Below are 504,961 nucleotides of genomic sequence, written 5' to 3'. Positions count from 1 at the left end.
AGATGGCGGAGAAGTAGCAGGCTGAGACTACATCAGGTAGCAGGAGATCAGCTAGATAGCTTATCTAAACATTGCAAACACCTACAAATCCAACGGGAGATCGAAGAGAAGAAGAACAGTAATTCTAGAAACAGAAAATCAACCACTTTCTGAAAGGTAGGACTGGTGGAGAAGTGAATCCAAAGTGACAGAAAGATAAACCATGGGGGAAGGGGCCAGCTACCAGCAAGTAGCAGAGCAATGGAGCACTAAATCAGGACTTTTAAAAGTCTGTTCTGCTGAGGGACATTGCTCCAGAGGCTAAACCAGGGTGAAGCCCATGTGGGGTCAGCGTGGCCCCAGGTCCTGCAGGGTCACAGAAGGATCGGGTATTAGAATGGGGAAGAGCTTGCAGGTATTAGAATGGGGAAGCCAGCTGCAGAGACAGAGCTGAGGAGTGAGCTCTCAGCTTAGGGTTACCTTGAACTGGTCACAGTCTGGGTGAGCTTGGAGTGCAGCCAGAGGGCAGGAAGACAGGAGTGATTGGGTGCTATTCTCTCAGGGCACATTGAGGAGTGGGGCCCCGAGCCCTCAGCTCCTCTGGGCTGGAGACTGGGAGGCCGCCATTTTCATTCCCGTCCTCCAGAACCCTACAGAAAGCATTCGGGAAACAAAAGTTCCTGAAAGCAAACCCAAGCGGATTACTCAGCCCAGCCGCTGGTAAGGATGGTGCAATTCTGCCTGGGGCAAAGACACTTGAGAGAATCACTACAAGAGGCCCCTCCCCCAGAAGATCAACAATTGAGCCAGGACCAAGTTCACCTACCAAGGAGTGCAGGTTCAATACCAAGGAGAGCAGCAGAATTCCAGAGGAGGAGAAAGCAAAGCACGGAACTCATAGCTTGCTCCCCAAGATTCTTTAGTCTTGCAGTTAATTTATTATTTTTTCTTTTCAACTTTTTTCTTCTGCTGCTAAATTTTTTTTTAACTTTTACCCTTTTCTTTTTTAATGTTTTTTAACTAGTCTATCTAATATATATATTTTTTTTTCCTTTTTATATTTTTTCTTTGTTTTCTTTTTTTTAATTGTTTCTTTTCTTTTTTCTTTTCTGAACCTCTTTTTAACCCCTTTCTCCCCGCCCCCATGATTTGGGGTCTCTTCTGATTTGGTTAAAGCGTATTTTCCTGGGGCCTTTGCCACCCTTTTTGTATTTTACTTGCTCCTTCATATACACTTATCTGGACAAAAATGACAAGGTGGAAAAATTCACCACAAAAAAAAAGAACAAGAGGCAGTACCAAGGGCTAGGGACTAGTCAATACAGACATTGGTAATATGCCAGATCTAGAATTCAGAATGACGATTCTCAAGGTTCTAGCCAGGCTTGAAAAAGGCATGGAAGATATAAGAGGAACCCTCTTGGGAGATATGAAAGCCCTCACTGGAGAAATAAAAGAACTAAAATCTAACCAAGTTGAAATCAAAAAAGCTATTAATGAGGTGCAATCAAAAATAGAGGCTCTCACTGCTAGGATAAATGAGGCATAAGAAAGAATTAATGATATAGAAGATCAAATGACAGAGAATAAAGAAGCTGAGCAAAAGAGAGACAAACAGCTACTGGACCACGAGGGGAGAATTCGAGAGATAAGTGACACCATAAGATGAAACAACATTAGAATAATTGGGATTCCAGAAGAAGAAGAAAGAGAGAGGGGGGCAGAAGGTATATTGGAGAGAATTATTGGAGAGAATTTCCCTAATATTTCCCTAATAAGGGAACAAGCATCAAAATCCAGGAGGTGCAGAGAACCCCCCTCAAAATAAACAAGAATAGGTCCACACCCCATCACCTAATAGTAAAATTTACAAGTTTTAGTGACAAAGAAAAAATCCTGAAAGCAGCCCGGGAAAAGAAGTCTGTAACATACAATGGTAAAAATATTAGACTGGCAGCAGACTTATCCACAGAGACCTGCCAGGCCAAAAGAGCTGGCATGATATATTCAGAGCACTAAAGGAAAAAAACATGCATCCAAGAATACTATATCCAGCTAGGCTATCATTGAAAATAGAAGGAGAGATTAAAAGCTTCCAGGACAAACAAAAACTGAAAGATCTGCAAACCAAACCAGCTCTACAGGAAATATTGAAAGGGGTCCTCTAAGCAAAGAGAGAGCCTAAAAATAGTAGATCAGAAAGGAACAGAGACAATATACAGTAACAGTCACCTTACAGGTAATACAATGGCACAAAATTCATATCTCTCAATAGTTAATGTTGTTAACATGAATGTTAATGTAAATGCCCCAATCAAAAGACACAAGATATCAGAATGGATAAAAAAACAAAACCCATCTATATGTTGTCTACAAGAAACTCATTTTAGACCCGAAGACACCTCCAGATTTAAAGTGAGGGGGTGGAAAAGAATTTACCATGCTAATGGACATCAGAAGAAAGCAGGGGTGGCAATCCTTATATCAGATCAAATAGATTTTAAGCCAAAGACTATAATAAGAGATGAGGAAGGACACTATATAATACTCAAAGGGTCTGTCCAACAAGAAGATCTAACAATTTTAAATATCGATGCCCCTGATGTGGGAGCAGCCAACTATATAAACCAATTAATAATGAAATCAAAGAAACACATCAACAATAATACAATAGTAGGGGACTTTAACACTCCCCTCACTGAAATGGACAGATCATCCAAGCAAAAGATCAACAAGGAAATAAAGGCCTTAAATAACACACTGGACCAGATGGACATCACAGATATATTCAGAACATTTCATCCCAAAGCAACAGAATACATATTCTTCTCTAGTGCAGATGGAACATTCTCCAGAATAGATCATATCCTGGGTCATAAATCAGGTCTCAACCAGTATCAAAAGATTGGGATCATTCCCTGCATATTTTCAGACCACAATGCTCTGAAGCTAGAACTCAATCACAAGAGGAAATTTGGAAAGAACCCAAATACATGGAGACTAAACAGCATCCTTCTAAAGAATGAATGGGTCAACCAGGAAATTAAAGAAGAATTGAAAAATTCATGGAAAGAAATGATAATGAAAACACAACTGTTCAAAATCTGTGGGACACAACAAAGGCAGTCCTGAGAGGAAAATATATAGCGGTACAAGCCTTTCTCAAGAAACAAGAAAGGTCTTAGGTACACAACCTAACCCTACATCTAAAGGAGCTGGAGAAAAAAGAAGAAAGAAACCTTACACCAGCAGAAGAGAATTCATAAAGATCAGAGCAGAAATCAATGAAATAGAAACCAAAGAAAACAATAGAACAAATCAACTAAACTAAGAGCTGGTTCTTTGAAAGAATTAATAAGATTGATAAACCCCTGGCCAGACTTATCAAAAAGAAAAGAGAAAGGACACAAATAAATAAAATCATGAATGAAAGAGAAGAAGTCACAACCAACACCAAAGAAATACAGACAATTATAAGAACATACTATGAGCAACTCTATGCCAACAAATTTGACAATCTGGAAGAAATGGATGCATTCCTAGAGACATATAAACTACCAAAACTGAACCAGGAAGAAATAGAAAACCTGAACAGACCCATCACCTGTAAGGAGATTGAAGTAGTCATCAAAAATCTCCAAACAAACAAGAGCCCAGGGCCAGACAGCTTCCCAGGGGAATTCTACCAAACATTTAAAGAAGAACTAATTCCTATTCTCATGAAACTGTTCCAAAAAATAGAAATGGAAGAAAAACTTCCAAACTCATTTTATAGGCCAGCATCACCTTGATCTCAAAACCAGATAAGGATTCCATCAAAAAAGAGAAATACAGACCAATATCCTTGATGAACACAGATGCAAAAATTCTCACCAAAATACTAGCCAATAGGATTCAACAGTATATTAAAAGGATTATTCACCACGACCAAGTGGGATTTATTCCAGGGCTGCAAGATTGGTTCAACATCCGCAAATCAATCAATGTGATACAACACATCAATAAAAGAAAGAGCAAGAACCATATGATACTCTCAATAGATGCTGAAAAAGCATTTGACAAAGTACAGCATCCCTTCCTGATCAAAACTCTTCAAAGTGTAGGGATAGAGGGCACATACCTCAATATTATCAAAGCCATCTATGAAAAACCCACCGCAAATATCATTCTCAATGGAGAAAAACTGAAAGCTTTTCGCTAAGGTCAGGAACACAGCAGGGATGTCCATTATCACCGCTGCTATTCAACATAGTACTAGAAGTCCTAGCCTCTGCAATCAGACAACAAAAGCAAATTAAAGGCATCCTAATCGGCAAAGAAGAAGTCAAACTATCACTCTTCGCAGATGATATAATACTATATGTGGAAAACCCAAAAGACTCCACTCCAAAACTGCTAGAACTTGTACAGGAATTCAAGAAGGTGTCAGGATATAAAATCAATGCACAGAAATCAGTTGCATTTCTCTACACCAACAACAAGACAGAAGAAAGAGAAATTAAGGAGTCAATCCCATTTACAATTGCACCCCAAACCATAAGATACCTAGGAATAAACCTAACCAAGGAGGCTAAGAATCTATCCTCAGAAAACTATAAAGTACTCATGAAAGAAATTGAGAAAGACACAAAGAAATGGAAAAATGTGCCATGCTCCTGGATTAGAAGAATAAATATTGTGAAAATGTCTATGCTACCTAAAGCAATCTACACATTTAATGCAATTCCTATCAAATTACCATCCATTTTTTTCAAAGAAATGGAACAAATAATTCTAAAATTTATATGGAACCAGAAAAGACCTTGAATATCCAAAGGAATATTGAAAAAGAAAGCCAAAGTTGGTGGCATCACAATTCCGGACTTCAAGCTCTATTACAAAGCTGTCTTCATCAAGACAGCATGGTACTGGCACAAAAACAGACACAGAGATCAATGGAACAGAATAGAGAGCCCAGAAATAGACCCTCAACTCTATGGTCAACTAATCTTCGACAAAGCAGGAAAGAATGTCCAATGGAAAAAAGACAGCCTTTTCAATAAATGGTGGTGGGAAAATTGGACAGCCACATGCAGAAAAATGAAATTGGACCATTTCCTTATACCACAGACGAAAATAGACTCAAAATGGATGAAGGACCTCAATGTGAGAAAGGAATCCATCAAAATCCTTGAGGAGAACACAGGCAGCAACCTCTTCGACCTCAGCCACCGCAACTTCTTCCTAGGAACATCGCCAAAGGCAAGGGAAGCTAGGGCAAAAATGAACTATTGGGATTTCATTAAGATCAAAAGCTTTTGCACAGCAAAGGAAACAGTTAACAAAACCAAAAGACAACTGACGGAATGGGAGAAGATATTTGCAAACGACATATTAGATAAAGGGCTAGTGTCCAAAACCTATAAAGAACTTATCAAACTCAACACCCAAAGAACAAATAATCCATTCAAGGAATGGGAAGAAGACATAAACAGACATTTCTGCAAAGAAGACATCCAGATGACCAACAGTCACATGAAAAAGTGCTCCATATCACTCGGCATCAGGGAAATACAAATCAAAACCACAATGAGATATCACCTCACACCAGTCAGAATGGCTAAAATTAACAAGTCAGGAAATGACAGATGCTGGCGAGGATGCGGAGAAAGGGGAACCCTCCTACACTGTTGGTGGGAATGCAAGCTGGTGCAGCTACTCTGGAAAACAGCATGGAGGTTCCTCAAAATGTTGAAAATAGAACTACCCTATGACCCAGCGATTGCACTACTGGGTATTTACCCTAAAGATAAAAATGTAGTGATCCGAAGGGGCACATGCTCCCAAATGCTTATAGCAACAATGTCTACAACAGCCAAACTATGGAAAGAACCTAGATGTCCATCCACAGATGAATGGATAAAGAAGATGTGGTATATATACACAATGGAATACTATGCAGCTATCAAAAGAAATGAAATCTTGCCATTTGCGACGACGTGGATGGAACTAGAGGGTATCATGCTTAGCGAAATAAGTCAATCAGAGAAAGACAACTATCATATGATCTCCCTGATATGAGGAAGTGGAGATGCAACATGGGAAGGTTAAAAGGGTAGGAGAAAAATAAATGAAACAAGATGGGATTGGGAGGGAGACAAACCATAAGTTACTCTTAATCACAATCAGGGTTGGGAGAGGGGGGTGCATTTATGGACATTGGGGAGGGTATGTGCTATGGTGAGTGCTGTGAAGTGTGTAAACCTGGCAATTCACAGACCTGCACCCCTGGGGATAAAAAATACATTATATGCTTATTAAAATAAATAAATAAATAAATGTATTTTTTAAAAATGCGATTCAATGTTATACACTGGGGTTTTTTTTTTTAAGATTTTATTTATTTATTTAACAGATAGAAAGCATGGGAGGAGGGGCAGAGTGAGAAGCAGACTCCCTGCTGAGCAGGGAGCCCATTGTGGGTCTCAAATCCAGGGTGCTGAGATCATGACCTGAGCCCAAGGCAGGCACTTAACCAAGTGACCCACGCAGATTCCCCCAGTTTTATACAGTTTTAAAACAGCAAGCTAGCTCAACTATCATTTTAATTCTGAGTTATATGCCTGTAGATTATTTGGGGTTTTTCATGTGAACAATTGCATCACCTGCTAATAGTGAGTTTTGTTTCTTCCTTTCAATTTTTTATACTTTAAATTTCTTATCTTATTTCACTAGTTTACATCTCTAATATAGTGTTGAACAGCTGTTGTAATATTGGACATCTGTTTTTTTCCCACAGACACATTTATTATTTATTTACTAAAGCAAATAAAGGTTGCTTGCACCAGCCCCTGTGAGCTCTAAAAATCATTAGGATTTACAGAGTATTGTAGTTAGAGAGGGAAAGCCTAGTGAAATTGAGAAACACTTTCAATAAATTGGTATAAAAGATTTTAAAATAACAAAATTAAACATATTACCATATAATCCAGCAATCATGCTTCTTGGTATTTACTTGAAGAGATTAAAAACATGTCCATACAAAACCTGCACATGAATGGATGTTTATAGCAGCTTTGTTGATAATGGCCAGAACTTGGAAGGAAACAAGATGTCCTTCAGTAGGTAAATGGTTTAACATACTAGGATATATCCAGAAAATGGAATATTATTCATCAATAAAAAGAAACTATCAAGTCATGAAAAGACATGGAGGAAGCTTAAATGTGTGCTATTAAGGGAAAGAAGCCAATTTGAAAAGGCTACATACTGAGATTTCAACTAAATGCACTACCCATGACATTCTGGAATTGGTGAAACTGTGGAGACAGTAAAAAGATAGTGGTTGCCAGGGACTGGTGGAGATGGGATGAATAGGCAGAGAATAGAGGATTTGGGGGACAGTGACAGTGTTCTATGTCATACCATAATGATAGACTCATGTCTTTATACATTTGTCCAAACCCATAGAACACCACCAAGAATGAACCCTAAATGGGAACTATGGACTTTGTGTGACAATTATGTGTCATTGTAGGATTATCAATTAAAACAATGGTACAACTTAGGTGGAGGACATTGACCATGGGAGAGGCCAGGCTTTTGTGTGGTCAGGTATATTGGATATCTCTGTACCAACTTTCCAGTTTTGCCATAGACCCAAAACTACCAAAGACTAAAAGAAGGTCTCAGAATGAAATAACCTAAATCTCTAAGTCTCAAATTTTTTGTGTTTATTATCATATGCAGTTTATAATTATAAAAAATACATATTTTATATATGTACATATTTTTACATAGGTACATATTTTAAATTATGGTATTGAGGATTGAACTATGAAGTATTTCAATCAAAAGGAAGTTAAGACAGGAAATTGCATTGCAAAGGTGCTGGAAAAAAAAAGGTGCTTGGAGTTGCAAAAAATAGAGGAGGTAATCTTGACACATGACAAGTTGTTAACCCTCAGGAGACGGAGCTTCCAAAACAACATAAGCTTCAGCCTTTGCAAAAGCTATGTATGCCTGATTGGTCCTGATGTAAACAGGAATCTATACATTTCTCCCAACAAATACAATGTTTGGTGTATTTATTTATTTATTTATTCTTTGTAGATTGCTTTATCAGCTTAAATAAATTCCCTTCTATTTCCAGTTTGCAAAGCCTTTGGGGTAGGGGTGAGTTGTTTGCTTTTTCATTAGAAAGAAATGATCAATTTTATTGAATGTCTTTTCTACATCTGGTAAGATGATCATTTTTTTCCTTTTAACTTGTTAAAGTGATGTCACATTAATCAAATTTCTAATATTAAACCAACTGGACCTTCGTGGAATAAAAACAACTTGGTCATAATGTATTTTTTTTTAGCATATGGCTGGATTTTGTCTGATGATATTTTGTTTTATTTACTTTTATTTCTTTAATGATCATGTGGAAATTGACTTTTTTCTCCCTTATAATATTCTTGCCTTGTTTTGTTATCAAGTTACGTAAGCCTTATACAATGACTTGGAGAATATTCTCTTTTTTTGATTGTTGATAGAGTTTGCATAGGATTGAAACACCTGCCCCTTAAATATTTGGATGATTATATTGGTAAAACCATCTTCTGATGTTTTTAGTGTGGGGAAAATTTTTAACTACTCATTTAATCTATTTAATGATTTTAAGGCTATTTATGTTTTCTATTTCTTTTGAGTCCATTTTGGTAAATTGTGTTTTTCTAAGAAATTTTTATTTTTTAAGTTTCCGAATCTGACATTACAGTGTATGTAATATCCACTTGTGTTTTTAATCTATTCAGTATATGCTCCTTTTAAAATTCTTACTGTTATTTATATTGCATTTCTCTTTTTTCTTGACAAATCTTGCCAGAGGCTTATCAATTTTATTATCCTCCTCAAAAAGACAACTTTTATTTTTAATGATCCTGTTTATATGTTTATTTTCTGATTGATTAATTTTTATCCTGTCTTTTAAATTATTGTCTTTCTTATATATTTTTGGAGTTTATTCCACTGTTCTTAACTCACTGATACTTGGTTTTTAAAATATTTTATCCAGCATATTTGGTTAGTCTAGATAATAATATGGGATAATTCATCTACAGTTTCCTTAGAAATAGAAAACCCTTATTATCTATTTCAACTTGTCTTTTTTTTAATATTTTATTTATTTGACAGAAATCACAAGTAGGCAGAGAGTCAGGCAGAGAGTGAGAGGGGGAAGCAGGCTCCCCGCCAAACAGAGAGTCTGATGCGGGGCTCGATCTCAGAGCGCCGAGATCATGACCTAAGCCGATGGCAGAGGCTTAACCCACTGAGCCACCCAGGCGCCCCTCAACTTTTTATTAATGTGTTTAACAATTAAATTTTATACTCTTATTTGGCATCCAATTAGTTAATTCAACATAATCTATAATGTGGAACTTCTAATTCTTTAAAACACTGTAAGAACTCATTTGTAAAACTGTCTGGGCTCAGAGACTTTTTTTAGAGTCAATTATTTGAAACCATTTTTATTTTTGTCATGACGGCTATTCTAGTTGGGTCTTCCATTTCTCCTTGAGTTGATTTTAATTATTTTTGCCTATTAATACAATATAATAATTTTTGAGGCTGTTGGATAGATCAACAGAAAATTCTACACAGTGTTTTCTTATATTTTAAATCTTTGTTTACTATAGCAAGAGAAAACTGGTTTATTCATTCTATTTCCTTGGAATTATAGGTATAGTAGCTTCTATTCCACTTCTCTAGAGAAAATTTAGAAACAAACACTCCTCCTTCACAAGAAATAATTGGGCCAAGGGGCACCTGGGTGGCTCAGCAGGTTGAAGCCTCTGCCTTCGGCTCAGGTCATGATCTCAGGTCCTGGGATCAAGCCCCCATCGGACTCTGCTCAGCAGGGAGGCTGCTTCCTCCTCTCTCTCTGCCTGCCTCTCTCTGCCTGCTTGTGATCTCTCTCTCTGTGTCAAATAAATAAATAAAATCTTAAAAAAAAAAGAAATTATTGGGCCAAATTTACCAGTAGTTATACAATTTAAAAAGTAATAAGGGTATCTCTCTCGCTGTGTGTCTTTATCTTGCTGCTGCTGCTGCTGCTGCTGCTTCTTCCTTAGATTTTATTTGTTTATTTGTCACAGAGAGAAAGCACAAACAGGGGAAGCATCACGCAGAGGGAGCTCAGTTCCCTGCTGAGCAAGGACCTCAATGTGGGACTTGATCCCAGGACACTGGGATCATGACCCAGGCCAAAGGCAGACGCCTAACCAGTTGAGACACTCAGGCTTCCCTCTTGGTTCCTCTTTTGCTTTCTTGTGTCCAGACACAACAGACCTGGGTTCTGGCAAGCTCCTGATTTCTACATGGCAAGCAGAATTCACACTACGGCCAGTATGCCTTCCAGTCACTATTTCATCTACTCAGCTTCTCCACTGTGACTTGTGAGTTATCTTCAGTCAACTCAGAATGGAGAGAGTAGGAAACCCATGCTAGCTTAAAAGTTAAGCCTCAATCCCCAATTCATTTTTACCAGGGAGCTCTTGAGAGTCCTCTGGCCTACATTAACAGAGCTGAGAAGTTGATGCAAAACAGATGTTTGCTCTATGAAGCAGGACCCTGAAGGGGGGAAAGGAATTACTGACTTCCCAAACATAACCCCTAACATATTAGAGACCTCTTTCCATTCCCAATTTTATGTGCTTGTGGTTTGTCCTTTTTTCTTAAATCACCTTTATAGCAATTTGCAAGTCATTGTTGTTTCACAGCCTAAGAGAAGAGATTCAGCCTGGGTCAAAAGCAACTGGAAAGACGTCAAGTGCATGGCTGCACAGATCTTCCCTCTAATATTTCTCTAGTCACATATTACAGCTTTTTTTTTTTTTTAAGATTTTATTTAAGATTTTATTTACTTGAGAGAGAGAAAGAGAGACCAAGCAGGCAGAGAGGGAGAGGGAGAGGGAGAGGAACAGACTCACTGCTGAGCAGGGAGCCCTATGCGGGGCTCAAGCTCAGAACCCTGGGATCATGTCCTGAGCCGAAGGCAGAAGCTTAACAGACTGAGCCACCCAGGGACCCTACCTATTACAGCTTCTTAATATGAACTTTCCTCCCCCCCCGCCACCTTCTCTCTCTCTAACAAATTACGTCCTCCTCCTGGACCAGGTTTCAGAGCTTCTGCTTATTCATGTCAGTCATTCGACCACGATCGTTAATGGTTCTTCCTCCAGCTCATAACTTCTGGGCAACTCTGCTGATGCTAACCACCAGCTGTCTCGGGATATCCAGTTGGGATTCGGGAGGCCAGGAATCTTATTAGCCCGCTCATGCCTTCACACCAAGCCATAAAACTGATCCTGAGAAGCCTAGGGAATGATGACAACATAGGGCCAATCAGGTGTCGGCTCCTAAGCCTACCATCTCTATGTGGCCTCCTCAGAATTAACATGTTGAAACAGAATTCTTTTTTTTTTTTTTTTAAGATTATTTATTTATTTATTTGACAGAGAGAGATCACAAGGGGGCAGAGAGGCAGGCAGAGAGAGAGGAGGAAGCAGGCTCCCCGCCGCACAGAGAGCACGATGCGGGGCTCCATCCCAGGACCCTGGGATCATGACCTGATCCAAAGGCAGGGGCTTTAACTCACTGAGCCACCCAGGCGCCCCTGAAACAGAATTCTTGATTCATACTCTTTTTCAGTCCTTAACGTCCATAATGTGTCACTCCCCATCTCCATAATGTAACCACCATCTGTCAAGTTGTTCAGACCTATGTGTTCTCCTTGGTTTCTCTTTCCCCCATCACCTCACCCACACACTCTCATTCATCACGTCTTATTATCGTTCTTTCTCTAAGCTAAGTCCCAAATCCATCCATTCTCTGAATTTTCAGTAACATCTCCTTAATCCAGGACACCATCATTTCCTATCTGGATTATTACAAAAGCCTCTATCATCTCCCTAACTAGCTATTACACTTCCGACTCTTCCATCATTCTATCCACACTCCTCACAGCAGCAGTAATGATCTTCTTAAAATTCTTAAAATTGTCTTTAAGGATTTTAAATTCTCTCTTAAAATTCTTAAATTCTCTTAAGAGTCTCTTAAAATTCTTCAGTAGCTCCCTATTTCCCTTAGAATAAAATCCAATCTTTTCTCATGCCTGACACAACTTCCCATGATCTGGTCCTGACTAATGTCTCCACCTGATCTCACAGTATCCAGCTCCCACTCCCAGTGTGCAGGCACACCAAATTTCTCTCAGTGCCTCGGGACCCCTGAAGCTCTTTCCTGTTTTAGGGGCTCTTCACAGACCTCCACTTGCTTGAGCCTCCCTCTGTTCCTTCCCTTGTTTTAGACAAGCAATCTCTGAAGAGACTCTCCTTGGTCACCCTGTCCAAAAGAAATTTCCCCTGACTTGTATGTAATTCCTATGTCCTTGCCTTGTGCTTTCACGTTTTGCCTGAACCCCTAAATTAGAGAGAAAGAAACTATAGAAAACAGAGAGAGAGCCAAATCCATAAGAAGTCATGAAAATAAAACTTCAAAAAATAGGAGAAGGGGGAGGAAGCAAGAAATTGAAAGGAAATGGACATAAAATTATCAAACTCATCAGAGGAAGAAAGTTCATAAAATTATTAATAAACACAAATCTTGTCCACCTCTCAAGTGAACATTCTGAACACTTATTTCTAAGTCTGATGAAATGATTTCTAGCTTTCCTGTCTTCACGTAAGTCTATCTTCCTTGAATTCTGGCAACTGCAATACTCTCCAGTTTGAGAACTTATCAAAATGAAAGTTCAAAATGAGTTACAAGCATTTAAAGAAGTCATTAGGCACCACTAGAAGAGTCTAATGCTTCTTTTCTCATTGTGAGGTTGTGTAGCAAGCATCCAAGACAAGTTTTAAAATAAAACAGCCATCCCTTAGGGCCATGGGTACATGAGGCATCATTTCCCCACAAAGCCTGACCCTCTCGCTTCCCTTTGTCCCCTGCAATGCCTCTTTGTAAATCACAGGTGTTTGCGGGCATAAAGCCCATCAGAAGGGAGTTTATTGTGAAGAGTTCTTTCTTTGCCACTTGTTCTAAACCTGTTCAGAGAGCGCTCCGTGCCTTAGACCAAATCTCCATAAAAATCAAGAAACAAGAAGTTTTCTGTACTCCTGCCCAGCAGCCGCACTATGACATTAGTTTCGACAGCTCTGTGACCTAGTATTATCCCAACTTTATTCACTAGTCTTTTTCTCTTTCTCTCTCTCTATTCCTTTTCTTAAAAGCCTATTGGCATTTTTTTTATCTACTGTAAAATAAAAAGGAGGATTTTTTTTAAAGCACCCTATGTGACAGCTAGAAAAAGCTATCTATGGTTACTGTAGTAATAGTTTCAAAAAAACACCTGCAAATCAAAGAAAGACACCATAGCAGTGTCTTCAGTGTTGTTTTTTGTGGGTTTTTTTTTTTTTCCTTCTTCCCTTAAAGTTCCTTCTTGGCCATTATAGGGTAGGCTCGGGAATGAATTTATGTGACAGCTATGAAGTTAGTATTAAAATTGTGAATAGTGCCTAGCAGTTTTCATGCCCTTACTATAAGATCGCCTCAATTTGCCACACAGCGGTGAATAGGGTAAAGAAGGGGTGGGGGGTGTCAAATGAATGGGAGGAGGAGGGTATGTGAATGGGAGGGTTTCCCTAGAGGGAGCAGCACGGTAGTCACGGGGGAAGAGTGATTTATTTTTGAAATTCCAGGAAGAAAGGCCAAGAGAAGCTGCCTAAGAGATCCTGAAGCATGGGGTTGCGGGGAGGGGGGTAGAGCGGTGAGATAAATAATACGTCTGTACACATTTAGCAAGTGTCAGCGCCAACTCTAAGAAGCAGGGACTGGGCAAGGGCGAGGGGGGAATGTGTGATGGTAAATCCATTCCTCTGGTCTTCCAAGATTGAATATTAAATGCCAGCAGGGAGCAGATGCGGGTAGGGGCTGCAGACTAGGGGTGAGGCCACGAAAGGAGGGGGTTAAGCGTTTATCTCAATGGAAATTAACCACTTGGGGAGAATTAGGAGAGAGCCGGAGCAGGCTGGGCGGGGGAGAGTGTGTCTCGGTGAGTTGAAAGAGAGGAACTCTTCTGGGGCAGGGATTTAGGAACCGCGTTCACAAGTCCGAGGTGCGCGCCGCACCGCAGAGAGCAAGGCGGGGGTGCCCTCCGCAGCCCCTGTGGCCCCGCCCCCGCGGCGCACCCCCCGCCCCCCTCCGCCCGCCACCACCACCCGTATTAGCATGCGGGCCGCAGAGGGCCGGCCGGGCGGGGGAGGGCGGCAGTGGGATCGCCGCGCGGGGCGCATTGTGGGCCGCGCTCGCCTCCGCGGGGGACCATCTGCTCGCTGTCAATGCATCACCTGCTCGTCTGGGCCGTCGCCGGGGCAACGTGGGGCGGGGGATTAAGGAGCGTGTGCGTCTCGGTCCGGGCCGCGGCGGCGGGGGCGGGGCGCTCCTCGGCCGCCCCCGGCCTGGGACTGTCGGCCTGGCGGAGGCGGCCCGAGACCACAGTGGCTGGCTCAGCAGTTCGCCGCTGCCCCTCCGGCTTGGCAAAGACAGCCGAGCCGCCTTCACTGGCAGAGGTGGCTGGTGTCCCGAGGAGGAGCAAACAGCAAAAGATCCCGCCCTTTGAACCCACCCAGAGGGCGCGAACTGTGACCCTCGCGTCTACCTGGAGCTTCTGGGGCCATGTCCCAGGACGGGCGTCTGCAGCCTCCTGCAGAGAAACTGACCTGCCCAACCGGGTCCCTGGAACCATTCTGAGCAACGCCCCAGTTCTGAGCGCCCCGCAGTCGCTGGGCAACCACAATGGGGTGCGCATGGCGGGTAGACCCTTCTTGGCTCCTGTCACCTAAGTTGCCGATAACTTCCACACCTCTCATCTGATATTTTGGTCTGCCGCCCAACGCCCAGACTGGCGTAGCCTTTGACATCAGAATATGTGTGACACTTGCTCTTTGGGGGAGGATGGGCCCAAGATTTACCCAAACGGGTTCATTTTCCATGGAAAAAGTAGTTCTGGGAATGAAATCCTGATATCCCCTTTCTACCTACTCCTGTTCTCACTGGAAATAATTTTGAACACGGGAGTACAATGAGCGATGCAGCCAACAGGGGGCAGAGCGAGGCCGTGGAGGGAAACAAGAGTCTGCTTTAGGATTACGTTGCTCCGAAGTCCACCAACAAAGGTCCTTCCTATCTGCCAAAGGATTCCATGCCCCTTAAACTCCCGTTCCTACCAAAGTTTTCCATGGACTCCACAGTAGCAAGGCGTTATTAAGCTCTAATCACAGCTGGTAATATATCATGTTTTCTTTCTGGGCTGGCTAAGCATTGTTATTCCCTTGCAGAATAACCTGAAGCAGCAAAGAGTTGAGATTGACCAAATCCCAGGTTGGATCTTCCAGACCCGTATCTAAAACATTTTCAGCCGGGTAAAATCCCAACTTGTTTCTAAAGATCTCTGAATCAAGAAAGTCCCAAACCTGCCTTATTAGATCTCATTCCAGGGGCTGACAACTTTTGAGAATCAACAGTCTTTCTTTGACTAACTTAGTTTTTGACTAACTTTTCCTACAGTTCTGCTTTCTGAAGGAACAGAGAAATTGTCCTCTCTTCCAGGCAACCCTTTGTTTTGAAGAAATTATTAAATTGTGCATTAACCCTCTCAAATTTTCTCCTTTGACTCCAGCCATTCTTCTTTCCTTTAACCAAATCCTTATGTAAAGTTACACTAAATACAAGGTGATAATATCGATCCTATGTATTTCTCTCACTAATATCTCAGAATCATCAAAAATGATTTCTCTCATCCTTTATGATTTCTATATATGAACATAAAACTATTTTCACAATTAAAATTATAGTATTAAAATTGGCTGTTGCCACCATTTATTTGCTGTTCCTATCATTTATATGTAAGAGAAGAAAGTCAACTATACAAATACCCATGTGTTTTGACATAATAGACGAAGGGGGGGAAAAAGTATGTAATGTATTAACTTGCTTAAAAGATAAAGAAAATTCTACCCATCCGAAACTGCTGTTAATTGTGATTTTTGTGGATTAAAGTTGAGAGTTCTGAGAAGGCAGTCTTTTTGATTCACAAGGTATAGTTGACCCTGGAAAAATGTGGGGGTTAGGAGAACTGATATCCCACATAGTCAAAAATCCACGTAGAACATTTGACTCCCCCTAGATTAACTAGTAATAACCTGCTGCTGACAAGAAGTCTTACCTGTAACAAAAACAGCACATAGTTTGTATGTTACATGTATATAAACTGTATTCTTAGATAAGCTAGATAATAAAAAGTTACTAGGAAAATCATAAAGAAAATATATTTATAAATCTGTAAAAATCTGCATGTAAGTGGACCCATGGAGTTCAAAACTGTGTTTTTCAAGGGTCAGCTGTGCTTCCAAATACAGAGAATCATAGCATTATTCCTATTTAAAAGAGGATGAGTTTGAGACCAACCATCCATTCTAACAGCAAAGTAACTGAAACAGAAAAATAAGTAACCAGCCCAAGACTGTTAAAGACAGTGGCCTGCCGATGCCCAGGGCACTCTCAACACCACAAACCTCCCGAGGGAGCACTTTCCAAACCAAGAACACCTCGAAATGCCTTTTATCCACTCTATTCCTACTCCGACAGCTGCTAGCTTCACAGCAGAGATGAGAACTCTTCATCAATTCAACAAATAATCATTGAACACCTGCCACATGTCAGGCAAGCTAGACAAAGATCCCACCCTTATGGCACTCACTGTTTAGCAGGGGTAAATAGATTTAAAAAAACAAAACAAAACAAAAAAGTCTTTTCTTTACTCATTTACCCAATAAACCTTTCTTGAGCAACTAATCAAGTACTATGATAAGAGGGAAAAAAATATATCCATAAATAAGTAGGGATATCTCTCTCACAAAAAGAAAAACAAAAAAAAAACTAGAGCATAATGTAGTTAATTAGAAAATACCAGTATGACAAAGTATCATGGAAGTAAAGAGGATGCATCAGATAAATCTGCCCGGATAGCATCTCAAAGAGGTCATAAAGTGGGCCATGAAGAATGAGCAGGAATCCCCAACACCTAAAAAGTCACGGACATAGAAGATGCTCAATAATTTGTTGTTAAATGAATAAATGATGTAATTTTCAAGTAGACAAAGGGAAGAAAACCCAGGCAAAGATGTCATAGTATGAACAAAGGCTCCAGGAAATGCTATTAAAGGGATGATGAGTGAGCAATTCACTGTAAGCCAATATAAGGAGAAGAAAGGGGTAGGTGGAATGCCAGTGTGGAGGCATGTGGAAGAGGGATTTGCATATCATGCAAGAAGCCAGACTTTTCTTCAGGACCAAAAAATCTCAACAGCAAAATGCTTGCTTTAAATAGAGTCCTGCAAGGAACCCAAATATAATAAAATTGATCAAAACAGAGCTGCCCTACTTGAAACAGAGGTAGGACCTGACACCCTGCCCTCTGGCCACAATCTTTCTAGACACTGCTGCGGAACCCACCATGCCCCTTGGAACACTCTTTGAAAACCAGTGCCATGGTCTGTGGGTCATCACTGAAAATTATTGGATATGACGATGCAAGTTTGGATGGAAAGAAGCCAAGAACAGTTAGGATGCTATTGAAATTGTCCAAGCACAAAATAATGAGGATTTAAATTAGACCAGTGACAATCATACTGAAAGAGATTTTGAAGATGGAATCCTTAATATGTATGGTCTTTTTACTTCAGGGAAAATAATTTCACCTCTGGTACATCTGGATTTGGATATTTTAAAATGATAATATCTATAACAAAGTACATCACAGCTGTTGTTATGGTCAGCACCTTCCCACGCTTGCAAAAGTTTGTGAAAAAAATACAAATTCCTTTGCAGTGACTAGTTAAAATATGGCTTGGATCTCGGAATATAGATTTTTGGATTCTAAGAGAAGCAAATGGAAGATTAAGAAAAACAGCAAAAAGGAGGGCACAGATGAGAGAGGTCCAGTACTCCCTTAATTAATAACCAGGAGAACCAATTTGCACACAGTAATCAAAGTGATGGTGAACAGTGACTCTTGCCCACACTCCCTCAAATGTGAGAATTCTTGTTCTTAAAAGGCACGTAATATTCACATATAATATTGCTCACTAATATTTAGATACAATTGCTGATTAAAAGCCCCTCATGGGTAGAAAGCCTATGACTTAAGGGAACCACAAATTATGGACTGGGTAAAACAAAGATCTATGCTCTTGCAAATAAGCTAATGGAAGAGAGGCAGCAAAGAGGGGCTGGGAAGCCAACAAAATTCACATGATGAAGATAGCTGGCATTCAGCCAAAAGTGAAAACTATAAATATTAATCAGATGAGAATCAGTGTCACTTTACTGCAAGAATGTTCTGTAATTAAAAGGGTGGGTATTGTGTTGTGCATGTTAGCACAATTGCTGCCAATGATATCAGATGCCAGAAGCTCCTGAGTGCTGAAGAAAACAGATTCCTAGAGATGTCACCTACCAGAAAGTTTACTACATACACATGAGCCATTTATGTCAAATTCAAATTATACTACAAAATAAAGGGGGAAGAAATATCAGAGCTTCAAGATTATACTTCTATCTTTCAAAGAAAACAAAAGATAAGGAAAGGAAATATTTGTTGGACACCTTTTTTTTTAAGATTTTATTTATTTATTTGATAGAGATAGATCACAAGTAGGCAGAGAGGCAGGCAGAGAGAGAGAGAGGGAAGCAGGCTCCCTGCTGAGCAGAGAGCCCGATGCAGGACTCGATCCCAGGACCCTGAGATCATGACCTGAGCCAAAGGCAGTGGCTTAACCCACTGAGCCACCCAGGTGCCCCATGTTGGACGCCTTTTATTTGCCTGGCATTACTAGACATTTTCCATAGGTCATGTCATTTAATCCTTACCTCAACCCTGCAGTAAAGGTGTCCTCATAATCACATTTCAAAGATGCATCAGTTCCAAAATTGGCTCTGCTCTCCAGGGTGCAACTCTGGGTCTGTCTCAGGTAGAGCAGAAGTGAAATGTCCCTGACATTGGTGACGTGACCAGATCATGAGATTAAGGTGCTTGATAGATTATCCACATGAGCAGTGAGTCTTCCAGGGAGCCGATGACCCTTGGTGTGGATGGGAAGTCTTAGAGAAAGGTACCGAAGCCCTCATTTGGGGAAGTCAGCAGTAACTCTACTTAATGGTCAGGTGCATAAACAATGAATCCTAGAACCTGAAAAAATAAAAGAAAAGAAAAAGAAAAGAAACATACTGAGTCCCAAAGGACAGGAGGTTATTGGAGATCAGAGAAGTAGTGGTTGAAAGAGACTGAGGGGGATCAAAGTATATTGTTCCCTTCTTTCCTTTGTGCCTGGACACAGATGAGCAAAGGGTGAAGACATCCATAGCAGCAGGGTGCAAAAGCAGACATCTCTTCAAAGGAAAACAAGGTTTTACTTAGGTCAGAAGTGGAGGGCTCTTTGAAAGAAGAGGCCAAGAATGTAGAGGTTAGTTTCTTGTCTCTCCCTTGTCTACAGTCTAAAATCCAAATACTTAAAGTCCTTGAAGCTCTTCATGAGATGATCTAGTCCAGTGGTGCCCTGGTAAATGTTTAACAACCAGCTCTCTGAGAGGATAAAGCCCTGATGTGTAGCATCTGCCAATATCCCTGGTGTAAATACTCCCACCATGATGGACTTCAGCTTCTGAGGTGACATTAGTGAGTGCAGAGTTTGCAAAATGGGTGCACAATCGGCTCTGATGAACCAGTGCAACTTGACTCCAACATACCATTGTCCTTCTCTGTTTCATGTTCCCCTGTCACTTCTTCCCACTCTGTATTCTTTTCAAAGGTAGGGTTGCTAACTTGGGCAACTATACAGGGCACAACTCTGGCAGAACCATGTTCATCACAGTCATCACTATAATATAACAGCTTTCCTTCAGATGGCAGGTAAGTATAGAGAACAGGAGACTGTCCCCAATTTCACAGAGGCATCTCTAGGTTGGCATGCTGCTCAAAGACCACATAGTGGGAATCCATCCCACAGGCACCTTTTTCTTTAGCTCACAGAGTTTAAAAATGTTTGTTTTTTAAAAACTAATTTGCCATTCCTCTATCGATGGACACTTGGGCTGCTTCCATTATTTGGCTACTGTAAGTAATGCTGTAATAAACATGGCGGGGGGGAGTGTATCCCTCTGAATTAGTGTTTCTGTATGGAATGGATAAAGAAGATGTGGTATATGGTATAAACAGTGGAGTATCATTTGGCCATTAAAAAAAATGGAATCCTGCTGTTTGCAATAAATAGGTGGCGCTAGAGAGTATAATGGTAAGTGAAATAAATCAGAGAAAGACAAATACCATATGATTTCACTCATCTGTGGACCTTAAGAAACAAAACAAATGGCCAAAAGAAAAAAAGAGAGAGGCAAACCAAGAAACAGACTCTTAAGTATAAAAAAACAAAGTGATGTTTACCAGAGGGAGGTGGGTTGGAGGATGGATGAAATAAGAGGTGGGGATTAAAGAGGGCACTCACTGATGAGCACTGGCTGTTGTATGGAAGTGTTGAATCACTGTATTGTACACCTGGAACTAATATTACACTGTATGTTAACTAGGATGGATTAGAATTTAAAAAAAAAAAACTTAATGAAAGATAAAAATAAAAACTAGCTTGCTAAAATTTAAAAATAAGAAAACAAAACCCCAAATCTCTGGATTTTCTTGGGAAAATCAGAGCAGGCTGCATTATGAACAAATGAAAAATGCCTCTGCCTACAAAACCTAGTCATACAAAAGATGTCAGATCCTTCAGCCCACCCTCGCTGATATTTTATACTTAGCATTTTTATCCTGGTATCCTGGAGTTCATGTTATCTGTTCTCCATTTTCCTCTGAAAGCACTGCTCTACCATCCCTCGGTTTCTAGAACAATCTTTCCACCTCAGGGCCCCGCACCTGCCATTCTTCTTCCTGGAATACTCCACTACATTCCCCCTTCACTGGGCAAGCTCCCACTCTTTCTTCCATTCCAACCAGCTCTAAGTGAGACTCCCAAGTCGCCTTCAGCCTGCTTTTACCCATACCATGCATCACAGAGCACACAGAGTGGTCTTTTTAAAATGCAAATCAATTCATGGCACAGAGTCATTCTAATTAGACACAAACTCCTTAAAATGGTCCTTAAAGGACTATGTTATCTGGACACTCTACCTATTCTTCAGTCACACTGTTTCCCTTTCTCCTTCACACACACCGCAGTCATACTCTTGCTGCCTGGAATGTTCTTTACCACATCCTCATAGATACCTTCGGCTCATTCAGGTCTCAGCATGAATCAACTGTACATCTTCAGACAGGCCTTCTCTGGACATCCACAGTGTAGCACAGCAGCTCTCGTCCCTACCACCCTCCTTCAACAACTCTCTAGCATATCCCTTTGTGACATATCTTAGATAATCCCCCAGACCTCCACATCAGAATTCCTGGTGGGGTGGGGGGCTGTCATACTATACTTTTATTAAGCTATCTCTGATGTGCTCCAATTTGGGAAGATCCCATCCATGATATACTGGAAAGAATAAGAATAGAACATCATGCATGTTAAGGAATGTTGTGGTCCATCTTTAGTGTGTTGCTCCTTCTGGGTTACTGTAGTTCAGCTCAGCCCTGATCAAACCATACCAAAAACCCAGCCTAATTTGTGGCAGTAAATTATTATCATTTCCTTGCCTGTTCTGTGATACCCAAAAACCGCTATAAACAAAATTGTAGAGAACCTGTTAGAAACAAATCCCAAAGTCTCTCTAACTCCTTTGAAGAAGTGATGAAGTGAAGGATATTGCCTAGCAGTGACCTCAGCAAATGAATAGGATGGGGAAAAGGCAGACATGTTAAAAAGAAAGCTGGAGATGCTGTGAGCACCTAAAAATCGCTGGGACAATGTCTGATGTCATGAAGAATTATAACATTAAAATCTTACTTGATGGTTATGAAAATACAAAGGCTAGAGGGAAAGAAATGGAACATGGTGGTAAGATCAGCCAAGTTCAGTAAATCCTGTGAGTGGTGAGATGGTTTTCTAGTCGGGTTGAATCGGGGAAGCATGGAGAAGTGATTGTGAGTTGGAGCAATATTGAAGCCACTTGGGATGTCATTTTTATGGTATCCTTCCAAAATTAACCCTTACATAGGAAAAAAAAACGTCCCAAGCCAGATTTGAAAACCCACAACCAATAACTGGAAAGGCAATTCAGTTGCATTCCAATTAATGGAAATGCAATTCAGTGTTAGAATTGTTCAGAACAATGGTAGGAAGAGATATTGCTCTTTTCTGAAACAGCATCTCCCTAGCTGGACAGAATCTCCCCTTGGACCTTCCCTCTTTTTCTGTAAATTACAGTTACTTATAAATATACTTTCCCTCCTGCACTGTAAGTTCCTTTAGGGCAACATAATATCAAGGGCCAATAACCAAAGTACTGGAGGCAGAGAGGCCTGGATTCAGGTCCTGGGGTGGCCACTTGCCAACTGTATGTCCTTCTGAAAATTATTTGATCTAAGTGTTAGTTCCCTCATCTCTAAAATGGTAGTAATCATTTAAGAAATTTAATAATAGCTAACATTTATAAATGCTTCTGTGCCAGGTACATGCTAAGTATTGTAAGGGTTCTAGTTAGCCCCTGTAAGAACCCTCTGAGGTAGCTACAGTTACTCTCCCTATTTTCTAGAGGAGGCAAACTGAGGCATGAGAATATTAAGTAACTTGCTCAGAGTCACACAGCCAATAGGTGATTGAGGTGGCATTTAAACCCAATGCATTGAAAATTAGAATGAAGTAATGCTTGTAAAGGGCTCAGAGCAGTAGCTGTATGCCTACAGTGAGCTTTTCCAGGGATTCCTCGTGCCCCTTCCCATCTGTGCCATTTAGTAGTTAGCAACCCTAAACCACTTTATGCTCCAATCCTATAATGTTTGTTGCTGAAGAATGGTGTGGGGGAAGGGGAATACAGGAATAATCTATAAAGTAACTCACTGCTTCTGAAGTTAATCACCACCCAACTGAGAGCTTCAAGGAAGAACTGTTTTCCTGGAATATTTCCAAATCTGCCATCTTCAAAGGGAAAAAATAAATCTCGTTCCCTGAGCCAAGCTTGAACACCTATAGTCAGGCTTGAAAGTGCAATTTAAAAAACAACTTAAAAAATCCCTTGTGTAAAATATAGATGATACTGCCAAAGAAAGAAAATGGGTTGAACAAAGCAGGTTTCCAAGCCTGAACCAACTTACCATGATTTCTGAACTAATCAGGTACTGGATTTTATGCATGGCTACACTGACCCCTGACCAAGTTGCATTTTTATTCTGAATTCCTCTACGGAGCAGTGCAGCTGAGCTAGCTGTCAGAAGTCATACCCAGATGTGGGATATAATAAATCCTTAGAGAGAGACTTTTTTCTTTTCTTCCCTAAACCCACCACAACAATTTCCATATCTCATTTCATCTTACACCTTTAGACTTTCTGAACCTAGGGAGTTCTGACATGGAGACAAAATTTTCTTTAAATCCCTGGGAAGCAGTCATTTAATGTGATAAAATTATAGTATCCTTCTCCTGCTTTGGGTTCCTTCCTTTTGTGCTATAGGCTTCCAAGAGCCCAGATCATAGATATTTGAAAGAAGGAAACATTTATGTGACATCAATAATCCCACATATGGTCCCTTCTTTAATGGCTGCAATCTGGTTCATGTTCCATCCTCCAAATTGCTTGTGCCCACCAAGATTCTCTTTTATATCCTGTCCATTGCAGGTCAGGTCTAGTCCTCCCCTCTCCCAGAAGCCTGCATGTTGCTAGGTGATCCCAAGCTAGAAAATGAAAGACATTACCCAACCACTTTGGAGAGTCATCAAGGTTCCCTTTCATGAGGCCAGGGAACAGGCTTGCCCATCATGACTCTCAAGAAGCTCTGGTGGGGCACCCGAGTGGCTCCATCCCTTAAACATCTGCCTTCCACTCAGGTAATGATCCTGGGGTCCTGGGATCAAGCCTCATACCAGGCTTCCTGCTCAATGGGGAGTGGGGAGTCTGCTTCTCCCTCTCTCTCTCCCTCTCCCTCTAACCCTGCCCCTGTTGGTGTGCACTCTCTTTCACAAATAAATAAAGAAATAAATCTTAAAAAAAAAAATAAAAGAGGCTCACTGGTAAAGCTGTCATCTTTAAAGCCACCCGAGAATAAATAAGAGGGACAAAAAAAAAAATCTTTGAGAAGAAAATAGAATTTCATTTACCCAAGATGTTAGTCTCATTATAACCTTCAGTTGGAGCCCAGGGATGTTTGGAAGGTCTAAGAAGTAAAAGAGAACCAAGAACTAAAACAGATGTTATGTATATTTAATAAAATTATATTTGTAATTTATGTAAGTTGTAACATAATACAATTTTATATAAATATATTATAAAATATATGTAATGAAATTTTATGATACACGTGTATATATCACGTACGTGTGTGTGTGTGTGTGTGTATACATATGTATATATGTAACAAAGATGTAACAAAGATTGTCACACTATAAAAATACCTTTTAACCCTCAGTTGGGGATGCAAGGTGTTCCAGGCTGGCTCCCTCCAACGCCCCACCCCCCTTTTCCTTCTTCCTTCTACTTCTACTTACTTCTACTTCTACTTGCTCTCTAGAGGCACAGATAAATGCATTTGATTACTCAAAAGAGCCACTGACAAGTTATTTTATCTTCAAAAGTTAGTACACCTGAAGGCATTGCCAGGGAAACACATGTTCCTTGGCCTCCAAGTTGACCAGTAATGTGACATTCCCTGGTACTGTGATGCTTTCACGCTTTTTCAAACGGTTGTTCCTTAAATATTTAACATTTTCACAGTCAGGTGCATTTACATTGTCTTTAAATATATAAATACCCTTTTTAAAATATAGACCATTTCTTCTTAAGGAACAGCCCTGGTTTCACTTATATGTTTTGGAAAGTCAAGTTCTTGCTTCAAATGTGCCTTCATCTACTCTGCAAAACAGAAGTCCTAAAGGTACCCAGACCCAGTCGCCTTAGACAGCAATCTGGGAAATGAGAGTGTTCATACTAGAGCCTGCTTCTGAGGAACCTTGACCCCTTCCCAAGTGGGTTAGCCATATTTTCCTTTTATCACTATCATGACAAGTACTAATATATATTCCCTTTTCTCCCTCTTGTTGCATTTTCACAGAGTTTAGTTTCCTTTATGTAATGTATAGCAAACAGCCCAGTGGGTCTGCCCTCCTTTGAGGCTCTGGGAATCTGTAGGATGGTTGTAGTTGGGAGTGGAAGGGAATCTGGTCTTAGTGCAGGAGACATTTGCTTTTCTGTCCGCCCAGCAAACATTCCTGTTTCCTCCATGAGAGTTTGCTGATATTCCTTTGGGGAAATGCTCATTCTCTGCTCTTTGTTCATATACCCCATGGGGCATGTGTCCCAGATCCAGCACAATAACAGGTTAAGAGAAGACCTAGTGGCCCCAGCCAGACCAGGGAGAGCCGGGATGTCTGCATGCACCGGAAGGATAAGGGAACTTGCTCTCCACGGGGTTTGCTAAACCGATAGAAGGGAACCCTGCTGCTCCTTTTGGCCATTTCTTGCTCTTGAATGACAAGAGTACGAAGCGGCAGGGAGGGGGGCAGAGCAAGAAAGAGAGTTTCCTGAGGATGTGACTTCACAACTGAACCACCCATGCCTAAAACCAGACGGGCTCCTGAATTTTCAGTTTCATGAGCAAATATCTTCCCCTCTTTGCTTAAGTTGGGTTTTCTGTCCTTTGCAATGGAAAAAGTCCTGATTAACAAAGCAAGCTCTATGATCAATCTCCCCCTCAAATAAATAACAACAATAACAAGATCTCACCAGGATCAGGAAATGGGCTCTTTCTTGGAGCACAGATCATAGTCCATCTCGGGATTGGGATTAAGATCAGGAGGACTCTAATTTGGAAAGAAAATGAAGACAGAACCAAAGTATTTGAACTCATTTTATTAACACAAAGAGTATTTAATCCTTTACCAAATATTTATTGAGCACCAGATGCATTGCTGGACAAGTCAGTGCACAGGGCACCGGGACACAGCCCCTGAGCAAGAGGCAAGGTTGGACCTTAGCTCATACTTTAGTGGAGAAAAACAGAAAATGAACAAGGAAGTGCTACATCATGCAGTGGCCTCTGTTTTGAAGAAAAATAAACTGGGAGAAGGAGGAGGGTAGGGAGTGGGGGATGGGCCAAGAAAGAGAGATCCCTCATCCAAGTCAAAAGCAGAAGCAAGGGCGCCTGGGTGGCTCAGTGGGTCAAGCCACTGCCTTCGGCTCAGGTCATGATCTCAGGGTCCTGGGATCGAGTCCCGCATCGGGCTCTCTGCTCAGCAGGGAGCCTGCTTCCTCCTCTCTCTCTCTCTGCCTGCCTCTCTGCCTACTTGTGTTTTCTCTCTGTCAAATAAATAAATAAATAAATAAGCAGAAGCAAAAGGTAGCGATGCAGTTCTCTGAGGAAGAAGACAGAGCTCCCTCTCTCAGGAAGAGAGCAAAAATCCCAAGGTGAAAAGGCTCAGGGCAGAGCCATGGAACAGCTAGAAAGGACCCACAGGAGCTAAAGTCAGAGTTAGAATGGAGGCCAGATCTCGAAGGACCCCCTAGACATTGTAAGGACTTTCCTTTGGCTCTGAGTGAGCTGGGAGAGTGTTTTGCAAAGAGGAGAGTTGTCACCTCCTGTCATTTAAAGCATGGCTTTAGCTGCTGTGTGGAAAATAGGTAGTAACAGGGGTAGGGAGCTGGGGGTGGGGGAGGTCAGAAGCCGGGAGATGCTGTCCTAATTCCACCCAAGCTCTCCGATGGAAATAGCATAACACCTCTAAATCCAAACAGTCTGCCAGAAGATGAAGAACCGGGGATTAGAAAACTATTTTCAAATACCCTTGCAGAGAATGAGTTCAAAACCTTAGCACATAAATAATTATGATTTTAGTACCTCATAGTTCTAGACCAGTGGTTCTCAAACAAGGACCCGTTTATTCCTCCAGGATACATCTGGCAATGTCTGGAGACCTTGATGGTTGTCACAAATTTGTGGGGGGGGCATGCTCCAGGAGCCTTGCGGGTAGAGGCCAGGGAGGCCACTAAACTTCCACAATGCTCAACACAGCCCCACACAACAATGAGCCGAGCAGTCCAGCCTTACACAGCAATAGTGCTGAGGTGGAGACACCCTCGTTTAAGGAGTGTAAAGATTCATTGTTCTCAGTTTTTGTGTTAGTGACTCTTAAACTTGCCCTAAATATGAAATCAGGGAAGCACAGACTGAGTTGGGTTATTTGCCCCTTGGGCTAATCACTTGAAAGACAAAAGCTATCATCGCTGTTTTCCACTGAAGAACAGCTTATTGAAAAAGAAAATAATAAAGAGCGGCCTGAGCTCTCCCGTAGATCCTTAGGAAAAGACGGGACCTAAGAATATTCCTCAGTTTGTAACAGGAAGAAGACTTAATTTTTTTTTTTTAATATAAAATGTCATTTCAGGGAAACAAAAGTACCTGGCACAGATTTCGCTTTGGGGAGGAAAATGCCTTTGAAAACCCAACTAGTTGTATAATTAAGTGATAATGAATGCAGAGCTGTACTTTGTATTCCATTCCAGCACAGTGGAGTTGAATCTGAGCTTGAAAAGCTAAATCCCTCAGCGCACTGGTCCCTCATCAAGTGAAGTGCAAATCAGGGCCTTTAACTGCTACAGAAGGGGTGTTTCCAAAAAAAAAAAAAAAAAAAAGTGTGAAATACAAATATTATGTTTTCAAACTGCTTGCTTTCTAATGATATGCTAAGTTGTAGATGCAAACCATGTTTAATAGAAAGAAATGTTTCCTTGGAACAGGAAAGCAAGCTACCATACGTAACGTTTTATGCAAAATGGAACGATAATCTAATTTTTAAAAAGAAAGGAGGGCTATTAATTTCCAGTTTATAAGGGCAGTAGGAATGCTTTCTGGATTTTTAACTCGCCGACAATTCCACTTAGAGGAAGGCTGAATAATATTTTTCCTCGTGCTCTGGAGAACATCATGGGTAAGAAAGATGTAGAATAGGTATGGATGTCAGATTAAGTTTTTCGCTTTGTTATAAAGATTATTAGTCTTTGAAAAGTTTGTCTTAACAAGAGTTGAGGAAACTTTAAAAAAAAATACAGCAACAAACAGAGGACCTGCAACCATAAGAAATTCCTAAGTTGACAAGTTGTTTAAAATGTTATTATGATAATTAAAAGACGTAATGTGACCAACCTGCGGACAGACCATCCTTCAAAGAAGCCACAAGCGTTTGATGTTTTTATCTTGACATTTAAAAATAAACCGAAAGCGAAAGAGATGGAAATGTGTTCATTTGTTTTACCAATTGGTATTTTCTCAAAAAACGACTAACACAAAAATTCCACATACAAAGAATTTAGGAGGTAAGCCTGACGGGAAGCCAAATAGACGGCCTAATAGATGTTCAAGTTCAAGTAGCCTGTTGATGAATTGGTAGGCTTAAATGGCTGGAGAGAAACAGGGCTCTAGTATTGGAGGGTAAATGGATGACAAAAGCAGCGGGTATTCTACTTATCGATTAAACACCAACTTGTATCTACCTGTTTTTATCAGAAGCACGGGTTCTCACCTAGCTCTGACCACAGACGTGTGCCATGGCACAACATCCCTTTTCAAGAGAACCTACCAGCATGGGGCTACTCAGGGAACCACCATGGAAGCCCAGGACAGCAGTCAGACAAGGCTGCCCTTCTGTCTATTCCTGTCCAGGGATAACATGATCACAGAAGGAAGAAGTTGGGGCAAACCAGTCTAGTGACACAGTAAGACAGACCCAATACATGTTTCTCTTTTGTAGTTATACACTCATCCAAAACTGTCTGCTTAAGAACTTTCTGGGTAAGACAGGCAAGTAGCTTCTTCTGCTGGCCCTGGTCAAACCAGTAGAATTAACTAACCATGGAGTTGCATGTCCTCATGGCCCTGCCTTCACTGCAAGTCAGCAACCCCAGACCAGCAAAGCTATGGACTGGGAAGGTTACAGCCTGCAGCCCAGGTGGCTCGCCCATGAGATTTTGGCAGAAGTCGACAAGGCTACAGCAGCAAGGGCAGGGTGGGAAGGAGGCCTTTAGGATGCCTTTGCCAATGTCAAATATGGAATGTTAGTTAGCCTGCTTGAAGTTCAAGAATGACATGATCCACCTGATGGAGGACCTACAAATTAAATAGACCATTTCAGGTGAATGGTGGGAGTCAGATGAACTAAAACTTTTTTTCTGATTTTTTTTCTGATTAAAAGATACCTACAGGGGGGCTCCTGGGTGGTTCAGTCAGTTAAGAATCTGAGTTTAGCTCAGGTCATGATCCCGGGGTCCTGGGATTGAGCTACATGTGGGGCTCCCTTCTCAGCAGGGAGTCTGTTTCTCCCTCTCCCTCTGACCCTCCCTCTGCTCATGCTGTCTCTCTCTCTCAAATAAGTAAAATCCTAAAAAAAAAAAAAAAAAAAAAAGGACAAGAGAGCCCAGTAACAGAAGAGAGGTTGGCCCGTGGGCTTTACCATGAGCTTTGAATTAGTAATTTTTAAATGGGAATGTCTATTCTTTCAAACTGAATTATATACTTCCTATATTTCTTCATTATCAAACCCCCATCTCTGGCATTTAGCATTTAAAGACAGCCTTTAGCAAAGGCCCTGCTTAGAGGAAAGAATAAAGGGTCATAGATGACATTTTTTAAAATTTTAAAGAAAATTCACTGCAAATAATTTTAAATAATTTCTTCTGAAAGGACATGTAAATTAATTACATTTGGATAATAATTCTGTAATTTTTTTCCTTTAGTTTTTTTTCTTACTTATCATCATGAATCAGAAAGCAAAAAAAAAAAAATTTTTTTTTATTAATATTCTAAGGGTAATAGAAATACTTTAATGTCTTTGAAAACCCAGCAGAAATTAAAGCACTTCTGTCAGGATATAAGGGTTAAAGAAATTGTGAATCAGGGGAACAATACACAGATGTTACTTTGAACCCCAAGCCATAAACTGGTTCATAGACCTGCCACAGTCTAACGCTGAACCAGTCAGATTTCTTGGTGGCAAACAAAAAATCTTCTTAGACTGGTTTAAACATTTATATAAAGTTATTTATTATTTAAAAGTTTATTACTTAGGGACACCTGGGTGGCTCAGTTGGTTAAGCAGCTGCCTTCGGCTCAGGTCATGATCCCAGCGTCCTGGGATCGAGTCCCACATCGGGCTCCTTGCTCGTCAGGGAGCCTGCTTCTCCCTCTGCCTCTGCCTGCCATTCTGTCTGCCTGTGCTCGCTCTCCTTCTCTGATAAATAAATAAAATCTTTAAAAAAAAAAAAAAAGTTTATTACAAAGTTGATCCCTCACACTGTTCCCCAAGTATCAAAGTACTAGGTACTTAGTAACATGTCCTAAGCAGATAGCAATTTAATTTATTTCAACAGTTGTGCTTTTTTTTTTCCCCTAACAGTTACATTTTTAATGCTTAGAAGGGAGCCTAGTTCAGCCACTTAAGAATTATGTGATGTTGGGCAAATTACTCAACCCTATGAGTCTGCTGCCTCCTCCACAAAACAGGCATGATGAGTTTCTCATAGAGTTGATGCAATGACATTTTGGGAAATGGGACACAAGCCTGGACTGGAATAGACACACGATAAATAAAAGATCCACACATGCATGAGCTTTATGCTTTAATGGAATAAGCAGTTACCTAGCTGTGTGATTTCCAACATCCCAAGAAACCATCCCACCTTTCAACCAAACCCTGCTACACACACACTCACACTCACACATCCCACACACACACATCTGCTCACTGATGACTGAAGTCAAGGAGATGCTGGGATCTAGCCATGAGAAATGAGTCTGACAAGGCCATGGATTTGAGGAACCCACATTGAGACAGAAGTGGTAGTTATGAGATCCCATTCGGAGAGCTACTGTATGGGAAGAGGAGTGGAAAGACCAAGGACACTGCCCGTCTGGTGGTGGCAGGAGACAGACACCACAGAGGACTGCTGGAAGTAAGAGATGACACAACTGCTGAAGCGGCCCAGATATTCCTCAACGTGACAACCAACAAGCTCCGTTTAACCAATGTAGAGGGTGAGCCGTGAATAGAATTAACTTGTATTATAGGGATTCTAGGATAGGCATCCCAGAGGACTGGAAAACCCTGGTGCTCAGCATCACCTTAGAAAGGGGCACAAAACACCCACAATTCCTGGTCACAAGCAGTCCCAGGATGCAGGGGACACACATAGACCTCAGTCACAGAGGGCTGAATTCATTTCTGACCAGTGAAAAACCCCTCCTACAGGTAATCCCTGGTGTGTGTGTGTGTGTGTGTTTAAGATTTCATTTATTTATTTGAAAGAGAAACAGAGAGAGCACAAGCAGAGGGAGAGGAAGAGGGAGAAGGAGAGAAGTAGACTCCTGGTTCAGTGGGGAGCCCAAAGTGGGGACTGATCCCAGGACCCTGAGATCATGACCTGAGCCAAGGTCATGACCGCTGAGCCACCAACTGAGCCACCAACTAAGCCACCCTGGTTTCCCTGTAATCCCTGATTTCTAGTATTCCCTTACAGTAATCATCCATCCAGAATAACTATTTTTTATGATCATAGCAAAACGAATAAAAAGCCTAAGTGAAATAGTGGCCTGAGTCAGGAACCCCTGAGAGAAAGTAGACATGTGAAGGTTTCGAGGGCAGGCCCACACCACACATGCCCTTTTGTCTCTCTGTGTCTTGCATGAATGCCCTTCATCCCTGTAATACCGTGGTGGGCTCCTCTTCATCCTTCAAGACCTCAGCCTGATTATTTAGTGTCTTCCCTGTAAAACCTTCCCCAGGGACTACTATGGAAGGAATTAGTCACTCCTTCCTTGTGCTTTGTCTCACTGCTTGGGGACCTGCTGTGTCCCACTTCCTGTTTTCTTGGCTCACTTTTCTGACCCAGCCCTTGCTGTGGCACCAGCTGTCAATCTTGTACCTCAACCACACCCCCATTTCTTCATCAGCCCCATCCAGCCATCTTGATATGTTGTACAAACCTAGGCAGAAAAGAGAGTTAAGATCCTATGGCGTCACCTTTGACCATCAGAAGATGGGAGCCGGTGGAAGAAATGCCCTCCTCTTACATGCCTCAGGGGATAATTTTGAGGTACATTCTACACACCTCTTAAAATGTCCCTGATGGCATTGGTTCCAGTTGCTCTCAGCAGTAACCAGCTAATAATACACCATTCAAAGGGCTTTCCAGCCTTCCCACTTTCACTCTGTCTAGCAAGCACCCCAGACACACCTTGGAATCACTTCCCAAAATAAACTACCTGCAAACAAGCCCTCATCTCGGGCTCTGCTCAGATACAAGTTCACAATGGTTTTGATTATAAAGCACACAGAACAATAGAACATCCACAAAGACTACTCTTCTATCCTCAGCAGATGAGCTTGGAAAGCGGTCCCCTTGTTAGGAGAAGAGATGGTATCTAGCAAGCTCCTATGGCTAGATGAGCACAAAACTCTCACTCTCAGAGAGGAAAATAATCCCAACTCGGAAAGATTTTAGTCTGAAGGACCATTTTGGTGCGGCGAGACCATCTCCTCCATCCAACACGACTTACTACCAATGCTAAGATAAATTAATCCTCTCTTCTAAAGATGGCCCACCCATCGTTAGAGCTCAGTCTTTTCCACTGGTGGCTCCCAGGCTCCTGGAAGTCAGTGAGGCTGTTGCAAGAACACATGATAATGTGTCTGAGCACTGTGCCTTGTATGCAGAGAGAATAAATGGCTCATCTTTCATGTGTGTATGTAGATGAGTTGTGATTACTTAGAGAAATATTCATTTAAGAATGTTACTGATTTGAGGCTCCTGGGCAGCTCAGTTGGTTAAGTGCCCAACTCTTGATTTCAGCTCAGATCATGACCTCAAGATTATGAGATAGAGCCCCACATTGAGCTCTGCCCTGGGAGTGGAACCTGCTTAAGATTCTCTCTCTCCCTTTCCCTCTGCACCTCTCCCTTCCTCTCTAAACTCATTAATTAATTAAAGTGATACTGATTTCAGCCAGGATGTATAATCTCCAACAGGGATGCATACCTTAACATGGGGGCATCTGTAAACTACTTTCTAATTACAAAGGGGCACCCATATTCCAAAAGTTTGACAACTCCTGTTTTAAGTGATATTGATAGAAAACAATAGTTGCTTAATATTAACCTCTATGCACCGAGTGCCTACATGTATTATCTTAGCCCTCTCCACAATCCTGCAAGGCAGTATTATAAGTTTTATTTTAAAGGTAGAAAACAGATTCAGAATGTGTAAGAGATTTTCCTGAGGCTGCAGGGATACTAAGTGATGAACTGAAGATCAAAATCCAGGCCTATGAGACCTTATCATCACGATCATTCACTCATTCATTCATTCACTCACTGGATAGGCACCTCTGGGGACACGGCACGTGCTATAAACTTGGGGAACACATAGCCGTTAGCCAAGCCCTGCTCCTCAAAAGATCTTTCTTCTGCCAATTTAATTCAATTATTCTTTCCGCTCAGCTTAAGCAGGTTTAGAGTAACAGAACCTGACCTTGTCTTTTCGCTTCTTTTTGCAGCCCCTAAGACTGATGCTGCCTATCCTTTTTCAAGGGTTCCTTTTTCTTTTATCACCTGTTTGTTCTCTGGCCTTTAACTCACCTGCAAAGAAAGGTGAAAGAGGAGACAAACCCAGTGACTCGCATCTTTTCCGCCAGCCAAATCCCTTCCTTTTGCCAGGGAGGAGAGGTTAGGTGGGTAGAAAGGAATCAAAACGTTGGCAAGAACGGGGTCCCATCATGTCCAGCCATGCTTCCCTGAGGCACAGAGTCGGGGCAAGAGAGACATGTGTGGTCATGTTTTCCAAATGTGCCCTCTCTGTTCCAAAATCAGGGAGATGTGCTTTCCTGGTCTCCACGTGCACATCCTCCCCCAGTCACACCAAGTAACAGCGAGAACCGTGAACAAGTCCTCCCTTTGAAATGCCATCCATGGGGTGCCTGGGTGGCTCAGTGGGTTAAGCCTCTGCCTTTGGCTAAGGTCATGATCTCAGGGTCCTGGGATCGAGCCCCACATCGGGTTCTCTGCTCAGCAGGGAACCTGCTTCCTCCTGTCTCTCTGCCTGCCTCTCTGCCTACTTGTGATCTCTCTCTGTCAAATAAATAAATAAAAACCTAAAAAACAGAAAAGAAAAAAATAAGAAAATAAAATGCCACTCGTGAACAAACCTAGCAAAGCCAGGCAGCCATCAACCCTGCCACTTATTAGAATGACTCTCAGCCCAGTGACACAGTGAGATTGGACCTAATCAACTTTGATTTATTTGAAATGTGTACATGTATCTGTCACCATGGCATGGGCTGTTCCCTGACAGGGTATCTCCTGACAAATGACTGCCAAGAAGTCCCGTTCCCAGATCCATCAACAGATAGCATGTGGGTAAACATAAGCACCAACACAGTCACGGGAGACCTCTAGGAAATATCGCCAGGGACACCTATGGTGCTACAGGGACAAAGGAAGCCCAGCATGCACAATACCTACATCTGGTGTCAGGCAGGGTTGCCTCCTCCTGAGCGCAAGGGACGCCGGTCACAAAACACACCTGGCCCCACTGCTAAATGAGATCTATTGCGTGGCGTTCCTGAGTCTTAAAGAAGCAGTGTGGCAAATGCTCTTTGAACCAAAAACTGAGTTCCTCTAGAAATTCTTCTTAACTCACACCGAGATTTGGCTATAGAGTTGCCCATCATTGTGATGGTGATGGTGATGGTGATGGTGACGGTGATGGTGATGGTGACAAAGTGGGGGGCAGGGAGAGGGGTGATACATGGCACTGGTCTGTGCACTTTGCATGTATTAATTCAGTTTGTCTTCATAACAACCCTAACAAGTAAGCACAATTACAGTTACCACATTGGTTACCATACGGTTACCAAAGGAGGATGCCCGAGGTCGTTACAGAACTCTCCATATGACATAGCCAGTAAGAGGCAGTGCTGGGCTGTGGTGGCAGTGTCTCCTGAGATGCCTCTCGTAAGCAATGGCACTGGTTTCCGAGAAACCGACCACGGTAGTGGGCTGCATCTTCCAACAGTGCAGAACTTCCGGTTTTATACCTTTGGATCCTCAACAAAAAATGACAGAGAAACCATAATAATAATCTTAACAGCAAAATTATGATACTACTTTTCAGAGAAATAACATATTCCTCGGTCAGAATAAAACATAGTTGGGGGTTTTTAAACCATATGTAAGCTATGCTGGCTTGCAAGAACCACACTCTTTCTCTGTCTCTTTCTCTGTGTAGGGTAAATCATCTCTCTTGTGTCTCTTTTTATAAGGACACTAATCCCATCGATGAGGGCTTCACCCTCATGACATAATCACCTCCCAAATACATCACATCTAAATATTATTACATCAGAGGTTAGGTCTTCATTATATTAATTATAGAGGGACACAACATTCATTCCGCAGCACCAAGGCTCCGAGAAGATTCAAAGTCACACACAGCCAGAAAGTGGTAGAGCCAAATTTCAAATTTTCTGGATCCAAAACTCAATATTTTTTCTACCAAGTAATGTTTCCAAAGGACTATGTGCTTAGACCCTTAAAAAAATCACTGACTCCAACTGAATTTAATATTTTGTCCCATGATCTTATGAGAACCAATAAATGTCTCTCTTCTAAGTACCTGAGAGCTTCCATGAAAGACATAACCTCAAAACAGAGGTAATCCCTGCCCCCTACATGGAACCCGTCTCAAATAATCCCAATGCAAATAGTTCAGACATCACGTGTGTGTTCACTTATTTCACTCTTCTCTTTACCACTGTCAACAACCACAAACATTAAGCTCTATGGATCCCTTACAATTTGTTCTGGAGAAACAGGGATGTAATTCCAAGGCAGATTCCTTCAGGATACAACCCCTGAAATGTTAGTGTCGATTTATCCATAAAAGTGCTGTGGTGGCTCAGGTCAGAGCCCCTCACCACCAATAGCTGTCAGGGCTAGTGGACTATTTCAGCTGTGTCTCCGCTCATTCTCCATCCTCAGGGTATCCGCTGCCAGGTAAATGCCCCAATAGGAACAATACGGCTGCATCAAGAGCCTTGTGCTGAGTTAGCACAATAATCCACAGAACTAGGCTGGTAGCAGGAGATAGTCAGGGATGGGGGGATTTGAGAACTGGGAGCTCTGCAGACTGCTGGATTTCCCCAGAGAACTGAAGGGTATGTGTTCTGTTCTTCGGAACGCTGATGGCTCTAACAGGTGCATTCCCACTTACTGTTTCAGCCTATAATTTGCAGAAATCTGATTTTTCTTCTGACGTGTGGCATGCCAACGGGACAGAAAGACCAGTCTTCTGCTTTTGCTGCCCCCTGAAAAGCTAGCTCCCAAACTTCCCTCTGCGGTTGCCCCCCTCTCCTACCTCATCAGAGAGCGCTACCCCTCTGACACTTCAGGATGCTTCCCAGAGACACATCTTAGGACTGAATGCCTTACAGTCATCCTGTCCTCGTCGGGCTACCATCAATACGCTTTGGGGCAGGAGTTATTAAATGCGTGTCACTGACTTGACTTTAGGTTTAAGAAGTGCAAGGCCTTCTTCTCTTTATACCCGCAGCGCTTGTTGAGATGCTGAAAATAATAAAGGCTGGGGGTGGGAACATTTCCCCTGAACCCTTTCACAGAAACTCCTCTGAGAAGAGAAGGTGACGGCTTCCAGGAGATCAAAGGCATCAGGAAGTGTTTGCCGAGTTTTGCTGGAAGCCGTCCTCCTCTGGAATCTGAACTGTCACCAGCACATGGGGCCAGGCTGAGTTATGAAGAGTGGGCCGCACGCTCGTTTGGTATTCTAGCAAGGCAGTGGCGTGTGTTGGGGGGCCGAGGCGTGCTGGCGACTCTGGGGTCTGCCAGGCTTTCACTCTCTCCAGCTTGCTCCTGCCTCCCAGCAGGAGCTGACCCGGGCTTGGAAGAGGTTAACTAGCACAAACAGCCATCATTTGTGACGAGTGGGAAAGCCCCATGTGTTGCCCCCGCTTCTCTTTATGAGGCATGAGGGGTGGTTTCTCTCTGTTGTTCAGACGGTTGGCACAAGGTAAGTACCCAGCATGCTTCTGCTGTAAGAACTGGAAGGGGCCTGTCTCCAGGCAAGTGTTCAGGAGGCAAATAAAAAAAAAAGGAAGCCATCGGAAACCGTCCTGTTTTTCAACGGGGGTGGGGTGGGGGGGTCGGCGAGGGCTGAAGGGGGTAGGGAGAGAAGTTGGGGTAGGGTGGGGGTAGGAGCAGAATGGCGCTTCAGTGTGCGCTGAATAAATCCGTTCACCTCGACCTAATCGGTTCAAATGCTCTATTTTCAGATCCCATCTGCTTATCTCAAGGAAAGTTTGGGGAACAGCTCCCGTCCCATTGTGAGTCCATCATTTTGCAAATCTATTCCCGTCAGAGCTCTCATTATAACAGATGTCAGCGGAGGAATCTGAGCTGTCGGGAACCGCCAACCATGAAAAGGAGGGGCAGAGGCAGCGAGTTGCAAACAAAACAGTTGCCCCCACCACAAACGTAAACAGCCATGTTTGTCACAATATTTTCCCACATTGCCTGACAATTCCAGGGGACTTATTTCAAAAAGAAAAGGGGGGGGGGATCACTGTAACAATGAGGAGGCCGTATCCAGCAAGTTCATCTCCTCCAAGTTGAAGGATTTGGAACCTGTTCCTAAAATCATCTTTCTCTGCAACAAAAATTAATGTGTGTCTCTTCCCTCCAAAAGACTTTCTTGCTAACGTTAAAAATGGTGCACTAGCTTTCAGTCTGGGCAGCAATGGGAAGGGTTTAAATTGTGGGATTCCCCGCCCCCCCCCTTTTTTTTTACTTTTACCTTTTTTTTTTTTCTTTTTTAATAAACCCTGCCTCACCCTGGGTTGTGATGAATGCACAACCAAAAAATCTTGCACATTGTAAGAAGGAGAGAATATTTCTTGCCAGCCCTACCCTCTTGTCAGATAATCCATGTGAGATAATCCTTTGGGAGGTCTATAGCAGTAAGGACTCGGTCAAGGGCTGCTTACCCCAGGGAGCATCTTGTCTAAACTGGGTTTTCTGTTGTCTTAAAGCAAAGCATTGCTTTTGGGACTGGAAATACTGAGGACCCTGGGTTTTCTCCCAGTTCACGATTTTGGTGGTATGAAAGGCAAGTCCCTTTTACTACATTTTTAGGAAGAGAATTTGAACCTGGGAACTCTTAAAAGCTAGCATTCATCAAAACATATTAATTCCTGGAACCTCAGAGACTTCCCTGAATTCCCACTGAATATCAAAGCCCATCAGTGACATGGTTTGAAGACGAAAGCCCTCATCGAATCTGCACACAGGAGCTTGAGTTAGTCACTCTGGGTTAGCTCTTTGTTGAAGAGACAACAGATCCCTAAAAGAGCTTCCTGGTTCTTTAAAAAGTTTATTTTAACCGAAATTTTAAAACTGCATAATGAGACATGGTAGGGTTAAAGTTTTGTCGTAACTTGGGTGGTGATGTTTGGTTGGTTCATATTTCTGTTTTTAAGACCAAATGATTAAGGCTGATTCTGGTATGGTGGTCTGCCCAAGTGCCCCATGAAGACACCTTTAAACAAGAATCCCTGGGGGTGCCTGGGTGGCTCAGTCAGTTAAGTGTCTGCCTTTGGCTCAGGTCATGATCCCAGGGTTCTGGGATCGAGCCCTGTGTCAGGCTCCCTGCTCAGTGGGGAGTCTGCTTCTCCTCTCCTCCTGCTGCTCCCCCTGCTTGTGTGCTCATATTCTCTCTCTCTCTCTTTCTCTCTTTCTCTGTCAAATAAACAAAAGCTTTTTAAAAAGTGACAAAAACAAAACAAGAATCCCTGTTGTTGTTTCAAGCTTCATGGAAACTCCCTTAACTTTCTTGCCAAAAAGGCAGCCAAGCCAATGTTAGTAGTCCCATTTTATAGTTGAGGAAACTGAGACCCTTAAAGAGCTTAGGTTGAGAGCTCTATATTCCAACCCTAATGCTTTTCTTCTACATCCTATGTATGAAAAGTCCCATCGATGTACATAGCCATTGTGTCATGGGATACCAAACAGCCACAAAAGAACAGGGAAGAGAAGAATATTCATCAAGATGAGAAAACGTTTATGACATACGAAGCAGGGGGAAAAAGCCTGATGCCAAAAGTATGTGTGCTACGTATAATTTGTTTTATCAATGGATTCATTTACATGCCCGGGTTAGAAATATATATACAAATACTAATAGTGGTTATCACCAAATGGTGAGGATTGGACTTTCTTTTCTATACTCTGCATTTAAAACCTTTGACATGATAAACTTATAAAATTGCATTTTGTCCATCAGAAGAAAAGTCATGTATTTGATCGGCAGCACTTCACCACAAATGATGTTCTGAATGAAAGAAAACTAAATAAGAGAGGAAAATCGCTCGATTTTGTTGAATTCTCTGTGAACTCCTGACTCACTGACACACGGAAACCTCATGACTTTCAGATCTACGACCTCCACGGCAAAATCAAACATTGTCATCTCCATTGGAATGATATGCTTATTAAATTATCATTAGTATGTGTGACCCGCTCTGTGGTAGAATGCAGAGAAACGGACGGCCGCAGTAACCGTTCTAGTAGCATCTAGGCTTGCCAGCCTCATCTAACAAGGGGGTGAGATGCCCCATTGAGCCTTCAAAGAGGTCACATCAAACCGCTCTTGCCCCACAGGCAAGGTGAAGCACGGATCACATGGACAACGGGGAATTGTGTGTCTGCTGGCATGAATGGAACCAATGCCAATCAAACAAAAGTTCAGCCTTCCGTTCAGTCCTTGACGGGCTGTGATTCCTTTCAGACGGAGTCGGCTAACAGACTGAGCTACTGAATATGTTCTGGCTGCATTTCATAACACTAATGATGTAAATGAATATTTAGCCTCGAATATTAACTTGGAGCAACAATGCTGGTTATGTCCTCGAACTCAGTAATGACTCTACTTATTGAATACTGTGGTGATTTGTCATTGCTGGAAACAACAAAATTGTCCCCTCAGATTTCCAGGCAGGAATTCATTCTGACAGTATAAAGCTTAATATTTGTAACCCCCTGGAGGCCTCTCAGCGGATGGGAGGCTCGCTAGTTGGGCGCCTTCAGTCCCTGCTATAGTTTACATGGTTGTTCTTTTCTTCTGTGCTTTTGGTCATATGGGTCTCAGTTAAGAAACATCCTCTCCTTGGTCCCTGTTTTCCATGATAAGGTCCCCTGGGTGACTCGGGGACTAGGTAAATAGTAAAACTGTGGTGACAAGTCTGGTTTGGGGACCCAAAGCACACACTGTACTCGGGGTATTTAAAGTTTCTGAAGCTGCCTTTTGAAAACAACAATTTCTGAGGTCATGTTTATGGCAGAAGTTTGAGGTTGAACTATATGAGGCTGACATTTTTGTAGGGCAAAAAGGGTTAAAGATCAGCAATTTGGTTTCATTCAAGCACACAAAACTTGTCAAGTTACAAATTTTCAGATCATAAAATCAGAGAAGGATCCACCGAAAATGCATAACACAGGTTAATATTCTGCCACCTTCCTTCTCAATAAATGATAATCCTCCATCACTGACATTTTATGGGCATAGAGATGCTTTGTGTAGAGTCACTGCCTGGGTCTGAACTCCAGCCCGGCACTTGCTTAAAGCGCTGTAGTGGGCAAGCCTGACTTTTTCTAGGCCTTAGTTCCCTTGTCCAAAATGGGGCTATTTTGTACCTACCTCATAGGATCCTTGTACAGATTAATGAATTATATTAAGTGCTTAGCCCCACCCCTGGGCATAGAGTGAGTGGTCCATAAATTCACTTCTTTGATTCAACCAATAATATTATATCTATTATTATTTCCCAAAATATCCTCATACAGCATTCATTCTGATGGATATCATATTTTTAAGTTTTTTTTAAATTTATTTAACATACAGAAATCACAAGTAGGCAGAGAGGCAGGCAGAGAGAGAAGGGGAAGCAGGCTCCCCGCTGAGCAGAGAGCCCGATGAGGGGCTCGATCCCAGGACCCTGAGACCATGACCTGAACTGCAGGCAGAGATTCAACGCTCTGAGGCACCAGGCACCCTGGATATCATTGTTTTATCAAAATTCTTTGATGGGTATTTAAGGATTCTTCTTTTATCAGAAATATTTGCCACTCACCAGCCTAGCGACAGAATTAAGATTCAAGCAAATATCACGACGATTATTCTGAGACTCCGTACATCCAGCTAGCGTGCTCTGGAAGAGGGGAAGGAGAAGGGTGTTGAGATATCTCCGCTCATTCATTCCACAAATACTTGCTTCACATTTACTGCGCACCAAACACCATCTTAGGGATAAAGGAATGGAAAGAGAACATACCCCACCCAAAAGAAACTTACAGTGCAGTTAGAGAAAATGTCAAATGAACAAGCAATTATAGTTAGCTGTGATAAGTGATACGAGACAATTCTTCACGCGTCTCTCAAATCTCTACATATCTTGCAAGCGGAAACACTAACTGCCCTTTTGCTCACACTGTCTCTTCAAGGATGTTTGCATTGCAAACAGCCTTGGAAGATACAGTATTCCCTCCAGAGTGAAGGGAGGATTTTTGTTTTTGTTTTGTTTTGTTTTGTTTTTTACTGTCTAGTATAATAAAAATAATACCTCTCCTTGGAGTAAATTTGGGGCAAATTTGCTTGCAACCCACTATAAAAAAAATCCATGTTCTCTAAACTCTGGGTTTCTCTCCTGTGATCCAATCCACACATGTACAGAGGTCACTGGGCCCTCTGTACCTCACTCTATGGAAATTGAACTCAGTAAACCAGAAGAAGAAAATGATGCCTCTCTGGCAACTGCAATTTCTGTGAGTAACCTGCCTTCGTGTCACTCTGCCAGAACTTAGGAGACTATGGAAGGCTAATATTTTAGAGTAGTCTTCCCAGACACAGGGATTAAGAAGCCAAACCCTGAAGGCTCAATAGATTTCACTTATCAAAGGGGAGGGAAGTTGCCTCAGATGGGGGGAAATATGACATGAATAATCCGTTTCCCTGAAAGCTAGAAATGACTTTCCTGACCTTGACCCAACCCCATAGTTTTGGGAGCTTCTAATTCCCTATAACATAGATTTCACTGCTTGAAATATCTACAATGGATTCTGTTTTCTTGACCCAACCTTACTGATACAAAGAGATGGGAGAAGCAAGAGGGAGCATTACAGTTTATGGAACGAGGGCACAGAAGTTATGGAGATGAGGAAAGGATTCAGAGTTTTAGTGAAGGAGAAGGACTTAAAGAGGGGAAGGAATCCTTTCCTAATTCTCTCAGAAGAGAAGGAAGCAAAAATGAGTATGAGAAAATTAAAGTGAAACAGAAGGCAGGACATCAAAGTTCTTTTCTCCGAAACAATAACAATTCCTAACATTTATTGATGCCCTAGTACATGTTCCAAGGATTTTGAATGTATTAGTTCATTTCATGTTTATGACGTAGTAAATACAATTATTATCATCTCCATATTACAAAAGAAGGAACTAAGGTGCAGGAGATTGAGTGCAGAGCCAGAATTTAACTTGGGCAGTCCATCTTCAGATAGATCTAGATATAAGTAGAGATACGATATAGATACTCAGTTACAGAATTGGAATTGGATTAATATCCTTGGTTCTTGCTCATTTATTTTTTTTTAAGATTTCATTTATTTATTTGAGAGAGACAGCATGAGCAGGGGGAGCAACAGAGGGAGAGGGAAAAGCAGACTCCCCACTGAGCAGGGAGCCTAACATGGGGTTCAATTCCAGGACCCTGGAATCATGACCTGAGCCAAAAGTAGACATTTAACCAACTGAGACACCCAGGCACCCCGTGAAACAATTTTTTTGTTTCACACTTTATTAAACAGGATGAGATTATATATATTGCTTGCATTTTCTAATTCATTCATATTATTATTACTTTTATCTACTTGACCTATCAATTACTGTGAAAATCATACTAAAATCTTCCTAGTATAATATTGGATTTGTTGATTTTTTTTCCTTGTGGCTAATTTTGGTTTTATGCATTCTGTGGGTACGTTGCTAGGCAAATACACATTTAGAATTTTTATCTTTTTCTCATAATGTGAATCCTTTCTCATTATATAGTAACTTTCGTTATTTCTCATAGCATTCTTTGCCTTAAGGTCTAAAGTTATTAATATTGCTTGCTTTCTTATGACTAGCATTTGCCTGCTACATCACTTTTTATACTTCTAGTTTTTCTGTATCCTGATGTTTTAAATTTGCTTCTTTTTAAAAAAAAATCCAGTCTGACAATCTTTGTCTTTTAACTGCAATATATACAATTTTATTTTTTGCAATGACAAATATGTTGGGGCATACTGTTACCAATTTATTTTGTATTTCCTATTTGTCTCACTTTTTGTGTTTCTTTCCTCTTTTCTTGCCTTCTTTTGGATTGAATTTCTTTCTTATTCCAAAGACTCTTAGCAATTTAGAATTTATAGTCACTATTTATATTATTTCATATTTCCATATAGATTATAGCATGCTTATTTAAGTTATTAAAGTCCAAAATAAATCATACATTTATCCTCATCCCATGAAATGCAAAGCTTTAAAATGCTTTCATTCAATCAGCCATTTCTAATTTGCATGCTATTGTTGTTCTGTTTATTTGGCTTCTCACTATAAATGTTTTATATAATTGATGTTTGTTTCAGATATAGAGATATAGAGATCCACATATACAGCTTTTTCACTAATCATACCTTCCTGGATCTATGAACCTTCCATCTAGGAACACCTTAAGTTGTTCAAGGACATACTTTCTGAATTCTCTGTCGTAAAAGTCTGTTGGTAGCAAACTCTTTTTTTGTTCTTCTCTGAAGTGTCTTTATTACACTTTCACTAGTAAAGTTGAGCTGCAGAATTCCATTCTCTCTACACACGGTCTCTACTTGCTTTCATTCCTGCTGTTCAGAAGTCAATCCCATTCAATTGCCATTCTTCTGTAAATAGTCTCTTTCTCTGTATATATGCTTTTAAGATACTCTCTTTCTTCAGGAATTCTAAAGTTTGCCTGTGATATTTCTAGCTGTGTATTTCTTTCCCTTCTCTGTGACTGGGATGGATTAGATTCCTAAATATGAAGATTAGTGCTTTTCATCAGTTCTGAAAAATACTTATCACTCTCTCTTTGAGCATTTCCTCTCCCTCATTTATCTCCTCTTTTCTTCTGAAACTCCAAATATCAGACCACTGCACTCTATCCTTGTGTCTCCTAATCCTTCTTAACTATTTTTCATCTCTTAATATCTTTGTGCTTCATTCTGGATACTTTCTTCAGATCTAGGTTTCAATTCATCAATTCTCCTTTTCACTGTGTCTACTCTACTATTAAAATTCATCTATTGAGGGGCACCTGGGTGGCTCAGTGGGTTAAGCCGCTGCCTTCAGCTCAGGTCGTGATCTCAGGGTCCTGGGATCGAGTCCCGCATCCAGCTCTCTGCTCAGCAGGGAGCCTGCTTCCCTCTCTCTCTCTCTCTGCCTGCCTCTCTGTCTACTGTAATTTCTCTCTGTCAAATAAATAAATAAAATCTTTTAAAAAATTCATCTATTGATTGTTTTTCTCTCTTCATCCAGTACATTTCAAAGCAGACCATTTTCCTTGCTGTTCCCTCCTGAGAGGTTGGCAGTTTATTTTTAGTTTCCTCTTACATTCTCAGTTTCTGTTAGCTTAAGGGGTAGCAGCCATATTTGGGTCTCTTATTCTTCTCATTTTCAGTGGAATCTAGTTTTTCTCCTTTTTCTCATTGCAATCAACACTAAACTTCACTGGGGTTTCAGCAGATGTCGATGTCCTCAGAATGGAACTGTCATTAGAAATCTGTACACCTCTTTGATTTCCTTTCCTCCTAGCAGCTCATTAGTGAATTTTAGGACTTTTGAAAAGTGTATTCTGCAAGATTGCACTAAGTAATTCAGTGAAAGGTAATTCAGAGTATGCTATTATTGTTCTTACAATAATAGAAAACTGGTTTGTTTTAAATTGGGATAAGAACAGACTCCAAATCCAGCACAACATATCTCAGTTGGTTTTTTTTTTTTTTTTGTAGTAAGTTTTTATTTTATTTTTTTTTTATTTTTTATAAACATATATTTTTATCCCCAGGGGTACAGGTCTGTGCATATCTCAGTTTTTTATGAGTGATTCAAACAGATGTTGTATATCTATGGCATATGAAAAACAAGTTGCAAATAAATGTATACAGTACAACTCAACTTAGGTAAAAATAAATATTTAAAAAATCTTGAAATACACATTTGTTTGTATATGGATATGAGCATAAAGAAAGATGCAAAGGCCTACATACAAAATGGTTTGGGTTATTTCAGAATGGCTAAGACAGGATGTGAGAAATAGGGGAAAATACTATGAAAAGAGAGAAAATACACAAGTTCATGAAATGCACAACAAAATATCCTTCTGAATATGTACAAGTTTAATAAGTCTATGGACAAGGACTGAAAGGTAATATGGACAAATGTCTCAATGGTTAAGATATTACCTTGTCCAACTATAAAGGGGTTGACAAGATGGTCCTGCACAATCCTTTAAATTTCCATTTGGGTAGCCCTAAATTACAATGAATATACAGCAGACTCTTCTCTTTCCCTGTTACAGTCCTAAACAACTTCTTCTGTCTTATTCTATACTTACATTGCAGCCCATCCTTGTGGTACTCACTTTGGCCTACTTGTGACCTTGGAATTTTTCCATCTGTTTATAATTTTGCTTTGATTCTTAAACCCGAAGCTCAGTATTGATGAACTTCAATATGGCTCATATTCTCCATCTGGATAATGTGCCTCTAGGGCAGGAATAATGTGCCTCTAGTGTGTGACAAGCATATATGTCAGGCACTAAATGGGTGCTTACCAAGCATTATTTTATTTGTCTTTATACCAACACTATGAGTAGAGGCCCAAACTTTGAGAGAAAGCATCCTAGGGAAATCTGATTAGCAAGGGAAACCAGGACACTCATTATGAGGAGGTGATGATGAAGTCATCTCTTGTAGAATGGGCGGGAGCTAAACAGGTGACTGCATATCCAAGGAACTGAATCCAGAAAATACATCATGTAATGACTCAATACTAACCTTTCCATTGGCAAAGGAAGCTATATGGATATATTTTTTGAAAGATCAGATTACACATTTGCCCTTAAGAGGAGCCAAAATTTGGAGTTCTGTTGAGTTTGGAGCTGCAGCCAAATGGTCCTGTCACTGCTCCCTCTGGAAGAACCCAGGACACATCTTCCTTAAGAGATTGATGCAATCAACCCTTTATTTCAATTAGCATTATATTCCTGGTTGGTTTTAGAATTTTTTGTACTTTTTATTGTTTAGGTAATGAACTGAACAAAATAAACACTTAGAATAAAAAATATTTCTTGAGATTTTAAGGGATATGTGTGAATGGGAGAAAATTGGACAGTCATTTGATGGTATGGGTACAAAATGGTGAGGTGCTTTGAAGGAGGTGTCATTGTAAGAGAAAGGAAAAGTGTTGAAGTTTGAAGCTACTACAACTTAGTAATTTACCATCTGGATCTTCAATGCTGTCCATGTAACCACTAAACACATGATTATTTAAACTTTAACTAAGTAAAGTTTAAATTCCTCAATCACACTAGCCATATTTCAAGTGCTCAATAGATATTTGTGGCAAGCAGCCAATGCGTCAGACAGCTCAAAGAGAGAATCTTTCAATTATGGCAGAGAGTTCTATTGGACTGAACTGAGAAGCAGAGCTTCTCCCTCACATCCTACTACACATTTACAGATACAATTTTCAACACAGGACGCTGTTGTCCAAAATCAAATGTCTTACATGGAAATTCTGTCCACCTCAGTATTTATTAACTTCTAGATGCAAGACATTGAACCACACACTGGGGGAGACAGAGAAACTAATAAATTAGATATGTCCACTGCCCCAACCTGCTTCAGGGACTGGAAGAACTCCAGGAACTTTTCCTTAAGCACAGTTTCTTCCAAGCCTGAAAATATGTAAGGTACCACATCACAAAGTCTGTAATCTTAGCATCGAAGTGAAGGTCTCTGGAACTTTGGGGATGATGGAATAAGGTTTGTACACTGGGACCACATAGGGCTCCAGGAGAGAATCCAAGACTAGGATTTTTTTAAAGCTTTCTCCCCTGCTGCATTTTCAGGATAGAATAAAAATTGTCACCTTCCTCCAAAGAAGGAATATAAATGAGATTGTCATGGCCTATTTCCTCTTTTGTACAATGAGTAAGTTGGATTGCAAAATAATTTACAGTCATAAAAATATCATGTTCGAGTGACATTATTTTTTCTGAAAATATGAGGGGAAAAAAATGAGGTTTTACTCATCTGGACTGACTCCAGCTGTCACCTGGGGGCTGTCAGAAGGTCAGAAGTGGTCTCTTAAGGTACATAAGGAAGTCTGAGGGAGGAGCAAGAGCTCCACAGCATGGGGGTGTCATGGTCTGTACCTTGAATGTATGCTTACTGTATAGCAGGGGGCCCAGGGAGTAGATGTATGTTATGTGATTTACTTAGATCATCAGTTCCTCCAAAATGGGCAGTTACCAAAAAATCTGCTAAAGAGGGAACCTGGGTGGCTCAGTTGGTTAAGCAACTGCCTTCAGCTCAGGTCGTGATCCTGGAGTCCTGGAATCAAGTCCCAAGTCGGGCTCTCTGCTCATCAGGGAGTCTGCTTCTCCCTCTGACCCTCCCCTTCTTGTGCTTTCTCTCTCTCTCTCACTCTCTCAAATAAATAAATAAAACCTTAAAAGAAAATTCTGCCAAAGAAAATGCACGCTGGAGGTAGTACAGAGAGTGCATCTAAAGGTAACTCACATGATATTCCAATACTTGTTCAGTTTTTACCTAAGAAAAATAACAACTTAATATGGTTCAAACTAATACTTGGAAACAAGAAGAAAATACCTCTATTCCCAGTGCCAGCCAATCAGCCACATTATAAGGCAGAAACAATGACCATCTAATAAGATTTGATAGGGAGTGAGCCCCTAACATGTGAAACCATCAACATCATTTGCAATTTGGGCATATATGCACTCTCCTTAACTGTGAACTTCACTGTAAGTACGAATACACTCTGCCAACTAATAACAGAATGAATGAAGCCAGGGAATTGATTTATCTACTTCATCTTTACATCATCTCCTAACTCTGTCTGTTGGTGTATGTCATCATGTAGGTAATAAGTCAAGATAGCAGTGCCAGTCCTGATCCCCAGTCAAAAACAGGAGGCTAGGACTCCAATATTACCAACCACGGGACCGCTGCAGGGCCTTCCATCGGGATGGCTTATGTTCTGCTGCCATCTCGTGGTGAGCGTCCTTGGAACGAGTCCTTGGAAACCGGGGAGAACCAACTTGGACGGAGCTCACCGACCATTGTGCAGAGCCTAGAGCCCAAAGATAAAGCTCTTATTCAGGTTTTACCAGTTTTACTTGCACTGCTTTGTGTGCAGGGGCGGGGAGGGGCATTTTTATTTATTTGCTCATTTTAGATTACCCAGCTTCTAGTACAGTTCCTGGCAGACACATGACTTTCCTTAGATGTTGAGGAAGGAAGACCTAGAGAAAAAGAGGATGAAGGGAGGGGGGAGGAGAAGGGACTCCTGGCAATTAATAAAACAAATCCACCAATAAATTGAAAGTAGTACTTTAGTGGATTTTTTTTCTGAGATAACAGGCTAGATCAATGTTAAAACACAGCTTATCACTCAGAGTTACCATATGGTTTTTTGTTACTTAGTAGATTATTCAATATGCCAGTCCTCAAGACACCCATACAAACAACATCCCTACACATTATAGAATCACTTGGATTTTCAGTTGCTGTTCAGGTGGCCATTGAGACCCTGACATGCACCTTTTCTTTGTGTCTTTGTTGTTTTAAGGCTGTCTCTAAAGTGCTGCTGAATGCCTGTTTCACCTGGGGCAGCGGCTCACTCTCTAGGTCTTTGTTTTTCCATCCGAAAAATGGCAAGTGTTCTTCTCAGAAATGATATTCTAGTAATTCTACGGCTCTACGAGATCAGAACTTTCTTTTTAAAACTACTTTTGTGGGGAGCCTGGGTGGCTCAGTGGGTTAAGCCTCTGTCTATGGCTCAGGTCCTGATCTCAGGGTCCTGGGATCGAGCCCCACATCAGGCTCCCTGCTCAACGGGGAGCCCACTTCCCCTTCTCTTTCTGCCTACTTATGATCTCTCTCTCTGTCAAATAAAAAATAAAATCTTTAAAAAATAAAAATTATAAAATAAAACAAAACTACTCTTGTATTACATATAAATGAAATAAATATTTGCGTGTTACAAAAATGTCCCCCAAAATGTATTGAAAAAGAAAATTCAAATCACCTATAATCTCATCCACTGATGATACAGAATTAATATTTTGAAGGATTTACTTTTATTTCAGTTCTTTCTACACCTGTTCATATGTATGCATTATACCTTTGCTAAAATAATTATTATTTTTGAAACTTTGCCTAAAATTTTATAGCCGGAAAATTATATCTCTTTGTTTTTATTTACATTTTTACATTTTTATATTTTTTATTTTTATTTTATATTTAATTTTTTTTAATATTTCTTGGGAATGTAGGAATCTGTCTCTTGATTGTTTCTGCCATTTTTGGACTAGAACTACACCACTAGGTTTCCTAGATTTCCAGCTGCCAGAGATGGTGGGACTTCTCAGCCTCCATAATCAATAAGCCAATCCTTCATCCTAACTCTCTTGCTGTATGTCTGTAAAGATCCTATAAGTCCTTTGTCTCCAGAGAACCTGACTAATAAAGGAGAGAAGACAAATGAACAATTGCCACAGGTTGACCAATTGTTGCAGGAGAAAGGTGAGAAGGAGCTGTCTCTCTGGGAATCCAGTGAGGTCTAGGAAGACTTCATGGAAGACACAGTGCTGGAGGTAGGAATACTGGGCATTCAGTACAAATCCTAAGTCCACTCACACTGCCAAAAATGTTGATGAGCACGCAGGTCTAATCCAGGGTTTCTCAACCTCAGGGCTATCAGTATGCAGGCCTGGAAAATTCTGTTGTAGGTTCTGTGCTATGCATTGTAGGGTGTCCAGCAGCATCCTTGGCCTGCACCTACTAGATGCTGGGAAGCACAAATCACCCCTGGTGGAAAACCACTAGTCTAATCCTATCTGAATACATCCCTTTCTGAATGCAAAAAATAAACATTTGGAGAATATAAGAAAGTAGTAGGACTCACACTTCAGTTGGTTATCCATCCTTCCCTGGATGTACTATTTATACTATATCCTATATAGTCCTATATATCCTACTATATACTATATTTATATAAAACAAAGAAGCTTCTCAAGCAACACAATCTACAAGGAAATGTTGTAACCTCAAGGAAATTTCCCATACTTTTTCTGAAAGAGTCAAAGAGACAACCATAATACCAGCTCCTTGGCCAGCAACACAGCATGAATAAAAATATTTATGCACAAAATGTGTATATCCCTAAAAGTAATCCAGTTCACTAGTGTTATTTATAGCCACATGGCACTTTAGCACCAAAAGTTCATTGGCGATGATTTAGGTCAATGGTTCTTAGACTCTCAGCCTGCTTGGCAAATGCGCAGATTCTCGGGCCTCACCCTAGTCCCATTTGCTCAGTATAGTCAAAAGTGGAACCTGGAAATCTGTTTTTAGTAAGTGCTCAGATGGTTCTTTTGATTTGGTGAGTTTGCCCAACTCCCAACCAGGGTGGTCCTTATCAGAGGAGACACTGAGCTCTAGGAAGTGACTGTCTCATCATCCCCCAGGTGGAAAGTGACAACCCAGGACTCAGGCCAGGAGGCTCCTGACTCCTAGTCCAGTGCTCTTTCTTTTACACCAACCTGACAGGCCTAGCAAAGCCCTCAGGAGGAAAGCCCAGAAAATGGCTCTCCCAAGTTGGGAGACAGGAGGGTTGAGAAGTGGGATATGTAGATCAGAGGTCAACAAACTTTCTGTAAAGGACAAGAGAGAAAAGAGCCTTTACTTTGTAGACCATATGATCTCCGTGATGTAGCTCCAAAGTAGCTATGGACAATACATAACCAGCTCGGCATAGCTGGTTTCCAATACACAGGGTATTTACACCAGTAGGGTAACGTGATCTGCCCATCTCTGATATAAATGACATTAGACCAAAATAAACAAGTGTAGCCTTGAAAGGAAACAGGGATGGAAGTGGGGCGGAGGGGGGGAGGGTGGCTGAGGGGGCTGAAGACCATCCTGTGGCGCAAGAGTTGAAAATACAAGTTTTGTGCTACTCGGCTAAACGCATCTTACATGGAGCTTCATCACAATATAAGATCAATAATTAAGCAAACAACATAGAGTGTTACCCTAGTTTGAGCTCTCCAGAAGGCAGCCCTGAGACCAGGATTCAAGTACAAATCACTCTTTTAGGATGCCATGAGAAATACCTTGTAGGAATCAGGAAGTAAGATTTGGAAGGCAAGTGAGGAAATGCTGGGTACTTTTCAAGGTCACCACCATGTGGACTTAACAACTGCAGACAATGGAAAAACAGTGAGGAGCAGGACTTCTTAAGCTTGCAGGGCAGAAGAAATACCTGGACCTGAGCCCCACCTTCCAGAGATTCTAACTCAGTAGGTCTGGGGTGGAGCCCAGGAATTGGCATTTTTAGCAACCTCCCAGGACCTGCCAGTGCTGCTAGCAGGAGGACCACACTTGGAATAGCTCTGATGGAAAGGAGACTAGCCATACCAGCATTGCCAGGACCTGGTTGGAAACATCAAGTCTCAGGTCCCACCTCTAAACTACTGAGTCAGAATCAGATTTTGAACAAAACTGTAAGTGTTTGTATGTACAAGAAAGCTTTAAAATCCCTGGTACAGAACACGAATCTTAGATTTATACCTCCAAAGAACTAGGGTGTTCATATACCAAGTCTTATTAGCCACTGGTTGAAATCCACTAGATATAAATACACAACCTAGAAGAGTGGGGGGTATTGCCTTGAGATACAGCATGCACTGGTGGGGAGAACCAAGCTCTGGAGTCCTATAGCCCTGGGTACAAAACCTGACTGTGTCCCATATCAGGTGAGAGATCTCCTATTTCAGCCTCTCAAAAATTCAGGTTTCATCTAAAAATGGAGATATTTAACCTTCCTTGATCCCTTGTAGTCAGGAACATTCTAAGCACTCAAAAACAATACCTACTATCATTATTTTGTTATCACTGCCAAGCTATGACCCTCTTATGACTGAAATCTCATAAATTGAAGTTAAGGGCTGAGACATAATGAATATCAGGGTAAGAGCTTAGACAACCCTGTACATGAGTCAGGGCTCTCCAGGGAAACAGAACCAATATGACACAGAGACGTACAGGGAAAGAGATTTATTAAGAGAGACTGGCTCATGTGATTATGGAGATTGAGAAGTCCCAACATCTGTAAGCTGCAGCCCCAGGAAAGACATTTGTGTATTTCCAGCCCAAACCTGAAGGCCTGGTGGAAAAGGAAAGCCAATGCTGTTAGTCTGAGTCTAAAGACCCAAGAGCCAGCAGCAAAGGTGTGAGAAGAAAGCTGTTCCCACTCAAGGAGAGACCATATTCACCCTTCCTTCACCTTTTTATTCTATTCAGGTCCTAATGGATTGGATGATATCTACCCACTTTGGTAAGGAAGATCTCTATTCAGTCTACTGATTCAAAGGTTTACCTCTTCCAGAAACAACCTCACAGATACACCCAATACTAATGTTTCACCAACCATTGGAATATCTCTTGGTCCAGTTGAGTTAACACATAAAACTAACCATCCTATCATCCCCATGAGAGGTTAGTCCTGAGTTACTTTATCAAAGGCTTCTTCTTCTGTTTGGAAAATGCTCACCTATCTTTAGAGCAATAGTCCTGAGCAGAGTAGCAGCAGCTTAGCAGAATTAACCTGGTTGAGGAACCCTCATGCAAGCTAATCCTGAAAATATGCATTAGCTACATTTCTTTGAAAACTTTTGGCTCATGTGAAGGTCAGAAGATTTAAACTAACAAAAAGACCTTCATAGGGTGTGTAGTGGGTTGAGCAGCAGTCCGCGTTCTCATCCCCAGAACTGATGAATGTCACCTTTCCCAAACAGTTTTTGTAGATGTAATTAAGTTAAAGAACTGGAGATGAAATCACCCCCAGATTATCCAGACACACCCTTTATCCAACAACAAGTGTCCTTCTAAGAGGCACAGAGAGGAGAGACAGAGGAAGAAGAGAAGGCCATCACAGGACAGAGGAGACATTGGAGTTATGCAGGCACAAACAAAGGAAGACCTTGAAGAAACAAGAAAAATCCCCCTGGAGCCTTTCAAGAAAGCATGCCAACACCTGGATTTCAGACTTCTGGCTTCCAGAACTGTGAGAGGACAAATTTGTGTATGATGATCTGTCACAACAGTCCTAGGAAACCAACACGCATCCAAGAGCAAAAGAAGAAAATATTCAATTCCAAGAAACCACTTGAGTTCACCCAGAGGCATGCAAGTTAAAAAAAAAAAAAAAAAAGCAACTGACAGGAAAAGAGCTGGAGCCCAGTGAAGGACACAAAGTTTAGAAATCACATAAAATATGTCCATAATATCTTAGCTGAAAAAAAAAACTTTAAGTGTCTTAACTCAAAAAAAAAAAAAAAAGCTCCAAACTAAAACTGTCTATACTCACTCATGCAATTATCTAATCCTTTGAAAGAAAGCCACAGTGCATTCAGTTTATAGAGTATTTCAGCAGTAGGTAATGTCACTTCTTCTATGCTTTACCATTCTGGTGCAATTCGGCCCAGCCACCAAGTGCCAACACCTGCAACTCTTTGCCTGTGAGTTTCCTCGGCCCACAAGAGCCTGGTCTGCTTAGGACACATGGGAAGGTGGAGGGCTGGGAAACGAGACTCCCCAGAGGTATTCAGCAAGCTGTGCCTGATGGGAGTTGAGGAGTATGTGCCCCAATCCCTCTCTGGGATTCTCTGATCAGTGACTTCCCAGCAGGACTAACCTCTGACTGCCCAAAGCACTAAGCTGCTCCATGATGGATGCTTCCCTTCTTGTCCTTTTCTATCTCCCTACCAATGCTGTGATCACCTCCCAAATAAACCACTTCCTCTGGAGTCCTTGTCTGAGAGTTTGCTTCTTGAGGAACTCAAACTAAAATACAAATTGCAAAAGTACCATGCTAGAAGCAATTTAGAACCAAAAAGCTTAACATGAAGCCTTTGTCTTCTTTAGGGATTCTTAATATATTAACTGTCTGCCAATTTCACTGCAGTGTTAGAAAATGGTCGAATGAATTAAGCAGGCCTTGCCTGACTTCAACATCTACTACATCACTCCATGGAGACACACACTAAGTTATAGAGCTCTCCTTTTTCTCAACCCCAAACCGCCCTCCACCATAGGCGAGTTCTTTTTTCTTTTTTTTTTAACATTTTATTTATTTAATTGAGAGAAAGAGAGAGCACGAGCATGGGGAGAAGCAGAGAGAGAGGGAAAAGCAGACTCATGGCTGAGCAGAGAACCAGATGCAGGGCTTAATCCCCAGACCCTGGGATCATGACCCCGGTCAAAGGCAGACACCCAACTAACTGAGCCCCCCAGGAACCCCAAGAGGCTAGTTCTGAGTCCAAAACACACCTTATATCAGTCCGTACTCTCCATGGCCACTGCTACTTCCCTGATCTCCCATCACCATCTCCCACAAGACTGTCACAGTGTCTGGGGTCTGTCCACACTTCCCCTCTAGAGCCTTCCAACCTACTCTTCAAATGGCAACTAAGGAAATTATTCAAAAACATAAATCAGTCCATGTGACTCCCTTCAGGAGATCTTTGCTAGCTACATACGGAATGAAATCCCAACTCCCTCTCCTAGCCCACAAGACTTCTCCAGCCTTCACTTTAAGCCACTATCCTCTTCACTCTCAATGCTCTGGGGAACTTAGTTTCTGTTGGTTCCAAGAATGCACCCAGCATCTCCCAGGCTCCAGATCCTTGTGTTTGCTTTTCCCTCTTCCTCCAGTACTCTGCCCAGACACTTTCTATGTATGCTTCCTCCTTATCTTTCAGAACTCTTTCTCTGAAAGTTTTCTTCTTCACTACCTCATCTAAAATCATCCACCCACGTGCCTCACTAATCATCCCTGTTCATTTCCTTTGTAGAACCTATAACAGGTGTGTTTCCATTTCTTTGTTTATTTGTTTATTCAAAAAAATGTTTACTCAGCTTCTATATGTACCAGACCCAGCCCCCCTACTGGTGTGGGAGGTAACAAGCAATCAAAAACAAACATGGCCCCACCTTCACTAGCGGAAGAGTTCAAGAAACAGACAGTTGTTAAACAGATCATACATGCAATCTTAAGGCTAGAACTGTGGAAAGTGTTTTGTCCAGAGAGTCTACAGAGCTCAAACTAGACAAATTTGGACTAGTTAGGGAAGGCTTGTGCAAAGAGGTAAAAAATGACCTGAGGGTCTGTGCAGGAAAGAGCTAACTTAGGAGACCTGCATTGTTCAAACCCTGCACCTTCCAAAGGACTGGACCTGGAAGATGAGCCCTGAGCCCTTGGAGTTGCTCTACATGATAAGAGTGTTTTTATACCCCTGAAGCTTTGAATCACACAGCACCAGTTTATGCTAACAATGTGATTTATGGTAAATGTCAGGTTTTTCTCTGGGGGGTTGGAGTCTGAGTAACTGAGGTCAATCACACAAAGACTATATGCCTATATACTGACCTGCAAATAAACCTCTGAATACTCACTTGGGTGAACTTCCCCACTTGGCAACATTCTATCCAATACATTGTTGCTGGGAGGCTGAAGCATCCATGCAACTCCATGAGGAAAGGACAACTGGAAACTTGTGCCTCATTTCTTCTACATTCTGCCCCATGTGCCTTTTTCACTTGTCTGAGTTTCATCTGTTTCCTTCCACTGTAATAAACTGTAACCATGAGTATAACAGCTTTTTCAGCCCAAGGGTGGTCTTGGGGCCTCCTGACAGATGGCCAATGAGAACAAGACAAAGGGAACAGTAGGTTCAAAAGTCCTATGGTTAGTTAATGTCATTGTTCCCACAAGTCATCCAAGACAGAAATCAGGGTGGGGGGGTGTCATTATGACTTCCCCTCCTTCCTCACCCACACCATTCTATCAATGACAAATATGACTGATTTTTAACCCAAAATACTTCTCTATTCAGTCACCTCATTTTCAAGCCAGCCTTGATTTCTCTAATTCAGGTTCTACCACTATTTTGTCTTTCAATGGATCTCCATGCTTTCTCACCCTTGAATCCTTCCTCTACCAGGGTGATCCATAGGCACTAAAATACTTATGTGACTTAAGACCCATAGACCCTGGCCAAAAGCAGAAGTCTTCACACTGTGCTTCAGGGGTTCCTTTGGGTACGTATGGAATAGTGAGGGGCTCCTGCTATTCTCACTTGAACAAAAGCAATGCAAACTTTGTGGATTTTGTACATTGAGCTTCCTTCCAGTTTAAAGAAAGGACTGAACTGCACAGGGCTGCCTGGCTGGCTCAGTAAGAGGAGCATGTGACTCTTGATCTAAGGGTTGTGAGTTCAAACCCCATGTTGGGTATAGAGATTACTTAAATAAAATTTTAAAACATACAAACAAAAAGAAAAGAAAATACACAGACAAATAACCACACACACACACACTCTTTTGAAAAATGGAATACAGGGTCCTTGGCACTATTAAACCATAGTCTCTGGCTGCACCTTTGCCTTTCTCCCTATTTCTGCTTCATTCCTCTCTGCTGATAGCATTGATCTAGATGATCTAGACCTATACCTTTCAAATTTTTTAGTCTCAGGACCTCTTTACACTTTTAAAAAGTATGGATCCTCCATATTAGTATTTTCTCACTACTGAAACAAATTACCACAAATGTAGGCTTTTTAAATACCACAGATGTGTTATCTTACAGTTTTGGCCATCAGAAGTCCAAAATGAGTCATTGGGATTGTATCCCTTCTAGAAGCTCTAAAGCAAATAATTATTATATATTCTGCTGCAGGAGATCTCTGAGTCAGGCTTTGCAAAAATCAGTCTATAATGCTAAAAGTCCATGAAGCTGTAAGTACTTCATTTTAGTTTTCACCTTTTCAGTCTATCTAGGTGTCTCATACCATTTCCCTCGGTTGCTGATGCCAGGATATCTGTTCCAGGAAAAGCAGTTACATTTTCTTCCTTTCTCACTCCAGCAGTTGGATTAACAAAAACCTTACACCTCAGAACTATTGCTAAAGTCATTTGATTGGAAATGGTTCCCACTTATCAAGCGTTTCCTGCAAACTTGGCATTGTGTTAGCACATCCCATGCTTTATCACCTTCAGTCTCCACAACAACACTTCCCCAAAGGAACTATCACGATCCTCACTGTACCAGTGAAGGGGGGACATTCAGAAAAGTCACATAACTTCCCAACCCACATGTGGGAATGCAGGTTTGACCAAAAGTCTCCACCACAACACAGCTGACTGTCTCCAGCAACATAACTCAGCCCTTCCACACTTGTTATCGGCACAACTTTACTATTTCAGAAATTTCTAGTCCCGGAAGATGAAGATCCAAACAACTTAGCTGTTTGTTCCAGGAACTTTCTGAAATTCCATTTATCCAAACAATAGGCTATTTAACGAGCAGTAGGCCCTTTCTCAGAACTCTCAACTGGGGTCATCAAACCACTGCTTACTCTTAAGGGCTCACTTCTGAACCTCACCCTGCTCTGTGCATCAATCCTAAACCACTGTATCTTAACGGGTGCCCACTCTCCATCAGATCCCTGCTTTGAAAGACCAACAGGTCAGACCTCAAAAGCACTATAAGTCTCCTGCTTTGATGCAGGGCCTCCCCATCTCTGATGTTATTAAGACTGTCAGTGTTGTAGTATCCTTTGCTACAATGAGCAATTTGCATTTGTTTGATCAATAGGTTATTCTGACATCTCTTCTAAGTCTTGGCAGTCAATTCATAGCTTCTTTTATATTGACTGTGCTCCTGATCAGTATCCATATTCTCTTCAGTTTCCTTGAACAAGTAAACCTTCATAGGTACCTGTGTCCAACAGAGCAGTGAATTGTCAATAAGTACCTCTCTGGAGCCCCAGCCTCAAGGTCAATCTGGCTTTGGTCCAGTACCAGGAGTATAAATCCTGGACTAATCCCAGATATTCTCTTGTTCCCTTGTCAGTTACCTTAGTGCACTAGAACCAATTATATTCCATCCTAGAAAAGATCTAGAATAGCATTGGAGGCCTAGTTGCACTAAGAACATGCCTGGCATTTAAAGGTTGTGACAGAAGTCAAATTCCCTGAGTCTATGTGTTAAGTTTTCACTACATAACAAATAAACACAAAACCTCATTGTCATACAACAACAAGCATTTACTGCTAACACGTTTGAGTTCATCTGAGATTTGGCCTTGGGATTCCACTATCTCCTCTCAGATCATTCATGTATCTGGGAGTCAGCTACCTGTCAGCTGATCTAGGCTGGTTTCAGCTGCGGTTCTTGGGATGACTCACCTCTGTCCCACTTGTCCCTCATCCTCCAGTAAGCCATTCCTGGCACAATTTTCATGGTTATGGCAAAGAATCAGGAGATCAAGTCCCAGTGCTTAAGACAATTTCAAGTCTCTACTTGCATCACATCTGCTAACATCCCATGGCAACAGCAAAACATAGGCCAGAGTTCAAGGTCAAACAGGGAGGGTTCTACAAAGTTACACTGCAAAAGTCATGGATAAAAGCAGAGGTAAAGAACAGGAACCAGGCAATTTTCTCTCCTCCAGACTTCTACCCCATAACACATGGCCTGTACAGCCCCTCATATAAAGTCCATCCCATGAGGAACAATCTCTGGGTTTCAATTTTATAAACGTTTTGCTTAATGAATCAATACAAGAAAGCAGACTCTCTTGCATATCTCAAGATCTCTTACTCCTGTCAGATAGGTGCCATATTCTATAGATTGCTTTTGTCCCTGACACTTCTGTCTGTCCTTTCTCCAAGAACCACAAGAAATGAAAACACAAATGGACACTGCCCAGGGAAGATGTATTGGCACTGGAAATCTCTGGTGCATTCAATGTCACTTTATCCTCCTAAGTGACTCCCTTGGATGGCACCTCTCTCTCTGATGTTTGCCCATAGCTCCCTAGCCTCGTTCTCTTTTAATTGCTGTTGCATGTGAGGGAAAGTGCAGGTTTTGAATCAAACAGTTTTTGGTTGGCCTCTTAGCTTATTCATTTAAAGGCCACGCTCCCCTATCTGAGCCTTGACTTTCTTGTCTGCAAAGCCAGAACAGGATCTCTCTGTGGGGACAGTTGGGAATGTTGAGTGAGACAATGTGCAGTGAGTGCACAACAAGGGCCAGAGACATTAGGTCCCTTCTCATTTCCTCCACTCTCCACTAGAAGAGGCTGCAAAAGTAGGTCTTAAAATAACAGGTGTAGATCCGTAAGAACAATTTGATTTGCAAAAGGTAGAGAATATGACTCAAAGCCACTTAAGAAAAAGATATTTTTTGTAGACTCAATTAACTGAAAACCCAGGGGTAAATCTTGTTAAGGACCTGATGGGTAAAGTCCAATATAATTAGGGCTCATTCTCTCCTCTTAATCTCGTAACTCTGCTCTCCCCGCATTGGCTTCTCTCAGGGTGCATTTACTTCCAAGTGGCCTGTGGGACTGCGAGGTCACCCCTCAGAGCACGGCTGCCTGTGAAAATCCTGTCACCCAAAGCCCATAGACTCAGAATGGGAAAGGCCTGGTTCCCCAGAGGTAGGGTCACCAGATAAAATATAAGACTCATGATTAAATTTAAATTTCAGGCACATTTGGTGAAGTGTCCAGCTCTTGGTTTTAGCTCAGGTCATGATCTCCGGGTCATGAGATGGAGCCTTGGGTTGAGCCCCGAATTGGGCTCCATGCTCAGCAGGGAGTCTGCTTGAGATTCTCTCTCCCTCTCCCTCCTGTTCACTCTATTTCAAATAAATACATAAAATCTTTTAAAAAATGATTATATTCTTTTTTTTAAGATTTTATTTATTTATTCGACAGAGAGAGAGAGACCACAAGCAGGCAAAGAGGCAGGCAGAGAGAGAGGGGGAAGCAGGCTCCCCTGAGCAGAGAGCCCGATGCGGGGCTCAATCACAAGACCCTGGGATCATGACATGAGCCGAAGGCAGAGGCTTTAACCCACGTGCCCCCAAAATGATTACATTCTTAAGAGAAGGAAAAAGTCACACAGATACAAAAGAAACAGGCTCATTACAGAGAGAAACTGATTTGACTTCTGTCTTGCATTTCTACTTCAACCCCAAGACTCATGGCCAGTCTCAATCCACAAATCTTACTAGGCATAAGAAGATAGACTTTATTTTCCTCTCTCCTTACAATTTCTCCATAGCAATATTTAAAAGGAGAATTTTTCCAAGGTCGTTTATATGTAGCCATTACATTTATGAAGGGAATTTGAAAGTAGTCCCTGTCTACCCCATTATTTAACAGATAAGGGCGCTAGGATCCAAACAGCTGAAAAAAACAATTCAAGGTTACCTAGTGTTTTGGGACCAGACTGCCTCGAAAGCCCAGATTTTCTGAAACCTAATCATTATTATTCCCACTATTTCTCTGATAATCTTCGCTCCCGCATCCAGAAAGAAGTCATTTGAGACTTTGTATAACTTTGAGTTGAGAGAAATAAGAGAAACCTCTCCTTCCACAGAACACCAAATGCGGGCTCCACCAGGAAGAAGTGATGCATCCGCAAAGCCATTGGCTTACACGGAGGCCAGGAACATCCTCAAAGCAGGTGCATGACCCAGTAGAACCTTTCGTTGAAAAATGCAGGAGAAGCTGAGCTCTCACACTGTGACTCAGTATCCATGTTCCACAGAGTCCACTTCTGGCCGCAGCCATTGCCAGGCGGGCTGCCCTGCAGCCCTTTAGAGTTTCCTTTTGTTGACAGCGATTGTACCAGCTGAGCGGCTCTTTTGAGCCACACAACAAAAAGGCACTAAAAGAGGCAGCTTTCAAGATCTAATCTATGGGTTAAGACCACCCCTTCCAGGCAAGCAGGGTGGCTGTCAGCTTCCACGGTGGAAGAGCAGCATGTGTCCTCTGCCTAACGCAGCCACCCCGCCACCCCGCCACCCCTACACCCCGCCACCGGGCTCAGTCTGATAAAGGCCGGCCCAGCCCACAGACTACATTCCTCCGCAGAGCAGCTGCACTTAGGTCCGCACACGTCCCATTGTACTGCTGATTGAATGAGGCCTCTTGGGCACTGTGTTTGTAAATGACAGTCATAGTAATGCCAAAGCACCAGGGGACACAACCGCCTTTGGTTCTGCCATCAAAGAAGTCTGCACCACTATGATAATTTTTTTTTATTAAAAAATAAAATACAATCACAGTAAAATCCACATTCCCGTCTGATGGATTTTGTGACTTCTCCTCTAGACAGAGCAAGTCCTTAGCGCAAAGCAATTTAGAGCATAAGCTTTGGAGGCATGAACAAGTCGCAAGTCCTCTCTTGCTTGAGGGGACAGGTCATGGAACCACTTGGAGCTCTAAGTTTCTCAGCTAGGAAATGGATATAGAAACCCATTTTATGTAAAAAATTGTATCCCCAAAGAGCTACAGGGAGCTGAGTGGGATAAGGCATGAACAGCACCTCACCTGACATCTGGCACCTTCTAGAGCCCAGGAAATATGAGATATTCTGTATTTTACCAAATATATGTAAGACTAAAATCAATAGCCAAAGACAAGTGTGTGTGTGTGTGTGTGTGTGTGTGTGTGTGTATTTACTCTAGTTCCTAGATCTTCTCTTCATCAGGTTCAATCCTTTTCTCTAATCAGAGAAAAGGAGTTACTATTTGAAAAGTGATTCCAAGCACTGAAAGACACAGTAAGTGCCATATAATTGCCAGCCGTTGTTGATAGCATTGTCATTGTTATGATTATTACTGATTGAGAGGCTACAGACCTTTTGGAAGCAGATCTCAATTGATTTGATCCATAGATTAGCTACTGGTTTTCTTTTCTCTGCAATTCTGGGAGGAAAGGAAGATGAAATCTCCTGAAGAATGGAGGTGAAGTGTGATTAGAATTAGGTTAGAATAGGGATTAATAAATGAGAACCCACAGGGCAAAATCCAAAGCCCACTGTGCTCTGGTAAATAAAGTTTTATTTGAAACCCAATAAACCCCACTCACAGCATACATGTTGTCTATGGCTGCTTTTGCATTACAGTGGCAGAGTTGAATAGTTACCAAATAGACCTTAGGACCTACAAAGCCTAAAATATTTACTCCCTGGCCCTTCATGAAGAAAGTCTGAGGAGGGATGCCTAGGTGGCTCAGGTAAGCATCTGCCTTGGGCTCAGGTCAAGATCCCAGGGTGCTGGGATCAAGCCCAGAATGGCACCGAGCTCCCTTCTGAGCCTGCTTCTCCCACTCCTTCTGCCTGCTGCTCTTATTTATGCTCTCCCCAACCACCACTTCCTCCCTCCCAGCTCAGTCTCTGTCAACTAAATAAATAAAATCTTTAAAAAAAAAAAAAAAAAAGAAAAAAGAAAAGAAAGAAAGAAAGAAAAGAGAGAAAGTTTGCTGGCGCTCCTAGCTGGCTCAGTAAGTGGAGCATGCGACTCTTGATCTTGGGGTTGTGAGTTCAAGTCCCACATTGGGTGCAGGGATTACTTAAAAATAAAATCTTGAAAAGAAAAAGAAAATTTGCTGACCCTGGCCAGAGGGAAAAGAATGAACCTAGAACAGCATCTGCCACATAGTAGGTCAACAGTAAATATATATTGAAAAAAATGAATGAATTGAATACATGAATAGTTAGAAAGCAGCTGATTTATTGTTGATCCTGACCTATCAAGGTCTTCATGAAGTCACAACCACTTCACATTGATGTGTCAGCTCTATTATTGTCCTAGAGAATTGCTTGAGCCATTGTTGGGAATGAATAGGGCATAAATATCACTTGTAAATCAGATACAATGGTACTAGGTTCCTGCCAGTTGGCTCCAAGTGTCCCATCGTCTGTCCTATTCAAGCAGTAGAAGGAGAGAGGAAGCTGGTGATGGTGGAAGATACATTGAATTTACATTGAGATAATATAAAGAATAGAGAACAAAGGGGGCAGACTAAAATGGTGCATTTGCCTCTAGTTATATCAAAGGAAAGGCATGCATCTGATTCCCAATCTTGCAATAAGAAATGTAGACCGCAACATTCAGTGAGATCAATGAACATAGTCATTTTGGCAACTAAAACTTGAATTTGGCTTTGAGATTTGACAAAGGCTTTGGCTGAATCAGATTATCAGAACACAATCTCCAGCTAAAGCTTCCATCAAAATTCTTAGCTTAAATATGAATGCCTGGACTTTCCCCCAAGAGAATGCCAGCGCTGTGAAGGTCCAGGCTCATCTTTGATTTCTGTTTCTGCCTACAGAGCTTAGCAGTTGTTCTGTGCTGAGCAGTCTTACATTGGGATCCTGAGTAAGACCTGATGACTGAGGAACTGAAGAAGGGCCTCAAACAAGTGGTAGACCAGCTGTTCCAGAAGGCAATTTGTGGTATCCTTGGTTAAGAGATCTGGTGTTGGTCTCCTGGTTCTAGTTTGCCCTGATCGTTTGTTATTGGCCCAACATCTCTATCACCTTCTAGTACTAATAACTGAATTTCCTCCAAGAAGCCCCCTCTTCCCCATTCTCACCTATGTGATCTATCTAAGAACCCCTTTCCTCATCCCAGGGATGGATCCTAATTAGTTTACATATAGTCCATCCTTCTAGCCATACTGGCAAACTATTTTATAAAACAAAACAAAAACAACAACAACAACAAATGAAAAACAAAACACTAAAATCTCCATGGCTTTAATATAATAGGGGTTTATTTCTTGTTCACATGAATAGAGTCTTAATTGGTGGTATTGATTTTCCTCTATGCAATGATTCAGGGACTCAGGCTCCTTCTATTTGGTTGATCCACCCATCTCAAACACATGTATCCAAAGTCATTCTAGGGGTCATGTCCATTCCTGTCATCCAGAAAGAAAAGAATGCCTCAAGATCATCTCACTGTTATTCAAATTTCTTGGCCAGAATTCTGTCACATGGCCACATCTAACTATAATAGAGGTTGAGAAATGTAGCCTAGATGTTTACACAGAAGAAAGAGATGCTGGATTTAGTAAACAGTGAGTCTGTCTCTATCACAGATGGGAATTTACTTTAATCAGAGACAATGATGCATAAGTTACTTCTGCTGGGAATTCTGGGGAAAAGATACCCCATTGATTGGGTTTATAGAGGAAGTGTGTCTGAAATTCTGGCATCAGTAAGTAGTCTGAGAATGATGCCAACCCACAAAATCCAGAGCTAAGACATGGATACTGGGGACATCACTTAAATCCTGGATCAAGCCATGCCTGAAGCCAGACCTATCTCTGGACTTTCCATCTGTGTGAGCCAATAAATCCCCTTTTGGTGTAAATCATTTTGACTTGGGTTTTCTTTTGCTTGTTACTAAATTTATCTAAGGTATACCATTATTGTTGGCTGCCAATAAACTCCATTCTCCTGTCCTCCCAATTCTGTTAATGGCAAAGAGGCAATAAAAGGAGAAGTTAAGTGTTCAGAATCTGCAGCCAAACTGCCTGGATTTGAACCTCAAGATTTGCCAATTTCCCTTGAGCACATTACAGTTTTGTTTTCCTCACTGATAAATAAAGAACAAAAATAGTACCTACCTCATAAGATTGTTGAAGATTTGTGGAGTGATTTATGTAAATGTTGAGAATAATGCATAATGCTTAAGAAGACTATAGAGATACTTATGATTGTTACTGTGTTGGTGTGTTAGACCTACATTGTATCCTTTGCCCTCACCTCAAAGAAGGTATCAGCTGCCCGATCTTTCCGGAGCTTCTCCCCACTCTCTCTTTTCATACGCAGCCCTCTCTCCTCCATACACACCTCTCCTCCTATCTTAATTGACATGAGATTGTGGGGGGGGGGGGAATAACTTCTTTTACTACCCAAATCAGATCCATTAGCTCACCCTGGAGGAAAAGAACTTTTTGAACGCTGGAAGCTTCATATATTAGCAACCAGAGATACACACAAACCAAAAGTAGCAAAGATCCAAAGCTCCATTTTCCATTTATTGTAAGTGCAAATCCTCTCTTGTAAGGTGGCAGGAGAGAACCAAGTACAAAGTCCAAAATGCCCTTTCACTTAACTAAAATATCACCAGCATGAACTTCCCCACAAACCAGAAGCAACTGTTTATTTTCTCAAAACACCTCTCAATCCCTGTGAACCTTACTTTATGTGGAATCTATTATCTCTTTCTATAGGATCCCACCCCATCCCATCTCCTGGTGGTCCACAAACCTCAGGAGAATGTATAGTCCAAAAGGGAAGGCCAAAAGGCAGATTAGTAAGACTCCCACACTCAGGCTAGGAGAAAAATTGGTCTTGGGTACGGTCATTGCAGCTTGTCGCCACACGGGGTCACTGTTAAAGACAGATGCTGCAGGTGCCAGAGGCCAGGTGCTGGCCGGTCCCAGTTGTTGCTCCAGGTGTCCTGTCCTGACTCCCAAAGGAAGTCCATCTAGTGCCAAAGTGAATCTAGTGTGCTCCCAAGGTTGCCTCTCTCAGGGACTGGATCTTCCAATTCACATGCCACCTTTCACACCTTTCAGCCAACCCCAGGCTCACGGAATCAGGCAGAATTCATTCTATCACTTACCTCCTCACCGCCAGCATCACCGTCCCGCTTTTCCTCTTCAATGTGACCTTTTTTTTTAAAAAAAGATTTTATTTATTTATCAGACAGAAATCAGAAATAGGCAGAGAGGCAGGCAGAGAGAGAGAGAGGGAAGCAGGCTCCCGGCTGAGCAGAGAGCCCGATGCGGGGCTCGATGCCAGGACTCTGAGATCATGACCTGAGCCGAAGGCAGAGGCTTTAACCAACTGAGCCACCCAGGCTTCCCTTCAATGTGACCATTTTTTAAAATTGTCGCATTACATCCTCCTTCCCCTCTATGGGAGACCTTCCTCAGTAGCTGCCAGACACGGTGCCTTTAGAAAGGAAATTGCCCTCATGATTCCAGAAGGCACCTCTCTCACAATAGAAAACACGTTTAAGGTCAGGCAGCGCACCCTGCTACCACCTAAAATCAGTCTCTGGCTAACTCCTTCCCAGCAAGAAGGAACTTGAGGTAGGTGCAGTTCACCCTCTGCCCCGCCCCCCGCCCCACACACACTCCGTGGGCCAATTGAAGAAATTGCTTACCCTGTGTCTTAGTTGTCTCGTGTTTTTTAGTCTGTTGATCCTTCAGGTTTTTGCCGCCTTGACTGTTGGCCATATTCAACTGAAAAGTTTTAATCAACATATTTATTGAATAAACTATAATGGTCCCTGTTCTTTAAGAAACAGCTTTAGTACAACTTTTTCTACATCAAGGACACAAATATACCAAATTATGAAAATGTAAGTACTAAAATTCTTTAAAAAAAATCATTAAGGTGGCTCAGCCAATTAAGTAAATGCCCAACTCTTGATTTTGGCTCAAGTCATGATCTCAGTGTTGTGAGATTTAAGCCCTCTGTCAGGCTAGCCCTGGGTGTAGACTCTGCTTGAGATTCTCTTTCTCCTTCACCTTCTGCCCCTCCCTACTCCCTCTCTTTAAAAGAAGTCATTAGGGAAAAGTTTTGTAACATTGATTTGGCAATGATTTGTTGGCTGTCACACAAAAAACACAGGCAACAATAAAAAAAAAGTAGATAAATTGGACTTCCTCAAAATTTGAAAATGTTTGTGCATCAAGAGACTCTATCAACAGAATGAAAAGGTAAGTCATGGAATGGGAGAAAATATTTGCAGATCATATATCTGAGAAGAGTTTAATACCCAGAATATGTAAAGAGCTCTTACAACTCAACAACAACAACAACAACAACAAACACAAAAAAAAAAACACAATTTTAAAATGGGCAAAGGAGTTGAATAGACATTTATTTAAAGAAGATCTAAAATGTCCAATGAGTACCTAAAAAGATGCCCTACATCATTAATCATCAGGTATATGTGAATGAAAATCACACTGTGATACCACTTCACATCCATTAGAATGTTTACTATAAAAAAATAAAAATAACAGGGTGCTGGCGAGCCGTGGAGAAATTGGAATCACTGTGCACTGCTGATAGAAATGGACACTGATACAACCTCTGTGGAAAACAGGATAGCAGGTCCTCAGAAATTACACAAAGAACTATAACCTCACAAACCATACAGCTAAGCTTCTCCCAAATTCATGACCTACCGGCACAATCTGGTTCGTCCTCAAAACAAACAAATAAGGGATCCTGAATGGCTCAGTCAGTTGAGCATCTGACTCTTGGTTATGGCTCGGGACATGATATTGAGATCATAAGATCCAGCCCCACCTTGGGTTTTGTGCTGAGTGTGGAGTCTGCTTAAGATTCTCTGTCTTGAGACGCCTGGGTGGCTGAGTGGGTTGAGCCTCTGTCTTCGGCTGGGGTCCTGGTATCAGGATCTTGGGATTGAGCCCTGCATGGGGCTCTCTGCTCAGCAGGGAGCCTGCTGCTTCAACCCCCTCTCTGCCTGCTGCTCTGCCTACTTGTCATCTCTCTCTCTCTGTCAAATAAATAAATAAAATCTTTAAAAAAAAAACAAAACATAAAAAAAGATTCTCTGTCACCCTCTCTCTCTCTGTCCCCCTGCTCTCCTGCTGCTTGCTTGCTCTCTCGCTCTCTCTCTCTCTCTCAAAAATAAATAAATAAATAAATAAATAAATAAATAAATAAAAATAAATAGGATTAGCAGATGATACAACATTCCACTTGAGGGTATATATCCACAAGATTTGAAAACAGAGACTCAAATAGATATTTGTACACCCACCTTCCTGGCAACATTATGCACAATTGCCAAAAGGTGGAAACAGCCCCGTGTTCTTCGGAGATGAGTGGGTAAACAAAGTATGACAGATTGAAACAGTGGAATCTTATTCAGCCTTAAAAAGGAAGGAAATTCTGACAAATGCTTCAACATCGGTGAACCTTGAAGACATTTTTCTAAGTGAAGACAGCAAGACACAAAAGGACAGATATTGTGTAATTCACTTATATGAAACACCCCAAGTAGTCAGAGTCACAGAGACACTACGTAGAGTGGTGGCTGCCCGGGACTGAGGGCGGGGGCAAGAGCAGCAACCGTTTGGGAGTTTCAGTTTGGGAAAGACGGGTATTCGGTTCGAGAGGATGAGTAATAATGCATATTCTGCATCACATATCTGTGTCATACTGCACCAATATGAACATACATAATGCTATGAACTATACACTTAAAAATGGCTAACATGGTAAATTTTCTGTTACATACATTTTACTGCCATAAAAAACAAAAGGAGAGGGGCACCTGGGTGGCTCAGTGGGTTAAGCCGCTGCCTTCGGCTCAGGTCATGATCTCAGGGTCCTGGGATCGAGTCCCGCATCGGGCTCTCTGCTCGGCAGAGAGCCTGCTTCCCTCTCTCTCTCTCTGCCTGCCTCTCCATCTACTTGTGATTTCTCTCTGTCAAATAAATAAATAAAAATCTTTAAAAAAAAAAAAAAAAAGGAGAGAAAATGATTGCCTTTTAACTTATGTACCCTTGAACTGTATTTTTCTTAGGTTAGTAGTCCTCAACCAAAAAGAAAGAAAAAGAAAAGTAAAATGAAAACAGAAATTTTCTGCTTCAGATCTCCAGGAAGACTTAGTGAAGCTAGATTGATTTAAAAAAAAAAAAAAAGTCAAAACACAAAGGTATCTAGTTGAAAAGCCCAAGAACCTTGACAGTTATGTGGCTTGTCAAAGGTTATAAGATCCATGAACTGGAGAAGGTGTGATAGTTTCATGATTTTTTTACATCTTGGGATAAGACATTGAGAATTGTTATGCCCCAATAATGGATCCGTGATTAAAGGAGCGAGACTGATACAAAGTGAAGGTCAAGCAAAGCTTTATTTCGCGCCAAGCATCAAGAATCTAACCAAAAAAAAAAGAATCTAACCAATGTTCGGGGCCACACCTCTTACAAGAGGGGGCGACCTTTCTCTGTTTCACAGTCTAGCTTTTAAGGGCAAAAACCATGCAGTCGGGCCTGGCCACACACAGGTGGCCAATGAGATTGTAACACACACACAGGAAACTCCACAGTGATGCTAGGTGACCAACTGAGTTACAATTTACCCTAGTAGACATTTGAACTAGCCTATTACACCTTGATTGGGATTGGCACCCAAAAGGCTCCCAAAGAGTGAGGCCCATACTCCTTGGTAACCAGGGAGACAGTATGCATCCCCCCACTGTTTGGATGTCTCCATCTGGCCTGACCCACCTTTGTATCTGGGCTTTGTTACCTGAAGCTGGTTTCCCAGACTTGTCTCCAAGTAAATCCCCTGGGGAAAGGGGAGCAGGGACAGTTTCTACAGTCCTTATAAGAATGATCAATTCCAAAGGCTTCTTTGAGTGTTATCTGAAAGTTTGTGACAGCACCACATCTCCCTGCATCTCTAAGGAAGGCATTCACTCCCTCAGAGCCCCACAGGGCAAGAAGTCCAGGAGGGACCTTATAGGCCACTCAAGCCAGTGAAGGCTCTATCTCTCAGGAACCAATGGCGGCCGGGACTCCAGGAGGGAACATGGCAGATGGGAATGTTAGAGGGAGAACATAGGTGGTGTTGGGGCATAAGTCACCGAGTTCCAGCTACCAGACTGCCTGCAGTACACTTTAAATTACTTAGGATAGACAACACGGCACGTGTATGCATGACCACGTATTAGTTTTTGACCTTCATCATGGAAACTGGTTAAAATTTATCTCCCTTCCATCTGGAGTACAAACATGAGGAAAGGCTGGTTGACATTTGAAATCTTCCAAAGAAGAAAAGAAGAGAAGAGATAGGAGAGGGGAGGGGAGGGGGAAAAGATAGCTTCCAAACAAAAGCCGATAGACCAGAAATAACCACCATTTCAGTAACGAAACATCCCATCAACACCAGGTGGTGAATTATAGTATGACATAGAAAGGAAAGTTTTTCAGTATTGACATTGTGATTATCATCAATTTTTCCTTATCTTTTGGAATGTTTCCTCCAGCATATAAAAATGCTGTTATTTCTGTCATCTTCCAAACATCTTTTCTTGACTCATTGGCACCCACCACCCTTGCCAGTTACTGCCTTATTTCTTTGCTTTTCATTTACGACAGAACACAGTGAGAGATCTACTCTGTCTCCATTTTCTCTCCTCCCATTCTTACTCCATTCAGGCATTCTTCCCTACCTCTCCACTGAAATTGCTCGTCAAGTTCACCAAAAGCCACCATGTTGCTGAGTCCAAAAGCAAAGCATTCATCCTCACCATATATCACCTTCTACCACCACTCAACACCAGTGAGCATTCCTCCTCCTTGACCCAGTGCTCCTTCACCTCTGACTGTCAGAGCACAGGCTCAGTCTGCTCTCTGTACTCTCTCCTTTGGGGATACTCCCTGTCCCAAGGCTTTAAATATGACCCACACTGCTAATGATGCTCAAGTATGGATATTCTGCCCTGGTCTGGAACACTAGACTCATTTATTCAACTATCCCTTGACAACTCCACTTGGATATCTAATAAACTATTCAAACTTATCATATCCAAGATTGAATTCCTAAATACCCCCCCAAAACATACAAAAACCTGCTTTGCTCCCACCTTCCCATCTCAATGGTCGGCAACTTCATTCTTAGAATTTCTCAGGCCAAAAACGCGGGAGTCCTCCTTGACTCCTCTCTTTCCGACTCACCCACATCCAAACTATTACTTTTTTGACCCTCAGTGAGAAATATACCAAGAAGCTAACTCCTTCCATTATCTCCTCAGCTCCAACTGTTGCTCAGGCCACCATTTTGTCTCACCTGGCCTGTCCTACGGCCTGCTGGGAGGTGACCCTTGCCCCTCCCAGATCTATTCTCCACACAGCAGCTGGGATGATGGCTTTCTACAGAAGCCAGATTATGTCTTTCCTCTACTCAACTTCTCCAATATCATCCTCACTTAGGACCTTTACCTCCTGGCTCCCATTTCCACCCCCACATGAGGGCCTTTATATCTCTGTTCCCTCTGTGTGGAGTGCTCCTCTTGGATAACCACTTAGCAAACCCCCATCTCTTGGAAGTCCTTCTCACATTTCACCTTTACACTGTGGCTTACTTTCTGCAATGTTTCACTGCTCTGTTTAATTTTCCTAGCTCTCCAGAACTCCTTTCATCTATACAACTGCCTCTGTCTTGAAATTTTTAATTTTTTTTAAATTTAAATTCAATTAACCAACCCATAATACATCATTAGTTTCAGATGTAGTGTTCAACAATTCATCAGTTGTGTATAACACCCAATACTCATCACATCACAAGCCCTCCTTAATGCCTTAATTCTTAAGTGTTCTTTTAATAAGTGACCTTGCATTTGCATTTCACACAGCATCCCACAGGTTATGTAGCCACCCTTAATTAAAGGTCTCTACTTGCTTCCGTCTTCAGATTTGTAAAATACAGACAATAACAGTACCTTCCTCTTGGGAATTTTGAGAGGATTAAATAATATAGTAAGTGTTAAGTGCTGGGCATGTAATACTTACATATTCATTCACAACAATTTGATTGTCTATGATGCATTGGGCAATGTTCTAGCCACTGCAGAAATGCCTATGAACAGTCTCTGTCATGGACCTTACATTCCAGTGAGGGAACCACAGTTGCTATCACATGGAACAAGTACTATGTGGGGAAAAAACAGAGTAATGTGACAGAGTGGTTGGATGACCACATTAGCTTGGATAGTCAGGGGTGGCTTCCCTGTGGAGGCAACATTTAAATGAAAACTGAAGACAAGGGGAAAAAAACAAACCATGCTAAAAGCAGGGGGAAGAGTATTCCAGGCAAAGGGAGTAGCACCCCAAAATGCCAAGAATGGGAACTCACTTGGGGCGTCAGAGGCACAGAGTAAAGGCAGAGTGGGTGTTGCCGCAGAGAGCATCACAGAGTGCTCCAGGATGAGGCCAGAGGGAAGACTGGAGCGCAGACCCAGTAGAACCCAAAGCCACAGCAGCAGGTTGATTCTGGTTAGTGCTGGTCATTCAGGAGTTGTAAGCTGGAAAGGCCTGATCTTACATGCACGTTTGAAAGATGACTCTGACCGCTATTGGGAGAATGGGCCGGGGAAGCCAAAGGAGGAAGGAAGTGTGTCAGGTAGGTTGCAGCTCTACCACCATCATTATGGAAGCAAGAGATGAGGACGGCTTGAAGCAGGACCATCGTGGTGGAGATGAAAGGTGGTCAGATCCATCAGATCTGACCCATTGCAGGTGGATTCGGTAGGAATTGCTGATCTCAGCAGTGAGGAAAAGAGAAGAAACAAAAATGATTCAGGCCAGTTGAGCAGATTAGTGTTCATGATGATCACGTAAATACCAAATATGATGATATAAATACCAAATGATTCATATCAATTAATTAAGTAACCATGAATCCTCAAGAAGAATCAGGATATTCTCATGGGCTAACATCCCAACCAGAAAGGCACCTGGTTGAGCTCTGGTGCCGGTAGTGTCAGGGAATGTCAGTGGACAGACTGCCTGACTGTGGGAGAGGAAGAACCCTGAATGGGAAGTAGAGGAGGAAGCTCAAGGGGAACTTTGCCTACTTTACAGTTTTGCCGAAAGCAGGACCTGCTGACTGGTCTCTACAAAAAGGAAAAACAAAATTGGAAAAAAAAAAAAAAAAGTCTGCCTCATGGAAAGATTTAAACTAACAAAGGAAGAGGAAAGGGCCAGGAGGACAGGGATACATGTGTTTGGACACATCCCCCTCTTGGGAAAGCTGACTCCTGAAAAGGCCAGTATCTGATGAGTGTGCAGGAAGCCCTTTTGCCCTGTCAGTTCCTAATAACAACTGGTGCGTTCTATTTACCCTCTCAAAGCCCAGGGCAGAGGAACCAGGATGGGTGTTTGGGGCCAGGTAAAGGCATGGGCATTCATCCATCTGTTTGTTCAGCCCTTTCTGTAGGATGGGAAGCATTACGGGGAGGGAATGCCTGGGGCCCAATGTACCTGCTACCTGAAGACATAACATTTCTACCAAAACTGATAGCCCCTTGAACCCCAATACAATGATGTCCTTCCTGGAACATTCAGTCCTTAAGGAATGGCAATGTATTAAGGGTGCTTCTCTAAGAAGATTAAAATTTTAATGTAGAACACTAAACACGTATATAAATTAGGGCATGCTATGTGAAGTTGCTGGTATTAGTCTTTTTTTTTTAACCTAAAATAGTGACTATTGCATATGGTTCAACCTGATATCTGCCTTGGTAGGCTAATGAAATCACGTGGGCAAAATTCAGCCATGGCAATAAATCTTATCTTAAATATATCCCACTATCCTTTCTTTAAAATCCTAGAATGCTTCTGTTTCCTTTGAGAAAGTAATTTTGAGGGACTGGAGCAATTTGGATTACTTGCAGGAGAAAACGATTTAGCCATATTCCTCCGGGATGCACCCTGCTTTCAAGTCAACCACCAAAATGTTCAAGTCTTAAAGAAGTTTGGGGAGGTGCCTGGGTGGCTCAGTGGATTAAAGCCTCTGCCTTCGGCTCAGGTCATAATCTCAGGGTCCTGGGATCAAGCCCCGCATTGGGCTCTCTGCTCAGCAGGGAGCCTGTGTCCCTTCCTCTCTCTCTGCCTGCCTCTCTGCCTACTCGTGATCTCTCTCTCTAGTAAATAAATAAATAAAATCTTTTTAAAAAGAGAGAGAGAAGAAGAAGAAGAAGAAGAAGAAGAAGTAGTAGTAGTAGTAGTAGTAGTAGTAGTAGTAGTAGTTTGGAAGTGGAAAAAATTCCCTTGGGCTGAGAAGTGTGAAAAGAAATATTCCCAGTCCTGTAAATGTAGAGCTGGAGAGGGAGTATCACATCTTCCCATTCTATTACTTTATCACGGAGGTGGTATGTTTGCTCAAGGACAGGGTCAGTGGTTTGGGGCGGGGCTGGAGCCAGATCCTTGTTTGTCAAACCAGCTCTCTTTTCTGAACCATATATGTGATACATAGAAAGAGTGAGAATTTATGGATGAAAATCACTTCACTCATAAAAAAATAGAAAAATATTTAACATACTTGCAAGAATTTGATTTTGTAGATATCAAAATAGTAATCTAATAATAATAATAATCCAACAGAATAAAATGTGGAACACAAACCAAGGGGATTTCAGATGATTCATTTCGAGGAAGGTGCTATGGCAGAGCAAAGTGACACAAAGAGCAGGGAAAACTGATTCCATAAGAGGCTTAGAGAATTTAAAGAAAAAAAGGAGAATGTTTTATAGTGAAAAGAAGGGCCACCTGTACCCCAATGTTCATAGCAGCAACAGCCACAGTCACCAAACTGTGGAAAGAGCCAAGATCCCCTTCAACAGATGAATGGATAAAGAAGGTATGGTCCATATATACAGTGGAGTATTATGTCTCCATCAGAAAGGATGAATACCCAACTTCTGTATCAACATGAACAGGACTGGAAGAGATTATGCTAAGTGGAATAAGTCAAGCAGAGAGAGTCAATTATCATATGGTTTTGCTTATTTGTGGAGCATAAGGAATAACACAGAGGACATGGGGAGATGGAGAGGAGAAGTGAGTTGGGGGAAATCGGAGGGGGAGACAAACCATGAGAGACTGTGGACTCTGAGAAACAAACTGAGGATTTGGGAGGGGATGGGGGCGGGGGGTTGGGTGAGCTTGGTGGTGGGTATTAGGGAGGGCACATACTGCATGGAGCACTGGGTGTGTTGCATAAACAATGAACTCTGGAACACTGAAAAGAAATTTAAAAAATTTTTTTTAAATATTCTGAAGATGGCAGTATTTTAGTTGAATTATCTAAACTGCTTTTCTATACAGTTGAGAAAATTTCACTTCCATAAGTTACTCTGTCAATCATTAGTATCCGCCAAGCACTCTTCCAAATATTTGGGAATCCTTGTCCTTAAGGAGCATATATTCTAATTAGAGAGACAGAGAACTAACCATATGTACAGCAAATAAGCAAATTGTAGGGTGGCTTAGAAACTGATACATGCAAGGAAAAAGAAAAAGATCAGGATAAGAAGAAGTGGGAGTAGCAGGGTGGAAGGGATGCGTGTTGCAGTTTTCAATAGAGTGATCTACTCAGGTCTTATAGAGAGAGGGGGTTTGAACAAGGACTTGAAGGAAATGAAGAAGTTAGCGAATGGTCTCTTTAGGGAAGATCATTCCAGACCTAGACAAGCCACTAAGATAGAGGCAGGACTGGCAAGTGAGTGCTTCACCACATGCTCCATAGTGCTGGTGTGGTGCCTGATCCTAGCACGTGGTTAAGATCTTTCATATGGAATAGGGAGCCTTGATCCACCCAGTTTAGCCAAAATGTACTATGCCGTGTCCAACAAGGCCAGTAGACCATGCATATGCTCTGTTGGGAACTGTTGACCCAACCCTCAGTTCTGGTCCAAGTTATGCCTGTGGTTAATCTCAACCATATTCTTTATACTTGCTCTTCAAGACTTCTGCAACCAGAGCTTTCTTTCAGTGTGACAATAAATAGCACCCAATTCAGTTCAGCATTTTAATGACTGACTTAGGCGAACCACAGATAATCCACCCATGACCTTAGGCATCAGATATCAGGATGGCAGTCTACCCTAACAGGCAGATAGAGTGAGATTACCTGGCATCTGTTACTAGTTCATACTATTTCATTGACCCTGACTAAATCACTCAACCCCTTTATGCCTCCACTTTCACATTTACAAAATCAAAATTTGTATTCTTTGCCAAACCTATTTTGAAATAAGGTTTAGGTGAGGTAATATGTGCAAAAGTATGATGGAGGCAATAATACACGATGCAGTGTGGCTTATCCACTTCTATGTCCCCAGCCCAGCATAGTGTCTGACATTCCATAAATCTTTGTTGAATAAATGAATAGGTAAGTGAAATTTATAGAGTGATAACAATCAAGGGAAAAAAATCATCCTGTTAGATAAGACTCATGCCTACACAATCAAAGTAAAGGTGGGTATTTGGGATAGCTATCTCTATATAAATCAAGCCAAATAAAATATTTAGACTTTCACTTGAAGATTTTTTAAACAGAAGTTATTTCAAAACATGATTTAAAAATTATAGACTACTCCCAGTTTAACTGAAGTCTTTTGATCCATAAAAACACAAGATATTCTTCCCTAAGGCAGGGAAGGGAGAAGGACAAAGGAAAAAGAATTCGTTATTGCTCAGCAGATCAGTACAAGAAAGAGATTTTTTTTTAAATGAAGACAAACATGAGTTCCTTTTTAATCATTTATATATTTGGAATATAAATAGCTATTGAATTGTTTCAATGTTACAATAAGATGTAAAGGAGAGAAGGAAGTATTTTGTATGCTGGCCAAGATGCTGTGGGTGCCAAAAATTCTGCCCAATGAATACATAGACACACCCACACAAAAAACATCCAGGTGAATGGAACCCCAAACTATTTGTTTAATAAAACTAGATTCTGTTGAAAATTCTTACTCTACATGAAAACCACATGCTCAGGCAGAGAAATCCATCTCTCCTACCAAGACATTATCTTTAATGGTAAAACTGAGATTTAATACTGTGAACCAAGATTTTGAAAGCCTGTTTTGTTAGTCTTATTTGCTCCACATTGGTCAATATCTAAATTTATCAAGGACCACACTAGATAGAGAGGACTCAGTTGGGATAGGAAGCATTTCCAAAGAGTTCTCACTGATTTCTCCTACTGGAAGTTTTCAGGGAAATATGATTATTCTTCCTTTTTCTAAATCTTTACTTCCCAAAGTAAAAATTCAGAAAGGGGAAAAATTCTAGGAGCTGTTTGATTTGTGAAAGTATGTGAAGCAACAGTTTCAATTTTCTAGACTGGTACTCAAGAAAGATCAAAACCCAGCTGCTACCCTGCGATCATTTTCTTCTTCCATCTAGCAAAAACTGCTGAGAGAATGAAACCTGAATTCTAACCAGAAAATCAACCTTAAATCCCCTATTTCTGCCCTTTTTTCCAGAAAAGCAAAAAATACAATAGATCCCCATATAAACTGCTAGGTTTGTCCTACTTCAGAAGCATTAACTTTTGCTCCATTGGCCACCTCACAAGGTCCGTAAGAACCTTGCTCAAGATTCAAGAACAAAATCATGTCACGTGAATGCCTCAGCATCAGCCTCTGACTCCATACTACCTAGGTTCAAATCCCTGTTCCGCCACTTACTAACCTTGTGACCTTAGACAAGTTACTCAACCTCTCTCTGCCTCAGTCTCATCTGTAAAGTGGGGGTGGTGATAAGATAATGATAATATGGATGTCATAGACTCATGGGAAGATTAAGTAAATTGAGCTAAATATTTTTCAAAATACCTGGCACATATAAAAGCTGTGCTTGGGTTTATGATGCAGAGGAGGAGGATGGTGATGACAGAGACGATGATGATGAAGGTGATGACCCCCTTCTTGGCATGCAAACATGAAATGCTTTATTACTCAAAGTGACCAAGGACTGAAATCTCAGTAGCAAGCATGATGTAGAGAAAAGAGCTGTTAAACCCTAACAACCCAGAATCCTGGGGCCACAGAGGACACTGTCACCCAGGAAGGGTCTCAGCTCATCTTCTGCATTTCCCAATATGGGAAAACTGCAGATTCCAATCCAGCCATGAATCTTCTCACTCAAGAGGCAACCAGCCCCTCTCGAGGTACCACACTGAGAACAGATGACAGGAACAAAGGACACGTGTGCTAATCCAGGAGGACCAAGCAGGAAGCTGTGAGAATGCAGAAGGACGGTGCTTGAAGGAAAGCAACTCCTGCATCTAGAGCAAGTGACAGCAGCACGTCAGGGGATACTGGAAGAGAGCAAAGTTTGCTGATTAAAAACCCTTGTCTCAAACCAATTCTGAATGGTTAGAGAGACTGAGATTACAACAATCTGCCAAAAAGAGAATATGGATGGCAGTTGAGAAAATAGACACTCCTCACTAAGGGGGAACACAACACACTGCTCAACAGAACTGGGGTGACTCAGGACAGAGGAAATCCAGACCCAGTTCGGAACTGCCCTGGGAGAAGGGTGGAGATCTGTGTAGCTACTGTTTATGACACTGGCATATTTTAACAATAAAATAATAATGGTTAAGCGTAATGGAACACCCTATGTGTTGGCACCATTCTGAGCACTTTGCTTGTTAGTTGCAGGAACAGGTGGTGGTAGGGGTTTGAAATAACTTGAAGAACCTCTGTTTGTAGCAATCAAATGAGCATAACAGAAATAAAATTAATTAATAAAACTATTCAGATAATTTCTAAACAAAGCTGGGTAAGTTATATGTATTTTTTAATGCAACTAATTAATGTAGCATAGGGATTTTAGGAAATGCAAGTATGGGTTCATTTTATTATCTCCCCAGGGACCTAGCCCATTCCAAGCCCCAGATATTTATTTATGTCCTTCAGAGAGAAAAGAATCAGAAAGAAGTTTCTGACCTCTTTCCCTGGTATAAAGGAAAATGAAGGCAACACACCTTCTATAACGATAAATCTCAAGATCTCATTGGCTTCATCAATAATTGTTCGATTTTCCTCAAGCAATAGTCCCAAGCAAGCATCTTCACCCAGGAAGATTTGAAAACTATTTGTTCTGAGCCTCACACCCGGAAGTTCTGATTTGATTGTTCTGGACAAGGGTCTGACATTGGGGAATTTCTTCTAAACTCCTCCAAGTTCCTAAACCAGGACTGAAACGCCCTGAACCAAGGGATTATAAGGACTTCTTCATCTGGCATCTTCCATCAAGACCTCTGGGTTAGAATCTGAAGAGCCTGTCTATACAGGAAGTTTGGAAGTTTGTTGGATTCCTGACCCACATAATGTAACACTGTTTCCAAAATTCAAAGAGAGAAAGACTTCAGGGGGAGAAGAGGCATTCAACCAAAACTAGTGTCTGTAACACATGAGTCTCTCTGTTAAGTCAGGAGACTCATCTCCTATCTTGTTGATAAGCCCAGACTATATCCTTTCTGGTTCTGAGCCTGACACTTTCCCATCAGGTCAATGAAACTGGAGCACCACCTCCCACCTGTTTTTGCATTAAATAGTTATTGTTTTAGGCAATAGAGGGTAGTGGTTAACAGTACTGCCTCTACGGTCACAGTTTGAAAACTGGATGCCCACCTACTAGCTGTGTGACCTTAGAAAAGTTGCCAAACCTCTCTGACTTAATTTACTTATCTATAAAGTAGGGGGAATAATCCTGTTTCACCAAGAACTGTGAGGATTAAAAAAGGTAATCCATGGAGAAGTCTAGCATAGTGACTAGCATATAGTAAGTTTTCAACAAATGTTGACTGTTACTATTTGTTTTTATTATTTTCCAAATGCAGGTCTCTGCCCTAGGCTCTCAGATATATAGAGAAGATGAAGGCTTGCCCTCATCCTCAAGGAATTCACAACTGGGCATGAGATATAGCCATACAGACACATGGGCTATTACAGATTGGACTGGGCTTTTGTAGTATTATGTGCAAAATGCCAGGAGAGTTTCCAAGGCAGTATTGAGGGGCAGGACAGGAAGACTTCCTGTAAGAGGTGACATTTGAGCTGGGCCTTGAAAGGGAAGATGAGACCTACAGGCTCGGTCATTTGTCAGGACATGACATGGAAGAGGGTAAAGGATGAGTTGAAACCCCAACTGTTGGCAACTACAAAGAGACATGTTTTTGCAGTAAAGCTTGCCAGCCATGCCAAGTGAGGCCACCACTCTCTCACAAGTCAAGGCCCTGAGTTTCTGCAACATTCCCTCTGTGGGATCATTCCCACTTAGGTGACTCCCACAAATACTGCCTGGTAGCAAGCTTGGGACTTAGGATTCTGGGACAGAGGCCTTCAGTTTTCCATGGTGTGGTCATATACATGTTGGCGGGGCTGTGGGTCCAGGAGGAGGCAGGACCAGAACTGGGATAGGCAGAGCAGAAGGAGGCAGGAGCTTGTTCTTGGGAGTTTCATAAGGCACAAAAATTCCAGAATGTGTCTCCGCCTCAGCCTCTTCAGGATATCCTGTCATTCAACCAAGACATATATAGAGTTGAGAGTGACCGATTTCATCACGACCTCTGGATTTGCCACTTTTCCTGTCTTGAGGCAGTTCTCACATATCATCGGCTTCATTTCAGGAAAAAGGGGGGAAATAGTTTAAAAGCAAACACTGAAATGAAAGAGAATTCACTAGGAGTTCATCAGACTACAAGAGAATAGCCGAGTACTTCTGACAAGTGCCTGGCATCAGAAGGAGCAAACAGGCTCTCACCATGCTACAAAATCTCATACTTTTTCTTCTTGGATTTGTTGTACACAATTCCTGCTCCCCGCCTGAAACTACAGACCAGGTAAGATGACACTTCTAAGTTTGTTATTTTTCAGGTTCCTAGTGTGTTCCAAGTTTTTTGCTTCCCTCTGTTGCCATGGGTAAAGAGTACATTCTGGACTTTATATAATAAGGTGAAAGCCAGTGGGGAATCTGATCCTAATGGTGCTGCGCAATCCCTCTAAAGGCGTGCTCATTCAATTGGTTCTATTCTCAAACCACACTTGCTAGGAGCTCTGATTTAATGCTAACGTTCCTCTTGCAACTGCTGATGTTGGTATCCTGGGGTTGGGGGAGGAGTTGTTTGTTTGTTTTCCTTTGTTTTAATAGTCTTATCGTTGTGTCATTTTGAATATAGGAGATAACAGTGGTTGAAGAGAGATGAATAGAGAGGTGTTCTGGGGAATTCCAGGTGGAGTGATGTCTGCTTGAGAAACGCAGTATTCCAGAATGGCCCAGGAACTCATCCCTTCTATTTTCCACAAGTTGTCCTAGAAGTACCCAGGGCAGTCTTGCCGGCAGCTCCCGTGAAGGACACTGACATGCCAGTGTCTCGAGCAGGCTCACATGTGCTAATAGAGCATGTCGGGTATCAGAGGTACAGCAAGGTCAGCCTAAACCAGGGGTATGAGCAAGGCAGTCTGTTGATTCTAAGATGCAGTGCACAAGGCATGATTTCTGCTCTACCCATCATAAAACTTAAACATGACGTTACATGTGTACCAGGCAAATTTTTATCGGTGCCGACTTGATGCCAGTTGGCAGTGCTCGGATGATGCTTTTCACGGAAACACTGGAAGATAGCGTCACCGTCCAGTGTTTCAGCTCAGAGGTTTGAGTGTGGCGAGCTGGACCACTGGCCCTCGTTCGTTTAACAAATATTTCTGAGGACCAGTCCCCATGCTCCACAGCCGACTAGATGTTCCAGCTTGAGCAAAATAGACAGTCTCTCTCAAAACTTCCCTTTTTCCCCTTCGGTGCTCCACAGCCAGAATAATCATGCTCCTCATCGCCACCACCAGCAGCTTCAACAAGTGCCTGCTTTAGTGCGGAAATCAGACCTCAACTGGTGTGTGTGGTTTTTTTTTTTTTAAGATTTTATTTATTTATTTGTCAGAGAGAGAGAACACAAGGAGGCAGAGTGGCAGGCAGAGGCAGAGAGAGAAGCAGGCTCCCCACTGAGCAAGGAGCCCGATGCGGGACTTGATCCCAGGACTCCGGGATCATGACCTGAGCTGAAGGCAGCGGCTTAACCCACTGAGCCACCCAGGCATCCTTCGACTGGTGTTTAAGGCTGAGTTTACTTTTCAGAGGAAACCGTAAGAGAGATAAAATGACCCATTTCATTTGAGCAAGACAACTTGGAAGCAAGAGATTTCTTGAAAAGAGACTCTTAAATCTGGGCTTTTAAGCAAGAAAAGAAAAAGTAATGTCCTTCCATACACTTATCTAAATGGGAAAACCTAATATAAAGAAAATCCTGCTTTTAAAAATCTGAAGGTTCCATGAACCATTAAAGGGAGTTGATTCAAACTCTAGCTAAGGGTGGCTTTCATTATTATTCCAGAAAGAAAATTCCAGAGATATTTTGGTTCATAAAGATCACCAAATGAAAGCTGCCCATACAAACAGATTTTTTTTTTCTATTTGCCTCTGTAGAGCGTTCAAGGAGGAGGAATAGCTAATCAGGGAATCCAAAAACCAGTAACCTACAGTGTGACCTTGGCAGGATCACTGAACCTCCTCTTCCTTTGGTTTTCTCCCCCCCTAGAATAGGCATGATGAAACCTGCCCTCCTTGTCTTCAGCATGGTCAAGATCAAATAAGATGATGCCCTTGGAAGTATGTATAACCGTAAATTTCTCTATAAAAATAAGATTTCTTCTTGTGCAGCCTTTATCCATTTCAGTAAACTCGGAAGTAATTATAATGTTCCCACCATCCCTACCTAGTGCTGAGCTTGTGCTGTTTGGGGACAAGAATTAAGTAAGAAGGAGTTTGGGGATAAGAGTAAGTAAGAAGGAAGAGACATGGTCCCCTCCCACAAGGGGTTTTTAAACGGAAAGAAATGACAACAATAGGTTTTCCACTGGCCAAACACATGAAGAGTAGAAGTTGAGAAAAGGAAGAGAGGGGTGTATGGTTTTGTGGAAGTGGCATTGTTCCACAGGGCCTTGAAGGATGAAGCCAGGAGGGGAGGGACGCACGTTCCTATCAGGAAAGGCAATAAACAAAACACACAGGTGGGGATGGAGAAGCATCACAAGAACTAGCATTTACTGCCTATGACCTTCCAGATCCTGGGCCAGGCAATTTGCATGTGTTATTTCATTTAAAGGTCTCAGGAACCTGGAGAGTGGTGACCAACACCTCCCCATTGCAGAGGATGGCAAAGGTTAGGGAATTCATTTAAGACTGTACAGTTAGCAAGATACAGTGCTTGATTCCAAGCTTAGGTCTTTTAACTCCCAGACTGAGTCTCTCTTCATTGTATGAAGCTGCTTCTTAAACTTGACGGAAAAATGAGGGAGACTGGAAAGAGGGGACCAAATCTGTTCGGGAGGACCAGCATCGACCTCATGGACAATGAGGGATCCTGAAAACAGGGCCAAAGTGGGTCTGCATCCTTCATTTTAGCCTCTGATTCTCTACTGCCTAATGTTGCTAAGCAACAGTTTCTAGGGAGTCTTTTGAATTTCCTACAACTCATTCATTCAATCAACAAATATTTACTAAACACTACTATGTGTCAGACACTGATCTAGGTGCTTAGGGTATACTCAAGGACAAAAGAGAAAAGGATCACTGCCTCCTGGAACCCATATTCTAGCTGAACTATAATCAAAAGATTGCAAACATCTTTGGAGCAGAAATTATATGCTTCATGGCATTTAGTGCCCAGGCTAGACTATTTCCAGAGAACCAGTGCTGAAAGAATATTCTTGAGACCTGTTTGTTGATCTACAACGAATGGACCCTACATAACCACTTTAAAATTATACTCTATAATATATTTCAGGTTTCTCATTTGGGCATGTGTGTGTAATCATGTTACCTTGCTTTGCTGAATGTAATGATGTTACCTTGCTTTAGATCAAGGGTAGACAACAGGTACAAGCAGCCTCCTTCCTACCCACAGCCATGGCAGACATTGCTTGTTGATCCCAACACTCTCTCTAAATGAGGCTGAAAGTAACTAGTTGGCCATTACCGATCAACCTTGTTGCCATCCCTGTCATTCCACCGACTTGAAGCCAATGGGGAAGAATGACCAACCAAGGCTCTGCCAATGGGACTTGATTTTTTGATTTTTTTATGTTTTCACAGGCAAAAAGATGTGATAAGAAATCTCTGCTTACAATTAGAACTGAGTGCCAGTCTTGCTCACTGAACTTGGGAATTCAATGCCCAGATGGTTACACCAAGGTTACCAATGGCTCCGTGGGCGTTCGAGATTGCAGGTATTCACAAGAAAATAAATGTGCTCGGGTCTTGAAATTTAAGGGATTGCTAATCCAGATTGAAACTTCCCATCTCAAAAACTACAAAGCATTTCCATAATTTTCTCTTATTCTAAGACTACATTCAGTCTACTCACAATTTACAATCTTGAACCTAAAAAATATATTATTGATTCACATTTTAACAAAAAATGGACCATATTGCCTTGCATATAAACATTCTCCCTTCATCTTGATCATCTTTATTTTGAAAATATGGGTTTTGTTTCATTTGGAGAGGGTGCTAGTCAGAGCATGAACTAAAATGCCATGGGTCTGACAGTCCTTTTACCAACTAGCTATGGATCCCGAAACCGATTAGAACCTGAAGAGGGAAGACAAAGGAATTGCAGCTTTGTGCATTTTATGGGAACAGTGCATTCCTGAAATCCTCTTATGATTCAAAACTTTGATAATTCAAGGCTAAGCCTCACAAAGGATGACGAGCGTTTTCACTTTCTTGCTAATGGAAGCAATCATACAACGCAAATGTAAACAATGTTTTATTACTCAGTCTACTAATTTAGACGTTAGATATCTCTCAATCAGTTCATTCTTAATTCATTAGTATTACTTTTTACTTTTACAAAATAAAAACTAAACACTATTTCAAATTCATGTTTGCTTAATGTGATCATGATATATTCTAAAACCAAAGTCATCAGTTTTAACAAAAGGTTCCAAATACTAACTGACCTAGAATTAGCAAATATATGCGACAGTTGACCATTCGGGTACCAAACTGGGCACACATCTGTGACCAGATTCTCTTAAAAAGTATATAGAAAGATGTAGGATTCAAGGTTAAAATTATGTGGTGACTTCATTGAGGACTTTCTTATACTGGCTACTTTTTTCATAGCAAAGTGGACACTTGGTTATATCCTTCCCACCTTATCATCACCTTCCAACACACACACACACACACACACACACACACACACACACACGATAAGATTATTGCTCTCTGTTTTAGAATTGAAGACTTTAGAATTGAAGACTTGGATCTGTCATTCATTTATGCTGAAATAAATCCAACGTTGGTTCTTTGTTTCTTTTTTAAAGATTTTATTTATTTATTTGATAGACAGAGATCACAAGTAGGCAGAGAGGCAGGCAGAGAGAGAGGAAGGGAAGCAGGCTCCCTGATGAGCAGAGAGCCCGATGCAGGGCTCGATCCCAGGACCCTGAGATCATGACCTGAGCCGAAGGCAGAGGCTTTAACCCACTGAGCCACGCAGGTGCCCCCCCCACAAAGGTTGGTTCTTAAGGGGAAGTTTGGTTGTACCCTTGGCTCCCCCTTTTCCCGTCTTTGTGAAGAGATGTCCCTGCCAGTATTCTCAAGCTTCCAGAGGAATTGTCACCTCTGTCTTCAGCTTGACTGTCCATAAAGCCAGTAGCTCAGGGACTGGATTAGAAGTACAACCTTGATTTTTAAAAAATAATAATAAATTAATTAAAATAAAGAAAAATAATAATAAATTAAAAAATAAAAAAGAAGTACAACCTTGAACTCACCATCACACTATTCTTAACAGTCTAGTTGAAAGAAATGATATTCTGAAGGATTGTCTCTGGATATACTAAAGCCAAAACCTGGAATAAGTCATCCATATGGAGATTCCCAATGGTATTTAGCCTCCACAGAATTGCTGCTCCAGATCAGAACCTCAGATGGTATACAAACTGTTTTAAGAAATTCATCACTGGGGCGCCTGGGTGGCTCAGTGGGTTAAGCCGCTGCCTTCGGCTCAGGTCATGATCTCAGAGTCCTGGGATCGAGCCCCACATCGGGCTCTCTGCTCAGCAGGGAGCCTGCTTCCTCCTCTCTCTCTGCCTGCCTCTCTGCCTGCTTGTGATCTCTGTCTGTCAAATAAATAAATAAAATCTTAAAAAAAAAAAAAAAAGAAATTCATCACTACATCTCCCTTGAGGACACGGTGGCAAATCTTGTCCATTATATTATACTGCCTCTCACAAGTCTACATCTACAGTATCTGAAAAAAAAAAAAAAATGCTAAACCTAAGCAGTTGGTTCATTTTAAATCCAGGGATCCCATGCATCACAGAACTCATGATCTTTTCCTTCTTGCATTGGTGGCAACAAGTGTGAGGTGCGCCTCTAGCATATGCCTAGAACCTAACACTATTTCCGATCTACTAAGCTCACTTCTGACGTCACAGTAGATATTCTACCTTCATTTGCATTGTGTTCTGATTTTTTCATCCATTTTGTACAATTAAAGGTAAATCATGATTAAGTTTTGTTCTCCCTAAATAAAAAAATGAATTCAATCTTTGTTTATATGTTTGTTTGTTTGTTTTAATATAGGCAAAGTCTAAAGAAAGACCTAAGTAAAAATCCGGGCTAATCCCACTGCCCAGAGTGAACTGCATTGTGCTGATAACAGGTTTATGTCTTCTCCTTCCCCTCCAAGGTACATCTTTGAGATCAGGAAGTACTCGCTGTCTCTTCCTGGATGCCGCCATATCTGTAGAAAGGACTATGTCCAGCCTCAGTGCTGTCCAGGCCACTGGGGCCCAGACTGCATGGGTAAGTGGCATAGAGCTTTTCTTGGACTTTGATACTTGCTTCTCGATGTCCCATTTCACAGAAAATCGAAAGGAAGGAAGTCCGATAAAAGGAGAGTGTCAGCACCTTTTTCTAGAAAGTTCCATTTCAGTCTATATGTAGAAAAGTCTTTCTTGCTCTGTCAGCTTTTATAAACAAATCTGCTTTCCTCCAATTGGAGGTCTCGCTTTACAAAATGTCCTTACAAGTCAGAAAAAGGGACAATTGAAAGGATGTCCATTTTTATAAAAAAGATAAGGGACCCTAGAAAGGATGTAAGAATGCTGGGATACTACAACCCCGAAAACAATTTTCTTTAAGAAGAAATTTTATTATAGCATCTCAAAGACCTTAGTTACTGTTTGGCAACACAGATAATCGTTAAATCTACTAAAACTCTAGTCTTTAGGATGGAATACCAAATTCTATGATGACTAGTTCCACTGTAAGAAAGACAAAGATGTTATATAGTTAGATTTCTATGGTCGAGCCCAGCATTTGTCAGCTAAAATTGAACCTCTATCATGATTAAAGATTAAACATTCGAATAGTGGCTGAGTCCTTGCTATGATATGCAAATTATGTGAGATCACTTTTTTCCCTTGGAGAGTAAAGAAGTCAAGCATTTTAATTCATGCATTGTCCATTTGTTTCCTATTTTCTAGATATAATGAAACATATCCTTAAGAATCCACTTAAAGGGGAACCTGGGTGGCTCAGTGGGTTAAAGCCTCTGCCTTCAGCTCAGGTCATGGTCCCGGGGTCCTGGGATGGAGCCCCGCATCAGGCTCTCTGCTCAGCAGAGAGCCTGCTTCTCCCTCCCCCTCTGCCTGCCTCTCTGCCTACTTGTGATCTCTCTCTCTCTGTCAAATAAATAAATAAAATCCTTAAAAAAAAAAAAAAGAATCCACTTAAAGGGAAGGGCACATGGGTGGATCAGTATGTTGAGCATCTGACTTAGTTGCAGCTCAGGGTGGTGAGATCGAGCCCTATGTCAGGCTGCTCACTCAGTCTGCTTAAGATTCTCTCTCCCTTTGCACCCCTACCCCAGAATCTCTCTCTGTCTCTCTCAAATAAATAAAGAAAAGTTGTTTTGTTTTGTTTTTCAAAGAATCCACTTAAGGGGAGAGATTAGTTCTCTTTCGCTTTTTTTTTTTAATTAAAATAATACAGGCAAAGGGCACACAGCCCGTAAAATTTAGACAGACATAAAGACAGAAAAAACAGTGACTTCTTTCAGTCACACATAGGAAATCCTAAATTGTTTGGCTTATTTCCCTGATCTTTTTTTTTTTCAAATGGCTTCTAAACAGTCAAAACTTTCTTGTACATACAATGTTGAAACCTGCTGTTTTGTGTTTTTTGAACTAATGATTAAATAAATAATAGCTTCCATTTATTCAACATTGCTAACACGCAGTACCAAAGAGATACTTGGCTTACATTATCTGATTCAATTCTTTTTTTTTTAAGATTTTATTCATTTATTTGACAGAGAGAGATCACAAGTAGGCAGAGAGGCAGGCAGAGAGAGAGAGAGGAGGAAGCAGGCTCGCCGCTGAGCAGAGAGCCCGAAGTGGGACTAGATCCCAGGACCCCGAGATCATGACCCGAGCCGAAGGCAGTGGCTTAACCCACTGAGCCACCCAGGTGCCCCTATCTGATTCAATTCTTAAAACAAATCTTTGAGCTAGACATGTTTATCTCCATTTTGCCTATGAAAGATCAGATATTTAAAGATTATCTCTTACCAATTTCTTTTGGCTTGATAAATAATAAAGCAAGTTCAAGTTCAGGGATGCCTGTCACCAAAGTCTGCTGTCTTTCTACTCTGTCCCACTGTCAGAGCAGAGCTTATAGAAGAAAAAAGATGCATCCCCTGGGTGATTCATTCAGTTGTGCATCTGACATTCGATTTCAGCTCAGGACAGGATCTCAAGGTCATAAGCTCGAGCCCCATGTCAGGCTATGCACTCAGCATGGAGTCTGCTTGAGTTTCTCTCCCTCTGCGACCCCCCTGCTTGTGTGCACTCTCTCTCTTTCTCTCTCTCTCAAATGGATAAATAAGTTAAATCGAAAAAAGAAAGGAAGAAAGAGAAAAAGAAAGAAATGGGAAATCCTCCAAATGTGTTTCTAACTTCTCATTTGATTGGCAAATCCCTTTACCCGTCCCAGTCAATGACCGGGTTATGCTCCTTGCACTGGAAAGGTCAAGGTTTGGGTTCACGAAATCCTGACCTTCTCTCTATTGACCTCTCTGTCCTCAGTTTCACCCCAGCATGTGGACACTGTGTGAATCTGAGTTTGTTACAATGGATTCAAGAGATTAACTCACCCTTCCATATTTCAAAAACTTTTTTAGCACCAAATGTGGTCACAATTACAACCAGTTCTTGTAGACATGCTGATATAATTCAAAAACTTTTAGATTTGCTTTTCTCTTTTTAACCCATGAGAACTAACCCAATGCTGTTAATGATCAGAAGCCTGTAGAAAAGAAAAGGCTTTGTCCAAGATATAGCAACAAAAGTCAGTGCATGCAACGTCAGGGGTAACAGACCACAGCTCAGAGAGAGGAAGGAGCTAGTCCTGTTCCCATATTTAGGCTTGACTCTAGTCCCAACATTGGGCAAGTTACTACCTGCCATGCCTCAGCTTCCTTAGATGAGGGTCAGATGGGGGTCCAAAGTCCCACTTTACAAGACCATAGCCTAGATTTTAAAACATTCATGTAGATGAAAAATACTTGACAGAGTGACACCAAGAAAGCACTTTAATAATGTTTTAGCAGTGGGCGCCCTGGGTAGCTCAGTGGGTTAAGGCCTCTGCCTTCGGCTCAGGTCATGATCTCGGGGTCCTGGGATCAAGTCCCACATCGGGCTCCTGCTTGGTGGGGAGCCTGTTTCTCCATCTCTCTCTGCCTGCCTCTCTGCCTACTTGTGATCTCTGTCTGTCAAATAAATAAATAAAATCTTTAAAAAAAAATGTTTTAGCAGTAAATGAATAAGGGAATAACAGTCAAAACAAACGTTTGGCAGTGAAAGCCAAATAAAGTGACATTTTCTCTTTGAGTCCTTCTTAAATATGGGTAACTCCTAAATCATGAGAAGACAAATAGGATTCAAAACCTTCAGTGGGCTTCATGACATCTCAATGTGCTATGCACAAATGGGGCAAGGCTCCTGTCTGCGATCCAGTGTGCACGATTCCTTGAAGGGCCAAACATTTCCTTCTGCTAGGTCTGGAGGCCAGAGAAACAAAGTATGTGGAAAGCAGGGACTGGACAGTCTTTCTGCTGTCCTCTTGTTAGAGCAAAAGGACATGTCCCTTTATCTTCATCTTCCAAACATACTAAATGTCTCCAAAGGCTTCCTTCCTTTAGCTCAGGAAGGAGATAAAGGCTCTACTTAGCTGTATATTTCACCTCTCACATTTTGTAGTGATGACAAGTGAGATCTTGCCTATCACTTTACATTTCCGGAAGGATAAGGCCATTTTGGAGCTGCTGACGTGTGTCCATACATCTTTTTGAGGAAGTACAAGCTTTGGAATGGCCTTCTTCCCAAGGCCATTGTGGTATCCAATTCCTTTCCAGTGCATCAACAAATACATTCATACTTGATACCTCTGGGCTACTTTTAAAATTGTTTTAATAATGCCTCATTCCAATTAGAAAATAACTCTGATCAATCCCCCCACACACAAAAACAAAATTAGAAAACACCCAAAAAGCACAATGAGAAAAAATTGCTCATCATCTTCTAAAATTAAGAATAAGGCATGGATCCTCACTTGAGTGAAAAAAAATATGTCATCCTGACATATGAAAGGTCTTTCTACCCAGATTTAACTTGTTTCTCCCTCATTAGAACTCATACTGCTTTATCAGATCAGCAGACAGCAGTCTTTGCTAATTAGCAAACAAACATATTTTTTAACATTGAAATGATCACATTTGAACAACTAATAGCCTACGTGAGGGGAAATTGATTTTTTTTTTAAATTTGGACATGCCAGTTCTCTTGATTTCACCATGAACTTTAACTGATCTGTGCAAACAACTCAAAGTAATGGAAAAAGAATGTGGGCAAAGGGGTTATACAGAACCGGGATTGCCGCCAAAACAATCTGATTATTTCAAAGGGAAATGGTCTAGATTCTTCTTTTTGAGGTCGATGTCATCAAATTCTGCCCATTTTTTTTTAATTTTTTATTTTTCAGCGTAACAGTATTCATTATTTTTGCACCACACCCAGTGCTCCATGCAATCCGTGCCCTCCCTAATACCCACCACCTGGTACCCCAACCTCCCACCCCTGCCCCTTCAAAACCCTCAGATTGTTTTTCAGAGTCCATAGTCTCTCATGGTTCACCTCCCCTTCCAGTTTCCCTCTACTCCCTTCTCCTCTCCATCTCCCCTTGTCCGCCCATTTTTTTTTTTAATAATATATTACTTATGCTTTCCACATCTCTTTCTTTCCTGTTGTACATTTTTTGCCGGTCGCTGCTCAGGTTGCAAATAACAGATTTCTGTGGGCTTGAAATTGGTCTTGTACTCATGTTCCTTTTGGTTTTGACTGAGAAATAAAGCTGAGTTTACCTGAGGAACCTAATTCACATCAGCTTCCCAGGAGACAATTTCAGCCAGAGCTATAAGTGGAATACCAGGACATGGTCTCTGCCTATCACTGTGAGCCAAGCTTTTCAACAACGGTCCTAGCATGAAGTAGGCACTTCTAGAGTTCATTGGGAGATAAAGTAACAGGGAGGTCTTTGGCCCCTTGCTGCTGGGATGTTGATTATCTTCCTTTAAAGAAACAGAACAGCTGATGATTTGCTGACAGCTTATAATGGGTAAGCCTCCTGCGTGAGCAAAGTCACAATGCAGGAGACCACCAGGGTAGCAGTAACTAAAGGGAAATGGGATAATGACCTGAAATCTTTTTATCAGCTACTTGAGCCTCACAATGTGTCAGAAATGTGCCCTGATAGCAAATTCTGTAATATCCTTTCGAGCACGGTTGCTGAGAACGTCAATTTTTCCGTCTTTCTACTTAATGGGGGCCTGAGGTGATAGAAAATGATGTGAGAAGCAGGACTAAAACTCCCACTTTTGCCTTAGAAGTTTTACTTAAAAACCAAACAATTTGTTTCATAGATTTTAAACTTAAACCATTCAATCTAGGGCATAAAATGAGGAGTCTTTGTGCCCCCACATCCCTGCTATCTTTTTCTCAAAGTTCCTTCCAGTGTTGACCAACTCCTAAAAAAAAACAAGCATTTATGGAGCACCGATTGTATGCTGCTCATAATCACATATCTGATAAGCCCAGTGCCTACCCCCAAAGGGGTTACAGATTAATATAAGAAAGAGATACAAAAGCAGATGAGGAAAAATAATCATACCTGAGAGCCCAGTGGAGGACCTGAGGGATTTTGAGGAGTTTTGCAGCTTGCCCAAAGGCAGCCAGACTAGGAAAGAAGCCGATCTTACTGCAGAGTCCCGGCTCTAACCCGCTACTCTCCCCTGCTTCCCCAAATAACAGCTGGTTTTGCCAAGTCAGCTGCTGGCAAGGCGGTCTGCCTCTCTCTAGCCTACTTCTAGAAAGCTTGCTTCCACCATCAGCTAGATGCCTGTCACTGCCTAGAGTTGATTCCATGACACGTGAGCTCCCCTTGGTTCTACCCTTTAACTAAGAGGCCATGGGGTTTTGCAGTAAGATGGAACACAGACTCTGAATCCCTATTGGCCTCCTGTCCCAGCATTTACTGCACTCTGGTTCTGAGACCCACTCTGTACAGCTATCAGATTCAGCAATTACAGGGTATCCCGTTAAATTAATTGCAAATAAACAACAAATATGCATACAGTATTTAGGGCATGCTTATTCTAAAAAAACTTCATTGTTCTATCTGCAATTGAAATTTAACTGGCATCCTACATTCTATCTGGTAAACCTGTCTTTCGGCCTCAGTTTTCTCATCTACAAAATGGAAATAATGATGCTAATAGGCCTACCTCCAAAGATCGTGCTGAGGATTAAGTGAGCTAGTATCTGCAAAGTACTTAGGATGTTCCTGAAGGGTGGCAGGTCTTCAGAATATGCCAGTTACCTTTTCTGTCTTTTGTGGTCTAGGGGCTGTGCCTAGGTCTGATTTTATTGACTCAAGCCTGATTGCAATGCCCTTTCTAATACTTGCCAACCTCATGAACTTGGGCAAGTTACTTACCTCTCTGGCCCTCAGTTTTCTTATCTATAACCTGGGACCAATGATAATGATGATGATGATGACGAAGATGATGATGTCAACAACAGTCATGCTTTTTTCAGTTGTTGGGAGAGTAAGACCACACATATAAAGTGCTTAGTAATAGTAAATGCTCGACAAGTTCTATCCATCTGTCATAGAACTGGTAACTAAGTCACAGTGCTGGCTGCCAGAAGAGGACTTTCCTGTACACTTCATTGTTTATGTAGCTTAAGGCCCCTTAGGTCTACAATTTTTCTTCCCACGACTGTCTACCCTTCTGTCGACCCCATGGGTCACTCGGATCTGTCCAAGCAAAAGCCTGCCCTTCCAGGATATGGGGAAGATAAACCATCAGTCTGCTTGGGCTCCTATAGCCAAATACCCTAACAACAGACATTTGGTTCTCACAGATGTGGAGGCTAGGAAGTCCAAGATTAAGATGCTACAGATTTGGTTCCTGTTGAGGCTCTTCTCCCTGGCACACAGATGGCCACCTTCCCACCGTGTCCCCATATGGGAAACAGAGACTCTAGTCCCTCTTTCTCTTCTTAGAAGGACATTAATCCCATCATTGGTCCCCGTCCTTATGATCTCATCTAACCCTAATGAACTCCCCCAAAACCCCACCACCAAATGCCAACCTGTTGGGGTTTAGGACTTTCACATATGAATTTGGGGATGCACAGACATTCAGTTCATGAATATTAAGTATTCACCTTGGCCTTCAGCCCACTGGGTCATAAGCCACTGGAGAGAAGTCTGAGCCAGGACGAAACACCTGTTAAGAGAAAACCTTCCCTCCCTTGCTGAATGTGTGCTGTTGAGACTCAGGAAGATTCCCAGAAGACAGCAAAGAATACCCAACCAGTAGATGCCTTGACCCTTAGCACAGCCACAGGCAGACACCCAATGACCTCTGAATAAAGCAGACCGCTCGTTTCAATGAGAAGTATGTGTTGGGCACCTCTTCAGAAATAAGTCTAAAGCACTGAAGCTCAACTCACCAGCCCTTTCCCGCCTACAGCAAGAGGAACAAAGGCCCATTTTCTGTTTAGGCTTAATCTCATTTCATATTCTTGTGAAAATACAAAGAGAAAACAACATCTTTGAAAACAATTGTAGGCATTCAATAAATCTTGAATTAATTACTTAACTAAATGAATGTCTTGTAAAAACATTTAAGCTATGTAAAATAATTTGAAGCTATCAACACAGAGAAGCACAATTCTGAGCCTTTAGAGTCAGACACAGCAGGGTGGAAATCCTTGTCTCTCCGTCTGACAGCCGTGTAACTTTATTAGTGATCCTCTCTCTGCCTCAGTGTGCTCGTAGATAAAATGGGGATTGTAAAACTTCATAGAGTAAAGAGTAATAGTTCATAGTTGTGAAGATAACACATGTAATGTCCTTAGCATTCCACTCAAGGTTTAGACCAATAAGAAGAAGAACATGACGAGCAAAAAAACAAAAAAAAAAAAAAAAAAATCAAAAACAAAACAAAACAAACAAACAAACAAAAACAAGTCAAGTTGGTCTTTTTAAGGTCAACATCTGGCTCATGAAGGTGTTCAGTAACAGTTTACCAGATGGTGGCCCTGAAGAAATGCTTCCTAAACACTGGTGTTCTGAAACTACTCTAAAGTATTTGAATGAAAAGGTTCAGAGACTGAAGGTCAGAAACTGAAAGACTTACCCTATGTTTAAAAATAGCCCTTCCCGATTCTAGTGCCTTGCTTTGTTTTCTTTTCCAGTCAGCATAATTATAGGAAAGGACATCTCTGAGGTCTAAACAGAAGTTGAGTTTCGTTAATTACTGACAAGGACACTGACCACCTTTCCCAAACCTATCAGTAGGGCACATGCTCAGCTAATAAATTCTTCTCATTTATTCTTAACTTATAATTTTCGTAGAGTGAAATAACATTATCAGTGCGCAGCTGTATGAGTTCTGACAAGCTTTGTGTAACCACCACCACCGTTAACTTAGAAAAGATTTATTTCATCCCCCTCAAATTCCCTTTGCTTTCATGTCCTCCCTCCCATTTCTGAAGCCCTGGCAATTACTGATCTGTTTTCTGTGCCTATAATTTTACCTTCATGTCACATGATTGGAGTGACACAGTGTGTGGTTTTTGAGACTGGTTTCTTCCAATTAGCATAATGCTTGAAGATAAGTCTGTGTTGCTATATGTGTCCATAGTTCCTTCTTTTCTAATGCTTCATAGCCTGCCATGATGCAGCAGCAGCCAGTCAGTTCATTCACCAGCTGGAAGATGTATGGATTTGTTTCCAGTTTGGTACAACTAAGAATAAAGTCATTACGGACATTCATGCACAGGTTTTTGTGTGTACCTAAAATTGATTTCTTTTTTTTTTTTAAGATTTTATTTATTTATTTGACGGAGAGAGAGATCACAAGTAGGCAGTGAGGCAGGCCGGGGGGTTGGGGAGCAGGCTCCCTGCTGAGCAGAGAGCCTGACGCAGGGCTGGATCCCAGGACCCTGAGATCATGACCTGAGCCAAAGGCAGAGGCTTAACCCACTGAGCCACCCAGGCGCCCCTAATTTTTATTTTTTCATGTGCATATTTGCTCTTCATGTATCTTTCAAGTTGTTGTTTTCTGGAGCATTGAGAGTTCTTTAAATGTTTGACGTAGAAGTCCTTTATATGATGCATGATTTGTAAATATTTCTTTGTGGTCTGTGGCTTGTCTTTTCATTCTTTTAACACTATCTTCAGACGAGCGAATGTTATGAATTTTGGTGAGGTCAAATATATCAATTTTTCTTTCATAGATAGTGTTTTTTGTATCCTATCTAGAAATCTTTCCCTACCTTAATATCACAAAGATTTTCTTTTATTTTTTTCTTCTAGAAGTTCTATAATTTTAGGTATTATGTTCAAGTCCATCATCCCCTGCAAGTTAATTTTTGTATATGATTTGAGGTATGGATCAAGGTTCATTTTTTATATGTAGATTCCTAGTGATTCCAGCATCATTTCTTGAAAAGACTATCCTCTCCCCATTGGGTTGTGTTTGGACTGTTGTAGAAAATCAATTAGCCATCTCTGTGTGGGTGTATTCCCGGACTCCCTATTCTGTTCCAGTAATCTGTATGTATATCCCTTTACCATCAGGATTTCTGTAGCTTCACACTGTCTTAAAATCTGGCAGCATACATTCTCCAGCTTGGTTGCTTTCAAAATTATCTTGTTTATTCTAGTTTCTTTGCTTTTCCATGTAAAATTTAGAATCAGTTAGCCAATATCTACCAAAAAGTCCTGCTAGAATTTTAATGAAATTATATTGAATCTATAAGTCAGTTTAGAGAGAACTAACATCTTAAAGTACTAAATCTTTTAACCCATAACCACACTAAATTTCCCCATTTAAGACTTCTTTTATTTTGTTTGTCAGTGTTTTATCAATTTTAACTTACAAATTTTGCACAATTTTCATTATGTTCACACCTAAGTGTCTCATGGGTTTTGGTAACGTTTTTAATGGTATATTTTCATTTCAATTACCAGTTCTTTCTTATGAGTTTGTACAAAAAAAAAGAAATAAAATTGACTTTTTAAATATTGCTCTTGTATCCTGAGAACTTATTAAATATATGTATTAGGTCTAGTAACTTTGGGAGACTTTTTTGAATTTTCTGCAGGCAATCATGTTGTCTAATATTAGAGACCATTTTCATTTTTCCTTTCCAATATGAATGTATTTTATATCCTTTTTTCTTACTTTGTTTTACTTCTCATGATGTACTATCTGTTTCATATATGGTTGGATTCAGTTTGCTACAAATTTGTTTTAGAATTTTCTAATTTATGCATTAGATTTTTAAAATCTTTTTTATTAACATATAATGTATTATTTGTTTCAGGGGCACAGGTATCTGAATCATCACCTTACATAATTATCAGCACCCACCATAACACATACCCTCCCCAGTGTCCATACCCAGACACCTTATTCCTTCTCCTCCCTCCAGCAACCCTAAGTTTGTTTCCTGAGATTAAAAGTCTCTTATGGTTTGTCTTCCTCCCTGATCCCATCTTGTTTCATTTTCCCTCCCTTTTTCCCACAACTTCTCACCCTGCCTCTCGAATTTCTCATATCAGAGAGATCATATGGTAATTGTCTTTCTCTCACTGACTTATTTTGTTTAGCATAATACCATCTAGTTCTATCCATGTCATTGCAAATGGCAATATTTCATTTTTTAGATGGCTGCATACTATTCCTTTGTGTGTGTGTATCTGTGTGTGTATATATATATGTGTGTGTGTGTGTGTGTGTGTAGACATATATACACACAATATGTGTGTGTATATATATATATCCTCTTCTTTATCCTTTCATCTGTTGATGGACACCTACGTTCTTTCCATAGTTTGGCTATTGTGGACATTGCTGCTATAAACATTCGGGTACATGTGCCCCTTCAGATCACTACATTTGTATCTTTAAGATTAATACCCTCTAGTGCAATTGTGGGGTCATAGATAACCCTATTTTCAACTTTTTGAGGAACCTCCATACTGTTTTCCAGAGTGGCTGCACCAGCTTACATTCCCAACAGTGTAAGAGGGTTCCCCTTTCTCTGCATCCTCACCAACATCTGTCATTTACTGACTTGTTCATTTTAGCCATTCTGACTGGTGTGAGGTGGGATCTCACTGTGGTTTTGAGTTGTATTTCCCTGATGCCAAGTAATGTTGAGCACATTTTCATGTATCTGTTGGCCACTTGGATGTATTCTTTGCAGAAATTTCTGTTCATGTCTTCTGCCCATTTCTTGACTGGATTATTTGCTCTTTGGGTGTTGAGTTTGATAAGTTCTTTGTAGATTTTGGATACTAGCCCTTTATCTGATAGGTCATTTGCAACTATCTTCTCCCATTGTGTTAGTTGTCTTTTGGTTTTGCTGACTGTTTCCTTTGCTGTGCAAAAGCTTTTGATCTTAAATATGTCCCAATAGTTCATTTTTGCCCTTGCTTCCCTTGCCTTTGGTGATGTTCCTAGGAAGAAGCTACAGTGACTGAAGTCAAAGAAGTTGCTGCCTGTGTTCTCCTCAAGGATTTTGGTGCATTCCTGTCTCACATTAAGGTCATTCATCCATTTGGAGTCAATTTTTGTGTGTAGTATAAGGAAATGGTCCAGTTTCATTCTTCTGCATGTGGCTGTACAATTTTCCCAACACCATTTGTTGAAGAAACTGTCTTTTTTCTATTAGACATTCTTTCCTGCTTTGTTGAAGATTAGTTGACCATAGAGTTGAGGGTCCATTTCTGGGCTCTCAATTCTGTTCCATTGATCTATGTGTCTGTTTTTGTGCCAGTACCATACTGTCTTATTGATTGCAGTTTTGTAATAGAGCTTGAAGTCTGGAATTGTGATGTTACCAACTTTGGTTTTCTTTTTCAACATTCCTCTGGATAATTGCGGTCTTTTCTGGTTCCATATAAATTTTAGGATTATTTGTTCCATTTCTCTGAAAAAAGTTGATTGTATTTTGATAGAGATTGAATTAAATGTATAGATTGCTCTAGGTAGCATAGACATTTTCACAATAATTGTTCTTCCAATGCATGAGCATGGAACCTTTTTTCCATTTCTTTGTGTCTTCCTCAATTTCTCTCATGAGTGTGCTATAGTTTTCTGAGTACAGATTCTTTGCCTATTTGTTTAGGTTTATTCTTAGGTATCTTATGGTTTGGGGTGCAGTTGTAAATGGGACCAATTCCTTAATTTCTCTTTCTTCTGCCTTGCTGTTGGTGTATAGAAATGCAACTGATGTCTGTGCATTGATTTTATATCCTGACACTTTCCTGAATTCCTGGATGAGTTCTAGCAGTTTTGGAGTGGTGTCTTCTGAGTTTTCCACATGAAGTATCATACCACCTGCAAAGAGTGAGAGTTTGACTTCTTCTTTGCTGATTTGGATACCTTTTATTTCTTTTTGTTCTCTGATTGCTGAGGCTAGGACTTCTAGTACTATGTTGAATACCAGTGGTGATAGTGGGCATCCCTGCCATGTACTTGACCTTACGGGAAAAGCTCTCTGTACTTCCCCATTGAGAATGATGCTAACTGTGGGGCTTTCATAGATGGCTTTTACCATATTGAAGGATGTTCCCTCTATCCCTACACTGTGAAGAGTTTTGATCAAGAAAGGATGCTGTACTTTGTCAAATGCTTTTTTAGCATCTATTGAGAGTATCCTATGGTTCTTGTTCTTTCTTTTAGTAATGTATTGTATGATATTTATTGGTTTGTGGATATTGAAACAACCTTGCAGCCCAGGAATAAATCCCACTAGGTCATGGTAAATAATCCTTTTCATGTACTGTTGGATCCTATTGGCTAGTGTTTTGATGAGAATTTTTACATCCATATTCATGAGAGATATTGGTCTATAATTCTCCTTTTTGATGGGGTCTTTGTCTGGTTTGGGGATCGAGGTAATGTTGGCCTCATAAAAGAGTTTGTAAGTTTTCCTTCCATTTCTATTTTTGGAACGGTTTCAGGAGGATAGATATTAATTCTTCTTTAAATGTTTGGTAGAATTCCCCTGGGAAGCCATCTGGCCCTGGGCTCTTGTTTCTTGGGAGATTTTTGATGACTGCTTCAATCTCCTTACAGGTGATGGTTCTGTTCAGGCTTTCTATTTCTTCCTGGCTCAGTTTTGGTAGTTTATATGTCTCTAGGAATGCATCCATTTCTTCCAGATTATCAACTTTGCAGGCATATCAAAGTTGCTCATAATATGTTCTTATAATCGTTTCTATTACTTCAGTGTTGTTTGTGATCTCTCTTCTTTCTTTCATGATTTTATTAATTTGGGTCCTTTCCCCTTTCTTTTGGATAAGTCTGACCAGGGGTTTATCAATCTTATTAATTCTTTCTAAGAGCCATATCCTGGTTTTGTTGATCTCCTCTACTGTTCTTTTGGTCTCTATTTCATTTATTTCTGCTCTGATCTTTATTATTTCTCTTCTCCTGCTGGGTTTAGGCTTTCTTTGCTGTTCTTTCTCCAGCTCCTTTAGTGGTAGGGTTTGGTTGTATATTTGAGGACTTTCTTGTTTCATGAGAAAGGCTTGTATTGCTATATACTTTCTTCTCAGGACAGCCTTTGCTGCATCCCAAAGATTTTGAACAGTTGTATTTTCTTTTTCATTTGTTTCCATGAATTCTTTAATTCTTCTTTAATTTCCTGATTGACCCATTCATTCTTTAGTAGGATGCTCTTTAGCCTCCATATATTTGAGTTCTTTCCAACTTTCCTCTTGTGATTGAGTTCAATTTTCAAAGCACTGTGGTCTGAAAATGTGTCACAGTGATCCCAATTTTTGGTACTGGCTGAGAGCTTATTTGTGACTCAGAATGTGATCTATTCTGGAGAATGTTCCATGGGCACTAGAGAAGAATGTGTATTCTGTTGCTTTGGGATGGAATGTTCTGAATATATCTGTGAGGTTCATCTGGTCCAGTGTGTCATTTAAAGCCTTTATTTCCTTGTTGATCTTTTGTATTGATGATCTGTCCTTTTCAATGAAGGGAGGTGTTAAATTCCCCTACTATTCTTATATTATCGTTGATGTGTTTCTTTGATTTTGTTATTAAATGGTCCTTATAGTTGGCTGCTCCCCTGCTAAAGGCATAGATATTTAAAATTGTTAGATCTTCTTGTTGGACAAACATTTTAAATATGATATAGTGTCCTTCCTTATCTCTTATTATAGCCCTTGGCTTACAATCTAATTTTTCTGAGATAAAGCTTGCTACCCCTGCTCCTTTTTGATGTCCATTAGTGTTGTAAATTGTTTTCTACCTGCTCGCTTTAAATCTGGAGGTGTCTTTGGATCTAAAATAAGTTTCTTGCAGGCATCATATCTATGGGCCTTGTTTTTTCTATCCATCCTGATACGCTGTGTCTTTTGATTGGGTCATTTAGCCCATTTACATTCAGCATAACTACTGGAAGGTATGTATTTAGTGCCATCATATTGCCTGTATGGTGACTGTTACTGTATATTGTCTCTGTTCTTTTCTGGTCTGTTACTTTTAGGCTTCTCTTTCCTGATTTATTGTTTGCAAGTTCTTTTAGTTTTTGTTTATCCTGGAAGATTTTTATCTCTACTTCTATTTTCAATGACAGTCTAGCTGGATATAGTATTCTTGGCTGTGTATTTTTCTCATTTAGTGTTCTGACTATATCATGCCAGTCCTTTCTGGCCTGTGAGGTCTCTGTGGATAGGTCTTCTGCCAATCTAATATTTGTACCTTTGTAGGTTATAGATCTTTTGTCCTAAGCTGCTTTCAGGGTTCTCTCTTTGTCACTGAGACTTGTAGTTTTACTATTAGATGACAGGGTGTTGACCATTTTTTGTTGATTTTGAGAGGGGGGTCTCTGTGTCTCCTGGAATTTGATGTTTGTTCCCTTCCCCATATTTGGGGATTTCTCTGCTCTAATTTGCTCCAATCTACCTTCTGCCCCTCTTTCTCTTTCTTATTCTTCTGGGATCCCAGTGATTCTAATATTGTTTCATCTTATGGTATTACTTATCTCTCAAATTCTCTTTTCATGGTCCAGTAGTTATCTCTCCTTTTCTCAGCTTCTTTATTCTCCATCATTTGGTCTTCTATATCACTAATTCTCTCTTCTGCCTCATTTATCCTAACAGTAAAAGACTCCATTTTTTATGTCACCTTATTAATAGCTTTTTTTATTTCAACTTGGTTAGATTTTAGTTCTTTTATTTCTTCAGAAAGGGAGTTTATTTCTCCAGAAATGGATTCTCTGGTATCTTCTGTGCTTTTTCCAAAACTACTAGCATCTTTATAATCATCCTTCTGAACTCTAGCTCTGATATATAACTAATGCTGGTATTGATTAGTTCTCCAGCAGTCATTACTGCCTCTTGTTCTTTTTTTCTTTTTTCTTTTTTCTTTTTTTTTTTTTTGAGGTGAGTTTTCCACCTTATCATTTTGTCCAGAGAAGAATAGATGAATGAAAGGACAAAATGCTAAAGGGTAGCAATGACCCCAGAAAAATATACAGTAACCAAATCAGAAAAGACCCAAAACCAGTGGGAGAAGAAACAAGAAAAAAAAATTTATATATATATATATATTAGACTGTTGAATAGAACAGAGTCACACACTTATTTTGCAGTGTATTTTGGTTTCTTAGAAGAAACAGCTTCCCAAAAATTTAAAGAAAGAAAAACATTTTTATATATACAAACAAAGGTAAATTCAATGACAGGATGGAATATGACTGTAAAGATGAAAATTTAAAAAGATTTTTAAAAAGAAATTGAAAATGTTCCTGAAAGTTGAGGCAGAGAACTTTCACAGATTCTTCTCCATCCTGCTGCTGATATGTGGACTTCACAGCACCTAGGAAGTCATCTCAAACCACAGCCTGATGTTGTAAATGGTAGAACAATAAAATACAAGGAGTCGGGGTCTAATAATTACAGAGTTACCAGACAAGCTCTGAAATGTTTATCTCTAGGGTTCATTTATATCTGAGAGCAATACATTTGAAGCTGCTGTTATTTGAGCATTTTTATCACTTGCAGCTGAAGCTAGTCTTTTCTAACACCATGCCTAAACTGAGAGGATTGTTGAAAGAGTAATCCCCCCAAGTATGAGGGAACAAGACTCTTGTTTCAGTTGAAATTTAAATCTCTGGTTTTCTATCTCTGGATCAACTCAACTCACACATAGAGAGAAAATTATCACTTTCATCAATAAAAAGATTTGAGTTCAAAAAAAAGGAATTAATAAGATAATAAGTTGGTTGAAAAAGAATTAAAAAAGAGGGAGTGAATGTCATCAGGCTGGAGACTAGAACAAAGCCATATGCCAGATTTAGGGTATATTTTGATCTGTTAGAAGAAACTGTATCTCAAAATTTTAAAGAAAGAAAAATTTATATGTATTCAAAAAATAAGACTAAATACAATGAAGGGTTAGAATATGACTATAAAAATGTAAATTGAAAAAGATTTTTTAAAAGGTATTGATAAGATAAAATAGGTTAAAATGGGAAAGAGGAAATATTCAAAAAAAAAACAGAAAAAGAAAAAATAATGAACATTTTAAAAATTTAACTTTGAAAGACTAAAGAATCATGGGTAAAAAGCCATGAATTCTATTTTGCTGCATTTCTCTAGCATTGGTGTTTTGCAGTCCTTATTGATTGGTAAAATTGGTCTTAGCTGGATGTTCTTGCTGATCTTCTGGGGGAGGGACCTATTGCAGTGATTATCAAATGTCTTTGCTTGAGGCAGAATTGCACCATCCTTGGCCAGGGCCAGGCTAAGCAATCTGCTTGGGTTTGCTCTCAATAGCTTTTGTTCCCTGAACGCTTTCCATACAGCTTTGGAGGAGGAGAATAAAGATGGTGGCCTCCCAGTCTCTGACCTGGAGGAGCCGAGAGCTTGGGCATCCCCCTCTTCAGTGCGTCCTTAGAGAAAAGCAGTCAGTCACTCCTGTTTCCCACTGTGTATTGTATTCTTATGCTCCAAGCTCACCCGGCCTGTTTCTGGCGCACGGCCCCATTTGAAGTCTCCAAACCCAGCAGATTCCTGCTGCATGTTCCCATGCTGCTCCTCCTCTAGGAGGAAGGTGGGGGTCTCCCTGGATCTGCCACTTGTAGGGTCCCTGCTCGAAGAATAGTGGCCCAACTCTGTCTCAGATCATGGTTTAAGGTAAACCAGAGCTGAGAGCTCACTCCTTGGCTCTATCTCTGTAGCCAGCTTCCCCTTCCAATACATGGGAGCTCTGCCACACTCAGATACCCCTGGTCTTTTGGGGACCCCTCGGGTTGTGAGACCACACTGTCCCCACGAGGGCTCTACCCCCTACTTAGCTTATGGAGCCATATCCCTCAGTGAAGCAGACTTCTAAAAGTTTTGATTTTGTGCCCCACTGCTTTACCACTTGCCAGGGGCCTACTCCTCCCCCTGCGGTCTATCTTCCCATATATATTACCTCGGAATCACTCTTCCACACATCCTACCTTCCAGAAAGTGGTTGCTTTTCTGTTCTTAGAATTGCTGCTATTCTTCCCTTTGATCTCCTGTTGAGTTTTCTTGTCTTAGATTTTTTTAAAGAACTTTTGTGTCTGTGTTGATTAGAGATGCTGATCTGTAATTTCCTTTTAAGTATTTGTCAGGCTTGGGAATCAGAGTAAGAATGCTTTCCATGTTGAAGGAGCTGTTCCATCTTCCTCAGTTTTTCAGAATTTTTCAGAATTTTCATATAATTTTTATGATTTCTTCCTTAAATATGAGGTACCTGCACTAGTGAAGCCACCTGGCATGGAGTTTTCTTTGTAAGAAGGATTTTAAGTTTAAATTTAACTTCTCAGATAAAAAGATGCAGGTCTGATTCTTTTGAATAAGAGAGGGTACCAAGGGAGGTTAGATTGGAAAAGTCATAGACTACATGTAATTCTAAGAAGATTGGGTAAAGCTGTTGGGGAGCACTCCAGCCAAAGTCACTGAACAGGGGAGTCCTCCATCTTGCAGGAAAGGGCCTGCTCTAGTATCCACTCTGGTATCCCTGCCACACTCAGGCACTGACTAGAGGCAGATGTGGAAAGTGTGGCCTCATGAACAGGATGGTTGCCAAGAGGGAAATTATGCACCCACAGTGCACATCTGAGAGGTGAATTTTCATAACAACTCTACCTGGAGAGGAGGGCCTCAGGAATCTACCTTTGTCACAATTCCTCCTCCCTCACCTCCTTCCCCAGGTGATTAGAAACAGCTGGTCCAATGAATCACCTTCACAGGAAAACCTGCTTAAATTTTTTAAAAAGAAGGGCCTGTTAGTTGCATCCTAAGGAAAAAGGAGGCCCAGACTTCCTGGACATAACATCATACTCTCAGGAACTAGGATGGGAGATACTCCCTAATTCTTCTGTGACCAGCCTTTGGCCTATAATTGTGTTCTCAGTAGATGGCTTTGCTTTGTGTTCTGCTCTATATATTATCAGAAGGCATGGGCCGAGTGGAAGGGACACCCAGAGGATGGAAGAGTCATATCTGCCTTAGAGGAGGACGTGGGAGAACGTGTTTGAATGGGGGTGGGGGGAGGTACAGGCAAGGGTGGAGGGAAACATATGTCTGGGCAGTGGGATGGTCAGAAGAAATGGGAGATGGACGATGAGGTTGTCCAATGCAGGGAGGAAGCTAACAAACAATGCGAGTGTGGGAACTGGGATCCTGGCGTCATTGTCTATAGAGTAAAAATGCCTGGGAAAACATTTCTGCAAGGTGGCACTGATTTCTGATCCCAGGGCTGGGAGGCCCTGTGTTCTTCTGAGCCAGCCGACAAGGTAAGCTACCAGTCACTCAGAGAGCATCTTGCATGCCTAGTTGTAGGGAGAGGCACAGGGACCAAGAGAGGGAAACTGTGGCAGAGCTGTCATCCCTCTATCTTCCTGGTCCTGCCCAGAGGTGGGCCTGGTCCTCAAAATACCATTTCAAACCAAGAAGGGCCTAACATCAAAAGGAAATAGCAGAAGGGCCATTGGATAGTCAACAATCGATGGAAATGCTCTCATAGCACCTGTTGCTCAGCATTGTGAATGCAAGAGTTTTAGTCGGGCTTCAGGTGAACTTCAAAGTGTTTACCTGGTACCTGCTTGATTAGACCCTATCCCCCCTCTTCATCCCCACCTCCTGCTTCTCTTTTTAAGGTAAAGACCACAATCTTTAACAGAGCCCTTCTTCAATAATCTGGCTGTTGCCCCCTAATGAGACCAAATCTAAGTCAACAGGGCCATTGAGGATTAGGTTGTTTGGGGTCAATGTTGGTAGCTTCAGGTAACTGGATTGAAGAAAACTCTTCTCCCATTAGCCTCATCTCAGTTTGCAAACCAGTATTTATTTGATTGTCCATTAATCCATGACTTTCTCCCCACTAGACTGGGAAGACCATGGAAATAAGGGACCCTGCCTGTGTGCTCACCTTGTACATTCAGGACCTTACAGAGTCCTGATTCAAACAGATTCCTGATAATCTATTTCCTGAGTATTGTTACCTGTTATAGTGCCAATCTGAAAGAACAGAAGCTAGAAAGGATGAGGAGTATCCACTCTAAATAATAACAGCCATTGACTGAGCACCTAATATTTCCAGGCCTTACCGCAACCTGCCAAGAAGACACTAGAGCTGAATCTTAGTGTCATGCATTGATTTTTTTCCCAAAAGGGTACAGCTAGCAAAGACTTGTACTGGGACTCAAACCCAGAAGATGCTGATGGCAGAGTCTGGGCTTTTTTGTGACTCTTCTGTGTCTCACATAGCCACTGCTCCAGTTGATAGGAGACAGCCAAACCAACATATTGGTTTTCAAGGTGATTTATGAATAGCTACATGTCAGGGTGTATTCTCCTTTGCTCCTCACATAAATGTTTCTGTTATCTGCGCTGTTATCTGTTATCTGCTATTCTGGGCTACACCAGGGCTTGATGAGTATACACCATAGCGATGAGCAGTGCAAGTGTGGTAGACTCTGGAGCACCTGCCAGAGTTAAAAACCTACTGCAACACAGTCATGGGAAGGAAGACCACAGACTCAAAATGTGTCATCTAGACTCTGTAGGTTACCAACGTTCTGCGTGCAGGGAAGAGGGAAGCCAGAGAAAACACCATCCATGGGTGTAGAACTCAACTCTCTCACCCCTCCATACCCACAAGTTATAAGTGTTCTTTTCCAGAACTAGTCTAGTAACTCAAGCAAACCATCAGGGTCTCTTTGGCAGAACTGTTTCTCTCTGTGGTTAAATGTATCTTTTTACAAGAACTGTGTTTCATTTTCTATGGATGCTGGTTTCTTGGAAGAGGTATATATATGGCAGAGCAAGCTTTTGGCACAGGAGAGCTTTGTTGATGGGGGTAGGAGAGGAGGGAGGTCCAACAAGTGGACACTTGTGGTAGAGGAAGGGGGAGTCCCTCATTACCCCTGGCCAGCTGGATGGCTTTGGGCAAGTCACCGTACTATCTGTGCCTCAGTTTCCTTATCTAGAAAATGGAGCTAAAAATAGGACTTCACTTCAGGGGTTTGCTTTGAGTAGTATGTATGTGCATCCTTTATTATTATCTAGACCTCTATCATCGGCTATTTTGTGAAATGCATTTGTCTTCCTAACTTTAATTTGGGATAATATTTGATCCTACCTTGTTCACACAAACAAACTCCTACCAAGCCTTTAAAACCCCAGCTTGAATGACTCCTCAGGATGTCTTCCCAGATGTCTGACCTCAATACCTTCCTTCTCGGGGCTCCGTCAGTCCCCTGTCTAGAGCACTGAGGGAGCAGCCCGGTTTTAGAGTCATTCTGAGAGCTGAACCAAAGTCCCAGCTTTGCAACTTATAAATTAGGAAATCTTGGCCAACTTATGTGACCTCTCTGACCTCTCTAAACCCACGTGACCTCTCTTCATCTGCTAACCAGTACCTTTAGCAACATCTCAGGGTTTCAGTGGGAATAACTTAATTAGAAAAATTTAAAGTATAAAAATTAAACGCTCAATAAATGGTAGACAGTTCAAAGCCTTCTAGGAAAGCCCCTGATTATATTGTGATTCACTCACCTTCCCCGCATAACCCTGGGTGATGTCATCAGAGTGTTTAATCATTTCTTATCCCTGGTAACTAGCACACTACCTGACACATAGTAAATGCTAGTACATCCTTGCAAAATGCTGTGTGCAGTCATGAATGAATGAATGTGAGCTCTCTGATTCTCTAGAGTGTCCAGGAGGTGCGAGCTCCCCCTGCAGCGGCAGAGGCATTTGTGCGGAAGGCATGGAAGGAAACGGAACTTGTTCCTGCCAGGTAAGCTCACAGACGTGTTCTCCTTCCCCCTCTCCTTCCCTGTTGTCCCTCCTTAAACACATGTGCATTAGGTGGAGTTTCTAAGAAGTAGCACTATTAGTAAAATGAGTACACAACTTGCGACAAAATGATCTCTTAGGGGCTGGAGACCTTTGAGAGAGTCAGTTCTCTCCTCAGGCTTAAGCACATCCCTCTGTAAAACAGGTTTGATAAAAAAAAAATACGTACATCATTACATTTGTTGAAAAAGTGCAATGAGTTTGTATGTGTGAACATATTTCATGAAACTCTACAGGGCTGTAGAAATTACTGGATCTGTCTGTCCCTGTTAAGAATCCTGTGGTCACTGGATCTGCCAAGGAAGAATGTCTATTGTTACCCCACAAAAGTGACTTTTTGTGAGCTTCAAACCTTTGATAATTTAAATACAAAGAAATCCCTGTGAATGGGATGGAGCTTAATGTCTTCAGAAATGCAAAACTGAAAGAGTATTCATTTCATTCTTGAGTGAAATTATATGTGGCAGTTAGTACTTGCCCTCTGTTTGTATCTTTGGACTGACAAACCAGCTTCCTTCTGAGGAGCTCCAGACTCTTGGTGAAAAATGATGCAGAGTTAATGTATGCATTATAACACAAAATAGTCGAGTATAAAGGCAGAAATAGGAGGAAGAACCTTCAGGAAAGGACAGAAGGAAGATACAGTCAAGAAAAAAGTGCTGACTAGATCATCAGTTAGAAATCCCAGGGCTTCCTAGAACATCTGCTTGAGTCTCATGCCATCTACCTGGTTTTCTACAGGACGGGTTTGGAGGAACAGCCTGCGAAACCTGTGCTGAAGACAACTTATTTGGGCCCAGCTGTTCAGCAGGTAAGTCTGATTTTTATGTAATCAAATGCATTTGTAAGGGCTGACAGTCAAACTTAGCTTAGGCAGCTGAAGCCCCCAGAAAGGCTATTCCTTGCAGGGGAAATTCCAAAGAGTTATGTAGAATGAAGTCTACACAGGCAAAACAAAGAATTGACAAGAAATGCAGTCTTCGAAAAAAGAGACAGTTTTCTGTGGTTTTCAGCACCAGCAGTCAGCTGCTCACCAGTAATGCTTTCTGGCAAACTTGGTAGCATCTCTCCAGGTTCCAGGATCCCATATCCACTTGTTGTTTGCTCTTGAGGTCTTTCTGGGTCCTGGTCTCAGCATAGACCTCCTTCCCAGGGACTTCTTTTTCCATGGTAGTTCCCACCAGATTCTGGTCCTTCCTTTCAGGAGTTCTCAAACACCTGAGGGGATCAAGGGTTGTTGGCTCTATTTTGCAGATTAAACAAGCAAACAAACAAATTGATACTGGCTTGTCCATTCTTTGGGGTCTCCCCAGAAGTAGACCCTGGGACAAGGATTTCAGTACAGGGAGCATACTTGGCACATCCCAGAAACACCAAGAAAATGACATAGGGACTATAAAGGGTGTGTTATCAAGCCAGAGACCAGCATAGATGATTAGAGCTTAATGCCCTGGGGAACTGGGTGTTACTGTAGAACTGTAGAGCATTTCTCTTGGAGTCATCCTATCACAGGGGAGCGGGAACCACAGTGTGGTAGGCAAAATGAGGACCTCCCCCAAATGTCCACATCCTAATCCCTTGGGCCTAGGAATATGTTACCTTACATGGCAAGAAGAATTCAGGTTGCAGATGGGATTCAGGTTAATAATCATCTGACCTTAAAATAAAGAGATTATGCTGGATGATTAGATGGGCCTACTATACCCCAAAGTCCTTAAATGTGGAGGAGGAATGCAAAAGATACTATATCAGAGTGATGAGATGTGAGGAAGACTCTGCCAGCCCTTGCTCTATTTGAAAATGAAAGGGGACCACAAGCCAAGCAATGTGGGTAGCCTCCAGAAGCCAGAGAAGACAACAGGCTGATTCCAGCCCCCAGTGAGCACTTGGGCAGAGCAGCCATCCTAGGAAGGGTTCACAGAACATTGGAAGTTGGCTGGAAGACAAGGAATTGGTAAGGCCTAGAGAATGTGGGCATGGTAGGGACAGTGCCTGCCAGATTCAGTCTCCCAGAAAGGATATGTCAGGTGACCTTTCTCCAAGGCTTCCTTAGTTGTGGCTTTTATGGAAAAGTCAATTTTGGTAGACCCTGCTTTGATTCAAATATTTGATTCAAAAAATATCTGAATCAAAGCAGGGCCTACCAGAATTGGCTTTTCCATAAAACCTATGCCCATATATAGACATCTCAACCCCATAAAACCTATGCCCATACATAGACATCTCACCCCCATAAATCCGCAGACTGTAATAACTTTGACCTGCAACATCAGAGACACTATCTCCTAATCCACGGTTCCTTGAAAGCAGGCACTGATTTGTCTTTCTCCCTAGTACCTCCCATGGTGCTATTGCATGCAAGACATGCACTACACTTCTGTTGTCTGGGTGAGTAAGTGGGTGAGTGCATGAGTGAATGAATGAATGATCGAACTCACTCCAGCCATGTTGTCCTGACCCACAAGCTTGATTTTGAGAGGCAGCATGTACAGAGAATTAGAGCTTTGGCTTACACTCAGACTAGGCTTCAGCCCTAGGAACCCTCAGTGAACCAAGCACATGCTGTCTTGTCTTCATCTGTAAAAATAGAAACAATATTGTCTCCTTTAGCGTTATTATGAGGATTTAGTGAAATCATCAGTACATAATAAATGTTAGCAACTGTTATTACTAATAACTAGTATTCCCTAGTGGCCCCCAATCTGGTGTTTTTGTTCACCCACCATTCCATAGAAGATGATTTCATAGGGGTGTTGGCAAAAACAAATTAAAAACAGATGCTGCTGTTCAGGGTGTTTTTAACATTGCGTGCTATATTAAAGGACATGTCTCCCCATTTGGTCCTTTCCTACCATAATCCTAGGATCTGAATCACATATTTTGAATAAATATTGAAATGGAAAGGGAAAAAGGACAGCATCCAACACTGTTTACTTACCAAGAAAGCCAAGTATGGCTGGGGGATGAAAATTTAGAAAGATGAATCCATGTTACCTCCAAGAAATTGGTGCTGGTTGCTGATAAGAAAAGATATACAAGAAGATACTAAAAATTTCTAAATAAACTATCCTCTCTTCACACTTGTTTGTACCATGGAGGAAGGGGAAGTGAAAGGGAAAAAGATGGATTAGAAACCTAATTTTTTTCCTTTTTTTTTTTAACCATAGCAGATACTCTCCCCATTGTCCATCACCCTGATCATCAGCCACCTGATCCCTCACACTCCCCTCCCCTCTAAAAACCCTCAGACTGTTTCCCGAGATTAGGAGTCTCTTATGGTTTGTATCCCTCTCTTTTTTTCATCTTGTTTCAATTTTCCCTCCCTTCCCCTATAATCGTCTGATTTGTTTCTCAAATTCCTCATATCGGTGAGGTCATATGATAATTGTATTTCTCTCATTGACTTTTTACACTTAACATAATTCACTCTAGTTCCATCCACATCATTGCAAATGACAAGATTTCAGTTTTTTATGGCTGCATAGTATTCCTGTGTGTGTGTGTGTGTGTGTGTGTGTGTGTGTGTGTGTCACATCTTTATACATTTATCTGTTGGTAGACATCTAAGTTCTCTCTATAGTTTGGCTATTGTGGACATTGTTGCCATAAACATTTGGGTGCACGTGCCCCTTTGGATCACTACATTTGTATCTTTAGAATTAATACCCAATAGTGCGATTGCTGAATCGTAGGGTAGCTCTCTTTTCAACTTTTTGAGGAACCTACATACTGTTTTCCAGAGTGGTTGCACCATCTTGCATTCCAACAGTGTAGGAGAGTTCCCCTTTCTTAGCATTCTTGCCAACACCTGACTTACTCATTTTAGCCATTCTGGCTGATGTGAGGTAGGATCTCACTATGGTTTTGATTTGTATTTCCCTGATGCCAAGTAATGCTGAGCACTTTTTCATGTGTCTGTTGGCCACTTGGATGTATTCTTTACAGAAATTTCTGTTCATGTCTTCTACCCATTTATTGATTGGATTACTTGTTTTTTGGGTATTGAGTTTGATAAGTTCTTTATAGATTTTAAATACTAGCCCTTTATCTGATAGGTCATGTGCAACTATCTTCTCCCATTCTGTCAGTTGTCTTTTGGTTTTGTTGACTCTTTCCTTCGCCATGCAAGCTTTTGATCTTGATGATGTCCCAATAGTTCATTTTTGCCCTTGTTTCCCTTGTCTTTGGCAATGTTTGTAGGTAGAAGTTGCTGCGTCAGAGGCCAAAGTGTTTGCTGCCTGTGTTCTCCTCAAGGATTTTGATACATTCCTGTCTCACATTAAGCTCTTTCATCCATTTGCAGTCTATTTTTGTGTGTGGTATAAGGAAATGGTCCAGTTTCATTCTTCTGCATGTAGCTGTCCAATTTTCCGAACACCATTTGTTGAAGAAACTGTTTTTTGTTTTTATCTCTCAAATTCTCCCCTTGTAATCAAGTAGCTGTTTATCATTCTTTTTCTCGGCTTCTTTATTATCCATCATTTGGTCTTCTGTATCACTAATTTTCTCTTCTGCCTCATTTACACTAGCAATAAGAGCCTCCACTTTTTTTTTTTATTTTATTTTTTCAGTGTTCTAAGATTTATTGTTTATGTACCACCCCCAGTGCTCCATGCAATACATGCCCTCCTTAATACCCACTGTGAGGTTCACCCATTACCCCACCCCTCTCCCTTCCAAACCCCTCAGTTTGTTTCTCAGAGTCCACAGTCTCTCATGGTTCATCTCCCCCTCCAATTTCCCCTAATTCACTTTTCCTTTCCATTTTTTACTGTACCTCATTAATAGCTTTTTTTACTCCAACTTGTTTAGATTGTAGTTCTTTTATTTCTTCAGAAAGGGATTTTATTTCTCCAGAAAGGGATTCTCTAGTAACTTCTGTGATTTTTGCAAGCCCAGCTAGGATCTTTATAATCATCTTTTTGAACTCTAGTTCTGACATCTTACTAATCTCAGTAATGACTAGGTCCCCAGCAGTCAGTATGGCTTCTTGTGGGGTTTTTTGTTTTTGGGGGTTTTTTTTTGAGGAAAGTTTCTCCACCTTGTCATTTTATCCAGAGAAGAATAGGTGAATGAGAGGACAAAATGCTAAAAGGATAACAACGACCCCAGGAAAATATACACTAACCAAATCAGAAGAGATCCAAAACTGGGGAGAGAAGAAAGGAAAAAAACATATATATATATATATATATAAAATTAGGCTGGTGAATAGAACAGAGCCACACACTTGATTTGGGGTGTATTTTTGTCTGTTAGAAGAAATTGTCTCCTAAAATTTTAAAGAAAGAAAGGAATATATGTATGTATGTATGTATGTATGTACACACACACACATATTTACACACATACACACACATACATGATGAAGGGATGGAATATGACTGTAAAGATGAAAATTTAAAAAGATTTTTTAAAAAGAATTGATAAGATAAGAATTTGGTTGAAAAAAGAAAAAAAAAGAAAGGAGAGAATATGATCAGGCTGGAGAGTAGAACAAAGCCATACACTAGATTAGGGTATATTTATGTCTGTTAGAAGAAACTCTATCCCAAAATTTTAAAGAAGGAAAAATATATATACAAAAAATAAGGTTAAATACAATGAAGGGGTTAGACTATGACTATAAAAATGAAAATTGTAAAATATTTTTAAATAAAAATTGTAAAATATTTGTAAATATTTTTAAATATTTTTAAATGGTTTAAAGGTATTGATAAGATAAAATAGGTTAAAACAGGAAAGAGGAAACACTCAAAAAAATAGAAAAAGAAAAAAATAATGAATATTTTAAAAATTTAACTTTGAAAGACCAAAGAATCATGGGAAAAATGCCATGAATTCTATTTGCATTCCTCTAGCACTGGTGTTTTGCAGTTCTCATTGATCAGTAAACTTGGTCTTAGCTGGATGTTCTTGCTGATCTTCTAGGGGAGAGGCCTGTTGCAGTGATGCTCAAATGTCTTTGCCTGAGACAGAATTGCACCACCCTTGCCAGAGGCCAGGCTAAGTAATCTGTTCGGGTTTGCCCTTGGTTGCTTTTGTTCCCTGAATACTTTCCATACAGCTTTGGAGGACGAGAATGAAAATGGGGCCTCCCAAACTCTGGCCCCACAGGAGCCGAGATCTCAGAGCCCTACTCCTCAGTGCAACCTCAGAGAAAAGCAGTCAATCATTCCTGTCTCCCTGGCTACAGGCTGCACTCCAAGCTCATCCAGCCTGTACTGAGTGTTTCTATCTCTGGCTCATGCCCCACTTGGAGTGTCCAAACCCATCAGATTCCTGCAGTGCACACCTGCACCCCTCCTCCCAGAGAAGGAAGGTTCATCCCCCCAGATCTGCCACTTGTGGGGTCCCTGCTCAAAGAGCAGTGGTCCGCCTGTGCCTCAGATCATGGTTTAAGGTAACCCCAAACTGAAAGCCCCCTCCTCAGCTCTGTCTCTGCAGTTAGCCTCCCCACTTTGATACCTGAAAGTTCAGTCAATCAGGCACCCCCCCAGTGTTTCTGTGACCCTGCAGGTCCTGAGACCACACTATCGCAACGAGGGCTCCACCCCCTGCTTAGCCTCTAGAGTGACGTCCCTCAGTGGAGCAGACTTCTGAAAGTTCAGATTTTGTGCTCCACTGCTTTACCGCTTGCCGAGATCTGGCCTCTCCCCCCACAGTGTATTTTCCTGTATATTTCTTCAGATTCACTGCACATCCTACCTTCCAGAAAGTAGTCGCTTTACTGTTCATAAAATTGCTGCTATTCTTCTCTTCAATCTCCTGTTGAGTTTTAGGTGTTCAGAGTGGTTTGATAACTATCTACCTGAATTCCTGGGACAAGACAAAATTTAGGCCTCCTATTCCTCCTTAGAAACCTAAATTTATCACTAAGAAACCTAAATTGAGACTCAGAAGAGAAAACTCCAAGCTCCATTTTCCAATCAGTAGAACTTTGGGAGTTGAGGGAATATCCTGACTCTGTACCATCCAAGGAGATGCCTAGTCCTCAGTGGCTGGACACCTGTGGCCACTGAGTACCTGAAATACAGATAGTGCAACTGAAGGACTGAACTTTAAATCTCACTTCATGTCACTTAATTTAAATTTAAATAGCCACATACAGCTGGTCTGCACCATATTGGAGAACACAACTCTAGAATGTAATGGTTAGGAGAGCAGGATTTGAAGTCAGACTGGCCTGAGTATGTGTCCAACTTCACTTGCTTGTGACCTGAGGCAATCTATTTAGCCTCTCTAAACCCTCACCATCTGTAAAATAGGAATAATAATACCTGCCTGTGGGACTGACAACGTAGCAAAGCTCTGAGCAGCAGGTCACAAGCACTCACTCAATGGAAGCATATAGTCAGCAAGGACAAAAACAGTCCAGTGGTAACCAAACCATGCATGGGTGGATGGATGGTTGGGTGAGTGGATGGATGGTGGATGGATGGTGGATGGATGGATGGATGGTGGGTGGATGGTGGGTGGATGGTGGATAGATGGATGGATAGATGGACAGTGGATGGATGGATGGTGGATGGATGATGGATTGGATGATGGATGGTAGATGGATGGATGGATGGATGGATGGATGGATGGATGGATGGTGAATAGATGGGTGGTGGATGGGTAGATGGATGGTGGATGGATGGATGGATGATGGGTAGATGGATGGATGGATGGATGGACAGTGGATGGATGGTGGGTGGATGATGGGTAGATGGATGGATGGATGGATGGATGGATGGATGGCGAGTGGGTGGATGGTGGATGGATGGATGGATGGTAGGTGGTCGGTGGATGGATGGATGGGTGGATGAATGGATTAATAGATGGATGGATGGTGGATGGATGGATGGTTCAGTGATGGCTGATCTTTTCCATTAGCAAAGACGAGGGAAACTTGCAATCTTTTTCAGCTGGGCCTCCACTGGGTGTCAGTGTGGTTTCATCCAGTAAGGCACTGGTCCCACAGAGGTGGCAATTCTGGCTGTAAGTAGGACAGCTCTATTAGCTTCAGTTTATTTTTAACACTGACTTTAACTTGCTGCCAAGCATTCTCCTACCCTGCTGTTGATTAGAAATGATTTAGAGTTGCATTGGCCAAGGGTTTTTATCTCTGCTGCCAATGCCCTCACCTCCTCAGTGCCTCATTCCTGGTAAGAGCAGGATGCAAAGCCCCCTATCTCTGACATGACTTTCAAATCAGTCCCACAATTATGTCTCATTAATAACAGTAGCTTGCATTTGCTGAGCACCCGCTGTGCATCAGGCAGTGTGCAAAGTTTGACAGGCATGATCTCTTTGGATCCTCACAACTCTGCAAGCTGGGTTCCTCATGTTATGGATAAAGAAGCAGAGAGGTTTCTCAAGGTCAAGCAGCTATTTTGGGAATATAAGCAGAATTAGACTCCAATATCTTACTCCAGAGCCTGGGCACCTGAACACTGCACTCTTCTTGCCCCTGATGAACATCCACCATACATTAGACCCCCAGACAAACAATAATATGCTAAAGAGGAGACAGATTAGCTCCCCAAGGAGCTGAAGTGCAGGTGACAATTATGATCCAGGGTGCACAGCACACACAGGATGCTATGGGAACAGGAGAAGAAGCAGCTCCCTCTGCTAAGGGGCATAGCACTGGGGGCATCAGGCACTGTCCAGTACAGTGGCTGCACCAGAACACTCCCCCCCCTGACCCAAATGGCCATAGTTTGGCCACTTTAAAGTCACACACCCCAAATATTTTTGTGTCTCTCTAGATTTGTTGACACCAGTTCAACAAAGTCCAAGTGTTCTTTAAAAGATATCTCAGAATCCCTCCACAACTCATTTCTCCTTCCCAAGGACACTTTCTTGGCAATGGCTGGTGACCCTGAAATAGGTATCAGGTGTTTCCAAAGGCTGTCCATGCCAGGCCAGTTAATCCAGTACAGTGGCTGTACCAGAACACAGAACACAGGGAGCCTGGAGGGAAGTTCAGTGGCAAGGACAACTCTTAGTTGACATCGAAGTTGGAAGCCAGGGCTGGGTTACATTCACTTCCCTCTTCTGCCTCCTCGTGTTCTTCCATCAGCTGCACGACCCTTAAGACCTTGAACCTCTGAGTCCAGCTCCCCACTACAGTGTGAGTCCTTGAATGTAGGCATTGTGAACTACTCATATTCATATACCCAGTGCCTCCTACAGTGACTGCCACTAGGGAGGAACTGAGTAGATATTTTTGTAATTGAGTTGAATTGACCCTTCTCTACTGAAAGTTAGTACACCCCCTCCACACACCTGTTGCCTCCATGACCAATCTGGCCTCTCTCTGGAGCTCCTGTTCCAACAGCTACAGCCATAGGTGAGCATCAGAGTGCTTTGTTCAAATAGAAAGAATGGCAAGTCCATTTCTGAAGTGAGGATGACAATTACAAATCCAATTTAAGTTTTGATGTTATTTTTATGAATACTTGAGTTGGATGTCTCCCACATTTCATACGTAACACAAGGTTCATGAGCTCTACCTCACAGAGTGCAGTGAGCATCCCAGAAGACAATGTGTGTAAAACATGTGGCAAAATGCCTGATGGATAGTAAGTGCTCAGTAAATGGAAATGCAAAGCCAATGCTAGGGTGAGGTGAAGGAGAGACCTGCTTCAGGTGACAAATTTAAGGAGGCATCAAAAACTCGGTAATCAAGATAAGTCATTTCAATTCTCGGTCAAGACCCCTATAACAAAGGGCCACAAAGGAATGGCTTCAAAAACAAGAATTTAGGGTCTCTGTTCTGGACACTAGGAATCTAAAAGCAGTATGTCAGTAGGGCCGTGCTCTTTCTGAGTGCTCTGGGAGAGGGTGCTTCCATCCCTCGAAGCTTCTGGTCGGGCAGGCGTCCTGGGGCTTGAGGGGCACCACTGCCACCTGCGCATGGCTGACTTGTCCTCGTGTCTGTGTCCTCTCCTCTTCTTAGAATGACCAGTCATATTGGGTGAAGGCCCCCATAGGACCTCAACGTAACCAATCACATCTGCAGGGCCCCTGTTTCCAAATAAGGTGACTCTGAGAGACAGAGGGTTAGCACTTCAATGGATCCTTCTGAGGTACCCAATTCAACCCATGACAATCATATTTTTAAATTCTTGAGCAAAACATCCAAATTTCAAAGAAAGGCAGGATCCAACTCTGCACTGGAGCCACCTCACCTCATTCTGTCCGCCCTCTGCCCTGCCTCCCCGCAACTCTCCCTGTATCCTGCTTCCCCCTTCTCACCTTAATCCTGGCCCTGTAGGATGCTGTCTTGATTGATAATGTACTTGTGCTCTTGGGGGTGTTGTGATAAAGCAACAGAAGAGATGTTGTAGGGAAATACAGGGAGGAGGGAGGCCTCCCAAGGGATTCCGGTCTAATAGAGAAGAATACTCTATAGATGGAGAAAGAAAAAATACAGCCCTGCCTGCTGTTGGCCAGCAGCCAGGCTCACTGCTCCCAGCTAGGCAGTGGTGCTGCCCTGCAGAGCAGACAATTTCATAGGGTATCACCATCGATGACTCGCTGTATCCATGCTGGAATAAGACAAAAACTAGGCCACTGCAGTATCATGTCTGGATAGAGAAATAAACAATGACAGTGGGCAACTGGAAAAATAACCCAGCAGCTACCTCTTCTGGCCACCACGAGCAGCTCTGCTGCTCACCTTTCGAGGCCACCCAAACCCCCACCTCTGTGCTGCCAGCTCAGAGGTCCCAGCACAGAAGCTGCTCCTCTGGGCTCCAGCAGCACCTTCTTTGTACCTTGCCCACTAATACAACCTACTGTAATGACCCATTTTGTCTATGCCTGAGAGTCTACTACCACCAGTGGTCAAACGGTCAGCAGCAAGGGTCAGCAGTTATGACAGAAGTAGCAGAGTCACTCATGGATTTCTATTCGTGTGCAGCAGGGAGCACAGGGGAGGCAAAGTCACAGAAGTGTGCAGTGCAGGAGGAATGTCTCTCCCAGGCCAGCCCCACCCAGCTATTCCTGACCAGCTCCCATCACCATTGATCTATCACGTCCTGGCATTCATCACACTGCATTGTGATGGGCTGCCTTCTGCCATTAGACATAGAGGGCACGGACTTCGTTCTGTTTCTCTTTAGGTCATTAACCCCAAGCACAGCACCCTGAGCATGAGAGATATTCAATGTGTGTTTGGAAGGAAGGAAGGTAAACTAATGAGTCATCCTTTGTGCTTAGAACCTAAGATGTTTTAAATGAAGCCATGGAAAATGAAAAGTAAAAAAAGTTGGAATCACATTGGATGGAACCTTGTTTGCCAAGGAGAGGGATTTAGATTTTATTTGGTCAGCAATTCGTGGTCACTGAGGTATTTGGGGGAAGATCACCTGCCATTATGGTCACACGAAATGGATGGAACAGAGAAGTGAGAACTTGGACACCAAGTCCAGATAAAATGCTACTGCAGCAGTCCAGGCAAAGCACGGCAAGCACCTGAAGGATACCAGTTCTGATAGATACAAAGATCAGGGGATCAAAGTGGGACACATAACAAAGATTTCAAAAGATGTAATGTCTTACTAAATGTTTGGAATACTTCCTTAATCCTTGCTTTGCCAATATTTGGTTAGATTTTTAAGCAACAAATCTTAATTATGTTTCACTTGAGTTAATATTAAATTGGCTGACATGCACTGAACATATGTGGTGGGCAGAAGAATGTCCCTGAAAAGAAGTCCATACCCTCAGCCCTGGAACTTGTAAACATGTTAGGCTATATGACAAAGGAGAATTAAGGTAAGTAAACTAAGATAATAAATCTGTATTGTTTTACATCACAGTTAAGTCATTACACAATTTGTTACAGCAGGAGAAGGAAACCAATACAGTATGTTGCACAAAGGGCTGTGCCAATGGTGCTGGTGACCCAGCGAGATTATAAATCTTCCTACAAGTGAGCTGCAGACTGAATGCTAAAGAATTGACCACTTATTTCAAATACCTTTCACTTGTCATTTTTGAAATGACCTCTCAGTGGGCTAAAAAGCTATCTATTTCAAGCTAAAAGATAAGGCATAGTTATTCTCTACCTTTTCAAATTTATCTTTGTACTTGAAGGTCCCCATCATTCAGGAAGTAGGATTTAGCCCAACAGACAGTAGATCCCCACCACCAACAGTGATTGAGTCAGTGGTAGCTTTTCTCTATAAAACGTGACCAGTGTATAAAAAACATTACATTAATTCCCTTCTTGAGACATCCAATGATGAAGTAACTAGTTTAAAAGTAGAGAAAAGCCCTCCAATGCACTCCAACACACCACTACCTTATCTCATCCAACTATAGAAATCCCAGGAGCAGGTATCACTATCCTCATGTTATACATAAATAAATTGGAGCTAATAGAAGGAAAATGAAGCCAAGATCCAAACCAGGGTCTCTAAGACTTCACGCCCTTGACTCTCCCTGTGTCCTTATACAGCTTCTCAATGAAAACTCTCCCAAAGCATTACTCCTCCAGAATCTCTGGAAATCTCTATCAGGTAATGAAAAAAATATCCCCATTTTCTGTCTGCAGTGTGCAACTGTGTGCACGGAGTGTGCAACAGTGGGAGAGAGGGTGACGGAAGCTGTGAATGCTACTCTGCGTACACCGGCCCCAACTGCGACAAGCGTAAGTCCTGCCAGCTTCCTTAATGCCCTGCCAGACCAGATAGGCACAGATGGATGCATTTCAACTCTGTGCTCACATACCGGGGCTCTGCGTGGCTGAGGCACCACTGAATGTGTTCCTGGGAGAAAACCAAAAATTAAAAAGGGAGGAAAAGGAAAGGAGAGGAGGGGAAGGAAGGAGAGGGGAGGGAAGCGGGCGGAAGGGGAGGAGAGGGAAGGGTAGAGACGGTATAGAGGAGGAAGTTACGGGAGATTTGGGAGCGATGTACTGACATAGCTATGACTTAAGCTGGCAGCAGTGTGAAGGACTGACTAAAGAAAGCTGGAAAACCAGCTGAGGCCATGGCAACAAGTCATCCGTGCAGTAAGGGAGACAACCATGTTCTCAAGTTCATGTCTCAAGTACAGAACACATGCACAGGAAATGAAGCTTCACTAAGTCTAAGTGAGTCACCATAGGTCACGAAACTACCAAATAGAAGACTGGGACCTAAATCATTTGAAATTCTTTAAATGCTCTATCCCATAGGGTCCAAGCATGAGATAGGGACCACAGAGTGATTGAAAAAGGAAAGCTTAATAGAAAGAATTAGTAAGCTATGACAGGAGAGTGGCTATAAAAGCACCAAGTGAATTCTAGGGCTGCTAGAGTGTAACAGAGGAAATTTGGAAAGGGGTGGTTATCCCCTAGGCTGAGTTCAAACCTTGTTGGAGAAGGTATGGTGGCAGGCCACTGGGTAGAGGAGAATTTTGCTGGTTTGCCCAAGCCAGCATGGGACCACACTCACCTGGTGGGCAGGCAAAAAGGCTCCAGGACACAGATGAGCCAAGGCTGGTGAGCAAACACACAGAGGAAGCCGGAGTGCTGGGGGTGCCAAACTCAGAGTGTGCAACGTCGGTGTGCGGAAAGGGCTGCGGGAAGGTGGCCACGGGGTCCCGGCTGAGGATGCAAGGTGACCAGTAGACCATGCACTCTGAATGATGGCTGAAGCAGTGTCCTCACACACCCACACCACTGACAGACTATATGGCAGAGGCAAGCACACACAGCAGAAACAGAACCCTGACAAAGGAAGCAAGGAGAGGAGCCCCTTTTTCCTGCAGTATCCCCTAGAATCCCCCTACCAGCCAAGCTTCGTGTATCACTGCAAAGGAGAAATAGAATCCAGTCCATTATCAAAGAGCGGGTAATGAAGGGTGAATTTGGAGCCAGCCATTAAGAAACTGTGCATAAACAATGAATCTTGGAACACTGAAAAAATTAAATTTAATTTTTTTTTAAAAACTGGACATTCTTCCTGTGACACTAGCCTCACTTATCCTCTGGATTTTACTCTTCTGGTCTGTAAAATGAAGGGACTGGACAAGATTCAAATGCAACAAATTCAAACTCATTTCATAGAAAGTCACTGTGGGGTTATGCACAGTAAGGAGGATGAATAAAACACAGCCTTCGGGGACGCCTCGCCTGGGTGGCTCAGTTGGTTGGACGGCTGCCTTCGGCTCAGGTCATGATCCCGGAGTCCCGGGATCGAGTCCCGCATCGGCTCCCAGCTCCATAGGGAGTCTGCTTCTCCCTCTGACCTTCTCCTCGCTCATGCTCTCTCTCACTGTCTCTCTCTCTCAAATAAATAAGACTCAGGGGGGAAGAATTACCCCTTCTGGAGACCTCAGTCAGCCTTCTCTCCTGGCCACTCCCATCATTGCCCAGGGGACTCATGAGCAAAGACCTTTTTCATAAGACAGTAAACCCAGCCCAGAAACCACCCTAGTGGAGAACACAGGCAGATTTGCCTCCTAATGACAAAATAATTCTGCTGAGAGAGAAACAATAGACTGGCATGAAATACTTGCAACCCACATGGCAGGGAAGTTATCATAATAATAGGAACCCAATTTTAAAAATTTTCCAAAGAACTGCTACTTCTCAGGAAGAGAAATAAAAACTAGGCAACAGGCATAGAAAAGGTGCTTGACCCATGCAGAAATCCCAATGAATCACAGATGAATTTAAAATCATGACAAAGTGATATTTTAGGAGGTTTGGAGGTTTGGTTTTGGTTTGGTTTGGGGTTTGTTTTTGCTCACTATGTTACAGAGATTGCAAAGACAGATAATATCTACTGTGGGTAGGAGAAAAGTTGCAGTACAGTCAATGGGGAGATGAAGTGCTACAACCTATGAGGGAAATTTATCTATTAAATTTTTTGAAGTATGCTTACAGTCTATTGCCATAGCCCCATTTCTAGGAATTTACCTGGAGAAAAAGAGAGGTGGGCACTAGTAGGTAAAAATAAATGTAAAAAGAAATCCATGCAGTATTGTTTGTAAGAACAACACAAGCTAGAACAACTCGAATGTCCATCCGCTGGAAATCATTACATGAACTGTGGTACCTCCAACTCTAGTTAGGATAATGCTAGCTGCTGCAAGAAGCAAATACAAAAATCCAATGGCTTAACACCATTGTACAAGGCATCCCAAGCTACCGCATCAAACTCACAGGACTGTTATGGGATATTTTAAACTTTTGAGGGAGACAGCGATGCATCTAGCTTGAGTTAGCTTGAGTTGCTAGCTTGAGTTAGTTCACAATTTCAACATTAGGTAGCACTAGATCCCTTCTAATGATACCATCTTTACAAAACTGTGTTTTCAGGGCTTGCTAAGATGAAAAGCAAGTATCATGCAAAAATCCTTCAGTGGTAGTCTCCAATCTGATTCCAAGGTTGGAGAAGTTGGGCCGTGCCCAAAAAGCTACACGCTCCACTTATTAGTAAATGTGGTTATTTAAGAATGAAATAAAAATATTTCTCTTTATACTAACCACATTACTTTTTCAAATGGTTACTGAGGTCTCATGAGACACTTACTGAATTCTTCGGTTCTAACAACTTAATAAACGGACCTGGTAGATACTTCTTTTAAACTGGGACACCATGAAAACATTAAGACACTAAACACCATGACCCAAGAATTTGGGGAACTCCAGCTTAACATAACAGAGGTATAATTCTTACTCATGTATAGTCCTGTGTGGGTGTCTGTAGCTGATACCAGCTTCCCACCACATGGTAATTAGGGATCCAGATCTTTCTATTTTGTGCCTCTGCCATTCCATAGCAGCTCAGACTGTTCTGTTTTGAGCCATGGAAGGAAGAAGAGAGGGTGGAGAAGCTCCTGCTAATGAAATCCAGAATGACACATCCAGCTTCCTCTCAATATCCCATCACTGAAATGTAGTCATGTGACCCCACCTAGATGCAAAGACAGTTTGGAATGTAATCCTTGAAAGGGCAGCCACTTTCTGGCAATGCTTCAACTTTATGGAAAGAGTTGTGGGGGGATATTCTCTACAAATGTTTGGTTCAACTGGCCACTGTTGGGGACAATCCTCCTTGAGTATCTCTTATTTGTATACCTCTTGAGGGCAGCACACTTGACTGCTCTTTGTTCCAACATCTTTTCTGGGATGTTTGTATTGCAAACAGCCTTGGAAGATGTAGGGTCTCCCCTTGGGAACAAAGTGTAGGCATGCCTACTGCCTGTTCGAGGTATCAATGGATTACCTTTCAGCTCAAAATTCATCCTTTTTGTCTGCTCTGTGAAAATGGAGGGGAATTTGTAAATATATCTCATTCGCCAGCCCAAGAGGTAAAAAATTATGCATAGAGGGTGCTGGAGGGCCACTGAGGAAGGAAGGGTTTTCTCTTCCTGCTTCTGCTACCGCTCACTCACGAGGACCCCCACAGAACTTCGGTTTTCTCCGCTGGTCAGCCCTCCAGTTTCTCCAGTGCTAGGTCCCTGCAGGACTCGGCTTCCTCCAGTGTTTATCTACTATGTACCTTGACTAATGCTTGAGTCAGGTGGCAGTGGCAGGGCCAGGAGCCCCGGACAGCACAGGCCTGTGCCGCACCACACAGAGGTGCGCTTGCTCTTTGGTATGCCTTCTCTTCAGTGCCATGCGTGCCAAGGGCCCTGCAAGGCTGACCATCTGGAGAGCCAGCCACGTCCCTTCTCTCCCACATGGCTAGCCCCTGAAGCCACCCTGGCCCCAGCCACATGCAGAAGTATGTTGCCTTTCCGAGGGAGTAGCTTCTCAACTTCTGATTCTGGCAGCACTCAGAGGCAAGCAGCTTCCCCAGGCACCAAATGAACCCTGAGGCTTGGCACCTCCATGTGGATGACCTTCCCTGGAGCCCTAAGGGGAAGATTTCTGGCAAGTCTCACCACCATGGCACCTCAGCGCTTTCTCTACCACTTAGTGACCAAGGCCTGCCCTTGTTCAGTGACATCTGGGTCTCAGTCCTGGAGAGAGGAAGGCTCTACCTTGGGTGCTTATTTCAACCCTGGTGGAGTGGTTACTTTGTATATATCCACTATTGCTTCATTCTTAGAACTCTTTTTAACTCTTCTTGAATTTTCTGCTGATAATTCTTTACATGAAAACATTCCCTGTTTAAATAACTGTGTGGTATTGTCTCTTGCCTGGGTCCTAAATAATATATTGCCTATTATTTAAAAAAAAAAAAAAACTTAGGTTCCCTAAAATTGGGGCTCCTCCCCTATAACGCAATCCAGTGCAGCCCTTCTCTGCATTGTCCCAGGGTACTTGGGGCTTGGAAGAACTGGTGCAAAAATGCCACCACTCTGGCTACTGCTCTTGATGTGAGTAATAAATTGTCCTTCACCTCTGACCCAGGAGTCTCATATCTTCAACCAGCACCTGTGGAACTGTATTAGCCTAACTTCTTAGCTTTGCACATTGGATAACATGTTAGTTTTCTTGTTTTTGACAACCATCTGTGCCCCCCAGATAATGAAGTACTATGCAGTTATAAGAGATTAAAATGGATCTTTTAAAAAAGCTCCATAATATATTGTTAAATTAAAAATCAAGTTGCTAAATATCATCACAGGATTCCATTTTGGTTTTAAAAAATCGCCTAAATAAATTTGTACGTGAATGTAGTAGATTGGCTGTTGATATTGTTTACTTTGGGAGTGAAATGGAAGAATGAAAATCAGAAAACAGTTAATTTTTACTTTATAGATTCTGTGTTTTTCAAATTGTCACAGTGAGTCTTTTTTAATTATTTTTTTTAATCACAAAGAACACAGCATTGGTTGAATTTTTTGGAATCAGTTATTCTACTAATGTGGGTATCTCAACAATCTTCCTTTGCAGCCGTTCCTGAATGTGCAGCCTTGCTCTGCCCTGAAAATTCGAGATGCTCACCTTCCAGCCAAGATGAAACAAAACTGGAATGCAAATGCCTTCCCAATTACCGAGGCGACGGCCACTACTGCGAGCGTGAGTCGAATTTAGATCCTGCTAGCTCATTAATTGAGATGTTTAAGTTACTCAACAGGAAAAAAAAAAAAAAAAAAAACGCTCACAACCTCTCTAAAATTAACACAATGGCACTTCTATTTTTCTCTGTGTTAAGTTGAATGAAATATATAACAAGCACTGAGCACATGCTCATCCATGATAGCTTTTCAATAAATGGCAATCTCTCCATTAGCAAAGCACATAAATAGATTTTTAAACAATCTTTTATCAACTCTACTGATGTTAGGACAAAATACAGTCTGTCTTTCTCTCCTTTCCTCTCCTTTCCTTTTTTTAACTTAGATTGCATTAGCCAAGGAATAGCACACCATTAGTTTTTGATATAATGTTCAGTGATTCATTGTTGAATTAAAGAGGGCACGTGGTATGATGAGCACTGCCTTGTATATTTTCCTTCTTTTCCAGGCTCATTTGCTTTGTGAGAGATTGTGTTGTATATTGAGGTGAACTCTGGAGGTAGACTGCCAGCATTCAAATCCCAGATCAGCTTATTATGAAATATAAGACCTTGGACAAGGTTTTTAACTTGCTTGTGCCTCCATTTTCCTATCTATCAAATGGGGATAATAACGGCTCCTACCTTACAGAGTTGTTGTAAGGATTAACTGAGTTAACACATGGCAAATGCTTAGACAAGGCCAGTACCTATTATAAATACCACAAGCATTAGTGCTTTCTTTCATGCTATTTTATATTTAAATCCACACAAATGTGTGGATTTATATCTATCAACATAATATTTATGGTTATAATCTCTGACAGCCATATATAAATCTGTTCAACAGGTTGGGGGCATCAGGTGTGGTAAGATAAACTGTATCTTACTCTCTCTCTTAAAACTATCCAAGTGCCTGTGCAACTTTGATGAGCTCATACCCTGTCATTCCCTTTCAAGCCATCAATCCATGTTTACAAGCAATCTGCCATCCTCATGCTCATTGCACGTACCTGGGACCAAATCGGCACAGTTGCACATGCCAAGAAGGCTACCACGGGGATGGCCAAGTGTGCTTACCAGTAGATCCCTGCCAGACTCACTATGGAAATTGCCCTACAGAGTCTACAGTGTGCATATATGACGGGCCCGGACAGGTGAGAACATGAGGCATGGGACTAGGGTGTCTAGAAGCAGGACAGCCCACCAAAGCTAAAACCGTGCCATGGGTATGACTTGGCTGCTAGGTTCTCCGACTTTTCCCTTTCGATGCTCAGCTTGAGGTTCCTCTCCCATTAGACCTCCCTGGGCTCAGGGCTAACCTCAGCGTGTCCCCTCCCCAGTCCATCCTCTGAACTCACACTTTCCCAGACCCCCAGGGAAAACTAACTGTCCTACATTCTCTTGTGTCCTGCTCCTCAATGGCAATTGACAAAATATATACACAACTCAAATCAGATTAACAATTTAACTATTAACCACATCTTGGGTGAATATATCATCGACTTTCACTTACAATCCTCTATTCTCTCTCATATCCTTTCAAGGTGAGAGAGGACTCCTAGAACCAAAAATATTCTGTCCCAAAGAGATGAGCCCTGATAAAATGTCAGGCAGCCCTGACAGGTAGTAGGGAGCAGTGAGGCTATTCTGGGATGAGACCCTGTCCCTCTAAATCACATCATGGCCTTGACTGGTGAAAAACAGCCTGGTCTAGAGATCTTTGCTGAAGAATCCAGTTGAAAGAGCCCTTTCACCAATACCTCATTCTTCTACCAACTATTTAGTGGGTGCCCACTGAGTCCATAACTGCGCATCAAGCTCAGTGGAGGAAGTATCTCTGTACAGCAGGATATTGCTGCTCTGGAAAAAGGAAAGGCTACAGGGCCTGGCCCAACCAGTCACATGTCCCCAGCAATCCAATCGCCCCATGGCAATGCTCCAGGAGTTCCCTGTAGAGAAATGACCCAATCTCACCTTCAGGGGAAAACGTATATTACATGCCATTTCTGCTCTCAATGTCTGAGGAAGGTTTGGAAAGAAATTCAAGGAGCTGAGCCTCCATCCTCAAAATGAGAACCCTTATGGGAAAAGCCACATTATACTCTGAGCGAGGTCCCAGAACCTTGGGAGTGAGATTAAAAATAAACTTTATCTCTCAAAAATGGGGACCAAGGCAGATTTTCAAGTCTTAGAAATCCCCATTATTCACACAGCAGCAGGGCATTCATTATTCCCACTATTCCAGAGTAGGGTTACTCAACTTTGACATCACCAGCATTTTGGACTGGATAATCCTTTGTTGTGAGGGTTGTCCATGCATTGTAGGATGGTTAGCAGCATCCTTGGCCTCTGGTGACCCTGCCCCCTGTCTCCTGTTGTGAGAATCAGAAATTTCTGGAGACATTGCCCAATGTCAGGTTGAGACTCCCAGTTGAAAACCACTCTTTTGGAGCATCTGAGCATCATATCTCTCATCTGAGCCTCATCTCTACTCACCTGCAGGTATTCTAAAGCCAGAAATTATGGATCTAGAAAGGCCCAGGGTTAGGAAACAAGAAATCTAAAAAGGTAAACTTTACCACAAAGTGTCATTTCCCAATGGGTGAAATACATAGACGTGACTCCCAATTCCAAATACTTTGACAAATTTTTAATTGAAGTCCACACCTTGGACCTACCCCAAGTTAGTTCTTATGGCAGAATACAGATAGACTAAAGAAGGATGTCAGCTTCTGTGACTAACGAGAACCCTTTGTTTTTCTCTCCCTATCTTCTGAAGTCTCACTGTGAGTGTAAAGAACATTACCACAATTATGTCCCTGGAGTGGGGTGCAGCATAATCAATGTCTGTGAGTCTAACAACCCCTGTCACAGGAATGCTAACTGCACTACCATCGCACCAGGCCAACCCAAGTAAGTCTGTTCAGTTCTACCACGTTCTTTCCAAGTAGTGGCTAGTCAATGCCGTAAGCTCCTCAAAGGGCAAGAAATGTGTCTTATTCAGTCTTCTACCCACCATACCCCCATCTAGCAGGATGCGAGATACCCAATACATGTTTCTTTAATCACTGAATCATTCAACAATTGTTTCCTTTGTAATGACCATTATAACACGTTGAGATACTGCCGTGGACTGATAACTGGGTAGTAAGTAGTCAGAGCGTGGGAGAAGGAAACCACCGTAGCTGGGAAAACAAAGGTCTGCTGTGATGACAGGCGTTTGACCTCTAATGTATATGCCTGTTTCCTCATTCATGAAATATTGTTTGCTAGTGGTGCCAAACAAGACTGGGGAAGGTGAATAAACACCAGTCGTGTTTCCTGGACTCCAAGTTTTAAGAGAAGGGACTTACCGAGAGTAAAAATATTTGTGTGAAAACTGAGGCAAACGCAGCTTGTGTGGTGGTATTTAGAGGTGAAGGACCTGGATCCGAGTCTCAGTACTGGTATCTACCAGCTGAATGACCTTGGCAAAGTGACCGCATATCCCTGGCCTTAGTTTCTCCATGTATGAAATGGGCACAGCGATGTCCACTCACTATGTTGTGAACATTCCTGAGACAATGTTCTAGAAACTACTATACAGCTGTATTATGTTTTCATTAGTGGGTGAACTGAGGCCAGAACCCCAGTCTTTGACTCCCAGACCAAGGCTTCTACCTCTGTATCACTTCCTGTTTTTATTGTCATCAGCATCTTTGAAGGACTCACTGCCACTATGAGCTCAAAGCCATAGTAGACATTGAACCATGTAATAACTAACCAGTTTCTGTGTTTGCAGAGCTCCTTTTCATCTGCTTTGAAGTTTATTTTTATAGTTGGGTCTCGAATGTGTGGATATGCCCCAATAGGTTTTAGGATTGTCATGTTTTATTGTTAAATAAGTAGATATGTACTCCCTGAGGGGAGTCAAGAGAGCTTGGACATCAGAACACCTGGGTTCAAGTCCCAGCTCTGCCATTTACCTTCACCTCTCTGAATTACATTTTCTCTGTCATAAAAGGAGAGTTGTACCTCCCACCAGACTTGGGACAAGGAGTACAAGAGTATATACTCATCAGTCTCAGAGCAGAGCCTAGCATATAGAAATCACTCCACACGTGTGCATGCACACAACAACACACCACAGTTGTGCATCTAGGCACATCTGCACCCAACACACACTCTTTGCCATCCTCTAAGAAAGTCTGAGTACAATTATTTAAACACTTTCTCTCCTTTGTATTTGAGAGGATACAATAAAAAATGAAACGGAGGAATATCAGAATCATGTAAGTGGTATTAAAGCTTGAGTTTAGAATGTCAGTGGGGTTACCACTTGATCCCGTTGATCACCCTCCCCCAAAAATGGACTGTCTGGGAAGGCTGGAAAGAGGATGAAGTTAAAGCTTGGCTATGTTACACTGATGAAATGTGGGGCCATCACTAATTAGCGCAGATAATGTAGTTTACCTTGGGTAAGATTTATTTTGTTTACACCTCTTCAATATAGCAAGGAGCTTATGCAGAATATTCAAAATCATATTGTGTTAGTCCCAAAGGTCCACCCAATAAAGAAGAATGGGCTCAAACATGGGCTCTCTCACTCACCATTGCAGTGACATTGGACAGGCCATGTAAGTTTTCCTTCACCCAACAGAGTGAAGAGACCAAGAGCATCTTCACCCAACAGAGTGAAGAGACCAAGAGCATCTCCTTAGGAAGAAGAGCATTGACCCTTATAAGCATCCTTTTAAACTATCAGCTCCACGTTAATTATTACTAAGAAGAAAAAATAGCTTCCTGCCCTGCCCTGGACATTACACTTAGAGCATCCCATTCTGGCCCTCCACCAGCTACACCAGGGCATGCAGTTGGAGAAATAAGGGGACAGGCTCTGCCAGGGCTTGAGCTCCCCTCATAGACCATACTCACATACCTCTGCCTAAATGCCTCCAGACCAGCTTCCAGGACCTGTGCAAGCTCTTCCTGGTATGATTCTCCCCAGGGCATGGCCAAGAGTTGTTTGTGGAGGGTATGGATGAGTAATATGGTTCCCACCACTCTCATGACCATCCTCTTGGCTCTGGTTCCACCCTCCTACTCTTCTTAAAACATGCCATGACTTCCCAGCTCTATACACTTGCTCATGCTATTCTCCTGCTTAGACATCATTCCCTCCTCACCTTCTCCAAGTCAGGCTAGCATACTGATACTTCACTGTTCATTGCCTCTCAGCCTTTTGGCTAAGATCAAGTGATCCTTCACTGTTTGGGTCAAGTGTCCCCACCTCTAGGATCTCTTCCCTGTCCTCCCAGCCCACTCAGCATCCCCCTGGACTCCCTGGAATGCTTCGGTATGTAGTACATGCTTAGTTCAGTGGTGATGAGCACAAACACTATTGCCTACAGGTTGGGTGGTCTTGAAAAAGATACTTAATCTCTCTGTCCCACTGTTTCATCATCTAAAATGGGGCTAAAACCAGAAGCCACCTCATAGGATTGTTGTACTAAAAAATATACCATAGTAAGGCTCCTACCAAGGTAACTGGAATAGTGGCTATTAATAGATATTAGCTATTAGTGTTACTGATCTCAATTTCCAATTAGAATGTAAGGTTCTGGGGGTCCACGTCTTAGTCATCTTTATTGCAACAACTCCTCTTACCCATTACAACAATGACTTGAGTGACACTTTGGGGGAACAAATGAATCAATAAAGGACTGAAATGAATAAGTAAACAAGCGAAGGAAGCAACTGTAATAAGAAACCCTATAATTTCACTAAATCTCTTCCAGTGCTCTATGTAATTAATTCCATCCCATAACTTATAAAATGTGAATGGATGAGGGGTGTTTCTAGAGCAGTAAGACAGCAAGAGACCTTCACTCCTAATAAAGAAGCAATTTACAAAAGGGGGCCCTGCTGTGAATGTGCCACGGCCAGCAGAGAGCCTTTAAGTCAGAAAACCATCTCATGAGATCTCAGACTCCAGACCAAGATTTTAAACAACAATAAAAAGTATTTATATCCCATACATTCCATTCAGCAGTGTCACCATTAAAATGTGATTCTGCCATCCTGAGGCAAGATAAGTCAAGTCACTTTATACAAAACAGACTATTGGCCTCATAACAACTTAGGGAAATTTTAGAAACATACTTAGCAGTTTGTAAAGGTTACTTATTTTGCTATTATCAGCTGCCTTCAAATGAATTGTACATAATTTAGATCAAGGACTATAGTATCACTCTAAGAGTTACCAATCGTCCCTGGCCCGCACCCTGTGCTTCTCAAACTCACTGTCCTGGAACACAGGTCTTGCCGAGGAAGTTGATGTTTGAGTAGGAAGCTATTATTTGACTGTATTAATTAGACTATTGATTCACTGTTCGATCTACCTGAGTGATTCCTCATAACAAGATTTCTCAAGCTGAGCACTACTGACCTTTGGGGCTGGAGAACACTTTGCTGTGGGGGCTGTCCCCTGCATTGTAAGGTGTTCAGCAGCATCCTTGGTCCCCACCCACTAGTTGCCAGGGGGACCTTTACTTCTGTTCTTACAATCAAAAATATCTCCAGACATTCTCATATGTCCTCAGGGAACTCTGGTTGCTCTATGAAAAATTCCAAAACCTCAATTAGTAAATGATCTTCCAACCATCCATCTGGCCAGGAAACTCATAGGCATCCTAGAATTCTCTTCAGTGGTACTTTGTCTGAGAACCTGTCCCTTATTTCTCCAGGCACAATTAGTCACTTCCTTCTCCGTGCCCCATAGCATCCTATTCGGGCCTTCATCGTGGCTCTTTCTAGAACTTCAGCTGTGTGATTATGGACTTTCTCTGCTCTACCCCAACTCCCCACCCCCCCAGGACTGGCTATTGCCACCATCTCTACCATCACCATCACCATCATCATTGTCATCGTCATCATCATCATCATCATCATCTACCAAGAACTGAGCTTTTCTTATGTGTCTGTCACTGTGCCAGCCCTTCTGCATTATCTCTTCCACTGGCAACCCTAAAGGTATCAGTAAACACATTTCATGGATGAGGAAGCTGAGACTTTAGGAGGTCAAGTGGCTTTATCATGTTGCTCAAAATTGTTTGATTTCAGGCCCATCTTCAGCATGTGAGACACTAAAAGGGCAAGATGTCCATTATCATCACCTTTATAGCCCTCCTCCTTGGCAAGCTTCCTAGAATTAAGTAGATACTTGGTAAATAATCAGTTCTATAATTAGGCATCATCCCAAGTACTGGGGCATAATGAGGAAGGAGTGGGAGGCAGGTGCTAGGAGAGCCTCCCATCCAGCAGAGGAGACAGCACCTCAGGAGCTCATTTTGGTGGAGATGGTTGTGATGGACAAGGTACCCACAGGCTGTCAGGGCAAGTCAGGGGGCCAGGTAAGACTCCTTAGAGCAGGTCATGCGGAGCCAAGAGGTGAGGCCAGGAGACCATTCCTGGCAGGGCACACGGCCTGAGAAGGGCATCCCAGTCTCTAAAAAAGAAGGCAATTTGGGATTGTTGGAATTTGCACCATGCAGCAGAAAGGATACATAAGTAAATTCCCCCTTTGGGGGTCTTCTAGGCCATGCTAAGCACTCCGAACTTCTGTATGGAGTCCATATTATTTTAAGCACAAAGGTGCCGGATTTCCCTTCTGGAGAGACCACTCAGAGGGTGGTGTGAAGGACCGATTTGAGGGGAAAGAAAGTAAGAGCAGTAAGGCCAGTTAGGAAGTCACCACAGCAGTGCAGGCAGAGGTAATAAAACTCTGAAATGTTTGTTCAGCAAACTTGTTGAAAATGTCTATTTGCCATGAGACCATATTTGGAAACACAACTGGACTTATGAGTGTATAACTGGCCATCAGTGTGAGTCATGTCTGTGGTATGAATGGCTGCAGCCTCCCTTCAGCTCTCGTCTCTGCAGTGCCCCTCTCCTGCCTGGTGTTTGGTTCTCCACTTATCCCAGGATCCTGCACAGTGTAGCCTTCCCAGGCACCTTGCCAGCTTCAGCCGGCTGTCAGCTCACCTTTGCTAGGTAGTAGTGGTGTGCTACAGCCAGGGCTTCCCGAGTTGCAAAAGCTGATGGTTAAATTTTCAGGATTTTGCAAGCTGGTTGACATCACACTGGTAGTTTGAGATTGGCTAAGGTGGGAGTACAACCCGTGGAAATTGGAAAAAGTCAAATAGCAGGGCTCTGCCCTGCAGTCTCCCTCCCAGAAAGCTGGTTTTTAAACATTTACCAGCCACCAGGGCTAATGCACCTTTAAACCTCATCCCTAACGCCATTATTCTTTTTTTTTTTTTTTTTTCTGGTGTTCCAAGATTCTTTGCTTATGCACCACACCCAGTGCTCCATACAATACATACCCTCCTTAGGGGCGCCTTGGTGGCTCAGTGGTTTAAAGCCTCTGCCTTCGGCTCAGGTCATGATCCCAGGGTCCTGGGATCGAGCCCCACATCAGGCTCTCTGCTCAGCGGGGAGCCTGCTTCCTCCTCTCTCTCTGCCTGCCTCTCTGCCTACTTGTGATCTCTGTCTGTCAAATAAATAAATAAAATCTTAAAAAAAATACATAACTTCCTTAACACCCACCACCAGGCTCACCCATGTCCCCACCCACTTCCCCTCCAAAACCCTCAGTTTGTCTCTCAGAGTCCACAGTCTCTCATGGTTTGTCTCCCCCTCCGATTTCCCCCAACTCACTTCTCCTCTCCTTTAGTCTTTTATAAAACTATTGTATAAAATTTATGCAAATTTCATTATCTATATATTTATTCCAAATCAATTGCCCCTTATCATTCAACTGTTAATTACATACCTGCTCTGAACCGAGCCCTGCGCTAGATCACGACATTAACATGGGACATAAATAAGCACATGATCCTTGTCCTTACTTGCTCTCAAGTGAGGGAGTTGGACTGTAGGATCTCAACACTCAATGGCTCTAAGACCCTGAGAATGTGTTTCTACCCTCCCTGTAGATGCACTTGCCAGAAAGGTTATGTGGGTGATGGCTCAACATGTTATGGAAACATCATGGAACGACTCAGAGAATTAAACACTGAACCTAGAGGAAAATGGCAAGGAAAGCTGACCTCTTTCCTCTCACTCCTGGGTACGTAGCTATGGGTGCAGGTTTCCACATAAAGGGCAACCATCTGTCAGGCAAGGCATCTGCAAGACACAATCATCCAGAAAGGGGTAGGCAGGGGAGGAATCTATTGGAATTGGCCTTCCTACAGAGACATCATGCAGGTGAAAAAGAAAGAACAGGCTGCTGTTTCCAAGGAGATAAGGAGTCAGTGCCAAGAGGTCCAGCAGTGTCACAGTTAGTAGGCAGAATGCTGACGACAGGGTCCTGGGCTCACTATAGATTAACAAGTAGGGAACAATGAGACAGGGCAGCTATTGATATGAAGATGGAGGCCATCCTCTTTCCCTTGACCTTATGAGTCCTCCAGGTGTGAAGCAAGGTTGGCAGATAATACTGGGAACAGAGAATGACTAAAACTTGGGAGTGTATCCATGGTCCACAGTGCTACTGAGTTTTGAGAATAGTTGGTGTGACCTTCTCACACACACAGCTGGAGGTTCAGCCTCGTTGCCCTTCCCCCTCTCCAACCACTAATTCTCTGCATTGACACCTATTCTCCCAGCCTCTCAGTCAGGGTGACAATCTAAAATGCCCTCATCATTTCCAATTACCCTCCAGTAATTGGAAGGTATTACCCAATACCCCCTTGAGAATGAATAATTACAACTGATTACAGCATTGGGCAAGACTTTCAATAAGATAAAAATTTGACCAATCAACAGAAAGTAAAACACAAATTTGACAAATCAACAGAAGCCTTAAAATATCAGTATCAAGAATTTGCCAGTCACCAAAAAATGATCTCGCAGAAAGAGCACTGGTAGAGAATGGATCAATGCCATGTTGTTGGCATAAATATGTAGTTAATGCATTAGGTTAACATTAGAATTAACATATGTTCTTAACATACAGTCTGCACAAATGACCTCTTTCCAAGGCCAGACATCCTACAGGGAGTCATTTGTGGCATGCTTCTGGCTTCTTATAACCCTCCTCTAAGAACTCAGACTATCAAATAACAGACAGGGGTGACAGAGTGTCCTTTGCAGACTCTGCTCTCAAACATTTCCCTGGACAAACTCCCCATCGACCTTCCACCCATTTATGAAATGCTGGTCCACATTGTCTGCTGTGTGATGGCCCAGAGCCCTCCCTGCTGTCTCAGGTTCTCCAGGAGAATGGAAACAGGACCAGCTACATAACTTGCAGGACACCATGCAAAATGACAAGATGGAGTCCTTGACTCAAAAATTAATGAACATTTCAAGATGACCACAGCAGAGTATTAAATCAACCATGAGGCTCTTCTGAGTTGGCCTTGGATGGAACAAAGCTGTGTCTTTGCTCACTGTGATGGCAAACAGCTCAGAAAGTCAGGCACTGGGTCAGGGACATGCTGGGATTGACTGAGGATTTTGTCACATGACCCTCACAGAAGGTCTTATCCCAGGCTCTCCTTGAAGTCACACTGTGGCTGCAAGAAAAACCACACGGTTATGTAGATGCTTCTGGGGCCATGACATCATGATGCCTTGCTTTCTTAGAGCTTCCCGGTTTCCCAAGGGCCACACATACCAATTAGAAGAGAAGAGTTCTTAAGTCAAAGGACCTAAATGGACCACAAAGACCATTGCTTGATTTTACTCTTCACGTACCACTGATTCATTTGGCGTTTTCTTTGTATGTATTTCTATTCCTAAGACAAAGCCTATGCCTGGCCACTAAGTGAACTGGGACCATTCACTGTGCTTTTGCCCACAGACAAGGGACTGAAAGGATTAAATGTAAGTATTTAAAATAAAGTGGGAAACCCCTATTAAAATTAAATCTACTGTTATTAGGATGGTGATTTAGAGGGGGGCATCAAACTTTTAGTGAAATATAACACCCTTACAGAAAGTATACAGATTGTAAGTGCACAATTCAATGCAATGTCACAGAGTGAATGTACTTGTGTATCCAGCAAAACCATTACCAGCTCCCTAGAGGGCCCACGAATGCCTCCTTCCAATCATGACCCATTCAAGGGTAATGACTGAGGGATCTTAAGGGTAGTCATTTGATAAATAGGATTTGTATAATGCAAAACTGCTTAATTCCTGTGAGAAGAATTAACATAATATATTAACTATATTTGTTTCTTTAAAATCATCATAAGTGATGGGGTGCCTGGATGGCTCAGTCGATTAGGCATCTGACTCTTGATCTCAGCTCAGGTCTTGATCTTAGGGCCGTGAGTTCCAGCCCCATGTCGGGCTCAATGCTGGGTATGGAGCCTACTTTTTTAAAAAAAAATCATAAATGATAAAAGTGGTAGAGGAAAGTAAGAGAGCACAGTAGTCTTCCCTGTGAGCAGCTATTGTCTGAAGTCATATCATGCAGTGGAAATAAAACTCATGGTGCCTGGTGGAGGTATCCTGTCGTGATGGTATTAATGAAATTGTTACATTTGGTTGAATGGAGATAATGGACATATTGATGTGTATAAAAGTGGTTTCTCTTAATCCAAGATATTTTGTGATAATGATTTTTCCTGCATTAAATAAAAACCCAGGAAGTTCCAGACCCCCCCCACCCTAATATGCTATCACTGTTGGACAATCTGAGGTGAATCAGCCATTAGATTTCAGAAAGAGCCTCACATCTCTCCTATAGGGGAGAACTCACAAATATTGAATGTCTCTCATGAGGTACTTTGCCTGAGGTCTCTTGTTTACTATGTAGATTATTTAACACAGATTAATTAAAAGAATCTGTTGATTGGTTGCTGATGATGTATAATACTGACAAAATGTAGATTTGATCAAGCAGATTTCAGTAATCCTAATTTTCCTGCTCAAAAGCTCCATGGATCTAGTCTGCACTTTCTTTTCACATAACTTCTTGTTTCATCCACATCTGCTCCCTGGGTTCAAGCTGATTCCTGGATGCCTGCACCTTCCTCACTCTTTGTGGTTTGAGAGGACACTGAGCACCACCTCCCACCCTCTAGATTGTGCTCCCTGCCAAAGTCACCTGTGTCTGAAAGAGCCCAACCCCAAGTTATGGTCCCTTTGCGTTGATGTCTTTGATTGACTAATGTATCCCTCACAACCTCATTTTGTCCTTCCAACACCAGTGGAAATTGAAAGAACTGGCTCTCTTTCCTCAGATCAAAGAGCTCTTGATGGATAAGGGGGCTGCTCAGTACTTCGTGAAACTCCACATAATTGCTGGGCAGATGAACACCCAACGTATGAATAACACAGACACTTTCTACACCTTGACTGGAAAGTCAGGAGAAATCTTCAATGGTGATAACGTAAGGCTCTCTCTGATTTTCACTTCCAGAACAAAAGTGTCCCCTGAGCCAGTGCCCACAGCCGACCCTATCCGTGGTTGGGCTCATGAAGGTTATGAAGAACTTCCTTATTCCTTTTTACCAAAGCATTTCCCTATGAGGGAAGAAGCAGAGAGCAACACTGGGAAGGATCGGGCAGATGGGATCTGTTTTGGAAAGGGGGTTAGAAATATTTTGCTCTGGTCTGAATTCATCTCCAAAGGAAGGTCATTCAGGTGCCAGCAAGAAGAAGATTTGCAGTAAACCTCTTTCCTGGCAACACCAGCACACAGCCAGATCCGCATCCCTCTTGCAAAAGGAAATGGATTGTTTGTTTTAGGTTGCTGGAGTTTATCCATCCTCAGCAAACCTAGCATTCCATCTCTCCTAATGCTGTTAGTTCTGTTCCGTTGTTTAAGTAAAACTACCTTCCTCCCCTCTTACAAATAACTCTTTCTCTGACTTCACTGAGCCAGAGGGGACATGATCAATAGATAAAACGTGTGTATGGTTTATGTCCTATATTGTTGCATTTCATCAAATATCAGTAGTTGTTAGATTATTGAGTACTTACTCTATACAAAGGACTGAGATGAAGTTTTATTTATGTTACATAAGACTTGCGAAACTCAGTAAAGGTGATTTTCAAGTGGGAAAACTGAGAGATCACAAGTAAGGGCCAAAGCCAGGATTCAAATGCAGATCTCCTTGACTCCAAGACCTGAGTCATTAACCAGTATGTTGTACTGTGTGTGTGAGGATTAACGAAGGGATTGATGGGTGGTTGGATGGATAGGTGGATGGATGGATGGATGAATGGATGGACAATTGACAGATATCAGACCGATGGATGAAAATGTATCTTCTTTTCTCACAGGGACATTCTTTCACCAATTCATTCATTCATGCACCCATTCACTCACTCATTCATTTACTCATTCAACATGTATTTATTATCGATAGATTTAAGAGCCACATGAAAGGAGGGAATTAGCTTCAGTCATTTATATAACAAAAAATTTTTATTTTGTACCTTGTCCACACAACACACTAAAGTAGGTGATAAGTTTACAGTAAAAATTGAATCATTTTGCCGTTTCTGACCTTGCAGTCTATTTGGGGAGACTTATGATTCCTATTCACATTTAGCAATCCCTGGTAGTCATTGGTGATTTCACACATTATCTCATTTGAACTTAATGAATGAAAGACCTGTGAAGTCAAGCAAGCAAATGACACCTTTCCCATTCTGGGTTCAGTGACTTATCGAAAATCATATAGCCAATAAATGACAGAACCCAAGGACTCAGTACTTCTAATCCAACACTTCTTCAAGGATACCACATTAATTTAATTTTTTTTCTTCGTGATTTAGGACAATCAACTAAAGCTTAAACTCTATGGAGGCAAAAATAATGTACAAATTATACAGGGGGACATAGTTGCTTCCAATGGGCTCCTGCACATCCTCGACAGAGCCATGGACAAGATGGCACCCACATTTGAGAGCAACACTGAGGTGAGTGTTTCAGGTAAAAGTTAGGTCAACCCAAATCCATCTTTCTTTGTTCCCTGGAGAGTCATATCAAAGAAGAAAATGCATGTCAACACTATGTGCTTGTCCTTCATCTTTACTAGGACCCTAACCATGGGGAGAAAGGGATAATTTCTGTCTTCAATAGAATTCTGCCAACAGAAAGAAAAACATGCATTAGGTGTTGCATCAGGTGTTGGAAAGATCTCAATTTTATTACCTCTTTTATGGCCACATATGAAGATTCAGTCCAGTGACCAGTTGTCATGAACAATTATCCTTTATGGAGCAGGGCAGTCCTCACTGTGATAAAAATCTATTTCTTTTGACTCATTTGATAATGAATGCCCAAACATGCAGAACATGCAGATCTGAACCACTAATTCCATGATAATAGGAAACATTTCTATTTTGAGTTGCAGTTGACCAGGATCTTTCCTATCAACATTTATACATAAACTCTGCATGAACCTTTTATGTTGGAGTGTCTATATCCTAAACCACCTATCTCTTGTCATGATTTTTAGGAAACTATAATGACAATGCTACAACCAAGATACAGCAAGTTCAGATCTTTGTTAGAGGTATGTACTTTTCATGAATTTCTGGAAAATGGTTTTATGTCCAGTTTTTTGTATAATGAGCAGAGATGTTATTTATAAATATTTGCTAAGGAATGACTTCAAGTATTTGTCAGAGATAGGCTGCAGATATAAAACTTCATTCCTCAAATGCAGGAAACCAGTGTGGGACATGCCTTAGATGAAGATGGGACTGGTGGACCATACACCATTTTTGTTCCAAGTAATGAAGCGTTAAACAATATGAAGGATGGAACTCTTGATTACCTGCTTTCTCCAGAGGTATGACACCCTACTTATTCTGATGACATCATGAAGCCCATACAGACTTTTTCCAAGCTAGTGATGTGCAACAAGTGACACATGAATCACCATCTATCCTCCTAGGCCCCAGCAAGACAGACATCATTAATCAATAACAGTCCTCAGGAACTATGGGTGTAGCTCCAGTCTCCTAAGCAGAGATCCAAGTAGCCAGCCAGACTGAGCATAGGAAATGTAATCTATATGCAACTTCAGGTCTAAATAATTGGTTTGACTTTTTTCCTGGCTTTTCCAATATTTCTCAGTAGCAAAATCAATATTTTAAGTTCCCTACAATTTCTAAAACTACCTAGTAAATGAACTCTAAACTAGGCCATTCTAGGCCAGGTCTAGGCTAAATTTAAAATGAGTAAATGTCAGTTAAGTGTCTGACTCTTGATCTCAGTTCAGGTCTTAATCTTAAGGTCGTGAGTTCAAGCCCCATGTTGGGCTCCATGCGAGACATGGAGAATTCTTTTTTAAAGAAAAAGGAATAAATGTTATTTTGAGATACCCCAGGCATTCCTTTCTATTGCTTTCATCTTTCTTCATAATAACTCTCTCCTTAAATACCATAAAGTCCTTCAGTTCTTTCACGTTCTCTCTAGAAAAGAGATTTTTTTACTCCTTCACACAAGAGTATAAGTGACTGAAACCATTTAATGTTTCCTTTCCCAGAAATAACAGGCTTAAACCAAAGGGAAGAGTACCTAATTATGGACTTTTATTCATTAGAATGTCAAATGATGGAATTATAGGAAGGGCCACAAGCTTTCCTCCAGTGCCCTGAAATCAAGCTGCCATCTTGGCAATGAGGCAAGACTATCCATGACCTCAGGTGGATTGGTTCATTATAGAGAATGGAGGATCCAAATCTTTTAGGGTAGTGATTTCTAAACTTCAGTATACTTAGGAATCACCCTTAGAGTTTGTTAAGTAGGCAGCTTCACAATCCATACCCCTAAGCATTTTGATTTAGTGACACTTCCATGAGATCTAGAATTAGACATTTGTGGAAGAACCAACTTTCTAACCCAGGCCACACTGTTCTGGAACCTTGAATATTTTTGCATGTATGGTTTAGAGAAGCACATGGATACACACCTTTCTAGAATACTTTCAGGTATCTACAAGGATATCTTGCCTTCAGAAACTTTGAGTTAAAAATATATGGGTCGAAAAATATATGTAATATCTTACTCTACAAACAAATATTCGCCATATTAAAGGATTTGCTACTGGTTTCTACTTAAAATGTAGATTTCCCAGTGTCTTCAAGATAGGATGTTATTTTAAAAATACAATTCACGTACAAGCTTTCTGAAACCTAGCTATTGCAGAAAGATGGCTATAGCTCTCCTTGGCACTCACCTAATACTTAATTTTATAGCTAAAAAGTAATGTGGCTCCCCTGGGAAATTATTAAAATCCTGAGATTATATGGCTTTGTTGAGTACATAGCTTCTAATTTGATACCAGTTTTTTAAAATTATATTAAAGAAGTTCTCAAACACCTAACCAGCTACACTTAAAAAAAAAACAAAACCTTTTAATTAGAACAGAAAAATATCAACCTCCCTGCTTTCCTGTCAAGCACTTTTCTTCATAACTCCTTCTAATTGTGGCTGGAGCTGGCTGGCTTGCTCGGACTTTCAAGAGTGGATTGTGCAGGGGTGCAGGGGTGCCTGGTTGGTTCAGTGGGTTAAAGCCTCTGGCTTCAGCTCAGGTCATGATCCCAGTGTGCTGGGATCAAGCCTTGCATCAGGCTCTCTGCTCAGCGGGCAGCCTGCTTCCCTTCCTCTCTCTGCTCTCTGCCTGCCTCTCTGCCTACTTGTGATCTCTGTCAAATGAAATAAATAATTAAAAAAAAAAAAAAAAGGAGTGGATGGTGTACCTCTTCCCAGCTTCGTTCAGTGAAGATTGCCTTGTAACTCGAAATTAGCCTATGGTGGGAATATTTTTTTCCTTTCCTCCTTAAACTTTATTTTTTTTATTATGTATGTTAGTCACCATACAGCACATCATTAATTTTTGATGTAGTGTTCCATGATTCATTCTTTGTATATAACACCCACCGCAAAAATTGCCCAACTCTGTAGATCTGGGCTCCTTTGTTTCTCCACAGATCTGATTTACCAGCACACCACTGCTCCTGGCTCTCTGTCTCTTTGCTCTCCAACACAGTATCTTTCTACCTGCAGAGAATATAAACACTTCAAGTCTCTTCATTCCGAGTCAAAACTGTTCTCTGCTTTAATTTCTAGATGAGGAATAGAATGATCATTTCCACTTTTCTCTCAGCCCCAGAACCTGTTTAGTTAAAACTTCTCAACCTATAGGAACATCCTTCTCTCCAAAAATTTTAATAGCATCCTTCAGCTTTATTTCAGGGAAGAATCTCAGCTGGAGACAGAAAAGTCCCCAGCGGCTATGCCCAGGAGATGGAAAATAAACTGATTTCATTAGAGGAATGGCTTCTAATTCCTATTTTAGAGTGCCGTGTTTCCTTTCCAGTGTATGTTTCTGCTTCTCCCTGAAGCAAAACTTCAGTCTGGTAACCATCCTATCCACACAGAGGCCACAGTTACTGAGGACAAGCCTCAGTTTATGACTTCCTCGCTGAACTGGGTGAAATGCAAGCACAGGGAATCAGAGAGACTGACCTTTGCCAATTCACAAATACCTTGCAAGTAACCTGGGACAAAGGGAGGTGAAACTGCAGAGTTTGAGGTCATGTTAACAATTTGGTAGAAAAACTCTCTTTCTGCCCTGGCATCAAAGGGCTGGGTTTTTGTTATTTTTACCTAAAACAGCAGGGAGGAAGCGAGTGTCTTCATAAGGGAAAGGATGCATGAACTACACGGAAAGGCTCTGCTACAAACAGCAGCACCTAGACATGCATCCCATCGATTTGAGCCACACTGGACTCAATTCTAACTGAGCGATGGCCCTCATGGCTCCCAGCCAGACAAAGCGACAGGCACACACACAATGGCAGGAATGATACCAATCAATTCCCTTGTTGCTTCCATTCCCCTGCTTCTTGTAAAAACGGATCCAACACCAATTAATTCTTAGACCTTTAGAAGTGAACAATCCAGTTGATAACGTCCTCCCTACACAATCAGAGGGATGGAAGGGATCCACACCACTCTCTTTATTTTGCAGGCAAAACCGAGCCTAGAGGAGCTACGTGGCTTGCTCAAGGTCACAGCAACAACAATCAGGATTAGAACTCAGGACCCCTAGGTCCAGCTCAGTGCTCTTCCCAGGACCCCCTTCCCCCTTTTAACTGACTGGCACAAATGTTGATGCGGGGCCCACTGTGTGGCCTGGCGATTCTGATTAATAAGCCAGACGGACCTGGCCCCTGCCTTCCAGGAGCTTGCAATCCAATTTGGGCTGACATTTCCCAGGGGTCCTCACTTTCACTCACCCCTTCCACCATTAAGCATCCAAATTTGGAATCACATTGCTTCTGCCTGCAAGTCCTCACTTGTGGGTACCAGAAAGAAGCTGCAAGGAGAAGGTAAGAGCCGGAGTCTGAGTCTGAAGTCACAGAGTAACAGAGCCAAGGCTACAGAAACATTGCTGCCGGGGCTGCTGCCTGGGGTTCAACTCCGATATTTTTACGGACAACCCTGACCTCCGCATACTACTTTTGGCTTCTCGATAGGGTGGCCATACAAGGTATCATCCACACCAGGATAATTGAGAATGAATGGGGCTGCCAACATGAAAGGCAGACAGTAGAGTTGTACCAGAAGAGCCAGGATAGGGGATCGCTCTATTTACAGGAAACTCCCCTGGCCTCCGGACCTAGAACAAGTTCAGAAGGGAGTCTGGGCGCATGGGACCAAGATTCAGCAGGGCTCTCTTTCAACCTGGGACTCCTCACTGTTAGGACATGTCCCTAGAATGTCAGCTTCTGAGAGGTGACTATGATCTGAATTTGTGATCCTCTCCTTGTCCAAGCCAGAGTGACCAAGCCAAAAGTGCCACTTATGAAGCAGAACTCAAGGGTTATGTAGCTTGTAACTCCCAGCTCTGTAATCTCCCAGCGAGATTGCAGATCCCCACGGCTGCCGGTCCCCAGAGAGCGGTTCCCTGTGCTCCTCCCCTCTGTCCGCTCTCCCCAGCGCGCCCTACGGGGATTGCTTACTCTGCTGATAGTCCCAAGACTCTTTTTTCTCCACTGCTCCAATGTTTCTGAAGCATGAGGAAGAGTGGAAAGGGTTTTGAAGGTGAGATGAGCGTGGACCGTGGTGGCTCAGAAGGAGGGAGTGTCCTGACCAGACAGTCCTAAGAAGGATTGTGTATTCCCAACTAACCAGCACATAACCTGACAAGCAGACGTCTATTTACAGAGAAAATGAAACAGAATCATCAACTGAGGCTGACTTAGACATTCCAGAATGTAGCTTTAGCCATTCAGAGAGGTAATGGAACAGAGTGACTGAGAACTTCTTAGTTTTATTATCCTAAGTTAGCTTTGTGACCTCTGTCATGTCTTTAAAACTCAGTGTTATCACACATAAAATGAGTCAATAGCAGTCCCTCCCTCGCAAGGCTTTTAAGAAAATTATATAAAATATGTCTATAATGCTTTCAGAACAGGTCCTTCCACAAGGGAGGAATTTGGTGCATGTCAGCCTTTTGGAGATGGGGTTTTTCTCATCCTGCACTTCCCAGTGAAGAGATTATGGGACATTGACTTTCCTTGATTATACATCCAAAGTCATTGGGGGAAATTCCCACAAAAGGGGGAAAGTTGTATTTTCTGCAATGACTAAAGAAGTATTTTAATTCTGTTGCAGGGATCTCGGAAGCTTCTGGAACTCGTCCGATACCACATTGTCCCATTTACTCAGGTTGGTTCCACTTTCCTGCCCTATTTTTTCCTGCTTTCCACATATCTGACCTTGACTTAAATTCCTTTATTACAGCGCTAGAAAACACGTGGCAGTTGTTCTTTATCTGTAGCTCTAGGCATGCCTTTAGCAATGCATAATGAACCCCTTATCAAAGAAACCCTCAAAGCCACGAAACTGATGACATTATTTACTTCCTAGAATTCCAGGCTATTTTTTCCAGTGAAAACTTTACAAAAGCAAGGCTCTAGGCATTGCTCAAAATGTCTGTGCTGTTCTCTTCTCTTTACAGCTTGAAGTGGCTACTCTCATTGCGACCCCACACATTAGGACCCTGGCCAACCAGAACATACAGTTCAACACCACCAGCAACGTAGGTGAAAAAATTCAACCGCTGCTGTCATGACTCACATGCATTTTTGCTCTGCTTATGATTGTTCACCAGGTTATCCCACCTCTACCCTAACTCCCAAGCTTACGGTTTTGATTACTTCACTCATTTGTTATTTATTGTATTTCATGATTTCCTTTATTTGCTGAGCAACTGTGGATGTGAGACTCTGAACTATATGTCCAGGATAACTCAATGAAGAAGACAAGCCTACGGTCTAACAAGGAAAACCAACTTTGAGCAACTAATTAATGACCAGCTCATCATTTAATTACAATTATATTAAGTGCCATTATAATGAGAATTTACAATAAGAGGACGCTGGGTGTCTAGAGCCCCTCAGTGAAGAAGCAATGCTTCAGCCAGGCTTCAAAGAATGAGTGCAGAGAACTTGGGCAGGGAAGAGCAGAGGAGAGTTCCAGGCAGAAGGGAGAACATGTGTAAAGGCCCTGTGATGGGAAAGAACGTGCCTTATTTAAGAAACTCAGCAAAGGTAGCATTATTCAGCTAACTCTCTGGGCTAATATCACCAAGAGTTCCGACAGCATGCAGATTATGTCTCCTGTTGATTCATCGCTGGTGGAGATGATGATGATGATGCATTTTTTCTGTATCTATTGAGTGCCCACTATGTGCCAGACACCATTCTGGGTCTTAAATGTAGACCAATGAGCAAATAGAGAAGAGTTCCTGGTTTCATGGAAGTTTCAATCTAGTAAATAGGAAGATAAACAATAAACAAATTAAGTAAGTAGGACATAGAATATATTAGAAGGTAGTAAGGGCTAAGGCAAACAAACAAAGAAGGGGGACATAAAGCAAGCATGGGGCTGACATTTTAGGTAAAGTGCCCAGCAAATCCTCATGGAGAAGAGAACATCTGAGCAAAGGCTTAAAGGAAATGAAGAAACAAGCAAGCTGTGGGAATATCTGGGAGAAGGAACATCCCAGAGAAAGGAAGCAGGGCAAGGCATAAAGAAAGGAGCGTATGCCTGACCTTGTTGAGGAAGAGCAAGGTCATATCATGGCTGGAACAGAGGGGATGAAGGAAGAGAGGTAGGAGAGATCAAGGCAGTGGGAGGGAGAAGGAGAAATGGGGTCAGGTCACACATGGCCTAAGAATTCTTACTTTAAATGAGATGAGGAGCCATACGGGATTTTGGTGGAGTGACACGATCAGACGTCTATTTGGGGAGGCTAGTTAGAAGCTGACTGCCATAACCCAGAGTGGAATGATGGTGACTCAGACCAGGGTGGTAGCAGAGCTGTGGGAAGAGGTGGTTGTATTCCGAAGGCATTTCAAAGGAAGCCCCAAGAGAATCTGCTGATGGATTAGAGAAAGAACTCTCCAGAGCTTCTGACTGGGGCCACAGGAAGTATGGAGCTGCCTTTAATATGATGGGTGGAGCAGTTCTTGGGGGAAAGTGGAGGTCAGATTTCTTTGCCACCCTTTTCAATTTCTGCTCGCTCCCCTACAACATAAGTGGAGATTTGTCTGGATTTTTTACTGATATATATCCCCAGAGCTTAAAGCAGAGCATGATACAGGATCCATAAATGTATCTGGAATGAATGAATCCCTGCTTCATAAACAAAGATGTAAAACGGTTAACCCGAGTACTCTTAGCAAATATATCATAGGGCTAGAATGGTTACCATGTAGACCATGTCTACAGAGACATCCTTGCCTGGTGTCAGTCAGGAATTCATTTAAGATCCATCTTTCCTGTGATGTCTGGGTGGCTCAGTTGGTTAAGCGTCTGCCTTCAGTCCTGGTCATGATCTTGGGGTCCTGGGATCGAGTCCCTCATCAGGTTCCCTGCTCAGTGAGGAGCCTGCTTCCCCTTCTTCCATTCTTCCTGCTTGTGCTCTCTCTCTCTCTCTCTCTCTGTGTCTCTCTCTCTCTGCCAAATAAATAAATAAATAAATAAAATCTTTAAAAAATTATCCATCTTTCCTGGGTGCCTGGGTGGCTCAGTCAGTTAAGCATGTGCCTTTGGCTAAAGTCAGATCCCAAGGTCCTGGGATTGAACCCTGCATTAAGTTCCCTGCTTAACAGAGAGCCTGCTTCTCCCTCTCCCTCTGCTGCTCCCCCCGCCTGTGTTCACTGTCTCTCTCTTTCTCTCAAATAAATAAATAAAATCTTTAAAAAGAAAAATCCATCTTTCCCTGAGGCACCTGATTGGCTCAGTCAATGAAGCAACCAACTCTTGGTTTTGGCTCAGGCCATAATCTCAGGTTCTGGAGATCAAGTCCCAGATGCTCCCCATGGAGCACGAAACCTACTTGGGATTCTCTCTCTCCCTCTGCCCCCCCCCACATCCACTTGCTCACCATCTCCCGTTCTCTCTAAAATAAATAAATCAACATTTGTTTTAAAAAGACCCATCTTCTCCTGTCAGCCAGGCCCCTCTCATAGCAACCCTCTGAGAGGTCACCAGCACCCAGCTCTGCCTGGGGACAGCTGGTGTCTGGCAGGACAGAACGAAATATGTCACTGCTTTTTTCCAGGGACAGATTCTGGCAAATGCTGTGGCCATCGAAGAGACAGAGGTCATTGCCAAAAACGGCCGAATCTACACCCTGACCGGCGTCCTCATTCCTCCCTCCATCGTGCCAATTCTGCCCCACCGATGTGATGAAAGCAAGAGAGAGATGAAATTGGTAAGGAAACTAGGAAAATAACTAAAGAGGAGCTCCCGAACAGCCCCACAGGGCAGACAGCGTCCTTCCCTCTCACACTTCTGAGGAAGCTGACAAGGAGGATCTCACCCCAGGAGCCTCATTCCACACGGGTTTCTGTCCCCACAAAGAGTCAGGTGGGCCTGAGGTCCTAGTTCATAAACTGTGAACCGAGGCTTCTTGTGGGAATGTTCCACCATGACCAACGCCTCCCAGCTCTAGTGGCTCTTTAGAGCTGCCGGAACAAATGACCACAAAGGAAGAAGCTTAGAGCAACAGAAATGTGTTCTCTCACCATTCTGGAGGCCAGGGGTCTGAAATCAAGGTATTAGCAGGGCCGTGCTCCCTCAGAAGGCTCTGGGAGGGAGGATCCTTCCTCGCCTCTTCCAGCTTCTGATGCCTCCGGGCATTCCTTGGTGTTCCTCAGCTTGTAGCGGAGTTATTCCAATCTCTGCCTCTGTGTTTACATGGCTTTCTCCCCTGTGCAGGCCACTGTGTGTATACCCCTCCCTTCTGTTGTGACACCAGTCATTAGATTCAGAACTCGCCCCTCAATCTAGTATGACCTCATCTTAACTAATTACATTTACAAAGACTTAATCAAGGGAACACAAATTTGGTGAGGAACACTATTCAGCCAGCTACACCAGAAGTGGGATCAGTCCCTGCCTGTGTCACCTCGGCCCCCCTTGTTCTAAGCCCTTAGCTTTACTCCAAGAAATGTAAAAAAGAATTTCTTCTCAGATGAGTGCTCTAGGCCTTGCCAATCAACCATCTTTCTTTTTTTTTTAATTTTTAAATTTTTTTAAATTTCTTTTTAGCGTACCAGAATTCAGTGTTTATACACCACACCCAGTGCTCCACACAATACGTGCCCTCCATAATACCTACCACCAAGCTCACCCAACTTCCCACCCCCCACCCCTTCAAAACCTTCAGATTGTTCTTCAGAGTCCATAGTCTCTCATGGTTCATCTCCCCTTCCAATCTCCCTCAACTCTCTTCTCCTCTCCATCTCCCATGTCCTCCATGTTATTTCTTATGCTCCACAAATAAGTGAAACCATATGATAATTGACTCTCTCTGCTTGACTTATTTCACTCAGGATAATCTCTTCCAGTCCCATCCATGTTGCTACAAAAGTTGGGTATTCATCCTTTCTGATGGAAGCCTAATACTCCATAGTGTATATGGACCATATCTTCCTTATCCATTCATCTGTCGAAGGTCATCTTGGTTCTTTCCACAGTTTGGCGACTGTGGCCATTGCTGCTGTGATCATTGGGTCACAGATGGCCCTTCTTTTCACTACATCTGTATCTTTGGGGTAAATACCCAGTAGTGCAATTGCAGGGTCATAAGGAAGCTCTATTTTTAATTTCTTAAGGAATCTCCACACCCTGTATTTCTTTTCAAATACCAAACTTTCTGTTTGTCTATGAGCTTGTGTACCCTCTAGTGACCTTTCCCATTTCCATGGCAACCAACTTGGGTGAGCTAGTTTTATTCAGAGCACCCCAAATCTCAACACTGCTATACATGGGATCTTTCAGTTCCCATGGAAACCATACCCCTGAAGTTGCCACAATAATAGGTCTGGGTCTTTCTTTTCAGAACACTGCAATAATACTTCAATGATTATTCTCAAAATATCCTTGGAACATGGACATTGAACAAGGAATAATGGCCTCATTTTATAGGTTTTATTTACTGATCCCTCTTCTTATCATGAAGGCTGGAAATAGCTGTTTGGTCACCTGGTAGAGGATGGTGGCTGGTTCCACAATAGGTTTTAGGATATTGTATGGGTACCCATCCTCCATGCCAGTCATATACCAACTCGGGGATCTGATTCCATTCTGAGCATCCCTTTTTAAGAGAGGCAGAAACTCAGTCACATTCCTAGCCAGGCCCTGGCAGTGACTGATATTTGGTTCATTCTTTGAAAAAAATAGTTTTGGCAGGTACATCGCCTGGCTTGGGCCAGGGTGAAGATAAGGCCAGGTAAGAATAGTCTCATCTTCTATCCCAAAGGCGAAAGATTTTAGAAAACAGGGCCTCTGCTGAAAAGATTCAGTAAGAGTCTAATTATTGACTTTAGAGCTTCCCCATCCCAAGCAGCTGCCATTCAAGTTCAAGGAAAGAAGTCTATGCAGGGGTAAGGGCATCCCCAACTGCCTACCTTGTGGCAACATTGCTCTGTTCCAGGTTGCTTAAAAGCTTGTTCTCCAAATTCCTAAAGGAAAGAATCTAGATGTGGGTTTGAGCCACTACCCAAAGGATCTTGGTTTAATAGAGAAAAATGCTTCCCAATATCCCATATCTTAGGATAGAGTCTTCTTTTACTATTTTCTCTGGGTTTAAAGTCAGATCTATCTGCTGTACATGATTTAGAATGGTTTTGATTAGATATGTTAAGAGTCCAAAGCTGGGATGCCTGGGTGGCTCAGTCGGTTAAATATCTACCTTTGGCTCAGGTTATGATCTCAGGGTCCTGGGATCGAGCTCTGCTTTGGGCTCCCTGCTCAGCCGGGAGTCTGTTTCTCCCTCTCCTCCTCCCCACCATTTGTGCTCTTTCTTGCTCTGTCTCACCCTCTCAAATAAATAAATACATAAAATCTTTTTTAAAAAACTGCAAATGCATTCTTTGCAAAGTATTCGGGGTTAGCACAGGGTAGGAGCAGCTGGCACTCACTGTCTAGGAGTCTCAGTTTTCACCAGCCTGAGCCCATAGCTGGTTTTAGTCTTATGTGTTTGGATTTTAAAGGTCTAATTACTAATTCTCTGTACTAGTTAAGGTCCCTGCAGGAAACAGAAGTTACCCCAATGGTTCAAACGAAGAGACTTTAATGAAGATGCTTGTAGAGGGGGGTGGGCAGGGCTAAGGAGCCAAACCATTTATGCAGGAACATCAAGGAGAAGCAATGGCAGGAAACCATTACCACCCCAAGAGGTGAAGAGGGTAGAGCTAGGAGGTACCTGAACCCAGTGAGAGCTGGAAGAGTAGAGGAAGGTGACACTAAGAAGGAGCTATAGTGAAGGTGCCCAAGCATAGAGGTAGGGAAGAAATACCTGGATCTTGCCCTCCTCCTACACACCAGCATCCTGCTGGCATCTTGCACTGGCCAAGACCATGAAGATGCTAGGCAGGGGAGGCAAGAGAACATTCTTTCAGGTCTACCTGCTGGAGCACAGAGCCCAAAGGAGAATATCAAAAAATCAATTTAGAGAGATTTGGAGGCCCTCATCCCTCTCCATCCTCCTGAATTCAAGTGAAGCAAGAAGCCCAGGGAGACTAAAAGGCAGAGACTCAATGCTCAGCTTCACTGCTGCTAAGCTAATTGGAGAACAAGACTATCATGTGTGACCAGTGCTAATGCTTCATCTCTGGCACAGGTGGGCAACTGCAATGCTTCCTCAGGGACAGGTGCCTCTACACAGTGGAGAGTCAATCAGAAACCTCAGGCTGGTGGACAGTCTATCTGACCTTGAAAGAGGGAGAGGAAGAGGCTGCTCTGAGTGAGATCAGCTCCAGCTCCCAAACCCTCTGGCACAGGCACTGACTTCCCTCCTTCTCTCTGGGGAGATGCCAGTAGGGAGTAGAGAGGGAAGCCAGGAGTGGACCCCTGGAAGAAGGAAGCATGAGGTCAGGTGGGGTGGTCCCCTGCTCCCTCTTACAGGGATGCCTATACTGATCCTTGTCTTTCCTTCCAGGGCACCTGTGTGAGCTGCTCTCTGGTGTATTGGAGCAAATGTCCTGCTAATTCTGAGCCCACGGTGAGTGTGACAGCTTCGAGAAACCACACATCACCCAAGCAACCCGACTGGTGTTGCTTCTCATCCTTTCTACCTTTCTTCTTAAAAGATAGAAATTCCAACTGGGGTAATGTCAGATTGGCTCTCAGCCTAACAAAGGGGGGAGGGTAGAAAGCCCACTGTATGGGAGAGGGTAGACAGAACTGCATTTGAATCCTTGCTCATTAACACTGGGTGCATTGTTGAACCTTCTTAAACTAAGTTTTTTTTGTTGTTGTCTGTAAGAAATAATAATAATAAGGTTATTATAAATAATAATAATTATAAATATAATTATAAATAATAATAACAAGAAATAATAATAATAACAATAACAATAATAAAAACCCATGTACAATACCTAAATCAAGTGGCTACTCAGTAAAGATTCATTCCTTCTCTACTTCACCCTTTTAAGTCTGTGTAGGGGAGTCAAAGCTTTGCCTTCACCATCTTACGGTACCCTGGTGGGCCTGAGAATTAGATTAACAAGAGGAAAGTTCACAGATTTTATGTGTACATGGGAGTGCCCATAGGAAAGCAAAGACCCAAAGAAATGGCAAAACCCAAATGTTTATGTGGATGTGGTAGAGTAAATCAAGGGAGGAAATTGTGAGAACGTCACTGAAATGTACAGGGAGGCTAGAGGAAATTTGGAGTTATTTTAACAAGGTCCATTTATGCAGCTCTTTCCTTGCATTAGCTTCTTGTCTCTGGTGACAAGAAGTCTCTTTTGTCCTGGTACAGGAGGACATCTTCCACAGGGGAGCTTTATCTCCTCTTCTCCGAAAGGAAAGGGGGGAAATCGGAGTGTCCCTTTTCTATCTGCGGTTTTTCAAGTATGCCTTGAAACGATCCTTATGCCAAAGCAGCCAATTTGGGGCTGGCATAGGCTGCCCCACGTTACTCCTGTTTGCTCTTCCCAAACACTTTTCTGGATAGAAATACAAGGACTATCAAGAGAATGACATTAGGACCATCCAGCCCTTTTCAAGTTTGACTGAATTCTGCATAGGTCTATTGAGAGCTGGTTCCCAGGGCATAAAGTTGAATGAGATGCAGTTTTGTTTTGTTTTCATTTTTGTGTTGAGAAGCTGTAGTCTAACAAGGAAAACCAGATCATCCCACAATAATCCAGAATTCATATGCCAAGTACTTTACTGGTGACAAAAGCGAAATGCTCCAAGGTAAAAATTAATGATCGAAATCTCTGCCTATAATTTTGTCCTGAAAAAGAGCATCCCAGTGAGAAGTATCATTCAACACTGGAATAGGTCGCTAAGGAAGGAGATGAGCTCTTTAACATCCTACTGAGAAGCATTTCATAAAGCAAAACATGAACATGAAATGGCACAGACGTGCAGATAGTTATTTTTCTCAGTCAAGCCATCACCCCTAAGTCCTACAGGATGCTGTCAACCGGGGAAAATGGAGAGGGAGGAGAAGAGAGGAAATCATGTTGACTAACATGAGAGTGACGGCTGTGTGCCAGGCATTGTTCTAAATGCTTTATATAGCAAACGTCCGAGGTAGGTATATTACCATCATAGCCCTCGTGTGATCTGGGAATGAACGTAAGGAAACATAAAACACTTTGTACAAGGTCACACGGTTAATACATGGCCGAACCATGATCCTACATCACCACAGCCCAAGTAAGGAAGAGAAGGAGAGAAAGAAGGCGGAATTAGATACACAGGTTAGAACCAAAAAAGCCCCAAATCTTCCCTTCCCAGACTCCCATGATCTATACTTACTTAATTATCCTGAGAGCCTACAAGAGGACTGAATAGTCTTTCCTCAGTGATCTCAGAATTCCTTTACATAGCTCAGATTTTAGGATTTTACAGCACATGAAGTTCTCAACACTACCTTCTTGAGCTGGAGCCTGAGATGATGGGCTGTCTCCACATCATTTACCTAACATAAAACTTGAACCAGAGACAGAATGCTTAGGATAAAACCTGAGATCATCATTATCGTCCCATTCCCCAGATGAGGCATCTGAGGCCAACGGAGACAACATGACTTGCCTGTGATATCCTAAAGTAAGGACACAGTAAGACCCATTCTCTGGACCTGCCCCTTACTAATGGGGCTCTTTAGCAAAAATATTTACCTGTCGGGACCTCAGTTCCCTCATCTGCAAAAGAGGGATGAAAAACAGCCACAAGGAATTGAAGGTTGATGACCTTATATGTGCAGTGTCTCTGCCCCTAGTGGGTTCTTGATAAACGGCAGCTCTAGATAATTACGATCAGGCACCAGGGGTTAGAGAATGGAAGGTTGCATTTAAGACTTTCCCACATATGCCTACGCATCACTCCTAAGAGAAAAACTCAGACCATCCCTATTTCCTTTGGTGGATTTTTCTACAAATTAGAGAGGGACTCTCTGCTGGCTCCATAATTTCTGTGTAGAAGGAGCTTGGGGATAGCTATTGATTGGAAGAGAAGGCTGAGCCACACTCAGGATGAACAGCAAAGTGTTCCCTGGTCAACTGGCAATGTCTGTCCTGGCAGAAAGGAGGATCAAGATAAATGTGCCCTGATTAATTCCAGTCCTGGCCTGTGTTCTACCAACAAGGAAACAGAGGCCTAAAGAAGGGGACTAAGCTCTGGCGGGGAGACACGGGAGCTGGAGAGCTCTGGTGATCTTGCCTGACGTCGAGGGGAAACGGAAGTAGGCTGTCAGGGTATGAAGCCGAGCGATGCCCAGAGGACCTCAAAATGCAGACTCAGTGCTTTTTTTCCCATTGGCTTTCTTCCAGACACTCTTCACACACAGATGTGTCTACAATGGCAGAGTAAGGAGCCTGAAGAGCGGCTGTGCCCGGTACTGCAATGCCACAGTGCAGGTGAGGTCTTCAGGGCCACACTCCTGGGCCTCAGCATTTGTGAGGGGACATGGTGCCCATGGCCTTGGCAATGTCTTCCCGCAGGGGAACGGTAGGGGGAACTCTCTCCGCGGGGTCCAGGTTACCCCCTTCCCTGCACCCATCCCTCCTGTGCTTCCCTCTCACTCTTAACAAAGAGCCCATACTCTTGACACTCCCCCCATGGACCGGCCACTGCCTCCTGTCTGACCTGTCTCTGACCCTCCTTCCGGCCCCAGAGGATACACACTTGCCACTCCCTCCCTCAGAGCATTTTCCAGATTTTCCTGGGACTGATTCATTGTTCAGGGGTTTAACTCTCACTCCGTCTGTCACCACCTGATCCATAGTGGCCTCCCCAGGCTCCCCCCACCTTTGCCCCACCTGCCACCCCTTCGTTATAGTATTTTGTCTTCCCAGCACATACAGGTCTCTTTTTTAAAATTGATGGTCTCTTCCTGATGATATAGAGGATGGGCTTCATGAACACAAGCCTTCATGTCTTGTTCTCACAGTGCCAGAGCCGGCTTGGCACCCGAGGTCGGCCCTCAGTACACGTGTGGTGAACACATGGTTGAACACCAGCCATGCCATCATCTGCAGAAGAAGTCGAGCTAATGTTGTTTATTACTATAATGGAAATTAAAATGTATTTCCTTTGAGGAACTGGCACTCTGCTTGCGGTTTTAAAAGGCAGCATGTGTCTTGTTTCTCAGATACCAAAGTGCTGCAAAGGTTTCTACGGGCCTGACTGCAACCAGTGTCCTGGAGGCTTCTCGAATCCATGCTCAGGCAACGGCCAGGTGATGTAAACTGGTTCATGGGTGCTGAGCTTGACCTGACCTAAGTCAAGTGGAAGAGTAATTTTTAAAACCACTAGACCTAGAAGTGCTACAGTGCCAATCACTGTTTGCAGAAAGTAAAAGAAACAGATCAGTTGCTCAAAGAACAGAAGGTATCTGTAGCAGAAGAAATTTGGGCCAGGGATGGATGGTGGCAGGGGGAGAGAGTGCGACATCTGGAAGAGTTCCAATGTCTGTGCTCCTGCTGCTGAGCACTTGACCTTGGATAACTCAATGAGGCTCCCTCTGACCCCACTTTCTTCTTATGGGAGGAGAGCAGAGTCCCCTGCATTGATCTCCAAGATTTCTTTCAGGATGAAGATTCTGTGATACTTAAAAAAAAAAAAAAAAAAAAAAAAAACAGACACTGCCCAGTGATTGCTTTTTATTAACCCCCCTCCAATAGCTAGTAAAATTATAAAGGCCCAAACTTATCTCCCCTAGCTTAGAGACCAGAGCTAAACAAACAAAAGTAAAAGGAGTTGTGGTTCACCTGGGAAATTACAGATCTGTGCATGTAACAAACCACATCTAAAATGTGCTCCGCCCCAGGGGAAGGAATAACTGCAACTGTTGAGGTGAGGCAAGAACAAGGCAAAGCAGTCACCAATTAACTACCACAGGCCATGGCAGGAAGTCACCGGTGCCCAATTCTGGTACACAGTGATCCTTGCAAAGACAACCTTGAAACAGCTGAAATGGGGAGGTGGGAAAAGTCTTATACTGCAGGGGTAAAGTCATACAGTCATAAAGCTGAGCAAGCCAGGCTCTGGAAAGAATGGCCAACCTTCCTTCTAAAGGCCGGTGGCTGGTCACACCATCCCTCAAGCATTATTTGCAGGTTCCAAGTTCACCATGGTGACACCCTTCCTCCTTGGATGACTTCCCTTCAAGTTTGAAATCCTGACTCAGGACCCCAAGCTTGTCCCTGTTTTAGCATCTTAGCTGATATCGACATGACTCTACTTTTTACAAGTTGTCCCAGAGGGCCATGTCTAGCTCTGATAGACATGTCAGATAGAACCTGACTTCAGAGAAGTCAGGCAATGACACAAAGACATCTGGGACTTCTTTACAGTGGAGCATTGTCCTAACGCCCTCAGGGCCTGCCTTTGCTTGCAGTGTGTGGATGGCCTCAATGGCAATGGGACATGTGTTTGCCAAGATGGCTTCCAAGGCTCCCAGTGTCAGTTCTGCTCTGATCCCAACAAATATGGACCTCGGTGTGACAAAAGTAAGTGGCACTTCTGGAACTTATTCCTGCTCCTCAGCTGGGTTCCCTTTGGCACTGCAGCAAAGCAATAATGCAGGCCAGGTGGTGTGTGCCCCTTTGCTTGGTGTATACCCTCCTCCTAGACCATTTCTCCAGCGCATCATTCTCAATCTGTAGCCCATGCCAGGCTGTGGGGTCCCACTGCAAAATTTCTGAGGCAGCAGGCCTGAGTAGTATTGGAGAACTTGCAATTGTAACCAGTTTCCTGGGAGTGTAACCAAAAGACCACTCTTCGAAAACCAGTCCCTTAAGTTTTCTCCCCCACAAACCTGAAGTGACCATGGGCTCAGTAGCAAAACACAGACTCACTCTCTACCTTTCCAACAATCCCCTTCTATCAGATTTCCTCCTTGAAAAATGTGTGACTTTGTGCAAGTGACTCCCCCCTCTCTGGACCTTAGTTTCTTCATCTATAAAATGGGAATAATAAGAGTAATTACCTCATAACATTAGTGCAAGTTATAAATAGAAAGCACTTGCCTTGGGACAATGCCTAGCACCTAGAATGCAATACAAATACACTAGCTCTTATTGATCTGTGAGTGTTGTTACTGTTGCTGTTATTCTAAATTCAGTGACATAAATATCAGGAAGCTCAGAGACCAAGAAGAAAGTTCCACAACACTAGGCATTAAAAAAAAGATGCAGTTATTTGATCTTAGAGAATGCATTATACCTTTAAAATTGCAACATTGTATATATTTAAGTAGATAGATACATAAATATACAGAAATAAATATAGATATATATTTCTACACTAAGATTAGAATTTGAAAGAAAAAAAAAATGAATAGGTGTGTTGGCCATGGAATCAAGCCAGCCCAAAGTTAAATCCCCACTCTGCAACTGACAGGTTGTATGACCTTAGAAGAAGTTTCATTGAGTCTTAATTTCCCCATCTATAAAATGAAGATAATAACAGTACCCATGTCATGGGTTTTTGATGAAGTTAGACCATAATTTATGGCCATAACACAGAACTTGCCCCAGCAAGAAATCAGTAGATGAAGCCGTTCTTATTACTGTCACTACTAACTCCATCCGCTGGTTACAGAGCACACAGCCCTTCCCCTCTCTCATCTGGTCTGATCTTCACAACCACCTCTCAAGATGGGCAGGAAACCAGAGCACAGCAGGATCATGGCTGCTGATCCTAATCCACTGTTCTTTGTATCAAAAAAGGTTTCTGAGAAACAAAAATAAGGTTTTATTCCAAAGCCTGTCAATGTTAGTATCTTTATGGGGCCAACAGAGCAGGATGCTGGGGCCAGGGGAAGCCATGAAGTTCTCCTCACCAATACCTCCCTTTCAGGTCTGTGGCTACCCACCAGCCCATGCAAAAGAGCCACCTCTTCCTTCTGGGCCCTTGTCCCTTGCGGATAAAGTCCTAACTTGCATAAAGTTTATGAAAAGCCTTTTGTTTTAAGTCCAGTCATGCTTTTCTAGCCCACTCACTGTGCCTCTCTTTTCTGTCCTGGTTGTTGGCTACAAGAACCCACACGAATTCCTCTCCTAAAGCCCTCCTGCGGCAAATCACAGAAGCCTTCTTTCTGATCATAGCCAAGCCCCCAAACCCTTGCCGCCTGACTCGAAGGAATTTTGCATCCTTCTTTTCAACTCCTGCATGCATAGAAGCCGGAGTTGGAAGCGCACATTGCAATTTTTTAAAACACATCATCGAAAGCAAAGTAAACCACAAAAGTTTAAAATGATCACAGGCAAACAGAAATACCAGCTAATATTCTGAATTATGATGTTTGCGCATAGGCAATCTTAGCAAGTCAGGCAATGTGCGTCACCTCTCTGGGCCTCAGTTTGCTCATCTGGAAATGGGGATGATAAGAGTATCTACCCTCTGACGCCGGTGACTGTTAATGAGATGGTACTGTTAAAGGCTGGCCCAATGCCTAGAACAAGGGCCGTGTACAAATATGGCCATCAGGTAGCGCTGGTTGTAAGCTGCACACAGGTAAGAGGCCATGCCAGCATGAGAAACTGCTTCTACTGATTCCAGAAAGGTGAGAAATTTCCAGACTGAGCTCTCCAACCATAAAGCAAATGAAGATTGAGTTCCTTGGCGTCTCTCTCTCTCTCTCTCTCTCACACACACACACACACTCACCTACATACACATACGCACAAAGTACTTCTGGGACCAAATTCTTCCCATCCTTGATGGGACAGTCAGGCTCACCACACACTGTCTCAGGCCCATAGAGAGACACTTGAGAAGCTAAGATATAGCCTCCAGAGCCTCCCCCAGCTCAGCCCCAGGTTCTGCTCTGATGGGCACAAGAAGGAGGTGAGGGGCGGCGGTCTTTTCTCCTCCATGACCATGTGCCCCATTGCTGTGCTTGTCTCCCGACCCCCACATATCCCTCTTCGTTCTCTTCCAGAATGTCTATGCATCTCTGGAACATGCAACAACAGGATCGACAGTGACGGGGCCTGCCTGGATGGCACGTGCAGAGAAGGCTCTGCTGGGAGGTTCTGCCACAAGCAGACCTCCACCTGCGGGCCCTACATGCAATTCTGTCACATCCATGCCACCTGTGAATACAGCAATGGGATAGCAAGGTAAACCAGTAGGGTACCACCCTTAAGAGCCCACAGCCCCTGTGCCACCTGTACATAGGCCCAGCCCCTATCTCAACTCTTTGCAAACAAAGGCCTGTTTCCTCCAGCTGCCAGTGTGGCCTTTGTGGAGAAAACTTCAGACTGAGCTGGGTTCAAACTGCAGCACTCCGTGCTCTGAAACATACCAACTGTGTGACCTTGGGCAAGTTACTTAACCTCTCTGAGTTTCACTTCTCTTCATCAGGACAATAAGGATGATGTTGCCTATGTAGCAGGGCAGTTGTGGAGGTTATAAAAACTGGATGTAAAGGCACCCAGCAACAGGGGCAGCTGGGTGGCTAAGGTGGTTAAGTGGCCAACTCTTGATTTTGGTTCAGATCATGACCTCAGGGTCTTGGGATGGAGCCTCAGCAGGGAGTCTGCCTGAGATTCCATCTCCCTCTCCCTGTCCCCTCATTCAAGCTCTCCACCTCTCTCAAATAAATAAATAAACCTTAAAAAAAAAAAATCACCCAGTACCAGAGCCAGCACATCATAGGTGTTCAGTCATGGAAACTATGATTATTATCATTATTCATGTGAAGAAATGAAAATGTGTCTACAACTGTCCAACCCTTAAAAAAAAACCTTTACTTCCTAGAGCCATTAATAATAACTCCCCCATTCAAGGCATCTTACAGGAAATCGGGTCTTGGTCATTAGATCACCATTTGTTTCCCTAATAGTGTCTAACGTACGCCCTGGGCTTGGAGATGGGGGAGATGGAATGTCAGAGGAAATTTTCCTCTCTGGGACCCTCTCTGGTTCTAAGGCAATAACCACCTCAAAAACATCCTGGGAAACACAGAGAATGTCTGATAATCTTGACCTCATTTTTATAGCACTTTTCTTAATTTGTAATTTGCATAGTTACTTACTTCTCTGCTTATGACCTGTCTCCCCCACTAGAAACTAGGGTACAGCCTACTAGGGTAGGCAGCTTGGGCCCAGAGACTGTCCTTTCTTCTCTTCCATGGTAGCACAACAGAAATGCACCTGCCTCGGGAGTGAGGAGCTACATCCATGCATAAGGCAAAAATCACATGTTATCCAAACTGTCCTTAAAACCTCTGAAACCACTCACAAAGGGCTACTGACACTGGCCTGTATATACTACATACTCTTAGATAAATCGAACACTTGGAACAGATTGATCTATCTTTTCATCTGGGGACAAGATAAAGCATTTTGTTCCTCATGGAGCCTTGATACATGAGAAATAATTCTATTTAAGTTCTGGTAAAGCACCTGTGACTGAATTTGAGGCAAAGGATGTGGGCTCTGGTGGAACCACAGGGGACACAGCACCTCTTACAAGAGTCTTAATAACTATTGGTGGGCCAGACGGATGAATGAACGGCCCAGTTGATAGTTAAAGTATCATGGCAGGATATTTTGAGACAAGCGTCTCAAAGGGTGAGGAGACAGTCAATTATGTGAGCTCATGGAATCAGGCACTTTGAGAGGGTGGTACTCCAAATAAAGGAAGTCTGAGGGACCAGAGAAGAGGGGTCTGACCTGACCAATTTTTTTTTCATTTTTCATGTTTCGTTTATGAATTGAATGCCAACATATCTATAGTCATCATATAGCTTTTTTTCCCCTACAAATCTAACCATTATTTTTCAATATTTTACAAACTGTCTCATAGAAGAGGGGCACCTGGGTGGCTCAGTTGGTTAAGTGTCTGACTCCTGGTTTCAGCTCAGGTCACAATCTCACGGTCATGAGATCGAACCCCACATCAGGCTCCACACTCAGTAGGGAGTCTCCTTGAGATTCTCTCTCTCTCTCGCTCCCTCTACCCCTCCCCTCTGTGCTCTCTCTCAAATCAGTAAAAAAAAAAAAAAAAAAAAAAAACTGTCTCGTCAAAGAGATGGTAGTTGTTCTCTGCAGAACCACAGATAATAACTAGAGGTAGACTCCTTCCCCATCAAAGCAGTGATGCTGCCAGATGTAGGGCCTCGCAAGAGGCAAGTGCATACAGGCGTCCTGCTAAATGCTCCCCATGCTTTATCTCACTCCCTTAATCTTCACAGCTTTGTGAAGGAGGTTTTAGACTCATTTTCCAGACGAGGAAACAAAGTCTCCCAGAGGTTAATGGACTCAGCCAGGGTCACACGATGCTAAGAGGTGGGGCCTGGATTCCCTCTCGGGCATGTCTGACTGCAGACCAGCCCACCCCCAGTGCCTATGAGCACCTTTACACTGGCTCTGCCCACAAGGGCAATGTGTCAGATGTCTGGCCAGGAACCGTTCACCCCCTGGCTGTCTGGCCTTTTCCTGGGTGGTGGCTGCTTACATTTTTGGGGTTGATTTTGTGCACATGCTCTTCATTGCAGCTGTGTTTGCAAACCAGGATACAAAGGGGATGGAAGCCTCTGTTCAGAAATGGACCCTTGTGCAGAAATCACGAGGGGGGGCTGCAGCCGAAATGTGAGTGTTCCCCTTTATTTCCAGGCTACCTGGTTTCTTAGGAAAACCTGAGGGAAGGCCTTGAAAAAAAGTGATGTCTGAAGGCTTTTCATTGCACGAAGCACATTTGCCAGAACCTTGAGTTTTAAAGACGAAGCTAGTGCCTTCTGTGAGCTTCCACTTCCTCAATCCACGTGTGCAGGGGATGTCCCAGGATCACAGGAGTTGGGGTCTTTGGGCTCTTAAAAACACAGCCTGAGAATCAGATATTGGAGGTTATTAGTAATAATCCAGTGATTCAATGTTACAGCTGACAAGCAATGTGAATGTCTACGATCTCATTTCTTATTTCCCCACCCCAAGCCAATAATGTTCTTACTCCCATTGTACTGATAGAGAAACTCAGGCTTGGGGACACTAAGTGACTTCCCCTAAGTTCTGTTATTGGGGAAAGCCCAGGCACATAGCCCAAACCCACAGTGGCTTTTGAATATCCCTCCTACCCCCGGGACCTCGTCACCGCCATTCCCTATGCACAGTTTGCCACCTGGTCTCCCCACTGCTTCACTGGCCCACCTGTGCGTTCATTGCCCATCCATAGCCAGAGTGACGTGAAGCAGATCGGGTCATGTTTCTCCCATGCTGAAACCCCTGCAGGAGCTAGTGTGGCTTAGAGGTGAAATCAGATGGGAATGCCTTGCCCCACCCCACCAGATCCCCCTGGTGCTGGTCCCACCCTCTCCACAATGAACCCTGCACCTCCTTCCTCTCCCACTGTCCTTCAGCCTCCTGGGCGCTCGGGCGGAGAGGCCTGGAGTTGCTACAGTGGTTAGGAGCTTGAACCTCAGCGTTCTGGAGACAGGGTTGCTGAAGTTTTGTGCTGTGTGACCTTAGGGAAGTTACTTAACTCCTCTCAGCCTGGCTTCCTTATCTGTAAAGCAGAGAGTAATGGGACCTTCCTCAAGATCAGGGGTTATACCAGTGAAACACTAAGAACGGTCCCCCAGCTCCATAAATGACAGCTATGTGCCTGGCGCCGGCCATTAGCTGGCCCACAACAAGCAACACTGTTCTCTAAATTGTCTCCTGTGTTTGGTGGATCTCGGTGCAAAAGTGCATTTTAATCATTTCTATTGCACTCCATGCAAACACACATTTCTAGGAGGTACCTTCTTTTTTTTGCCTTTGGAGTCATGTGGCTGGACTGAGTTTTCAGAGATTTGCTGCTTTCCACTCCACAGGCAGAGTGCATCAGAACCGGCATGGGGACCCACACATGCGTGTGCCAGCAGGGATGGACCGGGGATGGCAGAGACTGCTCGGAGATCAACCACTGCCTGCTGCCAGGTGCTGGCGGCTGCCACGCCAATGCAACCTGTTTGTACATTGGCCCCGGGCAGGTAGGTGTGCCGAGGCAGAAAGCAAAGGGGAGCAGGACTCCTCAGGTGGCTTTTCCCAACTGGACATAGCAGTACTTTGTCTAGAACTTACTACAGCTTTTTAATCATTTGTAGTAGTGAGAATGGGTTGTCATAACTAACCCGTGACATAGGTACTATTTTTTTTCACCTTTTGACACTCTCCACTCATTTAGCCCATCCCCACCTCACCCCAGCCTCTGGCAACCACCAATCTGTGCTCTTTATCTATGTGTTTGGTTTCAGGTTTTGGGGTTTAGGTTGGTTTTTTTTTTAAGGTTCCCTATATAATTGAGATCATATGGTATTTGTCTTTCTTTGTCTGATTTATTGCACTTAGCATAATGCCCTCCAGGTCCATTTATGCTGTCGCAAATGGCAAGAGCTTATTCTTTTTCGTGGCTGAGTAATATTCCATCTCGCGTGTGTGTGTGTGTGTGTGTGTGTGTGTGTGTGTGTGTTGTGGATATGATACACATATCACCTCTTCTTTATCCATTCATCTATCCATGGACACCTGGTTTTTCTTCCATATCTTGGCTATTGTAAATAATGCTGCAGGGAGCATGGGAGTGCAGATATCTTCTCAAATGTAGATAAATATTCAGAAATGAAATTGCTTGAAGGTATGGTAGTTCTATTTTTAGAAATAGTTCTATTTTTAATTTTTTGAGGAATCACCATGCTATTTTGCACAGTGGCTGCGCCAGTTTACGTTATCACCAACAATGCATGAGTTTCCTCTTCTCCACTTCTTCGCCACCACTTACTTCTTGTGTTGTTGATAGTAGGCATCCTATGAGGTGTGAGAATTCATTCTGGTTTCGATTTGCATTTCCCTGGTGTCAAGTGATGTCGAGTATCTCTTCATGTATCTGTTGGCCATCTGTGTGTCTTCTTTGGAAAAATGTCCATTCAAATCTTCTCACTTTTCAAAAGGGTTGTTTGTTGTTTTGTTATTACATTGCCTGTGTTCTTTGTATATTTTGGATATTAACCATTTCTTAGATATATAATTTGCAAATATTCTCTCCCATTCAGTAGGTTCCCTTTTCATTTTGTTGATGGGTTCTTTTGCTGTGCAGAAGCTTTTTAGTTAGATGTGGCCCTGTGTGTTTATTTTTGCTTTTTTTTGCCACATAGATGACTAGCATTATTCCCATCTTACAGAAGACGAAACAGGCACAGAGAAGCTAAGTAATTTACTAAATCATGCTGTGTGATTCACATCCAGTCTGACTCCAGAGCCCCTGCTTAAGTGCCTGACCACACTTTATAATTCTGTAGCACTCTACAGTCTGTGATCACTTTCACTTAACCTCTTGAAAAAGAGACTGAGGCAGAGAAAGCTGCTGCTCAGGAACCAGTCTGCACTGGGGAGGTGATGACGACTGTACTGTGACCGTGAAAAAGTCCTATTCATGAAAGAGCTTACTTACGGTCTTATGTCTCATCACGCATTTGGCAAACAAGTGTATTCGTTTTTTGCCTCACCTAAATTGCCAGATTGCGTTTGAGAAAGACAAAATGTGTCCTGGTCTCTGTAATAGTTTGCTAAGGCTTCTGTAACAAAGTGTCACTAACTGGGTGGCATAAAACAACAAAAATGTATTGTTTAATGGTTCTGGAGGCTAGAGGTCCAAGATCAAGGTGTGGGCAGGCTTGGCTCCATCAAAGGGCTTGAGGAGGAATCTGTTCCATGCTGCTCTCCAAGCTCTGGGTGGTTTTCAGGCAGTCTCTGGCATTCCTCAACTTCATGCATCAATCCTGGTTTCTGCCTTCATCATCACAGGGAGTTCTCCCTGTGCATGTCTGTGCCCCAATCCCCCCTTTTCATGACGACACTGCTCATATTGAATCGGGGACACACCCCATTCCAGTGTAACCATGTCTAAATTAATTACATAATAATAATCCTATTTCCAAGTAAGGTTACAGTCTGAGGTTCTGGTGTCAAGATTTCAACATATGAATTGGAACTAGTCATTTCAACCCATAATACTATCTATCCCCCTCTCTCCGCTCTTTCTTTCTGTGGATAAAGGCATCCTAATATGGGAGATGGAGGAAGAGAAAGGTTTTTTTATAGTGCCATAAACAAAGTAAAATACACTGTCTCTAGGATTGCCCTAGAGTTACCAGTAGTTAACTGCCAGTAGTTACCAGTTGGCTTGAGAACTTTTAAATATTGCAAATAGGCAGAAATCCTAATTACCATGAATACGTATGTAAAAAGACAAACTATGTTTGGCTCAATATGTTAGAGTTGGGGGATACAGGGAGGTGCTACCCCGATACCAAGTGGAGAGTATTAAACACCCATGTTTATAGGGTCTTGCCCTGCCGCATAAAGATGTATACAGGTGCTTCTGTACACATATACGTTCATCTCAGAAACAAACATTTACCAGCGCCTGGGTGGCTCAGTTGGTTAAGCTTCTGCCTTCAGCTCAGGTCATGACCCTGGGATCCCCTCTTCCCTGCTCGTGCTCACTCACACTCCCTCTCTCTCTCTCCCGCTCTCAAATAAATAAATAAGATCTTTTCAAATAAAGACACACATCTTTACTTTATAAAACACACATCGCGAATGATACATTGTTAAAGATAAAAATTCTTTACTTTATAAAACACACATCGCGAATGATACATTGTTAAAGATAAAAATTCATAAATAGAAATCCTATTCCTTTCTTCCCACCACTTCCTGGGTTGTCTTGTCACATGTATGGCACTTCTGGGATAATGAATTCAAAAAGAAATACCGGGGAACTCTCAGATGAAATGTAGCACAGAATGCACAGATCAAGAGCTCTGGAATCTGAAGTACAACAAACAAAATACATCAACTCAGGGGGCCAAACAGCTATGACTTCCGTGGCTCGTTTGCAGGCCATGTAACAAAGCATGAAAGGCCCTCCTGTTCAATCATCTCTTTTTTTCTTGGAATTGTAGAATGAGTGTGAGTGCAAGCAAGGGTTTCGAGGAAATGGGATTGATTGTGAAGCAGTCACTTCGTGCTGGGAACAAACTGGGCAATGTCATCCGCTGGTGAGTTACTTCATTCCCTTCATCCTTTAAAAAAAAAAAAAAAAAAGTTACTTGAGAAAGAAAGAAGGCTAGTTAATTTCTTATCTAGAACCTACTAATGAACAAAATCTTTCCTCCTCCCAAAGAGAGTCCCCAAGCAGAATGGGAGTAGTTCTTACAAATGTTACTCCAGTCCAAAGCTTGGAAGAACAAACGTATGATCGCCAGATAAAAGACCTTCCCAGCTAAGTCAGAATGTCAAATAAATAACAATCCTTCAGCACGAGTATGTTCCAAAGATTACATGGGGCAAACCTCGGTGGCTCAGTGGGTTGGGCCGCTGCCTTCAGCTCGGGTCATGATCTCAGGGTCCTGGGATCGAGTCCCGCATCAGGCTCTCTGCTCAGCAGGGAGCCTGCTTCCTCCTCTCTCTCTGCCTACTTGTGATCTCTCTCTGTCAAATAAATAAATAAATAATCTTTAAAAAAAAATTACCCAGACCCTCTCTGAAATTCATATTTAACTTGATATTTTTTATTTGCTTAGCCTGGCAATTCTTAATTGACTGGATGACTGGACTCCCATTTTGCATGTCAGAACCTAACAAATTATTGGTGAAAATGCCCACCCAACGGTAGCTTGTGCCTTGTGTCTACATTATGGAAGAGCGGGCAAAGATATTAGAGCTGATCATGTTCATGATCATGTTCATGTTTTCAAAAGAACATCATTAAGCACCCAACATCAGAACCAAGGAAGACAACCCTTAGTCACAGTTCTTTTGGGTGCCAGTAACAGAATCCACACGAATCAACTTAAGCAAAAAAGGAATTTGCAGGGAGTCCTCCCAGGGTAGCTCCAAGGGCAGGAAATACAAGTTGACCTCCCAAGGATCCAGAATCAAGACCCAAAGACATCAAGATCAAGGCAGCCTTTTCCTCCAAACCTCTGAGACTATGTGATTGTTCATGTTGCTTTTCTCTGTGCACCTGCTTTTTCTTTGTCTCTCGCTCTCTCCCAACTTTAAATGCTCCCTTTTTGTATCTTGGGATACACAGCTCCCTTTTCTTAGATCAACATCACCCTCCACCCCCAGTGATGCCCACTAACTTATTGGCAATTTATGTCCCAATTCCAAATCATAGGAGAAAGGAGCTGGCCATCCAGGGGTTCAGGGATCCAGGGGTCCACATATGAGCCAGTCATTTATGGCCAGGGAATGTGGTGACATATTAGGAACATGGTTGCCAGAGCCCACTGCTATGTGGGGGAGGGTAGTTTTTAAAGAAAAATAGAGGAGATGCCCCACAGTATCCATTTCTCAAGAATCATGAGAGCACTTCATAAATCTGAAGGAGACCCAACACTTTTGCTTCAATTAAGACCAATCAAGCCCTGATGTTCTAATGGTGAGAAGGTACTGCAACTGTCTCTTCATTCCAAAGCATAGAAGAACCAACATAGAGTTTCCAGATAAAATAAGTATGGGACACCCAGTAAATTTACATTTCAGATTGACAATGTATCCTTCTTCAGCATCAGTGGGCCCCCAAATGTTACATGGGACATGCTTGTACTAAAACTTACATGTTTATCTGAAATTCAAATTAACTGTATGTCCTGTACTTTTATATGCTAAATCTGTGAGGGATGAAAAGAAAGAATTTAATTGTGTTTAAGCAGGAGCTACACCAAACATACAGACAGGAGACTTTCCTTGCAACAGGGCCACGTCTGTGGGACCCTCCTAGCATCTTTCAACCCCAAAGTTGCAATTCTCACCTTTGATGGAGCCTGAGGGCTCAAGGGATGTAACTGGGAGCTAACTATTTATTAGGATGCCAAATGGTTTCTTTTATCTTTGTATTATCAGGCAACCTGTCAGCTTACTTCTTCTGGCCTCTGGAGTTGTGTTTGCCAGGAGGGCTATGAAGGAGACGGCCATCTGTGCTACGGAAATGCAGCCGTGGTAAGTCATCCAAGATGAACTCGTGTGCAGAATAATAAAGACAAAACTCTTTAAAAAAAAAAAAAAAGCTCTTGGCTAGGATGCCTTTAAGTATTCTACCAGTCCTGTGCTCCAGAAGATCATACAGGAAGTAAGCTACTCACTCATTTTGCAAACTGCTTAGCCTCACAGCTCAGCTCCCATTGCCAGCTCGGCTCCCTGTCCCAGTGACCCAGCCTCTTAGCTTTCTGCCATCAGCTCAGGTCCCATCTATACCGTCCTCCCCCTTGGAGCAGCCCCTTCTGGGGATTACTCACACATCTCAGCTCTTGTACCTGCCAGTTTACTTGCTGACTGTGTGACAGGTATTTACTAATTCATCTGATAACCTCAACTACTTCAAAAAGGAATTGAGACAACTCTGAGATTTATTGCCTCCATATAAATGTGTATATGATAACTATTGCCATTCTCATGGTGTTTAATAATTTTAAAATGCTTTCCCTTACATGAATGTTCATAACCCCAGCAGCCAGACATCCTCATATTCATTTTCAGGTAAGACTTGAGTTCTCAGAGAGGTTAAGTGACTTACCCAAGATCACACAGGTAGTAGTAGATGGCAGATTCAGGAAATGAACCCAGTCTTTTGGAACTCAAGGTCTAGTGCATTCTTTAGCACTCCTGCACACATGACTGAGGTACTGGCGCTGTGGGAATCTTTTCAAGTCTTAACTTCCCCCAAACAAGTGTAAGTTGTGTGAGAGCAAAAGTTGTGTTTTCCCTTTTGTATGCCCTCCCTTCATTCCAATCTGGTGCCTACAGCCACAGTTCAATATATATGTTCATGAACATAGTCCACGGTAGAAAGTTGAGAAAGAAGAGTGGCTGAGATGTCCTGGGCATGTGCTGCATGCCAGCCTCCATTCTAAGCACTTTAAAACATTAACTTCTCCACATTTCACATCCACCTATCAGTTGGAGCTTTTATTATCCCCATCTTACAGGCAAGAACATTGAACCCAGAGAGACCAAGTAACTTGCCTAAGGCATTAGGCAATGGCCAGACCAGAATGGAAACCAAGGTGGTCTGGCTCTGCATTCCAAGCCACTATTCCATGTTGGCTCGAAAAGGGGGCTGTCATTGAGCTCTGTGACCCTCCCTAAGGTGGGGCATCATGCCCTTAAAAACTAAATTCTGACTTGGAAGAGCTTCAGCTGGTGGTTCCATCTGAAGTTTCTGGAATTACTTCTTTATCTTGAGTAGAGAGGCTAACGGAGCTCCTAAGCATGAAAGAACTGTGCAGCACAGAGAAATTCAACTAGCGGGCCGCCATTCTTACTGGTGCGGAAAATGAGCTGAGCCCCTCCCCGGGAAGGCTAAGTGCATGCTGTTCAGCGGTTCACTGTGATCATGCTCATTCACTGTTCCTTCTCTCGTGTTCTCTCTGATCTCTCCCTCCCTCCCCTGCATGACATGAATAAGGAATTGTCATTCCTCTCCGCGGCAACTGTATTTAACCAGTGGATAAACGTGAGTACCTTCGTTGGAACTTCGGAAATGTATACGATTTTAGAAATTTGGAGTGCGTGTAACAGAAAACTGAAAATTCAGCTGGTAGGAAGAAGGGAAGGCAGTTGTGTAGAGCAGTGGTCCTCCGCCCTGACCGCTATTTGAATCACATGGAATGTCCTGTTTAAATAGCCATGCCTCGGCTCCCGCCACAGACACCCTGACTTGACTGATCAGAGGGGCACCCTGGTCATCAGGGCATTTTTAAAGCTCCCCAGGTTGGGTTGCCTGGGTGGTTCAGCAGGTTAAGCCTCTGCCTTTAGCTCAGGTCATGATCTCAGAGTCCTGGGATCGAGCCCCACATCAGGCTCCCTGCAGGGAGCCTGCTTCCCCCTTTTCTTGGGCTACTTGTGATCTCTCTCTCTCTCTCTCTCTCTCTCTCAATCAAATAAATAAATAAATAAAATCTTTAAAATCTTCCCAGGTGATTCTAACATGCAAGCAAGACTAAGAAGTTCTGGTCTGGGTTAAGCTAGAGGAGTCAGCTTTTCAGCCAATTCAAATATACACGTATCACTTCATTCATCAAGGGGTCTTTTTTAGAAAGCATAACAAATAGCATGGAGGACATGGGGAGTTAGAGAGGAGAAGGGAGTTGGGGGAAATTGGAAGGGGAGGTGAACCATGAGAGACTATGGACTCTGAAAAACAATCTGAGAGGTTTGAAGGTGCGGGGGGCGGGAGGTTGGGGGTACCAGGTGGTGGGTATTAGAGAGGGCACAGATTGCATGGAGCACTGGGTGTGGTGCAAAAACAATGAATACTGTTATGCTGAAAATACAAAAAAAAATAAAAATAAATAAAAAGTCAACATAATTCATTACTGCCATTCACCGAGTTGGATTTGGGGTTTATAGTTGTAATCTGGCATAACCCATGGGTGTTTAGCTCTTTGCCCAACATGCTCTGAGGAGCTTCTTCCTCTCCCCTGGAAAGTTCTGTGATGAAGAATCCAATCCCCACTATACCCAGTTGTGGACGTCTCTGTCATCTTTGCATGAGTGGGCCAAAGTGCCATCACGACCGCTGGTATATCCCCTCTGGAAAGTCACATGCCAAGATATGGTCTTGGTGCCTGGTCAGCACCAATCTGGGACCGCTCCTGATTGCTTCTGTGTGGAGCCTCTCCGCCCCCGTCACGTGAAAGAACAGGGACTCAGAGTCCGGCTGCACGTGCTGACTTCCATATAGGCCAAGCCCACGTGCATAAGCTTGCCCAGTGGCATGGTGGACCCAACTCATCCCAACGCACGAGAGCATATCTTCCCCAGACTCGCCTTCAGTGCTCTCACACTGGTACCCTGAAATCAGCCATGGTCGGAGGATATACACCACAGAAATCAGGGGATGTTACAAACCAGGGCTTTTTGCTTGTTTTTCTTGGGATCAGTTGTGAAACATAAGTGCACCACTTCAACCCAGAACTAGCTCCAGGTCTGATTTCAGGCCTCCAGTCTGTCCCCTATGCTGAAACGTTTCCTGTAATCATCCTACCATCCTTATTCCTAGGGCATCCAAGGGTTCTTTTTTTTTTTTTTTTTTAAGATTTTTTTAAATTTATTTCTGAGCGGGAGAGCAACAAGCAGGCAGAGTGGCAGGCAGAGGAAGAGAGAGAAGCAAGCTCCCTGCTGAGGAAGGAGCCCGATGCGGGACTTGATCCCAGGATTCCAAGGGCTCTTAAGGCTCACACACCCACACACAGGATCATCAAGACTATTCTCTGGCTCTTTGTTTAGAGACCAGGAAAGTTTGCCTTTTGACAAAGCTCACATATTTAAATAAAAAGAATGTGTCTCAGAGAATATGAGGCACCAGCCAGTGGGTGGGATGGATTTGGGAAAGGGGCCCTTAGGACCTTTCCAGTGTCCCTGAAATTACTTCCCTGGGAAGTCGTCATCTCTGCCAAGCATTCGGTCCACTCTGTCTGTCCTCTAACGTGAGCCAGGCCAACTTTCTTTCCCTCCTGTGATTCAGAATGCTTCTCTACAACCCATGCTGTCAGCTGCCTCAAACCTCACTGTCCTCGTGCCTTCCCAGCAAGCTATTGAGGACATGGATCAAGATGAAAAAACCTTTTGGTTGTCCAAGAGCAATATTCCAGTCCTAATAAAGTAGGTATTATGTATTTTATTCTTCATGATATCTTACCGGCATCCATGCGAACAAAGTTCAGTAGAGGGAAGCCACATGGTCCTTGAGAACCACAGAAACCAGCATGTTCTAGAACACTCCTCACCTCCCTCCCCCAGGATGGTAACAGTTAACATTATGGACAGCCAACTCTGTGCTAACTACCTCACGTATAATTCAGTTCATCTCTCAACAACCCTAGGAGACAGGCATTAAAATTACACCTGTTATACAGATGTATAAACTGAGGTATGGGGTGATTCCATAACTAACCCAGGGCTCCATAGCTGATAACATCAGGGGAAGAGTTTGAATCTGGCCATCTGGCTCCAGAACTTATTTTCTTAACTACTCAATGATACTCCTTCATGCATTGATATTTCACGATAGCTCTTCTGGACTGTTGTTGTTTTAGGTACCATATGCTGCTGGGCACATACAGAGTGGCAGATCTGCAGGCTCTGTCATCTTCAGACATGCTGGCAACGTCTCTGCCTGGCAACTTCCTTCACCTGGTGAAGGCAGATGAGGTAAGAGAGTTCTATAACCTGTCTGCTAAGTGGAAACGTGTCATCTCTGTTTGTGCTGCCTACTTTGAAGGTCTGTGTTATGAAAATCTCCAAACATGAGCAAAAATAGTCCAAGAATAGAACGTCCATGGGGGCATCACCCAGCTTCAACAACTGTCAACATATGTTGATACACACACACACACACACGCACGCACACACGCACACACTCACACATTACCCTGTAGTAGTGATGCTCTAAAATGTGACCCTCCACCTACAGCTTGGCCACAAGCTCTTCTTGACAGGCCACAGACTGATCCAGGCAAACTTTTCCATGATTCTGGGTAAAGGTTGCCCAATTTCACAACTGTGGCTATTCATATGTGTATACTAAAAGCTGTTACCAGTAACCAACCCACTGAGTGACTACAGGTAACAAAAATTTGATGTCAGGTTAGAGTCGGTAAACCAACCTTTACTGAGTACCTATGAAACACCAGGGGCTCAGTGCTGATGTCACAGCAACACACAAGGAAGAGCCACCGCCCCATGGAGGCTCAGCCTCTGGAACTTACCGCCGTGTGTCCGGACTTGGAGTTAGCCTTGTGTCAGGAAGTTTGGCTGCCTTGAGGCCTATGCCAGTGTCTATGCAACAGCTCTGGCTATGAATTGCACAAGGTGAAAATGAAGATTTTACTGGGAAGTGAGAAGTGCTGCATCAGTGGACCATGAACCACCATCTAAAATGTTCTGGGATTAACTGCTCTAAAACATTTTTACCTTCCTACTCATCAGTGACAGAGATGATGTCAGAGAAGATGACAGAGTGCTGTGAAAAGGGTCTATGGCTAGCATTGCTGAAATGTATGTGCCTCATCAGATCATTCTTTGTTGAAAGCAGAGAAGAGTCACATACAGTTCCATGGATTCTTGGCATATTATTGTTCTAATTCTACTACATTACATACCTGTATCAGACAATGGGGTTGTGCTCCATCGGTGTTTTAAATCATTGTTTCTCCTAACAAGCATGAGCTGAGCACCTACCCTGGGCAGGCTTATCCTGGGTTCTCTGCATTCAGAGACAAATCAATGGGGCCCTTGACCTGGAGGAGTTAACCACCAAAGACACATTTTAATGAGCTCCTGGGTCTGATACAAATGTCTCCCTTTAACCAAAAGAGATGTGCAAGGCAGCCAAGAGTGTTTTCTCCAGGGCCTTCACTGAGTGACTTGGTGGCTGTCAGGGTGAGACAAGTCCCCTTCTGCACTTAGGTTCCCAAGAGAGATTTCAAATAAAGAGTAAGGGTTGGGGAAGAAAGGAAAGTAGAAAGAGTGGAGCCCAGCTGTGCTGTGGCTGGTTGGTGGCTGGGTGAGTGTGTAGGTTGGGTAATAAATATTCTTGAAAAGTAACTGGGTTCATTTGGACCAAGAAAGTCAGGGGCTGTCCATAGGAGTTTGCTAAGGCTGTTATAACAGCGTACCACAAAGGGAGTGGTTCAAACAGCAGAACATTTTGTCTCATGGTTCTAAAGACCAAAGGTCCAAGATCAAGGGGTGAACAAGTTTGGCTCCTGAGGGCTATTGGAAGGGGCCATTCCAGCCTCTCCTTGGCTTGTCAATGGCCTTCTTCACACTCACACAGCATTCTGCCCGGACCATGGTCTGTGTCCAATTTCCTCTCCTTAGAAGAAGACCAGCCATATTGGAGCAGGGCTGACTGCAATGATCTCAATGTAATGAGATTACCTCTGTAAACACCCTATTCCCAAATAAGGTCCCATTCTGAAGTACTGGGGGTTAGGAACCCAACATATGAATACTGAGGACACAATGCAACCCACAACACCATCTACAGGGTTTTTCAGACTACAGGATCGCTTTGGTGAGCCTCAACCAGCAGTCTTTGAGTGAAGTCGAAAAGAACAGAATTGGTATTCAGGGGCCTCCCCAAAAGTAGAGGAAAGTATCATTCCATTTTAAGTGTGTGTGTGTGTGTGAGAGAGAGAGAGAGAGAGATGCCTGGTGTGTCACAATTTAAAGATATTTCTAACTTCAGGCCATAGTAAAAAATGTAAAAGTCACTACTGCTTGAGAAGTACAAAACCCAGAAATAGTTTCAATCCCTGAATTTCCTACCCTATGGAGACTCACCTTCCCACTGTGCTTTGCATTTACAGACTGTCACGATTGAAGGAGCATCTGTCATTGACGGTGACAACGTAGCCACAAACGGTGTGATACACATCATCAACAAGGTACACGCTTGCCACCTGCCATGCAGACAGAATCTCCTCTGACTTCACTTATTACTTCTGCACAGGATGCTTGGTAGGGGATGTGGGGGTGGAAGTACGTTCCTCTAGTGGAAAAGTATCCTGTTTGTTCTCCATGACATTAATGTTCAAACTGCTTAGAGGTTCTTTTCATCCAGTCAGACTCTGTTCTTACTTATTCAGCCTATATTTGGCAATGGCCCCTACATCAAGTATGACCAAATATGTTATATTTTTTATTTATGTGAATATCTTAATCAAGAACTGGAGGATAGGCAAGTGGTTATGCATTATTTTTCCTCTTCCCTTTCTCCATGATTTCACCCTAAAAAGATAGGGTAAGGAAGCCCTAGAAAAATATGGAAAAGGGTAGATAAAGTATTTTGAAATTTTCATTTTCTTCTAAGACACAATGCAACAGTATTCAAAGGTACAAAATAAAACAAAAAAGTATAGCGGGAAACACAGTTTTAAGCTATCCTGTAATTTTCTGTTACTATATTAGGATTTTCATTGAAAATTGAGGTTAGAATTTAAGGTATATTGGGAACTTTCAAAGGATGGAAGATTGGAAAAGACAATTAACTAATAGCACTTTAACTAAAATTATCCTCACTTGGCACTTCTATACTCACTTTTGATTTTAATTTACAGAAAAGGTCAACTATCTCTGTGCAGGAAAGAAGTTATTTGTAAGATGCCTGGGTGCATTATTTTGCAAGAACTTTGCAATTCCCTTGTATTATCAAGATACATTAAGAAAAACAACATTTTTGAGCAACTGATCACTTGTAGGGAACTATGCTCAGTTTATGACTTCTTATGATGCAAATGAACATTACTTATCAAGGGTATTTTTCTTCTCCATCCTGGCTTTCCTACTAAAAACCTTTTTAAAAAAAAAACATGAAATTACCTCTCGTTATTTACATTTCTGATAGCCATACCTTATTAGTACAACAGCCCCTGAACCCATCTCCTGTCCTGATCGATATTATCATGAGGTCAATCATGTCTCAGCTCCTCCCAGAAGCCTTTCTGATCCTGCCACCCATATCATCAAGGATGGCATACAGAATCTGGGGACCCACTGAGAGCAAGCTATGTGAACTTGGGCAAGGGACATAACCTCTCTGAGCCTCATCTTTCTTCCCCAGGAAGAACAAAACAACACCTTCTCTCTCTCGATGCCTACTGCCTAGCAGACCTTCCCTCAATAAATGTTGGTTTTACTCCTTTTTCCCCTCTCCATAATTCCATGGGATTTAGGGGTATAGAACTCATTTGGTACACTGTGCCCTCTTGTACTGATAGTTCTTCCTCACGGTATAGTCCCAGACCCCCAAGTGATGGCATGTCCTGGGGATGGGGGAGCTGTGTCTCTGTGTCCCTCATCAGCACCAGCCTCTACCCTTGTACGCGGTAATAACTGGAATGATTGACAGCGCAGTAGGTAACAGGCCTTGTACAATATATCATGTCCTATTATCTCCTGTGATTTTTACTGCAACCGCAAGAGAGTAAATGCAACTGTCCTCAATTCACAAGGGAGACAACAAGTAAGACTCCTCAGGGTTAAGTAACTGGACTGAGGAAGAAGTGATGTGACCGCAAAAGAATCCTGGATGCCTGTCATCTTGTTCAAGTTCTCTGGTTAGCCTCCGGGTTGCACTGGCTCCCTAAGGACCTCCTCCACCTGCCCTTGGACACCGTGGCCACCTTTGCCAAGGCCACCATGAACACGTGTGCAGGGCATTATCTGAATATCAGTGCCTGGCCTCAGGGTGGCATGAGGCTCACCCCCAGCCCACTTCACTCCCAGACTGTGCACCCTTATTGGGTGTTGCCAACCGTCAGAGGAAAAGGTGTCCTTCATTAAATTTGCAGAAGTGCTTTGTGGTCTAGCAGGGGTCCTTATCATTGCATCTTGTCGTGTGACATGACCCTACCTACCAGAAAGTAGCAAGCCCTATGGACACATACTAACAGATTCCGGGGGCTTCCTTTCCCAGGTTTTGGTTCCCCAAAGAAGCCTAACCGTCTCCTTGCCAAACCTGCTCACCCGGCTGGACCAGATGCCCAACTATTCCATCTTCCGGGGCTACATCATTGTAAGTACCACGTTCTCTGCACAGCCCTCTCACTCGGGGTACATGCACAGGGAAATCTCTCACACCTTCTTGTCTCTCGCCATCACAGCAATATAACCTGGCCAGTGCGATCGAGGCAGCCAGCGCTTATACTGTGTTTGCTCCAAACAATGACGCCATTGAGAATTACATCCGGAAGAAGAAGGTCACAACTCTAGTAAGTACTGGGAACGATAACCAGGACAATTATTTTCTGAACATTCAAAGTCAACATTTTTCAATCCATTAATCATGGACCATTCCACTCTCTCATCAAAACTTCCTTGTCCATGTCCAGATACTTAAGGCAAATTTCCACCCGTGTGTCTCATTCACACTCCCGGAAGTTCACACTCGGGCCCCAACACAAGGATGCAGGCGTCTCAGGAATCTGGAAGGATCCTCCTGGTCTCCTGCCGCTTCCCCACCTTGGCCTCCCTGGTCCCAGGCAGCTGAGATGTCAGAGGCAGCGATAAGGAGGAAGTGGGTCATCTCTGTCTTCCTCCTCCTCTTCTCCCCACCTCCATCCTCCCTGATTCCTAACATCTGGGGCTAGACCGTCCAAATCTGTCAAAAGATTTTATCAAAGAATGTCAGGCTCCAGTCATGCCACTCTATGCCTGAAAAGCCTTGGGTGGATCCCCATTTCTTACAAGACGGTCTTCAGACCACCTGCCCAGGTACCTGAGGCCTCTGTCAACTGCCACCATTCATCTTCCATTCAGTGGTTGCTCCAGAATTTTCGCTTAGGAGCCGGAGTTGCCCCGCCCCCAGCCCCCACCCCATGATGGGAGGACATGTTTGAAGCTATATTTGTAAAGAAAGCACACTGTTTTCCCTTATATCTTCAGATAAGGTGGCTGAGACAGGGACCCTAGAGAAATATGGATGGACACCTGAAGTTCCTCTAAGCTGTCATCGGGCCCACCTATTCTCTGCAGAATTGCCCTGGTCTAACCAGAGTGACAGTCTCAGAGACCCCAAACAAGCCAAAGGCGTGTTTGGTAACTTTGTTCATATCTACCCGTACACGCAGACACACATGCACACATGTGTGCACACACATGCTGCCCCCCTCAATCAGGAAGCCTCCCCTTCAGTCTTCACCTCCAGAATCACCCCTACCCATTCCTCAAGTCCAGTCTGACCTCCTCGGGGAAGCTGGCCCACCGCCTGCGCCAACCGAAAATCTCTCCTGCTTCTGAGTTCAGACCATTTGCTCGCCCTTCAGCATCTATATGGTGTGATGAGTTGTCCTTTCAAGCAATAGGGCCTTAGCTCCCCAAGGAGCTTGCAAAGTCCTTGAGGGCAGGGATGGTATCTTACACTTTTGTGACTGACATGATGAACAAGCAGGGTTCTCGGGAGGGGTCAGAAATCACCTTCACCTTCCCTGCCCCAGTTCCTGTGAACCTATTCAGTGGGAAATATTCTTTTCCTGCCTTGGCAGGAAACTTCAGGCAATCCCATGACCTTTCTGTTTCCCCCAAGAGTCCTAAGATCATTTGAAATCACAAATAGAATCTCCATTAAGTTAAGAAAAAAAAATCCCAGCCCCTGTAATAATCAATACCTTGAACTGGATTTTTAAATCACATCTTCTCTCATGGTTCCCTGCTGGGGCTTTGTCCAGGCAGGAAGCTGGAGGAGGGGGCTTGTTGTTCAATCAACCAGGATCCATCAGGAGACTGAAACCATACCAGAGGGGGAGGTTAATATCATGAATTGGTTATTGGGTACAAAGCTGTGTAAGTATAACTGAAAGGTTAAAAGGAGAGAGAGGGAGAAATCACAGAGGTAGCGACTAAGGCTAGGAGAACAAATGAAAGAGGTTAGAATCACCAAAACTTAGAAATACAGAGGAAGAGCCCCGCAGAGCTGTAGCTCAGACCTCAGTGGAGGGGATGCCGGTCATCTGGTGTCTCTGACCCTGATGACCCCAAGACCCAGACTCTAGCAGAAGGTGTTGCCCAGCAGGTGCTGATGTCTGAGAAACTGCCCTCCAGATTCAGCTACCACTTCCGGGGTGCAGAGTGGGACTGGGGTGATGCCCACAGGAACAGGAAGCAAACAGGATGAGGAAATTCCTTCTCCTTCCTTTTGCTCTCATAGGCCTCACCATCTCTTTCTAGTGCTTTCCAGCAGGAGAGCCTTACGGGAGCCCTGTCAAAGGAAAAATGTGGACCAGAGTCCTGGCCCCATATCACAAAGCAGAATGTGGAGGGTGGGTTTGGAGCTGAAAGACCATTGACTTAAGTAACCTCCTATTCCCTTCCCTGAGCTCATTAAATTCAGTGTGGATTGTATCGGGTCTGAAGTTGAAGGCCAGAAAGTGTTGGTGGTCAAGAGGAGACCTTAAAAGGGTGGGAAGGTTCTTGATTTAACTGTCACTGTCTTGAGATGGCATTGCTCTTCCTAGGCTGGGCCAGTGTTTCAAACCACTCATTCACGCTGTCTGTCTCTCTGTCTCATTCTCTCTCTCTCTCTCTCTTTCTCTCTCCCTTCTTCTCTCTTTCCTTTTTTCTGTGAGTCCATAAAATATTTATTAAGTGTGGAGAGAGAAAATTCTCCAAAGATTATGTTGATTAATGTCTTATAGGGACCTTTCTCTCTCTTTCTCTATCTCCTCCCTCTCTCCTCCTTCCCTCCCTCCTTCTGATGCTCTGGTGGTTCTTTGGAAACCCCAACCATAATTGGTGGTCTCTGACTGCTGTCCCCCTGACCTGTGTGCATGCACCCTAGTCCTATAGTCATTGATCTCCTCGTTGGACCCTAAGCATCCAGAACCCGCCTCCAGCTTTTTCCCCTGGGGAAGCCTGTCAGGCCCCCTAGGCCACCCTCTAAGATAGGACCTAAGGCCCCAGTTCTCTCTGACCCTGCCACACCTCTGGCCCACAGGACACACGTCCTCTCTTGTCCTAAGACAGCACTGGGAGTCATGGGCCTGTCCCAGTGCTGGGACACCTCTCAGCCCTCCACAGTGGATCAACCTGCCAGCCATGCGTGGCGTGAGATTGCTCGGGTCTGAGTACAACCCCAGTCCCACAGGCCACTATATCTGCAGGGGACACAGATCACATTCTTCAAAACATCCCATCGAGTATCCTCTCGTGGCCCTTGGGGTGAAAGGCAGGCTTGGGACTCTCTCTTCAAAGAAATCATCTTTAAAATCCTCCCTCGAGCTTCATGGCTTCAGTCCAGGTTTTAAGGTGACAACAGGAGTTCTGGACCCTCCCATGTGGAAGACCATCACGTGCAAGGTGATGTGTCTCAGCTTTAGTATTTCATACCTACTGCCTTGGTCACACCTTGCCATTCAACAAGCTATTGCTCTAGTAATTCCCACAGGGCCGGGCATGCTGGGGCAGCCCACTAAGTGACTGGGGACTGTCTGACCTACGGGTTGACTTTCAGCCCTACTTGTTTTGCAGGAGGAAGACATAATCAGGTATCACGTGATCTTGGAGGAGAAACTCCTGAAAAATGACCTGCACCAAGGCATGCATCGGGAGACCATGCGGGGCTCTTCCTACCTCCTTGGCTTCTTTCTCCACGATGACCAGGTGCAACCCTTTTACTTAAAACCCAGGAGTGAGTGTCTTAGCTCCTATCATCCGTCATCACTTCCATGTTGGAATAATCTCACCAGTACCTCCTAAGCCTTATCCACAAAAGACAGTTGCCTGTCTTTCACCATAAAGAGCGAAGAGACTGCCCAGCTCCCCGTTCACCCTCCCTGCCACCAGCCTTTGCATAATCATTGTGGGCTTTACTAATCATGGTATTTGAATTCCAACAGTCACAAGTACCCTCTGACCCTGATTCCTAACAAACCCAACAGACATTCCCCAAGCAGTCTCTAAGATAGAAGACCTGACAGCAAAACCCAACACCCAGGATGTGGCACTGACTCCATGGGGCCAAGTGACACGTGGAATCGAGCAGCTGAATGAATAATGTCACAATTCCTTGATCGTACACATCCTGGTCCCAGGACCGGCTGAACCCCATACCAGGAGTCCAGTATTTATCTCACAACAACCACTAAGTATTTCAGTGTTCAGAATTCATGAAAAAGAATTGATGAAACTAAATAAGTTTAGTATTTCAATTGTAATTCTAATGACATTTCAAACATCAAGGAAGAAGATTGGTTATGAAAATTGAACAGGAAACTCAGTATAACTTTAGGGTAAATTCTCATAAGAAAAAGTAATAAAAACAGATTATTGTTTAAGATAAATGAGGCATGATATTAAAAGGAAGAAAGTTTAATCATGGACTTTTTTAACATTAATAATATTTGGTCCTTTTAAAAAGTGCAGTGTTAAAACAATGTTCTCAGTAGTATCATCAATGAATCACACGTGAAATTTTGTGGACATTTTGTTTCAACATGCTTGGGTCAAAAAAGAACCTAACTCCTCATTACTTCCAAATATTTTTTTCTGACTCCTGCAAATAATCTTAGCTGTTATGGAATTAACTTCAAGGAGGTCCTTTTAAATATGTTTTCTTATATTTCCTAGTAAGGCAACTTTTTATATGTAAAGAACTTAGAATTTTTTTGTTTTTATCTGATCTTTTCGTACTTCATCACATAGAGATGAATTTTCTATTGCAGTTAGTTGAATCCATTTCAACTCTGTCATGGTTATTTTCCATTTGTTTGGAAATTCTTTGATCTAGAGAAATTTTACACGAGAGGCTTTAACTTACAATAAACAAATAGTTCTATCTCACAGTAGAGGTTTTTCTTTTATTGGTAACTCATTTACTTTCTCTTAGGAAAATGGAATTGTAGGAAAAATCTCTCTAAACCAGAAAATTTGTGTTCAAGTAAAAATTGTAATGCAGCCCATAATTCTCTAAGGACATCTCACAGCGAAAATGATTCAGACATTTTGAAGGCCAAATCAACAGTGTGATAGCATCAGAAGTTCTGTCATTTTGATATTTTTTAAATAGTTCAGTTTCTCAGAATTCTGGAAGTTCATGCTTCAACCACCATTTGACAGCACCTGTAAGGTTCCTTGCTAATTTTCCAAATCTACACAAACACTAGAAGACCTCTATGGAGCTCGGCCATGATTTATCTCAACACCCAATGGAAATTCACCTGACTCCAAGTAAATCATAAGGGGCTTTAACATTCCACAAGAGTTCAAATTCAGCACCTGGAAGAGTCATTTTAATATTGCTGCTGTGGGGAGTTTGGGGATGTTCTTAATCATTTTTAAACCCTCATTGGATATAAACTTAACATTTTCTTAGTACAATAAAGACTCCCCCTTCTTCCAACTCACACCTACTCAAACACACACACACACACACACACACACACACACACTCCAATTCTTAAAAGAACCCTTTTCCCCAATTATGTTAGTTATATTAATGAACGAATAGATGAATTCACTCGTTTTGCATTACTCAATCATTAAGGTAGCCTCCTCCTTTTAAAAAAAATCAAAACAAAACATGTTGCACTCAAAGTTGAAGTTGAATTAGTAGCATATAATACAGAACGTCTGAGCACTTGCCACACACTGGGAAATGAGAGTTATCTGGTGGAACACTTTTCACAAACAAAAACACTTCAAAAAATGCTTATTATTTTTATTCTTAAATACCTGTCACTTGGCCTTTCTAAGGGTTTCCCACAAGCTAACCATAGACATGTACAGAAAGGCCAATGAGTTTCATTCTCCATGCCTTGGTTTTGGAAGGCATTCAGACTTCCAGGACCGCCAGTCCACAGCACAGGGGAGCATGCCCAGGAAGCCATTTTGCCAATGGGACTCACATAACAATCATGATTCAGAATTCTTCAAACAGCCATAAACAACTACTGGGAGGGGTGGAGAGAAACCTTAGAGATGATCTAGAACAGCCTCTTCCTTTTCCAAAAAAAAGGAAATTGAGATTCAGAGAGGAAAAGCAACTGGCCCAAGGCCACACAACCAGATGGTACCAGATGCGAACTGTTACTTAGACTCTCTTTCCCAGGAGAGATCCTTCCTCTACAAAGTGCTACTTTTGGCTTCCAGGTGAATACTGGAGTATCTCCAAGACTGCTGTGATATTGATAGCCTCTGTTCCCTATTGTTGCTATTTCCCTTGAAATCACTATAATCAAACTCACGTTCAACCCTCTTGTTTACAGCTCTATGTAAATGAGGCTCCAATAAACTACACCAATGCAGCCACTGACAAGGGAGTGATCCATGGCTTGGGGAAAGTTCTGGAAGTTCAGAAGAATAGATGTGACAATAACGACACTACTATTGTACGAGTAAGTTATATCCAAGGCCAACGATGCACCTGTTGGCTTCATTTTTTATTAACTGTTTAAGCACAAGATTTGTCTATCAAGATATCTCAATTCAGTTCAAAAACACACTTAGTGAGCATCTCTGATGTACAAAGAGGCAGAATCAATTTGACTCTACAAAGATAAATAAGACATGATCCCTGCCCTCAGTGGGTTCACAATCCAGTGCAATGAATTGTACCTCAGTGCCTGGGAACTTTCCTGGAGGGTTGTACTGAGTGGGATTCTCAAGCCATGATCTTCCTCAGACAGAAACATGCCACACCTAGCATAGGCGCAGAGAGGAGGGGGGTGATGGTCCACCTATGGCAGGTATTGCCCAAGCCTGGTCTCCTGGAACAGAAAATATAGAGTTGCATTATTTCAGTATAACAGAGGATGCGGTAATGGAGACTTTTCATTCCAGTCCATGGGGTGGTGTAGGATCTTTCCGTAATAGTAATAACTGCTGACATTTGGGGGGCACTTATGTGCTAGGCACTGCACGTATTTTATTGCTGTTATAATGGTTTTATATGGGTTCATACACATGTTACATGTATGAAGTCATCCTCACCACACCCTACAAAACAGGTACTATTATTATCCCCATTCTACAGATGGGGAAAATGAGCCACAAAGAGGTTAAGCAATGTACCTAGGTTCACAGAACTAACAAGTGGTGGGCTACCTGGGTGTCTCAGCGGGTTAAAGCCTCTGCCTTTGGCTCAGGTCATAATCTCAGAGTCCTGGGATCAAGCCCCGCAATAGGCTTTCTGCTTGGCGGGGAGCCTGCTTGCCTCTCTCTCTGCCTACTTGCGATCTCTGTCTGTCAAAAAAATAAATAAAATCTTAAAAAAAAAAACTAATAAGTGGCAAATAAGGAGTTCAAATCCAGGCAGTCTGGCCCCGGAGCCAGAACCGTGAACAACCACATTATCCTGTCTGGTGGGGGCCAAGTTAAGAACTAGTCACATTGGCCTCCTCCTGTTCTAGGACTGGGTCACATTTAAAAATGTCTGTCATTCTCAACTTGTGCTCTTTGTTTTCTAATAATGTATATGATCTCCACCCTGAGCCCTTAGCTCCCAGGTGCTCCCAAGTGTTGCCCAGATGAACTTCCCTAATGTCTTTCTGAGTTTCAGTTCTACATCCTAAAACCTTCAGCTCCAAGATCTGGAAAATACCTGCAGCCTCACTTTACACTAAAAGTAAGAATGGTGAAATATTCACCTTGCCTTTCTGTGTTTTACCAAGGGAAAATGTGGGAAGTGTCTCCAGCAACCGGTCTGCCCATTTGGAACTAAACAACTAGTAAGTATTTTGTTTGCTTTAATTAAGTAGTTTCCAGATCCCAGGAGGTCCAAATTAGAAAATGAACCTCAAAAAAAAAAAAAAAAGAAAAGAAAAAAAAGAAAGAAAATGAACCTCAAGCATACCTCATTTTCACTGCCCACAATTCCTGTACTTGGTTTTAATTTCATTTTACCTTCATATACTCATCTTTCTAAAGTCTTGAATCCATTTGTTTGAACAAAAGCAAATTTAATTAATACATAAATAGAAGCTGGGGTTCACATCAGTCAATATACAATACAGGAAGGGATTTTTCACTTTCTACATCTTTTAGTCCTAGAAGCTTGTTAAGGATAAGAGCAAGAAATCTTATCAGAGAAGGGCAGACTCCATATCCAAAACCACATCTGTCTGGATGAGTTTCACCTGCCTGATTTGCTTTTATAATTGAAGTTACAATTTTCTCTAAGAAACAGATGGAAAACTTGGGAGAAGTAAACATATCTTTGAATTAATTACCAATGTTCCTTGTAGCTATTTATTGCAAAAGCCACTTCTGATAATGTTCCAATCATCACAAAAAATAGATGCTTATGTACCTTTCCAATCATCACAAAAAATAGATGCTTATGCACCTTTCACAGCATAAGAACAAGAATTTCTGATGATACCAATGCTGATTCTCACGCTAGAGTTTAATCTTGTTGTTACAGAATAATCTTATCTAATGTGCTCTACAATTCTCCCGAACTTGAGTTCATTCTCTAGACGAAAGTTCTTTTTAGAGAGTACCACCTTAAGGTATAATAATTTGGATTTCGCCACCTGTTCAGTTCTGGCAGCCGATAGTGTGTTTTTGTGTCTTCTTACTTACAAAGCAGCTCCAGGAAGACAACCCCCTCACTTTCCAGAACATTTCAGTGGGAGAAACAGCAATACGTCCTCCACCTACTTGCTCTTAGAGACTGGAATTTCTCCCTCGCCCGAAAGCTGATGTAATCATCTCCATTTCACAGGGTGAAGAGATGAGGCGATGTATCTATACCATTTATTTCATGGGCAAGCGATCCCTGTTCATTGGGTGCCAGGCAAAATGTGTGAAAACCATCATTGTGAGTATAACAGTTGAATCGCCCTTCTAACGCTTGCAGCAGCACGGGGAGGTTTTATCATATGTCACACTTCTCAGATGGCTTCCTGTCGATTCCTTCTGCCTCTCCTCTTCCTCCTTATCTTCCTCATTGTCCTTGTCAGGCAAGGTAGTAGAGGTAGCAGGAAAACTCTGGACAGCCACATAAGTCAGGAAACTGGGAAAAGCTCCATTATTCAATTGCATGGTAAAGGACTGAGAGCCTAGGAGGACTTCCTCATTGTCACAACAGGGACAGAGGAGATGGGCAGCTTCCTAAGGAAAGAGAAGGGGCACCTGCTTGTTTAGAAAATAGGACCCCAAAGCTAAGCCTGTCTGCACTGCTGCTTTGGAATCTGCTGGAAATTTCTTTATCTTTATCTGCTGGAAAATTCTTTATAATTTCCTGCCCTGCCTTTTCCCCCTAGAAGACTAGCTAGCCATAGCCTCTGCCTATCCTACAGATGCAAGACTGTTGGGCTTTTAAGCTGCAGAGGTTGGAGCTGCAGAAGAGTCTGTGGGGGGTTGGGGTCTTGTTTTCCAGTATCCAGAAATGTTTTATCAGAACATAGCTATGCTCACCCATTTATTTCTTAATGAAGTATAATTAACATACGATGGTATATTCGTTTCACACGTACAACACAGTGATTTGGTAATTATGTGGAACAAAACAAAGGAACAAAGAAACAAAAAAAAAGCAATGAGAAAAAAACAACAACAACAAACAAACAAAAAACAGCAGATTCTTAAACACAGAGAACAAACTGGTCATTGCCTGAGGTGGGTGGGGGAATGAGTGAAATCAATGAAAAGAAGTATGGGTACAAACTTCAAGTTACAAAATAAGACAGAGATGAAAAATGCAGCATAGAGAACATAGTCAGTAATCATGTAGCAACGCTGTATGGTGACAGACAGTGTCAGCACTTCCCGTGCTGAGCACTGAGTGAGGCAGACATATGTGTGTTCGTGCCTTCAAGGGTAAAGGCATCTGGGGCACCTGGGTGGCTCAGTGGGTTAAGCTTCTGCTTTCAGCTCAGGTCATGATCCAGGGTTAGAGCCCCGTGTTGGGCTCCCTGCTGTGCAGGAAGCATGCTTCCCCCTCTCCCTCTGGCCCTCCCCCAACCATGCAGACAAACGAGCGCATGTGCGTGCACTCTCTCTTTCAAATAAATTAAGTAAATAAATACTGTTTTTTAAAAAAGAATAAAGCCATCAGTGATGGGGATTAAGGGGTGCTCTTACCATGATGAGCACTGGGTACTATACAGAATTGCTGAATCACTATATGGTGTACCTGCAACTAATATAACATTTTATGTGAATTCTATTGAATTAAAATTAAAAATTTAATTAAAATTTAAAAAAAAAAAAGAAAAAGAGATTTACTTCTAAAATGCCGAAGGCTTCCCCGATGAGAAACACACCAGGAAGGGGCGGGGCTCCTGGATGGTGACAGCTTCTCCCCCTCCCCCTCTGCTGGTATCAGCTGCATTGTTCTTTTTTTTTCCCCCCCTAATTTTTTAAAATTTAACTTTATTTTTTCCGTGTTCCAAGATTCATTGTTTATGCACCACACCCGGTGCTCCATGCAATACATGTCCTCCTTAATACCCAGCACCAGGCTTACCCATCCCCCCACTCCCTTCTCTCCAAAATGTGTTTCTGTGAGTTTCTCAGAGTCCACAGTCTCTCATGGTTCATCTTCCCTTCCAATTTCCCCCAATTCACTTTTCCTTTTCTTCTCCCAATGTCCTCCATGTTATGCCTCATGCTCCACAAGTAGGTGCAACTATATGATAATTGACTTTCTCCACTTGATTTATTTCACTCAGCACCATCTCCTCCAGTCCCGCCCGCTGCCTCGTTCTTCAGTCTGCTCCCACGGCCTCCTTTCCCGCTGGTCCTCATCCTCATCTCTCCCTTGCCTTTACCCTTTCTCTCTTCTCTGCCTCCCCACTGCATCCTGCCCCTGGCGGCCTCCAGGTGCTGTCCAAGCTCCGGTGCACACCCAGCCCCACCCGCAGGATCTCCAGACCGCGACCAGGACAGAACCCCGGGAGATGGAGGTGGGGCCTTGTCTGAGCCCAGCCTTGTCCCTTGGTTTCAGACGAGAGAATGCTGTGCGGGCTTCTTCGGTCCCCAGTGTCAGCCCTGCCCAGGAAGAGCTGAGAACGTCTGCTTTGGAAACGGGATCTGCTTGGACGGAGTGAACGGCACAGGCGTGTGCGAGTGTGGAGAGGGCTTCTCAGGCACGGCCTGTGAGACCTGCATGGAGGGCAAGTATGGCCCCCACTGCGACCAAGGTACGCACCCTCCTCCCTCCCCACTGAGCCGGACCTCCCCACTCACTGAGCGAAGCCCCAGCGCTGGCAGAGAAGTGGACCCTCAGCGCCCTAGCTCACCCACCGGGCTGGAATCCCACCTCCGTTAACACATGAATTTTAAGAATGTGGGTGTTGTGTAATTTGCAAAGAACAAGTGTTTTCCAAATATTTGCAGTCACTAATGGACCTACCAACCCACCCCCAGTCCCCGCCTTCATCTTCCCCAACCAACTGCATGTTTCTGTGTTTGCCTTTGCACACGGATCCTCACAGCCTCTCAAGTTTGGACATTGCTTGATAGTTTGAAATGCCCCTTTGTGCACAGTGTCTGGTGTAACCCACACAGGAACCTTATGTACCCATTGTACAGACTAGTGTATTAAGGCAGAGCGGAATGACTTCCCTTAAGGTCACACCTGGTGGGAGGCAGAACTGAGATTTGAATACGTCTCTTGCTTGGTCCCACATCCTTGCTCTTGAATCATGCAGTCCTTTACCTGAAGACTATTCTATTAATGCACCTTCAGCAAGCCACATGTTTTAAGCTGTTTTCACAAAAATCATCGTCCGTTTGCCTTCTCTGACCTTGTGCCCAAGGACACACACACGTGGGAGGAATTGCCTAATCCATGATGAGAAAACAAGGCATTTTTTTTCTACCCTGCCCTAAAAACCATACATTGGACCTTTTTTTTTAATCACTGCTTGGTCATCAGCGTTCCACGCCAGACAAAACCAATATATAATTGAATCATTACAGTTGGACCATATCGTATATAGTTGCAACTAGAGTGCTGACTCTGTCATTTGGAAGCATCTTCTGCTTCCACTCGTGCAGGTCTTCCTAACCAGCGATCCATACATGACCTTCATGGGGTCCAGCAAAGCCCCAAATCTGAATGTTTTTCTTAGAGGAAGGCATCCAAAGCTTTCCACCAGCTCTAGGTTCACAGCGCTGCTACATAACAAAGGAATCGGCTTTTCTACATTGTTAAAGAAAGCAGTGCCTCCCCAGGTTTATATAAACCTAGTGGACAGGCCTTATGGAACAAACATGGTTCCGTCCCTGGGCGTCGCACACAACGCTGGGTCCTCCGCGATGCTTAGCTAAGGACACTCTCACCCTGCTTTGGTTGCGAACCCACAGTGCTACACGGTCCCACAACAGTCTCTATCAAATTATGACATGATTTGACTTGATCTCCTGTGTCCCTGCCCTTCCCACGATTCCAGCCCTCCGTTAAAGACAGTGGTTCTCTGGAACCAGGTGGGAGAGTAAAGTGCCCTTCATGTGAAATGTGTCTTCATGGTAAATGATAATGAGTTCCAGAACGCGGGTCAGAGGGCTAACAATCAATCTGTGGGCACTTTTCCACTTAGAGTGTTCTTGTGTCCATGGGAGATGCAACCAAGGACCCTCGGGCGATGGCTCCTGCGAATGTGATGTTGGCTGGCGGGGAGTGAGTTGCGATACTGGTAAGGGCAAGTCTCTCAGTCCTTATGATGTGTTCTTAGCCCCGCTTCCAAGCAGCTACACTTCTGTCTTCCTACAATAGAAATGACACTTTTAGGGGGTGCCTGGGTGGCTCAGTCCATTAATTGTCTGCCTTCAGCTCAGGTCATGATCTTGGGGTTCTGGGATGGAGCCCCATGGTGGGCTCCCTGATCAGTAGGGAGTCTGTCTCTCCCTCTCCCTCTGCCCCCCAGTGCTTGTTGTCTCTCTCTGTCTCTCATCTCTCTTTCAAATAAAGAAATAAATAACATCTTTTTTTAAAAAAGGAAAAAGAAATAACACCTTTATTACTTCCTTGGGCAACCAAAGTAGCCCTATTTGCCACAAAAAGTTTGTAAAATAAAGAAAAGCAGGGGTGCCTGGGTGGCTCAGTTGGTTGAGCATCCTACTCTTGATTTCGGCTCAGGTCATGATCTCGGGGTGGTGAGATCGAGCCCTGTATGGGTCTCTGCGCTCAGCAAGGAGTCTGCTTGAGATTCTCTTCCTCTTCCTCTCTCTGCCTCTCCCCCTGCTCAAGCTCACACTCTCTCTCTCTCAAATAAATGTATCTTTTTAAAAAAGAAAAAAAGGAAAGCAGAAGAAAATAAGAAATACATTTCCACAGCAGGAGCAAACTATCATTAATATTTTACATTAGGCTTCTATCCTTCTCCTAGGTAATAAACATGTGGATGAGACCACACTCTGCGTAGTGTTACAGCCTACTTTTTTATTTCCCAATATGTCATGGATATCTCTCCATGTGAATAAATATTGATAAATATCATTTTTAATTACATCTTTCACATTTGTCTAACTAATTCATTCATCAGTATTTCTAGAGATGGGATTTCTGAATCCCAAGTTAGCACTTTGGGCGAAGGGTTTGCTGCTTATTGCCAAGTTGTCCCTCAGAGAGTACATCCATTTAACTTCCCACTGACAGGATCTGAATAGGCCCATTTCCCCCAACCCCAACCACACTGTACTGATGTGGGGTTTTTTTCCTCTTTTTAAAGATTTATTTATTTGTTTGAGAGAGAGAGAAAATGCGGAGGGGAGGGGCAGAAAGAGAGGGAGAGAGAAACTTAAGCAGACTCCCTGCTGAGCCCAGAGCCCAACACTGGACTCACCCCATGACCTGGAGATCATGACCTGAGACAAAACCAAGAGTCAGACACATAACCGACTGCACTAGCCAGGAGCCCTGCACTGATGTTTCTCAAGGTGCTCCAAGGACGGACCTCCAGGCTCACTCTTCCTGCTTTCCTTACTGGGGAGAAAGACCCAGCCTACCTGCACATGCTCACCCAATCTAGACACCACCCGCTTGGCCTTAAGGCCTTCCACACCCACCTCCTCACTCCCTCGCTAGCATGTTTACATTCTTCTAACTCCACAACCCTCCTGCTGCTCAGCTCCCAGCAGGAGCCTTGGGATCTGTCCCTCTGCCCTCTGTCCAATCTTTCTCAAGTGCATCCTCCACACGGCTGCCAGAGAGAACTTTCCAAAACATATATGTCTTAGTTCGGGCTGCTATAACAAATACTAGAGACAAGATAGATTATAAGCAGCCAAAATTTCTCCCTCACAGTTCTGGATGCTAGAAGTCTGAGATCAAGTGCCAGCACCATGAGATTCTGGTGAGAATCCTCTTCTGGGTTGCAGCCAGCCAATCTCTCATGTCCTCACACAGCAGAAGATGCCACGGTGCTCTCCGGGCTCTCTTTTATAAAGGCACCCATCCCATTCGTGAGCACTCCACCTTTATGACCTGACCATCTCCAAAGGCCCAACCTCCAATACCATCCCCCTGGCGATTAGGCTTCAAGACATGGAATGGCAGGAGAAAGGGGACACAAACATTCAGCCCATAGCCATAGGTCAGATTCTACTTCCCACCCCCTCCCCGGACTTGACAACCTGCTATGGTTCTTCGTTGCCTCCAGGAGAAAGTTCATTGCCTACAAGAGAAACTGCTTGGTAGGGAGGAAGACAAGGCTCTTCACCAGTTGGCCCTCACCCAGTTTTCCAGGCTGGTCTCCGTGCACACTCTGCACAAGGAGTTTCCAGCCTAGACATGGAAATAAATGTTCAATAGTGTTCGAACACTAATGGCATGAGCGCACAGAGGAAAGAGCCTGTAGACTAGAGCGAGGAAGAGAACTCCTTTGTCGGGTGCAAAGGCCCCACTCCCAAGCTCATGGCAGACATCACTGAGGCCACACAAGGGCACCTCATCCCACCCAAAGGGGCACAGCATGTCGCCACTACCTGCTCACTGATATTCTCAAAGATTTAGAGCACCTTTCAGAGAGGAGGACCTAAAAGATGACGGGGAGTTCAACCAACAGAGAATGGCAAGATAAGGGATTTCCAGGCTCAAGGAAGAGCAAACATAAAGACACAAAATCTCATTGCACACATTCCAGCCCACGAAGCCTCTCACTGTTCCCTCTGATGCAAAACAGGCCACTTTGACAGTCAAGTCTCTCTTTCCAGACCTTCTATGTGACTCGACGAGCTTTAATGAGATTCTATCCCAAAGGCTCTTAACACAAGCATTTTCCCCAAAAGATACTTTCTCTTCATCTCTAATGATTTCTTTCTGGATTGTCTCCTGCTAGGAAATCTCTGTTAGGGGGGCATCCAAGGGCAAGAGTCTATGCTGTTCCAGGAAACTTAGGAATGAATTGAGCTAATAGGTAATAGGCACCTGCTGTGTGCCTGCCCGGCCCTGGGTTATTTTTGCATATGCAATAGGAATAAAAGAACATTTTAATATTCATTATAATTGGGTTTTGCTTGTTTATATCACCCCATTATAAAATGATGAAAAACTAGACAGAAAAGGAACATAGGAAATATAAACGAAAGGAAAAATTCAGGCCCCAGGGAGGAACACGCATCGACATCCAGAGCCTGAGGGAAGATACTGCGTTTTACTGTCCCTGCAGCCTCGCTGTGTGGCACAGGGCCTGGCACACAGTAGGCAACTGACCAACATCAGGATATCTGACCTTCTCATTGGGCTCTGAGCTTCCGGGCAGCCCATGCAAAAGAGGTTTCACAAGGTCACAGAACTTTACATGATTCACATGATGCATAAAATTACTTTTGAGGAATTCAGTCTTTTGTTAGCACCAAGTACTCAAAGAACATTTTTGAGGTAGGTTTAGTGTGAAAGGACTGACCCAACAACTGGTTCTCTTTTTCAGAGATCACAAAAGATGACTGCAATGGCATATGCCACACGAGCGCCAAGTACGTACCTTGGAACTTTCTTTGGGGGTGATGCAAAGGGGATTGTCTCCTAGAAGCGTCCGCCTCAGAGTAATCGTTTTCTGAGACGTTTTCTGAAGAGTTAGGATAAAATCAAGTATGAAATGAAAATTCCCTCTGAAAAGGCCACCATCTCTTGCCAGATGCAGCCTTTTAAACAAGCTGTCCCCTGAGTTACCTGGCCTATTGGCAAGAATGTCAGCTGTTATCCCCAGTTCAAGTCACAGGGACCCTTTCATAGAAGCCAGGAGCAGGCCAGTGCACCTGACCTTCATCCAACCTTGCTCCCACTTCACCGCCAAGCCTTACTTGTTCAGACTTCGGCTTCATACTCCTAACTCCCAGAGGGGCTTCGACTTGAATTCAAATCGGCCTCTGTCCTTTTCATGTCCGCATGACCTTGAGTCAATTACTTTATGCTTCTAAGCCTCAGTTTCTCCATCTATAAAATGGGACTAATAATATCTTCTTGTTAGAACTAATCGATATTGTGTATGTTCTACAAAGTAATGTGCAAAGCACAGCTCCGAGGACATAAGTGGCTCTCTAAAGATGGGTAGCTACCCTCCCTATCTCTGGGCCGATGCCTCCATGTGCACACCCTGCGGTTTTAGCTGCCCCTGGGGGGCGGGGGCTGTGCTACAAATGACCTCTCTTTCCAAAGCTTAGGCAAGACCTTGAAGAGCCACGTGGGAGCGGGAGCTGGGATGCTGCCCATGAAGGGAACAGTGTTGTTTTTTGTTTGTTCGCTTATTTGTTTGTTTTCCACAAATAGCCCTTGCCCTTTCTCATTGCAGCTGCCTTCTCAATCCAGACGGTACAGCCTCTTGCAAATGCACAGCCGGATTCCAAGGGAATGGAACAGTTTGCACAGGCAAGCGAGGAAAGGGTCTGCTGGGGGGACACAAGACTAGTGCAAGTTGTTGAGAGGTCTGTGTTCCTGCAGACTGAATGGGCAGCTGCTACCAGCTGCTGATGGTTACCTGAATGGAACAGGGCCACTGATGGGGCCCCACGGCAAGAAAACTATTTACAGACGGGGCATGTGTTGGCTTAGGAATGGGTGGGTCAGTTGCACCTGTTTTCTTCTCCAAACAATGGTGCACGACCTTGACCATGATTGAAATCACCTGGAGAACTTTAAAAACACTGGTTTGATTGACCTAGGGTGTGGCCCAGGCGTGGGGACTCTGGAATGGGACAAGGACTAGAATCCCGGTTCTTTCTCCTACTACCCACGTGATTTTGTGTGGGTCTCTTACCGGCTCTGAGCCACCTTAGTTCACTTACAAAGTAAATGAAACTGTCTACCCTGCTGAGTGGTTTGGGCATGAAATGACCTCTCTGTACAGTGGCAGGATGAGACAGCAGCTTAAAGTAGCCCTAGTCAGACCCTCCTGGGTTTGAGTCTAAGTTCTTATCATTTGTGCTATCTTGGGAAAGTTGCTTGACTGATCTTTGCATCGTTTTGTTTTTGTTTTTTTTTAATCTGCAAGTTGTGGGTAGTAAGAGAATCTCCCTCACTGGACTGTTGGGTGATAACCTGGATTAATCGCTGTGAAGTACTTAGAACAGTCTTGGCACAGAGCATACTCAATAAATGCGAGCCAATATTCTTATGGGGCCCACCACGTATTTGGTGCTAGAAAAGTGGAAACACTTAGCATCATCTTCCTCTTATGCAGCTTGTCCTGGCAGGCTTCAGTCCAGATGGTAGTGGAGCTGGACAGTGAACCTACCAGCCTGCTTTCTAGACCATCTCCCCCTGGGGATTGCCCCAGCGTGCAGGCCCCCCGACCCAGGGCCCAGATGTTTCCTATACAGCAGGGATGTGCTCAGTATGCCAGGGAAAACTGCGGGAAAGGGACAACAACTGGAATGTTTTTCTTGCCCTCTGCTTTTGGAAAAACAGCAAAAGCAGAAGACACAAGTTAATAGAACAGCCAACATTTGTGTAACACCTTCACATACATAATCAGATGGGCGTTTCTAAACTTGTAAATAAACCTCGACGGGTGGACCCCAAGGTTCATATTAACTAAGCAGCTTGTCCAAGGTCACAGTGTGGGACTCCAAGTAGATCTGGGTCTTTGATCTACTTTGAATTAATTTGAGTACCTGTTGTGAGGCCGAGGTCCAAGTTCATTCTTTTGTATGGGAAGACCCAGTTGTCTCAGTATCATTTGTTGAAAAGATTATTCTTTCCCCCATTGAAATGTTTTGGCATCTTTGTGGAAAATCAGTTGACCTTAGGTATATGGGTTTATTTCTGGACTCTCAGTTCTATTCCATATATAGACATCATTTATTAGCTTAAGAGGAAGTTTCCTTTTATTCCTTGCCTTTTGAGTTTCTATTATTAAAGGCAATGAAATTTTATCAAATGCTTTTGTTCCTTCTATTGAGATGACAATGTCGGTTTGTCTTCTATAATTCTATTGATATGCTGTAGCACGTTAATTGATTTTTAAATGTTCAGCCACCTTTCATTCCTGCAAAATTCCCACTCGATGATGGTGTTTAATTCTTTTTATATATTGCCAAATTTGATTTACAAATACTTTCTTGAGGATCTTTGTGTTTACATTCGCAAGGGATATTGGTCTGTAATTTTCTTCTGCCGACTCTGTCAGGCTTTGGTCCCAGGGTGATACCGACCTCATAAATGAATTGGGAAGTTCTCTCCCCTTTTCCAGTTTTGGAAGAGTTTGTGAAAATTGGCTCTTTATCCTCCTTTAAATGTTTGGTAGAATTCCCCAAGGAAGACATCTGGGGATTTGTGTTCTTTTGAACTCTTCATATGTAATCCAGTTCCTGACATTCTGAGGTATCCTCCATCTCACTCGAGTCAAAAGGCATCACTGGTTTTTTTTTTTTTTCCCCTCCCTCTCCTGCTCTGCTGGGCATCCCATCTCTCTCCGACAGCCATCAATGCCTGTGAGACCAGCAACGGAGGTTGCTCTACCAAGGCTGACTGCAGGAGAACCACCCCTGGAAGTCGGCGGTGTGTGTGCCGGGCAGGCTACACAGGTGATGGCATCGTGTGCCTCGGTAGGTACCATCCCTCACTGTCCGGTGGCCAAGTTTCAAGAATCAGAGCCCTGGGCACCAGTCCTGTTATTAGGACCTGCCACTTCTGGAATCTTCTTTAAGTATATCTGGGCAGGAATGCGTGAGGGTGTGAAAATGTGACCGCAACGGGATGAAGGTGTGTGATGGCCAAAAATCACCTGGGAAGGAGAAAAAGGAGAGACCTGTTCCAGTTAAACGCTGTGGTGGTGACTGAATTTTTTAACATTTATTAGTTCTTTTTTTTTTTAACACAAGAGCACATTCTCGCTGTAGAAAAATTAGAGAATGCATATGTGCTGGGAGAGAATATTCTGGAAATAACTGCCCTCCCTATTGTCAGATCACTCCAGTTTGCTATGAGGCACATACTTCTTTGAATGAAAATTCTGTTATGATCCATAGTATTTTTAGGCTTAGCAGTATGAAAGAACAACTCTCCCTGAAAATAAGTGTACCCCCAAATCATTATCTTCATGGCTACACATGGTTATACTCTAAAGGTATGCAGTAGTAAGTTGTCTGACTTTTGATGTTTTACTTGTTAAAAAAAAAAAAAATTGGCCACAAGCGTTGTGAGAATAATAGAAAAGCAGTCCCACTTGCTTTTTACCTGGATTCACTATTAGTAATGTATTTCTACATTTGCTTTATCATTTGCTCTGTATATATTTTTCCTAAACCATTTGAGAGTAAACTATATATATCATATTCCCTTTACCCTTAAATACCTGAGCATATTTGAGAATTAAGGGTAAATTCTTGTATACCCACAGCAGCTACCAACCAACTTCAGTCAATTTACTACTGATATAAGATGTTTGTTTAATTCCCATTTGTATTCTAATTTTATCTGTTGACCCCATAACATAATGTCCTGTTTGGGCATTTTTTCCTCTGGTGCAGGACCCAGGTTAGGAATGGACATCATATCGCCTTGAATCGGGGATGGTTCTCCAGCCTTGCTTTGTCTTTTATGACATTGACATTTTATTTTTTTTTTAAGATTTTATTCATTTATTTGACAGACAGAGATCACAAGTAGGCAGAGAGGCCAGCAGAGAGAGAGAGGAGGAAGCAGGCTCCCTGCAGAGCAGAGAGCCCGATGTGGGGCTCGATCCCAGGACCCTGAGATCATGACCCGAGGTGAAGGCAGAGGCTTTAACCCACTGAGCCACCCAGGCGCCCCGACATTGACATTTTAGATGAAGACAGTCCATCACCCCAACTTTCTTGTTCATAGCATGTCCTTCATTTGGGGTTGGTCTGATGCTTGTTTATGATTATAGTGAGATAATGCCTTCCAGACCCAGTATCACAGGAGTGATAATGTGTCCTGCTCAGGATATCACACCAGAGGCTCATATTTCCAACTGTCTCTCATCTGCGATATTAATTTTGACCACTCGGTCAAGGTGCTATCTGATTTCTCCATGGGACAGTTGATTTTCCCCATTGCTACTAAGAAGCATTCAATGGGGAGATATTTGAACACCAAGCAAATATCCTGTTCCTCACCAAAGTGTCCTCGTAGACAGAGATTTTACTGATGATTCTTCCCTGAAGCAATTATATTGTGATAGTTGCAAGTGATTTTCTTAATTCCTAAATTTCTTCTTCATAGCCTGTTGAATTAGACTCCTAGATTCTATTATTTCAAGTCCTTGGTTGCGAAGTGCTCATATTCATTCAGTAGAGGGACAGATGCAAGCCCACAGACTATGCCTTGCTGGCACAGTCCCAGCCCAGAGGAGGTGACTTTGAGAAATGTTATCTGGGACCTTCCTTGTTGGGTTACTTCTCCCACAGAGTCATTAGAAAACCAAATCACACTTGGACATCTGCTCGCCTTGTTCAGTTAGCCATCCCGACTGTTTCCTCAAGATGTCTTTACTTGAAAATGAGGTTTGAATTTCACGCCAGGTATTGGCTTTTTGTTTTAAAGAGATCAACCCATGTTTGGAGAACAATGGTGGCTGTCACAAGAATGCAGAGTGCACACAGACTGGACCCAACCAGGTGAGCTCCACCCCTTGAGGACCCCCAGTTTTCCTCAGGGCAAATTCCTGGGTCTTCAGACCCAGCCTGAGGGAGAGGGGCTGAGAACAGACCTGTGGACGCCAGCAGCATAAAGCAAACACTGTAGGGGGAGATTCTGAACGAATTCCCAAAGAGGCCATTCTGTGGGGATGAAAAATGGTGGGAGTGAGGAGACAAAGGGTTCTTGAGAGAAGGAGCTTCTTGAGTGCAGAGATGTAGACGCCTGCCAACACAACATGGTTTCAGAAGCATCTAGAAAGTTTCCAACAATCCTCTCCTTTCTTGCGGCTTTCTGATGTCCAGAATCCCACACTTTTTCTTTGGCTTGAGGCTCTGAAATGCATGTGCCACAGCAGAAGACAGTGTTCTTAGGCCCCCTGTCAGTCATTTATTCCCTAACACAGTGAACTTTGCGGCTGCAACCAGCACAACAAGGAAGTCACCTGCATCAGAAACTGGATGATGAGGTGAAGTCCCCAGTGAATGTTCTAGGGATCTTGTTGAGTCCCAGACCTCAGTGTCAGGTCTCCCAATGGGCAGAACCAGCAGGTGCCTCAAGTGCTCAAAAATAAGAAAAAACAAAACAAAACACTTATTTAAAGAATTGTGCGTGTGTGTGTGTGTGTGTGTGTGTGCATGTGTGTGCGCACACACACTCGCACAGATAGGCTTGGAAAAACCCAGCACATTTCAATAGAGCCGGGGGTTCAGCTCTTGCCACTGAGCTCTTACTTCAAACCACATACAGGGTAAGGAAGCACTAGAAGCATTGTGCTGCTCAAGGCCTCTACAAGTCCTCCTCTACACCTAGAAGGCTGTGAGAGGGACACAGGGTTGATCCCTGAGACAGGACCTTAGCCCAGGAGCAGTGGCTGAAGGTGTCTTGATAAAACTGTGGGGCTGAGGTCCAGGTCTGTAATGAAGGAAGAGGCAGAGAAGTGAACACCTGCCATTTGACCCTGGCTGGCCCCGCCAATGAGTTCCAGTTCCAACAAGCAGACATCAGACCGCAAAGCTGCCTCTCTAGACACATCAGGAGCATGGCTTGATGACTAGAGTGTAGCTGGGTTTCAGCCTCACTCAGTCCTGAGCAGAGCACCAGGGAAATGCGAGCGAAGTAGACAGTCCCCAGCTTCCTGCAGTGTCCCCTCCCTCAACTTCAAGCCCCCAGCCCCCACCTTGGTCAAACAGTGGGCCTGATGGATTGTTTTCACCTGCACCCACCATGTGACTCCAAAGCTCTCCTCCCCCAGCTGGTGCCTTGGGGCAGAGCCTGGGCGGAGATGTGCGAGAACCCAGTGGGAGCGGGAGTGGGCCATGGCTTAGCTTCCTTGCCACTGAGCCTTTACCAACCAAGGTGACCAAAGAGGTGAGTGCTAAAGAAGCAAGGGACCAAATAAGGTAACAGTGTCTTAAAAAAAAAAAAAGTCTCTGGGCAGCAAAGTTAGGCAATACAGGAGATCCCGGTGCTAATGTGAAGTGTGTCAAATGTGCTAAAATGTCAGATAACAATTATCATCATAAGCAAGGTCTTGCCCATATCAAACATAGACTCTTGTGGGATTACTGTTACTATTATAGAATTGGAATATGAGAGCCAGCAGCATCTCTCTGTGAAATCACGCATTTCCTTCCCCTCCCGGACAGGCGGTCTGTAACTGTTTGCCCAAATACACGGGAGATGGGAAGGTCTGCACGCTCATCAACACCTGCCTAACCGTGAGTACAGCGCTGGGGCCAAAGCCTTCAGTGGCCAGGCCTAGGGTGCCTCCTGCTCCTCTCCTGGGGGGTGACGCACACAGCTGCTTCTGGGCCGTGAGGCTCATTTCTCCCTCACGTTCCAACTGAAGTTGGAGAAACTCCATTCTCTGTCTCTTCTTCACATGGCCTTTGCCTCTTCTGGTAAGGCGTCTTCTCTTCTGGTAAGGACTCCTGTGGACTCTACCTGCTTCATCTAGAATGTTCTCATCTCTAGATCCTTAATTATATATCTGCAAAGACTCTCTGAACAAGGTCACAGTCACAGACACCAGGATTTAGGACATGGGCAGACCTTTCAGATATAGAACAAGCACACAGCACAGTCAGAACTTGAACCCATGTCCGTCTTATTCAGAGGCTGCACCCTGGGTCACTTTTCGTGTCTGTTCTTCTCATGAGGCAGCGAGCCCCAGAGGACGACCAGTCTCTGCACCTTATTTCCCTTCTTCATATCACCCATCTCCAGCTGTGGGTGTGAGAACAGCGCAGATGCCACACAGTTAAAGCCCTTCCTCTCCAAGCTCCATCCAACTGTCCCCTTGTGTTAGTCTGGCAAATGCCTCAGGAGACCATGTCCGCACATGAAATGATGGCAAAAAGCAGAGTGCTAGGATATGGAACTGTTACGACCAGACCATGGCCAGCTTTATTTCCACAGCAATTCTTCGATGATCCTTTCCATCTGTCTGTCTGTCTGTTTTGTAACAGCCACCTTGTCTTGGCAACTCGAACACACATGCGCCTGACACTCAGGTACAAGTCCTTAACTCATGTCCGCTGCACCCCTGACTGCCACCGCCCACTGGATTCTTTTCAAAAAGAACGGAAGTTTGTTGTCTTGCAAGATGAGTAGAATTGAAGCATGTTTCTCTGCAGATGAGTATGATGCAATAGAGAGAAGGAAACTGATACTGAGGGGAAGGAGATGGGTTGTTACAGGAAGAAAGTACAGGAGTGGATGAGGGGAAAGGGACCCAGAGCCCACAGCTGAGTCTCTGAGAGGAGCAGGGGCAGTGGTAGGTAGGCAGGTAGTTGGCTAGTTGGTCAGTCAGGCAGTTAGTCAGGTAGGTCGTTAGTCAATCAGTTTGTTAGTCAGTCAGTCGGTTACTGAGTCACTCGGGGCCCTTATTGCAAATTAGCTTAAAAATGTCTGTGTCTGATCATTCCAAATAAATTGTGAGTCCCACGAGGACAGAGACCACTCAAATTTCTACATATCTAGTGGGAAACCTCACACAGGATGACACACATCTAGGTTGATGGGCTTTCCCTACATACCAGGCACCATTTCAGGCACTGGGAGTTCATCTGTGACCAAGCGGTGAAGTCTCTTCCCTTCAAGAGTTTACACTGAGGGGAAGAGATGGGCACTTGGTGTGTAAGCGACTGGTCAGTCAGTTGTCAGTGTATTTGTTAAATAAGAAAAGTAATGTTGGTGAGCAGGCCCAGGCAGGCGGTGAGCCTCAGGGCAGGAGGATGGGTTGGTTATTGGGTCTATTTTCTCCATAAGGCATGAGGTGAGTTCATCCGCTGAGAGTAAGCTCTCAACCTGCACAGAGGAGTGAAGGTGTGAAGTGACTTCTCCAGAGAGAGAAGGTAATACACTGAAGGAATACAGCAGTGTCGGTGCTTGTGTGGTAACTTGGTTGGGAGTCCAGACAGCAATGCCCCGCCCATCCATCAGGCCCGGCCCAGAGGCAGTGGTATACAGAGCCCTCCTGTGGGCCACCGGGCTAGGACCAAGCGAGGAGCTAGGGGGTGACCAGGCTGAGGGGGGAATGTGGGTGAGAAGGAAATTGGCTCAAAGGAGGCTGGAGCCACAGCGTTAGAAGAGGTAAATTGAGAAGATAAAAGCTGGTGGTCAGAGACAGCAGGATGCTGACACAGAGCTCTCAGGAGCAGTCCACTTTAAATGTCGGGACAAAGTCAAGGGTGGTCCAGTAGTGGTGGCAGAGGCAGAGTGGGGCAGGTATGGTGGAGACCATTGACAGGGATGTTGATGCCGTTGAGGATGACGCCAGGTGTGGAGGGAAAGCTGCTGATCCACGCATCACTGATAGTACCGAAGAAGGGGCAATCGTAGACTCCATGTGTCCTCAGAGAGCTGGAAGCCCGACAAGAAAGACTCCCTCCCAGCCCCCAGACCATGAAGTGTGGGGTAAGGGAGGAAAAGAGCTTTGCCTGAGGGGTGCAGGGAAACCTGATACCTCTTCCATAAGAAGCAGAGAGAATTTTCTGGAAACAGGTTGGAGACTGCCAGGAGTTCAATGGTGGTGAGTTTCAGAAGGCACCAGGAAGGGTTTGTGAAGGCAGAAAAAGATGCATGTGGGGTCAGATCATAATTTCTAGAGCAACGTGGAAGGGAGTGACCGTGAGGTGGGAGGGAACCTTGAGCACCCAGACCTTGCCATTGACTGAGATAAACAGCAAAGTGGCAAAGAGATGATTGGTCTTGGTGGTCTTACAGCAGGCTGGGTATCGGGATGGTAAAATCCTTGGTACCTGGCTGGAAGATCCAGGGCCCCCAGGAGATGGTGGTCAGTCTTGCAGAAGGCAGCTTTCTTGGAGAGCTCACTGAACTGTGTCAGCTTGAGGCAGGAATCTGGGACAGTAAATTCCTCCTAGGCCCAAAAATCATGCTTCACAAAGACTTTGGGAACAATGGTTAGAGGAAAGGCAGATTTTACAGCTGGCCTTTAAGTCTGTTGAGCTCCTTCTTTGTCAACCCCATCAGGGTTCTTTCTCCTGAGTTCACATTGTTTCCTCGCTCAGAAACTTGGCTTACACTGCACAGTCCTTCTCAGTGTTCCCATGGATTTCAGCTTTGAGCTGTACTTTGCTTTGATTCTATTTTAGGTCTCTGTCCCATCTTCCACGGTTTTTAAGCTCTCTGTGGACAAGGACAGTATGTTGTTTTATACCCACTGCCTTCTAACTGGTGACGGCTACCTTGGCTCCTATGAAATCCGAATTTAAGTCTAAAGCTGGGAATTGTCTGACAAGATTGGTGCCTTTGTGGACAACACCCCGGTGCCAAGAAATTCTCCATTTGGCACCTCTGGGCTTGTCTATAGAGGGCTGGAGATCTGGGATACAACGTTGGGTGAATAAATGGCCCTTACCACTCTAGGGAGTTGAAAGGCAAGTTCAGGAAAGGGGCAAATCATGCAAACAAGTCAGTTGGAGAGTGAATAAAAAAATATATTTCAGTACAGAATTGCTTGGTAAATATTGGCAGAGCTGGCAAACAAACTGGTCTGACTCCTATCCCCCACCCCTCGGAAATTTTACCAGAAAAATGGCGGCTGTAGTGAATTCGCTATCTGCAATCACACTGGGCTGGAAGAAAGGACGTGTACTTGCAAGCCCAACTACATCGGGGATGGGTTTACCTGCCGTGGCAACATCTACCAGGTAAGGAGAGGCGTATTTCCATAAGTAAACCCCATGTCCCTCACTGCACCAAGAATCCAGGTTACCCAAGAACGGTGCAAGAGTTTTGTAACTCGTAAAACTACAAAAATTGGAAAGACTGTTCTTATATAAACTGTCAATGAGAAGAGATTTTATCTACCCAATTCTCAGACTGATGGTTCTAGAGTCAAAAGCAACTGGGTTTGAAATCAACTCTGCCAATTAAAAATGTGACACTGAGCAATAACCACTCTCTAAGCATCAGCATTCAAATCCATTTAAAAAAAAAAAAAAAAAAAACCACTAATGGCACCAAGCCCATCAAGTTGTCATAGAAATAATGTATGCAATAGGCATGGAGCACAGAGTGACTCCAAGGCATTACCACGATGTGGGTTTCTGTTGGAGCCTATGCGTGTGTCCACGTGCACAAGCAACTCTGCCGGATATAGCGGACAAGGCAGTGTAACACTTGCAGATTTATAAAGTGAACATTCTGGGGGCTCCTGGGAGCTCAGTGGGTTAAAGCCTCTGCCTTCGGCTCAGGTCATGATGCCAGGGTTCTGGGATCGAGCCCCACATCGGGCTCTCTGCTCAGAGGGAGCCTGCTTCCCTTCCTCTCTCTCTCTCTGCTGGCCTCTCTGCCTGCTTGTGTTCCCTGTCAAATAAATAAAATCTAAAAAATAAAAATAAAATAAAATAAAATAAAGCGAACGTTCCATTATTTGGTTTAAAGAGGGACTAGAGCATTCTGGCTAATCAAATATTCCTGTCAATGGAGAAATGAAATCTGTCTTAAACCCATAACTGTTTTTTTTTAAATATTTGAACTTTTAAAAATGCTCCTATAGCTCCACTGCTTCTGGAAATAGCTGGAACTTTCTTTGATAAATCAGACAGTGACTCCAGAGAGATTTTAGAACACAGCATGTCCCTGTAGACGTTCTGAACATCAGTGCAAGCCTGTAGATGGGGGCTGAGAAAGGCCCATCAAGGCAAATTTCCAACTGAAAGTATAGGAGAGACTCAACCTCAGAGCAATTGACTTGTGACAACCCGGGATGGTTCTTGCCTATAATCCCAGACATGAAGTGGCCCTGCCCTGTCTTTGTTTTCCAGGAGCTTCCCAAGAACCCAAAAACATCCCAGTACTTCTTCCAGTTGCTGGTAAGAACATGTGTGTCTGTCTCTAACTGTAGGGTGTTGTCTCCAGCCAGATATGGGGAAACTGTAGCTTCTGGAGCTGGTGAAGGGAGAAGAAAGTCTGAGGATGTGGATTTCCGAGATAGGGTCCCTGCTGGTCATTCATGGACGTCTCAGCCCTCCGGTGGGCAGCAGGAGTAGAACCAACACCCCCCTGGCCCAGTCGATACACAAGAATGCAGTGTGTGCAAAAACTGTCATCACACCAGTGGAAGAAGGAAGCATTACTGGGGCAACCGGCGAACTCTTTGGGTGAAAATATTTAATTAGATCTCTATGCACATCATACATCAGAATAAGTTCCAGATATATTGAAAAATGAAAGAAAAATCTAAACAAAGAAAATCATAAAACCCAGAAGAAAATATGAGTAACCATAAGACCTTAGCATGGGCAAGAAGACAATTAGAAAAGCTAAGTCATTCATCTTATTACTTACATTTGTATTAATAATAATACTATATTAAGTATAATATAATAAATTATTATAAATTATTTATATAATAAAGTATACTATATATACTAATCATATAATAAATTATACTATATATTTATTTATGTTACATTTATATATTTATATATTTATATATTATGTTAATATAAAAATAAAATATATAAACATAATATATAACATTTATATTATATTATATTATTATTTATATTTATATTCTGTTTATATACTAAATTATAAATAGTATAAAAATAATATAATAAAGTAATATATTAATCTAATAATAATAATAAATTATATAAAATATTTGTATATAGAAAGACACTGGAAAAGAATACCTAAAAATAATGGGTGACTTCTAGGCAGTGGGAATATGGGTGATTATTTCCTTCTTTATGCTGTATTTTCAAGTCTCTAATACAATAAGCATTTGTTATTTTTATAACCATGTAAAAATAAACATTATTTCAATGAGAATGTATTTGGGGTACCTGGCTGGCTCAGTCGGTTCAGTATCTGACTCTTGATTTCAGCTCAAGTCTCAGGGCTGTGAGATCAAGCCCCACATCAGGCTCTGCCCTCCACGGGGAGTCTGCTTTAGATTTGCTCTCTCCCTTTCACTCTGCCCTTCCCCTTCCCAACTCACATGCTCTTTCTTTCTAAATAAATTAATTAATTAAATTTTTTTAAAAAAAGAATCTGAGTGGGACGCCTGGGTGGCTCAGTTGGTTAAGCAGCTGCCTTCGGCTCAGGTCATGATCCCAGCGTCCTGGGATCGAGTCCCACATCGTGCTCCTTGCTCAGCAGGGAGCCTGCTTCTGCCTCTGCCTGCCGTTCTGTCTGCCTGCGCTCGCTCTCCCTCTCTGTCTCTGATAAATAAAATCTTAAAAAAAAAAAAAAAAAAAAAGAATCTGAGTGACTTTGAATCTGAGAATAAAACACAGATCACCCGATTCGGTTTTCCCTCCGCTTTGCCACCATCAACTCTCTCTGCTATTCGTTTGAAGCACACCCCTCCATATTTATGTTAACTAGGTGACATGTGGTCCTGCCTTCCTTCCCACAGGAGCACTCTGTGCGAGACCTGAGTGGTCCAGGCCCCTTCACTGTCTTTGCACCTTTATCTGCAGCCTTTGATGAGGAACCTCAGGTAAGCATGAAGCTCTTGGCAAGCCCAAGAGGTTTAGGACTGGAACCCAGACTCTGGGTGTCACGCTGGAACCAACACTGGAGACATTTCTGGGCAGGAGATTTAGGATCAACTAGAGCTGATCAGCAATGGAATGAGCTGCCTTTCAGCATACAGACCCCTACAAAGGGACAGAATTTAAGTGGATTTGGGATACAATGACCAGAGGTCCACTAAAAACCATTCCTGAATAGGGGAGGAGGTTGGAAAATATCAACAATTCTTAAATGATCCAAACCTTCCATGGACCCCCCCCCCCAAAAAAATAAAAATAATAATGCTGGGTGAAAGGAATTTAAATGTCTTTTTTCTTGCAGACCTTATCAGAGACTTTACTATTCTAACATTCACTAGGACTCTTCATGCTGGATTATCCATTAACATATAAAAATGTGGCAAACATTTATTGAGTGTCCCAGACACTGTTTCTAGTACATGGCCTAGATTAATTCATTAAGTGTTCACAACAACCCTGTCAGTTGGGTGCTATTACCCCATTTTACAGTCCAGAACATTGGCAGAACTAACTTTCCCAAAGCCATATGACTAGCAAGTAATGGAGCAAGGACTCAGTCATAACTCCAGAGCCTATGTCCTTCACTATGCACACTGCCGCTCTATGCATATATTTTAGACACCAGTAAAGCAGAGGTACAAAAGTACTTTCTGAAAGATGTTGACTTTTGATAACTTTTCTCTAAAAAGCATCAAAAGAGAGATCATGAAACAATGAGAACCTTGAGGGCCTTTTATTATTTTTTTATGCTTTTTATTTAATGGTTAATATTGTTTGTGTTTTGATTTACACATGGAAAAGTATCATGATTTTTCCATACTAAAGGTTTAAATTTGGCCCAAGTACCTCTCTCCAAGGGGGGCAGGTGCTATGAAGCATTTCCCAGCATTTTTCACGAGAAAAGTCTTTTTTCAAGTAGCATCTCACAGAACTTCGGGTCCCTGCCACATGTGTTGTGAAATGCTGGGCCTGGGGAACTCCAAGCTCCCTTCCACGCTGAGAATCTATGTTGGAAGCAGGAAAGAAATGAGGGCCCCTTTCTCCCTCTTGTCTGAGAAGCCTGAACCCTGGAACCCTGACCACCAGCGAGCCCTGACTGCCTCCTTCCCAGTCTGGGTGGGGAGAGTGGCCCCGGGGAGGGCCTAGAGGAAAGGACAGCAAAGGCTCCCGGCACTGGCTGGAATGCGCCCATCTTCTATTACAGATTAAAGACTGGGACAAACAGGGTCTCATGCCCCAGGTTCTTCGCTATCATGTGATTGCCTGCCACCAGCTGCTTCTAGAAAACCTGAAGTTGATCCCAAATGCAACTTCTCTCCAAGGGGAATCCATTGTCATCTCCGTCTCTCAGGTAAGAGAGGCCACCCCCCAGGTGGACATCAGGAAGATGCCCATCTTTCTTAGGCCTTCTCTCTTCTCTTCTTTACAGTAATGATAGTAATAACAACTAACACATGCCAAGTGATTTCTATATGCCAGGTTCCCAATTCTATATGCAAATTTCCCAATTTACAAATTAGGAACCCGAACTCAGAGAAGTTAAGTAACCTGTCCAAGGTCACACAGCAAGTAAATACTCGAGCTAGAAAACTGAAACTCAGAAATTCAAGCGGTCATCAGAACTGCTTTTGGTCAGGAGCAGAACAGGGATGAAAACTTTTGACCAGAGCTGGTCATGCCAGTCCCCTGGCTCCCCAGAGAAACAAATGGTGACTGTGGAATCCATTGCTGAGAGAGACCAGTGTGTGGTGGAGGCAGGAGGTCGTATAGAGGACCCATGTTAAAAAGGAAGCAATCTTGATCCACTTGTTATTTCATGTTTGAGAATCACAATGAAATGACGGTTGTGGTTGGTTAACTGCTATTAACTTTTGCAGGTGAGGTTACAGGGTCACCTCCGCTTTCTGTTTGTAATCATAATGAATAAATGGGTTCAAGGAACATGGACTCTTGGATTTTACCCACAGCTCTACTTAAACATTCACTTTCACGACCATTTAGCATGTTAATAAAACATTCGGAAAGAAGTAATTTTGTGTCTGTTTCTCTTTGTGCTCATTTCTTTTTTTCTTCTTTTTAATTTCAGGACACGGTGTATATAAATAATAAGGCTAAGATCATATCCAGTGATATCATCAATACCAATGGAATCATCCACATCATAGACAAATTGCTATCTCCCCAAAACTTGCTTTTCACCCCCAAAGATGCCTCTGGAAGGATTGTGGTGGGTGAACTCATTGTCCTACTCTCAGCACATGGTAACTCATAATAATCATAATTTATTATCACAATTCTGGTTTTAAGGTATCTTTTTGAGACAGTTTCATTTTGTTGCTTCAATCTCAAGCTACTATTATTAAAAGCCTATTGGATATTATTCTAGTAAGAAGTAAATAGGTAAAACTTTAATTTAAATAGATAAATGGATTTTATAAGTTTTTCTTTAGCTTCCACAAGAACAGTTGGTCTTGCACAGACTTGGAAGATAGAGAAATTACATAAATGGATGAGACCCCCAATAGGTAGAAAGATAGATAGATATGGCGCTCCTGGGTGGCTCAGTCAGTCAAGCGTCCGGCTCTTGATTTTGGCTCAGGTCACGATCTCAGGGTCGTGGGGTCGAGGCAGGGCTCCATCAGGCTCTGTGCTCAGGGTGGCCTCTGCTTGAGGATTCTTTCTCTCTCCCCCCTCCCTCTCCCCCTGCTCACATGCACTCTTTCTAAAATAAACAAATCTTTTTTTCTTTTTAAAAAGATGATAGATAACACTCAAACCAAACTTGGAGTAAAACTCCTTTTCAATTGAAAGAAAAGACAATTTTGAATTTTATTGTTATTTATTAGTATTGGCCAGGGTTTTTCATTGCAGACAACAGAACCCACTATACCTAGACAAAAAGGAGATCCTTAAGATATTAAGTTCATCACCAAATCCCTAAGAAAGCCAGAGAGCCAGATGCTACACAGCTGGAAGCAAAGCAGCTCAGGGAGACCTGCAAAGGGAGGAGCTTTGACTTTACCATGGGGCTGTCCTGACCTGTCTCCAGCCTCAGCACCTGCAACGTGCAAGTCCGAGCGCAGATGCCTCCACCATCGTGCCATTCAAAGTCTCCCTCCTAGCAGTCACAACCACCTTGTGTTGTTTCCTTCCACCAATAAGTCTGGTAAAAACCCTTGTGCTTGCTGGATGTTCTGTCGCCTAGGAGGCTGTAGCTGCGAGGCAGTCTGGGAAAATGAAGTGCATAGCCCCCCAGCTTCTGTAATGCAGATAGGCACAGTACCTCGGAGCTGGAGTGGGTACTGATGAGCCAGTCCCCAGTTCGTACTGCATTATCTTACCCTCATTCTATTTGCTTAAGCTTTTGTTAAAGTACTTTGTGAACTGCTTGAAGAAAAGTGTCATTGCTATTCTTATTATCTTTGCAGCAAAATCTTACAACAGTAGCAACAAACCATGGCTACACCAAATTCAGCAACCTACTACAGGTAAAGACCTAGGGATAACCTGCCTGAGGGAGTTTGGTGTTTTGGAGGTTTCTTTGTTTTATTTTGTTTTGTTTGGGGTTTGTTGTTGTTGTTGTTGTTTTGTTTTGTCATTTGATGTTTTATTTGGGGCACTAGCCAACTGTTGTAGGATCTGTGTCGGGAGGTCCTGATTTTCTACAGAGCAAAGTCATGGCATTCCCACTCCATTCCCCAGATAGCGTAGGGTTTGTTCGGCTATACACTGTGCATTTGGCTGAATTAGAAACTCAAGTATTTGAGGTTGGAGCAAGGGAAAGGAATTAGGATGTGCCAGTCCCTGAACTAAGTGCTTCACATCTGGAATTATGAGATAGGCAAACCATTAAAGAGATGGGCAAACCAAGGTGCCGATATGGAAAATCGATGCCTCTGGCATAAGTAGAAATTGGGCTTAAAAGTATATTTTTTTGACTTCAGACACTTTTCCCACAAATGGAACAGAGAAAGTTCTTATTCAGATAAAGATTTCCAAGGAGACTCAGGGAGGGATAGGGTCCTCCAAGGTCCCCTCTCCTCCACCTACCCTGAGAAGTCCCAAGAGTGTTCTGAGAACCCAGCCCCCTTCTCACTGTCCCCACCCCTGTGGCACAGTCTACAAACCTCTGCCCAGTTCAGCAGTTTCCAAAATGGTCTGGGGCTCACTCTCAAAACTTTTCAGAAGTGGAGATTTCTAGGTGCCCAAAATGAGTCTCTCCGGGCAGGTTACAAACATGTACCTTTGCCGGCTCACCCAGCCCCAAAACCCTATAGTCACCCTCACATCTGAGCATCTCACTGGTTGCACACAGGCTTTGTAGCAAGTCAGCAAACCTCTTGGGGGCTTGATAGAAGGGAATAATAAAGCTACTTCATAGATCTGCTGGAAAAATTACAAGGACCAATGTATATGATGTACACAGGTTATAGAAAGTTCTCAAAATGATTCCTTTCCATTCATTGGACAATTTCTTTTTTGAGTCCATGTAAGCTAAAAATCTTATAAATACATAGGAGTATCTCAATATTGTGTAAGTTTCAGTTTTTTAAGTGAAATATGGGGGAAATGCTAAGAAGGTCTTCCAGAAATTAAAGTATTGGGGCAATATTAACAACAACAACAAAAACAAATCTTTGTTAAAAGTTCTTTTTCTATTCATTAAAGCCCAAAATTTTGACTGTTTTGTAATCTAAGAAAATAAGGGTCAGAATGGTTGAGGTGTGATGGGCCTCTAGTTTCAGGCTGTCACCCCTGAACCAGCTGGAGACCCAACAAGTCGCCAGGGCAGGCATGAAAGGAAAGTCCCCAATCCCCGCCCCGGGGGACCGGGGGGGGGGCGGGCTTTGGGTCTTAGAAAGATGCTGTGCCTCGCCCCCTGGCTGGGATTTGCTGTGCACATGCCCGACTCCCTGTGTTTCAGGATGTGGGTTTGCTGGGCGTCATCACTGACCCTATCCACACTCCGGTCACTCTCTTCTGGCCCAGTGACCAAGCCTTGCAAGCCCTACCCCCCGAACAACAGGATTTCCTATTTAACCAAGACAACAAGGACAAGCTGAAGGAATATTTGAAGTTCCACGTGATCCGAGATTCCAAGGTATTTCCTTTGCATACAGATGGGGTCCATTCCAGGAATGGTCAGTGTGTCTCCACTTCCGCGGTGCAAAGGAGAACTGTGCAGCCCCTGCCCCACTCTGTGCTCCGACTAGCCATGGTTAATTGACCCCTGCAGTGTGCCATGCCTGCCCCATTTCCCTGACCAACCCATATTTTTTTTTTTTTTCCTAACGTTAACCAGTACCCAGGAGCATCATTCGTCTGCTGTGCTACAGACTGGCTTTCCTCTTCCCCAGGTCACATGGCAAAAAGGCTGTTGGCAACAGTTCCAAGTGTGTCTAGGTGGGCTCATTCCCCTCCATTTCCAAAATTTCCAGGCAAAGGGCTGCTTCAGCCAAATGCCTCAGCGGTTTACTCCTGAACGGACCTACTGTGAGGGAAGCAAGATCTTACAGGCACATGGCAGCTGTTGCTGAAATACTGTAACTTTGTATTCTCAGCGAGAAGCCGTATCTCTCCAGGAGTGAGTTTGTCTCAGCCAAGAAGGCCAAGGGCCCTAACTTAGGGTAATTCACAGGACCTGTGTTAGTGTCTCAGAGCCGCATAATAAATACCCACAAACTGGGTGGCTTGAAACAACAGAAATGTGTGCCCTCAGAGGTCTTGTGGGTGGGAAGTCTGAAATCAAGGTGCTGACAAGGTTGTTCCCTCTGGAGGCTCAGACAGAGAACATGTTCCGTGTTTCTCCCCTAGCTTCTGGCGGTTGCTAGAAATCCTTGCTTCCTTGGCTTGTCAATGCATCCCTCCAGTCCCTGCCTCTCTTGTCACATGGCTGTCCTCTCCCTGTGCATTTCTCTATCTCCACATGTCATTCTCCTTTTCTCTCTTCTTCTTCTACGAACACCAGTCATATCGGACCAAGGGCCCACCCAACTCCAGAGTGACCTCCATACTAACTAATTACCTCTGCAATGACCTTACTTCCAAGTAATGTCACATTCAAAGGTAATGGGGGTCAGGACATCAATAAAACTTTTCAGGGGTCACAGCTTAACCCATAACCACGCTCTGCACCCTTTCCCCAAACCACTGATCCTGTCATTGGCTTCCTACACCAGCACAGCCTCTGCTGCGGCTGCCCAGCATAGAATGGGCATGGAGGGGCGATTGGAATCGGCCCAGCTGGAGAAGACATTCCCTACAGAATGAATTTCCTACTTCCTCGAGAGCCCGTGATGAGTCTTCCTTTTGATTACATCTGCAGTCATTTTAAGGCTGAAAAAACTCCTGTCTGGACTTGGTCTGTTGGCAAAGCTCCTTCGGGTGCTTCTGCAGCCCAAATTTGGTGTATTAACGTGCCACCATCACTCCTACAGATCTTAGCTGTGGATCTCCCCAGGGCCACTGCCTGGAAGACCCTGCAAGGCTCAGAGCTGGGAGTGACGTGCGGAGCTGGCAGTGACATCGTGAGTATACACAACAGTCCCCAACCACTGTCCCCTCATGGGAAGATTCATTTTTCCCTCCAGTGACAGCTGGCTCTTTTCTCTGGCTGCCTTCAGAGGTATTCTGCTCAGAGTGAGTATATAGATATGAAAAACCTGATAAATCCTGCCCCAGCACAAGCCCTGGTCGAGGGTGTTAGGGAGCCCCCCTGCCTTTACACTTGCCAGGAGCAGCTCTGGGTTGTTTTGTTTTGGTTTGTTTTTGGAGCATTTATTTTGCAGTGTGAGACGCTCCGCTGAAGCAGGAGAGCGTACTGTCATTCCTTTGCCTTTCTTCCCAGCCCCACTGCAAACTCACCTCTAGCCCCTTGACGGCAGTCAGAGCCAGCTCTGAGGTGAATCTATCGAGATCCTCCAACAGAGAGAAAGTTCACAATTTTCACCTTCCCCAGCTAGTTCCCAGACCATCTTGCCTCCCTGGAACTCCATACAATGGATGGGTCTGATGGTATAGCAGTAGCCACACCCTGTGTCCTGCATACCATAGACAACCCAAAAAGACAGCGACTTAAATATACAAGGTCTGTATCTTCTCAAAAGAACTCTGGAGGAAGCCAATCCAGAGCTAGTATGACGGCTCATTGGGGGAGCGTCTTCTGTTTCCTCTGTAGCATGTTTCCACATTTCCAGCCTCAGAAGCACGTCAAGGTTCAAGAAGATTGCTGGAACATGCAGCTCCAACCACCAGGTCCACTTTCTAGTACAGAGGAAGGTTTTAGGATGCAGATCCCAGCTGAGTTTTTTCTCTTCAAGGAGCCTTCTTTGAAGTGCCTGATAACATTCTGTTTATATTTATGACCAGCCAGAATCCCTTTGGTGTTTGCAGTAGAGTTGCATCGAATTTAGAAACTGAATATGAGAAATGTTACATTCCAACTTCTAGAAAGTTATTCCAGTGTACTTACACTCTTGAGACTGACTGTACTATTTCCATAGATCAAACTGGACACCTATTGAAGAAGTATAATAAAAATGTCCACTGCTCATTCTGGGTGCCAATGTAGCTTCCAGAGCACTTGGCAATGTATCATTTAGTCTGAGCTTTATAATAACCCTATGCAATGGAATCATTAGCCCTAGTGACCTGGTGAAAGCAATCAAACCACAGAGAAGTTCAGTAACTTGCTCACAGTCACACAGAAGTGGAGGTGGAGGATTTAACTGGTTTTCCTGTGTTCTTGACACTGAATCACCCTGTGCCCTTCCCATCAATAGATACCGAGATTTACCTTCTTTTTTTCTCTCACAGAACTTTCTTTTTTTTTTCCTTTTTAAAGATTTTATTTATTTGACAGAGATCACAAGAAGCAGAGAGGCAGGCACAGAGAGGAGGAAGCAGCCTCCCCACTGAGCAGAGAGCCTGATGCGGGGCTCCATCCCAGGACCCTGGGATCATGACCTGAGCCGAAGGGAGAGGCTTTAACCCACTGAGCCACCCAGGCGCCCTTCTCACAGAATGTTCTAAAAGCATTTTGATTCCTCCAGGGATGGGTGGAGATATATTCAGCAATTTCCTAGCAGGGTGAACCCTAAGGAAGAAAGTTCTAGAACTGTTGCAAACAAAGTGAAATAATGTCTCTAAAGCACGATTTAGACAATGTCTAGTACATGTGAAAAAAGAAGTCACCATCATCATTATAGAGTTACAGCCCATCACTTGTATATCCTGAAAAAAAAGGTTGTGGCTGACTTAGCTAGGAGCTAGCACTAAGTAAAAATATATATATACATATATAGCACGCCTGTCCAGGAAGTAACCACATTACCAAAGTGGATCCTGAGCCACAGCCAGGTCAGACCTGCTCCAGCCCATCACCCTCGCTGCCCCTGCTTCTACTTTGGTGGAGACAGCATGGCTGAGGGGCCGTGGGCATGGGCTCAGGGGCTGGAAGCCTGGGTAGGCGTGCCCACACCACCACCCACAGACTACCTGGCCTGGGGCAAGGTACTGAACCTCTCCTGTCTCTGTCTTCTCATCTGTAAACAGGGACCCTAGTAATAGCTGCTATGCTCTAGGTGTTGTGAGGATTAAAGGAGTTTGCACAGGCCCAGCACACGGCACTACTCAGCACCTACTACACGCTGGCTGCTTGCTGTATGTATCTAACATCTATAAGAAAAAATATATATATATATGTATATATATATACATATATATTTTATAGTTCTTTTTGAGTCTTGCAGGTAAGTTGCTGCCACCTTCCTTGGAAGAAGAAAAGTCTGAGAAGGATTGTTGACTGTTCTCTCTCTCTCTCTCTCTCTCCCCTCTCCCTCGCAGGGCGAGCTCTTCCTGAACGACCAAACATGCAGAATTGTGCAGCGAGAACTCTTGTTTGACCTAGGTGTGGCCTATGGCATTGATTGCCTCCTGATTGATCCCACCCTCGGGGGCCGCTGTGACACTTTCGCCACGTACAATTTTTCGGTCAGTCCCCAAAACAGTACCGTAATAGGAGACAGTTGGGGTACAGCCCTCACGACCCAGCATGGACTCTGCCACAAAACCACTCAGGGCTGGTCCTCAGGGAGCCTGGGACCCACGAGATCTGAGGGCCAGATGATGGTGCCTTTCACACTCAGAACCCACAAGCATCTACTCGGCCCCACCCAGGCCTGGCACGTTCCCATTTATCCACCAGCCCACCCGTCCATTCATCCTTTCGCCCTGAAGGGAAGAGTTGCTGGGACTAACTGGGTGCCCGTTATCCTGCAACGAGCTGTTCCTTTCCAAACCCTCTTATCTATTCAGTCATTCACCCATTCATTCAACAAACATTTTTTGCTATTCTGCCAGATGGAACCATATAAAATGCCATATTTGGCAGGGTATGATTACAAAAATGGTAACTTCATAGGGTTTAGCCTAGTATTATATGCCACCCACACTGCTGTTGAGTTACTCGTTCATTCATTCGTTCAACAACAGTGGTTGAATGTCTGCCCTGGGCCCTGCTTGTAGGAGGCATTGTCACATTTCACACTCATTCATCTGTCCAGTATCGTGTGGAGGGTACTACCTCGGAGCCAGCCATTTGGCTTGATGCTCATCTGACCTCTAAAGGAATCCAACATTATAAGTTGTTCAGTGACTCTGTGATATAAATTTGGAAACTGAGTCTCAAAAAGGGGAAGTGGCTCTCATGGCCAAGTCTGTGATCAGTTGGCTTGGGAACCTGTCAACCTGTAGAGATTCAACAAATATCCCAAGTTCTTGAGACACCAGCCAAAGTAGGAGATTTAAAAAAAAAAAAAAAACAAAAAAAACAAAAAAAAAAAACAGTTGTCCTTTTTGCCGTAGAGGTTTTGGCCTTCTTAACTTCCAAGGTACATCTGCACACATTTTTGCAGTTAATAGTTTCCATCAGTAGTCCCCTGAAGATCAGAAAGCAGCAAGAATCATTGTCTCTATCTTGTAGATCAGAAAACTGAGGGTCAAAGAGTGTGACTGGCCAAAAGTATCATGCTGGTTTATAGTGGAAGGGGCACTTGTGTGCACATTTCCCACTGGACCAGATGCCTGAAGGACACTGTACAGCAGGGAACTTTTCACCTCAAACAACAAAAACCAAGGGGTGGAGGGCCGAGACAGATCTTCAGAATTCTCCACAGCAAAGTGGCAGTGTGGTTGCTTTTGCATTCTTGATCACAGCCAGAATCTTAAAATCAAGATCAAGTTCTTGGTCAGCTCACCAAAGCATTAACCAGGAGTATACTCTTGGGTTGCCCAATATTCTTGACTTTTAAGCATTTCTTTTCTTGCATACTAGGGAGACTGTTGGAGCTGCGCCAATACGCCCAGCTGTCCAAGGTGGAGTAAGCCAAAGGTAATTATGAATGCAGTGATAATGTTTGGAGCTCAGTGTTTGTTCCATTGTCAGAACAAACATTCTGGTGGGTGTGTGTGTGCATGGGTGTTGTATGGTGCTGTGTTGTCTGCAGGTCGATTGTATAAATGCAATCAGCATCATTCCTTTAACAACCAGGCATCCTTAGCCTCGTTAAGTGCAGGCAACCTGTCAACCCAGTACCTACCTTCCAGGAACTGTCTACAAAACTCATGGGTTTGTAGATTTAAAAGGAACTTCAAAGATAATGAGAATTATGCAAATCATAGCTGCATTTTGTTGGCTGCTATTCCTGTCCCTGGCCGTGTGTTGGGCCCTTTATTTCTGATACATTACCCTCATTATACCTCTCTTAGCAAGCTATTATTTCCTCCACTTAGGGGAAAAAATATATATATCGCAAAGAGGGTAAGCGTTAGGCCAAGACCACAGAGCTAGTAAAGAGCAAAGCTAGAATTAGGGCCCAGAAAGCAACCTAAGAATAATGGTCAAGCCAATGGAATTTGGAGTCCATGGCACTGGGATCCAATTCCAATGGGTGATCTTTGGCTAATTACATCATCTATACGGTTTTTCCTCCATAAAATGGAGCTAACAGCTATTCTGTGCGTGGCTATTAGGAAAAGTACATTTTAAAATGTACATTAAAAGCACTCGTTAAATATTGCTCTTTTACATACCCCAAAGTCAGTTTCCTTCTATTCCAATAGTAAAATCTCTAACAAAAACACCCCTGGAACTCATGCCTTCCCTACTGATGATTGGGGACCTTACAGCAGACACCCCACCACCATCCCTTCACACCCACCCACCCCCCTGTACGATGGAAAGCTATCTCTCCCCCACTCTCCTCGCAAGAGACTGCACCCTTTGCAAACAGCTCTAAGGGTCAGCAAGTCCTTCCTCTTAAGGCTAAGGAGAACTTCTGTGAACTCTAGCTCTGCCCCCTCCCCCATCCACCTGCCTACCTACACACCTAAGAATTCCTTTTCTTTTTAAAAGGGCTCCCGGGCCATGGAGTCCCACTTTCAATTTGGGCAGTACCCAGGACCCTCCACTGGGGGCGGACTAGAGCCAAAGAGCCCAAGTCCGGGCGGTGGAAGGCGGAGGGTTAGTGCGCTTTCTTCCTTTAGGGCGTGAAGCAGAAGTGTCGATACAACACGTCCTTCAAAGGGTACCTGGAAGGCTGCCGGGAGCAGTGCACCATGGTGATACGGCTCCCCAGGTGCTGCAAGGGCTACTTCGGGCGAGACTGTCAGGGTGAGGGCGCCTCTTACCACCTCGCGATTCTGAAAGGATTGTGCCATCTCTGCGCTGTATCTGAAAGTACAGACGCTGTGAAGCAGGGGTGGGGGAGGGGGCGTCGGAACGCATTGCTCCCAGGAACCCCTCCAAGAAACGATCCGCAAGCAATCATTTTAAAGAGTTGCTTAGCTTTCCTTCCACTTTTCCTTGCTTCATATTTTGTTCTTTACAGAGCTGAGATTCTCCTGTGCCTCAATCGTCATTGGGTTGTGCTTTTTTGCTCAGCAGGATAGCATCAGACATTTCCCATGGTGCTAGAAACACCGTTATTTCATTTCTGATGCTGGTCCAGGACACTGATGAGCACATGAGTTTAAATGCATAGAATTCTACCTTGGCAGGGTGCTGTGCTAATAGGAGGTGTGGGGGCCATTGTTTCCTGAAACCCCCCTGTTATGGGATGTATGACATCACCTCCCTCTCTTACCTCACCAGGAAAGGGCTCCTTGCCAAAGGACATTTGGGCCCATCCTGAAATCTTTGTGTATAGATAGAACTTCTGGCCAATCATAACAAATGCCATGGCACTTCCCCTTGACCACACACTGTTTTGATTAAGCACATTTGTTGCATGCTGCTTCCCATATATAACAACACATTTAAACCTGGCAACCACCTCTAAGAAACAGATTCTATTTATTTTTTAAGATTTTACTTATTTGACAGAGAGATCACAAGTAGGCAGATGGGCAAGCAGAGAGAAAGAGAGAGAGAGGAGGAGGAAGCAGGCTCCCTGCCTAGCAGAGAGCCCGATGCGGGTCTCGATCCCAGGACCCTGAGATCATGACCTGAGCTCAAGGCAGAGGCTTAACCCACTGAACCACCCAGGCAACCCCTAGAAACAGATTCTATTTTTATCCCCATTTTACACATGAGGAAGTTGAGGCAGAGAGAGGATAAGCAGCAGGCCCAAGATCCCACAGAGTGTCCCCAGAAGCTGTGGTTTTAACCACCATGTGTCCTCCATTCACTGTGGTCCAGCTGAGAAAATTCTGGGCTGGGAGTACACATGATCACCCAGTATCCACACTCCATCACTTGAGTGTGCACAAAAATCGGGGTCGTCCCTTACATTTGCTCAGAGCCTTATGTTTTCAAAGTGCTCTCAGTTACAGTAACCTTTTTTTTAAAAGATTTTATTTATTTAAAAAAAAAAGATTTTATTTATTTGAGAGAGAGGGAGCACACACATAAAGGGATAGAGTGAAACAGACTCCCTGATGAGCAGCAAGCCCAGTGAGAGTCTTGATCCCAGGAGCCTGGGATCATGACCTGAGCCGGAGGGAGACACTTAACCAACTGAGCCCTAAGTAATGTATTTGAACCTCAGTCACAGTGTGGTCTCAGCCATCATCATCATCATCACCCTCTTCTAGAGCTAACAGAACTGAAGCTCAAAGAAATTCAGCCCAGATCTGCTCAAATTCAGGCCTCCTAACCCCAAATACAATGCATGGTTCAGCATATTGCTCTGCCACCGTAGAATCCTATCTGATACATTGAAGTTCATGCCCCAATGGTCACTGGCTTGCCCTAAGCATCCGGTGACACTATGTGGGTGTGTCCCCAGGGCCACGGTCTCTCTGGGATCATGGAGATGAGCCCCGCAGCTGAGGGCCAATCAGCCTCACATTACAAAGATGCTGAGCTGCTCTGGGTCTTGGGAGACTGTTGAGTCACTGCTGTGTCGTCTGTTCCAGCCTGCCCGGGAGGAGCGGATGCCCCCTGCAGTAACCGCGGTGTCTGCCTCGATCAGTACTCAGGCATAGGCGAGTGTAGATGCAACACAGGCTTCAATGGGACGGCGTGCGAGCTGTGCCTGCCGGGGAGATTCGGGCCTGACTGTCAGCGTACGTGGCTCCCACGCCCCCTGCTTTAGCCTGTTGTTCAGCCGTGTGTTCCCTGTCCTCGTCCACATCACCTGCCTGACTCAGTAGCATCCTCTTCCCCTCTCTCCTATCCCCTCACCTCCCATCTGCCTGCCTTGACATGCGTCTTCCCTCCCTGGATGTATTCCCAGTCGCCATCCACCGAAAGAGCCCTAGCTCTAGAAGTGAAATTCACATCCCTTGCAGCCATCAAGACAAGCTGTGACTGAACAACACTCATTCAGTCATTCAACCAACATGCATTTAGAGTCCTTATTAATATTGACAGCTCATGTTTCCAGTTAATGTTTACTAAGCACCTACTATGTGCCCGGCAGGTATGTTTTGTCTCTTACTTAATCCTCACAACTACCCTTCGTGGGAGGTACTGTCATTACCCCTACTTAACAGATGTGGAAACTGAGACACAAGGGGGCTAAGTGAGTTGCTCTAAAGCCAGGAATTGTTCTAAGTTGTAGGGATACAGTGGTGTTGAGAGGGGGCCAAATCCCAGTTCTCAAGGAATATACACTTGAAAACAAAGGTAGTTAGTTACAAAGTTATAAAGAGAAAGAAGCAGGTTAAGGGAATGGGGAAGGCAGGGAGGCACTATTTTAGAAGACATCTCACACAGGGAATATTTGAGACAAGACCAAAAAGAGGTGGGGGCAGACATGGGGATCTCCAATGGCAGCTCTGCCCAAAGAAATTTTCAGTCATGCTGGAAATAGTCTGCAACTCTACCAACAGGAGTGAGAGCCACTAGCCACATGTGGCTGTTGAGCACTCAAAATGTGTGACTAAGGAACTGATTTATTTTAATTACTTTAAATTTACATAGCCACATGTAGCAAGGACTACAGTACAGAGCAGTTGCAGACTAAAGAGATGGCGTTTCTAGAAGAGAAATGAGCCAGTGCAAAGGTCCTGAGGCAGAAATGGGTGTGGCATGCACTGATAGTGGCTGAGCAGAGTGGGCAAAGAGGGAGAGAGGAAGGAAATGAAATCTGAAGGCCACCAGAGACCAGGAAACATAAGAGCTTCCTGGCAGAGATAGCCCTTCATCTATTCTAAGTGTAATGGTGGCCAGTGAAGGACTGTGAATGGAGGAGTGCGCTGAACAGATTAGAAAGGATTGCTGCAGCTGCCCCAAGGAGAACTTACTGTAGGAAAGCAAGAGTGGAAGCAGGGCCACCTCTGGGGAACTGAAGGCAACAATCCAGGTGAGAGCCGGTAGTGCCTTGGGGCAGGGGTATAGTGCTCAAGGTGGCAAGGAGAGGAAGACTTGGTACATATCTTGAAGATGTCGCTACTAAATTGATTCTCTGTTAGGAGATTCTATAAGGTTCTCTCTTCTTTCTATTCTGCTACATACCCTATGACGCTCTCTACTTCTGTGTTTATAACACTCACCATCTTTATAATTACATGTTCAAAAGCCAGTTGCTCCTTGACTGTAAACCCCATGAGAGCAGGAACCTTCTGTTTTATGTTTTTCACTGTAAGCTCATTGCCTAGTTGTGTCGGCCCCATGATAGCCACGGACTATGTTCCTTCGAATGAATGAATGAAAACGATGACATAAGCATGATCCTCCCACACTGACAACACAGCCAACAGGTGGCCAGTGAGCTGGCTGATAGGATTTCCATCCCTGATCACTGATTTCCAATCCCCCTCCAATTGTTTTACAGCTTGTGGCTGCTCAGCCCACGGACAGTGTGATGACGGCCCCACGGGCTCAGGACAGTGCTTCTGCGAAACAGGGTGGACTGGCCGCTTCTGCGACACTCAGACAGGTGTGTCCCGGGAGCAGTCGGCTGTCTGCAGCAACGCGCTGCCGAGCGGCCTCCCAAAACCTTCAGCTGAGGTTGGGGGCCTGCGAGGCACCTGAAAAAAACAACAAAACGGGTGTTTCCTTTTCCACAAGGAAAAGAAGGTTTGGATACATGGCCCCAGGCCTCAGGAGGTTTGGGGACTAGAGGAAAAACTGGCTGAAAAGATTTAACTCAAACCCATGAAACCAGCACACAGTCCCGTGCAATCACAGAAGGACCCAGCTCGGGCGAACAATACAGTTGGGCAGGAATGGTCCCGCAGAATCACGGTCCCGGGCACACACACGTGCCAAGAGACGCAGAGTGGTTTCACAGAAAATGCATGGTTCTGTGGAGTCCGGGATCTGACCCCTGTTTCTGCTAGTTATTAGGTGAATGGCCCAGGATAACCCACCCAGGACGGGCCTCAGTGCACTCACCCGCAAAAGGAAGGGCCTGATCAACCCTTTGCAGAGGAGGGTCTGTGAGGGTCGAAGATGGTGTTTATGAAGGACCCCGCATGTCAGACACTAATGAGAGCTGCCATTATCATTGTCAATCATGATCCTCATCATCACAATCTAGATCCTTCCTGAGCAGCCAGTTTTCTGAGGTGCCCCATATTCCCTGAGCCCTGACTTCTGGTGGAAGGTCTGAGATGTGAAGGTTGAATTATCACTGTGAACCGCTGGGGGCAGCGGGGCAGGAGGGTATGATTAAGTTCTCCCCATGGGCTTAAGCAAACTGTGATTCCAGAATCCCTGAACTTCCGTTCCCGCACCTCCCCTCCTCCCCTGACCACCCCATGGCTCTGCGCTGCCTGTTGACACGATCACCCCATTCACCCACCAGAGCTCCAGACTTCCCTCAAGCTGAGCAGTGCCCTCAGAAGCCCATGGAATTTCTCCTCCAATCCAGTCTTCTCCTTCTGGAGCCTATGCCTGTAGGGCCAAAGAGCTAATCTGGTGAATTTATCATTGTTGAGGTATAAGGTTTTAACTGATTGCCCATAGAAGTGACATATCATAGTTCAATCTGAATAACATTGTAGAGTTAATGTGTTAATACCACAGAGTCATTCTGGGATCTCAGAATCTCCAGGCTGGGAGGAAACTTAGCAAATCACCCTATCCTCCCGCTGGAAGGGGGGTACTTCTGAAACACGGGGACGGGCCAGACCGCGAGTCTCGGTGTGCCCAAGTCCTCACACCACAGGTACAGCATGAACGGTGACCTCCTTGTTTGCAGCCTTGCCCCCTGTGTGCACACCTTCTTGCTCTGCTCACGCCACCTGTAAAGAGAACAACACCTGTGAGTGTAACCTGAATTATGAAGGGGACGGAATCACGTGCACAGGTAGGTCCTGTTGGTGCGTGTGTGAAACAGGGTGGGGCAAGAGCAGAGTGGAATTGGTCACAGTGCCTGGACTTCTTCCTGACCCTCCCATTCCTGCCTGGGTCATTTTCCCAGTACCTACCCTCTCTGTGACTCAGTATCCTAAATGTGGTTTGTTCATGCACCTCTCAGGTCAGTGTTCTGAAATCGCTTTGCACACTCAGAGTGATGCACCTTATTGTAGAGTGTTTTTGTAACTCTGCAGGGAATCCAGCCTTCAAAAAAATATCAGAAAATACCTTACAGTACTAAAAAAAAAAAAACCTAACTCTTACTTTCATCATTTGGTGAGAATCACTCTAACCATTGCCATGTCTGTCTTTAGTAATTAAGACATAGGTTCAGCCGTGCAGAGACCCAAAGGGACAGTGGCAAAAACAAGGCAAATGTTCAGATGTTTATTTTTACCTCATATAGTAGTTTGAATGGAGCCATCCAAAACTAACATAACTCTGAAAGGACATCTGGGAGCCCAGACTCTACCTTGTTGCTCTGCCATCATTCACTTCCCTGGCCTGAGAGGGTCATCCAGCACATCCCAGGCAGCAGGATGGGCAAGGTGAAGAGGGAGGCAAACCTCCTTCCCTGAAATTTTTACTGACTTCTAGGTGCACCTAGAAGTCAGTAAAAATTTCTTCTGTTCCCATTGCATCAGCTGGAGCCCCATCACCTGTCATACCTAGTTGCAAAGGAGCCTGGGAAATGTAGTCTTCATTTAGGCAACCATGAGCCCAATGAAAAATCTCTTACTATAGAAAAAGGAGACAATAGATATTGGGAGAAACCTACCAGCCTATGCCACATGTACTTTCTAACTTCTTTCATGCATAAATATGTAAATAAAGATACATAGTTTCTTTACAGAAATTAGCTCTTGTTATACCTGCTGTTTTGTAATCTTCCAGAAGGCAGTCCAGAAATAGGCCACTTATCAACAATGGCAGCAAAGGCTCAGGTTCTGTCTTTCCACTCTACTGTTCTTAGGATGAGGCCTTTTGTCCTCATGTTTATTCTCTCAAAATTTCAAGAGGCTGCCATGACTCCTGGCAAAAGCCAGGCAGGAGAAATCAGATAGCTTTCTAGCTGCTCCTGAGGCTAGAGCTCATCTAGTATTGGGTTGAAATTTGGGAGATTGTGAAAACAAAGGTCCTAACAGGTAGCACAACACAGTGGGGAAAGTATGAGCTTTGGGCGTCAAACCAAGTAGGGTTTAAGTGCCTGTCCCACCATGTTATCACCGGGGGTAAGACAGTTAAACTCTCTGGGTTTCAGTGTGACCATCTGTGGAGTGAGGTTAACGATGACCATCTCATGAAGTACTCAAGAGTACAGTAACTACACACACACACACACACACACACACACACACCTGTCCTAACATTAAAAACTCAAACTCATTCAGAAAACTAGCAAAGTGGAGCCTAGAGGTATGTGACAAAGGAGGTCACAGGTGCACAGAGGTCATCAGGCCTGATCTCAGAGGCTATCAGCCACAGGATTCTAGTGTCCCCAGAAGCTAGCCCAGGGGCTATCGGGAATGGGGAAGGAAGACCCCAACCCGCTGGGGCCCATTTCCTTCCCAATGTCCCCTGATCCCAGGGTGACCCATAACCCCCGTCTGAAGCTCACATTCCACACACCGTGGTTCAGTGCGCCCTCTCCCTTCTGCTCGTGCAGTTGTGGATTTCTGCAAACAGAACAACGGGGGCTGTGCCAAGGTGGCCAGGTGTTCCCAGAAGGGCACGAAGGTGTCCTGCAGCTGTCTGAAGGGCTACAAGGGGGACGGTCGCAGCTGCAAGGAGATAGACCCCTGTGCCGACGGCCTCAACGGTGGGTGTCACGAGCACGCCACCTGCAAGATGACCGGCCCGGTGAGTCTCTCTTCCCCCGGGAAACTCGGGAGCGGCTCCGCGTCGCTCACTCCGCTCGCCGTTCAGCCTCCCCCTCAGCTTCCTTCCCAGCGCGCTCTACGTCCTGTCAGGTCTGCAGACCGAATGCCAAGTGGTGTCCTAAACAGAAAAGGGACATGAGGAGGAAAACCGGCGAAATCTACATAAAATCTATTGTTAATTCATAGTAATGTGCCATTATTTATTTCTTAGTGGGGTTTTTTTCTTTTGTTTTTTGTTTGTTTGTTTGTTTTTTGGTTTTTGGGGTTTTTTGTTTTGTTTTGTTTCTTGTTTTTTGTGTTTTTTTTGAGACAGAGAGAAAGAGTACGAGAATGGGGCAAGGGGTAGAGGGAGACGGGAGGGAGAAGCAGACTCTCCACTGAGCAGGGAGCCCCATATGGGACTCAGTTCCAGGACCCCGGGATCATGACCCGAGTGGAAGGCAGACACTTAATCGACTAAGGCACCCAGGTGCCCCCATTTCTTAGCTTTGACAAAGATACTGTGATTAGGTAACGTGAGGGAACATGGTGAGGCGTATATGGCAACACTTTCTGCTATCTTGGCAGCTCTCCTCAAAATCTAGAATTATCCAAAATAAAAAGTTTATTAAAACAAAATGTCAGTGAAAAGTGGGGGAAAAGTACAGGTTTGGACACCCACTCAAGCCTTTTTAGAATGGGATCAGTGCCCTGGTGCCAGGTTTATCTGTTGGGAAGGGAAGTTGGTAGAAGATAATGTCCACTGTGGTCCTAAGTGTGAACTTAGGACTCAGAGTCACTCTCTGACTCTTAGCTCCCCCACTTACACTCCGTGGCCCAGAGTTGGCTACTTGATTTCTCCCAGTCTCTGTTTCCTCTTTTGTCAGGTGAGTCTAATAATGCAGCCCTCATAGAATTGTTTGGGAATTAAGTGAGGTCATTCACTGATTGGGCAAGTGGTCATCAGGCACCTGCCGTGTGCTGTTGTCAGAGCCAGGGACGTAGCAATGAAATGTGAGGGGGGAGGGGGCAATGCTCTGGGCAGAAACAGGTGCGTAAGATACTTTCAGAAAGTACCAAGCACCTGACCAAGAGTCAGGCAGAGTATGAATTGGGCCAGCATGATAGAAGGGATGGGGAGGGTTGCTTTCTTTAACGGGTCAGGGACGCTGTCTCCGAGGAAGCAACATTTGAGCCTAGGGGACATTTCCTCATGAGTCTGTACAAACATGAGACATGGCAATGACTTAATTGCCACTATTTATAAGCAAAGCATTTTCCTGGTGCTTCAGAGCATCTCCTGTGCTGGATGGAGGCCTGCAGAGCACATCAGGGTCCTGGAGTCCTAGAAAAGGGGCTTCTCATCTCTTCGGCTCTCCCCACAGGGCAAGCACAAGTGTGAATGTAAAAGCCATTACGTGGGAGACGGGACATACTGTGAGCCAGAGCAGCTGCCCATCGACCGATGTTTGCAGGACAACGGGCAGTGCCATGCCGATGCCGACTGTGCCGATCTCCACTTCCAAGGTCGGTGTGGGTAGGGGGTCACTGGCCTTCTGGCCTGGGGAAGGGATTTGCCCAAGAGCAAAGGGGAACAGAATTAAAAGCCAGGCCAAACAGCCCAAGCATTGCCCAGGACCCAGTGCCCAGGAGGTAGCAGGATTTGGTAGCAGAGGACTGAAATAATTCATCTTGACTGGGAGCCTTAGAACTAGGAGGGAGCTCAAAGGTCATCCAATGTGAATTTTCCTGAAACAGGCTTTCCCCAAATTGCTTAGCAACCATCGGTTGGAATTGAATCTAAGGAGCATAGTTCAGGGTTTAAATAACAGAGGAAGCACCTGTCACATGCAGATGCAGCTTCTGAGCGGTTGTTACGATAATACACATCGATCGGCATGTGTGGCATTCTCTTCCGAGGCTGATCTAAATGGCTTATAATAAACCCACAAGTAACATAAAACTAGGAATCACAACACACAACAAAGTAGAAAGCCAAATGGGAAATGCAGAGGTGCAGGTGATCTTAAAGCCTCAAGGAGGAAATCCACAAGGGACCCAGCAAGGTCATTCTGAGCCACAGGGACAGCAGTGGTTCAGAGAGCAATTCAGGGTATTACATGTTATGGCCAATCAAGATTTATTGGATGTCTCTGACTAGGACAGGGTTGTTTTAGAGACATGGTATTGCTAGGGAGGCAGTTTTTACAAATCTCAATAGTAACTACTGAATTAACACCTGATGCATACTGTCTTAATCCGTTCGGACTGCTACTATCTACTGAGTGGCTTAAAAACAACAGAAATGTGTTTCTCACCATTCTGGAGCCTGGAAGGCTACGATCAGGGTGCCGGCATGGCCATCTACTAGGGAAGGTCCTCTTCCAGGTTCTGACTGTTGTCTTCTTATGTCCTCATGTGGCAGAAGGACTAGGAAGCTCTCTGAGGTCCCTTTTATAAGGGCACTAACCTGGGACACCTGGCTGGCTCAGTCAGTGGAACATGCCACTCTTAATCTCGGGGTTGTTTGTGCCCCATGTTGAGTGTAGAGATTACATTAAAAATACACACACACACACACTCACCCCACGCAAGAGGGCTTTCCCCTCATGACCCGATTACCTCCCGATGGCCCCACTACCTAATACCAACACATTGGGAATATCACCCCATGAATCTGGGGGGACACAAACATGCAGTCTGTAACATGGGCCAAATTCTAAGATGCTTCAGATCCCTTTCGGGGATGAGATAGAAGAATGTAAGCAAGGAAAATACACAGGATATATGACATTGTCTTTTTGCAAGGGGATTCCCAGTGTTGCTGAAGACATTTTTTAAATTGATAAGACAAGGAAGGGCAAGTCACAGAACCGAAGACAGCAGTTTATCTTGTGCTGATGGTTCAACTTAAAAAAGAGAGAGCACGAATAGAAGAAAACTGAAAGCAGGGACTCAACAGATATGTGTATGCCCATGTTAAACCAAAAGGTGGAAACAACCCTAGTGTCCATCAACAAATGAGTGGATAAACACACTGTAGCTTATCCATATGGTGTGATATAATCTGGTCCTGGAAAAGGAAGGAAATTTTGGCATGTGCTGTAACATGAATGAAACTTGAAACCATGTCTCGCGAAATAAACCAGACACCACAGGATAAATATTATGGACATATGCAAGGGATCTATGACAGGCAAATTCATAGAGACAGAAAGTAGAGTAGACGTTACCAGGGGCTGCAGAGAGGGGGATGGAGAGACACAATTTGATGGTGACCACGTTTCTGTTAGGAATGATGGAAACATTCTAGACATGGATAATGATGTTGGTTGTATAACATTGTAAATCTACTTAATACCACTGAATTGTACCCTTAAGATGGTCAAAAAAGTAAATTGCATGTTATGTATATTTACCAGTGTAAAAAAGTTATTTTGAAGAATTGACAGAGATGGGAAAGATCCCTAGGTAGGATGAGAAAGGGAATCCTCAGAGAAACTTAATAGAGGCCTGGGACTATGGTGGAGACTCAAAAGATGTCATGGTAATGACCTCAAGGTAATAGGGTCTCAACCAGGAAGAAGGGTGAGCTCAAGGCAGCCCTATGGCCAGAGAAGGTGAGGATAAGTAAGCCACATAAGGTTTCTATCTCAAGAAAGCAAACCCAGTGTGGTTGTGTTCAAACAGATGGGAAGCAACATGGTGCAACATTTGAGAGCTTGGCTGGGGACATTCTATGTTCAAGGTGAGGCTACCAAGCAGAAGGATTCTATAAGCAGTTGCTATTTAGGATGGGTGCCGAAATGTGCACCTGGGACCAGGGACGTTGATCTGCCAGCCTTTTGCCTCAAAGAGTGAAGTCAAGAAAGTGCTCGGCTTTTTTCTTCAGGGCACGATCCACTCAGCCAGTCCTGTTGTTCCCACAGCTGACTCACAGGTGGAAATCTATTCAGCTCTTCTTTTCCAGGGGGCTTTTCCCTTCTGCTCTCATGAATGCCAAGAAAGAGACAGGAGTGTTACTAAGTGACTGAGCATCAGAATTGGACCCACCCGCTGTTGAAGCTGAGTAGTTACCCTTAGGAAGCCAGGATGGTTTGGGGCTAAGACCTCGGCTTTCCCTGTGGGCGTGGTTACAGAACCATGCCACACTTGGGAGGAAGTGCCTACTCTTCCGGTTCAGAGGAGGGCAAACTGGTACAGCTGTCATGGCAGCCAGTTGGACAACGTGTGCTGAGAGCCTTAAAATAATTCACGCTGAGACTTGGTAGCTCCACTTCAAGAAACACATCCAATAGACACACAATCTAATAAGGGAATAAACATAGACGTACCATCCTAGCATTACTTTGCATCATAAAAGATTACAGATAACCCATATCTAACAGTCAAGGATGATCAAATGCACTGTTACATATCCACTCAGATGCCCTATTAAGAATCATGTTGCCCATGGGGGCTTAAGTGGGTAGAAGAAGAATCAATGAAACAAGATGGAATTGGGAGGGAGACAAACCATAAGTGACTCTTAATCTCACAAAACAAACTGAGGGTTGCTGGGGGGAGGGGGGTTGGGAGAAGGGGGCGTGATTATGGACATTGGGGAGGGTATGTGCTTTGGTGAATGCTGTGAAGTGTGTAAACCTGGTGATTCACAGACCTGTACCCCTGGGGATAAAAATATATGTTTATAAAAAATAAAAAAATTTTAAAAATAAATAATAAATAATAATAATAAATTTTAAAAATACACTAAAAAATGAGAAAAAAAAAGAATCATGTTGCCTTAGCAACATGGAAAAACATCTGTCCATCCTTCCCCAGACTGTTATGCTGGAAGTGTCTGCAATTCTGATAGGGCTGACAGGATCATACAACCTGTGGAATGTTCTGCCGGACTATGGTCAAAGAAAGACCTTGAACTTAACTCTTTTTGGTGTAGAAAGTGACCTTTTAGTGGCATTTGGTAATGAACTTGATGATGTAAAGATGTAACTCGGTTCTTGAACTATTTCTGCTTTCTGCATTTAATTGTCTGGCTTAAAAAGATTTCAGCCAGGAAAAAGTGATAAATCTTTCAGTCTCTTAGGGGAGAAATGGCTAGAAAACTTTTTCAAGGACAGAGTGTGATCAGGAAACATAGAGTCCTTGGCAAAGACTCTCTTTCTCTGTCTTTTTTTTTTAAGATTTTTTTTTATTTATTTGACAGAGAGAGATCACAAGTAGGCAGAGAGGCAGGCAGAGAGAGAGGAGGATGCAGGCCCCCTGCTCAGCAGAGAGCCCAATGTGGGGCTCGATCCCAGGACCCTGGGATCATGACCTGAGCCGACGGCAGAGGCTTTAACCCACTGAGCCACCCAGACGTGCCGCAAAGACTCTCTTTAAAGTATTTTGTCATGGCTGTAAAGTTCACAAAAATTATTCAGCTATAAGTATTGAGGGGGAAATCCTCTTGCTAGAGGAAATTTATAATATGGGGGAATAATCATGATTCAATGTTAAGTTTTTAAAAAGCTTTCTAGGGGTGCCTGGGTGGCTCAGTGGGTTGAAGCCTCTGCCTTCGGCTCAGGTCATGAGCCGAAGAGGTAAAGGAAGAGGTAAAAAGTCTAGAAGAGTATGAAATTATGTCAAAATAAGTTACCAAAAAAGAAAATAAAAATTCTTTAGGGGAAGTATGTCAAAATGTTAGCCCTGGAGTAATGATTATTTCCAGGGAATAAGGTTTTAGGTGATTTGTATTTTTTTTCTTACTTTGAATGATTGCCCAAATTTCTACAATAACATGTGCCGTTTTTGTATTGAGAAAAGAAATAAATATTTTAAATGATGTGCTTCAATCTACCTTGAAGGGAAGTGGCTCTCCAAGGCCCCTGGGATACAGCTTGCCTTCTGCTTTGCCAATCCTTTCCTGGGAACCCTGCCAACCAGGTGGGCTGACCTATGATTGCTGTCTTTTCCCTTCTAGATACCACCGTCGGAGTGTTCCATCTCCGCTCCCCGCTGGGCCAGTACAAGCTGACCTTTGACAAAGCCAAAGAGGCCTGTGCCAACGAGGCAGCAAGCATGGCAACCTACAACCAGCTCTCCTACGCCCAAAAGGTGGTCCCCAGTTGGTCAGCCCCACGCAGGCAGGGTCTGCAGGGGACAGGGTGCAGCCTCTTCTTAACACGAGGGAGACCTGGGCTGCTGCCTTCTTGGAGGGGAAGGAGGGTGCTCCTGGAACAATGGTATCAATTCATCACATCTGTCGGGCATGTACTGTGTGTCAGGCACCGTGCAAGTGCTTTGTTGATAACCCTGTCCATCCTTATAACATTCCTGGAAGTAGGTGTCACTATTCCCATTTTACAGAGGGGGCAACTGAGGCTCTGAAAGGTTTAGTAATGTGCCCAAGGTCATCCAGACAAGAGGTGGCAGATCCAGTATTCAAATGTAGCCCTTACTCCAAAAGTCTGTTTTCTACTATGACATTCAACTGCTAAGACAGAAGCACAGACTGGGAGTGCATGTCCCATAGCTGAAAACCAGAAAGAGATCCATCGCCAGAGGCCTAGGAACTCCTTGAACACACAAAATATCTGAGGGTCTCTGAAATGTCTGGCGGGGATGTGAAGGTCATAAATGGGGATTGCTCCAGCTCTTGGCAGCAACCAGGTAGGAGATGGAGCTCTAGTAAAGGCTACTCTCTTGGTCCCCCAAACCAGAAGCCCTGCGTATTTGGAAAGGCCAGCACCTTGGAGTTACAGGCTAGCAATTGCTCAGCGGGCATAGAGGAGGTAACTGCCTACACAGTATGATTCTAAGGCTGCTCCTCCAAATTCCCTCACCATCCAGTCTCCGCCTTCCTTCAGACCTGGCATTTTTTCACCAAGGAACAAAACCACTGATGCCAGGCCCCAGCGTATTGGAGGGTCTGAATTTTTGCTCTCCTGCTTGCCAATTTTGTGTCCTTGAGACCATGGAAACCTCTGTCCTACTTGGCATGTGTGTATAGAACTAAAGGTAATAGGCATTATAGTGACTGGTGCACTCAGTTTTTAACATTAAAAGCTCTGGAATGGGCTGCTCACTCAGGTTTGAATCTCAGTTTAACTACTAGCTAGCTGAGCAAGTTACTTAACTCCTTTTTGCCTCAATTTTGTCAATTCTATGATGGGGATTTTTTATTTTTTTAAGTTTCTATCTTATAGAGTTGGTATGAGGGTTAAAAGTGTTGACACAAGGAAAGCCCTTACAACAGAACCTGGCCCAGAGTAAGCTCTCAATAAGTATGATGATGATGATGATAATGACGGTGACGATAGTGATGATGATGGTGATAATGATGGTTGTGGCGATGATGGTGATGATGGTGATGATGGTGATGATGGTGATAAAGGGGATGATGATGATAGTGATATGATGATGCTGGTGATGACAGTGATGGTGACAATAGTGATGATCATGGTGATAATGATGGTCATGGTGATGATGGTGATCATGGTGTTGAAGGTGATGATGATGATAATGATGTGATGATGGTGGTGATGGCAGTGATGGTGACGATAGTGATGATCATAGTGATAATGATGGTCATGGTGATGATGGTGGTGATGGTGATGAAGGGGATGATGATGATAGTGATGTGATGATGGTGGTGATGACAGTGATGGTGACGATAGTGATGGTCATGGTGATAATGATGGTCATGGTGATGATGGTCATGGTGATGATGGTGATGATTATAGCAATAATAGTGATGATGGTGATGATAGTGATTAACATGGTGGTGGTGGTGATAGTGATGACGGTAATGATCATGGGGATGATGATGATGATAGTGATGGTGATGATAGTGATGGTGATGATGATAGTGTTGATGGTAATGATCATGGTGATAATGATGGGGATGATAATGATGGGGATTATGGTGACGATGGTGATAATAAAGATGGTGATGATCAATTTGAGTTCTATAAATGCATAAGCAGAAGAATTTGCATCCAGGAGTAGAAGCCTGAGAGTAAATTTAATTCAAGAACAGGGAGAGGAGTCATAGGTGTGAAGGACTTGGGCATTCATTGAAAGGAAAAAATGGTACCATGTTCATCTGTTCAGTGAATCAACCAAGAAAAATTTAATGAACAGCTACTATGTTCCAGGCACAGTGGTACAGTAGGCAAAATGAGCCATAACCCTGACTCATGGAGTTTACGGTCTGATGTGAGAATCAGACAGGAACTAAAGGAGCCCACACCGAATATGAAATTGTAGCTGATCCATGGCCGCGTCTGTGTCCCTACAGGCCAAGTACCACCTCTGTTCAGCAGGTTGGCTGGAGAGTGGGCGGGTAGCCTACCCCACAGCCTACGCCTCCCAGAACTGTGGCTCTGGCGTTGTTGGAATAGTAGACTATGGACAAAGAAACAACAAGAGTGAAATGTGGGATGTCTTCTGCTATCGGATGAAAGGTAATGACCCAAGCTACGCTTCAGATTCCAGGGCCCGCACTGCTGATCAATCCTCAGCCTGGCCAGCCAACCTCCAAGGGTGAGCTGGAGCAGTCCAGGCCCCTCCCTCACCGAAGTGGGCCCCTGTGTGCCCCTGTCTTCCAGATGTGAACTGCACTTGCAAGGCGGGCTACGTGGGAGACGGCTTCTCGTGCAGCGGCAATCTGTTGCAAGTCCTGATGTCTTTCCCTTCACTGACGAACTTCCTCACGGTACGTGTCCTGCACCCCATCTGCTTGGTTTTGCCTTAGGGAAGGAGCACTTGCCTCAAGGCAGCGATTTCAGAGGCAAGTCCTTGAAAGAAGCCCCAGGCTCCCAGTCATGGGTAAGAGCACAGGCGCCGGACCACACAGCCTGAATTCAAAGCTGGGGTTTGCCACCTGTTGCACCACCTTCGACAAGTTACTTCCCTATCTGGGCCTCAGTTTCCCAGTAAAATGGAGAGGATGATAGCCCCAGCCTCCTAGCACCATTGTGGTAATGAAAGCACATAGACTTGTGGCCTGTACGCAGAAACGGCCACACTGGGGCTGACTAGTTGTAGCATCTCGTTTTGCATCCTGAGCAGCCTAAGAGTCTGATCTGCAGGAACGAGAAGCTCTTTGGTCTTCACGGACTAGGTTGAGCACATTTAGCTGGGCCAGCCTGGTGATCAGACAGTTTTCAACATGGCATCAAACTTCCCTTAGCACTGCCCTTCCAGTCAGTTCAATGCTCTACATGTTATGCCTAGTGAAGAGAAAGTTCCAGCCAGAGAAGGATTTGGTGCTGACCAACCAGAGAACTGAGCTAATAGTAATAACTAGGTCAAGAATAACTAGGTCGAGAATAATAACTAGGTCAAGAATATCTTGAGCATTTCCTTTGCACTGTGCATGCATGAACCTCTTCAGAGCACTTATAACTCAGCCCACAGAATGTAAGCTCCCTAAGGGACAGGATTTTTCCCTGCCTTATCACTGGCATATAGTAGATGCTCAATAAACACTTGTTACTAGGAATAAATTCTCATGTGACCTTATGAGGTCACTTCTGCTATTATCCCCATTTTGTAGATAAAGACACTGAGGCTTACCAAGGTGAAGGGCACAGCCAAGGAGAGGGGACTGGGCAGACGTATAGGGCTTGCAGGATTAGAGCAGAAGTTAAACCAAAGGCTCCCAAATAGTGAGTCTTTATCTGCAGACTGAAAGCATCCATCTAACTGTTCTAAAATTCAGGGTTATCATAAACACACGGAAGATAAACAGTCAAACTGGTGTTTCTGCATGTGGGAGTTTGGCTTGCAACAGCATTGCAGAAAAAAACAGTGTCGGAACAAGACCCATTGGCTGTGTGCCCCTGAGCAGATTAATTATCTTCTCTGGGCTTCAGTAGCCCTGTCCGCACAATGACAAAGTCGAACTGGGTAAGTGAGGTTTCTTACAGGTTTCTGTTCTAGCAAGTATTTATTGAGCACCTACTACATGCTTGACATATATCAGTGAACAAAACAGACACATCAAATAATAAACAGAATAAGTAACAGTAGTGAATGCTAGGAGGTGATTATATATGCTGTGGGGGGCAGGGAAGGAGGGGAAGGGTTGAGTAGGGAGAGAGAGGGGTACCACCAGAGCATTCCCAATTTGCAGGGTGATAAGGGATGGCCTTGGTGAGAAGACGGCACCCTAGGAAAGAGTGGGAAAGAGTGAACAGAGGCAAGGGAGTTAGCTGTGTAGATGTGGGGCGAGAACCGGCCGGCAGGAGGATGAAGGCAAGAGAGGCTACACGAGTTTGAAGAACGGCAAGGAAGGAAGGAGGCTGCAGCCGAGTGAGAGCGAGAGAGGCCAGCTGGGCCCAGGGGCAGTGGAGCAACAGGGTCCAGGTGGTCTGGGCCTCATGCCCATGCCTTGTAAGGCCTCTGGTTTTCCTCTGAGTGACCTGCAGGTCATTGCAAGACAAGAGGAGGCTCAAGATTTGACTTAGATTTCAAAGGACTATGCAGGCAGCCATGTTAAAAAATGGTCTTGATTCTGTGATGTGGCTGTACTTCGGACCACAGGATTCATTGAGGAAAGAAAAGTGCTCCTCAAACTCTCCCAGGAGGCAGTCAGAAGAAACAGCCTGTGAGTGGCAGCCAGATTGGGGCCAGCGTCAGGAACATTCCCAGATGGGTGGTACCCCAGGACACCTTCCACGAGGTTCTCCGGTCACCCCAACCCTTGCACACCAGAGCTGACCACTCTTTCCTCTCCCCAGGAGGTGCTGGCCTATTCCAACCACTCAGCCAGAGGCCAGGCATTTCGGAACCTGCTGACAGACCTGTCGATCCGCAGTACCCTCTTTGTGCCACACAACAGCGGACTGGGGGAGAACGAGGTGAGGCGGGCGCCAGCTGTCTGTGCTTCAGACTAGTGCTTCGACAGGATCCGTTATCTGTCACCACAAATCACCCCAACACTCAGTGACTACACAGTTACTCAGTTCACACATCTGCAGGTCAGCTGGCCATCGTGGTCCTGGCCAGGCCTGCTCACAGGTCTGTGATGGCCTGGCCGTCCGCCGACAGAGGCCTCCCGTCCTCCAGCACACTAGCCCAGACACGTTCTCATGGTGCTGGAAGCAAGTGGTCATTGGGAACAAGCCCCCATTGGGTCACAATGGCTAACAGTCCCCTGGGTCAACAGGTCATGCGGCTGAGCCCAAAGTCAGAGCAGGAAGCACTCAGCGTTATGGCAAAGGGCATGAATCCTGGAGGGGTGGAGAAGCAGAGCCCCAGATGCGGTGAGCTCACCACACTAGCCGTCCTCACATGCGGACGTGCGAAGAGATGGCAATTCCACACGGGTGACTGACCGCAGGCTCTGGCAGCCCCCAGCCCTGTCCCATCTAGGGGCTGAGAGGAGTGGGACCTCTGCCCACGGTTACCCACTCAAGACCCACCCTTCACGAAGATGACTCTCAATGCCACAAGCTAGCTAGAGGTGCACCTGAGAGAAGCTTGACATTCCTTCTCTCCACATGAACACAGAAGGCCATGAAAAGTGATTTTTTTTTCTTTCATTTAAAATAAAATTGCCTGGTTTCTATAGACCACTCTTGTGTTTCTCCCTTCTCAGACGCTGTCTGGGCGAGACATTGAGCACCACCTTGCCAATGTCAGCATCTTCTTTTACGATGACCTTGTCAATGGTACCGTCCTGCAGACTAAGCTGGGAAGCCAGCTACTCATCACCTCCAGCCAGGACCAGCAACAACCGGTATGAAAAATCTTCTGGACTTACTGGCAGAACTGGAGAGAATATATTCAAAATTCTTAGCATACAGTAGGTGCTTAATAGATGACAACTATTATAATGTGAAAGTAAATGTTAAACCTGTAGTCAGGGGCTGGTATTAGGTGCACACTGTAGTACACCATGCTGTTAGGCAGCCCCTACCCCTTGGGGAGTAAACCACTGGTGACCTCCAGCCCTGGAAACTGATAATGATGGATGAGGAACTTGACATGAAACCATGTTTAAAGCTATCTGGCCTCTGCCTCTGTTTCACAGTGACAGTGGCAGTGATGCTGTTGGTGATGATAGTCATGGTGATATTGACAATGATCATGAGGATGATGATAGTGATGGTCATGATGTTGATGGCGGTGGTAGCCGTGGTGACCATGACATAGAATCATAGGCACTTGCGAAAATTCAGTGACTCTGTGGCATGTGATTGGTAGCAAGTGCCAAATGAGTATTATTTTTTAATATTTACCTGATCAATGATTTCTTTTCTTGAAGATTAGTGGTTTAGACCAGGGTTTCTCAAATTTTAACATGCATTTGAATCAGCTAGAGTTTTGTTGAAATACAGATCATACTTCAGCAGGTGGAGTATGGGGACCTCAGGTTCCACATTTCTAATGAACTCTCAGGTAATGCCCACCACCACAAGACAGTAGATCATGCTCTGACTAGCAGGGGATGAGATCCATTCTCTAACAGCTCAGTGGGATGTTCAGAGCAGTGGATCCAAAGTCTAGAGGCTTAGGGTTGGCCATTTTCTATCTGGGTGATCCTGGACAAGCCATTTTCCCTCTGAACTCTCATCTGGTAGACGAGTTGGTAGGACAGAATGGCCCCTTGGGTTCCTTGTACCTCTTCAATCTGCCTTGTGGCCCAAGGGCAACTAAGGTGTTCTGTGCTGTCCAGATGGGAGCAGAAGTCCTGCCTTGCCTGTTGGTAACAATAGGCCTGACCCCCAGACCGCAGGACCTGGGAGAAATTGAGCAACTTCCTTCCAACGCGGGGTTGCCCACATGGGGAAAAGAGGCTGATGGCCACAGATCTCCATCAGCCCCCTCTCATTTCCTCAGGAGACCAGGTTTGTCGATGGAAGGGCCATTCTGCAGTGGGACATCTTTGCCTCCAATGGGATCATTCATGTCATTTCCAGACCTTTAAAAGCACCCCCCGCTCCAGTGGTGAGTATCCAGGGCTCCTGGTGGGTGGGGGGAGGTCCAAGGTCCACTTGTCCACTGCCCAAGAGGCAAACTGTAGCTAGAAGCTTTGTCTCCTGTCCTCTGGAGATGGGAGGAGCCTCCCATACCCACATCCGCAGCAGCTGGCCTCAGAGATGTGAGGCCCTGGTTCACCCCACCCCTGCCCCAGTGCCTTAGCAATGCAACACCCACCATTATTGGTATTTGTTGAGTGAATGGGCCAATAGAGAAGCCACTGGAAGGGGAGTAAGAAATCCTGAGCTCTGGTTTGTCCCCTCCACTTCATTGTTGTGCAACTTGGACAGGTCTCTGAGCCCCATTTTTTTCATCTGCAAAAGGAGGGGTCATAATGCTGACCCCTTGGATTCTTGGGAGGATTATGAGTCAATAAATATAAAATAATTAGGACAGTCCTTGGTACACAGTATAGTAGGCTATAGGAGGGTGGGTTTTTTGGTATTGTTAGTATTCTGCTTTCTAAATGTGTGAGGGAAGGGTGAGCCCAACTGGCTTCTGGAAATTTCCTTAACATAGTGATTAAGTGCACCAGCTCCAAAGCCAGGCTGGCTTCAGAGTCCACCTACCTCTACTCCTCACTGGCTCTGTGATATTGAGAAAAGCACTTACCCTCTCTGGGCCTCAGTCGCCCCACATAAAAATGGAAACAGTGATACATGTCCCTATCTCTTGGGGCTATTATAGGTTTAACCGGATTATGTCATGGAAGGGGCTTAGATAGACCCCAGTGGAAGGAAGGGCTAAATACGTGTTACTGATCTTATCCTTCCTTTTATCCCAACTGGCCCAAGATGCCCGGGGGCCAGCAAGAGTCAGGTGGGCTCCAGAAAGCGCTCCTGCTTGGCAAGGCCCCAGGTTTGAGTATCACCCCCTCCTCTTTCTCTGTGCAGGCTTCAGTCCACATGGGAGTGGGAACAGGGATATTCTTCGCCACCGCCCTTGTCTTTGGAGCTGCTGCATTGGCTGCATATTCTTACTTCCGGCTAAACCGGAGAACAGCTGGCTTCCAGCATTTTGAGGTAAGAGAGGCATGGGAACATAGTGATGGGAGAGATCCTTCTTTGGAGCCCAGTCCCTGACCGGCTGCCTCACAGAGTTCACACAGGAGCCAGGGGCTGGGCTTGGAGGCACATTCACCAGGGGCCCAGAACCCTCCCCTCGGAGGGTTCAGGAGACAGGCAGACACTTGCTCTGCTTGGTGAGAGCTTCTCAAGGCTAACTGACTCTGGGGGTAGAGAGGGTCGAGGACCTGCATGGTCGGGCCTCACTCTGCAGCCAGCCTCAAAGGTCGCCCCATTTGAACTGCTGAGCCCGCACGTAGGTCAGCAGGTCTCAGCTGAGCGGGGGGAGAATGGGGTGTGGCCACAGCACAGTAGCGGAACACCCCCCATTCTGTACTTTCTGTCCCTGCCGGCCCAGCCTCTCCTCCAGCTGCCTCCCCTAGATGCGGCTCCTCTGGCAGGAGGCCATTCCCTCCTAGCAGAGCACCTGCCGATTTATAAGCTCCAGCATCTTTACCGACAGTGTGCACGCCGTCGGAGTCCTTTCATATTAAGTTCAAGGACAGGCAAAGCCACTCCAGGGTGATGGGAGTCAGAAGAGCAGTTACCCTGGGCGGGACTGGGTCCTGTGGGCATGGGCATGAGGACACTTCCTGGGGAAGTGGCGGTGGGGGGTGCGGGGGGTGGAAACAACCCGTGTGCGGATTCGGGTGGCAGTCATGCTTGGATGGACGTAGGAAGTCCTTGAGCCCAGCACTTAAGAAGGGTGGGCACGGCTTGCTTTACCTGACAACTTGAATGAGCCACTCCTGCCCTGGGGACATCCTGTCAGCCTGTGCTTGTCTTTTGGAGCAGTCGGAGGAGGATATCGACGTCGCGGCTCTTGGCAAGCAGCAGCCTGAGAATATACCAAACCCCTTGTATGAGAGCACCCCTTCCGCTCCCCAAGAACCTTCCTGTGACTACTTCATGGTGAGTCTGCCTCTTCACCTAGGCACAGACCAGGTGGGGTGCAGGAGAGTGAGGTCTTCCAGCAAGTCCAACTGGAAAGCTTTGCACCAAGAAAGGCACATTTCTAGAATGTGTCTCAGGGCAATAAGCCTAAAAGCCAGTATTACAAGCTGACTGAAGCCAGGTGGCTGTGGAGTGTCCCTGGATTCTTTGGGGTGAGATCTCCAATAATTAGAGGTAATAGAGGCTGATCACCCCCAACCTCATGATCAGGTGAGAAGTGATTTGTCACACGAAGAAATTTTGGGCTGCATTCTGTCACAAACATTTATGAGGTAGCCAGTACAAAGACAGAATCAGGCCTTAAAAAGCATTGTTTTTGTTTGTTTGTTTGTTTGTTTGTTCTTTCCCTTATGTTATGCTTTAAACACATTTCCATTGTTGGGGGTCTCTGACTGGCTCAGTTGGTAGAGCATGCAGTTCTTGATCCCAGGGCCATGAGTTCAAGCCCCACGTTGAGCATGGATCTATACCTACCTTAAAAAAATTTTTTTAAATAAACTTTCATTTTACGTGGTTGCCACAGTTTTCCTGCCCATTGTCAGAGCTGCTTCTTGCCTTTGGAACTACGTTCCTTTTAATGACAGCAGGCCAGGTCCAAGGATCCAGACGGGGTCCCACAGGACCCACCAAGAGGGTGAGTGGCTTCTCCTAGGATGGAAATCAAATTCGAGCCAGCAGGAAGAGAGAGCAGAGTTTACTGAAGATACAGAGAGGGCAGATACAGATGGAGTGCTGAGAAACAGGGCAAGGAAATGAGAGGAGTCTCGTCTTTGTTCTGGGTCTACGGTTTTTATTGAGGAGGGTGGTCTGGTGTATGTGCCCCCTCTGGCATCCTGGAACTGGTTAGAACAAAGACCAGGGCCCAACTGTTGGTCCTGGGAGCCACAGGCCCCTGGCCGGGAGATGTCTAGCTGCTGGTGGCCTGGAGTGCGCATATGGTAGCTTAGTCCTGTCATTCTCATCTGGTCCTTCCCTAGATGTTATCTCTTCTAGAGAAATCATTAACTCCTTGTCTCTTCCAAGGAAGACATACACTATTTGCATTAGGAGGCATGTGTAAGGTGGGGTGGGGGTGCACACCCTACTGAGAGTGAAAGCAGGAAAAGGAGCAAAAGCAGCTTTATATGGAGTCCTTCGGTTTCCCTATCTCACTTTGATCAGGTCTTTGCTATCGAGAGGGACATGTTCTGCTCTGATGTTCCAGGACATAACCATTTGTTTGTAGTTAGTGATCCCTGAGCCTGGATGGGGCTCTACTGACTTCATCCCAGGGGGAGCCCACAGCAAGGTACCCCATTCACACGGAATGTGGAAAGTACACCTGCCCATGGCGTACTACCAGGTCAGCACTGAGCAGCTGGAATAAAACTTAATTCTTCCTTTTATAGGGAGGTAAGAAAAATTGATAGCTAGTGTGTACCTCAGGAGACTGAGCTGACAGCATGGCTCAGGTCCAAGGAAATCACCAGAATCTGGGCTGTTGGTCTAGAACCCTCATGAAGAAGTAGCCAAAGGGGTTCCTGGGTGGCTCAGGCGGTTAAGTGTCTGCCTTTGGCTCAGGTCTTGACCTCAGAGTCCCAGGATCGAGCCCCGCGTCAGGCTCCCTGCTCAGGGCACAGCCTGCCCTTCATCCAGTTCCTGCTCTCTCTCACATACACATACAGCTCTCTCTTAAATAAAAATCTTTAAAAAAAAAAAAAAAAAAAGTAACCCAAGCCAGAGAGCTGCTGTGATTGATTGATGCTTGCATATATGCTACCCTCCCTGCAAAACTCTATTATGGCTGTTGCTCTCTGGCAAGCTGGCACTGAAACAGTACCAAAATATTTTATTGCACCATTTTTCAGCTCGTATAGTGCAACAGATATTTTTGTTCTTCTGCAGTGAACCAAACGTAAATGTCTTGTGTTCTCACTGTCCGAGGCAGCAGAACGAATATCTTTGCAATACACTGAAAAATAACCTAGATCCTAAACCTACTTTGTTTTTCTCATCAAACCCCTGTAGAAGTTTCCCCACCCAAACTGAAAGGGTAAGTTCGGCTGTTCATTTCTTAACTAGTAGTTCATGTCTGGAAGCACTGCTATGTTGAAATCAACCTGATGTAAAAAAGCTGGTGCAGCGGGAAGGGGGTGTTATCCTTGTCATTCCGTGCTCTTCACGCCTTCTCAGCTGCCTGTCCTCTTCTGAGGGCTCTGCCAGCACCACGCATGAAAGGTTCTCCTGAGGCAGGAGACAGTGTGTCCCAAATGCAGGAGTCAGATGAACCCTTCTCATCAGACCAGGTGGCAGAGATGTTTCAGGAACAGAAATCTGAGGCTGCCCCCCGGAAGGGACCTCGTCCATTCTCCTGACTTTTATATTGAAGGTGGAGTGCCTGTACAATATTTGTAGCAATCCCGACATCCGGAACACATCCCGTATGCAAATTAACAGCACTTCAGGGCCAGTCAGAGCCGCAGACAGCGCCAGGCTTGGGTGCTGCCTCCAGAGTATGGCTTCTGATTGGACTCTCAAATAATCAAGGGCCAGTGGCAAAGAATGTTTAATCTGGAAGCAGTTTTTTGTAATCATACTAAGAGCCACCTTTGGCAGGGTGTGTGCGCCTTCCTTAATGCAGTATCCAATTTAAGCCTCGTACTTCCCTGTGAGGAAAATATTATTATGGCCCTTTATAAAGATGAGGGGAAAACACCAGGATGGAACCCACCTGTCCAGGGGCCATAAGCTTCAAGGAGCAGCAGCCGCCCCCAGAACCACCCTACCATCCTGCCTCCTAACACAAGACGGCAGCATGAGCAGACGCTCCTCCCACGCACGTGTTCACAGGGCACTTGGAGGAGAACTGTTTTAGGCTCTTGGGAAGGAAGTTTTCCTCCACCCTCTTAGGATCCCTGGCTGGATCTGAAAAGTAATCTGACAGATTCACAGGAGAAAAGCGTATAAACTTTACAGCAAGTCTGCATGTACCTGGGAGTCCTCAGGAGAGAATGAAGACCTGAAGTGACCAGAGCAGGAAGCTTTTCTATCTTTTATACGAAGAAATGACACATCTGTGCAGAACAGACAAGACAGAGGTTTGGGCTTGTGGGGAGTACACAGTGATGCAAGTAGGAAGATACAGTGTTTAACCAGGTAGTTTGTACAGATTTTCTGGCCCCAAATTCTTGTCTCTGGTGATCAGTGTTTTCTTTCCTCCTGGTGCAGGGAGGGTTTTATGACCTGTTCGAAGGAGGAGAAGCAAGGTGGGGGAAGTTCACAGGGACCATCCTGCTTCTGCTGGTATTTTTTTCCAAAAATTCCTTCAGTTTAAGGTATTTAAACTGCCAAGGGGCCATATTTTGGTAGCGTGTTCTGAACCCCTTCAAGGTCACAGAGCAGGGACCAGAAGGAATGCTCCGCCTAGAAAGATCCAACAAGTAGGAGGGCCTGTGCCCAGTGTTTGAGAGACCTCTCTTTTCCAGGATGCTGAAGACCAGCAGCTGGACAACACCGACCCCCTGGGGGCGCTGTGAGGGGCCTGACCTGCTGCCGCAAGCCACCCCCCTTGGCCATCTCCTCACCTGCCTGAGCCGCCTCAAAAAGGCTGTCAACTGTGAATCCTCACACTGGTTGTTTGGAAAGTAAGGTCCTTTCACGTTTTAAAGTAGGAAATACTCAAGCCATACCTCATCTCTTCGGTTAATCTGGGGGATTACTTTGTTTCTGTGGGTGAGGGGTCATGTTAAACCCACCCACCAACCTAGGGGGACTGTCCTTCCACTGTACCTTTAGATGGCACTTAAGTACGGTCTCCCCAACGCTATGACCTCATCTCCTTTCCCCGTTAGGTTGTAAGCATCCAAAAGGCAGGGACCTGCCTCATTCATCTTTGTATCTCGGGGTCTGAGACATGCAGTGTGCTCAATAAATGTTTATGGAAGAGAACTAAAGTCAACGGAACCAGCTGGTGTTTTGGGAACAAAAATACTGTTTGCCACAGAAAGGGTCAAAGTCTGAAGGTAAAATCGACTTACTGGAGCTAATGAGGGCCTTTTCATTTAGCCAACACCTCCCTCTTAAAGTCTTCTTTCTTAATTCTGTTTTGTTCACTTGTTTGTGTTTAAGAAGACATAACCAGTTCACAGTCACTGGGGCGGCTAGAATTAAAATGACAGATAATAACAAGCGTTGGCAAGGATGTGAGAAATCAGACCCCTCATACGTCACTGGGAGGAAAGTAAAATGGTGCAGCCACGTGGAAATGTTTGGCAGTTCCTCAAAAACTTAAACACAGTATTACATGATCCAGAAATTCCACTCCTTGGCATATATCCAAGAGAAATGAAAAACATGTCCCCATGAAAACTTATATATGCGAGCTCACATTATTTGTAATAGCCAGAAAGGAGAAACGACCCAAACGTCCATCATCTTTTGAATGGATAACCAACGGTGGTATATCCCTCCAGTGAAATCTCATTCTCCCCTACAAGGGAACTAGGTACTGAGGACGCATGCCAGCAACACGAAGAGAACCTGAAAACAGCAGCCGAGAAGGCAGATGCAAGAGACCGCAGACTGTATGACTCCATCTACATGAAATTTCCAAAATAGTCAAACTCACAGAAAATAGATTAGTGAATGCCAGGGTCAGGGAGTGATGAAAATGTTCTAGAACTTTCCATTGGTGATGTGTGGACTCGGGACAATTTTTGACTGTGCACAGCTCTCCCAACCAGTGCAGGATGTCTACCACACCAGGCCCCTGTCCTCAAAAGGTCAGAAGGGCCCTTCCATTAACCGTGACATTGAGCACCCTCCAACCCACCCACCACGCACTTTCAAATGGTCCCAAGGGGGTGGGACTGGCCAGCTTTGGGAATCACTACTGGGACAGAGAAGGGAAAAGCTGGGTTGAGCAGGCCTAAGACTCTCCTTTAGGCCCAATAAGTTCCACGGGCTTGTGGTTTCTGCTGAGTCAGGTGAGACATTCTGGAGGCCCCAGTATAACCTTTTTTACAACTCCCAGAAAGGAAAGAAGTCCCAGTCTTAGGCAAAGGAACAGCTTACCATCTCTCTGGGACAGCATATCATGACGAAAATAATGCCATGTTTCCAGGAGCTCGCTCCCCAAAAACGAGAGCTAAATCCTCCAGTGAGAGAATGGTACCACCATGACAGGGACAAAAATGCAAGTGATGGAAAAGGAAGACCAGCAGGCTCTCCACAGAAGGAGAGAATGAGACGAAGGTCTGGGCACACCGAGACATCAAGGACATGAAGGTGGTTTAATACAAGTGCACACACATACAGTTTTTTAAAAATAAGCTCTTCAAAATATTTATAAATTTATCCAAAACCCAGTAGTGAGTTGACTTCATGGCACTCATTCCTAATTTAGTATTATTCAGCATTTTCTTCCCTTAAATCATGGCTTCCAATTTTTAGCTTTCCTGGCAATTTTGATGGCAAGCACGTGGAGGACCATCTTCTCCGGCTCTCGAAGAAGGAACTATCCGTGGAGGAACAGCATTTCCAGGGCGGGGGGTATTGGCTGCCTACCCAAGTCTGAGCTCGCGCTCATTTTCCATCTGTGCCTTAACTCCACAGTCTTCTGGGTCTGAAAACAAAGCTGGGGTGCTGGGACAAATGGGGTGAGAAATGTACCACACATCTTCCACCCTTTCTCACCGGGGTGTTCTTTTTTTGGGTACAGTGGAATTGGATACGGCGTTGCCACTAAAGCACACAAAAACAGACTACTTACAATGAGCCGGACACAATTCAAACTTTTATTTGGCAAGAAGTTCAGTCCTATAACATAAAATTGAACATTTAGAATAAATAGGAAATTCACATCCAGAATAAATAGTAAGTCTATCTAGTTCGCACGTATGGTGTCTGATGCCCTACGGGCACCCTCTGTCATTCTGCTACATATTTGGAACACGGTGTCCTCAGGCTTCAAGCCGGCAGTGCTAAGAAAGTACGGAGGCCTGCAGCGGGTTGGCTGCCCCAGGAAGCAGAGGCCAAGGTGAGGTTTGCATGCGGGACGAGTGCGGGCGAGTGTTCCTGGGATCGACACCTGGGGATGGAAAAGAAGGAACGAGGAGGGAGGAAGGTAGGGCCGGAGTTGGCTGCTCCAGGAAGGGGGTGTGAGTGACCTCGTCTAGGGCCGGGCTTCTCCGTGAGGAAAGCTCTGGAAGAGGGCTGCCAGCTGAGGGCGGGGAGCCAGCAGCTGACCCAGCAGTTGGGGGGTAATTCCCTGGGTTCTGCAGGTTCTGCACAGCCAAGCCCATCCCCCTCCATGAGCACATGCACCAGTCAGTGCAGTGAGGGACGGTCCCTTAGTGCCCGAGCCTGGCTGTTCAATTACGCACCACAAGGGCTATGCCGTGTGCTAGAAACACCAGCTACAGAAGCATGGGTGCCCAGAGGACACGGGGAGCGTGGCGCACACACCTACAGAACTTCTCTCTTCCAGCCGCATGCAGCTCTGAGGCAGTTAACGTGTGCTTTCAGCAAGGTCGTGGTGCCGTCACCACAAGGGACGAGAGCAGGACTGGGCAAACTGGGGCCGGAGAGCCACATCTAGCCTGCAGCTGTTTTTGTAAATCAGGTTGTGACAGAACACAGCGTGCCCATTCCCAGGGCAGTGGTGGCAGAAAATGGCCCGTGAAGCGGCAAGTGCTTCCTTGCTGGCCCTTTACAGGCAACACTGGCTGAGCCCTGCGTCAGAGAAACTTCTCTCCCCTTCCTTGCCTCAACCCACGACGGTGTTAAAGATCAGCTGAACTTGAGGCCAGACTCCCAGATGCTAATGCAATAAAAAAGAGAGAGAGAGAGAAATGGTACAAAAGGAAATTAGTATTAAGAGGGGAAAATATAGGCTCTCTTGTAGTTGAATAGAGCAATCAAAGAACCCTGCCTCTGGCCAAATGTAGTCTCAAAGCATTCTGGACAAGGGCCCCCGAGTGGGTCTTTGGCAGCAAATGAGCACTCGGCGCCCGGAATCAAGTCCAGTATTTAGCACATTCTACTGCTTAAAAGGCCTTCGGGAGGAAGAAAGAGGAAAAGCCATTTAGTTCCCCCAAAGCTAAATTAGTGAGGAGGGAAGATTACTTCTCATTTCTACTTTGCAATAATTAAGAGAGCCAGTGCAGTCAAAGCAACTAGTAATTTAGTCTGAGATGTGCCCAAATCAGTAACAGGTGGTTTATGTTACATAACATTACTGGTGATGGCAGAAAACCGAGCTGAAGAGAGTTTAAAAATTTAAAAAAAAAAAAAGAACAAAAAAAAAACAAGGCTATGTCAGAAGGAAAGAAGGACCTCTAAGTCAAACTCCTAAAATACTTCAAAAGCTGAGTTTCATCTTAAAAGCAACTGCAAAACCAGTTGTGCGGGTCCCTTCCACGGCAACCCACCCCAGCTCCCACAAGCCCTGCAGAGCCACCGCCATGGCTGGCTGAATTGTCCCTGCACCACCAGCCTAACCGATGGCAAAACAGGAGATATTTTTCAACATGCAAATCCATCTTATTCTGTTCACTTTCCAAACTGATTTTCTAAATAGTAGAAAACTGACTCTGTTCCCTTGTACCACTGCGCTTCCCTCAGTGGGCACCACAGAGAGCTGGAAAGAACGAAATGCCCAGGGCAGTGCACCAAACCCCAGCGGAGTCAAGACAGTTGGGTCTATCTTGATGGAGCACGCATGGGAAGCATGCCTCGGGCTGTCCTCCACGTGGACACGGCCGCCCCGACCCACGTGGCTGGCCCTGGCGTGGGTTCAGTCCACCAGGTGCCTGCTGTGTAGGCCCGGCTCAGACAGACGCCAGGCTTCCACTACGTGGCCCGTCTCATCCTGCCATGTTCAGTGGCCCAGAGACTGAGATCTTAATTGACAATAGGTTATAAAATTCATCATTCGTTTCAAGAAAAATCTTTCTCCCCCAAGGTTTGCATCACCTAACTTAGCTGTCCATGAAAGCAGTTTTAAGAACAGCACTAGTTGGGGCACCTGAGTGGCCCAGTGGGTTAAAGCCTCTGCCTTCAGCTCAGATCATGATCCCAGGGTCCTGGGATCGAGCCCCACATCAGGCTCTCTGCTCAGCAGGGAGCCTGCTTCCCCGCCCCCTCCCCACCTGCCTCTCTGCCTACTTGTGATCTCTGTCAAAAAAAATAAATAAAATCTTAAAAAAAAAAAAAAAAGCACTACTTCATTCTTGAGTACACGAGACACCCTGTAACTGGCACCAAGAAGACAGGGATGACTATCTGATTAGATTAAAACTCAGAGGGGGAAAAAAAACTGTTTTACTTCTTCACTCAGCAACTCCAGACAGAAACTCCAAGGCCAAGAGCACAGCCTGTGTGCCAAGGACCCCAGTACCAACCGCTCCTGGGCCCTCCAGCACCCATCGGATGCCCGTCTACACTACCTTCTGATGCTCTAGCCACACAGGAGCTAACACCCAGCTGACAGAAGGCCTACCCCGTTCCTGAAGAGGAATGGCCTACTGGATGTATAACAAAGTTTTAAAGTAAAAAAGGGGCCGAGTCGGGCCTCCTGGGTCTAAAGGGCATCACGCAGGGCATCACGAGGGAAGCCGTGCACCCCACGTCATTTGTGGGCCGTGGCAGGTGGTCTGTGGAACGCCAAGCTGAAATTTCATCCGCAGCTGGCTCCACTACACGGACCACAGTAAAATGCAGAACAAGCGAGCACTGCCCACACGCCCCCGTTCCGGGCGCCGCCATCCGCACCCACTGCGGATAAACACGCGTGCCCCTCACGTCGGCCTCAGAGGGCCATGAGACGCTGGACGAGCCGGGCCGTTCCTAAGTCTCCTCCTGGCTTTGCCCGCCCTTCATCCTCTCCCACCTTCAACGCACACCTCGGGAAAACCGCCCACGCTCCCCAAATAGCCACACGGCTGGGGGGAGCTCGAAGGGGTGGATGGCGCTGGGGCAGCTAAGCAGTGACAGGGCCGCCACCACCTCCCCTGAGGGTCATGCGAGTGTTTTAACAAGATCCTAACCCCGCAGGGCTCCAGAAGGGGCACATCACGGCAGGACATTTTTTTTGCCTGCTTCATTTTCTGTCCTCCAAAGAGCACCTCAAGCCAACACCTGGGTGGCGTTTTCAGGGGGGATGAACCCCCAGGAGGCCCACCATGGAGGCGCCGGTCCCTCCGGCCTGCTTGTGTCTCGCAGCTGGATTCTACACGGCCGGTCAGGAGGCTGTAAGGCAGGGCCCCTCTCCTCGCCCTCCTTCCCCGAGGGAGGAGTGGACCCGCCTGTCACCAGCGACACCGCAGGTGCTCCCAGGGCAGGGTAGAACCCGGGAAGCAGCCGCAGAGGACAACCACGGGGCAAGGACTTGCAACTTCTCTTGTTCTGTTACAGAAGACTTTTTTGGCAAGGAGGCAGAGTCTCCCTTTGAGGGCGGCCGCTCCAGGAAGCCTAACCCCTGGTACCCGGCACCATGGGCGCCGGAGGCCACGTCGGGGCCACCTCTGCTGCTTACTGCCGTGCGAGGCTATCATGGAGCGTGTGGACTCCTCCGTCAGCTTTCTGCGAGCTGCTGACTGTCACACGGCGCTGTGCCCTGAGGTCCCCGGAGCACGGTCCGGGAATGGTCAGCCCGTTTTCCATGGAAGAGTCGAGAACAGTTTCAACACTACAGCAGCTAGAACTGAGAGATGGCATCAAGGGGTCTCACTGGCCCAGAAACACGGACACCCGATCCAAGACCTTGGTAAACAAAAAGGCTGATGGCCGGGTTTCAGTCTGAAGCTTCCCACTCGGCCCAAGAAGAAATGCGAAGACGGAACTGGTGGGCTGCTCGCTTCAGTCTTAACAACCTGGAAGGAGTCTCCATAAGGTAATAAATATCAAAAGGCATATTCGTATCTTTTCCAAAAGCAACACTCGTCTGCACACAAGTCAACCCCATCACGTCCAGCCAGTTGGGGGCTGTCCCTGCTTCTGGCTCTTTCTGCAGCTGGGCCCCCGGTTACTTGGCATGGGCCTCCTGCAGGAGGGGGAGTCTGAAGGTGGGGGCCCCGTCCGACCAGGCGGGAAGTTCGTGCTGCAGCGGAGTCCTCCGCGGGTAGAACGTGTGGCTGACGTCGTAGTTCAGCAGGCAGCTCAGAGACGCCATGTAGATGTCGGCAAAGCGTGACAGGCGCCTCAGGAAGTAGGTCGGGTTCTGGTCTGTGCGGAACAAGCTTCCAAACTGGGTGTTGAAGAAATTTTTGGTCATTTCTCTGAAGAAGCAAGAAAAGAGCAAAGCAACAGAAAATGATTCAGAAAAGTCTCTTTTTAAGTTAATGAACTCAGCATCACCCTTTTATTTGTATCGGATTCACTGGAAAGGAAAATCAGCCTAGAAGAGCCCAAGCTCTGTGCAGGAAAACAGTCTGCCCATCCACTCATCAAATGACTCTGACCGCATTTCCCACTTAGGCCGGCTGGAGAGCAGCGGGGAAGGCTCCAGCTTCGACGGGGATGGTCCTCTAAAGAGACACATCGTTTTCCAAAGCAAAACGCAGGGGCAGGGGAAGGGCACACAGACAGATGCTGGATGTCCTCCATGTCCGATTCGCCCTCATCTCCTCATCTGCAGAATGGGATCGGGACCCCTTTTCTACAGGGTCATCATGAGAACGGAATATGAGAAGACAAGTTAAAGCAGACGAGACACCCTAAAGTACTGTGAGGTCTGGGCAATTAAGGATTATTTAGTAGTGAAGTACATAAATCTCCGTTATCCAATACCCAGCTCCACGCACCTCTGTGGCCCAGGGGACAGCTTTTGCCAAGGCTGCTCACCCCTTCCCCGGGCTCTAACCCCTGCAGGTGTGCCTCTGTGTGGAAACCAATACCCCATCTCTCTCTCTCTCTTTCTCTCTCTCACACACACACACACACACACAAACACAGGATACATGCACCATCTGACGGCTGGGATCCCTCCACTCAGAACAGTCCGGCAAAATGGATAAAGACCACTTGACTATGAATACACCAGTCACAAACACAGCAGGAAATGTAACCATGTCCAAACCGTGCAACACAAGCCACTAGCTGGTAGCAGCCGTCTGTCCAGTAGGTGGGGACGGCAGATGCCATGACAACCAGAGTAGAAAATTTTAAAAACTCCATTAGGTCTGCAAGCAGAGCAACATAAACGGTTTTTACAGTTTTCGTGAAAAACCTCATTAAGACGTGAGGTTGCAGGAGACTGACAACCCAAACAGGTGAAGCGGGTCCTTCAACAGACGATCTGCAGTTCCTGGGGTAGCACCTGGGTCTGGCCTTTGGGGACAAGAGGCCTGGAGTCCAATCACACCATATGCCTCCCCTCACCCTCTCATGCCATATTTTTATACCAAGAGTAGATTAAGAACCAAATCAAAATGAGCCCCAGGCAGCCGACAACAAGAGGAGGACTGAATTCAATGTGGCTGTGGCCTCTGCAGCCCCCAGGGAGGACACTGGCCCCGCTCCACGCCACTCCCCCCAAGCAGCCTGTCCACGGCTCAGCGGCCAGAACCCAGGCAGTGACCACTCCTTCCAAAAGCCTAGAGACGGCCACGCCCAGCAAAAGGGGAGGTCACGAGCAAGAGCAGAAACAGCCATATAAACAGTGTCTGCACACACGGCATCCTTCTTAAGGAAGCACGACTGTCCACGGGCCTCTTCTGAACAACTGTTCCCTTAAGATGCCACCTGCCAACCTTCTCAGACAGCAGGTGGGCTCTGCCCACCAGTAAACATTCTGATACTGAGATGTTTACACGTGCTCACATACCCCAATGACAAAGAAGCAGCTAGGCAATAGGAGCCCTGTGAATTCATGGTGGTTTCGAGCCCACCCCCCAAGCCATCCCAGGAGCCACACTGGGCTGCCAGCTGCCAGCATGAGCTACAGCTGGGTCACCAGCTGCGCAGACGGGCAGGACAAGCAGGCAGGGAAGGGGGAGGGGAAGGGACAGCCCCTTCAACCCCGGTGTTCAAAGGTTTGAGAAAGGTCACTGCTGCCTCAAAGAAATGTCACATGGCCCCCGCTAATGGCAGCCACAGCTTCGTTGTGGCTACAACAACGGCCATGGTCCCATTCACACTGGGCAGCTCAAAAAGGAGGCTGCCTCGGACCAGCACTGGGGACGGCGTGCGGGCTGAGTGGGGATCAGGCAGGGTGGCGGGCTCGCTGCCTTCAAAATGGGCCCCTCTTACCTCATTTCCTTTCTTTCCTTTTTCCACTCCTGCAAAACCAGCTGTGACTCAGGGTCTCTGTGAACCTACAGGACACAAGCAAATCACTGAGGTTGCTCTAGCGGCAAATAAGCTCATGGGGTGATGAGAATTTAAGGGGCAACTCTTCTTGGACGAATTTTATTCCTTGACGTCAAAGACATAGGCACTTGCTTAAAATACCACACCTTTCAGATTCCTGGCTGCATTCTTGCCTTCTTCACCAAAACAAAAATTTTAAATCTCCAACACTAGAAACATGATTTAACAAACAGAGATGGAACATTATAAGCCTATTAAACAAGGCCCCCATTAGCTGGGTCTATTACAGTATTAGTGAAGGCTATGTATAAACACGATGCATATATATCCATGTAAAACATGTGTGTTACAGGTGTGCAGTGTGTCCCCTACACGTGTGTACCACATATGCAAACATCCACTGACCACACACCCCCACTACACATATCACAGATGAGTACAAACATAAAATCAGCAGGTAGGTGGACTTAGCAGGTGTAACAGTACATCTCTAATTACAAGCATGTCAAAATAGGGGCATGTATGTGGCAATGAACATTTTGGCAATGGAAATTTTTCTTTAATTTATGCAAGGAAAGTAGGATTATAAATAGTTTTAGTGTTTTCCCTTGAGGTGATATTATCCTTTTGGAAGTGTTCAAGGGAAAATAAATAATTGTTCTGTGAAAGACAGGAAGGTAGAGCACCTCAACCAGAGGGAAAAAGCAGAGACTTTTCTAGCTGGCCTGAAATGTGAGCAAAAGGCAAGAAGAGGACAACTGCCCACAACCTAACAAGCGGAATCTCACAGGTGTCATGTCGTTGAGCAGGAACGTCCCCGCCTGGGTCAGAGGCTCATGTGACCATGGACGACAGGTGGGGCTCCCTACAATTCATGCTCACATGGGCAGCCTTAGAGCCTGAAGGAAAATACCAAACAAGCAGGCCATTTGCTTCCCACGTGGGAACCAAGGCCCTCTGTTTACTGCCTCTGCCCAGCTCAACAGCTTGACTGGCAGTCACCTGCTAAAGGCCTCTGCCACTCGCACAAAACCCGTGTGGACTGAGCTTATGATCTGGATGGCTCCCCCAAACACACACTGCCTGTATCAGTGGGAGGCAGCTGCCACTGGACGACCACTGACTGTTACTTCCGGAGCACCGGAAGACTGCCTCAACACTTCCAGAGGTGCTGACAGAGGCTCTGTAAACATGATTTTAATTAGTTTTCACATTTTATTCAAGAAACTACTCACTCTAGCATTTAGGATCAACAAAATATGCGACTAGATCAGAAGAGGTAAAATGTGTAGGTAAAATGTGTAATTTCTATACACACGTGCACACGCAAACATATTTGTACAGCACACCCATGTGCCCAGCATTGTGCTTGATGCTGAAGATACAAGAGAGGACAAGACAGAGGCCCCCTTGGAGGGTACACCTAGGTAAACAGACCGTGATAAAACCACATAACACCACAGAGAGTGAGGGTCAGTCTGTGAGCAGGAACGCCCCAGCTCTGCCCACACACCCTTCTCAGCCCATAAACTGGGCACTTCCGTCCCTGTCTAAGCAGGAGGAGAGACGTCTTCTCCCTTACTCTGCCCATAAATGTAGGATGGGAGAATGCTCTGGTGACGGGCATAGGGATTACCAAAGTGAATCTCCGCGTGCTCTCTTTCTGAAACTTAGCTGCCACAGGGCATGAGAATCCTCCTCTCCACTCCTGTCCCCCACCCCAGGGCCGGCTCTGCAGACCGGAAGGGCAACCTCAGGTCTCCCAGCTCAAGGCACATTCCCCAGCTCTTCCAGAGATGGAGCAGACATCATGTGCCCAGTCTGCCCTCCTGGGCACCTTTCTCCACCGCTTACCATCACTGTCAGAACCTCAGCCTCCTCCCCTGGCGCCCACCCCCCATCAGCTTTTGTACATGCTCAAGTCTCTTCTGTTTAAAAAAAAAAAAAAAAAAAAAAAGGCTATTTTTCCTTGAGGCACGTCTTTCTCCAGCTCTGCTCCCCACAAAAGCCAAACTTTTCAGTAAGTCGCAGGTGTCTGAAATCTATTTTAAACTGCTTCAGAAGAAGTGTGTGCTCATTAGTGATAACTAATCTTTAAGTGAAACTATGCACGCCCAAGTGGGTCGTTAACATCAGTGAAGACTCACCAGAAGCCCACACGAGAGGCCGAGAGGCCGGTCCCATCTTTGGCCCCAGTCGTTAATTAGCATAATCAGCTCCACTGGAGCAACAGGGCAAATCACACTCCACCAGCACACCAGCCCTCCCGCCCAGTGTGAGTGCGGCCCTACAGTCCTGCCGCCCCGAACCTCTACCAGGGAAGGCCACATCCAGCCCACCACCCGTTTTTCCCATCGGCTTCCATGCTGAAGAGTAAGTTCCTTTCTAAATGGTTGGGGGTGTGGGAATCAAAAGGAGAACAATTTTATGACACACAAAAATGAGAGGACATTCACATCTCAGTGTCCATCAAGAAAGCCACAGGGACACAACCACGCCCCGTCGTTTACACATGGTCCGCACTGTCCCGGGCTGCTCTCGGCCACAAGCACAGCTGAGCAGCAGTGACAGACGGCTTGGCCCACACAGCACGACACACTGACTGACCTGGCCCTTTTCAGAAATCGGCCAAACCCGGAGCTAAATGTGGTTGTGACACGGGAACCTGGGAAGGCTCTCTACTGCCATCAACCAGCACTGCCACCATCCACCACATCATTTTGGACTCTACTTTCGAGGTTAGTTAAACCAAATTATCTTTATTCTTTACAGCTACTCAAAGCCAAAATTATATACTTATATTTAATTCATCACACTTGGCCCCCAACGACACTCCGCTGGCTTCACAAATTAAAAAATCAAACCCAAGCTCTGAGGATGTTTTTCTCTTCAGCAAAGAGTCCAAATAAAGGACTACATTTCTGAAAATTACCCCGAAAGGGGAGTGTCTAGAGATATGAGGCAGAAAGTCACTGGAAATATTTAGCTTTTCATGTGAACGTGGCGGCAGCAGGGCAGGAGGAAGGGGAAGAGGAAGAACATGAGAAAGGACACTCACTCATCTGGATTTTTTTTTTTTTTTCATTATCTGCCCTACTTCTCTCTATCCTCAAGATGCTAACCGGACAGAAAGCTATGCAAAGAGTTAGAGCCCGAGGTGAGAGTGAGGAAGACTCTAGAGCCAGACTGCCCACGTCCCCATCCCAGCACCATCACCCGTTACTTGCCAAGTTACCTTCCTCCTCCTCTGTGCCCCAGGGGCTTCACCTATAAAGTGGGAGTGTTAGTATCTACTTCAAAGAGTTGTTCTGAGAAAAAAATGAACATAAAGCCTGGACCAGTGTCTCCAGTATGGTATCTAGAACATGGCGTCTAGGGCATCATGTCTAGAACATGGGTCCTACAGTGTTGTGTCTAGAGTATGGTTCTAGAACGCGGTGTCTAGAACATTTCCAAATAGCTTGGTTCAGCTGTTCACGAACTCTGGAACTCAGGATAAGTCATCTGTCCTTCAGACTCCATTCCCTCTCCTGTAAAATGGGATTGGCAATGTGAATGGTAGCTCCCTCTTCTTCCTTCCCCCCCCTTATGTCTTATATAATTACTTCCAAAGTCAGAGAAATATTTTCAGCCCTTCCATTCTCTAAAACACAAACTCCTTAATCATCAAACTTTTTATACAGGTCAGAGAAGAGAAAACAAAAAAATTATCCTCAGAGCTAAAATGTGGGGCACCTGGGTGGCTCAGCTGGTCAAGCATCCAACCGTTGGTTTTGGCTCAGGTCATGATCTCAGGGTGGTGAAATCAAGTACTGCATTGCAGGGGTGGGGAGAGGTGTGGGGGCGGTAGGGAGGGGTGTGAGGGGCGGCAGGGAGGTTTACACTCGAAGGGGGAATCTGCTTGAAGATTCTCTCCCTCCCCCATCCCCCACTCTCAAACATGTGCCTGTGTGCACCCACACACTCTCTAAAATAATCAATTAATAATTTTAAAATTTTTCAATTAATAATTTAAAATTTTTATTATCAATTAATAATTTAAAAATAAATAATTTAAAAATTTTTAATAATTTAAAAATTTTAAATTTTTTACAATAAAATTTAGTGACACCATCCACATGCAGACCGTGTCTATGTCGGTCAGGCTCCAGCATGACAGAGGGCGGGCAGCGCTGCCACAGCTACGGAGAACTCTAACCCTAAGAGCAGGGAAGCGCTCTGACGTCGTACTCAAATGCTCGGACTTGGACATCACATGTGCCTTAAGTTCAAGTTCTTGCTTTGTCATTTTACAATCTCAGACACGCTGCCTGACTTCTCAAACACCCATTTTCCTTATTCTAAGTGGAAAAACTGTACCTGCCTGCAAAGGACAGCCAGGACTACTGATGACTCGTGTGTGCAGAATAAGCACTCCACACAGCGTCTGGCATGTGAAAAGTAACTATTATTATTGTCTGATCTATGTACACACTTGAAGCTACATTAACCCAGAATTGATGCCTTTTATTTTTAGAAAAGCACCTCACAGACAAGCATAGTCAGAGACGCATCACAAATCCTCATCACAGACCAGCCAAGAACCAACGTGGGCAGAGCCCACTGGAAGCAAGGCCTAGGGGACGTGCAAGGTCCCATGCTCTGGAATGTGTGGGCCCCGGAGCGAGGGCCCAGCCGGCCGCTTCTCACAGCTCTGCCTGAGCTCACTGCCAGCTGCCTCGATGCGGGCTGCCAGCTGGGCCGGGCAAGGCAGGCCCCTGCCCATTCCCAAAGTGGGCTGGCAGGCCGAGGGCCACAGGCCATGGCCAGAAGCTACAGGTGTGTTAGCCAAGAGAGCGGGCAGCGTGCTCCTTATCCTAAAAAAGCACTCATGCTGGGACAGCTGCAGGCCAGGTCAGCTGAACCAAGCAGGAAGCAAGGTGTCTCAGGAGAAGGGGGAGTGGGTCATAGCGACAAGTGAGGGGTAGCTTCCGTGGGTCAGAAAAATCACCAAAAACAACATTCCTCACTAACAGTCTGAAACTGGCTATATAACTTACACAAAGGAGAAACTGCCACTGAATTCCACTGAGCCAGGAAATTGTAAGTATTATGTTCAAAATCAAGTGGAGACTATATGCAGAGATACTGACTTCTGCTTTGAGACCCTCTCCAGCAAGCTGTGATGCCCAGCCTGAAGGGTTCATTCCACAGGACCCTGCATTTTGCAGATGGGGAAACTGAGGCCCAGGATGGGGAAGTCCCACAGCAGCAGGCCCAAGGCAGAAGCAGGACTGGTCCCACACGTCAGCAGAGGTTCTCGAATCCCACTATCCCACAGGATGTCTCCCGAGAGAGCTTTAGTGGGGAAGCGAGGACACAGGATTTCCACTGACAGAGGAATCCACATAGACCCCCGCGTTTACAGGGCCCCACAAAGCTCTTCTCCTCAATCAATTTGCGGGGTACTTTTAAAGATGTCTTCACTCTCTTGGGGGCAAAACAGCCCCAGGAGTTATTCTGCAGGATGCCTTACGCTTCATGCTTTATAACCACAGTTAAAAGAAAATATTTGAAATAACTTTGATTAGAGGACTAACTTCAGACTTAAAGAAAAAGGAGGAGAGAGAGAAAAAAAATCCCAAACCTGCATCTGCTCCAATAACCCGGTCAGGGTCTGCAGCCAGGTCATGGTTTGAACGTACTGCTCCGTGTTCATGATCCTGAGCTCGGACCTCAGCTCCGGGATAATCGCACCAGTTCGCCAGCCGTGCTTCAGGGTCAAATCCTGATCGCAAAGATCACCAAAAGTCAACACTCCTCTCGAAAGAATTTAAACCATTCAGTTCCCTTTCCCAGACCCAGACGCAACAGGCGTGCACTGAATTCCTTTTCCATTGCAATGCCTAATTATTAACCAAGCCAAATTTAGTCAATTACATGTAATTAAGCCAAGTCAGCCCCAGGCTTTGACCATAACACCCAAAGAGTTTCTGTTCTGAAAATAATGGCTGTGAATCAAGCCCCCGCAGAAACACAGGGTCTGAAATCATTAACCATGGTCTGTAGAACAACAGTTAGGTCAGGGGCAGAACAAGAGGCTCCACTGAAATGCCACTGGAGGTCTTCATTCAATTCGTCCACAGACCACTGGGGAGCACCCACTGTGTGCTGGGCCTTGTGGGTTATGAGGAATTATAAAATCTGAGGCTTGGAATGATCCTACAACACAGACATACATGATCGCATTTCTCATGCCAGATACAGTGAACTCGTGATTTGACAATTAAGCCAAAGTATCTGTCAACAAATATATCCTAGGAAATCTAAGCTATACAATCAGCATACTAAATGGTCATTTGTTTTCTCATTTGGCAAATATTTATCCAACTACTAAGTGCCAGGCCCTGTTCTAGACAATGAGGATAAAACAATGAACAAAAACTGGTAAAACTCTGCCCTCATGGGAAATACAAGCAAAAAATAAACAAAAGTATGTACAAAGGCAGGTGGTGATAAATACAATGGTCAAAAATCAAGCAGAATAAGAAGGAAAAAAGTTATCATCGTATATAAAGTGGTTAGGAAAACAAGGCCAATAAAGGGATGTTTGAGAAGAGATCAGAAGGGAAGGAGAGTGAAAGTGTGAGCTATGTGGGAGGAGAACAATTCAGGCTGGGGAAACAGTAAGTGCAAAGGCCCTGGGGCAGGAACATGCTGGGGTTGGGGGTGTGGAGGTAGAGTTGTAAAGGAACAGCCAGGCAGGGAGCCTAAAGCTGAGTAGGAGAGGGCAGAGGCAGGTCCTGCCTTCAGAGAGGAGGGCTTTAGAAGGACAGATCAAGCAGGGCCTTGTAGGAAACAGTAGGAAATCAGGCTTTTATTCTGAAGAATAAAGGAAAGCTTTGAGGTTTTAAGGAATAAAATGGTAAAAGGTTTAAAATCTTCAGAGTTCACTGGCTACTCACCTAAAGCCAGAATCCCGGCTCCTCAAGTGCTAAGGATATTGCCTACTTTCTTCACCTACTGAATTTCTTTAAACCTTTCAGCATTTCCCCTCCTATAGTACATGAAAACCTACAGCATAACCTTTTAAATACTCCCAATGGTGGCAAACTTTTGAAGGTAGCTTTTATTTCTGAAAATAAGTAAAAAGTCACCTGGAACATTTCTAAGACTAAAGCATATGATAATAAATTACTAATAATAAAACTGATTCTCTCCTGTGCCTCAACCTGGCTCTCAAATCTATTCTTAAAGGGGCACCCAAATGTGTGTTGACAAAGAGCAACGTTAGAAGTACCTACATTCCCAAGGTGACTTCCCTGAAGGATAATGTGCTTTGCCACATAATTTCTGACATGTTAATTCTGACATGTTAAGTCACTGATCTTTTATAACAGTGGTTTTCAAACTCTGTTGAACTCTGTTTCAAACTCTATATGCTCCAAGAGACTTTATTTACTAATTTATTTATTATCTCTACACCCAATGCAGGGCTCAAACCTACAGCCCCAAGATCAAGAGTCACGTGCTTCACCAACTGAGCCAGACAGGCATCCCTCCAAGAAACTCATCATAGATCTAAGGACACACATAGATTGAAAGGTTTAAAAAAGATATTAGTAACCAAAAGAGAGCAGGGGTACTATGCTAATATCAGACAAAATAGACCTTAAATCAAAAACTGTCACAAGACACAAGGAATGACAATTATATAATGACAAAGGGTCAATTGTTATAACAATTATAACCATATATGCACCAAACATCAGAGTGCCACAATCTATGAAGCAGATATGAACAGAACTGAAGGAAAAAATAGCTCTGTGGTAACAGCAGGAGACTTCAACAGTCCACTCCTATAACAGAAAAATGACCAAACAAAAGACAAGAAGTCAGGAAATATAGGACTTGAACAACACTGAAGACCAACGAGAACTCACAGACATATGCAGAACATGCCACCCAACAAAAGCAGAATGCACATTTTTCTCCATGCACTTGAAATAGTCTCCAGGACAGAACTTATGTTAGGTCCCAAAACAAGTTGTAATGAGTTTTAAAATCATACAGAGTATCTTTATTGATCACAAGCAGTGAAACTAGAAATCAACAGAGGGAAAAACTAAAAATTTCACAAAAATGTGGAAATAAAGAACACCCTCTTAAACAAACAACAAGTCAAGAGAAATGAGAAAATACCCTGTGCCAAATTTAAACACAAATGCACATGTGACATAATGAAACCTATGGAATGCAGCAAATGCAGTACTCAGAGGGAAATTTATAGCCATACACTATATACACAGTATAGCCATAGCGATACATATGTGAAAAAAGAAATATCCCAAATTAACAACTTCACACCATAAGGAACTAGACAAAGACAAAAAAAACCCAGAACACTCATATTACTAAAATCAGAAATTTAAGTAGTGATAATACTACCAATTCTACGGAAATAAAAAGAATTGTAAAAGCTACAAACATCAACAACCTACAATACATCAACAACCTGAATAACCTAGATGACATTCCCAGAAACATATAATCCACCAAGACTAACTTATGAAGAAATGCAAAAACTGAAAAGACCTCTAACTAGTAAGGCGATTGAATCAGAAATCAAAACCCTTCCAACAATGAAAAGCCCAGGACCAGATAGACGGTTTCACTGGTGAATTCCTCCAAACAGTTAAAGAGGAATTAACACCAATCCTTCTCAAACTCTCCCAAAAACTGAAGAGGAGGGATCAGTTCCTAACTTATTCTGAGGCAATTATTACCTTGATATCAAATTTCAGTGTGAAAAGCTGTTTAAAAAACAGATGGCCAAGCCCCACCAGATCTTCTGATCTGATGTGAGTCCTGAGAAACTGCATTTCTAATAAGTTTCCCAGGTGGTACTGATGTCACAGGGACCACACTTGAAGAAACTACTGCCTTGTGAGCACCTCTCATAATGCTAAGACCTGTGTGTGTGTGTGTGTGTATGTATGTGTGTGTGTGTGTCCATGCGCGTTCACAGACCCACATACCTCAAGGGCAGCACACAGTTATCTCATCAAGACCCAAAGACACCCCTCAGCAAGAGGCAAATGTCTGTGACATCATGTCACTCAGCGGAACATTCTGGTAGTGCCAACATCCTGAAGGTAGCACTTTATATTTCGACTTATCACTTTTACATACATTATCTTACTTCACTCTTCTCACAAATGAGGACATCGGAGCTTGGAGGCTGTGTGTAAGGCCACCCAGCTGAAAATAGTAGAGCTGGGATGGAAACCTGTCTTCCAGTTCTGAGCCCATGATTCCTTCCACTAGACCCTCAGCCTGCTGGACAGACGTGACCATGCAGGGGGCATGGAATCACCCAGCAAGAGTGTGTCCGCACACAGGCACTGGAATCACCCCTCCACCTCTGCCTCCAGCAGATGGTCTGAAGTCTGATGCCACCAGCCTGGGCTCACTGAGCAAACAGAATCGCACCGCACCAGGAGCCGGGCATGGCAGGAAACGTGACTGACTCAGCCTTGTTCCAATTATAGATTAAGTCATAATTCATGTCCGATGCTGCTCTAGTTATGCCAGTGGGCATGAAATGCCTCACTTTCTCAGAATAGCTGTTTCCTGGAAATGCCAGTTTTTGAACTTGCAAAAGAAGCCCTGACTAACGTTTATGAATTGTTCTTTGTCCGCCTCGGATGTTTTAATAAAAACAAAAAGACTGGCATTTATTTCTTACTATTACCTGAATGGAAAGATTTTTCTCATAAATCCTGAGTAAATTACTAATTTCTATCATTTCAAAAAAAATTTACTTTTTATACCTCTGATCCATTCCATTATGTAACAAATGAGACCCCTCCCCCCCCAAAAAGGCAACCTTGTCCCATTTTTATGAAAGTATAAAAACGGTCTTAAATAAGAGAAATTCCTTAGGAAGTGAGACTAACACATCTGTCTCCCAGCAAAGAAAAGGAAAAAAAGCTCCTCACCGCCAGGTCACTGTATATGTGGTCACCAAAATACAACACTTTGGATCCTCTCCATCCAGTAAGCTTCAAAAATTCATATAGATTGCCCTGCAACAATAGAAAAAGAGAGAGATTGTATCATCTGAGATAGAAACCTATATACTTATTGTGACCCAAAATACTGATTTTTTAAAACTTAGCAAAAGCTTGAATTTTATACACAATTCTAAGTACCAAAACATAAAAGATAAAAACACCTTTGCATGAATTCTCTCAGATATTTCTTCTAAGTCAAATGCACTTTGCAGAAATGATTCATATGGTACATACCTCTCCGTAATGATCTTTTTACATGGAACATTCTATAACCATGTCAGTGAATACTAATCTACCACTTCAGTAGCGAGAAATACTGTGGTTCCTTTTACCAATCCCCTAATGTTGGACATGTACTTTGTTATCTATTTTGTAACTCATGGCAAATATTCTTGTAGCAAAGTCTGAGCTACATCCTAATAATTTCCTTGGTCTAACGTGCTAGTAGTGGGATAGCGATATCAAAGCAAATCTTTCAACATCTGGAAAATAGACTTGCTGCCCAACGCAGCAGTGTGTTACAAATCCACCAGGAAGGTTTCAAGTTTTTTAACCATGCAGTACTTCATCTGTTTTATAAAGACTTTCAAGTGTTTTATAAATCTTACAGAAATATAAAAATTTTAAAGGAAGAGATAAAACAAACTTCAGTAACACACGGGTCAGTGATTCAATCACTTATTCAAACATTTGAAAGCTTCACGGATACTAAAATATATCAAAATTGTATACAAAACACAGCTCATCAGGAAATAATCACTAATTTAAGGTAATACACCATGTCACTCAACGTTTTTTCAAGAGAAATATCCAAGGTTTACTACTAACATCTTAAATTGTATACACTATGAAAGTAATTCTTTAATTGTTTTTAAAGCCTGTTCAATTCTGAGTTAATTTAGACATAACACACTGAAAATACACTGACTTAAATTTAAGTTTTGCTGCCAAGTTATAAATAGCTAAATCAAGGAGAACACTCAGAACTATGCCAGGCACACAGGAGGCCTCAACAAACACTGGCTGTTATTATAACTGACCACAAAGCAAAGGAACAAAAAGGAGAAATCAGTCACGAGGTACCTGCTTATAAATCTGGCCTTTCTGCAACTTGTGGATCTTGTCCCAGAGTAAGACACCTTTCTCGTTCACCTTGCGGAAAGGTCTAACAACAGAAAGGGAAACACTATGACCCGTGGGAACCGTGCAGGCTGTCTGCCTAGGAAACACCGCACAGTTACTCAGTGGGAACAGAAAGGGACTGCACAAACCTGGAAAAGGCTTGGAGCCCAAACTCCACCACCACACCACCTGGCCCACTACAGACATCCCAAACTGCAGACCCCAGGATCCAAAAGGTATTTAGCAAGGAAAGAACTCCAGGGTCAGATAAATTTGGGGAATACTAGGCACTACTTATGTCCCTCTTAAAAGTCCCTGAGGCCTCTAGAAAACCCTCCTGGGAGAGAAACTTTCAGATTTCCTAAAATGTGTTTGATCACACAGAGAAAATCTGCTTCACAAGCACAGCTTATGAAAATACCACCTTACTACACAGTGTCCCACTCGGTGCTTGAAATCCAGCCACTCTAGACACAAAACAGATCTGAGGATGAGACAAATCAGTTTATCATGGAGAACGGGAGTAAGAATAAAGGCCTCCCGGAGTTCCCCTCTACTTGCTGGATGCTATGTGGCCTAATTCATGAATCATTTAATAAAGCCAATTAGAACTTTAATATTAAAAAGGAAAAAAAAAAACAAAAGTCCAAGGCATGTGGGGCCCGTCTGCCTTTTTTTAAGGTAACATTTATTTGGATTGCTTTTCTGATCAGAAAAATGTAAACTGACTCCAAAAAATCTGGAAAATGCAGAACAGAATGAAGAAAAGGGAAATGACCCCTAATCCCAGTGCCCAAGTATAAACACCTAAGCTTTCAGTAGGTGTCTTTCAGTCTATAAAGATAACATCTGTTATCTTTCTTTTTATGAACATAAATGAAGATCACTGTGTATACCGATTTGTATCTTTTTCTCTACTGTTGTGAGCAATCTCCCATGTGATTATAAATTCTTTCATATGTTTTTAATGTGCTCGCTGCTTTTTTCCCAAATATATCTTTTTCCCTTTTTGAGAGAGAGAGAGCACAAGCAGGGACAAGAAGAGGGAAAAGGAGAGGGAGAATCCCAAAAAGGCTCCACACTCAGCATGGAGCCCGATGTGGGGCTCGATCCCACGACCCTAATCATGAACTGAGCCAAAATCAAGAATCGGTTGCACACCTGACTGAGCTACCCAGGCACCCCTCAAATACACCATTTTTAATGGCTGTATAATATTCCCTCCCATGGATGTTCCTTTAGGTTGTCTCTGATCTTCATCACTATAAATAAAAGGGATGAGTGGAGGTGTTCCATGCATATAGAACAAAGACAAAAATGGGTGCAGGGGGCAGGGGGATGGCTCTTGGTAAAAAGGTCTATCCCACCACTGAAAAACATTTTAGGGGCATCTGGGTAGATAAGTCGGTTAAGCATCTGCCTTCGGCTCAGGTCATGACCCCAGAGAACTGGGATCCGGTCCCACACATCAGGCTCCCAGCTAAGTAGGGAGTCTGCTTCTTGTTCTCCCTCAGTCCCTCCCCACTACTTGTGCTTGCTCACTCTCTCAAAATAAATAAAATCTTTTAAAAATTTTTAAAATTATTTTAAATGTTAAAAAAAGAAAGAAAAACATTTTAGGATCCCTGACACCCCCCTCCCCAACTATTAGTGCTAAGAGCACACCCTAGTCACCGTCATAACCCACAACTTCCCCACTCCTCTACTGCCCGTGGCAAGAAGACACTACCTAAGTCTTGGTAGAGATTTACTCCATTTGGCACAAAACCTGTGTTGCAGTATTGCAAAATCCAGCTGTAATTTTAAATGCACTACTGAGAGCTGCATGTACCAAAAATGCCCAGCAGGTGGTTCGTTGTTACTGTTGTTTCGTTAAGCTTCACAGCACATCTGCATCAACAAGTCTAACTTCAGATGTAATTAATACTAAGTTTGGTTTTCTCATTGCTTGATAGGCTCTTTTTCTTAGAGCCTGACCCCTAGGGCTGAAGTGGGAACCATCTCAGTTGGTGCGAGCCAAGCCGACCACTGTGTGACCGCTGTGCACTAATCCCACGCACCCTGTAATCACTTGCCACACGGTTCAAAATCAAAAGCTACAATGTCAGATGCATCTGATTTTCCAGACTTCACCAAGTCAGGGCAGCAAAGGGCGACAATCTAGTTCTCCCAGAAAGACAGATGCTCACCTCCGCTTATCATTAAAGAAGCTTGGCTTCTCGGCCTGAACGATGACCACATCAAACAGGTCCCTCCAGTCTTTTCCAACAATATACCTCATCCCTTTGTCCCTGAAACAACATATTGGCCAGGTGAGTCTAATAAGAAAGGGATTCACTACTTTTGCAATGTTTTCTTTCAAATTTTCAACCGTGAAGGTAAACAGGACACAAGACAAGACGTGAGCCAGGATCCAGGAGGGACACCCACAACCACTTACACGAAACTACTGGGGCTGTTGGTGATGAGAAACATCTTCTTGCCGTGGTCGGCCAGCTTGGCCAGCACCGCGCGGGTCTGCTCAGCGTAGCAGATGTACTTCTCTGAGGGCAAGAGAAACGTTCACACACGGAGTCAGCGTCAAGGCGGTCAGTCTGCAGGGGCTCCCTAAGCGGGGCCTCTAGGTCCAGCGCGGCCGGGGCCCTCAGGGGTGGAAATGTCTCAAGCAAGCGTGGTCCAGGCTGGCCTAGCAGTGCCTGGAACCTCAGGGACCAGGACTCCGCCACCTCGGTCCATGGGAACATACTACGGACCTGCCTGCCACGGCCAGCGCCTGTCTTTCTGGGTCAGGATTAGGTCGAGTCCTGAGACAAAGGGGAGGGGGACGTCCGAGGTGCGAGGAAGCAAGGTCCTCACGCTGCACCAGCCGGAGGCGCTGAGCCCCGGGTCGCCACTGGGAATGACAACGACAGCCGCTCGTGGCCCGGGAGAGGGACAGGCTGAGGCGGCCCTCGCGACAGTGCTGGCTACGTACCAATATCTGCTTCGATCGCGCTGTACATGATTCCTTTGATGTGCACATCTCGAATTGAATCCTGTCAAAAGAGAGGCTTCTAATCAGTGGGACGGTCCGTGAGACAGCCTGAGTGACAAGAAAAGCGACATTTGCGACGATGTCTGTCTTTAGAAGCCTGGCCGGCTGAACACCAGATGAAATCTCAGTGCTGGGCCATTTCACACAGGCGGCCAACGCTTAGGTTTCCATGGTGACAGTGGCAGTTTGCAGCAGGGTCACAGAGGAGGGAGGTAACTTGTGAGAACAATTCTGAATAAAATTCCACAGGGTAAATGGCAATTTCTAGGCAGTCTCACGAACTGATGACTACGGGGCATCTGGACAAGGGGAATTATGGCTCTTTTTATCCGTGCGCCCACCCTAGACCCCAAGAGCAGGTTCTCTCCTCCAGAAAAAGAGGCCGAGACCAATGACAGCTCTTCTTCCATTCAGTGAGGTGAGGAGTGGTCAGCGAGATGCTGACTCAGGCGGAGACGTGGTGCGGCTGACAGACAGGGAAGAGGAGGCCGTGAGCCGCTCACCGGCCGCCGCAGGCTACAGCAGCCCGACGCCTGGCGGGGGTCGGAGCACAGCGCCGCTGGCGGGGGCACTAAGCAGGTCCACCGCAGAGGTGGCTCTCCTGGAGGCACACGGAAACTTTCCGGGGGGAAACAGCAGGGGACTGGGCTGCAGGCAAAACTGGACCATCAGCCTTCAAAAACTGGTAGATCGCCACCAAGCGTGAGCACCTCCGACTACAAACTCAACCTCAGGCACAGGCTTGTCTCAAACTCACATCGGGAGAAGCAGGGGTTCATAGAGCAAGCCAGAGCCAATCTTCCCGGCTGCAAATCTAGGCTCTACCACTTACTAGCTGTGTGACTCAGGGCAAGTGACTCAACCTCTCAGTGCCTTAATACCTTTATCTGTAAAATGAGAGGAATAATAGCACCTACCTCCAGACCTGATTGTGAGAACTTAATTAGTTATATGCATGAAGCTCTCTGAAAGCCAGAGCCAGGAATAGACCTAAATGCTCTCTGTTGGCAGCATCTGGTAAACAGCTCTCCTCATGACTGCAAGGGTCATATAACTACAAGTGGTTCTTTTATTTATTTTTTGATACTTAAAGATTCTTAAAGATACTTAATATCTTTGATATTTTTGATATTTGATATATTTGATATTTTGATATTATAAAGATTCTTAAAGATAAAGCATTTGTGCACACAAAAAGGAGAATAGAAACTACTCAATTTTAGTTCAAATAATACCAGACTATTATTGAGGGGTGCCTGGGTGGCTCAGTGGATTAAGCCGCTGCCTTCGGCTCAGGTCATGATCTCAAGGTCCTGGGATCAAGTCCCACATCGGGCTCTCTGCTCAGCAGGGAGCCTGCTTCCCTTCCTCTCTCTCTCTGCCTGCCTCTCTGTCTACTTGTGATCTCTCTCTGTCAAATAAATAAATAAAAATCTTTAAAAAAAAAAAAAAACAGACTATTATTGAGAAATGAGAATTCATCCACCATCTTCCCAAAACCCATGATTTAAGGCAGTCGAAACTTAAAATTACTCATAAACATATAGTAAAAACATTGCAGTACATAAATACAGATCTCTTAAAAATATAAGTACTTAAATAATACATATTACATATATAAATATATACATAAAAATACACACTTATTAATATATACATGTATGTGATATACATGTGTATTGTTAGTATAAATTAATACATGAACACATTTTTAAGTTCTGAAAAAAGTGCAGAGTTTAAAGAATATAAACACATGTGAACACAAATCAACATACACAAATACAAAGTTACACAAATGATGTGCGTATATCTGCATGTAAGTTTCACAGCTGTCTATCCACCTCTCCAAATGGGTCTTCCCACAGCTTCTGCAGGGCCTGGGAAGGCCTGCATGGAACCTCCGTGTACAAGAGAAAAGCCTGCTCTGAGCAACAGCAGTTCCCAGGGCTGTAGCCTGTGTGTGAAGTCACCCCCTCCACAGGCAGGCTCAGGCTGGACCTCAGCCACCAGCCACCTCTCTGACCAGATGCACCGGGGCTGGCTTCAGTCAGCAAGAATTAGAAATCCCGACTGCAATATGAGCGCTCTCTTCCTTTAACACAAAGTTACACTGACTTCCAATTGTCCTGATGTAAGATTGTTCTTAACAATTTTCATGGTAAAACCATAAATAAAAGAGATCCCAGGCAAATGCCCAGCCCAAGGAGGCTAACAATGCTGTCCCTTCTGCTAAAACCCTGTGTGAGATGTGGCACCACTGCCTCTCACCTTTACGTCTTTGTACAGATGCACAGGCTCATAGTCAATGTTGTTCTTGAGGAAGTATTCGTTCACACAGGACAGGAGGGACATCTCTGGCAGGGAGAAGATGTCCATGAACTGCTTCATGGTGTTTCCATGAGAACTCTGCAGGCAGGGTGGACAGAGTCAGAAACGGAGGCCAACACCACAGCAGAACCAGACGGGACATTTCCCCGGGGGGGTTCTGGTCATCAACATCTGGATCCCGCACCCCAAGGACAGTTCTAATAATAGCAAAGTAGAAGCGTTCACCTTATTTCTCATCATTCCCCACAGAGCTGACATCGTACTCTTAAGCATAACCGGGAAATCCAAGGCAATGCTCTGATTTTCCCCCCCAAAAATCTAATCACTCTCACATTCCTGTTCTCACATTCTCACTTCCAGCTCACACTCTCTTGTCAAACCCAGAGGGAAGCCGTCAAATAGACTACTGCCCATGGAATGGCACAGAAAACCATGTAGCTCTCCTGAACGTGAGTGCCCCCACACAGCCATGTGTGAGCCTGCGAAAGAGCCTTTCTCTGAATGTCTGCAGTTAGTAACCCCAAGTTTACCAGACTGGGCAGCTTCTGTTGCATTTTGACAGTGTAAATAAGAGTGCTCCTAATAAGATGTGCAAAAATTCAGAAAGCAAAGAGAACCACAAAAGTCAGAGAAACAGAAACTTCCCTTCAAGGCCAGGGTGACCTGCTGTCCTCAATCTCAGGAAGGCAACTACAGCTGCCCTGACTTCATCTATAAAGTGGGGACATCCCTTGGGGTAGGGGGCTGTAGACAGGGGCCGGTGCAAGGAAGGTATTAAGAATCATCATCAGGGGCGCCTGGGTGGCTCAGTGGGTTAAGCCGCTGCCTTCGGCTCAGGTCATGATCTCAGGGTCCTGGGATCGAGTCCCGCATCGGGCTCCCTGCTCAGCAGAGAGCCTGCTTCCCTCTCTCTCTGCCTGCCTCTCTGCCTACTTGTGATCTCTCTCTGTCAAATAAATAAATAAAATCTTTAAAAAAAAAAAAAAAAAAAAAAAGAATCATCATCAGGTAGGAAGGAAAGAGCTAAGAAAGGGGAATCATGAGGGGCCTAGGAGAGATGCCACCATACCAGCCTCTCAAATCCTGGGCCCAAAGTCCTGAAACAGTCCCAAAGTCCCTTGTCAGTTCCACAGAGGCGCTCAGAGAGATTCTAAGTTTACCAGGCCGTGTCTGCTGACAGACTGCTTTAAATAAATAATCTCTCATTACCTTTCCATAAAAGTCGCTCATCTGTTCCAGAGGCACGTGGGACCCCTCGTACATTTCAATGACTTCTTCATCGGGAACAACACTGAGGCCTCTGGAAAAATCACAGGCGGTGCAGTTAGACTCAACTAGCAAGAGCAGTGACTTTCAGACCTCGGGCAACTGCTGGGATTTTTCAGCCCAGGTGCAAGATGTAACTGTCACGAGGAGGCGAGATGTGCCACAGGTAATGGCTACAAGTAACAGGCAAGAAGGTGCTGCTGCCACTACCACCACCAGGATTCCGTGGGTAACAAAAGCAGGAAAAATAACACCTACTAGGGATGCCAGGTGTGAACTCCACACAGTCATTCACTTACTTCTCAGCAATCCTAGGGGGGAAGCACTAACATCTTCCCATTTCCCAGCAGAGGCAACTGAGGCCCAGAAAGGTCACATATCTTACAAAGGTCACTAAAGTGGTGGGACAGGACCAGACCCCAGGCTTTCTGGCTCTAGGGGCCCAGGCTCTTCAACCACTGATGTCACACTGCCCATCTCAACAAAGTACATGGCCTCCCTTTGCTTTGGGGGTAGGGTTTGCTTTGGGGTGGGTCGGGTCTATGTTTCCATTTTTGTTTTAATACATCAGGGAGAGAAAAGCTAGCTTTATCTCGATCATCCTTCTACCAGCTGACACTCTGACCTAAGAAGGTCAGTGCAAAGGTGGGAAAAACCACTCATGAGGCTCGGGTGGACTAAACCCCAAGACACAGGCAGGAAGCCTGGGAGCCACCTCCGGGAGGGATGATCCCAAAGGCTATGTGACAGTCCAGGCCAGTTTCTTCACCTATTAAAAAGCCAGGGTAACATCTGCCCTCTGCCTGTGTCCGGAAGCTGCGGGAGAATCTGCAAATGAATCCAGCTCCTCCAGGAAGGGAAAGATAAATTTTGGAGGAAGAGCGACCCTGCCGCCGGTGCCGTGAGCAGGTGCCCCTTGCTGGGGACTGAAAGCTCTCACGTCTCCTCACCTGGCACTGCCCACTCCAGAGCGTCACGGAGAAAAACGTCTGTTCCCAGCTGCTTCTCTAGGGAAGGTGCTTGAGAAACAAGACATCCGTGGCAAGGAGGTCACAGAAGGAATGACGGAAAGTCCACCCAGCACCACAGACAGTGGGGGAACGAATGACGCGCTGCGAGCCTAATGCGAACAGGCTGCTTATCTTATAAAATCACCAGGACAGCATTAAAATACATACAAAATGTAATTTATACTTGATATGTAAGTAGAATGAAAATATAATTTCAGCCTCCTTCTGTTCTCCGCCCGTCTATAACTTTCAAAAATACCCCCGGGGATTCATGAGTATTTTGCCTCTCCCCCCATCTTCATTAACTTGCTACAACTTCCAGCCTTTGAAAACAAAGGAGGCCTTGTACTTCCTGAACATTCTGGGCAGTGACCTGGGGGCAGAGCTCCTGCTCAGGTGTGCACCCGCCTAAGTCTCTAACACCTAGAAGGAAACTATAAAAAGTAGAAGAACTCTGCTGGGTGAGTCATTTTCCTGCCCCCACACGAGGCCCTGCCCTAACCCAGGTTCACAGTCTCCCAGGCTGCCCCGGTCACGACTGAATGTCAACTCAAAAGCAGCGGTGAGGTGAGAGGTGAGAGGAGTCCGCTCCGGCAAGTGGGAACCCGCAGGAGGTGTGCCCACGGGTGCAGCAGCCCACGGGACCGGGCCCCAGGCTCTGGGCCACGGCCAGCCGCACCCGGATGCAGCCTCAACCAGTGCGAGGATCAAAACGCAAAGTACTTTACGTGGCCCCATGTGGCTGTAAGAAATACAAACATTAGGAGCACAGATCTGAAGAGTCTGCCTGGGGTTCAAATCCCAGCTTTCGTCATTGGTAAGAATAGTACCTGGACAAGCAATGGAACCTCTTTGGGTCTCAGCGTCATTTTTAAAATGGGGAACGAAAATTGTACCTGCCTCCAGGCATAACCGAGACTGGATGAGGAGTATACAGCTGGCGCTAGCAAAGCCTTGCCGGTGTGCCTGCGAGGAGAACAAGCGTGGGCTTCCCCTAGATCCCCAGTCAGAACTTAAATCGTGGGTACAAAATGGGGCTGTGGACACAGCCAGTCTGCCTCCCCCTCTGCCCTGTGCCATTGGCTCCACAGCCCCCAACACAAAATCCAACCTGACAGAGGAGCTGGGGACCCACCTGACGGCAGGTGTCAGACGGGCAAGGCTGAGGAGGGGGCATTGCCCTGCCAAGAGCTCATCCGTACCGCTTTTCAGGGGAAGGCAGAGGCGGTGACATTCGGCGTGCCTCTCCTGCTCCAGGCATACCCTGGTCTACACGACAAGCCACCCCTGGGCCCATCAGAGCATCAGGCCAATTTTACAGGGGAGCAAACCAAGGGTTCAGGATGGTCAAGAAGCTGCTTGCACGGGAGCAGTGAGGCCAGGGCCCAGGCTGAGGAAGTGGGACTCCAGAGCCCACGTGCGCACTCACGCTGCCCCAGCCCGCCTCAGCCCGCCACACCCCTCAGCGCTGTGACCACAGTGACCTTCCCAGGACCTGAACACGAAGATTCCTTTTCCTTCCAGTGCCTCAGCTGGCTTCTCCCACCTAGCCCTGTCCATACTCCCTAACACGATGGAAAACTTACCTACAGAAGAAACAAGACAATTAGGAGCCATAGGACTGTGTGGTCTGAGAAGAGAAGGAACAGACCACGTTGGGCCGAGAAGAGGGTGAGGCCTCAGCACCAGCCAGCCCTGAAGGAAGGATGGGGGAGATCTAAAGCAGCAGCAAGGAAGGAAGAGTGCGCCCTGGCGGAACGGCAGCAGGAGCAGATGGCAACCGGGAAAGGAGAGCTCAGAGGAGAGGAACAGATGTGCTGTGTGCAACTGCCTCACACACGCTGAGATTGGCTGTAACTGCTGGGAAGAGACCGTCCCCTGCTCCTGTTGACCTCGGGCCAAGGGTGTTGCCAGGGGTCTCCGGCGGAGGGGCATGCCTGGAGCAAACCCAGAGGAAGAGAGTCAACAGATGGAAAGAGTTCTGGCAACATCAATTTGGCCCCTGGAACCAGACATGCCTGTAATGGGCACTGTCCCTTGGGCCGCACCACAGGTGAGCCACTGTTGTATTTCTGGTTAACCCAGTCTGAGTCGGGGGTTTCCATTCCTGTAACCAAGACTCTTAACTGATCCAGGAAGTGAAAGGCTGTGTGTAGAAGAAAAGTAGGGTATGGGTTTAGAGAAGGTTGGTGGGAAACCCAAGAGGTTTGGGCTCCATTCTCTAGGCAGTGGGAGCCATCCAGGATCGCAGGAGAGAGGGTCTGTTGAGGGCAATGCTTTAGATGCATCAGTCCAGCAACAATGTCCAGGATAGGTCGCACTGCAGGAAACTGCAAGGGCCCTAGAGAAAAGGATTAAGTATCTGAGCCAGGGAGCTGATGGCAGGAACAGAGATGAGGAAAAGATTCAAGACACCTGTGAAGGATTTCATTAACCTAATCTGTACAAAACCATGCTGCATGTAGGCTAAGGGCAGAACCAGACCACCTGGGTCGGAATTCTACTTCTGTGTGGCCTTGGCCAAGTTACTTAACATCTCTGGGCCTAATACCAGCACCTACTTCATAAGGTTATTTCAAGCATCAAATAAGTGAACACAAATAAAACACTTATGACAGTGTCTATGCTGTAGCAAGACTTCATATCTGCTCGTTGCTATTTATTATTACAAATATTATTATTTTCATCAACACCACCTCTTTTCCTTCCTGAAACACCATTAAAATGATAGTAAAAGGATAAACTACTCAGGGATGCTGGGGGGCTCAGTCAGTTAAGCACCTGACTCTTAATTTCAGCTCAGGTCATGATCTCAGGGTCGTGAGACTGAGACCTTCATTGGGCTCCATGCTGGGTATGGAGCCTGCATAGGATTCTCTCTCTCTCTCTCCCTCTGGGCCCCCACCCAGCTTGCACACACAAGCTCTCTCTTAAATTTAAAAAAAAAAAAGAAAAAAAGAATAAACTCCTCAAACAGTGAAAGGATATGAGAGCAAGGAATCAGCAGACAGGACCTTTCAACACCTTTGTGGAAGACAAGTAGCAGATGAAAAGGGGGCTTCTGGCTTAGCAAACTAAGAACAGGGGCCTGCAAGGGACACCAATGTGAAGAACTGATTAGCCGCCACAGCCCCCCAGAAAGGCTCAGCTCTGAGAGGCACCGGGCAGCTCTGGGGGATGTGCTCCAGCAGAATGAGGGAGCAGAGCCAGAGAGAGGAAGAGACGGGCATCGGGGAGTGGAGAAAGAGGCAAACCCAAGCCCCAGGACAAGCCATCAGGGAAGGTCAGAGCAGAAGGAGTAGCCAATTAAACACAAAAGTAACTGACAGTGGGGGCGCGTGGGTGGCTCAGTGGGTTAAAGCCTCTGCCTTTGGCTCAGGTCATGATCCCAGGGTCCTGGGATCGAGCCCCGCATTAGGCTCTCTGCTCCGTAGGGAGCCTGCTTCCCTTCCTCTCTCTCTCTCTCTGCCTGCCTCTCTGCCTACTTGTGATCTCTGTCTGTCAAATAAATAAAATCTTTAAAAAAAAAAAAAAAGTAACTGACAGTGTATCTAAGACATTTGAATTGTTGGAAATAAATACATGGATGATACCGGTGATGGAACATTTAGAAAAAACTCGGGACACCTCTACAGAAAACAAATCTGAGAACAAGCAAGCACGGTACAAGGAGGAGGGCGGTCACTGGACATGACACGGGTCAGAAGGAACGAGACCTGCGGAGTCATGACGCGAACGACGCCCGAGGACGGAGGAACCAGCCGACACTCACGGACAAGCACGAGCCCGCAGAAGTGGGACGTGCGCGCACACCCAGTCCTGCCCCGTAGCAGAGACAACATCCAGAATTAATAAATTAGGAAAGACAAGTATGAACACAGTATTTAGAAATAGGAAGAATGATGTGAAGAAAAAACTGAAGAGTGTAAGGGCTTGGGTGGGGAGGGGGGACAGAGGGCTACTGTGGTCTGCCACGACGCTCTCAGCAGTATCCAAGTATCGGGAACAGTGTGCGTGTTTAAGTCGGACAGAAAAACATTAATTTTAATGAAGAGTTTGTGAAAGGAGAAGCTAAGACAGGCACACCTCTTTTTAAGGTACAATAACCACACTCCTAAATCCCCCCCAAATTCAAGAATTAGAAAAGGTAAAATCCTTCATTTTCAAAGTGACAAAGATTCTGAACTGAGCTAAGTGCTTCTACTAATTCTAATACATGGGGCGGGGGAGGGGGGTCCTTAATATCCAAACTACTCAACTGCCATGGTGGGAGCAAGAACCCACTGCCTCACCCCAGCCTCCCGCCCCACCCAAAACCTCAGCTCTGGGACCCTCACTCAACTGGCAGATGGGCACCTCTAAAGAGCCTATGTTCCCCCAGAACCCCCTCCAGAGCGCCCCCTAATGGTTTAAACATCATCATTGCCTTGGTCACTGTGGACTGCAGTCACTGGTTTATTCATGTGGCTTCCAACTTACACTCGAAGCTCCCTGGGGCATCCTTGTAAGCCAAACCCCTCAGATCTGGCATAATGGGCCCCAGTAAATGTTCTTGAATGAATGAGAGAATAAATCACAAATACACACACTACAACCCTCTTCATCACCAGGCCGTCAGTGGGTCTTAAAACCCAAAGCCACTTGGTTATTGTGAGTCAATTAAATTTACCTCCTCTTTCGCCTACCTGTAGACGGTTCCCAACTGGATGTAATGGAAAGCATCAATCTTCATCAACACTGCCTTCAAAAACATAAACACACACGCAGGTGAATAACGGATGGCAAGCCGCATATTTAATGAGAATTTCAGGGGGCCTCATAAATCCTAGCAACACCAGCTGGACGTAGCAAAGAGGCACAGTGTACGTGTTGGACAGGTCTGCTTGTTGATTAAAGCACTGTGGGGGCGCCAGGGGGCTGGGTCAGCGAAGCGTCGGCCTTTGGCTCAGTTCATAATCCCAGGGGTCCTGGGATGGAGCCCCCTACCTCAGGCTTCCTGCTCAGTGGAGAGTCTGCTTCTCTCTCTCCCCCATGCTCATGCGCAAGCACATGAGTGCACTCTCTCTAATAATTAAAATCTTTAAAAAAAAAAAAAAAGCACTGTGCAGTCTGTTAAGGAAACGACTGATCTGCAAAAACAACAGGACAACGGGCTGCTCCTCAGAACACCAAAAACGGCTTCTAAAAATAAGGAGTATCTTCCAAGTAGCTAAATGCATTCATTTTTTTTCTAATACAGTCATTTGCAAAAGGCTTTATCCAAAGATGTTTTTTAGTAATTCAGTTCTGCGGCCCCAAGGAATAGAATTTAAAATCAATTTCTGTGTTCAGCAAAGCGCCGAGAGTACGTTATTCCCAAACTCCATTAAAATGTAGAAAAACACGATGATGAAACCTACCCGCTGCACATCATAATGAAGTCCACGAATTGCAAAATTTGGGTCATACTCATACTTCCTGATTTCCACCGGATACTAAGAAAAAAGAAAGGAATTATTTTTAGCTAAAAACGAACTAAGTTCAAGATAGCGTCCAGAATGGGTCCCTGAACAAAAGCTGAGGTGGCGGACACACTCTGGCGGGAAGATGGGGTGAGGACAGACCGCAGCTTGGCCGTGTGCTTCTGGCCCAAGTACAGAGCTCTTGGTCACGGAGCCTTCCCTCCACCCCACTCCGGTTCATCTACCCAAGCACAGGGAAGGCCTCACCCCTGGCCCCAGCTTTTCTCATCTTAATTGCCCCCACCCACCCCTTCCCTCTGCCCCTGGACCCCTATTTTCCCCAGAAACACATCTGCATCCACCTCCTCCGACTGTATTTAAGGCAGCGATGAAGAGGAACTGGAACGTCCCCTCTCCTAGAAGCACAGTTTCCCCAACACGTCACCAACCATCCATTCAGCTCACATTTGAGCAGCTCGGTGTATCAGCCCCTGCATGGCCCCACCACCAGGTTTCATGAAGACCAAGCTGAAAACTTTTCAGAGGGGGGCCCCCTCCATACAGCTTTCTTTGCTTTTCTCATCTGGACAGTCGGCTGCAGCTCACCCACCAAGGGCTGGAAGGACTCCCCATTGTTAGGTTCAGCCTCAAGAGCCACCTCTCTCAGCATGTGGCAGCCTGTTACTGTTCCAACACTCAGACTCAGAACGTGTCACTCGTTCTGAGTTCCAGTTATCAAACCATTCCTCAAACTATGCAAAAACCCCAGCTCTGTTCTTATCTACTAGGCTAGGCATTCAAGTCCTTCTCTCTCTCCCAATCTCAAAATTAGAACACTGGTTCCCCTGCCAGTAGTACCGAGGTACAGAGCACGCTGTGTGCTGCTACTGCACACAGGCTCTCCCATTCCCATTTTACAGACAGGACACCAGAGGCACAGACAGACACAGGGTGGCCGGGCCACACCGCTGGGATGCGGTGAGGCACAGAATCAGATCTGGGCCTCTTCCCCTGCTCTCCCCTCTCCCCTCTGCCCCTGGACAGACCTGTAGGACAGAAGAGTACTCCTGAGTCTAGAGAGGCTGTGGCACCAGGATCTTCCTTCCAATCACAGCGTAAACCACTTAAGTAAAAATCTAGACAGCTGGGGGTGCCTCAGTCGGTTAAGCATCCAACTTTCGCTTTCAGCTCAAGTTGTGATCTCGAGGTTGTGAGATCGAGCCCCATGTCCAGCTCTGTGCTGGGTGTAGAGCCTGCTTAAGATTCTCTCCCTCGCCCTCTGCCCCTCCCCCACTTAAAAAAAAAAAGCCTTAACAGCTACCAAGAGGCGCAGAACCTCTTTGCCCAAGAGTACTAACTTTTCATGGCCAGGGTCACGTTTGCGTGGGAACACTTCCCGCGCCCACCAGGCTGAACGGCACGCACAAGTGTTCAAGCTGCACAGAATGCTGACTCAAATGTCACAGCTGAGCTCATTTATCTAACACCTGCCATGCATGCCAAGAAATCACCAAATGCTATTTCCACTCGGAGGCGTTTCCAAGAATCATGAACACCGTGTACAGTTCTGCATTTTCACGGACAGACTTCACACTCGCATCCCCAGAACCCTGCACAGGGCACCATGGTCATGCCTCCCAAAGGGAGGCCATGGGTCCGCACCCCTCTGGAGTCTCCTCCCAAACCTGGGAGTGCTGAGGGACGGGTAGGACACGGGGGAGAAGTTTAAATGCTCCCGACAGGGGTGGTTTTAAGGAGTCCTGGGCCACACCGTTCTGCACTTTCTGCAACGCTCTCCCATGTACTCCTCACCGCACCAGCATGGCGGGGGTGCGGCACCTCGTGGCCTTGGACTGTTGAGTCATCTGAGAAGTAGAGTCAAGGAACCTGCCCAGGCTCACAAAGACTGACCATGTTCGGGCCAGTGCTTGACTGCAGGCCCGTGTCACACCCAAGTCCACCCCAACCTGCAATCCACTCTGACAGAACAAACCCTGAGTCTCCATTCTGGACACTCCTCGCTCCCGAGAGGGCGGGACCTGCCACCTCAGAGGGCCCAGTGAGTTTGCTCTGTGGATTTGTGGTGATGAGCGCAGGGCAGCCACTGCGGCTGAGAGACGGTGTGTGAGTTCGAGACAGAGCAGTCTGAACACCGACTACTAGAAGTCTGGCGGCTCTTTCTGGACCTGTCTGGACGCCCCCTGCAGGGCACAGACAGCACAGTGAGACAACCACGTACCGACCACAGGCCCCAGAGCTGGGTGGTCTTGGGAAACCACTCCTGACAGACACACGGTGTTTTCCCAGGGAACCAGCGACATGGCAGACAATGTGGAGAACGGACAGAGGCAGCTGGAAGGGCCCCATGGACACTGTCGTCACAACGAACAGGCTCCAGGGATGCGGGATGAGGCATCGCATCCCAGTCCTACCATGTGCTAGCTGGGTGACCTCGGTAAGGTCACTTGCTGAGGGACAGTTTTCTCGTTCCCAAAGTAAGGATGCCAAGAGTCTTACCGTGGGTGGAAGCAGAGAAGCTAAGTCAAAGGATGCATATAGGGGAGCACCTGGCTGGCTCGGCCGGTACAGCCTGAGACCTCTAGTCTTGGGGTTGTTAAGTTCAAGCTGCACGTTGGGTTGTAGCCATTACTTAAAAGTAAAATCTTTGGGGTGCCTGAGTGGCTCAGTGGGTTAAAGCCTCTGCCTTCAGCTCAGGTCATGGTCCCAGGGTCCTGGGATCAAGCCCTGCATCAGGCTCTCTGATCAGCAGGAAGCCTGCTTCCTCCTCTCTCTCTCTGCCTGCCTCTCTGCCTACTTGTGCTCTCTGTCAAATAAAAATAAATAAATAAAATCTTTCCAAAAAAAAAAAAAAAGGTGAAATCTTCAAAAAATTTTAAAAATTTATAAAAATAATATAATGCAGGCAGGCAGTGGGGCTGTCTCTAGCCCGTAGCAAGGGCGCAATGCCATGGAGCTGCTTTGCTGGACACGGAACTGGGGGCCTGGGCTTCTAGATCCATGGTGCTAGCCTCTACTACTCCCCCAGAGGACTTCAGGCCAGTCTCTTAACCCCTCCAAGCCCCGTCCTTCCTATGGAAAATGAAATGGTTGGACTGGGGCGATTTCTATGTTCCACTCCTGCCTCTAAATTGTGTTTTTCCATACAGCTGATCAAGTCCTCATGGTAGGCCCCTTTCCAACACAGAAAGACAGACAGACAGACACACACACACACACACACACACACAGGCACACATACACACATACACACGCACGGCATCCGTCTCTAGGAATAACCGTCAAGGGCGACATCCCGTCGAGGAAGCCAGAGCTCCTCCCACCAGCCAGGAGGTTACACTTTCTCCAGTGGCCTACGGCTAGATTTTCTGGACTTGTCAGAGTGGAGAAACCTTCCACCAGCCTCAAAAAGAGGGCTCACTCAATGTAACATGAAGATTACCGGTGTCTCTAAAAGCAGAACAAAGAGTATGAAAAGATAAAAAAAGAACTGCCTAGGGATTTTTATTAAAATTCTTCTTATTGAGGCCCAGTCTAGTTTCCCTCAGTACCTGGATTTGTTCTTATGCCAAGCACACTCTGAGCCGGCTAGTGTGTGGCAACGAAGGGAGAGCGAAGTGCTAGAGTAACGTCCCTCACAGCTCCAGGCAGAGCTCACAGTGGAACACCGCGGAGAACCCAGGAGAAGCTAGGGGCTCCCAGTGTGGGGGTCATTCCTACAGCTCTGCGGCTGGCCCGAGTGCCCCCTTTCTGGCGAGTGACAGAGCTCTCGAGACAGCTAGTAACCTCTACGTCACAACACTGCCCATGAGTTCCTGAGGTCCAGATGCTTAGAAATCCTTGATTTTCAGAGTTCTAAGGTTGTTATTTTAAGTAGCCTAAATTATAAGTCTTACTAGACGCAGGGCAGAAGGGCACAAAAACAAAGTTCTCTAAAATCTTCCCAAAATGTGAAGCGAGGGCAGAACAACTTGCCTCCAAGTGGTGATTGCACACCAAGCACAACATTCTCACTCAACTGTGTCCTTTGTGTCAGGGCCTGGGAGTATGGCAGCAAACAGGACGGACAGTCCCCGCCCCTAAGAAATTTATACTCCTCCACAAGGAGGCTGACCATAAACACCCAGCATAAGGCCTCCTGGTGAGAAGGACTACAGAGCAAATGCAATGCAAGGGCTCAGAGATCTGGAGGGGGAAAAAAAAAAAAAGATGAGCCAGGCCTCAGATAGCCTGGGGCCAGGAAGGATGTTCCAAAGCCAAGGAAATGCAGGTGCAGAGGCCTAGGGCAGGAGGGTCCAGCAGCTCAAGGAGCAGCGAGAACACTGGTGTCGCCACAGCCAAGTGAGGGCAGGGTGGGTAGAGAGGGAGAAACAGGGGCCTGGGCACACTGGAAGGCCTTCTCTGTCATTCCAACCACACCAGGAGGGCTCAAGCAGGTTTTGGCTCCAGGAGCCACATAGCTGGAAGGTGATGGTGGCATGGACCAGAACGGTGGCAGTAGGGAAGAGGGGGACAGAGTTAGGACAAACGAATGAGTGAGAAGAAAGTTCACAGCTGCACAGGGACCTCCTCCCAAAGAGCAGAACATGGAAAGGGGAAGAGTAACTTCATGCGGCAGAGATCCTAAACACAGACCTCAACCACGTGCTAGAGGCCAATGTCACTGGTGATAAGTCATGCAGACAACATGTACCCTTGACATGAACATGGTGACAGTGGCCCCCAGAACCCCATCTAATCACAGGAAAAATGTCAGACATATCCTAAGAGAAGGCATCCTCATAAAATGCCTGACTAGTACTCCTCACAAGTGTCAAGGTCATCACAACCCAGGGAATTGTGAGAAACTCTCAAAGCAAGCCTAAGGAGATGTGACAGCTAAATTTAACTGGGGAGTCCGGGATGGGACCCTGGAACAGGAACACAACATCAGGGAAAAACCAAGGGAATCTAGAATCCCGGAAGGACTTTAGTTAATAAAGATGGATCCATACGGTCCTTTTGTTGTGATAAATGGGCCACAGTAACGTAACCTGGGAACAAGAGGAGGAACCAGGCTTGGGATACAGGTACACGAATTCTCCCCATTAACTTCACAACTTGTCTATAAACCTAAAACTCTCTGAAAATTAACAGTTTATTTTAACAAAGAAGAGAGAGTGAGAACCCATAGGGTTTGCTGCAAACAGAAGAATGGCAGGGGTCACGGCTGACACTGGCTCTGGATTTAGAAAACATGTCAATGCCAGAGAATGATGAGGGCATGTGGATCTAGGGGGCGAAATCCAGAACACCCTTTCTATCCCTTGGTGGACCCATGAAAGGGAAATGTAGATACAATCATTACCCTATATTGTTCTATTCCTAAAAACTTGTTTTTCTTAAGAAAAGAAAGAAAGAGAGGGAGGGAGGAGGGAAGGAAAAAAGGAAAGGAAGGGGTGCCTGCGTGGCTCAGCGGGTTAAAGTCTCTGCCTTCGGCTCAGGTCATGATCTCAGGGTCCTGGGATTGAGTCCTGCATTGGGCTCTCTGCTCAGCAGGGAGCCTGCTTCCCTCTCTCTCTCTGCCTGCCTCTCTGCCTACTTATGATCTCTATCAAATAAATAAATAAAATCTTTTTAAAAAAAGAAAGAAAGAAAAGGAAAGGAAAAGAAAAGAAGAAAAACAATCTAATTAAGAAGGGGCTCGAACTTTTACGTTTGCTTTTTGGGAAGCTGCAAAATTGCAAAGTTACTGTTCTATTACTGCATCTCAAAAGCAGATGTCTTCCCATCTCCACAAGTACATTTAGACTTTGGCAGGAAAAATGGCACCAAATTAAATGCCTCTTGGAAGAATTATTTTGTTTCATCAGACCAAGAGAAAAATCTGCATAAGCATAATTGACTCTATTAATATGCCTGATATAATTAGTGTTATGACTGATCTCTTTTATCAAAGCAACAAACAGACATAATGGGACTGAAATTTCAGTGATCTTAAATCCAGAAGCTTTTCTAATCATAATGATTGCACCTTCTTTCCCCACCTATGTCATCTCTCTTTTCCCCCAAATTTCATACATTTTTTATCTTCATAAATTTCTTACCTTCATGAATATTCTATTTTCATATGAACAAAAGGGTATAAATGAAAGGTGTTATTAATCCCACAAGGGACAACAAGGAATAAAGGAGAGAGCATTTATGCCTTGGAAACAGATTTAAGTTCAAATCCTGGTTCTACCTCCTACTGATCTCGTGGGCTTTGAACTACCAGCTCATTTCTATTAGCCTCAGTGTCCTCACCTGTAAAACAGAGACTATTTGTAGGGTTATCACGGAGAAACAATGTTAGTCACAGCTAACATTTAGTGAGTGTTTCCTCCCTGCCAGGCACTTTATGTATATTAACTCATTTAATTATGACAATGACACTGTAAGCAAAGTACAGTCATTGTGCCCATTTCATGGCAGAGGAAACAGAGGCTCAGAGAAATGAGGTCAGTTTCTCAAGATACCCTGAGCAGTCAGTGATGAAAAGTCAGGATTTGAACACCAGCAGTCAAGCTCTAGAACCTGTGTGCTCAGCACCTGGCAGGAAATCCACAGACGGCGCTGTTAATAAAATGACCTTCATTTTATAAGTGATATCAAAGTCACAGCAAATGCCACAGATGACGGAGGACTAGACTGCCAGCACCAGTGCAACACCTCTTCGGTTCCATCTCCTGGCGGGGTGGTAGTGGAGAAATGCTTCGGGCTGGCAGACAGGGCACAAGAGTGGGACCGCCTCGTCCTTATTCTGCTGTCACTCCCGCAGTGAAGGGAGGTGTCTGCCTGTTCGACAGGAGAGAAGAGTCTCTCGAACAAACAGAGAGGTGCAGCTGGATGCCCAGTGACTACATGGGTCTGCATGTGGGAAAGTGGCCATAACTAAAGAAAGCTGGCTGCTGGCTTAGAGACAGAAGGGAAGGTTATTTTCGGCAAATGCCATTTCTGCATTTTGCATGAGGAGAAACTGAGCTGCTTATTAAATCCATTGATAACCCAAAGCTGAGGGGATCATTTGATACACTGCATCCAATGGTGAGGATCCAAAACTAATGGAAACTTTGGAAGTATTAATAAAGGTATGGTATGCCAAACCAGGGAGGTGATGATCACCCTCTATTCCACACCAGTCAGGCCTCACCTGCAGTAGCATCTTCAGTTCAGGGCCTCACATATGAGAGGGATAAACCAGAGCACACACACAAAAAGGGTAAATAAGATGATAAAAGACCAGAAAGGAGGCCAAATGAGAATGGTTGAAAAACTACAAATGATCAGCCTGGGAGAAGAAACATCTTGGACGGCATAAAGGCTGGACTACATGACACACAGCCCAGTAGTGTAAAACATTACTCTAGTGGATACAACGTTAGTTCTCTCAGACCCACCAGTCTGCCCGCCCCAACACAACTTTGCAGACAAACTCCTTCCAGACTCTGCTGAACTACTGCCTTTGTCATTGCTTCCCAGTTCCCTCGGGCAGGGAAAGCTGCTCCAAATAGCCTCTCCACAGCCCTAGCTCTTCCTGCAGATACGGGGAGAGGCCTCCAGCAGGTGGCCACATAATTCCTCTGCTTCCACGGCTGACTCCACTGGGGTTCCTGTGGGGACGACTCTGTTGGGACCTGTGTGCTCATCCTCACGCTCCCTGCTTCTGTGACAGGACCTGGCACCCAGCAGGGGGCTTAGGAAAGGCTGAAGTAATGCACGAAGGGAGAAATGAAAAGAGAAGAGATGGGTGGCGAAAGTTGCAGGAGGACAGCACGGTTCCCCTCCAATCAGGAGCGTGCCCCTGCAGTAAACGCACTCTGTCTGAGACAGACTACTGAGCTGTACTTCTCGGGGTCCTGTGGGGTTCTAAAAGGGCACTAATCCAGGTGGCCCCTGAGGATGTCTCATCCTGGCTCCTGAAATGTGAACTCAAACTTCACTACAGGAAAGCATGTCGGGTTCTGCATGTTTCCTTTTTCCTTCCTTACTATAAGCCCTTAACAATACTATGCAGCAGCAGAAGACATTCGAATGTCCTATACTTAAGAACAAGTCAAGTCAGGAATGACTTTGAGGGATTTCTTCTAACCAGAACTCAACGGGCTGCCAAGTTCATCAGCTCTGGAAGAAACTGCGTCACTGCTCAGGGAGAAATGAGAACACGAAGTCTGTAGCCTATCTCCACGAACACCTAACTTGAGAGTCTTTTGTCAAAGAGACAGCTAAAGATTTAAAAAAATAAAAAATAAAAAAACTATCTTCCAGGGGCACCTGGGTGGCTCAGTTGGTTAAGCATCTGCCTTTGGATCAGGTCATGATCCCGGAGTCCTGGGATCGAGCCCCCCAGGGAATCTGCTTGCCCTCCCCGCCCCCTACCCCCGCCACTCCCCCGTTCATGTTCGCTCTCGCTCTCTCTCTCAAATAAATAACTAAAATCTTTTTTTAAAAAAACTATCTTCAAGTACAAATTTCCAGTTCTGTGAAATAAACAAGTTCTGGAGATCTATTACACAGCACAGCACCCACAGCAAACAATATTGTATTACCAAAATCTGCTGAGAAGGTAAATCTTATGTTAACTGTTCTTCACCCGCCCCCCCGCCACCCCCCCCCACACACAAATAGCAATAATAATGAAGAGGTCAGGAGGAAACGCTGGGAGGTAAGTTTATGACCTTGAAGGTGATGGTTTCATGCATATGCACATCCCCAAACTCATCAAGTTATATGCACTAAGTACAGAGAGCTTTTTGTGGGTCAACCAAACCTCAAAAAAAAGTAGTTAAATAAAATCTTCCAGATAGAGTCACCTGGAATGGAACAAAATCTACCCATTCATTTAACAACACTTTACTAAGTGATGTCTGTATCCCGGCACAAGGCCAGGTCCGCTCAATGCTGTTCTTCAACGTCTAAGGGAAGAAGGAGGAAGCCCGCAGTATCCCTGAGCTCTTACCCGGTGTTCATTGATGAGAAGGTCCCGAGCAGCATTAAATATCAGCGTGTGCAAGTGCTTGGAATAAAACACCAAGGTATAATCATAATCGAAGCCATAGATTTCAATATCCGACAGGCTCATTTCATTGTTCGAGAAAATGGCATCTGGATTCAACAAGTTGCTCATAATTGAAGGAACCAAGTCTGGAAGTAAAGAAAACAATGTATTTTTACCCTGTGATAAAAGTAAGGATTAGCAGGATTCCTAGGAGTCCCCAAGGTGCAAGCAGATTAGCTTTACCTTGACCACCTTATGCGGAGAGAAGTCAGCCACAAGGGCCCGCCTGTGGCCTGAGGCTGTTTGTCTAAAATGTCCAGAACAGATAAATCCCGAGAAGGCAGATCAGTGGATGCCAGGGCCGGGCGGTGTGGGGAGAAATGGAGAGACGGTAAATGCATACAGCACCTCCCCCTGGGGTGACGACAACGTTCTTAAACTGATGATGAGTGCTGGCTGAAGGGCGTTGTGAATATACCAAAAGCTCGGGAATGGGAGACCTTAAGTGGGTGACTGTTACAGCATGTAAACAGTATCTCTGTGACACTGACTAAAAAGGAATCTCTGCTTCAATATCACAAAACAATTTCTTTTCTTTTTTTTTTTAATTTTTTATTTTTTATAAACATATATTTTTATCCCCAGGGGTACAGGTCTGTGAATCGCCAGGTTTACACACTTCACAGCACTCACCAAAGCACATACCCTCCCCAATGACAAAACGATTTCTTTGCTTTAAAAAATCATATATGCGGGCACCTGGGTGGCTCAGTGGGTTAAGCCTCTGCCTTCGGCTCAGGTCATGATCTCAGGGTCCTGGGATAGAGTCCCACATCGGGCTCTCTGCTCAGCAGGGGGCCTGCTTCCCTTCCTCTCTCTCTGCCTGACTCTCTGCCTACTTGTGATCTCTCTCTGTCAAATAAATAAATAAAATCTTTAAAAAAAAAATAAAAATAAAAAACCATACATGCTAGTTACAGATTTCAGAAATTGAGAAACATCTAGATGATTACATTTAGGTATCACACAACATCGCCTCACCCGGTGGGGTAGGGGGGAACCATTAACGTACTGGCTGCAATACTGTTTACATGTGCATTTTACACAGCTGGCCTCACAGTGCACACATGGCTCCGCGTGCTCTCCACGTGTGACATTCCATCGTGACTGCACTCTCCTATCCTCACCGACAAGTGCAGGAGTGCAATCGATCACCACTGACTCATCCTTCCACTTCCTCAGTGCACGGCCCAAAGTACCACACCATTTCCAGGAGGGTATAAAAGAAAAAGTCTGAAGACCCCATCTTTGCAGTTTTGTTTTGTTTTTAATTTCATGGAATATAGTAAAGAATTTGCAATTTCTCATCTTCCACCCACAATGACAAAAAGAATAAAACTACGGAGGGAGACATTTCCCAGGAATTAGAGGAACCAGAGGAGGAGCGCGAAGGACAGCCAGCCGCTCCCTGGAGCCTGAGAGGCCGGATGAACTGATCAGAGAGGCGATGTCTTGGACCAGGGGTCTTCAGCCACCACGTCCTCGATGCAATCAGGAGTAAAGCCTGTGCAGTACACTTCCAAAGATGGAAAGGAAATACCACACTTGCATTCAGTTAGTCCTCAAGGCAAGAACCTCATCAGGCAACATTTTGTGACAACAACACTGACCACTCTATTTTACTAAAAGGATATCTGACTATATTCTTTCATCCTTTGACATTTCTGCACCAAAAATTTACTTGGAACAGTTCATAAGTGCAAATGCTGAAAGCAGGTGACTTTTGGGGAGACAGGTACAAAATACCCAACACATGCACACACAAGTCCAACTGTCCATGACTAAGGAACAACTTCCGATCTCCAATATTGAAGCTAACATTTATTAAGCACCTACAAAGTGCTACATGCTCTCCTAGAACTCTGTATTCTCTCACTTAATCTGTACAGCAGTCTGATGATGCAAATACTGTATTATCCCAGTTTGATACATGAGGACATCTGAGACACACAGAAATTACATAATTTGCTGAAATACACACAACTACTAAATTGCAGAGCCAAGACTTAAATATGGCAAGTCTGGCTCCAGAAGTTGTGCCCCTAACGCTTTTCTCCAAGATTATGGGACCCCACAAGCATTTGGGAAGGGTGCGTTTTACCCTCAGTAAAACGAAGTCAACCCTTCGTCCTTTCCATGCTTGCCAGGGAGCCTGCACTGCTCCCCCTTCCCTTCCGCTCACTTCTTCCCGGTAAGGAATGGCCTGCGTTACCTGCTTCCAGTCTAAGCAGTCACATGAAATACCCAACAGGTCCTGCTTTCACAGGGTGACAGCCCCCATCAGGAGCTACATCAGCCACAAAGAGGTCCACAACAAGGCATTCTGCGCATATGAGAAGGATCCTTGCAGCTTGAAGCCTTAGATCTCTTTGAGAACCTAACCCAAGCTCTAGAATCCTCTCCCCAGAAAAATGCCCTTCCAGATTTCCAGACAATTTCAGGGAGGCTGACTCCCCTGAAGCCTATTCATGGCAACAAGGTAAGTTGTGGTATTAAACTAACTTAAAACTAAGTCTTTACATCCCCCCACAGAACACCCAGGTCAAGGAAGGCAAATGTAGGAATAAATGAATGACTTGATAAATGCATGCACATATTTCTTTCCCTTCCCCCAAACAACCTAGATAGGGCAGAACCTGCTAAAAATCTGAACAGTTAAAATGTACCAACGACCCTCCTACACTGTTGATGGGAATGTAAGCTGGTGCAACCACTCTGGAAAACAGCATGGAAGTTCCTCAAAAAGTTGAAAATAGAGCTACCTTACGACCCAGCAATTGTACTACTGGGTATTTACCCTAAAGATACAAACCTAGTGATCCGAAGGGGCAAGTGCACCCGAATGTTTATAGCAGCAATGTCCACAATAGCCAAACTATGGAAAGAACCTAGAGGTCCATCAATAGATGAATGGATAAAGATGTGGTCTCTATATACGATGGAATACTATGCAGCCATCAAAAGAAATGAAATCTTGCCATTTGCGACGACGTGGATGGAACTAGAGGGTATGATGCTTAGTGAAATAAGTCAATCGGAGAAAGACAACTATCATATGATCTCCCTGATATGAGGAAGTGGAGATGCAACGTGGGGAGTTTGGGGGTGAGAAAAGAATAAATGAAACAAGATGGGATTGGGAGGGAAACAAACCATAAGAGACTCTTAATGTCACAAAACAAACTGAAGGGGGCCAGGGGAAGGGGGTAGGGAGAGGGTGGTGGGTTATGGACATTGGGGAGGGTGTGTGCTATGGTGAGTGCTGTGAAGTGTATAAACCTGGCGATTCACAGACCTGTATCCATGGGGCTAATGATACATTGTATGTTTATAAAAAAATTTAAAAATTTAAAAAAAAAAGATGCACCAACAATTCCATTTCATTAGTTTCTTTTGTCAACATCAATGAGATGATTACTTTGGCTTTCTTTTCCTTTGGCAAAGAAGACATATAGGAGGACAGTAAACAAAACAGTAGCATTTTTAAAAACTTGAAGGCAGACAGTTCACCTGACTAGTTCTGGGGAAGGGAGACTCTCATAGCTCCAAGCCATGTGGCATCAGCCACCACAGGTGTCCTCGCCTTACATAATCAATGGGCCCCAGGGCAGGATGCTATTTTCTGAACATGACCACACGGCATCCCCGTCCAGATGAAGTAAGGGAAGCAGGACTGCTTCCAGAGTGACCAACAGCTCTGCTTTCACAGATGATCTTCTCATGGGAAGTTCTAACAGTCTGCTGAAATTAGAAGTTTATGCTGAATAGTGTTGGCAATAGTTTCCCTCCCTTCCCACACCCTGAGAAGAGTAAGTAAAGTCCTCAAGGAACACTGCTCTGAGGGAAAATCGCTAAAAGCACATCTCCAGTGCTGCCCGGGAATTTCCTGCAGGGGTGAGAGCCCAAGGCGTATTAATCACATGAACGTCACCACCAAAAAGCTGGGATTTTAATGTCATCACTCAAAATAAACATGAGGACTAAGGGATGCTTAAAAGGGATTTCAATGTTCCATAAAACCACTTCAAAAAGGTGCTGAGAACAAACACGAATAATTACAAGGCAAAGGAAAGAATGCCAAACACTCACAAAGACACAAACAGTCTGTCTAAACTGTAGACTCGAAAGTATAAACGGAAGAAGGGCCCTTGACTAATCAGTGAGGTGCTTGTCCCCCAACAGAAACAAGAGTGCGTACCACTTTAGAAAGTGAATTCTTGTTGTACCTAATGAATGATGACAGCAAGACTACGCAGTTAGTACAGAGAAATAGGGAGACAGCTCTGTGACTCTGGCCAAGCTATGACGACAGCCTGGTCCCAAGACAGCCACGCTGGACTAGAACATGGACAGCAACTCTCAGAGCCACCAGAGGCCCCAGCAAACTTGGAGTGAATGAGAAAGAATCCGGTTATAGCTGCCTCTAGTGAGTCACAGAGACTTTGGTGCTGCTGATCACTGCAGCGTAACGTAACCTAAGCTGACTAACACACCTACTATTCCTCCAGTATGCTGCCCGGCTTTGGGAAACCATTGCTCCCCAACATCCAGACTGTACGGCCTCAGTAAGGTTCTATTCCTGCCCCCAGGAGGAGAGCACATGACCCAGGCCTGGGTCCAGCTCCAGCAAGAGCACCTGAATTCCTGGGCCAACATTAATTCATTCGAGGAAGACTTAGGACCCCCTCTGGCCAATCATCATCATGATTTCCCTTCGGCCAAAAGGAACCAATGAGCCCAGTCAGGAAAATGTCTGGATTTGTAAGGGAATTTCACGGAAGAGGCATTCTTTGATTCTAAACTTGTATCTAGGGGCGCCTGGGTGGCTCAGTGGGTTAAGCCTCTGTCTTTGGCTCAGGTCATGGTCCCAGGGTCCTGGGATCAAGCCTCACGTCGGGCTCTTTGCTCAGCGGGGAGCCTGCTTCCCCCTCTCTCTCTGCCTGCCTCTCTGCCTGCTTGTGATCTCTGTCAAATGAATAAAATAAAATACTAAAAATAATAATAAAATAAAAAATAAAATAATAAAAATAAATAAATTAACTTGTATCTAAAAGATTTACAACTAGAGACGTGAGGGGCCACCTCTAAGAATCTTTAAAAAGGCCAGTATGGAGGAGAGCAAGGTCAAGAGACAGGGAAGCCACCCACTGACATCCATGGATTAACTGATATTTGAAGCTAAAACTATCTCTTGATTTTTCAATTACACAAGCCCATAAAATTTCTTCCTAAAAAATCTTCTTTGCTTAAGTTAAATCAGTTTGAGTTGTTTTATTACTTGTGGCTAAAAAGGTCCTAGTAACTAAAAGTTCATTTCAAGCCTATTCAGCCACTCAAAATTCTTACTGCCTACAAATTTTAATTTTTTAACCTGGCATTAAAGGCAGTCTCCATTTAGACTTTAAACCATCTTTCCAATCTTAAATTCCTCTTCATATGCCCTATTTTCAGCAAGGTGGGTAATCTACTTACTACTCTCTGTTCTCCAGAATATGCTGTAGTTGAGTACCATCCTGAATTAAATTCACATGGAATATTCAGTCTCTCTTTGTCTAGCTTCACAAACACTGGTTAGCTGTATTAAAAGAAGATCAGGGAAGACTTCCCTTTATACTAAGCTGCAAAACAAACAGCATGTGAATCAAAGAATTAAAAAAATTTTTTAAATCTTAAAAAGTTGGCAAAATTATATAGATCACTATTCATCTTATCATTCCAAATGTGAAAGCAACAAAAATAAATCACAAATGGAAAATATCAACAGATTTACAATATAAAAAAATTTTTAGAGAGATGGGGGTGGGGAGGGGCACAAGGAATGGGACAGAATCTTATGCAGGCTCCATGCCCAGCACAGAGCCTGACGTGGGGCTCGATCTCACAACCCTGAGATCATGAACTAACCCAAAACCAAGAGCTAGAAGCTCAACTGACTAAGCCACCCAGATGCCCCTATAATATAAAAATTTTAAACATCTGTGTATCAAAAATATCAAAAACAATAATCCAAGGGGAAAGGTTATATTAGAAGTTTAAAGGTAAAAAGCAAAGGACTAATATCCTAAATATTAAAAAAGAATCCAAAACCCAATAAATATAAAGATAAAGGATATATCTCATAAGAGAGAAAAGTAAACGGCTAACAAAAGTAAATGATCAAAAAGAAAGCTGAAATGCACCTGAAAATTCTTGATGTTCAATTTCTGGGTAATACAAACCACAATCCCAGAGATACAAAGATGATATTTTTCTTTAATTAATTAGGATTTTTCTTTTGGTATATACCCTAGACTTCAAATTATTCTCCCAGGAAAAAAGAGAACATTCATATCTGATGTCCCTGAAGAAGAAAAAGAAGGGGAGGAAAGAAAAAGAAAGAAACAAGTTTTTCCCTAGATGTTACAAAAAACAGAAGGAAAGCCTACCATTTCTCCCTTCATATACCACCACGAAGCTTTCTGAGAATCCTCCCAGGGCACAGTGCGCCACAACCAGGAGTCCCACTGGCTGAGAATGACGTGCACTTGCTACACACAGGACCCCAGATGAAGGTGCATGGACCTCACTTAATGTAGTTACTATTTACAAAGAAGGAAAATGAAGATGAAATAAACAACTCAAGGTCAGATTTCTTGGTAACATATTTCTAGGCTCCTAAATCAAGAAAAGTTAGAGCAGATTTAAAATGCTTGTTTTTCTCTAATTTGACCCAATCTCAACTTCGGTTTGTATTTCACTATTCATCCATTTAATGAGTATATTCATAAATATTAGAAATATTTCATGAATTATTTCATATCTCTTTAACACAGCTTCAAATCCTCTTTTTAAAAGTTCACATGTTAGAAACAAGATTTCAAAATACCTTTTAGAAAAAATCTACATAGGGGTGCCTGGGTGGCTCCAGTGGGTTAAGCCTCTGCCTTCAGCCCAGGTCATAATCTTGGGGTCCTGGGATCGAGCTCCGCATCGGGAATCTCTGCTCAGCAAGGAGCCTGCCCCCCCCACCTGCCTGCTGTTCTGCCAACTTGTGATCTCTCTCCCTCTGTAAAATAAAATAAAAATCTTTAAAAATATATATATATATATATATATATATATATATATATATATATATATATATACACACATAAGTGGCACAAAAACAGACACACAGACCAGTGGAGCAGAGTAGAGAGCCCAGATATGGACCCACAACTCTATGGTCAAATAATCTTTGATAAAGCAGGAAAAAATATCCAGTGGAAAAAAGACAGTCTCTTCAATAAATAGTGCTGGGAAGATCGGACAGCTATGTATAGAAGAATGAAACTTGACCATTCTCATACACCATACACAAAGATAAACTCGAAAGAGATAAAGACCTCAACATGAGGCAGGAATCTATCAAAATCCTAGAGGAGAACATAGGCAGAAACCTCTTTTACATTGGCCACAGCAATTCTTTCAAGACATGTCTCCAAAGGCAAGGGAAACAAAAGAGAAAATGAACTTTTGAGACTTCATCAAGATCAAAAGCTAGCTTCTGCAAAGCAAAAGAAACAGTCAAGAAAACAAAGAGGCAACCCACGGAATGGGAGAAGATATTCGCAATGACACTACAAAAGGCTGATATCCAAGATCTATAAAGAACTCCTTAAACTCAACACTCAAAAAACCAGATAATCGCTCTTTTCGTTCCTAGCGCAGCCATGGCTCGTGGTCCCAAGAAACATCTGAAGCGTGTAGCAGCTCCAAAGCATTGGATGCTGGATAAACTGACTGGTGTGTTTGCTCCTTGCCCATCTACTGGTCCCCATAAGCTGAGAGAGTGTCTCCCTCTCATCATTTTCTTAAGGAACAGACTTAAGTATGCCCTAACAGGAGATGAAGTAAAGAAGATCTGTATGCAGCATTTTATTAAGATTGATGGCAAGGTCCAAACTGATATAACATACCCTGCTGGTTTTAGGATGTCATCAGCATTGACAAGACCGGAGAGAATTTCCGTCTGATCTATGATACCAAGGGTCGCTTTGCCGTTCATTGGATTACACTCGAGGAGGCCAAGTACAAGTTGTGCAAAATGAGAAAGATCTTTGTGGGGACAAAAGGAATCCCCCATCTGGTGACTCACGATGCTCGCACCATCCGCTATCCTGATCCCCTCATCAAGGTCAATGACACCATTCAGATTGATTTGGAAACCGGTAAGATTACTGATCTCGTCAAGTTTGACACTGGTAATCTGTGTATGGTGACTGGGGGTGCTAACCTGGGAAGAATAGGTGTGATCACCAACACAGAGAGACACCCTGGTTCATTTGATGTGGTTCACGTGAAAGATGCCAATGGCAACAGCTTTGCAACCCAACTCTCCAACATTTTTGTTACTGGCAAAGGCAACAAACCATGGATTTCTCTTCCCCGTGGAAAGGGTATCCGCCTCACCATTGCTGAAGAGAGAGACAAGAGACTGGCAGGCACAGAGCAGCGGGTAGAATGGTCCCTAGGTGAAGTGATTGGAAGTCTTTATACCTAATTAAAGGTCATACAGCACGATTTAAAATAAATAAATAAATAAATAAAACAGATAATCATGTCAAAAAATGGGCAGAAGACATGAACAGACACTTCTCCAAAGAAGACATACAAATGGCTAACAGACACATTTAAAAAATGTTCATCATCATTAGCCATCAGGGAGATTCAAATCAAAACCAAATTGAGATACCACCTTTACCAGTTAGAATAGCCAAAATTAATGAGATAGTAAACAACAAGTGTTGGAGAGGATGTGGAGAAAGAGGAACCCTCTTACACTGTTGGTGGGAATGCAAGTTGGTGCGGCCACTTTGGAAAACAGGATGGAGATTCCTTAAGAAATTAAAAACAGAGCTTCCCTATGACCCTGCAATTGCACTACTGGGTATTTACCCAAAGATACAGATGTAGTGAAAAGAAGGGTCATCTGCACCCCAATATTCATAGCAGCAATGGCCACGGTCGCCAAACTGTGGAAAGAGCCAAGATGCCCTTCAACAGACGAATGGATAAAGAAGATACGGTCCATATACACTATGGAGTATTATGCCTCCATCAGAAAGGATGAATAACCAACTTTTGTAGCAACATGGACGGGACTGGAAGAGATTATGCTGAGGACATGAGGAGATGGAGAGGAGAAGGGAGTTGGGGGAAATCAGAGGGGGAGACAAGGCATGAGAGACTGTGGACTCTGAGAAGCAAACTGAGGGTTTTGGAGGGGAGAAGGGTGAGGGGTTAGGTGAAGTTAGTGGTAGGTTTTAAGGAGGGCACGTATTGCATGGAGCACTGGGTGTGGTACATAAACAATGAATCTTGGAACACTGAAAAAATAAAATAAAATTTTTAAAAAACATATATATACACATATATAGAGGCACCTGAGTGGTTCAATCAGTTAAGCATGCAACTCTTGGTTTTGGCTCAGATCATCATCTCAGGCTCACAAGACTAAGCCCCACAATGGGCTCCAAGCTCAGCAGGCAATCTACTTCAGATTCTCTCTCCCTCTCCCTTTGCCCCTCCCCCCATTCACGCATGCACTCTTTTCTTTCTAAAATGAATAATTCTTTTTTTTAAAGTAGGTGTATAGATTGATTAAAAATACATGAAAAAAAAGAGGAATTTTTTGTGCCTAAGTTGAAGCCATACTTACATGTCCTCCACCATCTCCACAGCAAGTGAGCTCAAAGTTCTATGACCAAATTATAAACATTAAACTTCTCAGTTGTAATTGCCAAGGACAATGATAAGGAAAAGACAATTACCTTAGAAGATTTTATCTTAGCAAACTTCACTTGTGTCAAGTTGCAACGTCCTTGTGTCAGCAAGGCTTGGGCAAAGACAGCCAGTTCTATTGACACCTGTCTGAAAAATGCGAATCTGTCCTAACACAATCAACGGTGTTAGGAGCAATGTGACCATAATGCAAATTTCATGTTAACATTTAGAATGTTATGGTTCTTGGCAACAAACGTGATTTTATATGGTTGTGACCACTTGACAGCCTTTCTACTAATTAGTTACAGTAAGGGAAGAAAGTGTAGAGCAAACAACGTGACTGAGACAGATGATTCAAAGCAGCGCTACTATTCGACCTTAGAGATTTGAATCCAACTATTTTTAGCCAGAAAATACCATCTCCAGGATCTCCAGTTTCTCCAATAGCCATTCGAATATAAAGCCCTTTACTTCTGCATCAGTCCAATAGATGCAGAGACAAAGTACCAAGTGATCAAGATATCCTTTTCACTACGAAGGTGAACATTATAGGGTTACCTGCCCAGCACAACCCAACGCTTAGATAAGAAATGACCCTTCCCCACCTCGAAACACACAAATCCTGCGTTCTTCTGGGACCCTGCAGCACCCCCTCCAGCCGCACCAGGAGGTCCAGGATAGAACACCAGATTCACCCTGTGTCACACTGTTCTCACTCCTATGGGAGGAACCTTCCTTCAAGCCAATCTAACCCAGAGTCCTTCTCTTATTTCTTTGTCTTTACTGGATAGCTTTATTAAGGTGCAATGACATATAAGAGATCACACATAAAGTACACAGTTTGATGAGGTCTGACATACGTATTCACCTACGAAGCCACCATCCCAATAAAGATAATAAGTGTATCTAATATCCCCAAATATTTCCTCATGCCCTCTGAATTCCACCCACCCACCCTCCCCCCTTGACCACAGACCACCCCCAGGCAACTGCTGTTCTGCTTTTGACCAGACTTGTTTGCCTTTTCTAGACTTTTCTGTAAATGAGATCACACAGCACATAGGATTTTGGTAAACTGGTTTTCCCACTTACCTGATCCTCAGGAATTTTTTTCAGTAAGCACTTCCTGTACACCTACTATGTGCCAGGCACCACACAGAGAACAGTGCAGGGACTGTAAGTGAGTAAATAATAAAGCACTAGCTCTGTGGTGAACGACATCACAGGCCAAGAAATGGCAAGATGCCAAGTGGAGAAGAAACTTGGCACAGCTGCCCTCTCCAGAGGAGGTGGCATCCCAAAAGTCATTTTTATCTACAAATCTAAAAAGCAGCTTTCATTCTTCCTTTACTTCAGACACTTGGCATCATCTCCAGGAACAGCAATCCATGACAAATACTATTACTCATCTGAATAATTAACAATGCATGACATTTACACTACTCCTACCAAAAGCTAAAACCACATATTATTCTGTAAATAATATCTGTAATTTTGACTGCTCTGTAGAAATCAATCCTGCTTCCTAAAGTTCAAAAAACAAAACCACATCTGATTACATTTGAAATACAATCACACCTAATCTGAAGTCATTTAATAAGAAACAAACTTAGAAGCGCCTGGCTGGCTCAGTGGGAGAGCACATGACTCTCTAGCTCAGGGTCATGAGTTCAAGTCCCTCACCGAGGGTGGAGCCTACTTCAACAAAACAAAAACAAAACTTAACTGCTCAAAAGAAAAGTCCATGTGTTTCATGGAAGAAACTTCTTAGAAAATTTGGCCATATCAAAAGGTCAAACACTAGGCAAGCTATCAAGAATTTTCTTTAAAGTATTAAGGACATAGAAAAGGAGTAATTATCAATGCCTTCCACATACTGTCCAGTGGGTACTTCTTGTTGTCTTGACGACTGGTCATGAGCACATCCTAAGGAAAACACTGCTACCCCCTGTTTGCAGGGGAGAAAAAGGCTGGAAAGTTAAGTAAGCCCAGATGGCACAGTTATCGAACAATAAAATGTGGGTCAAATGCCTGGCAGAGTACCTAGCACACAGCAGGTGACCCATAAATATCTGTCCCCTCTCCTTTCCTCATCCATCCAACTAATATTTTCCCTAGACTGGCATAATCCCAGAAACCACATACTCAGACTCTTTCATGGGATCTCTGAGGGTCAAACTCTTTTTATAATACTGCTTAAAGATGACAGGCAGAATACTGTGGGTTAGGACATCCACATCCTAATTTCTAAAATGTGTGAGTATGTTACCTTTACATGGCAGAGGGGAATTAAGGTTGCAGCTGTTAAACAGCAGACTTCAAGACAGAGATTAAGCTAGTTTACCTGGGGGGCCCTAGGCATAAAGGTTAAGTGTAGAAAAGGAAGGCAGAAGATTCAGCATCAGAGTGATGTGATGCGAAAAAGGCTCCAACTTCATTTTTAAATTGCTGGCTTTGAAAATGAAAGGGGCCATGAACCGAAGAATGCAGGAAGCTTTTAGAAACCGCAAAAGGCAAGAAAACATTCTCCACTAGAGCTTCCAGAAAGGAACAAAGTCCTGCCAACACCCTGATGTTACCCTGGTGAGAGGAACCATTTCAGACTTGTGACCTCCAAAACTGTAACTGATCCGTGTAGTTTTAAGTCACTACATTTGCTGCAATGTATCAAAGAATTAGTTAAGAATTTAATAAAGAGATTATTTGCCTCTTTCACTCTTATTCCCTCACCAACTGACAGTGAGAGGCTGCATGAGGTCTCACAACTCGGCGGTCTGAACACAGAATCAGATCTGAGACTCCAGACATCTGTTAATTGAGACATTGCAGAAATTTACAAAAACATGAAACCAAGAATTCTTCTCAAGTTCTTTGATTTCAGAAAATAGTTACCTTTCAAAAAGTGTCTCATTTACATTAGCAGCTAACAGATTTATTATTATTTTAAATGAAGTGGGGAATACCTGTTTTAAGTCTCTCATTTTTAAATTTCTAATACAGTCAATATCGGTATAATCTATGTAAACCGGAAAACACTGGGATCTTCAAGAATTTTAAGGGTATTAAGGAGTCCCGTGAGCAAAACGCTGGAAAATTGCTACTCAGGCTACGCCTGCCTTGCCCATTGCTACAGTTACAGTAACCAGCACACAGACGATACTCAAAAACTACCGTTAAAGAAAACGGACACTCAGACAACACTCTGATACTGACAGTAATCATGTTTCTCAAGTAGGTGTTCCTACCCAAAAGGGACATCCCTGTAACCACCAGAGTTACATTAGAGAGTTAAGGTCTCTAATGAAATTAAAATTTTAATCAGGCTTATGTATCTTACAAATACACTTAATATAAAACAGTTTCGGGGCACCTGGGTGGCTCAGTGGGTTAAGCCTCTGCTTTTGGCTTAGATCATGATCTTAGGGTCCTACTACTGAGCCCCGCATCGGGCTCTGTGCTCAGCAGGGAGTCTGCTTCTCCCTCTCTCTCTGCCTGCCTCTCTGCCTCTTTGTGCTCTCTCTCTGTCAAATAAAAAAATAAAATCTTTATACATATATATATGTGTGTGTATATATATATATAAAGCAGTTCCTCAAAACCCTAGTAAACTGAAAAAGATGGATTTCCCAAAGGTAAGGACTAACCCACAGAAGTACAAAAATCTCCTACTCAGCTGATTAGTCAGCTAGCCTCTCTTTCTCACTTAACTAAAACATGCAGTATCTAACTTAAAAAATAAAAGAAAAAGAAAATACGACCTTTTTTCTCCTAAGCACTTGTTAATAATGTATGACAGGCGCACAAAGAAGTTCGGGAGGAAAGTCACGGCTGGCTCGGTCCATTAAGCATCTGCCTTCAGCCCAGGTCCTGATCTCAGGGCCCTGGGATGGAGTCCTACATCAGGCTCTCTGTTCAGCAGGGAGTCTGCTTCTCCCTCTCCCTCTGCCCAGCCCCCTTGTGTTCTCTCTCTCACACATCCTCTCTCTGTCAAAAAATAAATAAAATCTTCAAAAACAAAATTTGAGGAGAGGCTTTTTTCCCCTCTTTTGTCCTCATCTAAAATGCATCGTGTCAATATAGGAAATGACAAAGTCGGGACCTGATGGAAAGGGAACTTCACACGTAAATGAACCCAGCCTTGGATTCTAGGTGTTCCCACAGAAGTACCAGGCCAAGCAGGGCAGGGCTGGCGGCGCCCCTCGCTTTGAGCCAGTCGGACTACAAGCAGTTTCCTGTCCTCAGTACGGAACAGTTCACTTTCCAAGAGCTATCAACAAACCGGACTGAAGACGAAGGCGAGCTTCCAAAGTAATGAAGTCAAAGGGGAGGGGCAGTGATGATGCATGATCGCCATTTAAACAGCGAGCATATGGGAGAGGAATTAGAATTACTCTCTGTGACTCAAGCCATCCAAAATAAAATTGGCAGCCTGTGCTCATATGGCAAATTCAAGCAGATGCCAGATGGCCACTAATAAGAGCCATGGAAAAAGGGATTCCATTTTCCCAGCAAAGGACTGGATTCTATGACTTCTAAGGGGTCCTTTGGTTCTCTCCCTATTTTAGGAATTTCTTTCCTACCTGAAAATGTGAAAATTATTATGTGGCACGTTTCTCCCTGAAATCTTTTTTGCTGCTTTTTCCTGTGGTCACAGGATCATCAATATCATATACCTAGACAAAAGAATACATCTTGCGATGTTTAAGACATACAGAAAGGTATAAAGATAAATACAAAAACACCTATAATTCCCACCATCCAATTTAGGAAATAAACTTCTTAATCTTCACCTGCATTCTCCTTCCACCAAAGAGGTAACCACCACCCTGACTCTGGTGTTCATCATTTTCCTACATTTTAGACTTTGAGCACATACGTGTGTATCCCTGTATGTGATCTATAGTATCTTTCATGTGCTTTCAAATCTTTAAAAATTGGCTTGCAACTGCAGCTTATTTGTTGTCTTTTTTATATATAGACATTCTCTGGATTGTTTTTGTGAGAGTCAGCTCTTGTTCAGGAGACAACATACACTGTCTGCAAAGAATCTGAGCTGTGTCCACGGACCATACATTCTGTCGCAACTACCCAACTCTGGCGTCATAGCACAGAAGGAGCACCTCCCCCACCAAACATACGGAAATGAATGGGTGTGGCTATGTTCCAATGAAATTTAATACACAAAAATAGCAAGCCAGATCTGGCCCATGAACTATAGTTTGCAGCTCTCCTAGAGTAAACATTATTTTCCTTCAGTATCATTTCAGTATTTGTTTGATATTAACACCTGCTGGGTTTCTTTAGTTGGCATTTGCCCAAAATCTCTTTTCCCATTAATTCCAACCTTTCTACATCTTTGTTTTGGGGTAAATGTCTTCCAACAGCATGCAGGTAGATTTTGTCTTATATCTGAACTGACAATCCATCTTTGGATCTGAGTTTATGGTGATGACTGATATATCTGGAAAGACTTCCACCACCACATTTTATACCTCCTGCTTTTTCCCTGTTCTTTTACCTCCTCTCTTCTACTCTCTTTTGAACTGATTTCTATACTGCCAATATTTATTGGATTTCCTCACATGTCTATCAATATCTTTGCTCTCCATTTCGGCCCAGGTTGAAGGTCTAGCCACACAGGGGGAGTTTATATTTGCTTCTATCAAGAATCCCAGACAGTATCACCTTGGGACCACTTTTAGCTAACTTCTCACCTTGAGATAACCAGACCAGGCAAGCAGACTAAATTCAAACCCAAACCCATGAGAGAACTAGCCTGTGAGTACAAGGTCACACAGGACTTCCACAGCCTCCCACACACAGGGAAATATGTAGAGCAGAGACCAAGGCAGACACGTTTCCCTATTGTCTTCCTGCGTGGAAGGTAGCTCTCTGTGGGTCTGGAGTTATAAGAGATTCAGAGAGAGAGACACAAAGACAGACAGGGAAACAGAGAAAGACAAAGAGAGAGACAGAATGTGTGTGTGTGTGTGTGTGTGTGTGTGTGTGCCCCCTCTCAGCAGGCACAGCTAACAAAACCCCACAAATGCTCCCGCAACACCTTTAGAGCTGCTCACCACCCTTTGGTTTTAGTCCCTGCCATTTTACTTCAGTTTTTCGAAGGTCAGTTATACATTCAAAGAATATTCTTTGTCATTTTTCCAGCACATTCTATACAAAAGAGATTTTTAAACTATCCATCTAATCTACCTGATTGCTGGAAACCAAGATCCAAAAGAACAACTCTAAAATACAGAAGATATGTGTGCTTCCACATTTCTTCAAGAGTTCAACGAAAGACTGGTTTCTAAGCCCAGGAACAATACAGCTTCCTGGGCCCATGCTCCGCACCTGAGGAATCAGAATCCCCAGAGCCAGGGCCTCGGAGTCTCCATGTTTAAACAAGCTCCCCAGATGATTCTGATGTGCCTCACAGTTACAGAACTACTCAAATTTTCAAGATTCTACTTTCCTTCAAAAGCTGGCAACATAAGTATCATTTAATCTTTTTACATTTTATCTTCTTTCGCTTCCTCTTCATGCTACCAGGGATGCCCTGGTGAATGAGGACAATGAATTCTAGATCGCTACTCCCTGCGCCTTCCTGACGGATCACCCCGCCACCTCCACAAGTTACAGAAAATCTCAACATTCAAAGGTAAAAGTCAGGCCAAAAACATGTCTTGCTCCAGTCAAGACTTCTTTATCTTTTTTTTTTCTTTTTTTTTTAAGATTGTATTTATTTATTTGACAGACAGAGATCACAAGTAGGCAGAGAGCAGGCAGAGAGAGAGGAAGGGAAACAGGCTCCCCCCTGAGCAGAGAGCCCGATGCAGGGCTCGATCCCAGGACCCTGGGATCATGACCTGAGCCAAAGGCAGAGGCTTTAACCCACTGAGCCACCCAGGCACGCCAGACTTCTTGATCTTCTATGCAAATTTTAACCCAGAAGATAGTCCCTGCTGAGTCCTCCCATCAGCCTCCCACCCAAGGCGGTCCTTCACGCTCTCTCATAAGGTAACAGAGGGTTCGATGGGCACTGGGCTCACCGGATGAAGCTGAGATGTTACAGAAACCGCCTGAAACCATTCACGAAAGAGTCTGTGTGCGCTTACATTGCGTGTAACTGTCAAATCTGCATATTTTCCTAAACACAGAACACACAGCTTTCCCCAGATTGTCAAAGAGACCCTGACTCCATTTATTCTATATCCCTGTTACAAAGAAAAAGCATAAGGTTGTACAATTAAGCACCTCTGGGTGTTATTAATATACATATAATCTTGTTATACCTATTATTTGAACCTCCCAAGTATAATCCTTAGAACATTTATTTTGAACTATTACCTCCAAAAAGGGGTTCCACAGTCAAATTTATTTGGGGAGTGCTACACCTATATCCTCCTTCTCGGAGGTTCATGCATTTTAAAGAATCTGATAAGCCTACCTGTTTAAAAAAAAAAAAAAACTTTTTTAACATATTTTCAACATTTCCTTAACCACATTTCTCAGAAGTTGGTGGAACACAGTCTAAGAAACACTGGTCTCATCTTAAAATTACCTCATTAAGGTGTTTCCTTAACCCACTACAGTTTCTTGAGGGAAGGATTTGCATTTTATGTTTATTCTCTATAAACTAAGCTTATATCACTGTCCCACATATAGTCCTCACTAAATACATAATTGCTGAATAAGAATCAAACACTCTCAACCAAGAACTCTGAATAAATCCTTCAACACCCTGTAAAAGCTTCTAACACTTCACACTAATCTCCATACTTTTTTCCACCAAGTTAATACCCTTCACAGCCCCAGCTAAGCCGCCCAACATTCTAAACAGACCAGGCTCTGCGATGATGTCTAAGGTCGGGGGGACAGGGGGGGGCCTGGCAGGGGGAAGGCTCTAGGTATCCAAATGCCTGACTGGAGCACCATCCCCACCCCCGGCCCAGGCAAGTGGCAATGCTTCCATTGTGCACCTCACAGAGCAGGCTATCTGATGAGCACACACAGCAGGCCAAGGATTAAGTTCAAAGAAGACGGGCACAAGGTGCAGCATAACGAGCAATGACAGACCAACACAACAATCTCCATCCCTTTAAATTATCATCACACAGGATTGCTTAGAATTCCCCATTTTTGGACAAGGTTTCCCAAACTTGGCATTACTGACATTTGGGGCTGGATTATTCTTTGTTGCGAATGTCCATTACAGGCTGTTCTGTGCATTACAGACTATCTAGCAGCATCTGGACCTCCACACATTAGAAGTCAGCAGCACCCCCTGGGCCCCAGCTGTGGCAATCAAACAGGTCTCCTGACATTGCCAAATGCCCCCCCACCCCGACTCCAGCTGAGAACCATGGTTCTCCAGGAAAACTCTGCTAGAGGTTATAAACCAGAATTTTTTTTCCCCCAAATATATGAAAACCCTTTCCTGTGAGCTATGTCGGACACAAGATGCATAAATATTATACTTCCAAAATTCTTCAAGTTAAAAAAAAAAAAAAAAAAGGAAGACATCCCAAATGAGGGACATTCTACAAAATATGTGACCATGTCTCCTCAAAACTGTCAAGGTGATCAAACACAGGGACACTCAGAGAAACCATCAAAGCCAAGAGGAGCCCAAGGAAGCAGGAGGACTAAATGTAGTGTGCTATTCTGGGAGCAATCCTGGAGCAGAAAGGACATTAGGTTAAAAACTTGGGGAATCTGACTTAAATATGGATTTTAGTTAACACTGATACATACAAGGTACTGATATTGGTTCACTAATTGTCATAAATTACCTTAGTCATACAAGAGATTAATTATAGGGGAAACTGGGATATGATTTAGAGAAATCAAAATCTAAAATTGATCTAAAAAATAAAGTTTATTTTTTAAAAAAAACTTTAAAAAAATGGAGCTGGGGCACGTGAGTAGCTCAGTGCATTAAGCGTCCATCTTTTATTTCAGCTCAGGTCAGGATCTCAGGGTCATGAGATTAAGCCTCATGTCAGGCAGGAGCCTGCGTGGGAATCCCTCTCTCCCTCTACCCCTCCCCCCCCCACTCATGCACATGCTCTCTCACTCTTAAAAAAATAAGAAATAAAAATGTAAAAAAATAAATTAAAATAAAATTAAAACGGGGGGTGGGGTGGGGAGAGAAAGGGTAAAACTCATCTCTTCCCTGAACAGGCTGCATTCTGGGAGACCCTTCCAGGAGAAGACACCTGAGCAGATTGTTTGGATTAGGCAAGACATCCAATGACCAGAAAGCAATAACTAAAAATGAGAAAAAACAATTTTTTCTTCTCTTCTAAACTGAAAAAAACAAAAAAAACCTACATGTTTTTGATTGATTATTGTATTTTTTCTGACCTCTCATTCCTACAGACACAGCTCAGGTATCAGCCCCTAGCACTTCTCCGCATCCCCTGTGTACCTGAACAGCCACCTGCTCAATGGCAAAGCCCTTGGGGTCTCTTTTTCCCCCCAAGCTGGCTGTCACTTATCTGTTATCAGTCTCCCCATCCATGTGACGGCAGTCCCACAGTTGGTACAGGCAGGGACTCACCCTCTGTGGGCCCCTCACTCTCAGACCTGCCTGTCTGAATCAACAGCCTTTAAGTCCATGGCTAAGTGCTTAATAAATTCTTGAACAAACCCATGCAGCGGGGATGTATATACTCTTACAGTCTTCAGGAAGGGCCAATAGGGATGCTGCAGGCCCAGACAGGGTGAAAAAGGAAAGAAAAGTCAAATGAAAGTCTCTGTGTTCTCAGGGGTGAGACAGGGACCTCGCGAGTATGCACTGGGGGCATGAAGATGGGGACAGGACACACAGAATACCTGCTTCACAGACCTGTAACACCTGAAAAGGCTTACACAGTCTTTAGTCCAGTGGCCTCATTCTACAGAGAGAGACACCGAAGCTAGAGAGATCAGGTGTCTTGGTCAAGTTTAGCACTCCCCCAAGCTGACCTCTAGGTCTAGGAACCTAGACCCTAGAGCTAAATAACCCACCTCCACCCCTCACTAAACATTTGTCTAAAACTGTAAGTTATTTAGTAACTAATAATAATAGCTACTAACTACTGTCCATCTGCTGGGTGCTAAGCCCGTGCTGAAAATCCCCACATTATCCCTGGTTACTAGTAAGGAGACTGAGGTCAGAGAGAAAAGTAACCTGCACCTGAGCTCACAGAGGTAATAAAGTCTCCAAAATCTCCTCCGAGCTGTCATACCCCAAATTTCACTCTAATTATCACACCCCAAAACCCAAACTCTGGCCCAATGCTCATCTTTCTCACCCAACACTTCCACTGTCTCACCCACCTTCTACACACCTTGCATGGATGGATTCATTCATTCCTCATCAAACCCTGTAACGCCGTACTACCGGCATCCCATTTTACAGATGATGAAACTGAAGCTTCACGAAGAATGGCGACCACGTGGCCTGAAGTTTCTTATAAAACTAAACATACAATTACCATGCAACTGAACAATGGCATTTAGAGAAATGAAAACATGTGTTCACAGAAAAACCAATACACAAATGTTTACAGCAGATTAATAATAGTCAAAAACTGGGAGCAATCCAGATATCCCTTAGTGTGTGAAGCATAGTTAAGTGGTTCACCGTAGTTTAAAAAAACAAAACAAAAAAGAATGGTTAAACTGTGGTATATGCCCTCCATGGAACGCTACTCAGCAATTAAAAAACGCACTATGGATACAATACAGATAACCACCCAGACAGCTCTGCAGAGAATTATGCTCAGTCTCAAAAGCCAATTCCAAAAGGTCACATACTCCATGATTCCTTCTACAGAACACTTCTGAAATGGAGAACAGATAATTCCCCAGAGACTACACAAAGCAGGGGGGTGTGGCTCTAAAGCTAATGTGAGAGATCCTTGTAAAGATCTATTCTGTATCTTGCCTGTAGAGCTGGATGCTTGAACATACATGTGATAAAACTGTATAGAACTAAATAGGCAAACACAAGTAAAGGAATAGCAGAGGACTCTAAGATCTGTGAAATGGGTCAGTATCAATATACTGCTTGAGAGAATACATCATTGTTTGGCCAAATGTTACCACTGGGAGAAACTGGGTAAAGGGTATCCCAGATCGCCCTGTATTAATTTTTACAACTGCATGTAAATAAACAATTATCGTACTTAAAAATTTCAATTAAAAAATGTCTTGCAGGACATCTGGGTGGCTCAGTCAGTTGAGAATCTGCCTTCCGCTCAGGTCATGATTGCAGACACCCGGGACTGAGTCCCCCATCTGGCTCCCTCCTCAGTCAGGAGCCTGATTTTCCCTCTGCCTCGGCCCTTACCCCCTTCCATGCCCACGATCCCTCTCTCTCAAATAAATAAATAAAATCTTTAAAAAAAAAAAAATTTTAAGTCTTTCAAGTCTTAAAGCTGAGGTAGATGTTCTATATTTTTCATCTAAGATCTGCCATTTCCAGCATCTGCAAAGCCAGTCTTCTTTCCACCGTTACCACACAACTACTTCAAAAAACGGTCCACATTTTAACTCTGAGCAAAGGAAAACTAAAAAGCGCTATTTCACAGAAGTCTGCATTGCTAGCCTCTTTTGAGTTCCCTCAGAAAAGTATCCCAGTTGGTGAAAAGAACTCCTTGCTTTCTTTCATTAAACTGACTTCTGGCCAGAAGACTGAAAATGTGATCCTACCAAATGTGATCTCCCACCAAATCGTCTCCTTATCTCCACTTGCTATCTCCACCCCACCTCACTCCCAGCAACAGTATAAATATTTCAATTCTAAATCTTCCTTGAAAGCAGCAGCACTAATGACTTATCACTGGTCCTTTACACCAGCTCCCCAACAGCCAGCTGCTAGAGGAAGGTAGGGCAGCACAGGAAACAGGACGGAGGGTTAGGGGCGGAGACAGACCCCAGGTCAAGGTGTGACCTTGGGCAGGTTCCTTAAACTTGAGTCTTGCTTTTCCCATCTACAGGACGCGGATGTGGCACAAATATTCCCTGGTAGATATTAAAATTCAAGCAGACAGTCGGTGTGCCTGGCCCTATTATTTATCGAGGCCTCTTTCTGCCTCTGCCCATCTCCCTTACTAACCACAGAACCAAGTTGATTTTATGTTCCCCTGGCAACTAAGGAGTCACTCCCTGGAACTCCCTCCTCAATTAAGTTAGTACACAACTCAGGACACTGTCAACTTGGGACCTCTCCTATTTCAAACACAGCAGAAAACTAAACAAAACGAAACCACACACAAGAAACAGAACCAAAAAAAAAAAGGAAAATCAACTCCAGCCACTGCCACCTGCCTGGCAGCTCAGCTCCGGAGGAACTCGCCGCCTGCCGGACTCCGGCTGTTTCTATTATTACTGCCGGTTACTAACAATACCTAACGGTGTGCGTGGGGGCCGCTGTCTCCCAAGCGATGGAGACCAAAGCGCTTCCGATGCGAATTTCTGGTTAAAAATCGCAAGAATTTATAAAACTGCTTTCCCGACAGGAGAAAGCAAATTTATAAAGTTTCTGGAGGCGCATTTTTCCGCGTTTCCCGGAATCGCACTGCAGAGATGTCGCCGCAGCTGGAACTGAGGGCGACAGAGGGTCACGATTAGAGTGCCCTAGAGGTCAGCAGCGCGGCCGGCGCGGGTCGGAGGCCGCCCGCTTCCCCGCCGACCGCCCGCGACGGGCCCTCAGGGACCGGAGGTTCCGCGGGCGCCGCCGCACTCACCGTCCGCGCTCCTCTTCGCCTCCCGGTAGCGCTCCCACAAGTAGCCTTTCATGTCCGGGGCCGTCCCAGGTGCTGTGCACAAGGGCCGTGCGGGGCCCGCGCGCGGCCGCCCCCGGGCCACACTCCCGCAGCCGCCCCACAGAGCCGCCGCCGCCCTCGCCCCGGCCCCACGGGCCACCGCCACGGCCGCCGCCGTGGCCATGCTTGCCGCCGCCCTGCTGCGAGTGGCACCCGGAGCAGGACGCCAGGGCTCCGCCTGCGCTCAGACCGCTGGCTGGCAGCTCCCTGCGTCGGAGCACGTGGCGGCGGCGCGGCCCGCCCTTTTGGCCGCCTCGGGGGCGGAGCCACCGCGGAGGCGGGGAGGAGGCGGGGCCTCTCCGGCGCGGGGCGGGGACATGGGCGGGGCCCAGTCCTACCAGACAGGCGTCGGGGCCGGGCTCTGCCCGGCGAAAGACGGGGGCGGGGGCCGGTCTGGGAAGACCCTGGATCCCCGGGCTTAGATCTTTCCAGTGCCTCCCGTTATGGACCAACTGGGCCAGGTCCCATAGGTGGGCTGATGTGTTTGAAGGTCATCTTCTTCCCCCGCCCCAGCCCACTGCAGAGCCTAAAAGGACAGGGCCCCTCCAGGGATTCCTGGCTGGAGAGGGAGGCGGTCAGGACACCGCCACCCTGCTCCTCCGGCTCTGGCTCGCGCTTACAGGGGCGGTGCACCTGTCTTCCTCCAGATCTGCGAGGCTGCACCTGTCCTGTGCATTGTGGTTCCGCCAAAAACAAACAGTAACCCCCGCGTGCGACATTTCTGTGTGGCTGAAGCCGACTTGGCTGCTGCAGGCAAGACCGATGCTGCCCACCCAGACCCCGGCTGAGAATCCTTGAACGGAGAGGACTTCCCAAGCTCTTGGTTACTGTGGTTACCGATGAGCAGGGTGTCCGGCGGAGGGCAGGGAAAACTCTCCAGGCTGGCACACGGCCTGGGAGACCACACTGCCTGCCGTGTGTGAAATAGGACACGATTTAAAACAACCCAAGCGTTCACATATGTTTAAATTGTGGGCTGGAGGGGTGGGAGGATGCTTCCTGGAACAAGGTGGCCTCTGAGTTAGACCGTTACAGAGAACAACTACTGTTCATTAAAGGCTCGCTGTGTGCATTATCTAATGCAATCCTCTCGGCAATCCCTCGGCGCTGGGATTTCTAACATTTTATAACTAATGAAACTGAGGCTAAGAGAAGTGAACTAATTATCCTGAAGTCATACAGCTGAGTCCATTCTCCCGTTTGGCTTCCTAACATAGTATGTAGGATTTAGTTGGGTGATGAGGTAACCAATAAGTAATCCTTAACAGTTAATGGGTAAAAAATCACTGGTGAGAGGCAATTGTTACGTTTAAAACAGATATCAAACCCATGGACTCTGGGACACTAAACTTACTTTGCGGTTTTTGGTTTATTCCAGTTTATCTTTTCTTACTCATGTTTCATTAAAAAAAGTGTTGGTGCTTGCAATAATAAATTTTTACATGGAAAATCAATTCATAAATCCAAAATAAACTATAGCAACATAATTGTAACATAATTAGAACTCTAATAGCACTGCTTTAGCATATTTTTAGACACGGAACCCTGTAAGAGCAACATTCTTCTACCTACCATACAAATGTGAATCACATCAAAATTGTTCTTTTTTAGCTAAGTTCTATTACAACATTTTAAAGAGCTAAAAAAGATCAAAACCCTAGACTTTATCATCACCTCTAAGAGTTATAAGAGAAAATATCTCCTCAAAGAGTTCTAAACAAAGACAGCTAAAAAGAAATTACAGACACAAAAAGCCCATGATAATTTTTATACTTTATTAGTATCATGTGAGTTCTTCAACAATTTGGTTTCAAACTGTGGTCTTCTCTCAAAACAACTCTTCTGGGAAACTGAACTGTAGTCTGGGCTATGAAAAAGCCACTTTTCTGATATGAACTCAGATATGGATTCCCAGGGATTATTTGTATTAAAAGATCCTACTACCAAGGGATGCCTGTAAATTGTGGTGATTTGGCCTTTTCCACTCTTGCCTTTAGCTGACAAGATCCTTTGCCGTGAAAACTTAATGACACCATCCATTTTACCCAAAGATAAGATCTTAGAGGAATAATCTTGCTTTTTCAGTGAAGCTTCTTTCTCTGGGCCATTCCATAGCTCAAGATTATTTTGTGTCTTCTGTGGGATCTTCTCAATAGAAACGGAAATAATGGGTCTCAAGACCTTTTTCCCTTTTCCGGAAGCACATTTTGATTTATCTGAAATTGTATGAGTTGCCAAGTCCATGCTTTTAGCTCTCTGTAGCTTATCTGTGTTCATGCATATTGCAGAGCTCACTGTATTAGAACTTTGAGCACTGTGGTAGTTTAATTTAAGTAAGTGGTCCCATAATGAGGTGCCATTCCTGGAACCCTCAGAAAACTGCCGGTTCATGCCTTGAGACCAACATCTCCTACTTCTGATCCATTCAATTTCCCTCAGCAGCCTGCAAAAGATTAAAAAAAAAATTGTCAAGAGGTCACATATCTAAGGTGAATAACCAGAAGCACTTTTCTTGTTGAGACACAGAACAGAAACTCACTGCAGGATTCCATGGATTGATGAATGAGAAGATCCCAGGTAGGTCGCCCTTAAATCAAGCGATCTGTACAAATAGCCCACTGCTTCAGTGATGATGTGATGACCAGAGTCACTGACCAATAACTGACCTGCTGGATATTTGAAAATAAAAATATTAGAATTTTTAAAAATCACTCCTAGTTTCACATATGTAAGAGAAGGGTAGGAAAAAATTATAAAACATGGCATTGGGTGCTTACTTTGGCAGCATAGATATTGATATTGGAATGATACGGAGAAGATTTAGCATGACCCCCTACACAAGGATGACGTACAAATTCATGGAGCATTCCGGGTTTAAAAAAAAAAAAAAGATGGCATCAGAACATCATCTATTGTAGTATTCCTGCCAAAGAATTTAACCTAAGGCTAGTTATAAGGAAATAGTCAGATACAAATTGAAGGACACTGAGGCGGGGAGGGTAAAGCAGAACCTGACCTCGACTCTTCAAAAATGTCAATGCCATGAGAAAACAAAACAAGCCTACTTAAAGTTCTAGGCTAAAAGAAGACAACCAAATACAATGGAAGATCTAACACAGGATTCTGGATCAGAAAACAAGTAACTATAAAGAACATTTACTAGAACACTCGGGGACATGGAAATCTAAACTGCACATTAGAAAAATAGCCTTTTGCTTTGGTTAAATTTTCTAGCTTTTTGTTTCTTTTTTTTTAATTTTTTTAATTTTTATTTTTTATAAACATATAATATATTTTTATCCCCAGGGGTACAGATCTGTGAATCGCCAGGTTTACACACATAAATTTTCTAGCTTTGAGCATTGTATTGCGGTCACGTAGGGGATTGTCCTCGTACTTGGAAAACACAAGCTGAAGTATTTACAGATGTGACATATCAGCAACTAACATTCAAATGGTGTATATGTATATGTGTGTGTGTGTGTGTGTGTGTGCGCGCGTGTGTGTTTACGAAAGAATGCAAGTGTCAAAATGTTAACAACTAGTGAATATAGGTAAAGGCCTGTAGGTGTTCATTATACAGTGCCAGGTGCCACTGTCAATAATTTAATATAATTCTCTAAAATGTGTTAAAAGTAAAAATATACACATATATATTTTACAACCTAATTTACTAGTGGTATTCATTTAATTCATTTTATCCATTTATGTGGCTGCTTTAAGAAGCTGAATTTATACCCCCTGGTTATAAACATAATGGAAGGCCAGTGCATATAGGGTCAATCTGTGGCAAAGAGACTACACCAAGAATATTAGGGTGAGGGGCACCTGGGTAGCTCAGTCAGTTAAGTGTCTCCCTTTGGCTTGGGTCATGATCTCAGGGTCCTGGGATTGAGTCCCCCATAGGGTTCCCTATGCTCAGCAGGGAGTCTGCTTCTCCCTCTGCCCCTCCACCTGTTTATGTGCTCTCTCTCTATCTCTCTCTCAAATAAATAAAAATAAAATCTTAAAAAAAAAAAGGCATATCATGGTGAAAACCACTGGCAGATGGCCCAGCCAGTGTCCCTGTATTAATAATAATAGTAACAACTGTAAATTACGTGAGTGATTGTCATCTGTCAGGCCTGTGCAATTCTGTAAGCCATGAAACTATCATCACTTGTCTTTTTTTTTTTCTCATTTAGGTTTTTAATAGGATACACATCCACATGGTTCAAAATTAAAATATATAAAGATATAAAGTAAAAATCTCTCCCCCATCTCAGTCCCCAACTATGCAATTTTCTCCTCAAACACGTGTCCTTCCAGAGAGTTTATGGTGCATATCCATCGTCTTTTCAAGAGGAGAAAACTGAAAGAAGTAACTTGCTCCCGTTCATGATAGAACAGTCCAGTTCACGGTAGAACAATCCTCATCCCCAAGCCCTTGTCCTCGACTATGGTACTAAACCGCCCCTTCCCTCATACTGGAATGTTCTTCTTCTGAGGACCAGCTGGTGTCTTCTGCTTGCAGAAATGTTCTCTCTCTGTCTCTCTGATTCATGAGTCATAACCCAGGTCTCAAAATCTGGTAGGGAGTTGTAGCTATTGGCTCTGCTTAGCAATCCATGGCTATTTTGCCTTTTTTTGAATTATTTTCATAACTCCCTATGATGTTCCCAGTTGGCCCAATCTAGCACAGCAGAGTGTACTTGTGAATTACCCTGTCCAAGACAGCCACACTGCACTGGCCTTAACTAGCCTCACAAGATAAAGTGGAGAAGGAAGCCAGAATGTCTCATGTGGCAGCTGAACAAGAACCCATTCTCTGAGATCCTCTGGAGGCCAATAACCATGCCGCACAGAAAGTTCATTCTGCCCCAGGCCCTTTAAGAGGTTCTGAGTTGTCACACAGACCACAGTCCTCCACACACACTATTTCAGGCTTCTGTTTCTCAGACTCCCTGTTGGCCAAACATCTTGGCTCCCCAGGCCCCTTTACCCTCAGGATCCATTCTGGACCTGTATCTATAGCTTTGACCTCAGACATAATCCAATTCTTTCTTTCTGGAAACAAGCATTGATTGTAGCTGCCAGGAAGGGACATCCTTGCCTTAGGCCCAACCCCAATCCACCCCATTCTCCCTTGGGGTTAGAGTTCCAGCTCAGCAGCAATACCCAGCCTGGCCCGCCCTCCCAACCCAGCAGAGAAGACACGGCAGGATGGGTTCATTTAAACTGGAGAGAAATCACTGAACTTCTTCTCACTTCAACCCTTCATTCTGGAGGGGAAGGGAATCTAACATTAATTGGGCATTCTGTTGGTTACTCTGTGTACCTCTTCTCATTCAACCCTCAGAATAACCCTATAGGCAGACGTTATTTTCCCCTTTTGGTCAGTAAGACAACTGAGACTCAGGGAGGTTATGTCCAGAAAACAGCAGAACTGGGCTTCAAAGCCAATTTACTGAGATTCAAGCACCGTAACTTCTAGAAGTGGGTGAAGAGAACACCAGTCGCCCTGCTGCATTGGTTCCCTATTAGATTTTTCCATAAAAATATAGGTAGGAAGGAACCATCAGTTACAGTCTCCATTTTGAACTTGTGGAGGGAATGGGAATCAGAGGTGAGAAGAGGGGGGACAGTCCCACCCACTATCTTGAAAATCTGTTCTCAGATTTTAAGTGGTAAGTTTTCCTAGTCCTCCCCTACACACACACACACTTTTTTACTGCTTAATATTTTTTTTAAGTGGTGTCTTTACCATTTCCTCTGGAAAAAGAATAAGATATTTTATCTGAAGATAATCCTCAGTCCTTTTAAGAATTCATCTAAAGTACAACCTTTTCTAGTCTTTATTCTACTGAAATTGAAGCTTGTTCCGCGTGCTTCCTCTACCATGTGCGGTTACCTCATAGGTGGGATTTCGCAATGCCAGGCCTGTGTTTATTTTCTCCCCAGCCCAGATTTGCACTGCAGGTGGTCATCAACGGGTAGCAAGGAAGATCTCAGGTGTTGGTGGAGGTCCTCAGGAAGTCTCCCTGAATGGCTCTGTGGACCCTGCCCAACAGTGAACTCCCCCCCCCCAAGCCCCCACCCCCAATCCCCCACCACTGCCCTGCTGTGTGGGGAGAGAATGCGCTAGGAAGTGGAGCCAATCACCATCTCTATTTTCCACCCAGAAGATGTGCTGTAAATGTGTAATGAGGAAGGAGGATTATGTAAGATCTAGAAGTTCTTTGTTCAAAGTCTTTTTTTGTTTGCTATGTCTATGTTTGCTATGCTATGTCTAAAGTTTCTTTGTGAGAAGTCCTTCAGGTTGAGAATTAAGCTGTTTGCACATTATTTCAATAAATGTCTACAAACATATAGGGGAGGGAGAAAGCCATCATTGTCTCAAATAAAGTAGAAAGTTGCAGTTGGCTATCTCCATGGGCCTTCAGTTTCTGCCCAGAAGGAAATAATAAAAGAGGGTAGATGTGCGTTTGGTGGTGGAGCGGTCCTACGCCCCACCCCTTTTCACTGAGACCACTGACTAGTCTGCTCACAGGGACCGAGATGCAGATGGCAAGCAGCAACCTTTCATGGTCTGCCTCAGTACTGCATGAGTTCACTCCACCAATTCGAAGGCCTGTGCACAACCCACCTTTGGGTAGAGGGAACAAAGTCCTTGTTCTCTCCTTCATGGGATTTTGTCCCTACCACTCCACCAAAACCCAAGGCTCCCTGTGACCTCTGTGTTGCAATGGTCTGCTCTCAACCTGGTGGTCAGTTGCCAGACCTCTCCTTTCTCAGCTTCCATGACATTACTGATTCTCAGCCTACCTCTAGAACCCATCCTCATCTTTGGTACAACTCTTCACTCTGCCCACCCTTTAAGTACTAGCATTCTTCCAAGTTCTATCTCCTGCCATCTTCTTGTCTTATATTCTTCTTAGCTCTTTCAACCATTCAACCAGGTTGAGCCATCAAGCATATGCTAGGGACTCCAAAATCTGTTTCTCCAGCTCATTCTTCCAGCTCCTAAGCACCAGACTCAGGTGCCCTAGTCCCTACTGAATGTATCCCCATAGATGAGATTCAAACTCAACATGCCCTAAATGAGCTCATCATGGCTCCCACCCTAACTCTTGACCTGTGCTTCCTATCCTGGAATGGCAACAACCTCATCTACCAAGATGCAATGACCTACGGTAGAGTCATAAACTGGAGGATACCTTACTCTTTTCCTCACCTCCCACATCCAATCAAACACAGAGCCCAGTCGGATTTACTTCCTAAATCTCAAATACATTCTTTCTCCTCATTTCTAAAGTCCTTGTCTAACACAAGAGACTGCCCAGTTCCCTCTCACCAGTCCTACCCTCCATTCAGCCATAAGAATATTATATCTAAAATATAAATCTATTCAGGATGCTTTGTGCTGGAAATTCGACAGCAGCTCCCCCGACAAACCCTTTAATATAGTAGACAGGATTCTCCATGCCCAGAAGCTTGCTTTGTTCATGTGGATTCTTCTTGATTGAAATGCTTTCCTCACCTTCTTTACCAGACAAACATCTGTCAGGACTCACAGCCAAGTCACCTTTTCTGGAAAGTCTTCCTTGTTCCTTCTTTTATGTGCCTCCCCATACCCTCTACCAACATCTGTCATAACACACATCTCACTGATGTCAGTTATTTTTATGTGCTTATCTTCCCAACAAGGGTACAAACTCCTAGGGCCCACAAACAATACAAAAAGTATGGGATTGAGGGTCAGAGACTGGGTTCCAAGTCCTCAGTCTACTACTTACTAGCTGCAAGGGTTTGGAATACCACTAGGTCTTATGTTATTATCTAATCAACAGGATTCTCTGATCAGTAGTTCCAGGATATGTATATAACCTATCTGCTATTTTCTCAGCTTTAAAATTAGCTGAGTCATCTCTAGAATCCTTTCCAGGTTAAAAAGTGTTCTCAGAGGGCCACCTGAGTGGCTCAGTTGGTTCGGTGTCTGACTCCTGATTTCAGGTCAGGTCATGATCTCAGGGTCATGATATTGAGCTCCGTGGCAGGCTACACACTCGTGTGGAGCCTACTTGAGGGTCTCTCTCTCCCTCTGCCCCTCCCCATCCACCCCAGCTTGCATGCTCTCTCTCCAAAAAAAAAAAAAAGTGTTCTAAGCTTATGAGGGCTATTAGACATTCTCCTGCAACCAAAAATACTTATAAACTTATGACCCATTAAAAATGGTGAAACCGGGGCACCTGGGTGGCTCAGTGGGTTAATGCCTCTGCCTTTGGCTCAGGTCATGACCTCAGGGTCATGGGATCAAGCCCCGCATCGGGCTCTCTGCTCAGCAAGGAGCCTGCTTTCCCCTCCCTCTCTACCTGCCTCTCTGCCTACTTGTGATCTCTGTGTGTCAAATGAATGAGTAAAATCGTTTTGAAAAAAATGATGAAACCTGGGGCACCTGCGTGGCTCAGTTGGTTAAACACCTGCCTTCGACTCAGGTCATGATCTCACAGTCCTGGGATCAAGCCCCGAGTCAGGTTCCAGGCTCAGCAGGGAGTCTGCTTCTCCTTCTCCCTCTGATTCTCCCCCTGCTCATATTCTCTCTCTCTAATAAATAAAATCCTTAAAAATAAATAAATAAATAAATAAATACGATGAAATCTACAGAAGAAGTAGAAAAGAAACCCTGTTAACAGACATGCATGAGTCTGCCGGATTAACCAGGGCCCTCTATTTCCTCTGCAAAATAAGACAGGCTGGTGCCCAGGGCACACTCAGAGCCTGGAGCCAGGAGGCTCATCTCTGCTGTGCCCGCAGACTTCTGTTCCTTGCTGCTGGGTTCTAGCGTGACCAAGAGTCAACTGGATTCTTAGTCTCACCTTGGTAACTAAATTAAGTACAGTACAAACTGATGAGATATTTAGTGTGAAATGAAGGAGAGTTGTTTTCTACGAAAAATAGGCTGAATGCTCTGTAATTCTTTCCAATTCCAGCACAAGGCAATAGTGGAAGGTTGAGGGAAGAAAGAGGGAACCGTCTAGAAGGATCGGGCACAGATTGCATCACTATTGTCTAAAGTCTCACCCTACAGAAGCCAAAACTGGAAATTGTGGGTGGTGCATTTTGAGAAGGATGACATCTCATTCCAATCAGAGGACCCAATTATTGAAAGAAAGAAAGAAACAAAGGAAGGAAGGAAGGAAGGAAGGAAGGAAGGAAGGAAATTTAAAAGTTTGTACCTAAATTTAAAAGTTTGGGGAAATGATTACATTTATATGTGTAAGTTAAAATAAAAGGCAGTCTGTCTGTATCACTTGCTTGACCCTTTGGATTAAGGGACCTACTGCTGTAGAGAAGAAGACCATGGCTGAGCTGAGCATTTAAAAAAAGTCATATGAGGAGAGAGGACTGACTCACCCTACTGAAAGTCACCCACTAGAGCTTTTGTTTAATTTCTCCCTTCTAAATTTGACTGAGATGGTTGGCATTTCTTTTTTAAAAGAATCCCAGGGAGAGGGAAGTAACATAAAGTTCATCTAACCATACTTCTTCCAAAATAAACAATTCGGTACAGAACACTCAGCTTGACATAATGGAATATGAAAAGCCACATTCCCACTGAAATCAGTTCTCAAAAGGCGGATTTAAAGCACTTATCAGGAAAAGAGAACAGGAGGATGGCTCTGTGTCAGAGGTAGTGTGGAACAAAAATCCTCTTTTCATCACCAGGAGTAGTATTCAAATCTCCAGAATTAACCATTTTAGTAGGTTAAGATTTGTCTTGAAACTGGATTGAAATAAGGAGAGACAAGCTGTAAAGGATATATTCCATGGAAAGATTTCAGTTTTGAATAAGTGCCTCACAAAACCATAATCAGAAGAGGAAACAAAATGTAGAATTTATTGCCCCTCACAAATCTTTCACTTAATATGTGTTTACTATAATCTCATGCATAAAAATGCTATAATTAAAATCTGAATTATCCTTGCTGGGAGCCCACTATCTTTCACTTTGGAAGATTATAGTGCATTTTGTATGTTGACCAAATAAAATAATAAAAGACTAAGAAGGTGCCAAGACTTTCAAGCTAGCAATTTATCAGCGTTAATCTATAATCCAAACCAAAATATGTAAAGTCTACTGATGACAATTGTTTCCAATAGGTTAAAATGCAATTTGGGTCATTTCTTTCGAAGTTGTTAGCCTGGAGCCTAGTTCCTGCTTCTTTTGGATGGTCAGTGAATTGTGTAAATACCTAGAAAGAACCTGTTGATGTACTTCCTCACCCTTCCTGCCCTGGCAGAGCCCTGTCCTACAGCTAGCACTCTTTCTCCTGCTTTGACAAGGCCCCTGATCCTGGGAGTTCATAGTCTGTTTGAGAGGTCAAAATACTCACACTGGAAAGAAACAGAAACTCAGTGTCAAAAAAGGATCCTTTGGGGGTGCCTGGGTGGCTCGGTCAGTCAAGCGTCAGACCCTTGATTTCAGCTCAGGTCATGATCTCAGGGTCGTGAGATGGAGCCCCACACTGGGCTCCGAGCTGGGCATGGAGTCTGCTTAAGATTCTCTCTCTTTCTCGGGGCACCTGGGTGGCTCAGTGGGTTAAGCCTCTGCTTTCGGCTCAGGCCATGATCCCAGGGTCCTGGGATCGAGCCCCATATCAGGCTCTCTGTTCAGCGGGGAGCCTGCTTCCCCCTCTCTCTCTGCCTGCCTCTCTGCCTACTTGTGATCTCTGTCCGTCAAGTAAATAAATAAAATCTTTAAAAAAAAAAAAAAAAAAAAGATTCTCTCTCTTTCTGTCCCACTGCCACAAAAGAAAAAAAAAAAAAAAAGGATCCTTTGAGCTTCTTCATGTCTCTGGCATGGCATATTGTATTAGAAACCTCTCGTGATGGCTACATTAAAGGAATGACCCCAGGTCCCCCCCCCCAATCCCTCTGCTTGGCAAAAGCCTCGCACTGGTTTGCAACTACTCTTATGGTGACACCCCAAATCCTTGACCAGGCCTGGGGGAATGTGTTCCACCCAGTACCTCTCTGACATTCTCCTCGGGCACCCTCTCCCCAACATTGGTCTCTGCATTCTGGCCACCTTGGCCTTTCTAGCTCCTTCCAGCTTTGCAATTTCTGTTCCCGCTGCCTGGATGACTCTCGCCACCCTACCCCTCTTTACTTAGCAAGATGATTTCTCACCCTTCTGAGTCAGTATCCCCATCACTTCCAGACAAACCTCCCCAGGGCATCCCCTCCCCCCAACAGATCCACATCCCGTTAGTGTTTAGATTTTGCCAGGAGAGCATTTTCCACGGTTATAGAAGCTCCTGTGTACCCAGCTGCCTAACTACCATCTCCATAGAACTACGCAGCTACGCGGTTGTGTCTCTAGTCATCTGACAGCTCTCTGCCTCAGTGTGAGCCAGTAATGGCAGCGCTGGTCTCTCTCTGTCCCGCTCACTGCTATATCCCCAGGAACTAAAACACACATTGTCACCTAAGAATCTACAATCGACTAAACTCTACTCAGGCTCTTTTTCAACCAGGTCTCACTTTGGGTTTCCATGTCCATCTCTTCATTGTCCAGTTTTAGCAAGAATCCTGCTAAGTCCGTTTAACATCCTCAACTCTGATCACCCTGGACATCGGGTTCCTCATTCCCCATCACACCCCAGGTAACGCCTGCCTTCAGCAAGACCACCGTTAGGTTTATTGACCCAGAATTTCTTACCCCTGATGTTTCCCCTCAGTAACTCTCCCTCTGCTGCTCCCCTTGCTTGTGCGCGTTCTCTCGCTCTCTCTCTCAAATAAAAAAACTGGGGGCTTACCCAGAATAAGGGTTGTTAGCAGAAATAGGTTTTATCTGAGTGACCCATTGGTACAGCAGGGCAAATGCCCAATAACCGACCCCTGTTCTTCACTGTCCCCATAAACTGTGTCCCTTTCCACTGAAGCCTCCGTTCTCCTTAGTTCAGGCTGACATATATCCCCCATTCTGCCTGTCTTTAGAATTTCTATGTCTGTGTGGATTCCCCAAATGTGCGCTATTAAATTTGATGTTCTCCTGTTAATCTGTCTCGTGTTGACTTGTTTCTTAGTCCAGCTGTGAGGACCTCTGGCATGGCATATTGTATTAGAAACCTCTCGTGATAGCTACATTAAAGGAATGACCCCAGGTCCCCCCCCCCCAATCCCTCTGAAGGGTCAGGAATTCTTCCTCCCCAATAATGGACAGGAAATTCGTTTTACTCTGAACAGGGAGACAGACTGTAGACAGCCTTAATGAGCTCTAACTAACCGTGAATAATTTCCAAAACAATCTCCAGAAGAGAATAAGCCCACAGGAGCATCACGGACCACCCCCCGCCCCCCAGGCTTCTTCAGACTTAAATCTCCACTTGCCCACACGCAGGTCTGCCTACAGACCAGTACATTGCTGCCACCACTGCCTGCTCGCCTGCGTCTTCACCTCCTGTCCTACCTTTTCCCATAGCCCCTCATGACAGCCCCCGTGACCCCCTCCGCATCTCTCTTTATTCCTACCTTTGTCCATGCAGGTCTTCTCCCTAGAACCACGCCCTTCTCTGCCAGTTCACACCCTTGACCTCCTTAAGGGTTCCTCGCAAGAGGTTTTCCCTGAAAAACCTCCTGCTATTGATCACTGTCTTCCTTTGCACTTAAGTGTGGACTATCAACTCTGCAGAGGACCTCAAAGCACTCAACACCCTTATTTTACAAAGAGGGCCAGAGATGGACTTGGGTCCAAGAGGATGTGACTTGCTGGGATCCCATGCCAGATTGTAGCCACACGAGAACTCAAACCCAGTCCAGTCTCCTCCACTCGGGCCATGTGCTAAACCTTCCACATGTTACAGCTTCTATGGTAGGCTTGTTTTGCCTCCTAACAAAGAAAGCGGTTAATGAAAGGCAAAAGTTGTCTTTTGTTTTCATATCCCGGCTACACTTAGGACAGTCCTCCAGGCACAGGGAACCTTATTTCCACCTGTTTGTCTGTGACTGCAACCAGAAAAGACCAAGACAGATTGTTCCCAAATTTAGAAGGTATGTGTAGGATGATCTAAATGGAAATACAGGCCATATGGCATTCATAAAATTTATGTTGAAGGACCTAAGGGACAACTTCAAAGTGGTAGGTCGCCCACTGCAGAGCACCCTAGGAAATGGCCCCGCAAGACAAGCTAGAGACAAAAGGAACCAATAGTTTCATACATGGGCCTCCGATCCAAAGTCACAATGGGCAGATGCAAGCAGTGACTTATGTTAGCAACTTCTTGTACCTGCTCATTGGCGTGCGCAACTTCAAGCGAAGTGCTTCCGGGGGGATGGGGGACAGTAGGGGGCTTGTTTTTCTTTCGAGGGCACGTAATTCTCCCAAACCACCCCAGATCTACAAACTAGTTGGGTAAGATAAAACATGCTTACAATTGCATTACGCATTACAGTTTATAAAGGATTAAAATACATGTGCACTGAATATATAACTGGCAGTGGTCAGTATACTGTGGCTCTTGTTTTCCTTGATGCAAAACTACATAGCGTCGAAGGAGTGCTCTGATGACCCACATTTGGTAACACTTTTACTACAGTGGGCCTAAGACTTGGTTTACAAAGGTGCATAGTGAGGAGCCGGTGGCTTACTTCTTATTTGATGGAGTCCACGCAAACACATTCCATTCAGAAAGACACTCTCCATTGAAGGTAGGCAAAGGAGGTCCGGAAAGGCTACCCCAAAGCATGCCACATTCCTAATGACCGGAGGATTACTTTGAGTGGAAGGCTTTCGAGTTCTTAAAATCCTGCATGTGCCTAAAAGCAGAGTCCCCCAAAAGGACTCAAGCATTATAAATTCCCTCCCCAGGGCAACTCACATCTTCTCTTCTGGGACACAAGAAGCTGGCACCACACCTAGACAGACATGGTTACAAATGACACCTCATTTATTCTCCTAAGGTTCATTCACCTTTCCAAAAAATAATTTGCTTTTCTATTAAATGTCCTTGTCCTTTCCCCCCTTCCCTTTCCCCTGCCAAGTTAGGTGCACAGACCCCAAGTCCTAACCACCCCCTTGGAGTTGTGGCATTGCTGAGCACTCCCATGCGTAAGTGTGATGTACGTGACAATAAACTTGTTATCTGAGAGTAATGAATACGTTATACCTCCGTCATAGTCCAGACTCCACCACCAGGAACAAATTATTCATACAAAGCAACCATATTAGGTGTACAGTTGCTTTTGCATAGATCTGCGTCTGTATTTTCCGGTTGTAAACAAAATCCTTCATGTATTCAGCCTGAAAACGCTTACTGAGAAAATACTGCGCGCGCACACACACACACACACACACACTCGCACGCACATGCACACTCCTAAATCTATGGACTGAAAATAATCTTTCCCTGCAGGTATCAAGTACTTAAGCCTCTTCCTCCTTGGGAAATGACTAGGCTGAAAGCAATCGTGTTTTATGGTAAAATGGACAACAAACATGCACGCTGGAGAAAGTGGTTGATTAACTCAGAGTTTCTCAATCTTGACACTTTGACATTTGGCCTGGATAATTTTTTGCTGTTGAGGGGCTGTCCTGAGCCCCACAGGGTGTTTAGCCTATGGCCTCCACCCACTAAGTGGCAGTAATGCTCCCTGCCCCCTCCTCTCCCCCGCCTCCTCTCTCCCCCAATCTTGACAATCGAGGTTTCTCCAGACTTCCGTCCTGAGGGATAGTATCGCATGGGCTGAAAACCTGATTAGGTGGAAGTTGGCCACGGCTTGTGGCAATGAGATTTCATGATCCCTGACAGTACTCCAGAATTTTTCTAGTCGTGGCACTTGAGACTTCTGGTCTAACGTAGTAGAAGAAATAAAGCTGAGACGTCTCTACCAGGCACACAGGGAACTCGCTCACTGGAGGCACAACCCCTCCCCATCCCTGCCCCATGGGACTCACAGCTCTGATCACCCCCTACCCCACCCCCTTCCTCCCTCCCTCCCGCTGTGGCCGGCCTCCAGCCTGCTGTCTGGGAATTATCTGCAGCCCCCAACTCAACTCTCCAGTCTCCTCGGTTCCCAACTTTGGCAGTGACACTCCAGGTAAAGGACAGAACTCACCATGTGTCCCTATTTGCAGAGCAAGCTAATGGGGTCCTGGGCCCAATAAGTGGTGAGGCAGGGAAGGCTAGGGCCCAGCCACTGTGGTCCCTGGCTACAGCAGAGCCTGGGGAGGAGGACCCTCTCTCAGGAGGCCTCTGGGGAGCTCATCAACAGTCAGCCGGGCAGACCGCCCTTCATAGGTAACCCTAACCTCACCAGGGCCTGTTTCTTCATCTATGGGAACTGTCACTAGGCCCTTCCTCCCCTGTAACCTGCGGGCTACACGTCAGCACATTCCTCCACAGCCTTGCAAGAATCATTAACCTTGTCCCTGTTTTCTTTGTCCCAGTGCCCACAACAGGAACCAAGGAGGGAGGCGACATGATAACCTACAGACACAAAGCCAACAAGTAACGCTCTGAGACCATTGCATGGAGCCCAGATGTCCCCAGAGCGCAATGTCCCAGAGGTTTTGAGCCTCTCCTTGTGAGGTTTCAAGGCCCATCCGGTTCCCACCCTCACCCCCACATATTTTATTAGCCCCACATAAGCTGTCATTGCTCAACCAAGACAAGGCAGGTTCGAGACCCATCCCCTGACTGCCCATCTGTCTGCCCTTCTGGTAATAAAACTTTCTCTACTTCTGACGCGGTGGCTCACAGATTAGCTAACAGGGCCTCAGACACAGGAAACTGATTTTAGGGTCCAGTAACAGTAGTGCCAGTGAAGAAGAAAGTCAGCACGCACTACAAGCCACAGGCAATAACGTCACTGGTGGAAGAAACCCAAAGAAAGAATCAGAACCTCTGTGAAGAGAAGCAAAAGAGAAACACCAGAAACAACGAGTAACAAGAAGAGTGAGTACACCCAACCACCCCCCCTCCTCAGGTTTAAGACCACATTTTCAATTCCATTTTTAACTGTCATTTCAAGTTTTTAATTTTTATCTTTTTCTTTTTTTAAGATTTTATTTATTTATGTGACAGAGAGAGACACAACAAGAGAGGGAACACAAGCAGGGGGAGTGAGTGAGAGAGAAGCAGATCCCCCCACTGAACAGGGAGCCCGACGAGGGGCTCGATCCCAGGACCCTGGGATCATGACCTGAGCCAAAGCAGATGCCTAACAACTGAGCCATCCTGGCACCCCTTGATTTTTATCTTTAATCAGAAATTGCCTTCAAATCTCTGGGCCAGGTCTGAGGCACTGAGTCTTACGTTCTATATATAAAATCAAAGGTGGGTCCATGCGAAGAGCCACTTGTGATTTTCAGCCACCTGTTACTTTAGTGTCACAGGATTAAGCATGAACAGGCGATTCCTATACAAACAGTGACTTAAAACAGAATCGGAAGGAGGAAGGGAACCTACCCTGACAGGAGTGGCTGGGCATGGTGTCCCGTCACGTGAGTGAGTATGGGATGGAAAGACTTCTAGAAGATCTCTTTCTGGGGCGCCTGAGTGGCTCAGACAGTCAAGCGTCTGCCTTTGGCTCAGGTCATGATCTCAGGGTCCTGGGATGGAGCCCTGCCTCAGGTGCCCCACACAGACGGAAGCCTGCTTCTCCCTCTACCCCTCCCCCTGTTGTGCTCTCTCTCTCTCTCTCTCTCTCAAAAAAAAAAAAAAAATCTTAAAACAACAACAACAACAACAACAAGATCTCTTTCTATTACAGACTATTTGTGCTCCCCCAAAAAAATTCTTATGTTGAAGTCCTAACCCCCAAATGATGGTATTTGGAGATGAGGCCTTTGAAAGGTGATCAGGTCATCTGGGTGAACCCCTCATGAATGGGATTAGCGCCCTCATATAAGAGGTGCCCTTCCTTCCACCATGTGAGGACACAGCGAGAAAAGAGCTGTCTGTGGACCAGGAAGTAGACTTGCACCAGACACCGTGTCTACCAACGCCTTGACCTTAGACTTCCCGGCCTCTGGAACTTGAAGAAATACACCTCAGTTGCTCAGGCCTGCCAGTCCATGGCATCCTGTTCTAGCAGCCCAAGCAGACTAAGATACGTTCCTAATGAGGGAAGGTACACCAGGAGCCTAAAAATTTGAAAGTCTGTGGAACAGGACTTTCCTGCTTCAGAAATGAAGACATTTTAAAAATAAGCAAAGCATGCAGGTCAGAGGGAAAAGTCCCCGGCTTCTAATAGAAACACACTGACAATTACCTAATTTACACAAGGTGTCACTGAGGCTGACGCTCAGCTGCTTCCTGACGAGTGAGGAGGTGGCAAAAGTCCCTGCGTTTTCCTTTATTTGTATCACTTGTTTATAATATTCAATTGCTTGCTTCCTTTGGAATCTAGAAAAGAGACATTTAATTAAAGTTTTACATCAAAGAAGCATTCATTCATTCAACAAACCTTCAGGGCTGGGGCTCAAGGATGAGGAAGACTAATCCTTGCCCACAGAGAACTTCCCAAGGTTGGAGCAGAGGCTGGAGAGTGAAACAGAGGACCAGACACACACGAAGGGCACTGTGTGCGGATCTAAGGGTTTTTGGTCTTTAACAGTGAGATTTCATTAAGACAATGATGTGATCCAATGTGCACTTTGATAAACTCGCCTGGCTGGAAGTGTGCAGGGGAAGGCCAGAGGCAGGGAGGTCACTTAGTCCACGGGAAGCACGAGGGTCTGAGCAGATGCTGTGGGCCTGGAGGAAACAGACCTGCGGAGGCTGGGCGCTCCCTGAACGTTGTGGCCCCAGTACTGGGAGCAGTGGGTGATCGCTGTGGTCGCAGTAGAGTGACATGGTCAGGAGCTTGAGCTCTCAAGTCCGACAGGCCTGAGGGTGGCTAGTGAGGCACAGACACCCTGTGGTCAGATGCCCTGGGTGTTGATCCACATTCTACTGCTTCAAAGCTGGGCAAGCCTTCTAACCTCCTGAACCTCACCTTTCTGCCCCTGTTGTGCTCTCTCGCTCTCTCTCTCTTTCAAACAAATAAATAAAATAACAAATTGTTTTGAAGATTCAATTGTTTTGAAGATTCAATTTGAAGAGAAAAACGCATGTAATGTCTTCCGCATAGTGACTGATCATAAATATAATTAAGACGATGCCTTGGTGTCCACACTGGGTGAAACAGGAGAAGATGCATTTCATCAGGGTGGGTGGGGGGAGGGAATGTGTTCAATCTTGAGAATGCGGACTCAGAAATGCCCAAATAATTTGGAATACACAACGGAGGCATCCAATAGATGATAGAGGACTGAGAAGGACATGGAGAAGAGAAGCCAGCGCCTCATGGCTAAAGCCCTAGGCACAGGTGAGGTTGAGATGCTAAGACTCCTGCTGAGACCAGCATCCAAGCACAGCCTCCATGAACTGAACCCAAAACAGCAACACCACTGGGACAACACTCAGAGGGAGAGAGGAAAAGAGAGAGATAGGAAACCCACAAAAGAAACTGAGCAGGGATCATCAGAAAACAGAGCCAGGAGAGAAGGCATCTCAGGAACCAGCAGAGGGTTTTTTGGGGAAGGGAGTCATTGACATCATCAACACTTCAGCAGGAGAAGGCCAACAAGATCAAAAATGTGCAAAGGGACACATTTAACATGTTCCTGATGACGTTGGCTGGAGTAGAGTAAAATGGAGCTGGGTCGAGGCAGAAGTTAAATGACAGTAAGTGGGAAGGGAGGAAGAAACTTGACCTTGAAGAGGAGGCTAATGAATGGGTACAAAGTCAAGAAGGAGTAGACGGCATTTACTTTGCTGAAAACATAACTACTGCTCCTCCTAAGACAGTTTGTTTATTGCTCTCTGTCCTTTTCTTTGTACTTAACCTCACTTACCCAGCCCTACCCAGCCCCACGCCACAAGCCTCTCAGGATCCCATAGATCATTTCTTTTTTTTTTTTTTTAAAGATATTATTTATTTCAATCTCAAGTAGGTGGAGAGGCAGGCAGAGAGAGAGAGAGAGACAAAGGAGGAAGCAGGCTCCCCACTGAGCAGAGAGCCCAATACGGGGCTCGATCCCAGGACCCTGAGATCATGACCTGAGCCAAGGGCAGAGGTTTAACCCACTGAGCCATCCAGGTGCCCCTCATTTCTGTAGTGCATGACAGCTGTCACAAGGGCCCTGGCCACCAGGGCAAAGGCTCTACCCCCGTGTGAGAGGTGAGTCGAGCTGCACAGCAAAATCTCTCCTGGTCTTAACTGGTGTTAAGAAAGATGTGGTTGGCTAAAGGCAACCTTCAACAAGATGAAAGGCCTTCCATTGTTTCAGAAGGCTGACCATTGCCAGTGAGGGCTGGGCCAAAGGCACCCAGGTATGGTCAGGTGGGCCGCAACAGAGGCCATCCCTGTGGAATGGACAAGTGATATCAAAGATCTATGATTCACACCCCACGAGCTCTGGATTTGCGATGGGGCAGCCCGGGGAAGCAGAAATGACTCAGACAGTATGTTTCATGCTTAGATTTTTCTTTCACGAGGAAATGGTTCTACTGCCACGCTTTTTGCTTCTGTAAAGAAGAGTCCCTTCTCTGTTCACTGTGCTAATCTGAAGAGGAACAGGAGGAGGCTTATCTGGTATCCAGTGTCTAAAAAATGACCTGGTGGGGAGCAAAATAGTAATACTAAGAATTCAATTTAATGAACTCTTTTGGTATGTGCCGGGCATTCTGCTAAACACCTTACATACGGGATCCCTTAGCCCTCACAACCATCCTGTGAACAAGATAGTATCCCCACTTTCATTTTACCAGTGAAGAAATGAATGAGATACCAAATGTTAAGTTCTCCCTGTTACTAATTTGAACCCAGGTACTCAGATCCCAAAGCTCCTCTCCATGTCCCCACTACTATGTCGCACCCGTAATTTTACCCATATACATTCCCTTATTTGGGCTACTTTTTTACAGGTAAATACTCTTAGAAAGGCTAAATATGGATTTGGACTTAAGTGTTAGAAATTAGCAACATCACATTCCTCCTGGGAGCAAATGCAGGAAGAGGTTATATTCCTGGGGAGAGGTAAGAGGGAAATTATCTCCAGGCAAGTGGAAAACTGAAAGTGCAAAGCGAGACAGGGAACAGAGAGCAGAGGGACAGAAACTCCAAAGACAAAACTTCACAACTTCGTAATTGAACCTAGAGCGTCCCCAGTCGTTCAGTCCGTGGACTCGGCTAGGAAAGGGTATGAGCCGGTGCCAAAGGAAGGGTGTGTTGCTTCTGTCTCTCCAGACTCACAAAGACCCTTCTCTCAACCCTTCAAGAGAAGTGGTCAGACCCTGCAGATGTGAACACTGATGGTCTCCACAGCATAATATCCACAACCCTCTCTTAAACACAGAAACCAACAAAGAATCTCTCCTTGACTGGGGTGCCTGGGTGGCCCAGTGGGTTAAGCCTCTGCCTTTGGCTCAGGTCATAATCCCAGGGTCCTGGGCTTAAGCTCCACATCAGGCCCTCTGCTCAGCAGGAAGCCTGTGTGTCAAATAAATACATCAATTCTTAAAAAAAAAAAAACAAAAACAAAAAAAAAACTCTCCTTGACCAAACTCTGCTCAGGCTCTTATCACTCTTTCTGAAGTAGGCCTCAACTTTTAGACTTCTGTGTTCATCTCTGCATTGCCCAATTTTAGCAAGACTCCTGCAAAGTCGGTTGAAGGAGGCTCCCACCCCTACCAGTCTGATCACCCTCAATACCAGGCTGGGTTCCTCCTTCCCCGTCACATCCCAGGTGAAGTCCGACCCCACCAGCCTGCCTTCAGCAAGAATCCTGTTGGGTCTATCAGGCCAGAATCCTCTCCCCACCAGTGCTTCCTCTTGGTAATTTTCTATCTACTGACCCCCCTCTGCCCAACTTCTCTTTGGATATGGGGTTGGGTCCAATCTCTCTTCCCCTCTGCAAAACTCTACCACAGGACCTGAGTGAACTCCCTCTTACCTTTCTTTAATAACTATTATTGAGACAGAGAAAGCAAACGGACCCCATGAGAGAAAAAAAATTGCTTTTTCTTTTGCTTTTTTTCCGGCTTCTACTCTTGCTAGGACCTGTACCCCTCCACCCCACTCAACACATGCCTCATAATGCAAACAGCATATGTCCTTCTTGGAAGGGACAAGGAATGAATGATTTCCCTAGAACAGATAACATCTAAGAAAGGACCAGGTAAGAAATGACTGAATGAAGCCATCACACATGCTTTCCAGACCACCATTACCAAACATCTCAATGCCAAGGTCCCTTGGTTCCAAGGAGTAATACCTGGGCCCCCATCTTGGTGCTAACTGGTTCCTGGATGCCTAAGGGGACAAGTACACCAGAACATCACCCTCAGTAAAAACCCCCAGACCCCAAGCAAAACCAAGACTCATGATCTTTCCTTTCTGAGGAAACCCACCCCAAACACACACACCTCTCACTCTTTCTACATATATCTTCAATAAACCCTGCTTCCACCTCCTGCTGGCTCATGTTTCATTTCCATCCTGCCTGAGGCCAAGGACCCTGTTGGCTGTCCCACAGGACCCCCGCTCTTGGTCCCTGGCCCTGACCTTCCTACACCATTATGAATAATTTTTTCTTTAACAGCTTTAACAGTGCCTTGTGGGGGGAGCTGAGGGAAGCCCCCCACCTCACAGGACAGCAAGCGGACTTGCTGAGCAGGCAGAGAAGAGTTAGCAGGAAAACAGAGAGGGAATGTCTGAGACATCACAGGCTGGCCTAGAGTTGCAAGAGGCAGACGAAAGGATGTGGCCCCACAAACGAGGGAGTTGAGTCCTGCACAGAAGCAGGAAGTGAATACAGCTGACCCTCGGGCAATGCGGGGGTTGGGGCACTGACCCCTGTGCAGTTGAAAATCTGGTATCTTTTGATTCCCCCAAGACTAAACTACTAATAGCTCACTGTTGACTGGAAGGGTTACTGATAACAGAAGCAGTTGATAAGCACAGATTTGTATGCTTTGTGTCATGTACTGTTCTCTTACAATAAAGTAAGTTAAGGAAAAGGAAACAATAGGAAGGAAATCATATGGAAGAGATAATGCATTTACAGGCTGGTACTGTATTAATGGAAACAAGGCCGTATGTAAGTGGACCCACTCAGTGCAAGTGCGGTTCCAGGGCCGGTTGTCCATCTTCTTCCTCACAAGGCCTGGGAGTGATACAGAGAAACACATCATACTCCTTGGTACTTTGCCTACTGCCAAGAGCTCTACGCACTTTGTGGGCTGAGAGCTCTTCCCAAAGACACTGCGGTCAGTGTCCTGACAAATGAACAGGGACACAACTTTCAGGCAGGGCGAGCCCCTCAGGGTTCTGAACAAGGCTACAGCCAAGGACGTGAGACACTCTGATGGCTCAACCCCAGACTTCCCTTCCACTGGCGATTTGGGGGCGAAAAGAAGACCCACTACTTGAGACTTTTTATAAGAACTTGCATCGGAGCACCTGGGTGGCTCAGTCAGTTGGGCATCTGACTCTTGGTTTTGGCTTAGGTCATGATTTCAGGGTCGTGCTTGAGATCTCTTTCTCTCCCTCTGCCCCTCTCCATTCCACTCACGCCCTCTCTCACTCGCTCTCTCTCTCACAAATAAATAATTTTTTTAAAATCTTTTTTTTAAAAACTTGCCTTTCACTATCTTCTGGTAGAAAAAATAGTAAATCTGCTAAAAATTCCATAATTTCTCCAACCAGGATGTTTTTCTCACCAAATAAACTTCTCCTGATATTTAAGCATTCTTGAAATCTCATTTTTGCAAGAGACGTGTTTCCAGCAACAAATCTGAAAATAAAACACATGTGTGTTTACTGGGCACGATAATGCTGGCTAGTTCATTTTGCTATCAGAAGTAATTCTTATAAACATCCTTTGTTTGGGGCCCCTGGGGGGCTCAGTCATTAAGCCTCTGCCTTCGGCTCAGGTCATGATCCCAGGTCCTGGGATCCAGCCCCGCATCAGTCTCCCCGCTCAGCCGGGAGCCTGCTTCCCCCTGTGCCCGCTGTTCTCCCTGCTGTGTTCCCTCTGCTGGTGCTCCCTCTCTCACTATCTCTCTCTGCCAAATAAATAAATAAAATCTTCTTTTAAAAAATCCTTTGTTTTATACGGGAAGACACAGAACAGCAGAGCAGTTTATAATGGCAGAGATTTAAGACCTTCAAAGCGATATGTAAGAAGCCATTTGACGATCTTATGAGAAACTAGGCACTATTCTCAACCCCAGCACAGCTGACCTTTAGGCTGGCAGCATGCACTAGGGCCATCTTGTGTGCTCTATCACACTAGCAACATCCTGGCCTCTAGCCACTAGATGTTGATAACAACCCCCGAGTCGAAACAACCAAAAATGCCTCCAGACATTGCCCAAGGTCCCCTGAGGGGCAGAATCACCCCCGGTTGAGAACCACCGAAGCAGAATATGGAAATGCTAACATTCGGCATTTCTTCACCCAATCAGTGGGAAATGGACTAATAAGCATGGGTTAAGAACACCGAACTTAACCATAAAAGCTAGTACAGAAAACAATAATTTTCCAAGAAAAAAAAAACCGTGTTTACATCAGAACACCTTCGGTGTGTTTCATGGTAGCCTGATCACGGGGGTTGTTGTCCAATGAGCTGGAAATTTCAGCAGCGCGTTCCAAAATGTGATTTTCTTTTAAGTACTTCTCAGTGGCTGACTTTGCCAGGTTGTTCAGCACTCTGCCTGCAGGGAATAATTTTGGCAAAGAAGGTGATGCTGAAGTTTTTTTTTTTGTTCCACAAAAGAGTTAAGACGTCAATAAAGTACTTAATACCTTTGCTTCATCACCACCAATAGCCAGGTTTTTTCTTCATAAATCAATGACTTGCCTACGTTGCATGGGGATTGGTTTTCATACAATGATTGCGGGTGCACAGCAATTACAAAGGCCAAAGAGCTAAGACAATGGATTGAATGTGAATTCTGAGACCGTTCTGCAAATGGGCAGATCAGAAATTAAGTAAAAATATGGATGTGATAAAAACCAGTCATCACCGTGGTAACCGAGTCCTACCGAAGGCAGCCAGTGCAGTCTTGCAATAAGAAATAAAATGATACAGCCTTACAATAAGAAACACATGAATAAGCCCCATAAATCCAATTAATAAATAATGAGCTCTCCCTAGGTACATACCGCCTCGGGAATGTACCTGCTGCCAAGGCCCACCATTTGGTTCCTTTATTGCAAGTTATATATTCTGACACTAATACAGACTCCTAAAATGCTGGAAAGTGTTTTTGAAGCCATATTCTGTTAGGAAGGAAAAAAGCCCTAAAAACGTTCCTGGAAGGTGTTAGAACAGCAGTAGCAGCAGGAAAGAAAAGCAGATTTAACCTCCTGTGCCAGGGAACTCAGTTGTAAGTATAAAGGATTGCCATCACACTGTCAAGAAACATCTTTCCCAGCCTGGGTGGTATGTCCCTCACTGCCTGTGCCCCCTGCACTCGGTCCACCTCCATCCAAGGCCTCCCATCTCACACCTGGGCATCTGGAGGGACAGCCACATACTTGCTTTCCCTATGTCCCCTCTTACCCACCATGTAGTTCAGGCAACAAAAGTAATCTCACAATAGAAACCAAATGACGGCATGCCCACTCTAACTCCATGTAGTGGCTTCCCCTCACAGAGAATAAAATCCAAATGCTTGCCCAAGGCCCTAAACAATGTGGGCCCATCTGTATCCTGCCCCTTGTTCAGGGAGGCTCTCTCCATTGCTAACCCAGGCCGAGGCTCTCTCCACTCAGGGCCCTGTGCGGGCTGTTCCCTCTGCCAGGACCACACGTCTCAGCCAGGGAGGCCTCTGGACTTTTCCGAAGAGGAACCTCCCCCGGCTTATGCTCCCCCTGCATGTCGCTTGTGTCTTTCATTACATTTACTCCAGCCTGCAATTATTGTGTTATGTGTCCCCTCCTCTAGAGGACAGAGTTGGTGACTGTCTTGTCCAGCACAGCACCCACATGGCAGGTGCTCAGAAAATAGTTCTTGAATGTTTCCGCTCCGGCCAGCTGGGAATCCGAGTCTTCACCTGTTTGCTTGGGCCCTGAATCCCGGCCTGACCCTTGTCAGAACACTGGAACTACAGAGGGTTCCCATCAAAGCTGCCACTAAGGACAGCGATCCACCCCCAAGCCTCAGTTGCCAGCAGAACCACACCCCTCCTGCTGCTTTGGACTCCTCAGGAGTCCCATTTGTCTGCACCAAGCCAAGGTCTGCTCAACCCCTCGGAGCGCTACTCTCTAGACCCTCTAGCCGGCTTTAGAAGGCCAGTCCCAGGACCCACCTGAGTGCGCCTGGTTCCCACCCTGGTTTCCTCTGCTCACTAAGGTCCCAGCATGCCTGTGACCAGCTCTGCCTGCATTCGGGTGTCTCGGAAGCTACACTCTATATATCGAGGACTACAGCTTCATACATGTCAGTTCTAGAAGAGATTCCGTACGGTGAGGAGTTCCTGCAGACAGGCTTTAGGGTCTGATCAGCCTAGCTTGGACTCCCAGCTGCCGGCTGTGAGAGCTGAAGTGGTTGAAGTTATTCTACCTCTCTGACCTTCAGTGTCCTCGTCTGTACCATGGGGATAGCAATACGTACCACAGGAGACACATTTGAGGGTAAAAGATCATGAGCATGAAGTGCCTTACACATAACAAGCATTCAACAACTGGGAAGTGTTACTGTAAAACTGGACTTACACTTGGGATCGAGCGGGGGTAGTAAGTAGCTTGCCCACGGTGACTTGGTCTTACAGCCCTGGTGGTAGACCGCCGAAACCACAGAAGCCCACCCCCCAGTGCCAACCTGCACCCAATTCCCCTCGGCAATGCCATTCCGCACCTCCTCCCATCAAGACGTGGGGTCTTGTGCTCTCCCTTTGAATGAGGCTTGGTGACTCGTTTTGACAAACTGAATGCAGGACAAGAGGGTGTGGGCCAGGGCTGAACCTAGGTCTGTGCCTCCGCACAGGCTTCTGCTCCCCCTCTCCTGGAATCCTGCGAGCCACCAAACCAACAGGCCCTCACCATCCTTCTGGAGGATGAGAAACGTGTGGCCCAGACATCGAAGCGAAGTCTCGTAGACCAGCCCACCCCATGGGCCCTGCCCGCTGATCTCCATCTGCCGAGCCCACTCTGGATCTGTGGAATCCCCCAGCCAACGCACACACCTCTGGGCAACAGTAAGCAGCTGTTGTTCGAACGGCTGCCTTCTGGGCTGGCTTGCTATACCACAAAAGTGAATTAATGCAGCCATTTAAATACAGCGTAAGTCTAGAATACTTTAGATTAGACTGATTGTAAATCAGTGGGTCAAAAATGCTTAATATCTTCGTTCAATAAACATTCTTTGTCTCCGCTCTCTCTGTGGACCTACAGAGCCTCAGGCATCAAATACCCGAGAATAAAAGAAGCGGGTTTCCCCGAGCCCTGGACTGCAGGCCAGCCACTGTCCTGCACACTCCATGGTCTCCCACAAACCCTTCTAGTCTCACAACAACATGCAGCAGATACTCCTCTCAATCCTCCCTTACAAACGTGAAACATGTGACCAACAAAGGTTGAGTCATAGGTCTAATGGCAAAGAGTCAGGGAGTGGAAAGGTGAGATTTAAACCCAGAACAGCGGGCTTCAGAATCATGTGAACGGGGCCCCGTCCTGCTCACAGCCTCCCTTTCTGACGCACGTCACGATCAGGCCTCGACAGCCCCAAAGGCTGGGCCGTCCCATGAGGAGCACTGACTGGTCAACCCTCATGTGACCGCCACAAAACTCAGGTGCACAAAGCACACACATCCATGTCCCCTTTCTTGGTAGCTGGGTCTGGCCCAGGAGCCCGACTCCCAAAACACAAAGCGCGACCCCCTCCGCACCTGTCTGCCGTACCTTTCTGCTTCAGGAAGGCCTGGTTGTCTTTTATGGCCCTGGGTGGAAACTCCATCAGGTTGGACCACGCTTTCTGGAAGTACTGGAAGCCCTCCTGAGTCATTCCTATTTCAAGGTAGAGTTCTCCAGTGGTGTTCTGTACTCTGAGAAGCATCTCTGTCGAGGCCCGACTCTGTACAAAGTGGAAAGGACACCACTGCTGGGGGAAGCCAGCCATAGATTGGACACAGCAGCCAGACACCCACTCAGCAAAGGCCCATTTCATAACATGCCCGCAAAAGATGGCATGCTTTATATCATTTCTTCTCTTAGGGAATTTAAATATTTATAAAATGATGCGAAGTAGTTATTGGGAAACACTATAAACTAAAAGTAAATTTGGGGATATGTCTTTCAGAGCTTGTTTTAGTTTACAGCCATAAATATTTCTGGGGTGCCTGGGTGGCTCAGTCGGGGTGAAGTGCCTGCCTTCAGCCCTGGTCATGACTCTGGGGTGCTGGGATTGAGCCCTGCATCAAGGAGTCTGCTCAGAGGGGAGCCTCCTTCTGCCTCTGCCCCTGCAGCTCCCCACCCTCCACCTGCTCGTGCTCTCTCTCTCTCTCTCACATAAATAACATATTTAAGAATAGTAATAATAATAATAATTAATATTTTCGAAGGTAAGAATAACATGACAGTGTGTTGCACGTGTTAAAATTCCCAGGGGAGGTATTATCAAGAATTCAAAGCAACTCCTAAAAACACTATCAGTGTGGCCCTTGAATTTAAGAGTGACCAGACACATTTTTGCTTAGAGACTTGAATTTAAATTCTCTTTAATGGCTCAGCATTGTTTAGTTCAGGAGGACTTAAACTTCATTATTTTGTATTGCTCCTCTACCAAAACTGTTCCAACCCATAAGAATCTACCAGTTGGTTATAATTTTCTAAAGGTCCACTGCAAGAAATGAGAGTTAAGGATGAGTTATCTTACTACTTAATCTCGTTTCAGGAAAAGTAGTATTAACCAGAATATATCTGAGAACTGAGGCCCTATTCAAATGAACCACCACCCTCATTGGTTCTGTAATACTTCCTGCTCTACCACAGTGTGAGCCCAGGAAAGGACTAAGCCTGGCTGCTTGGCATGAATTCTTTGTGCTCTGCACCTGTTGAAAGTGCTCCCCATGCCAACGAACCTGCAGCGTGACCCAAGAGCTTTCTAGTAGGTGTTTTGGAAACAGGTTACCTCTACTCAGATATGGATCTCCTCAGCCCTGGAGGCAGCCAGGTGTGGTAAGGAATCTCCCGGGGCAGAGGCCACAGCTCATTCACGCACCCCTCATACATATCTTTAAAAGTGCCCCTTCTCAGCGGCTATCCTAGATCTCACCCCTACTGCTCACTCTTCCTGTCCCCCACTTCCGTGCTGACTATATTGACAAACCCTGTGAATGCCGGGTTCGGATATTGGTTCGGATCATGAATGGCGGCAAGTAACAGAAAACCCAAATGAATAGTGACTTGATATCTCCCTCATGCAAAAGTCAGAAAGTAGATGGCCTGGAGATACAGACATATCATGATGTCAGAGACTCAGATTCCTTTTAACCTGTTTCCTGACCTTGCCTGACCTCTATTTCCAAGGACACCTCTTGGTCTAAAATGGCTGCTCCATCTCCAACCATCGTAGCCACAGTCCAACCAGCAGGAAGGAGGAAAGAGGAAAAGATCAGACTCTTCACTTCATGAAAATCTCTTAGAAGTTACCCATATCACTCTCACTTAATGTCACCAGCCCAAACTCGGGCACGTGCTCATCTCTAGCTCCAAGGAAAGCTGGGAAATGTAGTCTTGCCAATCACTTGCAGGGCTAAACATTCAGGAGCGGGGTACATTACTTACTTTGAAAGTGGGGATAGATCTTGGAAAATTAAAGTCTGTATAATTCATTTACCCTTTTCTTCAATTAATTTCAAGTTACCAATGTTTCCACCCATTTTCTTCCCTCCTGCCTATCTCAGAGGAAGAGATGCCCAACCTCCTTTTCAAGGACCCACCGCCCCCTGAACTCTCAAGAGTCCTGTCCCCTGAACAGAGTTCCCACTGGCATATCCAATCTGCCCATCTCCCTGGCTCCTTTCCTGCTCCACACAGACATACATCTCCTGGATCAAACCTCACCTGAAGCTGATCGTATCTTGACTTTTCATCTTTCTCCTATTACTGACAAGCTTCTCAAACCAATTTCAGTTTGTGCTGGTTCTCCATTTCATTATGACATACTTGCCTCTTAAAGCCCTGCAGTTCAGCTCCTCCCACATCCACCCCCTTCCATCTCTGGGGTTACCACTGACGGCACTCACCAGAATTAGGGGCCTTCTTTTGGTCTTCATTTGTCCAGCCCCCTAAGCAGCCCTCCTTCCCTGGTTCAGGGGAAACTATGAACCCCCTACCCTCCTCCAATCCCTCACTCCTTTACAAGCTCTTCTTTCCTTGTCTCCTTTTAGGTATAAATAACTTCCCAGGAACCAGTTCCTATCATCACTTGGAGGCCTTGTTTCCCTGCGTGTTTCAGCATTCACATGTAAGTAGATGTCCCCCACCAAGTCTCTCTCCAGATTTCCAACACTACCTATCCTCCAGCTGGCTGGAGACTCCACTTGGATATCTTTCCCCAACTGCAAACTCAGTAGCTGAAACATTTAAAATTTATCGTCTTCCCCTCCAAATCAGCTTCCTCTCTAGATTTCTCTGTGCCTGTCAACCAGGCTCAAGTCCTCAGGGTCCCCCTGAGTCCTCCCCATGTCCTGGCCACATTTCTAGTCCAGAGTGGGACTGAAGCCTCAGAGAGGAGGACAGCTCCCAAGCCCCCACCAAACTACTGAGGTCCTGCCACCCTTGAGTCTCACTGCCCACGTTGCCAGAAGTACCCATCGGCATGGCAAATTTGGTGCTATGTTGTCAAGCCTCCTCCTTATGAAAACAGGTCTTTCATTCTCCTCAAACTCCAGACTATCCCACCATCCAGGCACAGAGCTTCGTGGGCACTCAGTAAATATCTGTTTATATTTCACAGTGATTGTGTTAGCACAAGCAGTGTTCCACTCTCAGGTCGCAGTCTGCACCAGCCACCACCCCTGGAGCCCCGACTGAGCTGAGCACTTGCTACACGTGACTTCAGTAGGGATTTACAGAAACGCTATGAAATAGGGATTATTGCTCCTCTACTACAGGTGGGGAAACTGAGGCTCCATGAGGTTCTATAAATCACCCAAGCCCGCATGGCTAGCAAGGAGGAGAGCAAGGCCTTCGCACCCAGATCTCCTCACCCCAAAGCTCGGCTCTGCGCATTTAACGGATAAATCACCGACACATAACCGGAGGCTCCTTCACAAAAGTATTTTTTTGGTTTTCCAGCTGCCTGCCACACTGACTATGAAACTGGAGTGGGGAGAGCCTGAGGTTTACTTTTTCAACAGACAGACCAATCAAATCAGCTTCTCAGCCTGAGCACCACTGCCACGTAGGGCAGCGGGGGAGGGGGTGTCCCACACAGGCCCAATATGCAGCAAGCAGCACACCTTGCTTCTACCCTCCTGATGCCAGTGGCAATACCCACCCCCAAGTTGTGACAACCAAAAATGGCTCCGGTGTCGCCAAAACTACCTCCCAGCTGAAAACCGCTGCATTAAAATTCCTAAATGACCTAATAAGCTGAAGAGATTATAACAGTTACAACACGCAGAATGCATACACCACAAATAACGAGATCCTTCCCCCTTGAGAATGTTAGGCACCTATTTCAAAGACGTTGTTATTGCCAAAATAGTTTTAGAACTTCTCTTTTGGAAGTAACTTCAGCGCCTAACGAAAATTCTTTTAACAGTCTCCATGGTGGCTAGGCCCAAAGCGTTGTTGCAAAAATATTTTGAGAACAGAATCATAAGATTGATGCCTCACAAAGGAGTGCTCTGAGGAGGGAAATTTTCTTTGAATGTCTAAGCTGTGGCGCAGCTCCGATGAAGCCATCTTACCCTTTCACGACCACGTATCTGACAGGCTCTGCTTCATGGCTGTTTTGCATGTTGCTGGTGTCTTCCAGCTAGACGGGGAGCTCCATTAGGGTGGAAATTGTGCCTGCCTCACTCACTGCTACCACCCCAACTCCCAGCACAGTGCTCCCTCACAGGCGAGGCAAGGCCCTCAGTGTGAGTCAGCTGAGGGGATGAATGAGTGAATGTCTAAGTGAATGACTGGAACCAGGCACTCAGAGATTACCTAGTAAGAAAACTGGTACTCTCTAGACAGTAATGTCTATCCGTTATGGTCATCTGGACCTGGTAGAAAAAAAAGAAAATTGGGAGCACAGGGGAAAGTTCCACAGTCAATAGTAAGATAGCAGAGAATCACCGGACTCCACCCCCTGGAAGATGAAAGAGTGGCCAAGATAGCTTCATTCGACGGTCTTATTGTTTCTAACCTGGGCCTCCAGGACTTCATAAGCCACAGACAGAAAGAACACAAGAGCTACCAGTTCTTAAGCTCTCACTGTGGGCCACACGGTGTGTGGAATGCTTTGTGTACTTTCTTACTCGAACCTGTTAACAACCCCTTGAGACAGATACTAGAATCCATAACAGAGTCAGAGAGGTTAAAATTCTCACCAAGGTCACACAGCAGTGAGCGCCAAAGCTCTTTAAATCTGGGTCAGCCCGAAAACATCCCACACTCTCTTCACTACTCTGTGCCGCCTTCTAAGGATGTCAAGTATTTGCAAAGCTAAATTGATTCACTGATTCGTTTATTAGGCAGCTGTAGGTTGTAAGATGCCATGGAGGATACAAAAATTGGTAGATAAGCATGGTCTCCACCATGAGGAGACTTGCCATGTTAATCTTATTCATCTCTTTAAACAGAATTCTTTCTATAAAGGTGTGTGTTGATGGAGGCCGAGGCAGTGTTTTATAAAAATGTGAAGCTCTTTAAGATAAAAACAGCTTTGTCTTGGGTTACACTAATCTTGGTCTATAAACACTACTGAAATCAGTAAAAACTTGTAATTTTTTTAAAGGCCAGTTCAATGTCCTCATACACACAGGTATAGTTAGGCATTAGGAGTAAAACTTTCATTGTACTCAACAAAGCTAATATTTATTTAATATTTAATATTTCAGAAAAGTAAATTAATATAGAGATAAGATAATCAACCTTCTCCAACATTTTTGTAAAAATTATAACCAATTATAACCAGAACCAAGTCCTTAACCTGTTTTTTATTAGTTCATTTCAACCCAGTACTCTACTCCTTTTGCTTTATTGACATTCTTTTTTCCCTCAAAAATTGTACTTCTTGGTATTCATTCCTTCAAAAAATGGCTCCCATCTATCTACTACTTGTTGGTACTAATCTACAGTTTGGGCTATGGATTAAAGTCAGCTTCCTCTCTGATCAATGTAATTAAATTAGTATCTGTTATTTATCATTAAGTCCTCTGTTTGCAGATGACATTATAAGGGAACAAAGGTAAATGATATCTGAAAATATCTGATATGAACAGAACCGCATTTGAAGGATTTAAAGTAATTTCCCACTTTACCTGCACGAGTATGTTCTCGACACTCAAGAACAGCTCTTCTGCTTCTCTGGTCTTGCCCACGAGCTTCAGAAATTTTGCAATAAAGAACATTAATCGGCATTTGTCAGTGGTGGTAACCTCAAAAAGCCTGCATTCCAGCACTAAATTGGAAAGAAAGGTAAATAATCCTAAATAAAGCATATCTGGAAAGGAACAAAGAGTCCCTATCACTTAATCTTGATACAGGAGTTATAAATACATTATCCATATTTCAGTATTTCCCTCTCAAGGGATTAGCACTTTGCTTTTATTAGCACTTACACACGTTACCAAGTATTTGAAACAATGACAGGAAAGATAACCTAATGCTTTTAAATCATCTTGGTATGTAAATAATGAAAACCAGAGAGTCAAAGGAGCATTTCCACAGTGTAGTCCACATATCACTGTAATATGGGTTTGGGGGTGATTTTCAGGCAAGAATAAAAAGGTGTTTAAATGACTTACACAACTCTGCCCTCTGTTGCAACTGTCGTGAATTACTGGCTTTACCAGAAGGAACAAAATGTTAAAGGAATCAAATAAGGAATATGCCTTGTGTGGCGTGTGTGTGAGTGTGTGTGTGTATGTGTGTTTTATACCCTCTCATACACAAATGAAAATATATGAAATTTTTTAACTTGAAGACCCAATTAAATACACCATACTACAAAAGTCGTCATTTCCAGAACTTTTCCCCCAAGATTCCAGCATCTGAACTTCTACATGGGACCATTGTTACATTTCAAAGTATTGCATCTGATGTGTTTGACACAAACACATCCCGTGTTCTTCAACTGTTCTGTTGGCTCTGCCATAGGCTACCTGGACACTGAGTACATGCCTGCTTCCTTTCTGCCAACTTTTCCAGGGATCACCATTTGGGCACGGAATAAATATGTATGGAGCATCGACTGTCTGTCAAGCAGCATTCTAGGCTCTCAACACCAAGCACAGCAGATGAGGCCATAGCTCTCAGCACCACAGAGAGGCCAAGAGGCTCTGAACCATAGCTATAGTGCTTCAAGGCCAAGAGCAAAAACTAAATGAGAGCCAAGGGAGAGAGAGAGCTCAAGAGAGTCCAAGACTCTCATCCACCGTGCCTATCTGAGCAAAGGGACCGAAGGTGGGAATAAGAACTGAGGGGTTGGGGACCTGGGTGGCTCAGTGGGTTAAGCCTCTGCCTTCAGCTCAGGTCATGATCTCAAGGTCCTGGGATCGAGCCCCACATCAGGCTCTCTGCTCAGTGGGGAGTCTGCTTCTCCTTCTCCCTCTGCTCCTCCACTTGCTTGTGATCTCTTGCTCTCTCTCAAATAAATAAATAAAATCTAAGGAAAAAAAAAAAACTGAGAGGTCAATCCAAGCCACAAACGAAACTAAGAACTATAAGCAGCTGTTTAGAGCAGGCAGGCCGAGAGTGGTCTGGACAAAAAAACCGAAGGATGGGCCCTTGCGTGGGCGGTGGAGAGGGGACGCGGGGGGAGGGGGAGTTGCAAATTCCACAAGGATTATCGGGTCCAGATCCCTGTCAAGGGCTCAGGTTGGAACAGACAATATCCACTCATTCTGTTTAATCCTCAATTCAACAATCTCATGGGCTCCAAGAAAACTTCCTTCGTGAATCCTTCCTGCCGCTGACCACAGCCTCATGTTCATTCCCTTAACACCAACGTGTAGTTTAACGGGCAAGCAAATAATTTTTCTCATGATATAACTAATACGGGTACCTCATAGAAACATGGAAAAACATAGAAAACTACAAAAAAAAACAAAAACCACTCGTAACTGCATCCTTCACAGATAAACTGCTTTCACAGTTTATCTTCAGCACGTACCCACAGTCATTTTTTTTTTTTTAATAAAACTGGGATCATCCTACAGTATGTGGGTTTGTTTTTTTTTTTTTTAAGTTAATGGCCTTTTTATTGGAAGGGGAAAAAAAGACTAGCATTTACAACTTGGAATGGCCGTAAACTGCAACTTCTTGAACGGCAGTGTTGATGGTTGCAATGAAGTCTACGGCCACAGCCTACTCCGCTGGCTCCAAGTCATGCTTCAGAAAGTTTCAAAAACAGACTGTCCACAGATGCTTCCTTGATAAGGTTTCTTTTTAAAAATGTGTATGGGTGACAGCCTGACACCCATTTTGCTGTAGTACAACGCGGAGAACGCTAAACGGACACACGCAGCATGCCACGAGGAGGAATGTCTTCGTCACCATGGGTGGGGACACCCGGAAATACGACGGGGGAGGGGTCTGTCCTCTGGGGGTGGGGGCTACATCTAGACAGTTTATCCTTCACCCATTTTCCTGCACAGCATCCTGAGGTAAACCAATTTTCAATGTTTGTTTTCGGTAAACCTGCTATGGCAATTTATAGTAACAGACTGAACTAGAACCCATCTGAATAGGTTTTAAATTTGTTTTTTCATTTTTTTGTTTTTAATACAAATGCCTGACCGTGCTCCATTGTCAAGCCACATGCATGAAAAACTGGGCAGCCCGCTGTATAAACCACTAGCAAATGGGACTTCAAGGAGTCCACTAAGTGCTTCCTTATCTCCAGGTGGTACAGGTGTTTCTACGGTAAAACTGATGTGCTGTTAGGTCTTCAGGGGAGAGGGCCACCAATCCACACACACAGATTTTGTGCATGTGGACAGAAAGTGCTTCTGACATTCAGTTTTGTTATACAGAAACAGAATGCGTAAGTGAATTTTTTTTTTTTTTTTTTTTTTTGCAAACGTTTAAGAGATGCAATTTGATTCTTCTGGAGTCAGGAAGGAGTTGAAAGTAGGTCTTCATTCTGTAGTCACCATCTGCACGAATTCTTCATACCTGACTGGTCCTCTCCATCGATACATGCTTCTCTGATCATTTCATCTCCTTCTTCATCTGTTTTTCTCCTAAGCTGGTTGTGGATGATGGAGCTCTGCCGCACTGATGTCCCCAGTGCCATCCTCGTCAAAGAGTCGAAATGCCTCCCGAATTTCTTCTTCACTGTGGCTTTCATTTTTCTAGCAATCATAGTCAGAAATTCTGGGAAGTCCATGGTGCCATTACCGTCGGCATCTACCTTGTTGATTATATCTTGCAATTTGGCTTCTGTTGGGTTCTGACCCAGTGACGCCATGACAGCTCCAAGTTCCTTTGTTGTGATGGCGGTATGGCCATCTTTGTCAAGTACGGAAAAGCCTCCCTGAATTCAGCAGTCTATGCTTCAGTCAGCTGATCAGCCATGGTGCCGAGCGAAGGGAGGAAGCGCAGAGGAAGCAAGGTTGGGGTTGGTAGGGGGAAGGGGGCACAGTGCAGGGGCTGTGTGGGCGGGGGTGTCCCCTCAGCACTGTGAAGCCGCCACCACCCTACTGAGCAAGGGCGCCCTGCCTCTAGGCTCCCAGCACCACTCCGTGTTATATCTAACACCTGCTTTTTCACCTCCATATTCAACAAATACTTATGTGTCAGCACTGTGCTAGATATTGAATACAGACCGAATACAATATTCATGGTTCCTGCCCTCATGGAGCTTACAGTCTATTGAAAAATATATTGTATTATGAATATTTTTCCACATCTTTAAAAATTGAGAACACATGTACTTACCATTGGACTGTATTCCATTTTACAGATTACCTTGAGTCAATTTTCCACTATTAATTCAATTTTTTCATTTACATACAATTTTTTATTTAATATTTATTAAATGTTATTTAGTGAGAATCATTGGCAGAAGCCTTTTTAAATATCCCTCATTACTTCCTTAGAGCAACTGTTAAATTGAATAAGCCACAGGGTATTAATATTTTTAAGACTTTCAATATATATTGCCAAATTGCTCCCCAGAAAGATTGTCCCAGTATAAACTCTTACTGTAGCATGTAGAAGTCCCTATTTCCTCACACCTTTACCAACATTGTTATTGTTTTTAATTTTTATTTTTAGTTTTTTAATTTTGTGGGTTTTTTTATTTTTAAGTAATCTCTACACCTAACATGGGGATAAAAGTTCTAACCCAGACAGCAAGAGTCACATGCTCTACCAACCGAGCCAGCCAGATGCCCCCATTATTTAATGTTATAAAATTCACTAAAAAAAAAAAAAATCATTGCCCATCTGGTACCTGAAAAATAGCATTTTGCTTTAATTTGCATTTCTTTAATTACTAGTGAAACATAATATAATAATGTATTTATTAAAAACATGTTCATCAACTCTAAGATGCCATCAACGGCAAGATGCATCCTTTTTCAGAAATGTTAAGTTTGGGGCAAGTCTACTTCTTAAGAACCAATGAAATCCGGTATTTATTCTTTAGTGAACTCATTCTTCCAATAACCACTTCCAGTGCACTCTGAGTACCTGCTCTAGGCCAAGCGCTGCCCTGGGTGCAGTAGATAAAGGATGAGACCAAACAGACCTGAGACTCACCAGCTGGGCTGTCAGGATGGTGGGGAAGATAGATTATCACAGAATCATTGAAATGAATATAAATTCAAACTATGAAAAGAACCATGAAAGCGTTGGTGATATGAACTGTGGAAGGTTTCTGCATAGAAATATCAATTGAGCTGAGAGTTTTAAAAAAAGTAGAAGGTATTGAGGCAAAATGAGGGAGAGACAGTGTGGGAATTCTGGGCAGAAGAGGAACACGTGCAAAGGCTCTGGGCAGGAAAAAGCAAGGTGCTTAGAGAACTGAAAGATGGGGACCGAAGAGCAGAGAGAGTGAGGTGTTTGGTTCCAGATCATGGTGGAGACCTAGGAAGGGGCCATTCAGCAGCCACACCACACCTGGTGCTGCTGCCCTAGCAGGCACTGGGGCTACAGCAATGAACACAGGGGGCAGAGTCCTTCTGTTATGGAGCTTACATTCCAGCAGCTGGGAGAGTCAGAGACAGGGCAACAGAGAGCAGAGAGAGACAGAAAAAGAAGAAGAAGAAGAAGAAGAAGAAGAGGGGGAGGAGGGGGGGGGGGAGGGGGTAGGGGAAGGGGAAGGAGAAGGAGAAGATGAAGAAGAAGAAACAAACTAGACAAAATCAGGTAGAGGTAACAACTATGCAAAGAATTAAATCTCATTTATAAGACAGAGAATGACTAGATATAACATCAGATTGGGGAAGCCACTCTGAGAAAGTAACATGTCAGCTTAGATCTAAATAACTAGAAAGAACTGGTACTATTAAAATACGAGTGGGAAGAACATTCTTGGCAAAGGGAACAGCTGGTGCAAAGGCCCAAAGGCAGAATGTACTTGAAGGACAGAAAGAAGGCCAGAGTGGCTACATCTAGAGGCCAAGGGGGAGAGTCTTATAAAATGACACTACTTGGGCATGCAGGGTCAGATTACACAAAGAACTATAACTTAAGATGAGGAGTTCGGATTTCAGTATAAGTGCAAACAGCAAGTCTCTGGAATGATCGTAACCTGGAAAGTGACATGATCTGGTCTACATTCCTAAAAGCTCATTCTGGCTACTAAGCAGACAATGGACTTTATTGGGAAAAAAAAAAAAAACTGAAATTGAAAGTAGGAAGGCCAGTTCCGAGGCTGTGACGCTGGGTCAGGTGAGTAGTGATGGTGGCGGGGCTTCCTAGAGTGATACCAATGACGAGCTGGGGTTAGGATGTTCCCTCTCACCACTCCTATTCAACATCACACTGGGAGTCCTAACTACTGCAATAAGACAAGAAAAGGAAATAAAACATATATATATTGGGAAGAAAGAAATAAAACTCTTTCTGTTCACAAATGATAGGCTTATCTATGTAGAAAATCCCAAAGAACCAACAAAAAACTCCTAGAACTAATAAGCAATTATAACAAGGTTACAAGATACAAGGTTAACATACAAAAGCCAATTGCTTTCCTATACACTGGCAATGAACAATTGGAATTGGAAATTTAAATTACAATACCATTTATAATAGAACCCCACAAATGAGCAGCTTAGGTATAAATCCAACAGAATATGTACTTGATCTACATATAGAAAACCACAAAACTCTGATGAAGGGTATCAAAAAAAGATCTAAATATACTGAGAGAGGTTCTGTGTTGATGGGCTGGAAAACTCAACATTGTTAAGATGCTAGATCTACAGATTCAACGTAATGCCAATAAAAATCTTCCACAGATGTCCAACCAATCTTTGACAAAGCAGCAAAGACAACTCAATGGATAAAGTCTTATTAATAAATTGCTCTGGAACAACTGAATGTTCATATGCAAAAAAAAAATAATAATCTAGACACTACACTTTCGTAAAACACTTAGTCAAAAGGGATCACAGCCCTAAATACAAAATGAAATGCTATAAAACTTTTAGAAGGAAATAGAATAACACCTGTGACCTTGTGTTTCAGTGACGTTTTATTAAGTAAAGAAAGCACAACCCAAGAAAGAAAATACTCATTAGGTTAGACCTTATTAAAATTAAAAACTAATGCTCCATGAAAGATACCATCAAGAGAATAGAAAGATAAGATACAGATTGGGAGAAAGTATCTATAAAATATACATCTGATAAAGGACTTCTATCCAAAATGTACAAAGAACTCTAGAATTTCAATAATAAGATATGTAAAGTAACATTATTTATCATTAGGGAGTTGAAAATTAAAACAAGAAGATATCACTGCACACCTCTTAGAATGGCTAACATTAAAAAAAAAATACCAAATGCCAGTGAGGACGCAGAAAAACAGAAATTCTCATGCATTGCTGGTGGGAATGCAAAATGGTACAGTCCCTTTGGAAGGCAGTTTGGCAGCTTCTTAAAGAAGCTAAATAAACATAGTCATACCACACATTTAGGTAATCATGCTCATAGTTATTTACCCAACTGATTTAAAAACTTGCATGCAAATGTTTACAGCAGCTTTACTCAAAATCATCAAAAGCTGGAAGTAACCAAAATGTCCTTCAATAAGCAAGGAGATAAATTGTGGCATATTCATACATTGGAATATTATTCAGCAATAAAAATAAATATGCCAAGCTATAAAGAGATATGGAGGCATCTTAAATGCGTATTACTGGTCTTCACAACTGTGTGTGGCAGCTCTGACAACTTAAAGAAGGGCATTCGTGGTGGAGGTGGACAGGTGGACAAGTTTGGGAAACATTTAGGAATTAAAACATGTCAGGACTCAGTGATGAAATGTATTTGGGGAGGGAATGAAGGACAGAAGAGCGTCAAGGATTACTCCAACATGGTAAATTGAGAGTTCCCAGAAGAGAACCTGATTTGGGGGGGATGTCTGTGAGTTCAGTTTTAGAGGCATTGGGTCTGAGCAGCTTTGGAGACATCACCCAAGTGGACAGTTAAGTTGGTAGTTGGATATGCGTATCTTTGGCTCAGAGGGTGAATGTGGCCAGAGAAATAAATGTGGGAATCATGTGTACGTGGACAATCACTGAAGCCACCGACATTCGTAATATGCTTGGGGTGAAAGTAGGCATGAGAAGAAAAGAACCATAAAGAACTCAAACACTGAGAAGCCAGGTAGAAAAGGGGGAGCTCACAAAAGAGACAGAAAGGAAGAGCCAGAGAGATGGAAAATGAACCAGGGGAGGTTGTGTCAGCAGCAGTCAAGAGTCCAGCATGTTTGGAAGAGAAGGGCACCACCCAACATACCCATGGGATGTTAAGAAGCAGAGATAGATAGACAAGAACTGAACCTGTTCTTTGGATGACCTGCTCATGCTTACCTGTTTTTATTGAAGTGCTCATTATTTTCTCACCTAAGAGCATTTTACTTAATAAAAATATCAATCCTGGGGCGCCTGGGTGGCTCAGTGGGTTAAAGCCTCTGCCTTCGGCTCAGGTCCTGATCTCAGGGTCCTGGGATCAAGCCCCGCATCGGGCTCTCTACTCAGCAGGGAGCCTGCTTCCTCCACTCTCTCTCTCTGCCTGCCTCTCTGCCTGCTTGTGATCTCTGTCTATCAAATAAATAAATAAAATCTTTAAAAAAAATCAATCCTTTGCCCACCATGTATGTTACAAATATTTTTCCCAGTTATCACTGGTCTTACAACTGTGTTTCTAGTTTTCCGAGTTGTGTTGTTTTGTATTACAAGTAGTAATTTCACCTGTTTAGATAGCTTTAGAGATTATTTTCTTTGTGATTCACTCTTTTGGGTTCTTGTTTGACTCATTGACATTTTCTTACAGTTTTTTAATGTAAAATTTTATTTATTTACATTTAACTCCAATCATTCTGGAATTTGTTTTGGTGTAATGGTGCAGGTAATTTAACTTTACCAAATAGTGGACCGTTATCACAGCACTATTTAGTCCATGATCCTCCTTATCTGAAAAGCTTCTATCATTTATTTATATTTTGTTTATTTAATAAATAAAATTTCTATTTTATTTATATAAAAAAGAGAGAGAGCAAGCAAGTATGAGCCAGGGGAGAGGCAGAGGGAGAAGGAGGCTCCCCGCTGAGCAGAGAGTCCAACGTGGGGCTCAATCCCAGGACTCTGGGGATCATGACTTGGATCCCAAGGCAGACACTTAACCGACTAAACCACCCAGGAGCCCCTAATTTTTTTACATCTATACCTGAGTCTATACCCGAGCTTTCTGTTTTGTTCCACTGAGCTATTTCTGCTCCCAGTAGTATTTTCAAAATTATTACAGCTTCATAACAGGTTTAAATAAGTTCATATTCAAATTGCTCTCATTATTTTAAACTCTCACTCTCAGATCTTTTTCCTCCAAGAACTTTAAAATCATTTTGAAAATTTAGAAATGTTTTTAATCCCATTGAGGTTCCAATTAGAATTGTTTTATATACATAAGTCAACTGTGGAAGAACTGGTAGTTTTACAAGAGTTGTCCCATCCAAGAATATGGTACGTCTCCCTATATATTAAAATTTTGTTTTCTGTAATTCTGAAACTGTTTTATAAAAATAAAGATCCTGGGGCGCCTGGGTGGCTCAATCATTAAGCGTCTGCCTTTGGCTCGGGTCCTGATTCCAGGGTGCTGAGATCCAGCCCTACATCGGGCTCCCTGCTCAGCGGGAAGTCTGCTTCTCCCTCTCTCACTCCCCCTGCTTGTGTTTCCTCTCTTGCTGTGTCATTCTTTGTCAAATAAATAAATAAAATCTTAAAAAAATAAAAATGAAATATAAAAATAAAGATCCTAATATTTCTTACTACCTTTATTCTTAGATATTTCATATTTTCTGTAGCTATTGAAAATTGCATCTTTCAATTTTTCTGTAGAGCTTTCTTAAAATTGTTTTTTAATAGGGGCTCCGGGGTGGTTCAGTTGGTCAAGCATTTGCCTCCAGCTCAGGTCATGATCCTGGCATCCTGGGATCAAGCCCTGAGTTGGGTTCCCTGCTTGGTGGGGAGCCTGTTTCTTCCTCTCCATCTGTTGTTCCCCCTGCTTGTTCTCTCTCTCTCTCTCTCTGTCAAATAAATAAATAAAATATTTTAAAATTTTTAAAATAAAATAAAATTGTTTTTAATAAACCATTTTGTTCCATTCATCTAAAATATTTAGAAGTTTTCAAAGGCATCAAGGGCAAAACATCCAATATTAGTCATGAAAAGCTGATATTGCCCCATTTCCTACAACCTGCAGACAAGATCCTGTAATTCAATGTATTTACCCTTTGCACTGGTAAGAAAGCCTGATCATTAAAAGTGAAATGATACTCCCCAACCCACCACATCTGCCACCTGGACAGTAGCCAGCCATCTGTCAAGATGAAGCCATGCTGGGTCCCATCCTTCGGCCACATCTGTTTGTAGTCTGCCTCTTCTGGTGTTTGACTTTGTCTAAAAATGCAACTGCAGCCAGAAATGGATTTTCTCCACTTTGATGTGACCTAGGACTCCAGTCAAAACCAAGCTTACCATGTCACAGATAATCTATAAAAATTGAGCCAACCAGGGCGCCTGGGTGGCTCAGTGGGTTAGGCCGCTGCCTTCGGCTCAGGTCATGACCTCGGGGTCCTGGGATCGAGCCCCACATCGGGCTCTCTGCTCAGCAAGGAGCCTGCTTCCTCCTCTCTCTCTGCCTGCCTCTCTGCCTGCTTGTCATCTCTCTCTGTCAAATAAATAAATAAAATTTTAAAAAAAATTGAGCCAACCAATTCACAGACCTGTACCCCTGGGGATAAAAATACATTATATGTTTATTAAAAATTTTAAAAATTAATTTAAAATTTTTAAAAAATAAAAAATAAAATGAATTTAAGATACTGTCACTGGATACAGAAAATTATTAATAAAAACTTTTTAAAAAGTCAAAAAAAAAATTGGGGCCAAACATCAAAGTTGTCCTGTGGGCTCCAAGCCCTCCCTACTGGCCATCAGTCAGAAACTAACTTGCCAGGATGCATCCCGCCAGGAGGGGCAAACCCAGGTGGCAAGCGGGCAGGCAGGAAGCACCTGGGGAGAAGCGATTTCCAGACTCAAGAATCTTGCCTTTTCCACCAACCGAACAAGTTAGGGCTCTGGTTCTCGTCACAGCCACCAGGGGGAGCCAAACCACACAGTCGGGCGGCAGGCGCCCTAAGCCAGGCAGGACGTGCGTTCTGGTCCTGAGCTGGAACACAGCCTCCTGCGCAGACCTCACACACTCCTCCACTCCCCCGGCCGGCTGACGAGCCTACCCATGCTCTCTTGTACCGGTACTGGACTTGCTCAGTTCTTCAGGTTTGTCACTCTCCCCCTCGACTCGCGGCCCTCAAACATGCTGTCCCCTCCGCCCTTCGTCCACCACGATGTCCCACTCCTTCAGGCTGACCTTCTCGGGAGTGTCTGTTTTACACTCCACCATAAGCTCCATCACGGCAGGAACCCTGTGTCCCGTGGGCTGCGGCAACCCTGGCTTCTAGCACCAGGCTCACCATGACGCAGGCATGCAGCAACCACCGCCAGACAGATTCCGAGCATTAGCTGGTCCTCATTACAAGCCTGCCTGCCCAGACCTCGTTATGAGAAGGGAGGACGGGGCTGGATTGGCAAGCCACCCCGAGACTGCAGACCATAAGACAGGGTTTCTCGAAAACCCCTTTGAAAGCACATTCCTGTTTCAGGATCTTGCCTCCAGCAGCACCCGAGGAGGCCCCATTGTCTCAGGGCTGTGTGTCGCTACAGAACCATGGTAGGATAAACAATGTCTAGGGGACCAGGACAGCCAACCAGACCACTGGAATGCCCCCTGGGACTATTATAGGACTCCTGCTATAATTAAACCCATTCCAATGAATCTGCTATTGCTTTGGTGACAAGTCGTTGGTCTTGTGACTTCTACAATCAGCCTCCCAAAAGGCGGAAAAGTAAACCTACACAGTCCCGGAGGGACTTCATGAAGCCCCCCCCCCCTTCTTCCCCCCAAAATGGCCATAGGCTGACTCTGCCAGCCAAGGTGGAGATAAGACATGAAGGTGGACAGCAGCAACGTGCAGCGTGACTTGATCACAGCTTTGCTTTATGAAGACTGGTCAGACAAAGGGCATGAGGGCCTGGAGCCCAGGACAGAGAGGATGCAAGAGGCTGGACCCGGCTGTGACGGGACATGAGGGGTGAGAAAGATGGAAGGTGTCAAAGGCAGTGATGGAGGCCAGGACTCCCTGCTAAGGAGCGTCTCAGGGCCCAGAGTGAGCAGAGACGACCCAGCACAGGACCATGCGAACAGCATGTGTGCAGATCACCAGAGACTTAAAGATGTCTCCAGCCTAATTCAGAGGGACACATTCTGAACTAGACTCATTTACATCCAGAAGATCCTCACACACTGAAATGTTAGGTGATTTCCTCCCACCAGCCCACCCCCAGCCCCCAGGCCTTTCCATCACCATAACAACCACGTTATGACAAGCCGCATGGCATCCTCAGGAAGGACTCTCACCCCCACCCCAGAGATCTCATCATCTGTGGGTTAGCTGCCAGCTTCCTAGGACACACAGCGCTCCCCCCACCCCCCCGCACCACCCTGCGTCCCCTGTGTCCTTCCCACGCCCTACATTCCTTGGCACCGATACAATTCCAGATGCATCCTGGCTTTATTCACCACAGCAGAATCCTCAGACTACCACTCGGGTCCTACCCCCCAGAGGATTCGTGAATTGGAGAAATTCCAGAATTACATAATTCATACACAGTAGTAAGAATATTGACAGTGTGCCTGGAGGGGGCTCAGCTGGTTAAGCATCCGACTCTTGATTTTGGCTCAGGTCACGATCTTAGGGTCAAGAGACTGAGACCTGCATCAGGCTCTGTGCTCAGCGTGGAGTCTGCTTGCGATTCTCTCTCTCTTCCCCTCTGCCCCTCCACTTGTTTGTGCTCTCTCTCTCTCAAGTATATATTTAAAAAAAAAAAAAAAAAAAGAATACAAGGAAAGGCTACACAGTTAAGGACCAAAAGGGATGCAGGAAAAAACATAGTCCAAATCCATCTCTAATGTCTGGGACACCTTGGGCAACTTACCTCACCTCTCTGAGACTCCGTTTCCTTAGTTTCAACCGAGATATTAGTTGTATTACAGAGATTTTCTTAGAGTTGAACAAAATACATATCAAGTATTTAACTTAGCGGCTGGCACATGACAAAGATTCAGAATCTTCCTTATGCTCACTAAATGGTAAAACCTTGGGAAGGATTCCGTTCTGAACGAGTTTTGAATGAGTTGGCCTCATTCAGCGATATGTCAGCAGCGCCCAGTGAGCCCATGGCCCAGGGAAGGTGCGCAGTTACCGCTTGTTAAAAGGATGCATGAACTTATCACTGTTTAAGAAGCCAGGAAATGAAGGGAGAAAGAGACACAGGCAAGGGGACCTCGTAAGGAGCACAAAGGGAAGGAGCATTGACCAGAGCGCTGTCCAAATCCAAGCCGTTAGGCAGCACGTCGAAGGACAGCTGTCCCAACCCGGATTGGGGCCGTGCTCGACACCAGCTGCGTGTCTCCAGGACTGAGTGAGGGGCCGCGGGGCGGGCGAGTTAGGGGCAGCGTGAGCAGACAGAGGGAGACAGAAAGAAGCACAAGTGCGGAGGGAACATCCAGAACAATTCAGGGTTTGCATGTATTTCGTTTGAACTCTCGGCTGGTCGCTGGGGCGTGCCGCCAGCGGAGCCCGTGGGAGGTGGGCCACATGTGCGGCTCGGAGAGGAGGGCAAGGCTGGAATGACAGAAGAAAGACGAAGATGCTGGGAGTGCGCTTGAGGCCATGAGAAAATAGAGAGGAAGAGTCAAAGGACGGAGCCTCGGAAAACAGCCACAGCAAGACAGGAGAAGCCGTCTGGACACCGATGCTCTTTCTCCATTTCCTATCTTCGGAAATGGCTGGCTTAAGTTGCAGGTAGGAGTACTCAGAGGTCTGCTGGGATGACCAGAAGTATGTGGGGAAACAGGAGAGCAGGCACTCGTGGCCACGTTACATCCCCGTAAAACGGAACTGAACCACAGCGACTCACGGTACCTGAGAGTGTGTTTCTCTTCTTCACTTTATGGCATTTGTCGGCTTTAATCTTGGCCACCGTGAACAAGTAGGCCTCGGCAGCGTCATATCCAACTTCTGATAACACGTTCCAGTAGTAGATGAGGTGCAGCCTTGTCCAGAAGCTTGGGTTTCGGATCTTCGATAGAAAGTCTGTGATACTTACAACACAGCATATTAATGTAAGTCATTTTTGTATTTCGTGTCTTGAAGGGAAGCTATTCTGCTATCTGCCCCATTCCATCAGCCTATTTATAAACTCCTTAACTACTATGACTTTCATAGGTCGCCAGATAAATGTGAGCCTGTCACTCTTAAGCACTCAAAGCCATTGCCACTCGTCTGTCCAGGAGGCCGCCTCCTCCAGGCAGGCTCCCCGAATCTCCCAGGCAGAGCAAGCCCCTCCTTCTCCCAAGCTTGCCAGCTCTGTGTCTTTGCTCTAATGAAGCACTGACCCCCATGGGTAGCTCTTCTCTGGCTCCACATGCTCCCCGCCTGACTAGAGCTGCATCCCCAGGGCCTACAAGAGTTGGGGTTCAGAGTGAGTCAAGGATACATGTTTGCCAAGGGGTGCATAAGAGGACAAGGGGGGAGGGACAAAGAGGAGTAGAGAGGAGGGAGAAGAAAGAAAGGGACAGGAGGAAATTCGGAGGGTCTAGCAGGATGATGTGACCAATCCTTTATCCTAGCCCATCTACAACCCTTCCTGCCTCTGGAATTGTCCTAACTTTGAGAGAAACCCCATGGAGTCACTCTAAAAGCGGGGTGACCCACCGGAGCAACTCTGGGAATCCATCAGCCACAGAAGGGGGTTGCCAAACGAGGGGCCCATCCGAAGGAAGGCACAGGTGCTTGACCGGGTTTGTGAATGAAGGAGCCCCCCTTAAGGGACACGTGGGCGTGTCAGCACCGCACTCAGCAGAGGAAGGAGGAGATGTGCTCCAAGGCCGCCGCGCAGAAGGATGAGACTTACCTGGGGCTTGAGAGGAAGCTGCACAGGTCGCCCCAGGAGCCGCTCATTTTCATGTGCCACGGCAGCTCCTCGTACACTCTCCAGAAAGCCGTCTGCCGCTGGAAGTATCGGGCTAAGACTCGGTGGAAATATGTCTTCCTGTGATTCGTTGGGTTCTGAAAGGTGTACGGACTGCTTTCTCTGACGGGAGTGAGCACACCTATTGAGAAATCAATCACAGTGGAAGGCATCTGCCTTCTTAGCACGTGAAAACACTAGATAACAGCTCTGTGGCCATAATTAGAGATAATGAACAGGGAGTTGGGGGAAAAAAACCATGAAATATTAAAAATATACCTTCTTATAAGTCCATCTGAATTTACCAAAGAATTAGAGTTATGATCCCTGACCCAGATTTTGAAAATCTAGGGGACACGCTCATTTTTTACGCTGTCTTCCCCTCCCCCCAAGAAATGTTCATAATCTACTTTTTTCTATCTTAATTATATGTCATGGTTGTCACCTAAATGAACACTTTCAAATATGTGAGGACACACAGTTTGGAGAAGTTAGTCTGCCCTTGGGTCTTGGAGAGGCCCAAGGGGAAGCTGAGCAGACTAACAACAGATTGGACACTACGGGCCAGATGTCGGTATTTTCTCCACCAGAGGAGGGATTCCAAGAGATCATACTACCCAGAAATGAGCTCCTTAAACACAGAAGGGTTTTGTTGCATTAAAAGTTTAGAGGTACCTATACTTGGAAGGTGAAACAGAAGTATTTTAAATTTTCTGCTTGAGGCTTTTTCTCCAAGATGAGTCATTCTGCGGGATGGCCTACCAGGCCCAGCTCTTCACAAGAAGGGGAGCCCATTTGGGGCCCCTGGGTGGCTCAGTTGTTAAGCCTCTGCCTTCAGCTCAGGGCATGATCCTGGGATCCTGGGATCCAGCCCATTGGGCTCCCTGCTCAGCGGGAAGCCTGCTTCTCCCTTTCCCACTCCCCTTGCTTGTGTTCCCTCTCTCACTGTCTCTCTGTCAAATAAATAGAATCTTAAAAGAAGATAAGAAGGAGGAGGAGGAGGAGAAAGGGAGCCCACTGTTCAAATAACCACTCCACATCCATTGGAACAATTTCCTGGTTATCTGTGCACTTGGAGAGACTTCATGCTAGCTGGTGGCAATAGAAGAGCATCTCCCAGCTTTTCTGCTCTCCTCCCTAATTGCCCTTTTCTTTTCCAGCCCCACTAACATGCACGCACACACACACGCGTACACACACATGGGCACCCACACACAAAGTACGCAAGACCAAGTAATCCTCAGCTCTAGTAGCAGAAGGGGAGAGATGCCTCTCTAGCACAGCCCAGGGATCAAAGCATGCCTCTAGACTAGCCGACGTTCGATAGGAGTAACTTAAGTTACACACTGAATGTAATACCAGAGTATTAATCTCAAAGGAACGGAGCATGCATACACATGCATGGGAAAGAGACTAGTTTGCCGTAAAAGGAAGGATGTGACATTTGGACAAAATATGTCAAAAGATAGCCCTTTACCAAAAATATCATCACAGACTCAAGTCCTCTTGCCCTAGCTTTGGGATCTTTTTTCTCCTTATAGGATCTGTTTGCTTCCCGTGCTCAGGCCCTGTGGAAGTGAATATTGAAATGACAATTCCCTGTGCCTCCAGGAAAGATGTATTCATGTCTTGATTCCACGGCCTGAAAAGTTGGGTTGGGTTTTGTTGTTGTTGTTGTTGTTTTCTGAAAATAGTGAGTATTGCCAGCAGCGTCTTATTTGGGGGCTCACAGTGCAGAGAAGGGGTACAACCTATACCCAGAATCTTAGCAGCCACACCATGGCCCTTTCGTTCCTGTACCTCCAAGAGTGTTACTGTTCTTTGGGAAAACGAAGAGACTGAGTGCTGCAAACCATCGGAGGCCAAGTGAACAGAAGAGCGGGCATCACACCCAGAAGCATCCTCATTCCTCGCCCTGCTCTCTTTGCCACGTTATGTAACTTCAGAGGTGGCGGGAATGATGACAATGTAGGAGGGAACAGTGGAAAGTCTTTATCTTTTTAAAAAAGAAAGTGAAAGAGGACATAGTAAACTTCAAAGGAAATTTGCACAGAGCTTAGAACCTTTGCAGAAGCTGTGATTTAAAGGTTTTTTTTAAGTCCTCATACTTATATGAAGACCCTATATGAATAGAGTGGTCTGCCTCTAGGTCAAGTGTCTGTGATTGCCATCGTGTCTCAGGTTCAGATTTACCGTCCTTTCAGAAGTGGATAGAATTTGATTTCAGAATTAGGGTAGAGACTGCTGATGCCTACCCTGTAACCACATACCTATCTTTGTTAGTGACAGATGCCCACCTTGGTTTAGGGTAGCAACACTCCTGTTGAAACCTCTATTCACCAGCTTCCCTTGTATCTAGTGCAGGCAAACAACAAAGTTCTGGAAATATAGCGGAAATGTTGGTGGAACCCTGGGAAAACTCCTTAAAAGGAAATGAAAGCCCTTCCTCTTCTCTTCATCCTTCCTGTTGCCTGAAATGCAATGGCTGGAGCTCCAGCAGCCACGCTGCTTCCAGCAGTCATGAACATGAGGTGACCTTGAGCAGTCAAGCGAGTGTATGGATTGGGGGCACAGAAGGAACGGGATCCCAGATCATGATGTGGAGCCTTGAGGGCAGCCTACTTCCAGAAAGTTCTCATGTGAGAGAGTAAACCCTGGTATGGAAGCCATTGATTTCAGGTCTCTGTTACTCACAATTAGGTACAAGTATTAATTTATATCCCCATGTTTATATGTGTTTATAGATTCACTTCTATTTGAGAAATGCCAGCAACAAGATTCCCCTTGTGTGTGAACTTCCCTTTTCTTAACGAGCAGGTACTCGCACAGACTCAAGCCTTACCCAGAAGCTTGTGCTCCACAGCATTCCGCAGGGACTGGTGCCTGAAGTACAGGAGGCCGTTGGGCTTCTCCTGGACCCACTGTCTGGTGGCATTGCGGAAGGCAGCCCAGTGCAACATGGTCACTTTGTAATGATCCCTGTAGCCCAGCATGTCCAAAATCTGGAATATCTCAACCTCGGTCAGTCCACAATGTGAGATGCTCAGTAAGCACAGAGCATCGGCCACCCAGCCATCCAGCACTGTTAAGACAACAGAATGACAACGATGGCCAAGTAGAAGAGTTCCCAGCTACCAGGCATCATTCTAAATGTTTTATATGACTAACAACTTGTTTCTTTTAATCATCCTATAAGTAGATACTACCTAACCCCACCCCCGTCTTACAAATAAGACAAAGCACAGAGGGGTTAAATAACTTACCCAGATCACACAGAAATAAGTGCAGAACTGGGATTTGAACACAGACAAGCTGGCTTCCAAGCCCAGACTTTCAGGCATTAAGTATCAGCTACACTGTCCCAGCTAACACAGTCATGTGAGCTATGGTTCCAAGCTGGCAAGTTGGCCAATTACTAGACTAGTGAGCAGTCTTTACTGAGATGTGCAAACATCAGATTTGCATTTAGGGCAAGGAGTGGGCCTTCCGCATAGTTGCTATCTTGCCACACGTTCACAGACGCCACCCAAGGCAGCTACACACATTACTCATCTGACCCTCGGATTTTTTCGCCACAGCTGGATTTCCCACTGGCTTTATAATCAACCAACTCGAAAGAGACCCTTAAGACCATCAAGACAAATGGTAGGGTCTGCTATCCTAGATGGACTTCCTCTGCTAGGACTGGGGAACGACCCCAAACACCGGCAATCACTAAACAGAGGCAGCTCCTCTGCCCCAGGTGTGCAAGCTTCTTTCAGAGGTTGATCCGAGTCTGACCAAGTTCTTCTTGGACCTGTGGCTGAGTGCCTTGGACTTGAGGAGAGGTCAGTGAGCAGTGCTAGACAGTGAGGGTCAGTCAGCCAGGGAAAGGAGTAGTCCCTCTGGAGACAAGGGCCTGGGCTTTCCTGAACAATGCTGGACAACTAGAGATGGCCATGGGCACAGCCATGCATGACCCTTTGCCTGCGTGACCCTTCTCAGGGCACAGAAATGTTTCTTTCACCTTCTTGCAGGTGGGGGAGGGTACAGTAAATTTGAAATTAATTTTATTTGCAGAAATGCAAACTCTAGAGCAAAAAATGGAGCAGGACAATATGTTGTCATGCCAACCGATATGTCTCTCAGTCCAAGCATTTTCTGCTTCCTTCCCCACCCCCACACCCCCATGCCTGCTCCACTCTAAATTCATCGTCCTTCAGAGAAGGTTATTGTAGCAGAAACTCAAGTTTCAAAAGAGACCTTTGAAGCTCATAGCAGAGATAAGGGCTTTGAGAATAAACATTCCTTCTCGAAGGACTGACTCTTGAATACCAAAAGACAATCTCCTGACCAACTCATGGAATACATTTTTTAACCACAAACGGACGCAGACAGTTACAGGATGAGCTAAGGAAGACTGAACCGAGAAAGGAGGAGGAAGCCGTGAGGAAAGAGAGCCATGGAGTTGCTCAGGCAGGTTTCCGTGAAGGGGCCTGTGCCGTCCCCTGAGCCCAGGCTGTGAGCAGCGAGAGAGGACCCATGAGACAGATGCGCTTGGGGACCCAGGAGTACAGACAGCTTGCACTCTGCTTCCCATCAGGAGTCTGAAAGTCAGAAGCTCTGCAGATCTCATGATGCCATCAGAACCAGACAGCAGAAACTGCTATGGGGCGACCTACAGAGCCAGGAGCTCCGAGGGTATGGAGAGTAACCAACGGGCCCTGTCAGGAATGCTGACTACCCACGAGACGGTAGGCTCCAGAAGGGTGTAGATGTTAGTGGGGCCTCCTCACGTTAAGATGAGGGAAAGGGGCAGCAGACGGCAGCATAGAGCGACCAATCCAAGGACAGATGGGAACACTGGTGTCCTAGAGGATGCCGAAACCGGAGGAACGTGGGGCGCCTGGGTGGCTCAGTGGGTTAAAGCCTCTGCCTTCAGCTTGGGTCATGATTTCAGGGTCCTGGGATTGAGTCCCATGTTGGGCTCTCTACTTGGTGGGGAGCCCGCTTCCCCCCCACCCCCGCCTCTCTGCCTACTTGTAACCTCTGTCTGTCAAATAAATAAATAAAATCTTTAAAAAAAAAAAAAAAAAACTAGAGGAACGTCAGTTAACTGCAGACCATCTGGGGCCATGACCACTTCAGTGGAAGACAGCAGGGACAGAAGACAACCAAGGACGCCCAGCAACAAGGACCTCAGGTTTAAGGTCAACCCAAAGGAGACACAGGAAGGACACAAATCCTCGCTTGACTGAAGAACACCCTAATCTGTCTGAAAACAAGCTAAATTGATATAATTCACCTAGATTAACTGAATTAGGTTCCTGCCAAAACTTGGGACTATAGGCTCAAAAGAACTGAGTTATAGAAATAATAAAGGCCAAGGGGGTCTGGGTGGCTCAGGCGGTTAGGCCGCCAACTCTAGGTTTGGGCTCAGGTCATGATCTCAGTCCTGAGATCGAGACCCACATGGGGCTCTAGGGTCATTGCAGAGTCTGCCAGTCCCTCTCTCTCCACCCCTCCCTCTCTCTCTCTCGTTCTCTGTCTTGCTCATAAATAAAATATTTTGAAAAAAGAAAGAGTAAAGGCCCATTCCTCAGACTCCTGAAAAATGTGCCTCATACAGTTCTCTTTACAGTCAACACAGAGCTCCCTACGCAGGGCCGCTGGATTTAGCAAATTAAAATACAGAGAATGCAGTTAAATTTGAACTTCAGATAGCCAACAAATTAATTTTTGGTATAAGTAGGGTCTGTGCAATAACTTGGGATCCACTTCTAATGAAATTTTTTATTTCTGATTCGACTAATTTTTAGTATAAGTACGTCCCATGCAACAACTGCACATACTTTTACGAAAAGATTATTTGTTCTTTATCTGAAATTCCAATTTGACTGGGCATCCTGTATTTTCTCCGACAGCCTTATCCTTATGCCCTCCTCCTCTGGGTGGCCCGCCATACATCTTTCTCCCCGTGGGCTCCAGTTCGTTGTCAATACTGGCTAACCCCTACCTTCTCCTGAAGCCATGGTGTCCGACTTGGCCCTTTTTGGCATGAAAGTCCAGCTGTAGTCTTCGATCCAGCGTTTCAGAATCAGTTCCCAGAGCTCCTGAATGGAGACCACCTCCAAGTACTCCTTCAGACACTGGTACTCGTCTCGGTAGATTCTACATTCTCTCAGCTCATTTGCTAGGATCGTGAGTTTTAAAGGATTCAGGTTTGTTCTTTTCCTCGAAGGGTGTCTGGTCTGTCGGAGGGGGTCTCTGCTGGGAATGAAGAGATACTGTCTAAAGATGTTCAGTTTCACCTCTTCATCTCCTGCGCTCAGGAGCTCCACGGTCCTCACATCCGGGCGCGCGCACAGCGACTTGTAGGACAGGCTGGAGGAGACGGTGCTCAGGATAAGTTTGCATTGAGGAGGCACTGAGCTCGGCAGCCAAGAGAAATCCTTCGCCTGAGGGAGAAAGTCAAAGACATCTGAACTCTTTAAAGACTTTAAAACTACTTGGTTGCTGGTTTTTAGGGGCGTCTGGGTGGCTCAGTGGGTTAAAGCCTCTGCCTTCGGCTCAGGTCATGATCCCAAGGTCCTGGGATCAAACCTCACATTGGGCTCTCTGCTTAGCAGGGAGCCTGCTTCCTCCTCTCTCTCTCTCTCTTTCTCTGACTGCCTCTCTGCCTACTTGTGATCTCTGTCTATCAAATAAATAAATAAAATCTTTAAAAAAAAAAAAACTACTTGGTTGCTGGTTTTTAAACTCAGCACAGCTGGAATAGAGGGAGTTAGTACAGGGTAAAGGCTGGGATTAAGGTTATGAACAATAAGCCGGACAGTAAACAATACGGTGGTAATATCCACTCTCACCCCACAGAACTATATTTGACTGACACCCCCCAGTGATGAATTTGATAGCACAGATGCAACCTCCAAAAAGAGATTCCTACAAGCAAGGAATCCGACAGGTCGTAGGCTTCCGAAGAATGACCTACAGTGCTGGCCAAAGGAAACCCTAAGAGTGAAAACCGAACCACTGAACTGAAAAAGAGAACACTGTTTGATGCTGAAGAATCGTCGCTTTATACAACAGTACTATCATAAGTTAAATGGTTTTATTTGGGAATCAAATAAACACCTAATCAAATCTTTCTAGGTTCCTCTAACAGCCTCTCCCATCCCGAGCAATGATTATGATAATAATAAGAGCAACTAGCAAACACTGACCACTTACTCTGAGCCAGGCACCGTGCTGAACGTGTCTTCAGGCACTCCATTAGCTAGAGATTTTTATTTGGGGGTCTTCTGATAATTTGCCTTCTCTCAGGGGCCTTACAGACAGATCCAGGTGAGACTGGTCCTCCCAAGACAAGTTAATTCCCAGAGGCGGTGGATAGCTTGCCTGGAACGTGCCTGTATGAACAGACCAGCAGATCCAAGACCACACCCCCACCACCTTCTTCTCCGCCTCTCACTCACCAAGCCCACATCTCCCTGACCTACATCATCCCAGCGCCAGAGCCAGAAACCAGGGACAGTCCCTACGCCACAAAATCTGCCAGAACTGTGCATCCTGAATGATTTACTCTGCCTTTCCCATGGGAATCCCCACAAAGGCTTTGGCCTGGGCCTTCTCCTGGCTCCTGTCTTCTGCCTCCTGGCCACCGCGAGACTTCCCCCGGGGCCCTGTATGACATGGAGTATCTTCTTCTCTTGGGAAATGCAAGTCAAAATTTCTTCCTTCAGTGGCACTGGCTTCTCCAGGCCAGCACTCAGTCATCCTCCTATAAATCAAACCCCAGGTATAATTTTAACACACCAACTCACTGAGTCCTCCTAACAACCCTCCTGAAAGGCAGAGGGGGAAACTGCAAAACAGAGGGGCTAAATGTCATATGTAACTCATTCTGATAGTAAGCAGCAGGGCTGAGATTGAAACCAAGGGTCTGACTCCCCAGGCAAGCTCCCAACCACTGCACGACACTGGTGCCGGTAATATCCTAGGACATCTAGGATAGCCCGTCCTCCTCCCACAGACCTCTGCCTGGAGCCCTTCTTCCAGGGAGCCTTCCCCAAAGACCAAGTGCCTTCATTAGAGGCTCTCACGGCGCTACATACAGACCCTTGGCAGCCCCTGTCACAACTGTAATTCTATACTCATTGGTGTAATCGTGTCATTAACATCGGCCGTCCCTTGCCAGAATGAAAGTCCTGCTGGTTTGCAGGGACCACGTCCAACTCTGCTTATGGCGCTTTTCCCATAGTGAATGGCCAATAGTTAGTTACTTGTTGAATTGATGGTGGCCGCTGTGTATTAAATTAAAGAGCAGATTACAAAACAAAATGGTATGTAACTTCATTTACATAAGTGTGTATAGACATCCATGGAAAAAAGAAGGGTCTACTCCCAAATGTTGAGCAGTGGGGAGACCGTGAGTATACCTAATTTTCTGTGTTCTTCTTCTTTCATCATATTCTCTATGAGAAACATAGATTATTTGTAAATTACTGACATAATTTACAATTTCATGTGTGTTTAAGTTTTAGAGAAATTGCTTCACAAAGTAATGGCTGATACCAAGGTGATTTAGAGTTTCCATGGATCCAATATTACCTCAAACAGGATAAAAACTAAGGGGCAACCAATTTGGTATGTGCAAAACCAGTGTAGATGAGGCAGATCAAAATACGCAACATAAAGAAAATACTCGGGGCCCAATAAATGCTTGATAAAAGTATAAAACAGCGAGAGCGGGAGTAAAGCCCAAGTAAGAGTAAAGGTCACAGTTTCTAGAACCAGACCACCCACATGTGAGTTCCCAGTCTACCACCCACTTCAGATGTCCCATAAAGCCACCTAACATCTCCTCATGCTGTCCCCTCTGCATAAGCAGGGATGATGATCACAGTCTCTCTTCCACAGAGTTCTTCCGAGAATTCTATGTGTTCATACTTCTAAAGTTCCTAGAAGGGTGCCTGACCCACTCTAAGTGCCACCAGAAGTATTTGTTCAATAAAATGGAGAGCAGTGACCATAAGCAATGTCGCCTGTAGATACAGATACGCGATGCAATGGAAAGATGTTACGTACGTTCTAAATTATGGTTTTTTCTTTTTATAAAACAGCAATAAAATAAGTATGATTTTAAAAAAGAGATTACCTTCTGTCCTGAGATCCCATAAATGCCAATCAATTCTTCGATTCCATCTAGGACAAGTATACAGGGCTTTAAACTGATGGAAGCCATGAAGACTTCCACAAGAAGTGGAAAGACCAAGACGTTTGAGTCTTCGTTAAGAATATCGGTTTCAAGCTGAGTACCTAGAGCATAGGAATTTGCTCAGATTAGGCAAAAATGCTTCCATCGCTGCTAGAATATGTTAATGGGATGGGGAGGCGGAAGGGGTTGGGAACAATGAGTGCTATTCACAGCTGTACAGCTGACACATATAGGTATATGTGTGATTAGCAGCCTAAAAATATTCAACCCAAAAAAGATAATGGTATTTACCACCAGATGTCTCCTATACATTTTCAGGATTGTATATAAAAAATTATTTTGTATGATCCAAAGCATTACTCTCGTTCTCCAAAATGCAAAAATAGATCATGTTACAAAGAGTTGGATGAGGAGAAAGAAGCCAGTTTATGTGGTCTGTGAAGTTTCTGTAGCTCTGTAATGTCAGGGGGCACTTTAAGCGCCTTGACCACCTCCCCAGGTGGTACAGCCATGCACCCATGCATCATGTCCCCAAGCCCCCGCCTGATGCCTAGTAGGCTGCGCACTCCTTGCCCACATTAAATCTGACATAACCTATCCTAAATTACTCTACCCACAATATTGGCCCCCAGACCTTGGAATCTGGAAATTATTGGGGAGAATTAGGCAACAAGCCAGCAAAGCTAGAGAAATAAGAGGACAAACTTTCAAACTCTATTAAGTGACATAATAGTAGCCACCCAAAATTGTAATCAGCTACCTAATACTCTTTTTTTTTTTTAAGACCTATTCATTTATTTTGGAGAAAGAGAGAAAGAACACGTGTGTGAGGGGGAGCAGTGGGAAGAGGGAGAGGGAGAGAGAGAGAGAACCTTAAGCAGACTCCATGCCCAGCACAGAGCACGACACAGGGCTCTCGAGCTCATGATCCTGTGATCACAACCTGGGCCAAAATCAAGAGTCTGATACTCAACCAAGACATCCAGGCACCGCCCCGCAACTACCTAATATTCTAAAGGCATTTTAGCACATACAACTTTGATCTTGCTTTTTCAAAGCCAATATTTGAAAATTTAAGTATATTAGAATCTAGAAAATCAAGTTATGCAAAGAAGCTTTAATGGATTTAGCCTCTCAGATGCATTAAGATTCTGTTAGAAGCACTGCGAATAATTACATTTAACAACTACTTAGAGGCTGCCTGTTATGTGCAAGGTGCTGAGCTAGCAGCCAAGAGGAGATAAAATGATCTATAATACAACATCAAGGAGTTAAGGGAAGTGAAAACGGGTTCTGTACATGAATAACCATGTTTGAAGGCAGAATACGAGACTGCAGTTTACTGGAGTTTGATACAGAACCATCACAATATGGAAAAGCTGCGTGCAGAAGACATTTGAGATGAATCTTGGAGAATGCACAGCTAGAGACAAGGACAAGAGGATATCCAGCAAGATAAGGCAGAGGTAAAGGAAGTAAAGTACATGAACATTCAAAAAACAGGAAGCTGATTAGAGCAGTGGAACTCAACAGGGGAGGCCCCGGGGATTTTAGACATCCTACAACACAGGACAGTCACGCACAATTAAGCGGTGTCCTGGTGTCCACCTGACTTTCCAATGTTCTGTCAATCACATAAGGGGGGAAACATTACTAATTACCACACCTAGAAACCCACTCCATTTTCACACAAATGCAAAATAATTTGCAGATTTATGGGGCGCCTGGGTAGCTCAGTGGGTTAAAGCCTCTGCCTTCAGCTCAGGTCACGGTCTCAGGGTCCTGGGATCGAGCCCTGCATCGGGCTCTCTGCTCAGCAGGGAGCCTGCTTCCTTCTCTCTCTCTGCCTAACTCTCCGCCTACTTGTGATCTCTGTCTGTCAAATAGATAAATAAAATCTTTAAAAATAATAATAATAATAATAATAATAATAATTTGCAGATTTAAAACACATGGAATTTTCTAGGAATACAACTACCATGTAATGTGATGGAAGATGAAGTATTCCTTCATCTGAAATGATACCAAGACTTTTTCACCACTTCAGAAAATCACAACCCTGAGAGGAATATCACTCGTGATGCTCGAACCTTGGCTATAACACACCTGGGCCAGTCCGCCCGACATCTATTGCTTCCACGGTCATTTCCATAGAGAGCCAGGCACCTGCCTAATCCACTGTGGCCTCCGCCGAAATCATCACTGAGCACTTATATATTGAAGAACATGTTATTTTATAATAAACTACTTTATCTTTCTCTTTTACATTGGAGTAGAGGGTAGCATGGGTCTTCTTGTTATTGAGGTAGAAATTACATATAATATTATATTAGTTTCAGGCATACAACATTATGATTCGATATTTGTATACACTACAAAATGATCACCACCATTAGTCTGGTTACCATTCAGCACCACACAGATACAAAATCATTTTTTTCAGAGCACTTGGTTGGCTCAGTCATAGGGTATGTGGCTCTTAATTTCAAGTTTGTGAGTTCAAATCCCATCTTGGGCATGGAGCCTACTTAAAAAATTTTTTGAAAAGAATTTTAAACTAATACATTTTGGGGGATAAGAATTTTTAAGACGTACTCTTACCCAGTTTTAAATGTGCAATACAGTGTTATTAACTATAGTCACCATGCTATACATAATATTCCCAGCACTTATCTTACAACTGGACATATTGATTTTTAAAGATATTTTTATATTAGCAAATGGCCATAAAATTAATGACCTGAAGGTTGTATATGAATGTGAGACATAAAGGAGGAGAAGGAATCAAAAAAGATAGGGGCACCTGTCTGACTCAGTCAAGGGAATGTGCAACTCTTGGTCTCAGGGTCATGAGTTCAAGTCCTATGTTGGGTGTAGAGATAATTTTAAAAATACATCTTTTTAAAAAAAAAGATGGTTTGTGCCTGTGGCACACAACAAAATATATTTTTCAAGAATGGGAAGAGAACATTTAATCTTGGTGCTTCATCCTTCCGGGTATTTTGGGAATTTTTTTTTCCCCAAATCTTTAACGTATGGGCAATATCAAGACTCTAGGCCTTAGGTAACTGAAGTTTAGAGCAGGAGGGATTCTGGAAGTCATGTAGTCTAGTCCAAATCCTCATTTCATAGGTGAGGACACAGGCCTAGGAAGGTGAAGAAACTTGAACACAAATCAATGGGAGCTTTAAAAACACCAGTTTGCTAGTAGTTTTCCTTCAGGCAACACATCATCATTTAAAGACCACTCCATTTGAGTTTTCAAGCTGCGTGGGTCGCTACCACCACGTACGGTTCACCAGCAGTCATAAGCAGAGGGCACGCACTGCTCACCTCTTGCTTGAAGCTGGTGGAGGCTAAGACACAAAACGGAACTACATGAACCTCAGGAAATACACACAGCCTGACAATCATAAAGCATAATATCATTCAGAATAAACAGCCAAAAAAAGGGGGGGAAACCCTCAAAGAGGATACCCACAGGTTGATAACTGTATACACAAAGGAAAGCATGGGTTCAGTGTTTTAAAAATCCCATTGGGGGTGATTCAAATGATTTTTCCTCAAAATAATATTGGAGATAGTCAGAATTACTAGGAGTGGAAAATGATCCTAAACATGTCTCTTTATTCTGTTAGTGTCAAACTATCTCTACTCAGTGACAGTGGCCTATTGCCTAATTTAAATGGTGACATCTCAAGTGCTGGAAGACCAGTCAGGATAGGTAAATTTATGGGGAGAGAAAAAAAGTCGATTGATACAATTTCAAAATACCCTGTAACAAAAGGACTTAGTGATTGATTTTTTTTTTCCGTCTGGGGCAGTGTTAATCTCTTGCCATTCAATAAGGATTTACTGAGAACCTTCCCTATTAGTCAGGCTCTGTGTCAGGCACAGATGGGGCAATGTCCAATAAAATAGACATGGTTCAAACACATATGTTATTTTTGATGTATATATGCATGAGTATGATGTTTATTATTTTTAAGCTAAGCCTTTTCTCTTGTTTGGAAAAATAAACTTCTCTGTGCCACAGTGGGGAGAAAAAAAATAGACATGGCTCCGTGCACCCGCAGGACTGTAAGGGATACAGTAACACATATAATAACAGGATCTCCAGGATGCCAAGCTCAGTCTTTGCAGGGAGACACCCACACAAACTAGAATACAATGGGACTGGGGCTGTCCTTGCCACCTGGTCAAAGTTAGAGGTAAAGGAGGGAGGCACCTATTAGGCTCTCACTGGAAGGGTGCTCTTTATTATTTTTTAAAAGATTTTATTTTTAAGTACTCTCTATACCCAATGTGGGGCTTGAACCCATGACCCCAAGTCAGCCAGGCCTAGGGCTTAGGGCACAAGGCTTAGCAAGCCCTACCAAGAAGTCCTGCTCGTATTTCTGCCCATTCCACATCACCAATTTGAGTGCAGACTCTCGGGAACTGAGGCTAGGAGAGGACCCGATGGAAATCACTCAAAAAGCAAAGTGTCCCTCTGTTGGTTCAAGGAGGCAAGACAGAGCAGTACAAAGGAGGAGGGGTCTAGAGCTGGGTGAAGACCTGAATCTGAACCCGGGCTGTGCCCACACATGCCCCGTCTGTGCATCTGTGGAGAGAGTGCTGGCTGCTGACAGCATTCAATAAGACGCTGATAAAGTCCTTAGCACAGAGCCGGCACTCAGAAAACGAGTCAGTAAATGGAACTCATTGTTCTTCCGGCTGCCCCGGGGGTTGTGGGGGTAACAGGAGGAAATATGTAAACAAAAAAGTCAGTGAAATAAGTCAAGCAGAGAGAGTCAATTATCATATGGTTTCACTTATTGGTGGAGCATAACAAATAGCATGGAGGACATGGGGAGTTAGGAGAAGGGAGTTGGGGGAAATGGGAAGGGGAGGTGAACCATGAGAGACTACGGACTCTGAAAAACCATCTGAGGGGTTTGAAGCGGCGGGAGGTAGGACTTTGGGGGAACCAAGTGGTGGGTATTAGAGAGGGCATGGATTGCAGGGAGCACTGGGTGTGGTGCAAAAATAATGAATACTGTTATGCTGAAAATAAATCAAAAATAAATTTAAAAAAAAAAGAAAAGAAAGAAAGAAAGTCAGCCGCTCTCCCCCGACCTTCAGCGAAGCACGTCACAGAACATCAGTGGCAGGCGAGGGGCGTGGGAGTGGGGAGAGCGGGCTCCGGGCAGTTCTCGCTGCAAGATTCCTCTATCCCGGCCAGCAGAGGCGAGGACGGAGCAGCAGAAACGGGAACTTCACAGGGCACGTGTCGGGGTCCCTTCTAAAGAGGGCGCCCGCAGGAGCTGCGACTGCACCCCGCCGAGGCAGGCGGCCCTGGGGAACCGCTCTGCAAAGAAGCTGAATGTGCCCCCAAGCCCTTGACCTCCCGCCAGCTGTGTTCTCGGCCGCGGCTCCCCCTCTCCTGCCTGCATCCTCCGCACCCAGGCGAAGCCCAGCTTCCCGGCTGCAGAGGCCCAAACGGAGCGCGGTGCTTCCCCTCAGCCTCCGCCCTGGCTGGACTCCCCTGCAAATCCTGCATTGCCGCTCCCGCCCCGAGTCTAGTTAATGAATAGAAGTTTCTTGTTTCCCTTAGCAGTCCCCCGCTCGCAGCCTCTTTCTCTAGCTCAGGGAGGACCCGTCATCGTCACCGTCATCATCATCGCAACAACACAATCACAGTAACGGGGACTGTGTGCCAGAGACTCTTCTCAGTACTTAACCTGCAGAATCTCCCACTCCTCACACAGCCTGACCTAGGCACTGTTAGTCCCACCCCCGCCTTCAGAGGAGAAACTGGGGCGCACGTGGCTTAAGCAAACTGCCCAAGAGCACACAGCTAGCAAGCAGCAGCTCCGGCTTGGAAGACGAAGGAGGGCCTAGTGCAGAAGCACAGCCCTTGCCCTTGGCCCTGAGCTGTTCACGAGGTGGGGGCCTCCTTTCAGGGACACAAGGTGCCACTGAGGGTCTGCTATTCACCGGCTGTTCCTGAATGGATTCTGCACTGTCAACCTCAAGATCTGTTTGTTTTGAAGACAGCAGTTGTTTTTCTCAGGAGCTTTCAGCATCTAAAAACACACTCATTAAAATCACAATTCGCTTTGGGAATAAAATCGTAACTGGGCTCCTTCGGTGGAGTTCATCTTCTCAGCCTGGCCAGACTGAACTCCCCCGGGGCTGTGGCTGAGCGGGATGGGTGGTCGTCAGCTAGAACCAGTCGCACCTGCTGCTACTGATTTTGATTTTACCCACGTTCCATGCCCTGGGGAATGCAACCGCAGAGGACTCATGCCCGCGCGCCTATTTGTGCACGGATACACACACACACATACACACACACACACATGCACACAAAGGAGCTCAGATAGCTGGCCCATCATATAGAGATAATAGACGTCCATCAAAACTCATTCTGGGACCCACATACCCACTCAATACCCAAATGCATGCTTGGGTACAAGCCCCACGTAAGAAGAGATGAGTTCCCTAAAATAGGCAGAGTCAGATACGCAAATACACAGCAGACAGCCAATAATAATAATAGCTGATACTTATCAGGGCTTACTCCATGCCAAGCACTGGGCTAAGTGTCTTTATTTTTCATACTTTACCTTAGTTAATCTTCTCAACTACCTACAAGACATTTCTTCTATTATCCACATTTTACAAACAGGAACACGGAGCCACCGCGAGTTAAAATAACTCACAGAAGCTCACACAGCTAATAAGAAGCAGTTGGGCTCCCCGGCTGCTCCTAGAACAGAGGTAGATCCCACATAATTGTTATCATTCCCCATACACACCTTGTATCTTAGCTCTCATCCAAAGCAGAACTCTTTTGAGTCCCCTCAAAACGTGCTGTCCCCACCCCACTGATAATGTCCCATCTCAGTACACAGCCCTCACCATCTGTCTCACTTCCCAAAGGTATCCTCAATGCCTCCTGTCTTTCAAGCTCCACATTTAGTTCCTCAGGAGACTCTCAGTCCAGTGAAAGCCCTCCAGCTCCTCTGCTACTGCCCTCCCCAACCAACCCCCATCACTTGCTGGGACTATTGCAGTAGCCTGTAATGAGCCTCTACACTTGCTCCCTACATCCATTTTCCATACATCAGACTGACAGATCTTTTCCAAGTATCAATCATTCGTGCCACTCCCCTGGTTAAGATCCTCCACTGCCCTCCCACTGTACTCAACAGAATCTGAACCTAGCATTCTGTGCAAAAAAGCCAAGACCCGAAGTGGTCTGGTCTTCGCCTTCTGCTCCATCCGGTAGGGCCCCTCTGCCAGCCACACTGACCTGCTTTTCTTTCCAACTCACTTTTGTTTCTGGCTTAGGACCTGTATTACCTTAACTGTTCTCTCTGCCTGTAACATTTTAATCTCCATGTGGTTAGCTACTCCGTGTCTGTGAGATCTCCACAGAGTATAGCAGAGAGTTACTTAAGGATAAGTCCATGCTCCCCCTTCTGGGATAGAGTCAGCATTTTGTCCCCATTTGACCCTCAGTGTGGCCATGTAGGCCCATGGTGGCCAAGTTATTGCCAAAAGAATGGCACGTGAAGTGATCTGGATCACTGCCAGGCCAAGGCATTAAAGGAACAGGTGTGCCTTTTCCCCTCTTTTTCCTCTTCCTCTAGCCAAAGGCAGAGGACTCTGAGGCCCTAGGGGATTACACAGCCTCAAGAGGGACAAGGCCTGTGTCCCCAAATCACCACATGGAGGAGAGACACTTGTTACTTAAGATCCCCTTACTGGATTGTTCCATGAGTGAGAGGAAGACTTCATTTGAGAAGCCACTGAACTGGGACTTAGCTGTCACCGCAGCTAGAGTTATTCTAATACAGAGACGCAGGCCTACACCGCTCAACCTAGTGAGCACCCACCCCCTTACCACACCAATCTGCATGGCGTTTATTACTTCCTCAATGAGAACATCATATCTGTGGGAGCCATGTCCTTACCAGCCTGGGGCAGACATCCCCAGAACCCAGGGCAGTGTCTGTCACAGACCAAGCAACCAATCAGTACTCAGTCACAAGTGAGTAACAAGCACGTGAGTAAACGAACACGCTCGAGAAATAGGGACGGAATCGAACAGGAGGAGCGATAGTTGGGAGGCACGTCCTGTCACGGAGGCCTTGTCCTTGCTTCCCTTGACTGGAATGCTATCCCTGAGGTACCTGCTTGACTCCCTCCTTCCAGTATGTATTCAAATGTCTTCTCAGCGAGACTTTCCCAGAACTTTCAAAACCTAACAGTTCTGACACACACCACACGCTGCCTCCCTTCTTGCTCTGTTTTATTTTCCCTCATAGAACTTACAGCCCACAGTCTGTATTACGTTTTTAGTCGGTGAACTCTTAGTCTCCCCTCACCCCAATAACATAAACGCACCATGAGGGTAAGGACTTTTGTTCATTTTGTTGACTCTCGCATCCCCGCTGCCTAGTGCTCTGGCACGTAACGGTGCTCAACTAACATTTGGTGAAAGAATGAAGGAAGAAAAAGAAAGAAGGAAATTGAATTCGGTGAGGGAAAGAGGTGGGTAGATCACGTAAGCGAGACAATACAGGGTTTACACCAGAACAAGATGAAAACAGCTACTGGAACAGCAGACGGAATATCGAATCTCTAACAAAAATTCGCCAAAGCTAAAGGCTTGGTTCCAGTACCGTAGTTTTCGTACTGCAATTCTGTGATGAAGTAATGTATCACGGACATGATGTCGCTGCTCTCACAAGTGCTGCCCACAAAATGAGGGATCATCAACATGCTGGGATATTTCTTTTTGAAATCATTCACCCAGTTGGCGATCAGAGTAGACTTCCCACAACCACGTTCTCCAGACAAGAGCAAAATGGACTTGTAAACTGGAAGAGGATTTATTCTGAAAAAAATAAAGGGGCAAAATGTAGTCAAGAATATTTACAAATGGAAGGAGGGAAGGAGGAAGGGAGAAAAAAATTTCCTGCGTCTCTAAGAGATACGAAATTCTAGTCTCAACTTTGGCCTCAGTTGGCTCCAAGTAAATTATTTTCCCTCTGGGGTTTAGCTCTGTCCTGTGTAAAATTAGAACAGGAGAGAGATGGTAACCTTGGAAGGTCCTTCCAGCTACACAGGTCCTAGGGTCGTCCCGCATTAACCTGGGGTTCATCAAGGGCCCAACCTGCCCAAAGGCCCAGGGAGGGAGGCTCTTCTACATCAGTCTACCGCCCCTACAGCTGCCCTGCTTAGCCCCTCCCAGGGTCATAGCCACCATCGCCAAAGTGGCCCTCCATTGAACATCACATCAGAGGATAAGAAACAGAAGCATCCATATGCCAGGGATTCCCATGAATCCTGATTACCATGACTTTGGAAATTACAATTGTTAGTAACTCACTAAGACATCGCCTACTCCTCTCCCAGGGTGTTTTGGCTCGTAGAACTGCAGAAACGTGATTTCTCTGAACAGGCATGGGCACAGTATAACCTGTCCCATTGCTTAATTTTTGTAGTGAAGAATTTCCAGATATGCAGAGGAATCCCAGGTCCACTAGTATCACTACATAGAGACTCCAACCCTGTTGCTTACACATTTGTGGTTTAATAAGTATGGTTCTCGTGATTTTTTTATGGATGGAAGATTCACAGAGGCAGTTAGCAGGCTTACCTTACTCACTATTAGCTTGTGACTGGCAGTGTAACTGATCATAAATTGTTGAATGAGTGAATGAAATCAAATAAATAAGCCTGACATTGGGGTGGGGCAAAGCAAGAGGATATCAGCCTGAAGATCCACTAAAATAGGAAACCTAGGGATGCCTGGGTGGTTCAGTCGGTTAGGCCGCTGCCCTCAGCTCAGGTCATGATCCCAGGGTCCTGGGATCGAATCCCATATCGGGCTTCTTGCTCGGCAGGGAGCCTGCTTCTCCCTCTGTCTCTGCCTGGCTCTCTGCCTGCTTGTGTGCGCTCTCTCTCTCTTGCTCTCTCTGACAAATAAATAAATAAAATCTTTAAAATAAAATAAAATAGGAAAATTAAAGCAGGTTAGGATCATTTAATAGAAATTACTCCATGAGAATTCCACCTCCATTATGATGAATTAGGAGTCGATGTGTTATTGCTTTAATTACTTCGCCATCAAATTTGAATGGCAGAATCCGATTTGGTGTCCTACCTCCACCTTTGTCCTCTTTTGGTCTCTCCTCAGTCAAGTAGCCAGAGTGAGCTTGTCCAGATAGGTGACATATGTCACTGCTCTGTGGTAAAAGTAGCAAAAAGCCCAACTCCTTACATGGACCTGTGAGACCGGACAAGACCCACACCCTCCCCCTCTCCATGACACATCCACCCTCATTCCCTACCACCCTCCATACAGCCCTCACTTCCTTCCAGCTGCCTGGCCTCCCTGCCACTCCTCCAGCCTCGGGACCTCTGTGCTTGCTGTTTCCTCCGTCTGGAATGCCTGTCCAATCCGTGTTTGCATAGCTCGCTTCCTCACCTGCTTCCAGGATCAGCCAAGGTTTTATATTTTGCTCCATAGCACTAAAGGCAGCGAACCATTACATGTTTTCCATATTTGCCATGTGTGTTGCCTAGCTCCATAATGTAAGCTCTGTGGAGGCAGGGAGTTTGGTCTCTTTGTTCACTACTACGTTCCCTATGTCTAGAATACTCCTTGGCTCTTAGCAGGTAAAGTCAATGAAGCAAAAATACAAATATAATCCATCGACATAATTAAGCCAGGGTCCGAATGAGTTCTTCTTAAGAACAAATAGAAAATGAAAACAGTGCAAAGAAATCTATGGGTATTGTTCTAGATGGTCAGTTGCTAGGACAATGCTTTCAAACTTCAAAAGAACACCCCTCTCTGTTACCTCTACATGTGACTCGGGAACTTACAGTACAAAGCATTGTTTCCAAATGTCAAAGTCCTGTTTCCACACAGCTAATTTCAAAGGGCTTGTTTCATTATTGTATTTAATTGGGCACAGTTGGGACTTGTATCTTGCAATAAAAATCTTCAAATTTCTCATCTACTCTGAAATATGCAAAATTATAACTTACGTGAGATATAATTCACATACCCAAGTCTCACCATTTTACAGTGTACAACTCAGTGGTTTTCACTGTATTCACACGGTTGTACAAATACTACTAATTACAAACCATTTTCAGCACCCCCCAAAGAAACTCCAGACCCATCATTTCCTGTTTCTCCTCTTCTCTCATAACCTGCCAGCTACTAACCTACTTTCTGTCTCTATGGATTTGCCTATTCAAATCTATGATTTTTTTTTTTAAAACGCATGACCTATATATTCAAACCCCTGTTACGTTTTTAAAGCCTTGCCTGGGCTCTATGTTGTATTAACCAAATAACTTGTCTTCCTCTTGGCACGCGTTCCCAGAACCACAAAGCTGTTGGTAGCTCTACCCCGCAGTGGGGGTGGGGGAGAGAAAACAGGGGTTTTGATGTGGAGGACACTGATACAACAATGAGTGCATACATTGGTAAGATAATTCCGTTGCAAACACAAACACAAACAATAGTGTGAGCTGAATATCTCAAGGTAATTAAAAATGAGCTGATGATGTATGTGGAAATGCTTTGTAAATTATACAACACTGTAAAAATGCATTATTCATATTTTCTGATCTAATTTCTTCTCCTTAAAGTCATTTCATCATTGTCAAGAATTACTTTGACCAACTTAGAGCAGGGTGGGGTGGAGCAGGAGACGTGCGCTTTGCCCTCCAGAGTTTATCATCTCCTTGAGGAGACTGGAAGAAAGGAAGTGAAATAGTCAGGAAAACTTTGCAAAGGCAGACTGGCATCTGATAAGGGAATTCCAAACCAACGTTGGCTTTTTGGCGGCACTCCTACAAGAATGTTGGGCATAGAAAAGGGGAGGTGGGGAAGACAGCTGAAATTTGAGGGATCATATTTACTCAAGTCAGGCTATTTTGCTCAAGCCTAAAAAGGCTTGAGATTTCTTGACATCTTACCTGAGAAGGGAGTCCAAGCTGGAACCAGGTGCAGCGCTGTTACAATCAAATCCCACATCCTTTAAGGCAAATCTTTCCAAGATTTCAAAGGTTCTATTGGATTCCTTGGAAATTACAAACACTTGCTTGCACTTCTCAGTAAACTCTTCATGATAGAAACGTTCAAAGTTGTGCTTATAGTCTTTATAGACAGAAAGATAAGTTTTAGGACCTTACATTTGTTTCACATTTTCTACTACATACGGTTATTATAAATGCCCAGGAAGGTATCTCCCCTTCTGGATCCTTATCACCTTCTCCTATGCTGGCATCGTATTTCACAGCCTGTTTCATATACTAATGAAAGCAAACAACAGGCAAGCAATTTAATCTTATTTATTTGTATATGAAATCCTACTTCGGATTCCAAGTTATTTCTTGACCTGGGAATAACAAGAGCAAAAAAAAATAAAAATAAAAAACTGGGTTTGTGGCATACCTCCCCTCATCTTTTTAGATTGTTATCTAGTATGAAGTTACCTAATTCAATCTTGTAGCAAATGTATGTAAGTGTATCCATGGCAGGGGTTGGGAGAGTGGGGCATATTTTTGGACAAGATGCCCTAATGCAATGACAACCATGGGTACGGATGTAACTCTGCCACTGGGCAAGCCCCTTAAACTCTCTGGTGAACTAAGGGGCAGGACTAGGCACTTGGATCTCTGAGTGATTCCTTCCAGTTTCAATTTACCGTAATTCTAAACGTGCAGTTTAATTAAAGTCAAGGTGTTCTGGACTGCCAAAATACCCTTCTGTCTCTGGAGAGACTTACATCCTCAGGGTTTTGTTTTTTGCTTTTAATGGAGGGAGGATGTTATACAAGAAAAGGAATGCCAGGTAGGTTCCTGAGATACTCACCTTGTACCTCCACAGTTAACTGGGTTGCCCTCTGGTTCTAGTTAAAGCCAAAGAGACCTGGAAGACCTAGAGTCTGGCCAAAGTCAGCTTCAAATTTGAAGATCTTAGAATTGAGAATGATCCCACAGTCTAATGGGTCTCTTGAGGTAAACCTGAACCTTACCCATTAATCTTAAATATCTTCAAGGAACTCAGACATTGTTTCTATGAGTTAAGAGTGTGAACCAATAGCTCCACATTGCCTTACAATAAACACTGGCTTCCCAAATATCCTTTTGTTACCCATCCCCCACCCCCATCAGATTTTGGAACTCCCTGGGTGGTAAAAGAGTATCAAAGATACAAAAGAAAAATAATATAGCACTTCTTTCTAAAGCCCCTTTTTAAATAATATATCCATTCTGTAACTTCTAATTCACACATTTAGTCCACATGTTATACAAAAGTCTAAAGCTATTTTTTCCAATAATAACTAAAATCAAAGGCTAAGGAGAATACTATGGAGAAATATCCCGTCTCTAACCCAAATAGACTTGATTCTTTTTTTTTTTTTATTAACCTATAATGTGTTATTTGCTTCAGGGATACAGGTCTGTGAATCATCAGTCTTACACACTTCACAGCACTCACCATAGCACATACCCTCCCCAATGTCCATCACCAGCCACCCTCTCCCAACCCCCCACCCCCCAGCAACCCTCAGTTTGTTTCCTGAGATTAAGAGTCTCCTAAGGTTTGTCTCCCTCCCCTGTCCCATCCCTCCCCAATCCCATTTTGTTTCATTTTTTCCCTCCCTACTCCCAACGACCCCACCATCCATCCTGTATCAGAGAGATCAAAAGATAATTGGACAGACTTGATTCTTGAACACATTAGGAAGTATTGATCTATACATGCAGTTCAGACTGAGATTAGTCAATGAATATCACTAATCATCATATTTCGAGCATTAGCCAAATCATCTGTTCTTCCAGAACTCATTTGTTGCTATCGTTCCCATCAGCTGTTTACTTTGTGTCTCACGCGCGTCAGGCATGGCTTTTAGTTATTTTACACACATTATTACTCTCAAGGTGGTGAATGTTAACTCATTATGTAGAAGAAGAAACGACAGCTTGCCAATATTGTCGTTTGCTCAGAGTCACACACATCTAGGAATTGAAAAATCTGAGCTCTGAGAACATGAGTGTCCCTAGACATTCCAAAACTCCAAGCTTGTAGTAAATATTCAGGATATTTTGGGGGCACTCAACACCCATTCACCTACTCTAGTTTCCTTAACAGCCGCAGATCACCATCCAGTGTCCCACCTGTCCCGACTCTCAATTCACGTTCCTCCAGCGGGTCTGACTCCACCTCCAGCTCCACAGGGCATCTGACCCAGGATTAGCCAATCAGAGCATCACCTGGCACCAGGGATTTAACCAGTTACGAGCATATGGTCCCAGTCAGGCTAATCAGAGACAAAAAGACTCGATGCTAGGACTTTGAGCCACTTCTGCTGGACTTGAACGTGGAGCTATTACAGCCATCTTCCTTCCATGATGAAGGAGCAAGGAACTGAGGCAGTATCAGGACCGCAGAGCCATGCTGATAAACAGTAAGAAACCAGGGCAAGTCATACCGTTTGACCCACTGCTTAAGCCTGAGTTGAACCAGACCTAATCCTAGGCTTTAAAGTTATATAAGCAAATGAATTCCCTTTTTGTTTCAGGCAATTTGAGTCACCTGCAACCCAAAGAGTTATGATTGACACACTATTCTTTTCTAGGACTCCATAATGATTTGGCTTGTAGGCAGAGTTGATCAGCACCAGTGGGATTTCGCCACCCGCCTCCCTCCCCACCAACCCTGCATTCGAATGAGTTTAGGTGAGTCAACTCTGTCCTGCTCAGTTCACCAAGATCCACCTGCTCCCTGTCATAAGGCCTATTGCCCGCCTGGCCCCTGAGAGCATTTGGGAATGCACCACCTGCCATCACTTTGCAATCTCACGTTAATGGAGCCCTTGCAACAGTAATTCATAACCTTTTCTGGGTCATGGAACCTTCTGAGAATCTGATCAAAGACACAGGCCATCTTCTTACCCACCCCCCAACACACATATGCACATAAACATTCTATTTTTTATATACTTTTAAGGGCATCCCAAAGACAGACCCAAAATGGTGAAAAATCTCTGCCATACTCTAATATTGCTCTGCCCTTTCTGTGTCTGCAAGACGCTACCTTCAAAAATAAATGTAATCACGGGGCGCCTGGGTGGCTCAGTGGGTTAAGCCGCTGCCTTCGGCTCAGGTCATGATCTCAGGGTCCTGGGATCGAGTCCCGCATCGGGCTCTCTGCTCAGCAGGGAGCCTGCTTCCTTCTCTCTCTCTCTCTCTGCCTGCCTCTCAGTGTACTTGTAATTTCTCTCTGTCAAATAAATAAATAAAATCTTTTAAAAAAAAATAAATAAATAAATGTAATCACTTCATTTAGAGGCAGAATGGCAAGTTGTGCTCCTCAGACTTTAGTGTGTATGCAACTCCCCTGGTCATCTTATTAAAATCTACTCCCTTATTCAGTGGACCTGGAATGCTTTTCTATCAACTCCCAGGTGATGCCAACGCTGCGGGTCCACGGACTACTGAGCAGTAAGGGTGAGGGATGTTTAGCAGTACCCCGACCTCCACCCACGAAGGTGCCAGGAGCACTCCCCCAACTCTGACACCAAAATGACTTCAGACGAAGCCAAATGTCCCATGGCAGCGGGGGTGCGGGGGGGGGGGGGGCAGCCAGCTGGGGCTGAGAAGCTCTGCTCTAGATCTATTGCCTTAACTGCCAGGTATTTGAGGCCTTCTCCGAGCTCCTGGAATTCCTAAATAATCTTCCATGACCCTTTATTTGCTCTTATTTCCAGTTTCAAAAATCTTCAAATGGAGAAACGCACGTTACAGAAATATAGTAACAACTTTAAATGCTTACAGAATATTTTCAATCATTGCAAAAGTCCTCTTACAAGGAAGACATGCAAAACACGCTAACTTTATGTTGATAAGACACTTAGCTGTATCTCCATAGTTACTCACCCATATGTTCGATCATGAGAGTGGCTGGGTAAAGTTGTTTTATCACAACTGACCAGTCTTTGAAAACCAGCTCACCCAACTCGTGGAGATCTTTATAAAATCGGACAGGGAGTCCTTTATTAATAATTTTGGCCTTAAGCTTGCCAACCCTTAATTTTTCTTCATCATTCAGACAGCCTGAGAGCAGCCTCTCCTTTTCCTCATCTAAAGTCTTCAGCAGCGTGGGTCCAGTCCTAAAGTAAAAATACTGAAATTGAGACTTATTCAGAAATGCCGCTTGGATGATCTCAAACTCCGTCAAACTGTAGTTGGGATTCTCCAGGACCCAAGGATAACCATTTTTTGCAGCAACATAGAGATTCTGCTCGATTGGGGATAAACTTGACAAGTCAGTTCCTTTGGAGAACAGTAAAGGCACATGGTCAGGGAGAAAGTCCCCATACGTCTGACCCAGCATGCAGATGAGAAAGGGAAGGCAGCTGTTCACGTAGTCGAGACAGAGCTTCAGGCATTGGGCGTGGAGACAAGAATGCTGTCTAAACAGCTTGGAGGGTAAGGGCGGCGGGGCCATCAAGGCTGCACACCTCAGGTCTACAGCCTTGAAATACGTGCCCCGGGAAATGCAGAGCTCATTAAGCTGAGGAAAGATGTAGTTTGCCAAAAAGTCTCTCTCTTCTTGAAAATCACTCAGAGTTGAGCAGATGTAAGGCTGAATGGGTTTCTGGAACTTTAAGACAAATTGGGCACACTTATCTACATTTGCCTTCTGGCTTATTCCACTTTGCTCAGGGGATGACATCGTGCTTAAAATACAACCATTTTCATCCCGGCATAGCTGCCAATCTCCACGGCTTCTAAGACTTCTTCCTAATTATGTTAGTTACAAACACTTTGAAAACTTTCCCCAAAATGGTTTCTTTCTTATTGACATGTGAAGGTGAGAGGTGCCAACCAACGGGCAAATCAGATTTGAAAATCTAGTGGAAGACTGAAAAAGAAAAAAAAAAAATTCATTTTAGGATTAAAGGAAGTTCACATTCCCCTTCTCCCCCATAGCTTTTTTTTTTTTATTGTAGTATTATTTTTTATTTATTTATTTATTTTTTTTAATTTCCAGCATAACAGTATTCATTATTTTTGCACCACACCCCGTGCTCCATGCAATCCGTGCCCTCTATAATACCCACCACCTGGTACCCCAACCTCCCACCCCCCGTCCCTTCAAAACCCTCAGATTGTTTTTCAGAGTCCATAGTCTCTCATGGTTCACCTCCCCTTCCAATCCCCCATAGCTTTTGCTGACAAGCTGAGAACCACAAGGTGAGCAAGCACCGGACCCGAGGCTCTCCCCCTCCCCAGACTACAGTCCACCTTCTCGGTATTCCTTCCACCCACTGCTACTTCTGCCCCCTATAAATTTGTAAATCATGCAAGGGGACCTCCTGGGTGTGTGAAAAGGAAGACAAACCCAGAGAAGGATCCTTATGTATCTACGAGCTGAATTAGCCAAGACCCATGACCAAGGTCAGAAGCAAGAATGAATAGGTATGAAGTCGAGATTGGGATAAGAAGAAGATACCAAAGTGTAACAAGGCCCGAGATCAGTAATGCTCCAGGCATCTAAGAGACACGAGGAAGTTGGGATCTAAGACCTTCACGGAGTTCTGCAACCATTTTTTTTTTTTAATCTTAAATTGAACAGACTCATACAAATTCCATCCACCTACATGAGCTAGGAATTCAATTCCACTGAGCTAAAGATAAAAAACACACCCTCCAACACTGATGTAGATATGCTTGCACCTTGCTCAGAAGAAAAATAAATAAATAAATGAAAACGACCCTTTTTAGGAGATTTTTCTTAATGCAACTCATTTCCATACCAAGCACTGCTTTTTGGGTTATGTTTTTGCCTCCACCTAAGGAGAAACATCATGTTATCATGTATACGGCAATTTTTCATCACAATCCCCTGACAAGAATAATGCAGTACCTTTTTAAAAAGTGTTAACCCTTTTACTTTGAATTGTCACAGTAGTTCAATGATAGCTAATATTGCCACCCTACTTTACAGTCAAAGAAACAAAAGTTCAAACAGGATAAGCAACATGTCCAAAGTCACTTGGCTAGTGAACGGAGAGCCAGGATCTAAACACAGGTTAGCCTGACTCCCGAACAAATACTTTACAGTATCTCTATATTACAGAGATAATGAAATCCCTTAAATCAATGGGTGGAAATGCCTATCCAATAAATAATATTGTAATAAAGAGGTGGCAACTTGAAAAAATTCAGTTCAAGCTGTACTCTCACACTACTGCACCCCCAAAAAAAAAAAAAATGACAGAATAGGTGTCATGAGTGCTTTATTAACAGACTTCTCTTCTGCCATGTAGGAGGCTGGAATTAGATTATCAGCCCTTGCAAATATCCACCTTCTCCTAGTCCCATGCAATCAGAAATCATTTCTATTTTAGTTTCTACCATATTCTCAATACCTAGTATAATGACTGGCTAAGCATAGGTGATAGGTAAATATTTGTTGAATGAAAATTTCAACATAATTTTTCAATGAAAAGAAAATATAACTAAATATTTATCAAACCTTGAGAGGATTTCTGAAACTTACAAGCTGTAGAAGAAGTCACAATGGATGGACAGACACAGTTACATTTTGAAAGGACTTAAAAGGCAATCAACAGACTGTAAAAAATATTTGCCACAAATAAGTTTATCTTTATTTAAAAAAAATACTGGCATCCTAATAGACATATAAGCAAAAGATACAAACAGATAAAAAGAAAAACAATACAAGAATACATATAAAGGCACATGAAACCTTTCAAGAATTCAAAAAAAAATTTTAAAGCAATGATATACATTTTTAAGTTTAAGTATGTAACTTTGGTGAAATTTTATGTCATATATAGCTATGGAACTGTAAACTGGTAATTTTGGAAAGCTATTGCAAGGTATATTGGAAAATAAATGATAATATATTTCAAAATATATTAAAATGTTTACAATTTTTGATTCAGTGATTCTACTTTCTGGGAATCTCTCCAAGGAACTAATCAAAATAGCGAGAGACTATAGCCATTAAAATGTCATTATATTGTTTATGATGGAAAAAAATGATAAAAGCAAGTAAACTAAGTGGTCTTTGCTTTTTGTTAAGGGAATAACTAATAGGACAAAAGTACAACCACAGGTGGCAGCTTGTATATCTGTTAAAAAGACAGTTATGGGAAGAAAAAAAAAAAAGACAGTTACAGACTTCTGCTTGTAGCCATGATAGAATGATAGGGACTAGACTTACCTATTCTCTTCAGAAAACTAGAACACTGGACAAAATATATTAAACAGACCTCGGGCAGTATGGGGGTATGAATCCTGTGAACTAGAGAAGTTTATCAGGAAAAGAAGACTTTGGAACAAAGGGCGTTACTAGACTAGGAGTGACATTACATAATGATAAAGCAGCCAGTCCACCAAGAAGACATAACAATCCTAAGAGTGTATGCACCTAACAACACAGCTCCAAAATACATAAAGCAAAAACTGGCAGAGGGGCACCTGCATGGCTCAGTGGTTTAAGGCCTCTGCCTTTGGCTCAGGTCATGATCCCAGGGATCTGGGATGGAGCCCCACATTGGGCTCTCTGCTCAGCAGGGAGCCTGCTTCCTCCTCTCTCTCTCTGCCTTCCTTTCTGCTACTTGTAATCTCTGTCAAATAAATAAATAAAATCTTTTTTTAAAAATGGCAGAAATGGGGGCGCCTGGGTGGCTCAGTGGGTTAAGCCACTGCCTTCGGCTCAGGTCATGATCTCAGGGTGCTGGGATCGAGTCCCGCATCGGGCTCTCTGCTCAGCGGGGAGCCTGCTTCCCTCTGTCTCTCTCTGCCTGCCTCTCCATCTACTTGTAATTTCTCTCTGTCAAATAAATAAATAAATAAGATCCTTTAAAAAAAAATGGCAGAAATGAAAGGAGAAACAGACAGACCTTTAACATAGTTAGAGATTTCAACACTCCCATTCATATATTATGTATTTTGTGCTACAACAGCAGAGTTGAGAAGTTGAGCCTGTGTGCAGGTATTGAGTACAAAGTCTGAAATATTTTCTATCTGGCCCTTTAAATGATGTTCACTGACCTCCATTCTGGGCCACAAACCAAAACTCAGCGAATCTGAAAGAACTGAAACCATATAAAGTGTGCTCTCTAACCACAATGGTTAAATTAATTAGAAACTAACAGAAAGATCCTGAAAAATTCAAAAACTCTGGGAATTAAATATTACATTTCCAAATTTCTAAATTTGTGGGTCGAAAAGGAAGTAAAAAAAGAAAAATCAGTTATAGAAAGCAGATTTCTGCTTGTCTGGTGGAGGGTAGGAAAGGAAATAACTTGAAAGGGTCGTGAGAGAACTCTTTAGGGCAATGGAAATTTTTTAAAAAGATTTTATTTATTTACAAGAAAGAGAAAGAGAGCACAAGCAGAGGGAAGATGCAGAGGGAAAAGCAGACTCCTTGCTGAGTGGGAGTCTGATGTAGGGCTCGATGTGGGGCTCAATCCCAGGACCCTGAAATCATGACCTGAGCTGAAAGCAGACATTTAATTTACTGAGCCACTCAGGCACCCCGGGAATTTTAATTATAGTGGTGGTTAGGTATAGGCAGTCATTAAAATTTATCAACTGAACATATTTAAAATGGGTGTATTTAAATTTTATGTAAATTATACTGAGATAAAGTTATTTCTTAAAAAGTCTGAGAACTAGCAAGAGGAAAATACTTATAAGGGTTAGTTAAAAAGAAAAAAAAACTATAGGCCATAATATATGCCTTAAAATAAATAATAATAATAAAATAATAAATAATAATAATAAAATAATAAATGCCTTAAAAAGCAACAAAACACAGCTAAGTATGGGAAACAGCACAGTAAAGAGGTGAAAGGTCCAAGCTCAGAAGCCCAATCCCTGGATTCAAGTTCTTCTAATAAGTTTCTTAATCTCACCATGCTTCAGTTTCCTCATCTGCAAAATAGGGATAATGCTATCTATATCATAGAATAGTTGAGAAGATCGGGGCACCTGGGTGACTCAGTGGGTTAAGCCTCTGCCTTCAGCCTGGGTCATGATCTCACGGTCCTGGGATCGAGCCCCGCATCGGGCTCTCTGCTCAGCCGGGAGCCTGCTTCTGCCTCTCTCTCTCTCTGCTTGCCTCTCTGCCTGCTTGGGATCGATCTCTCTCTCTCTCTCTCTCTCTCTCTGTGTGTCAAATAAATAAATAAAATCTTTAAAATTAAAAAAAATAGTTGAGAAGATCAAACAAGTTATTAGAGGCAAAATGTTAAGAATAGCACCTATAACAAATATTCAATGAATGTTAACCATAATCATTAGAAAAAATGCACATGAGAAAAAACCAGGAAAGAATAATGGTATGGTAGCTGCGTCAGAATGGCTAATTATAGCAGATTATGGCATGTCTATTTCCTGGCTGGCTCACCTGGCTGGCTCAGTTGGCGGGATGTGCAACTCTTGGTCTCAGGGTTGTAGGTTCAAGCCCCATTCTGGGTGTAGAATTTGCTCAAAAATAAAATCTTAGGGGTGCCTGGGTGGTTCAATCCATTAAACATCTGTCTTTGGGGGTGCCTGGATGGCTCAGTGTGTTAAAGCCTCTGCCTTCAGCGCAGGTCATGATCCCAGAGTCCTGGGATCAAGCCCTACATCGGGCTCTCTGCTCAGCAGGGAGCCTGCTTCCCCCTCTCTCTGCCTGCCTCTCTGCCTGCTTGTGATCTCTGTCAAATAAATAAAAAAAACCTTAAAAAAAAATCTGTCTTTGGCTCAGGTCTTGATCTCAGGGTCCTGGGATTGAGCCCCACGTCAGGCTCCCTGCTCAGTGGGGAGTCTGCTGTCGCCCCCCTCTGCCCCTCTTTCTCCCTCCCCCACCTCATGCTCACAAGCGTGCTCTCTCTCTCAAACATATAAATAAAAATATTTTTAAAAAAAAATCTTTAAAAAAGATAAAATAAAATAAAAAATAATATCTACGCCTTGCTCCACAATTGCTAATAATGAGCCTTCCCAGTTTTTGCCGGAAAAGGGGATTAAGACAGGGGAGGGGGGGAGCAGAAGGAACCTAAATGGAAGGAGTTATTTTTGAGTGGAAGGAAAATATAGAAAAGACGTGACTTTTTTTTTTTTTTAAAGATTTTATTTATTTATTTGACAGAGAGATTACAAGTAGGCAGAGAGGCAGGCAGAGAGAGAGAGGAGGAAGCAGGCTCCCTGCTGAGCAGAGAGCCCGATGCGGGACTCAATCCTGAGATCATGACCTGAGCCGAAGGCAGCGGCTTAACCCACTGAGCCACCCAGGCGCCCCGAAAAGACGTGACTTTTAATTGTTAAAACAATTTAGTACAAAAAAGAATTTTAACCAGAAGCTTCATTATTATCATAAGTGCAAAATCCTTATCATATGCCACAAATAGATGGTAGCCATAAAAATAAATGCCTTAAAAAGCAAACAGCGTGAAAAAAATTCTAGTTAGATATACTTCTCTTTTTACTGAATAAATTAACATGTACTTACTAGAGAGACATATAAGACAAACTTGTACCAAACTAACTTTCTCTTGCCTAATCAAAAAGACTGAAGCAGAATTGAAAGCCCCAACATGTACACCAGGAAATCAAAGTTATTTAATATCTGTCCCTGGCCCATCTGATAGCAGGAAGGGCCATCGACCGGAGTGGGTATACTCTTGGAGATTGAACTTGGGTGTTGGAGTCCCATAAACCCTGCCTCAAACTGACTGTGACACCTGTAGATCTGGAAAGAATGACCACATCCATGACGGGATTAAATGAGACTTAGAATAAGCACCTAATTGTGCTAAAATTTGTTTTAACACTGCTAAAATGGACTTCTCATAAAGAAATATCCTGCCCAACGGGGTGCCTGGGTGGCTCAGTGGGTTGGGCCTCTGCCTTCGGCTCGGGTTGTGATCTCAGGGTCCCGGGATCGAGCCCCGCATCAAGCTCTCTGCTCAGAAGGGAGCTTGCTCCCCCCTCCCTTTTCTCTGTCTGCCTCTCTGCCTGCTTGTGATCTCTCTCTGTGTCAAATAAATGAATAAAATATTTAAGAAGAAGAAGAAAAAAGAAATATCCTGCCCAACAGATTTTTTAAACAAATTATCACTGTTTAATTTATTTATAATCTACACGGTCCATACTAAGCCCTCAATGTTTGCTATTCCTATTGTTGTCAACTGTAATATGACCTTTACTGCAAATGTTTGCCTTCATATTTTGTGATATAGCAGGCACAACAGCATTACTCCATATATCACTATACTTTATAACTAAAAGCTATGAAAGTACCTATTAATGGGTCCAAAGTTCCTCTGACCTCTTACAGAAATTTCTCTCAATATTTTAAGGCTTAGAAATTTCTATATTCAAATGCCACACCCCCTGCTCCCCACTCACAATGACCACAGGTTCCAACTTTGGTAAGTTTACCCTTGACAGCCCCAGATTTTTTTTAAGCTTCTAATGCTTAAAATGTCAATGGTAGAAATGTAAATTGGTACAACTATCCCAGAGGGCAATTTTTACTGTCAAAATCCTTCCAAAACAAGTCGTATTTTTTACCAAGCATTCCAATTTTAAAAAATCATCTTGTATGTAAGGATTTATCAATAAGGATTTTCACTGTAGCAATATTTATGATGGTTTAAAAACTGGTTATAAACTAAAGAACTAACAATAATAAATTGGACAATCACAGTGTAGTCATAATGTGAAACAGTGTATATCCATTAAAAGATAACTTGTAAAAATGTTTATATGGAGGAACCTCACATGGTGGCTCAGTTGTTCAGCGTCTGCCTTTGGCTCAGAGCTCAGGTCATGATCCCAGGGTCCTGGGATCAAGCCCTATGTCAGGCTCCCTACTCAGCAGAAAGCCTGCTTTTCCCTTTCCCACTCCCCCTGCTTGTGCCTCCCACACACACACACACACACACACTGTGTGTCTTTCTATCAGATAAATAAAATCTTTTAAAAAATGCTTATATGGGCGGGGCGCCTTGGTGGCTCAGTGGGTTAAGGCCTCTGCCTTCGACTTAGGTCATGATCCCAGGATCCTGGAATCGAGCCCCACATCGGGCTCTCTGCTTGGCAGGGAGCCTGCTTCACTTCCTCTCTCTCTCTGCCTGCCTCTCTGCCTACTTGTGATCTCTGTCTGTCAAATAAATAAAAAATCTTAAAAAAAAAAAAGTTATTAAAAAAAATGCTTATAGGGCGCCTGGGTGGCTCAGTGGGTTAAGCCGCTGCCTTTGGCTCAGGTCATGATCTCAGGGTCCTGGGATCGAGTCCCGCATCGGGCTCTCTGCTCGGCAGGGAGCCTGCTTCCTCCTCTCTCTCTCTGCCTGCCTCTCTGCCTACTCGTGATCTCTGTCTGTCAAATAAATAAATAAAATATTTTTAAAAAAATGCTTATATGGGCAAAAGTTTACCATATATTGACAAGTGAAAAGGTTTCAAAACAGTATTATTATGTGATTCTAATTTTAATGTAAAAATACATGTTAAATTTTAATGCGGACAATAAGATGTCTATAGTGATTTATCTCATTAAGGCATTTCTTATTTTAATTTTCTTCCTTGACCTTTTTTTTTTTTAAGATTTATTTTATTTTATTTATTTGAGAGAGAGAGAGAGAGAGTGAAAGAGCATGAGAGGGGAAAGGTCAGCGGGAGAAGCAGACTCCCTGCCCAGCAGGGAGCGCAATGTGGGACTCAATCCCAGGACTCCAGGATCAAGACCTGAGCCGAAGGCAGGTCTTGATCTGAGCCACCCAGGCACCCCATCTTCCTTCACCTTTTATTTAATTTTCAATTTTTTAAATAATACACATTCATGACTTTTAAAATCATAAAAAATTTTCTTTTTTTAAAAAAAGCATTTAAAAATCTTTTAAAAGTAGTCAAGAGGTATGCCGTGGCTAGAACAATGTAAGAAATGTTTAAAATATGAGTTCTACCTTGACCCACCAATACCTAACTCAGTTACGTCATTTAATTTCTCAGGACCTCAAATTTCTTAAGCTGCTTTTTAAAAAGAGGGGTGGGGAGGGAGGCTTCATACGGGAGATAAATTGGTATAGTTTTTTCAGATTAATTGGTAAACACCCATAGAATTTTGAACACACATACCCTTTGATCTAACTATTCCAAAACTAAATATTTATCTTCCAGAGAAAAATAAAAAACCTGTGCATATTAAAGCATTCTCCACAGCACTGCCTGTAATAGCAACCGGAAACAATATGAACGCCTATCAAATAGGAGAGATGAAAAAGAATGAGACATCAAAGATGTATTAAATGGAATAAGCTAATGTGTATTCCATGTATCTTTAGAGAAAATCAAAATTTTCATCTTTAATTTTACCACACACACGTACTTTGCACACATACGAACAAATCTCTGGAAGGAACATCTGTCAGTTCTGACCTCTAGAGAATAGGACAATGAGGTGGGAAGAACCTAGAACTTTTACCTTTGACCTATAATTCCCTGTACCAACTGGGCACTTTTTTCCACTGAGCCACCCAGGCGCCCCTCCCACTGGGCACTTTTTTAAACCATGAAAATATATTCGGTTTGTCATTTTAAACTTAAAGGGAAAGTTGCAGAACTACATGATTTCCAAGATTCCTTCCAGTTCTAAAATTCTATTTCGTCCCTAATGTAAATTATCATCAGCGTAGCTAATTGGATCATGCAAAATATGCACCTGTACATACAACTTAAAATGTAACAAATCTTATTTGAAGTTCAATTCCTTTTACACTCTCCTAGCATCCAAAGTTGATAGAAGACAATTGGATGGACTTTTTTTTTAAGATTTTATTTATTTATTTGACAGACAGAGATCACAAGTAGGCAGAGAGGCAGGCAGAGAGAAAGAGAGGAGGAAGCAGGCTCCCGGCAGGGCAGAGAGTCCAACATGGAGCTCGATCCCAGGACCCTGAGATCATGACCTGAGCCAAAGGCAGAGACTTAACCCACTATCCAGGTGCCCCTTGGATAGACTTTTTTAATCGACCTAATTTTCTAAGGCAGACTCTAGGGAGATATTTGTTTTTAATTAGTAGAAAATAAAATACAAACTATAAGACTACAGGTGAATTTAATTTAAAACACGTATAGGAGCATCTGTGTGGCTCAGTCGGTCAAGTGACTGCCTTCTGCTCAGGTCATGATCCCAGGGTCCCAGGATCAAGCCCCCAGAAGGGCTCCCTGCTCAGTTTAGAGCCTGCATCTCCCTTTTCCTCTGCTGCTCCCCTTGCTTGTGCGCTCTCACATGCGCTCTATCAAATAAATAAATAAATAAATAAATAGGGGCATCTGGGTGGCTCAGTGGGTTAAAGCCTCTGCCTTCGGCTCAGGTCATGATCGGGGGTCCTGGAATCGAGCCCTGCATTGGGCTCTCTGCTCGGCAGGGAGCCTGCTTCCCTTCCTCTCTCTCTGTCTGCCTCTCTCCCTACTTATGATCTCTGTCAAATAAGTAAATAAAATCTTTAATAAATAAATAAATAAAATCTTCAAAAAAAAAAAAGGCTTAAATTTTCTAATTGTATAAGAAAGTTATAGCACCCAGACATTTTATTAGCCAATGCAGGTGACCATTTTATAAATCCAAGGTCATTTCTCAAGCAAGCTAATTTAGGGTAAGCTGGGGCAGGGTATAAGGAAAAGATCACAAAATATTTCACAGCAAAAACTAGTCAAAAATAAGATAAAACTACAGTTTGTCTATATGATTAAATATTTAGAAACACATTTATTGTTCTATAGCCAAAATAATACAAGTTCACGGTTTGGAAACATTAAACATTACATAAATTGCTTGATGAAAAACCACCCAAAAGTTAATAAAAGAAAATAATTATGGTTGTTTAGTGTCTTCTCTAAAAATTTTTTTTTGGAAACCTTCAAATAGGACCACGGAGTTCGGTATCTCCCACGGAGAGACACATCTACTTGTATAATTTACTATGATGGACAATGTGAGGCAGACAACCCTTAGGCCAGAACAAGAAGAAAAGCCAGATAAGATACTTGAGAATTTGTTTAAAGGTATCAGGATTTGAGGAGACAAGATTCCAGAAAGAAAGGAAGCGTTGCTAAGTGAGCCCTACATTCTCTGTTGGTTTTTTCCCTCAAAATACTTGCTGGTTCTTATGCCACACGGAACCTATATTCTTGGAAGAAAGCACAATGCTGAAAAGCAGCAGTCTCATGGTGCCAGTGCTAGAAAGACAAAAACTGGAATTCAGGGCCCAGCAGAGAGGAGGTCTGGTAAATACCCTCTGCCTTTTGTTGCATTTTCTGGCTTCAATCTGCAAAGGTTTCCTGCATCCCTAGTGTGTGCTCACAGGTGCTCTCATTCTCTTCTAAACTTGATTTTTTTTTTTTTAAAGTAAGCTCCACCAAAGAAAAAAAAAAATTTTTTTTAAAAGGGGGGGGGCACCTGGGTGGCTCAGTGGGTTAAAGCCTCTGCCTTCTGCTCAGGTCATGATCCCAGGGTCCTGGGATCGAGCCCTGAGTCGGGCTCTCTGCTCAGCGGGTAGCCTGCTTCCCTTCCTCTCTCTCTGCCTGCCTCTCTGCCTACTTGTGATCTCTGTCTGTCAAATAAATAAATAAAATCTTAAAAAAAAAAAAATTTAAAGCAAGCTCCATGCCCAGAGTGGAGCTCAGTGTGGGGCTTAAACTCACGACCCTGAGATCAAGACTTGAGCTGAAATCAAGAGTTGGTCGCTTAAACAACTGAGCCACCTAGGCACCCCTCCATGAAGTCTTTGAAATTTCCAGTTCTGTGTGCTTTTTGCAAGATTAGAGCAAGTCTATTGGTTTTTATATATTTATTGTTTACCAGATTTTCATACTCATTATAATGTTTTCTCCCTAACTAGAGTCTCTTGGGTTTCCAGGGTATACAGTTACTTCACCAGCGAGAAGGAATTTTAAAATAAAAGACTTTGGCTTTCCTAAAATTAATGACAATTACCCCATTTTCTTGTCTTAGACCCTCCAAAACAGTGTGGGACAATACTGACAAAATCAGGCATGTCTGTCTGGTTCCTGATTCCTACTGAAGCAGCGGGTTTTGGTGTTTTGCTGTTTAGAATGACAGTTGCTATCAGTTCCTTTGATCAAGGTAGAATTTACATGTAACAAAATCCCCTTTTCTTTAAGCGTAGAGCTTTTACTGCCATGTGTTTTTACCACCACCAAAATCAAGATCAAAAGCACTTCCATCACTCCAAAAAGTCCCCTCATATTCTTCTGTAGTCATTCCTCACAGCCTTGCTTCACTTTAAATAAGATCCATGCACTTACGCAACTCCGCTGTTACTCTCTGTTCAAGCTCTGCACAGAGACCGCATCTATATCCCTCACCCTTATACAGCCAGCACCTTGCATAACCCCTGGCATGTACCAGATCAACACTTGCTGAATGAATGAATGAATGAATGAATGAATGAACCAATCAGCTAACAAATTCACCTTGGTGCTCACTCCCATTCCTTAAGCTCCCTAATTCCAAGTGTTTTCCTGCCTTAATCTCCCTGGTCTGCACTCTGCCTCCTCACTGCTGGACTACATCTGTCTACCAGGTTAGCAACACCTTTGCCCATAATGGCACCCCTTTGTCTATATGATTTTCTCTTCCAAGAAGAGACTTACCAACAACACCAAAGGTAATTGCTTCCCATAGTGTCCATGGATATACAGTGTCAAAGGGAAAAACTAAAATTAGTAAGCAAGGGAATCAGATCCAAAGGTAAGGAGTTTAGTAACAGCATGGAGTATAAGTTCCAGAGGAACTAGACAAAGATGGGATGTGAGAATCAATAATGGGTAAAAAGTCAGAAGAGATGGACACTCCAGGTGACAAGATGCAAGGCTGGGATCTGAATAAGCTGTCCTTTCTTTGCACAGGGTGCAAAGACAGGTATCCTGTCTTACAGGGGCAGAGCCAAGCCAGACAACAGCTGGCCATCTTCTGCCAGTCTATGTCTTACATCCTGCCTGTCTCATAAATTCCCACCATCATCTGGTGAAACATCTACTCACAAGCATTGGCTCTATTTTGGAGGACATGTCTCATTCTCAGTTCCCTCCAGGTGCAACACCAACTAGCACCACTGACCCGTTAAGATAGAATTTGCAATTTCAGAACTGGTTGCTTAGTTGTTCAGAGCTAGAGAAAGAGCTGAAAAAGTTGAGTTGTGAAATGCAGGAAAGTGAAAGAACTCATCTTTTCTGAAAGCCAAAAAAAAAAAAAAAAAAAGGAGTTAAAATATTAAAAAATCCAATTATTTGAGATTTCTGAATGTAATTCTCACCCTGGTATACTCTTTAAAAAAAAAAAAAAAGATAAAGCACAAAAGCATTTTTAAAAAAGCTTTGTAAGGCACCTTTGCTTACTAGTAACAAATGTTGGTAATTTGAGCAGATGTAAATAAGTCACCACCACAATGTGTAAACACCAACCACAAGATTAAGATTGGCAAACCTAAATAGGGGAAGTTGCAAAAAGATTATGATAGCCTGTCACTGAAAAGCTTGTTTTCAGGAATGCGAAGGAATATCTACAAACAAATTCAAAGTTCCATTTTCCTGGGGGAAGCAACAAGGAAGGGGGTGTTTTTTGTTGGAAACAGGGTCGGAGTTGGGGTTGGGGTAGAGGTATGTAAAGACTAGGTTAAATAGATAAAAAAAATATTTCCAAAGGCACAAGCTTAGGGTGAGGGACTTCCCTTGACGGAAAGACACCTGGTCCTTTGTGTCTTTCTAAACGCTGAGTAGGTATTTCTATGAAGTTACAAAGCTGCACACTCTCTCATTTGCAGCCCCACAGGTTTTGCTTTCAAATATCTGCAGGTGTATCCTCCTGCACCGGGTAAACGAGGGTTTTTTTTTTTGTTTTTTCCTTTTTTTGTGCTAAACAGAACTTTACGAACATGCTCTCCACCTGACAATAGGTTCTAAGGCCGCCAGTCACCGCCTCTGAACTTTAGGGAGTTGAGGGCATCAAAGTTGCTCTCAGTTTCCCTCAAGGGAAGAAAAAAAAAAAAAAAAAAGCAGCCCCACTACCCTCTCCTGCAAACCAGACCAGAAAGGCCGCAGGTTCCGGCCACTTTAATCAGAGAAGCTGCGAGGGCTCCGGCGGCCCCCACGTGACGCAAGAGAAGCCAGATTCGTGTTTACCAGCCGGAGGCGGAGTGCAGACTCGGAGAGGCCGACCCCCGAACTCAGGGCGGCCGCGGCCAAGGTGTCGGAGCTTTCCAGACCTGCTTCTACAGACTGTGTACCCTGGAGAGTCCTGAAATAAATACAAACCTCTACTACAGTCAGAACAAGACGTAAGTTCTATAACACGCAGCACATAATCACGGCAAAGACACGGTGGGAAATGCCGCAGGGATAAACTACGCAGCTGGCCCACAGGCCAAGGACTACGATTCCCAACATGCAATGCAGCGAACCCCCCCCCACCCCGGTATGTTGCATGCCGGGAACTGTAGTTCCTCACCGCCTTCTTCTAAAAAGTACTCCGGGGATTTTCAACCTCTCACGTGTTTCTCTTCTCCGGGATGCACGGCCAAAGAGAAAGTTGGCTGCGAAAAGGCGCGCGGGTATCATTCCCAACGTGATCCCACGCATAGATGGAGAAAGCGAAGAACCGTTGCCATGACTACCGTTTCCCCTGGTCACGGAATAAACGTGCTCAAGGTTCCGGAAGTGGTTCCTCTACGACCTCTCCAAAACGAGGGATGTGTTCTGTGCTGACGTTCATTGGGCCGTTTCCTTGAGAGGCCAAGGCTACCCAGGCAAAGGGGCGGTCCCGGGTGAGAGGGCCCGCGGAGTCATTTGATTGGAGAAGAGAGACTACGGATGACCAATCGGAGGGAGCCACGCTTCGGGCATCGGGCACCGCACCTGGACAGCTCTGATTGGTACACTGCTGTCCCCCCCACGAGTCCCCATTGGGTAGAGGGGGTGCGTGGTGCGGCACCATTGGTGGGTTCGTGTTTCCCGTCCCCCGCCCGCGAGAGGCTGGGGTGAAAAGCGGCCCGACCTGTTTGGGGGTAGTGGGCGGACCGCGCGGCTAGTGGTGTGAGGATCTGAGCCCCGTGGTGGGGGGTGGAGGCGGCTCCTGCGATCTAAAGGGACTTGAGACTCTCACCGGCCGCGCGCCATGAGGGCCCTGTGGGTGCTGGGCCTCTGCTGCGTCCTGCTGACCTTCGGTGAGTGATCCCAGAGGAGCGGGCACCCCCGGACGCCCCCCCCCATTCCTCAAGCGCGGCTTCTTCTCGAAGGTTCTGGGGGCGTTGAGCCTAGGAGGGGGATTACGGGGCCTCCGTTGGGCCCAGGGGAATTCATCGCCTTTCCTCGAAAGAGGCTCAAGGGAGTTCGCACCCTCTCCTCTGTGGAAGGGAAAAGCGAGCACCGAGAGCACTGAACTCTCGTGCTCATCTCCTAGTATTCGTGCTGAGAGGTCTCGAGCAAGTTGGGGTGGGGCGCCTCTCGGGCTCTTGGTCCCCTGGGAGCCTTGCGGGTGCCCCTTCCGGAAGGTTTTTGCCCGACGCAGGAGCGTTTGGCCCTCTGAGCTTGGGGACCCCCGCACGCGGTCTGCGAGTCAGAACGCGGGTTTCCTTTCTTAGGTGCTGGACTGGGGACTGTGGGGCTCTGAGTCGGAAGAAAGGCGGTGTCAGCGTGTTTGCTTCACTTTTGCTCGAGCTTCTCTCATCTCTTCCCTCGCTCATTTCGGCCCGATTTCGGTTCCTCTCGCAGGGGTTGCACAAATTCTATTGGTAGTTTGACCTGCGGTGTTGCAGGTCTAAGTTTTGGCGTGGTCAATCGGGAGGCCTTGCCTCGGCCTGCACGCAACACGTGTGAATGTGGAAGGGACCTGGTATCAAGTCTGCCAAACTTGGTTTATAAAGCATCCCAGGGCCGAGGGCCGCTCTTCAGACGTGATGGCAGCCTCCGTGTTTCAGAATCTCCTGGAGGACTCAGGATCTGAACTTCAATAAGAAATATACCAAGTTGGGTTTACAGTGGGTCTTTAAACTAGTAGATCCATTCCTCCGACCCCACCTCCCATATTTACCCCTGAATTTTGCAACCCCTACTCTTGCCCTGTTTGATTTTATTTCTTCTGAGAAGTACACGAAGCAGCCACGATTTAAGAGTTTTCTGGTGTGAAATCTTTCAGGGTCCGTCCGAGCTGACGATGAAGTCGATGTGGATGGTACAGTGGAGGAGGATCTGGGGAAAAGTAGAGAAGGTTCCAGGACAGATGATGAAGTAGTACAGAGGTTTGTGTTCTTTTGAAACACGTTAGCCCTTATGAACACTGGAATATAATTGCTTGTTATCTTTTCTTGAGATGTCTAGATGGCATGTAACACCCCAAATTTGAATACCTAAGAAACGGTCAAAGAAAATGTTAGGGCGATGAGGCATGGTCATCCCTAAGTATCTCCTAACTTGCCCCTAGAATGACTGGTCAGAATGGGATGAATTTCTTTTGAAAACTATTCGGATAACTAGATTGCAGAATATAAGCTCTGTGACTTTGGCAAGACCCATTGGTTTTATATGCAGTAAGTGTGTAAACTTAGTAGTTTTTGTTTTAACCTCTGCCCCCACTGTGGGGTGTGAACTCCTGACCCCCAGATCAAGAGTTGCGTGTTCTACTGACTCAACCATCCAAGTGCCCCTAAACTTCATAATTTTAAAAAAGATCTCTCTCAGTTGAGTAGTGTTTTCAAAGTTGGCCCCCTGGGACTTCATTGACAGTTTTGTAGAGCCTTAGAGGCCAAAGCTTCCCAGGCAAAGAGGCAGCCCCACATGCGAGGGAACATAGAAGTATGACCTTCCTTTTTATTTTTAGTAGAGGAAAGTCATGTTCATTTTTCTGACTGTTTTAAGAACTGAGTATTACAACTCAGTGCTAAGGTGATAAAATTTTACTGTGGTAAAATAATAGAAATAGTGGATTGGTAATATTTTATAATAGGCTTCCCTTTTACCCTTTTAACCCTTAAGACCATCCTCTGAGACCACTGTGCTTTCATCACAGAATCCCGTGTTTTGAGGGGGAACTAAGTAAGTAATGTGGTAGTTGTTTATCAACATTTTTTTCCTTAGAGAGGAAGAAGCTATTCAGTTGGATGGATTAAATGCATCCCAAATAAGAGAACTTAGAGAGAAGTCAGAAAAATTTGCCTTCCAAGCTGAAGTTAATAGAATGATGAAACTTATCATCAACTCATTGTATAAAAATAAAGAGGTAAGCAACAATGTAGTTGGGATAATACTATTTTCTCTCTGTGCAGTAGCACACTTGTTTACCTTTATAATAAATATACTTAGGTAGGAACTCCAAGTTAGTAGTTATTAGTACAGTTTAAATATCCAGTATATATAAAAATTACTGCTAGATACTTGGGGAGGGGGTGGTTGGACATTTTCTTTTTGTCCTTTCTCCTCCAAATATGTTCATAGTCTGCTAAACAGGGATGAGGGCAGCCACACAATCCAAGGCCTGTTTGTTACATACATAAAGATCACTAGTATGAGACTAGAGTGTTACTAATCTTACCAGTTTGGGTATTCCTTACAATTGTTACAGTCTTACGTGTAAAGAGCTGTACCTCCTTTTACCAAGAGAGTAGAGCCACTTCTGTACATGAGTTTGATTTTAAATTTGCTGTTTTATATATCTTGAGGGTAATCAAAGTATGTGTTAAATCTGGCTTCCATTTAGATTTTCTTGAGAGAACTGATTTCAAATGCTTCTGACGCTTTAGATAAGATAAGGTTAATATCACTGACTGATGAAAATGCTCTTGCTGGAAATGAGGAACTAACTGTCAAAATTAAGGTAAGCTTAAAACTTTAAACCTTTTCTTCTAAAGCAAAAAAAGAGTCCATAGGTATAGGGAATCTGAATCAGTTAAGATGGGCTAGGTTATGCTGCAGTAACAGATAACCCCCCAAGCCCAGGGGCTTAAATTGGGGTTTCGCCTTTACGTGTTAGCTATGACTGCCTTTGTGCTACACAGTGGGTTTGAATAGTTGTAACAGAGACCATGTGGCCCACGTGCCTAAAATATTTACTCTCTGGCCCTTTTTCAGAAAAAGTTTGCTAACTCCTGGATTAACTCATCAACCACAGGCCACTGTGGCCTTTGTTTTGTATCATCTTCACTCCTAGACACAGGCTGATTGAGTAGCTACTATCTGGAGTATAGCTTGTTGCCATGGTACAGAGAGCTTGGAGGGTCTCCCATCCCATAAAGGCTCTAATCTGAAAGCTACATTCTTGACTCCCACTTGCAGATCATTGGCCAGAACTGGTCACATGGCCTTAATAACCAAAAATGAAGGAAGCCTATTCCTTCTATGTTTCCGGAAGACAGAGCTGGGAGTATTTCGTGAAGAACGTTGATCACCATAGAATCTAACAGTCATTCAAGTTTTGAACCTTTTTATTTTCTGTGAAAGAAATAGTCACAATATAAAATTCTATTTTTCTAAATTTTTTTTTTCAAAAATAACTTTTTTGTTTAGTTCTGTCTCTGCCCTTTGAAATTTAGACCAGTCTCTGTCTTCTTTACATTGATACTTTCTCAAATACACTGAATTTAAGGTTATTCTCTATAAAGAAAGATGCTTGCATGTAAGGTGCACATTTTCTGAAAAGGCCATAAAATACTATATGGAGAAAAATGACCCAGTTTAGTTTTCTGTATTGGAATTGAGGTGGCCCAAAGCCGGTAGTTTCTGAATATATAGCCCAGTATTTACTTACCATACTGTGAGTATTAAGCAAATAAAACTGTCCTGTTCTTGTCTTGCTTTCAGTGTGACAAGGAGAAGAATTTGCTACATGTCACAGACACTGGTGTAGGAATGACCCGGGAAGAGCTGGTTAAAAACCTTGGTACAATAGCCAAGTCTGGAACAAGCGAGTTTTTAAACAAAATGACTGAGGCACAAGAAGATGGCCAGTCAACTTCTGAATTGATAGGCCAGTTTGGTGTCGGTTTCTATTCTGCCTTCCTTGTAGCAGATAAGGTTATTGTCACGTCAAAACACAACAATGATACCCAGCACATCTGGGAGTCTGACTCCAATGAATTTTCTGTAATTGCTGACCCAAGAGGAAACACTCTAGGACGGGGAACAACAATTACGTGAGTATTACTGATTGCTAATGAGAAATAACCATCCTAGTGAGGATCTGGACTCTGAGCAAATCACTTACTCTGGGCTTTCATTCCTTTTCTATAAAATTGACCTGTTCCCATCACCTGAGGAAGTATTTTAAGGACAAAGAGTTTTATAATGGCTGCTATACATAGCAAAAAGTCGAAGGGTTAGCTCTTGCAGGAGAGAAGGCAAATTGAAGCCCTCACAGAAGTGGGTTGATTCAAGAGTTCCCGAGAAGCAAGACTTGGGAAAGAAGTATCAGATCTGCGGATGATTATGGCTGTAAAGGCAAGGAGGCACAGCATGTTCCCAGGATTAAAGAAATTCCTCTCAGTTGATGACAATGATAGACATTTTGGTTAGCTTTTTTAAGGTTTTCTGAAGATGGATGTGGAGGGTGGCAGGACTGGATGAGCGGATACTCTAGGAGCGGCTGTTGAAAGTACTGAACTATGGTAGTAACTGGCGCCGGGTGGGGACAGGTTGGAGAGAAAGGGTACAAATAAAGAGGCTGAAGAAAGTTAATCAAAGTTTTTCAGAGGAAGATGTCTCCTTTGAGGATGGTTGCAAATTGTTGAATTCAAACTAGAATTTGGTCTAAGCCAGTAACCGTTACTTGTATAGATCTCATGACCAGGGTCTCTTGGTATTCGTAGCACTGCGAAGTAAACAGAGCCCCACCTCCACAAATATAACAAGATACTTAAATTTCCTTAATACCTAGGGAAGAACAAGTAAATACTGAGCTATATGAAGCTACCAGCTTTAGGCCACATCAGAGAAATCCCATTTCAGAGGTCAGTTGGCTTGCTCGTTGCTAGGTGAAAATGTGTCTGCAGCCTCCACTTTTTTTCTTAATCCAGTTCTAAATCTTCTCAACATAAGAATTATTAAATAGAGTATAAGAAAGTATATATCAATCATTTTGACCAGTGTTCTTCACCCTAGACAGTGAATAGTTCCTGTATTTATTTTCATAAATGGTATTTTAACAAAGACTAATTAAATGAGTCATTTTAGTACTTTTACTAATTTTTCCAAATTTACCTTTCTCTGCCTCCGTTGTTCACAGTCCTCTCTCCTGTCATTTGGAAGCATCACTAATAGTTACACCCCCATGCCCTCTCTGTTAGGTGTGAAAGAACATAGGTAAATTTCATCTCTTAACTACAATGAGCTAGAAAATGACATCCCAAGAGGGTTGATGTCTCAGGTGATAGACAGGTGAGAGTACCTAGATGGAAGCTCCATGGAAGCAAACATTGCTAGACTGTTCCATTCCCAGAGCCTAACACTTGACCAGCAGATGTTTTTAGGAGTGAATATGGGTAATCAGGACAGCTTCGTGCACATAGCATGGATGGCTGATGAGTGAGTGAAACCTTACAAACCCTGAGCAGAGTTGCCATTTTCCTTCAAGTGCTTCTACGCCAGCATTTATTCAGCAGATAATCATTTGAGTGCCTATCACCTGTTAGGGTCTAGGACTCCAGTGGGGTGTAAGACCAGTGCAGTCATTGCTTCCATGTGGCTAGTTCTAATAAAGAAGAAAAACATGAGATAATTTCAGAGTGGCAAATGCCAGAAAGGAAGCTAGAGAACACTTCCCTTATCAGGAAGACTTTCTGAAATCGTGGTAAGTTAGGTTCCAATATTCTAGGAAGCAAGCACAGTATGTTGGAAGTTCCAAAGACATGAGGCCCATTTAAGGGACTGACAGTCTAGAATGGCCAAAGGAAGAAGGAAAGAGAAGGCAAGAAAGTGATGAGGTCAAGGTCCCGCCTTAAAGACATTATTTCATCTTCTATTTGACTAATAAAATAGAAGCCATCAAACATATGAGTGCCTACCTACTTCTGTTCCCACCCCTAAATTAGCCCCTGCTGTACTCTTAGGAGCAAGTTTGTGAGGATTCAAGGAGATCATGAAATTAGCATCCAGTAAACTAGTACATTTGCTTCTGTCCTTCCTACTGTAAGGGAGGTATTCTACATTTTTCCCTAAAGCTGGTCACTACTACTGATCTGCTGCCTGCCTCCTGCCTCCTCAGAGGCTACGCATAAATTAATTCCAACCCCATCTTTTGAAGTTACTCTTTTCCACACACTCCCTCTTTCCCATCAAAATGTAAACATGTTCAAGTGTCAGAGGGGAAAGAAGAGAGGTGGTGCCACGCCCCCACTGATGTTATCTACCACCTTTCCATTGAAATAAGTCCCCAGTAATCTTGTCGCTAAATCCAGTCGATTTTTAGTCATATTTTAGTGAAATTTAAATTGAAATTTTCTTTTTTCCTGAGTTTTCCTCTTCTGTTTCCTATATAATTTGCTATCTATATAACCCCATCAGCTTAGTACCTAGTTTCCATGACCCTGAATATCTTTTTGTTTCCTTTGCCTGTTGCTTAAATGTTGACAGTATCTCTCTTTCAAAGGTAACTGTCAGTCCTTCCTCATTATTTTTGTGTTCCTTGTGCAGTCGTCTTACCGTGATGGATTTGGCTTCCAGTTCTTGCTCAGGGTTCTCAAATCTCTATTCTTAGTCTGGATCAGGAGTCAGCTGACTTTTTCCCGAGGGCCAGCTAGTAAATATTTTAAGCATTTGGACAGATCTGTTATATGTCACAACTCTGATGTTCTTGCTCGAAAGTGACCATAGACAATACATGATGAGGTTGTGTCCCGGTGAAATTTCTTACGGGTGTCAGCCATAGTTTGCCAATCTTAGATTGGAGATCTAGGTCTAGATCTCCCTACTGGGTTCTTCATTCATATATCCAGTGGCCTTTTGAATACCTCTAAGATGTAACCATCATCTTGAACTTGGATCCACAACTGAACTTTCCTCCAACCCCACACCACTAAGAAACATGTTCTGAAACCAGAGGCTCAGCCACTTCATTAGGCTGCGTCATCATGAATGATCTGCCTCTTGTTAATGGCACTAAACTGTAAGCTTTTTGAATCCAGAAGGGACCATGATACAACATGGGTCATATTTATTTATTGGGAGCACACACACCAAAACGTGTGCTCCACGCTGTGTTTGAGGGTATGTTAAAGATGTGTTATTAGTGGTGAGTGGAGAGGGATTTGCAGAAGGGACAGTAAAGAAGAAGAAACAATGCTGCAATTTTCAGTATTAGAATTATCTAAGCCAGTGCTGTCCAGTAGAGCTCTAGAAGTATTCTACCTCTGCACCGTCTGGTATGGAAGCTACTAGGCACATTTGTCTACTGAATACCTAGAATATGGCAGTGCAAAAGAACTAACTTTAAATTTTATTAAAAATGAAATCTTAAGTACTGTTTTGGACAGTGGAGATAAAAATAATACGATTAATTTCCTAGCTTTTTTAAGGAATATGTTTTTAAGTGTTCACTCTCTATAGGAGAGAATTTTCTTTTAAGGTTTTATTTTTAAGTAATCTGCACACCCAACATGGGACTCAAACTCACAACCCCGAGATCAAGAATCTCAGTCTTCCAACTGAGCCAGCCAGGTGCACCTGATTATCTATGATAGTCATTAGATTTCTAAAGTAACTATCAGAGTGCATGTCATTCCATTTTTCTCCAGAATATTTCAGTGCCTTCTTACCTTTTTTTTTTTTTTTTTTTAAATTAATTTATTAGAGATCACAAACAGGCAGAGAGAGGAAGAAACAGGCTCCCTGCTGAGCAGAGAGCCCGATGCAGGGCTCAATCCCAGAATCCTGGGATCATGACCTGAGCCAAAGGCAGAGGCTTTAACCCACTAAGCCACCCAGGCGCCCCAGTACCTTCTTACCTTAAGCTAATTTAACATTTCGGTTCTTCAAATGAAAAAACTAAACACACAAAACCTAAACAAAAAACCCAACATATTCAGAAAATTGGAACATTTGCACTATTTTCTTGGAACTAAGGATATTTTCCACTTGAGGGACGCAAGGAAGATTCTTCCCACTACTGTACTCATGTTTGGTATGTTTAGTTCACAAACCATCATTGGTGAAAAACGGGCCATCCTGGATTACACCAAACTGCTGGCCATTAGCTTTATCAGGAAGGTATTTTGAATTTTATTATCAAATCTTTTAAACCAAGGATGTCATTCAATAAATGTCCTATTTTCCTTTCAGACTAGTTTTGAAAGAAGAAGCATCTGATTACCTTGAATTGGACACAATTAAAAATCTCGTCAAGAAATACTCACAGTTTATAAACTTCCCGATATATGTGTGGAGCAGCAAGGTAAATCTACACTGACAAAATTTATGTGTATTATGTGGGCATATATTTAAATAACACTTAAAAAAAAACAAGGGCTCAGTGTGTTTCTTTCAGTGCAGGATACTCAGGATTTTCATATTGAAGACCTATTTTTTTGAGCTGTAATTGCCTTTCATACTCGCTAGACAGCATTATGAAATAAAAGAATTTAACTGTAATTCTCCTTCTACAGACTGAAACTGTTGAGGAGCCCATGGAGGAAGAAGAAGCAGCAAAAGAAGAAAAAGAAGATTCTGATGATGAAGCTGCAGTGGAAGAAGAAGAAGAGGAAAAAAAACCAAAAACCAAAAAAGTAAGTCTGGTTCATCTCCACACTAAAGTGTTCAGGACATGTTTGAGAAAACACAGAAACCCAAGTATGCACAGACTGATCGGAGTTAAGTTTTAATTTTTTAAGGACTTTTTTTCTCCAGATTTAAGTCTATAGGCCCACCTTAAAAACAAGAACTAAATTTATTTGCTAGTGTGTATGTTTTCTGCCTGTGGGAAGTTTTAAGTAGCAAACACAGATCATTTTTAGGCAGTTTTCTGAGTTCTATATATTGCCCAGGACTAGCTTATCATATTCCAAGTTTTAAGATCTTAAAAATCTTTCTACATCTTTTGTCATACAGATATTAACCATAATATTAGCTCTCTGACCTCTTCAGGTGGCAGAGCAGGTGGTAGTAGTGGTAGGTTTGAGGAATATTTATTGTAAGATGTTAGATTGCTGTAAGTCCTGAAGTAGGAATAATTAATGTGTATATATCCTTCTAATCTCAAAACAGATATTTTCAAGAAGTAACATTGTAGCTACTTAAATAATGGAAAAAACCTTTAGTTGGCTTTCTATCAGTTATAATGGTAACGGGTTGCCTTCTTTGCATTATAGATCAGTCTTAAATGTTGAGAGAATTATTTTTGAATTTTTTTATCGCATTGGCAGGAACCACAGTAGTTTAGCAAAGTTCAGCAGTGCCTATCGGTGCTTCCCACATTCATCTGAACTGTCCTAAGGTTATGGTTCCTGCCGGTTATCACTGGGGCTGGCTGACCATGTACTCTGACTTCAGGTAGAAAAAACCGTCTGGGATTGGGAACTTATGAACGACATCAAACCAATATGGCAGAGACCATCAAAAGAAGTAGAAGAGGATGAATACAAAGCTTTCTACAAATCATTTTCAAAGGTAAGTATTATTTTAGAATAATGTGATGAACATTACTAAATCAAAAGCGTTTTTTGATTGTTTTATAACTGTTTCAACACAGTTGGTTTCCTTTTTAATCTTGTGTGTTTCATATTACGTATGCATTTTAAGAATTTACTCTGAGGAGGCATAGGCTTCACCAGATGGCCAAGGGGTCTGTGTTACAAAAAAGATTTAACTACCTACATAGGTAGGTGGATGATTGCCATAAAATGTATCTTATATTGAATGGCTTTTAACATTATTGGCTTTCTTCCACTCAAGGATGAATACCTTTTATTTTTTAAAATTTTTTGAGAGCCGACATACAGTGTTCCATTAGTTTCAGGTGTACACTAGTGATTCAGTATCTGTGTACTCTGCTGTGCTTCCCACAAATGTGCTACCATCTGTCACCGTACAACACTGTTACAGTGTCATTGACTATTCCCTGTGCTGTACTGTTTATTCCCATGACTTACTGATTACATAACTGGAAGCTTGTATCTTTTACTCCCTTTCACCTGTTTTGTCCATCCCCTACCCTCTCTGGCAACCATCAGTTCCTTGTACCTATAGGTCTGATTCTGCTTTATGTTTGTTGATTTCATCTGGCTTTTAACCTAACCTTTAAAAAGCCTATGTAAAACCTCAAACATTTATTGTGAGATTGTATGGAATTAGGAATAATGACTAGATCTTTGCTTCCTTACCTATTTCCTTTTACTGATCCTTTTTAACTGTAGAATCCAAAACTAGCATTCATTAAGATTATTTCAAGTTAATATTTCCTCATACAGCATTTTGTACAAAACATTTAGCATGGCTAGATAAAACTTGACTTGCTGTGGTTGTGTTTGTTCTTTAATCTTTATTCTTTTGATTTGTTTCTTAACCTTCTTTGTTTTCCTTACGTTAACATCCAACCGTCCCTTAAGTTTTATTTCTTAAAACTGTCCTCTTGGTTCTGCCTCCACTTTTATTCCCATGAAGAGTCTTAAGTTTATACAAATGTAACATACTTTCTTCTGGGATAGCTGTATTGGAAATGTAGTGTGAGCTACATAGGCACATTTTTAAAAGTTGAAACAGGGCGCCTGGGTGCCTCAGTTAAGTGTCTGCCTTCAGCTCAGGTCATGATCTCTAGACCTAGCCCCATGTTGGGCTCCCTGCTAGCAGGGAGTCTGCTTCCCTCCTCTCTTTAACCCCCACTGGTGCTCGCTTGCACGCACACGCACTCTCTCTCAAATAAATACAATCTTTAAAAGTTGAAATGGGTGTGTTAATTTTAATGTTTTATATTTTGTATAAATTTTATATTTTATTTAATCCAACATACCCAAAATATTTTTATTTTAACATGTAATCATTATTCAATTAATGACACGTTTGGTGTTTTTTGGGTTTTTGTTTTTGATTTTTGTACCATATCTTCAAAGTCTGGTTATCTATATTTACATTTAACCCATAAGTATCCCAATTTGGATTAGCCGCATTTCAAGTGCTTAGTACCCACAAATGGGTACAGTAATGGATAATGCAAATCTAGGGAATTTGGTTTTTTTTTATTTATTTACATACCTCATTGTAGCCACTGCTATAGTCCATATCCCAAAGGAAGAAAACTGTTCCTGAGAACTTCTCATGGTTGAACAGTACACTCATGCAGCATTGTATACTGTCAATAAGACAAGATGATTTTTCTCCCGTGTTCTTTGACAAATGTGGAACCTAGACTCCTCCATTCTTCCCCGAGTTTAGGAGATCCAGTGATGGTGTTTATTGATGAAGATCAGTGATCATCAGCAAAACCACCATGTCTAGCCAGTTAGAATAGCAGTCTTAACTGTTCTTCTTTCCTCCACCCCCCCCAACTTTTGTTGGTGAGAGAACTTTTTTTTGCTAAATAAAGGCTTAGCTTAGGGTGTACCACATGATGAATCACTTAGCCTTTGCACTGCCTTTTTCTGGTGCCTTTGGAATGACTGAATGCCTGACTCAATGCCATCTTTCCATAGGAAAGTGATGACCCCATGGCTTATATCCACTTTACTGCTGAAGGGGAAGTTACCTTCAAATCCATTTTATTCGTACCTACATCAGCTCCACGTGGTCTGTTTGACGAATATGGATCTAAGAAGAGTGATTACATTAAGGTGAGTTTTTAAATGTAAAAACTGAGTTTAGAATTTGAAAGTTTAATTTCCAGAAAGTGACTTTTTTTTTCCCCTGCTTAGCTCTATGTGCGCCGAGTATTCATCACAGATGACTTCCACGATATGATGCCCAAGTACCTTAATTTCGTCAAGGGTGTTGTAAGTATCTAAAGATAACGAGAAGGGGGTCCTTAAAAACGAGGGTTGGAAGTATTTTTTTTGGTTTGTTGGTTTGGTTTTTTCCCAGTTTCTATTGCTCATTGAACTTTTCTTTTGCCGTCTAAAGGTGGACTCAGATGACCTCCCCTTGAATGTTTCCCGGGAAACTCTTCAGCAGCATAAACTGCTTAAGGTCAGTGTCTCTGGGAAGAGACTGGCTGCCTTTCTCTTTGGGCTTCAGAGGACAGGCTCTGTTAGTGGAGTCACCAGATATGGAGACTAGTCCTTGGCTCTCTAGCTGAAGAACTTAATTTTACTCTGGAATTATTAAATCCTAAGAATCTGATTGTTTTCTCCCTACTAGTTACTGAGAGTTTCAAACCGATAGAAAAGTTGAAAGAATTACATAGTAAACACCTATATAAGCCCACTGTCTGGTCTAAAGATAGAACATAAATGTCAAAGTGATCTTGTGACTGTTTCCACTGACAACTTCGTTTCTGCTCAGTGTGACACAGGCTTGCTCACCATTCCCTGCCGCTTGATAAGTGGCAGTGACAGTGCCTGGTCTTTTTATCTTTACCAATATTCCTCTGCTGTCTTAAATATGGTGGGGTCTCAAAAGTTTGAGATGACGTTCTTTAATAAGTTATTCTTTAATTTCACGTAGGTGATTAGAAAGAAGCTTGTCCGTAAAACTCTGGACATGATCAAGAAGATTGCTGATGAGAAGTACAATGATACTTTTTGGAAAGAATTTGGTACCAACATCAAGCTTGGTGTGATTGAAGACCACTCAAATCGAACACGTCTTGCTAAACTTCTTAGATTCCAATCTTCTCATCATCCAAGTGACATTACCAGTCTAGACCAGTATGTGGAAAGAATGAAGGAGAAACAAGACAAAATCTACTTCATGGCTGGGTCCAGCAGAAAAGAGGTGAGATGAACTCCTGTCAGGCATCCTGATACATAGCCAACTCTTGAGAAAGGAAAAAAAAAATGTCATGGTGAACTAGAGTCATCATGAGGCCTGGTCAATCACTGACAGAAAAGTCATTATATTCTCTGCACTTCTTATTTCTCCACTTGTAAAATGGGATTGTTCGTGTATATATAAATGTAGATACTAAGGTGAACAAGTATGCCAAGGCTAAATCTTGGAAACTTCATCACTTCTCTTCATGTTATAGGCTGAATCTTCTCCATTTGTGGAGCGACTTCTGAAAAAGGGCTATGAAGTGATTTACCTCACAGAACCTGTGGATGAATACTGCATTCAGGCTCTTCCTGAGTTTGATGGCAAAAGGTTCCAGAATGTTGCCAAAGAAGGCGTGAAATTTGATGAAAGTGAGAAAACGAAGGAGAGTCGTGAAGCAGTTGAGAAAGAATTTGAGCCTCTGCTCAATTGGATGAAAGATAAAGCTCTTAAGGACAAGGTATTCTTCTGGAAATTAGAACTTGTGAAATTTTAGCGTCTGCATTTTCTTTTTTAAAAAGTTGTTTTGTCAACAAATTAAACTTTACATCTGGTTACCTTGTAACCACTAAAAGTTGTCCAGAACAGTGTTTAATACTGTTAAATTTTGGTGAGGCTGAGCTTTAAAAAAAATTTTTTTAAAGATTTTATTTATTCATTTAATTGACATAGGGAGAGACAGCAAGAGAGGGAACATAAGCATGGGGAGTGGGAGAGGGAGAAGCAGGCTCCCCGCCAAGCAGGGAGCCCAACGTAGTGCTCCATCCCAGGACCGGGAGATCATGACCTGAGCTGAAGGCAGACAGATGCTTAACAACTGAGCCACCCAGGTGCTCTGAGCTTAAAATGTATAAACTACAGGGGCCTGGCTGACTCAGTTGGTATAGTATGTGACTCTTGATCTCAGGGTCATGAGTTTGAGCCCCTTGTTGGGTGTGGAGCCTGTTTTTTGTTTTTGGGGGGTTTGGGGTGGTTTTTTGTTTTTTTTTGCTTTTGGTTTTTTGGTTCGTTTGTTTTAAGAGAGTATACAAGCAGGTAGAGGAGGGCACCTGAGTAGCTCAGTGGGTTAAGCCGCTGCCTTCGGCTCAGGTCATGATCTCAGGATCCTGGGATTGAGCCCCGAGTCGGGCTCTCTGCTCAGCAGGGGGCTTGCTTCCCTTTCTCTGCCTGCTGCTCTGCCCACATGTGAGATCTCTCTCTGTCTGTCTGTCAAATAAATAAATAAAATCTTTATTTTAAAAAAAAAGGTAGAGGAGCAGAGGGAACCCAATCTTAGAACCCTGAGATCATGACCTGAGCCAAAATCAAAAGTCAGACTCTTTTTTTTTTTTTTTTTTTTTTTTATTTGACAGACGAGATCACAGAGAAGCAGGCAGAGAGAGAGGAGAAGCAGGCTCCCTGCTGAGCAGAGAGCCCGATGTGGGGCTCGATCCCAGGACCCTGGGATCATGACCCGAGCTGAAGGCAGAGGCTTTAACCCACTGAGCCACCCAGGTGCCCTCAAAAGTCAGACTCTTAACTGAGACACCCAGGCACTCCTACTTTAAAAGAAAAAAAAGGGGGGGGGGCATTTGGGTGGTTCAGTCAGTTAAGTGTCTGCCTTCGGCTCAGGCCATGATCCTAGGGGCCTGGGATCAAGCCCCACATTGGGCTCCTGCTCAGTGGGGAGTCTGCTTCTCTCCTCTGCTACTCCCCCTGCTCTCCCGCTGTCAAAATCTTCTTAAAAATAAGTTAATTAATTAATTAGATTTAAAAAGTGTTATAAACTACAAAGAACTAAAAGGAAAACAGTGGTTTTTCTGTATGTGGATACTATTCAGTTTTTTTCTTTATTACTGAAATTTTTCTGTAGTTTAATACTTTTTTTTTCAAATGACTTAAATTTTTGCTGTTTAAATTTGTTTCATGTGCTTCAAAGGTTTATTTTTTGAAAATTTCAGATTATTAAAGATACGAATCTTTTGAAAATCTGAATAAGAGATATTTTTAGGACTTGCATCTCTTTGTGATCTTACGTGCTGAATCCTTAGTTACTGAATGACCTTAACTGTTTGTACTTACATGTATCTCACTTTTGGTTTCTTATCCTAAGATTGAAAAGGCTGTGGTATCTCAGCGTCTGACAGAGTCTCCATGTGCTCTCGTCGCCAGCCAGTACGGGTGGTCTGGCAACATGGAGAGAATCATGAAAGCTCAGGCATACCAGACGGGCAAAGACATCTCTACCAAGTAAGTCTCCTTGGAAGGTCCCTGGCAAGGTATTAGTTCTTGTCCTGCCTGCCTTTAGCAGATGATGTCAGCTTCTGTACAAAGAGCTGATGGCATTAAGCGTCCACCACTCCTGCTTTATATTAGATGACACAAGTTTACAAGTTTTCAGATTCCTCTGCTCTGACATTAGACTGATAAAGGAGAGGTGTTGGGCTCATGATTTATTTTATGGTATTTTTATACACAAAAGGAAATTTTTTTAATCTGTGACATACATAGTTTTTTATTTTTGCTCTCGATTATATACTTGGCCTGGTATCTGGGCTTCTTGGACATTTTTAGATACTAATAGTTACAGAGGAGGTTAATGACAATGACATCAGATGAATGAATTCAGTCCTTTTTTTTAACTGCCATCTCCCCTTCCCTCCAAAATGCCCCACAAAATAAAGGGTATAGGGCCCCTGAGAACAAGTTTATGAACTAAAGGGCTAAGTACTAGAGTTACACTGGGTCTTCAGTATCCCTTATTTTCAAGAAATATATATGCCAAATTTATATTTTAAAGTCACAGCAATAGTCTTGAAAATGACTTCTTCCCTGCTTTCATTTTCCCTTCTCCCACCTGGAATGTTTTTTTTTAATTTGCTCTCTGATCATCCTACGTTTCCCCAAGGCCTAGCTTAGGATTCTTCTCACAAGTGTAGTCTCCATTGTCACAATCCCAAAACTTTATCTGTATTTTTTATATAAGGTGCATTCCATATTTAGTGAGACTCCACAAGTATAAGGTTTCCACTGTAAAATGCTAAAATGGCATCTTGCCCCCCTCAAGATTTTATAGATTATAAAATTCAGGGGGCGCCTGGATGGCTCGGTAGGTTAAACCTCTGCCTTCGGCTCAGGTCATCTCAGGGTTCTAGGATAGAGCCCCACATTGGGCTCTCTGCTCAGCAGGGAGCCTACTGCCCTCCCCCCCCCACCCTCTGCCTGCCTCTCTGCCTGCTTGTGATCTCTGTCACATTAAAATCTTTAAAAGAAATAATAATAAAAAAAATAAAATTCGTTTAGAAAACAGATTTCTACTTAATCCCATTGCAGCAGTACAGTAGCTATTATATAAATGTCTGTCTAATTCAGTCATTTATTAATGGGAAGTTCCCTTCCATCCAACAAACACTTACCTACTGTATCTGTACCTTGGTGGTCTAAGTAGACGTCACTGCTGTCTTTCTGGCAGTGGGATAATGGATCAAGTCGTAATCTTCTAAACTCTGCATCTGTACCAGGTATACCAAGATAGGGATGGAGGTAGCTCCTCCCTCTCCTCAGCTGTAGGAGGGAGGACAGTCACAACTGACAAACATGGTGGAAGGCAGACTAGAATGCATTGAGAGCTGAGCTCCAATAGAAGAAAGAGTTTATCCTGGAACCATATTGGTGAAGGCATCATGGAAAAGGTAGTAACAGACCAGCAGGCAGAAGCTGCCTGGTTGTTTCCGAATTCTGTGGAACACCGAGCTGCAGTTAAGTGAGAATAAATTAAGAGTCGACGGAGACGACACTAAATCCATTCATCCATTCAGCAAAGCTGTAGGCACTTGAGATGCGTTAGTAAATAATTCTCTTTACGGCACTCTTCTATCACACCTTGCCCATCCCTATTTAAAAGGCAAAGCATGGTGTAGTGATACAAATAGTGTTGATTTTTTTTCCCAGGAGTTCTCTGTAATTGTAAAAATGTATAGAACATGAAAAATGTATGGATTCTGAAATTTGATGTTTCTTTCTTTTAAATTATTTTTCTTAACATATGATGTATTATTTGCTTCAGGGTACAAGTCTGTGAATCATCAGTCTTACACATTTCACAGCACTCACCCTCCCCAATGTCCATAACCCCACCACCCTATCCCTACCCCTCAGCCCCCAGCAACCCTCAGTTTGTTCTGTGAGATTGAGTCTCTTATGGTTTGTCTCCCTCCCAATCCCATCTTGTTTCATTTTTTCCTTCCCTACCCCCCCCCCACAGTCCCCCGCCCTGCTTCTTAAATTCCTCATGTGAAATTTGATGTTTCATAATGGTCATTTTTATCCCTTACCAGTTACTATGCCAGCCAGAAGAAAACATTTGAAATTAATCCCAGACATCCCCTGATCAAAGACATGCTTCGACGGGTTAAGGTGAGTGATATTGCAGCCTTACTCCTTTATCTTTTAATTGGACTACTTTGTACCTTTTAGTATTAATGTGATGTCCCTTCTTCCATCTTAGGAAGATGAAGATGACAAAACTGTTTCAGATCTTGCTGTGGTTTTGTTTGAAACGGCAACACTGCGGTCGGGATATCTATTACCAGACACTAAAGCCTATGGAGATCGAATAGAAAGAATGCTTCGCCTGAGTTTAAACATTGACCCTGATGCAAAGGTTTGAAATAATTTATGGAATGTTCGAATCTTCCAGTGTCTCACACTGCTAGAATTAATAAGAAATTCCCCTTTCATAGACTTTTTAAAAAAAAAATCTGTCTCCCTTTGTTAGTGTGACTGTTAACTAATTAGCATATTCACTCTACAGTTGTGGGTAGAACAGGAGTGCAGTTAATTATAATATTACACATTTAAATGAATAAAGTGAAAATAGACCCCAAATACTGGATCCGTGAATGAGCTCATACATGTTGCCCTTAGGTGGAAGAAGAACCCGAAGAAGAACCTGAAGAAACAACAGAGGACACCACAGAAGACACAGAGCAGGACGAGGAAGAAGAAGTGGATGCAGGAACAGACGACGAAGAAGAAACAGTAAAGGTATAGCAAGTCAAGAAGGGGGCTCGCATTTTAGTTCTTGGAAAATTAGGCAAACTTCTTTTTAGTTCTGGTATTAGGCCTATGTAGCTTCCAGAAGTCAGACTTCAGGAAATCCGCCAAAAAAAACAGGCTTCTAATACCAAAGTCAAAAGCTGGAGCCAGTCCTTTTTTCCCTCTAAATGAAGTAGATGCTTTCATCGTCCCATTCCTTTTGTTTCTTTGTTTTAGCTGTCCATTCTTGTTAAACAGCTTCTTTTAAGCCCATAAGGCTTCTATAGTCTTTGCCACCTGCTTCTTCCTTACTATATCGCAGCAGTAGGCCCATTTTTAATTCTTGATTATTTGTGTCCAGAGGCCATAGATCCTACTGTTGATTTCTAAATTATTTTTCAGATTTATAGGTGAGGTTCTAGCCTACCTCTGAAATAATGGAACTTTGTGGGGCCCATTAGAGTTTTTTTCTACACGTGAACCTTCTGTGAACTAACATTTTTTCTGCTCGTTTTTCATGTCTTCTGATTTTTCTCTTTTCACAGAAATCTACAGCTGAAAAAGATGAATTATAAATTATACTCTCACCATTTGGATCCTGTGTGGAGAGGGAATGTGAAATTTAAGTCATTTCTTTTGGGAGAGACTTGTTTTGGATGCTCCCCCCAGCCCCTTCACCCCTGCACTGTAAAATGTTGGGTTTGTGGGTCACAGACAGAAGTGGGTTTTTTTAGTTGAATTTTTTTTAACATTCCTCATGAATGTAAATTTGTACTATTTAACTGACTATTCTTGGTGTAAAATCTTGTCATGTGTATAAAAATAAAAAAGATCCCAAATATTCCATGTCTTGCTTGTTTTCATAATGATTGTACATACTTCGCTCTTGTTATTTTCTTTTTAATCCTGTGTTTTGGGGGTTTTTCTCCCTTACAAAATAATTCATGTAGATTACAGAAAAGTCTTTTTTAGATCAGTATTTTTAAAAACTCACCTAGGTAAGAGAAAAGACAGTGTTCCTTACAGAAGAATCCCAAATAATCTATGCAGATACACTCCCCCTTCCAGGAGGTGGGGCTTAATTCTTCCCTTTTTGAAAGTGAACTAGACTTAGTGGCTGTCCTCTAGAGTATGGAAAGGGGGAAATAGTAACTTTGTAGCAGAGAATCCTGGCAGATACTACCTTAACCTGGTGGTCAGGGTTCATATCCCCAGTGATGTGTATCCTTGACAGGATGTGGTAAGAAAGGTTCTGCAGTCTTTACCATTAGACACACAGTATGTGAACAGTATTTAAAAGTTTCAAGGTCAAAACCAAGGACAGAAATAGACTGAAGACCTGGCAACTAAGCGCACTCGTTGCCTGGATTAAACTGGTAAAATTTAGTCTGGAGTTCATAGTTATTTGGTTTTGACCTATGGACCAGCATTCATGAAAACAGGAAGGGGACATGGGGCTCTTTGCTATCTTTGCAGTTTTCCTGTAAATCTAGAGCTATTCCAAAATAAGGGTGTTTTTCAAAACACCCATTATTCTACAACAGGTAAATTGTAGATACTGAGTGATGATACTCATCAAGCAATCATTTAATTCCTTCTGAACTGTAGTTTTTATGGGAGAAATAGTTTTCTCTACTTTAATTAATTGATAGTCATCTGAAATGGTAGTCTATTTTTTAACTGGCTTTGGTGAGAAAACCTGAGTTGTATATTCAGAGATCATGGAAATCAACTTTATGTACTATAAAGTTTTGTAAGGGACTAGATTTTCCTATTAATTTAGGACCCTTTTCTGGGCTCTTTGTATTTGTCTGTCTTATGTGTCCTCTCCCACCCACGCTATTTTTCTAGGCTTAGTTTGCAATGATCACTTTGAAAGCTAATTTACTTGATTTTTAAAAATCTGTTTCCTTTCCTTTATAAGAAATAAAATGGGAGCTCAGTTATAGGGAAACATGCTGTAAAGGTACAGCTTCCTTTCATGATACTATATTAGCCTTCAATCATAATATTTGTTTCCAATTTTTTGGTCATCATAATTTCTAATAAAGACAGAAAAGCCATCGGATTGCATTAAGTTAATAGCATCTGGAACTTGCTCCTCATTATTCTCCCAATTACAAATTCTGAGTGTATACTATTTGCAGCAGGAAGCTTGGAAAGTATCCTATTCCCATAGTTTTGGGTAAAAACAGTAGTTATGTCATATACACCTTGCAAAACCACCGTTTGACCTAATTTAATGACCAAACACCTTGCAACTGGTCTATCTTGGGTGGTTTTTTCCCACAGCTCTATTAAGGAACACCTAGTACTACATTTAATTTTTGGTTTGTGTAAGTCACAGATTTGGTTCTCCAAGCTGCACTGAAATGGAGTTTAGTATACAGGCTATTTATTAAGGAATGCCCCTAAATCAGCACCTGTGGAAGGAAAGGAACTGGGATGGAGCAGAGGGAGGGGAGAAGCAGTGCAGGGCCAAAGAGCCCCAGTCAGCTCAGAGGGAAGGGAGCTAACAGGCCCCTCCAGAGTTGTGCTGAATGGCAGGAGGCGTGGCTCTGAGCAAGGCTACCTTTTAGCTGTTAAAGTCCCTGCAGAAGCCAAGACAACTGAAGGCTGCTCAGTGAGAAGCATCCAGTGCCTTTCCTCAGAGAATCTACTAATGCATTTCCAGTGCCACCACAATGCATATTTTTCACAATAGGGGTCAACTTCAGAAAAGGATACTTTGGTGAAAGTCACTTAGAATCATCAGAATTGGCATGTATTGAAAATGATGGCACTTCTACTTTCAGTATATTTTTAATAGCTAGAAAATCAGTTTTCCCCCTTCATAAAGCCATTGTCTTGTAGAAGTGGATTCAAATCATGACTTTTTCTCTCAATAGCCAGACCAATCACTCTGTACCTGTCAATGAAAGGTATGGGATGGGGAGGGGGAGTGAGTGACTTTAAAGTAGGGTTCACTGCATTGGACCATATGGTCCACCCAGGGCATGGGTGGGGACCTTCCCTGTGCACAAACTGGCCCCAAGGGGTCGATCCTTTCTTCTTCCAAAAGGTGAGCAACATCCCTAGCTCTTTATTCTGGAAAGTGTTGACGGGTCTCTCCTCACTGATAGCTACAAAATGCATTATCAAAGTTACCAGTTTTGTGTTCATATACTAAAATTAATGGAGAAATAGAATTTGAAAATGCTCATTGGCAGAGGGAAAAAAAAACTGCACCTAGTAAATTCAACTGATGAAACTAGTTGAGAGTTAAAAAATGATTTTATTATTGATTTATACTAAAATCAATAAATTGATTTATTATCCTAAAACCCTTGGGAATTCATATTATTTGAGGGAGTTAGGCCCCAAAGTTAGAATTACTGAGCTTTGGAAACCATTTTTTAATTCCTTCAACCAAAAAAACAAAGGTAAACTTTTTCCAGCCTGATATAAAATCTTGCAATTGGCTGTGGCAAGATTCACCATTTGTAAAGTATAGAATTTTAAAAATATGTTCAATTTCATTTTTTAATTAACATATAATATATTATTTGTTTCAGGGGTAAAGTATAAAATTCTAAGAAAATAAGTATTCAGGGGTGCCTGAGTGGCTCAGTCAAGTGACTGACTCTTGGTTTCAACTCAGCTTATGATCTCAAGGTCCTGGGATCAAGCGCTGTGTCAGGCTACGTGCCTAACACGGAGTCTTCTTGCAACACTCTCTCTCCCTCTCCCTCTGCCCCTCCACCCTGCGCTTGCATACACACACACACACTCTCACTCTCTCTCTCTCTCCCTAAAATGAAGAAAACTTTAAATTAAAAAAAAAATAGAAAAAAGTATTCAATTAATGGCAGCTGTGAAATTTGCTCCAGAAAAAGTCTCATCACAAGGTCATAGTAAATACCAGCAAACAACCGTCTCAACTCAAAGCTTTGTTCTCCAGCCCTCTCCCTGGAGTGAGCCACTGCTCCTCCATCATCGACAGACAGACAGATCCTCCTCCTGTGTTGAAGAATTTGGTAAGGTACCAAATAACACAGCTGCAGAAAAGAAAGAGCTTGTATATAGACTAGAAATAAACCATTTCATTTAGTTGCTTTACACTGTTAAACCAAAAAGGGTATTTACTACGGCATATAAAACACAAACATGTTGTTTGCATTTCCGGTTTTAAGATTTCAACAATGACCCCAAAGATTTATGTGATGTAGCAATTAGCTAACTGGCTAAGAAGCAAGCCTACATCTTACCTTTAAGAACATAGAATTCTAAAAACTTCTTTTGGAAAAATAGCCCTAAATAGAAAGCCAATTGCTCTATAAATTACTTTTGTCCTTTATTTATAGACTCCGAGAAAGACTTGAAATATTTGTTTTAGTTTCCGAGGGCTGCCATAACAAAGTATCACAAACCAGATGGCTTCAAACAACAGAAATGTATTCTCTCAAGAGTTCTGGAGGGCAGAAATCTAAAATCCTGGTGTCAACAGGACCATCCTCTGAGACTCTGGCTAGAACCCCCTCCTTGCCCCTTTCTGGCTTCTGGTGACGGCTCTCCAGCCCCGGCATTCCTGGCTTCCAGGACTCCAATCTTTGATCTGCTGTCACACGGTGCTCTCCCTCTGTGTCTTTCTGTACATGGCATTTTCCTCTTATAAAGACATTAGATTAGATTGGGGACCCAGCCCAATGACCCCATCTTAACTTCATTTTATGTGCAGGACTCTATTTCCAAATAAGGTCACAAAACAGGTACTGGGGGGGTGGGTAGGACTTCAACATCTTTGAGGAGAGGACACAATTCACCCCATGGCGAAGCTCAGTTAAGCTTTTCATCTATTTTAAAATATATTTTCTAAGAATAACTACATGGAAACATGGTTTCTCAAATGTGGGGATGAACTTATGACAGTCCGAGTGACATCTGCTATAATTTTGTTAAGTACACAGTTCCAAAAGAACTTCAAACTTTAAATATTTCAACTTAATTCAGTTTGGTACAAATAGCAGTGTCCAATTTTAGAGAAATATTAACTTCACACCGTAAGCTTTAATTGTCAATGACACTTTTATTATAGTTAATTTATAATTCCCATTTTTCATGACAGTCAAGCTTCCTCAGAGAAATAAACCAGAATTGTAAGAGCAGGAAACACTGTAAATATTCTTTCTCACATGATATTCAAGGCTAAGTATCTATTCCACCACATTAAAAAAGCTGATGATATACACTTGGGCAGTTTCCAAGAAACACTGGTCAATCCATTATTAAATCTCAGTGCAGCAGTTAACACCTGGGCACCTCCTCGTGCCGTGAGGATCGCTTTAGGTGCTGAAAGACAATCCGGCTAACTCAATAAACTTTAAAAATACATATTTAATATTTATAATATTATTCATGGAGTTCTTGGCAGAGTTAAGTATTTTGAGGTTTCTATTGCTGAGAAATTTGAGGTTCGTGTTGTCTCTTTTTCAGTCCCAAAAGCTCCGTTTTGAGTTCTCCAGGCCTTGGTGGAATTTCAGGTATTGTCTATCAAAAAAGAAAAGAAAACAAAAAGGATAGATGCCAGGGCTGCCTTAGACTGTAATTCAGTGTGACCTGAAAGAAAGTAAAAAGGAAAAAAAAGGGGCACAAAAGTTCTTGTGCACTCAATGATGAATCCTTATTAGGAGAGCCTGCGGCCCACGTCAGTCCGTTTCTAACCCGATACTTACAGGACTCTACTGCCCAGGCTGTGTCTCCAGTATTGCGGGACTCACAAAGGGAGCGTTTAGATCAGTATTAACTGACAGATCACAAATCTTCTTTTTTCTAAAGATTTTTTTTTAATTTATTTGACAGACAGAGATCACAAGTAGGCAGAGAGGCAGGCAGAGAGGAGGAAGCAGGCTTCCGGCTGAGCAGAGAGCCCGATGTGAGGCTCGATCCCAGGACCCTGGGATCACAACCTGAGCCGAAGGCAGAGGCTTTAACGCACTAAGCCACCCAGGCGCCCAGATCACAAATCTTAATAAAGCTTTCCACAATCTGAAATTCATTCCTGCACTGTTTACTGAGTCTCTACCATGTGCCCGGCACAGAAAACAAGTATTAGGAATCAATTCGTTCTGAACCGATTTCAAATCAATTTGTTACTGTTCAAAAACAATAACAGTCTAGGGCGCCTGGGTGGCTCTGTGGGTTAAACATCTGCCTTTGGCTCAGGTCATGATCCTGCGGACCTGGGATAGAGCTCTGCTATTATTCTTACGATGGAAGATTATTCTGTCCTAAAAGGAAATGAAGTACAGATATATTTGGCAATATGGGGCAAACCTAGAAAGCATGCAAAGGGAAAGAAACTGAGTCACAAAAGACCACATGTTATATGATTCCATTTAAATGAACCTGTGTACAAGAAGAAGGTGTGGACCTATGTTTTCATTTCTTTTGGGTATAAACCAAGATGTAGAATCACTAAGTCCTATGACTCTATGTTGAACTGTTTGAGGAACGGCCAGACTGTTTCCCAAAGCAGCTGTACCATTTTCCATTCCTAGCAGCCCGGTATGAAGGTTCCAATTTCTCTGCATCCTCACTGACACCTGTCATGAGCTGTTTGGGTTTTCTTTAATTATAGCCATCGCAGTGGTGATGAAATGGTATCTTATTGTGGTTTTGATTTGCATATCTCTGATGCGTAATGATGCTGAGCATTTTCTCATGTGCGTATTGTCTGAAAAGGTGACTTCTAACAAAGATCTACATCAAGGAGGATCAGAAAACCAGCCATGCGGCTAATCTAGGAGTGTTTCAGGCAGAAGGAACACAAATGCAGAGGACTTCAGGCAGAAATGTGCCCTCATGTGCACGGAAAAGCAAGGTGGTCAGCAGCGCTGGTATAAAGTATTCAGTGAGAGGTCAGGAAGGGATGACGACAGAGGAAAAACGGGTGTAGAGATGCCCAGTCCCTGGAGAGTTCTGAGCAGAATGACATGATCTGACTCAAGCGTAAAAAGAAGGGAGTGGGGGCACCTGGGTGGCTCAGTGGGTTGAAGCCTCTGCCTTCAGCTTAGGTCGTGATCCTGGGGTCCTGGGATTGGGCCCCGCATCAGGCTCTCTGCTTAGCAGGGAGCCTGCTTCTTCCTCTCTCTCTCTCTGCCTGCCTCTCTGCCTACTTGTGATCTCTGTCTGTCAAATAAATAATTAAAAAAAAAAAAAAGAAGAAGAAGACGGTGGCTTTGTTGAGAAAAGACTGCAGGGGAGCAAGGCAGGAAGGTAGAAACAGATCAGGGAGCCATCACAGAAACTGAGGTGAGAGGTGGCTGACCGTGGCTTGAACTGAGTAGTAGTAGCAGCGAACGTGGTGAAAAGCAGTGAGATTCCAGATGTAGTTTTCAGATCAAGCCAGTGGGATCTGCTATTATGTGTAGTAGGAGAGAGGCGTTAAAGAGGACTCCTGGGCTTTGGCCTGAACAACAAGCATGATGGAGTCACCATCCACAGGGACAGGCAAGGCTTCAAGATGAGCAGGTCTGCTGGAGAAAAGACCAGCAGCTCAGTTTGCAACATGCTCGCTGCACATGCAAGTGGAAATGTTTGTCATGATTCAGAGACATAGCTACTTTTTTTTTTTTTTAAAGATTTTATTTATTTATTTGTCAGAGAAAGAGCACAAACAAGAGGAGTGGCAGGCAGGGAAGAAGCGGGTTCTCCGCTGAGCAGGGAGCTCGATGGGGCTCGATCCCAGGATCCTGGGATCCTGATCTGAGCCAAAGGCAGATGCTTAATGACTGAGCCACCCAGGCACCCCTAGAGGCATATCTATTTCTACCAGCTATCAGCTTACACGGTGAGGTCCTGAGGAAAGGGACCGCACCGTAATTTCCTCCTTATTTCTTACAACCCTACAGGATGCCCCTCATTATAAAAGGCAGGCAAAAAGACTGTGCTGAATGAATAAATCAACAGACTGTGCTCAGGACCCTTATAAGCTCATAAAATTGGAGAAATAAAATCTTTGCTCAGATTATTTTACATAAAACTGCAAGATTAGGGGCGCCTAGGTGGCTCAGCTGGTTAAGCATCTGCCTTTGGCTCAGGTCATGATCCCAGGGTCCTGGGCTTGAGTCCTACATCAGGCTCTCTGCTCAGCGGGAAGCCTCCTTCCTCCTCTCTCTCTGCCTGCCTCTCTGCCTACTTGTGATGTCCTATAGCACTTCAATCCCTGAAGTTCAAACACCTTGATCTAGTTCATTTTACTCTTTTATCTAACAACTAATTAATCCTAAAGAAATAAAATAGTTTAGGGGTGCCTGGATGGCTCAGTGGGTTAAGCCGCTGTCTTCGGCTCAGGTCATGATCTCAGGGTCCTGGGATCGAGTCCTGCATCGGGCTCTCTGCTCAGCAGGGAGCCTGCTTCCCTCTCTCTGCCTGCCTCTCCGTGTACTTGTGATTTCTCTCTGTCAAATAAATAAATAAATAAATCTTTAAAAAAAAAAAAAAAGAAATAAAATAGTTTAGGAAAGAAAGTGGGGCTTGAGGTCAGGATCACAGGAGAGGTAGGGAGTTAAGGGATGTGCTTCACAGCACAATTCTCATTTTGAAGTGGAAATGACCTTCTAAAAAATCAGTGATGGGGGGACACCTGAGGGGCTCAGTTGGTTAAGCAGCCGCCTTCAGCTCAGGTCATGATTCCAGGGTTCTGGGATGGAATACCCTATCGGGTCCTTGCTCAGCAGGGAGTCTGTCTCTCCCTCTGTCTGTCTCTCTCTCTCTTTGACAAATAAAATCGTTTTTAAAAATCGGTGATGGGAACTAGAGCAAAAGCCAGAGTACCCTATCTGACAATTTCCTACCTTAAAACTAGTGCTAGGATTTTGACATTCCCATCCCTTTAGTATAAGAATGAATGTAGCTTGCTTCACCTTCATTAAACTGTGTAAACTAATTAATGTAGAAGGGATGCTTTTCTCCCCAGGGTCACAAAAGGAAATTATATGAAGTCACAAAGCCCTATAAAATACAGTATACACCTGAAATTAATATGACCCTGTACGTTTACTAACTGGAATTAAAATTAAAAACTTTAAAAAATAATAAAAACATAAAATACAACAGCATGATTCAAATTTCTATAAAGTATATACAACTGCCCACTTACACACAGAGAGGCACACACTTGGAGAAATCTGAATTGCCAATACAGTACAAAGCTAAAATGACAATTCAATTTTTCTTTTTAAGGATTTTTTTATCTATTTGAGAGAGAAGAATGAGTGAGAGAGAGAGAGCACGAGCACACAGAGGAAGAGAAAGGGAGAATCAGCCTCCCCGCTGAGCAGGAAGCCCAATTCAGGGCTTGATCCCAGGACCCCAGGATCGTGACCTGAGCCACAGAAAGCAGTTCAACCAACTGAGCCACACAGGTACCCTGACAAGTCTACTTTTATTAAAAGACATGAGTAAGGGACAGGCAGGGTTCGACAGGGAGAGATCGATAGGGGGCTATGTGATCGGGCTCACAAAAATCCCCAAAACGTGGAGATGGAAGGAAACCAGAGATAAAGGACACTCCAGACCACCCGAGGTGGGGAGTCGTTTCATGACAGTCTCCTGTGGTCAACAGAAAAAAACAGACCCTTAGGTAAGCCATTAAAGATTCTATCACTAGTTCTTAATCAGTAGTGCTGCCTGTAGAGAAGGCAAAAAGATTTAAGCTCCCTGCTTAGCCTTCAAGAAAAAAAGCAACCCTAAAAGCCCTCAGTGCCAACCTTATCGGGACCCCTCTCTCACTCCTGAGAGTTTTTTCTGTACTCTTGCTTAATAAAAACTCTATCACTTTACTCACTCTTTGTCCGTGAGATTCATTCTTGGACTCCATGAGACAAGAACCTAGCTCTCCTGCTTCAGAAAAACAGCACTTTCATTTACTAAATACATTAAATATATAATCAATTTTTAAGACTAGTAAGTTTACTGACTCAAAGGTTAGCAATATCAACAGAGGTTCTAAATAGCAATTTGTGTATATATGGGTATGTCGGGAGACAACCAAAAATGAACACTTTAAAATGAGTCCTGGGACACCTGGGCGGCTCAATAAGTTAAGTGTCTGCTTTCAGCTCAGGTCATGATCCCAGGGTCCTGGGATGGAGTCCTGAGTGCTGTGTCGGGCTCCCTGCTTCTCACTCTGCCTGCCACTCCCCCTGCCTGTGCTGTCTCTCTCTCTAACAAATAAATAAATAAAATCTTAAAAATAAAATAAAATGAATCCTAAGGATGTGGTAAACAAAGACCAAAAAAAAAATTAAATTTTCTTATTACCTATGGCCCACTGACAAGTCCTTGAAACAGGCAGTGTGACATTCCTCTAGGGATTCACCTGCTTTGATGTTACTACTTTGCTAAGGGCAAAAGGCAACCTTAGCCCTACCCCCAAGATCCTGTCAGTCTATTTTAACATATAAAAATTCAAACTTCCTTTATCCAAGATACATGTTAGCAATCATCCCCCAAGCATACGACCCACTGATATATAAACAAGGAGTCTCGTGACCGAGTTTTTACTAAGTAATAAATGACCTTTCCCTGACAATACCTGGCCCCATGAGGATCCTGGAAACTTGGTTTCCAAAATACCTGAGAGGCCTACGGTATCCCTAACCGCCTCCCACCTTGAAAGTACATAATAGACCACTCCTCATGACCCAGTGCAGCTCTTCCTGCCCTGTCTTCGTGCTTTAATAAAACCACCTTTTTGCACCAAAGACATCTCAAGAATTCTTTCTTGGCCATCGGCTTCAAACCCTATCGTCTTTCCTACATCACTGAGACTGCATTTTTTAAGTAGACCTTCAATATTAAGTAGATTATAAATTAAGGAAAAGAGGACCAGTAAAAGTAATGCAAAAGTAAACGGAGATGCGGGGTGCCTGTGGGTGAAGCCTCTGCTTTTGGCTCAGGTCATGATCTCAGGGTCCTGCGATGGAGCCCCGCATCGGGCTTTCTGCTCAGGGAGAAGCCTGCGTCCCCCTCTCTCTTTGCCTGCCTCTCTGCCTACTTGTGATCTCTCTCTGTGTTAAATAAATAAATAAAGTCTTTAAAAAAAGGGAAAAAAGTAAATGGAGATGCAAACGGAAGCGCAAGCAAAAGCACACTTTGTATTCCAGGACAGAACATCTGCCTTGATTCCCTGCCTCCATTCTAATCCTGAGCAGCTTAGCTGGTCAACTAGAAAAGGCATCCTTAACGCTGCTCCCTTAAGACAGCACTGAGCTTTCACTCTAGGCAGCTGTCATGGTCGAGTCTGGACTCCACCCAGACCTTCTAGCTGTAAAGACTGAAAGACGCCAACAAAGGCCAGCAGTTGTTACAATAGTGACAGTCATTGCTAGAACAAGACCAAGAGACACAGCGAAAGAACATAAATTCCTTAAATGTTAATAAACCATCCAGCATCCTACATGTAGCCAGCCAGCCCTGGCCTTCAGAGCCCTACAGAGGTACCCCACTGCTGATATCTGTGCCCGATCAAGACCAAGCCTCTTGCCAAGGTCAAAGAAGCTGCTGGTAACAACCTTGCGTGTTCCTATTTATAATGAGATGGGTGAATCAAAGGTCAATTTCCCAGGGGCAAATCACAGGTATTTCTTCCTTTGTAATGCCCGCTTGATGTCTATTCCTCAGGAGCTAGTGACTCAACTGCATTTCTGTGGAAGGTCCTTACCCATTTTTGTCTCCACTAAGTAACCCTGACACATCCCTATAACTCAAAAGAGAAGCAGTCCCTGCTGGTAAGAGCTACTTCAGCATTGTTTGTACAAAAACAATTATTTGTTTGGTATTTAGATACCACCAAAATGTCCATAGGAGATTAAATAATATACGGAACATCCATATTATAAAACGCTATTCAATGATCAGAAAGAAAAAAGGCTGTTGATATAAACATGTGTCTGTTCATATAGATAATAACCAAAAGAAACAGGTTACAGAGAAATGTGTATATGAATTCCTATTTCCATGGGGGGAAACACCCTGTCCACTGTGCGTGTGTGTGTTTGTGTGCACGCAGGCGCATGTGTATCTCAACAATAGTAAAAGTCTGCAAGTACACGCCAACCAAAAAATGGTAGCTACTTGAGGGTAGCAGACTAGAGAAAGTTGGGTGGGAGGAGCCCTAGATTTTCACATTCCACTCTACATGCCTGAATTCAATCTGAATGTTTTACAAAGGTGCGGTACTACCTCATTAACAGGATCAATAATAATAATAATAATAATAATAATAATAATAAAAGAAACACTGAACAGAAAGCTTGGGCTTCAAATCCCCAAGAAGCTATGAGACCCTGGGAAATCACCCTGTCTTCTGAATCTCAGTTGCCCTGTCTGAAAACAAGAATAAACACCCCCATAATTTAGCTGACAGTTAGCTGAAATTAGAAAGACCAATGGATGGTTGTCTGTGTCACCCCTCCAGAGTCCAGGCAGGGATGACTGTTTCCACACTGTGCTCCAACCACTCTACTCACGCCTGTAGCAGAGCACCCAGCAACGTGCGTGTAACGATTTCCACTGCACTTCCTTGCCTTCAGCTCTGCAAGACCGAAACTCCTCAAAAGCACCTCTAATTCCCAGTTCTAATTCAATGAATGCTTAAAATGCTAAAAGTTCATTTACATTTCTCTGTCCTTGAACTGCCGTATTTCCTCGTCCTTCATTCATCAAATATTTATCAAGCATTTACTATATTCTAAGCTCTTTTCTAGGCTACTGAGATCAAGGGTGAACCAGGAAGGCCCAGTCCCTTCACGGAGATTACATGCTGGTGGAGGAAACAAAGAACATGTAAACAGACAAAAGGAATAAAATACTTGCAAACTGTGACAAGTCCTCTAGGCAAACAAAGGACTGGGACAGAGTAACAGGAGGAGGAATCCTTTAGGAGCTGTCCAAAGCACTCTCACTGCTGGAGGAGGTATTTGAGCAGACTGACGCTTTCAAGTAGAAACCCAACCCAAGATCTGGGAGAAAAACATTCCAAGATGAGAAAAGTTAAGGCAATGAGATGGGGGCAGGCCTTAAGAGTGTGGGAAACAGCAAGGAAACCGGGTGGCTGCAACAGTGGGAACAAGGGGTAAATGGTAGGAGATCAAGGCCGGTGGCAGCCAAGTGACTGTGTAAGACCCGTGAAAGAACAGGCCGGGCGCTGCTCTAACGGCAATGCAATGCCGCCATCAGGCTCTACGCTCAGGGCAGATGGTCCTTCTAATTCCGTTTTAAGATCGCTTCCGCCGCTGGGAGGAGAACGGAGCGGTCCAGGGGCCAGGAAGCAGGACCCTCCGGCACTCACCAGGTCCGGCCGGTAGTACCTGTGCACCACTTCGGCGCCGGCGCACATGCTCAGGAGGCTGGCCGCGAACATTTTCAGGTAGGTGGCCCAGGACACTCCCGCGGGCATGCTTAGGGGGTGCTGCACGGGGAGGAAAGGCGCGCAGTGTTACCGGGCTCCCAGGTCAGGACGAAACCGTGCCGGGAAACAGGGCACACGGCAGGGGCGGGACGGGGTCAGGACCCCCAGGTCGTCTCCCACCCCGCGCCCCGTGGGCTCACTTGGGACGCGAGAGCGCCGAGAGGCCGAGAGGCCGAGCGCCCGCGCGCAGCCTTCAGCCTTCCCCGGGCTCAATGTGGGGGCTGGGCCCGCGCAACTTAAGAGCAGCTCCTGCGCCGCAAGCGGAAGGCGCATACCCTGTGGCTTCCCCGCGCCCTTTCAGACTCTAGCGGAACAAATGCACACCGCACTCCCCACCGGCCCTACAGGTGCGCCCCGAGACCCCGTACCGCAGAACGCACTGGCGTAGGGCAGCGGGTCAAAGGGCGAGCGGAAGTGCGCCCCCGGGTCGCAGCAGACAACCTGCCGGCGGAACCGAAAGTACAGGGCCTGGGGGCCGCGCGGGGCCGGAAAGCCGGGGCTGTGCCGCCGCCCGCTCGGGCACGTGATCCCGGCCTTCTTGGGAAGCGCGGCCCGCTCTTTTTTTTTTTTTTCCCTTCTCGTCCCCGCCCCCCACCCGCCTCCCCCAGTTCCCAGCGCTTTCCCAGCCTCAGGCGCTCGGTGCGCCCTTTACCGTCCCTGTAGGCCTTCCTTGGCAGATGTCGAGTCTCGCAGCTGGCAGGACTCTTGCCTCGTGCGTCCTTTCACACGCCCAAGGAAACTGCTGGCGTTTGCCACCTTTTAGGAGCGGGAGGAGACTGCACTCCGACTAGTGCTTCCCGGGAGTGCAGTTCGAGCGCTGTCCGTTCTCCTGCCGCCGCGGTTTTGGGGCCCGGGAACAGAGCCACACTCAGCCGGCTGTTCCTGCTGGTGCCGCTGGAATAAAAGAAAACGAAGTCGACCTTGTTTAATCTATGCGTGTATGGATGGTGCTGTGACTATGGATTTTTTGTTGAGAAAAAGCTAACTCAGGACTAAATTATGAAGGATTCGTGCTGTATGTATGACATGAATCATGCTACACTCACCTTTTAAACACTTTTATGGAGGTGTAGTTGACATCAACGACATATTTAAAATATATATATTGATGAGGTTTGACATGTGTACACCTGTGTAACCCTTACTACAAGCAAAATAATTAACATCTCTGTCATACCCGAAGTTTCTCTGTGCCGCTTTCTACTTCCTCCCATGTTGTCTCCTCTGGATCTGCTGTCACGATAGATAAATTTGCATCTTCTAGAATGTTATGTAAATGGAATTATACCATACACTATGTAGCATCTTGGTCCGGCTTATGTCATGCAACACAATTATTTTGAGATTCATCCACATCGCTGCACGCATTCACTTTTTACTGCACTCACTTTTTACTGCGGAGTATAATTGTAACACAATGGATGTATCCATTCACCTTTGGTGGATATTTTGGTTGTTTCCAGTTTGGGACTTAAAGGAATAAAGCTGTTATAAACAGTGAAACGTACCAAAAGGACTCCCATACGAGCCTGTAAACATATGCTTCCGTTTCTATTGAATACTTTCCTAGAAGTTGAACGGCTGCAGCATGTAGTAGATGGGTGTATAATTTAAGAAACTGCCAAGATATTTCCCAATGTAGGTATACAGTTCAAATTTCCAGCAGCAGTTTTGAGACTTCCAGTTCCTCTCCATCCTCTTCCTATACCTAGTCTGGTTAGTCTTTCTCATATTAGGCACTCTGGTAGGTTGGTAATAGTGTCTCATGACTAATGATGTTGAGAATACTGTTATAGGCTCGTATTTTCTTTGGTGAAGTATCTGTTCAATCTTTCATCCATTTTTTAATTGGTTTTTATTATTTTAATCATCTATATATTATGGATCTTTTATCAGATAGATTATGATCTGCAAATATTTTCTCCCAGTGTATAGCTTGTCTTTAATTTTTAATGATCTTTTGAAAAGCAGAACCCTCTAATTTTAACAAAGTCCAATTTTTAATTTCCTCTTTTATGGATTCTTTTGGTGTGCACCAGGTCACACCCCCACGAAACTGGCCCTGCCTGCCAGCCCCACATCAGGCTCCACACTAAGGGGAGTCTGCTTGAGATTCTCTCCCCCTCTCTCTGTCCTTCCCCCACACTCCCCCTCCCCACACTCATGCACATGCTCTCTCTCTCAAATCAATAAATAAAACATTACAGGAAACTTTTCTGGACTATGGTCCTGAGTGGTTGGAAAAAACAGAGAAACAGAGCTAGAGAATGGGCTGTGTTCGCTCATTCAACAAATATTCAGCGGACACCCACCATGAGTCAGGTTCTGAACAGTACCTACTAATGGACAGAGCATCCATAAAAGTTCTGAAAAGTTGAAAAATATTGGAAGTTTCATTTCAGCAATGGATATAAGACAAATTAGTCATTCTGGATTTACTCACAGAAGCCCTTTCCTGGATCCCAGAATGAAGACACATGAAGCACGGAGCGATAGTTGTTCCCAGTCCGTTACATTAGTGAGAAATAAATCTTGGTTGCTGTAAACCACTGAGATTGAAAGAGCCCTTCAACTACCTCCGTTCTGACCACAGTCTGTATTTTCTAAATGACTAAAATTTTCTTTCCAGTTTATCTCTTAACTCAGCTAAAGACTCAGCAGGTAATGCATCCCATGTTGGGAACCGGAAGTACCCCTCAAGCAATAGGGCAAGCAACACCTAGCAGGACTGACCTAGGGACAACGATCAACCAGACCTCTATGGCCCACCTACACCTACCCACAGACCTTTGTTCCACATTCTCCCTATATAAACCTAGAAGTATTTTCCGCGGTTTGGATACAGTCATTGGGACTTAGTCTGTCTTCCCAGTGTTGACTTCACTGAAATAAATTGTTTCACCACCATTTCTCTCTCTGCCTTTGGATTTTGTCAGTGGTATGTGACCAAATCTGGTCCCTCTGGGACTCCCGGAGCCAGGTGCTCTTGCACCTACCGCCCCAGTAACAAGATTTTGTAGTCATTTGTTATTGCAGCCTAACTGGGAAAAATTAATACAGCAGCCATGTTTTTCATCATGCAAAACAGGAAAACAGAAAAGCCTATCTCCATTAAGAGTTTATTTATTTACTTGCTTACTTATTTGAGAGAGAACATGAGCAGGGGCGGGAGTAGGGGGAGAAGCGGACTGCCCTCTGAGCAGGGAGGGGAGCCAGGGAGCCAGACCCAGGGCTCCATCCCAGGACCCTGGGATCATGACCCCAACATCAGGCAGACACTTAACTGACTGAGCCACCCGGGCGCCCCCCCGGAAGGGTGAGCTAATAAAGTCCTTGTCAAACAGCAGTGACAACTTGAACACTAATGAAACAAAAACTAGCTCTAAGAGCCATTGAGACATAAAACACAGTGGCTAGTCTGTAAGATAATAAGGGAGCCATGGTGCTTAAATGGCATCTATCATACACCTGAAAAATTATTTTCATATACACAAATTAAAGCAGACAGTGGTTCATGTAACGCTTTACATTTTACAAAGCAGTTTTACAGTCACCCTCATTTTACGGAGGAGGACACTGAGGCCCAAGAAGGCACCGTGACGTCAACTCCCAAGTTTTCTGACTGCGATGTCTCTTATTCGCCCAAACTCACTTTTTTGATCATCGATACCTGATAATCAACGCAAAATACTTTTTCATCGGGAAAAAACTGACGTGGACTGGTCTGGATAAGGCTGATACGCATAACCGTCCCACCCACACAGCACCCCAAAATGTATCACCCTCTCACCTCCCGATCCTCCCACCACCGAAGAGTCCCCGCGGACAAAAGCTGACGTGAGCAAAGCGCCCCCTCACCCCACCCTTTTTGTCCTCCACCCTTCCCGAAAGGCCAAGCGGCGAGCAGGAGAACCAACGAGAGGGAAGCGAACATGATTGGGCTGTCTGTGTCACGTGACAACCACGGGCTGTAGGATTTGGCTTCCAGTGGACGGAAGCGCGGCGCGAAGGTGGGGGCGGGGGTAGGAGCTCGGAGGTGGAGGGGGCGGTGACTAGGAGCTCGGGGGAGGAGCTTGAGCGCCTGCCGCTGTCCGAGTTCTGCCGGCAATCGTGTCCAGCCTCTGGTTATCGTCGTACAGCCATCGGTACGCCGCGCTCCTACGGAGACCAGTAGTTCGCTTGCCCGGCAGGAGCAGTCGCCAGCAAAAGCGGCAGCGGGGGATGGAAGCGGAGAACGCGGGCAGGTAAGGCCGGGGCGGAGCGCCGCCCCTCCCCCCGCGCCCCTCTCGGCGGACTGGCCGGCGGGCGCGCGCACGCACGCAGGGGTCTTTAAAAGCCGCGGCCCGAGTACAAAGGCCGGGGCTGCGCGTGCGCACCGCTGGCTTACTCGGGCCAGTCTTTCCCCCCCGCCGCTCGGAAGCGGCCCTCTAGCACCTGAGCGCTTCTTCCGGCCTTTCCGGCTTCCGGGCGGCTTTCAACCGCGGTCGTGAGCAGCCAGCCGTTTCCAGTTAACACTTCCCTTCCGTTGCTGTCGTTGTCCGCGTTTCCCTCCACCGTCCCTTATGCGGAGAGCCATAAAGAGGGAGTATCGCATGTGTCGCTGCTGGAGTTTTTATTTTAGAGTTAGTCGGTTTATTGTGGCTTTTTCCCCCCATAGGTTTTTATAAGCCGCGTGAGGGGCCGCAGGGTAGATAACACTACCGGACTGTGGCTCTTGAATTCTGGGCTGTGACTGACACTCCCAGGAAGTCCTCGGTGCTTTCTGGTGGTCTTGGGAACGACCCTCAGGATCTACGTTCAGTAGGACCTTTGGGGAGAGTGAGATGCGTGGGGAGAACATTTGGCCAGAGCACAGGTTTCGCGATTTGAACTCCCGGCCGAGAACTAAATGGAAAAATAACTGGGGAAACAGGGTCCTTCAAAAGAAAAAAGTGATGACTTACATTGGAAAAAAAAATTCCTTTGGACCTAATGAGTTTTCCTGACTCTCCGTGGCTAATGGATCCGGAACTTAGGCAAGACACTTCGCTTCTCTGTGTCTGTTCGTGTCTGTAAAATAGGGCGTCTCCGGTATCCGGGAATCTGTGTTAGGGAGAAGGGAATAGATCACCGAAATAATCTTCAGAGTTTAGGAAAGGTATATGTAGACAAAGGGTGGGCTTTATCCTGCCTTTGCTCGTCAAATCCAGACATAAAATACTGCACTTCTTTCCCAAAAGAACTTTACATTTAAAGAATTCACCAGAACTTGTGGAACTCTCTCCTACTTCTGTGATCTTACTTCAGATCAAAATTGAAACCTGGGTGAAGTCTACCATCAAATGAGTTACACGTTAGAAGACCTTGCTCACTGTCTCCCAGCAAAGTCATGGGTCTCTGATACAAAGTTTACCCAAAAATTGACTTATAATCTGTTTTAACTTCATCCACAGGGTTATAGACCATTTTAAATTTTGACTTACAAAGTTTTCAACCTCAGGAAATAAAGAGAATTTTGTGTTAGTAGTGTAAGGACTTTATTGTTGGGGATTCTGAAAAGACTGGGGGCTCCAGATAATCCTGAGAAATTGGGTTTTTGTCAGTCTTGAGTTTATGCTAATCAGGGAGTAGAATGGATTACTGGGTATAATGAATTTACTTCTTTCTTTGGGAAGACTAATTTCAAAACAAATTCAAAGAAAATTCCATTAATATGGACTCTTTAAAAAAAAAAAAAGATAGTTGTAGTATCATAACTAATATTTAAAGGCTAACCAGAGAGGAAAAATGGAGTAAGAGGATACTATGTTTCTAATGAGCTCCAGCATGAAAAGATTTACTAAAAATGGAAAGTAGGATGTCAAATCAAAAATGACTGGAAAAATGTGATACCGACCACTGAAAATACACACTGGGAAGAATAACCTTCAAATGAAATCATTCTTTCTAGAAATGTTAGAGGAACCAAGAACTTTTTTTAGTTAGGCATTAACAACAAGGGTGAGAAAGGTTTTGGTTTTCTGCCTAGTCCACTGGATATTAGCAGATAACAGAAAACAAATACTTGGTTCTAATTTTGGGGTTTTTTTTTAAATCTCAATGATAAAGGAAAATGATTAGGCTGGGAATGGCAGAATGAATGTCTTTAAGAGACAAGATCAATGAGAGCATTTAAGAGAACCGTCACTGCTCTAAGAGAACTCATATTTCCTGGCCAGATAAGTTATATTTCAAATGAAAGGCTAGATTACAGCTAATCTTTAAGAGTTGTAGACAACAGGAGAGGGGCCTGAAGCCTGAAAATAAACATGTGGGTTCCTATTTCTTCCAAAGATAGAGTCCTCTAATTTAATGACTTTGATTCTAAATAAAATTTTTACTTCTCAGTGGTTATTGAGCATATTTAAAAGGAACCAGTGACCACTAGGCTACAGTATAATTCCAGGGAAAAAGTAGGACATACCAAGCTAGCTAGGTTCACTCCCTTTTGGATCATGATACTGAACTAGATAGCTTTAGGAGGGTGATGACAGGGGGTACCTAAAGTATGTAATCATCTCCCACTATCTTTATTATTAGAGCAAAATTACTATATACTATGCAGTTTTAAGTGTCTTATGTGTGTTAACTAATTTAATCCTCATAACCAGTGAATTAGGTACAACTATTGCCATTTTACAGATGTGGAAACTGGGACAAAGAGGTTAAGGAACTTGAGGTAGTAAATGGCAGAGCTGAAATTTGAACCCAGGCAATGTGGCTCAAAGTCTGCCTCCCTAACAACTGTGCCATATACCACTTCTCTGTGGGTAAGGTGAAGATGGACTGATGGCGGTCCAGTTAGGTGAACTCAAGATCACAAAACCAGTTTACTGCTGGAATTATCAAGGGGAGGCTGAAGAGAGGTCTATACTGATGTAACATGTAGTTCTACCCCAACTTGTTCTTTTCAACAATTTAACAGCCTCAAGGTGCTGATATAATCTGTGAATGACCCAGCTCTGGGAGAGGCTTATGGAATTGATAGTCAATCCAGATCAATCCTAATGACTGCAGTGGTGAATCATTTTTTACCAAAAGAGGCACAATCCTGTGCTTAGGTGCTTAAAAATCAGTGATACGAGGGAGAGGTGAGAAAAGGGCGGTTTTCATTGATGATAAACTCCGTATGAATCAGCAGTATAACGTGGGTGCCCGTAAAGCTAATGTGGAGTCCGCAGTAGGACTCCAGAATGAGGAAGTCGATAGCCCTGTTCAGTTTCAGGTTATGATGAGGTTGTATCTGGAGCATTTTTTATTTTGTTTGATCCCGAGCACCAGGAAATGAGAAAATGGTGAAGAAGTTTGGAATCATACTGTATGAAGAACAGTTGGATGAACTGAGGATCTGGCTTGTTCTAAATCTTCGTGTTTATAGTTTCCGATAGATTGTGTACAGCACATACGCAGTAATGCATGGTGAATACACACACTTCTGCTTTGCACTATTTTTTTTGGTGGTGGTGGTGGTGGGCAGCAAAGCAGGGGTTAATGAGAGATAGCAAAGTGATGGCACAAATCTCCCAGGGAGGCAGGGGACCTGGGAGGGTTGTCACCCGAATTTCTAAGTCTTGCAGTTTTTATGGCTTGTGGGCACGCTGTTTTAATCAGATTAACCCTCCCTGCACCTGTCACCCAATCAGGTTTTTCATCTACTTGTCACGCGGGAAAGAAAGGGTGAATGATTCCTTCCCGGTTGGTGTAAAATCCTTTTAAGGGTGGTTTCCTCCTGGTGGTGGCGGCGGGGCCGTTGTCCCTGCCTGCCTGCCTTCCAACTATCCTTCATCATTCCCCCCTCTGGAGAGGTAACCCTAACTGCTCTTGGGGAAGAAGGGTGACGACCAGTCGTAGCTACTTCCTGCTCGTCAGAGGCGTTGGATGGAGCAACAGTCAGGGTTCTTCTCGTCCCGATCTATCAGGGGGCCCCTGTAGATACCTGGTTTGACCTCCATGTGAGGTTCCCTCTGAACCCCAATTTGGAGTTTAGTGAACCCCACATACTGTGGGGAGAGGGCAGGCAAAAGGAATGCAGTAAGGATTATGATTTTGTTGGGGTATGGGGAAAGTAGCAGTTAAGAAGACTTACCTGTTTCCTGTCTCTTCAAGACTACTTTGAGGTTCTCTCTGGGTTCACGGAGGGATTTCAGTTCCTTGTTGTTAGGCCCCATTGGGGACCAGGGTTTGACTTTAGAATGGTGAATCTAGGCTTCAAATTTATAGGGGGACATGATTTTTTTCCTATTTTTTTTCCTGGTATCCACAAGCGACAGTGTCCTGTTAGGGCCCAAAACACCTTTCTGACAAGGGAGAGTTGTGGGGTCCATAAGGTGTGTGGGACTGGGCCCTGGTGTTAAAGCCTGACCCACCTCAGCCCTAGTTGCCCAGATCTGGGGATTAATATCAGCCTCTATTAAGGGGAGGCAATTGCTAGTCTACCCAGGGGCTATCAATATGGGACCTAATATATCTAGCTAAGGGAAGTGCAGGGCTTTCAGGCATTAAGAGTGAGAGGATATTAGATCCCCCTTGGTATGTCCCAGAGGGTGAGAAAAAATCTGGCATATGGGTCGCCCAGTGATGCCCTTAATGATGATACTGCAGTTGAACAATTGACCCAGGTTGGCGAGTAAAACAGAAAAGGTAGCTCCAGTATCAAGAAGGAAACCAACTGGTTTTTCCATTTCCAGAATTACCTGAGGCTCTGGGTTCCCTCTGGTGAGCTGTTTTGGAGGAGCCACCACGTGGAGCCCCAGGCCCCATCAGTCCCAGTCAGGGCGCTGGCCACCTGAGCCTTTGCTCAGGACTGAAGTCCCGAGGGCCGTCAGATTTCCAGTGCCCCCCTGCACAAGTGGTTACAGGGCAGTGGTTTTTGCCACGGGGGCATTCTCACTTCCAGTATCCCAGGCGACCACAGAGATGGCATTTCGTGCCAGAGCCTTGGGCAGCCAAGCTGGCAACGGCCTGCAAGGCTGCGACCAAAGCCTCTTTAAGTTTCTGTTCCTCACTCTTCTCTTGGTCCCACTCTTCTCTTAGACCTGCTACAACTTGTTAGAGCTCTTCTAGGGTCCCCTCGGGGCCAACAGCCAACTTTTACATTTTTTGCCCCGGAATATCTGGGCTTTAAGAATGATCTTGGCCTCAGGAGAACCGGGGGAGACAGCTGTGTATTTAATGAGCGCCTCTCTCAATCTGAGAAAACTATAGGGTTTTCTCTGTGAGTTTGGGCTGATAGTTAATTTACCAATAGACCCAGATATCCTTTCCCAGAGACTGAAAGCTACCTTAACAATTGCCCATGGAAACTTTGAGACAGAGAAGATTAATCACCATCTTTTTTTTTTTTTTTTTTTTTTTTTAACCAACAGACCCTTAAATATCCTTTAAAAGCACAAACCTATGTCTGGTAATCATGCTTTAGCACTTTATCCTATTTGGAAAAGACCTAGATGTAATCCCATTTGTTATCCAAGCAAAAGTTTCTTAATAATTACCATAAACTTTGAGAACCACCATTTTAATGCGAGTTTATTTCACCTTCAGCAAATCTAGGTAGAATCATTCCAGGTTTTATGCCTCCTCGGCTTGGACACACGGGCAGACACCATGTTTTTCCCACTAAAGTGGAAATATGCAGTCCATGTCAGGCCGGAGAAGTCAGGGATTTCCCTGAAACAAAGTGAGTTTCGGCAGCTGCTTGGGAATATTCCTTAAAGTCTCCGTCCTGAGGTAGACGGACCACAGTTGACTCCAATTATAGCCATTAACCCAGGAAATGAATGAGGGAGAAGCCCCCGTGTACTGCTCAGTCCCTCTAGGATGCAGGCTTGGAAGTAATAGCAGTGCCAGTTTCCAAGAGGATTGTTAAGGTTCTAATTACAGTCTTGAGAGGATCCCAGTTGGGGTCTTGAGGTAGAGCCTGGGCTCCAGTTGGACACTGAAGCCACCCGTGGGCTCTCCCATCCCTTGATCCCTGTATCTTTCAGAACCTCACGTTTTCCTGCTTCAGAGAGGGTCTGATTTAACAGAAGCATTACATCCAACTTCAGAAAACTTTGAGGTCCCCCTTCACCTGAGGTCCATAGCAGCACCTTCCCTTGGTCCCCCTTCAAGCACTACTGTTCTTGCAGAGGGTAAAGCCCTCAAGCACCAAAAGGGGTTCCAGGACAGGGCAGGACAGGTAAGGGGGCCTGATCTTACCGTACAAAGGATGGAGTCAGGGGTGAGATTCCCCTGCAGACTCTTGGCCTCTCTACTTTTGGCGTGGTTGTGGTATTCCTTTGTTCCAGTCCCACCCCCCAGGTGCCCAACTGGAGTGGTCAAGGAGGTCTGGTAAGAAGTAGCCAGGAGGCTGGGATTAATCTTACATTGCTAAGATCAAAACAAAAAGAAAATGAGCTGCCTTTTTCCCATTTAAAACCAGAAAACATGGTCCTCAGGGGGCCATGTCTCATCCTCCCACTTGTATTGTGGCCGAGCCCCAAACAAAACAAAGGAGTTGACTCTGTCCATTGCAAACCAGGAAGGTATCCAAGTAAATGATATTGAGTGATTTACAGATCTGATACTCTTCCTTTAGCCTATAATGCCAGGAAGGGACTCTAAAGGAATAAGGGTCTGGTCAGGGAATTACCCATGTACAAGAAGAGAGGAAAATGCATCCCTTACTTCAGTTTCTTACAGTTGATCAGGAAGACTTGGGAAGAGAAGAAAAGGTCTCCCACCTCAGTTCTTCTCATCTTTTCCTGATGTGTGGCCCTAGGTGCTCCTGCAACTGACAGCCAGAGCCCCTGTCCTCTCTGCAAGGGTAGTCATGCTTACCCAGGCTTGTCCTACCTCCTGAGAGGGACCCTGGTTTCCCTACCCTTAAGACTCCCTTAGAAGTCAATGGATGGGGCGCCTGGGTGGCTCAGTGGGTTAAGCCTCTGCCTTCGGCTCAGGTCATGATCCCAGGGTCCTGGGATCGAGCCCCACATGGGGCTCTCTGCTCAGCAGGGAGCCTGCTTCCCCCTCTATCTCTGCCTGCTGCTCTGCCTACTTGTGATCTCTGTCTGTCAAATAAATAAATAAAATCTAAAAAAAAAAAAAAGTCAATGGATACACTAGACTTCTTTAAGTAGAATTGTTTTGTGCGGCATAACCATATGGAGGGACAAGATGTGGGGCATTCAGGGAGAGGAAATCCACCTCAGATAACCCTTGTGGAGTGGAAAAGTTGGGAGATCCCTTAGATCTTAGTTTTTTGCCCTGCTAGGCCATTCCTTCACAGAGGTGGTATAGCCAGTTCGAGGGGTGTCTAGTAATGCCCAGGATAGGAGGGGTCAGAAACAGGAGACTGTCCCTCATTGTAACAGGGAATTGTGAGTGAGATCCCTTGGAGGTCACCTGAACCACAAAGAATTTGGGGGGGACCATCCTGGGCTTTCCCACTCGTTCTCTTGGGGGAGGAATTGGCCAAGAAAACAGTAGTGGGGAAGTTTCGCTCTAGATGCCGGGATGGGCAAGTAAGGAGCCATGTCCCTCTGATGGCCACCAAAGGGTAGCCTTGGTCAGGCCCTTCAGCTGCTGCTAGGTTTTTCCTGGGTCCCTCACATCCAGTGATCTGCACCGAAAGGTGTTCTGAGTCCTTACCAAACCACCATTCCCAGCCTCTGTTGGGGAATCAGTTGGGAAGGAGCCCAGAGAGCCTGTCACCCAAGACTCGAGAATGGCAACCATGCTAATGGCTCTTACATGGCTGACAGGTGCACGTTGTTTCAACAAACAAAATTGGGAGAAAGAGAGAGAGGCTTGCTGCCCATGATTTACAGTTAGGTGTCCTTAACGATGGTGGACATCCCAGACGAGCCCCCATAAATGTCACAGAATTTTTTTCTCCGTCTGTGTCCACAGTTCTAGGTCACACCACTTTGAAGAATGAAGAGGTAGACCAGGCAGAGAGGTGGGCAGCAAAGCAAGGTTTATTGAGCGATGGCAAAGTGATAGTACAGAGCCCTCCCCCAAAGAGGGAGGGGACCCGAGAGAGCTGCCTTCTGCTTTGCAGTGTTAAATGTAGACTTTAAATAGTCACGGTGGTGTTTGATCATGGTTTATATAACTAGTTCCCTTTAGTTGAGCATTTGGATTATTTAACATTGATTGTTATTTTGTCATTATTCAGTGTTGTGTATGATGATTTAAATGAAAATAAAATACTGCTATAGACTGTCCTTTCAAAATTCGTATGTTGAAAACTAGCCCTCCTGAATGGGATTAGGGCCCTTATAAAAGAGGTCCCAGAGAGACCCCTCTTACCTCTTCCATTCTGTAAGGATGTAGTGAGAAGGGAACCCATATGAACAGGAAGCAGACTCTCAAAAGACAGTAAATCCGCCGGTGCCTTGAGCTTGGACTTTCCAGCCTCCTGAAGTGTAGTAAGTAAAAAATGCTTTTTGTTTTTGTTTTTGTTTTTGTTTTTTTTAGAGAGCGAGAAAGGGGAGGGACAGAGGGAGTGAGAGAGAGAATCCCAAACAGGCTCCATGCCCATTGCAGAGCCCAACACAGGGCTGGATCTCATGACCCTGAGATCATGACCTGAACTGAAACCAAGAGAAGGGCACTTAACTGAATGAGCCACCCGGGTGCCCCTAAATATTGTTTTTCATAAGCCACCCAGTTTATGGTATTCTGTTATATCAGCCCAAGGGACTAAGACAAATGTATTTAGAAAAGAGCAACAGAAATCTTTAAAATAGTGGAAAATGGGGCACCTGGGTAGCTCAGATGGTTAAGTGTCTGCCTTCAGCTCAGGTCTTGATCCCTGGGATCGAGTCCCATGTCGGGCTCCTTGCTCAGCAGGGAGACTGCTTCTCCCTCTGCCTGCTGCTCCCCCTCCTTGTGCTTGTGTGCTCTGTGTGTGTGTGTGTGTGTCAGATAAATAAAGTCTTAAAAAAAAAAAATAGTGGAGGGGCGCACCTGGGTGGCTCAGTGGGTTAAGCCTCTGCCTTCATCTCAGGTCATGATCCCAGGGTCCTGAGATCGAGTCCCGCATTGGGCTCTCTGCTCCGCAGGGAGCCTGCTTCCTCCTCTCTCTCTCTCTCTATCTGCCTGCCTCTCTGCCTACTTGTGATCTCTCTCTCTCTCTCTCTGTCAAATAAATAAATAAATAAATTTTTTTTAAAAAATAGTGGAGGGCGCCTGGGTGGCTCAGTGGGTTAAGCCGCTGCCTTCAGCTCAGGTCATGATCTCGGGGTCCTGGGATCGAGTCCCGCATGGGGCTCTCTGCTCAGCAGGGAGCCTGCTTCCTTCTCTCTCTCTCTGCCTGCCTCTCTGCCTACTTGTGATCTCTGTCTGTCAAATAAATAAATAAATAAAAAAACAGTGGAAAATAACAAACTATTAAAGAAGTTGGAGTTTGTTTTAGAGAAAATTTGAGAGTTTTTCAAGTACAGCAAAACCTGAATTAACTGGATTCCTCGGTCCTCTGTGTGGGTGTTTTGAGAAAGACTTTCAGGAAATATGCAGTTTGTCAGGAAAATGCACAGGGTAGCAACTTCAGATGGCTATAAAAACGAGTGCTTTGAGCACTGATGGTCACGAGAAGGGGGTGTGAATGGAGGCTGGGAGAGGAGGGGCGTTAGGTGCAGGCAAAGGAGGGGTACAGAGGTGTGGGGACAGATGGTAGGGAAGAAAAGCGAGCAAAGGAAATAAGATCATCCCTCATGCTTAGAAATTCGGTATGAAGGAGGTACAGAAACTAAAAACTCTTTGGGGTCAGTTCAGAGTCCAGACAGATTTAGTCCTGTTTTCTGTACGTTGTCTCTATATGTAGAAATCATTTTCATGGTCCTAAGAGGATGAGTGACTTGACCAGGTGCTCTTCTGTTGCCATCACTCACATAGAGAAAATGATGCTTCCTAACTTTTGCACAATTCTGAGTTAATCAAGTGGCAATCATATATAAATACAATAAATGTATTAAGTATTTTTAGATTATGGTTAGACAGATTTATGCTGCTTACAGATAAAACTATTACTGGATAATAGACAATTAAATTATCCAGAACTCTAGTTTTCTAGCTTTGAAGTTCTTGAAGGCTTTTGTACAGATGTATTGCTTGCTTCTGCCAAATAATAAGAATGCTGTGAGGGGCACCTGGCTGGTTCAGTGGGTTAAGCCTCTACCTTCAGCTCAGGTCATGATCTCAGGGTCCTGGGATCGAGTCCCACATTGGGCTCTCTGCTCAGCAGGGAGCCTGCTTCCTCCTCTCTCTCTCTCTCTGCTTGCCTCTCTGCCTACTTGTGATCTCTCTTTGTCAAATAAATAAAATCTTTAAGAAAAAAAAAATGATGTGATGCACTCTTTCCTTTTGTTCTGTGAGGAAGCTGTTGAGACTCAAAGATACTCAACCACTCAAAGATAGTGTATTACCTTAGAACTTATACATCATATTTTTCATAGCTTTATTTTTTATTTCTTATTTATTTATTTTCTGTTTCTTATTTAACTTACTGTGAAGTTACCAGGGATCATTTTTAGAAAGGTTAAGGGACATACTGATATTAATGATAAGTTTCTCAGTTTCTTTCAAAATTGATCTCTATCTGTAAAATCAAACTTCAGATTTTTTTTCTTTTCTTTCACTTTTTTTTAGCCAGTTGATTTCTAAAATTTTAATTTTCAGATTCTGAGCTTCAGAATTTAATGACCCCTAAATATGCAAAAGGAACCAGGTTTTGGAAATTTATTTTTTAAAGTTCAGGATCCTTTTGTAATGTAGTGTTTTCCTAAATTAAGTATTTCAAGTTTGGACTTTGTGAGGTGCTCGAAATGGGACACATCTGTGAGACTCGAGAGTGGTAGCAAGAAACAAGGGCGAGGGTAGAAGGTTGCCCTCCGTTCGGTGTGACAGACTAAGAACAGACATCGTGCATTCTTCTGGCCACTCACTTATTATCACCATATGTCTTTACTTTTATACATTCCAGCTGAACAGGGCTGCTCACATCTTAGGAAACTGCTTCTGGCCACAATCAGAATTTACAGTTCATCTCACTGGCATTTCCGAAGGGTCACTAAACAAGATCTCGTGATGTAACCTAGGAGTATCCACGCCTTCTTTACAGTATTTATGTCATCAACACTGAACAACTAATGTTTTTACAATTTATCAAAAAGAGCTATGACTATTATTAAAGAAAAGGGGGGTGGCGTTTTACTTTGTACCAAGCACGATTTAAGCACTTCTCTTCCTTTTTCATATTTGAGCTTCAGGGACTTGTCTACATAGTTTCAGGATGTGCAGCCTTAGGTTACAGTACTGTCTTTTCTACTTTAAAGTCTACATTAAACATTTTCTGTGCTTTTACAAATATCAGTAAATATAATTTTCCTGCATAGAGTTTTCTCATGTTAATGTACTAAGGTTTACTGCATTGCTGTGTCTGGTTTTTTTTTTACATAATTGAAAACAATGTATCTAAAAAAAATTTTAAGATGTAGTGAAATATCTTTCTAATGCTTAACCCTTTCTTTAGCAGCTTCCCCTTAAAGATAGCTTGAAGCTAAAATTCCTCTCCAGTGGTTTGTCCACGGGGTTTGGCCCCTGCATGTCTCTGAGCACCCCGCACCCTAGCCCAGCTGCCCTAGTAGTCTCTTACCCTGTGCCTGCCTCGGCCATTTAAGCTTATTACAGCCATTTTATTAAGAAACAAATTATATACTATAAAGTTCACCCATTTAGATTGTACTAGCTTGCCTTTTCAGTCTCTGCTTTCTGAGCTTCCACTTTTCTTTCTCTGTGACTAATAAGTGAGTAGTTCACCACAGAAAACATGACTTTTCTCTCCAAATGGTAAATGACACTTACCCATTTTAATTCCTACTGTTCTCCTTCCCACTGTGTATTTAATGGCATCAGCTGTAGCTTGTGTGTTTACTTCTCTGGCTTTATGCTGAGGGGCAGCAGTTTGAGATAATGGTTTAGAGTCATTAAAAGTACTTTTTTGGGGCTGCCTGGGTGGCTCAGTGGGTTAAGCCTCTGCCTTCAGCTCAGGTCATGATCTCAGAGTCCTGGGATCGAGTCCCGCATCTGGCTTTCTGCTAGGCGGGGAGCCCGCTCCTTCCTCTCTCTCTCTCTACTTGTGATCTCTCTCTGTCAAATGGATAAAATCTTTAAAAAAAAAGTACTTTTTTGGCAGTTGTTTACTATGAAGGCCTGTGTTCCTTATATTGAAATGAATATTTGCAACAAAGTCTGAAAAATGTTTGTTCAGAAAAGAGACTTAAAGTGTTTTTTTCCATAAATTCACAAATATATACAGAATATCCATTTCTAGTCCTAACCTATTGGCAAAAACCCAGCAGCAACTTAAAAACAGGTCCAATGAATAAGCCATTAAGCAGGCGGATAAACCTTAAGTTCAACTGGAGGGAAGGCAGGAATGAGGAGATGTTGGTCGAAGAGTGAAAAAATTACCAAGACCTGGGAATCTAATGTACATCGTGGTAATTATAGCTAATAATACTATACTGTATCCTTGAAAGTTGCTAAGAGAGCAGATCTTCAGTGTTCTCTGCAAAAAAGAAATGGTAATTGTTTGACATGATGCAGATATTAGCTAAGACTGTGTTAGTAATCATTTGTAATACATGTATCAAATCAACACATGATATGCCTTTATTTCATACAAAGTTTTATGTCAATAGTGTATCAATAAAGCTGGGTGAGGGTTAGATTGGAGGGGATCTTTGTGACAAAAGGAATAAATCTGAAGATAGAGACACAAATTATTTTTATGGACACTTTAATCCTGTATGAACTGCTCTGCCTTTTAAGTTACTCTGCTATAAAATTCCCATGATCTCATTTCAGAGAAAGCAGAGGCTGACTTGACAGGACTGGTAAGTTTTATTGATGACACACCTTGTCATTAAACAGTGGGAGAGTTCATTAATGTTTGGCTAGCAGGCACAAAGTAGAAATTGGGTGAATGTGCGCATGTGGGAACAGATATTCCTTCTCCCTTTGCCCCTGTTGTCAACTCCAAATATCACAGTATGATTTACGAAGTGTTTGGATCCTGAGGTTTTTTTTTTTTACTACTGATTGGTTAAACTTCTAGTTGGGTAACTTGATTGTCATATTTTATATTATTGTTCTTTCAGCTATTCCCTTCAGCAAGCTCAAGCTTTTTATACGTTCCCATTTCAACACATGATGGCTGAAGCTCCTGATGGGGCCGTGGTGAGCGAACAGCACATGCCAGCAGAAGTTCCAGACCCCGCTCCTGCTCAGGAACCTGTACAAGGTAGTTTTCATCAGGGCAGCATAGAAAATTAGCTGTTGGATGAGCTAATTTATGTAAAAAAGGATTTAATGATGAATTTTAGTTTTATTTTAGTGTTAAAATTTTTAACCACTTTTTAAGTATGTGCCAGGCACTGTGATAGGTTTGAGGGAAGAAAAGAACTTGGATCCTGTCCTCAAATACCTCATAATCTTTTAGGAGAAAATAATAAGTAAACACGTGTTAAACTTCAGGACACAAGGGTGCAGAGGGGCACAAGATGCTGTGAGAGCCCACAGGGTTGACTCCTAACTCTGACTGAGGCTCAGAGGTTAGCTTCCCCGAGCTCTGGAAGCCAGGGGTGAGGAGACTTTCTCCCCAGAAAGAATGGGCTGGGGAAATTCCAGACTTAGGGAACGGTGTCTGCAAAAGCACAAATGTGAAGAAGCATGACTGTTGGAAAGTGGTGATTCTCTATCACTGGCATCTGGTATTTAGCCAAAAATAGTAAGCGATGAGGCTTATAACCTGAAGAATGTATATTCTGTCCTAAGGCAGTAGAGAGCTTTGAGAGAATGTAAGCAGAGGGTGACCTACGTAGACTGACATTCTAAAAGCCCAGAAATATTGTAGAGGATAGAGTGGATATTAGGGAGTTTGGCAGAATTTGGAGGCAAAAAGTGCATTCAAGACCAAATAATCTGGGGATGAAATGAGGAGGACCTGAGGGGATGGAGAGAAGGTAACGGTTTTCTCCAGGCTGGCAGTACTGTAAGAGAAACGGGCTCAGAGTTTCAGTTGATGACTGCAGAAACACACCTGACTCCATTGCCTTGGAGAAACCTCTGGCCTTGACTCTCCTCTTGCCGCAGAGTAGATCCCTTGGCGTAGGGAGTGGCTAAATCAGAGTGAGGTAGAGGGAAGAAGGACGCATGGCTGCATCAGGGAACCGCCAAACCGTAGTAGAGTGGGGGAGGGGGCCCAAGCAATTAGGAGAGATGTTAAAGAATTAAGGGTAAGAAAACCAAGCCTTTCTGTGGGTAACTTTAGGTCAGTGGTTCTTGACCAAGCATCCCCCGACCCCCACCCTGCAGGGGACACGAGGCATTGTGCGGAGACAGCTTGGACTGTCGTGACCGGCAGCTGCTCCTGGCAGCTAACGTGTCGAGGCCAGGGTGCTGCTAAACATTCTGTAAATACAGGACAGCCCCCCAGAACCCCAAACCACCCAACCTCAGATGTTAGTAGTGCTGAGATTGAGACTCTGCTTTACGTCCTAAGATAGATCCTGCTTTTGCCTTTTGAAAAACACTTTCACCCCAGCGTTTTCATCCTCAGCACCTCTAAATCCACCTCTTCGGCTGTGTGTGGAACAGAATATACACTCGTAATCTCTAATGCAAGTCCACAAGCTATTTGAGGCTTTGTATTGCTGGAAATTATGGGGAAGTTGAGTTAAAATGCTTCTCTTCCTCCCGCTTTTTCCACTTATTTTTTTCGTTTATTTATTAAACTATTTATGTATTTACATTTAGAATTCCTATAAAATAGTATAATTGCTTTGTATCCCTGATGACAGGTAAGAGAATGTGGAAAATCAGTCTATAGTTATTATGGATGTTTTATCCCAAGAACAGCTCACAGAAGAGAGGGTGGGGCGTGAGCTGCTTGAACCCAGTCCCCGGGGAGGGAAGGGGAGGATAGTGCAGAAGAGCCTGAGGTTGGGAGATAGAAAAGTAGAGAGTTGAAAGGGTGACTTTTCTGGGAAAGCTGCCTAATGTTCATAAGTTACATTTTTCTGCATCTACATCTACATTCTGGATATCACTGTGTTTCAGAGACTCCAAAAGGAAGGAAAAGAAAACCCAGAGCAGCAGAACCAAAAAAACCAGTAGAACCCAAAAAGCCTGCTGAGGCCAAAAAATCTGGCAAGTCCACAAAATCAAAAGAAAAGCAAGAAAAAATTACAGACACATTTAAAGTGAAAAGAAAAGTAGACCGTTTTAATGGTGTTTCAGAAGCTGAACTTCTAACCAAGACCCTCCCAGACATTTTGACCTTCAACCTGGACATTGTGATTGTAAGGATTTTTATCCTCATATGGTTTTATAAATAGCGTTGGTGGATTAACTTTGCCTAACTTCTATTCTTGCCAGTAGCATTTTGTTGAGAAGAACCATATCGGAGAATCCTTTTGGATTCTCCTTTGTGAGATTGTGTTATATGGGTGTGTTAAAGAGGATGGGCTCCAGAGTGGGGCCGTCCAGTTTCCGATCCTGCCATATCAGTATGACCTTGGACAAACCTTAACCTTGCTAGTCACCAGTTTCCTTACTGGTGAAGCAGGGGTGAGGCTATATAGGAGCTCCCTCCCAGGGCTGCCGTTAGATCAGAGAATCCATGTGGCTCGCTTCGATTGCATGATACCTGTGAGTTCTCTATAAATGAAAATACTGATTTTGAGCTTTGGTATTTTCAGTACCTATCAGAAACAGCGTGCAAACAGCTGTTGCTGATGTGGATGCCGTAAGCTGCTTGCCGGGAATGGAGAAGCAGTCTGTGGCTGGAGGAGGCCTCAGCTGATGGGCTGCTCCAGCATCTCTCTTTCCAGCCCAGTTGGGCAGCTGTGGGGGCGTGGGGATATGAAGGAGTCAAACTGGTCTTCATTTTTTAAATTTATTGTATTATCTTTCCTTTGTGTCAAAGTAGAGTTGACACAGCATTACATGGTTTCAGGCATACAGCATGTGATTTGACTGGTTTGTACATTACAGTGTACACACAGCAAGTGTAGCAGCCGTCGGTCACCGGACACCATTACAGTCCCGTCAGCTGCCCGCCCTCTGCTGTACCTCCCGCTCCCCTTCACCCACCTTGCCCATCCCCCTCCCTCTGGCCACCACCAGTTTGCTCTCTGCATTTATAGCTCTGTTTCTACTATTTTTTTCCCCCAGCTGGTTTTTATTTTGTTTGGTCATTTTTTGAGAGAAAGAGAGACAGCACAGGCAAGAGCAAGTGGCCTTTGGTGGGGGAAGCGGCAGAGGGAGAGGGAAAGAGAGAATTCCGAGCAGGCTGCACACGCACGGCGGAGCCTGACACAGGGTCCGGCTCAAAGACCCCAAGATCGTGACCTCAGCCAAAGTCCTGGATGCTTAACCAGCTGAACCTCCTAGGCGCCCCACAGGACTGGTTTTTAAACACAACAGCAGCACTTGTAAAAGGGAATGTTTTTCTTAAAAGAGGAATACTTTGGGGGTGCCTGGGTGGCTCAGTAAGTGTGGAGCTTACTTTAAAAAAAAAAAAGAAAGAAAGAAATAGTACTTTGTTCAGATCAAGACTAGGTACTTGATAAACAATATTGCTTATAATACTGGATTAAGTTTTTATTTTAATAAATTTAGTTTTGTCCACCTCTCCTCTACAGAAGCCCTGAGGCTTAAATTCTATTCTTTAAGACTTACTGTATAAACATTTCTTGTAGATTGGCATAAACCCAGGACTAATGGCAGCTTACAAAGGGCATCATTACCCTGGACCTGGAAACCATTTTTGTAAGTAATTAGTTCTTTTAAATTATTTTACTTTAAAACTAGGTATCTCTGTTAATAGTTTGGGGGGGGGTTAAACTAAATTGTGTGGTTTTTTGTTTGTTTGTTTTAAAGATTTTATTTATTTATTTGACAGGCAGGGATCAGAAGTAGGCAGAAAGGCAGGCAGAGAAAGAGGGGCAAGCAGACTCCCTGCTGAGCAGAGAGCCCGATGTGGGGATCGATCCCAGGGTCCTGAGATCATGACCCAAGCCAAAGGCAGAGGCTTTAACCCACTGAGCCACCAGACAGAGTGGCAGGCAGAGGCAGAGGGGGAAGCAGGCTTCCTGCTGAGCAAGGAGCCCGATGTGGGACTCGATCCCAGGACGCTGGGATCGTGACCTGAGCCGAAGGCAGCCGCTTAACCAACTGAGCCACCCAGGCATCCCCAAATTGTGTTTTTTAAGAGAGATTGTTCAAAAAAGACATACATGTTTTCTGTGCATATGTACACAAAAATAAGTGTTTTGAAACTTTTTGGTGTTTTTTTGTTCACACTTTGGTGTAAGAGAGTGGAGGGGCAAGGAAAGCAGTACTCCCTCTTTTGTTTTGCTAATAGTTTTATAGGCATTTTACTGCATTTTTAAATGAATTTTCCTTTTTACTTGATATCTGCAGTGATAGTAACAATAGTACCTCATTGTGCCCATGCAGACAGATACTGACCTTTCCAGATTTCTGCTTATCCTATTTCCAGGAGAGATGAAATGCATTGATTACTGTAATCAAGTTGTATTAGTTAAGAGACTTTGTGATTGGAGACATTCTCTACAGATACTTTATATCTAGCAGCGTATAATATTAAAGAGCCTCATACTTGTAGAGTGAGCTTTATTTTTTTTTTAATATTTTATTTATTTATTTGACAGAGAGAGATCAGAAGTAGGCAGAGAGGCAGAGAGAGAGAGAGGAAGGGAAGCAGGCCCCCTGCTGAGCAGAGAGCCCGATGCGGGACTCGATCCCAGGATCCTGGAATCATGACCTGAGATGAAGGCAGCGGCTTAACCCACTGAGCCACCCAGGCGCCCTAGAGTGAGCTTTAAAACCAAGTATAACTACTGTTACCTTCTATGTAAGTCCACTTACTTAACACCGCCCAATAGAAAAAGGCATGCAGTAGTTCCTCAGGAAATACTAGTCCGTTATCTTAGAGTAACATTAAAAACATTTAAGACAAAAAAGTACAGTAACGTGTTTATAGAGCTAAGGTCATACTATCTCCATTATTTTAAAAAAATTTCTGGAAAAGTTTGAACTTCCATTTCTTCCACTGTTGGGGTGTTTGAATGTTCCGGGTCTCTTGGTGTATATTTATTTGTTTAAGTTATTCTGGGGCACAGGAGACAGTTACTAGAAAGGAAAACAAACCGTTTCAAAGTTTCCTACACTGACTAGCTCTGTATTTCCGACAGCCGTTTACCTTAACTTCCCTGTGAAAAGGAGATAAAAATAGTAATTAAGATCTCATAAGACAGTTATGATCATTAAATGAGATAATCCATGCAGAAGGCTTTGCACATAGTAATTGCTTGATACGGTATTTGACCCATAATTTTTTAAAATATCCTAAACCTTTTATTTAATTTTATTATTATTTATTTATTTATTTACTTACTTATTTTTGGTAATTTCAGGAAAAATGCAGACTACCACATCAATTCATGGAGCAAAAACCTCTGATCTCTATGGAAATAAACTCAAATCTTATTTTCGCAGGGAAGTGTCTGTTTATGTCCGGCCTGAGTGAGGTCCAGCTGAACCATATGGATGATCACACTTTACCGGGGAAATACGGTATTGGATTTACCAATATGGTGGAAAGGACAACACCAGGCAGCAAAGATCTCTCCAGGTAATTACATTTATTTTTATAGGTTGGAACCTGACCATGCAGTTGCCTCATGTACTCTAGGGATACTATATGTACCTAGTTGAAGCTGAGCTTAACATGTAACATAAATCAATCTTTTATTCACAGCTCTCTGAATTTAGCATATTATAAATATTGCCATACTTGTATCTTGACTACTTTTTAATTCAATTTTAGTAAAGAATTTCGTGAAGGAGGACGTATTCTAGTGCAGAAATTACAGAAATATCAGCCACGAATAGCAGTGTTTAATGGAAAATGTAAGATTTACTTTTAAATTTTATCTTTTTTCTTTGCTAACATTATGGGCAATGTAAATATGTTTGTATTTCATTTTAGGTATTTATGAAATTTTTAGTAAAGAAGTTTTTGGAGTTAAGGTTAAAAACTTAGAATTTGGACTTCAACCCCATAAGATCCCAGACACAGAAACTGTAAGTCCTTAAAATTACATTTGTAAATCAGCTAAAAAGAATTTTTTTCTAGCTAACTTCCCTTTTTTATTTGTCCTATCCATTGTAATTGATGCCATGGGGAAAGGAAAAAAAAAAGCACTGGATTTCGTTGAGTAATAGTTTTATATCAACTCAAACTAATAGCTGCAAATTAACTCAGGTACCGTTATTTAAAAAAAAAAGAGAGAGAGAAAAGATAGGTTTGTCATATAAAATGTCTTACTGATATTATTTGGTTAAAATGTTAGAGGGGGCTAGCTAATGTACATTCAAAGACTATTTAGTGGCTTTTTTTTTTTTTTTTAAGATATTTATTTATTTATTTATTTATTTGACAGAGAGAGAGAGAGATCACAAGTAGGCAGAGAGGCAGGCAGAGAGAGTGGGGGAAGCAGGCTCCCTGCTGAGCAGAGAGCCCAGGACCCCAGGACCACAGCCTGAGCCAAAGGCAGAGGCTTTAACCCTCTGAGCCACCCAGGTTGCCCTAGTGGCGTATTCTTAACCAAATTCAAGTAGGTTAGCCCTTATTCGGTATGAAACAAATATGTAAATAAAGACATGCTCCCAATTAGCGAAACTGCTTATCACCCCCTGCTTGTATATCTTAGCCCAGTTTCATTTTAGAGCCATATAAATGGTACACAGTCTAGTTGGAGACAGACGTCCCGCCAGTCTGACTGGCACAGGGTGCTGGTGACTATGGTCTTGTCCCTGAAGGCGTCATGAAGTAACAGTGGTTTTCAAACTCTGTCATTTTTCTATATAGAGCTTCTGCAGACATTTGGTTCAAAGATTACTTCTTAAATGTAGTTTTAAGTTTTGTTTATAACTTTGAAAAAAACAACATTCGCGCATGGACCCATGTGTTCTAGACAGTATTTTAAATGATGGAGAAGCCAGTGTGCCGACAGGTTTTTGCAGAGACCTCAGAGTGAAGTTTCTGCCACTTCGATATGTCTGAATGTCTCCTTTAAATTTCTTCTGTTTTTAACTTGTTATAAATACGTGATTGATAAAGTAGGTGGTAGCCCTGGTCTTTATTTAAACCGAGGCTTATACTTGTCTACTTTGGTAAAATTGTAAAGGAGTCCATTGCTTTCAATAAATTACTGCATTATTGTCCCTTAAGAGCCAGATAAGACTCAGGTACATCTCTTGGATATATGTGACCGTAATAGTGCAATACTGTGTGTATATATATATATATCTATATATATATATATAGAACTTGAATCTTATCACGACAGGTAGTTTTAGGTCTTACGATGAGCTGGGAGTACTTGTATCTTCTATAATTTTTTCTTTGGTATGAAATACAGTTATTAATGATGTTAGTGATTCAGCTTTGAAACAAAAAACTACTTTTTCAAATTTCTGGATCTTTTTTTTTTTAAGATTTTATTTACTTGAAAGCACAAGCACAGGCAAGGTAGGGCAGGTGGAGGCCAGAAGCAGACTTTCCGCTGAGCAGGGAGCCCAACTTGGGGCTCGATCCCAGGACTTCAGGATCATGACCTGAGCTAAAGGCACATAACTGACTGAGCCACCCTGGTGCCCCTCTGGATCATTTTATTTTATTTTATTTTATATTTCATTTATTTCAGACAGGGGAGAGAGAATGAGAGAGCACACAAGCATGAGGAGGGAGAGGGGCACAGGAAGACACAAACTCCCTCCTGCGCAGGAAGCCCGATGTGGGACTCCATCCCAGAACCCTGAGATCATGACCTGAGCCCAAGACAGACACTTAACCAACTGAGCCACCCAGGCACCCACCCCCTGGATCATTTTAATTGAAGAATATCTTGGGATGGGAAAATGTGCTATTACAAAACCTGGTAGCATTTGCACCTACATATCTTTATGAGTCAGGAGTTTCTAAATGCTTTCTGAACAAAACAAAAGAAATAATTTGTTTTTTATAATGTTACAGAGGCCAGTATAAAAATTGCAAGAAATTGCAACGGGAAATTTCATAGCCCAGCAGCCTCTCTCTTCGAAATATATGTGATGTATATTATTACATATTTTGTAATCTGTGAACGACAGTTGCCATCCCAAGTGATAAATGCAAATGCCTTTCTCCTCTGTCATTCTACTTCTATTAATTTATCCAGCTCACACATACTCAAAATTAAATATATACAAGGTTTTTCACTATAGCTTGTAATAACAAAAGACTAGAAACGGCATGCCTGGGTGGCTCACTTGGTTAAGCAACTGCCTTTGGCTCAGGTCATGATCCTAGAATCCCGGGATCGAGTCCTGCATCAGGCTCCCAGCTCCATGGGGAGTCTGCTTCTCTCTCTGACCTTCTCCTCGCTCATGCTCTCTCTCTCAAATAAATAAATAAAATCTTAAAAAAAAAAAAAAAAAAGACTGGAAACAACCTAAGTGCCCACAGATGGGGATTGGTTAAATAAATATGCAGGTACTACATAGCTATGAAAAAGAACATCTTTTTACTCTAATACAGGTATCTGGTACAGAATTATCTCTGAATACACTGTTGAGTCAAAAAGAAAGGGAATAGAGAGCATGTTACCATTCATGTGTGTCTTAAGAAGGATGCGGGAGAATACATTATTAGACACATTTGATTGTGTTTTCTTAGGTTACACCTCTGAAACCAGCAACTTTGATTGCCCTGAGAAGAGAACTAGGTGAATAGAGACAGCATTGGGAGAGAAAACTTCCATTATATACTTTTGTGCCCTTTTGTACCTTTAGAACTGTGAACCATATGTTTACTGTTAAAAAGACAAGACTGTTAATTGATAAATGAATGTGGGGCAGATGCCTCATTTTTTATTTATTGACTTAAAGTTAAGTAAATTTTACAAATTTGAACTCAACCACAACTATGTTTATTGAGTTTGCATATATTAATATGTGGTAAGCATCGTTATTAACCCAGAAAAAGATAAATTTTTTCATCTCTATGTGAGTAGATTCAGTAGACTTGTAAGATTTATGTAACTATATAATTTTTATAATTCTAGCTCTGCTACGTTATGCCGTCATCCAGTGCGAGATGTGCTCAATTTCCTCGAGCCCAGGACAAAGTTCATTACTACATTAAGCTCAAAGACTTGAGAGATCAATTGAAAGGCATTGAACGAAACACAGACGTTCAAGAGGTGCAGTATACATTTGATCTGCAGCTGGCCCAAGGTGTGTTCCCTTCTGCACTTATCTGTCTCGTGGATCTGTACATTACAGGAAGCATGTTGTGGATTTAAAAGTAGAAGAAAAGAAAAGTTACATTTGCAGTCAGTGCTCTGACAGTAGACATTGGTCACTATTAAAAATCTCCGTTTACTAAAGTCTGTTGTGGGGCCCCCTGCAGATGCTCAGGATACAGGAAACATCGTCGCCACCTGAAATTAAAATCTAGTAGGCTTTTACAGTTCCTATGAGTTAATTATAAAGAGTTCAAAAGATGATAGTGAAAGATACATTAGTATACATGACCTAGAAAGAGATTTGTTCATGATGACTTCTGAATAAAGCTAGTTTCAGAACCATTGTACAAAATCAGTTTTAAAGACCTTTTATTCTCCTCGCAGAGGATGCAAAGAAGATGGCTGTTAAGGAAGAAAAATACGACCCAGGTTATGAAGCAGCGTATGGTGGTGCTTATACAGAAAATCCGTGCGCTGGCGACCCCTGCAGCTTCTCCTCTGGGGGGCTAGGTATGTTCCCGTCCATGTGTATGTTCCTTTCCAATGCTTGGTTTTGTCAGGACTGGGGAAGGGGGGTGGTGGTTTCTTTAAGAGAATGAATTACTGAAGCTTGGGAATGGGACTATGAAAATCTTTTCAGTGGCCAGTAGTGGAAGTGTGCTGGTGAGCTGACATTCCGCCACGCGCGTGTACGGCGCATTGTCTCTGAGTCACCGAGTCGTCCTAATCGCATTCCCTCCGTGAATAACCATGAGGCTTCCTCAGTCCTGTGTCTGCCGAGAGAACAGATATTGTTCGTTGTAGTCAAGAAGCCTGTGTAACTACTTTAATAGCAGTTCCCCTTCGCTGGACTGCTCAGACCTCCTGATTGAATCCTGTAATGTTTTCAGGTAAAATAAACGGACACTAACATTCTTTTCTCCCCGGCAGCTGACAGTGCAGAATCAACTTTCGGTGACATTCCAAATGGGCAGTGGATGACCCAGTCGTTTACAGACCAGATTCCTTCCTTTAACAATCATTGTGGGACGCCAGAACAGGAAGAAGGAAGCCACGCTTAAGAGTGGTGCTTCTCAGCTCTGCATCGGTGTCGCCGTTCTGTCGTCAAGAAGTGGCCCTCACTTGGCTCACTGAGGCATTTTATTAGTACTTTGCTCTCTGATGGGAGGATAGTACAGTTGCGTGATAGAATCAACTGTATGAACCTACTAAGTAAGTTGGGAAGGAAAAGATAGGGTTTTTTGTGTATGAGTTTTTGTATTTGAATTAACCATCATTCCAGCTTTTTATAAACTATACTTCGTTTATGAAGAAACTGATTCTCCTTGGGGAGTCACTTTTAATCTGTAATTTTAAAATGAAACAGTCTGAATATTTATACTTGATTATTAACTGTGCATAAACTGAGATACCCATTATTCCTTTTATGCCTAAGAAGGGCCTGCTAGTAATAATTACCCCTGGTAAAGAGGCAGATGTGTTCTTTTTTGTATATGAAGTCAACCCACAGTGGAGTCTCATTTGGTGGTTTTTAGCGGTGTTTGATGGGCTCCCTGAAGCGTAGTCACGTTCACACCTCCTTGGCCTCACCAGTGGGGAGCGTCTGTGAGAGATGCCCAGCAGCGGAAAGGTAAAGTGCGGCCTTCCGGCAGCAAGGCTGGCCTGGCCTTCTCAGACAGGGCCCTGCAGCCTGGCTGTGGCCTCCTCCCGCTGGGTGTTAATCCTCTAGTGTAGGTAGAAACTGTTGAGCTGGGATGCTAAATTCCAGAGAATGCAGTAGACCTTTTTTAAGTTTGTTCCTTCCTCTGTGTTTTACTTGAGTGACCTACATTTGATAGGGAAGGAACTGAATTTCTCTTACAATATCGGCCGCCATGCTACTTTTATCCTCCGTGGCTTTAAGGGTGTAAGGTGGAAAGTGGTGAGAAATGCGCTCTTAGGCTGAGCAACAGCCTACTGGAGGTGTTCGATTATCTTATTTAAATTGGTGCTTTATGTACGTGAGATGTATTAAGATAACGGAATTTTTCATGCTGGGTATATCTAATCAATAATTTAAGAAAATCTCCACATCATTGTCTGTTGCTGTGAACTACGTGGGCCTCTTGGCAGGGTTAGTTTGAAGTAACGTACCTTTGTGATTTTCTAATGCCTTTTCCATGGTGCTATGAAGAGTCCAGACTAGTAGGCCTGGTGGATAGTAAAGCTTGGTATTCAGTAATGCCATTTGCAGTTACTCCTGGTCACTTCTGAAGGTCCTGATGTCGCACATACCCAGGGAGCATGCTGTTTTTCAATACGAAAATATTTATGAGGTGTTCTTTTTTTTTTTTCCTAAGAGATTATATGGCCTGTTCTCTGTATAATAAGAGAAACAAAGTCTTGTGAATCTTAACATGCCTTTTAGCTGTGGCTGTGATGGATTTTCTATTTCCCTTAGTCTAGGTCAAGCTGTGTCAAAGTTGCTCAGCCCATGTTCTCTCACTCATGTACTGCACTGCCGTTTACATGGATGTTTTATGCGGGCGCTTGAAGTGCCTTGCATCAGGGATTAGGAACAATTGAATTATTTTTTCATGGGACTATGTAAAGCATGTAAGTAGGAATTGCTTTGGTATATAATGATTGTAGCCTTACAATAGTTTTGTTTTGTTTTAATTTGAGTGGAGAAAGTACCCTTTAAATTATGATGAACGCTCATTAGAGAAGGGGATTGAGGATTTTCCAAGTATACGATAATGGTGTTTTCCATTACCTACGGAAGATGACTAGTAAATGTTGATATATCCTCTACATGACTATATGAGACTTTTTCATTAAAAAATATTGAAAAAGTTTTTAAATTCATTTGGAAGTCTGATGGTTTTTACAATAAAAATATTAAGAATGATTATCCTAAGTTGCAGGTTTTTCTGCAGTAGGAGTGACTGGTATTCTTTCCCCCTTTACACGTGAGGTTGGTCGACCCTGTGTTATGTTTAACTTAGAGAATAACATATATACTGAAAATCATTAGAAAATCTGCAAATATTTTATTTTCTCAGACATTCATGTTTTAAATGCAATACATTGTTTTACAAAAGACAAGACTGGCAACCTGTTTAAAAAAAAATACCTACATATGAAAAAACACATTTAGAAATTTTTAAAAATTGTGAATACAAGTTGTTGTTTAGAGTGTAAGCAAATTGCTGAAACAGAAACGGGTTCATTTCCTCCCAGCAGGCCAGCGCACACAGGTCACCCCGATTTCCGTAACGGCCCCTGTCCTGGAGGAGTCCGTGCCTGCACGACCAGGGTACCGTTTGCACACATTAGTCTTTGTGGTTTACGTCGTAGATCATGTGTGTCGAAGGTGCTGTTCATGAACAATGAAATAGGGCTACAAATGCACAACTCGACATTTTTATGTAGGAAATTCTTAAAATGTCATATTATATCAGCTGTTACGGTGATTGAGTTTAAATATCCCTGCAGGGTCAGGAACAAACCAGCTCTCCCATAAGTCATTGTGAACACTAGGGAAGTCCCAAGGTTTGTGTCTTCCATTCCAGTGGAGTAATTTTGCTTCCTGTAGAAAGTGCTCAGAATATCTGGTATCTGGATTCCAGCCTTCATGGTGTTTAGAAGAAAATAAGAGGCTTGTTAGAAAGTAAAATTTTCATATTGAAAATTGAATACAAGTCCATTATTTAAAAAACTACGCAAATCAAAAAGTATGTAAGAATTTAGCACCCTAGGGACGCCTGGGTGGCTCAGTTGGTTGAGCAGCTGCCTTCGGCTCAGGTCATGATCCCAGCATCCTGGGATCGAGGCCCATATTGGGCTCCTTGCTCAGCAGGGAGTCTGCTTCTCCCTCTGCCTCTGCCTGCCATTCTGTCTGCCTGTGCTTGCTCTCCCCCCACCGCGATAAATAAATAAAATCTTAAAAAAAAAAAAAAGAATTTAGCACCCTAAACCTCCAAAATAACCACTGTTAAGAGTTTCTCCTGAAATCCTTCCAGTAACATTCTAACCCGTATACGTGTGTGTGTGTGTGTGTGTGTGGTATAGCACATGTAGAATGGATAGAGAATTATTAGTTTATAATTGTTTACTTACTGAGTTCCTTATTAAGACTCTCCAGGTTGTCTCTGTCCCTTCACTGACATGAGTGAACACCGAACAGGCTCGTGTGCACATTTGGCACATGTCTCCAGATCCGTTGGGTATATTCTTGTAGATGGAATCGCTAGACTGAGGGTGCGTGTCTTACATTTTTGGTAAGAGGTTGCCGGGCTGTCCCCAGGAGAACTTGTGTCAGTTTCCCTCCCACCAAGAGTTTACAGGCGTTCTCCTTTCTCCACGTTTTCCCCCAGAACCAACATCTTCCTATGATGATCTTGCTTTTACCAGATGGGATGCGAAGAGTAAGATGCACTTTCTAACACAAAGCTCTCCCGTTGGAATGTTATTCCTCTCATAAGGAATCACTTTGAGATGGTGCGTTTACCCTCATACTGCCGTTGCTCAGCTTGTTTTTAGAATATCTCTTCCAGAAGTACATTACGAATGTAATCTTTTTTTTTTTTTTTTTTTTTTTTTTTTTTAGTATTCTCTATGGTGTTAAATTTCCTTTCTATGAAAGAGAGTTTGATATTTTTTTTAAAACTAAAATCCCTTAAGAGAGGGTGAGTAGCTGGGGTTGTGTGCTAGTCCCTCTTAACACATGATGCAAGAAAGAAAAAACAAAAACCCATTTCCTACTATTCATAAACCCAGCTGTGAAGGCAGTCACAGAAGAGGAGAGAGGTGTTTCAAGTTACCGGAACATAACTGGAATAATTATCAACTTCCAAAGACTGTACAAAGGAAATACTCATGTGGGAAGAAGCACCCTAGAGTCTCCACTCAGCGGGACATCATCTGTCCACTCCATGATCTGAGGACTCCCTGTGGGCTTGCAGTTTGCCTTTATTTTTTCTTTTTTTTTTTTTTTTTAAAGATTTTCTTTATTTATTTAACAGAGAGATCACAAGTAAGCAGAGAGGCAGGCAGAGAGAGAGGAGGAAGCAGGCTCTTGGCTGAGCAGAGAGCCCCATGCAGGCTCGATCCCAGGACCCTGGGATCATGACCTGAGCGGAAGGCAGAGGCATTAACCCACTGAGCTACCCAGGCGCCCCGTGCAGTTTGCCTTTAACTAAATATAGGTCCTACATTTTTAAAATCTTAAGCCTACCTGCTTAGACCCAAACTGAATACCCAGTAGTGTTACATTGCTTTCTGCTTCCAAAACACCTGAAACCAGAATCATTTTTCAAATGATTTCTGGGTAGATTTACTTTGCAGACTTCCCTGATTCCAAAACCTTCAGGACAGATGTAGTCTCTGTTCTACAAAGAAAAATTATTCCTTTCCCCTTAGGAAGATTCTGCCCCTTTCTACTTACCAATTAGATAGTTCATAAAATGTGATTGAAACTCTGCAAGTTCATAGAACGCTCTAACCTTTTCATCTAAGTTTCACGTAACTATTCCTACACAACCTTTTTTATAGACCTACAACATTGATGGGATTTTCTGTACATTACAGGGAAACATTGACTTTTGACCTAAGAGTGAACCCTGCATTATTGTAAATCAAACCAGATGGAACATTAATGTCCTGAACTTCCCTGTGTTGCTCCTGTATGCATACAGATGCTCAGGAAAGTTGAGGAAGATTCTCGTAATGAGGCAGAAGCAAATCTATATAGAATCATCAAGAAACAGGAACCCAGCTACTATACTTTTATGTGTCCCTTTTTATTTTTTTCTTTTTTTAAAGATTTCATTTGAGAGAGAGCACAAGCAGGGGACGGGGCAAGGGGAGAAGCAGGTTCCCCGCCAAGCAGGGAGCGTGAAGTGGGCCTCCGTCCCAGGACCCTGAGATCATGACCCGAACTGAAGGCAGCCACTCAGCCAGCTGAGCCACCCAGGCAATCATGTGTCCCTTCTTTTGAAAGGAAGAGTAAAGGACATACCACCTTGCAGGTTCTGAGAATTAGAAATAATATTCACCTTTGTCACCAGAACCTAGCTCAGTCCTTGACGATGTAGAAGGTACTTAGTAAATATACATCCATAAGCCCTTGTCTCCAATTCTAAAATAACGCCCAAGTGTCTGAAAACGAGAATTTTTAATAACTTTTTTGGTAGCAAAGCCTAGATCCCACTCAGGGTATTGCATAACATGAATGTATGCATCATAGTACTTTTTTTTTTTTTTTTTTTTTTTTTTTTTATGGACAGAAAGGGAACACAAGCAGGGGGAGTGGGAGAGACAGAAACAGGCTTCCCACTGAGCAGAGAGCCCAATGTGGGGCTCGGTCCCAGGATCCTAGGATCATGACCTGAGCTGAAGGCAGACTCTTAACAACAACGGAGTCACCCAGGTGCCCCTCACATTACCTTTTTAAAATTCAAAATCTTTCCCATTTCTAAACAGGTCTGGCCCAGTGCTTTGGGCTAAGGGATGGTGGCATGTGTTTGAATGAATGTGACTGTCTTCTGCATCAGGCTCTGTGCTAAGCAATTTACAAGTATTAGGTGATTTATTCCTTATAAAAACTTTATAAGGTTTTATTAGAATCCATTTATAAATGGACAACTAAGGCATAGAAAGATTGAATAATTTGCCCGACATAGGTCATAGCAAAGTTGGGATTCCAGTCCGTATCACAGAGCCTGCACTCCCTCAGTGAGGAATGAATAAAAGACTCACATGGTACACAGTCAGGAAACAACTTCTTAAAAGAGAAGTTGTGAGCCGTCTAAATACATCATAAATCATTATGCCAATTTGTTTGGTTTTGCCCACTGCAGGCTACTGCAAGAGGGCAATAAAGACAAGTGAAAAAGTTCTGACAGCGAAAGTTCTATTTTAGCAATAGGTGATGTTTACTGAGCACATACTCTCTCCTAAGCATGAATCTAATTGCTTCCCGTGAATTCCTAGAAGCATACCTCTCAGGCCGTTGTAGAATCTGAGCAACAGAAGGTTAAATAATGGATCACCTCCAAGATCACCTAGAGGATCTGAACTGAGGAAGCTGATGTTACAGCGCACTCTCCTGCCCTTGGGGCTCACGGGTCTATAATGTGCGTACTGTGTTGTCTCCCTAAAATACTCACCCAGGTGCCTTATGTGCCACAGGGGGTTGATTGCAGAGTATTTCCCATGAAACACAATCAGCATTGGGGACGTGGCCACCCCGCCTCCCAGGGAGCTGCTGTAGAGATTTTCCCTAAGAAATGGAATAGAAAAGCAACATTTGGCCTCGAGGCGCACAGACTCAGGTAAAGTAGCATCTTCTAATTTTGAAAGATGCAAGACCATCTCCCGCTATATAATAGAAAGATGATAGTTTTTCATTGTCCCCCAACTTTTTATTTTGAAAATTGTCAGACTTACACAAAATTGTAAGAATACCACAAATTCCCATCTAATTCGTCTACACTCACAGCATAGCGTTTTGCCATTTTAATTTTCAGCCTTTTTTAATGGCAAAAATAGACCAAATTCCAATCCTACATTATATAGAAGACCTACTTACAAATTCAAGGTTATGATGATATTTTTAAATATCCAGATAAAAAAGATGGACAGGAAATACAATGACATGTTTAATAGTGGTTTTGTTAGAGGGTTTTTTTTTTCTCTTTTAAAATTTCGATAATAAAAAATGCTGCATTTAAAAAAAATTCCACCTTCAAAAACAAAGTTGAGTTTATAAAATAAGTCTTAAAAACAAGTCTACATAAGGAGGAGCCCCTCAACTGAAATAAATGATTTTCAGTGGAGAAGGTTCACTAGGCTTCTGGTAGAAGACTTAACATTACATTACTAATTCATGAGAAAAATGTTTGCATAATGAGATTCTGCAGGCTCCTGCTTCCGCTGACATACCATCTGTGATTAGATTCTCATCTCCCATCCCCATCCTTTCTCATCAGTGCCTCTGTAAGAAAACCTAAGATGTCCGTGAACTATTTCTAACCCAAGTTACACCTAGAAAACTAACTGAACCATTGTGTTGCCAAGCATGGAAGGTGGCAGACGGGTCTACACATACTCCACATTTTTTTGCATCCACTTCTCCAGTTGTTTGGTGATGCGCTGGTGCTTCCATTCCGTCATGTTGGCCACAATCACACCCGGATTGAACGAGCAAGTGCTGGGGCTTATGCCAAGGTCTTTTATCGTCTTCTTCCTGTAGTCCAGGTAGCCCATGTATGTATTCTATAAAGGGACAGCATATGTTTTTGACCGAATCTTTCATTTCTGGAAAGTAATCATTTTCTTAAGACCACCGTGCTAGGTCACCGGCCACTTCCTAGTGGCTCTGCTGGTTTTCTCATTTCCCCAGCCTCACTGCCAGCACCTGTCTCCGTCTCTAGAACTGACTCCCGGGACAGCCTCATGGCTCCAAATACTGTCTCCAGAGCCAGCCCTGTTGCCTCTGGACTCCCAGCTCCTGCCACATCTGCCAACGCTGTCCCCTGGGGGCTTAACACAGCAGCTCCCCGTACACCCAAACACAGCTCCCTGTCCTGTCCCAAACCTGCTTCCTCATAACCTGCCCCACCTCGGTTCCTGGCAGCTCTGTTCTTCCAGGTACTTGGGCCAAACACTGAGGGTCGTTAGGATCTCCATGGCTCCTGCTCATTCACTTTTCATCCAAATCTGTCAGCAAGCCCTGTTGGTCTCGTCTTCCAAACCACACCGCCAACACAGCTACCTTCCCTGGTCTGGGCTGTCATTACCACTCAGGGTTTCCGCAAGTTTCAACTCCACTCTGTCTCTATGTCCCTCATCTGCTCAAAGCCTCTCTGGTGGCTTTCCATCTCAGAGTAAAAGCCGGAGTTCCTAAAATGGGCTGCCACACCCTGTGCCATCTGTCCCCACTGTCCTTACCTTTCTAACGACTCTTCTCGACCTGCTTTCCTCTGCCACACTGATCTCCTTGTTCCTTCAATGCAAGAAAGATACACTTCTGCCTCAGGACCTTTGAACATACTGTCACTTCTTCTTGGAAGGCTTTTCTTCTAAGTATCTGCTGAGGTGGTTCCCTCAGTACTTTCAGGTACAGGCTCAGGGATACCACCTCAGAGGAGCCTTCCGTGATCACCCAATTTACAATACAGCTCGACCTGCACCCTGGTCCTCTGTTAAATACTTCATTTACTGACTGTCTCTTCCCACTAAAATGTAAGCTACACAAAGGCAGAAATTTTCATTTGTTTGCTGTATCACTGGTACCTAAAATTGTGAGGCACATAGGGAGTTGCCTAATGGATGTGCCACAAGGCAAGGCACATTGTTTCATGCGCACGGGCTGTCCTAACTCTCCTCTGTGTGATGCTCAAGGTCACGGAACTAACAAACACACTCGAGCACTTTCTGGGTGTCAGGTAGGTTCTGGGAACTTTGCACACACTACCTCATTAATTGCATCCAATCCCTTTCCATGTATTAACTAATTTAATTCTCACAATCGCTCCACTAGGGAAGTACTCTTCCCACCTCTGTTGGACAACGGAGGGAGAAGGCGATTGGTAGGTAACTGGCTGAGGGTTTCAAGCTAAGTGATGGATCCGAGGTTTTGATCACGTCAGGGGTGGCCTGAAAGCCTAGGCCTCAAAGTGTGTCACATCTCTATTGTCGCACATAAAAATGACTTCCTGGAATGTTTTTTTGGAGAACAGCATTTGATTCTTAACAGCACCAAAAGCCATCCTTTTGGCTTTAGTATTCCATATAGGTTCATCTTTCCTCATTTCTTCGAGGGTAAAGAGATCTTTCACCTTGAGGAGAATCGGTATTTTTCCTCTATTGCAAATGGGGGGGGGGGGGGAGTGGTGATCACTACTCTGAAATTAGAACCCAAAGTGCAGGGAGCCTCTTAGAGGAAACCCCCTGTCTTGGACAGAGAGTGTGGTTCCGGCCACCTACAGAGACAGAGAGTGTGGTTCTGGCCACCTACAGAACCAGGGTCCCTTCTGGAGCATTACGACAGGCTAGAACTTGGGCGTCATGGTATCCCATTGTGGCTCCCAAAAAAACAGAACAAGGCAGGTACTGTTCTTGCCGTGTTTCAGACCAATAGAGCGGGACTTGCAGGGTCGTCGTCCTAACCTAGCCTCGGTATGCAGGGAGCTGGGGTGGACCGGGCAGCCCAGGCCCCTCCTGGGCAGGGTTCTCGCAGGTTAGATTATGACGAGCTGTGGGAAGGGAAGGGAGGAGAGCAGGGGGGTGAGACAGGAGCAGCGAGCCCACCTGTAGCCCCACAAATCTGTTCGTGTCCTGAGCGGAAGGCAAATCGCAGTCCCCCGAGAAAGCTGCCGCGTGGCCCAGGGCCAAGGTGGTGTCGTAGAGTTCTTGGATATCACCTGAATTTAGAAACACCAAGAGTTAAAATATTAGAGCATTTGTTTTAGAGCTAGATAGAGCCTTAGAACATCAGGCAGGCCTCGATGTTGCTCTCGAGGAAAAGTATGTGATCCCAATTTCAAGTGGCCTGAAGATCGACTTAATAACCTCGCTTGTCTCGGTTCAGAAAGGGGCAGGATGGTAAGCTCGGACCGGCACTGGGCCGACTTCTTCACTTCGGTTGCCATGTGGCTTGCACACCTGTGCTCATCTTATTTGCACATGGGAGACATTGCAACATTGAAACACCCAAACCGAGCTCACTTCCAAGAGTGCCATCAGGGAGACTTTATTACCCTACATTTTAGGGATGCAAAGAAAGGGAAGACTAGGTTATTGACAGCTGACTTGGACAGAGTAGCTCCCAGGTCAGCTGGATACTACAGGGAAGTGAATTTCCACACCTGTCTTCAAACTATCCCCAAACTTCTAACCCTTTATTCTCCCCACTTGAGTACACAAGTCAGAATCACTGAGCACCTCGCTATTTGGAAAATGAAGGGGGTAAGTCACTCATTCTACTTATCAGCTGATCCTGTTTGTTCTTGGCCGTCAGCAGTATACCTTGTACAATGATGTCGTCGTCCAAATAGATGACTTTCTCATGTTGATGGATAAGCAGGGGGAGATAAAATCGAACAAAGTTCAGCTATTAAAACAACAACAGAAGCGATGGTAAGCCTCAGCTCAACTCCAGGTGCAGAGCAAAATCCAACAGGCTACAGAGATGCCTCAGCAGCCAGGGATAGGGGCCCGGGGCCACAGCCTGAGCCGGCAGATCAGCGCCCTCCTAGACGTGAGCCCTCAGCTGTGGAGACAGTGACGGGACACTTCCCCTCTGTGACTGGCTACAGCGGCAGTCAGAGGCTTCCTTCCCGGTCTTTCAGGCCACAAATTGCCTGCTGTCCTCTATACTCGTAACTGGACTGCTGTCCACTAAATCAGTCTCACGCACATGCACACACGCATGCATGGGCAGGGGCACAGAGGCGTCCCGGCCACAAGTTCAACCTCTTAGCTCCGTGGACCAGAAAAAAAGTCAGACAAGCATGAGCTTGGGTGGGAGTCGTGAAGTTTTAGTAGCTGCACCATTTAATCCAAAATCCCATCTCAGCTCACACGCCAATAAAAAATATAAGGGATTGGGAAAAGAGCAGGTCATCAAAGGGCTTAGAATTCACTACATTTTTGAGGATGGATTTCAATAACAATTACATGTAGAAGTTGGCTGCATTTTCTGTGAATCTGCCATCAATACCACTCTTTACGCAAGAAAGAGTCCCTTTGGTAAGAACTCTTGCAGTAAAATACCTTAGGATTCCCAATGCCAGGGAAAACAGTGGGTGTCTCCTGAAAATATCTTAGCTGAACCTGTGAGGTATATAATCTATCATGCTACTGTTTTTCCTTAGCCACTGGGATACCCTGGGCTGAATTTAATGTTCAGTTGCCGTACACACAACAGCCTGTGGGTTGGGAATATTTTTTCCTGGCCTCACAGTTTGGCCCCAACCCCCACCCCCACCCCTACAAGCATATTCACATACATAAATGCATCCTACATTTTCTTACACTTCATTTCTTCTTTAATAGTTTCATTATATTTATGTAAACCACCTTAAATTCTTCTGGAGCAGGTAGCTTATAAATTTTAAGTAACCAGAGCTTGGTGGAGATCTAACACTGCTTCAAAAATATTCCATCCACATCCCAGTGGCTGGTGCTCCACACTGAGCAAGAGTCTCACCAAAGACTGTCCCCAGCACATGCGTAATTGCTACTCACAGGCTGGAGCAATTCGGGCCTCGATGAGTCTGGTCTAATCTTCCCTTTGAGGACAATAGGGTTGAATTCCACGATTTTAAAGTTTATTTCTCTTAGCTTAGAATGTTCGATCCATTTTCTAAAGAGATGATAAAAAAAAAAAAGAAAGCTCTAGTATACACCTCCAACCTTTCCTCAGTTTGTCTGTTGCCTCCTTAGAAAGTTAAGAATAAAATGTGTATAACTTTAGTAGAGTTTAGTCTATAAATCCTTCTGATTTTTTTTTCCCTCAGTCTTCAGATCTTTCCTCTTTTTTTACTTTAATTCGCACACCTCTGCAAAGGAAATGAAGCAAAATAGAAATAATCAAATATCTCCCCAGATCCACATAATCTCCACAGGGAACCGGAGGAACAAAAATGTTCCTGCCATGGGCTAGCGGATTTATCAAGTTATGAAGCAGGACATTCAGAATCTTCTACTCGATGGAAGTCATTCTCACTCTGCTGTTTGGACTCCAAGGATGATTTGAAGTTATCCTTGTCTCTTTGTCTCTGCCTCTCACTGTGCCCCACCTGCCGCCGCCTCCGAGCCTCCCCTCCCTGTCCCCAACCTCTCCCCTCATGTTCACTCCGTCTCACACAATGTGTGACTACCTTTTATCCAATTCATAATACAATGCTTGGTAGAAATTCTCTCAAAATACAATTGTCAGTGACTCAAGTCACACATGGGAGCGTTTGTTTTTGCTCAAAAATCGACAAAAGAGTTGATCTTCTGAATTGCATTTAGATTTGCAAAATTTGAACCATAAAACCAGTCATTTACACAATGTTTTATGCCAATTAAATATCTTTTTTTTTTTTTAAGATTTTATTTATTTAGCAGACCAAGATCACAAGTAGGCAGAGAGGCAGGCAGAGAGAGAGGAAGGGAAGCAGGCTCCCTGTTGAGCAGAGAGCCTGATGCGGGGCTCGATCCCAGGACCCTGGGATCATGACCTGAGCCGAAGGCAGAGGCTTTAACCCACGGAGCCACCCAGGCGCCCCATATGTCAATTATATCTCAATAAATCTGGAGGTGAGGAGAAGTCATGTCAACAAGATAGACAATCCAACTGAAAAACTGGCAAGTACTCAAGCAACTTCTAAGTGGCCAAGAAATGTGGGAAAAACAGTGCTCAGACTCCCTAGATATAAAGGGATCTCAAGGTAAACCACAAAGAGATAGCCCAGACACCTGTCGGAATGGCAAAGACTGACCACACCACGTTGGGGTGGTGGTTGTTACGGGGGTATGTTTACTTTCTGATGACTCACTAAGCTGCCCACAAGATTTGTGCAATATTCTGTTTTTGTGTTGTTCTTCAACGAAAAGAGGAGGTTTTGTTTTTAATTCTTTAAAACGGGGGTAGTGGGCTACACAACAAAAGCTGGGAGGCAGTGCCTGCTCAGAGTCCTGGAGTTCATGCCTTTTGTTCGAGTACAAACCCTTGCTCCGAACATATTACACACGCTACGCTTTGGGGTTTGGTTATCTGGTTTTCATACCCACTGAGAATTACACGACTGTTAACAGCAGGCTAAGGGAACAATATGCAACAATAGATGATAAGAAAAGTGCGATATGAGACAGAAAATCTAAAACGTATACACAAACCCTCAAAACCCACAGGAGCCAAGGACCATTTAGATTAGGAGCGAGTGTTTTCCGTATCTCAGTACCTCCGATTCGTGCTAGGACTTAAAAATCTAATTGTAAAAATCATACATAAATACATTTTCAGGGAGCCTGGCTAACTCGGTTGGAAAATCTTGATCTTGGGGTCATGAGTTCAAGCCCCACATTCGGTGTAGAGGTTACTAAGATAAATAAACTTAAGAAAAATAAATGCTTTCTTTTTTCCTTTTTTTTTTTTTAAGATTTTATGTATTTGAGGGACAGAATAAGTGAGAGAGCAGGAATGGGGGGTTGGACTGAGAGAGAGGGAGAGGCAGCAAGGAGCCCACAGTGGGGCTGGGATCATGACCCGAGCTGAACGCAGATCTTAACCAAGTCACCAGGTGCCCTTATTCTCTTTCCAAATAATAGAAATAACACCTGAAATACCTCGAACTTCCCTTCATCACTGATCTCCCCAGTCCCCCCATCCTCCCCAGAGATAGCCATTATTAACAGATGGAGATCTTTGGGGCCCTTTTTTTTTTTTTTTTTTACAGAAACACATATATGCACATGTACACATTTATAGTTTGGGTTGGGTTTCCTTTTAAGAATTTTTAAAAAGATTTTATTTATTTATTTGGCAGAGAGAGAGAGAAAGAAAGCACAAGCAGGAGAGTGACAGGCAGAGGGAGGAGGAGAAGCAGCCCCCACTGAGCGGAGAGCCCAGCATGGGCCATCTGATCCCAGAACCTGGGATCATGACTTGAGCCCAAGGCAGATGCTTAACTGACTGAGCCACCCAAGCACCAACCCCCTTTTTTAATATTTTATTTTTAAGTAATCTCTACACCCAGTGTGAGGCTCAAACTCACAACCCTGATATTAAGAGTCACGTGCTAGGGGTGCCTGGGTGGCTCCGTGGGTTAAAGCCTCCGCCTTCAGCTCAGGTCATGAACCCAGGATCCTGAGATTGAGCCCCGCATTGGACTCTCTGCTCAGCAGGGAGCCTGCTTCCCTTCCTCTCTCTCTGCCTGCCTCTCTGCCTACTTGTGATTTCTGTCAAATAAATAAATATTATCTTAAAAAAAAAAAAGTCTCATGCTCTACTAAGCCAGCCAGGTACCCCTGGTTTTTTATTTTTAAAGCTATAAACTAACTGGTTTGTGCCCCCCCCCATTCATATGTTGAAACCTAATCCTCAGCGTGAGGGCATTTGGAGGTGTGGTCTTCAGAAGGTGTTTAGGTCCTGAAGGGTGGGGCCCTCATGAGTGGGATTAGCGCCCTTACAACAGAGACCCAGAGAACTCCCTTAACCCTTCCTCCACGGGAGGACAAATGCAAAATGCAGCAAAAATGCAGCTCTCTATGAGCCAGGAAGCAGGCCCAGAAGTGGAATTGGCGGGGGCCTAGATCTTGGACTTCACAACCTCCAGAACTGTGAGAAATACATTTCTATTTTTGTAAGCCTCCCAGTCTGGGACATTCTGTCCCAGCAGCCTGAATGGATAAGACATTCGTAGAATGGGTCATAGCATATGAGATATACTGCAACGTGTGTCTCCTCCTGGCCAATAGATCATTGTCAGTATACCCACATTGCCTTCTCTCTCTTCTAATAGCTTGGTCATACTCCATAGTTTGTTTCAATATTCTTCTATTGGTGGACATTTAAGCACTGAGCAATTTTTTTTTTGCTATTTCATATAATGTTGAAATTAACACTGTTGTACCTATATTTTGATAATATTAGAATTTCTGTGCCAGATTCTGAGCAGTGGAAATGGTATGGTGAGTCAAACTATACATGCATATAACATTTTTTATAAAATTTAAATTCCAGGTAGTTACCCTAAAGTGTAATATTAGTTTCTGGTGTACACTCTAGTGATTCAACACTTCCATACAACACCTGGTGCTTATCACAAGTGCACTCCTGAATCCCCATATTCTGTTTGCCCATTCCCCAGACCCACCTCCCCTCTGGGACCCAGCAGTTTGTTCTCTATAGCTAAGAGTCTGTTTCTCGGTTTGTCTCTCTCTTTCTTTCTTTTTTGCTTCGCTCATTTATTTTTCTTCTTACATTCCACATATGAGTGAAGCCATATGTTATTTGTCTTTCTCTGACTTATTTCACTTAGCCTAATACAATCTAGCTCCATCCACATCATTGCAAATGGCAAGATTTAATTCTTTTTTTCTGGCTGTATAATACTCCACTGAATGCACACATCCCCTCTTCTTTATCCATTCATCTGTCCATGGACGCTTGGGCAGCTGCCTTGATTTGGCTGCTATAAAAGGAGGAGTGCATGTGTCATTTTGATTTAGCGTTTCTATATTTCACAGGTGATACCCAGGAGTGCAGTTCCTGGATTGCAGGGTAGTTCCACTTCTAACTTTGAGAACTCCATACTGTCTTCCACAGTGGCTACAGCAGCTCAATGCATACACAATTTTATTAGACGTTGCCATATTGCCCTCTCAAAATACGTTACCAGTTTACAAAGTGTACATTGTTTAACTAGGGGATAAGCATATGCATTTTCTTGCACTGGACTTTGTTCTATTTAATTTAAACCATCTCAATGTGTGAAAAATTATATGTCATCGTCATTTTAATTTGCATTTCCCTGTAATACAGAATACCTTTTCATGTTTGTTGACCACTTGTGTTTTTTCTTCTGTGAATTGTTCGTTGGTATTGTGTGCTCATTTTTCTACTAGATGCTTGTATGTTTAAAAAATTTTTTTGTAAGAATTCCTTTTATACCTTGGAGATTAATCCTTCATCTATAATACATGCTGAAAATATTGGGCCTAGTTTATTGTAAGATTAATTTCACTTTCAGTATTTTTCATCTTTTAAAAGTTTTTAGAGGTGGGGCGCCTGGGTGGCTCAGTGGGTTAAGCCGCTGCCTTCGGCTCAGGTCATGATCTCAGAGTCCTGGGATCGAGTCCCACATCGGGCTCTCTGCTCAGCAGGGAGCCTGCTTCCTCCTCTCTCTCTGCCTGCCTCTCTGCCTACTTGTGATCTCTCTCTGTCAAATAAATAAATAAAATCTTTAAAAAAAAAAAGTTTTTAGAGGTATCTGGGTGGCTCAGTCATTTAAGTGTCTGCCCTCAGCCCAGATCATGGTCCCAGGGTCCTGGGATTGAGGCCCAGGTTGGGCTCCCTGCTCAGCGGGGAGTCTGTTTCCCACCCCACCCCCGCCACTTCCCTGGCTCATGCTCTCTCTCTCAAATAAGTAAAATCTTTAAAATGGGCAAATAAATACATAAATAAAGTTCTTGTCACTAATTCCAACACTTGGGTTCTTTTTTAAAAAAGTAAATCAATAAATTAATAATGTTTTAAAATATTAAGCAGTAAAATTTGTCCATGTTTTTCTTATGATTTTTGGGCTCACAGAGTCATTTTCCATAGCAAAGCCTGCATTTTTTAGAATACTTTAAAATTTGATTTTCTGTTTATTTCTTCTAAATCCATTTCCAACTTTTTTTTTTAGTGTGTTGTATGATAGGAAACAGATTGCTTAGCAGTTCAAAAATTATAATTAGTGATGATCCAGGTCATAGTGAAATATTATATTAATATCCTCCCAGGCTAAGAAAGCAGAGAAAAGAGAAACCATTTGAGAAAGAAAGACTTCCACATAACCTGCTTAAGGAATGCAATTCTTCAGTTCATTAGACAATTGATTTCGGCAGAATGATGCATTGCCCTACCAGATTAATGAGGCTTTGCTGTAACTTCCCTAGCGAGGCAACACATTCATCAGGTCCCTAAGTAAATCTCAAATTAATTCAAATGACATTTATCAAACCCCAAACACAGGGAAACCCATTTAAGGAAAGCTAAGAAAGATGAAAAAGTAGAAAACTCCAAAGTCTATAGGGCACAGATTACCGGATTCGAGATAGTGTGTTCCGGAGTCCAACGACATAGAAGAGAATGTTGGCGTCAGTGTTGCTGTAGATGCTGTTGATGGCAGCCATGGTGGCACCCATTCTCCCTGCCGCGGCACAAATCACCACAGGAATCTCCTCCTCCATTTCCTCAGGAGGCTCAGAGTCATCATCTGGACACATCAAAATCAGTGCCTTAGAACATGAAGGAATTTCAAAGTAGGGCCAGTTTAAATTGTGTTCCACACTCCTGGGGGAAGACAGCATAGTGTAGAAGAGACTGCCGACTGTTCTCCAACACCCAGCCTCCTCTTCTCTTAGAACGTCGGAATTTTACCTGGCACATTGCCAACCACAAAGGATCTATTTCTCAGATTCCCTTGCAAGTCTGTGTGATCAAGTTCAGACCAACGGGCAGTTAGTGCAGGTATGTGGGTGACTACTGGGTTTGCCTTTGAAAGAAATGTGCTGGCCTCCCCTCTTCCCTTTCCCCTTCCCATTGTCTGGAATGGGGATATATGATGACAGGACTTTGGGCAGCCATCTTGGACCACCAGATGGAAGTTACCTATGGAGGACACCAAAACCCTAAGAGAGAAGGAATCTTGATCTGGGTCACTATGGAACAGACACATCACACTTTCACCTGAGAGCAAATAAATTTCTGTTTTGCTTCAGGCACTATTGTTTTGGAGCTCTCTGACAGAAGCCAATCAGATAGCCTAACACAGAAACACAGTTGAAAAATACAGGAAGAAATGAAAGCCTCCTTTGACTCAACAGTTCCTCAGCTCCTCGCCTCTTTCCTAAATTGGAATATTTACCCTGCCTGTGCTGCTATAAAATCTACTGCTTGTGATCTTCCTTCCCATATCCACCCTCTAGTCAAGTGTCTCAAAAGTTGATGGCAAGAGAAAGGCGGTAAATGAAAGAGCATGACTAATGGACAAGATGAACAATTGATTGTTCTTTGGAGCCGTGGCTGTGATATAAAACACTGGTGTTGTAACATCACATTTTGGCACCACAATGCAATTTTCTAGGATGAAGGATAATCATTATCCTTATATAGAGTATCCATTATCCGGTGCCCTTCTGGGTTTTACTTAAAGTTTGCTCTCTGTTCACAGATACTTTTTGCAAAATACCACTCAGAAGCAGGGTAGTCTAGCTGGTGTTTAATCCAACAAATATATAGTATACTAACTACCAGAACCTGTGCTTTGTATAACTTAAGGAACATTGAAGAGTCTGCCCGTTCCCTTCCCACATCTGTTCCACAAGCAGGCTACTACATCGGACATATCCACCACGAGAATAAGTCTGTTTTCACAGTATCTTTACTGACGTGAGAGAATGCTCATAATACAAAACTCTCTCTAGTATTCGGTGCACAAAATTGCCACAGGAATCTCCTCTAGTGTATGATCCCAATGTGATATACACAGACATATGTATTTTCAAAAGGATCTACATCTGTTTATGGAATGATGAGTGATTTTAATTTCCTTATTTGCATCTCTCATGTTTTCCAAATTCTCTAAAGTAACCATGGTTACTTTCATAAACAACAACAAAAATATTTCTTAAGGGATTACTCCTTTTGGGCTCAACTCTCACCTTGGGGAGGTTTCCCAATCATGTGGCAAATCCACCTGCTGGCAGTGAAGTGAAATGCCCCACACGCAAATCCAACTATGTTTCCTCCCTGCTTCCCAGCCTCCAGTGGTTCCCATAAGGTAAAGCCACCTTTCCTTTGCCTGGCACACAGGGTGCCTTGTGATCCAGCCCCTGCTCACTTCCCTAGCTTGGACTATCCCAGCAAAACCAAACGCCCTGTGGTCCCTGGAATACTGCACCAGGCAGGCTGTCCCTTTCCGCAGTGCCTTTGCACACACTGTTCCTGATGCCTGGAACTCTCCTTCCATCCTTTCCTGCATGGCTAGCTCTGACACCATCAGTCCAGATCAGACCCTCTGAGAAGGTTTAACAGCTCCTTAAGCAAATTAGCTCACCCCCTGTCTGTGCTCACTTTGGCTTTGTTTGTGGCTGGAGTTAGTAGCTGCATTGCAATGTTTTTGGTTGCATGTCTTTCCTTTCCCATTACACCGGGAGCTCCGTGAGGGCTGGGACAGTATCTTGTTCATCTCTGTCTGTTCACTTGCAGCTAGCACAGTGCCTGGAACACGGTAGATTCTCCATCCGTTTTGGAGGGATCATGAATGGATGGCTGAATTTATTAAATCCTCTCTTTGAGCACTCACCCCACTGCACACAAAACATCTATTCATGTGTCTGTCTCCCCTGCTAGACTGTGAGCTCATTATATTATCCCCGTGGAGTCTGGCACCTAGGAAGCACTTAATAAAAGTTTGCTGGGTTTCACTGCATTGATGTGCAGCTCTTACAGAACAAGGCTTTAGAGAAATGATTCCTGGGCTACTTCTAGGTGCAAAGAGAGAGAGAGAAGGGCTGGAAAGCTGGGGCAGAGCCAGGCTGAATTAGGTAACAGAATAAGGGAGGAAGAAGGTGTCCCCAGGAAAAAGGGCCACCCCAAGAGGTCAAACACCAAGTTTACAGCCCTGCTGCAGACACATCACACTGCCACACTTCTCAGCAGCCTCTGCCAGTCAGAGGAGCTGGAAGCTAACCTAAGCCAAAAACACTGCTCTCTGCCAAGAAGTCTTCCCTGGACAGAATAAGAATGAAGGTTCACTGGAGAAAGAGGGGGAAGATTTATCAACGGTAAATTCTTCACTCATGTGTCATCATTACACCTTCTTGGGGACCCATCTACTGTATTTGGATCTGTTGTGCCAGGGGGTGCCTAAACCAGTCCACCAAAAGATTTAGCTGCTTGGTGCCCATAAAATCTCTAGAAAACACCGTACTAATGGCGATGTGGACTAGAAATGTATTACGTTGGACTAGTCTGCTCTCACAGCTTCTCTTATCAGACCACACCCATTCCTAGAAAAAGTGAAATGTCTGTTCTCCCAACGCCAAGTCTCTGAATCCCATTTCAAATTAGGGTCTTTTTAGCCAAGCATGTAAACTTGCCTCACCTCAGATGGGCCAGGTGTGAATCACCAGCTAAATTATTAGAAGAGTACATCAAATGTCATTATCAGGAGAAGACACAAAATGGCACCATGCTTTTTTTCTGCATGTGACCTGACAGGGCTTCTAGACGTTAACTCATAACACTAGTTCTTTGAATTATTGTCTTTGAAAATAGAAAAGCTACTATGGAGTAGGTGGAGCACAGAGGAGTGTTACGGAGTCTGTATTCTAGAATGGTAGAGGAAAGTCATTACACATTTCTCACAGCCCATATACAACACCAGGAGTGAACCTTAATGGTATAAACTGTGGACAGTCGGTGTCAATTACATGCCTGCGAAGGTTCGTCAGTCGTCACTAATGTACCATCTGGCAGGGGATATTAATAATGGGGGAAGCTGTGTGTGTGTGTGTGTGTGTGTGTGTGTGTCTGTGTCTGTGTGTGTGTGTGTGTGTGTCTGTGTGTGTCGTGTGTGTCTGTGTGTGTAGGGGCAGGAGTTATTTGGGAAATCCCTGTACCTTCCACTCAATTTTCCTATGAACATAAAACTGCTCTTTTTTAAAAAAATAAAGTCTATTTTTTAAAAGATTTTATTTATTTATTTATTTATTTATTTAAGAAAAAGAGAGCACAACAGGGGGAGCAGCAGAGGGAGAAGGAGAAACAGACTCCCCACTGAGTAGGGAGTCCAATGTGGGACCCGATCCTGGGGCTCTGGGATCATGACCTGAGCCGAAGGCTGATGCTTAACTGACAATATATAAAGCCTATTAAAAATACTAATATGCACTTGCTGAAAAAAATTCCAGGGGCACCTGGGTGGCTCAGTCAGTTAAGAATCTGCCTTCAGGGGGCACCTGGGTGGCTCAGTGGATTAAAGCCATCCCAGGGTCCTGGGATCGAGCCCCACATTGGGCTCTCTGCTCAGCGGGGAGCCTGCTTCCCTTCCTCTCTCTCTGCCTGCCTCTCTGCCTACTTATGATCTCTGTCTGTCAAATAAATAAATAAATCTTTAAAAAAAAAAAAGAAAGAAAGAAAGAATCTGCCTTCACCTCAGGTCATGATCCTGGAGTCCTAAGATTGAGCCCTGCATGGGGCTCCCAGCTCAGCAGGGAGTCTGCTTCTCCCCTTGCCCCTCACCCCACTCATGTTCTCTCTCTCTCTCCCTCTCTGTCTCTCTCTCTTTCACATAAGTCAATAAAAAATCTTAAAAAAAAAAATTCCAGCCCCCAATTCCAATAAACCATGATTTTCCTCAGACCTCTCCTCTCCTATTCCAAAGGTTGATCTCTGCTACGAGTATAGTGCGTGCCTCTCAAATCCGTCTTCACATCATTCCAAAAGGAAATAGATCACTTACATGTATTATTTTATTTTATTTATTTTTTTTTAAGATTTTATTTATTCATTTGACACAGAGAGATCACAAGTAGGCAGAGAGGCAGGCAGAGAGAGAGAGAGAGGAGGAAGCAGGCTCCCCGCGGAGCAGAGAACCCGATGCGGGACTCGATCCCAGGACCCTGAGATCATGACCTGAGCCGAAGGCAGCGGCTTAACCCACTGAGCCACCCAGGCGCCCACATGTATTATTTTAAAACCAAAATGAAATCATCCTTTTCACGGTTTTCTGCAACTTGGCTTTTTCTACTTAACAGAGTACAGACGTCTTTCCATGTCAACACTATATTCTTTTGAATGGTAGTCCATAACACTGATTTTTTTTTTTTTTTTTTAACACTGCTTGGGATAAAAATGTGACACTGGACCCATTCATGTGCTCCAAACACTTTGTTGTTTTAACAGCTGTTACAAAAGCTATTCATTCCTCTCTGTGGAGAAAGGAGCTTGCAGTGGGATTCAACGGACCAAATGTGTTGGTTTGTGGGCAGGGAGTGAAGGGTAAGGAGGAAGGAACTTGAAGTTCAACAACTTTTGACCTTGTATGGCTTCCTTTCTCCACTGAGGCACAATTTATCATTATGAGCTGAATTGCATAAATTCATATATTGAAGCCCTAACCCCTAGTAACTCAGAATGTGACTACTTTTGAAGACAGATCTTTGAAAGTGCAGTTAAATGAAAAATGAGGCCATTAGGGCGGGGCTTTAATCCAGTATGACGAGTGTCCTTATAAGAAGAGGCAGGAACACCAGAGATATAAACACTCAGGAAAGGTCATCTGAGGACACAGGGAGAACTGTGAGCCTAGAAGAGAAGTCTCGGGAGAAGCCAACACTGCCAGCACCTGGGTCTTGGAATTTCAGCCTCAAGAGCTGTGAGAAAATAAATTGCTTTTGTTTAGGCCACCTAGTCTGTGGCATTTTGTTAAGGCAGCCCAGGCTGACTAACACAGATTTCTTAAAATGTGGACATTTTGGAATTTTCTTCAAAGTTCCTACTGTAGGAGTACAGTTCCATGACTTTTAGTAAATTGATAGAGTTGCACAACCATTGACACCACAGTCCCGATTAGAACATTTCCACCTCCCTGAAAAGTTCCCTTAAACAGGTTTGCAGTCAATCCACTTCCACTTCCAGCTCCAGGCAACCATGGCTGTCTTTCCTCTGTATATTTACCTTTTCTAGAAACTTCTATACATAGAATTGTATAATATGTGGGTTTTCAGGTCTGACTTCTTTCATGTAGCATCATCTCTGTGAGATTTATCCACAGGGGAGTACATATTACTGTGCTCCTTTTTATAGTTGAAAAGGACTTCATTGTGTCAATATACTACATTTTATCTAATCGCTAGTTGAGTCACACATGCATTGTTTCCAGTTTGCGGCTACAAAGGATAACACCCTAGAAACACTTGTATACATGTCTTTATGTGGAATTAGTCTCTTTCCAGATGTTCCTATTACATATTTTTTAAAGATTTTATATATTTATTTGAGAGAGAGAGAGAGAGCAAGTAAGAGAGAACATGAGAGAGGCGAAGGTCAAAGAGAGAAGCAGACTCCCCGCAGAGCTGGGAGCCTGATGCGGGACTCAAATCCAGGACTCTGGAATCATGACCTGAGCCAAACGCAGCTGCCTAACTAACTGAGCTACCCAGGCGCCCCAAGATTACACATGTTTTTAACTATTTAGTTTTTTTTTTCTTTGTTTGTCTGTGAGAAAGAGAGAGCACGAGAGAGAGCATGAGCAAGGGAAAGGGGCAGAGGGAAAGGAAGAAGCAGACTCCCTGCTGAGCAGGGAGTCCTATGTGGGGCTCCATCCCAGGACCCTGAGATCATGCTCTGAGCTGAAGTCAGATGCTTAACTGACTGAGCCACCCAGGTACCCCTTAACTTTTTTTAGTGCATTGTTTATATTAAGATAAGTCAATTTTATGAGAACACAGACATTGTTTTTTTCATTGTATGTTCAGTGCCTAAGCTGGCTTAAGAAAAAAGTGTGAGATGAATGTAATTCATCATGTAAAATATTAATTGTATTTGGTTTTGGTTGATACAGAAACCAGCAATATTTTTGTCTTCCGCATTTTCCATAAATGTATTTGTTTGATTAATATAAAAATTAAATTATCTAAAAATAAGGGCATCTGGCTGGCTTATTTGCAGGAGTGTAAGACTCTTGATCTCAGGGTTGTGAGTTTGAATTCCACAGTGGGTGTAAAGATTATTTAAAAATAAAATCTTTATAAATAATATAACATAACATACATGCTATCAGTGCTTCTGAATTTTTGTGTGGGTTGATTTTGTGTGTTCAGAGGTTGTAAAAGTGCCATTTCAAGCAATTCACTCCCTAAGAGGGAAACCAGGCTTCTTGGCACAGCTGGAAGAGGATATAGGGTCAATACAGGGTCTTTTTAAAGTTGAAAATTCTGAGGCTATTGGGGTGCTGATGGGAATGAACCAGTGGGGAGAAGAGAGAGAAGGCAAACTTCATAATCAAAATTATTGAAGATTCAATGGACAGATGTAAACCAAGCTACCCAAAGTGTAGTCCAAAAACCAAGTGTCACTGGGAGTTTATTAGAAATGGATATTCTCAGGCTTTACTCCAAACCTACTAATTCAAAATTTCTCAGGGTGGGTCCAAGTATTGTCTTTTAACAAATCCTAATGGTGATCCGTATATGTGCTAATGTTTGAGTAGCATGTTCAGTGATGTTCTAGAACATCACTGAATACTTGGGCTTGGGTGGCTGTTCTACAAGCAGGTCCTTGAGATCTGACCAGATTGTGGCTTGTCTCTGAACCCAGCTACTGAACGGAATCAAAGGAACACATTTAAACCTCAGTCTTAGGTATCCATCTTGACGGATTACATGCTTGTTTATCTGCTTTGTTCCTTTTTTAAAAATTCTTTTATTGTGGTAAAAAAAAACATAAAATTTATCATCTTCACCATTTTTAAACACACAGTTCAGTGTATTAAATACATTCACACAGTTGTACAAATCTCTCCACCGTCCATCCCCGTAACTCTTCTAAAACAAGAGTTTTATAAAACTACCACTTTGGGGCACCTGGGTGGCTCAGTGGGTTAAAGCCTCTGCCTTCAGCTCAGATCATGATCCCAGGGTCCTGGGATCAAGCCCTGCATTGGGCTCTCTGCTCTGCGGGGAGCTTGCTTCCTCCGCTCTCTCTCTGCCTGCCTCTCTGCCTACTTGTGATATCTGTCTGTCAAATAAATAAATAAAATCTTAAAAAAAAAAAAATAACTACCACTTATACCATTAAGCAAGAACTCCCTATCTGCACCTGCCCCCATCCCAGTCCTTGGCAACCACCATTATACTTTCTGTCTGGATAATTTTGACTGTCTAAGTACCTCATATAAGAAGAATCACACAGTATTTGTCTTTTTGCAACTGGATTATTTCTTTTAGCATACCTGTTTCATTCCTGAGCACAGTCCCCTTATGAACTTTCTTATACAGGATCCCACAGAGGGTCACAATCAGAAGGAACAGCAACACCTGATTAACTGAAATAAAAACAGAAACACATTCGAGTGTAACCTATCGAGCTGAACTCTGGGGGAAGTTTAGAATAGTCATAGGAGCAGATGCCTTCCCTGACATGCATAGCAGTGGTGGTCTGGGACGCTTCTTTAAGCAGATGGCACGTGCAGCAGAGGTTAACCTGGGATGTTGTTGATGCTCAAGGATATGGAGATGTAGTTTAAGAAGGATCCAGGGTTACCCCTAGGCGGTCTGATGGCAGAGGCTACAGCCTTAATGCCTATATGATGCTGCCTCTGGAGCCACTTTCTGTGCATGGACACTTCATTTCTATTGATAGCTCACTTTTATATAATGCTTATGATGATCCAGTACTTCTAAGAAAACATGTTCTCAGCTATTATAACTAGCTGCTTCTCAGTTAATTCAACCACTGGTCAAGGCATGACGTACAGAAAATTCTTTCCCTGAGTGAGAAGCCGGAAGACCCAAATATCTCTTCCAGGTGTAAGCATTCAGGACCATCTGTTCCAGAACAGTGATGCTTTCCCTTGGGATCTACTGAGAAGCAGAGTAATACAGGCATCATCCTGAAATGATGACTCCAAGAATTGCCTGTGGGAAAACTGTCCATAAAAATCAAAGGATTTTTTTTAAAAAGCCAAGATGTAGCATCAAAACAGTCCTTTAAAATACATATTTTTAATAATCATGATTGTCAAAAGCCATAATCTTACTTTTTCGTAACAAAGCCATGTGTGTTCAATGCAGACAAAAACTGTGACCTGTGGATTGAAGAACAAAAATTTATTTAAAACAGAATCAACCCAAAAGTCATTTTATAATGATTAAGAACCATATCTTTGATGGCCTGATATGTGGCAAACTGTGGACTCATTCTTCATTATTCTGAATCTAGAACTTTGGAAATAAATATTTCTTGGTTGTATAGTTCCCCTCTTCCAATTAATTTCTCCATCTGTGCAAACAGTACAAAGGGCCTCCAAAGGGTAATCTTTTGTCTTCAGGGTCGTTTGGTGTTTTTTTGTTGTTGTTGTTTGTTTGTTTGTTTGTTACCTTCTCCAAAATGAGCCCTGTCAGCTCTCTGGGTTAGCAAATCGGATGGTGCTAACTGAAGAAATGTCAAACAAGAACATCTCCTTGATCCAAAATATCAATCCCATGCATATTTTCTGCCATTGTAACTTCATTCCTTTGACAAGGAAATTTTTACATCCTCAGGAACCCCTTGTGGAAACAGAACTATATCTTACATGAAACTCAATCATCATTCCATGAGTATTTACTGAGATCCTACTAAAAGCCCAGCACTGTGCTATGTTCTAGGGATGCACCAATGAACAAATCAGTCCCAGTCCCTATCATCATGGTGCTTGCAATCCTGTGGGGGAAAACAGGTATTAAAAAGTAATAGATACAATAATTAGATTATGGTAAGAGATATGAAGGAAACAACAGAGGTCCTGGGATAAAGATAAACAGAGCTGGGGAGCATTTCATGAAGAGAAATCAGGAAAAAAAATCTCACTGATGAGATGGAATTTGGTCAGGAGCGAAAAAGGAGAATATAGAAGGAAACCGCCAAGTGCAAAGGAAAGGAAACAGCAGGCACAAAGGTCCTGCAGCCAACAAGAGCTCTGAGTATTCTAAGCACTGCAAGAAGTTCCATGTGACTGGAAGGGAATGGGCTAAAGAAGAGACTGGTCAGATAAGACTGGAGACAAACTGTTCTGTCTGTAAAGGAGTTTCGATTTTATTCCAGATGCATGAAACTCCCTCCATCAGTGTTTATCTTCACTAATTTATCTTCACTAAAGTCTGCAAACCAAATGTCTTCAAGCATTCTTGCAGATATTCTGATGGTAAAGGAGAGTGAACACTCAAACTCATCCACAATGGGCTCTAAAATACAAGTTTCTTGTGTTACCTTCAGATTCCTGCAAACTATACAAGAATGAGGAAAAATAATGACTCCTTTCATTGCTAGCAGAGGTCCCCTCAGAGAGAAAAGCCTTTGTTATCATGAAGTCAATGTCTTCCATGCATGGGGTGGGCAGGGATGAGAGCAAGAACATGTTAAATGGGTCCATATAAATGATGATCTGGAATCCTGGGGTTGGCAGCAGCACAAGAACAGTATGTGCGGAGGAGAAAGACCCCCTTGCGGGGGCTGCCACTTGCTCAGGAGAAGTTCTTTCCTTATGATAATGGCACCAGGACTTTTCAAGAACTGGGAAGCCCAATGTTCTGTCTACAGTCTTCTGCCATGTTCTGTACCTTCTAATCTCCACCCTAGTGTTTGGGGGAAATCAAGGAATGGAGGTCCTTGTTGGACATGGAGACTAGGGGAGAGATGCAACCAAGACCAAGTTCTGTGGGCGCTTTCAATGTAAGGCAATGTAAGCCATCAGGAAGTTGTGGGAATTTTGGAGGGGCTATTGGGTGGGGAAATATGAGTCTGTTTTACTTGAGTCTCCAAATCTATGGCTGCTGGAAGAAATCTCACCTTTTTTGAGACATCAGTCTCAAAAGTCTGCTGACGACCATAGACGTCTTTTTAGAATAATGTTCTGTAAAGCTTAAAAAATATATTGTATTACTAAAAAAACCAATTATAGAATTTTAAAGGAAAGGAAGTCATCAGCACATTGGGGGAAAAAACCCAAATTCGTGACATAATACATATATTTCTTTATTAAGTAACAATCATTAGCTAGGGTAATTAGTTACTGTCAGTTGAGGTAGTGGTGAAATTTAAAAATGTGTGAGCTACCTGAACAACTATAATGGGATACGAAAATACCTGATTTCTACGGAGGATGATGGCACAGATACACAGGAACTTCTGTGATTTGTCACCTACATTCACAATTGAAGGAAACCCTCAGTTCCGCTTAGAGACTAGTGAAAGCGAAGATGTTTTTAGGTATGCCTAAGTGACTCCGTCAGTTAAGCAATCGGCTCAGGTCATGATCTCAGACTTGTGGGCTTCCCGCTTAGTGGGGAGTCTGCTTGAGATTTTCTCTCCCTCTTCCCCTCCCCCCACCTCTCCACCCCCGCCCCAGCTGCCACCCCCACCCCTCACCCCTACCTTGCACATGCAGGAGCACTCTCTCTTTTCCTTGGAGATATATATATATATATATATATATATATACACACACACACACACACACACACACACACACACACACATATATATATACATTTATATTTATATTTATATATATATATATATATATTTTTTTTTTTCCTTAGTACATAAAATCCTGTGAAATGTATCCATGGACACTTTGGTGGTCTATGTACCTCAAGTTAAAGGTTAGACCCCCTGGGCTAGGTAGACCCAACTGCCATCTGGGTCAAAACAATGCTTTCACTGTTTGAATATCTAGAGAAACTGCTGCTCTGGGAATATTTGCTAGATTTGACCTGAGTGTTTTCATAGGCCCCAGTTCACGACGTGACATTCCAGGTGACAGGGTGAGACCCCAGGCCAAATATCAGAGAGGGGCAGGCTGACTTCCAGGGGGACTGCCAGAGAGAGGAGTGCAAATGGAAAAGAAGGCCCTCCAAGGGAGGCTGGAGGGATGCCAGAGACAGACCTGGGGTAAGATTTCCTCTTTTGCACTGCTGGACCCATTAAAGCTCATGAAAATGCCCACGTTTGCAACTTCATGTAGACTGATGGTGAAAAGTCCTCTGCCTCTATATTGAAGATTACAGAAGATCAAGGAGGGACCAGGATACAAAACAGAGGGACACTTTCACTTGATACTCCCACAGGACTTATACTGCACTTATATCATAACCAACACGGCACTCGGCCCCGAACAATTAAAATGGCCTTAGGTATGAACGGTTGCAACAGACCCAGCCAATAGGTTCTAATGAACAGAAGACCTGGCACCTGCAGAATGTTGAATCATGGGGATGTATTATCTATTCAAACAGACAGTTACGCACAGGAGAGTCTAAGCACACACACACACACGCACACACACACAGATGCTACCAGGCCAAATTTTTACACAGACTCCTTGGTTTTGCAAAATGCAAATTCAAGGCAAAGTCTAAGAGGCCTATCAACTAGATATATTCCAGGAATAACATCTTTTAACAGGAGAGGCCCAACTGCTTCTTCAGAGAATAAAGAACTGGCCTATGAGAATAATTTTTCTGCCAAGACTTTTGACCCATGTTAACAAGGTGATTTCTTTGTGGTCTTCTGGATTTCCATAAATTTCATATTACCACCTTCCATAATGAGAAAGAAGCCTTCACCCAGAGAAACGCAAATTGTATTTTAGTATACGTGGTGTTTTGTTTTTTTTTAAATAGGCTTCCTTTCGGGGCGCCTGAGTGGCTCAGTAGGTTAAAGTCTCTGCCTTTGGCTCAGGTCATGATCCCAGGGTCCTGGGATCGAGTCCCGCATCGGGCTCTCTGCTCAGCAGGGAGCCTGCTTCCCTCTCTCTCTCTGTGCCTGCCTCTCTGCCTACTTGTGATCTCTGTCTGTCAAATAAATAAATAAAAAACCTTAAAAAAAACCTCTATAAATAGGCTTCCTTTCTGTGATACAAGTCATTTATTAAAGACATAGTATCAGCTTCAAAATCTGACTTGGTGGATTTTAAATATTTAAATATTTACACCTAGTAGAATTCACTTTTTTGGTTGTATCATTCTATATATTTTAACACATGCATAAATTCTTCTACTAAGAATTTATTGTATCTTATACTAATTGTACTAAAAATTTATTGTATCTTGGACAAATTCTTGTACAACAAATGGAATAGATAACAAGTCCAACACCTCCAGAGAATTCTCATGTGCTACCTTTTTGCAGGCAGACCCTGCCCAACACCTAACCTCTCGAAAACACCAATCTGTTCCCTGTTCCTGTAGTTTTGCCATCTCCAGAGTGCCATATAAATGGGGTCATGCAGTACACAACCTTTGGAGACTCTCTTCTTTCACTTAGCGTGATGTATTTGGGATTCATATTTGCTGTTGAGTGTGTCAATAGTTTTTCCCTTTATCATTGTTGAGTAGTATTCCATTGTGTGGATGTGCCACAATTTACCCATTCACCTACTAAAGGACATCTGACTTATATCCTGTGTTTTTATGATTATGAATAAAGCTTCTATAAACACTTGTTTATAGGATTCGCTGTGATTTTAACTTTTCAGTTTTCTATGGTAAATACTTAGAAAACAGATTGCAGGGCACCTGGGTGGCTCGGTGGGTTAAACCTCTGCTTTCAGCTCAGGTCATGATCTCAGGGTCCTGGGATCAAGCCCCACGTGGGGCTCTCTGCTCAGCAGGGAGCCTGCTTTCCCCTCTCTCTGCCTGCCTCTCTGCCTACTTATGATCTCTTTCTCTCTGTCTCTCTCTCTCTCTCTGTTAAATAAATAAATAAAATATTAAAAAAATAAATCAGATTGCAGGGTCAATTGGTAGGTGTGTATTTAACTTCTTAAGAAAGAGCTTATCTAAATAAACAAATCTTGTGCTCGCTTCGGCAGCACATATACTAAATAAACAAATCTTTAAAAAGCGGGGAAGGGGATGTGATGTCTGGGTGGTTCAGTCGGTTAAATGTCTGCCTTAGGCTCATGTCATGATCCTGGGATCCTGGGATGGAACTCACATCACTGATGGAACCCTGCTCAACAGGGAGTCTGCTTCACCCTACCCCATGCTGTTGTGCTCTCACTTGCTCTCTCTCTTTCTCAAATAAATAAATAAATAAGATATTTAAGAAAAGAAAGAAAGGGACAAAGAGTGGCTATTAAGAGCTATTAAAAAATATGGGACGCCTGGGTGGCTCAGTTGGTTAAGCAGCTGCCTTCGGCTCAGGTCATGATCCCAGCGTCCTGGGATCGAGTCCCACATCGGGCTCCTTGCTCCGCAGGGAGCCTGCTTCTCCCTCTGACTCTGCCTGCCACTCTGCCTGTGCTCGCTCTTGCTCTCTCTCTCTGACAAATAAATAAATAAAATCTTAAAAAAAAAAAAAATAAAATAAAATAAATAACAATTTGTCTTGAGAACCCAAAGTTTATTTTAAATTAAGTTGATCTCTCTCCGTTATGGTCCTTCAAAGAAACTTGGAAACTTCACACTTGACTGGAGGCAGCAGTCAGCAAACAGGGAATACTAACCTTTAGAAACCAGCAGCATGACAGAGAGCCTCTGGGAGGCAGCATGAAAGGCCAGATGTCATAGTGCCCCAGGGCTCCCTCATGAATCTCAGTGTTGTGAGAACTTGTTGGCAGTGATCTTGGGAAACTCTTCAATAGAAAACTCTTTAATTCACTGTAAAAAACCAGCTACAACATCCCTTTTATTTCCTCAGGCTCTAGACTTAGGATACATGTCTTGTACCATGAAGATTTGGGATACCAGACTTAGGATACTCGTCTTGTACCATGAAGACAATTGAGTCAAAGTAGCATGTTACTTAGGACTCTTTGGATATTGATTTTGGGTACTTTTTAACCATTTATGATTTTAGATGATATGCATTCAGCTGACTCTTTGAGATGATGTCAACTTAGAATGGTCTCTGGACACATGCCCCCTCTTCCCCACTCCACGAAGGAAGGAAGTCTAGCACCACGGGAGAATGAGGGGAAGGGCAAAAGGATCTGAGACTGAGTCCCTGATGCCAGCTCTACCCTAGCATCCCCATTCATCAAACCCATAAGTTCTCCTTTTCTTCCTTGAGTTCCTCTGAAATGACATTTTCTTGCAAACAAGAGTCCTTATAAATACATTCCCTGTGGCCAGAATCGTGTGTACCTATGGGGAGAGGTTTGCAGGACTAGATAGTAATGACAGCTACCATTTATTGCACACTTAATTTGCACCTAGCTCTATGCTAACCAGGCCCATCATCTACTTTAACTCTTAAAACACTTTTCAGGTAGGTATGTTACCATTCCCAGGGGTTGAATGAGAAAATTGTGGCTCAGAGAGGTTCAGAAACTTGCTCAAAATCACACAGCTACTAAATGGCAGAGCAGGGATGTGAAATGAGGGCTCTCTGACTTCAAAGCCCATGTTCTTTAAGCACAAGGAGCTGGAGGTCTTGAAAGGCCATTCTGGCTACCCTAGGAAGCAGGGGAGGTGGCCTTCCAGATGGAGTGTCCTTCAAGTTTGGTCTGCTTGCTCCTGAGTGATTGGTGACTGTAACTACTGAGATCATGCCAGAAGCAGAGACAGAGTGCTGACTAGTCCAAGAAGGAGGCTCATCTTTCCCCCGCCCAGTATGTTGCCTACTCAAAAAAAATTTTTTTTCAGCATAACAGTATTCCTTGTTTTTGCACCACACCCAGTGCTCCATGCAATCCGTGCCCTCTCTAATACCCACCACCTGGTTCCCCCAACCTCCCACCCCCTGTCCTTTATTTTTTTTTAAAAGATTTTATTTATTTGAGAGAGAGAGAGAGAGAGAGAGAGAGAGCATTAAAGGGGCGAGGGGCAGAGGGAGAAGCCGGCTCCCTGACGAGCAGAGAGCCTGACGTGGGACTTGATCCTGGGGCTCCAGGATCATGACCTGAGCCGAAGGCAGTTGCTTAACCAACTGAGCCACCCAGGTGCCCTCAAAAATCCTTTTAAGACAAAGCAAGAGGTTCCAGGAAACTGACAATGCCACATCTAGTCACAAGACACAGCAGTGGTGAGTCAAGGAGAGAAAATTCCTGAAGCAGATGCTTGGAGAAAACTTTCTGAGCAGCTTTCAGAATAAAGGCAGAAGTGGAGTCCTGGAGAAGCACGGACTTCCAAAAGAAAGTCTGTCTTACTAAATTTTTTAAAAATATGAAATCGGAAAGATTTGGCATCCTCTTCCTCTTCAGTTTCATCTCCTGTCTGATGGTGGCACTTTCTGTGTAAGCTGCTATAAATTGCTGTTTCTGGTACATGCAGACTCTAATAGACTAACGCATTCTAATAGATTAAGTAGGAGCTTGAGAAATGTTTGTACCTCCTGGATACAAGCTAATGATGCGGATTTGGTAGGGGGATCAGAGGTGTAAAGAAGTAGAAAACCGATGGAGGAAGTCAGAGACATGTGCTGTAGGGACCAGCTGGGGGATGTCCTAAGAACCCATAGAATAAGAGGCAGAGACCTGGCATGGGGAGACACAGGAATGTTTGGGGCAGAGCCTGGGAGAGCATCTGGTGAGTTAACACAGTTCCTGCATGTAAAGAAATGCTTTCTTGCCTCTGAACTTTGGTTCATGGAGTCCCTCCTGCCTGGAACGCCCTTTCCCCTCCTCTTTCCCCAGTAAACAGTCACTTCTTTCAAGACTCAACTCAGGCATACCTCCTTCAAGAACTCTTATCTGATTACCCTGCCTGGGTGCTGATCTCCATTCTTATCCCTCTCCCGGCACTCAGATCACCGTTCAAATATTACGGGTGTGCCTGTCTTCTCCTCTAAATCATGAGATGACTGGGGACAGGCACTGTGGTTCGACCACCTCTGTGCACCTCAACAAATGTGTGTGGAATGAATGAATGAGAAACAGGAAAGAGAAAGAAAGGGAAGGAAACTCTTGTCTTGTTCCTCAATGCCAGGAAGAAAAGGGGCAGCGTGCCATTACTTGGGGGGAAAGGCCAGAAGGAGGGGACTATGGATCTCTTCCTGGAATAAAAGCAGAGGGCTCGGGCGCCTGGGTGGCTCAGTGGGTTAAGCCGCTGCCTTCGGCTCAGGTCATGATCTCAGGGTCCTGGGATCGAGTCCCACATCGGGCTCTCTGCTCAGCAGGGAGCCTGCTTCCTCCTCTCTCTCTCTGCCTCTCTGCCTACTTGTAATCTCTCTCTGTCAAATAAATAAATAAAATCTTTTAAAAAAAAAAAAAAAAAAAGCAGAGGGCTCTGGTCTTTTTTCAGCCTTTTTCTGACCATCAAAACAAGAAGGCTCAGGAACTGTGTTCCCTGAGCTTTTGTAAGCTTTCCTAGGCCATGTGACTCCTTGCATGGTGGCTTCTCCACAGGAGTAAATAGCCAAGCCTTTGGCATTAAAGAGCCCCTGGGTTTGTCTTCAAGACAGGAAGTAAGATGGAGCCTCACAGGTGGTATTGAACAGAGGGATTCCCTAGGCAAGGCACTGGGAGGTACACCTTCAAAGAGCGGCGGAAAGAAGGCAGAGGTCCTGGGGCCTGTGACTAGGAAGAAAAGGAGAGTTCAGAGAATGGTCTGGACCTGAGAAGTGACCGTTAAGTTTAAAAATGGGCCCCTGAAGACCTTATACAGGGAGCTATTTTACCAGATGCCAAAGAACTCGGGCCTATGGCCAAATCTGGAAAGAATGTTTTAAGACCTGGCAGTGGCTAAGAGACTTAGCTCTTCCTTGGAAGAAAAGGCCAAAGTGGCAAGGACTCCAGAAAAATATTTCAAAAATCAGAGCCCCTAAGTTTCAGTCTACATGCCAACTTTAAACCGTGCATAGGGGCTTTCAGTATTGCTAAACCAAGAAGGAATCTAAAGCTATCACCAGAGTTGGTTAAAAAAGAAAGAACTCTGATTGATTAACCCCATCTGCTCTGGGTTTAGGTAAGGAAAAGGAATAGGAAAGAACCTGGAAATCAGAACGAAAGATAAAAGAGGAGTCTCCTTTTTTTTTGGTGAGAGAAAGAGAAAGAGCACAAGCCAGTGAGGAGAGGCAGATGGAGAGGGAAAATCAAACTCCCTGCTGAACAGGAAGTCCAACACGGGGCTCTATCTCAGGACCCTGTGCTCAATCCCAGGTCCCCAGGATCATGATCTGAGCCAAGCAAAGGCAGAAGCTTAACGGACTGAATCACCCAGGTGCCCCAAGAGGGGGCTCCTTAAAGATATTATTGAATGACTTTAATCCGGAAGGGTCTATACCTGAATGGAAATATCATGGGCTTCGTCCTTATAAAGAGCTTTCAATCCTGATTCTGCCCCATTTCTTAGCCAGGCAAGCCTGGGCAATTTACGAGACCCAATGAGTAAAATGTGACTGTGCTGCAGATTGAATGAAATAGCCAATAATAATAACAGGTAGCACACAGCAATTTCTGCTTGCCAGGCATTTTTTAATGAACTTTCCATACATTCACTAATTCAATCCTCACAACAATCGATAAAGTTACTCTCACTGATTTACAAAGGGGAATGACACAGTTAATAAATGGCAGGGATTCCCACCCAGGCAGTCTGGCTCTGAGTGAACTAATTCTTAACCATCTTAATAGATACTGTAGCCAACCACTTTCCATTGTTGATTGCAATCATTGTGTCAAGCAACTAACATAAGCTCAGAGATTTAACTATCCTCCATAACACAGGCACCCTGCAGTTTGCACGTGCATAAAACATTGTACAGAGTACTGCCTAAACCACGCGAGCTACAAAGTCACGAACAAGACAAGAGCATGTGTTCACCTGAAGAAAAGAGATAGAAAGACAAAATCAGGACTCAGGAATTGGGTTCTCACAAAACATCCCTGGCCTTTTTACTTTTTGCTCTAGCATAAATTGTTTACTCAAGATCCACCAAAATACACAGGACAGAGAAACCAGATGAGGGAGTCTCCGTTTTGTGGAAGAGGAAGGTTCTAAAAGAAGTCTGTAACATACAATGGTAAAAATATTAGATTGGCAGCTGACTTATCCACAGAGACCTGGCAGGCCAGAAAGAGCTGGCATGATATTTTCAGAGCACTAAATGAGAAAAACATGCAGCCAAGAATACTATATCCAGCTAGGCTATCATTGAAAATAGAAGGAGAGATTAAAAGCTTTCAGGACAAACAAAAACTGAAAGAATTTGCAAACACCAAACCAGCTCTACAGAAAATATTGAAAGGGGTCCTCTAAGCAAAGAGAGAGCCTACAAGTGGTAGATCAGAAAGGAACAGAGACCATATACAGTAACAGTCACCTTACAGGCAATACAATGGCACTAAATTCATATCTCTCAATAGTTACCCTGAATGTTAATGGGCTAAATGCCCTAATCAAAAGACACAGGGTATCAGAATGAATAAAAAAACAAAACCCATCTATATGTTGCCTCCAAGAAACTCATTTTAAGCCTGAAGACACCTCCAGATTTAAAGTGAGGGGGTGGAAAAGAATTTACCATGCTAATGGACATCAGAAGAAAGCAGGAGTGGCAATCCTTATATCAGATCAATTAGATTTTAAGCCAAAGACTATAATAAGAGATGAGGAAGGACACTATATCATACTCAAAGGGTCTGTCCAACAAAAAGATCTAACAATTTTAAATATTTATGCCCCCAACATGGGAGCAGCCAACTATATAAACCAATTAATAACAAAATCAAAGAAACACATCAACAATAATACAATAATAGTAGGGGACTTTAACACCCCCCCCCAGAAATGGATAGATCATCCAAGCAAAAGATCAACAAGGAAATAAAGGCCTTAAACGACACAGTGGACCAGATGGACATCACAGATATATTCAGAACATTTCATCCCAAAGCGACAGAATACACATTCTTCTCTAGTGCCCATGGAACATTCTCCAGAATAGATCACATCCTCAGTCCTAAATCAGGACTCAGCCAGTATCAAAAGATTGGGATCGTTCCCTGCATATTTTCAGACCACAATGCTCTGAAGCTAGAACTCAACCACAAGAGGAAGTTTGGAAAGAACCCAAATACATGGAGACTAAACAGCATCCTTCTAAAGAATGAATGGGTCAACCGGGAAATTAAAGAAGAATTGAAAAAAATCATGGAAACAAATGATAATGAAAATACAACGATTCAGAATCTGTGGGACACAACAAAGGCAGTCCTGAGAGGAAAATATATAGCAGTTCAAGCCTTTCTCAAGAAACAAGAAAGGTCTCAGGTACACAACCTAACCCTACACCTAAAGGAGCTGGAGAAAGAACAAGAAAGAAACCCTAAGCCCAGCAGGAGAGGAGAAATCATAAAGATCAGAGCAGAAATCAATGAAATAGAAACCAAAAAAACAATAGAGCAAATCAACAAAACTAGGAGCTGGTTCTTTGAAAGAATTAATAAAATTGATAAACCCCTGGCCAGACTTATCAAAAAGAAAAGAGAAAGGACCCAAATAAATAAAATCATGAATGAAAGAGGAGAGATCACAACTAACACCAAAGAAATACAAACTATTATAAGAACATACTATGAGCAACTCTACGCCAACAAATTTGACAATCTGGAAGAAATGGATGCATTCCTAGAAACATATAAACTACCACAACTGAACCAGGAAGAAATAGAAAGCCTGAACAGACCCATAACCAGTAAGGAGACTGAAACAGTCATTAAAAATCTCCAAACAAACAAAAGCCCAGGGCCAGACGGCTTCCCGGGGGAATTCTACCAAACATTTAAAGAAGAATTAATTCCTATTCTCCTGAAACTGTTCCAAAAAATAGAAATGGAAGGAAAACTTCCAAACTCATTTTATGAGGCCAGCATCACCCTGATCCCAAAACCAGACAAGGATCCCATCAAAAAAGAGAGCTATAGACCAATATCCTTGATGAACACAGATGCGAAAATTCTCACCAAAATACTAGCCAATAGGATTCAACAGTACATTAAAAGGATTATTCACCACGACCAAGTGGGTTTTATTCCAGGGCTGCAAGGTTGGTTCAACATCCGCAAATCAGTCAATGTGATACAACACATCAATAAAAGAAAGAAGAAGAACCATATGATACTCTGAATGGATGCTGAAAAAGCATTTGACAAAGTACAGCATCCCTTCCTGATCAAAACTCTTCAAAGTGTAGGGATAGAGGGCACATACCTCAATATCATCAAAGCCATCTATGAAAAACCCACCGCAAATATCATTCTCAATGGAGAAAAACTGAAAGCTTTTCTGCTAAGGTCAGGAATATGGCAGGGATGTCCATTATCACCACTGCTATTCAACATAGTACTAGAAGTCCTAGCCTCAGCAATCAGACAACAAAAGGAAATTAAAGGCATCCAAATCGTCAAAGAAGAAATCAAACTATCACTCTTCACAGATGATATGATATTATATGTGGAAAACCCAAAAGACTCCACTCCAAAACTGCTAGAACTTGTACAGGAATTCAGTAAAGTGTCAGGATATAAAATCAATGCACAGAAATCAGTTGCATTTCTCTATACCAACAACAAGACAGAAGAAAGAGAAATTAAGGAGTCAATCCCATTTACAATTGCACCCCAAACCATAAGATACCTAGGAATAAACCTAACCAAAGAGGCACAGAATCTATACTCAGAAAACTATAAAGTACTCATGAAAGAAATTGAGGAAGACACAAAGAAATGGAAAAATGTTCCATGCTCCTGGATTGGAAGAATAAATATTGTGAAAATGTCTATGCTACCTAAAGCAATCTACACATTTAATGCAATTCCTAGCAAAGTACCATCCATCTTTTTCAAAGAAATGGAACAAATAATTTTAAAATTTATACGGAACCATAAAAGACCTCGAATAGCAAAAGGGATATTGAAAAAGAAAGCCAAAGTTGGTGGCATCACAATTCCGGACTTCAAGCTCTATTACAAAGCTGTCATCTTCAAGACAGCATGGTATTGGCACAAAAACAGACACATAGATCAATGGAACAGAATAGAGAGCCCAGAAATAGACCCTCAACTCTATGGTCAACTAATCTTCAACAAAGCAGGAAAGAATGTCCAGTGGAAAAAAGACAGCCTCTTCAATAAATGGTGCTGGGAAAATTGGACAGCCACATGCAGAAAAATGAAATTAGACCATTTCCTTACACCACACACGAAAATAGACTCAAAATGGATGAAGGACCTCAATGTGAGAAAGGAATCCATCAAAATCCTTGAGGAGAACACAGGCAGCAACCTCTTCGACCTCAGCCGCAGCAACATCTTCCTAGGAACATCGCCAAAGGCAAGGGAAGCAAGGGCAAAAATGAACTATTGGGATTTTATCAAGATCAAAAGCTTTTGCACAGCAAAGGAAACAGTTAACAAAATCAAAAGACAACTGACAGAATGGGAGAAGATATTTGCAAACGACATATCAGATAAAGGACTAGTGTCCAAAATCTATAAAGAACTTAGCAAACTCAACACCCAAAGAACAAATAATCCAATCAAGCAATGGGCAGAGGACATGAACAGACATTTCTGCAAAGAAGACATCCAGATGGCCAACAGACACATGAAAAAGTGCTCCATATCACTCGGCATCAGGGAAATACAAATCAAAACCACAATGAGATATCACCTCACACCAGTCAGAATGACTAAAATCAACAAGTCAGGAAATGACAGATGCTGGCGAGGATGCGGAGAAAGGGGAACCCTCCTACACTGTTGGTGGGAATGCAAGCTGGTGCAACCACTCTGGAAAACAACATGGAGGTTCCTCAAAATGTTGAAAATAGAACTGCCCTATGACCCAGCAATTGCGCTACTGGGTATTTACCCTAAAGATACAAACGTAGTGATCCGAAGGGGCACGTGCACCCGAATGTTTATAGCAGCAATGTCCACAATAGCCAAACTATGGAAAGAACCTAGATGTCCATCAACAGATGAATGGATCAAGAAGATGTGGTATATATACACAATGGAATACGATGCAGCCATCAAAAGAAATGAAATCTTGCCATTTGCGACAACATGGATGGAACTAGAGCATATCATGCTTAGTCAAATAAGTCAAGCGGAGAAAGACAACTATCATATGATCTCCCTGATATGAGGAAGTGGTGATGCAACATGGTGGCTTAAGTGGGTAGGAGAAGAATAAATGAAACAAGATGGGATTGGGATTGGGTGGAGTTATGGACATTGGGGTGGGTGTGCTTTGGTGAGTGCTGTGGGGTGTGTGGACCTGGCGATTCACGGACCTGTACCCCTGGGGATAAAAATATATGTTTATAAAAAACAAAAAATTTTAAAATAAAAAAAAAAAGGGGAAGGTTCTGCTGTCTCCTGTGTTGGGATGAAGCATTCTTTCACAAAATGGTTTTGGAGCAGGTGTCAACAAACTGTGAGCCCTACACTAAATCCTGCCCATTTTTTGTAAATAAAGTTTTATGGGAACATAGCCAGGTTTATTCTTTGACATTTGGTCTCTGGCTTGTCTCACACTAAACAACAGATCTGAGTAGGTGCAAAACAGACCACATGGCTTGCACAGCCACCAGTTTGGCCCTTTGCAGAAAAACTGCTGATCTCAGCTGTCCACTTTAGGTCATATTTTCTATATATCAATATGGCACAGGTGATTATCTCAGGTCCTTAACTAGGGAAGAAAGAACACCGCATCCCCTTTGGTGTTGGCTAGGGAAGATGAGAAATAGCATGTCTATAAGAGGAACCAAAATGAAAACAAATGTGGCCAAACCAGGATACTGAAAAGTGTGCTCTGAGAAATGTTAATCAATGTTATGTGATAAAGCAGCTCCAGGGGTCAATCAGGAACTTTAGTGGTAAACAACCTTAAACAGATTTCTCTACTGCGGGACTTCTCAGGACCTTTAAAATGCCATTAATGCCTTGAGATCTCTCAGAGGGTCATATGGTTCACAGAACATATTTTCCCCATGGGTCTATGTTCTTCATTTGGGAAATGCTGAAATAAAAGAAGTATTTAGAATCATGCTCCCCGGGAACTAGAAATGAAAACTCCGTGAACTGTGGCTTGGTGAGCATGTCTTTTTCTCAGCAAGGAAAGAGAATGAAGAAGAAATAAAAAGAGCCAGGGTGGGGGAAGAAAAGAAAGAAAGAAAGAAAGAAAGGTGTTTGAAGGAAGAAGGAAGGAAGCAGGGCCCTGGAGAAATAACATGGGAGATGCTGAGGCACTACCAGAGGGAACAATGTGCCAAGGACTGGGCTGCCACCATGCAGGATGTGTGGCCACATCTATCATCACCATGGTCATCGCCAACATCACCAGGGGCCTCACTGCTCTGCAGATCCTATGTTATGTCCTTTAGACCTACGATGTCACTTCCTTCCCATTTTACAGATGAGGAAATAGAGGCACAGACAAGCAAGTATTCAGAGTTAAAGCTTAAAAGTCTGGTTAAGTGTCAATGCATAGATTGAAATCTGGATCTGGCCCCAGAGCCCATGTTCTCACCACAGCACTGCAAAGCTCTATTTGTCCCTGCATTCGATGGAGAGTGGTAAACACAAACAGGTTTTCATACAGAAAGGTGACATGAAGCCATTTGAGTGAAAAAACGAAACAAACCAATCAATGTCACTTTGATAACTGACTACATGGGGAGCCAGTTAGAGGACCAGTCCCTCCCACCACCCCACAGGATGGCCAGATGTTTAGATAGCATCATGTTTTCCCCCTCTCCCTCTTTTTACTCTTGTGTTAACTATTCCTTCTGAACTCCTATTTTAAGTTATCTATCAGGCTTATCCAAGGTCCTACATTTGCTCCTAAAGTGAACATAAGATAATTTTTGAATGTTAAGAAAGCATTTTCAACCCAAACACAACAACTACTGTATTTATAAGCCTCATTTAGATTTCCACAACTACCAAGTCTTTTTTCCAGGTTCCGAAAACATGAATCACAGCTCAGTGCAATCTTCCGTGGCTCAGAAATGTACCTGCATTTAAATACTCGCATTTGTCCAGGTCCTAGCTCACCAATGACTTCCATGCTTAAAGTATGATGAAAACAGGAAATCACACTGGTCAGGGGAGTTAAACCCAGGTCTGGAAAAGCTGTCCAGCATGTGAAAAACTTGCAGAGAGTATCTTGGATTTGCTGCAATAGCCAAAAAAAAAAAAAAAAAGAAAGAAAGAAAGAAAGAAAGAAAGAAAGAAAGAAAGAAAAAGAAAAGAAAAATGGTTGCCTCGAAATGCTACAAACATTAGCTGGGAGCTCCTGAAGGCAAAGCTCATGTGGGACAATTCATCTCTGATTTACGTTCTTGAGTCTACAGCAAAACAAAGGGCTGCTGCAGACGGGCCAGGGTACAATGGAAAGGCTGCCACACTGCTTTACCTGTGAACGGTGAGGGCAGGGCTTTGGGCTCCTCGGTCCAGAAGAGCTGTAGGGCAGAGCGTTCAACTCCTGGCTGGCCCCGGGCTGCTGCCCTTCCCGCTGCTTCGGCTGCTTCTAAGATCCCATTGGAAAGCCCAAAGGGTTGGAGGGTCCCAAGGCCAATATTACATTTCCGAGAGCGTATTCCTCCCCCTGCCGCCAACACCCCCCCTCCCTTTGCTTGCGTTGACTTTGGAGAGGCTCGGGTTTCTTCCACTTCTGAGCAGCTGGGAGAGCTGGGAATCAGGCGTTGCGCTGGCTGCGGGGTGAGGCGGCCCCTGAAACCACTTCCAGATGTGCTTGGCAGGCTGGCTCGCATGGCCAGACTTCCTCTCGCATCCTCCTCCAGCAGCCTGCGCGCAGATCGTTTCAAAAACAAGGCAGCTCTGGGGGAAAAGATTCAAAACCGGGAGAAAAGCAAATGCTTGGAAGCGTGGATTTGCACCACACGTTGGGTCTAAGGTAAACTTTGAAAGAGCAGAAATGGAAAATGAAGTTCATATTGATTTTCAGATTCTTGTTTTTCCTGAAATCCCCTAGTTGTTAAAATGCTGTGGTCCCCAATTAAAGCTCAGCCAGCAGCTAGGGTCTCATTTTACCAAGGCAATGACAGCAATGGAGGTTTTAAGATGGTATGTTTTGAGCTTGAACATGGAAAGGAATCAGGCAGGGAATCAACCCCACCCAGCTCTGGACAGTTCTGTTTCTGCTATTGATTCTCAGAAACCCAGGAAATGGTGCCAGCACTTTGCCTGGGATCATGGAATTTATTTCTGCAAACTCTTTCCCTAGCTCCTAAAAGGAAATGAGGATCCCTTTGCTCACTGGCTCTTTCTAAAGTGGCATTTCCTGATAGAAATATAATGCAGGCCACCAGAAAATTTTAAATATTCCTGTAGTCACCTTAAGATAAGTACAAAGAGGGGTCACCTGTCTGGCTCAGTCTGAAGAGTGTTTACATTGTGAGTTTGAGCCCCATGGTGAGTGTAGAGATTACTTAAATAACTAAATAAACTTTTATAAAGAGAGAGAGAGAGAGAGAGAATAACCATGTGCCAGGCACTGGGCTGAGCGTTAAAAGAAAAAAAAAAGGTAAGTACGAAAAGGTAAAATTAATTTTAATGATATATTTTATTTAACCCAATATATACAAAATGCAATTTCAACATGTAATTAATGTAAAGTATTACTAACTAGATATTTTACATTCTTTTGTGTAATAAGTCTGAAGTCTGGTGTGTATCTTACACTTGCGGCACATCTCAATTCAAACACTAAATTTCATCAGAAACAATTGATACATATTTAGATTTCATATAATTTATAGTTTAAAATTTAGGCTCACATACTCAGGTTGTTCCAAGCATACTTATAAGTTTGCAAATAACTGAATCAAGTGTCAGGTTTTCAACTTAAATTCATTAACACTAAGTAAAATTTAAAAGCCAGTTTCTCGGTTGTACTAGCCACAATTTAAATGCTCAGTAATCAGTGTCCTAGTGGCTATTGTATTGAACAGTGCAGTTCTAAAGGGTTTAGTGGGTTTGTTTGTTTTTTCAGACTTAAACTTGGAGAGCGGGAGTATCTGGAATAGCTTCCCTTTGTGTAGAACTTTGAACAATGACAAAGCATCTTCACATCTTCTATTTCATTTTCTTCTCATAACATTCCTGCTAGGTAAGTTGAACAGAGATGTTGTTCACCCCAATTTGCAGATCAGCAAACTGAGGCTTTTAAGAATGTTAGAGTCCCAGGGGCGCCTGGGTGGGTTAAAGCCTCTGCCTTCGGCTCAGGTCATGATCTCAGGGTCCTGGGATTAAGCCCTGAATCGGGCTTTCTGCTCAGCAGGGAGCCTGCTTCCTCCCCTCTCTCTCTCTTTCTCTCTCTGCCTACTTGTGATCTGTCTGTCAAATAAATAAATAAAATTAAAAAAAAAAAAAAAAAAAGAATGTTAGAGTCCTAAGAGTCCTAGAGTCACCAACTTGAGGAAGCCAGGACTGGAATTCCCATCAGCACTTCACGCCTGTTCCTTACTTGAGGCATGCTTCACATACGAGGATCTCTAGGTACAACTCTACAGGTGAAACTACGCCCAGGGCTTCGGCATTCTTCACCTGGGGGCGTCCAGCATCTGGGCCCTGTTTGTATGGAGTTATCCGCTGCTCTGGCGGTGTTCTCTTACATATTTCTATCCCGAAGCCCTCGGACGATTCAGCAAGTGTGCCATTTTTCTTTGGAGCAGGCTGAACATTCTGCTATTCCTCTTTTCTCTCTACTCCCAGGATGTGGACTCTGTTTGAAAGTGCAACCTGACCCAGTGTGTTCGCTAACAGACATAGTGATCCTGTATTTATCTTTGGTTGTGGCAAGTCCATTTGATCCACAGATCGCCTGCAGGAAGTGAGAAGGTTCAGTGGTGGCACTGAGTACTACACACTGAGCACTCCAGCGCCTGTCCTCATGGCCCTCACATGAGCAAAGATAGCAACATTTCCTGCCCCTCCAGAAGCATGTGCTATCAGGGGCAGCGGGACAGTCAGTGAGACGTGTCCCAAAGCATTGCAGTGGGAAGCCCTCCAAGCTGACTCCTGCCTGCTCTAGTTTCTTCTGAAGACCGGGTTTTCTCCGCCTTTGCCCCTCTCATCTGCTCAGCAGAATGCCTGACCCAGTGTGAGAGCTGGTGACTAAGTAGGTTCAGAGAGTATGACAGCCAAATTATCCCAGAGGGGGACTCACAATTGAAATAATAGTTATGTCGTTTTCATAGAGTCTGCTTGCTATTCATACTGACTTCCATATGGACCCAAATCTCTCTGCGCATTTCCCTACTGTCTCCAACTTGGGATTCTGTCTCCTTTATTTCTAGTGGGTCATGTTCTGAGGACGGGAAAGGCTTATTACCTATGACCTAGATTTCCACGTCATGTACATTTCTTCCCTGGGGAAGAAATGAGAACAGAAAGGGACACAGGTTTTAAGGGACACTGTGAGAAGTATGGTGGCTCCCAGCATGGGCTCTGGAGACAGACAGACATACCCAACTGTTAGCTCAGACATTATACTGAGCACATCACTCCAAACCACTCACCTGTGGTTTCTGCAGCTAGAGAGTGGGAAGCCTCCCGGTGAGGGTTAGAAGATATTACACATGTAAAGCATTCAGTAAGAGCTCAATACATGGAAGTTATCACAGTCACCACCCCCTTATCGGCAGGGAGTCTGTTCCCAGATCCCCAGTGGGTGCCTGAAACCCTGGCTAGTTCCAAAACCCTCTATATATTTTTCTTGCTACACATATATACTGATAATAAATTGTAATTTATACATGAGGCAACAATAATGATAAAATACAACACTTATAAAAATATATGGAAACAAAAGCTATGTGAATGTGGTGTCTCTCTCTCAAAAGACCTCATTGTACTGTGCTCAGCCTTCTTCTTGTGATGATGTGAGATGATCAAATGACCATGGGATGAGATGAAGTGAATGAAGCCACGTGACTGGTGCCGGCATTATGACGTAGTGTTCAGCCACATCGTCTTCCGACCATCCATCATCGGAAGGGGGATGTCCACTTCCCAACTATGTTGACTCAGGGTCACAGAACCTCAGAAAGCAAAACTGCAGAGAAGGGGGGGACTACTGTATTTTTACTATTGGGTGAAGACACCCCTAGTTCAGGGTATGAACTAGCGAAAGGACTTACAACAGTAGGTTATTTGTAGCTTTTTCTTAAAAAGTCCAAGAGAGTGATATGATGTTGCAAACACTGCCAGTAGCCTACTTAATACCACTCTCTGCTTCTTTCCTTGAACTAGAAACACACTTTCATTTGGGGGCAGCAATGGCCCAGTTACAAATATCACCTCCTCAGACATCCTGCTGTCTGTGACTTCTTAACAGGCTATCGTGTTCCTGGCAAATAGCCATCTGGTGCCTTTTGCATTTCTTACTGTCTGAAATCCAGCCTGGATGCCTGGAGGCGGACTATCCATCTTGCAACTCTGGGGATGAAAGGGCCACACTGTGCTGCTGTACGGCCACACCAGCTATGCCTAAATTATAGTGTTGAACTGGTCAGGGTCCTGGCAGGATATGGACGGCTCCCTCGAAAAGGCTCATGGTGGAGACTCTGAAAAAAGGCGCTATTTGAAAAGGTGGATATTAAGGAAACATGATTATGAGTGGTGCAGTACGGCGGTGTTAGCAACTGGAGGAAGGGATGACCACCTATAACTTTGAAGGCTATGACAAGGGAGGGGTTACTAGGACAGGGAAAGAAGCTGAATGGACAGGGCTACCCGACAGGAGCAGACAGTGTTGATCCACGCAAAAGGGACTAGGGGGCTAGTGGCCCCAAGTTTGCCATCTTCCATTGGTGGTGCCTCCCACTGGCCAAACCCTACTGGAAGTCAGAGGGCAGGGCAGGTCAAGTGACATCCTATCTTGAAGTCAGCCTCTCAGGACACTGACACTGAACAGGTGGAAGAAGAGTGGCGAGTAGATCTGTATAAGCAAATAGAAAATAACCTTGTACCGTGCGGTAGGGTCTCCTGGCGTTGTCTGATTCAGCAACCTTGCACGTGTTAGGGAGGGCAGGGCGGAGGAACCGAAGCCCATGCTGGCCCTGGGAGTCACCAGAGCAGCCCTGCCCTAAGTATTCTGAAACATCAAACCACATGAGGAGAACAAGTCATTGTGTGGGTATGTCACTTTGGTCAAGTTTCAGTTGTATGCCTGAATGTGGTCCTGTGGGATTTGTTTTTTTTTTAAGATTTTATTTATTTGACAGAGAGAGAGATCACAAGCAGGCAGAAAGGCAGGCAGAGAAAGAGGGGGAAGCAGGCTCCTTGCTGAGCACAGAGCCCGATGTGGGGCTCAATCCCAGGACTGTGAGATCACGACTGGAGCTGAAAGCAGAGCTTTAACCCACTGAGCCACCCAAGTGCCCCTCCTGTGGGATTTATATGCATCTTATATCTGCAGTATCATTAGCTGACACAGTGTATATCTGAGTCATTATTATTTTGTGTTTAGTTTTTATTACTTGAGAGCCAAATGTTCATCATTCCTTCTTACTCAACGGGCCTGCCTTGGCTGAGTATACTGCTTTGTAGATAAGGTCTCAGATAAAATCTATTAAGGCTGATACATGGACTGGAAGGAAGGAAGAAGTTTTGTAGAGCAGCAATGAATCACTACATTGGGTGGGGCAGACAACCTCGATTATCACTTATTTCCCCAGGCCGGGCTCCAAGGTCACCCTCATGGGGCAGGAAGTATAACTAGAGAAGTCTCAGTTCCCTCTCCTTTTCCTGATGGGGCTCAATGATGGGCCACCTTCTTGACCCAAGTGGAGGTGCTCTGGGCTCTTCCCCACTACCCCCTAAGCTGCAGGAATTATGCCTGCACTCACTCAGATGAGTATTTTTCTTCCTTGACTGATGTACCGGTGCCCTGTTCTGGTAACTGGTGTAGGCTCTACCTGGCCCAGAGTCCTGGCTTGCTCTTGCCAGCTGCCCTCACCATGCCTTGGCCACAGCTCTAGCCAAGACCCATGGCAGCCAGAGCCCTGTGATCTGCGAATAGACCTCTCAGACACCATCTGCATCTCAGGAGATCTGCTGGCCCTGCCTCTCTGCTGCTGAGTCCGGACCACCTGCTGGCACTCCCCAAAACTCCTTCCCAGACCTCTGCCAAGAAGCTCTTGGCCTGAATCCTCAGCTGAGATTAAGGTATCCCTTGGACATGGCAATTTATGTGCTTGGCTGGAAACAGCACTGTCTGCCACCTCCCAGCACTAGCTCCTCCCTCTCTGGCTGACTCCTCAGTGGCCTGCTGCTCAGAAGGAAGAGGAGAAACAGGAGTCATAAAATGAAAACAACAACGATGATACAAGTAAAACCATCTACTACTACCTAAGGACTAACTACCTGCCAGGCCTCACACAGTGCAGCACAGGCCTTGCTTTGCATGGCAACAGCACAGATCTCAGTTTTCATGGTTTAGTTCAATGACATCAGGCCCTCAACAGCACAATTCACATCTATTACCATAGTATATTAACTGTGAGTACTTGCCTAAGGACAAACTCTGCTGCTAACTTTTTAGTCTATGAAATTACTAGGCAAATAACAGATCCAAACTGGGATCTGTGACCAACCATGTCACTAGTCTTTTGGTCAGCCAGTGATTGGTCACTGGACATTTGTTATTCAGTTTATGTACAGACAAAGCATGGGGTCCTGTTGCCTCCTTAATTCCCCCAGGGATATTTACAAGAGTCTGGTGATATTTACAAAAATGGATAAGACAGAGAACTGGCAGACAAAGATAATAGGGTAGCAAATTAAAAAAAAGCGGTAATGATCTGAGTGAAGTTCAAATCCAAGGTCAATGGAGGTAGAGAAGAAAGAGCTGGCTGTGGGATGGCACTGTCACTATGCAACTCTAGATATGCAGTGCAAGAATTTAGTAAAGGTGACTTTCTGAACATAAATGTAGAAAGTGGTTGTGCAGAAAAGGATGATGTTCCCAGGGAAGAGATGTGGATTAAAAAGTCATCTTAAAGGAACCCTCAAACATATTTCCTGATGTTGAAAGTCCAAAGAATAAAATATAGAAAGCTGATCCAAACCTGGAAAGGAGTATGACAATTTGTCAAGGCAGATAAAAGATGCTTACTCTGTACAGTAAGTTATATGACAGAAAGGTAAGCACTGCTCAAACTACTCCTGATAAGTTTTCTTTTTTCATCTATTTATTTGAGGTAGGGAGAGAGAGAGAGAGAGAGAGAGAGAGAGAGAGAAAGCAGGAGTGGGGGAGCAGAAGGAGAGGGAGAAGCAGGGTCCCCGCTGAGCAAGGAGCCCAATGTTGGTCTAGGTCTCAGGACCCCAGGATCATGACCTGAGCAGGAGGCAGACACTTAACCAACTGAGCCACCCAGGTGCCCCACTCTTGATGAGTTTGAAACAAACAACAAAAAAAATCTAACCCCCCCACACATTTAATTCTCAATGTCTCTAACAATTCAAATTACAGTATAGCAAATAAATACTAGGTCTACTAATTTTTTCATTTCCCTAGGCATTTATTTTATTATTTTTAAAGCTTTTATTTATTTATTTGACACAGAGAGTGAGAGAGAGAGAGAGAGAGCACAAGCAGGGGACAGAGGCAGAGGGAGACACAGGCTGCCCTGCCTAGCAAGGAGTCTGATGTGGGGCTTGATCCCAGGACCCTGAGATCATGACCTGAGCCAAAGGCAGATGCTTAACTGACTGAGCCACCCAGGCACTCCTTCCCTAGGCATTTAAAACCAATAGGAAGAATTTTAAATATTCTGACAAAAATATTTAGAGATCACAGAACCATTGTAATTTTTCCCATTGAAATTTAAGGTCACTTTGCAACTTACGTGGTCATTTTTACAGAACTACACTACTGGGACACCTGGGTGGCTCAGTCAGTTGGGTGTCCGACTCTTGGTTTTGGTTCAGCCTGTGATCTCATGGGTGGTAGGATTGGGGCTTGAGCCCCACATCAGGCCCTGAGCTCCCCCTCCCTGCCTCTCTCAAATAAATAAACAAATCTTCCAAAAAAAAGAACTATACTACCGTACAAAGCAAGGACTCTACATACATTATCTCATTTGGTCTTCAAAACAACTCTAAGAAATAGATGCTATTATTATCCTCATCTTATAGCCAAAAAATCTGTGGCTCAAAGAGGATAAATAGGGCGCCTGGGTGGCTCAGTGGGTTAAGCCGCTGCCTTCGGCTCAGGTCATGATCTCAGGGTCCTGGGATCGAGTCCCGCATCGGGCTCTCTGCTCAGCAGGGAGCCTGCTTCCTCCTCTCTCTCTCTGCCTGCCTCTCTGCCTACTTGTGATCTCTCTCTGTCAAATAAATAAATAAAATCTTTAAAAAAAAAAAAAAGGATAAATAATTTTGACCAAAATCCCATGACCTTCACTCTTGCAATGTTGCAAGTCCAGATACCTGATGGGTGTTTGGTATGGAGGAGCACAAGTAAAGGGGAAAAAGTACTGAGAGGTGAAGGTACCTCCTCTAATGGAACCTTGAATGGCTAGAGCAGCACCACCCTGAGAGCTTTCTGTTTTCTATATATACTTATAGAAATATTTACATAATCTATAATCTATAGTATAGAAACATAACATAGTCAACCCTAGTGCACATGTAAATCCATGTGTATTTCTGAAACCATCTTTTCTTGATCCTTCAGAATCTTGCTCCATTGTCAATTCTCCCTGAGAGAGGCCTAGTTTGTTAGCTCAAGCAACTCTCATTTTCAACTTCTTTTTTCCTTGCCTGCTTCTCATTATTGAGGCTGCAAACAGACAAACAAAAACAATGACTTTCCCAGACTCCTGTAGCCACCTTCCTGCAAGATGAACCTCAAAGTCTGTTCTCTTCTTCTTTCTCTGGAGTGGAACCTTGAACATTAGC

At 43.8% G+C, this 504,961-nt stretch overlaps 7 protein-coding genes, 1 long non-coding RNA gene, 1 other non-coding gene and 2 pseudogenes across 25 annotated transcripts; 5 read left to right on the top strand and 6 right to left on the bottom strand.

The window, feature by feature from the left end:
* The first annotated feature begins 80,671 nt into the window (after nt 1–80,671).
* Nucleotides 80,672–247,645, top strand: STAB2 (stabilin 2). 2 transcript variants are annotated; one of them, XR_004286657.1, is made up of 70 exons: nt 80,672–80,936; nt 84,242–84,375; nt 86,853–86,968; nt 108,022–108,107; nt 108,908–108,977; nt 120,720–120,815; nt 126,003–126,128; nt 127,066–127,262; nt 128,888–129,021; nt 135,084–135,217; nt 136,898–136,980; nt 138,348–138,497; nt 139,891–140,034; nt 140,577–140,633; nt 140,787–140,912; nt 145,751–145,804; nt 146,097–146,177; nt 148,707–148,859; nt 152,592–152,654; nt 155,443–155,529; nt 156,264–156,350; nt 157,512–157,623; nt 160,059–160,239; nt 162,621–162,714; nt 163,935–164,093; nt 167,067–167,162; nt 169,015–169,110; nt 170,576–170,623; nt 172,637–172,773; nt 173,208–173,322; nt 175,485–175,562; nt 177,593–177,691; nt 177,780–177,887; nt 181,141–181,272; nt 183,876–184,004; nt 185,280–185,336; nt 186,335–186,430; nt 188,561–188,756; nt 190,158–190,253; nt 193,488–193,533; nt 194,349–194,425; nt 196,477–196,602; nt 198,566–198,639; nt 200,308–200,379; nt 203,716–203,835; nt 204,955–205,002; nt 206,556–206,639; nt 207,899–208,045; nt 208,781–208,921; nt 210,123–210,182; nt 211,619–211,795; nt 213,132–213,221; nt 215,539–215,685; nt 217,028–217,084; nt 218,239–218,365; nt 220,111–220,260; nt 221,973–222,077; nt 223,344–223,451; nt 225,168–225,361; nt 226,746–226,887; nt 231,326–231,459; nt 233,645–233,810; nt 233,955–234,061; nt 236,091–236,210; nt 236,951–237,091; nt 238,195–238,302; nt 239,229–239,357; nt 240,195–240,311; nt 243,818–243,976; nt 244,829–247,645. XR_004286657.1 is itself a non-coding variant. In XM_032346573.1 (69 exons), the coding sequence occupies exons 1-69, from the start codon at nt 80,859–80,861 to the stop codon at nt 243,866–243,868; spliced, it is 7,650 nt and encodes a 2,549-aa protein (XP_032202464.1). In that variant the 5' UTR covers nt 80,672–80,858; the 3' UTR covers nt 243,869–244,578. The 2 variants fall into 2 exon arrangements, 1 of the variants encoding a protein (XP_032202464.1); XM_032346573.1 differs by lacking the exon at nt 244,829–247,645 and having other exon boundaries at nt 243,818–244,578.
* On the bottom strand, nt 177,901–184,370 carry LOC116592926. Its single transcript, XR_004286658.1, has 3 exons — nt 184,225–184,370; nt 179,283–179,397; nt 177,901–178,276 (listed from the first exon to the last, which is right to left on the bottom strand). It is a non-coding gene; the product is annotated as an uncharacterized LOC116592926 (long non-coding RNA).
* Nucleotides 247,646–250,252: 2,607 nt separating the features above from the next.
* NT5DC3 (5'-nucleotidase domain containing 3) lies at nt 250,253–308,790 on the bottom strand. Its single transcript, XM_032346574.1, has 14 exons — nt 308,473–308,790; nt 285,893–286,077; nt 276,856–276,930; nt 276,142–276,197; nt 270,390–270,480; nt 269,121–269,258; nt 266,793–266,853; nt 266,259–266,361; nt 266,008–266,109; nt 263,780–263,861; nt 262,622–262,708; nt 258,268–258,408; nt 252,582–252,646; nt 250,253–250,609 (listed from the first exon to the last, which is right to left on the bottom strand). Exons 1-14 carry the CDS (start codon nt 308,672–308,674, stop codon nt 250,357–250,359), a joined length of 1,641 nt encoding a protein of 546 aa, XP_032202465.1. The 5' UTR covers nt 308,675–308,790; the 3' UTR covers nt 250,253–250,356.
* On the top strand, nt 293,666–294,533 carry LOC116592925 (annotated as a pseudogene).
* A 1,520-nt stretch (nt 308,791–310,310) lies between the features above and the next one.
* LOC116592918 (putative tetratricopeptide repeat protein 41) lies at nt 310,311–395,657 on the bottom strand. Of its 10 annotated transcripts, XM_032346566.1 has the most exons (17): nt 395,516–395,657; nt 394,930–395,139; nt 380,730–381,717; nt 376,761–376,941; nt 373,442–373,656; nt 364,707–364,867; nt 361,566–362,007; nt 358,413–358,652; nt 355,514–355,712; nt 354,523–354,701; nt 341,064–341,203; nt 335,485–335,656; nt 332,147–332,294; nt 331,220–331,372; nt 325,804–325,937; nt 311,090–311,219; nt 310,311–310,993 (listed from the first exon to the last, which is right to left on the bottom strand). In XM_032346566.1, exons 3-17 carry the CDS (start codon nt 381,526–381,528, stop codon nt 310,318–310,320), a joined length of 3,969 nt encoding a protein of 1,322 aa, XP_032202457.1. In that variant the 5' UTR covers nt 381,529–381,717; nt 394,930–395,139; nt 395,516–395,657; the 3' UTR covers nt 310,311–310,317. The 10 variants fall into 10 exon arrangements, with proteins under 10 accessions (XP_032202457.1, XP_032202452.1, XP_032202455.1 ...); XM_032346561.1 differs by lacking the exon at nt 394,930–395,139 and having other exon boundaries at nt 395,350–395,657; XM_032346564.1 differs by lacking the exon at nt 394,930–395,139 and having other exon boundaries at nt 395,393–395,657.
* LOC116594604 lies at nt 311,320–311,428 on the top strand. The gene has a single exon (XR_004287314.1). It is a non-coding gene; the product is annotated as a U6 spliceosomal RNA (small nuclear RNA).
* Nucleotides 343,805–344,636, bottom strand: LOC116592920 (annotated as a pseudogene).
* A 206-nt stretch (nt 395,658–395,863) lies between the features above and the next one.
* Nucleotides 395,864–414,641, top strand: HSP90B1 (heat shock protein 90 beta family member 1). The gene is made up of 18 exons (XM_032346571.1): nt 395,864–396,064; nt 397,036–397,138; nt 397,974–398,115; nt 398,593–398,709; nt 399,693–400,024; nt 404,163–404,274; nt 404,486–404,605; nt 405,369–405,485; nt 407,504–407,641; nt 407,723–407,800; nt 407,928–407,993; nt 408,471–408,740; nt 408,994–409,239; nt 410,872–411,008; nt 413,096–413,174; nt 413,266–413,421; nt 413,685–413,804; nt 414,341–414,641. The coding sequence occupies exons 1-18, from the start codon at nt 396,016–396,018 to the stop codon at nt 414,368–414,370; spliced, it is 2,412 nt and encodes an 803-aa protein (XP_032202462.1). The 5' UTR covers nt 395,864–396,015; the 3' UTR covers nt 414,371–414,641.
* A 4,199-nt stretch (nt 414,642–418,840) lies between these two features.
* On the bottom strand, nt 418,841–431,189 carry C6H12orf73 (chromosome 6 C12orf73 homolog). 6 transcript variants are annotated; one of them, XM_032346557.1, is made up of 4 exons: nt 431,039–431,142; nt 428,005–428,142; nt 427,129–427,248; nt 418,841–419,321 (listed from the first exon to the last, which is right to left on the bottom strand). In XM_032346557.1, exons 3-4 carry the CDS (start codon nt 427,234–427,236, stop codon nt 419,226–419,228), a joined length of 204 nt encoding a protein of 67 aa, XP_032202448.1. In that variant the 5' UTR covers nt 427,237–427,248; nt 428,005–428,142; nt 431,039–431,142; the 3' UTR covers nt 418,841–419,225. The 6 variants fall into 6 exon arrangements, with proteins under 6 accessions (XP_032202448.1, XP_032202451.1, XP_032202446.1 ...); XM_032346560.1 differs by lacking the exons at nt 428,005–428,142; nt 431,039–431,142 and adding an exon at nt 427,617–427,760 and having other exon boundaries at nt 427,129–427,260; XM_032346555.1 differs by lacking the exons at nt 428,005–428,142; nt 431,039–431,142 and adding an exon at nt 427,617–427,702.
* A 45-nt stretch (nt 431,190–431,234) lies between these two features.
* On the top strand, nt 431,235–456,476 carry TDG (thymine DNA glycosylase). Of its 2 annotated transcripts, XM_032346552.1 has the most exons (11): nt 431,235–431,492; nt 444,118–444,146; nt 444,411–444,553; nt 446,371–446,612; nt 448,014–448,083; nt 449,836–449,971; nt 450,167–450,249; nt 450,329–450,423; nt 453,447–453,618; nt 454,014–454,139; nt 454,560–456,476. In XM_032346552.1, exons 3-11 carry the CDS (start codon nt 444,460–444,462, stop codon nt 454,688–454,690), a joined length of 1,149 nt encoding a protein of 382 aa, XP_032202443.1. In that variant the 5' UTR covers nt 431,235–431,492; nt 444,118–444,146; nt 444,411–444,459; the 3' UTR covers nt 454,691–456,476. The 2 variants fall into 2 exon arrangements, with proteins under 2 accessions (XP_032202443.1, XP_032202442.1); XM_032346551.1 differs by lacking the exon at nt 444,118–444,146.
* A 162-nt stretch (nt 456,477–456,638) lies between these two features.
* GLT8D2 (glycosyltransferase 8 domain containing 2) lies at nt 456,639–496,733 on the bottom strand. The gene is made up of 10 exons (XM_032346553.1): nt 496,449–496,733; nt 480,137–480,184; nt 479,330–479,422; nt 471,415–471,586; nt 465,864–465,981; nt 464,643–464,727; nt 463,926–464,038; nt 461,722–461,888; nt 460,781–460,893; nt 456,639–457,241 (listed from the first exon to the last, which is right to left on the bottom strand). Exons 2-10 carry the CDS (start codon nt 480,153–480,155, stop codon nt 457,069–457,071), a joined length of 1,053 nt encoding a protein of 350 aa, XP_032202444.1. The 5' UTR covers nt 480,156–480,184; nt 496,449–496,733; the 3' UTR covers nt 456,639–457,068.
* Nucleotides 496,734–504,961: the final 8,228 nt, after the last annotated feature.

This window comes from Mustela erminea, chromosome 6 (assembly GCF_009829155.1).
Source record: "Mustela erminea isolate mMusErm1 chromosome 6, mMusErm1.Pri, whole genome shotgun sequence".
NCBI classification, from domain to species: Eukaryota; Metazoa; Chordata; class Mammalia; order Carnivora; family Mustelidae; genus Mustela; species Mustela erminea.
This window is presented reverse-complemented; position numbering and strand designations above follow the sequence as displayed.

What these genes read in the sequence shown, in the direction of transcription:
- STAB2 (XM_032346573.1), top strand. Translation starts at nt 80,859, where the DNA reads ATGCTACAAAATCTCATACTTTTTCTTCTTGGATTTGTTGTACACAAT. An exon ending in ACTGCAATGCCACAGTGCAG is followed by an intron (nt 155,530 to 156,263) that starts GTGAGGTCTTCA and finishes CTTGTTTCTCAG; the next exon opens with ATACCAAAGTGCTGCAAAGG. An exon ending in GCCGTGGCAACATCTACCAG is followed by an intron (nt 203,836 to 204,954) that starts GTAAGGAGAGGC and finishes TTTGTTTTCCAG; the next exon opens with GAGCTTCCCAAGAACCCAAA.
- NT5DC3 (XM_032346574.1), bottom strand. Translation starts at nt 308,674, where the DNA reads ATGGCCACGGCGGCGGCCGTGGCGGTGGCCCGTGGGGCCGGGGCGAGG. An exon ending in CGCGATCGAAGCAGATATTG is followed by an intron (nt 266,362 to 266,792) that starts GTACGTAGCCAG and finishes TCTTGCCCTCAG; the next exon opens with AGAAGTACATCTGCTACGCT. An exon ending in AAGGCCAGATTTATAAGCAG is followed by an intron (nt 262,709 to 263,779) that starts GTACCTCGTGAC and finishes CTATTGTTGCAG; the next exon opens with GGCAATCTATATGAATTTTT.
- LOC116592918 (XM_032346561.1), bottom strand. Translation starts at nt 381,528, where the DNA reads ATGTCATCCCCTGAGCAAAGTGGAATAAGCCAGAAGGCAAATGTAGAT. An exon ending in TCTCATGATCGAACATATGG is followed by an intron (nt 376,942 to 380,729) that starts GTGAGTAACTAT and finishes CTGTCTATAAAG; the next exon opens with ACTATAAGCACAACTTTGAA. An exon ending in TGACACCTTGTGTAAATTAG is followed by an intron (nt 311,220 to 325,803) that starts GTAATTGTCAGT and finishes TCAAATATCCAG; the next exon opens with CAGGTCAGTTATTGGTCAGT.
- HSP90B1 (XM_032346571.1), top strand. Translation starts at nt 396,016, where the DNA reads ATGAGGGCCCTGTGGGTGCTGGGCCTCTGCTGCGTCCTGCTGACCTTC. An exon ending in GGACGGGGAACAACAATTAC is followed by an intron (nt 400,025 to 404,162) that starts GTGAGTATTACT and finishes TTTTCCTTTCAG; the next exon opens with ACTAGTTTTGAAAGAAGAAG. An exon ending in TCTACAAATCATTTTCAAAG is followed by an intron (nt 405,486 to 407,503) that starts GTAAGTATTATT and finishes ATCTTTCCATAG; the next exon opens with GAAAGTGATGACCCCATGGC.
- C6H12orf73 (XM_032346554.1), bottom strand. Translation starts at nt 431,182, where the DNA reads ATGTTCGCTTCCCTCTCGTTGGTTCTCCTGCTCGCCGCTTGGCCTTTC. An exon ending in GGTGGTGGGAGGATCGGGAG is followed by an intron (nt 428,143 to 431,038) that starts GTGAGAGGGTGA and finishes CTTTTATTCCAG; the next exon opens with CGGCACCAGCAGGAACAGCC.
- TDG (XM_032346551.1), top strand. Translation starts at nt 431,470, where the DNA reads ATGGAAGCGGAGAACGCGGGCAG. An exon ending in TCAACCTGGACATTGTGATT is followed by an intron (nt 446,613 to 448,013) that starts GTAAGGATTTTT and finishes CATTTCTTGTAG; the next exon opens with ATTGGCATAAACCCAGGACT. An exon ending in AGATCCCAGACACAGAAACT is followed by an intron (nt 450,424 to 453,446) that starts GTAAGTCCTTAA and finishes TTATAATTCTAG; the next exon opens with CTCTGCTACGTTATGCCGTC.
- GLT8D2 (XM_032346553.1), bottom strand. An exon ending in GGCCCGAATTGCTCCAGCCT is followed by an intron (nt 464,728 to 465,863) that starts GTGAGTAGCAAT and finishes TTGTTTTAATAG; the next exon opens with CTGAACTTTGTTCGATTTTA. An exon ending in TGGATGCAAAAAAATGTGGA is followed by an intron (nt 460,894 to 461,721) that starts GTATGTGTAGAC and finishes TCCATTTCTTAG; the next exon opens with GGAAAATCTCTACAGCAGCT.